This window comes from Bombus affinis, chromosome 9 (genome assembly GCF_024516045.1).
Source record: "Bombus affinis isolate iyBomAffi1 chromosome 9, iyBomAffi1.2, whole genome shotgun sequence".
Taxonomy (NCBI): Eukaryota; Metazoa; Arthropoda; class Insecta; order Hymenoptera; family Apidae; genus Bombus; species Bombus affinis.
Window position 1 is genome coordinate 3,942,593 of NC_066352.1, and position 576,716 is coordinate 4,519,308.

The 576,716-nt window shown below is 38.3% G+C and overlaps 9 protein-coding genes and 6 long non-coding RNA genes across 43 annotated transcripts in view; 8 read left to right on the forward strand and 7 right to left on the reverse strand.

The window, feature by feature from the left end:
* Window positions 1-5,980: 5,980 nt before the first annotated feature.
* LOC126920771 (claspin-like) lies at window positions 5,981-11,565 on the reverse strand. Its single transcript, XM_050731516.1, has 7 exons — window positions 10,504-11,565; window positions 10,263-10,424; window positions 9,955-10,160; window positions 7,291-9,866; window positions 7,069-7,202; window positions 6,781-6,993; window positions 5,981-6,706 (listed from the first exon to the last, which is right to left on the reverse strand). Exons 1-7 carry the CDS (start codon window positions 11,182-11,184, stop codon window positions 6,545-6,547), a joined length of 4,134 nt encoding a protein of 1,377 aa, XP_050587473.1. The 5' UTR covers window positions 11,185-11,565; the 3' UTR covers window positions 5,981-6,544.
* Window positions 11,566-11,833: 268 nt separating this feature from the next.
* Window positions 11,834-13,594, forward strand: LOC126920773 (protein lin-7 homolog C). Of its 4 annotated transcripts, none has more exons than XM_050731521.1 (6): window positions 11,834-11,978; window positions 12,055-12,111; window positions 12,354-12,395; window positions 12,643-12,755; window positions 12,847-13,092; window positions 13,184-13,594. In XM_050731521.1, exons 2-6 carry the CDS (start codon window positions 12,075-12,077, stop codon window positions 13,340-13,342), a joined length of 597 nt encoding a protein of 198 aa, XP_050587478.1. In that variant the 5' UTR covers window positions 11,834-11,978; window positions 12,055-12,074; the 3' UTR covers window positions 13,343-13,594. The 4 variants fall into 4 exon arrangements, with proteins under 4 accessions (XP_050587478.1, XP_050587477.1, XP_050587476.1 ...); XM_050731520.1 differs by having other exon boundaries at window positions 12,073-12,111; XM_050731519.1 differs by having other exon boundaries at window positions 11,855-11,982; window positions 12,073-12,111.
* Window positions 13,595-14,078: 484 nt separating this feature from the next.
* Window positions 14,079-18,886, forward strand: LOC126920772 (peroxisomal multifunctional enzyme type 2). The gene is made up of 16 exons (XM_050731517.1): window positions 14,079-14,620; window positions 14,702-14,839; window positions 15,346-15,498; window positions 15,575-15,847; window positions 15,923-16,039; window positions 16,324-16,454; window positions 16,535-16,597; window positions 16,670-16,730; window positions 16,840-17,003; window positions 17,067-17,190; window positions 17,271-17,446; window positions 17,515-17,691; window positions 17,822-17,939; window positions 18,042-18,239; window positions 18,311-18,408; window positions 18,515-18,886. The coding sequence occupies exons 1-16, from the start codon at window positions 14,557-14,559 to the stop codon at window positions 18,632-18,634; spliced, it is 2,175 nt and encodes a 724-aa protein (XP_050587474.1). The 5' UTR covers window positions 14,079-14,556; the 3' UTR covers window positions 18,635-18,886.
* Window positions 17,464-17,869, reverse strand: LOC126920775 (uncharacterized). The gene is made up of 2 exons (XR_007712091.1): window positions 17,746-17,869; window positions 17,464-17,683 (listed from the first exon to the last, which is right to left on the reverse strand). It is a non-coding gene; the product is annotated as an uncharacterized LOC126920775 (long non-coding RNA).
* A 40,101-nt stretch (window positions 18,887-58,987) lies between the features above and the next one.
* LOC126920439 (uncharacterized) lies at window positions 58,988-63,705 on the forward strand. Its single transcript, XR_007711960.1, has 2 exons — window positions 58,988-59,209; window positions 63,070-63,705. It is a non-coding gene; the product is annotated as an uncharacterized LOC126920439 (long non-coding RNA).
* A 13,409-nt stretch (window positions 63,706-77,114) lies between these two features.
* LOC126920434 (exportin-6-B) lies at window positions 77,115-82,503 on the forward strand. Of its 2 annotated transcripts, none has more exons than XM_050730788.1 (16): window positions 77,115-77,341; window positions 77,797-78,000; window positions 78,113-78,304; window positions 78,388-78,547; window positions 78,664-78,920; window positions 78,997-79,163; window positions 79,243-79,549; window positions 79,630-79,722; window positions 79,793-79,961; window positions 80,037-80,175; window positions 80,260-80,618; window positions 80,685-81,012; window positions 81,089-81,286; window positions 81,360-81,638; window positions 81,711-81,876; window positions 81,954-82,503. In XM_050730788.1, exons 1-16 carry the CDS (start codon window positions 77,339-77,341, stop codon window positions 82,029-82,031), a joined length of 3,099 nt encoding a protein of 1,032 aa, XP_050586745.1. In that variant the 5' UTR covers window positions 77,115-77,338; the 3' UTR covers window positions 82,032-82,503. The 2 variants fall into 2 exon arrangements, with proteins under 2 accessions (XP_050586745.1, XP_050586744.1); XM_050730787.1 differs by lacking the exon at window positions 77,115-77,341 and adding an exon at window positions 77,390-77,492.
* A 107-nt stretch (window positions 82,504-82,610) lies between these two features.
* Window positions 82,611-84,967, forward strand: LOC126920435 (putative aldehyde dehydrogenase family 7 member A1 homolog). The gene is made up of 9 exons (XM_050730789.1): window positions 82,611-82,781; window positions 82,914-83,130; window positions 83,209-83,396; window positions 83,471-83,670; window positions 83,747-83,862; window positions 83,955-84,083; window positions 84,162-84,271; window positions 84,400-84,660; window positions 84,727-84,967. Exons 1-9 carry the CDS (start codon window positions 82,626-82,628, stop codon window positions 84,937-84,939), a joined length of 1,590 nt encoding a protein of 529 aa, XP_050586746.1. The 5' UTR covers window positions 82,611-82,625; the 3' UTR covers window positions 84,940-84,967.
* On the reverse strand, window positions 84,953-85,689 carry LOC126920437 (rRNA N6-adenosine-methyltransferase Mettl5). The gene is made up of 2 exons (XM_050730793.1): window positions 85,344-85,689; window positions 84,953-85,267 (listed from the first exon to the last, which is right to left on the reverse strand). Exons 1-2 carry the CDS (start codon window positions 85,681-85,683, stop codon window positions 84,975-84,977), a joined length of 633 nt encoding a protein of 210 aa, XP_050586750.1. The 5' UTR covers window positions 85,684-85,689; the 3' UTR covers window positions 84,953-84,974.
* Window positions 85,690-85,834: 145 nt separating this feature from the next.
* On the reverse strand, window positions 85,835-86,904 carry LOC126920438 (SOSS complex subunit C). Of its 2 annotated transcripts, none has more exons than XM_050730795.1 (4): window positions 86,664-86,904; window positions 86,290-86,417; window positions 86,096-86,220; window positions 85,835-86,012 (listed from the first exon to the last, which is right to left on the reverse strand). In XM_050730795.1, exons 2-4 carry the CDS (start codon window positions 86,315-86,317, stop codon window positions 85,857-85,859), a joined length of 309 nt encoding a protein of 102 aa, XP_050586752.1. In that variant the 5' UTR covers window positions 86,318-86,417; window positions 86,664-86,904; the 3' UTR covers window positions 85,835-85,856. The 2 variants fall into 2 exon arrangements, with proteins under 2 accessions (XP_050586752.1, XP_050586751.1); XM_050730794.1 differs by having other exon boundaries at window positions 86,537-86,904.
* A 287-nt stretch (window positions 86,905-87,191) lies between these two features.
* On the forward strand, window positions 87,192-112,324 carry LOC126920436 (lissencephaly-1 homolog). Of its 2 annotated transcripts, none has more exons than XM_050730790.1 (7): window positions 87,192-87,337; window positions 90,715-90,862; window positions 106,907-107,060; window positions 107,612-107,818; window positions 108,055-108,465; window positions 109,089-109,437; window positions 110,662-112,324. In XM_050730790.1, the coding sequence occupies exons 2-7, from the start codon at window positions 90,825-90,827 to the stop codon at window positions 110,733-110,735; spliced, it is 1,233 nt and encodes a 410-aa protein (XP_050586747.1). In that variant the 5' UTR covers window positions 87,192-87,337; window positions 90,715-90,824; the 3' UTR covers window positions 110,736-112,324. The 2 variants fall into 2 exon arrangements, with proteins under 2 accessions (XP_050586747.1, XP_050586748.1); XM_050730791.1 differs by lacking the exon at window positions 87,192-87,337 and adding an exon at window positions 89,135-89,349.
* LOC126920440 (uncharacterized) lies at window positions 103,919-106,156 on the reverse strand. Its single transcript, XR_007711961.1, has 2 exons — window positions 106,004-106,156; window positions 103,919-104,318 (listed from the first exon to the last, which is right to left on the reverse strand). It is a non-coding gene; the product is annotated as an uncharacterized LOC126920440 (long non-coding RNA).
* A 2,957-nt stretch (window positions 112,325-115,281) lies between the features above and the next one.
* LOC126920433 (homeobox protein cut) lies at window positions 115,282-283,749 on the reverse strand. Of its 6 annotated transcripts, none has more exons than XM_050730784.1 (9): window positions 283,375-283,748; window positions 276,387-277,199; window positions 205,968-206,168; window positions 143,614-143,932; window positions 140,459-141,697; window positions 124,826-125,180; window positions 123,315-123,975; window positions 122,132-122,390; window positions 115,282-121,773 (listed from the first exon to the last, which is right to left on the reverse strand). In XM_050730784.1, the coding sequence occupies exons 2-9, from the start codon at window positions 276,492-276,494 to the stop codon at window positions 120,083-120,085; spliced, it is 4,833 nt and encodes a 1,610-aa protein (XP_050586741.1). In that variant the 5' UTR covers window positions 276,495-277,199; window positions 283,375-283,748; the 3' UTR covers window positions 115,282-120,082. The 6 variants fall into 6 exon arrangements, with proteins under 6 accessions (XP_050586741.1, XP_050586738.1, XP_050586740.1 ...); XM_050730781.1 differs by having other exon boundaries at window positions 122,117-122,390; window positions 276,387-277,186; window positions 283,375-283,747; XM_050730783.1 differs by having other exon boundaries at window positions 122,117-122,390; window positions 124,826-125,168; window positions 283,375-283,747.
* Window positions 283,750-286,892: 3,143 nt separating this feature from the next.
* On the forward strand, window positions 286,893-363,001 carry LOC126920644 (uncharacterized). The gene is made up of 3 exons (XR_007712043.1): window positions 286,893-287,271; window positions 360,573-360,669; window positions 360,760-363,001. It is a non-coding gene; the product is annotated as an uncharacterized LOC126920644 (long non-coding RNA).
* LOC126920642 (uncharacterized) lies at window positions 356,082-482,092 on the reverse strand. 2 transcript variants are annotated; one of them, XR_007712040.1, is made up of 5 exons: window positions 482,009-482,092; window positions 481,527-481,975; window positions 458,178-458,680; window positions 356,473-356,682; window positions 356,082-356,421 (listed from the first exon to the last, which is right to left on the reverse strand). It is a non-coding gene; the product is annotated as an uncharacterized LOC126920642 (long non-coding RNA). The 2 variants fall into 2 exon arrangements; XR_007712039.1 differs by lacking the exons at window positions 458,178-458,680; window positions 481,527-481,975; window positions 482,009-482,092 and adding exons at window positions 376,134-376,419; window positions 409,640-409,901.
* Window positions 482,093-544,062: 61,970 nt separating this feature from the next.
* Window positions 544,063-576,716, forward strand: part of LOC126920641 (uncharacterized) — a 171,102-nt gene continuing 138,448 nt past the window's right edge. For 4 of the 17 annotated variants that reach the window (XR_007712022.1, XR_007712030.1, XR_007712032.1 and 1 more), the window contains exons 1-6: window positions 544,063-544,234; window positions 544,788-545,206; window positions 545,481-545,595; window positions 545,690-545,983; window positions 561,119-561,168; window positions 561,627-561,933. This is a non-coding gene — a long non-coding RNA (uncharacterized LOC126920641). The remainder of the gene's footprint in view (window positions 544,235-544,787; window positions 545,207-545,480; window positions 545,596-545,689; window positions 545,984-561,118; window positions 561,169-561,626; window positions 561,934-576,716) is intronic. The other 13 variants (XR_007712024.1, XR_007712027.1, XR_007712026.1 and 10 more) reach the window with 13 other exon arrangements.

Below are 576,716 nucleotides of genomic sequence, written 5' to 3' on the forward strand. Positions count from 1 at the left end.
TGAATCCCATCGTTATTTAAAATTGATAGGTAAATCTGCTTATAAAACAGTTCCAAAATTATACCGATGAAATAATCAATATTTTTATATATGTAATTTGTTTGAAGCGAAACATATCTCTGTGTTACTTCTCTCATTTCATTTATTCCCTATAATCTTTAATGCTCTCGTAACACTTCGCCGCGCAATTCATTTCGGACGCAACGTGGACAACTCATTCTTCTAATCTCATCGTTAAAAAGACTGCTGATGTTTGCACGTTAAAAGAAAAAGAATTTTAAACACCACAAAATACATATAATATACAAAAATACACGGAATATTCAAACTTATACCTACCAGTTGAAAGTTGCAAATTGTGAGCGTGAGAATAATTTATTTTAGCTTTTCACACTATCTAATCAACTACTAATTAATCTGCTAACTGAATGTAACTAATCAATAAAACAATATATTTTTAACATTTATTCTGCCCCTAAATTTGCCAAGATGGTAAGCGTCGGAAGTCCATAGCGTTCAAATGGTAATTGTTCAAAACCTTGCTTCTATCAAAAATTTATTTATCGATGCTTTAAGACAACATAGCTAGTTCAATCGTTCTTTTCCATTTGCTTTCCACTTCATCCCATTTCGTTCATCCTTTAAAAGACACTTTGTCTGCCACGTCGAAATCACATGTTTCGCTGAGGACGCCAAGGGAGTATTTTTATTATTTTAATGGACCGTTTATTTTATTGGTGGCCGAATATATGGCCGAATATATTGTTGAAACATGTAGAACATATTAGTAAACAGTATTTGCTCATTCTATATATCAGGTCTGTAAGTATGAAACGGGAATTTACCTATAGATGGCCCTAACTGATAATGTAGTTATCACTAAACTGCGTCATTGATGCCAAAAGTCTTTGTTGACATCTCACAAACATTTTCAACTCAGAACAATACAAGTTTGATACAACAGCATAGTTTGTAATAGCGTTGAACATGTCGAATTTTGTGCCTGGAAACTACGATTTGCGGACAGCATTGATTTTCTGTTACCATTTGAAGAAAACTGCTGCAGAATCGCATCGAATGCTTGTCGAAGCTTACGGTGAGCATGCTCTTGGTAAATCACAGTGCTTCGAGTGGTTTAAACAATTCAGAAGTGGCAATTTTGACGCGAGGAACGAAGAACGTGGAAGACCACCGAAAAAGTTTCAAGACAGCGAATTGCAAGCATCGTTGGATGAGGATGACGCTCAAACGCAACAACAGCTCGCTGATCAATTAAACGTGACACGAGAAGCCGTCTCTATACGTTTGAAAGCCATGGAAAAGATCCAGAAGGTGGGAAAATGGGTTCCACATGAACTGAATGAAAAACAACAGGAAAACCGAAAAACCACTTGCGAAATGCTGCTCGCCAGATACAAAAGAAAGTCATTTCTCCACCGAATTGTGACTGGTGATGAAAAGTGGATATGTTTTGAGAATCCTAAGCGTAAAAGATCGTGGGTAGCTCCAGGCGAACCACCGACATCAACTACAAGACCAAATCGCTATGGACGGAAGACAATGCTCTGTGTTTGGTGGGATCAGAAGGGTGTGATCTATTATGAGCTGTTAAAACCTGGCAAAACCGTTAATACTGAGCGCTACCGACAACAAATGATCGATTTGAATCAAGCTTTGCGTGAAAAACGACCAGAATATCAAAAAAGGCAACACAAAGTAATTTTGCTTCGTGATAATGCACCATCACATACAGCAAAACTGATCAAGGAAACGATTAAAGCGTTCAGTTGGGAAATACTTTCGCACGCGGCTTACTCACCAGACTTGGCTCCGTCCGATTACTATTTCTTTCCATCGATGGGACACGCACTTTCTGACCAGCACTTCACTTTTTACGAAAATGTACGAAAATGGCTCGATGACTGATTTGCCTCAAAAGAGCGACAGTTTTTTTGGCCTGGCATCCACCAATTGTCAGACAGCTAGGAAAAATGTATAGCTAGCTATGGGCAATACTTTGAATAAAATATTTTTAATCATTTTCATACAATAAACGTGTATTTTCTATACAAAAGTTCCGGTTTCATATTTGCATACCATAGTAAGGTATGTTCATACTTCTAACTGTACGACACGAAATGCAGAAGAAAGAAGGACAAGCGTACCTGGCACGAAAATTTTGCAGAGAGTGCTATAAAAAAATTATTGAGATATGTATAATTTTATGTGCTAGACTAGATTAGCTGCGTAGTAGTGATACATGTATGTGAATATCAGTGTGTGTGGAAGTATGTGTGTGCGCGGTGAAAACAAAGGAATGTAAACTGTTGAGTCGGTTAACAGTCTGGTATGGAAGAAAGTGAGACAAAGAAAGTGCTAAGACGCGTGCAAGTATGTATCGATGAATATCTTTGAAATCGTTTATCAAATAAATATATAACTATTCCAATATAAATTCTAAGTGTAAATTTAGTATTCCTATACCATTATTTCGGATCCAAAATTCTCAACAAAAATGTTAAACAGTTAGGATCAAAAATTGCTAAGAATCGGACCAAAAAGGTGACCACCTATTGTCCAGATTGTATTGATGAGCCACATTTATGTTTAAAGTGTTTTAACACGGTGCACCGTTAGATGCAAGATTTGTTCTCATTTTTTTTATCGATGTTCTAATGAAAATGTTTAATTGTTCAATGGGGCACTTTTTGTTTCAAAGTATCTTCTATTTATCGGTTATATTCAAAATGCCTTAACTGTCGATTTTCATTCGATTTTTACGATTGTAAGAAGTTCAAACGCTCCGGTCACCAATGACCACCGTGGCAGTCAAAGTATTAAATATTACTTAATTAAGAATAAACTATGGAAACCGGCATCCATTCGATATCATTCTTCATGCCAATGTTTATATGAAAACATATATGAAAATTTATACGAAAACATTGAAAACACGCGAATCGATCGCGTATTTGCACGGGGGGATAAGTTTCAAAATTTCATGCTGGACGCAATCATTCTATTGGCTGAAGGTACGAAAACAAATGGCAAATGATCCATTATTACGTGCAAACATCGCGTGGACTAATACCGCTTGCGGTAGCCATAAAATATAGGTATTAACGTGGAATAAGTCGGTCGATACGGATTTGCCATGATTATTTGATACTCCGTGAAACATTTTACCACGTGTTGCACTCTCCGCTGCCGACTACGTATGCATGAACGTCTGAAAACACCGTGACGCGTTCGATACTCGAATTACAGAGCGCTAAAACCTCGCTTCTCCATATTCTGCTCACACATACAGGTACCCGAATGGAATGGGTTACCCTATACGCGAAAATCTGCTTGATAATAGTTCAACATTTCCCGTTACTCACTTCTATAACACTGTTTACTTTTGGATCATATACTGTGTTTCGTCATTTTTGTAAAAGAATTCAAGCTTTTTGTTCATTTAATTTATATAGACACAATTGGTCCGTTCTAACACGTTCTATGTTAAATAAATGTCGATGATATAAATAGACGTTGAAATCCGAAAATTTTTACGATATTGTAAGGATAACCTAAAAAGTCATTATCTTGTATCTTGGAATATTCAGATATGAATTTCAGAAAGTTTTGCTATTCGAGGCCACGTTCGATCGAAGAATTAATACGTGCATTAGACTGAGACGTTCCGCATAGTAGAAGTTAACAATTATTTTTTAGCCTGAACACTTTATCTGCCCAACTTTGCCAAGTAATAAAGAATCTTAATTTATCATGACGTTCTCTAACAAAAAACTCGCGTTTCTCATGTACATTTTTAATGAAGCGTTCATAAATTTCTGTTTATCTAACATTCTTTTCTTATTTTTATTTATATACGAGAGAAAAGAATAAGATATCTTGTGTAATCATATTTCTCCTTACGCTCGATCTTCTTGTAATGTACATTAACCCTATATAAATCTCTGACTCAACTCAATTAATCCAACTCTGTACAAAAAACACTTTCATGTTCATATTCAATGAACTACTTTCCAAAGATCTTCATACTTCGTACTTTTAGAACGTTTAATATATAATACAAAATATTATGTTTTACGCGTTGGGAACCAATAGAATGCAATAAAATACAATACCAATTCCAGTTCGACGTATTACCATAAAGGATTAATATCACATTAGCCAACCAATTCTTCCTATCTACAAAATCATCCAAATTTAATATGTAACCAGTTTCTACAACCTTTTAAAACATTAACCCGCACTTCATAAAATATACATCCAGTCCTCTTTACATTAACAAAAACTTCAAATCTCTCAAAAGAAAATCGACGAAATCTTTTCTGAAGTATTTTTTCCATAAATTCATATACTGTATTCCTAACCTAATATACGAGTGTCCTCAAAACACGTGTAGAGTAAAGTGTAGAAGGGACGAAGAAAGAGAAGGAGTGGCGGAAGAGGAAATGAGAGGAAAGGAGAGTAAAGCGACTTCCAGGACAGGCAACCTTTTTGCCTGCACGGATGTCGACGAGTGGCTCCCGCATCCGCCGGTATGGAAGGGGCGAGAGGACGGCTCTACATATTTGATGCGATTTTAATGTCTCTGCCCGGCATATCCGCGTTCTGTGCACCAATAGCAACATGAACAGCAGGCCGCCGCACGAGGCACCACTGACTGCCGTGATGCTGTAATCGGCTTACGCAACAAGCCACCCTTATCCCGAGTTCTCAGCGCAGCGCTCTTGCCTCGCCTCGAACTACGTCCTCCAGCCTCTTGCTTCGACGCTCAGCACCCGTTACTCTGCGGTTCGGCTCTATATGTGATCTTCTTCCCTGCTTACTTTATACCACGCTTAAAATATATATAAGTATCTTTGTTTCCCTTTTTGGAAAAAGTCCACCTGCCATTTCAGCGCAGTCACTCGTGCATTTTCCTTTTCATTCGTTTTTCATTTGCGTTTAGTTTTCTTCCTCCGTTTATTTAGCTGTTTTTTACGGCCCCTTTTTAAAGAGAGAAGAACGGAAATATTAAGTAGCTGCTCGGTAAGTAAAGAAGTGGAGAATTTTCAGGATTACGAATGCGAGGATTTTTCAAGAAATTACTGGTTTTCTCAGATGCTAATGATTGCTCTGTAATATTTTATTTGTAAGAAAAGTAGTAGTTGAAAAGGTAGTTTTGAGAACTACAAATGGTTTTCCATTTCAGCGGTTTGGTAGTTTTCTCTGATGATAATATAATCGTTCTGTAATTTTTTATTTATAAGAAAATATGTATTATATTGGAATGTTTTGTTATTTAGAATATTTGTAATGTTTATAATTTCGATAGAAAAGATTGATAAATAAAACTGTGAATTCGGACAATTAATATTAAGTTATTGTAGTTTGTAAAGGTCACACAGAAATGAATTCCTATGTTACCGATTTATAAATTTATGTTCATGATTATTATATTGCGAAGCAAATGATAATGACGATATGAAATATTACGTGTTAATTATTCAATTAGGTATTTTAGTTTTGACAGAAAATTATGATAAATGATTCTCTGAATTTAATATTACCTACCAAGTTGTTTACGATTTGTATTTTATCATTTTATGCTGTGATCAATTATGCTTTCTATTTTCAATTTATTTCTACATAATTATTTACAGGATTTTATTTCAGATTTTTAGGACTTTTGATCGATTTATGTCTTTTTTACATCAAATACTTTTTATATTTAAACAAAATATTGGAATAAAAATACGGCAAAATGAAGAAATATAAACATAGATCAAAATTTTTTGGTAAAAAATCAAATTAAATAGATGTCATCGATATGTCGTCGATACTGAAATTAAAATAACTGTAAAATAAATGTCAATGTTGTCAACTAAATATCCCTTTGAAACGAAACGATTTAGATGAACAGACTGTATGTTTCATGCTGTATGAGAAAGTTGCCCTAGGCATGGACGCACATTATTGGCTTGAATTACATTAAACAAACATTTGATATATTGTTCTATCTCTTTTTAGCAATGTTTTTTTCAAATACATATATAGACATGTGCAATTTTAACGTCAAACTTTTTCACTTTTATATATTTCTTTTTCGACGTAGTAAACAATTAAAATATCAAATTAAACAATTATGCTTTAATTAAACAAATTAAACAAATTCTCTTAACGAAAGTATTTGTCCTGTATGGAGAACTAGTTAATGATTTACTGTAAAAATTGTATTATATTTGTTTATTTGTAATTATTTATTTATCAAAAATATTGTTGAAATTCCATCACATTTATCAGTCTTCAGTTAATCTTATTTCTATTACCCTGTCTACTATTACGTAACATAATTAATATTTTAGTTTCGTAACAAGTATTTCTTTATTTCTAAAAATATGTCTATACATATAGAAAAAAAAACAAATATATAATAAAATTATACAAATTTTTATAACAGTCTGCATATTACTTATCTATTAGTTACATATATGTGTATATATAAAAATAAACATTAAGTTAATAAACTATTAATTCTATTTTTAAGATTTCATTTGTTTAAGGCATTATCATTTATCGAATCAATATTTGTAAACACAAAATTTTTTGCCTTTATTGATGAGAGTGGTCCTTTATTTCGTTTAGCTAAAGTAGCTAAACGCGTTAACGCTTCTTCTCCTCTGGCAAGAAACGAACGTTTTTGCATGACATTCTAGAAAATTTATATAACTTATAATCAGCTCTATATATTCCAGTTGTCAGTGAACATGTTTCTAAAAAACTTACATATATCGTACGTGATGTTCCATCCAATCTTGAAGTGTTTAACATTTCCGCAACAGTATGAGATACTTTTGGTTCCCTTTTGGAATCAAGTGCTTCTATCAACGTATTTTCTTTTTCTAATTCGTTAATTCGTCTTTTCTTTAAAATCTTCAAGCCAAATTTAAATATTTGACTGCTATTTAATTCATTTTCGATTTCGGTGTCTATATTTTTCTGCAAATTGACAATATATCAAATAAGAAGATACGATTCTAAATGATCATAAATTTTATAATTTGATTATCTTACTGCGTTTGCTGCCAAAAACGCCTCTCTTTCGAATCTTATCTTACGCCACTTTTCTTGATCTTCGTCATCAGATACGTCAACCCAACCATCTTTACCTTCTAATAGTTGAACGTCATTGTTGTCATCTTGCTTACCTGAAAGAAAGAATAGAAGGCTAATAATTACTATCATTGATATAAATTGATGCAAAGACATAAAGATGGATTTAGATTTTTTAGATACCTATATTTCTCCATCTGAATTTCCTCTCGCGTGTGCTTTCACTGAACAGATCTCCATCCTCAAATAGCATCTCTTGAAGCATTCTTACTTCTTTTTTATCTTCATCCAACATTTGTTTCATATGAAGTTTTCCTAATTGATTCTTAACTTGTGTTTCATCTATTTCCTCATTGTCTCCATCTTCTAATTCCAATTTATCCAGATCTTGTTCATCTTCGTCTGCAGATACATCATAATCACTTTCACTAAGCTCGGCTTCTTCTTCTAAGAATTTAGCTGCATATTGTCTTATTTCTTTCTTTGGTACAACGACTTCGTTTTCCTCTGAGTCATAATCTACAAATTTTTCATCATCATCATCATCATCTTCTTCTTCTTCTTCTTCTTCTTCATTATTACTGCTTACTGCAGAACTGTTTTCATCTTCGTCGTCAGATACATTTAACTTCCTAACTTTTTTCAATCGCATCTTCATTTCTTCTTCAACTGAATCATCTTCATCAGAAGATAAAATACGTAACTTGTTCCAAGATGGTGTTTCCTTCCTTAAGTGTTGACTATTTTTTTCATCTGTTTCAGTGGTTAATGAATCTTTTTCATTAAGTGCTTGTGTACTCTGAAATATTCTGTGTGTGATATCAATTGACTCTTTATCATTATTTGATTGAGAACTAAATGTTCCCGAACATAATTCTAATAATTGTGATTCGCTCACATTAGGTTCTTTTGCAAAATTCAATTGAATCTTATCTTCTGGAAATTTACCTGAAGAGATTTCCATGAGTTCTTCATCCAGTACATCACCTTGAACGGCAAATAACTTCTTTTGTGACACGCCTCGTTTTATTTGAGGCGATTCTGGAGTTTGTATAACTTCTGTCAAAGTAGGATCAATAAACAACAATTTCTCTTCTGTTGTTAACTCTTTGTCTTCCTCCAAGTGTACATTTAATGCAGTTAATTGTGTTATAGGAGAAATGAAATCAAAGGAGTTGCTTTTAGATTGTGGTGTTTGGTTTATTTGATATTTTTGATCACTTCCTACATGTACTTGAGATACTGGAATACTTTCATTATTGCTTAACTCATTTTCTTTAATGCTTTTACCAAACATATCATCTAATTTAATTTGAGAAAAAGAAGTTGGTTGTTCTTTACTATTTTTATCATTCTCAATAATCGAAGATTTTGAATCATCTTCTACTGGTTTTACAATCCTCTTAAATGTTTTATATTTTGCAGGTACATCATTGCTATCACAAGTACTATTCTCATTTTCATTTTCCGAACCAAGTCTTTCAGATTTTTCATCTTCCTCCGAACTTTCTTGTACTTCATGTTCATCTTCATCCTCATCCTCATCTTCGATTTCATCGCTATCGTTTATTTCATCCTCACTGACTTCAGCTTCTTCTTCTATAAAGGCACTTTTTTTCTTTTTCTTTTTTTCTATTTTTGTATATACATCATCTTCTTCTACGTCATCCTCCTCGCTTATATGAGGTTCTATATTTGGAGAATATGGTTCATTAAAAGTATCTTCTTCATTTAGAGATTCGTTCCACTCTATTTCTTGTTCTTTCATTTCTTGTTCTCTCTGTTTCCATTCTTCGTTGCGTTTTATTGCCATTCTACGCTTCAATTCTTCTTTTAAGCGTATTAATTTTGCACCAGGTTTCTCTAATTTAGGATCTTTATTTTCTATATATGGTAATCTATATGGGAGCGTTTCTTTAATGATTGATAGTCCACCATTTGGAGTTTCTTTTATTTGTGCTGTTGTAATTTTAGATATGTTTTTAACAGGTCGATCAGGTTTAGAATGCTTTTTTACAAATCGATTTATCAAACCATGTATTCCTTTCTTAGCTGACGTAATATCATCTGCCAAGTCGATAATCTGCCCCGGAATACCTCGTAATTTAGGTTTTAAACTTCTTATATTCTGTAAATGTTTTATTCTATTTGGTGAATCCAAGTCATCTAAGTCATCCAAGTTAAGCGGTGGAAAATCATATTCATCATATTCATCAGATTCATTCATAGTTATTCCAGAAGGATCTTTTGCAATTTTTGCATTATTATTTAGAATTTCTAAACTATGTTCATCATTATCAATGCATATACTTTTTCCATTGTGCTCATTTTGACTTATATCTTTTTGTAATAAACCATCTGTTTTTTCATTTGTAACTGTTTCTGAAATTTTTGCTTCAGTCTTATCCTCTATACTAGATTTACAATGTGTTTCTATTGTTTGTACTGAATTAGTTGCATTATTTTCTGTTCCATTACTTGCTATTATCTTATTACATTCAATGTTTTCTGCTTCTGCTAAAGTTTCTTTCTTTCCTTCCATTGTGTTTGTATTATCTTCTTCTTCATTATTGTTTGTAGTAGATAAATTATCATCAAATAACTTTCTTGAAACATTATCTTTTTTAACATCTTCTGCACATTGTATGTTTATATGCCCTTTATCTGCGTTTTCTTTATTATTTTCTGTATTCTCTTCTTCTGAATCAGAAGATTTATAAAATGTTTCTGCTTCTTTCTCTTTTTCCTTCAAAATTTCACTGTTTGATAAAAATATTTTCATTATCTTCATTATTATGTTCAATGAAAACATAATAATATTCAATATTAAATTTTAGAATTGCTTACCTAACAATACCAGAAAACTCTTTCAGTTTAGATGCCGCTGTAGGTACTGGAAAAGATGAAATTACCTTCCTTCTTTCTAGAAATTCTTGTATTGTTCGTTGTTTTGGATTATGATATGGTAATGAAATTTCTGTTTCTCGTATTAAACGTTGAGTTTCACTTTGTATTTGTTTCATAGCTTCTTCTTTAGAAGCTCTTAATGAAACCTTCAATACAATATTATTTTTACTAATTATAACTGTCTAACATGTGCAGAGTAAGATTTTATATATACACAATTTAATCACTAAAACCTTTCAACAACTTACCTTCCTTAGTTTAAGTTTAGGATCTTTTTTTTTATATTTTTCAGTTGTTTTACTTTGTTTTACAGAACTTGATGGTTCGTTTAATTCTTCTCTTTCTTCGTCTGATTCTTCTCTTTCTTCATCTGATTCTGAATCTACTAGATCTTGAAGCCTGCTTTTCATCTGTGGAACATGTGATTAAATAATTACTTAATAATTGAATTATATATTTGTTATAATTATTACTCATATTATTTACAACCTTTATCCTATTTGAAGTAGTTTCTTTAGTACCAATAACATGAATAGTATTAGATGTATCATCAGAATCACTGTCAATGAGTTTCATAGTACTGCTTTTATTTAAATTCTTTGTGGACATATTGTCATGCTTAGAATTAGAAATTTCATCTTCATCATCTATAACATTTTTTTTCTTGGATTTAGAAGTAAATATATTTTCTTCTTCTGAGTCACTATCTATTATGCTGAATAATCTACTATGAATATTGTTGTTTTTAAGTTTATCATCTTTTTGGTCAGGTGTTTTATCTTTATCTTTTATGCTTCTATTAAGCATATCAGTATCGATGTCAGAATTATTATTAACTTGACTTTTGGGTTCATCATTTTTTTGCTCTGACTCACAATCTTTTTCTTTTACAAATTTATTTAATATAAAGTCACTATTGTCAACATTAATCTCAGAGTAATTAGTTTCATTTTCATGTTTATCATTTTTGTAAGCATGTTCTTCATTTTCTTCTCTTAAAGTTTCATTAAATATATTTTCTTTTTCAATATCAGAACAGTTTTTCATTTCCGAACATTTATTTTTCTGTTCTTCTGTGTACTGTTCTGATTGTTCAGTAATTTCAGATTCTCTAAATTCAAGTTGTACATGACATTCATTGTTGTTATCCAAATCCTCATTTTCACTCATTGTTCAAATTCCTAATTTCTTATTATATTCTTAAAACTTTTGTACTTTTCTTTACTAGCTTTTATTATAATGACAATTTTGTATTTAACATATGAATCACTACCTATAGTAAAATTATTAAATCACAATGCAATAGCTGTCATCCTTTTTAAATTGTTCCTCTAAAGATATAATTCTTTGTTATTATTTAGTTAAGAGAGAGAAATAGAGAGAGAAAGAGATTATTTTCCTCATCCTCAAATTTACAAGAACAAAATATATTAAAATTATTTACAGCTTATTACAAAACACAATTACTAACTGGTTCTATTGGTTCTACTTATTATGATCAACAAATTGGGCGCGAAAGAGCTAAGCTAAATTCGATGTTTCATCTTAAATTACCAGTCCCAGATGGCAGCAATGTTGTTTGTCATTCAGGAATTTTGTTTTTTGTACTAGCTCTTTTTATCCTTTTATTCGGATAGTATTACACATTACATTGATGTATCTATCATCTTTCGAAATTTATTTAAATAAAATGAGTTATATTTAGTAAATATTTTAATAATAATTAATATTTAAGGAAATCACAAGATTCATCTATATTCGCAAATTCACTATTTCTTGGTAGGGAATTATTTTAATGTTGTAAGTTACTAGATAATCACGAAAAAACATTTAAATACCTTTCAAGATACCGTGGATTCTTGGCTGACTATAGTTGGTCAATAGTCGATAGATCAAATTGTTGACGTATTTTTATGATAGTTTGTGACTACGTTACGATTAGAGTTGAAGCAAATACTGTATCTGTAGGTTGTCTAAATTATTTACAGTATATCTTTCAACAATAATGAAATATAACTGTCGTATAAGGTATCTTTTAAGATTTTTATTTATTTTCAGACATGGTTACGATGGGCGAACCCCTCACTTTAGCAAATGGTAAATTTTTTCATGTACAGTTGTTTAAATAAATATATACATTTATTTAAATAATATGTGTAATTTTCAACAGATAGAAACTGGGCTTAGTACATGACGACCATTTCAAATTTAAATAATCCTGATGAAATATACTCGCTTTAGAATATAAAATATAAAATGAGAAATAATAAATATACAGATTAAGATGACAAAACTAGATTAATTTGAACTATAATCAAATATTTTATTTTTATTTACAGATGTTAAAAGATCTATTGAATTACTAGACAAATTACAAAAAGGTAATTGATTAAGTGTATTTTAGTAACAAAAAATAAAGGATGAGACCGCTATATGTTATATTCTTGCAAATATTATTGCAAAAATTACCTTATTGATGTAGGTCCTCATATTGGTTCCTTCATATTGTTCTTGGTTTAATTTACTTTCTTATGTAGATCATGTACGTCATTTTACTTTGTAATAAATGTTCATTTAGTAATTGTAATTTTAATATGTATATGTATGTTAACTACACAAATCTTTTAGGCGGCGAGGTACCTGCAACAAAATTAGCTGCCTTACAGAAAGTTTTGCAAAGTGATTTTCTTAGTGCTGTTCGTGAAGTATACGAACATGTATATGAAACAGTGGATATTCAGGTACAATATATTTAGTTATTAGTGACTATATAATTAATAATAGATTTTTCTCCAGAAAATTTAAATTTAATACTGGTATTAATAATTGTAGGGATCTCAGGATGTTCGTGCATCAGCTACAGCAAAAGCAACAGTTGCTGCTTTTGCAGCAAGTGAGGGTCATGCACATCCACGAGTGGTGGAATTACCAAAAACCGAGGAAGGTCTTGGTTTTAATGTAATGGGCGGCAAAGAGCAAAATTCGCCAATTTATATTTCACGAATTATCCCTGGTGGTGTTGCTGATCGTCATGGTGGCTTAAAACGCGGCGATCAGCTTCTCTCAGTGAATGGAGTGGTTAGTATCACTTTTGTGATTTGTTTTGTACCTTTATGTAATTTAATACACAAATAGTTAATTTCCTATATTAAATGTACAACTTTTTCAGTGTGTGGAAGGAGAAAACCACGAAAAAGCAGTAGAACTGTTAAAACAAGCACAGAATTCTGTGAAACTAGTCGTGCGATATACTCCGCGTGTTCTGGAGGAAATGGAATTACGATTTGACAAACAAAGGGCTGCACGTAGGCGTCAGCATATGCAATAAAAACAGAAGTTGTTATATTTCATTACTTTTTTTCAATGACCATATACATATTAATATCATTTAAATGTTTACTTCATTACTCGTATGTACACTATGAAGTTATTTAAGCAATGACTTTCACGACATTTATGAGACTTAATTTTAATAATACTTTACAATTATTGCAACTATCACTGCTTCATATGTTTTAAAAAGATATTGTGTATGAATGTTATATAGTTTTAAGAAATAAACTTGAAAAATAAAGTGAAATCTGTTTTTTTTTTCTTTTTTATTTATTTGCTATGAAAGTAAAACGACGAGATATAATTCTTTTATTTATAAAATACCCACTTTTTGTATTATAATCTTAAAGGTCCTGAAGAAGTTATATAACTATTACAGAACAAATAAAAAATAAACCTAATAATTTTACTTAATATTAGATAATATTTTACATACTATATGCTATTATGAAATATATTAGAAATAGTGAATGCTATTAAAAATATTGGAAATATAGAAGTACAATTTTATATTTCACCTTTTTCTTACATTATTGCGTGTTAGATAAGATCTATATCAATCTCAGATAAGTCTTACGCAATTTTTTATTTTAGTAGTCATAGACATTTAATTAAAAAAATGTAACATTCAAAAAATTCGATTATATGCATTAAGGCTGAATGCGCACGAACGACATTTTATCACGCGATCCCACGCTTTCCTTGTTTTTCTATTAAGAATAGAGTCCAGTACAGACAAATGATTTTTTGACGTTGCGTTATATATTTTTTGTTGTTTTACAAGTTAAAAGCATCAAAGGCAGATATTATATGGCGCAAAACGCAGTGAGAGTGTAATGTCAAAGTGTCACTCGTGTGTACCGGATCTTATAAATATACATATATACATACATACATACATACATACATACATACATACATACATACATACATACATACATACATACACACACACATACAGTATATTTTCATACATATATGTATGATAATACAGAGAAACGAGAGGTTTTAATTACTTGATAATATATATTGGACTTTATATTTTACGATCTGGAGAACGGTGTGTATACTATGATGTATGTATCTTGAATATCAACGAACTTTGAACTACTTTCAATTCTGCTGTTTCATTACGAAGGAACAAATTTATATATAAAGTTATCATTTACTAGTTTACTTTAAGCATTTAAATAATTTCGAGCTAGCATAATGAAACGATCAGAAGAATTACGTTTTGTTGATCGCGTAGTTATTGTAACCGGAGCTGGAGCAGGTAATTATTCTTGTTTTCAATTTTTAGAGATTAGTTTGCTTATATACAATATTATTTTGCGATATTTTAATTTGTCCTTAGGTTTGGGCCGTGCATACGCCTTACTTTTTGCTTCAAAGGGTGCGAGTGTCGTCGTAAATGATTTAGGAGGAAGTAGACACGGTGATGGAAAGAGTACAAAAAGTGCAGACTCAGTTGTCAATGAAATTAGAAAGAATGGTAACAATACATTCAGAATTTATTTGAGTACTTTTAATTATCTATTCATAATTGTATGAGTAGATTGCGGATGAACTAAATGCAGTTTTATATTTCTATGAACATAATTAAAAAATGGAACCTGAATTTCTTTCATCTACAATATTATAAATTTTTATGTATTTTTATGTGTTGTATGCATTCTGTAGATTTTAATATTCTTAAATTAAAATGTATATATTCACAATCTAGTGTGTATATCTATTTCTTGATATAGATTTTTATTATAAATATTTCAATACAATTTTGTAAATTATTAATATAAATCTGCATATCTTAAAATTGTAATTTTGAAATGAAAGTTTATCCTATTATGTATTGTTGTGACAGGAAGTATTAATATCTTATAATCTTGTCATTTTTCTCCTTATTGTATAACTTGTCCTTTTAATCGCAGTTGATAAAAGATTTCAACATATATTAGATAACTTTGATGAACGAACTATTATTTGTGTTGATGTAAATAGGTGGAAAAGCAGTGGCCAATTATGATTCTGTTCTTGATGGGGCAAAAATTGTAAAAACAGCTATTGATGCATTTGGACGAATAGATGTAGTTGTTAATAATGCTGGAATTTTAAGGGATAGATCTTTTGCTAAAATGTCAGAGGCTGATTGGGGTATGTGTGATATATATTATTACTTTAATTTCTACTTCTCCAGATTGCAATTACAATTATTTATATCTAATTTCAGATTTGGTACAAAGTGTTCATCTAAAAGGAGCATTTAAAGTCACTCAAGCTGCTTGGCCTTATTTTGTTAAACAAAATTATGGCAGAATCATCATGACAGCAAGCAACAGTGGTTTGTATGGAAACTTTGGTCAAGCCAATTATAGTGCAGCAAAAATGGGTCTTATTGGTTTGAGTAATACATTAGCTATTGAAGGCAGAAAGAGAAACATCCATACAAATGTAATAATACCAACAGCTGGTTCTCGTTTAACAGAAGATATTTTACCACCAGGTGAAAACAATACTTGACATTACATATATCACATTATGTCTCAATGTATTAATATTACTGTTATTTATTTTCTAGAGTTCTTTGAACAATTAAAACCTGAATTAATAGCCCCTGTAGTTGTTTGGCTATGCCATGAAAAATGTATGGAAAATGGCTCTATTATTGAATCTGCATTAGGTTGGGCAGGAAAATGTAAGTATAGATTTAACTAGTTTTTAATGTATTCACTACTATAGTGATGCCAATGTAGCCCTCATACCTATTTTTGTGTTTTATGAAAGAAAACTGAAGATGTACAAACAACAGAGTGACTAGTGTGTTAAAATTGAGATATTTAATTTATATGAATATTTTTAATGAAAAAGATATGAAGATCATGAAAAGAATAAATAATAAAAAATTTGTAGTTACTTTAGTACTTTATTTCAGAACTTCATTAATTACAAATAAGTTGATATATTAATATGTACTTCTAGGCCATGTAATTCGTTCATCAGGATCAACATTAAGGCAAGATTTATCTAGCGATGTCACTCCCGAAGATGTCGAAAAGAAATGGTCGGCTGTTACCGATATGTCAGCTGCTAAACATTTTGATTCTCTTGAAGTACATATTTTTTCCATTTTATAAAAAGTTTATTTTTTAATGGTTGTTTTGTGATATTTTTACATTGCTACATTTTGCAGGAAGTAACAGGACAATTTATGGTTGCAGTTGATACAATGAAATCTGGAAATTCTGGATCAGAGGTAGTTAAAACAATTATCTTGTAACTGGAAGTTAAATATTATTATATCTTATTTTGAATTTTTCTTTCTTAGGACAGTGGCGTCCTTAGACATACTTATAATTACCGGGACATTATATTATATGCATTAGGAGGTATAATTATTATTCAATTTTAATTATAATTACATTAATTGTTAATTGTCATTAATCATTACTCATTATTTTTTGGCAATCATAATCACAAAATTAAAATGTGCTTTAGTTGGTGCCTCTGTTAAGATACCAGCTGATTTCCGTTATTTGTACGAAAATGACAGCAATTTTGCTGTATTTCCTACATTTTATACTACGTTTGATGCAATGTCCGCCACGGATATCTCCATGTTAGAAAAATCTTTACCAAATGTTGAACTAAATCCAATGAAGGTAATTTATTTTATATAATATTTTTGGGATATTAGTATCTTTATGGATTTATTATAATTTCAGTTATTGCATGGGGAGCAATATATCGAAATTCATAAAGAATTACCAACGGAAGCTACGGTCGAAACACGTCTCAAAGTTGTGGATGTACTGGATAAGGGAAAGGGTGCTGTATTTGTGCTGCAAAGTATGCTAATTCGTCATTTTCACAAATAATATTTTGTTCTATGTAAAATGAAATTAACTAAATTTGATTTATTTTTGCAGATGAAACATTTGATACTAGCAATGGAGATAAATTATCTACGGGACAAATGATATTATTTATGGCAGGAGCTGGAGGTTTTCAAGGAAAACGATCATCTTCAAAAATTATACCAACTATCGATGCTCCTAATCGACAACCAGATGCATCGGTTACTCAGCAAACAAGTCATGATCAGGTAAAAGGTAATTATAATTTTGATATATCTACTAATCTTTACTTAAAATATCATATTCCAATTTACAGGCTGCATTATACAGATTAAGTGGTGACAGAAACCCCTTGCATATCGATTTAAATGTATCAATGATGGCTGGTTTCAAACAACCAATCTTACATGGATTATGTTCTCTTGGATTTTCTGTTCGTCATGTTCTTCAAACTTATGCTAACGGTGATCAAAACTTATTTAAGGCTGTAAAGGTTGGTTGATCAATACAATCAATGCTATGATGCACTAAATGTGCAATAACTTACTGGGTCTTTTTGCTTCTTCTTATTGTTAAATAAATAAATATTTTATGTAAATTCGTATCCTTGATACACATTGCAGACGCGTTTCGTGAAACCAGTAATTCCTGGACAAACATTGCAAACAAATATGTGGCAAGAAGGAAATAGAATACATTTCCAAACATCTACTGTAGAAGGGAATCTACCCGTTTTAACAGGTAAGTTACATATTTGTATATTTGGTGATATAATTTATGGAATATAATTATTAAGTATGTATAATTACTATATGTATTAAGCTTTGAATTCTTCGATTGCAGGTGGATATGTTGATTTGAAACGCACGGTATCAATGCAACCAATAATGAATCATTTATCTGGCAGCGAATCTCTTGAAAGTGATGTATTATTTAAGATGATGGATGAATACGCAAAAGCAAATCCAGAACAGGTAAAGAAAATCAATGGAATATTTCTTTATCACATTTTGGTGAAAGGAAAGCCTCAAGCAACATGGAGTAAGTACATTTGTTTGTGTTAATTAATACTTTCTGAATTTTATTTTTAATTTTTCCTCATTGTTCCAAAGCTTTGGATATGAAAAAAGGTGAGGTATATAGAGGAAATCCAAAATCAGGGAAGTCTGACGCAACATTAACTCTTGAGGATGCGGACATGATGCAAATAGTAAATATATGTTTCTTTATAATAATATAATATTAATATAATAAATATAATAAACAATTCATGATAATACACTTCAATTACTATATATGAATTACTTTGTTTACAGGCTCTAGGTAAATTAACTCCACAAATGGCGTTCATGCGAGGGAAGATAAAAATCACTGGAAATATCATGCTCACTCAAAAATTAACATCACTCATACAAGCTAGTAGATCAAAATTGTAATATTAATATAATTGGTTATTTAGTATTACGATATATTTGTTATTATATTGAGATATATATATATATATATATATAATTGTCTTTGTTATTAAGTATTTTTATACGAATTTTTATTCGCTTTGAAGCTGAGTTATACATATGGTTTGGTATAAAATACAGTATAAATATTAATAAACCTGTTTTATATTGCATATTCCAAAAGATTATATGTATTTGTATATTCAATTTTGAATAAACTAAAATTTCATATTATTCTGAATTTTGATTATTTCCAAGATTAATAATTGAAAAAGAAAAATATTCTGTAAATTTATGTAAAGAATAATATCTTCAATATCTTTATAATGATAAGTTTTATTACCTAAAATTTTATTATTGCCACAATTTCAGTTTTATACAAAACATAAATATAAAAATATAAAATATAAAGATGTCAATCTTCCATGCAAGAGATATTATACATTTGTATCCTATTTCTATTTTTATTGAATTATTCTAATATTAAATTATATTATAATTAAATTGTATGCTACTAATAACAAATGTTACAAGTTAAAACACGTTCAATCTATTCATCAAAATTGTTTAGTTTTCCTATCAGTCTTTGTTTTATCAAATTTATAAAATCATTAGTGTTATTTTCAAGATCTTTACTTCTAACTGGTTTGTTAGGAAATCTTTTAACAGTCTTTTTCTCTTTCCTGCTTGTTTGGTGTTTAGATTTTTTTATATCACTGGTCATAGCTTGATTGTTGGGTTGTTTGATTTTTACGTTCTTTACAGTTACTGATTGTTCTTTTTGTGAAGATCTATCATTTTCAAAAAATGTTTTTACAATATCTTGAGAAATACATGCCTCAAAATTTTGAGATGAATCAGATTCATCTGTATCAAGTATTTTATCAGTTTTATCACTTTTATCAGATTCAAGTTTCTTTACAATGAATTCTGTACTATGTGCTATTGCTACATTTTCATCAGATGTATCTAGACATATTGTATCTTTATTAGCAATTCTTCCTCCATGTAGGAATGTAGACATATTTTTTCGCCGCCACATTTTTGACGTTTGTGGAATAAACTGTTTGCATTTTCCTTCGAACAAGAATTCTTTCATATCAATATCTTTGATTTCTCCCTTTAAGAACTGCAAATATTTTTTTAAGGAAGTAAAGAAATGTAATTTGTCTGTCATTCTTGGAAAATTTGCACAACGCGCACTACTTGATGGGGTAACCCAAATTGCAGTTTCATCAACTTTTTCTGGTTGCAATCCAAAATTGAAATTATCTGTTTTATTAGCAAATACTTCATAGATACATTTGCCATTGAAAACAGCAATCTTTGGCTTATAAAATTTTAATTTTTCTTCTACAATTTTAGAACCCTCTTTGATCTCTGTACGCTTTAAGTCAGCAGAAGACTTTGTAGCTCGAGCTACTATGTTTGTTAAACCAATTCTAAATTGAAGAAGCTTATGATCTTCTTCGTAACTTAAACATCGAGATGTTAGTCTTGATTCATGCAAAAGTTTATAAAAATGGTTACCTGGACCAGCGTAATATCTACCACGATGGGCTGCCATTAAACTTGGGTTTATACCGACGAAAACTATATCTAAATTCATTTCCAAATAATCTGGCAAAGTATACTTTTTCACTTCTTCTTCCGTTAATCCATCAAACCGATTAATTTTTTTTCGTTGTTTATCAATCTTTTCTATCGGTACTTTTTTTAATTTACTCAAAGTAAGCGAAGACATCGCTCTGTACAAAATTATCACCATGAATTGAGAAAAAATATTACGTTATTTCCAAAATATCAATTATACACATTTTGCTTGTTGTGACAAAATGTTTCTAAATTAATTGAGAAGACAATTGAGGACATGTTTCTTTTCATTGTTTTGAATTGAATTATATTAGATACCGTTAAGTATTTATGTAGTACCGACCTTCCCACTCTGCTACCAGAGGTCTATAATACGCCGAAACACATGCTAGTGGTTCAACTCCGAGTAATTCATAGAAATACAACTTCTAATACGATTTCTACTATTCCGACAGTGGTTAGCAGTCTAAAGTTCAAGGCAGGTTATGCTACATAGCAATAAATACTAGTATCTGATAATACATTATTTCGTTGCATGAAAAAGTGCTTACAAATACATACTTAATCAACAAAAGTAGGCAACAATTTGTTATATATGATGCTTTATTATCAAATAGATAATATTAGACAATCTGGAATTGATAATGTTGACGTTTAAGCTTGAATAAAACAAGGAAAATATAATATTTATTTTTTAGTTTACCTAAAAATATTGAAGAAAAGAAAGTAGCTTGATTGAGGCACTGAATTTATTAAAATTATAGCTTACAAGAAGCAGGAGCTGTTTGTTTTGAACATTTTAAGGAGGAAAATTATAATTTAGGACATTCCCTTTAAAAGTTGAGAAAAGATGCTTTCCATATATATGTATGAAGAATCATAAATTTACAATTAATGCGTTTACTGCATAATATTCTAGTACCTAATAATTTAAATCTGCTGGAGATATTTGTCATGACATCCTTTTAAGTACAGTAGGGTACAGTAAGAATTGAGATTCTTAATTGATACATATTGGTTTCAGAATTATTACGTGATCGTACTTTTCTAGCTTTAGCTTAAGACTTTCTTTTTAAGATCATATAATATTGAGGGAAAGAAGTCGGTTGAAACGACGAACGTAGATATATATATTCACAAATATTATTAGCCACAAAGCAGAAACCGTAATCGTGTTAATTATTATTTGTGTTATTCGCATATAAATCTAGGTTTATTTATATTAGTTAATCTTATTTTTTAGTTAGCTGAAGTTAATTTATGAAATGAGTTTGCGTGAAGATTGGAGTCATTATATATGAAGAGTTTAATCTGTTCTACTTAAATTATAGAGAAGATTTTTCTAAATTGTGATTGTTAAATGTAAATTGTTATTAAAGTCGAAAAAGAATTGCTATATGTACTTCCTAACATATATTGGTAGGAAATTTACAAAATATATTTAGATACATACTAATATTCATGGTATAGAGAATTTACGAGCATATTCAATCAATGCATTGGTTTATCTAAACTCAGCAACCACTGCATATCCTATATCTGTACATATAATCGGATGTAAGGTATGTGCATAATGCGACATATCTGCAGAGGTACAGATAATATGTATGTAGGTACACACTGCACAGCAACATAATGTATTCTCACGTACAATTTCTTACCGAATTCTGTATACACATAACTAGGCCATGCTATAGCTTTGGAAAGATAGAAGCTAGAAAAAAGATACTAGAAACTTTATGCCAGAGAAAAGAAGACAAAAGAAGATGGTTTTAAATGATCATGTGGCGCATATATATATATGTGTGTGTATAGAAGTGGAGGTGTTTTATAAAACTGAAGATTAGCTCTAATTTTTTAAATAGAATTATATTTTTTAAAAGATATTTCAAGCTTAAATTTGAAAAAATTTGCATGTGTTATATGTTCATTATCTTCTTTAACGCTGCCTACAATTAAATAAATTTCGATAAAAAGTTTTAATTTGGATATAATATTTTATGTCGTAGTAATTCTTTTATAGATAGATAGAACATATAAAATTGATTCGAATGTATAATCGAATATATACATCCAATATCTCTTTTTAGACAATAATATTATCAATAATTTCTTATATCCGATTTTTATCAAATTGGATTTACGAGTATTCATTCATTTTATGTAGGTCAATATTTTAAAGCGATTAAGTTTATAGCTAAAATTTAAAAGTTTATAATCCGTTTTACAATACCCGTTGTACTATGAATTATGCATGTGTTATTTTGTAAGAAAAGACAATTACAATTTTTATGAGCCATACAAATATAATTGTAAATATCTTTATATTACAAATTAATATATTAATAAATTGAATTATTTTATATTACGAATTGGATTCGATATATATATCCGATTTTATTGTTAGTAAAATAAAGGAATTATCTGTACTCGTGACCCACGGATACACTATAGAAGTATTACACTTTTACTCCACAGTATAGCTCTCCCCAATTTTGTTCGTTTGTTTAAACCATAAGCCATGTGCACGAAGAGCGAATGGACACATTCTGCAAGAGGGAAACGAGTATAGTATCGTACGATCATAGTGTAGCACATAATTAGGTGGATATTTGCACAGCATATCTGCTAATCTAGCTGCCAGAACTCGCGATCGTGTCCAAATCGTGTTAGTCTTTCGGTCTAGCGAACATAGTCGATATTTAAACATAACACACCTTATCATTACACCAGCCAAGTGATCTGTGCTTTTCTGTCATCGATAAGTAATATTGTATAATTTACCATCATTTAATTTTGGATCATCTTTGTAGCTTGAATCATATAGTATTTGAATTCTTATCCAAAATGTATGCAACTATATAATATACTATTATATATATTATATATTATATATATAATTATATATATAATTATATATATACTATATAAATATATGCAACATAAATCCAATAATAGATACAATGGTATGCAAATATTTTTTTGTATATGTATATAAAGGTTTACATATACGGCGGAGGGGGAGGGGGGGGGGTAATCATAGTACAGTCGAATAGGAAATTATTTTACGTGAAAAGATGAGTGGAAAATATGGAATAAAACTTTTCCATGTAACGCTCCGTTCCTGAGAAAATCGAGTTTGAAAATTTGTTAAGTATACTTTAACTTGACTAAGTACAGGTTATCTATAAATATGCAACAAGCAGTAGGTCATTATACAAAAATGTAAAATAAAATGTTCCCGTTGAAGGCTTCATTTTCGAGAAAATAACGTTTAAACGTGTTTAATTGAAAACGAACTAGCCTGATGTGTATGCGTGGTGCATTTTTTAAATTTTTTCTCTCGAAAATGAAGCATTATGAAAATATGTATTCTACATTATTATTTTTTAAATGTAGTTACATTTATTTTACATGTAATTATATTTACAATACAATACATTTATTTTCAAACGTAGCTTAAACTCTGTCGATTATTCGTCCTTGCTCATTTCGGAATTAACGAAATTTTAGTATACGTATCAAATATTCAAAGTCGATTTACTCGAAAACAAAGCCTCAGATGAAAAAATGTTATAGCAAACCTTTTTCTTATTTTGTATGTTTTTCTTATTTTTTAATCACCCTCGCTCGGTTGTATTACGATTATCACCCTATCCTGAATACGCTTTCACACGTCCATTGATATGTATGAAAGGCTTATGTACATACACCACCAGTAAGTTTTATTCAGAAAGTGACGTTTACTGGTTTACTAAACTGATACAGGGTGGGACAGAAATTCTTAGATGATCTCTATTGTAATAACGAATTAACCTCTTCCCGTACTTTATCGAGTCAGACTCACGATGAAGATTTTTGCCTAAACATGAAACTCGTGATATTCATGTTTGGGCCAAAATCTTCATCGCGAGTCTGACTCGATAAAGTACAGGTAGGAGTTAAGAACAGAACGAATTAATAAATTTATGAAAGAAATTGATTATAGATTAAAATAAATAACTATTATACTCACTATATACTATGTATAGTGACCAACTTTCATATCCTCCATCAGAGTGCGTCGCAGTCTTTTGGCTAGGTTATGCACGTCATACACGTGGTTACTTTGGTTACATACACTCAAGGATACTTTGGTTAATTTTGAAATATTAATAAATAAGTAGAGAAAATATCAAGCACTATCTAATTATTCTTCATTTTCGTCTGATTTTGGCTCATAGATGCTCTATTTAAATTGCAATCATCTGTTACTAAACATTCTGTCTAAATTTCCCCACTTTCTGGACGCGTTAGTCAAAACGAAAATTCTGGAAAATTCCTTAGTTAACCTACCAGTAATTGTTCACCATGCAATGAACAACGAATTATGAATCAACCATCGAAAGTAGCGCTCGATGTTTTCGTTTCTTCCCTTTACAATGACCGCGCAATTAGCACAGTTGGAGAAGTGTGTAACAGATCGCGACCGTTGTTCCACAGATCCGTGCGGAAACTCGAAACTCGATTTGCGAGCTGTTTAATTTTCACCGGTTATTCATTAGCCAGTTACCAACTCGTTATTACGGATCGGTGAATTATTGCACGCGTATACAGGCTCGCAGCGCATACGTGTTCGTCGTGAAACCACGGTTTCCGGTTCTCTTCACGCGCCACACCGCAAACGAGTAGATTCTGGCGCACACTCAACGCTATAAATGCCCGGCGAAGACATAACGACTATGGGAAAAATCGACGAATTTGAGGTTACCTAGGCGAGCCCTGGGAAATCCTATTATCGTAACCACTGAATCTGCTCGTATATTACGATTTAAGGGCTCGTAACAAAAATGACCCTTGGCTATATTTTTGTCTTTTTCTAGAACGATGAAAGATTACTCTAGCATCTTTTATTTTTGTCCGATACATTTTCATTTTTTTTAACAAAGTATTATTTATTATGTACAAGAATTATTTAATTAAATCGCGTTAGTGAGTAAGTTTTGGATAAAGGTTGGATAAAGGTTGTTTCCGAAAAATCATTACATTTTCTCCTCAATTAATACTATACTCCGTTCTATGGTATATGTATTATAGCGTAATATGGTGTAATGTTTGTCCAAGTTTGACTAATTAATTTTAAGGATACATAACTGTATTCTTGGTATGGCGTTGGTGAAATAAGGTTGTTGATAATAATTGATAATAATTTAATAAATTGTGTAACTGTATACACGTAACCGCGAACGCAGCCAATTAGCTCATATTATTTGTTATGCAATTGATAATTGTATCGTATAACGATGCAATTAATAATTATATATCATATAATACCGATAGCCCAGATTCTCGATGCACTACATGGAAGTTGCAGTAATTGGACATCCACCTTAATTATGTTTTATCTACTCTACTTTTATGCACAAGTTTGATCATTTTCAAATAAATTTTCATTTTAGACCGTGTTTTCAAAATAATCAACCTTTAATCATTGGTTTTATTAAAGAATTGGTCACATTAAAGGGCTTTCGGGAAATATTGATTTTAGGAAATACTGAAAGCTATACCTGAAAATTAACGAATCGCTAGTATTAAATATTATGTATATTTAATTATTTATATATATTAACAATTGATTAAGCAATGAAAGAGGAGTCGATGTCAAAATATTGCTATTGATGCGTATTAATTAATAGATCATCTGACTTGAACAGAATGATCCTATATTATTTATTGTAAGAAATAAAATTCATTACTTTTGTAGCGTATATCTGTTGAACTAATTTCTGGCGATCAAAGTGTCTCTGAATAACAAAAAATTTAATTTGTTACAGAAACTCTTTTGGGTAACGTATACAAGAGAAAATTTTCATTTTAATTCGAAGAAAATTCACTATTTCTAACGAGCCAAATCCATCGCATTTGTACCTTTCTTTTCTTCTTTTATCATCCTCCTTCTCTTTCCTTTTTCCTCTAAATCTGCAATTTTTTTCGCGTACCTTTGTTTCTCCTATCCCATCCTTTACCTTTCTCTCTCTCTCTTTTCTCAAACGCAGTATTTCTATCGTCACATCTTTATTCCTCATTTCGTTCGTTTCTCGCTTTTAGTGTCGTCCTAGCGACACGGTATCAACGTACGTTCGAATGCACGTGACACTGGTAGCTAGCTTTTCGACTAATTAAATCCCCTTCGTTCGCAGGAATGAAGCAGGAACAACAGGAAATTCCCTCCTCGTTCCTCGAACATCGCCGTCAGCCCCGCAATTGCGGTGTCCCGTTCTCCGTCACGAATCTTTTCCGACTCAAATGGAATTATGATCCAAGAATTATCGTCATTGGCCTTCTTCGTCGCTTGGTGAATGTATTCTGCGAATTCTCTCCTGGAATTATCCGGATAAAGAGAAAGGAAGTCATACTTACGTGGAATGTTTAATATGTATTCATTTAAGAAATAAAGAAATTCACGTTTAAATAGAATTTCTAAGTCGACTTTCTTAAAAAATTTCCAAGGTTTGCGTGAAAAAAATTAATTCCTAAATTTCGACTCGCAAATAAATTCTTTTCTTAAATGCGATAGAACAATGATTTTCAGTCGCGAGAATTTTTAAAATATCTGACTATATTTAGTCAGAGGCACTGACTTCTTTTTCTATAGATCGTTAAATAAAGAAATGACATAAATCATATGACAGAATATTATTAGTCTTCGTTAAACAAATGTATAATTGTTTAACATTTGTTTATTTATTTAATATACGTAATTATATTAGAAATTGCACTCTAACGTAAAGAGAGCGTTGTTTATATCTTGTATCTTTCTATATCTGAATATTTGTATAAAAATCATTATTAGTATTACTTAATAAATAAGATGAAACGTAGAAGTAGAGTAATAGTATTATTTAATATGGGTAATGCAGTGGAAAATACACGGTAGATTGTAGAACTATATACATGGTTGACAGTATGTTAAAAAACATACGTGAAGGAGGCAGAACCGGTGAAACTGAAAGGCGGAATTTCTGGTTGAAGTAAATTTACGAACTGCCTCGCAGTGGTGATGGATGTTATGCACTGACCCTACTCTAGTTCAGTTTGGAGTTACGTCAATTCTGACAACACCAAGTGGAGCAGTAATAAACCCGTGAAAATTAATACAACATATTAATTACGATTTACAACATTTTCATAGAATGAAATTTTCCAGAACGATGTAAAAGAATTCACGAAAGAACGATGCAAAACACTCGTACAAAAAGCTAATGTAAAATATTTGAACATGAAAGCAAAGTGGAAAATTCATACGACACAACGGTCGATATTGGAAGAGATCTCCATTTTCGAAAAAATTGTAATGATTCCCTCGTATATTGAAAGACATTGTTTGATTAATCTCTATTCATTTTTAGTCGGCGAATTTTGGACGAGATAAATGTGTATTACTCTTTTATTACAAAATATAGCGGAGATTTAGTCATGTAGGGAATAAAAATGAAAAGCAATGAATTGAGTATATTTTGCTGGGATAAAAGGTTTCCTCTTCTTTGCAAATATAGTATTAAATAATAAAATTTTAAATCAAAATCAGGCTTGTGTATGTATATTTCTGAGACTATGGAGTGGATATTTATTGACATTACGAGAGATATAAATTGATATAGGTTAATATTATATTACGTACATACAATCGCTTTATGGAAATGAATTGTGTGTTTGGGTTAATACCCTTTCTAGAAAGGATTAACTCATACCAAATGGCTGCATGCTTTGTGCATCAAGCATATTTGGGATCTGAAATGCTTTCGGGATCAGTCTTTACTCTGATAGAAATCTTAATTCCAATACTTAGTAAGCTTAAGTTTCATTTATACATATACAGTACAATAATTACATAAATGTATGAAAATCGCAAGGAAAAATACATTTTTGTTGACTTTCTTATTTTTATATCACTTTATAACTAGGAAGGAACATATTTTAATATAAACGTTGAAAATAGGAAGAAATTATTAAGCTCAAGGATTGGACGCTTTTCTTTTAAATAGCTGACAAATTAACGAAGTTTTATGATTTTCTAAATTATGAAGAAAGAATAGGAAAACAGATATTTAGTTACAAAATCAAATGGGAAAAAATTAGTAACATAGGATCGACTGATAACGTGTGAGTTTTCAGATTGCTGAAAAATGAAAACTGTGGTTTATCGTGTTCTCCTCCTCTCATCAGTTCGAGACTTTAATGTCTTGGCAGTTTAATTGATGAATATTTCACATCGATATACTTTTACTATTTAAGATGTGAAGATATCACCGGATAGCAGATTACTAGATCTACAATCCTTTAACCAAATAGCTTTCAATGATCATGTTGCACTAGTTTAGTTTATCCACGACTTCCTCAGTGGTTCTAATGATGTTCAAGCACCAATTCATCCACGAAAGCTTAGCTTCTGACTCTCAATGATCGTGTGCCATTGATTCGTCTATGTTTGCCTATCCTCTGATTTTAGACATTAGCAATATATCCATTCATCTGATCCTTTCGTGAAAATTCGTTGGTTCGCGAAAATTCGCTAACTCGCGACAATTCACTGATTTTTCATTTAAAAATCGACAATTTATTCCACAGAAACGATACCAAGTAACTACACAAACGAAGGATTTTAATTGTCCCAATTCAAAGAAGTAATTACCAATTTAATTACATAAAAAATGAAATATCTTCCGACGTTTTAAAATTTATTTTAATGGTTATTCATCTCGTTCCATTGAAAATTATTAAATCGAAAGCACAGCAGGCCATGATAAAGAACAACTGTTAATTTTCAATTGGCTCGATAATTGTACAGACCGATTCCCATTTAATCAAACAGAAAAAACATTTTCTTTTAGATTTCCTTCAGTTATTGGGTTCGTCCCGTTTACTCTACCACGAAAATAATCGAAGCTCGTGTCTGTCGTGTAGTAAGGAACCGTGTAAATCACATTAGACGCCATTCTGAAGCTAATGAGCCGAGAAACGAAGCTGAATCGAGAGGCGCAACGGTTTGGATCCTCCTTCGTCGTCTTTTAACCTTTTTCTCTTGTCGTTTACTTTCCCCCCTCGACCTCGACCTTTCATTCTCTTCTTCTTCTTCTCCTTCTGCCTCTTTTATTCTTCGATGGACGAAGAACAAGCGACGAAGCATTCTTCGAGAAACAATAATGCATTCGCCGGTAGAGAGCACAGTAATTAGTCACTCGTCAGAGGCCAGTTGAACAATGGAGCGGACGCATCCTCGCCATTTCCTTGTATTATCTCTGTTATACAGCGCTATCTGAACCAACTGTGCTTGATTAGCACAGCTTACGACAAACGTAATTGATACACGTAATCAGATTACGTTTCAAACGTATCTTCTCCCCAAGGGTCTACGTTCTCATTTAGCCAAATTATCAGTAGCATCATCATTACCGGAACAAGGCCTTTCTAAATGTGCGACAAACCCACGCAATATGAAAGAAGATTTCCAAATTTAAATCGTATGTTCTTTGGAACTTTTTAAAGGAATCTGAATTTTTTTCATTTTACGATTGAAATATTTATATAATTGTAAAGTTTAATTTGAATATTTTGGAGGACAGTGATGAGAGAAAGTTTAGTAAGAGAAAGGTGCTCTGTTTTTGTCGCTGCAATGCAAAGATATTTCAGTTCCTGTGTGATTTATTTATAATTTATATTACACTAAAGCGACGTGCAAAAATTTTCGTTCAGATAGATTGCACACTCTATGTGTCAAAAGCAATATCAAGAAGATATTTTTAATTTAATATTAAAATATGAGGGTATGATAAATAAAAAGAAACACTATAAAACATAAACATTGTTATATAATTATGTAGTATTAAGTGAAATTCTTTGAAATGTCGCTTTTGTGATATATAAAGTAAGAAGTTCATCTGGCCAGGAATTTTTTTGTGTTATTGTATATTTCATATATCGTGTTAATCTCAATTGTGCAATATCAATTAATCTAAAAAATGCATATAAATTCGTTGATGATTCTGTAGCAGTAAGGGATGTGCAAGGGATCATTAATGAACAATACAATTAATTTCCTACGACATTATTATATGATGATAATAAATTTAGAAAGTTCGAATTCTTTCTTTCGTTACTATATTGTGACAGTTTCCTAATATTTGTAGATCTTTCGTAACATTTCGTGTGGTTTGTATCAATTCCGCGAAAGAACACGGGAATAGTTCACTTCGCTTATCTTTTCACGGCAGAGGCTTGACAGAGCTAGAAATATAGGTCAGGAAGATCTTTCTTGCTGATGGCGTGTTTCTTCAGTGGAAGCTGTATGCATATATTCAGACGCGACAGTAGTACAATCATACGTATATGATACCATGTATCATAAAACGCATTTCCTAGTATAAATTACACAACCTACGATCAAAATTTATTTGCACGACAAGATGAATCGGTGGTATAATAACAAATTTAGTTAATTAAATTATAAATAATAAATTGTACATAAATATATCAAAAGTAAATAAAACTTTTAAAATAGCTTAATTACTTAATTCTCGTATTTTGTTATTCTTATCGATATCGTGCAAATCTCCCCCCAAATTTTTGTTCGTACAAAGAAAATCCTTTTGCAAAGAAAAATTTCTATCTTTCTAATAATAAAAATTTCTCAATTTCTTCAGATTTTTACACGGTAAATATCATACCTTTCTCTTTCGTATTGCGATTTCGGCTGCACCTTATACGTAACGGGCTAAAGCTATCGGGATTTGTTGGAGGATTTATATAATTCGTAGTCCGTGATATTCTAAGTCCTGACCACTAACGCTGATCCTCCTATATTTATCGCGTTCCTCAGAGAAATTTGGACAGGGAGTTTAAAATAACGAGAAGAACACAGCGAATACGTTCAGTGCGCCTTTTTTCACCGCATCTTCTCTAATGATCTTATGTCCTGTTCAATTTTCTATATATATATATAGAAGATTAATAGTTAATTAATATTTAAAAGCTCCAATCACTTTAAATATCTTGCTACAAATATAGAAAATTTTATAACTTGAGAAACTTATTTAAGATTCGAAGACTTTCTAAAATTCTAACTTCCTAGTCGAGAAAATGACAAACACACTATTTTTTATTTTATATCTTTACGAACGTAAGGTAATACAACAGATTAATTTTATTCTAATTAGAAAAACTTTCCTCCTATAATTGTTATGAAGTTCATACCCCATCTAGAGAACTTTTTTTCGTGTGATAACCTTTTTCAAAAGTGTACCTACTAGCTGGACGCGTACTAGGTGCTCTCTATTGATATCGTCAGGTACGTGGGAGTTTCTAGGAAATTACATGTCAAGCGTCACTCTGTCGATGTGTCTATAAGTTCACGCCCCACGAACGTTTACAACGTGTGTCACGCAATCCTCCTACCGTCATGCTTTTCAAGTGGACACACACGGAGAACAAAAGATACACGGAGGTGCACATTGACGTCAGAGGTAGCTCGAATGACAAGAACATTACCTGGGGAAAATTTCTCCTGCGATGCCAAAATAGATTTAACTATAACTACGTTTTCACTATGTAATTATCGGTAATGTGTTTAGCACGACGAAAGTTGTTTATTGAATAGTTCTATCTATCTTTAATAATTAATTCTCTAGGAAATAAAGACTGCTTTGTACGTCTATTATCCTTGCTTAAATATGGCTTGAAATTAACCCAGATGTGTCTGTCATCTTTTCAAAAGAATGATTTTATTAAAATTTGTGATTCTTGCATCATTATTTGATATCCTTCAGAGCAGATGGTTAATTTTCGCTAAAATAAATTTAGTGAAACATTAATTATCACGTTCGATTAAGAATGAGCACGATTATATTACCCTGAAAAATTCAGACGAATTCAGTCTATCTACGTTAAAGCTTTGAAATAAATTATTTCTGTCGATAATTCTTAAAATGACCTAAATGGCAATAGAATTGTCGAGTCTTCGGCTGAATTTGACGTTTATTCTGCGCTAATATGAATTTATTGTAAAATGTTCTGTTGGAACGTGGAGTCGATTTTTTAGCAATAACAGTTCGAAACTGTTTAAATAGACGCGGAAATATACTGTAAATTCGATCCCTTGAAAATAGGGTAGGAAGGCAATCTTGATAGCAATACCCTACGGTCAATCAGCTTAATACTCCTATCAAATCAGGCAAAATATCTTTCAACCTGAATCTCGATCGTCGTTTAATTTTAAATCATAATTTTGTCACATGTTACTTTCAGTGCAAAATAGGATAATTTTGAAGTAGGTTGACAAAATAATTTCATGGTATAAAATAATTTTATTATAAAATTCCTACTTTTCATTTTCCAAAGCTTTTTATACAATCTAAATCTGAAATATCTATATTCTCTATAATATTCACAATTATCATAATAGAATTTTATTATACAATTAAAAACCTTCCTTAAAAAGGTCTTTCGTATAAAAATTTTGACGGTAGTGTTCCAAATATAAAATTACAAAAGATATCCAATATTTAGGAAATATGTATGATCGAACAGTACAATGCATAATCTGTTAAAAATTCATGATCTGTTTTATACTTTCCTACGTTTTTAAATAACTTACCCTGATGCAACGTGATTACGAATAATCACTACCTTAAGAAATAATTGCTGGAAAGAGGTTATCAGCTGGTCACTATATCGATTTCAGTGACTAATTTAAAGTCCTCCAATGCACTCAGTTATCGATTTGCTCCAGCCACTAGCACGCAGTAATTTAATTAAAATTATATGTATATATATATAATTTTGTAATGGACAACAGGGCAGATGCGCTGCGATGACTTGTTAATTAAACAATATATGTACGTACTGTTGATGTTGTACATAGTTGTTGCTCCGAGGCTTTTGGCACTTATGCCTGTCTCCGTAACCAGTTTAACAAGCTGCAACCTAGCTGAAGCTCGTGGATTTACGTCTTTGCATAAGCGTGATATGATACATTAGCGGCGTCGTGTTTGTTACTGCTGTTTTAATTAATGCACTGGATAAATCGCAATAACAAATGACTCTAAGCATTCGTTAATATTTTAATCGGATTATTTTTCTTTTATGGTTCGAGTTTTATAAATTGAACAATTGAAGTGCTTTCTGGGAGAACGGTGCCGTGAACTGAATAAATTAAGTTGGAAGGTTTAGTTCCAGTTTTTAAACATTTGTTACGTATAAAAATTCCACGATATTCCAATTATTTTACTAGAAAATACGCTATATACATTTATCAGATATCTATGTGTCCTTTTTCACAGGAAGTTGCTTAATTTGAAGAAAAATGTGAAACGAATGAAATGTAGAAGAAAATGTAAGGACGGATTATATAACAATTAGTATTGTTAAATTGTTAAAATAACTAATTTTGTAAGTTTGTATCTATATGTCACATGTTAATATATTTATATGTTTTTACAGCGGGGACTACTGGAAGCTCTTGAAGCTATTTGAAGTTATTCTTCCCATGAGAACGAATAATAACAATTCACAGAATATACTACAGGAATATTTACATATAGTTCGTAAGCAAACAGAGATTCTACCTTATAATAAAATATAGTAGCAACTCCAACTAAAAGATCATAACAAGTCTTTTTATTACTTTTATAACTTCCATTTATATTTTTTTATAAATTACGTCGACAGAAACAATGGAAATTTTGTGATTAAGTATAATACATATTGGCCATATAATATTGTCTTATAAATATACTGATTTCGATATACAATCACTGATGCGATGTAATCTCCCCTATCCTAACAGTGGCAAATCATGTTTAATCCCGGCATATTAAGTTCATCGAGAATGCTAAAGCCGTACTGAACGTCAGTTTCAGTAAATTTCGATAGCGATGTAGCAATTATATTACATCAATTTATTTCAAATAATTTTATAATCATATTTTATCATAAATTATAGGATTACTTGTAAAATGATTCGTCATGATTCTACATTGTCAAATCTCGTTTTAGTCGCCAACTATTCATGTTGGAATTTCACGCAAGAAACTTCTGAACGATTAGTCCGAAGGGATTTCTGTTTCCATACTGTTCGATATTGCTCTCTTTGGCACCGTCTTTCGAATGATTAATGACATGGCAGAAACTGCTGCTATAGTTTATTGGAAACAGTCCATCGATGATGTATACCGCGTGTTATACGAGCAGGGGAAGCCTTGTTTGTTTCACGGGTTAATAGGAGGTGCAATAAGATAACGGTTGCCATTGACACGTTATACGCGTTCATGTAACGGAACGATGAGCGCGAATCACGTATAGCCAAAATATTTGCAGTTACTGTATGTAACTTCATCTGATCGTGTCACTTTATGGCATATGCATGTATGTATATGGCACGGTACATGCCAGGTGCGCGCCTTATTAAACGTGATGAAGTTTCATAATATGTGTGCCATGTTTCGACAGTGAATTGAAAAGACAAATGCGGTGAAAAAAGTTCATATATGGTTAATTAATAACAAAGATGGTTGAATTAAGCGTTGAGATAAATTAATGGAGAAATAATTAAATCCTTTTGAAATCACGTTGATCAATTGCGTAAATTGAAAAAATAGAGCAAAATGATGATATATACATATATCGTAATATAATGTAGTATCGCGGACGAGAGAGTTCGGGCGAACTATAAACAATGTCGCGAGAAAGCCGAAGTGCCGACAGACCCAATAATGTATCGTTGGTCCTTCAATCGAATAGTTTCGCGGAAAAGGCCTGGCTACGAGCGTTTGCGGAACACGTGCGTGGTGGGTCTAAAACAAAAGACAAAAGACAAAGGGATGCTAAGGGAGAAAGACGAATTAACAGTCAGTGTTAGTTGAGGAGTCAGAGAGTGTAAATCGAGAAGTCAGGGAGTGCGAATTGCGTTGTCGAGAGAGTGTGGTCCGCGTGAAAGAGAGCGTTGGATCCTTGGTGACGAGAATTGCAAATTAACTATCTAGTTGTCTTAATTATAATACGTTATTGTGATTAGTTCACGTTAAACAACCATCGTTTCCTGTTTACCCAACATCTGTTTAATCCATTTATTGTAAATAAACTAATTGTAGTAAAGATCCTATAATAAGGACCATGTTCTTTAAGTTTAGAATTTACTATTATGTATGTATACCATTTTGCAAGAAATAAACTTATGGATTTAGTTTTAATTATATGTTCGTACTCGGTGTGATTCTGTATATGTTAGATTTTTTCCCAATTTCATCCATATATTGACAAACTTTGTATCTTATTTTTCTTAAAAAGCTATTTTTGGAAATTTATGTTTATACGTACAGCGACACAAGTCTTCCAGTTCTACTTTTACTCGTTTCCGAAATATAATCATTTTTATATTACAGAAATAGTTAATTCTTTAAATCTATAGCAAGTGCTTGAAATGATTATCTTTAATCTAGATACAAGCTTATTTTTTCAGGTATTGATTTGAGAACATTGTCAAATTCGACTTAAAAAGAAGTTATAAAATTATTCCACCACAAAAAAGATTCTGTCTTAAGGGATTGCATTTACCTTGACCACGTCAACTTACCATAACTTCAAGCACAGTCCTCTCGTACCAATCATACTTCGCTTACCCTAACTTTTTTCCACTTTCGAGGGTCCATTAATTATAATACTCAGTTCAGTATGAAGGATTTATTGTTTCTCTCGCCACTCATGACTCGACCTCTTCATCGAGCTACTTGCAGCTTGCCAGACTATAGAATTTCTTTCTTCATAACTTTCGTATTGTTTCCGGATGGTAATTATCGTTTCGCATACCTTGCAGGTATGTTCACTTCTTTTGCATTATAAACTCTAACATGATATAATTATTATTATTTCGTTAAGATAAAGTTAGTTGGTTTGCCTATATTTCACACTTTTAATTTAAGAACATCTATTTATAGATTCCGAATAATTATGCAATTATTATATAATATAACGTATTATGCAATTGTGTTGTAGCTTTTTAATACGATATTAGTTATTATGATGTTCATCCTAATTAATGGATGTCTATATAATAGCGTAAAATGTTTTATATTCTACTGGCACAGTGTTAATTGATACGAGAAGGAATTAGTGCAAAATCGAATTGGGGTAAAAAAAGGAATTAGTGCTTTTCGAAGATTAAAGAATATACCGATTTTTGAAATTTCTTTTTTTAACTTGCCGTAAAAGTGAGTGCTTAAATATGAAACTTATGAGAGAAAAATAATGGAAAATAAAACCGAGATAAGTATTTTTCATACTGTACCATATGCAAATGAAAATGTTTTAGCATGTGACTAAAACAAGTAAAAGAACAACTGGCTTTTAAAGTAGATGAGACAGTCTCATCTCAAAGTACTAAAAGGAACTTTTTACTTATAATATTTTGTAATTCTGGTAAAACTATGCGTATCCACTGCCATTTGAATACACAGGTTGCGAGAAGTTTCAACTATTCGAGTATTCTGGCTAAAAAAAAATTTTTAACGTACTAAAAAATGTATTTTAGATTATTTCAATCTCGAACATGGATTGAAATTTCTATCAAAATTATCTTCAATTGATAAAAGCAGAAAAGAACTATTCCAAATGATCAAGTGTTTATTATAACTTTTCATTTTCTTGAGAAAATACAGGATAAAGTTGATGGATTTAATAAGAAAACAACTATATAAAATTGGAGAAAACTGAAAGATTATCCGGAATTATTGTAAAATCATTTCTGAGGAAAGATATTTCGTAAACTCGTTGATGTATAGATTGCTAGAACTGTGTTACCAAGAAACAAAGGAGCAAAGGAATTATTTTCGTTAAAAAAATACTGAAGTAGATTTTAATTAAAAAGTTTTAATTAAAAACTCACGCTAGATTTATTACTTTTCTTCAGTATTTATACCATCGAACGTAAAAACGTGTACAATACCATTGACCATGGAAAATCTACCTCCATTCATGTTAATAGGGAACTGGACCAAATTTGCATCTGCTATCTCTGGGAATTCGAATGTTTTACCGAATTCTGTTATTACCAGTTTCACTACATGTAGAGAAGCCATAGTAATTACATCATAGATCATGTCTTGTCTTTTGTACTATTCATGTACAAAATTATACCATCAGATTCTTAGCTATATGTACAAAAATGATATTAATTTCTAAATAAATCAAATACTTTCTTCTTCCTTTGATTACGATGCTAGTATTTTTTTTTTTTAAAGAATTAATGCCTTATGTAGAAACCGCGTTATTCACCGCATATAGAAACAATTTCCAAAGCACGAAACCCGTATTTTACGTGCCATACTTTAATTCATATTCAGATTTCCAGGAATCGTCGATAAATTACTCGACGTAAAAAGGGGGTAATAAATTTGCAGAGATTGCACGGGAAAGACGAAAATTACGAGTCCGAGGAGATGAAGGAAATCAGTAGCTCACGGATGGGATTCGATTGAACAAACATTAGAAAGCGCATACCGGGTCAGGGAGCACTTCCTTTCAAGTACGCCACCGCCGACAGGTTCGAGGGTATGCACGAAGGCAGTGTTTGCACCTGCCTGTGGCAAGCTCTCCCGTAGCTTCTGCAGCCCGAGACATAAGTGCAACTCGATTTGCATATTTAACTCGACGAGCGTGCTGAACCCTCGCCGTTCCTTTAACATACTCTCCACCCATCCGTGTCCTTTCCTGGGATCCTTCGCCACTCTCTGCCACGCTGTCCGGATTCGATTTACTTGCAATCATGCTGCGGATTAATTAGTTCGTCCCAACATAAGCGCATACGAAGCAGATAGGCAAGACGAACGAGCTGTTTTCCTAACTGATTGCGTTTGATGGTGAGGTGCCGTTGTTTGCGGACGAATCAAGGGAAAGAAAATCGTTCGAAACTGTATGGAGAGAAAGACCGGAGCAGTGAGAGACGATGGTTATACCGTGACTAGGGAAGGATTATTCTTGTTTTGTGTTTCTCTCGATGGATTTTTTACTTGACCTAAATCCGCGATTTTCAATCAGCGTGCACCAGCGTACTGGTGTACCGCAAGGATTCTTAAAACATGCAATGCCTGACTACCTAGTCAGGGGTGTTGCCCCTTTTCTCTTTAGACCGTCAAGTAAAAATAATAGCCATCCGATGTGAATACGTTATATCGAAGCAAATACATTCTACTTTGTGTATATATCGCAGAATTTTAGTAATTGGTTTATGCGCGCTACTAGATGGAACAGACTGACTATCGCTGATCTAAATAATTGTAAACTTAGATTTATCAGAATAACAACAGAACCCTTATACTATTTGTCTGGTCCACTAGTTCGTTTAACTTTTACGTCACAATCAGAATTTATCAACCGATCCGTTTATTTCCCATGTAGTTTCCAATTTCATTTTCTGTGCATATAATTATTTAACATCTGAATAAGTAAAAGACTTACTTTCATGAACTTACTTCTTACAAACAGGCAATATTAATATCGTAAATTCTAAAACAAATTCTTAAAATTTCTGGGGTTAGGTTGGGGTTAGGCTAAATGATTGCGAAAATCTCGAACAATTGATAAACGTATTTTGTTTCATCGAACTGTTTGTTTCCAAATTAAAGATATTACATAAATTTGAGTATGGAAAGTTATTATACGATTTTGTTGCGATTCTTTGATAAGTCAGCTATAGGTGTGGAGCGATTGTTTCGAAAACTTTGCACCACGTGCAATAATAAAAAAATTAAACTGTTGTAATGACAGGTACAAATGCGCATATAACGATAAATGTTATCAGAGAAATATTCCAACATTTGCTGGATTTATATTTATTTTAACATGTCGCCATGCAGTACTGAATGTCAATAACGCCTCGATACTGATACATACATGTACGTATTGAATCGTTATAAGCATCGAATGCAAAGGATTAATAACATTCGAGCTCTTATTAAATTTTCATTATTATCGTATCGTAAGATATTTATTAAAATATTAAAAATAATCTAATAAATTTACTATTTCAAAGTATTAGTAGATATATTTGAAAAGGATCATATATTTATGGAATTGTCAAGTTATTCAAATGTCAGATTAATTGTTTTTGTAATTACCAAAAACATGCAGATATTTTTGACCAGATTAATGTAAATTTTTATTATAGTTACAGGAACACGTTTTTATCTATAATTTATTTCTGCCATATTACTTTAATCAGAATCATATACATTACATGAATATGTATATTAGTTATGCACATATATACGGTGTTTGATTATGGTATTTAGTATCTGGTTATTTAGTTAGTTAGATCAGTAGTTCCAGTGTTAAGAGTTAAATTTAATCCAAAAACTTTAATCACATACATATTACATTACTTTCCCAAATTCCCTTGTAAATGTTTTCTACGAAACACCGAGAAAATGTTTTTTTATTTTTCTCACAGAATAAAGAAACTGAGTTTCCATGAAGCTTCTCACGATTCCTCTGGCTGAATAAAAATTCAGAGTGGGTTAGTCTGGACCAGAGTCGAATGCTTAACGCCGCCGCTAGACAGCGGAGAGAAGTTCGAATCTCCGCGGGTTGGTATGGATCGTTACAAAGCAAATAGAGAAGGCACTTTAGAGGGAAGTTACATGTCTGAGCACAAAACGTGCGACAGTCATAATTTTCTTTGACTACGCTCCCTTGCTCGTTGCCACTTCGCTAATGAAATAGAGCGGCGGCTAATGAGCCTAATGAGGGAGCTCTGTTGAAGGATGTACTTATCACCTTACTTAGACCCTTATGGGACCTAGCTGCGAGTAAAATAGTCATACTTCGAATACAAAGAAAGTCTCTTGTTTTCCTGACATCGCGAGCTAGAATATTAATCACATTACGTAATTTCATGTATGAAATTGGCTGTGGTAATTAAAATGCTAGTTGATCAACTAACCAAGTGGTTTGTCGCCTATTTTATATTATTATCTATTATATTTTTATATATTTAATATAATAATAATATATTTATAAAATAAATAATGTATTTTATATTATTATATATTATAGGATTTAATTATGATAAGTATTTTACTTCAGATCTTTTATATATATATTTTCCTATTATTTATTTCATATTATACTGTAAATTTGTGCACCTTTAAATTTAATATTTTTATAATAATTATATAAATATGTACTCTAGTTAACATGTGACGTTCGTACTTTAGACGAAGTATAATAGTAACAAAGTATATCTTACACAGATATAGTCATGAAATTTGATTTATGTTTTGGAAATGGGCTTAAGATTTGGTAATTTACTATGGTAAGTAATAACTAAAGTCTCTTAATTAGGCGTACTCAATTAATTGATGTTGTAACCGAGAAATCTCACTAGGTTAATAATTATACTGAGAGCAAATCTGTTTATATAAAAAATTATTTAAATTCATAGGGTGTACAGAAAGAATGATTGAATAGAGATATATAAAAATAAGCTACACAGATATTCATTTAATGTTTGAAAAAGGATTTTAATTTATTTTATTTGAGTAAACGATACATATTTCATATGCATCTAATATAAACATTTTCTCTGCATCCTCTTTGCTACTTTAGCGATTAATGAAAATTCATTAACATCCAAAATAACTTTTCTGCCATATAGAATCTTCCTTTGACGCGTTTATCGATATTTGTTAATTAAAATTCAATTTCATTAAAACATTTCATAAAGTCTAATGATAGCCGACATATTAAAGTTTACACGATTTCGAAATGAAAAATAAATTATTGAAGAGAGTCACATCGTGTGTTACACGATTGAAGGTATTCGCTGTCAGTCAGTTTTAAATAATTCGTTGGAAAAATTTCACTACTGGGGATTTTCTTAGAGGAAGTAGCCAAGTATATCTGGAAGATGGATTTTCTCAGCATGTACCGGGAAAGCAGGTGAATTAAGATCGAAAGCTGAGGAGATTAGAAAGATGTCAGAAGCAAGCTTGGACCATTTGTCAAAGCTCGCAAATTCGATTCGAAGGACGCAAACATGATCTGGAGTGAGATCGAAGGTTCACGATGTGGAGAATGTAGGAAACAAGTGGTGTAACTTGTTTTGAAAAATTATTCTTGTTGAAAGGAATACATATAATATAACGAAATCGTGAACTGTTTAATCTTTGAAGCGAATCGATTGACATTGTAAGATTTATCGTCGAAGCTATAGTAATTCGTGATAGTCATGGTACATCTTATAAAAGTGCAATTTTATTGAATCATTCTTTATTCTTTTCAAATACTCTTTATTCTATTCTTTATTCTTTAATAATAAGTTTTATAATAAAATGAAGGAGAAAACAAATACTTTGTACACTCTTATTATTTCAAACTACAAGTTGTATTAATATTTTGTTGAGATCCATTTTTTGATAAAATAGTTCAATTAGCCTCCAATTAGAATGAAACACGTTAATTTTCTATGATGAAATTTGGAAAAGTTTTATTCAGACTATATTGTGTTATTTTTTTTTTATAAAAAGTAGGGAAATATCCATAAGTGATTGCACATTGTGGATGAAAAGTTTGAAAGTTCTAATGATATACGCCACGTGGCTCGCAACCCTGCAATCATAAAGTTATAACTATAACACGGTTTTGATACGATCTTTCTCTATAAAAACGGAAAAGGGACGTGCAATAAAATTCTTGATTTAAAGATTAAGTCATGTTTGCGGCTTACGTAAGATCTCGTCCCCTTTAATGGGCGCATTAGGCTTATAGACCTTAGAGTGCTGCTATCAAGCTATTTTTCACGGGATCAAAAATTCTGTTTCCTATTGATACCATTTATTTTCTGAACGACATTCTGCAAGAGGTTATCGTGCATTTTAAAGGAAGAATTATTTAAATTCGAAAGAATTTCTTTACAAGTTCTGTATCAGATAATATCACGGAAAGAAACTTTAAAAATTAATTTAAGGAAGAATATATGGTAATAGAGTGTTTAAAGTAAATAAGTGGTAAACGTATCAATTCAAATAATGGCTGTATTTATAAAAATTGGTTATTTCATCAAAAATATATTCCTTCAACGCCAACAGAACACGAAGAATAATCAATCTAATAAATGAATTTATTTCTGAAGATAGATATACCTTAGAAATATCCTCGCCGCACGTACCTGAACCGTTGTAGTATCTTCGTTACGAATGTCAAACTTTGAGTCTTGAAAATAGAAAACTATTACCGAATTACTTTTTATCCAGAAATTCACACATATATACGTATACAATTACCCTATATACGAATAGAATAAGAACCTAGAATATATACTTCAATTTTAACATATATAAATTCTATTATTCATATCGCTATTGGATAGCAACTATCTATAAAAAGATCGTGTTCTATAAAATATGGGCGAATCATGGATATGAAGACATTGGATTTCTAAAATATCGGTAATCTGAGCCACACAAACATTCAGTGTTTCCGCAGACCGGGAGTTTACATTCCGGAAGCATTTCCTTTCGACGCCTTGTCGTCTGAAGCTACGTTCGATATGCCAGGACACATTGCATGGCCATGCACTTCCCTGCCGGAACTCATATCAGTCTCATACATGCGTGCGTTCCACGTGCATGAGGCACAGGTTTGAGTAAACACCATAGGCTAGAAAGGTTGCGCGAATCCAACCAAGGATCCCCGGAAAATGTCGGGAATTCAGAGATGCGCGATGCAATGTTGCTATTTCTTCTGCTTGAGAAAGGACAGATATGAAACATGACATTCAATTACGTTTAGTTTCTATTGCGTTTCGTGGTTCCCTAAACTTCCTTCGTATTCGATGTTGGTACCGTGCTTTTCCAACAGTGATGTTGGAAAATTCAACTGGCTTCGAATATAATCTCATACCGATGATTGTTTTGCTGGAAAATGCTACGTACTGTTTAACTCTACCGCGATTCTTGATTTCTTCTTTTATATGTCTCGATCTCGCCGAACAAAGCACACTACCGATCTTTTCATATTTTTCTCAGATTTAAGAGATTTTCTGACCGAATAGCTGAATTATTATGAAATTTTGATTGATTTTGTGAGTACGAGAAGGACGAAGTTCCTTAACCGTTACAATTATCAAAACCAACGTAGCTAATATTTAAGAAACTAGAACTAAAATAGAACCGGAGTTTATTTTACCTTACGAATCCTTTCCCTGGGTAGCTCTGAGGTGGTATTAAACGTGTTAGTTATTAACGAGACGAGTGGAAATTTGTAATAGTCAAATATATTAAAGTTACTTCAAGTACAAGTACAGAGATAGTGTAGGTCGGTTATAACTGTCGTTCGTATGACTCGCTGTGATAATTCGCTATATTCTTCGCTATACTGGTTCGTTTTCTCTATACTGTCCTCCTAGAGAGGATGCTCGTCTATTTATATTGTCCGGCGAACTTACAGAAGGTCGTAATTGGTTCGGATTGACGATTGCTCATAAGGGCGATGCTGTTTCCGTCTGGAGTTCGTTTATTCTAGAACTTCGCAAATCCAAAATAGCGTTAATACTCCAAGGCGCAACAACATGAGTAACTCCCGATTCGAATCGTCCTATGACTGATGTGCCGGTACAGCTCCTGAAAATTTTCTTGTTAACGAATTTCTAATTCTTCGGTAGCAAATATGTTTCTTCACAGACCAGAAAAGTGAGCAGAGTAAAATAAGTACATTGAATTATTACGATAGAAATTTATATTAATGTATGTGTTATGATTTTCTGGATTTTGTAATCAGTTTTTTTTTGGTTTTTAGCCATATTCTTGCAACTTATGATTTAACGATTTAATATCATTTAATACAAAAATAATAGCAATGAAATAAAATAATAAACAAAAAAGAGAATAATAATAATAAAATCATGTTCAACGCTTCTCGTCTCTGTTGCACCCAAGAAGCAAGCGAACCAAAGAGATAACAGTCGGCATTCCCAGAACACCCACCTCCTTTGATAATAGTCTCGAGTCTGCGTCTATTAAGCAACGAACATTCTACTGTTCCCCGTTATATACAGTCACCAGACATATTAAAAATAAAGCATTCGTATAAAAAGTGTTATATATCGTATAAAAACATAATATCATTTCTTAAAATAGTTATTAAAAAAATGTAAAATACTCTTACTTTCAAAGTACGAAGTACGCGTCTTCTACGCGATATTGTTTTTCATCTAATATACGATATAGAGTGGTAAACATATAAATAGATAGAAAAGTACATGGCAATTGAATTTTTTTATATGTACATTTTATTATCAGAATTCTTTGAATATTCACTACAATTCAGCGAATATTTCATTTTACTTAATTTACAAATAAATTTAGGTCGTTTATATTCTTGCCTCGAATATCTATTATAATTTTGCGAATATTTTATTCCACAGCGTAATGATAATCATTTCGAATTAAATAGTACATATACATATTTCACGTGAGTTATGTAAACAAAATGTTCCACTTAAATGTTCACTGCTGTATAATATATACAGTACAAAAATTAATGACGCATATAAACGGAAAAAAATCCTTCTTCAAAATGGAAATATGAAAGACACGAAATTCCGTAGAAACCGAATTTATTATTAAGAAAGGCATAAATTATAATGAATGTCTATCATCATATTAATTGCTGACATTCGTTAATAATACATGGTATTCCATTGCAATAAAATCGCATTTGCTCGGTGGAATTAAATCGATTTATGAGAGAAAATCCGTTTCAAATGTCTCTGATACATAGTACCAGGCTCCTTATTATTTATGATATTACATTACACTGTATCACTGTCTCAATAATTAATAGTCGTATTTCCGTTTTCAACTTTCCTCCCGGTAAACGCAAAATACTAATGCATGGATACGCTCGATGTTAAAGTAGTTCTACCAATTCACTTTGACGTCTACGTCTTCACAACTTATTTGTATAGTACTGTGTAAATATGTACCTAATCAGGTTTCCGATCTCTGTTTCAAGAGTATATACCCAAGAGGATGCATATTAAGCTTCTGTAGTTTGTATTATGGTAGTATAATTAATCAGCAAAAAGATTTGACAAGAATACTAAAATGATTTAATGGAAAGATATAATGTTTACTTTTGTTCAAATACAGGTTCAAATACTCAGTAGTATAGCATAGTTAAATGCGAGTAAACAGTTTGCAGATGCGTGAGGATCAGATTATATATTGGATATTGCAAGATTAACCCACAGGTTGTCTTGGCGTCTGTGCCATTGAAATATCGTAAAAACTCTCAATTCTGTGAAATAGGAATTATCTTATTTTAGCTAAAGTAAATTTATCTTCTCTTGGTGTAAAGAACTAGGAATCGTTTAAAAATATCATAATAATAGGTTAAATATCATAATAATAGGTTATTGCATATTTTGGTTATATTGTCACGTGAATTGGATCAAACAAATCAAACAATAATTTTAGATATCTTCTGTTTTAATCCAAAATAATGAAATTCTACTTTACCATTGTCGAAGAAATAATCTTTTTTTTGGCGAAAATAAGAATGGAATAAGAGAACAGCGAGTAGGGAATGAAATGAAAGAGTAATTTAGAAAAGATAGATGCTGAAGTAAAGTTTTGTTTACGTTGTGTAAAGATCCAGATTAATGGAACCACATCGTACTAAAATTTGCTTTAGAGTATATGTAACCAGGCGTCCCATAAGCGCAGGTACTGAAACCAAATTAATGTAACGAAATATCTAATATACATACGTTCCATGGTTGGCTAACTGGCTACCCTGAAATTGCGTTTTAGATATTTGGTCAGAAGCCAAGAATCTTTGCTACACCATGATATGTACTATATAATTGCTATTTAACACTGAATCTACATAATATCTTCTATATATACAAAAAAAGAATTTTAAAAATAATTATATATAACTAGGTTGTAATTATTTGGAACGTTGTTTAGAACATATTTATTAAACTCTAATGTATTTTTCTACGGCTTGTAGGGCATTTTGTATTGGAAAATGGCAGAGTTGAATCACTAAATCACCTTAAACGTAAATTTAATTGTAAAACGGGAATGCTGAACTTCATTAGGAAATTGAGTAAATTAATCTATTTACTCATTTCAATCTCATTTTATCCATATCATTCGATCGATGAAGATAACTGATAATGCGAGAATTACAATGGTTATTTTTTCTAGTAAACTACGAATCAGGTAACAAATACATATATTTTCATTTAATACAACGTAAAAAAAAATGGATCTATATAAAAAATTAAGTTGAAAATATAGACTACATTTTTTCATACAGAATTTTATTTTTAAAGAAAACGATATGAAGATTCATCGAGTACATTTATTCATCATTTATTTTCTACCAGCTCGAAATCAAATAATTAATCGAAGAAGCACAAATACTTCCACCAATTCTCTACGTTTATATAGAAGCGTACTTCGTGAATTCGTTTTATTTACTTTGTAGATAGCCGACACTTCGCGGATTGACTTCAATCGTAGTTCTCTTTCCTTTATTATCTACAAACTCGCCATTTCCTCTTAGTAACTTCTAAGACGAAATCCTTCAATCAGTTAGCTTTCCTACTAATAAAAACTGTCCTTCCATCTTACTCTTGAATTCTCGCTAAGCAACGAAAAATACGTATTGTTAGTTCTTTTGTAGTTAGTTCGTCGGTTGCGGTGCTCTTCTATTTCCTTGCATTCTATTCGACTCGTTAGCTTCTTTGTTCTAGCTTTGTGTTTTCATCTCACCTCTTCTCTCCCTCCCTCGTGTCTTTTTTTTTGTTATTTCAACCGTACTCTCGATTCTTCCTTTTTTTCTAGATACTGGTAGATAGAACTAGCGGATGCGCGTTTTTAATTAAATAACGCGATCCCGCAACGTAAAATACCAGCGATTTGTTCCATTCTTCTCATTGTTGCTCTATTCCTTGTATTCGTGCTAACTCTTTTTTTTAAAGATGCTGTTTGAAGGAAATCGCTTCGCAATTAGTTCGCATTAAATTTTGGTATGCTAAAAGCCATTGCAAGGATGTTGAAACTGGACATAGGGTGATTTTTACTATATTAAGAATTTTTATAGTATAGTACATACAATTGCCTAGAAGTCAGAATCGTTCAAAATCCTGTGAAATAAATTTTAGAATTTATTAAAACCCCGTAAAAACGCACTGTTGTAAATCGAAATTTCTGTGAAAAATTGCAAAAATATTATTTTGACTATTCGTGTTAAAAATATCCCAAAACGAGATATTTGAAAAGTACTGAGAAAAAATGAGAATCCGTGGTGGCAGGCGAAGAGAAATGGCGAGATGTGACAAAATTTCATATTCTAATCCATCCTATTTATTTCTTTCAAGTGGCTGTATCCATTCGTCATGATTTTTGCATGCCGCTTAAATCACGTGAAACCCATTTGTTCATTTTCTTTATCCCTCTTACTCGAGCCAAGTGACGAATGATAATATTAGAAAGAATGGCTTATTTTCATTTGAAACGCTATTTTCTTTTGCTGTCCTTAATAAATTACTGAAAACAAAAAAAAAATTACAGTTTCTGCAGTAACTAGAATTTTCTGTAAATTCATACTTTCATAGATACAATTAAAAAAGTAGGGCCTAAGCAAAAATATGATTTACTTAATAAATATTTTATGCGTTTTTGTATATCTCATGTGCATACTTTTGTATCTTTAAAATTCCCCTAGATTTGCATAAAAGTCCGCAATCTAGTAATAACATTTCTCTAACTATCGCGCAAAGTAACCGCGTGAAAATTGCCAGCGTGAAAATGCTCTAATCTGCCAATGCATACGTATTTACATATATATTTCAACGAAGCTTTTGACATTAGATGTGCTTCCTTAACCGAGAAATCGTGTTCAAAGTGGAGCAAGCTACAGCCGACACCAACGGGAAAATCTCGATGCTAGAAATTCTTACTTTCGCGTTTGCGACTACTGTAAATTTTACTTTCACGCGAGAACTTCACAAACGATATTTTACCGTGTGATATCGCTGCAATCATATGTCTATCTTTGTTGTTCTTAATACGAAAACAAAGAAAGATATATGATGACAGTAGAATCGCATGGAAAATGTCGCTCGCATGCGTTCAACCTTACGTCGAGTATAAACTCGGTACAATACTTTTAGTGGGGCATGCAGTGAGCAAAAATCGAAATAGTCACTGTTCCATTTTGATCTTATTATTCGATGATATCATCAGTCTGTAAATAAGTAACATAAACGTAAACAATAATTCCTTGAAAATTCGGTAGAGAATTAGTAAAAATCGTCTGCACATGAAAATTTAATCATTTGAGAATTAGCTCACCCATTTATTATACATTCTTGCTTGTTAATTCTTGTTAAATAGTGTTTATTACAGCCTAGATATAGAGAATTTTAAAGAAGATATGTATAAGTTTAATTTTTAATTTAATAAAGATGTATACTAGTTTTTTACTAAATATATGTTTTTAACAAATATCCTGTAACAAATATCATCTTCAGATTGATTTCAAATTTGACATATATAATATAATCACAGCAGCGTTAAATAAATTTTTAAATGATTTATATAATATTATGAATACAATATGGATATAAAAGCTTCCTATTTTAAACCTAACTTAAAATATTTCAACAACAAACATTTTTGTAAATAACTAATAATAATTTCAATCGTCCAGAATCCAAACGCTTGTCCCCAAACTTGAAGTTCTAACAGAGCCAAAGCTTAACCTTGACAACCGTACAATCGTAATTATTAGACCGCGCGTGTATCCCAACTTGTCAGCGTAGTCAAGTAATTTTGGTAGTCATTAACATTTCTGTATGAACTACATATAAATGTATATGTATATGTGTATATTCTCCTGGAAACTTTATTCCAAGTTCCGCCATGATTATGACAATGTTTTGAACGGGGAACTTACGCGAATGCAAGCACTTCCGTCTTGGCTCGTGGCAACAATTAACGCCGTTAGAAGTCCATTCGCGCTCATTAGCGATCTTCCAGTCATGTACAAATCCCAGACGAAACTTCGAAGTTCTGATGTTTTGTTGTTTGCGAGAATTTAATACCACCAACAAATAATAACTTTATTGTGGCGGCCACGAACTTTCAAACTTTTACCATTTACCGTTCGTTTCGAATGTTTATGACGACTGCTTCCAAAACTTGGTTAAACGTTAGGAATGTTATTCTAAGAAACCGAAACGTTCCCACTCGCTATTAATCATTGATTATTATCAACTTCAACGTTTTCAAAGCTAATGATCTCGGCTTTTGTTGCGACCTCTTAACTAAGTGGCAATCAGTTAAATTGCAATTGTTCTATTGGGGTCGTGAACTTTGAACGATATTAACGCTCAAGGTACAGGGAGATTAAAGATTTCTAGTATACCTGTGATTTGTATGTTTAGTATGAAACGCAAGTTTAGTTTAAACGGAAGTGAGAGTCTTCAAACGTAAGCGTGAGCATGTTGAACATAACTTCAAGCACTGGTGTTTATATTCTAGGTGTCGATCTAGGAGGTGGGTTTTCGTTAACGTTTCCTGTGAGTTGCGAATCTGTGTCTGTCCAATCTACGATTGTCGAACTGTCACGGGCGTCTCACAACTCTACCTCTTGTGCGTACCTGGTCGAGAGTGCGTAGCGTAACTCCCGTTAGCGATATTGTCCGATGGTCTGTTGTCGAGTTCTCATCTGGTGTCGAAGTTTATGACACGTTTGCTATTGAGCGGGCCCGTCGAGCGTTTAATTATGTTGTCGACGTGGTCCGAGTTGTAGACTTTATAATGTGGGAAATTCTAACTTCTCAAAAATAACAGATGTACTGCCTGCGTCGTAGACTGAGGATAATTTTATATCCTCAACAGTTTTCGATTTAGCTAGCTAATAATTTTCACTAGACTTTGCTTATTTTTATATTTCAAATCGAACTTCTTTCATTTCATTAAATTCTAAGCATACCGTCCATGTTTCTTTTATATTGTTTTGGTATTCTAGAAGACCTGGTCACGGAGAAACTCTGTGAGAAACAACGTGGCAATTATCTCAGACCTTCAATCAGATTAGCGTTTAGTAAAATTTAATAAACTAAGAACGTTGAACGTTTGTCTTCCTTGACAACTCTACAAAGAATGTTTGTTCTCTATGTCGTGGTTACAAAACAATCGATTCTCTTAGCCCACAATGTAGTACCTGGGGGAACCTAATTTACGACACCCTGGAGTTTTCAAGCCAAGCTTTCTCTTCCTAAATTCCATAGTACGAAAAACCGAATGCTTAAAGTTTCACATTTTCTTATACGGCGTAATCGAATTCTCGGCTACATAGTAGATTCAGTCATGTAGTGCTTTGAAGATACAGCTATTCTGCTCTACACAATAGATTCCGTCACCCATTGATCCGGCCACATAATGGTTTAGTCGTTTAGTAGATTCGAACGCAAAGTAAATTTGGTCATGCATTAATTCGACCACGCAATGATTCGATTGCGCATTGATTCAATCTTACAGTGATTCGGCCGCGCAGTAGATTCGGTCACGCATTGATTCGGTTCCACAATGATTCGATCACGTAGTGATTCGGGCGTGTAATAGATTTGTTAATATAGTGACTCTATCGCGCAGTAGATTCGGCAACGCAGTGATCCGACCATGCGGAGGATTTAGTCACGCAGTACATTTGACCGCGCAGTAGATCCGGGCACGCATTGATTCGGCCACGCACTGATTCGATAGCGCAGTAGATTCGGTAACGCAGTGATCCGATCATGTAGGAGATCTAGGCACACAATACATTTGATCGCGCAGTAGATTCAGTCACGCATTGATTTGGTATTTGGTTGTGTTGTAGATTCGATAACGCAGTGATCCGACCGTGCACAGGATCCGGTCGCGCAGTGATTTATTTGACTAAGCAATGATCCGTGCGTCTATGAAAAGTTTTTAAAAGGTAATTTCTCAAAAATTGTCACATCGCTTCTACTAACTTCTTGTATCGGATTTCGAATTCAAGTTGACTATGTAAAATGTCGTAAAGAAGAATATGACATCTATTCCAAAATTGTCACGATCGAATAAAGTATTTCTGCGCTTCAGCCACGCAATAATCCATCTATCTGTCAAACGTTTTTAACAGATAATTTTTTAGAATTCTCTCACGCATCCACTAAGCTTTCGTATCGAATTTCGAGTTCGAGCCTAAATCTATATACCGTACTCTAGTAACAAGAGGGGTGGAAACGAAGGTAGAAGCGTCGGTGGAGAGGGTGGTTGAGCGAGGTCGAGGGGAGGCCGTAACCCATAAAGAGTCGCTACTAGTCGCTGCCGCGGCAGTAAGCATCGCGTCGTCCATCGAGGATGCGGTATGCGGTGTCTCTCTGGGTCAAGATTGACACGTGGTTGCTCGAAATACGAACACGTAAATTCCATGTTCTTGCTTTTAGTATTTATTTCTTCGTTCTTACGCGAATGTCTAATATAATGATGACGACGATTGCAAATTGAAAGATAGAAAGAAACTCGAAGTATATGAGTGTTGTGTCATTTTTTTATTGGAATATCATCACGTTCGTTCTCGTGACTGTGTGATGTGAATTATTTCGTATACAGAACTGATTGCTATACGTGCGGAGATGATCGCAAAGGTTCATCATGAGTAAGTTTTTCTTTACTGTACAGCGTTGTACACAGTTGCTTATGCTGGAATATATTGCAAGTTTGCTGGAAGAGCGACTAAAGTAAGAAAAATGAATTCAGGAAATTGTTTCGAAATAGGTAATTGGTAATTATTCAAGCGTTTAATAATCAGAAAATTATTTCTTTTACGATTTAGTTAACACATAAATAGATTTTTAGAGTCTTTAGTAAAATATCGTTTATGTGTGTTGTTAAGCTATTAAAAAAAGGATTAAATAGTTTTCACATCGTGACATGCTTCTTATTAAGCAGAGTAATTTTACTGGATAGAGCAGACAATTTTTTAGATTTGTTAGATATTTCATTTCCCCAGCAAACCGACGATACGTAGATTTAAAACGAGATTAAAACTGTGAAAATTATTACAAGTAAAATAAAATTTCATTAAATCGAATGATAATTTGAGCAAATTTGAGTTAGTAGATAAAATATATTGATAATTAGATAAAACATCTTTACGTAAGGTACTAAATTCTTTAAAAGAAAGGGTATTGTATTTTACAATTTAGTCCAATCTTCCACTAACTTCGTGATACCCAGTCACGTATGAGCAACGTTGTCTGAATAAAATATTCAGTAGGTAAAAAACGATGATATGAACTGAGCAAAAGTTCATAACTTTATCCTGGTATTAACGATTCTTAACTTCATTTCATCCCATTAACTTCCTTTCATTTTTCCATGTCCTTTAGTTAAAATTAATTAATTTAAAGGATTAGATACATATATATTCTCTGCTTTACACTTAACACGATAAAATATACGATAAAATGTTTTCTCAGTGAAGAGAAATCAGATAGCTATTTAAATCAGACATGGAGTTACTAAAGCAGCTGCGGCATAACTTCACGCTGCCATGATTTATGTACTTCACTCAGTCTAGTGGGATCAGTTCGAATAAAGACCTGAAATTTTGATGAATGTTAAGGCAGAACTTTCGCGATGTAACTTAGTAACTGCTTGCAAAGTTGGTACTTGTGACATTAAAACTGTTTTATAGAAATCTTCTTGTAGCAGAAGCTCAAATATAAAGTTTATTTAATTTAATAATTTTTCCTGATGTTTCATGCTTTTTCCTTTCTCCACTTTAATTAATACTTCGCTGCACTTCGAACGTTATCTAAAAAGACACCTTAATTAAATTCAATATTTTTTGTTTTTCGAAACGTCCGCACTACCTCGAGATACTGAGAACCAATAACGTGGAAAACCTCTATTACGACTTATCAAAGGCTAAAAACGAAAAATATTTGAGTGCGTCATTCTTTTGTTGCGTAACCAATTTTTCCAATTTTTCTATTTATTTTGGCTTTCGTTTTTATTTTAAAGCGATACTCGATCTTGAAACGCATTTTTTTTTATCCAGATATCCAAACGACTCAACTCTATACAATAGGCAAATACTAAAAAAAAGTTTCAGGGTTTTACATTTTACACTTGTAAAAATCACGCTGCGTGCTGTTTCATCGTGAGCTGTACGTAGGTACAATATTTCTATATTTTTAAGTGTTGTTCACTTCCATCGATTCGACAGTAGGATGAAACATTTGATGTGCTGTGGAATCTCTTCGTCAAATGGAACGTTAAATTGAAGTTAGCCCCTTTATAGTTCTCTATAACGGAACCTGTTCCATTTCTAAGATTATTTTATGCTCAAAATTATTCCATTTTTAATTCCTAACTACAAGCCATTCGTATCTGAGTAAGAGGAATGTAAAATTTTATTTCATTATTCCTCGATATGTCAAGGAATTAAAAAATAAGGAAAATACACGCTTTAAATGAAAACGAAATAATTTGACAAATAAAAGTGGATTATTAGATAGCATAGTTATATCTTATTAATTGTTATAATATAAAACAACCTCGAACAATATTGGCAAATGGATTGAAGGTAACATGCCCGGGGTTATGATAAAAATTCTGAGAAAGAGACGTCTGTAACTCGGGGTTAAGGCTATTCTATAACGTATCGTTCGACGTATCCAAAGATTTTGATCGGAAAAGATATCTATCCCGACTGATTGATGTAGCAAGAAGTACAGATATAATTTTAGAGATATTAATATTTTTTGTTATTAATATTTTATCTGATGAATAATCTGCGAAGAGTTACTTTTAACTAGAATCGAGTCGAACCTTGCGGAATGTCAAAGTTTCGAATAACTTCTAGATATCTAAATTTGATCGGCTTACATACCACTGGAAACCAGTATAGTTAATAATGGTATATATTAAATATTTCATATGGAAGGAATGTAGTCATTGGATGTGACTTAAATCTACCTAGAGGTTCACTAGCATAAAGAGCGCGTGTTTCATCTCCGTGGAGAATTCGTACGCAACAGTCTTTATTACGTAAGATTACCGGTACGGTAGAATATAATGAGAAAATACATAACAGAATTAGAGCTAAGATACAAAAGCGAGATCTCACGAATGCTATTTTTGAACATAATCTCGAGTAGTATTTAAGAAAGAAAAAAAAAAGTAAAGTAGGGGATAAAATAAGAGAATAAAGATCAGAGGGATTGAGAAATAGCGTAGAGGAAAATAATATACTGGCGCAAAAAGCAGGATGTTTCCGAAATAGATAAAAATGAAGAGAGAGATGAAAAAATATATAATCCACGTAAATGATGGAATGAATATTTTCACTGTAATTTTATAAAATATAATAATGGACTACTATTTTGATGAAAAATTTCATATCAACCACGTTTTGACTTATTTCGAATCAATTTATTCACCTCATCATAATTGTATGCTGAGAAAAAGCGCACAGAACCTCTTCCTTGCTACAATATTTATTAATATATTCACTGTTAAAAATCCTAAGAGATGTGTTTTGTATGGAAGTAACGCCTTTGCGTTCATCGCAGAATTGGCTGTACTAGACCATTCATTTCTACTTAACGAATAATTATACTGCGCGAAACAGTTAAACAATCGCCACTATAAACAGTTGGAACACAAATTCACGTATTACTCGTATGATATCGAAATAAAGCAAACATTCGTCTAAAATCAAGATCAAAGTCAATAAAATAAAATATTTTCTATATTAATGATTCTTTTATATAAATTATATAATAAAATTAAATAATGGTTTGGTGCTCCTTTATAAACAATGGCGAACTGCATCGGATAATGTACTTAAAAATGCATGATCTAGTTTAAGATAATAAATTCGACATCTAATGTCAAATGTATTCTGTTTGTAACTATGCAATTTTGATCGTTTCTCGGTGGAGGCAATAACTGAAGAGGATGTGAATTAAAATTATACAATATACAATCGGGTGTCTCACCACGTGTAGTATATCTGTGATAAGAATTCATTTAATCATGCTTAGATAGAAGTTTCGCAGAAGTAATCGTTGTCAGGTTCGATGAAACGAATTTGTATTAAGAATGCGCGATAAATTCTATCGAGTAATTTGTACAATAGCGTGGCCAAGCGGCAGTAACGAATCTTCCCGGTGTAATTACGAAGGGTGCCGTAACTCAGAAAAGGTGGAGTGTACGTAAAAGGGGTTCCGTGTAAGCGTGGGGCGTAATCATCCGAAGAATGAGTTAGGTAACTCGAGAAATCCGCACGTAAGCCTCGCGAGTAAAAAGCGCGATGAATTGCAAGAACTTGGGAGCTCGTTCTCGTGACTTTTTCCTTTGAATTATAGCGATCATGGGTAGAGGGTGTAGTCGTGTCGCGCGAACCGCCGCTTTTTATCTTCACATTCTTTATTATTTTCAAATTTCTTGCGATTTTTCGAGTCTGCAACAATCCCGGATTTACATAAAACAATACTTTTTGCTGAAATAATTTATAATATTATGGGGACTGGATATTGGATTAATACGTTCATCGTGGAACTTGCACATGGGAGAATTTTATGTGCATTCGTATGTGCATTAAATAAGTTATCGTGGAAAGATTGATCCGTAAAGAAAATAGTAGGACTTTTTTGGAATAAATTATTCTATTAATTTCCAATTTACCTACGAGAATTGCAATTACTAATTTTTGATTAAGGAATTAATGAAAAATCCAATATATGCAAATTAAAAATAATGTCATAAATGTCAATCGAAAATTTCTTTCCAACCAATAAATTAATTAATAATTACGATATATTTTATGTAAATAATCGATAATGAGTCTACTTCAAATATATTTCCATATATTTCTGCATTCCTGCTAGTTTCTTTTCGATTTCTAAGGCTGAAACGCTTAACTATTGTTTATTGGAACTGTTATAACTTCATACTAATTGAATAATAATATTATATTATTTATTCAACTAAGAATTTTGTTAAATTCGTTTTCAAATCTACCACTCTAATATCTTGAAGAAATAATCATACAATATCGTGAAAAAAATTTCACGTGACTAATTTTTCTAAAAGAAGAGAATATCAGAAATCTTTGCCATTGTGTTACACAATAAATACAAAGAAATTTTCAATTTCTGTGATATTTTATTTACACATAAAGATAAATAATTATATAGGAATAAAATATATAATATAATATATTATAGAAAGAGAATTTGATTAAGTTCAACATTTTAATCATTTAATTTTATGCGTTTTTACACATCGATACATTTAAAGAATACATAAAATGCATTATAACACAATTAGTTTTTTAATTAAAAGTTTTACGAGAAGAATACGGCATCGGGCACATCCATAGACATTTCCTTTTTATTAATAATAAATTTTAATAATTTTAGAACGACGAAGCAGGAAGTTCAAAGTTCAGGAAAAGAATTATCGCATTTCATGCTTAATGCATCGATGTCCTTTATTCTCGGACAAAATACGTATCGATGGAATTATAATTCCCTTTTTATCTTCCCTAATTTTCTCTTTCTTGATTCTCCTTTGAAATTCGCTTACACTGCTGACTACTTTTCAAAGGGTGTGGACGCGTCAGACTGCTGCAAAAACTCTCTATAATTAAGTGACGTAATTAGCCTACGGGTAAAGAGACTGAGAAACGAGAATTGAGATCGGACTGAGAACACTTGGCACGGATTAAACGTAAATGCTCGAAATCAATGTATTGTCGTGTTCAACTATCTCATACTGATAAAGAAAGTAGCTGCATTGAATGCTTTTAACGTAACTTTCAACCTTTCAATTTTCGATTCAATCTACAACTGCACGAATTATATTTAAGCAATTTTCTTAATTTCTATCTCGATTAATATAAAATTTATAGATTCCTGAACTTTTATTCTGAAATACGTATAAAATATTTCTTTCTCTATTTTGATTGCGACTCTCCTTTTTTTTTATCGTAGTGAATAACAAGGAGGTATAGCTAGAAAATCAAACGGTACAGAACGCATTTTCTCCGGAAAATATTTTAAAAAATCGTTGAGAAACAAACGAAACCAATGTGCAAAACTGCATTTCAACGTATAAACTGTCAAATTTTTTGATGCTTAGAACAATTGGAGAGATAAACAATTTTATTTATTTTAAACTGAAATGCAATATTTGGATATTTTTATGCAGAACGTTATTTAATTCACGAGGAATTATTTAATATAAAAATATGAGATAAAAATGTGAAACAGTATTCATTGTTCAAGCTTCAGATTCGAATAAATCTATGTCAAATATTTATCGAACATACTAAAAATAATATGTATATAAAAATTGATAGGAAAACAAAATCGTAACTGGCAGATATTTCCCATGACAAGTTGTACATTTTTCCGATATTTATAGTGTATATCACGACGGAAATAAATACTTTCTATTATAATCCTTGTTATTAATTATCCAAGTTGTAACGTTCACGAATCAATAGATTTTTCGTAAATTTTAGCAAAACTTTTGTAACAAATTTTGCTCTAAATTCATCCTTAGAGATCTCATTCTCTGTGACTGCTTATTCCTTGCAATTTCTAAAACTAATTTGGAACATCGTTATTCTCGAATTGCGGGTGGAAACGTTCGAAAGACCATGATCGGTTAAATGAACTCTCTAAAGCATCCAGCGTTATTTCAAGGAATAGGAAAAATGTCGCCAGCAATGTGACGCTACCTGAGGGAACTATACATTATATCAGATAACCAAGAAAGTTCTGTCGTTTCTCTTATGACAGAAACAAAAGATGCGAGAAACGTAGAAAAACATCAATCCGTTCATCAAAATACCTTCACACGCAATTATATATTTCCATAAAAAAAACAAGCTCGTAAATATCGATTTTATAAAGTTCACAATTTTGCCAGATGACAGATTTTTATTCATTTCAAATTTATATTCAATCCTTTTTTTTACTTTAACCAAGTAGTATTTTTCCGTTAATCATTCAATTCTTCGTGATGGAAATTACTAAAAAATTCCATTTTGTTCTGTTCGCAGCGTTTTACAAAGGATTAAGGAGGTTCACAATGCCATCCATTTTCCATGTAGCCAGGGATTGATATATCATTGTCTGGTGGTAAACTATACTTTGGATTAATCGTGGAAAATATAATAAATGTTGCCCTGGAACGTCTCTGTTAGAAAGAGTCCATAAAGAAAACTGTCCCAGTTACCATCCTCGAATCATCTTAAGAAAGTCCAATATTCTATATTGTCGCACTGAATACAGATTAATTGAAATAAAGCTACACGATGCAAGAGGACATCATCGCTATATCATCTCTGAAGAAAAGAGCCACTGAAATTCTCATGTAATAATTCTCTCTCTGGGAACATTCATTGTGGAATATTTTAAAAAATACAATTCATATCAACAAAGAAAAATTTATTTTTCATGGAGAGAGAAAAAGTAGCAAATAACACGAGAACATAAAAAATGGCAAAAAATATCGTGTAACTTGAATATAATGATAAGTATCGAGGGAACATAATTTAAGAAAGTTTGGAAAGTACAGTAGAATAGGACGTCCAAGATGTCCTGTGAGAAGGCATCGCGGCGTCTCAAGTTCTTGCTCAGCAAGACTAAGAGATTAGGTTTGAGTACCGACGAGGTTGTCGGCTTGCCAGCGGCCAAAAGACTATTATCTGCCCGTGTGACTGCAGCCTCTACCGTATGGACGATCTTGGCCATGATCGCTTTAATCCTTGGCGGTGGTACGATATTAATCTTCTTCTGTGCGCCTTGCGTTACTAGGAGCAGAACGTGAGGCACGTTGTATCGATAATCGTCCCAAAATTCATCAGGTAATTGTTCATCACATAATTGTTTACGTAATTAATTTATACGTGAGAAAGAGTTAGTGCAATTTCGTTAACTTAGCATTTATAATCAATGAATGAAATACACGTAAATAATATTCGATTGAAAATTAAATCAGGATTTTAAACATTGTTGAACCACCGCTTTATGATAATATATTATTTCCATATACTCTAATATATTACAACAAATTTCCGATAAATTTCAGCTTTTCACTTATTCTTGTATAATTTATTGTGATGTGGTTAGTGAAGAATATAACGTTCGTTGTATATTGTTATACGTTGAAAAGTTTTGTTCTCCAAGAGGAAACAAATCTATCGTTGCGAAATTTTTCAACGCAAATATTTATTTTATAAGGAATAAATATATTTAACGAATAAATAATACATTTGATGTTTTCATAAATTATTCCATAGGAGTAATATTTTATTACAGCACACGAGCATAAAGTTTCATCGAATAAAATCAATGCACGAACTGTACTCAAATTGATATACCGATTATGACTGTCATTATTCGCGTGAATTACTAATTTAGAATTGCGAAATTTATTTATGGTCGATTGGTATCTTGCGTCGGCCAGCCCCGTAACAAGCTGCGCAACGAAGCGCCTCAATTATTTTACGGTTGATTAAATTTACATAACACAATAATAATCACTGAGACCAGGAAGTTATTGTAATTAGTTGCTGATATATTGATTAAACAGGGGTAGACATTTTGATGTACGTCGGACAAAGTGCCACGTAACTTAGAAGTACATTGGCGGTAACGGAAATTATTTCACACAATTCAACAAAGGAAAACATCGATAATTAAAAATAGAAGGAGAAGAAAAACACCGTTGGAATATTAACTTGGAATTTTTTAAATTTTAATCATTTATGTATCCCCACGTTCGATATTGTTATTCAAAATATCTAAAGAAAAAAGACAAAACAAAATGATTTACATGCGATAGTGTTGAAATTTCAATATTTAAAGTTGCTTTTAATAAAATCAATTTATTAAGTGTTCTTGATATTTTACGCTTTATTTATACTCACTCAAATATAAACCTCCACTTGTATTATTCTGCATAAATTATATGGTAGTTATTGTTGAGAACATAGACAATATAGAACACAAATTGATATTTTCCAAACTACCGAACAAAGCTAAATAAATAAATTTCTATTTTTTATTTCTAGTTTCTCTCTGGAAATTCCAAACAGCGATAAAAATATTTATTACAGAAGTTCTATTCCTCTGGATCTTACAATTTTATAAGAATAATTATTTTACTGTATTAGAATGAAATAAATTCTTTTCTTAAAATATTGTGACTCGTGTTATGCTATTACTAATTTTATTTGTTTAGACACATAGTCGAATGGATTCGATAAAAATGTTCCATATAAATAAAAAATTTTGCTGTGTAACATATAAAAGATAACAAGGAACATATTTAGTGCGTTGCCTTTCATTTCACATGCAATTATTAATAATATGAATCGAAATAAAAGACAGATAGAAGAGCAACGCGATAAAAGCAAAGATTTCCAAGGGAAAGCGTCTTTTGCGAAGTTTTCTATGGCTGAAAGCTAGGATAGTATATTTCAATAGTAACAGAACCGAGAAAGGGAAATTTCGCGCATTCACGTTTCAGTCAGTCGAATCAGACGGAACATACATGAGCGGATTTAAAAAAATTTACATAGCGAAAAGCGGTAGTTTGATCAAAGCGATTACCTGGTTTCCGGTCGAGTTGGAAGGAACGAAAGCAAAAACATAGTGGAAGGAAGCTACTCTCGCGATGATGATGATTCAAAGGTACTACTAAACAACGGAGTCAGTTTTTTGTGTTTTTACATCACATTTTACTGTACTGACTAAAAGCATTCGTACAAATTAATTTTACGATCTAGTAAAATCTTTTGTCGTTAAATTGAACTTTAAGAGATATTACATTATTCTATACGAACTTGTAAAAATTGCAATATTTGTGTTTTTTCATTATATCTTATTAGGATAAAGAGTAATTTCCAGTTATTTCATATATAGAAGACATATTTGATATTATACTAAAAGATTCAAATTTTTTAAAAAATTGATCCATCATATAGATATATTTTCTCACAACACAATTACCAAATTACAGACTTAATTAATATTGGAATTTAATTCTATGTTTAAGAAAGATCTTGACTGAAAAATGACTTACTAGAAAATATTTTAATTTAATATGATTTCTAAATTGTCTATTAACTCATAATTTATAAATCTTGAGTAACTTAACGAAATTATACATCTTAACTGAATCATACTTGTTACAATAAAAATCATAATTGGCTATTCTTTCAAATTCTTTCAAATTTTCAAGTACGAACATTAAAGACGTTTTTGACATTACTAATACAAAAAAACAATAAAAAATTTTAATTTTAGTTCTTCTTCTATTCTATTTTTATATTCTGTTCTGTATATGTTCTGTTCTGTTCTGTATATTATATTGTGTTCTATTTTATATTCTATTCTGTTTTATATTTTTATCAATTGAAAGAAGTAGATTTACTGTCTTCTGTCAGAAATAATTCTATTTACGAAACTTACACAGTTTTTATGCCACCATATAAGAAACTGTGAAATAGAAGTGGTAGAAAAATTGCATTAATGTTACTGAAAGAGTTAATCCACTGGAAAGGAGAAATCTTTCAGTTCAGTGGAAACTTTCTATCAATGCGGTACATTTCATTAAATTTATTGCTCTAATACAGTGAGAACTAATTACGTACTTCTTGGGGCTAACAGATTTACGAGACGAACGCGAGCGTACAATGTCGAAACTCGTGTATTTTACGAACTAGCTACACCATGTTAGACTAGAAATTACATCACTCCAGCACATGCTCTGTATAGAGAACAGAGAACAGCTTTCCCTCCCTTGACGAATATCTCTGTAACTGCCTCTGTATTTGATAAAAGTGCAATACAAATGTTGTTACCCGTGACCATTATTTTTTGTTCACGGTGCGTCAGATAATAAACTTTCACGTCTGATTTAATACAAAAAAATAGTAACGTAGTAAAACAGAAAATTATTTGAAAAAATTTCTCTTAAAATAACTGAGATCTCAAACAGTTGGGATATCTGCATGTAAATTTCAGCGATATTTTTGAAAAATAACAATCACTGGTCATCGATAGGAAAAAGGGTGATGAGACATCATATACGGCACAAAGAAGAGCTGTCACGTTTCGTCCAACTACATATTGGTTGAAAAAAGTCTTTTCTAATCTGGCCAAGAGATTCTCGTACATGTTCGAACAGCGTATTTGCAAGAGGATGAGGTTTGGTCTCTGCGAAGGAGATTGGTAGTTCGCCACAGTTTTGTTTGAATTTCAAACGAACTATCGCGATCGTTTCGATGAGACGACTGTAGTTACATTTATGTACACTTGTGCATATACGTACTAAAATAATCATTTTCACTTTACGATGAGATCCGAAGTTTAATTGCTTAAGGCTAGTATTCACCGTAATGTTTGAGTTGTGAATGAAATTGTTTTTAGTAATGCATATGTACTCATTATATATACATATATATTATCCAATTACAAAACGTAAATAGAAATACAATTAAAAAAGATAAATACAATAAAATATTTATATTTAATCCTCTTCTAATGATCATGCAAAGAAGTTTGAGAATTATAATTTCGTGCAATATAATATGCAGAATGTCTCGTTTAAACGAGACACCTAGGTCTCATCTGATTTAATTATTTTTACGCTGTTCCAATTTAGACACATTTTTTACGAACACGCAATATTCTAACTACTTTTTAATGTCTGTTTCAGATGAAATATGTCTGTCCTTTGGCTCGTGGACTTGAGCTAGAAAGTATTTTAAGATTTCATTTACATAATTAATCTAAGCGCGATATTCGTGGTCGACTGTAACCTTTCATACTTATAAGCGAAATTACAGAAAAAAAAAAGAATAAATCTTTTAACAAGGAGGGTGGTGAAATTAAAGAAACTTCGTAGTGTCCGTAAAAATACCAGAATAAGTTGTAAAGTCGCAGCGCGACCTTAGATCTTCCATAATTTTACGTAACTATTTGAATCAATCTTACCCGATGATATGTGAAAGTTGTGTAAAAGAAAAATTAGATATAAGAATGGTTTAAAATTGTCTGGACAAACCTCTGGTAAAAATTATTTTTTCTAAAGAAATGGAGGATAAATTTGACAATTTTGTTAGGAGCGACCATTCGACAATACGGCGTACAGATATAATCTTGCGTAGTTTCTTAACCACGATGACGAAAAAATTTCATGGAAACGAATTGGTTTACTCTTGGGAAAATCGAATTTAATTGTCACTCGATTAGAACTTTGCTCAAATGTACGAATGAGTTTCTGAACGTTATATCGAAGCCATGTAAAGGATTACTTTTATATGTGACGAAATAAATTTTTAGTAAATTAGAAGTATTTGTTATTAATCACCCTTTGAACGTCGAACATAAGAAAATTATTCAAATTTAGGTATCTCTGTCTAACTCTATACAGGCGAGAATAACTTTTCCGGCAGATTGGATTAATCGTTAGTTATTACATATTAACCATCCACAAAAGTCTTCGCACAGCTTATAAAAAGCCATTTCTATTTAAGCAAACAATTCAAAGTAGTTAAGCAGAAAAGATAATAAAATAATTTAAACTTTGCAGTGAAATTTCGTAGCATTTTATTTTCATGAGAATAATCTTTTTATATGGTGTATGAAGATTTTTGCGAATATCTATTATTCTTCTCCTCTTCTCCATTCTTTGCAACATTACATTTTCTTTTAAATTCTCACTCTTCTTTTCTTCCCTTTTTTCTCTCCTTGCTCTATATCTTAGTGTTTGGTCATGTTTTACATAACTATACTCTCTGTTTGACCGTTGTCTTGTTAATCCCTCAGTCTCTCTCTCTTCTTGCCTAACGAGAGTTTGGGAGGAACTTTGACCTGACCATTGTACGTCACGGATGCTTTAGCAACAATTGCACATGTGTGCGACCGCACGATGTACGCATATACAAAATGTAATTCACGGACGATCGACCGCACACGGCCAGACAATCGTAAATTACCGGTATGTCCTGTACTTAAGTAATGACCGAAACTTCGACTTGCTGCCACGCTTTGAACTTGAGCACTTGAGTAAATTGTAGATACAACAATACATATTACGTACATACGTAAAAAAGCAATCGGGGAAAATACTCATTAAGGATGGAAAATAAAGAAGATCTTTTTGCATAGAGGGACTTAGGATTGAAGCAACTTTTTTTAAAATTTAACGTAATTTTTTGACAAATGAACGTTAGTTTTAGAATTTTTGGGGATTAAGAGTTTTGTTATAGTTTTCCAAGATGTTACAGTATTTCTTGCATAAAGTTTTAAATAAATAAATTTTTATATTTTTTTAATTGAAAAATAAGTTTAGCTTAACAATAATCAAGCTTTAAAATAAACAAATTTTTATATTCTTTTATCAAAAATTTGTGTACATTAATATTGTATATTTTACTAATATTTTATTTATTTTAAAGATTATCAAATAATTAAGTTGCCATAATCATAAATGGCGCAGATAACTATTATAATACCCCCAAAATTTCGTTCGAATATGCTATAAAAAATTCTATTTGAAATGTGCTAACAGCATGTTTGTGTAATTAGCTTTGCTCTTCATTAACGATTATAATTAATTAATTAAATTATTTATGTCACGTTCTTGCGCAAGATTTTAACGATTCATTGTTCCAATATAATAATGTGAATACATATTTATGAGGTAAATATCGAAAATGCTAATTGCATTTAATATATTTGCGTTACACCTTTGTGCGATTCGATATTGAATTGCTCTATCGATATAATAAAATGAAATTGTGAAATAAAGTTTAAATTTTAATCGTTTGCTTCTACAAAATTTACATATATCCATTATTACATTTAGCGGAAATTTGAGAACATTATATACTTCAAACCTTGTTATATTTTCCATTTGATACTAATTTGTATAATAATTTTCTGCATTATCTGCTCTATGTTATTAAATTATCTATTTTGTTTTATTCGATCGTAATATTAAGATATTAACCTTTTAATTGCCGAGTTTAATCTCAAAAATCCGTTACGGGGTACGCAGGTAAAATCAAGCAATGACGAGTATATACGTTGGCTACAGGGTAAATGCTCCTATTAAAAATTTTACGAAGAAAATAAAGCGAAACAAGGAAGTATTTCATTTTTGCTCTGTAAAAAATTAACAGTTCATTGATGGAAAAAGATATTGTTATTAAAAACTTGAAAATTGCCAAAAAATAACGAAGTACACAAAACAATCCGGGGAATAGCCGATATACGGAGTAAAATGCACAAAACAAATCAGAAAATAATCGATGCATTGAGGAAAATAATCAACTCAATTTGTAAAAAGCAATATATTATATGGAGTATAACCGATATACCAAAAAGAATAATCAAATAATCAAACCTTTTTTTTTCAAATTCTTTTCTTTTTTTTTAAGTACATTATAGTTTTACTGGGATAATAGTTCCACTAAAATTTTGAGTTTTTATAGTGAATGGTAATTTTCTATTTTATACGTCAACCGCCCCGAAATAAAGTTTTGGATTGACGTGTATACACGTCGAACGCAGTCAACTGGTTAAAATAGAACACAAAATGAATTTGTAGATACTATTTATGCGTTATCAAAATCAGACCATTTGTCATAAAAGGAATGATACAAGCTGTGCTTCATCTTAGGCGGAAATGGAATATTTTTATAACACGAATAGGTCACGAGACTCAATCGTGTTACGGGAGAGGACAGGTACAGAGGTAAAAGGATGGGCCTATACAACCAGTAGAAAACATAAAAACTTTTCTAATATAAACTTCGTCTATCAACGACGAAGCTCTGGATAGATTCTATTCGCGAATGCGATACGAGACACGTAATCTCATTGTTAGTTTCAATCGAAACTATAAAGAACAGAAGATATAAGATTCATTGTAATATCCAATTAAATGTACACTAAATATGCATCTCTACTTATTGTTAATAAATTTAATTTTTCAGGAAAGTATTTACGTAAAGAATATTTTGTTAGGATTCTAGCAAATTTCAATTTCAGGAATTTTATGTGATTCTAGTAAACTTTCATTCAAAGGATATTGTATGATTCTAAACGAAGATGGAAAAATCGTCACGTACATAGATAAATATGAATATAAGAAGATAGATTTGATATTGTACTAAAAAATTATATAGAACATATATTACATTTATTATATTATATTATATTATATTATATTATATTATATTACATATATTACATTTTTCAACAAATTTGGAACCTACCTCAGTGCTGTATTAGATACATTTTCTGATTATTAGCGTAATTTCTAACGTAGTTTATCATCTCGTTAATATCAGGATTACGAATTTTGGTTCTTTCACAAACAAATAAAAAAAATGTTTCTAACGATATAATTGAAATAGAAAACGTTGAATGAGCAAATGAAATAGCTATCGCGGAATCCGAATTCCCAGTTTCTTTCAGATATAATATAGTCGATAATACTCTGAATGGAGGTGAGGTAATTACGTTTGATGTAATAATCGATTGAAAAGTTCGAAGTCCAATAAATTTAATTAAGAGGAAAAAGGATACCGGGATTGCGGTTGCAGCTTACCGAGGAGCCGAGAAAAGTTTTGCAGAGACGTTCTTCGATTCGTGTAATAGCGTGTCATTATAAAGAGCGGAAGAAACGATTCTCGAATACACTTTTTCGTTAATTGAGCTAGAGTGTTAATTAACAGAGCATTGAAGACATTAATTCCCAAATCGTGCTTTGAAATAATTCCGTAAATACGAACCACCGAGAAACCAACTTTTATGATAAGGAAGTTAATTTGGTAAGAAAGTAACTGTAATAAACGGAATTAATTAAGCTTCCCTTTCGATGTAATTTTCTATCTAGGTACATACACCGTCGAATATAAATAAGAGAGATTATATTTATTCGAAACCTTTATAATTCTTTGTTTTTGTAAAAACACTGTCCATTATAGCATGGCTTTTTCTGTAACTACGATAACGTACAATAATTATTTTACATTATAAAGCATGCATGATGTGAATGAAATAATACTCTTTCATTTTGTCGTTTAACGTTGGAAATTATAAAGCACATATAATGTTAAAAGGCTTCAATTCCTATTACCTGCCAGCAAATATCTTAATATTCACGCATAGCTGTGTATATGCATAATTGGTACACATGCACCGCGAATATACCATGAATATAAATATTAAATACTCAGTGTGATTTATTTTAATCAACTTTTATCAATTCACGATATCCCACGCAACGCAGCTCTGACTATTAATCTATTAACGGATTGGCTGCTATTGACACGTGCAGTACTTCTACTATTATTGCTATTGTGTTCTTGAATTTGTGCGTTTCGACAAAAAAGATTTAAAAAGAGAAGCGAATCAATAATTACCGTGTTAAAATAAATACTACTATCGAAAATAAAAATTTTCTTGATGGAAGAAAATAGTAAAGAGATTGGATAGCCTTATTTTAGACTTTATAAATTAGTATTTGGAAACATTACTGGGTTACTATTTTATTGACACCATTGATTTCAATCATGATTAACGTCATTGTTAAAAGAAACATCCGTCTTGGAAGGAATACCAGTGCATATACTAAAATAGTATACAATTACATTATTCAAATCTCTCACAAAAGAGCATCTATAAAAGAATAAATGATTGTACAAAGCAAGGGACTATTACTTTATTCTCGTACAAATCCAATAAATATTCCATCGTTTTCACTCTATGAACAGCTTTTAACGTAACTCAATATTTCATTGCCTGTTCGGTACCTCTTCAAAAACCCAATACGGAAACAAAATGGGGTTTGTTTTATAAAAACTGATTGTCGCATTTTCTGGATGAAAGAGATGCGAATGCGAAAGAATAGTCTTATTAGTAATTCATAATATTAGTCATGGTAGTTTAGCAGATCAGTGAAGAAAGAAGAGATTGACATAGCCCAACTACATGCATAGGCCGTTTAATTATCGTTGAGGCTCGAGTGTGAAATTGCGTCACTGCAGAACCTTACTTTGCCTGGATGATCCAATTAACTTAAAACGACCATTTTCTTCCTCTAATCAGGCGAATTTGAAACACTAACGACGACGGGAGGAAAATTGAAGCTAAGAGAGGGGTAGAAAAATGATTCTAGAATAACTTAAATCTTTCAGAGAAAGAAGGGAACAGGAAAGTGTCTGACATTTGTATTCTGTAAGTATATTTGTCAATAGTATTTATACCAAATTAATGAAATGATATGAAATACGTAATAACCAACGAAAATAGTTACCCACTTCTAAATTCCCAAAAAAGGTAAGAAATAGAAAAGTAGCTCCTCCGAGATTAAATTTTTAGTCCGCTATATATAATCAACTTAATTCTTTTTTCAAATTTGTTGTTTTATAATTAAATTGAGGTTCCATTAAGTTAATTATCGCTCGTAATTACATTCCGATTTATCGTAACAGTGAATGAATATTATTAACATATGTAAATTAATTGCAAACTAGTGACTAAATATCAATAAACTACGATCTTCTTGCGGAGTTATCATATTGTTCATGATTTTCAATTGTTCATTATGAAAATTATCAATAAGATATTATAATTAAATACGTGACTCGTTGATATTAAAGTCAAGTTTAAATTGACTTATATCTATCATGTATATAATTATCAAAAAATTATTATTTTGTAATCAAACGAACACAATCTTTGCGTAAAAATATCCAAGATAATTGTTATAGTTGAAAGCAGCATCATTCTATTGTATTTCTCGGTATTTGAAAAGTATTGTAGGTACTGTGAAGCATGCTTTCATCAACTGTTATGTTTGTATAACATAATCAATTTGCTCCCTGCGTGACAGATATCGATACATCCCTTATAGGATTTCTGAACTAACATAAGCTTCATATGAATGCACCTGGATGTATGCTATTTACATGTTTACACAACAGTTGCCGTAGACACAACTGGATGTAAACGTACATAAACACTTCTGTATAGTAATCATTTCATTAGAACAGAACGTGTCTCAGTGTCTCATACTACGTTTACATGATCACGTTATCGTGGTAAGTAATTATTATGTCATTGATTGATTACGAATAATTTTTATATAACTTGATTAATCAGATCGTTTCGTTCAATAGTACATTTAAACAAATTTTTATGGTCGTATTTTACTAATGCTAAAGATGACGCATCGATGTTAGGCATTATTAACATTCCTACAAATTTATAGAAATATGGAAAATATGAATCGATAGGGATAAAGATATTTCGAATAGAAAAGTACCGAAAGTAAACTAATTTATGATATAAAATACTATATCCTTTTCTTTGTTGCAATATACTTAACTCAATAAATCACCATAGAAAATGTAAAATGCTGTAAGAATATATCCATTAATTATTCGTTATGACTGAGAAGGGATCAAAATTTTAAATATCTGCAGAGTTTTATTAAGAAATTTCAAATCTACTCTTCCTTTGTAATTATAGATAATCATAAGACGCACGTTGCGGTGCGCTTACTATTAGAGCACTTCCTCTTTCGAAACTAATCCTCGGTTGCAGGGATTATTTATTGTTATAGCAGCTTCATAGGACCCATTTGCAATTTACAGATTTCCTACTTTGGTCTTCTCCCATTACAAACATCAGTTTTGATCAAGATCTAGGTACCATCGATTGATTATCCCCGCGGATACTGGTCTCCTTTGCGAGGAAGATAATACCATGGCCATGTATGTCCATTTGAGAAACACGAATCTATTAATCCGACATCGATTAGCAGACTCTCCCATATCGTGTTTCGTGTTACGGACGTGTTCCATGTGATACAGTGTTTCACATTGATTATAACTGAGACACGATTTTACTATGAGTAACGATCATTGCATCTTATTCGGAATAAAGGATTATAGTAAGAAGTTAATATAATAAAATGTATCTGCAAAAATTCGACGATTATACTATAAAATTTATCTATATAAACTTGTCTTTCGTGCAAAAGACTATCAATTTACTTTTGCTCCTCTATTGTCATAACATATCTATATCATGAAATAAACTGTATCGTTAATATACATTGTATATATACAATATAATCCAATAAATAAGCAACCATATACTATACCATCAATAAATAGCAAGTATATAGTCCAATAAATAGTCAACCCTCTGTGATTTAATTTGAAGGCTCTAAACAAATCAAAATTTGACTCGTATTTGCACGAAAATAATTTTAAACTGTCTAAGATCATCACGTTTGATTTACAGTAACAATTTAGAATTTGTGATACAGCTGTTATTGGTAGATACTTAGACTGTTGAATCGCTCGAGTCACGACAGTCGTTTCCTCTTCGAGTCGTCACCGTTGAGATGAAATCCAAGAGGAATCATTCGATTTCACGGTGAAAGGAATAAGTTTGAACGTCGAGATGCCCGGCATCGGATCTCTTCGTCGAAACTTACTCCGTTTCCCGGGTTCGCGCGGCGAGAATGAAGGAAGAAGGCGAGGAAATTACGTGTCAACTGAGCATCAAAGATTCCGCTCATGCGAACCGACGGTAAAGACTTTTGCCATCTGTACAGGTCATAACGCGTTTCGATGTCTTTAACCTTTCGCCTTGTCATTTTTCTAATGACTAAATTTTCTGGCTTCCCTCTTCCACGATAATCTGTCAACTATTAGTAAATTGATCAAAATTTAACAATTCATAGGTAATATATACTTTTCTTTTATGATTCTATTATTTTTCAATAGGATACTACAACTTATGAAATTTATTTATAAAATTTCTATATTATAGGCTTCTTTTACAATTTTATAATTTTATATTAAACGGAACAAATAAATGACTTGCAATAATGTGTGAAAGTTACTTGTGAAATTTTATTCATTTTATTACCAGATTTGTTACTGCTGCGTAACCAAGATACATATTCATGTATTAATATCGTTAATTTCTAAGTTGTGACTTGAGACCTTACTCGTAAAATTTCATTAATAATATTAGCTAAATTGCGCAAAAGAGCTCTGGAAATAAATAAATTATGTGACAAATAAAGAACATCGGAGTACTATTAAATCTAATTTTTCTTCTTTTTCATTTGCCACAAAAAGTGGAATTGTGTCAGGTTATTCGAGAAGTTCGTACCAACTTTTTCATCGAGAAGAAAACGAATATATGGAACTAACTTTGAGAATAATCACCCACTCTTTATTTTTTGTCAAAATACTTGTGTAAAAATTTCCTAATTTTTTAAATTAAAACATGTATTTTATTTGATCTCCTTCCTGTAAATCATAGTTATTTTTATATTTCATGAAACACAGCTTTTTTGTTTTTCATGAAACAAAGCTTCTTAAAAGCTGTATTAAAAGGTTACAATAAAAGCACAATATGCGAGGAAAATGGCAATGGCTTTCTGTTTTCTTCTCTGGACAGGACAAAAATAGATAAATGAAATTTACATTATACAGCAATACAAGCTATAGAATCGATATTATCTCGAAATATGAGATATAATGTAACATCGATGTATTATCGGATTTATTCAGCGAGTCTATTTATTATTCAATACACTTAATGTGTTATGCTTACTGCTGTAAATCAGTAGAAAATGCATACGTTATTTATGTACATATTCTTGCCTTGTATCGCATTAAAAATGAATCCATTAACCATCATTTATTTTATATCTTGAATTTTCATTACTATTTTTTACTAGAGAGCAGTAAAACAGTTTTTTAAAAAGCGACAAATGTATAGCTTATGCGTATATGAGATCTTCGTTTTATTTTTGACGGTAAAATACGTTAGAAAAACATATAAAGGAGACATTTTTTGACTTTATCCTTTTAAAACATAAATTAAATATTCTTTACTATACGTGTTAGATATTATACGACGTATTAAAAAAAAAAAAGACGTTAAAAGCTCTGGAAGCTTATAGTACTCATCGAGGTATTGACATATATCGACATATGCCTAAATCAATATAGGACACCATATGTAGGTCACAAAGTCAATACTTTTGCTCTAAAACGTAATTTTACACCTCCTTTTATGACGATATATACTTTATTTAATTTACTCATCCACATTGTTCCATTTAAAATCTGTTTCATCTAAAATTGAGAAAGAATCAATACAATGAAGTAACGAATTAATAAATTCTGTTAATTTCAGTTCAAGATTTTTAATAAAGTGAAGATGAGAAAATTACGTCAGTTTTACTTTCCATTTATTAATATTAGTTACGTCTGAATTAATAATTACGACGACCTCTAAAGAACTTTTTATATTTGAAAAACGAATAATAGTTAATGATTCAACTGTTTGCCCAGAAAATACAGCTGACTAAACTTTAGAATGAAAAATTAAAAAATAAAAAGATTAAATTAGTTCGACGTGTGAAACTCAATTTTCAAGAGGAACAAGTGTATTACAGAGACAACGATTAGGCGAATAATAGCACACTGATGTTTGGATATAACTCTGATAAGGTTTCCTTTGTACATGTACTCGCTATCTGCATAATGTGCACAGATAATATGTGCATGCCACTGTTTGCCAATGTGTGTTTCGAAAATTCAATTTAAATTAGAATTGCGTATTTTTCTTAGCTTTTAACAGCAAAAATTTTGAAGATTAATAAAATAATAATATCGATTAATCAACTACGAATACATTTTAATAGCACTAATTAGAGCATACATTAGTTCAAATTTCAATAATTCAAGCTTCTCACTGTTTACATAATCGGTATAATGTAAACGAGAAGCACTTATGAGAATACAATAACATCATTAGAATTATCACAAGACAAATTCCGATATTCATAGTTTTGAATATTCAAATTAGATTTTGATGTTGAAATTGAAACTGGAGAATATTTAACTAAACTTAGCATGTTTTGTTTTAAAAGCTAGTATACTATTGACCGTTTAACCATAAACATACGTCGCATTTGTTTATACAATATAGTTGGATATATATTATACATTGTAAATGCTCTTGATAATTACTTTTAGTCCCTTCTTTAATACGATATGACATATTTCAATCTATACTTTTAATGAGAATATTTCGTAACAGAGAAATGTCTAACTTTATTTATAACTAAAATTACCGAATGGTACAAAAAGGATTTGTATGAATATTTCTTACAATATTCATTCGATGGTATCCATAAGTTTTATAATATTCTTAACATACGTTTTCCATTTAACGATACACTTTTAAAATAATGAGAAAATAGCTACAAAATGTTCCTCTTCTACATTCGACCCAAAAATTTCTCGAAAAGTTTGCACTCCAACAACAGTGTATGCAATTACAGTTAGAGTAATTATAAATTCATATAAAATCTCAGTTTTTGTTTCTACTTTCTTTTACATCTGCCGTTAATACGTATGCTAAATATCCCATCTTTTTAAAACAGCCTGTACCCATATACACAATTTTTTGAACGTATACTTTTATATTTCATAAACCTTCTAATGAACTCTCGTGAAATTTCTAAATAATAATACAATTATATAGGTATTATAAATAAAATTATAACGATTTCTATCGTATCTCAAAATAAAAGAAATTTGTATGTTATTTAAAATAAAAAATTAAAGTTTTTAAGTTATTTAAAATTAAAATTTAATGAAACTCAATTTTTTAAGTTACTTGAAATTACTTCAATCTTATTTTGTAAAATGTTTATATATCTTATTATACATTATTGAAAGGAAAGTGAATTTATTATTCAATGATCATACATAGATATCTTTGTTCAGAACTCATATATTGCGTAACAGCATTAATTTACGAATGAATAAGAAAATGAATAAAACATTCGCTGTCGGTTTACCAATAAATAATTACTTCGAAATTTGTCGATAATATAAATTATAATACGAATTAATAACAGAAAATCACGATAAATGAACATATATTCTCTTGCAAACAAAAAAACAATTAATAAGTAATTGATAAATAATTAGTAAATGATTTCTATTTATCTTCTACAATATTATTTATCTTGGAGTATATACAAAGAGAGAAAAATATTCTTTGGAATATAAATATTAATTAAATATATAATATATGTAATATATAAAATATTCTTTTCTTCACTTTAGTATAAAATTTCAATATCACTGCTTTATTACTATACAAGAGCAGTGCCAGAGATTTTATGAAGATTTTATGGAACAAATTAAAATGAGAAAATAACCTTTTATCATACAAAGCTTTACTTTTGAAACAAAATAAAACGATTGACTTGTACTTACATTACGAATAGCGATCCAATCTTATATTTTAAAGAAAATTAAAATAAGAGAATAACTAAGTTTATTATATGAAACTTTACTTTCGAGAAAAATAACCTATAACATTTGTGTGTATTTTACCAATAATAATAGCCCAGCCTTATAATAACACTAATAAATCTTTTAATATCAATATATTTATATATTGTTCATTTAACTGCACGTCACATTTCACTCACATTAAATAATGAACATTCGACGAATATTAGCCAGAGAATAAACCACGTATGGTAACAAGTCAATTCTCCCGCGAATATCCCAAGGTATAAACTGAACTTGATTTAAATTTTAGCCGCAATCTAAAAGCGGACTATGAACGAAATTAACCGCGTAGCGCAGTATGGTTTTCTTCCTATCCTAGCTATTTTTATCAAATACCTTTTAGTTCTTTTGTTTTTTTCATATTGACAAGCAATCAGTTCGAGCTATCGATGGATAACCGAAATTCATACAAATAAAGGTGATGTGACTAAACTTAAAAATTTTCTATAACTTTAACATTCTTAAACTTAAATAATTTTATATCTCATGTATGATAGAAGCAACTTAATTGAAATTATTAAACATTTCTTCAACTTAACAATTTTAGGCATATATCGTTAACAGTTATTTACGAAATCTCTCGGACTAAATATGTATATAAATCCAATTTGCTTCAACGCGAGCAACTCTGTTTTACTTTCATGTATAAGGTTATGTTAAAGATTATTTTAGTTAAATTATCAATTTAATTACATATATCGCTTTGCTTGATAGAATTTTAAAAAAAGTACGATGAACTGAATTCGACAAATATTCAAAGTAATCGAAGCAAGAATAAAAGAGATAAGCATAACGTTCACGTTATTAATAATTTCGGAGATGAAACAGCGCGGGCAGATCACATTGAAAAGTTAAGAATATAATAGCTTCTGCTCAGAATTACCATCTCAATAAACTGTTTATTCAATGTGCATAAAGATGACAACTATTGTAGACATATACAATTCTTTATTTCGTTTACGATACTAATTTGAAATTTCACAATTATATTCGATCACTCACCGAAATCTCCAAAATTGTGAAGCATAAAAAGGTATTGCATTTCAGGTTTATCCTGTCCTTCATAGCTTCCAACTTTATCAGTTTCCCCTATTTCTACATTTCTGTACATCCGGAAATCATAGAAATATTTGACAATGTAAAAATAAATCTAAAACCTGTTGATTTCAATCTTTAGTTGATGATACTTTGGATGACACTCTTTCTTCTTTTCCTACGTTAAATCTTATAGATTATAGATTGATGCCACGAAATTATGTCAATAATAATCGAATATCGTAATGTCGCTATATGTAATTACACATTTTATCGTTTACCATCATTTCACTGGCGCTACAGTCTTTCTCAACACCGAGTCGGTAACGTCGCGCGAGACACAAAAATGATAAGATAATATTTTCGGTAAATACAAACGTACATATGTATATTTATACATACATACTTGGATAGTAATTAAAATAAATAAATAAAATATTAATTAAATATTAAAATTTCCTATAAATAGAATTCTCCTGAATCGTTAACGCCAGAAGTTATAGAGACAGAATTAATTAAATAGTCTTTGGATTATATGACACGAATTTACATTTTTCTACGTAAGTAAAGATAAAGACTAGATCAATATCTGCTTGCATTTAATTTAACAACATTTTGTATAGTATACAATTCGGAAAACAGGTTCTAGAATCGTATATAATTTATGTTATATTTCACTTCTCACGTAATGCAATACATATTTTATAAATAATCTTAAATATCAGAGGTGACCTGCAGTGTAATGTTCAAAACAATTCTCGACAAAGTTATTTTAATCGCTATTATTGCTTAATAATTTAATCAAAGACGTCATTTTTTCAATTTCACCAACTACATACTGCACAATTATGTGATGCGTTGTGTAATAGTTCTGTTTATGCGATAGATATGCATATCTCGGCTATGTTTATACTTCTTTTTCGGAGATATTGTTTGAGCTATCTATTTTTTACTAAGTAAAAAAAACGAATATCGGTTTCTAACCGGATACATATAAATATTTATACAAAACAGCAATGTGTATAAAATAGAAAAGAAATATGAAGTTACGGCATAGAAATAAATATCGTAGATGTGAAAAGACCAGGGAAAAATACGATAGAGAATTATATACTTACCTATATGTATATAATCCTATAAAATAAAAAAAGTCGTATAAATTTCAAGTAACATTACAAGTACTTCATTTTTCGTGATTGAAATAAGGAACCAAAGCTCTAAAACGAACCTTCAATAAAAACGATTGCTTTTTTCATTCTTTCCTACTATTGGCTACATCTAGTAATGGTATACATCTAGTAATGGTATATGATGGCTTCTATTCGTACACACATATGCCAGAAATATAAGTATACTAAATGTATTCATGTGGTATCTAAGTACTTACATGCAGGAATCGAGAGATCGAGTATTTAATTACTTTGTTGGTTCAAACATGACGTTTGACAAGTGAGAGCCTAACCTTGTGTGATTTGTGTATTTATATACGGCATTTATAGCAATACACGCTCTTTGACTGTAGCTATCATGGTACGTGAAATAATTATCATTTGATGTAATTAAACACACGTATTATATTATGTTCTAAAATAAATATGTACGTTTTAAAATAAAATATACGTTATCGTTAAATAATTATATGAATGGTAATCAATGTGAATTATTTTACAAACAAATGCAGGTATATCGTTAATAGGTTTTAAAGATAACACGTAAATCTCTTAATATTTACTATTTAGGAAATGAATAGATTCCTTTGTCAAAATTATCATTAATTATTAAATTAAATGGAATAAAGGAAAATTACTAAAGAATATTTTGAGAATGTTTTCCACTTTCATAAAGAAAAATTTTAAAAATTCTGATCAAAAGATTATTTTCATAATTTCCAATTTCTATCATATATAATATTGAGCATAGTTCTTACTTGGTATTTTGATATTTTGTTTCATTACTGAAACACAAAGTAAATATTACATTTACAGGACAATGATGCAGTTGCTCTTCAGAATTTGGAGCATCTGATGACTGAATTTTTCTCTCCAGAAACAACAAATGAACGAAAACGTATAATTGAAAGAAGTTTCCAGGAATTTGCAGGACAAATTGATTCCTGGAGACCTTGTTTACATTTCTTGTCTTCTACTAACAATCATTATGTCAGTATGTTTGCTTTATCTACATTAGAGGTATGAACTAACACAATTGAATTCCATTATTTTAATTGTTTGTAAAGTAAAATTTTCACAATTCAAGAAAGAGTAAAAAATTAAATTAGCTATGAAATGAAAATTATTGTAGACGACAATTGGGAGAAGATGGCCAATACTGCCATGGGAAGACAGAGCTCTCACAAGATCAACTTTATATACATTATCATTAGAAAGAGGTGTAGCTCCTTTTGTAAGAAACAAAGTAGTCAAACTTGTTGTAGATATTGCTAGGCATGATTGGCCACATTTCTATCCAGATTTTTATTCAAATATCTTACAGGTTTGTATATATTTTAGCATTGAACTTAAGTTTTCAATTAACTATTTCGTTCTAACTTTTAATTTCCTTGTTTGCATTGATAGTTATTAAGTCACAAGCATACAAGACTGTTGGGTCTCATTTATTTGCGAACAGCTTCGGAAGAACTAGCCACTCCAAGAGAAGATTTACCAATACAAAGGAAAAATGAATTATTTAGATTTCTTAGTGCTCAAGTACCATTGACTTTGGATTCTCTTACAGGTATAGTTCATATATTTTACATTATTTCTATCTTCATTAAAAAAACTATTTAATTATTATTTTTGTTTAATATTTATTAAAATATTTGTTAAAATATTTTAAAATATTTATTATAGTACTTCTAAAAGAAGCAACAAAATTGCAAAGTCGTTCTGGAACAGTTACACCACCTCCATCACCCACTAGCGGTCAAACAGTAGCACCTGCAAGAGCTATTCTAGATGTAGAAGGGCTAGCCACAGGAACTAGTGAAGTGTGTATAGCAACATTGGATGTGTTAGCACATCTCTTTAGTTGGATTGAATTATCAGAACATATCTCTACAAATTTATTGGATGCTATCTTTACCTGTGCCAGGTATCACGATTCAATGGTAGGATTGTGTATCAAATATCACAATATATTGTAATTTAATTAGCAAATATATTAATCATATATTTTATTAACAGAATGGCAAACAGATTGAAATGGCCGTACAAGCTGTGACTACGATAAATGAACTTTTATATCGACCGCTATGTTCTCCCGACGTAACCGATAGATTATTAGTAGAAATATTTCAAAATGGAGTCACATTATTTCAATTTTTGGAACGTTTGGATTCTATAAACGAAAGGTATTGAATGATGTGATGCATCTGACAAATTTTTGTAACTAAAGGCATTACATTTGTGAGAAAGTTATTATATTTCTAGTTATATGGAAAAGCTGACAGAGTTCTTACAATTATTTGTAACAAATCATTTGAAGAGAGTTGAATCGTGTCCAAAATTTCCAGTAAATACGTTATTAGAAGTCTTGTGCCATCATACCTTTCAGCAATGCTCAACAGTAAATGGATATCTACGATGCTTAGATGTTTGGACTACACTTTTAGAAAGTACTCAGTCTCGGTACTCACCAGTATCATTAGCTCTTGCTGAGAGAGTATTGCAAAAAATGAGTTTTAAGCTCAATACCCGCACATTGAAAGATCTTGATACAGAAAGCTTAGACGAAAATGTAAGGAAATCTACAAAATTTCATCATATGTGTCCTGTTTTTAATTTAGATCTATTTTAATCTGCATATTTTTATTATAGGAAGAAACAGAGTGGCAGCATTTCTTAAGATGTAATATAGAGTGTTTAGCGAAAATAGCAGATATTTCTCCGATTCCGATCTTTACATTATTGGTAAAATTTTCATCAATTATATGTATATATCATTTAATTCGCAGTTTTTAATTGTGTAAAACCTTTTTAGTATCGTTCTTGGAGGGAAGGATTAATAATGTTTGGAGAATTAGGTGCTGTTATTGCTAACAATCAAGTTATTTTGTTAAACGAATCAGAAGCATCAAATGTACACGCGCATTTACGAGATTTAGCTTCTACTACTCAAGCGTTAGCTAGATTGTATTCACTTTTCCTCGGTAAGTTAGTTCTTATACATATAATAATATCATGATTATGATTTAGTACAATATAATTGTTTAATAAAAAATAAGGCGATGATCAGAGCATTGACCAGTCATTAGCTGAAGAAGTAGTATCTCAAACATTAGATGCCTGTAAATTTGCCAAGACAAACCAATTGTACAAAGCATCATTGCAACCAGCTGCAATTGTAATAGATCTTATAGAAGTGTAAGTAATGTTTATAAAGAAAAGTATTTTCATGCAATTTTCAATATAATGCAGTTTATATAAATGCTTCGTGTTGTTGACCAGTCATTCACAGTTGTTAGCATCACTCCAAGCTTGGTGCCATTGGATAGCCAACAGGCCAGAAAAGACAAAAGAATCACTATGTCAACGATGTATTGATTCATGCATTTTAGCATTAGATTATACAACATTCTGTGACAATCCACCACCAGCGAATTTAACTCATTCCGCCACACATCTTTTCCAAAGTATCACTGCTATGTTGAAACCTGTTTTATGGGATGAACCCACGTTTAGAAACTTAATTTCAATGGTAACATATCCATTCCTTAAACCTGATACAATAAAAGTACTACGAAGGGCATTAGTAAATGCAATTGTCTTACCACATGGTGATGGATCTATTAGAGAAAGATTGTTGGGTAAGTAATTAAATGCTTACTAAGTAATAAATCTTAATAATACATGTATGATTTCAATCCATGTAGGCACGATGGTATCGACATTATCTACACCTCTCGGTTTAGAAGGACAACCTGTACCTTCGGAATCTACCATTTCAATGACAGTAGTGCCATTAACTCAATTACTAGAAGACTGTTCTGCCTCATCCACAACGATAAAAAAAATGTTACATTCGTGTTTGGGATCAACTATAAATCGAACATTAGAATTATTGCCATATATGATAAGATGTCAAAGCGTATGTGAGATTCTGCTTAGTTTCTTGCATTCAGTGTTTTCAGTACTACAACAGCAACTAGGCCCTGAGTTTACTCAAAATGCAGTTCAAGGAATGCTACACATTTATACTAGGTAGATCATTTCATTTCTAACAATTTTATTTAATTTATATCATATAATTTTATTTTCATATTTGATGCATTTACAGAGAAAATATATCCGCGGGACCTGCATTAGATCAATTATTAGAAATCTTAATATTGGTCGTATCAGCACCTAGTAATGCATTTAAAGCATTTGTTCCTTCAGTGACTAATCTATGTTTAGGCCAAGTCTGGCCTGCTGTTGGGAATGATCTTAGTGCATATCCAGATACTACACTTGTATTATTAAAACTTTTCCACAGGTACTATACGAATTGTATTTTGGCTATTTGAATCATTAATGTAACAATAATAAAATTTAAATATTCGTTTTAGTATACTTATGCATCGATGGCAATATTTTTATAATACTTCTATACTACGCACTCTCGGTCATACTGATGAAGACGAATCCGTCGAACACAAGGAAGAATTAGTTGCAATTTTAGAAGCTTTCGGCCAAGCTCTTCTTCAGCCGGATGTTAACATATTTCGTCAAAGTCTACAAAGTCTAGAACAGTTAAATGTACGGTGGCGACTTTATCAACGAGCTGTGTTCAAAGTTCACTTACTCGAGAGATTTCTAATGGCATTATTCACTGTTCTATTTCAACAGTTAGTGGGATATTTTTGAATTATAATTTGTTTATCCTGAAGTGATAAAATATCTTAAACATTTATTTCTAGATCCCATAATTTATTGGCGGATGAGATTGCAACTGCTATTCATAGTTTAGCTTCAGTTAATATAGCATGGTTTTTCGGACATTTTTTGCCAACATTCTTGGCAGGTTGTGAAGGTGTAGATGATATGCAAAAAGCTACATTATTAGGAAACTTTGACAAGTCCACGGTAAGTAGAACTAGAAAGATCACTTCGTAAGTAAGTTAATAAATAATTTTCTTATTGACTTTATTACGTATTAATAGGATCAACCGACTTTGACGAGATCGGTGCTGCAGTTAATTTCTGATTTACGGTGTTATCAATTTTGTCGACCCGGCTGAAGCAGTTGCATTTCGATGCGAAGATGCATTACGATGACATATTCAATACAAGTTTCAAAACTTCAGTAATGAAATTTAAAAAAAGCAACATTTTAAATAAATTTCCGTGCCTCGTGGCATATACCAAACATTTTAAAATCATAACATATAAAGAGACGAATGTTTCTTAATGTTACAATTCTGTATCACCTTGCAATCATTGCCGTATCACCTTGTGATGTTACTAACATTATTATAATGTTAGGATAAAACACTCTTTTCTAAATATTTAAGTATTGCGTTTATACTTTCTAATTCAATCTATTTCATGAAGTTTTATTGAAGTAATATACTCCCGTTAGAGAACTGAATATACGCAAGAGAATTTTTATTACAGATTTTAAAAAAAACATTGTATATTAGTGTCAAACTAGCATTGTAATTATTTTGTAACATGTATGAACGTTAAACTTAATTCCAATTTTTTGTGATATTTACTGGTATTTAAGCTTATCATACCCCTTCTCTTTTTGTCGATAAGCGGTCGTTTTGATAACCCGGAGTCTTTTTATATTGTGGCTTGAAGATTAAAGAGTTAGTCGTAAATATTTAACAATGATTCGTGCGTTGTCGAGAAATAGCATCTACATTCCTCAATTACAGAAAGTGAGGCACTTAGTAACAGATCCAAAATATGGATTCTTAAAGCAGTTAGGCCTTACAACCGAGAATCCGGGTCTTTATGATGGACGATGGGGAGGATCTGGCAAAGTATTCTTTTCTGTTTATTTAATCATATCATATGACTTTTAATTTAATTAATATTATTGATTTAGTTAATAGTAATTAAAATTATATCAATTACAATACACAAGAAACAGTTTTATTACTGATACAATGCAGGTAATAGAATCAGTTTCACCAGCAACTGGTAAAGTAATAGCAAAAGTTCGAACATCAACACCTCAAGAAGCAAGTAATGCTATTACAGAAGCTCGTAAAGCATGGCCTCAGTGGGCATCACTGCCAGTTCCTACAAGAGGTGAAATAATGCGGCAAATAGGAGAAGAACTACGAAATAATTTAAAACCACTAGGACGATTAGTGTCTTTAGAAATGGGTATGCTTTGTTTATTCACAAAATTCTACTTTTTAATATTGTAACTTAATTTTAATATTATAATATATGACATTGCAGGCAAAATATTGCCAGAAGGTATTGGCGAAGTTCAGGAATTTATAGACATATGTGACTATGCTGTTGGCTTATCTAGAATGCTCCCTGGTAGTATATTTCCTTCAGAAAGGAAATATCATGTACTTTTTGAGAAGTGGAATCCTCTTGGAGTAGTTGGAATTATTTCTGCATATAACTTCCCTGTTGCAGTAAGCAAAATTTGAAATAATAAAGTGATTGGTAAATAAAAAAAATAATTAGATTAAAAAAAAAGATATTCTAGGTATATGGTTGGAACACTGCTATAGCAATGGTGTGCGGAGATACCGTTGTTTGGAAAGGTGCACCTACTACCCCATTGACTTCTATTGCAACTACAAAAATAATTGCAGGAGTATTAGAACGAAATGGTGTACCAGGTTCGGTTGCATGTATGGTAACAGGTGGATCAGATGTTGGTGAAACTATAGTTAACGACACGCGGTAAGATGTAATATATTTAAACCTTAGTAAATTTTTGTAATATCATAATCAATGCAATTACTATTATTATTTATAGCATACCTCTAGTTTCATTTACTGGAAGTACTGAAGTTGGTAGAAATGTAGCTGTTAAAGTTCAGCAACGATTCGGAAGATCATTGTTGGAACTAGGAGGCAACAACGCAACAATAGGTAAATTAAGCAATATTAATAGCAATAATTATATCTTTATCACATGATTACAGTATATTAAATTTAATTTAATTTATTACATTTTGTAATAGTTGCTTCAGATGCAGATCTAGAAATGGCAGTTAGAGCAGTAGTATTTTCCTCTGTAGCAACAGCTGGACAGAGATGTACCAGCACTAGAAGAGTAATTCTTCACAACAAGATAAAAGATGAATTTTTAGGTAAAGTTTTATACTTTAGTTCAATTAAATGTAATTACAGCAAGCATTTAATAAAAAGATAATGTGTAAATTTAATAGAAAAATTGAAAGCGGGATATAAGAGTATTTTAGAACGAGTAGGAGATCCATTAGATGATAATATTTTGTATGGACCATTACACAATCAACAAACATTAGATAAATATAAGGTACAAGTGTTGTGTTAATATCATGAAATCAATTATTAATACGATTTACAAATGATTTAACAAATATAAAATATAAAAATACAAAACTACAAATAAGCGACGATAATATAATTAACAATCATTTATAGCAAGCAATAAATAGTGCTTTACAAAATGGAGGGAAAATTGAATTCGGTGGAAAACAAATAAACAGAGTTGGCTTTTATGTTGAACCAACCATTATTACTGGTTTATCACCTAAAGCTGAAATTGTTCAAAGGGAGACTTTTGCACCAATTGTATATATTCTTGAAGCAAATTCTTTAGAAGATGCTATTGCTATTAATAATGATGTACAACAAGGATTAAGTAGTACTCTATTTACCAAGGATGTAGGAAATATGTACCAAGTAAGGATATAACTACATAATTGTATTATATATGTCTCAAAATATTGAAACATAAATATTTTGTAGTGGGTGTCTGCACATGGCTCTGACTGTGGGATAGTAAATATTAATATTGGAACTAGTGGAGCAGAGATAGGTGGAGCATTTGGAGGAGAGAAAGCTACAGGTGGTGGACGCGAGAGTGGAAGCGATGCATGGAAGAATTATATGCGACGTTCGACTATAACTTTCAATTGTGGAAATGAAATGCCATTGGCTCAAGGCTTGAAATTCGAGTAATTAGAATATACAATTTGTGTCATGAAAATATTTTATTAATTTAATTCAAATCGTATAAAATCCACCTCAATATCTACATAGTATTGTTTATGAAATTTATATGATTGTGGTATATCAAATTTCACTTCTGCAATAACTTTGCCTTTGGCTCCATACTGTGCGGCTTTTTGAAGAACGTAATTACGCGTGCTTGTTTTATGTAACGAGTATACAGTATTTGACGCTAATTTAGTCGCGATTTCCAAAAACTTCATATCTATGCCTGCATTATGTTTGGTACCAAAAGGTGGATTCATAATAACTGTATCAAAGAATTTCTCGAATCTCCCTGTAAGATTGTATATAATATAAAGATTTGTACTTTTAAAAAAGATTTGTACTTTTACATATTCATATATCTATACCTGGTAGATATTGTAGTATATCACACTGTACAGTTTCCACAAATAATTCTAGATCATCGCAATTTCTAGATAGAATGTTAAGTGCATCAGGATCTATTTCAAAACCAGTCACATGACTTGCTTCAAGCATTTTCGCTCCAATTGATAAGTGACCACAACCACAACCTAAGTCAGCTACTGTTCGTCCTTGTATATCATCAAATTGTACTTGAGCACAGTACAACATCTGTGATGCTACATGAGCACTAGTACAATATTGTTCAAGCAATACTTTTGGCTTTTCAAATCTGTCTAACTCTTGCAACCATGCCTCTAATTTGCGAAGTGTAATGCTAGCCATTTTCTGTGTTTAATTATCAATTGTCACCCAGTGTTATAATTTTAGTTCTATTACTTTTAAGAGGTACCCTTAGAAGGAGGTACTTAGTTCAGATTAAAAATCACTTTATCACACTTGATCAAAGTCTGTAGAATTATTTATTACTTATGAATTGAAGCTGCAACTTAATGTTTTTATTTAGCATCAAATCTTGGAAGAACTGGTAAAATAAGATTGCCAAAGGAAGAATCCTGTGTTACAAAGTAACCTGATGATGCTGCATGTGCATTATGTAAAGCAGCTCTTTGGGATGCATTCATTACAACACCATCAGAGGTCTGTGTAGGAGGCTAATGAATACAGAGGATTAAGAAGCAAACATATAATTTATCAGTCGATCTAAACAAATATGATATATAGAATATATATTTACCAAATTAGAAGGACAACCTGTTGATGTAACGGCTAATGATGTATTCAATGTTGGTGCTACACCTTGCTTTAAAAGCAATTGTTTTTTTAATTGCAATTCTTCTAAGATTTTTCTATTCTGTAATTCTACAATCAGTGCGAATAAAGATCTAGTATCAATTTTATTGAAAAAAAAATAATTATAAATAATATTACCTCTCGAATTTGATTGTGAAAAAGCCATCAAAGTTTCGATTTTTAAATTGGAAATAAATTACGTCGCCGATTGATGCGACGATGCGCCGTTGACGATGCGACAAATATAATTTATTATTAAATATTACCTAAAAAGTACATAAGAGACACATTTAACAAAGGAATATTAAATTTAAATAAATTTTTGCTGACAGTTTATAATTTCGCCATCATGCTAATACTTTCATTGTTGATCAATTTGCGTTACCTTAACCTCGTCGAAACATAAAATTCCTAAAAAATATCTTTAAACGAAGTTCTATACCAATACTTTAACTGCCATTATCGATATTATAACTACTTATCTACTTCTTTATTTACATAAAATTATTTACGATGTCAAAAGTTTGTTGCTTGTAAAATATTTACGTATCTTCGATAATCTCTAACTTCGTTCTACATAGTAAGGTATTGTTGCGTTTGATTTTGTGTGCGTATACTTATATCGGATTGATATACATAGACAGTGGTGCGAGGGAAAATGAATGTAGAGGACACTGGTATCAGTAATAGAGAGGAATGAAGTTCACTGGGTGAACAACGGTGGCGCTTCATGTCAAAGCCACTATGGCTGTGATCAATTCGCTTCACGGAATCTCATATCCATAGAATATATATATCAGTGATACGATCGCGCTCGTTTCTTTTCTCATCAAAATACCCACTAGAGACAGAAACTGATACCCCGAATTACAACCCAGAATATTGCTCTCTCACTCTTGTGTTCTCTTCACTGGTTCTTAAGAGAACGCGCAGACTATTTGTATAAGTCTATGGTCGAAACGTAGTTCTTTCACATTAGTGAGTTCCTTCGGAGAGCGAAAAAGATTAGTGACATCGATACTTGGCGCATGCGTTAGAAAGGAAGACTTTCGCAGGCGCCACCTTGTGAGACAGTCCTATCGCAGAAGTTATTTCGAGTAGTTCTTCGGTGGTTGTGTTAGTCCGGTTTTCCCGTGATTTTTTCCGATCTCAAAGGATCCCGGTTACTGCTACTCCGTTAAAAAGAGTGAGTATCGGCCTCCAAGTACGCGGACTTTTATTCTCACGTTGCATTCGTTAGTTAGCACGTTGATCTGACTGTAAAATATACTGCAACCAGACGTGACAGGTTCTAGCAAAATGGCCGTGCACGATTTACAACAAACGGTTGTTCCGCGTTCGCCCGATGATCTTCTAGCAGCGCTTTCTGACCGACGTGACATTGCCTGACAGTGTACACTCGATCAAATACCAGTTAAGATACCGGTTGATGATTTTCGGCCAGTCATCCAACCATGTTCCACACATATTCAACATACATGTTGCACGTCACTTCGAATTGATTTTTTCGCGAATGACCGTTTGCGTCGTGCGGTGGTACAACCGCTTTGCCGCAACTCGCGAGCCAGTCTACTAAAACGTTTGTACCGAATTTCAGTTTTTTTTCCAGTCTCGAGCATTATCTTATCTGTCAGCTACCAAACAATGAGAAATGATCAGATTACATCTTTTGACAGACGTTGTTTGTGCGAGTTGCTGTCGACTCAGCGATCAGCTGTCGAGTCTGTCAGCGAACTGAATTCCTTCTGATGTTCTTATATCTTCGGAATATTATAACATGGATTATTTGATTAGTCCTCGTCGCGGGCTTATATCTCTTAAGGTTATGCGAATTTTTTCATGAAAATTAGCATTGTTGTCAAACGAGTCTTGAATTTGTCCTATTCGTACGCGCGTAAACGAGTCACGGTAATGTTTGAAGCAGTGAACGATTTCGATCAACTCGTTGTGCCAACATGTAAGGAGATTAGAGTCGAGAGAAGCGAAGCCACAGGTAGATTCACGGTGCACGGGGTCGAGAAGGCCAAGAGTCGCTCACCCGTAGTGATGATCCCGGAAATAGTCGTTGCAAAAATTCATTGGTCATTAATATCACATACAAATGCGCCTTAGCAAAATCGCGAATTAGAAAGCAACTCGATGGTTTAATCATTACCGTCTGAAATAATATCTGTGTTTTACTTCATGTTTTTCTGTGAAAATTTTCTACGAGTTTGAGTTTCTTCCTTTTATTAAACATGGTTTTCTGCTCAGAGATATAATTTCATCGAGTACATCTACATCTAATATCTACATCTAACCCAATTCGTAATAAAACACTTTCGAAAAGTGGGGTTGTATCTAGTCGAAGTGGCGTCAATACAAGACGTATCAATACCATTGTTGATATTATTAAAAGAGATTTCGTTGATTGATTGAACAATTCTATTATAGTGTATATTAACGTGATTGGCCATAGCGAATTAAAGCAGGCCGTGATGAATATTTGAATGCACCGTAAGGTGAAATACACGGCAACGAGGGTGGGCGGACAGCCGGTTTATCGATTACGGCGCATCGCGCCGATAAGCATCGTCATAAAGCGTCGCGACGACGCAGCGAGCTTTCTCGATTGTCAAGGTCTTTCCTTTTAAAGTATTTGTTCCCACGACACGTTTCTTTGCGTACGAAAGACAATCAGGAAGATTGTTTGAAGAGAGTGTTTTTTGATCGTTGGGTCAGACTCGAACATTACCGGGGAAAGATGGCCGCTCTCGATTCGTTCATTCTAATTGGCTGATTTCGTTTCGTATTCGCCAATTACAGTAGACTTTTGTGACCGCCGTTCAATCATCGTCGTCCAATTGCGTTCCTGTTTATTTGGTCGTGACCCGCGTGTTTTGCCAAATGTTATGTCATTCCACGGATCGCATCGCGAGGGTGGGTTTGGCAGGGGCTAAGGAATATAATCAATATTCTGGTCCTTGCTGTTTCTAGTTGAATAAAGTGTTGCAATACCATCGAAAACTTTCGTTACAAATAAAATTTCATAATTTCAGTCTTTTATATAGATGATTAGGTTTTATTTAAGGTATTAATTAAGAAAATTTAGTGATGCAAAGTGGACAATATACGGATATGTTGATATTTACAAACGTTGTTTACAAATACTACGTTTAAGTATTAACTATGCGATCAGTATAGTTATACAGAAATACCGTACGTATTTAATTCGTTTTCTCTTCTTCTTTGATTTTGTGTAGTGTTCATATAAAATAATTTGATATAAAAATTTAGCATATTGCTAAGGTTATTAGTTGGGTTAGAATACAACTTCTCAAGGAAAATAAATACTTTTATTCTTTGGATGATGTCTGATTTATAACATAAAATAAAGATTTTGAAATGGAAATTTTTTCAAAAACTAAAATTACAATTGTGTGCAAAAATCTTCTACATTGTTCTTAAGTTTAATGTTTCTGACAGTGAAGATCAAAAAAATTAACGAAGTTTCTTGTCGAATCACCTCCTGTTTTACCATCGATGGAAAGTAAAATAAATTATGAAAGTTAGGAGCATGTTATTGTTCCGATTAAGGATTTCAGGACAAACCGCTCTCACACATTCGTCTGAATTTCCTTTCATGCTCGTGTATTTCCTTTCTTTTTCTATTTTTCTTATTAAATAAGAAAATAACTGTTACGCTGGAAGTATTTTAAACGGCAAAGCCTAGTTAAACAGTAACTTTTGTAGGAATACAAAAAATTATGTTATCTTATCGTTTTCTCTCTGAGAAATTGAAATCATATTTGCTCTTCTTTCATTTTTTGTTATTTAATTTATGAAATTGTTAGTAATATTCGTCTTTTCTGGTAACAGCTGTTAATTATCGTTTTGAAATGTTATCTCTTTTTCTCCAAAATCTAATGAAAAACAAAGTATTATTTAATTTTAATCGATCGATTGACCAAGAGGAGGAGATATTGGATTATGATGTTGAAGTATCATTTGCGATTGAGGAATGACAGCACGTGGCAAGATTGTTATGCATGTGAGATCTTCTTTAGACGCAATAACTGTAGCTGTTGAACAAAATGGATATGTCTATTTATTTAGAACTGCACATTTTACTTGTCAATTTCACTAGTTAATTATACTCATAACAAAGAACGAACTAAGAGTCTCTATAATCACAAGTTTGAATCCTTATGTTGTCAACATTGATTATTTACCAATCAAAACAATCTATATAAAAGGAGATCCGGATAAAATTAAGAAAAGGGAAACAGAATTTTATAAGGAAAAATAATCTTATAAATTAAGTGGTCTAAAACAAATATAAAAAGGACATTTTATTACTTTCTCCCGGAATGTAATTCCATTTTAGTCTCTAGCATTCAACGAAAGAATTACTATAATTCTTCTATAAAAATTAGATACTGTGTATCTCAGTCCAATAGACAATTGTTTAATAATAATCTTTGATTTTAGAATATAATGATCGTAATCAAAATTTATAATTTTTAACGTACTCTATTTCCTTAGACATGTGTTAAAAATTAAACTGTCTATTTCCTATTGTAGGCGATGTCGATGGCTGGGTATTAAAGCAACCAGGAGCTGACTGGAGAAAAATCTAGTCGCGCTCATTTGAATCACTGTTGAGTATCAGCCAGTAAACACACGCAAGGATCATGAAAATGGTGCTGTCTCAACGTCAGAGGGAGGAGTTGTAAGTTCCATATTTTCTCATTTATCAAAACCACTAGAAAATCTGATTACATTACGTTACTCTGACTACGTTATTCTGATAACGTTATTCTGATTATATAGAATCAAATAGATCAAATAGAAGAATATCATTTATCTCTACTCGTCTGGGAAGGAGACAGTTCATATAACCGTTCATATAATAGGAATTCATCGACTCTCCACGCTTCCTACGACTTTTTGTTCAAATAGGTAGAACTTTATACTCAGATGCGTAGATTTAATTGACAGGTATTCAATTGACCGAGTATTTACTAATTAAAATTTCGTTTCAATAAACGAAATTCAAATGAATTGATTTCTCGCTGTTATTATTTAAAAATTCTTTAAATTAACGAATGTAATTACAAATATTGTATAAAAAGCAATATCGTTTTTTTTGAAACGAAGTCATCTTCTTTAGAAAATATTTTTTAAATAATTATTAAACATCATTTACATCTTATAAACATCATATATATCATTTGTATATCTACTTATATTTACAATTTTTTATTTTGTAAATTGAAACTTCAAAATTTCTTACATAATAGCTTTTATGTTTTTATTCTTTTCTTTTCTTGATAGCATGATATTAAAATATAATTGAAAATATGCATGGGAAGAAATTTGTTGAACAATCAATCCTTATAAGATCTTAAATTGTTATTATAACTCTGACTGTTCTTGCAATTGAAACGGGATCGAAATTGAACTGTAAAGATGTATTGTTATTGCAAAACATCTACAGGAAAGGAGCACGTTGCGTGAAATTTTTATCGCGCGATTATAGCCGGAGCATGTTTTGTAACACGCAATGCATACTAATTAGTAATGAAGGAGCACTAGCGATGGGTTAGAATATTCTGATAATGAGAGGGACGAGAACGTTTGTTCGATTTTGGGTAACCCTTATCCTTAGAACTAGTTTAGCAAATCGGTTGGAAACCACGATAAACCAATTTATGAAAGACTAAACAGTAGTTGTAGGATTGGAAAGTGTTGAAAAATTCTTGTTTGGATTCAAACACTTTTCCAAATATATGAGGAATTTGATAAAAGCGAATCTAAATGTTTTAATTGTGTATAGTGTTAAATATTTCAATCTGTATTTTAATAATTTTGCATGAATAGAAGTAGATTTAAGAATGTATGTGTTAGTAGTTGATGATTAATAATTTCGAGATGTACATCAATTATTTAAAAATATTTAAATTAAACTTCACAAAATATTTCATTCTGTGTAATATATTCACAACAATTAATACAAAGCTTTAGATAGGTAGATACTTTAAAACATTTGTTTAGACATTGCTTTTATCTTAATAAATCTATAACTTTTCACTTCTTTACCTTTTTTATGAAAGGAACATTATACATATACATTTATTTATTATAAATACACATATACATTTTATTTTAACGAATATATGGATAACAATAAGTCGATCAAGATAAAATGGACAAAAAATAATATGTTACGAACAGTTGTTTGCAAATGAAAGTACATACTATTTACTGAAAGAAACTAAGGTTCGGTAAAGTATACATGTTACGTGTTTCTAGTAAGAATTGTTGTAAGATTTATATGGTAGTAATAACACAGGCAACGCACCAACATGTCAATTGTTACGCACATGTAAGGCGTGCATAATGAGTAGAATCACCGCGAGAACAGGAAAAGATGAAAGGGATTGCAACGTAACGAAATTTTATCCAGTAAGGTCGCATTAATCTCAGTTGAATACGCGAGAACAAAAGACCCTATTGCGTACTAGCCACTTTCCTTTTCTTTCTTTTTTATGGTGATATAGTTTAGGGATTAGATTCAAAACATTACGAATATCGAAATCTGAGATCACTCTGTAAGTATTGCGAAACGTATAACATTTAAGATATCACTGATAAGTATAATTAAAAATGAGACGAATAAAATACAAGTAAATGTTATGTGACGTAGAAAAATAGCAATGGCAGGCGACGGTATTGACTTTATCTTCGTTAAGAATAATCAATTATTAAGATGATAGGATATTTGGGAGGAAATTAGATTATATTATACGATGCGATGTTTTCAGAGAGAGAGAAATGTAGTCTATTAAAAGTATCTTGATAAATTTGTTCCATGAATTCTGATGGAACCATGATGGTTTTTAGGTAATGGATTTTTTAAGAGTGAGATGATGTATTGCTCTTAATATTTTAGTACGATTTTGATGAGAAAGATGGCGATAACAGAGTGATGATGATAACTTAAAAATGTTTTCGTATTTCTTTTCGAGTGCTTGTAAAATATTAAAAATCATACATATTTACCACAGTCTTGTTTCTCTTAATATTATGAATTCTTCGAGAAGAATTTTGAAAAATCTAGTGGCTCCACCTTAATTTTATAGAAGTTTAATTAGCTAATGAGCTTTTGTTTGAACAGCGATTGTAAATACCAGAAAAGTGAATGTCCTTAAGTAGTTAACAGCAATAGCTTAAAGCTACTCTCATTTTGAAAAACAGGCGTGTTTAGTAAAAATATACAGTGGAACGTATGACGAAATAATTTTAGTGAAGTTGTTAGAAAGACTGAGATAATACGGAACTTTTATGAAATTATATAATTTTCATATAAACGTTGGATTAAACTGCATTTGCATATACCTTTCTGGCTGTAGCATCACATGCTAATCATTGGAATTAAGCATAATTAGTTTTATTCTTATCTTGAAATGTTTTGATCCAACGGTTAGAAATTTATATCGAGAAAGCTAAATATACAGATTAAATAAGTGAAACCCAAGTAAGTATGTAAAATGATAAATTGTTTTAGAATTTGAAAACCAAAAAAAGACAACTTAAGTATTATCTCTATCCGTAACTGAAAAAAGTAGTTTATTTAAAAGATATTTACTTTTCACTTTGTTTTCAAAATTCTTAATCGACGAATTTTGAGTTAATTATCGAACTTGTAATAGATATACACGTGAGAAATTATATCGAGCATATAACGATAAAAATAATAATAATGTTAATAGAGTAACGCGAATAATAATTACTGATGGATGAATAAGTAAATTAAAATGTTTATTGTACCTGTGTATTTTCTGTATTTCGATGTACATACGGAAATCAAATATGATGACTGTGTGATGATTTATTCCGTATAATAGGTGTTCATTCGATTCCCGCGAAATGATCTGTAAACATAAATCTGACTCAGGTTCGTTGGGTACACGAATTAACCAGCGTCATCAATCATGAATCACTATACCTCGTATTTCGAAATGGGATAGCAAATGGAATAGAAAGAAACGAGCTCACGATAAAAGAGAAACCCAGCGAAACTACCGTTTTAAACAAATATTTCTGAAGAAATATATTTATCTTTCTTGAAAATGCAAGCTTGCTAAAGATCAAACGAACATAACACACTTCCACGTTGTGTTTCAACGAGAAAACGTTTTTACGCCCTGTGGAAGTATTGTGAAATAATTTTGTAAATGGAAGCAAGTTACTTCAATGAAAAATATCGAGGAGCTTTCTGAGAAGAATTTTTTCTGAGAAGTTAATCTTAAAATAAATTGATTCAATAAAGGAATTGATTAATGTTTAGCCAATTTCAGCGCGTAAAATAAGAGTAAACGTTGCATATATATCATGAAGTTAATATTACTTTCAATCGGAATGTTTTACCTGTCATAATGACGTCATACGTAGTCGATAGGATAGCCATAGTGTATAATAGTGTCATTCATGAACGCGTGATGAGGCGTGTAATATCTTCAAAGTAATGAGCCCGTTTCGAAATTTTTATACCTAGATCCATCTTTTTTTTCAATGATAAAAAAATTAGGGAGAGAATCAAATTAAAGGAACATTGGCAAAAAATTAAGATATCTATATCTGTTTCAAAATTAATGACACTCGTGACAAATTTCTTTGGTTCGAAGATTTTTCTCACCAAATAATGATTAATTTTACACTGCGCGCATCAAATTCTTTTTATGTTTCTCATTCAGTTATCATTACATATTTCGTATATATTGTTCGAAATATTAAGTATCGTATATCATTACTCGATTCGCTGGAACCTTCAGTCTTCCGAAGCCTTACAATTTCAAATACTTCCTCTGAAGTTATTCATCTTCCTCCTTTTTCAGTATGTCATTTTATTCATATACATCTTTCAAAAACCTATACAAATCTCGTTAAAAATGTATAAACTCACGTGTATATATTTTACGACATTCCTTCAACTATCGCCACTTTTTATTCCATTTGCTTATTTTCTTGATGAATGAAAGAGCTAAACTATCGTCGAACTGAAAGTGATTTTCATCGTGTCTGCACGAAACCTTATAACTATCCCCGAGCGATCAATTAATCGGGTTCGTTTGAAACGAAGGGACTGAAATTAGCATGGCAAAAATCAATAAGTCAGCATGACGAAAAACTGTGCGTTTCTATAATTTTCTCCTTGAAGGGGGACTGACGGTCGCGGTCGGTTGTCGCGTCGGGAGCCAAGGGTTGTCGGTGTTCGCGATACAACCCCCCGCCCATCCTTCGCGATGTTATTAATGGGAAAACGGGACAACATCGATCGCGGTGTCGATCGATGCCGACTAATTCCGGTGACGTCAAATCGGTTGTGGATCGGCGCGTGTCGTGTGCGGCAGCTGGCGCAGGAGAGGGCGTCTCTTGAGCACGCGCGAATAGCGGGATCGATAACGCGTCGAACCGGTGGACGACGGCTGCCAGCCTGACCCGGGAGAGAAAGAAACGAACGAGCGAGGAAATGCAGAACGACGCAGCCTGATATCCGTTAATAAAGAATGGATTGATACAGTTTGAATTGATACGATCATATCAGTTTGTTTAAGAAATTTTTGAAACAGGCGCTTATGGATAGGTCGCGGATGCTTATGCGAACTTACATTTTTATCCTGGTTAATGAAACGGATCTATACAAAAATTTATTTGTTGCACTTAAATAACAATATATTTATATGTATATTTTATGTCTTTTTTCTATAAAGTTTTCTATAAGTAGATGAGATTTAGTTGGCGAGGAAATGATAAAGTAAAATAGTCGGAAGTGCAAAAGGATGCGGTTGATATTCACGGGCAAAAAACGAATTGGTTATGCATAGATACAGTTGGTCTAGGAAATTTTCTAAATACTTATTAATTGCTTTTTTCCCGTGAAACTGCTAATAAGGTGATCAGAAATGCAAAAGGACGCTGCTGATATTCGCGGACAAAAAAACGAATTGGTTACGCATAGATGGCTAGGAAACTTTTCAAATAGCTATTTTCTCTTTTTGGGCAACTGTTAATAAAGTGGTTAGAAATGAAAACTGACGCGGCTGATATTCGCCGGCAAAAAACGAATCGGTTATGCATAAATACAATTTGTCTAGGAAATTTCTGAAACCTTTTTTTCTTTGTATTTCACGAGGGAATGTTACATAGTAAAGTGATCTGTAAGATTGATGCGCGTGGTTTTAGCTGAACTGAAATGTTTGAAGCAGGGCGATTCATCAACTGATAGTTATTAGTAAATTGACAAGTTATATTAGCGTCAAAAAAGGAAACAAGAATAATAGTGTTGATTTGGCCTAATATGTTACAACTAGAGAGAGTGAAGTGGGATAGGTTCGTAAGGAATTAAGCGAATTTACTCTCTTGCTATTATTTTTAAAGAAAGCAACTTCCTACTGTCGCTTGTGTGTTATTAATTGCGTCTCTCAGGAGGCACGCTGATCGATACCATAAATTGAAATAGCAGAGAAGAAGGATGAAACTACAAGAATTTTCAATTCTTCATATCATCCTCTTGTAATAAATAACCTTACGGAAGTAAGATCGTCTATTTTTATGGAGAAATTCAATGCTAATCATATAGGGGGATAAAAATGAAAGTGTAATTGATCAGTTTGATTGCTGAGAAGCTCGATTATCAACTAGATTCTCTCCTATTCATTTGATTGACCGCCTACAGGTATACATTTTTCTGTTCTCGGAGGTGAAAATACTTCTGATCGTGAGAGGATTTAGATAGCGGTGACTAAGCATCTAAACACCATTCCACAAGAAAATTTTCCTATTCTCTTTCGCACATTTCTGGAACAATACAGGACGCGTGTAAAACGAAAAAGGGATTACATTGTAGTTTAACGAATACATTTTTCTTCATACCTATTTAAAGCTTTATTTTTTTATTGAATTATTCGTTCGTACAAATTGTATATGTCATTATATTATTTGGAACTATTATGTAAATAACTTGGATTTCGCAAGACTATGGAAGAAAAGTGAATCACGAACGAAAATCATGGTTTTACAATTAACAGGCTGAAAATATGGTTGTGGGGATTAAGTAGGTCAGAATGTAGAATCGAAGCATGATATAATATGCAGGGAATGTGTTGCATGCAATGAATGTTATAATTTCGATTGCGAAATAAATTTTTCTCAGTCTTACATCATCAGTGAACGATAGCTTTAGAACAATGACATATTTTTTAAAAAATTGTTAATTTCGAGAAGCCTGCAAAAATGATAAAACAATAACATTTATTGGGGAGTATTATGAATATTGAATAAAATTACTATTTAAAATAAAATTTAAAAGAGCGCCGTTGTAATTCAAAATTGTCGTGAAGCATAACCTAAGAGTTATATTAATCGCGAAAGAAAAAGATGTTTTCGTTGCCAAATAGTTGAGTAATAATTTTCTACGTCAAATCTTCTATTTCCTGAAAAATGTTCTTTTTTTAGTTGCGTCACTCCTCTAGCAAAGCATACGGTAGAAATTGAGCGTTCAATACCGTATAATACGAATAGGAACGCATTTGAATTTGCTTCGGTATTTGTCATCAATTCTATTAGTTGTTGTGAATATTTATACGTACATTAGCCTAACTTGAAAATTCACATAATTTATTTACATGAATATTCAAGTTACTGATCTCGTCATACTTAAAATTTGCCAGTAAATAAATTATATTATTAAATTTCACAAGTTAGAAACGCCATTTGCGACAACGTAGTTATTTGATAATGAGATATACCTATTGATAGTTGATTATAGCTTTTCAACGCACAGACTCGTAATGGACAGGTGCGTTGCGAAAGAACTTTCTTAACGGCATATATGGAGGTACTAAAAAACTTTATTGAAAGCCAAAACGATATTTACAGCAGGTATTGCGAAAGAGATATAGAAGAACAATGCATCGAATGAGTGGTACGCACTGTGGGAAAGTTATGTTAAAATAATATCGACGCTTTGAAGAACGATGGTCTAAAAATAAAAATGATAGAATGTTTGAGGTAGTATGCTGATTGTGAGTGCGAAATTCTCAAGTATCTTCCTCGTTAACATATGAATTGAGACTCTTTCAGTTGCTACTCTATTAGGAATCCATTGACAAATGAACAGTGACGAGTACTATTTATAAAAATTATGTAACTAGACAAATTTCCTGTAACAGATGGTAAATATGTATATCGCTTGTCTTAATTAAATTATCTGTAATAAATATATACTCTTATCATAAACACTTTTAATTTTATGCAAATGAACTATTTTAAATTCTAACAAGATGATGCGAAACCGAAATGATTTCATTTGATTTATTTTTATCTAGCTTAGATATACATATTATTTATATATGCGTTTAGTATGTTAGACAAAGGAGGTCGTTCTATTAATTGTAGTCTTTAGTTTTGCTCTAAAGGAATAATTAAAAAGTTTAAGGTATTTAAAAGTATTTAGTATTACTGAAAAATGTTGATAATAGTAGGAAGTATATGTTGTAATAAACTAACGAATACAACGAACGTTAGCATACTAATTTTATGAATTTATGCGAAAACATGATTATAGGTTTCTCTGATACTGTGAACTTGAACCTGGAATACTTCACTCAATGAATCTATTACCTTAGTTAGATCGAGCTGTGGATACTTTGAGCGAATTAATTTTCTTTCAGTATCAGCAAACATATTCGCGTCAGTTGATTAGGTTTACACAACGTACTAATTTCGCTGCGTATATAAAATTCTGCAAAATATTGTGATTGCAAAGGAATCCTTTTCCTGTTTTCGTTTATTTCAAAATTCTTTCGTTAGTGTTATGTTAAATTATTTTAAAATATTTAAATTAATATGCAAAATGATTGTTGCGTAGAATGAAATTCTTAAGTTCTTAATCGCTTTAATCACTCAGATAGTTAGATAGTGTTAAGAAAACTGACACTGAGTCGTTAAGACATTCAAAATACCTAAAAATGACATGAATTTTGTTAATAAAAGATTACGAAGTCAAGAAAATATCCAGGGTATGATCTAAAAGAAATGAAAAAATTGTATGTAAATATACACGAGTCAAGTTGAATTCATGCTGCAGAAAAATTTCTTAACTGGATAATAGCTCCAATTATGGAACGATAAAAGTCCTGGTTAATAGACAAAACGAAGAAGAAATAATCAAACTGTCCTTTAATTTACATAAATTCTACTACCGGATAATATTATAATTTTACAAATTATAATAGGAACGTTTTCGGAGTAGATCACCGGAAGTTTGAATGACTAAACAGATGCGTCATTATATTAAAGTGCAATAGGATCTTTGGAAAGAATATATAAGACCTGAGGGTGGTAAAGGGTTTCATTGAACATCGCAGGTGGCCACTTAGAGTATATCTACCTCTTACCAGGCTTCGGTGTTTACGATTCGGTGCTCTTTAGAGTCAAGTGAAACTTACGCCTCGTTGTTAAAACGTTCATTGATCCAGTCATGATCGATAACTGAACTTGCTCTTTTTTTTTCTTATTTTGTTTATATTTTGTTCGTAAAAATCGTCTGACCAGGAAATCATTGAAATCTGGGAAACAAGGAAATTGCTACCTAGGAATATTTGACGAGCCACCGTTGGCTAGCTTTCGTCGCAGGAAACGATCGATTTCAACTCGGAATACTTGATGAAGCAGTTCTTTTTTGTTCGAGTTCAAACCGATCATTAATGCAGAAGTTATGAAACAACGAAATTAGTGAGCTAATCATGATTGACGCAAACCAATTATTATCACTAGACTGTGGACTTTCATCTAAACTTATATTTTTATGAATGCAATCAAGTAGACAAATGGAACCTAAGCAATTTGTTTTAACCACTGAATAGATATTATAAGAAGTAGTATACTTCTATATTTTCTATACTTCTGCATATTATATGTATTCTGTGCATTTTTGCACCTTTAATTTTCACATAGGTGTGTAAAAATGCACAGTCTAATGATAATTGGAAAGTTAGCAAGATCAGCAAAATTAATAATTTTTTAATATTTAGTGCATTAAATGTAGGTTCTATCAAAAATTATACAATAATTGTAATTTACTATAAAAATAATATTTAGTATATCATATTCGAATAATTAAAAAATTACTATAAAAATTGCTCTAAAAATGTACAATTTTTCTGTGAATTTCAGTATTTGGTGGCTCTTTCATTAATAATTTTAAGTTAAAAAAAAATAATAATTATTATTGTTTTCTTTGGAATCTACCCATTTAGTTGTTAAAATAAGAAACGATAGAAACTAATGTTTTGTAGGCTAGTGAAATTTACAACTGAATTGGCAAGTGAAATGGAATTTTTAATTTATTTCTTTGAGTTACGGGTAATTACGATATCGCAATTATGCACACGGTTGAACACGGTGTTAAAGGGAAATGAGATTCGCTGGATTCCTTAATGAGACAACAGAGGGTAAAAGAACGTGGAAAAAGGTTTTTAACTGTGCTTTAAGTCGTATAGAACACTCGAGTTGAGTGTATACACGAAAGTTGGGGAAGATCGGCTTGGCTGCAATGAGACCTAGCAATCGATAAAGCTCCTCCCCTTCGCGTTGGTCAACGTTTCTCCCATTCTGTTTCGTTAACCATGTAAGAAAGTGGAAAATAATAGGGGAGAAGGGTGAAAGTGGTATACAACACGATCGATACGAACCACCGTGTAAAAGGGTTTCAAAAGCATTCATTTTTGAAGAGATGTAACAGAGAATTGCAGTCTCGAGAGACGACTTTTTTAACGACGCGTTCCGCGTTCAGCAAAAAGAATCTGTTTCGTGCTGCACGTTATTAGAGTAATAAAAGACAATGATTTTTTTGGTACAAATTCATGTAATATTTTTTATTTTCTTTTAATTGAAATCTTTCTCAGACTTTAATAATAACATTTAGTAACATTTCTTTTACTTTAGAATATTTATAAATGTTATTAATAAATAAACTGTTTTTGTATTAACGCATAATTTTCTTTTTTAATCGAAAACTTACTTTTTTATATAGATTTTTATTTGTTATTATAATTTAAAAGTTACATGATTTGTAATAATTAAAATTAAAATGGGCAATATTAATAATATTCACTCCCTGGTATTCAGCAGTTATTATTACACGATCTCGGAATTATGTCGATTTTACACATAAATGAAACATTGTTTATAGTCTTAGTAAAATTAAAAAAAGAATAAAATCGTGAGACCAGGTTTAAACTTACATTGATAGCCTATGAATGTTTTATGATCGAAACTGCATTAACTTACTTTTTTTATCCTATTAGGTAACATTTTTTTCGAACATCTCTACGTTCATACTATTGTTACAAAATCTACATTATTTATTGTATATTCGGCATCTTAAACCTCACCACAAAATTGCTATAAGTAGTAGGATGGTCGTGACACGAAACAGTGAGTGATTTACAGCAGAAAAGGGTTTTATTCCACTTGATGTGAATTGTTCAATTGAAGAGTTGAGATGATAGTAGACTATGTTACGGCCAGAACTGAAGACTTCCAATGGAAATAAAATACTTTTTTATGTCTATTATCTCATTTACATTATTTGTCACTTGCATGTTATTGATTTTTAGTATTTAACATATTTAGTATTTATAAATCCAGAGAAAGAATAAGTGGTAAAGAATATATTTAGTTAAATTTATTCATTTATTATTTACACTTAACTGTATCTTGTGGCAGCGAAAGACGAGTTATTCAAAATGAAGTTTTTTAAAATGGATGTAAGAGTTAAAATATATCATTGTAATATTTATAAATATTTTTACCATGCAGGATTTATACCTCCTTTCATTAAAAATATTTTTTTTACTATCTCTTTTATCGCTTACGTCTTTTATCATTTCAACTTCACAATTATTCTAAGTAACTTCTTAAGAATCTTTGTTTCAACATCTCGCACGCTCTTGTCTAATGCATTATTTATGGAATAGTTACTTCCGCGACTTCTCTTTGGTATCTTATTCAAAGAAAGAGGATTGTTTACGAAAGTAACAGGCTCGTTCAACTAGAAAACTTTCGTTGATCGATGCAAGAATCACTTTCTAAAAGCTACCTTGTTATTCCGGCTTATATGAAACTATAATTAAAGAGCTGAAATTTACACGTAAATTATAAGTAGCAAGCCGTGCCGATAGATTTTATTGTAGAGAAATTAATCTGCGTTATCTCGCATACTTTTATTTATGTGTGCCCTGTTAAATGTTAATAGCCAATTAATGATACAAACGTGTTGATTATCTGGTAGAACGTATTCCGTGACTACGTTTACTTTATGCATAAGATTGAAGAAGGCTCCGAGTGTGAATAGAAAATGATTTACAAAGAGCATTAGAAACAAAGATAATATTCCATTTTTACTGTAATGGGGTGCCTGGTTAATGTAATTATTGGAGAAAATATTAAGTAAACATGTACATATATCAGTTTTCATGTAATTTGCAATTATTAGATATTATACCATTCAAATTGGTGGAAAAGACGATATTCTTTTTATTTTATTTTAAAGCAAAATTCGTTTGTATTGTTGGTTTGCTAGAAGAGTGACATAACTAAATTTAGAAAATAGAAAGTGATTAATTACTGAATTATTTAGTTATGGATATTTCTTTTCTCTTACAATTTGGCTAATACCTTTTGGATTTTAATCTCATGATAGCTGATTTTTAATTTCGTAACAATAACCACCAGAAAAATTTACATCTTTTGTATCATGCTAATGCAGAAGAATCGTAGATTTTATTCAGTCTAATGTGTAAAATCCAGATAAAGATGAACTTTGTATCGTTATTAAAGGTACGCGGACTTCACAGTATATAATTACATTACTTACGTAATTAGAAATGCTAACAAAGTACTAAATAGTAGATAATATATCATTATTATTCTACCCTACATTTATTCTACTACATTTGGTAATTTGGCAATGAAATATCATTAATTGTACATAATATCAAAATATTTCCAAACTGTTTAAAATTTAATATAAAGATACTCCATAATTATTGATGAAATATATGTACATTGAAAGAGAATTCCTGTCTAAATAAATTCATTAAATTAACCACGCTATTTGTATGAAATGAATTGATTTGAAAAGGGTAAAAACAAATTCAGGCGAAGAATCTAAGCAGTAGAACCGCGTACAGATGCAGTTCTTGTGGTGCGTTCCTGCGATGGGAAACCTTATATCTCGAGTACGCGATACCCGTTGACGGGTGTGTTAAGGTAAATGGAAAAAGAAGAGCAAAAGAGAGTGGAAAGGGATCGTCTTCGCATAAAAGAAGATCACATCGGCTGAGTGACCTCCGATCCTTGAAATTCACGCGAGCATAAAACAACCAGAATCGTTTTGTCTGACCTGTTTCGTGCATAGCAATCTTTGACCCACTAAATCGATCAAAAATCGATCAACATTCTTTCTTCTTCCATATGGCGCATACTGACCCAAGATCGAAAAACCGAGAGGTTCAGGTCGTTAAATAGTTACAAATTTTTATACATAAAAATGAATCCTGATACGTTTATAATAGACTAAAAGTTAGGAAATCAATTTCTTCACCAGAAACTTTTATAAGTAATTATAGAACTAAAAAATAATATAGACGAATGAACTATAGTTGGGTTAATTTTGCTTTTTGCAAATATATAACGTAACTGATTTTTACGAGAAATAACACGACAGATTAAGAAATAAGAAATCTCTAAATAAAAAAATTATTATGTCCAAAAGAATGGGAATCCGGTTGACGAATGAATAATAAGCAAAGCAGTAATTCACTAGTAATATTTATTTCGAAAATATTGGAAAAAGAATTAAATTACGAAGCGTTCTTAATAATTTCAAACCTGCAATTGCTACTTGAGTTACTTAAGGTAAATTCATTGGAAAATAGCTTTAAGGAATCTATAAATAAATAAATTATTTTTGGGTCGTTTAATTCATCTTTTTTAAACCACTGGATTAAATTTCGTTTATGTGGACCATCGTGTGCCGCCTCGAGTGACGGTTCGACGAATGCGTTTTCGCTCACCTGCGTAACTTTCTCTGCTCGAGATTAATCGACGGCCGGGTCCTAAAACAGTTGAATAATTAGTGAAATGGCCATGTCCCGATAATTGGAACGAAGAGCAAAGTGGTTCGCGGCGATAGTAATTTATTACGTCTCGTCTCTCGTTTCGATCAAGTGAAAGGTCTCGGTGGATCGTTGAAAGAGAATCGATCGCGCTTTCCGGCTATTTGCTTTGTTTGCCGGCATTTGAACGGTGCGGAACAAAACTCATGGTGATAATTCGCCACGTACTATCACGTGAAGCAGGTGAACAGAGACGAACGACCGACTTCAGGCCTTTCACCCCGGCATAATTCTGCCCGACTTTCAATCTCTTTCCCACGTACTCAACCTGTGCCCTCTATTGTATCGGCCTACGTTGCGAACTGTTGTTAGTGAAATGTCATTATTGAAAACCATAGCTCGACCACTGACCGTGATACGGTGGTTAGCGCATTTGAGGCGTTAAAATACTTCGAAGATATTAATCTAAGCTATATGGAAATGTTGCACGTAGGAATGGAGTCTGGCTGATATTGTGTATAGGTAATAAGGCTCCTAGAATAGCTACAGCACGGTGTGAATACTGTGAGAGCATTTGTATAATAGGATTCTTTTAGAAAATGTCTTCGATACAACTCGATCTAAAAGTAATTTTCTTTTTAATTAAATACGATAAGTTAAAATTAAATTAATAAAGTTAATCTTTCAATTTGTCAGTAATATCAGATCAAATTGAATAGGAATATTTCGTACATTGGAAAAAGAAAATTTGTCACTGCAAAATTGTTGGCTATGGTTAGGATTTTTCTATTTAAAACTAATTTCCTCTAAAATTATAGATGAATTTAATAGGGATGACAATCTTCTAAAACTGATTTCACGAAGAAGTATCGAGCGATGATTTTTCTGTTATCAAACGACAGTGAAATATTTTTGTGAACTGTTTTTTAATTTTCAATGTCTTTATCGTATATTATCATCTCATTTTTATGAGTATATCTTCATTTATGTTTGTTTACTTTTAATAGCACGAATATGAATCTTTTCTAATATCTTTCAAAATGGAATGTCTATAGTATCTGTCACTTTTTGCATTTATGAAACGTGTTTGCTCTCGCATAACACGATTTCCTACAACGTGTCTTCGATAAACCATGAAACACGTCTTCGTGTTATAACAGGATTACCTGTACTAGTATAGGTCCAAAGAAGAATAAATTATATACATATACACTACTGCTCAAAAGTTTGGAACTACTTAGTAAGACGAGAATATGAATTTTTTAATGAAAAGAAAAGTACAAATAAGACTGATGATACACCAATATTTTAAACTATTGTATACAGTTGTTACTTCATATTTATTTAAAATGATTTATTGCATTATGTCATAGTGGTTCGATTCTTGACAAGATACAGTCGATTCAAAAATTCGAAAAACATTATAGCGAAATTAATTTACTAATAATTATAAAAGATGTAAGTTAATTTACTATCTAACTACTTGCTATTAATTAGTAAAACGACGATATAATAAAATAACAAAAAGGTTTAGTTTAATATTAAGAATAGCGACCTGTATCTGTGAAGCACTGTGTATTGCGAAGGAGGAGCGACGCGTGTAAGTTCGCAGCGTTATTTCACACGTTGAAGCGACGAAGAAAGTTTGTTTCATGAAATGAGGCTAACGGGGAATGTTCAAGTACCTCTGCTACTTCCGTTAATGCAAAGATCTCATCTTCCTTCATCACGACGGGGATTTCAAAGGCGATAACGTTTCATTTGTAAACAAAAACGTGTAATTCAGACACTATACGGATTAACAGATTATTAAATACACATAGAAATCGGTGGTTCAACTTTGATGACTTATATTAGTGACTGAAAGTAGGAAACCTCTTGACATTATTGGTTTACGTAGCAAACAAACACGATAAGATTAAACGTGCAAAGATTAGACTGTGCTCGTTTAATGATTCTAATATCTATTTTATAATATTATGTTTGGGCCAACAGCACTGCTATTTATTAATACAAATTTTTTGATACATAAAAAGAAATTCTTTAAATACTGGAGCGACACACATATTTTTAATGTATTGTTAGTATGTATCATATATTTTGAAATTAATAATATCATAAATAAAAAAATGTCTTTCTTAATGTTTACGTAGCAAGAAGTAAGAACCGTAAATTACACGAAAAGGATATGCAATTAATTTGCAATTTTTTAAATGAATAAATTAAAATAACGATGTTTTGGAATCTTGAGTACTTTGAATTCTCTTATGAAAAGATATATGTGATACTGCCAACAATGTTTATTTAAATCATACATTATTTAATTTTTTGAGTATTGCTTCTTTACGTCAGATACACAGAGTTTAAATATAACTATGTACTAACGTATAAGCAACATGATAGTACGAAACAAATTGCCTTGCATCGATAATTGCTATACAGGAAAAAGTTGTCACACATGCGGTGCTTAATGAATTATGCTTCCTACTTAAAACTGGTTTTGATTACAAGGTTACACACAATATCGGAGGCGGTTGTTGTTAGCTATCTCCGCAATATGTCATACTAAAATTAATCTATTATTTCAGAAATAAGGCGATTGCGGACTATCTAAGCACCAATGGCTATCAAGATGCGCTGGAAGCGTTTAAAAAAGAAGCTGACATGCCGGGGGAAGTAGAAAGAAAATATGGAGGTCTTCTCGAAAAGAAATGGACTTCCGTCATACGTTTGCAGAAGAAGGTAAAAAGATTTTAGTATCTTTTTGCAGTTCTAAAACTGCTAGTTAATAAGTTTTCAAAAGTAGTAAGTAGATTAATAAGTAGATGTAAGAAAGTACATCTAAGAGAAATTACTTGTACAGAGAACAAAGTTTGTAGAGAAGATGTAAATATTTTTTAGCAAATTCTGAATATGTATGAAAGATATTGCAGTATTGGAAGCATTAGTCTTAATATGTATGGAAATATCATTTTCTAAATTTTGTATTCACATTAGAATTTTAACATAGATTCTTAATGTCAAGTTATTCCTTGGACTAATTTTTGTTAAAATAACTCCTATAAGCTAAAGAGATTATAAGAGCGTTCACTTTTGTTGAAAGGTACAAATTGCAGTATTGCTACAATTTGCTGTATTGCTATAGGTGTTGTTGATCTCATTTCAAAGTATTGATTTACTACCTTTGAAATTAATTGCTTTTGTTACAAGTAATTGTAATAAATAGGATAAAAGGCGATGCCATAAAATGAATATGAGTAAATAGTTAATGAAATATTGTTTCAATGTTCTAGGTAATGGAACTAGAATCCAAACTCTCTGAAGCAGAGAAGGAGTTCATCGAAGGAGCACCGACACGTAGCAAACGATCACCATCCGAGTGGATACCAAGGCCACCCGAAAAGTACAGTCTTACTGGACACAGAGCTCCCATAAACAGAGTCATTTTCCACCCGGTTTTTAGTCTTATAGTATCTGCCAGCGAAGATGCCACCATTAAGGTAGGATCACTTACTTTTCAAAGTAGACAGGAATCGTTGAAACTAAATGGCAGATATTTTGAAACGAGTATGTTTTTAATCTAAGAAACGATATTCATGGTAAACGACTTCGGTATACTCGTTTCAAGCCAAGCCAATTGCTTTCAACTTTTTTCCAGCTGTGTTTCCTCTCTGTAAGTTATCCTCCTTTAGTTTTTACTAAAACTGGTTTTCTCATTTGTGTTAATTTTACTTAGGTGTGGGACTTCGAAAGCGGCGAATTTGAAAGAACATTGAAAGGACACACTGACAGCGTACAGGACGTTTCTTTCGATGTCTCTGGGAAACTGTTAGTCTCATGCAGTGCAGACATGTCTATTAAGTTGTGGGACTTTCACCAGTCATTCGCCTGTGTGAAAACCATGCACGGACATGATCACAGTGTCAGCTCTGTCGCATTTGTGCCACAAGGGGATTTCGTAGTGAGCGCCTCTAGGGATAAGACCATCAAAATATGGGAAGTCGCGACAGGGTATTGTGTTAAAACGTTGTCGGGACACAGAGAGTGGGTACGAATGGCCAGAGTCAGCCCCTGCGGGGAACTAATTGCTAGTTGCTCGAATGACCAAACGGTACGGGTTTGGCATGTTGCAACAAAAGAAACGAAGGTACTTTCATACGATTAAATCGTAAACTTATTTTAGAATCTAAGGTTCATTTCTTACGATATAATTTTACTGTGATTTGTAATTCAAAATTGTGCATTTGGTGTAGGGTCTCTTTTCACCTTAAAACAGAGAATTTTTTAAAATATATTTTCTTATGTACTAATTTGTTGATCGTCGGATAGTATTTTGTATTAGAATCTTTATTACCACAAGTGTGCGATAATAAAGCATTATATAACGCAATTAAGTTGATTTTGAGACACTTGGCTACGTAGCGTAATTGTTCTGCCAGGTAAAAAGTAATCAATTAGTAAAAATAGATTAAAAATGAATGTTAAAAACGAGGTATTTTAAATTGAAATTTGATAATAGTAATCCTACGAAGCATTTAAGTGATTTGGATAAGGTTACTATATTATTTTACTGAGTTGTTGTGCAGTAAGCCAGATGTATGTGGTTACATTTTTAGTAGCGTTTTATTAGCAATTATTACTCGTAAAGCTAAATAATTGTATTTACAAAATATCTACAATTTATAGTAATAATAAATTCTAAAGAATTTTAAGCTTCACCAGTGCTTCCATTATTCAATATATCTTTTTAACGAAGATTTCTTGATTTAGGTGGAACTCAGAGACCACGAACACGTAGTGGAATGTATTGCATGGGCACCAGACAGTGCAAGGGCATCGATCAATGCTGCGGCAGGAGCAGACAACAAGGGTGCCCACGAAGGACCTTTCCTCGCATCTGGTTCGCGAGACAAGGTAATTCGTATATGGGACGTCGGTGCCGGTGTTTGTCTCTTTACCCTCTTGGGACACGACAACTGGGTTCGCGGCATCGTCTTCCATCCCGGTGGCAAGTTTATCGTCAGTGCCTCTGACGATAAGACCCTGCGAGTCTGGGACACGCGCAACAAACGGGTAATGAAAACCCTCGAAGCGCACGTCCACTTTTGCACTTCCGTTGGTGAGTATACAATTCGCAAGCAGCCTTCATAGCTTAACAAAACGCATTTACTTGGAAATTTAAGAAGCTACGAAGGTTTACTTAATCATCCAAGAGGTATAGCGGAGTTGCCGATTAAAAAGATTAAGTGATCGTATAACATATTGAATCATTTTTGTTATCTTACGTATGATTAAGTGTTTTGATTACGTAAGTTAAGATATTGTTATTGCATCTCAAGTTTCTTTTTGATCAATCTTTTTAATATATTCTGTATTTTATGTTTGATTATGAAATAGTTCATAAAATTTATGTATATATAATAATAATTTATGTATATAAATAGATGTGTACCTTAAATGGTTAATTGAAGCGTAAATTTAGATTACTTTCTCGAAATGTTTACGGTTATCGAAGATTTTTCTAAATAGCATTATATCCTAATTAATATCAAAATAAATTGAATTGCATATCACAATATGGCCTTGATATAATGTGAGTTTATAGATTATTCGATATATACACCACCGCTGTGCTATTTTTACGATACATTGATCGGAACAATTTATACATCAATTCTACAACAATTTATACAACTACTAGTTGAATGATAAATCTTATGAATTTTTATGTTGCCGTTGCTAAAACTTCGAATGTTTTTACTTCTTTAATCCTGAAACATGATTAATATATTGTCTTATCTATAGTGGTAAAAATAAAACGAATCGATAATTACGTGAATCTAAAAGCGATAAGCTTGCAAAAGTTATTATTTATTTCTCGAAACTGTTGAAACAATGGCCTACATATATTTTAGTATAGTTTAAAATTTTAATAATATTTATTTATTTAAATGCTCTGTTTTTGTAACTTATTCTATATGTGGTGAATTTATTTTGAAATTTCTGTTAATTAGGAAAAAGAATTAAGTTCACAAACTTCGAAGAACTGTCATAGTAATGACAGTCTAATTAAAGGAAAAAACAATTTTTATTTCATATCTTTGACAAAATATCTTATCTCTGAGTAATCATAGTTATGTAGTCTGTTACTCAAATATAAATAGCTCAACTCTGCCATGATATATTGTATGAAAGACACTATATGATAAAATACACTATCTATGTATATAATATAATAATAAATATTCAAAAGAATAAATGTTTAAACTCTTTAAACTGAAAAAAATATTTTTTCAGTAATCTGCATTTATTGATTATTGTATAAACTCCTCCTAAATTGCAGATTTTCACAAAAGCCATCCTTACGTGGTCACCGGTAGTGTCGATCAAACGGTGAAGATTTGGGAGTGCCGCTAGTCACCAAAACATCAGGGTCTCGTTAAACCTTCGTCGAGGAAGAAAGATTTTGGAGAGAAGGCGAACGATGCGCGTCGAATTCGATGAAAAGGGCCGAGAGAGTAAGCTGCTACAAAAAAAAAGTTATCGTACATACTACTATTATTAATATTAATATTATTATACACACATAAACACGTACGATTAAGAGCTCTTTAATTTATAATAAAGTATAATTAGTAATTATTAATATTACATATACGTTTTACGGTAACGAACTGCACGATTCGAGGAGAGTCGGTCGAAATTAACTTTCTTTCATGAGGAGGACATTGCCATAATTTCGTCGACGATGAAAAAGAATAAATAAGAGAAGAAGAAATTCAAGTGTTTCGAATTGACTGACAAAAAATGTACCGACATAACAATGTTGCTTCATCGAAACGATTGGTCGATTGTTTCACAGAAACATTATCCCACTACGAAGCATGTTATAATTGTACATCTGGCTCGTTCGAACGTGTCGTCCTCCTCGATCCATCGACAATGACGAGAATTTCGGCTTGTGTTGCGTCTCTGGAATATAAGAAAAGAACATAGTCGCTCGTTTGCTATGCTGACTTCTCCTCGAGCGTTCTTGACGATGTGACATCGGAAAATGACATCGATACGTATAACAAACAGAGATTCGCGCGCGCGTGCGTATACACGTATTAAAAGAAAAAGGTATAAAGAAAGGTATGCGAGGCGTCATCATTTGTCGTGTACTGTGAGCGTCGATAAAATTGAATCCAGCCTCCGACCGAGTACGTGGCATGTACCTTCGTACAAAAAAGTAAAAAGATACACGATGTAATAATAACAAAATGCGAATGGACGTGCCAAACGGGTGGACAGATTTCAAGTGACGTTGAGAATCGAGTAGCGCCCATTTGGAACGTTTTATTCATACTCCATATTCCGTATGTGTGTACTATTCATACAAGTGGACTATTTCAAATTGTTCCCCTGACAAAAAAGAGTTAAACGAACGAACGAACATCTAATATGATTGGCCGAAGGCGTACCTAATGCGGAAGGAATAATATAGTGTATCGATAAACGAGACGTAGGTTTTCGGCAATGCATGACGTCCAAGCAACGTGCATTATTAACGATAATACTAGAAGCAAGGGACGGCCGAATGGAGCGTGCGATTCGTGAAGAAAATACGAGGAAAATATGTACAAGCATGTATTCGTATGGAAGTACTTGAGCCGCATAATTCGTTGCGTGGGTCCCGAGATACGAGGGGTATTAGTTGTATATTTAGCTCTAAACTACTATTAGCGGTAGTGCAGACGTAACGTAGACAAGAAACATGAGAAAAAAGAAAAGAGAAAAATAGAATCAGGCCACGAGTGTACGATCGATCGGTACAAACACAACACATACCATATATAATATTTACGCAGGTATTCATCGAGACCTCGTATAACGATGCTTAATTGATTAAGGCCGATTTTTCAGACGATATATTCTATTCTCCGCTATTACATTTTTCCTACCATTTTTCCTCCCTCGTCTAAGTAAAAACCCTGTATTCCCCTGTCCATTTGTCCCCCCCCCCCCCCCAAAAAAAACCCTCTCCAAGAGATATATACACACATATATATATATATATATATATATATGGTACTAAATTATTTTGATGAACAATAAAAACAAAAGTTCTCATTCAATTGTTTAAGATGGTTCTGCTGTATTACCTGTGTGTTTCGTCGTCGTTCGTGCATCGTTGTTTGCCATTTTTCGATCCATTGATAATAAAAAACCTTGTAGTAATCACAAATACTGGAAATTCTGTTCTTTTGGGAACAACAGTCCCTATTTGTCTACTATAAAACGGATCGGTGAAATTATGGAAATTCTTCCGTAAGGGCAAGACCAATTGTAATAATTTTATTCGAATCAAACAGCCTCGTTCGTCTGTCGATTTGAAACTTCGTTTACTTTTTCTTTCCCCTGACAGAATTTAATGTAGCACTCTTGTACAAAACGATTCTTTGGAATCGGAGCGTGGCGGGATCGCACGTCTACACGTATGGTGTTCTGAAAAGGCTCGCGTGTAAAACCAGAACAGACACTTCTTTCTTTCTTGTCAACCGACCGACCTCGTGTACCTCGATTTCGTTCGCGAGGCATGTACGATACTCGCAGGTTCCGTAGAGGCGAGCAATGCGTACGATTTAAGTCACGACTCCGCAAGTACATGCATGTCAGTATTTTACATTTATAATATAGAAAGAGAGAAAAAAAAGCTAACACGTACACAAACACGTATACACACTCATGTATATTTATAATATACGATATATATTATACATATATATATATACACACACACACGCACACACACACACACACACACACACAAAAATATAATACACAAAGAACACAGTGTGTATATATACACACATAAGTATATTATTGTAATTGAGCAGTAAAAACGAAAATACGCGTATCGAACAAGCTAACCTTAACCCAAACACAATTCGATGTTCGGTATTTATACGTAGGATGACGTAATAAAAGTAATGTCGTAGTTGCTTTTCGTAAATTTCGCCGCACTTGCTTTAGTAATTTTTCTCGCTTTTTCTACCCGCCCTTCGAAACAACTAAAGAAAAGACGATGCTGACACGTTTAGTAGAGTAAACAATAAAGTGTTATCATCATTTGTGATATATACGTACACGTCGATGAACTTTCATTAATAATCCTTGCGTTATGGAATTGGAAACGAAATTTTTAGCGAATTCATAGGGAAATAAGGGGACAAAGAATAAAAGTCTTTTAAGAAACCGCGACGGCGAGTACAATGCTGGCCTACGCCTGTATGGCTTACAAAGAAAGAGCTTATAATAATAAGATCATCAATAACGGTGTTCTTTTACAAATTTAAAATGCAAATGAACAGGTACGTGTGTGACACATAATAAGAACTTAGTTACCTTAGCAAACATTTTTGTTGTAATAGGATGGCTAGCATATGAGTCAATATCGTAGGATTTATTTCATATTTTTAGTTTTTATGTTTTTATAAGTTTTAATTTCATTGATACATATTAGTGCAATTTTTCTTCTAATTTTAAGAAACGTAGTTAAATAATTAGCAGAGACCTATTAGTCGAAGAGGTAGGAATATAAAAAAATGTTCATTTTAATTTGCTAATTGCTTTTAGAATTGAATTTATTTTAACTGTGTCCTTAGCTTAAATTTATAGAAAGAAAGGTTCAGTTAAAATTGGCGATCTTATTATATAGTGCTCTTTTTACAAGTTACATACTAAAATTATTTTGTATTCCTTTATATTGTTTCTTTTTCTTTGAGAATCTTTTATTTTTAATACATTAAACCATACAAAGCTATTTCCTGCAATTAGTAATTATAAAGAAAAAAAGTTTATAATTTAAGTGGAACATGTAAAAAGTACATGAAGGTTGTACTCTTTATCCTCTTGTAATCTGAAGTATGTATCGGTAATGATTTTCTAAAATTGTTTAAAAAATTTCTAAACATTTTCTGAGAAATGAATTTATTACTGGTGATTACTATGTAATAAAAGTGCCAAAAGAAGATTACTATTGAATAATAGTACTATTTACTACACTATATAATGTGACATACGTTGAAAACTTACCTATCTGATTGACGATACATGGAATATAAAAATTATGGCTAGATGAAATTTAAAAATATCTCGGCTGAAAGGATTGTAGATAATGTTTGGAAATCGATTTCGAGTCATTATTTGTGTTAGATTTCGAATTAGTTTTTATTAATCCTTATTAGTTTTTATTACTTTAAAAAAAATTTCTTTCTAGTCAGTTTTCCAATTTCGTTTATAGTTGCTTTTGCTAATAAAATTAGTATAGCGCACTTCATCCACATTCTATATTTAACATGATCTGGGATTGTATTAAGAAACACAGTAAGTATTTTCATCAGTTTTTGTGATGATTTGTGAAAGATTAAAAAGAGTAAAGATAAAAAATGAGAATTATATCTTATAATAGCAATAATAGGAATATTTGCCAATAGACGTATTTTAATGTTGTAATAAACATATTAATTTTTATCATAGACAACAATGATAAAATGTGTAATTTTTGAATATATATTTTTAGAGAAGTAGAGAACTGTGTTACCAGTAGAGGATAATAGAAGGATATCAACAGTAGGTAATTTAGTAAATTTTAACGACAGAAGATATTATCGACAATTTATTTCCTTCTTTATTGACACATGTTGAAACAGAAAAATCGATATTCACAAAGGAATTTTTGAAATTTTTCTGTTTTTAAATTATCACTATTAATATTTTTAACTAAATGAAACTGGTTTCTAGTATTGTTGCCATTGTTAGTATACATATTTTCCCTTATATTTTAATAGATATTATCGGTTAAATGATTTTTAAATATTTAATATGTAATAAGATTTAAAAAACGTAACAAATTTTTCATATTTAAAAATATTAACAATGAAATTTAAAAGGAGGGATCAATAGAATAAGCGCAATACAATTTGCAATACAGTCCTTTTAATTTAGAAATTCTTGAATGGAGACACTGATATGAATAATATAATCATGTACGTATATACAATAAAGAGAATTTTCCATTCGTATTGTGTTTAAATCGTATTATTGCGTGTCTAACGCTATCGCGGGATTTAGATCGATGTAGACTGTTTATCAAGTTTCCCTACCAAACAGGAATTGATTAATCTGTACACCAGTAAGTCGTAGCGTTCGAGACATCGAGTGTTCTGTGTATTTCTCTAAATATTCCATCGTTTTCATTTACTAATAATTTATTAGAAAATTTCTATCTACATTCGAGAAACAAAACATATAATCCGTAAAATTACTATAACATTAATTACTTTCTATTTAAACAATTCGAATAGTTTCGATGGTTTAACATATATTACAAAGCCTGAAATCATTCTGTTACGATATAAAAGAAGATTTTTACATAAATATACGCTCGATGCCTCTGAAGATGCGAATTCTACAAATCTGCCGTAAAGGAATCATCGAAGAGATTCTCGTAGACCGAGAGATTCAGAATAAAATTTCCCACGTGTCTTCAATACTTTGTATACCTTATTTATTTTTCTTTTTTATCTTCGTATAATAATCATAAACGTACAATTTAAAACAATAGTGCTCGTGTGTGAGTGTGTATGTGTGTGTATGTGTATGCAATGTACAGGATAATCTTTAAGCTATAATACAATTTGAAATGAAATACAAATCAATAAACTATTACGTTAGGTAAACCTTCTTTCGTTTCGTCTCGTGTGTGTTTTTTTTTTTTTTTTAAATACAATTATTTTCACTACTGAAATGACAATGTCCTTTCTCGGCATGTAATATCTCGCTCCTCTCGTCGCTATTTTACCTTTTCTTTTTTTTTCATTTTGTTTTCTATCCCCGAAAATTTGTTACTCGTTTTTTGATCATTTCACGCGTGGCGCGCAAAACACGCGCGCGTTGTACAAGAGCCTCGATAACCGTTCTATTATTTCTCCGTGTTTCCTTATTTCACTTTTGTTTCCTTTGTATCTCTTTAATGTTTCCGAACGTGTCTATCTACAGAGTTTATCCTTACGATTTTTATTCTTTTTTTTTTTATCTCTCTTATTATTCACGTTTTCTTTTTTTCTTTCGTTCCCTCCTATATTTCGCCGCCGCTTCTGTAAAATATTCATTATTAGGTTTACGATATGATTTTCCCTCCTTTCGGTGGTCCTTTATGCGACCCCCCCGCTCGGTTTTGTCCGCGCGAACCTCCGCGTTCAACCCTATATTACAAATTCCTTAGCCGAAGATCGCGGATGATTTTTGCTTCGTCTAAGAAAGTTACCGTTTACCGCTTAAATAATTAAAGCTATCTGCTATCTAGAGTCTATTCGGTATCTACAGAAGAACCTATATGCCTCGCGTCTCGTTCGAATAAACAAGAGAAAAGAGAAAAAATAAACCGTGAAAAGAGAAAGGTGGGGGTGTGGGTGGTGTAGGTCTTTTTGAGGGTAAGAAAACAAGGGCGAGTGTACCATGGAGCTGATCGTCGCCGGAAGATCCGGTTACACGTTTTGTTTGATCAGCTGCGCGTCACGATTGGCGACGATCGGCATTTTTTCGCGGCAATTTCGACGTCGTAACCTAACGAGATTGACGATCGATCGGACTGTCTCATCGGGCTGAATCGATTTTTCACGGCTATTTTATACGCGTTTCCCTTTACGTTTCCCTTCGTTACACGCTCTTTATATATATATATATATATATAGTTTATTGATTTGATATTATCATGTTATCATTGTCTGTTATATTTGGATGCCATTGATGATGATCGTCGGACAGCCCCATGCGACTGGTCGATGTCATTAAGTTACGAACAACGATGACATAATAATCATGATAAAAGGTAATAATAATAGCGATAGCAGTAATGATAATAATCGTAATGATAGTAATTGTAATAATAATAGCGGTAGTAATAGTAATAAAAATAATAAGAATTAAAATAATAATAATAATAATAATGGTAAAATAATAATATTAATAATAATAACGTGAAGAATAATGAGGGTGACACTAGCGATAATTAGCGTTTAAAGATGATAATAGCGTTTGTATACAGTTTCACACTATTCCCCCGATGGTTATAGATTTCACGAAAAAATGTAAATCGAAAAGAAAGAATGTCGGATCACTGGTCTCTCAATTAGCAATGCCCTTTTTTGTTTAAGTGTTTTTCTCACTGGTTTGCTGTCTCGATCGCACATCGTCTTTTTTTCTCTTCACTCATTCGCTCCCTTCCTTCCATTCGTTCATCCATTCGATCCCTTTTTCCCTTCCCACTCTTTCACTCTGCTATCTTTCTTACTCTCTTTAGCCATCGTTCGTTTAAATTGCGGACTAGAATTTAATCGAAGATTAAAATTTAATCTGGTAAATACAAGTTTGATTCGTAATATCGAGGATAATTTTTGCCCCTTTCTCTCACATACAAGCACACGCATTCACCCTCACTTCCTCTCCCTTCTCAGGCATCGATAGTGTACGGTAATTTTCGTAATTATGTTCACCTGTCGCGTTGCATGTAACAACCTTAACGCCGCGTTTCCACATATCTGTGTGTGTGCATGTGTGTACATATATAATATACACATATATAATATACACACAAATATATATATATATATATACGTATATTATATACGTTCGTCCCTTTTAAAAAGGGACTTCCCCTAAAATTTGTTGTTCAACGACGACCGATTTTATACCTATCGTTCGATCGTTTAATTGGAAACGGGGCGTTAAGCGTTCACTATTCGCGCCCTTAGCTCTGTGTTTGTGAATATACCGCTATTAGAGAGTTAAGTGTGGTAATTAAGTATAATATACAAGATCATGTACGTGTAATGTTTCACATGTTCCGAGTCTCTTCTTCTTCTCTTCTCTTTCTTTCGTCGTTTTTTTTTTCTTCTTTTTTGTACAGCTATTTACATGTGGATGCGAGCTTTACGGTGCCACCGCTTTATAACGTCCGGTTTAAAGATGCCGGCGCATCTTCATCGCACAAAAGAAGGCCTCCGACCTCCCGGCACATCGCTCTAATTTCTCTCTCTCTCTCTCCCAGTCTCTCAATCCCTTTCTCTCATTTGTTAATTTCTCATCAATTTACTTTTATCATCGCATATAAGCTCTATCACATTGGCTTTAGAAGCCGTGTCGTTATCGCGATAAGAATTCGAATGGTAATAAAATAATACAATATAATCAATAATAATATTAATAATAATCATTGTAATAATAATATTATTCAATAATAATAAAATAGCAGTGATAACGTAAGCCTAATAATACATTAATAATTGGTAGTAACTGATAACCTCGATCACCGATCGCTTTGTATAACCATCTTTCTTACTCTCCCTCTTTTCACAAATTCTCTAGGCGGAGATAGAAAGAAAAAGAACATAAAGAACTATATATTCGTAAGTGGACAGATTTTTCTTTTTTTGCTTGATCCTGCTTTTTTCTGCTTATCCATACGAGAACAGCAAACGAAAACCACGCGCGCTGAATCATCATAAAAAGAAAAACAAATAAAATACGAAAAAAGATAGATATAACAAATACTAACCAGTTCTACTTAAGGGATTGACGTTTACTATTCCATAGGTTGGCGGACAAGCAAGAAGCAGGAAAAAGAGCGAGAGGATACGTTTTCCTTTTCTAAACCGTTGCCTTATTTTCCTTTTTCCTTCTTCACGAAAGACGACGCGCCTACTAACCGAACAGACAAAAAAAGGTACGTAGTCGGAGAGCAGAGTGTAATAACATTAACAGCTTAACGACTATTGGGATAGGAGAAGTGTATAAACAATATAACATGAATCACAATTATGCAATAATTATTAATCGCTCATCTTCGTCGCGTAATTAGATAAAATTAATAATAATTTGATCTAACAACTCTCTGGTTACTCGTAGATTGCACTCTATGAATCCGGGCCATTTCCGTTTTACCGATCGATGATCGTATTCTTTTATTTCTTTACTTTCCTCCGATTCTATTTCAATCTCTTTCACTGCGTTCTTGATCTCTTTATCTTTTTCTAACTGAAGCCAACTCTCTCGAGATCCACCGAAGAAAAAACGGAAGCGGCCAGGGTTTCCTCGGATTTTTTCGAGCGAATGTGCGACGAACGCCTTTTGCTACTCTTTATCCCCCAGGCTATCCAGTCGCGTCACAGTCTTCTAACAATTACGAATTCGCCGAATACGTAGCAACTGTGCACACCATCACTAACCCCTCGTCTCGCACAGATACCACGTGTGTGTTACGAAAAACAGTTCCGTTCTTTCTTTTTTTTTTTTTTCGTTTTTTGATTGAGCTCCGTCTTCTTTGATAAAGCAGCGTTTGTCTGGTTGTTTAGTCTTCGAAAAAAGTTCGACCGACAGTTCTCATACACTGATGCGTCTTTTGTTTCTTATTTTTTTTTGCGTTTTAGTTTCTTTTAATTTACCATTTCACGTATCCTACTTTGTATTTGCCTCCCTATTGATAATGCCCTCGTGGTAGGCAGGAATCGACCAACCAGGCCTGGTCGAATCCTATGACTGGTTTTTTTTTGCTCTTTCTTCCTCTCTAAGAACTTAACTAGGCCCGCGGTCCACGCGGATACGGGGACCGTATGCGATTCGCAGCATCGTTTTGGCATGTTTCGACAACGTCCTCACTCTTAGCGTTCCCTCTTTGATCCTGTGAAAGTAACGATATCACGAAAAGAGAGACAAAGAGTTCCTTAATAATCCCACGTTTCCTCGGGTTCGTGTTTCACCACGCTATCCTTGGGGCTCTCATCGGTGGACTGCTGCGTTTGCTGCGTCGAGGGTGGCCTGGGCGAGGTCACCGGACTGTTCTGTCCAGACTTTGGACTGGGCAGAGGGCTATCTCGGTCTTGACCGTTGTTTCCAGAAACAGAAGACACGTCACTTTGCGCGTCTTCCTCGTATCTGTCCTGTACCGGAGTCGGTTCTACCCTAATCGTTTCTTCGGCTTCTCTCTTAACGCCGTAATCATCCGTTTGCATCACGCAGACACCATTGATGATCACTTCGTCCCCTGTTCTGGCTGGTTCCTGCCACTCAGGATTCACCCACTGCGGCGCTGCAGGTTTTCTTCTGTTTGATCTGACAGTGGCCGGTGCTGTAGGTGTTTCCGCCGGTTCTCTCTTTATACTCCCCGCAGATCCTTCCGAATCCTCGCTACCGAGATTGCTCATAGCGTCTTCCACATCCTCGTCCTCAAACTCTTGGTTTGGCTCCCTCTTCAGAGCGTTCATAGAAAGATCCAGACCGGAACACTGTTCCTTGAGCGCGTTCCCTACTAAGGCAGCCAGATTAGGGTTGAAGTACGGCGTGTAAGGCAGAGGCACGTTGCCCAAGCCTAGTCTCTCTTTTTGGATCTCCAACAGTCTTTGGTTTAACAGCAATCTAAACTGGACTGGGTCGAATGGCTGGCCAGGCTCTCTTGGCGATTGAGGCTCCGGCTGACCGTGTGGCGTCTGCTGTTTCAGTCTCATCCGATGATTGTGAAACCAGTTGGTTATCGTCCGCGAGGATAACGCTAGTTCACCAGCGAGGAACTCGATGGTGGCCACGTTGGGATATGGATCGAGCGCGAAGGCAAGCCTCAGAGCTTCTTTCTGTTCTTCGGAGAAGAGGACTCTTTGCTTCTTAGCGGAGGCTGGTCCAGGTCCGGGCGACGCTGCGTGATAGAACTCGGCCGTGTCGTTACTCGACGTGTCGGAACTATTATCGTGACCTGGCCCGCTGCTACGTCTTCTTTTGTTCGCTTCTCTACGCTCGTTTTTCAGCGCCTGTAATCGGTCCACGTTGTGCGCATCCGATAACCACAATTGCATTCTTATGAAAGGTTCTCTGCCCTTTATGCTCAGCATATGCCATGGCTTTGGTTTGCTGAGTAATTCGCTGACCGAGCCTTGCGACAGTCCGAGCACAGCCTCGCCGAAGATCTTCTGGCCGATATTATTGGCCAGCAACGCTTCTTTGATCTTCGTCGTAATCGTCTGCGTGTCCAGATCTTGCGTCAACGCGGCCATTTCGTATACACTCGGCGAGATATGTGGATGAAGACCACGGAGAGGTGATGGGGTCATTTGGTGATGCGGGGAATGAAGGTTCATCTGCTGCTGCTGCTGCTGCTGTTGCTTTTTCTGTAGTTCTTGCATGCTGAGCTGAGAATGGGGATGATGAGGTCCAGGTGGTGTCAACATCATTGGCGGTGGTGGCTGTGGGTGTTGAGGGTGTTGCGGACTCTGTTGAGGCGGACCAAGCTGCATTTGATTCTCCTGTTGGTGTTGCGCTGCTGCTTGAGCCGCAGCTTGCGCCGCTGCTTGCGCCTTCGCTGCGTTCTGTAGCTGTTCCTGTACCAGTTTCGTCGGAGGCATTGGCTTCATTGGTGTTCCACAGGCTGCAAAAAGAAGAAAAAGAGACGCTGAAAGGTGGTCGCCCACGAAACTTTTGAGTTATAGTCCGAAAGCTCACTTTGACAGTCGTCAGTTGCTTCGTTAAGCTGGGATTAGAGAAAATCCCTCCTTTAGGCTTAGAATTGGCTTCCTTCATCAGCAAACATATCTTTCACTCATTCAATTTCACTCAACGCATGTTCTTCGTATTTTAGTTTTCCTTTTTGCTTTTTGTTTCTCCCGTTTTTTTTTTTTTTTTTTTTTTAAGGCAGCAGCATTCGGCACACAGAGGTATCGAGCTCCCAAACTATGTTGGTTTTAGTAAAATAACAAAACATCTATATTGACCTGAGTTAAACTTACGAGGCAGGCCACCGTAGCCGCCGGTCCTCATCAACTTCTCTGGTGCGATCTTGTATTGGCTGGCGACCAGTTTGTGCACCGCGTTATCGTCTTCGAGGAACATCTTCATCCTGATGAAGGGCTCGCGGCCTTTCTGCGTCAGCATGTGCCATGGCTTCGGACGCGCCAGCAAATCTGACACGGAACCCTGCGACAGGCCCAACACGGATTCACCGAACAGACGTTGCGAGATCGAATATTGAGACAACTGCTCCTTCACCTGCAAAAACGAATTTTTATTCTTTATTTTATTATTTAATGTCGTTTTTAGGCTAAGGAACAATTGCTAGAAGAGATATAGAGATTCTAACTAGACTGAGTCGAACTTTAAACAATTTTATAGACTTATAACTTGTATATTTCTTATATAGGATGCTTCACAAAACTGGAAATGTATGATGTTAATAAAATGGCTATAGATAGAAGAGAACGTTACGAGGCTATTAAAATAGTTCAGAACAGAACGTTTACTGTTACAGATTCTCTACGTGTTTGTGCATCGATGTATCTGAGAAGTACGAACGAACTTTTTCTGTACCTTTGTCTATTATTATTTTGCAAACACTGTTTGATTTTTCCTTAGTCGAAGGAATATCTTGTTTAAAAGCTTCTTATATCTGGTGATATATATATTGCCATTCGAGACATAGATTACGTGAATTATTATCAGGATACTTGGAATTTTAAGTAGATTTACTTGAAACTTGCATCAAAATTCTACCAAAAATACTTCGTTAAACGAAGTGACAAGATCACTGCGACAATAGAGTTATAGTAACTCTACTCTATTATAGTAACTCTTATAGTAACTCAGGATAAAATATCAGTGAAAATCTTAGAGAAATGACGAAATTTACTGATGATTAAATAATGTTTCTTTCACACTAAATGAAACATAACATCATAAATTAATCGAAATATTAAGATTGTGAAGAAGTTCACTGGCGAGGCACAAGAGAATACCCGACAAAAGAATGTAGCAAATACGACAATAAAACAAAGATGATATTTCCTTCCTGATGCACACGATCGTGCGATGCAAGCGAATAATCGAATTATCTCTAATCCCGATCTGTAACCTTCGAACGGCATACTTGGAGGATAACCTCCAACTACTTCTAAACAATGTTACGATTCAACTTACTCTCTTAACAATGTCCTCTGTGTTCAAGTTATTGTACAAGTCGAACTGTTGCTGGGTAATGGGAGGAAGTACAGCTTTCAGTGGCCTCTGGTTGGCCGCGTGGTGGGTAGGCGTGGACGGTTGACTGATCAGACTATTCGTGATAGAGGCCATCCTCTGAAGAGGACTGGCCGCCGCTGCACCCGAGAATTCCTCGCTAGGTGTCATTGCTGGTGGAAGAATCGAGTTGCCAAGCGGTGAACTCGCGCTAGATCCACCTGGCGTCGATTGGGGTGCGGTGGTTGGTTCCTGTTTTGGCCTGACCAACGAAAAAGCACTTCCTGCGTGTCTCATCGCTTCCTCTATCTTCTCTTTCTCCTCCTCGGACACTCCGTTTATCATCTTATTTCTTGGATCGACTTTACCGAGGCTCAGATCTTGGACACCACCACCGTTCGTAGCGAGATGATGTTGTTGAAGCGCTTGCTGCTGTAGAGCCAAGAGGCCAGGCAGGCCAGGTAGTCCTGGCAATCCTGTCAACGAAGGATTCTGACCTGGCGTCGCGTTCAGCTTCTGTAGTTCACGATGGTACGCGTCAAGCGCCAATCTGATGTCCTCCTGGGTCCGCTCTATACCCTGAAGACCACCTTGCGTGCCGCTGAAAAAGTGTGGGAACATCGCGCTACAATTAATCGAGGTCGCGTGCTGTCCTCAATAATGATCAATCGTGGCGGCTCGCTTGACAATAGCTGCGCCCTGTAATCCGAGCTTTCGACCAAAAAAGCCCGTGTTTACACCTGACATTTTCGTGTTAAGCAACGAAACAAATATAGCTAGCATATTAATTTTAGCTGCATACGTCATCCGTTCGGCATAGTTCTCTGTTGCTCGGCCGCGATCCGCCGTGACTCATATGATCTATGGGATGCGCTACCGGTTCGCATGGATAGCGGCCTAATGCCTATCGAACATCTTTTAACATCGTAACGTGTGTGCTTTTACTTTTTATTTATTCCTAAATTGATTATGTTTCTTGCTTTGATTCTTTGGACTTATGTTTTCAGATTCGCGAATAGAGGAATTGAGTAATGATGCGAGGTGTTGACGATACGAGTCACATTCTTGGCACACTGAATATTTATCTTCACGGAGAATTATTAATTCGATGGAGCTTTTAGTTTTTTGCCGGAAGACTAATTTTGTTTATAGATTTTGTTAATGGGGTTTCTTTTCAATAATATGTTCATCGAATATCTAATGTGAATTTCTCGTGATAAGATAGGGTTGATAAATAGTGGAATTGTATTTCTAATTAAAAATGTTTAGAATGTATATGACAAACTAAAACTATATCAAATATCCAAATTGAAGTTCTTCTTATGATATTCAATAAACGAAACAATATCCTTCCTTAGATCTCTTCAATTGTGTTCATAAAAATTTCAAATCGAATATTTATATCTATCTCTAATTTTATTTTCTAATCAATCCAGCAAGCGATGGCGATACGTTTTCATTTGTTCGGGCCTCACCTGGAAGAGAACTCTCTGGGTCCACGTAGATCCTCCACCCTTCTTCCCATAAGTTTAGCCAGCTCCTCCTGGTAAATCCTGACTACCTTTTCTTGCGGAATGTCATCGTTCTCGTATTTCTTCAGTCTCCTATTTTGACTGTCGAGCCTGTCTTTGTTAAATGGGCTCGGACAACCAATTCTATTCGGACTTTTGCTGTCCGCGTCGTTCGACACCTCGTGCTCACCCCTCATCTGTAGGTGGCCCGATTCTGAGAGGATATGCGCCAACCTTTCGTCACTCATTTCCGGCGGACCACCTTCCTGTGGACCACGCGCGAACGCTGGCATTCCCTGCTCCTTGCCTGAAACATACTCTACGGGTGAGGCACAACTTGTGGTGCGTTCTTACTCGGTTTGGTCTTATTGGTATGTAGAAAATGTAGAAAAGATGCATTAGATTAAGATATAAATAGAGGTAAGAGGCTGGTTTCACTGCTTGGATCCACGCTCTGCTTTCTACTGTAGATTTTATTAGGTTTGTAATACGAACCGTTCGCACGCCAAATTCGTTAACTCCAATTTTTGAAAATTTTGAGATTTTAGCGCCAAAATCATCGATTTCCTCTACTTTCGTTGTCGAGTTAATTGGCGAATTAACGATTCATATATGTGAAACGTCCATTTGTCTTGGTTGCAGTTAATTTACTTCTGTTTTTTTCTTTTTTTTATTAAAGATTGTTTATTGATGCAAATACCTGGTCTCTGGAATTTTTTATCGATATAACGTTCCTAATATTACTTTTGCAAAGTATTTAGCGGTGTAAGTACATATAATAGTTTAGAATTTTGCAAAATCTTCGAAGCTTTATTTCATTTGCTATTTTACAGGTTTGTATCGCTGGAAGAAAATTTGGAAGATCGATGGCGAATAGTAGGATGATTTTATCCGAAGATTTCAAATGGACATTTCGCATGTTACAACCTAATACAAGGCGTAGATTTTACAGAAATCCTCAAAAGCTGTTATTCATTTTACATCGTTTGCATGTTAATGTAATTTATCATATTGTAAATCGTCTTTTGATTTACTTTTCCGATACCTTTTAGATGAAGTAGAAATCGAAAATAACGCTACATGTCTCTCCAAGTTTTCACTGCTTTACAAGTGTTAGGATGTTTGAAATGGTAAATAGTAGAAGTCGATGGAACAGAATTATATCGAAAATTAAAAACTAAAAAATTAAGACAAACAATAAATAATCATTTTAAACAAAACAATAATATCAAGAAGCATTTTTATACAGCCAAGAAACAATTTTACTTAGAAGAATAAAGAATTAACGATCGTTTCTGGTTGAGTCGGAAAGAATGCCAGAACGAACAGGTTGAAATTCAAATTCCCTGGTGATCAGTGCCTTTTAATTTCGTCGGTTACGAACGACGTTCGATAAGGAAGAAGCAGACCCACGAACCTAATCAGATCCGAGGGTTGATTCCACGTTCGATCGAACGTAGATGCAATTAATACAAGCAAAATCAATAATACCGGCTCGAAGCCGAAGGCAGAAGCATAACCCAGCGACGATAATTAAAATATCCTTTTCCGAAGCCTCGCCCTTGTGGCCTTCCCTACTCTTACACGTAGCCAACAGTCTACTTCTCGTACGTGTTTCCTGTCTAATTGACCAATCAGCCGTAAGATTCAGACGAATGAGCCATCGATCATGTCTTTGATTGCTTCGCTACCTTTCTGCTCTCCCTCAACCAAATATTCTCGCCACGGACGTGTCTACGGCCGAAAAATAGAAGATGTTACTCGTTAGGTAGATTAGGGAGAATCATGCGATGAAAACTTCTTTAACTAGTTACGAGAAGATTATACTCGATACGTTGGACGTAGATAATTATAAAAAAATCATTATTAATTACCTACCATAATAAAAAATTATAAAAAATCATTATTAATTTTTTATTTTAACGTACGACATGTGTTGATTAATTTGTAGAAAACTTGAATTTTTGTGTATTCCTGCTAACTTTTTTATGTTAAATTTCCCTTAGAACCGTATTATCGTTTAGAATTATATTCAATATCTCTTAAATTAAAATTTACTAGCTATGAAAATATCAGAGTGAATTGCAAGAGTGGTTTTCCAAGTGACCAAGGATATAGGAAGCTTAAATTTTATAATAATTTCTGTTTTCGAAATAAATTATAATTAAATATAGATTGCATCTCGAGCCTTCGCTATAGATCAACAAACAATTATTGAAATCAAAAAACATAGTATGAAAAGAAGATACTAGAGACTATTAGCACTAGCTAGTAAGAAAATGCTAATACTACTTCTAGAAGTGTTATGCTATGTCGTGTATCACTAAATCGTCATCAGCTTAAATCTAGGTATTCGTGTAACGGGGTAGATGAAAGAACGTTACAAAATAAGTTTCAATACTTTAGCCCAGCTCTGAGGAAATTAGATTCAATGAATTTAATTGTATCGTGAAAAAAATTGTTAGAAAATCATTCAAAAGAGATTGAATTTTGTAAACGGTGTCATTGCTTGACTGTTTTCACTTTGACATGTTTCACATGGCATAAATAGACTGTAACTCTGTTATTTTAAATACTCTATTTTCTATTCAGATCTACCGTAGCTCGTTCTACGAACCACTAGCCTTTGTCTCCTTTTCACGTGTCTCGACAATGTTAAACTCAAACAATCCCCGAGTATCGATTATACGATATTCGAAACACAATGTGTCTCTTTTTCCACATTTACCCAGAAACGTATCGATTATCCAAAAACGATCTACGTTTCACCGTTTTTAAAAACATCCATTTCATATAAACATTTAATCTATTATTTAGATCTCTGTTAATTAAATCGATCTAAACGGTGCATAGTTTCAGTAGCAAGTTCGTCGATGAAATAAAATACCTTTGTCATCTGTATTTTTTTAACACAAACCGATCTATATCTCACCCCTAAGAAAAAAGAAAATCTGCTTTAATCTCGTATAAATGAATCGGCTCTTATATTATACTTCGCTATCCATAATTTCCATTGTAAATTCGTCGATAAAGAAACAGTTCCTCCTTTGCTTTGTTATTTTCAACAGAAACTGATCTATAATTCACCTCTTTGCAAAAAGATGCCCCTTAATCTCGCCATGCGAACGAAACGAACCTCTCAGTTTCTACATTTTCGATCGTAAATCCGTCTATAACCGAAAATTTCTTTCCCTTTTTATTTATAACAAGAATAAGTACAGTGTCGAATGCGGAACGCAAGAAAGGAAAGATTAATTGGTCATTAAGGTCGGAATGTAGACGGCGATCCAAGAAACCGATGTTGCAGTTATTGCGAGAATATTGGTCGACGGGAAATGTTTCAAGAAATCGACAACGTTGGTGGGTGGAAACATTACAGGGACAATGACGACAGTCTAGGTTCGTTCGGAGCTTGTGAAGAATCGAACGCGACGTGTACACACGATGCTGGTACGTCTGTATTGTCTCGTGATGTTTGAATTCGTGCCAACGGATTTCGACTTATGCCAACCTTCTCTCTGTGCCCATACGACATTTTCGTGGGACAACTGCGGCAACCTCTTAACGAAAGAATCGGCTGTTTACCAGATTGATTGGCAATGGCCATTGAAATTCGATCCGTACATTTTGCGATCTTTCGGCAAATACACTTCCACCTATATTTACAGCTACATTTTGTAGTTGAAACGATCCATTGAAGACGACTGAAGTTTCACTAGCTTCTTTATGTCGTCATCTTTTAGACTTCTCTCTTACAATTCCACAATATTGCGTCGGATAAAGAATAATCGTGCGATTTGTAATTTGTACAAATTGATTGTAAAGTTTCATCAATTATCAAAATTGTTACTGTTATGCCAGGTGATTTAACGGTAGACTGGGGATTTTTCTGCAAATTCGTATTTCCACGGACACAATTGGAACAATAGGAACAATAGGTTAAATTTTGTTTTGCCTATCAAATATTACGTTACGAAGAACAATATGTTCCGGATATTTTACATCTTTGTGTATATTATGTCCATTCTATGCATTTTGGTATCTGCAAATTTCGTAACGTTTCATTAATAATTTCGATTCAATTACATATATCGCAAGGGGTTTCTGATAACAATTTACATCATTTCCAACGTTTAGTAATAGAAACTGAAAATTCCAATCAGAGTAACATATATATGCAAGTGAATTTTCCATCAAATCTTTGGTTGCAGTTCGCGTTTCGCGTCGCAGAAGAACGAGATACGCTTGCGTCTCGGATATATCGTTGTAACGATGAACAGATCGGTGAAAAACGTGTTTTCAACTTTGTTGCCAGCAGAAAAACTTCGCCGAGATAAAAAGAATCCAGGTCGTTATTATGCGCTACTCCTTTTCCTGTAAGCGGACTTTTTGCGGTTTACACTGATGAAATTGACATTATCGTTATCGAACGGAATGGTGATTAACGTATTGCGGTGAGAACAACGATACTTCGTAACATATTACGTATAAAGATTTATCGTGTCCAATTACCACAAAGTTCCTGCATTAATATCTTGTTCCTTACATCACATCTATATTCATAACATCTATATTGGAACGTGCGTCAATATTTTATCAAACTGCGCGTTAAAACGTATTAAAGAAAAATTTCTATTTTACATATATGTAAATACGTAAATATCATGATTATCGTTAACGCGATAAATATCTCATAGTTTAATTTTCATCGACGTGTTTGCTCCTGTTCTAAAGCTACATCTACGATATGAATTTACAACATACTTTAAATCTATGAAACTTTTTGTTGATACTGGGTGCATACGGTTCAAAAATATTAATGTTAATTCAGACGAAAGACAATAAGTTTTTCTTTATTGAAAGAGCTAGAAAACATAAATTTATAGAACCACGTAATGACACCCTTTTTACCTTAACAATGAAGAAATTTACAGCAAGAAGAAATCATATGAGAATACTGAAATTTATTTAAAAAAAAAGACGCTAATAGCATTTAAGAAATTCTTCACGCTTTGATCTGCTTTCACAATTGCTTTACATCAAAGTGGATCAAAGAAACGTCTTTGTTTTTCCTAGGAAAAAGATATTTGGAAGCCAACTTTTCCATTTTTCACTGCTTAAACAACATTCACGTGTCTATCAGAAATTTGTAATTATAGTAATTACATAAATACAATTCCGTGAAAATTGGAGGAAGAGATTTTCTACAGCCCTATTTTCTAATTCACAATGTCTTCGGTGTTAACTTTCTTTTCTTCTCATAACGCGCTGAACGTCGAAGTAGAGCCAGCCTGAGCCAATTAGACAAAGAATAATCTAGGTGTCGCGAGCTCGTTGTTTCCGTTGCGCACGCAGTCTTGCCACCATCGTTTCTCCCGGATGATGAAACGTCACGGTTCGTTCGTTCAGATCGCGCCAAGGCATCAAAGGCTCGTAAGAATCGTCGAAAGAAAGAACAATCGGGCTCTCGTAAGGACAATGGCCAAACCGGATAAGAAATCCATATTACGCTTTACCTTTTATCCTACATTCCACGGAAAATATTTCGTGATAATTACGGTTGCCATAAACAGTAGACAAGCCATGAAATTTGTTTTAAAGCTAATAAATGGCGGTGAACGTTGACAATGGCTGATTACAAAATTTCGGTACAATTTCGTGAGAACCTTTCAACGAATATGACGTACCTTAAGAAACGAAACGATTGTTACGTGGAACGTGTGTTCCCGATTTATGTTCTCGACAACGAGAATTCTTACGCCAGCCGCGATTGTTGGCTGACCCGTGGAAAGTACACGTGTCTATGAGGTCGATAGGAATCAGAAACGATGAAAAATAGGTTCTCGAGAACTGGCGTCTGCTAGTCCTTGTATTTTTGGACTGCGAACAATGGTGTCTTGGTTGAGAGAGGAGAATAGAATAGGTTGGATATCGATGGGAACTCGGGTTAAGGTTCTTCAATGATTGCGATTTTCTCTTCTTTAAGATCAAAAATTTAGACTCCTTTGTTCAGATGATTAGATTAAATTCGGAAAACGTTAAGAATGATAGAGGAAATAGAATTCTTTGGACCGTATATAGTATGGTTATTACTGTTATTTTGGTGTAAAAAATTGGAAATTAATTACACGTGTTACAATTACAGTAATAATTATTTCATTAAAGAAATTCACTAGTTATTCAGGAAGGAGATCTAAGACATTGCAAATACACAGTATTGGAGAAGAGGAATGGAAGAATATTTAACGCAGGTTCGAAAAAGAATCCTTGTTTGGAAAACCACGATTTCTTAATTGTATCGCATCCAAGTAAAATAGCAAAGATTTGATCACGAATATAATTTACTTGTACGAAATGAGAATTCATATAATATCGATAATATCTCGAAAACGATATATCTCAAATGTTTCCTGTATTAGTGTTTTCTACCTTAATATCGTCTATGTTTATTATTTTGTTTCGATGTGATGTAATTGAAAAATCATATTTCCTGAAACAAGAATCATAACTTGTTGAATCTGTGGTTTTATTTTGACAATCTAGCCTATACCATAAATTCCTTCGAGTAAATGAAAAAAGAGCTTTTCACGGTTTAAAAATCACGGTTAAAAGAGTTAAAAAGAAATTTCCACAACTGGTAAGGAACGGTCGGGTTGTTTTTCAAGATGCACTTTAAGACCATGCAATTTCCGTGGACTCGAACGACCATAAGGGCAATGCGGTTGTATGAGCGAGGCGTCAGGAGGTGGAAGGATACAACCGGGACAGAAAATCTGATAAAATCGCTATATGAACCAGAGTAGCCTCGCTAATGAACGTAACTCTTTCGCGTTGCGCCGGTTCTACGTGGCTCTTTCTCGCGTACACGCGCAAGATGTGCGTGGCTGCATATAGCGCGTTTAATTGACGGTGAAATACGCGACTGCGAGGCACCGACGGGGGTTCCTTCTTCGAATCGAGCTCCGTAACAACCTCGAGAACGCGTTGTCGAGAACGAAATTCGGAATGGTCGGCCTTGCTCGCGGAAAATCATCGTCCAATATAACTCGGTGTCTGCTCCTAATATATTATGTTCGTGGATATGTAATGTCCAGGCTGCGGATTTGTATGCACTCGTAAGAAATTTGAAAATGCAAAATTGCATAGAGCGCGGGTAATGTGAGAAAATATATAAAATATCCAAAGTATAGTACTTTCTATGATACTTGGTATGTAATTCATGATCTAGTGATATGTTTCTCTGGTGTTCCAATTTGTCGAGTCAATATTATATAGTAAATTTTCTTATATCTTCAATTGCTACCACAAAATTCTGTCTTCGATTGGAACTACCAGACCGTTTAAATGGATCGTCTTGCTGCGTTTCATAATGCAGATCTTTTCATTATGAATATGTTTATGTCGATTAATGAACATGTAAATAAATAGTATATTTATATGTTCTTTTGGTACGAGTTTAAACTTTAAAAAATGCAGCAGAATTTTCTAGAAACATAAGAAGATTTTCCAATAAAACAAGAAAACTTTCCAATGGCTTGTTTGTTAAATATAGAAACAGTAGAATGTTTGAGTTGCGGAATGATTAAGTTTGATAGTCGGTATAATGATTTAGTAGAATGTTTGGACTCTGGAACTAATGATTTCTTCAAACATAAAATAATGAAATCAATTAATCATGGTCAATTAATCAGTGGAAATTTTATCGTTAGCCGCTATAAGGTAACTAGCAACAACAGCAAAGGTAATTTATATTTCAAACTCAAACCATTCCAATCAATTATAATTTTCAGTGTTCCTAGGCTTTTTCTGGTCATTGACTTTGATCTAAGAAATTGTCTGTTCGATGAAACTCATTGTCAGAATATTAACTTAAACAGCGAAGATTTAGTTGAATTTTCGTAACTAGTTCGAAGAAACATTATCTCGGCGCAGTAATTAGAGAAAAACCCGGTTTCCAGCGATAAATCGTACGCAATACCGTAGAGACTGGCAGCGATCGAGCCGATCTTGTAACGTTCCGATGCTTTCACGCAATTAAGGAATTAAAGCGTGCTATTAGAAAAAAGTAAATAAGTAAAGAGAGAAAAAAAGACGATCGTCGTATAGTTGTTACTGTACGAGTGAAATTCAAACCGACTTTGAAAACTGATTAGAAAGCGCACACGAGTGAAGCGTGAACGATTCTCGATACCGATATATTTCAGGCAAAAATCATGGTTCTGTTTATGTTAAGGAATTTGAATCATTGACGAATCACGATTCTCTCGAATCTTTCAGCTCTTTTATTCGTAGTCAACTCCTACGCAATCGGATTTCGAAATCGCAATCGCGCACTCTGATAACATTATCTCTACCGGATTGGGTCAATGAACGTTACGATCGAGCGTTTTAATTAATACTTGTTTCAGTTTCAGACCTTATATAGAAAACAATTTCCAAGAATGGAGTATCTTTCTCTGAAAATTTTTCAGAAGAAGAAGGTACCTATCTCTTTTCTCCTAATATTTTTTCTTTTTATAAATGATGGAACTTATTTCTTGGTTTGTTTCGAACTTGATAATTCTCTTTACTCGCGCTTTTCAAGTATTTGATTTAGTTAGGATTTACAATTTTCTGAATCTAAAAATATCGTTGTATCTTGTTCTTAAGAGTTTGAAGAAGAAATTAAATTGGCGCATGTAAAATTAATAGTAGATTAAATAGTCTAAATAAGGTAAGATGTATTTTAAGTCGTCATTTATATTTCCAACATTTTTCACGGTATTTTTTCCAAAATTAAGCTTATGTAAGAAAACCACACGGATATTTTGATTACCTAGAATACAAGAATAGAGTAGAAGATTTTATATTTTCTCTGATGGCGTAGATTATAATCGTTGGCGGGGCAAAATTTAATTAGTATCGATTAACCAATATGAAATTTCGAAGAAACATTTCATATAACGGATATAGAAGAATAGATATATTGTTAGAATATTATTTTCAGTATAGCAAATAGGATTTTATTAACATTGAATCTTATTTTAGAAATATTTGTTCCTTCTTCCTGCGAATCCGATCGGCCAACTTAAAAATCAAAACTTCAATGGTGCACTGGTTTCCTGTGTTTTACATCTCATTTATTTACGCGGTCTCGCGGCGAAGAGGAAATAACAAGCATATTTCAAGCCGTGCAGTAGAACAACTTTACAATTATAATCGTACAATTAGAGTCCTATGACCGTGGTGATGCATATCCGCATTTCGATAAACGGATCACGCTCTAAAGGGTAACTGAATTAAAAAGAATTCTAGTGATTTCAGATAGTTCGGGCAACGAACGTTGTCAGTATTAAAACCGGCTGAATAATGAATCGACATCAAAGCAAAGAGTGAAATAAAACAGATAAACGGTACACCGGTAATTTCATTGTTTTTCCGTAAAAATGATAAATGTCGTGATCGAAACGTATTGGAAAAATTTCATTAATCGACCTTTTAATCGACTCTTCTTTATTTTTAATCAAAAGATAAAACGGTAGAGCAGTTAATAATCCTCGTACATAGACGATTTTTAGAGTTTAATCTTCACGTAATATTTTATAAATTTTTATAATTTTTCAAGTTCGATGTTTATAGATTAATTGTTTGTAAATATTTCTCTTCTCTTGATATTTACTCTATAATTTTTGTAGATTTACATCTACAGAACAATCATTCGTAGCTTTATTCGTTGTGCTTATATATTTTTGTATATTTGTGATGTAGAATAGAAACATAATGCAACACTCATTTTGAAGCAACTGAAGTAACTAAAAAGATATATATAGATATATATAACGAACATAGAAAAAGTGGTTCTCGAGATCTCAGAAAAAAATCTTTACCAAAGAATTTCTACTAAATTCGTGTCAAGAGTTTGATTTAACAAGTCTTATGAGACGATCTAATATATCAGCCGAGAAGTTGACGGGAGATTAGCGCGAGCTGTATCTGAAAGAAAGAAAATCTTTCGATAAACAGCGTTGGACTAGTACCAACTATCTTCATTACGGTAGTCGCGTGGTGCGTTGCTCTTGGACCAGCTTAGATCAATTGTATTGCACCGCTCATGAGCAATAATAAATGATGTCCGAACGCGCTTCGCTGAATAGTGGGCCAAGATCCAGGTATATTTGTCACAGCATTAGTAAAGTTCACGAGATTTTTGCGATACAGTTCAGTAAATATTTATTTATAACTGAAAATATTTGCTCCCAGATGGCGGCTCCTACTTGTAAAATTGTTATTTAACGGTCTACGAAATTAAGAAATTATATTTCTAAATGATTTGTGAAGCATCCAATCTTGATATAATATTTTTCACTCAAATTGTCTAAATTACTTAATGTTTGGTAAGCTTCGAAATAACTACAATTAATGGAACTTTATTAATATGCAGGATGCCCTACTCTTTTTCGTAAAATAATGCTAGTATATTTTATATTATAAAGTTAAAAATATAAAATGACAATCGATATACACTTTATTATTTTTATGAATAACATTGAAGTGACCTGTTCTTAAATTATTTCTTTACTCGTACCTTTTCAATCCTACATTATCTGTTCTTAAATTGTTCATTGCCCTCGCAATGATACAATTATGAATGGAAGATAAATATATTTGTATCGTTCAAAACAAACGTTTAATTAATTAATTAATTACGAATATTCCGCATCGGCTATCTATTAAAACACGAGTAAGAGAATTAACTAACCGTTGGAAATATTCTTTGTATCAGGCTTTGATTTAAATCCATCAAGAACTTATTTATTGCTTTTAAGTATCGTCTTTTCAAACTGAAATAAAGGCATCGATTTTTGCCCATAAATCACCACCGATTATGGAAGTTTCGAACAATGCCGCAGGTACGTTTATTGAATTGAGAAACAGCCGACGACTCGTCCGTCCGTAGCACAAAGAGCTCGTTGCAACCGTGAACAAGAAGTTGGTGCAATAATTAGCGATTAAAATGTCCGTCGAAGCAGCGATGACGTTACGTTTGTTCAATATCGATGCCACTTATCACATAATATCGATGGTAATTACAATATAATATCGATAAAACCTGGTACGTTTGTTAATCATTCTTTTATTAACGAATGTCTATATTCATGCTTGGTCGAATGAATATTTATGAAAATATTATAAAATCGATTAAAAAAGATGATAGACCGTTCGTCCATGTATCTTAAGTTCTCGATTTCTATAGCTCAAATTCACTTTGAAATACATTTACAATAATTCTTTTTCCTATTTCTACCACACATCTCCTTTATTTCATTATTTCGATGAAAATGAAACATCTAATATTTTTATAATTTCCTCTCAATAATTTTGTTATGATAGACTTTCTCTATTCACTAGTCCCACAACATTTGACCGAATATTTAAAAACCAACCATAAATTCAACCTCAAATAAAGAACGAATATCTCATGAAAAGATTCTTCGGAAGATTCCATTTTTCCTGTTTCAACAAACAAAACATCAACTACCATTCTTTCTCCGATTAATACTAATACCAATTCGGAAATTCAAGGTACCTATGTTACACGTTACAAAGCTACTCGCTTGTAGTTGTAATTTTACAGACAGCACATGGTCGTTCTACGAGTCCCCATTTTTGTCGCATCGTTTCACCCCTCCCTCTTCCCTTCACCCTTCCGCATGATCCTCTTTCCCTTTTCTTTCTTTCCTGGTATTTCTTTTTTTCCTTTTTTGCCGCGCGATGCACATGATTATCGTTGTCGGCGATTCGACGGAAACCGACAATCCATTGATGCACGACGTCTGCGTCGACCTTTTTCCCTTTCCTCCTACTGGAACCTCGTCCGGCCGTGCATTTATCCGTGGTTACCGTATATTTTATACGCGGTCGTTTGATATTTCGCGCGTCGGACGCGGATACCCCATTATGGCAACCGTACATCCTCTCCGCGCAGCCATCGGTATTAAATAATATTTACAAAAAGCAAAGGGGAGAACCGATCGACATGGCCGAATGATAGGTGGCCGGCAGAGTTACGGGAGAGGAGGATATGGTTTAATAAGTGAGACGAACAGTGGTTCGACGAACGTGACCTTGTAACGATAAAAAACAAGGGACCATGTATCCCGAAGTGATTCATGTCACCGGGCACCGGCGAAACGCGAATGTTTTATGACGGAACACGGATTTCGACGCGCGTGCACCACCGTCGTAATGAATGTTTGCATTGTTTTCACGCCGACAGATGGACGTTTCGCGGTTTTCGACGCTGGTTCATGGAAAAATATGAAGAATCGCTCCGACGCGTGTAATGCGGCTGGAAGGAACATCCTAATACGGGATCGCGCGGCGAATTTTTCATCCATATTGACACTTTTAGAAGATAAACTGTTTTTGGTAAACGCGAGGATTTTTGTTTTAATTCTCGTACGATGGAGCTTCGAGAAAAAGTTTGGGGAGACGGTGAATTTGTTGAAAAATACTTTTGTGTAATGTGAACTACAAATATTCTTGGGACGTTGAGTGAGAAATTACGATGATGCTTTAAGTTTCAGGAGTTCTTTCGTTTTCTTATTTTCGGATTCTAATGATGCGCCGTTCTCTACGTGCGTCGAACGCACGACGATTTTTAATTGTTTATTTTGTTAACGAAATTAGGTTAGTTCAGCAAACTGGTTAAGAAGAGCGAGGAAAAGAATGGACACTTTTTAACGATCAAACGATGAAACTTATACAATGATCCAACAAAGGGTAAGATATTTGAAGTATACCTATAGATTTATATTATGGGATTCAGCAATAATTATTTGGAATCGTTGAAACGGTATAAAACCAAATGTTTTAAAAATGGAGAATGATGAAAATTAATTCTGGTATCTATATAGAACATATATTATATCCTACATTAGAATACGATAATGTTAGGGCAATAATATTCACTTGGATCTGTTTCTCTATTATTACAATAGCTTATATTACATCGACACATACGTTGCTGCTAAAATACGCTAATACATCCAGATATTGCTATCTTTATAGCCTTAATTACTGGAAATTATTAGTCCATTTTCAAAATCTTCGATCTGATTGTGGAAACACGTGAGACAGTTTATCGTTTTGTCTCGATAGCAAGCAATTAGTAGGTTGGATCGGATCGAAACGCGGGGAGAATGCGTTCCACAGCGATTCTGCGATCCCTCGGTAATCTGGCGAAAGTGTAAATTACCTTTTGCGATAAATGCAGCGGTACCTAGAACGTCTATCCTCTCTCTTGGATCCTGTTTCCATTCGTTCCCCTCTCTCATTCTCCTTTCTCTCCTGGAGCCCTTTATGTATTGCACCCTTGCCTAGAAGTCATCCCCAGTTTCCTACTCCCAAGAGCTATTAGTCTAAACAATATGGCTGCCAAACGCAGCGAACAATCGATAGCGAAGCATGGTGCGTCAACTGGCTGTATAATTGAATTAAGACTATTAAAGACGAAATCGAACGTCATCTTCCAACTGTTTTGCGTAACACCTGTCATCCTTAGGTGTTATGCCATCAACCTTTGTCGAACTAAGTAAGACCGTCGCCTAATAGCGTACAATTGATCTTTTCAAGTGGTTCTATGGAATTAATTGCGTCATAAGGTGATCAGTTTATGACGATCGTGAAATTGATTTTGATAGTGAAATAGTTTTAAATCGCAATAAATTAGAATGATTCGTGTGGGCATTAGTTTGAGTATTTTATTTTATCTTTGATAGGTAATATAGATAATTAATCGTAATTGAAATTAAATTTGTTCATAGAATCACATAGTAAGATCCGCGATAAAGATTTTTAAAAGAATATGCGAATGGTCTAAGCAACTTTTAATTATAGCGTAAAGTCGTAAATATGAATGAAATAATTCTCAAATCAGTAGATAATTATTTTTACTTACGTAACCTTCTTCAATTTGTAAACCATGATAAAATAACGATAAACGATGACGTTCGAAAGTGTTTTACGTAATATATTAACCTTCACATTGTAATATCATGAAAAACATTTTCGTTCGGTTGTAAAAGATTCTATCAATCTCAACACTGATATTTTATTATTATAGTTGTGCAATATTTGGTCGAGAAATGCCTATTGCAGTTCAATTTCAGCACGTGGTCCTCCGTAGAGGCGAAACAGCCTGTTGCGCAGTACCCTATAACGCCAAGATGCTTCGAATACCTGTAAATATCTTAAGATGCCTCCCTGTTGACTATTTTAAGTAATCCTTCTGAATAAAAGTATCTGGCCTATATTCGTACCCTTTATCGAATTCGACAATCACGTAAATAGATAGCGTTATTTTTAACATTATCTCTTAAACTCGATGAAAGGTCATGATCCACGTAGATACGTCATAGACTACAAGTATTTGGACATTTGGCACGATTTGATTAGAAAGTTTATATAGCTTTATGGTTTCGCAGTTTGATTTTAACGCTAGCTTTAGCTTCGATTTTTCAATAAGAGTCATCAAATATGAACTACGTACAATGTTTCAATATTTTTAAATATTTTGTGTTATAGCAACAAATAGCTGAGGATTATTTAAATACCTATTAAAAAATCATAAACTAAAGGGCCAATATGATTTACCAGATATAAAATCAAAGATCAAAATTATTATATCAAAGAGTTTCATTCGAAGTATATTCTCATATATTCGCAATAATGTGGAAGTATTTATTATAAATGCTTATGAACGATAGTGAATATGAAAACACGACAAAATTGTAACTGATTATTTATTTTATCTGCAGAGTTTCTTGAAACAAGGAGTGAAAGCTCACGACGTCACCAACGCATGTGCTACCACGACAATTGTTTCTCTATCTTTCATCGAGGGGGATGCGACCTCCGGTTCAAGGGTTATACGTGTCCTTATTCCACGGTGAAGTTAGACCAAGTAGAGATACCATTAACACCCGTATTAGACAGCCGAAATAAAAATAGTTAACTGACAGTTTGATGGTTAGTGGTTCGGCAGAACAGATTATTGGCAGTGCGAGGCAGAAAAGATTTCGTAGGAGTCAAACGTTCAATTGTCAGCGGCGAAGCTGGAACGAGCCATTTATAGATCACTGGTGAAATCATCAACAGGTTAAGCCATTTTGAACTATCTTTATCTCGCGATAATCCATAAAGCAATTCATATACATTTTCATCCATTGTGTCGCCAAACTTGTTGATGATCACCGTTCCCAACAATCAAAGAACAAACGGAAGCAATTACTCGTATCCTCTGATGTGACAGGTGATCCGGCATCTGTAGCCTGTTTCTACGACTTCCGGGATTCTTTGATCGAAGATCTGATCAGCCATGTTACCAGAAGCGTGTACACCACATGTATAACACGTATAATGTATCTTTATCCAAAGTCTGGAATTAGGAGCACGAAACACGTAACCTCTAACGATCCTGTCTTCTGGCAGATGTCTGATCTTCACCATTTGATAGAAGTACGCGCACATATTGTACACATATGCGTGTCCAGAGAAAACAACAAAAACGGGGAAAACTGGAGAGACAGAGCTGTCGTACAGTTCACAGGTACTCACCTTTCTTGGGTATCAGAGATTTAAGCAGCATTACAGCGTTTTCGTCGCACGCCCAGCCGTGCATCTTCCTGTAGCTATCGCGACCTTTTTCCGTCAGCTTGTCCCAAGGCTTCGGTTTGCTTAGCAACTCGCTGACGGTTCCTTGGCTGAGGCCGAGCACATACTTGGCAAACAGCCTTTGACCGATGTTGTGTATCGACAGCAGCTCCCTGACCCTCCTGGCTATGTGCAGCGTGTCTAGATTCTGCGAGGCGTACTTGTCCATGTTGTACCGTAGCATCTCTTGTAGCCTAGCCTCCATAGGGTCGCCCTTTGGGATGAGCGATTCACCCAATCTTCCAGCCATTCCAGCAGCACCGAATTCGTCGCTGAATCGAAACGGATGCGTCCTATCGTCGAACCGAAACGGGCTCTTCAGTGTGTCCAGCACACTCAGACCTCCGATGTTGTTGTTCGCTAGATGGTGGCTGTTATTGTTATTGTGGCAGGATTCCTGGTCTGCTGGGCTCTTAGGTGGTGGTGCCGTTGAAACGGCGGGTGTCACGCTTCCACCGTTCACGGAAGCGGAGGAGGTGGTTGTCTCGACCATCGACGTCGGCGGTTGAAAGCTCGGCGGTGATGTCAACGCGGTGGTAGAAGATGGGGTAGGTGGCGCGGGTGTTTCGTGTCCGGACACCGGGGTCGGTGCCTTCTCGGCGTCAAGGCAACTCAATGGAGTGGTTCCTAACGGGGTGTTCGACTTGGCTGGCGTATTAGAGCTGGATGATGGATCCGTTGGCGATGGAAGATGATTTAGACTACTGCTAGTGGTCGGTGGGTGTAAACCGATCAGTGGTTGAGCTTGCTGTAATTGTTGCTGCTGCTGTTGCGACAATTGACTTAACGAAGTCGTCTGTTGCTGCTGCTGCTGCTGCTGATGTTGTTGTTGTTGCTGTTGTTGTTGCTGCTGCTGCTGTTGGTTCATGATGGACCTCTCCAACGTCCGCCTCCAGTTTGCGACGATCTCTTCGCCGAGGAAGGAGCCGAAGGTCTCAACGTTTTGCAGAGGAGGTGGGAAGAGGAGACTGGATGTCGTTGAGGTGGCCGAAGATGGTGTCGGAGTGGAACGCGGAGGTAGGGAGACTGCTGCTGGGGGCGGTGGCGGTGGTTGCTGGGAGGACACGTGGGACGAAGGCGGCACACCTCCGACCCCGTGGGGTGAGGCGGTTGAGGCGCGCTGCAGGGGTGACGATAGTCCACCTGCAACCACCAAAAACACAAGGGGCCGCGTCAACACGAGCTCACACACGCAACCTAGATGTGACAGTCAAGCTTAGAACGGTTCCGCGAATACCGGACTCGAAATTTCTTACTCGAACTCGTTATTTAACTCGGAGATCACAAACTCTGATATCACCGATCATTTCTTTCTCTTTTCTCGCGTCGTCTGTTGTAACAAACTGGTCATCTTAAGTTTTTCGGTAGCTTCCTGGACGATAGACGACGGACCGAGACTCTCTTTTTCGACGCTTCGTCGCGTGGTCCACGTACGCATACAAACGAGGAACAACGTGGCCCAACGAGAGGAAAAGTGTCGCGTGTCAGTGAAAATTGGATTTTACTTATCCCTCTTAATTCTTACATTCCACTTTCTATTACTATCATCGTCAAAAGAAATCTTATCTTCTCTTATCTTGTGACTGTACTTTCTCGAGCTTTCTCGCAATCAACGAAGAAACATTTCTAATTCTAAACGTCTCTCTTTTTTACTTTTCGCCGAAGGAAAGAAAAAACTTGCTCCTTTTCAAGGGATTTCGAAAAAGTCGCGAGAGTTTGGAGTGGGTGGTAACGCGTCGTGAGGAAGCCGAAAACGAAGCAGTCGTGTATCCCTCTCTAGCACGTTCGCGCGGCTTCTCTCTCGCTCTGTCGTTCTTTGTTCGTTCCCGATCGATTCGGTATAATAAAGTTTGCTTCGCGGAACAATGCTTTGACCCGGGCAGATATCGTATCCCGAACGCATGTACCGTCCAGAAATTTGCGTGTACGAGGTTTACGTTTCCCAGCGTGCAGATGCTCGTGGTTTGGGGGCTAGGTCTCCGGTTGACGTATGTAAGCTGGACTTGAGGTTGGATGAATCGGAGATGTCCGATGGTGTTTTGGTAAGGATCGCGGATTCATTTATGGAGAATATACATGTATGTAATATCGTGCTGGTATCGTCGATTACGTTAGTACCATCTACAACGGCGCGTTGATTCACGCACCACAGCGAGAGAGTAGCTCGAAAAATGTGCAATCTAAGCGGTAGAGGATATCCCGGAGAAAATAGGCTTGAGAACGAAAGAGACAGCGTTTCGAAGAAAGAAAAAGATACAGAGATATAAGAGTGTAAGGAAAGAAAAGGATATAGGAAGTAGAGATACGAAGAAAAAGACGGAAGCACGGTAGCGACAGAGAAAGTAAATAGAGAAAAAGTGATAAAACAGAGCCATGATAATGGAACATTGTAGGGGTAAGAGAGAAATAAGTTAAATAGGAGAAAGAAAGAGAGAGACAGAGATTAGAGGAGGATGGATAGAGATGAAAAGAGTTAAAAAAGAAGTGCGAACACAATGGCAAGCAAGAGTTATTTTGTTGTTCCTTTTCTCTCGGTAAGCTCCTTCAGTCATCCCTCGTTCTTTATAGAAGCGTCCGCGTTGCGTGACTCGTGTCCTTTTTGTACTGTTATATACGATACTGAGCCCTTCGACGTAGCCTCGAAGAGAGAGAGAGTCGGGGAATCGAAGACCAGAACACTTTAGCACAGGAATTAGTAGCAGTGATACTATTATACATAGAATGATTTTCTCAACTATTCTCAGTTATCTCGTATATGTAATGCTGCACATGCATGTGACCGCATTTATATACCGCTAGAATATGAAATCTAGATTCTCTGCAATCAGAATCTTTGCAGATGTTGAAACAAGTGTCTCTAAAAATTCCTGATCTAAAGCAGACGCGATAATTTTTCTTTCAAACAATCGTTTCAAATCTTTTGCCAAATTTTTATAAAGATTAACCTAACGTTGGTGATATTCCAAGTACAAAAAAAAAAGAGAAGCGAGTCGATGGATTCCTGAATGTTATGTATACGAAGTAACGATTTTGGGAATGTGATCGATGGTTGGACTTACCGAGCGCGTCCGGAGTATTGGATGGTTTCAAGCTCTCGGTTTGCTGAAGCGCCTTCGAGCGTTCCATTAGAAGGTGCTCCAAGCTCTTGCCAGGTTCACCGGTTGGTATCTGTGAGAGATCGACCGACCTTAGTGCGTTTATCTCGCGTTTTAGGTCGTCATAGTCCCTCTGTCGTTCTAGTTTGCTCTCTAGTCTGTTGATGTGCTGTCTGCGCGCCTCGAGTTCTTCCTCGAGCCGCGCCGTCGCCTGTGCGCTCGTCTCTTGAAGACGCTGCAGGCTCTGCTGTAACCTGGACACTTCCTCGACCAGCTGACTGATCTGAAAGCAAACGTTTGTTTCGTTGATGAGATTCTTCTTTGAATCGATTATCGTCTCTAGTGAATTAAGAATCGAATTTTCTTCTTTCTATGGAATATAATTACAGTATATGTTACAATATTAAAAATGTGACGTCTTTATGGTACAATGACATAATCAAAAAATAATACGAACATTAGGGTATGATTTGGTATTAGTTCGAAATGACTGATATTTTATATCAGTTGTCTTGTACTATTTGTTAATTAACAATGTGTATAGAAAGCGCGTTTCGCATATTTTGTTTAGTAGAAAAGGTGAATATAAAATTTTTGATAACGAACTTTATCTTCTATTCGGTTTCTTAACGTGTACTTTAATTTGTGAAACAGATTGTTAAATCAGATTTCTTTGTTACTTACTAATACTACGAAATGTAACCCACGAAAGACAATGAGCGCTATTCATTTGTTTAGTAGTAAACCAATGAGACATAGATATTTGCTTTGAATATGTAAAAAATGTCCTACTTTCATCAAAGTAGTGTGCCTCATCTATATTATTCATTTATGATTTCTTTTCCTTAACGGTATACAAAAAAAAAAAAAGAAACAAGTGTTTTTTATTGTACGAAAACGTTAGATGAAACCTATTGTCGCATTTCTACTTTAACAACCACTATAAATAAAATAAACAAGAAATTATCTATAAAAATCTTCTAAAATAAAAATTCCCGATTGTCAGTAGAAAGTTTGATGAATTTACTAATTAATTTACGGATGCGTCGATAAAATGGGGGACTCGTATCGTGGTTAATTGTATAAAGTATCATCGTATCGCGTTACTAGTATTGCTGGCTCGCCCAGTGGTGCTCGCCAATCGGTATACCTGTTCCCAGTTGTCATGAAGCGAACATGAACGTAATTACATTACCATCGATACAAATATAGAATCACATTCACGGAATCCAGCCCAGCCGCTCCTTTCTACCCCTTGAATCAGTACGGTCCGCTTCGGGGGCCGTTTATCAGCGAGTAAGAAGCTTAGCAGGAGCTCTTTATTAATTTTATCGAATCGATTGTACCGAATCGATATCGGCCGCTTACCGAACAGGAACTTTAAATCTCGCCGAGTCTCAATGTAATTATTGTTGGATTAAATTACGCCTAAATCGTCTAGCTTTTCCGTGTCGTGTCACTTTCCAAAGAAATCAGTATATTTAATCTGTATTTTATTTTTTTTTTTATTTGTTATATTTCATTTTGTATGGAATTGAATGTTTCGGTTACTTTTTGCCTTGCGTTGTAACGCGTTGCTTTTTTAATGAATGAAGCTTTGCCTAACGAAAGCTTCCATTCTTATCCCGAACCATTAACTTATTAATCAAATCACTCTTTAATCACAACTGTTTATAATCACCTTGATTGAAAATTAATAAACAATCTTAATTAAATCAATGGCTGTGTTTATTTTTTATCGATGGTAGTGTAAATACGACATAATTTATTTTTGTATCTAATGAAAAAAAGAATAGAAATTCATAAAAAATAAATTGCTAGTTTAGGAAATAGAAATCTCAAAACGTTGGATTGCTAATCTAAGTTAAATAATCTTCTTCGACTAATGGGTCATCGTCTCGCGTTACGTTAAAGGAATCGTGTTATGAGTAATTCTGAACATTTTGTATGTTCATATATAATTGAGTTGATGTAACAAGAATTTTGCAAAAAGATATATCGAACGAAGGTTGTGGTATCGATTAGTCGGATAAAACATCGCCGTCTATGAGAATTTATTCCGTAATTGTAGAATAATACGGACATCTAGCGGGGTAGTCGAGTCGCGCATCAATAACGAAAGTATTATTATTCCGCCCCCTTGGAAAGTAATCAATTGCATGAGAATTCGAGTCCCATCTAGCTGTTTCATTCGGCTCCGTATGAATAGGTACAATGAATACGTGTTGGAAAATGCGATCAGGAAGAAAGGGTGCAACGAGAAGGGGAGATGAAGAAAAAGAATGGTGTGGAGAGAGAGACAGGGGCAAACAGGCAAAAAGGAGAATGAATAGCAGATCAGGTGGAGAAACAAAGGGAAAGAGAGAGAGGAAAAGGGAGCAAGAACCAGGGGACAGGCTTAGAGACACACATTGGTTAAAAAAAAAAGGAGATTAAAACAACGATTAAAATGCAGTAGATTTAAACAAAACAAGAAAGAAATGAAAAGAGGAGGATAGAATATTTGATGAAATTGAGAGAAGAATATTAGCAGACGATTACGAAGTCTGAATATTCTGAAAGGACCAGAGAAATGCTTATCGTGAATGCATAATTAAGAAAGCATGATGAATTTATATTGAAATATTAGAATCGTCGTAATGTTATAATATTAAAATCGTTGTAATAAAAATAAATAATTAGAATGTTAAAATCGTTGTAGTAATAATTGTTCTTCATTGTCTATTGATCCTATGTCACTAATAATTTCTGATGGCTGTCATCGATTAATCTATCGTCACGGAATGCCTTCTTCTATTATCATGCTTTCGTGTGAGTGTGTATGTGTCATCCTCCCGAAAGAAAATTATTGAAAATTTTCAGTATTTGTAATGTCAACAAACATCACGTTACCGATCAACATACTATAAACTTAAAACTGCATCATGAGATACTAGGCAACTGCGTAGAAAACAAATGAAGATACGTTTATGTTTCACAATATGTTAATCTTGCTATTTATCGAAGTTTATCAGGAATCATCATTATTGTGTCTGGACTCTGGACAGGGTCGACGAAGGAAAACATGAAATTTGAGAATCGTGAATTTTTGCGGACACTATCGAAACTTGAACCACAAAGCGAAGAACTCACATCGCGGCAAAATTGAGAAATGCTAACACATCAGTTATAAAAACAGCAATTACATAAAAAACCATGAGAATATCGATATCACTAATTTCACACCGCGTCTTCGATGAGATAATGACAATTGGTACAATTTTCTGTTAAAATAGCTTCAATGAAAACGTGAAAGAAAAGGAAGCCACCACATGATCGTGGTAAAACCAATACATCCAGAAACAACAGGAAACAGCCTTATCAGTAGCAACAATTATTCAATTTATATTGTCAAATAAAGAAAGGGACAGTTACAGAAAATAGCCGATGTTTGCTCGTAATCGAACACGACAAAATTCAGTTATGTTAAAGTAGAATTAAAAATAATATTAAATATATTAAAATATTGAATACTATCCTAATAATAAAATTAACAAATAACTAAGTTTAATAATTTATATCTGTAACTATGAAACTTCATCAGCCTACCAGCTATTTTTGAAAGGCTTGCATCTTTAAACCTGTCATGTTCAGTTGTTCTGATTTCCAATTATGTCGCATTAACTTTTCCTTTGTTTAATCAAAAAGTGACATTAAAATCAGAAAACCAAAAAGAAATGCACTTATCATGTTTCTCCCCTGTGATCTTTAATTATCGCAACATTTTTTATTTCTTGCCAAGGTGGATATCAACGAGGGTAGTTCTTGGGATGAACGGGGCAAACATGGCACAGCCAAGGTGGTGGGAAAGGGTAGGCAATCACGTCGTGACGCGATCAATTGCGATGAATCGCGAGAGCGCTCGGAACTTTCGAATCGGAACCCATCCACGTGTTACGCGACCAGCTATAGCTCGACGAAAATATCTGTTGCGAGGGTGTGCAAAGGGTAGCCAGGGGTGGAAAGAGCCGGCAGCAGGCGAGAGGGGGACGATTTTAAACCTGAATGCGTTTTGCACGGTGCAACGGGCGATGCGAACGAGATCGTACCAATTGTTTTTCCCCGGTGAGGCATCATCCCTTTTCCGGGGGTTAATTGAGGAGCAAAGCTTCAATTTCGCGGAATTCACGCCTCCGGCATGCATCGACAGGTCTAGCCGATAGAATGAGCTGCGGATTTAAAAAAAAAGCGTCGTTCTTCCTTTTTTATCAACCCTTCTCTTTCCTTTTCTCTCTCTTTTTTTGTTTTCGACGGTGTTTAACAAACAAACATGCCACCCTTTCTCTTTCCTCCTTCCTCTGTACTTTCCTCGTTCCTCTAACGCAGGAAATATAATTATTGGAAACGGATGCATTAAGAGAAAACGCGAATTTGTGTTTGGAAATCGCATTATTCAATGTTACGGTAATTATAGTAGGTGTGAGATTTACAAAAAATTGTAACACTGTATGATTAGGTTAATTGTAATTGGCTGTTGAAAGTATCATATAATAATTATAAATATATAAAGGTAAAATTTTAGATTATGTTTACATTGAAGCTTTTTGGAATGAACTTTTTTCACCCAGTAAGAAAAATTGTTTTTTTTTATTCGATATGGATAATAGGATTGGTTTTTTTCAATGATTTTGTAAAGAAAATTCTTTAGTTAATTAGTGTAACTTGTTAAAGTAACTTGTTTCATATAGAAAATATAGAAGTAACAGTGTTTCATATAGAATTCCTATACAATGTTACAATTTGATTTTCAGTTGTATGTTTTGTATTGTAACTTACGTAATAAACATATTATTGCTTTTAGAGAATGGAAGATGAAAAATTAATTGAACCATCATATTTTTAATATAGCATTTTAAAGAATCTAATTTTAAAAACACAGCAAACTACCGCGGTATCTAAATACGCGGAACTTTTTATATCTCAGTCAACCCTCTTATCTCATCAAATAAAGGAATTTTTAATGCTTTTGAGAGAAACTAACATAAAATTGAAACAAGAATAACAATTTTATCGTGTTCTATCCAGGAACATCAACTAAAGAAATTAAAAAGTTGATCAAAAATATTACGTTGAAAATGGAAAAGTGCAGTAGGCTGAAAATACTTAAATTCAAGTAATATAAGAAGGTCAAAAAGCCCTAATCAGTATGTCGTATCGCTCTCTTCTGTAAAGAATATTTTTTAAAAGTTAACCATACAATTTCTCCAACTAACTTCTAGTCTCTGGTGGTTATACGAGGTCGAAGGTCTTCGATACAAACTACTGGTTAGTCTTATCTTTTAGTTTATTTATCAGGGGCAGCTACCTGTCAATTGTCCTCAGCCGCAATCGATATACACGCCTACAGCTTTAAGTTTACTTTAGCCTGCGTTTCGATCACACAGCGACGTGGAATGGGGATGGCGCGGGTTAGAGATAAGTACTTACGCATCGATGTTCTATACACGTGGGGAGGGTTGCGGGCAGACGTGGGGGGTAAGTTCTCGAAGTTGCTCGTAATAATGTCCGCCATTAGCAATGGGGCAGGTTATCGCTTTGCGGGCAAAGCTGAGAGGAAGGACAGCTGGAATTAACAGCGTGTCGATATCGTCGAACTTATCTCCGTGAATGCGACAATCAACCGAACGAATTTTTTTCTCTTGCTCAGGAATCGGAAATAGAATTCTTATCCGGATAATGTGAAAGAAGAAAGGAAGCTGTGTTTGGTGGGAAAGTTCTTAAATGTATTATTGTTAAGTTATTCTATAAGAAGTTTATTGCAAGTTTATTTATTAAGCAACGTGTATTGGAAGAGTTATTTTAATAATATTGCAAGTGATTTATATATTTATATAATATAATATATCATTATAGTTTACAATGTACAGGTATACTGGAAAGCGGAGACATTTGTTGACCAAATTTGTACAATTTTAACGAGACTTTCACGCGTTTGACGAAGAGGACAAAATAAAGATAATGAAGAATGAAACGAGGAAGGAGAATAGTCAAGACGACTATTCTCACATAAACAATAGTTCACATAAACAACAGTTCTTACAATAGTGGAACTAAAGATTTTAATAAACTAGTTCATAGTAAATAATTATGTCTTTGTTTAAAATATTAAATTGAACTAAGTAACAAATAAAAAAGATTCAGAAATAAATAGATTAACTCCGGATTAATACAATTCTGGCTGTTTAATTAAATACAAACATTTTCACTTTCACAGCTCTAGATACTAAATACCTTTGATAGTTTGCGTGAAAATAATATTTGAATAACCGATCGACTAACTTTAAATAATTAATTTACTACAGTTCTATATTAGCATCCTTATTTCATCTTCGAATTTCGTTCTGCGCATTAGAAAATGATTCGGCTCATTAAACAAAATGATCTACTATACAGGTTGGAGTTTTAACCAAACAACAATAGCATCGAACAATCGATTGAACCAGCCATTCGGTTTAAAACGCGGTAGAACTGTCACGCTGTGAGAAGTGAATAGCGGTGAATCGTTACTAACAACTTGGCGCCGTTAAATACTCAATTGGCTGGGTCGGCTGCAGACTCGACCGGATCGTCACGCTACTAGAAACTCAATCCAACGAACGCTGCTACTAGAAATTTACTATGCCTTATATACTCCTAGAAATTCAATTAGCCGGCGTGCTGCTAAGGAATTGGTAGATTATCCAGCCATCGCGAAGCTTAATTCGAGCAGTTTGAAACCGGGTTGCCTAAGAACCAGCCAGTATCGATAACATCAACTGCGAGAGTGCCAGAGAGTTCATTCTGTCCGCGAATTCGTAAAATTTAATGTCTCCGAGTGGTTCGTAAAATCCGCGGACACTCGATTGGCCAGGCCAATACGAGTTGCGCTTCCATATTGAATTTCGATCTTGCCCCAGATCTCAGGTTGACCTATGGCATCGCCGCTGAATAGGGATATTTCGCGGACACGGGGATCATAAATTTTTTTTTGTCCCGCTTTTGGATCATTCAATCTGTCTGGCCGATATACCAGCCGGTAATGAAAGATATGAGCACCAAGCCGGTGATACGGTTCCAAGCGAATAAAATCCGGAATCGTATCGTTCGACGTGCTTGAAAAACCGAGAAAAAAGGAAACAAAGATGGGGGCAGACCGACGTCGTAAAGCTTCGATGTGTTCGCTTGAGAAATAAAGCTTATGATCCAACGTGCATTCATCTTTTGGATAATTCGAGAAAATTCTGACCAATAGTACAAATCATTCGAAGAAATCATAAAAACTTTAAATGAACAGATGAGGAGTTAATCAGGTTTGACGAGGGATAGGGAAACTAGTTTCATAGGGAGGAAAAGAGATTAGGATATGACAACAGCGATTTCTCACCCCTTCTGTTTCTCACCCTTCCGCAGCTTCTCTTCTCTTATTTTTATCAGAGAGGAGGAGATTGTAATCGTTGTGATTCATTGGTCGGACTCTCTGCTTCTCTCTCCTTTCGTGTCTCCTGCGATCCTTTTCGCGAATGCTTTTTTGACAGATCAATCCTTTCTTCCATCCTTTTCGTCTTTTTCTAGAGGAACACTTTTTGTTTTTTGTATTTCGTTGGTTACGAAGGGTATATGTTTCTTTTTATTGACAAATAGGAAGCTGTAATTTATTTTGGCTACTCTTTAAAGATAAACAGATTTTACAGCAAAGAAAAGGGAAAATATGTAGAAATATCGCAAATATCTAAAACATTGCGAACCGTATATGCATTTATATTGTAAATTTAACAATGCAACTCACGATACTCAATTTCTAGCGCTGCATTTTCAAAAATCAAAGAGAAATTATATCAAAATAAAACCACCAAATAGTCTCGTAACCCAACCCTATCCTAAAAAACTAAAAAAATATACCGCGTAGTCACGTCACGACCGTCCGCCCATTATTTCTTCCGGCGACTGTATGATCCTCACCCTCCAGCCAAAGAAACCTTCGTACTGTAACAACGTCATCGATAGAAGGAGCAATCCTCGTTAACGGGATCTTGGTCCGAGAGGGGACACAACGAGGCATCATCAGCGTTGCACGGCACGGCCAGTGACCACGAGAACCGTTTTGTGGAAGGGGTGATGTTACGAGAAGGGGGGTAAAAACAAGCGAGGCTTGATCGATGGACGCGAAGCATGGCGGGGGTAACAGGACGAAGGTGAGTCGGACCGGAAGACATGATCGGCCGTATGCAAATTAAAATGGAAGCAAAGGCGTCGAGGGTGAGAAGTCGAACGATAGACGGAGAAAGCTCCGGTTAAAGAGAAGGCGAGTGAAAACAGGGATGGAAGAGGGTTTGAGAAAAGGGGACGGTGTCGGGTCGAGCGTGGCTCCAAGTAGCCGGCGCGCGTTGCCATTGTTTCTTGACCGTCGATCATCTCCTTCAACCCTCTGTGCGCCTCGGCCGGCCCCAGCTCCGTGATTTTTGCTATTTGCATTATACACAGGCGTCCGAGGGGTCTTTGTTTGTCGAGCTATTGATCACATTTTCTCCCGCGGTATAATCAATCTTCACGCACACGGCCGCAGCCCTCCTCGCACTTATGTGCCCGCGGGGGTGCGCACACGTGACCGCGGAAACGAGTACGTGTGCGCGACGGCACGCAGGGGGTGCGCAAGGAGGCCGGTTGCTTCGCGTATTAATTTTCGTTGCCTGTCCACCAATGATGCGCCGCGAGGGGATCGTTATGGCCGCAGGAGCCCGCGTGCTTCCGCCGTGGATCTCCTTTCTTCCAGAGGAGGAGGGGATGACGCAAGTTTCGACCGATGCTTGATACTATACGCGCCGTGGGATCGCGCTCTCTAGTCTTCTTTGTTTTCCCTGTTCGATACTGATATCGACTCGGCTATGATAAGGGTTTTTAAGCGATGAAAAACTGAATTCTTTCTACCGTTCCGTTCCTTTTCCTCTTTTTGTTTTCGAGGAACGTTTACCTTTGGGAGATCGAACGGTTGACTTCTTGACGGAGGACCGCAAGTTTTCTTTGTAACTGCTATATGAGTCGTAGGTAATTAATTTCCGCTTTGCTAGAAATCAATGTTCTAATCCAAAGTATCGAAGTACCGAAACATTCGCCAAGATAGCGATATCTTCCACAAACTTGACTGCCTGTTATACAGATACGTGAGTTCTCTCCGGAAACAGGAGTCGGTGGATCGCGATGTGGAATATTTCGTATCACGCGGAAAAGATCGCGGGCTGGCCGTCCCTCGTAAGGTAACGCAGCGGCGCGTATCCCTCCGGTGGGGTTAGAGGAGATCTCCGGAGGCTCTCTCCTTTTCTCGCCACGGGAGAATGCCAATTAAAAGCCGGGCTTGGAAAGAAAGCCCAATCGATAGGAGGCGGCTATCCCTTTCCCTCCCTTCTCAGCCCACCACCGCACCGGTTCCTCTTTCCCTTGCTTATTCTGATTCCCTTTCGCTCTCTCAACGGGGGGGTAGCGAGGCAGTCGGAGCCGAAGGGTTGCCCAAACTGGGAAGTGGGAATTATGGGCAGGATTAATATGCAAGGACTGGATACGTGCGGTGGCAGGGGGTGGTGGATGGCGAAGCAACAAAAGGGGTCGAAGGGGAAGCGCGCGGGAAGAGGGAAAGGGGTTTGCGTTCTGTCTTCGTCCGTCTGATGTCGAGGCGAAGAGCTTCGTTTCCCTGCTTGTGTCCCTCCCCCCGACCACCCTCTGCCGCCCTATCTGCTCGCATCTCATCCCCACCAACGTCTCCTTACAGGATACACGGCTAACGGACACCCCTATCGATTTTACAACTCGATATATGTGAATACCCACTTGTCTAATGACTGATCGGGCTTCGAGCTCAACCCTTTCCCTCCGAATACCCCCCGTGCCTCCTACCAGTCGGCAGAGCTTCTCCGGCAGCTACTACCACCGACGGGGCCGCCCCCCGGGCGAATGTATCTCGCCTCATTACACCGACTACGTGCCTTTGGCCGACATCTCGCGCTGCATCGACGCGCACAAAAATCCATCCTGACCTCCGTCCACCTTTTTCCACTCGTCTCCCTTCCGCGGTACAAGACTCTCTCTCTCGTATTTGTACGTTCGACTATCGTTTTTTCTCCAATTTCGATGCTTACTTGATTATCGAATTTTTTCTATCTAAAACGCAGCCTCCGACCCATTGGCAAACGCGAGTGCCTTCCCACGATACGCGATCGAAACCGGGACGATAGAAGCGAGATCTCTTTTTTCAAACTTGTTTTAATTGACCCAGATTCGAGAGCGAACGCTGCTATCTTTATCTTCCTGAGCATTTCCTTCTTCCTTCCATGATCATTGACAAATGAGATAGATTCCTTTTCTTTCTTCCCCCTTTTTCTCACAGGAGCTTTTTGAGATCTCATAGGAACGTGTTTACGAAAGAAATATTTTGTTGTAAAAGTATTTTATTAGCGTTATCCGCGAACCGTGGAAGGTGAAACGAAAGTAGGGTGGAGACGAACGGTTCAGGGAAGGGGGTGGTAGTCGTAACATAGCTTGGCACGAAGGGTAGAAGGCAGAATGTATGATATTTTATTTTAGCGTTCTTCTGGGCGCCGCTAGATAAGCCTCCGAGGATTTATGCTTATTACGAGCGAGCACCAGCGAGGGCACTCTTTGCCGAAACCATTTCTGTACAGTGGTACTCCCTCCCTCCCTTTGTCTTTCTCTCGTTTATCTTTTCTCTCGCTCTCTTATGGTATCTCTTTCTTTCTCTGTCCTTGTTTCTGTCTCTCTTTACGCTGTATTCAGTGTTGCTGTCTATTTTATTTCTGTCGTTGCTCTTTGTTATAGAGAGTATTGCTCTCTCTCGCTCTCAATCTCAGATTCTCCTTCTCATCGGTTTCTTTTTCCTTCTGTCATTGTTTCCGTGACCCTCGATTCCTCGATGTTCTTTCGAGGTTCCTTTCCTCGTGCTGTGATTTTCCGCTCGATTCTCTCGCTGAATCCTCTCTAATCCTTCTGTTCGATTCTCTTCCTAATTCTTGCTTTCGTACCTCGGAAACTTTGATTTCTCCTCGCACCCTTCGTTTCCCGATCTTCCCATCTGTTGCTAAAATTTATAATTTCGATGTTTCTTTCCCGTTTTGAATTTTCTACGATTCTATAGAACGTTATCTTCAACAGTTTTACTTATCTGAAAAATTTATCATTTCAAGTACTTTCATATTGTTAAATGTTAGAAGAGCTAACGAGTTGTTAATTATAATTAGATTCTTTTAGCCTAATATATGATTTAATACTACACATAACATAAATATTATTTTACTCGAAAAAGATCGATAGCTATTTTCCATTAATCTAAATATATCCACGGTATATAATATTCGACAAAATTAAATTTGTGAAAGGAACGAGACGAACGAATAATTAGAGCATACACAAGCAGCTCCATTTGTCATTGGAAAAGATCAATCAATTTATAAAGCTCTTTCTTGAATAATTGTGGAAATTACTTCGTGTCGACAAAAATTAATTAACTCACAGAGAATCTCCGAGTGAAACTGGTCATTTTCTTGTTTCAATATTTCTCTAGGACAAGTGGTTGGACAAATATATAGCTTCTATCCAACCACGTTCATATTTAACAGGTGCATAGTTTTCCCCTGCAAATTACGAAAGCAGAAACCGAACGAGAATGATAATAATAAAAATGATCATACAACTATTATTATTATATAAACGAATTATAATAAGATAATAATCGCCATTGGCGATTCTATTGTTCCAATATTGAATATCCACAGAAAGAAATATGAAATTTCATTCTTTTATGAAAAATAATTATATACACCACAAAGGTGGTTAGCTAATTTTAATAGCAACGCGTTAAACGATATGAATAATAAGTCGACTAGTTTGAAAAAGAGAAAGGCGTGAAAGACTGAGTCGTTCGTTTGATAATCATCGGATTTGCAATCGATGACAGTGTGGCGGTGGCCGTCGCTTATTGACAGAATCGTTCGATATACCTGCGAAGTGTTCGGTGACATTTATGCGAGGCGGGAAGCCGGCGATCGCGCGCGTTCATTGTGCGTCGCGTGCACGGACGCGGCCACCGTATTATCGCGCTGGCTAATGAGAAAGTTGCGAGCAGCGACGCGACGACGAAACGACGAGATCCAGGGATGCGATTTGACTCTCCGGTCTCGAGTGAACACGTTATTCCATCGATGGTTCGGAATCCCTTATTTAATTATTCGTTCGCAATGTACTACGCCACATAAATTCCTTGACTTCTTGGAAAAGCCTGTCGCGTTTTTATGGCTGTATTTTATATATTTATGAGCTATAGGGAATCATTAATGATATTATATATGACGACAATTATAAGAAACAAATTTCTGATCGAGTTATTTGCAGATTGGATAAAGGGAACAAGTTGCATCTGTTTTAGAAAATCCTCGTGCGAGCTCGGTTAAAGTAAAATTGTTCAAAAATTGTAAGGGATGCCAAAGAACAGTAAGCAATGAAAACACGAAAACTCTTTACAAATACTTTTTCTACAAGCGTCTTAGTATTTTGTTACGATAAGAAATCTCTTCGAATTAAAATTAAGGATATACGGTTTAATAGTTGATTTCTAATTTTGCACAAAATCGTCACAAATTTATTACAAAAGAACAGCTAGATCCTACAGAGCAAAGTACAGATACGTATCGCGGAAATGTATTTTACAAAGAAGCTCGTTCAAATTCGAAGATCTACGATCTCCATAAATCCCCAAAATTCCTATAGAAGGTTGCAAATCGGTAATTTCGATTCAAACAGGCGTAATGTTAAAAAAAAAATCGGCCGAAGAAACCCGATACACCGAGCGTTACACAGCGGAAAATACATTGAAGCACACGTGGAAGAGGCGAAGAGATCGCGGAGAACCCGGCACGGGGGTTTCCTTCGCGTGGTCTAATTGGTGGATCCGAAGGGTGGAACTTCCCCGTAAAAACGAGCGCGATATCGAACGTACGTGTCCGCCGACGTTATATGGTTCCGCGTATGATACGTGTCGTTACTCACCCCCTCGGTCTTCCGCAACAGAAAACCGCACCCCGTGCCACCCCTGACCACCCCATTGCCTGGGCAATGCAAATCTCTTTTTCTCCGCGCGTCTCGGTTTTAAATGCCACCCCCTACCCTATACTTCTCTCTGTTCGTCGTATTCCACCCTCCTTCTCTTTCGCTCGTTCCGTCTGCGCCTCCCTTACGCGGTCGGCTACCCTTTCCGCTTATATCGCTTTCTACCACCACCCCCGTACGCCGTCCGCGGTCTTTGTTCCTCCCACGGGCCAACTCCGCCACCGTCGCAACCCTTCCTTCGCGGCGTCGCCCGGCTCTTTTTGTCGTTGCGGCTTATTCGATATATTGTAGCGCGTCCCTGGGCCACGGTGAGTGGGAACGGGAACGAAGTGATATCGGAGACAAATGACGGACGGGCAAAAAACCAGCGGACGCGGGGGACAATTTGCTAACTGTTGATCCGTGACGGGATGGAAGGATAAGGCGAACCGACGCGCCACCTAAGGACCCTAGCTTTCCATGATTTTTTGTTGCTTTTTTGGAAATGGAAAAGATGTTCTGCGAGTGGATAGAAGCGTGCGTGTTTCGATATATTTATGAATAAGCCGGTTTCTCTAGATTTCATGAAATTATGGAATAAAAGGAAGAGAAATAGTGATGGAAAAGATATTAAGCAAATTCTTGCAGCTTCTTTTTATGAGCAGAATGTTAAAAAATAGAATTTGATACTGTATGTTAATTGAACAAATATCTCAAACGAATTTGTAATGATCCAGGATAAAAAGTGATGCGTTTATATGTATCGAGCTGAGGAGATAAAATCATATACGAAAGAGGAATTTGTAATTTTAAAATGATACACAAAATGATCTGGAAAGTAGGAATATTTGCTGAAAAGGAAAATTATATAACGAAATCGGACATTTTATGTAAATTAATTGATTTTGTTGAACGATTTTGATTAAAATACCGAATCCTCTGTGATCGTAAAAGTGACTAGTTTATTAGTAATAGTAGTATTATTAACCAGGTGTTCTATTTGGGTAAAAATGTAAATGAATGAAAGTAAGAGGAATTTTTACTACGTTTAACTTCTAATAATTACCGTATTTAAAAAAAGTCGTATAGGAATAATACATTGTGTATTTAACAATTCTCAATCTATTACAAATACGACATTTCTATATTAAGCTGGAGATACAATCATCTCTACTAATATGTGTATGATATCGAATTAAATCAGAAAGAAAAAACATTTTCACATTAATTGTATAAATATATATAATATATTATATACAATAATATATAGAAACAAGTGTTGTATATAAATTATTTGTTATCACATATCATCGTAAGTACTGAAAATTCTATCAGCAGTGAACGTGTTAAGCGTGCTAAAACGTATTTCTAAAGTTTATCAAATTAGTTTCTCTCGAGTAAACGAAAGAATCTCCTTTCTTCCCTTTTCCTTTACATCTTCTTCCGCATTATTAAGAGACCATTGAACATCCCAAGGTAACCGATACTTTTTACAAATTATCGAAATCTCTTTGAATGATCTTCTTCGCACCGGCAAAGCCGCGGAACGCGGTACCAAAGCGTCGTCGAGTTCTCCGCCTGCACTGTCCATCGTATCGAGGGTAGCTCGAGAGATATTGGAGACAAATGACGCAGCAAAAAAAGGAAAAGAAAGGACGAAGCAACCCTCCTGACACGGCTTTCTACCCGATCGGTTGCACTTTGAATACCAACAGCAATAACTGTCCGATGGAATAAACTTCCAAGCATTATAGATACACAATCTTCCTTACAATCGGAAAAAGTGCGCAAAAGCAAATCCAAGCAACCAACTCCTCGGCAGACCGATCGTTCCGTGTTCTTCACGAGCAGACATTCAACCTGGCTAACAATAAGGGTGGTTTATATATATGTATGTACGTGTTGTATTTTATCATTGCCACGTGATCTCTGGCGATACTACTCATCGAAAGGGTAAAAGAGAGAGAGGTAGGCCCGGATTGGGTCGGAAGGTGGGGAGGGAATGCTCGCGGTACGGGCTAATGAACTTCTCATTGATTGGTTAAAATTTCGTTAATACTCTGACGTGTGCTTCCATGGACTCGCGTCGGCTCCTCGGAGGTATACACACAACCCCAGCGCAACCCGTTCCTCTTTCTCGAGCTTCTAGCCTCGTTCCCCGTACGAACACCCTCGTCTCACTGCTGGCCGAGGGTGAATTTCGAAGGGTGGCTCCGAACGTTAGTTAGGCCTCTCCGCGGTGGTGGTTAAAGTACCAACACCACCACCATCACTACCACCCTTGCCGCCTTTTATGACTGGAGGAAACTAACGAAATTTCCCTATCGGCGATCAATCCACCCCCGGACCGAGGCAACCCTTTTCATTGATCTACAGCGGCCTTCTCCGCTGAGGCTCAACCCCTTATCGTAACACCCTTTTGGCCGAGCGAACGTCCCTCCACCACCTCCGCCACCTCTTCCGTCCCGCGGCATCCTCGATCGTTCTGTCTCTGCTTTTCTTCTTCCCGCTTTCCTCCTCTTGCCCACCACCCCTCTAGCCGAAATATTACCATCGTCCGAGCGTGTCCCCGCGTTCGACGAAGGGTGCACCAGGGCTTCGATGACGGATCTCTAATTTTAATATCGCTCCAGTTTGCTTTGAAGTGCCCTCGTTAGGCATGGGGGTGGACCTACCGTAGGGTTTCTTCGCCCTCGTACGAACGCGACGGCACGTGTTGCGGGACCAGACTTAAACTCCGGATCACATATTGGCTACGCTTCCGCTGGAGACGCTACGAGCTTCCTGATTTTTCGCGCAGATCGCGGAAGAGTTGGTACTATTTTCAAGGGTTCCAATATTTACGATTCTTGGAGTTAATCGATATGGCAGGTCATTTTATCAAGTATACAATAATGTTCAGAAGATTAGGAAAGATGGTATTTGCAGATTATGTGAGAGAGTGATACCGGCTCGCGATTTTGAAGATTATAGATATCGATCGAATTTGAAACACATATTTAGTAAAAAAGATAGTATGCAAGCATGATGAGATTTATTAACATACTGGATAATTGACAGATTAAATACTTTTGCGAATTGTACAATTTTCAGATTGATTTAAAAAATGGCCAATATAATCAAGATAGTCCAACCTCGTAACATGTAAATGAAATTTCAAAATGTTTCATGTAGCACACATATGTTTATAAAATGTATCTATAAGTGCTTGAATATTTTTGTAAATTTTTGTATATATATATATACACTGGTCAAATGATATACAGGAACGTTATACTTTTTAACTATCGCAAATCTCTAAAATTCTACACATTGAAAAGCATAAAATGTTTCATCGTAATTGTGATTTCGTTTCGAGTTATTTTTCCCATCGGGAGAAAGACAAGAAGAAAGCAAATCCATTGGGAGGTAATCGAAAAGTCGCGAATTAGCGTGGAATTAATGCATCGATGGCGAGCTTTCAAACTATCACTCTCGTTATATCGATAGAACGTAGAACGCGGCTGAAAAAGCAAGCCTCTGGATGCGCGAGAGAAATCCTTTTTAATAAACCAGGAGGATAGGAAGCAACGTGGATAATCGCTAAATTGCCTCTGAATTCCTAACGCCGCTGAACCTTCTGCCAGTTTCAATAGGAACATACTTATGATCCGTTTTAACAACAAATTGATTCCGCAAGTAGTAACTTCATTCCTCTATCCGCAGCTCGAATCCAACCGTGTGCAGTTCGTGATTCCGAAAGGAAAAGTCAGAGGATGGCCGCGTTTCACGTCCCAGCATTCGTGTATTTCATTGATATTGAAACGGAATCCTTTTCCTCCTCTGCGATTGTAAATCGATAGAATAAATTTTATCGAGTAATTCTTTTAAGCGGTGGATAAATTTTGTAGCGATTCTGTGATTTATTTCATCAATTACTATTATCAAAACATATTCTTTGTATTCATATATCCGTATAAACACTTTCTTTCTAATATTCTTTACTTAATATTACATGTAATCTTTGACCTGTACGTAAAAAGGACTTACATCGACTCTCGCCTTAACGTAAAATTTAGAACGTTTATAATATCTGAAATGCTCCAATATCACTGGTTGACACTTGCAACCGATAAAATAACAGTTACCTAAATCAAATATCTCCTAAGAACAGTCTACTTGCGCGTGAAATCAGAAGGGCAACATTTCGAAAGCCCAAGAGAATCGAGGTTTCACTAGCAACCTCGACCTTCGTGTTCACTTCTGGAATTTGTGAAAGGACCGATACAGGAATCATCCGTGTTAGAGCCGCGGTGGAGCTAGTATAAGGAGAGAAAAGGGAGGCAAAGCGTGCCGGGGCAGGGGTACAGAAGGGTGACAAAAGCGGGAAGAATAACAAGAAGAAAGAGAAGGAGGCGGCTGGCCGTTTGTGGATACAAACGCGTAATCCCTAACCTCAGGCAACGAGCAAGGGTAGGAAAGAGACCAAGAGAGAGGAAAGGAAGACGAGAAGGTGGGTGGAGAGGCCCGAAAGAAGTTTCTGACCTGCTTACGGGGAGTGCGAGCTTCGGAGTTCCCGCTACTTCACAAGAGTTTCCAAAGTGGCGAAGCAGACACCACCCGCCTCTCTCTCTCTCCTTTCGATGCCACAATCACCTTCCTACCCCCTTCAACCCCCTTGCGTCCGACCTGGTATCCTCCTTTCAAACACCCTACCACGCCGTCCACCACAGTCTGCGTTGTCGGTTCCTCGTTGTTTGCCCCTTTCGCAGACCCCCGCTGAGAGAGTGAGAGTGTGAGAGAAAGAGAGAGAGAGAGAGAGAGAAGGCGGGGATGCAGCCTTTACTTTCGCTGAACGGAGTGAAAGTGAACGCAGCCCACGTTCCGCGTGCAGCTGAACACGCGCCGTTTAACTGGGACGTCTGGTACGCGCGGCTGCCGCGCGTCTACCGGCAAAACTGGGACGCCGTGGAATTTCGAACCACCTCCCGCAGGCGAACAAGGGATTAGAGGCGAACTGCAGGGAAACCGGTGGAATTTTTTGACCCTTACCCTTTAAGGGTAGATTTAAGCAAGATGACGGAAAAGAGATGTGGGCGATGCTCCCTTTTTGGGAAGCAGTTGTACGGTTAATTAGGTATTACTTAGAGGAAGAAGTTTAAGGAGATAATGTTCCCTGTTTGTTATTATTTAGTAGCATCTTTTTCAGTATCAAGGGATTTAGAGATTTACTTGATGGTAAAATTAATAGTTGTTCTGTGGCTATGTTTTAATTAGTTTCGAATGTATATAAGTGTTTCAATCTCAGAAGATAATTGTAGGATGTCACGTGTTGCCGTGCAACAAGGTTTCAAAGTCTCAGAAATGCAACCAAACAGAATGTTAACAAATTATTACTGACTGAGGAACATTTAACTTTACAATAAGATTACTGTTTGCCAATTCTGTAGAAACCGAACCAGATCTATCATATACGGTTTCAAGGAATTCCTTTCTTCCCCAATAAGAATCTTGCGTGCCAAGAATCTTCGATCGACACCCGCTGTTCCAAGGATCAAAGACCTTGGACCAGACCGTGGAACCAAGTTTAGACCGAGCGAGTGATCGAAGCCGCGAAGATGCGAGTCTTGTCGCAGGCCGATTCGCGGGCTGGTAACACGATAAGCAAGTCAGAAGCCCGCGTCGGGGGTTTCGCCTGTGCCTAGGTTATACGAAGGAGGATGAGAAATCGGAGGCTGGGTGGTTTAAAGGGTTGATAGTGGTGGAGGCGGTCGCGATGGTGGTGGAAGGAAGAAGGTGGGGTGAGTGAGAGAAATAGACAGTGGCTCGGAGAGGGCGAAGGGAGACCAGAGTGGATGCGGTATAGGTGGTACTAGGTGGCTTTAGCTTCATCTCGCTCGGTATCTTACGCCGATACCTAACTCTCGCTCCGTTCTAACCCTTTGCCGAGCGATTCATCCATCCCCTTCTCTCTTTATTTGAGTATAATTATTGATTATTGGACGACGGAAGGCCGGCTACTCTAGGACGTGGAGAAGGCAGGGTTGGTGTAGGTACCAACGTTCGAGAGGGTTGGCTGGAGGTTGAAGAACGGTAGGAGGGTGATTAAGCTATATGCCTGGCATATCCCACCCCTTGCTATCACCCTCCGGTCTACCCCGCGCGCTCGCTTGCTCGCTCGTCCTCCTTCTGCGTTCGCCTTTCACTCACCCAACCCCTTTGCCCGCCATCCGTTCTTCCGATACCACGGGGCCGCTGTCTCTCTCGGTCTTTCTGTACTGACAATTAGACTGATAGGTATATCTTAGTCTGCTATCGATTTGATTCCACCCTATCGTATAGGGTGCACCCGCACACCCGGGCGAAATTTACATCGTGTATGCTACAACGACGTCGATCGCGGTGCCGTCCTACAGCAGCTACCTCCCAACCCCGAATGGTGCCTGCCTGCCTCTGCCTGCCTGCCGCCTGCCTGCCTGCTGCCACCGTTGCCACCAACCACCCCCCAACTACCCCTTTCCTCTGCCTTCTTCCTTGTTCTCGCACTCGTCCGTGTCCACCACCTCTCCGCCTTCGGAGCAGCCTTCGATTATAACCGAAACCCCTGCGCCTCGTCTCTATAGCGCCAATACATCCGCCTTCCAAGGGGTTGATTAGTGCATTACCACTCGAACTCGTTCCACCCTGTCCGACCGAAGAGGGAGAACATTCCCGCCGACCCCGTTCGCACCGAATTCACGCTCGTTCTCCGCGGCATCGACCACCCACCGATCCACCCACCTACGCCATCCCGATATCATCCCCCACACTCCAGCAGCCTCTTCGCTTTCTGTCTATCTCGCTTTGTCCCTTCAGCCGGAGGACGTTTTTTTTCCTTCCTATTTCCCTCCCATCTCTTATTACCCTTCCCGATCTGTCGGTATCCTCCTTCACTTTCGACGTAATCCTCGGGGCTGGGATCTCCTACGGAGTTGGCTACCGGTCTCGGCGATCGGTAATTGTGGGATTAATTATGAAAGTTACACTCACCCCTCCCTATCGCCTGTTCATCCCTAACCCTTGTGTACCCCGGGCGGACCACGATTAATTCGTAATTCCGCGGGGCGGGAAACTGCGTCGACTCACCTGCAACAGAAAACGGGAATCACGTGGTTAGTCGATATCATTGAAATTCGTTTTCAATTGGAAAGTGGAACTTTGAAAGAGCGTTCGGATATGGAGACCGTGATTTGTGACTTTCGGGAGGTATCAGTTCGGGAATGGGATATGTACTACACTCGAGGATTTTCGCTAATTCTTCTCTCTTGAAAATCGATATATTCTATCCATCGATACCCCGATGTGTTTAATATCGTTAAGCTTCTATTCAGCCCTTTTAAACTAGTTTTTTCTCTAGTAATTCTTCATATTTCAGCCAATTATAATTGACACAGTAATAGAGTCCGTTGAAATTGTACAAAGTTAATTAAGTAATAGAGACAGATCTCTAATGAGAAATAGAATCTAACTTTATACTTTATACATTATAAAGGAACATGGTCTTATTATATTAACGATTTTTTCCAAAAATGTATAAAATTTAAAATTAATTATCTGGACTAAATACCAATGTTCCCTTAACTTTTCAGACAGAATTTGCCAGAAGTAACATTGTATCTGAAATATGTTAAGTAACAATGACTTAAAATATCACTAATTAACAAAATGACAAACCTATCTATTTCCGCCTTCTCTTTCTCTCTTTAAAACAGATTAACCTATCGCATCTTTCTTACAAGAAGACCAGAAGAAAATATATTTCTGTCTTCAATAACTATCAACATTTTTTTTCACACAGCCCAAGAACCAGATTCAGTCCTACGATTTTTTAACGAAAGTGTATATAATCTCCATGCACCTCGATCGGAGAACGAAAAGACAACAAAAAAAAACCATCTTCGACGAGGGAGAAGCAATGAAAAGTCGGGAACTAGTCGACACGTGAAAATGGGCGGGGGGATGAACAGAGCACCGATGTCGATTATTAAAACCCCGCCGAAAGCGGGTATCGACGGTGTCCCGCGCGTAGGCGCTCTATTAATTGTCGAATAATGAACGAAGTTAATCGACAGCTCGACGAGTGTCGACCAGCTTCCCACCCTCCACTGGCTCGCTCGCCATCCCTCTCACGGGACATCACCTTTATATCATTATATGACGAGCTAATGAAATTTTCATAGCGTCGAAATATCGATGCGCCACGCTCGATGCTTTGTATCGGTCTATCAATCACCCCTCAGTGTACACACAGCCACAAGGCAGGTGCACACATCGATTACGGTACCATCCCTTTCCCGGCGCACGCCTCCCACGCACGCACCCCCGGAATATAATTGACATCCGTCCACCCTGTAAACGAGTGCCCGCTCGTTGTCATTCGATTCAAAGTCGATTTTCACTCACGAGCCTTGGCTCCCTCCCTGCGAGAAGAGATTAAGTGCGACGTCTTCGATATACAATAAAAAATTCATATTGTAGGACACGTACGATACGAGATTATCGATCTCGATTGATACCAAATTGATAGCCTTGGCTAGTTCTCTAATAGAGAACAACAAGAGTAATTACGGTATTTTAATGATGCAAGGTGTGGTGAAGAATGATTATTATCGGTTGAATACGTTCACATAACCTTTCAATTATGTTACTTAGGTCATAAATAATTTTGCTGAGGTGGTTATTGTGTTTTCGGGTTTATGCAGTGCGATAGAAAGATTTAGACGATAGACAGTGTGTTAAAGTAGGGTATTGTGTGTAGTTATCTATGGCATATCATTCTAGCATCTTAACGCGAAGGTTATCTTTCAAATTACCCTCATAGCGTTAATTCACGATTGGTATTGTTGGGATATTTAGTTTGCTTATTTAGTTTTAAAGGATTTAACTTTGATCTGTATTTTGTACTTTGCGTGATAGATATAATCGACTGTCTTTAAGACGTAAGCTATACAATAAAAATGATAGTATTTTAAATGTATTTTAGAAATAAATAACCTACAATAAAATCTCCTGTGTTGACTACAATTGAACGATACCAATCGCCGATGAATAATCAAATTTACGAAGTACAGTTATAATTAGAATTCGAATTAAGCTGTATTACGAACACATTCCAATTTCATCGTGCTTTCACTATAATTTACGGTTCAATATCATAAGTCAAAGGATAGATCATTTCTCAGATCCATGCAGTAAAGAGAATTTCCAGCAAGTAATAACAGAAGCGTACGTTAAATATAAAATGAAATGTTTAACGAAAAGCTAAAAGCTTCTTCAAAGCTTCAGCTTCTTCAAAGAGAGTTCACGCAATTTCCTATAAGTTAAACGTATGCAAATGAGTGGCTCAAAGGATGGGAAAATATCTATTCGAGGGAAACTTGTTTTGTCCACCGGAACGGTGTTACCACCTACGTCCCTAGGGCGCGCAGAGAGAGAGAGAGAGAGAGAAAGAGAGAGAGAGAGAGAGAGAGAGAGAGAGAGAGAGAGAGAGAGAGAGAGAGAAAGAGAGAGAGAGAGAGAGAGAGAGAGAGAGAGAGAGAGAAAGAAACGACACGGTATAATAGAAGGGGGAGAAAAAAGAGAACTATCGATCATAAAAACGGGGGAGGCAAACGTGTCCTCCAGGTACAGGGTCTCGCGAGCCGCAGGAACGTTAATCTCGCCAACGGGAGGATTTTATCGCCTGCAACCCCCAAGTGACACGCGACTCGTCGTAAAAATCTCAGATGCCCCCTGGGCAGGTGAACGCGCCAGGCCAGAGCAGTAAACGTTGCCGGTTAATCGAGCATATCCACGTGTCCGCTGATACATACCGACCCAGCTTCCTTTTACCTATAGATATACGTACAGTGTAAAAACCTCAGTGGAAATAGATTTTCCTGGTTACGTTTAAATTTGATCGTTTAATAAATAAATTGTTGGTCATGAATTAGGTTGTAACGTATGAAATTTCGGATTGTTGACGATTTGCATTTTACTGAATTTTGATTGACATAATATACGAAATATTATAGAACCGTAGCGGCACATGAGTCAGGGGACGATGCGAATTGAGAGCGATTCATGTTGTTGTTTTGCCTTGGGACATTGACACCGTCTTGACATACCAAACATAGCGACAAACAAATTCCGGGCAAAACAATGTTGCCGCTACGTAGAACCGTCAATTGAAGTTGAATTTAAACTTTCCGATATTCCCCCGACCAGTATAAATAACCGAACATGATCATTAAAACAGTCAGTCTTTGGGGGAGTCAATCTTTAGAGCGAATCGATCAGTAATCAATCTCGAGCATTCTTATATCAGCGGTCAGTAGTCGGTCTTTGAAGGAGTCAGCGAATCAGTAGTCAATCACGAATCGATCAGTTATCAGTCAATGAGTAATCAGTTAGTGAATATTTAGCAGTCTTAGAGCGAATATCATCGAGCGAACGTACTCATTATCGTGTATACGCATAACGAGCAAAGCTTAGCGAACGACGACGAATTCTGTACTACAGCTAATTTTAAATATATTTGATTACACCAAATATCAACTCGTCTAGTACTCAATAAACCAACACGTTCAAACGTCCTCCATAGAACGTTCTCTTAAAATGATCTATAGAGGTGAGAATATTTTTTGGAGGAAGATAAGATTTAGGAAACTGATACAAATCAGACTTATACGTGTTATCTGAGAGTCATAATCCATAAAAAATTCCTATGACTAAATCTATTGCTTGTTTATCCTTATTTATATTTGTATAAACTGCAAGGTTATTAGCGGATGATTAATTTCGAACACGCGATAATTTAGTGTGAATAAACGTAATAGATAAGCAACACAGCGATTTCGTAAAAGCTTCCTCGATGTTTCGGTGTTATTCTTAAGACCGAATATTCCCGAAAAACGTTTGTCGTTTTCCAGATATTTGAAGGAACACTCGTGTTTTAATATTTCATCCTATTCGAGACTTCGTGTAATGCAAACGTCGTGTTATTTAAAGAATGTTTGCTCGAATATAGATACTATTTCTTACATTTCTCTACTCGTATAGAGATGTCCAAGTATCTTTCGAATCGATAGATGGTTAGATTTAAAATCGCACTCAATATCGCGAAACTTCTAATAAACCAAAGCTACAGATGCTCATCTTCGGTAAGGTCTAATATAGAGGAACACATCGATAAATCTCTATATACGTAGGTAGTGAGATCTGGAAAGACAAAAAGAGATGGAAGCAACGCGCCATATAACCTACAAACGAGAAGCAATGGGAAGAAGCGGGAGGAAGCAGCGCAAAAAAGGTAAACCAAAAGGGGAAAAAGGGAAAGAACGAGAAAACGAAAAAACACGAGGAAGAAGAGAGAAAGAGAGGAAAGAGAGAGGAAGCTCGGGCAGGCGTCGGTTAATACGTTTCCCGGGTGGTGTGCGTGTGGGTGTACGTTTCAACGGCGCTAGTGCGTCGTTGACAAGCTTGTAAACTCATAAAGAAATTTCATAATAAATAGAGAAGCTCGTCCGGCGTCGTCGCTTTTTATCGGGCCAGAGAAATTACGCCCGAGCCGCCGCGTGAGCCGTACACGTATCGTTTGAATTTACAATACTCGGAGCTATAAAAAAAGGGACTGCCCGTGGCGGTTAGAGAGAAAAAGAGAGGAGAGGAGAGAGCAGAGAGAGTAAAGAAACGTAGGCTGGTTAGAACGAGACCGTCGCGTGCGCGTGTGTGGGCACGCGAGGGGCCGATGTTCGTTCCAGAGTGAGAAGAGAGAGAGAGAGAGAGAGAGAGAGAGAGAGAGAGAGAGAGAGAGAGAGAGAGAGAGAGAGAGAGAGAGAGGAAGAACACGCGCGCGCGATTACGTTGAAGAGGGGAAGATGAGGAAGCCGGTGTCATGCGATGTAGGTGGGACATTTATGCGGCGGAGAACTAAACAAAATCGCGTTCACGTGGCGGGTGTATGGTTTTACGATCTCTGGCTGATCTTGTAGGAGGTTTGATCGCCTCGAGATTCAGATACTGTTGCCCGTGAAACGAGTAGAACGAGCTGTGTCTGAAAGGACTGTGTCCATTTGGCACGCAAATGGCCAGTCCATTGAAACGTACATAGAGATTTTTAAGTACATTACGATTTAGATCAAAGATTTTTAAGTAAGATATATGTAGGAATTTTTAGTAGAGAGATTTTTTTTATTGTTGTTCGCAACGTTTATTAAATATACTTTTGTTTTATCAATGTAGTTTGCCTAATCCTGTTGGCTTTCTTTGATCAGTTATGACATGATTCTCCTTAAAGATAATCTTGAGTTTGAGTAAAATACGAAAAGTTACCCTATTTCCATTTTATAAACATTTTAAATATTCAATTGTTTATTTATTGTTTACTAAAATGAAAGTACAATTACGATATAAAAGTTAAAGAATCATACACGTAGAAAATCGTTCCATATAAATTTCATTGGTTTTATTAATTTTACCAAGTTATCACATGCGTTTCCGTTACAGTGCATTTTAAATTGCTGACAGAACATCCTGATCGATTCTTCCTTCAAAATCTGTTAATGTAGATCACGTTAATGCTTCCTTCAACATCTGTATTCGAAAATGAATCGAATTCAAGAAATAATAAAAAGTCATACACGTATCGCACAACGCATTATTTCTTTCGTCTCTCGTTGTAGAACAAATCCGTTCGTTTCTCCATGCAGGGCATCCAATTTGTATAATCTCTTTAGCTACGCGATCAGTTAATGTCTCCATTGTTCCCTTTTATCTTTGTCAGTCGCCTTTATTTTTGCGCTTCTTTTATCAATAATTCAAGCGTCGTCGTCGCAAACAGCTAAATAAACATAAATGAAATAATTTCGAGTCGACCATCGACAGCCGAATAAATAATGGAATTATTGCACAACGGGAGTTCGGATAGACGGTGTTTCGTGGCAGAAAGGACGCGAGTGGCAGGGAATAATTGAAAATTTGCCAGCGAGCAGAAGAGTATAGGAGAGGGCATCGGTTAGATGAGGCCTGCAAAATCGATACGATATATTGAAACTGGAAGTGGCTCGGGGGGATTAGAGTCAGTTGAACCGTCGTTAATCGATACCGAGTAACATCTATCGAGACGTGTCTCTTGATAATAAACCCTTAGTATGCCCGGACAAGCGGTTAAATTGCATTAACGCGGCCGGCGAGTAGAGACGGACAGAAATTCAGGCAGGAAACGCTGATAAAGAATTCAAACGCTGTCATTCCGTGTCGCACGCTCGTCCTACGAAGAACCCGTCGATACTGTCAATAAACCTCGTGGAATAATAATCAATCGACCAATAATTCATTTCTTCGCACCGCGGTGAGGCATTAAAAAACAAACTTTCTACGATCAGCCTTTCACACATTTAATCCATTTCTCTGTGTAAGGGACTAGTAATATTCGTAATGTTTGTAATTTATTAACATCCGTAGTATATGTAATTTGGTTAACATGGATTAAAGTAGAGAATAAATGATACATTCATTTATTTTTTAAATTCTCCTTTAAAGTTTCGACAAACAAATAGAAAGCAAATTATTTATTTTGTTATGTTGTTCGCATCAAATATGTGAAACGTCAGTGTTTAAATTGATCGCATCGAAGCTCCGTAATCAGGAAATTTGTATGATTGCAACTCTATATTACTAATACGAGTGAATCAAGTGCGGTGAGTTTCGAGAAATTACGAATACGAGAAACTCGAGAAGTAAAATTACGTTATATTCAGTGATTCGATAATTTCCACTGATGCAGAAGCATAATTTTTAAAGGAAAAGCCAGAGTAGGTTGTTTCTTTTGGATGAACGAGTGCCAATTTTCGCGCTTTATCGTTTCTCGTATTAACCGTTGTACGTATTAAATGCAATAAAGTATTTCCGATGAGGTTTCCGCAAACATATCGATAACCAAATAGCTAATCGATTGCCGGTTGCTTCTCATCAAAGAGCTCCTACGCAAACAACAAGGAACCCGATTAATTAAAGGTGTCGCGGCCCGACAAAGAGAGTCGAAGAGAGAGAGACCAACGACACTTAACCGGAACGGAACCCCATAATGGCAGTGGCTCAATTCGCTCGATCGGCGTTGCCGGCCATCTACGAGTGTATCGACAAGCGGCTGCACGTCGAGTGTCCCTCGGTAATGAACACTTAGCCAACGAACTTCGTGCGAAACGCGTAAAGCACGTTACCACCACGAGCCATGAGTAACTATACAAATCCTGAGTAAACTGATTAAAAAAAAAAAGGATTAATTGCAGTGGCTACAAAAGCTATTTGCACATGTCCTTATTTACCGATTAAACGTTATTTTTAATCAGGTTTTATATTTCATTTTTATAGCATCAAATTTGTGTAGTCATAACGATTATATATATTACTAAAGGATAGGAAATTTAATGTAGTTTGATTTAATCGATTAATGTATATTTTTCAGTCACTTTTATTTATCTTAGTTTTCATTATTCCGATACTGAAGTATTAATTGATAGAATTTGACTTTCCTAATCAGAGTGTGAATGATTACTATATACTTTTAAGGATATAATTAAGAAAATGGAATCTAAATAAGGATTTATTTCATATTTTATATAACTTTGTATGTTCTGTACATTTCTGTATCTTTCAATTTTTCACAAATATACAAGTATTCGTAATCCAATAGTAATTATAGAGTAAACAAGGTAAAGTTGTTCTAAAATTGATAAACTATTATTAAATAGAATTCCATTTATCTGAATCTGGTGACGATTAAATCAAATCATATGATAGAAGTTTATTGATTCTTTCCATTTACTTTCGTTGTTCAGTAGATTCAATCGACAGGAGTTCGTTTATTTAGACGCTTTTGTTCTACTAAATTCTACCATATTATATGCGACTGAATTATACAGAATAAAGAAATCGATAATTTGGCGAATAAATTTTCTAATAAAATAATGTCGTGTGTTATTCGAGATTCCTGAACAATTTCTATAGTCTTTTCATTTTTCACTATACTATTTGAAATCGATGATTTATAAGGAATAACAAAGAAACGTAAATGTTGAAGTACACATTATTGGCACCAAAAAAGAAAAAGGAGAAAACGACAAAATACGACAAACGACTGATGATAATATGAAAAGATAGTAAGGATAGTAAAATATTTCTAGAGAATGAAACGGAGTCACTCTAATTGTACTTCTAACGTTACGGTTTCGCGCAACCCCTTTAAGTAACTCTGTAGGATCTGGAAGATGAAATGGTGATACATAGTAGCATCGGTATGTATATACGCGCGCGCGTATAGACTTACAAGCGAAGTTCCATCGATAATGCCCGGATTCTAACCGGCCGCTCAATAACGCGCATATCCAATCCATAAGTTATTAAGGCTTCGTGTGCGTTCGCCAGTGGCTGGCTGTGGAACGTCATGCGGGTAGCTTCAGGGATCGGTTACAGTGGCTAGATTATTTCGCGCTCCTTTTGCTTTCTCTTTCGTCCCGTATGTCAAGTGAACTACCGACCACTCATTCGGCAATCCAATTGAAATAAGAAGTTCTATTCGCATTCTAATTTTCCTTCTTCGTTTCTTGATTTATCAGAATAGCAATTAATATTTTCAGCTCTATTACTTGTGGATGAAATATTGTAGACATTAGGTCGTCATTTTTCTTTTCGTGCAGGACCTTAAAATAGAACGTGTACAACGTAGGTACAGTCCTATATAAACGGGTCTGCAAGTCGAGGACATCAATCAGTGCTCTTTCTCGATAGTTTAATTTACGACCTCGTTGTATCTCGGTATGTACTATACAATAAAGTAGCGTATATGAAAAAAAAAAAAATATATATATATATATATATATACACACGCGAGGTAAAATATTCTAATACAATCTTAAAAGTTTCAGAGATGCAAGTAGTTGTCGAGAAAAGTTAAATTGACCAACTCAATGGAGGTTAATCATTTGATTTTCAATAAATTATACTTACATACATTTTATTAAAAAACAATCATATAAGATTCCTAAATTCTTTCGTAAAATTCAACCAGAAAAACGAATCGCATATTCTAATACGAACATCAAACAATTTTCAGAAAATGAAGCTGATCAATTTGCCTAGAAAGTAGCTCGAGTAACATATCCACATTACAATTTAAAGGAGCTTTTCTAGGGAATATTAGAAAAACCAGGTTATCCTCGACGATGATTTATGAGATTTAGCAAAGGCAGTAACTTATCAGTGACCTAACATCGATTTCCCGTAGGTCGCCTCTGTTGAGCCTGATTTTCCCGCGGCTCATTAACAACGAAACAGAATCGATATTCGCAGAAAGTATCGTAAAATCGCGTTTACCGCACGAACCCCATTCCCAATCGGGTAAAAAGCAGCCAGCCATTGCTCCTTCGTTCGCAATTATTTCGTATCGCCGCGGTGTCTCAAATCCACCATCCCGCCCCCCAACCATCCTCGATCCACCCCCTTCCCCCTTATTTGAGGCGAACATTCGATCGCATGCAAGCAACTTTCTCGCCGCCGCCGGCATTATTTTCACCGGTGGAATCAATAATCCGACCGGCACTTCGGTTTCTTGCTTTGAATTCGTGGCTTGCCAGGGTCGCTAGCCCCCTGTCGCTGCAAAAATCAAGACCCACGCCACGAACGCGAAGACGTCGTGGAACGAGCGTGGCAACGAAATATAGAAGAAGATAATGGGTACCAGCCACTTAAACAATGATTTAAGACGGCCCCGTGAACTTTCGTGGTTCGTGTACCACCCGGTCTTCTAATCGAGCAACAGAAAAAGGATGCGGCTCCAAAGGGGCGGCAAAGGGAAGAGGGGTGGAATCTACAGCCGATAGTTGGATCGCGTGCTACGAAATCGTGGGAGTGCTCTGAACAAGGGTCGCCTGTTTCTTCTGTTGCCCTCCCCTTCTCCCTCTTCCTCTTTCTTTCTTTTTTTCAGTTCTCGACTTTCATGCCGAGGGGTGGGTGAGGCTGGCAGGGTTGAGCCAACGAAACCGGGGGAAAGTGGGCCGACGCGGCGTGCCGGCTGTAAATTCACAGCGAAAGGAGATTCGGCTCGTGAAATCTTTAAAGACTTCGGTTCCGTTCCGTTGGACAGGCAAACGGATTGAGGGGGTGAGCTTCGAGATGCCTTCGAGGGGGTTGATAGGAAAACTTTTCGGTAACTACTGGTAGGCTCGATCGAGTCGTGTCGTTTCTTCGACTTTTCGCGGTTCTTTCCTTTTTTCTTTTTCTTTGTAGTTGTTGGAGTCAGGAAAGGGACAGGTTTTGGAGAGTATCGAAAGACGTTAATACGATATGACAGGATTCCTGATACTTGCAAGAATAAAAATAGCTAAGAATAAATAGCTTTCATATATGAAATGGACTTGGATTTTATTATGAATTTTATTTTGTATAATGGAATATTACCATAATAATAATCATTATCACTTTGTAAGAAACTAGATACAAGATTGCTTTTGCAGAAAAAAATGGTAATTTTCTTTAACGTTACATTCTTATTAAAGAATATAGAAATATTATGCTATATATAGTTCTCATCAATTAAGTATTCCTACTATGTAAATTCCTACAAATATTTCTTCGACTTTTAAATAAAAAATTGTTCTAAGTATAAACATAACTGTAATGAGTTTTTAACTATAAATCTGTGCTCAATTATAGGTAAAAGATCAACGTTCGAGTTTTCAAGACAGAAATGGTACCTTCGAGTCCCACGATTTTCAACGCCATACGTCGCTGACAAGAAATAGACTGAGGGGGTTAAAGGGGAGGGCGAAAATTTCGTGGCACTTGGGACGAGCAAGAAGTTATTAAAGAAACACAGAAACAATTATCGAATTGCCGAGTGTCCAGCGAGATCGAGCTTTTTTTGCCGTGGTACGAAACCGTGGGAAGATAAAGGAAGGCGATTAGTGTCATTTGGAGAATGCGGGAAGAATTTTTTTGCCGTCAACGTGGAATGCACGGCCCTTTCGAGAACGTCTGTCGTTTGTCCTGAAGTAACAGATCCGGAGACAAATGTGAAAACGACCAGGACATGGGTTCATGTACAGGCCGCGTAAAATGACTGTAATTTACCCGGTTCTCTTGTTTGCTATTTCTTCCTTTATTTCATTTTTCAACCTATTCGTAGAATAGCAGCGTTCAGAATGCTCAACGGACGTGGCTTGCCAATTGGAACGAAAATAAAATTACTAAATAGCTGCTAATAATTGTCAAAACTGTGTAAATAGTTATTACGTCGTTTAATGAGGTCTTTCCTTTCCATTATCATCAATTTTTAATGACTTATCGCTGCCTACTAGCCGAAATTCTCTTAGTTTTTAGTTATCTATTTTTTTAATTACAGCGATGAAAGATACTGAATTTGATAAAAAAGGATAATAGCGTGGACTAAAAATATTACTTCGGTTTATCCACAAATGTTAAATATAAAAACATATAGCTACCAAAATTCCTTTAAAATTAGACCATATTCTAATTCACAGAGATTTCATAAGTTAAGGATAACGTAGTTTGTTTATAAATGAAACAGAGCGTTAGCAAACAAGAAAGAATACGTCGATAATTAAAGTTATAATACTCCCCTATATTTTCGAATTTTTGATAAAAAAAAGTGACAAAACTTTTGACGAAGTTAATGGGGCAGTTCAGTACTTAGGCGTTAGGGTAGGTTCAGGTTTGTTTTATCGAACGTTTCAAGTAATTCGAATGGATCTAAGTAATTCTCCATCAAGAAAAACATTTACCTAAATTCTCATATAATAGCTGAAACTACATATTTAATTCAATCGATGCAGGAGTTTATTTGCTACGTTAAATAGCGAAAACTGCAATCGATGAAATCTAATTATCCCTTCAATGAGTTGAGGAATAAGATAAAAGTCTTAAAAAAGTATCGTTTCAATCGACGTCTGCATTCGATAAAGCTTAATTAACAAAATGTACATTTCCTATAAAGAAATATTAAATAGTTCGTAGGATTAAAAACAAATTCCGTTGATTCTCAAAACTACATAATTTACTTTGTAATTTTCAGAAAATAATCCCAGCGTCTTACGAGCTGTCCAAATAAAATTCTCCACCCTTTTGCTCCTGCAATCGACCATCGGGGACCGCTTCCCTTTTTTTCCACAGGCATTAGTCGCAGCGAAGATATACCTGGCCCGATACACCGTGACGACGCCCATGGGGCCCACTGAGTTCCGCCATTAGAATATCTCAGCCACTCGAACCGTTCGTCTGTTTACCAGATAAACCCTCATTTCGCCTCATCCTTCGAGTTGTTGCGCGGCATAAGATGGAATATCTCGCGCATCCCCGAGTGGACAGAGAAGAGGTACTTGATGAAAGAAGGTAAGAATGGCAGGAGGGATGAAAAACCCTCTTCAATCGACAAGTACGATGCCGATCGAAGGTTAAACAAGTGATTCTTGCCAATTTTACTAGACATTTGCTTTTCTCCCCGAAACCACCCTCTTTCTTTCAGAAGAAGAGACGTTAAAGCTACTTTCACACAGGAAATAGGAACGTCTATGTCAATTTATATTTTTGTGGACCTAAGTAAAGAGAGAAAATGAAACTCAAGCTAAGATTTGTTTTATAAATTCACTAAATTCTGTAAGGAGCGTCGCATTATATAGATATTTTATATATTTTTGCATATAGCAAGTTCAGTGGATTTTTGCATTTTTAAATTTTCTTAGTATCTCTACCTTCATAGATTGTTTTATTCACACCAGGGCTACATTACAACTCGCTTCTTATTTAAGAAATAAAAATCTGATGGATACTTTCTCATGTGAGTATTATTCTCTATTATTCTATATGCATAGTTGCATAGTATAATACGATACATATAGTAAAATACAGAGGTAAAAAGACGCCTAAACAAAAGAATGTCAGTTCGATTATTTCTGAGAGACCTAGTACAATTATAGAAATAAGCACATGACAGGAAGCTTCTATATCAACGAACACGATCATATATCAACGCGCGACTATCAATGAGCGACGAAGGTTACACGTCTTGCTGTCTGTTCACAGTATCTCCGTGTGAAAAAGGTTTAAGGTTTGTCGTTGGCGATTCAGCGATGGGCAAGAAGGGATAGGAGAAGATAAGTAATAAAGAGGGAGAAAAATCGTCTGGATATCGATACCTATTAAACTAATGAATTTAATCAGGCTGGATTGAAAATGCGGTGACTCGAGACGAGCCTTCGTCCCGTCGTTGGTTCTCCGCTTTTTATCTTACGAACACTTTGGACGAGCGTCGGAGATTAGATTTCTAAATTGGAAACGATCTTGGTGTTCGTAGACACCAAGTTGCGTTTCTGTCGGGGGAGAGGGTGGGTCAGAACGCGGTGCAAAGGGGGTTGCTTCCGAATCTCGGAATTAGCATATCTCGGCGAAGCGATCCCCCACCTGTAATTGAATTATTCTTAAATTCCCATAAAATCGCGCAAAAATTACCGTAGCCGTCGCGCTTCTCGCTCCCGCGCGATATTGGACGCGATTAATTTTCTGGGACGTTACGTGAACTTCGACGAATTTCGGCGTATCTCGATCGAGCCTCCATCCTCCCCCTTTCCCTGGAATGATTCTTTAATTGGAGGGGTTCTCGATTATCCGCGCGGCGGTTTCTTAGATTACTGTCTCGATCGAGGGTCTTCGGCTTCGTTTTCTTTTTCCTTAATGTGAGAAATGACGCTCGAGAAATTCGTTCCAGTTACGCGTCTCTCCGTAAGGCCCTTTTCTTTTCTTTATTCTCCTGTTAGAGAAGGAAACGAAGATATTTCAATTGAATTGCCGTCGAGAACGAATTATATTCGTATTAAAGTGATTTTAATAAAAGCAGGTTGTGTTGAGTGGTTGGTAGTTTACCATAAAGTATGATATTAAGGTGAGTCAGGAAATATTGTAGAGACGTTTTGTTATTTTGGTTCCAACTGTCGAAACATTTTTCGGAATGAAGTTGAAAGATTTAACTACACAAATTGTAGAATGTGGTTGCTAGTAGTGTGTCTTTATTGTTCCTTTGGCTTGGCAAACTGAAATTGTGAAATGCACAATACATTACTGAATCACTCAGGAAACATTGTACCTAGAGTATTTTGGTTATTTTGTTTTCAGAAATGAAGTTGGAAGGTTTACACAAGCAGCACAATATATTTCTGTTTTCATTGTTTCGTCTGTATAAACTGAAGTTTCAAAGCGCACAATGAACTACTTAATTCATGCTCTTATCATTAGATAACAATAGAATAAAAAGGAAAAAAGACTGGAGAAAGTTCGATTCCATTGTGAATCGTTAATTAACGTCGTAGATCGTATGAATCGTATTCTCATCGGCAATACTTCATTCATTCGATATCAATTAAAATGATTCCGTCGTCGAATCATTTGAAGAACGAAATTAAATTTTGCCGCTCGGAGGAAAGTTGCCGCGGCGCCCTCAAACAAGCAAAATTTTCTCACGTCGAAGCGAGTAAATCAACCCCGAAAAACTAACCCTCATCCACGCTCGATTTTAACAAACATCTCGAAAAACTTCCCCGCCATCGCGGAAACTCCGCGAGGCCACGATAATCGAAGCCGGGACACTCGAAGGGGTGGCTCCAATCAGCGGCACACGAGATACGCGTTTCCACTAGCATCCATCCACTTAAAACTAACTGCACGCCAGGGAACGCGGCTCACCAAAGGCACTCGACGGTCCCTATGATAATTTTAATTTTAATTTCGATCGGATCCCTCGTACACCCCAGTTTTACCCCTGTCGGAGAAGTTAAGGAGCCGATCTAAAAACGTAATCCTGCCACAGCGCGAGGAACTCATCTCCCCCTTTTCACTTTTCATCCCCTCTCTTACCTTTACCTTACTCTCTCTCTCTCTCTCACTCTATCCTTTATCTTTTCTCTTCTCTTCTACTTCTCGTACTTTTGCGTCTTTCTCTCGAAACAGTGTCTATTTGCTTAACTAGTTCTCCAACCCTCGTCCAACCCTTGCGAATGATACACGCGGCAATCGACTCGCGGATACATTACATTAGTCTTGGTAGATAAATTAATTTCGTTAGTCTCTGAATTAGGAACGGTGAGGGGCAGAAACGCCTTCTACATTGATTACGTTGGTATTGGTATTCGCAAGGTTTAATAATTTTTGTTTCTATCGGATGTTATTATTGTGTACATATGTACGTATAATATCTATCGAAGATATTTACGTAAATTCATATTTTTATTCAGACTATAGTTGAATGAACGAAATCTGAATAGAAATTTGTCTTGCTCTACTAAATCGCAACGTGTTCTTCGCTTTGGACACTTTACACGCATATTTCATATTACGTGCATTCTACAAACTTTTGCATCTTTAAATGTTCTATAAATGCGTAAACATTGATAGTCTAGTTATTAGATTTGAGACACAATGTATAGTTCTAGACTATACTTCCGAGTTTCAATTGGAACTTCTCGTTGATGGTATGTTTAAAAGTGTGACATACACGGCAAGTTACAGATTATGTAAGTTAAAAATGCTGTTTACATTGATTATATTGATATTGATATTCTTAATGTTTAATCGTCCTTGTTTTTAATATATTTCATTATACTTTCGATTTTGAATTTTAATCGTAAAGCTTCATCGATGTTTAGTCTGTAATGTACACTGCAAGTTGCAAAGATTAAATTAAAAACTACAATTCTAAAGTTTTAAAAGGGAATGACGATGTAATGATCAGATAAATTTTAATTTCACCGGAATTCGTACATTACAGATCGCTGACGGAAGTTTCAATAAAACGCTGGTGTCCTGAGATCACGATTCACAAATAACCCACGCTTGACTTCATTGTGGATCACGAGACCTATAATTTATCGTTAACATGGGTCATCTATAATTCTACGAAACAGAATTAGCCTTTGTACTTAAACCCATTAAATGTTTCTAGCGTAAAAAAAGCAATTCTTGTTCTAGTAAATTTTAGCAATACTAATCTTTAATAACATTAACTTTAACAGTAACGCTGCTAATTAATTTCACTTCTACGTTCTAAAATTATAGTGTCCGTGAGTTTGCGAGAATCGAATTTTCAAATTAACACGTCCAATAATTTACCTTAAATTACTATTGATTGTGTCTGACGTAGACCATGCATAGATGACAATAAAAGCCCTCATTAAGCCTTTCATGATCTACGAGTCGGTATTCTACGATTTTCCAATAATTATACTCACAATCAGTATTCCAGGGTTTTTTTTCGTTTCTCGGTATTCCCACAAGGGCCTATCGTTCGAAAGCAAAAACCATTCGTATGACGGAATCAATGCAACGAAGGACTGCATTAACGCAATTACGAACTTCGTTACTTGATTTTATCGTCGAATCGTCGTACATCTTTAAATAAGTTTCAATAGAAACCTAATGTAAATTTAACATTGCCTACGTGTCTCTCTTTCTTTTTCTTTTTTCTGCAAATATGGAGTGAAAAACAAGGGGAAGGAATTAAATCGATGTTGAAGATATTGCAGCAAAATTATCGATAACGCAGCCAGGAAGGTACATTTGAATTAGACGAATGTTTTTTTATTGGACAAGTCGTCAATCGATCCCCCAGCCGACCTATAAATGTTCATTCGCTTTGCGACGAGGGAAACCGCCTCGAGTTTCGCGGACGTCTGTCGCCGTAACGATGCTCTATAGATTTTTCGCCATACGTACCATGACGTGGCAATCGTACGAACGCTTATGTTTATTTCAGATGGCCGGTCATGTCTATCAGCCACCTGCAACTTCTTAGTACCCCCGGCTGGAAATACCTGCGCGATTTCACTTCCGATTGGAAAAATTGCTGTTGGCGTCACGTTCTATCTCTTTTCTGATGGCTTTATCGTTTCACCGTCTGGCGAGAAAATACCACGTGGCCTGTGTTATGGTGTGTCACTTCAAATAACTTCTCGAAAAACTAATTTCTTTAATAAGATATCAAAGCTGCTTTCTTATTTAACTCTTCTATACGTAAAATGATATATATCAACTATTATATATATAGAAAACATATTATCAACATATTATATTAATATTATTTGTATTTAAATTATATCTTGGTAATGATAAAAGATGTTAAACAAAATATACAAATCGTTATAAAGGAGATTTTCAATGTAATGTAAGTAAATTACGATCGATAGCTTTGAATAACAGAAACTAAATAATTTATCAAAGCTAATAATATTATATTCTTCATAAAGAATTACAATAGCCACAAATAGAAAACGAACAATAAATAATCCCATGATATATATCATAAATGTATTTACAAATATTTTTAATTATATTCGACAACCAAAACAAGATAAAACGTCGAAATTACTTTTGATTCGCAAGAACATTGGAAAATCCGTAATGTGGAAGTTACGTTTCCGAAATTGTAATGATGGCGAAGAATATCGATTAGAAAAGAAAGTGAATTTGTAGGATGCTGGAAACGGCTTAATGAGGTATAAATATACTACATAGTGGCCACAAGTGCCGCATGTTATTTCGTGCGCGACACGTGATACGCATTTCTGGCGTGGCTTCGTACACGCGGCTTCCAACATTTAACGGTGTAGCCAAAACGTGCATGACGTGTGCATGTGCATCCCGAACACGTTGTCTTTACGTCGACGTCTATTTGACGCATGAAGGTTGCCTGATATTCCTTTAATTCCACCGTCAGATCAATTTTCATGCAACTTATTAAATCGAATCTGTGACACTATGGAAACTCTTCGACGTAAAGTAAGTAGATGTTACGTCAGGTGTTACGTTCGACGAGTTATCTCTTTTGGAACTATAATCCTTTAAAAGTAGTTACTCTGTACAGTTAGAAGGAGTTTGAAAGTTGGAAAGGTGTAGTTAGAGAATTTCTGTTGTGTTTCATCGACACCAATAATTATTATTTTAACTAGACAATTAATAATTCTACGAGGACTTATTTTAGCTTCGAATATTTTTTATAAAACTTTCGAGAAATTTTCGAGCAAAGAACTGATCAAAATAGAAAATTTCCAATCGACGCAAGCTACATTTCACGCAAGCGAATAAAAGAAGAAAATTTAGGGCAGTAATATTTATAGGAAATCTAAATACGTAAGAAAACACGTAAAATATTCAAACTAAAGTACTCATTATAACATTCACGGTTTAAAACAATTCTCCGTTTAGATTCTATCCCCCCCTCTTCCAGTACTACGCGCAGAGACATAAATTTGCATAAAAATCCGCAGCCTATCGTTAACTTTTAATTCTCTGCTTATAGAAGTCGACCCGGTTAACAGGTTAAAGTCAAACGTGAGAAACGAGGCCAAAACGATGGACTATAGGTGGTTGGCCGCGTGGGTGGAACAGCGAAAGATATAAGTTAAAAGTTTTCCTGTCAATCAACGACAGAGCCGGAGTATCTGCGGTGAATGGCTGGAGGGTTTGATTCGATTGATCTGGAAACATCGGGAGGAAGCTGAAGAAGAAGGAAGAAGAAGGGAGGAGGGTGCACGCAAACAGAAAGGATGGCGAAACGAGAAATCTTTTGGGCTCTAATTGCCGTAATTAAATCCGAGAACTTACCCGATTCTCCAGTCGAGATCTCGAACCGCCGCGCCCCCTCGAATTATTCTCAGTCACCCGGTGGTGCCCGGTTCTCGTGTAATCCGTTTTCGGGGCGTCGCGCATTTAACTCGAATTTCCACGCTGATTTTCCCCGATGTTTTCAACCATTCTTCAGCGATCCACGTTGTCAAGGGGCTCAGGGGGGGCTGCGGCCCCCCTGCAAGCCCCCAAGCTGCGCTAGCTTTTTAACTAGGAATTTTGAATCAGGAAAATCGCGATGTTTTGGCATTTTGATCAATGATGTTTAGAATAGACGAGACACACTGTTTTTGATAATAATAATTAATTCGTCGAGGACCAGTGTGATTGGAAGTTACATGTGAAATTTTCTTGCAGTTTGTATATTTTCAATTTTTCATTTCAATTTCATTGTATAAGATTGAGACGTAAACGAGAGGAAATTTCAACCATTTGATTATATGTCTCATGTCGCTATTTTTTCTTGCACGTTACTATAAAAATTGGATAATTTTATGAAATTTACAAAAGTCGAAATATTTATAGTTGCAGTATAGGGTTATTTCTGTTCCAGAATAATAGAAACTCTTTCTGTGCATCCGATTGCTGTAATAGCATCCGCGTTCGACAAAACAATAGATAACTTACTTCGTTTATTTTTCCAACAATATTCCGTTTACGCAACTTTTACTTGTTCCTTAACCCTTTGCAGTCCGTGCAGTATTTGACATTTCAACAGGCTCGTGCTCAATAAACAACTTTCAAAACTAGCTCATAATTTCGATAAATTTTCATATTTTCGTAACCAACATCTATATCGATATACTTCGATAAAATTCATTCGTAACACGGTAGAATCACGGAAGAATGTCAGGTATAATTTAACACACAATCACAAAAGTTTAATGAATAAAAAAAAAATAAAAAAAAAAAAAGAAAAAGAAAGGGGCAAATATCAAGGAAAGGATTTCACATAAAAAAATTGTTCAAAATCACGAACTTTTCTGTGATATACCCAACACAGTCAAGGGTAATATCGAATCACTTAAAGAAGAAAACTTGCACTTTTGAACTGTACGTTTGATCGCGGAGCTTCCTATCTTCGAAGAAATCGTCGATAGGAAAATGGATAGCGGCGACTTGTCACGTACGCGGACGATTTGGAAGTGATCGGTCTGCGAGGCCAATCGAGGGCCACGATCATTGGACCTTTCCATCCTTGCAGCAGGCGTCGAGGAGTACAGTAAGCTGTTTCACGAGATCGAACGGTGCCGCACGATTAGCCGAAATGTATAAACTTATTTATTTCATGGCAGATAACCCCAGCTTCCCGCAACAGCCGAGCTGGCCATTGGCGTCGAATTTCTCCGTACCGATAAGAAACGCAGGTTTCTGTCTTCGATCAAATGCTATTAATCGATTCCGATGTGAGAAATTATGTACATAGTTATGTATATTGCTGCCAGGCGAATGAAACTTTTTGAAAGTGTATGAAAGTAATGTAGCCGAATGTAAGTTACAATTCTTTTGGTAAAATAATACTATGTTTAGTGAAATAATAATATTAATAATATACCAGGCTGTATTGGAACATTCAGTGACAAACGTGTAAGAACGTAGGATACTATTTGTTTCTGAATTGATATTATTTCGTAGAATGAGGTATTAGTGAAACTCTGATTCAACGAATCTGAAACGTGTAAAGAAAAAATAATTCCAGTTAAATTCAGAATTACTTGTACCTATTTATATGCTCGCCACTGTATGTCAAAGACGTATTTCACTGAATGAAAGTTTTGTAGAAATTTCTTTTTTCGAATACGAATAATACTCGTTAATGTAATACAGAAATTTTAAGCGAAGAATTTTGTATTTCAAATTATTCTATTCGATAATAAAACGCCTACGATACAGACATGTAACTTATATTACAGTAATATAATCATAGTGAATTTTAATTCAGTTTAATCGTAACAAAAATTTATTCAAGTAATTTTCAGGTCAATTTCGGGGCTTTTCATTCAGTAATCGGAATTTGAAAAAGGAAATCGTAAAAGGCCATGACAATCGTAACATGATCATATTAAAATGTAATTGAACTTAATTGCGATAAAAATGTATTCGAATAATTTTCAGATCCATTTCGGCCACTTTCATTCGACATTCGCAATTTAAAAAATGAGATCGTAAAAAGCCACGATCACGGCGTAAATGTAACATAATGGTAGTGAAATATATAATCCAGTTTGGCCGAAACAAAATTTCATTGAAATAAATTTCACAAATATATATCGAAGATTTTCATTTGACAATTGCAATTAAAAAAAGATAAATGATACAAGGTCGTTGCGTAGTAATTACGCAGTCGGTGAAACAAGCCCGTCGTTTTTCGAATCTCTGGTCGCTGCGTTCTGGAAAGGTCACGAGTCATTTATATTACTCCCATTCGAAAAGGCGTACAAATACCATCGAAGGAAGCCGCTTTGATAAAGATTCCTCCTCGAGGAGTTGAGCGTCACGCGTACGCGGGAAAACTGTAAAGATAATGAGAGCGCACGAACAAATCTAACGTCCAAAGTTATCGAATCGACTGATGAACTATTTCGTTCCGATCGGTCCACGCGCGGAAGTTGCCGTTGATAATTGATAAGAGGTCCCCGTTTCGGCCACCATATGAGTATAAATAGGTCGAATAAATCGGCACAATTGCCCGTATTCATTCGATCATAAATTGATCTTCCGATTAATATTACACAGTGTTCTAAAATTATTGCGACTAAAATTGGTGGTATTTTTATTTGAAAAAAAAAAAAAAAATATTTGTGATTCAAATTTTTGCGTCGATAATCGTAGGAATAAAATTTTTAGCTAATAATTACAATTAATGATTGAAACTTGAAACTATTGGTTTTAATTTGAAGTAGTAACATACGATATTTCTGATAAAACAAATTATACATTGGAAATTAGAGTTAGAAATGAAATTAAAATTAAATTGCAGGGAATACGTACCGAAGTTTCAATTTTGATTTAAGGAATAGGGGTAGGGATTATAGGATAGATCGAGCATAGAAATTAGAACAGAATATTAAAAAATTGAAACGATGACTATACCATAAAATTCCCAATAATATTATTCAAATTGTTTAAACTTTCATAATTCAGTCCAAATCTTCGCTATTATTCTATCAACTTATCTCCTCGTAAATATCGTTCTCTATCGATCTCCCAAACCAAATAAGGCAAAGAAGAAAATATAAAACCAAGTATCAAAACACGTCCATCTCTCTATTAACCACTCGCAATAAACAATCAATTTAATCAAATATCTCGCTCAACGACTTCTAAAATTGTCCGTAAACAATTTTCTTCGCCAAAAATTCCAAACTTCCCGGGAAGCCACGATAAACCTAAGTTTCCGTAGAAAGATCCGGACGATTTCGGCTGGAAGGATCTGAGAAGGTAAGTTTTCGTGGCTGATCGCAAAAGCAACCCCTCGAAGCTGCGGTCAGCGCGAACAGGAGCGACAGAGGGTGGGTGCGATAAGCACGGGGGATTGCGGCTGGACCCGATCATTGGCCAGCTCTGTGCCGGCAGTCACATCGAATCACGATCACCGATCTGCCAGGATAGAAGGTGCACCGAAGGGATTTCCGGCGCAGATTGGCCCTAAGCAAATGACAAAGCACGGACAGAGGAGCGTGAATGACGAAGGGAGGGTGGCCGAACGAGGAAGGAGGCAACGAGACAAGGAGAGAGAGAGACGGAGAAGGGAGGAGGCTGGAAATAACGGTAATCCTAAAACGGGGTGAGATCAGAGGGTGGTTTCCTTGGCCAGCCGCAATCTGTCCGGTCGGGTCAGCAAAGCTCCAAGAAGCCTGGCCGACTAGCCTTTGGAGTTTAGAGGTGGCCGCGGTGCAACCCGTACCCCTTACACTGCAAATCGAGCGCGATTCCTATTTATTGTCGCTCGACGATGGTTCTCAATCCTTGCGAATCTGCTGCAGCTAATGGGTCGGGCAACGTGATTCGATTTTAGTCAAATGAATTAAATTTGTTAGGTATCCCGAAAGGTATTGCAGCTTCGCGTTGTCTATTTAGGAATGTATAAGTAAATCGAAGTTAAAGTATTTCTGATTGTAGGTTAAAAAGATTTTTTTTATTTCACGACATGTATTAGGTTGTCCGAAAAATTTCGTTCGTTTTATGAGGAAATAATAGACGCACAATGTTTTTTGTTTTATATTATTTTGTCGAATTACGTACGATCCATATTATTCTGTTGAGATAAACACCGCGACATTTCACAGACTTGGTTTCACGTTTGTAAAAAAACACGTTTGGGAAAGAAAGACACTTTCCGGACAACCTAATAAATTTGTTCGATCAGTTTTGAATCGTTTTTGTTTTAAAAGAAAGAAAAGATTCCTTGATCATTCAACGTTCCTTGCATTTTTTATATTACTTATATGTACAAGACTGTTGTGTACAAGTTCCTTGTTATTGCTAACGTATAAGATTTATTAGAACAACGAATACTGTTTTTACTGTGTTCTTGGTTAAAAGTTACACGTGTTAATCACACATGTTCAATTTAGATTATTAGTCAAACAAAAACATGAAAAGTAGCGTATATCGTTATCGATCCTTGTCACGAAAATGATTCGCTCCTCCGATTAAGAGGTTAAGAGTACCTTATACGGATCTTATTAGAAATTATAATTTCCAATATTCAGAACGTTAAATATATCCTAAACCATATCGTTTGCTTCGTTTAATCAATACGTCATACGATTTTCATATAAATTAAGAATCTGAAGAATCTCAAAATTAGCAAAGTATGTCTTGCATTAAAAATTTAATACTCGCTTGTCAAATCATTTTCATAACTCTCGATACAATCGTGATATCTAGTATATCATATATACAATATATAGCCACGAACGCAACTATTTGACAAACTACGCGTTAATATTACCTTCGTCGTAAGGAGAACCGATTAGGACGACTGTATCCATCAACAATTACTGATGTCGTATCGGTTAGAGGAGCAAACGGGAGTCGATGAGCCGTGACCGACCACGTCTTGGCATAATCGGTGTGTGTTGTCATCGGAATTAACCTATTAACGCCCACTGTCTAGCTGGTTTGCCAAGAGTAATCGGCTCCGCATCGAGATTTGGACGAGCCGCGAAACACCGGCATTTGTCAGCCAGTTTGAAAGTCCGCTTCAACAAGTATCTTTGGAAGGGACGAAGAAATATTACGACGCGTCTTGAGTGCCCCGGCCTGGTAATATCAGGACTGTTTACTCGAGCGATAAATCTGTAACTCCAAGCAGGAAAACCGCCCGGAGGAATTTCTTACGAGGACAACCCTCGTTGAAAGATGAGATCGACGGAACGGGACGAACCGTGTTGCACTTGCACGTCAGTTACTTTTCATACTCTCCACTCCATTTAACATGTTACACTACTGGTCACGTAAAAACACGTCCCTTTTCATGTTAGTTTATCGCTTAATCGCTGGTCGTATAAAATATTCATCTACAGTGGTTGCAAAAAGTATCTCCATACTATTATATGTATTTATATACAAAGCATTTACATACTAATTAATTGGGTTCATATATATTAAATTTCGTATCGTTTACTAGGGCTTACGTATGACTACAAGAATGTGATGTTATGACAATGAAATGTAGAAAAGGACGTTTTTTTTGAAAAGTAAGGATATGTGTTTGTACTTTCTATAGCAACCGTGTACATCTATGTAAAATATACATATACATACATACGTATTTTCTTTATCGATGATACTTTCTTGATGATAGCAATTTTCGGAGGAAGAATTAAAAATCAAAATAAACAAGGATTTTATATAAAACTGATACGTTTCTTTGCAGTCGATAGTGCAGTGAGAAGAAAGTGAGTAGAAGTATGTGATCCGTAACACATGTATAGTTAGAAGTTCAGACGTTGAAGTAGCTGCGCTTATCGATAGATCGCAAAGTTATCGGGAGAGCTTAGCAAGAAACGAGTTACTATTTCAACTCGTGAAAACTTCATTCACCTTGATTAAATGGGGAAGCGTTTAACAAGGTAAAAAAAGTTCGTTTACAAAATTTCAAAGCAGTTCAGAGTCCTCGAACAACTTGATTCTTTTCATGCTTTCACAAGACCGCCGCAATGTCTCCGAGAGAGACAATGAAAAAAAAGCTATTCGTCGCAAAGTGTTAACGAAAACTTAGTTTCGATAAACAAGGAGAGAGAGAGGAGGAGGAGGAGAAAGAGAGGGAGAGCAGTGGAGTTCGAAGCGTGGTGAAAAAAAAAGAGAAACTTGCTTCGGTCGGTGGCGAAGCGACGAAAATGCGAAGGGGGATGAATAGAAGCGCAGAAAACGAACCAGAGAAACAGCGAGCATAGAGGGATGGGGCAGGCAGCAGCCGTCAAAAGTTGCCGAACTAATAGGACGATTTTCAGCGCGGAGCGTTTAATTAAATTAATTATATGCGCGCCTCGGTCGTAATATAAATTGTGAGCAAGCGTCGGGGACGAACGTGAAGGGGGTGAGTTCCGGTTGTGCGAGGGCGGGAGGGTGGGAAAATGCCGTCAAGCTGCGATCGCCAACTTTGATAGTTACGTTTCATCCATCTATCCCAAATACGTTTTCCGCGGACTGCTTCGATGTAAAGTTCGAAATCGGAACGTTGCGCTCGCGCGCTACTCGCGCCGCGTTCCCGTGGCGTTTGTGTATACAGATACAGGTGGGTATATGCGTGTCTATGTATTTGCACATCCGTATTTGCAGTTGTCCGATTAAAGTTACGGTTTTGATGCTTCGCGTGGGAAGACAATGGCGGTTCGAAAGAGGAGGTAACCCGGTGTTATCGTTCGCGTACTTCGCGATTCAATTTGAACGCGATTTAAACGGATAGCGTCAGTTGTCGCTGTTGATGGTCGATTTTTGAACGATAATTAGTTTATAGTTAGATGGAATTGTACATACAGCGAGAAGAACTTTAATTCTTTTAAATAAACCAGAATTGTTTTTATGACGTTGTATATATAGCTTTCACAGCGATACGAATATTTTCTGGTCGTTTTACGGCGTGGCAAAGAGAGCCATCGTGAAAGATTACACCGTTTTATAAGTACATTTTATGCATGAAGTTTGTATAAGAGAATTTTCTATCAAAATGAAACAACTGTTTCAAATCTATACGTGAATAAAAATGTGTGCGGTGTCCATAGAAACTCCGTAAACTCGTCGAAGGAACAGAATCAAACTCTTTGAGCGTCTTACGGTCACAATAAAGACGTGCATAAACCTAACAAGGTTATAAAAAACAACGTCCATAAAGCAAACCCATGCTACGGGGTTACACGAGATTATCACTCCGAACCTTCCCTAAAAACAAAAAGAACCGGAAGAACAAACGCAACAAATACGAAATCCCTCAATGAAAAAAAAAAGAAAAAAAATAGAAGGAAGAGACAACCCTCTAATTCGAAGCTACCGTGGAATCTACAACAATCGAGTGGACCGCAAGGGTCGTGGAGTTCCATAAGGGTTGCAATTTTCTCCCTCTACGGCGCGGAGAGTAGCCGAAAAGGTTTGAAAGGCCTCTGCGGAGGCCAGGAAACGGACTCGCGGGTTCCTTCGGTCGCGCACGCGCCCCTTCCCCGATGTTTGCACACACGCATCCGCGGATAACAACAGGGGTGGCTGCAAGCCCCCGTGCGCCTCCTGCGGTTTCTACGTCTCCAGATAAAGCGGCGAGGGGTGCACACACGCTCAACGGGGTAAACACCGAACTTTCCAGGCGGATGGCGATCCTTGCGAGCCAGACGGTAAATACATTTTTAAATAAGAGTTTTTTACTCCACGCCCCCGTGTACTCCTCTTCCCCACCCCCATCCCCTCCCACTTCCACCCCCTTTCTACGCTTCCACCCACGCTCTCTATCCTGCCTCGTCATGCCACTAGCCGGATTCCGTCCCCGTATCGGGGAATTATCCTTTGCTTTGCGCATTATCCTTCGGCCCGCGGTTGGGGAAGCTTCAAAAGGCATCCACGAACCGGGCCAGCCCCTTTCCCACACCCCGCCAGACACTGACTCCTGCTGCTACTCTTCCGATTGCCGTCTGACTTCAATCGTGTAATGCTACTTGCCGCTTGCTGCAGCTATCGATGACTTTTTTGAAGGAACTCCAATTGCGACTGTTTCCCGGCTGTTCTATGTTCATCCAGAAGTTGATCGTACGAAAGTTCTTTTTATGGGGTGGTTAAGGATACGGGATGTTTGAGAATGTCGGTGTTGATCGTGTACTTGGTCAGTAGTGCAGTATGTATATTATTGCATATGCCAAGCTGTTGAAAATGAATTGATCAACTTTGCAGATCGAAATGTAGAGGAAATAACTAACGATTATGAATATATTGGTGTTTGCCAGTTGCGATTATCTCATGCATTTTCTTATCTTTGATGATGTATCTTTGAAAATAGGTCGTTTGTTTTATTTCCTGAATGCTGATTATAAATTAGTTACGAAAACGTGGATTTGATCAATTCGGTGTCTGATTACTAATTCCTACCCTAGTTTGTGCATATAATCATAAAGCGGATACAGATAAGCGTTTTAAGCTCGGAGCGAGCGAAGAGAATTGTAAAATATAGACTTGTCGTATCACATTGAATTATCTTCTACTTTAAAGTTGCTCCAACTTTCTACCTTTTTAAAAATACTTCGATTAAAGTTGATACAAAATCTTGCCAATTTGTCAGAAACATAAGCAAGTCTCATCGATTTAAATCACGCGTAATATATTCAAAATCGTTAGACACGTTGCACATATGTTGCAGGGCGCCGCTGTTCAACATCGAGAGTGCCCGTCTTCGACTCGTCTTCTTCAGCGATTTGAGTTCCTTTTTTTCAGGCTGCTGCGTCCTCGTCGCTCGAATTCAATTGTGATTGATCACCGACGGTGATTGAGGATTCGAAATGAAAGCCTCGGCGGTCCCGGTGGCAAAGACAAAAAGACGAACCCCGTCCCCCGTGCCGCTCCTCCGGCTGCTTCCTCTCTTTTTTCCTCTCTTTTTCACCGGTGCTCCAGGCTTCTCCTTCCCGCGGCTCAATGGTTCACGAACCGGCTCACAGACGGCACGAATAATGGAGTAAAATTCATACGACTCCATATCGGCGCGATAAAAAGACAGACGGACAGACAGTCGAGCAAGCGAGAAGCTCGCACAAAGGAAGGATTAATTTTAAATATCATATACTTGCCGGGCTAAAAGCGAAGGTGGAAAGGGTTCCGTCGCCGGGAAACTCCGACGACTGATAAGTTACGTCCTCACTGGGTGAGCTAGCTTTTCAGGGGATTTCCCCCCCTTCCTTTTTTTGGCTGGTAAAAGGCCACAGTAATTTCACCGTTGCCCGAAAAAATCGTGTTTCTTTTTTCGGTTCTTCAGAAGATTACTTATTCATTTGGATGATCACTTGATGGACGTTGATAACTTACGCATATATTAGTGGCCAGAAATGTAGAATTATATATGTTGTATAGAAGACGAGATTTTTCGAAGATGATCGGCTCAGAATTCTCCTATATTGGAAATTGTTTTGTCAGAAGTCTGTTCGAATAAAGAAAATGAATATCGATATCTGTATTGATTTCGAATCGATAATAAAGTTGACAGGAGATTCGGTATGAGCGAAGAGTGATTCCAAATATTTAGCGATCGTCACGCTATTTTCGCTTTTGGGGCGAGTACTATGAGAAAAAGTGGAGTTAATTTCGAGGGACTCGGTTTATTAATTTCATCAAATGTCGTTTGAAATACCTAAGTAATCGCGTAGGTTCGACAAATAGAAAAAAGTTGGAACCAAAAGGGAAAGCTTCGTGGTAAAGGGTGGGGACCGTTAAAAAGCGACGCAGAGAAGCGGAAGCTGCGGCGGTGGCGGGGAACAATGCGCGGCTACGAAATCGCATAAAGCTCCGCGACAATGCGGAACACAATCTAAGAACTCCAGCATTATATTACGTCCCATTGCGTAATAATACACCAGTTCGTGCTTTGGACGAAGCGATACACGCGCAGTTTTTGTTCGGCCCGCGAATAAACGTCGCAGGGGAATTCTTATCTGACGATAATTCAACGCGGGCCTCTGTATCGCACGCTCGATTTACTGTACACTCCGTGAACCTCGCCGCGCCGCCAAGGAATGCCGGCCCGTTATTATTACACTTTCGAACCTATATTCCGCGAACGTTGTACCGCGCGGCAAACGAGCCCGCGGCTAACGAGCCTTTGACATTTTGCCAATCCAATTGAACGCACCCGCCGAAAACTTGTAGTTGTCTCGCGCCAATGAGACAAGCGAAATCGCGGCTGTTTCGTGTTATTTCGCGCGGCCGTCTTTCCGTTGGCGATAACGTTGTCCAGCCTGCTCGAGGCTATCAGTAAATATTTGGCGAATAAGTTATTGGTCAGCCGTGGAAGGGTTCGAATATCGAGCTTGTTTGCTCGGGGTTGAACGTTAGGGAGTCATTCGCTAATCGGTGCTTTCGGATTATTAATGAGAATTGTGTTCTGTGATTGATTACATTTCGCGATTTTTTAACGCTTCTATAATATCGGATCTTCCAATCCAAATTGAAAAATTTCATTTTCTTGTATTTATACGATATAAATCTATTCCGACTACGTAGCTTGTACGCAAATTTAATGAATGTTTTCATTCATTATTCTGACGAATCTTAATATTCGTATGTATGAAAAGAAGTAGGTGAAAAACTTGATTCTAATACGGTTCAAAATAGAAGTTTTAAGAACGAAAATGGATCACTTAGAACGGAATACAATAATTAGGCTTAGTAGTGGTAAAGGTAATTCAAATGTTAAATGGATGCTCGTGACGAAATCAGAAATGAGAATCTCGTGACAATTTTATACCATATTAATTTTATACTATATTATACAATTATATTTTATACAATTTATACTATATTAATAAAGTAAAACAAACAAACGACCAGCAAAAATAACATTTGCCAATATTCATTAAAATCCAAAATACGTATAATCGCCACTCATCGTCGATGTCTTCGCTCTCGCCCTCGCTGCACGAACCCATATTTCCATTCAGGCATGAAACTCCTCAAACGCCAAAGAGAACGCTAAAAGAGAAACCTGCGCGTCTTCATCCTATCGCGAACGTTTTCAAATTCGCGGCGCAACGAAATTACGAGCCACCGTGGAATTTGCCGTGAAGTCTACCCAGGGGTGGAAACAGGGTTGCGGAGACCACGGTGAGGAGAGGCCGGCTCTCGTAGCGGATTAATCGTGAATTATCAATCGACGGAGTCGAGCCGAGCCGAGTCGAGTCGAAAGCCGAAGAAGAGCCAGCAGCAGCGGCAGCACCCTCTGGTTGAGAGGATCCCGGAGGGCTTGCTGACCGACGTTTCTGGTTAATCGCGTTTGCGGAAAAACGGAGATAATTCCTGGTCGTCCGTCTGGACGATGGAGGCGTGTACGTGGCGCGGAGGAAAGGCACACAAGCCGAGTCGGAGGGCTATAACCGTGTAGGATATACGGGGGGGTGATGAGGGGTGAAAAAGTGGGGTCGTAGGTGATCTCTTGCCGTGTATGAGGCTGGAAGCCCCCAGCTTCGAGGTGGGTAGGGATTGATATTCGCGGGCACACAGAATTTTTAACTAGCCTGGCCAGCCTTTAGTCGTTCCGCCGCGAAAGCGCAGCAGAAAAGTTATGAATCTAATTTTCAGCGTATTTGTGTCTCAGCCACCCCTACCCTCCCGTTGCTCCGCCATCGCCACCAGGAACACCTATATCAATCCCCCTTTTCCGTATCTCCGTCTCTGTCCTTTTCCTCGTCCCTGAATACACGCGTCCCTCCACCTTTCTCTCTCTCACCCTCGCGCTCTCCACCTCTTCCGTCGTTCGCTTTCGCGTAATAAAGCGCGCCGCGGCTTCGTTAGGTTTTTATCTCGGCCAGCAAAAAAAATTAATTTCGAGAGACGCCATGGTTTTCCCATCCCCACCCGCCATACTCCCCTTCGTTTGTGTCCTTCCTCCACCTGCGGACAAGTTCGTCGTACGCGTAACGCAAGGAAGATGGACGCTTCGTACTCTGGTGACGTTTTCTTTATCCTCAAACGCACACTCGGTTTTTCTTGTTTTACGAGGAGGAGTCGGTCGGAGAAGCTAGGCGAACTCGAAACCTGATTACCTTTTGCGTTGCGCTCAGTGCCCGTTTAAAAGCGATCTAAAATTTAAGGGGTTTCACGATGGATCTCAACGACGTGGCACGGCTCGCCCTGGTACTTTTAAGGGTTACTCTGCGATACCGTATGAAATCCCTTGAAGAACATAGAGTGTACTAATACGAGAGCATTAAATGGTAAGTTACGTGGCATTAAATGATAAATCTGTAAGGAAAGTCGAAAAAAAAAACGATCTGGCAGGTTGATAACTGCAAAGAGAAATGGGGTTTTTGCTCCATTTGGAACTGTGTATGCATATATATATGCGGAGACCGCGGAACAGGAGAAATTGATTTTTATCCTAATCATCCGATCGTATGGATACGTTTTACTCGGGTCATTAATTTTATCAAGCCAGCTCGCTAATATCTACGTTGCAGTCACGCGTCGCCAACATCCAATAACACTTGAACCACGCTGTGACTGGGCCACTACACGGGCGCTAGTGTAAATCAAGCCAAAAACTCCCTATATTTCCCCATACATCACTCGCGCGGATCGAGCGTGTAATTCCCCAGCTCGCGTTCGTCACGGTTATAAGCGATAATTCCAGTTAGTGCTTCCAGTTCCTCTTATGGCCGCCGTGGCCACGTTCACACCATCGTGCGCCCGCGCGCGCGACCACGCATATATCTCGCTCTAGATCATGGTTCGTGTACGGTGCTAAGTCATGACAGTACGCCATTGCGGTTCGTTTCTATAAATCTTCGGTGACCTGATAAGAAAAGATTGCCTATCGATGGTTTTACCCTGGCGGACTGAAAGAAAACCTTATAATTGTTCCTCTGGTATCCACATTGTTCGAAATAAAAATTATATTTCAGCAGATATTATCAGAATGCCGATACTCTTTAAATATTTTTTTCTACAAGGATTTAATATTCCGCGTATTTAGGTTTTACTACTTGTTGCGTATTCCAAACCTTGCAGGAATAAAGATACAAATAAAATTTCGAAATTTGGAAAGAATAAAAGAAGCAGTGACAATTTGACGCATACGGTGCGTCCATGAAATCGGTTGAATAATACTATTGACATATCTGTTGCATTCTCGTGTGTTTAGACAAAATGACTTTGGAAGTTAATGAATGTATAATATTTAAAAGTAGTCGTCGTTATTAATACGAAGACTGTTCCGATGAAAGAGACGCGCAATTCCAAATACAGAGTAGTTATGCCACAGTTCTTGAATTTTTCTTACTTTTGTTTTAGTAAACAAACAGACCTTAGATATTCTAAAAAAAAAAAAAAAAAAAAGAAACTCTAACACGCAAATGGAACAAAATATCGTGCATAGAAATAATTCTATTCTATTGTTCTTGCAAAACGACAACATTTACGAAGAATAAAGCAGTCGATCCTGTAAAATAATTCAAAGAACTTAGCAGAGTTAAGAAACAGAGTCTCGCGTTACTATCGGTACTCCACCATTTCCACGATACAACGATACCTATACAATCGCTATTAAATCGAATGGGGCACGACTTTAACTGTCTCTCTTCCAGTGGCTGTTCCGGCTTTCCACCCCCGATGTTCGTGGCTCGCGTGCTCGATGAAATATACTTAAAACCGTAATTACGATATAATCAGCGGGCCGCCGTGACCAGATACGCATCTCAGGGATGAAAGGAGAGGAAGGGAGGGAGCAGGGGGTCGCGATCGATCTGTTCGAACTGGAAAACCCTTTTTAAAAGTGTACGGAGCAAGGGTAAAGGTGCAGGAGTAGAGAGAAAGTGGTAGGGGGTTTTAACCGCTGCCGTTGAGCCAGAGGCAGAGGAAAGCGGTCTTCCCCCGTCCACTTCGACGACGCGCACCCATACCGACGTTCGCGAACGTGCTGTATACGAGATCGTGCATGTGCACGAGAAGAGAGAAGGGGGCGTGAGGGGGGAAGGGGTAGAAACGAGTTTTACACATCGCGTAAAAGTTAGTTCCTAATTATTCAGATTTTCTAATTAATGTTTCAGCCGACGATGATGGAGCATCCGGCTCGTCTTTCCTCTCCCTCTTTTTTCCTTTATCGAGCGCGCACATGCAGTCCCCTGTGCGCGCGCGAGTTCTCTCTCCTTATTTGTAATTGTCTCGACCGCCCGGGAAATTAGCTGCTTTCAGACCTATTTTTAATGGGAATTTAATGCTTCCATGACGAATGGCGCGATACTTATAGGAAGAATCACCGCGTGATCGATCTCGCGGACGAGAACATCGTGAACCGTACACTATTATGACACTGAATACCATTTGGCTGTACATTTTTTTCTTTCTTCTTCTTTTTTTCTTCAAACGTTAAGCGTTACGTATAATCAGGAATTTTATTGCTCTCTCGGATCGAACTTGCAAGTTTTTGCACGAGGTGTATGCTTTCGCGAAGGCAGTTTAAGTTATGAAAGAATATTAACGCGTTCGCTGGTGATGTACGATTTGAATTTGTAACGCAAGCGAAAGACCCACGGAGCTCGTGAAAGAAACTTCATGGTGATTTATAGAAAATTCATATGTAAAGTTCTAGAATATGGAAGTAAGAGCGTGAAAATTATTTGTTAACATCGTAGCGAATGACAATCGACGGTTAGAGAATTCCTGAAATAGTACAATTGCGTGGAATATCGAGGCGGTTACTCAGAAAAATTATGATACCTCTTTATTGTTAAACGATAAAGCGTCGACTAGAAAAGATGGCAAGTTTGGAACGATAATCTGTTGACAAACGATCGTATCGTTTCGACGACGTGCAAGCGCGATAAATAATAAAGAGCACTTTCGCGAAGAGCCGTCATTACCACGACCTTATCAGCCGCTCCAACGTCATTGAGAACAGACTCTAAGGATGTTGTCGAAGCGTATCGACAGATGGCGCTGACTCGAGTGCGACTCTCGCTCGTTCATACTTCAAAACAACTTAAAAGATACGTAAGAAGAAGAACTTGAGAAAGAAAAGAAAAAATCAAGTCTGGTTCGTGTTTCTTTACGAAGAAACAACCTTGGATGACCAAGCGAGAGAAACATCCCTTAACGTAAGGGGAAAGAAAGCATTCGTATCGGAGTCGAGGTTGATTCAACGAACCTCACCGAAACATATGCGTCGTTCTCATTGCGAACGCAATTTCACGGGTTACATAGATAAGAGAGCGGGCTTGCAAGTTGGTCAGCCTGAAAATGGGGAGAAGAGGATGGAAAAAAAGCGAGAATAGGGTGGGGAACTATTCTAGGTTTAGTCCCTATATTTTGTTCTACTTGAAACTTACGGAATGAATATCTAACGATATTGGCTGTTTCAGGCAGCGCCTCTGACTCGCGTCATTTTCGCTCGAGTGCAAATATTCGCCGGTTTTTGTCAGAGTTCACCCGTACCCATCCTCTGACAGTATGTTCCAAAACCACTAAACGCGAAATTCATCGGTTTTCATGGTAAACCATGGTACGAACATCGACGTATGAGCCACGCTCGCGATACAAAATGAAATTCTCTCGACGCGTGAAATTAATCGCGTACGAAACTTCTTATCGATAAAGTGAAGGAATTTAGAAGTTGGTGGGAAGGAAATTAAGACGTTCCAAAAGTAGATTGTAATGCTGTTAATAAGAATTGGAGGATTATTTGCGATAGTATGGTATTAATGAGAACACCGGAACAAACAACGAGGGTGACAATGATATCGATTTTTTATATACCTTGGTGAAATCTAAATTTACGATGCCATCCGCAAATTGTTTACCTATTTAACGACTCGTGCTGATATGATAAGAAAACGATCGAAATCCAGCCTAGGAGGAATACTTTGTAGTCTTGAAGAAATTTTTTATACAAATTATTGTTAACTAGTAGCCAATAAGTACTTGCATTCTATATAAATAACAAGAGATTAATTTCTTTACTTTTAGAAATTGTAAATAATTAACACCTCACCCGTATGTTTCTAATATAGTACGAGAAATCGTGTTAAATATATTTTCTACGCTTAATCATTTTTTCAATTGGACACTGTGTGTATCTAAGTTTATTACTAATACAATTGAATTTAAAGAATCTTAAATCTACACGACAGTTTATATATAGAAAGCTTAATTATACACTACATACATATCAAAGAAAGTAAATTACTTTCCTTCTTTTCAACTCTAAAATCTTCGTAAAATTTTAAGAATCTTTCAAATGCATCAGAAAACCTCCACCGTATAATATTCCTCCCTTTCTTCGCGCGAGCAAGTGTACAAATGACAAATTGTAGATTCGAAGGGGTTCAGTTCAAATTCATTCGATCGAGAGATGCCGCGTTCGAACGAAAGTTGCATCGAAATGCGACGTGTTTCTGTGAAACGCTGGATCGTGACGGTACAGAGGCGCGGCGAGATTTTCCCGAGGACTATTACGTAATCGTGAAAGCCTCGGTTTCTCCATCCACCCACCGATCTGTCAGTCGGTCTCTAATCCGTTTCACAACAGTCGATTTCACGATGAGCGGCGAACGAGCGAGCGAGCGAGCGAGCGAATACGCTCGTGCGTTCGTGCGCTCTCGCACGGAGAGAGGCGATAAAATTCGTCGTCCCGTTCGCGGCGATTGTTTGTCGCGGCGCGTATTGCGCACTCGATTGCCCCTTATCGCGGCAATTATCAGCAAATCTTCGTATCAGGACAAATACCGTAACATCGTGGCGGGAATGCTCGGCCTACTGGCGTTAGAAACGACATGGCCGCGTCGTCGATGTCTCCGCGATGGCTTCGCGGTCCACGTGATCGCCGGCGATCGCAATTATCGATAAAAACCGCCGAAGGATCACGCCACTCGAATATTTGCCATTTTGGAGATTTTTTGATTTTGGCTCGATTTAATGTCACTCGTTCGGATTAAGAAAGCTTGTCGATGTTCACGTGGTTTCGTGTATTTCGTCGATTCCTACTGCTCATATTGATTTCGGTGTCTATCGTAAAAGGATATTGGTAGATATATATTGTGGGTACAGTAGATTTATACCTTTTGTGAGATATTTGGAGATTTTGCAAAAGTTCTGAGAAAGCCCATAGGCAAATGTGAGACTTGGACTTCTGAGACTATTTGGACTTGGAAAAGATTGATGATATTAATGAATGAAGTGATTGGATTTGTTCTCGAGGGAAGTTTCGTGTAACTCGTTGATTCCTACAATTGGTGTCGGGGAACGCAAATTGTAAGGAAATAGTGATGAGATTTATACTTATAGATATTTGGAGAAATAGTTTTAGGAAAAGTTTTAAGACACCGTGGTTTTAAAACAAATTTGAGATCTTACGTGTTGTTCGAAAAAATTAACGATACTAATGAATATACATAATGTATAATATGATTATATTATATAGTTTCGGAGTAATAATGTGTTCTTAGTAAATCTGGAGGATTGTGAAACTAAAGAAATTCGTTACGAATGAACGGCTTGTCAAGATGACGATTAGTTTTCGTTAATTGAGACGTATAGTATAAGTAAATGAACGGTTAATTTATCGTAGCTAGTAAAACAATTCTGAAATATTAACTCTGATTGTAATAAGATATATCAATGAATTTGTGTTAAAAGTTTTGTACAAATTATTATAATAATATAAATAAAGCTAAAATAATAAATAAAATAAAGTGCAGAACGATTTACATGTTTATCATTTTTTTTTTTTTATCATTTCACTTCACTGCTAAACAAGTCCAAATACATAACGCGTACTTCTTTTAATCAAACTGACAAATACAATAAAAAGAAAAAGTCAACCATTTGTACAAAGACACTGAAGAAATATTTCGAAAAGAATTTCCACATCTTCGCCGTTCAGCTATCGATGGAAACAAACATCAGAAAGGAAAGAGAGAAAGAGAAGACACATGTTGATGATAGTTTGTCTAAAATACTTGAGCGAGAAAAATAACACCCTTCACCGAGCCGTGCTGAAGAGGCCGCCCTGGCGAAGCAGGAAGTCTGGTCGCCGCAAAAGATCGTCCGGCCTAGCATAAGTGCGAATAGCGTTCTCGGTTATTTCTTGATCTATCGCTCTGGGTACATTAGCCAACGTGTTTTGAAACACTCGCCGAGCGTATTTGTGTTGGCATCGGCGGCGCGTTGTCTCTCTTTCATCTCCCCACGGTACCAGACTCTTCGCCTCGCGTGAAACGTGCCGCGAAACCGAGAAACAAAGTCGTTAGCGGTCTAATTGCGAACCCTTTTCCTCCTAGGACGACCTGTCCTTGATCTCGCGATTCTTTTCCCCGGAACAGATCAAAGACATGGCTGCGTCGTGTCGCGAACAACCCTGTCAATCATCCGCGACGCCCCGCCAAACGAACTTGCGGGGAGTTAATTACCATCCTGATCCGTGGTAAATTCGTTCAAATAAGAATTACACCGACTTAAATGAAATTACGCGAGGCGTTAAGGTAATTCGGTATGCTCTGAAGTCTTCGTGCATGACCAAATGTATCTGTCGTGGTATTCTCGGTTGGAAGATTTTCTTTTTTAATTCAGAAGATTACCGGTGACAAAAACGAGAATTCTTTTTATACTCGGTATTCCAGATAATAAATTGCTTGTTCGATTAGGATGAAAATGCGCCAAGTATTTTGTTTGTCTGTTCTTTGTGAGTGATCAAATATATTTATCAAAGGATTTTTCTTGCACGAACTTTTTAATATAATTTCTAAAATTACTGATGTTAAATGAAAACTATAATTTTTCCTTTGCGTTCGATTTTCTTTGTTCGACGATAAATTCGCTGTATTCTATCACAAGGTTTTATTATCTGTAATAAGTAAGCCAGATCGAAGTCAAAGGTAACAAAGGAGGAAAGTAACAAGGTACGTATTCTATTTGCAAATGTATTGTAACCTAATACAAGTGTTGATCATACGGTGAAAAACTACAATTAAGATGCGCATAACTCGTATTTTGAACTGTAAAAAATCTGAACAAAAGAGTATGTGTACACCATAAAGTAATAAGATTAATTTGTATAACAAAACGATTTAATAAATAAAAGTTACGAGTACCACTTAAGAGTACGAAATACAATCTTCAGATAATATATTTGATACAGCGTAGCGTTTAGAAGTTGATTACAATTCCGGAGTGAGTTCTAGAGTGAGTATTGTTGGATACGATCTGTAACTGTCTATATAATTTACTAAATTATTCTGTTGAATACGATACTTAATTCCATCAGGTTTATTTCGCAACGGGCTTAAGTAAAATATTTATTTTTCTCACTACCACTTGATTCCAGTGAAACGACGCATAAGCGTTGAATTGATACTGATTCGTAACTGCATATTAAACTGGATCGTTATCTAGCATGTGATCACTGATTTAGCAATCTTTGCCCTTTTATCTCAGTTATGTGGCAACGCTATCAATTTCTTATGATACCGGCCGTGATTTTTCCAAAATGTGAAAGCGCCATATCGACCGTCACTCAAGGTGTTTGAAATTTACGGTACGATAATAAATTTATTTATCGCTGTGTCCTCTATGGATGAAAAGCAAATGATCTTGAACGTCATCAACGAATCGTTTGCCTCCGCTGTATGACAAATTTATGATTGAATCGTACAGATACGTAACGTGTTTGCTCCAATATTCGTTAGAAAGTAATATCGAATCCAAGTCGGTAATAACGAAAAACAAAATTCCTTCGTCTTTCAAAAGTGCTATCTGTCTGTTCTAAGAAATAACTGTATGTATACGTGTAATCGGAGAAAAGAAAACGTTTCAAATTCCAGAGAAATATTTACTGCAAATATTACTTGGGATTTTTAGAGATAATAAATAAAGTTCGAGTCGAGAATTTTACAACTACGTTTCAAGAAAAATTCTCGTCTTCTTCTTTCTTATCCCTCCTTTTTCTTTTCTTTTTTTTTGTAATAACTATATGTTTCGTCGGAGACAGATCAAAGGAATCCGGTTTTTGTGGCCGATACCGTAAACAATCGAAAAATGTTGGTCTCGAATGTCCCCGATATAAAATGATGACTTCGTGATATTTATAACTCAAATACGCCAGTCGCCGCGGTAGAAAGCATTTAGCTGATTTCCATTCTGATTTCTATAAGATGCTCTGCCGATAAGAATAGCTGTTAAACAATGGTCGATTGTGATGTTCTAATTGTAAGAAAATTCCTTATTACCGACCATTAATTGTTTAGACAGTTTTCTTTTTATTTCTAGAAAAATTTTGAGGAAACCAATTTCATTTTATTGCGAGTTAGGAATAGATAATTCCTTTGGAAACGTGTTCTAACTTTCAAAGAAGTTGTATATTACGTATTAGAAGATTGTACGTTACACATCGCTGGTCTCTACTTAAAAATCGTCGAAGAAGCGTAAGCAACATCGATTTGCTCAAAACTAAAGTTTGCAGCAAGAAATGTGCCTCATCTTTACGACAAATTCCTTCGTACAGATTATATACCATTAATTCCGAAATGCCTTGTATATAAATTAAAAGAAAGAAAAACGAAGATCACGGAAGCTATCCCCTTTCTAAATAAATGGTCTGAAATTCATCGTGCAAAACAACGTCTCTTTCATCCCTATCAATTGATTTCCTCGCTTGGTAACCATAAACCCAGTCCCTCGATAGCACGAGCCTGCCAACGATTCATCTCCAGCGAAGATAATCGAACTATTCCTTTCCTCGGCTACATTGTCGCATTATTTACTCCTCATTATCATCCGGGGCCAGCGTAGCATCCCGTCATCTACCGACTTCCACCCCTTAATCGGGGAATAATAAAAATCATCCCTGTCGCGCGCGATGGCTTCTCAATAAAGACATTGTCCGCGAAGCAAATTCTTATCCGTGAAAAGGCGTCGTTGCCGCGTTCGGTGGTAAGGGGTTGTTCCGGTTACCCTTCGAGAATCGGCGAAGGGGAGAGAAAAAAGAATGGCGGGGGGAGGGCGGTTGGATTATCGAGCTTCGAGATTACAACTCGGGCTGAAGCGAACGATTTCCTTCGAAACAGGAATACCAGAGCAGCCAGTGCAAAGTGGTAGCTGGGGCGGACGAGGGTGGAAAAGGGGTGGCAGCATTATTGGCCCTAAGCAGGATACTTATTGAACTCTTAGCGGTGTTTTTATCACTCCTTTCTGGTGTTCGCGCGCGCGCGCGCGCTTACCTTCTCACCACCGGCAACGAAGCTTTTAAGTGTTTTCGCCTTTGTTTAAAGGACTCGGTTCTCCCGCCCTCGTGCCGCTCGCATTATGCACCCTTCTCGTGGCCCGCGAGAGGTTCTTACAAGACTCCGATCCGTAAACCGTCGCTCAAGGGTTTGACCACTTTGTGTCCTTTTTTTCTCGAGGGCTGCAACAGCCGCGAAACTCGAGACCCCCTTGCTGACGGTGGAATTAGGCGCGGTTCGATTTTTTCCAGTTGGTAATCTGCTTCCAACCAGACTTTCAAAGATTCGGATGTATGATGATGAATTTTTGTCCACCGAAATACATTCTCTTATGTTGAATTTTACGTACGCTTCTTGGACGAAGCGGAATTTTGTAAAGCGTATGGTTTTGTAGAATGTTACTGAAAAATAGGGCAAATCCGTAGACTTGCAAACGCGGAGAGGAGTTATGCGAACGATATATGGTATAGATGAATTTTGTAATGAATTTTTAATTGACACGCGTTTCGTTATATTGTGGAGAATTTCGTATATGTATTTTAATAGAGCGATATTTGGTACATTATATAGTTTGGTGGAATGTTAGTAGAAAATGAGACGATTTCGTAGAAGGATCTTCTAGATGGTATATAACAATGGAATGTTATTTTAAGAGTCCGTGGGAAGACTTTACGAGGATTTTAACGCGACGGAATGCAGTTTAGGAGAGGCTTGCATCGCAGCAGTCTACCTTAATAAAATATCATAGTGTTATACTGCGCTTTAAAAAACAGCCGCTTTACGGTCTCTGATAAGGTATTGCTTGATTATAATATACCATAATAGTAAAGTAACAGTGCGTTTTTAATTCATTCGTTGAAATATTAACCTGTTAGTAAAACTTCCGAATAATATGATGTATTAACGAAGTACTGTTCTCTATCAGATAAATAAAGAATAATTTCGAGTTACTCTTTGCACGGATACATTACATACGAATACAAGAAAACAGATAGGATATATACTGAAAAATTATACGTACAGAATATCAATTTCTCAAACAAATTCATTTATACCCTTTTCCTTGAACACACAATCGTTCAATTAAGGTCGACGTACAGACACACAACAAAACAAAGCAATTTATGCACGTTAAAGATTCTCTGATCGTCAATTTGTCACGAATTCATAGGTAGAATCGATGAAAAGGAAAGCAAGGTAGGCAGTCGATTCATCGTGGCTCTTGATATACCCATAGAGCGTATGTCAAACCGTCTTCGTCAAAATCCAAACGATTCCCAACCTCGGCCCAACCCCGACCGGATGAATATTCATCGATACCGCGTTTCCTATTTATGATCTTCTTTCATTACCAATTCCGTCGGTTCGTCGACTGCCATTAGTCACACTTTGCGTACCGAAAGCGTGATTCCAGGCGTTTATCGCGAATCGGGAAGGTGAAGTGCACTCGGGGGTGAATTTCACCGACTGGTGTGCGCGTGCTTCGTGCGTACGATCCGCAGAGAAAACAGTGAAGGGTGAGAGAGAAAGAGAAGGGTAGGGGATAGAGTGATCGAGAGAGAGAGAGAAAGAGAGACGAGGGCGAACGAAGGGGTGAGGGAGGGCCACCACGTGCTCTATCGAGTACGTCAGTCATTCAGTTCAACGCGCACGCGGCGCAAATCTCTGTGTGCAACAGTTCAACGGAATTACACGGTGTTGTATCGGTGTGAGAAGCTCGATGCACTCGCTTCCGTGTACCGTTTTTACAGATGAAAAAGCCAGCGTATTTAACCGTTAAAACGCTTCAAATTCGAGATGCACTCGCGAGCCATTTTCGATAATTAATCAACAATCGTACAAGTTTATTTCGAGATTTCGTCCACCTGTAATTCCTTTCGCGTCAAATTGATTGCGTTAATGCGAGCCTCTTTGAAAGACAGTCTTGGATCGACTACATTTTTCTGTAAATTATCCTTTTTCGCCAAAGATTTTCGCCAAACCAAAAGATTCTCAATCCTATGAACATCTTCACCCGAGTTTAATATTAAAATCTTTCGAATTTTAGTTAGCTTTAGTTTTCATTGTATCGTAATTAATTTGACGATTTGAGCGAGATGCAGGGAAACTTTAGGAACCTTAAAATACGAGACTCACCTCTTTGTCCTTCGCTTGCAGTTCCTGTTCCAGGTTGCTGTTCGGCGTCCTCCTAGGATTGCTGGCATCGTGTACCTGCTGCTGATCACTTGCCTGTGGAGTCTGAGACAATTTATGTCCCTCAGTCTTCGAATTCCCATCATTTGCCGCGGCAAGTTGCTCCTTCAATGCAGAAACTTCCTTTTCCGCCAATGTCGCCCTCTGCAATCAAATCAAACAGCAAATTAAAACCTCTGCCCTTACGTACGATTATTTAATTTCTACTCAATGTGTAATTAAAATTGGTATCACCGGCTTGCCACAAGGATAGTTTAACTAAGAGAAAGAAATTATTTAGGAAACCGATTTGAAAACAAATATATGTAGTTTAATTGGTTTAATCTCGATAAAAGAATTTTTAACCATCTTCTTAGTACGCTATTTTGTCATGCTACGACAAATATATACACAAATGGAATTCTGTCGATTAATCAAATTACCTATTCATAGAGGGTTTGGGATAAGTTGAAATTAGTGTCTAAATTTACTATTTCGCGAATCTTGCTGGAAATACTTGGCAAATAATTAATCGACACATGAGCTATATTTATTTCGTTTAATTCAATCACTATCAATTCATAAGTACTCATACAAATTTTAGAGATTTAGATATAAAGATATATTCTTAGGACACTGTATGAGCTTCTGTAAAATGTAGGAGTAGAAACATGTTTTTCTAATAATAACTACTACGAGTTCGTATTTTTAGCTTGTTGAATATCGATATATTTTCGATACGAGTAACACTAGAAGGCTAAAGAGGAATCACGGAAACGTTCTCAAAGATGATAAAATCATCGCGGTGTCGTAATGGCAAACACATGCGTCCTGATCCCACTCCAGTGCTTCGTCTATTCGGCCAATCTGTACAGCAACGGCATATGCTAAAGTCATTAATTGACATCTGGAAGCAATTAAAGTAATTGCGAATTCGGTAAAATATCGAGAAGGCCGCGTGGACTAATAGGCAACAAGTCCACGTCAGTTTTTACTCGATGCATCGAGGCATCGATCGATCGTTCCGCGAAACACCGACGCTAACTTCTCTTCGATTTGAAATTGTACGACAACACGGAATCGTGCATACGACCATCCTATAACATGCTCGTTCACGACCCGCATATATTTCCTATAATTCGCTTGGAGCGTACGAGTTCGACTTTTTTCTCTTTCCATATTTTTCTTTCTTCATGAAGCCAATTGCATTCAATCGTTGTCGATATACTGGCAAGTGAACGCATCTTTTTTCAACGATCCGTTACCTGAATTTACTGTATCGAGGACGTAGGAATTTATTCGTCCGGAAATTCATTGTCACATTTGCATTCAAAGTATGTTACGTTGCATCTATGTCTACAAGGACTAAAATTGTACTTCACGTCGGTTAATTTCTAATTCTATGATTATGCAAGATACTTCTGATATTTCCAGCCGAACGGTAGGAGTATAGTGCACAGATTTATAAGGAAACATAATACAGATTACAAAGTTATAAGAGAATATCGAATGCAACCTGTGTATAGAAATGGATTCTACACAACTGTTAGAGATGTCAATTTCTATACTAAAACTTTGGCCGACGATCGTAGAATATTTCCGATATCCGGCGTTACCACTTATCGATGAATTACAAATAATTATATATTATTCCAAAATATTAGCCTTCGCGATCTCATTTACCATAATTTCCCATTTATCGCGGTATACAAATCCTACATTTCATTTATGGTACTAGTAGCTATTGATCGGAAGGTTAACGTAAATAATTCAAATATTCTGTCGTGTGACACGTAGAAATAGTAGAAATAAGATATTTTCAACTTCATATATAAAAAGAAAAGAAAAAAAAAAAGGATAGTAGATATATCCTAAACGTTCAAAGTTGAATATGAAAAGCGTTTCGCAGCGTAAAGTCGTAAACGAAAATTTCGAACAATCGAAATGTACATCCACTAGTCATCCGGTGGTTCGACTATTAAAGAGAGAAGATCGTAAAAAGAAAAAAGGAAGACGACCACAGTAGCCGACATCGAAACGACAAAAAGAGAGACAGTGGTCGTCGAGACGAAGTACGAGACAGCTATAGTAATGACCCATTGTTTCCTGCAAAAAGCCTTGACGATGTTATCGATAATTACGAAATGATACGGGAAGCATAAATACATATCCGAGTGCACGATGCACGTTCATCGGAATGGCGGACGAAGTATCGATAGGCTGTCGAGGCTCATCCTGTGTATTTGTCACGAGTCGTTTGGAAAAGTGGGGGAGCAACGTCAGCGTAGCTATATAAGGCTGATGAAGAGGATCGAGAAGATCGCCGATAAAGATCGTCCGTCCGCGATCGTCACATTAGCGGCGGAAGTCGTTGGAAGATAATGGCTTCTTTGAACGTTCCTAACGACGTTGCTTTTGTCGTTGTTCTATCAACAATCGGCTGTTAAGAAATTTAAGTTATGGGATTACGGGAAACTCGAGCAGTTCTTCCGCTCTTTCGATTCATTTCAAGGCTTTCAGATGCTTCCTCCTTGATTCTCTTCCTCCTTCGTATCAATCGATATGATTGCTTCAACGATCGTTGATTTCTAATAGATTGCCTATGAAATATTGCCATTAAATGTTCCATTGTCGCAGCCGATATTAACGTGGAAAATAAGGAGACGCGAAACGTCCCTTTTCTTCCACCTGTACAACGTATTATGAATTAATTGTAGCTGGATAAGAATGGTTTTGAACGTTGACAATTGTTCGAACGTATGGTCATAATTCATAGATGATAGGAAGTTTCGTGAAAAACATTAGGGATACGACTAACGTTATGATCGCACTGAGCTTGTTCATGCAAATTCGTACCTTTGGCAATACGCGTTAAAGTATGAAACCTGAAGAAAGATACGTTTCATCCACTAAATATTATAACTACTATAGTTTGGATGTATCGCATGGTTTCGCATATCGTATATGTACACTTTCGCATCTTTCAACTTCATATCTCCATCGCGAACATTCTATCAACATTTTTTTCAATATTTGAAAAGGAAACCGAGCACACATATTCAATAGCAAAACGAAACGACAGAAACGATTTAAATAATATGTGATTGATTGACAGTGTACAGAATTGAATATCCGTTCCCATATGAAAGAAATGAAAAAATATAACAGATTTTGCCGTGACTGCTGACTTGTATCAGAGTCGAACGCGTTAACACAGATATTTTGCGAAATACAATAATTCAACGCGACAGAGATCACGTTCGTTTTTCGTCTATGACATCGCTTGACAAAGAAAATTCGCAGGATTGATAGAAAGCAGGAGCCTGTTCGGTTCGATCGTCAGACAGCGCCTATTACGTACTCGCCTTTCGACCCTGACAGAGTGAGAAGGGGAGGTGAAGTTTCGATCACGACAAGGCGTTTCGTCTTGGGCCCGACGCTCGTCTTACACCCCTTCGCAAATTGACGGTTATCCGAGTTGCACGGCGTTCTGAGCATCGATCGATCGCCACTCACCGATTCGATATACGGAATCGCGGCTCATTGCACGTTGCCCGCGTGTGCAAGAACCTGCTTCGGGGCTGCTTTTAGGCCGGGTGGTCACGCACTTTCGGATCAACTACCAGGGCATCGATCGGTTTCTGTCGTGTTAATGCTTGTTTCCACGTTTTCTGCCCGTTCAAAGACTTCGCTGTGTCGTGTAATTAAGCCCCGTAATTCGTTGTAATTTCGCGGCCACGGTTTCGTGTATCCTCGTGGCCGCCACACGGCATTTGTAATTCAAATCTTTTTCCGTTTTCGACTAAGTTTTTCTTGAGAAAAGGAAGCGTCGCCGATTCTTGCAGCATTTGAGATTTATAGATAAGAAAATTCTTTTTTTCTTGGTTACTCGTTTTCTCAATACGATTCCCAAATACGATACGCAACTCATGATTGTTCGTTTTCCAACACGATTGTGATTCTAGGCTTGTTGTTAAATTACTATTGGCCTCGGAAAAATTATAATTTCAGAATGACGTTGATATAACGATTGATTTAGTTTAATGTAACTACCTATATAGGTATACAGCTATGTAACTTTAATATAACCCGAGCTTGCTAAGTATTTGAATGGAAATTGATCCTCAAGTTTCGTGCAGTGAATTTTATACAAATTTTAGATATGCGTTTTCGCGACAGTTGACTAAGGAATTAATAAAACTATACGCAATTAGATGATTAGAAATGATCCGTAATACAAAAGCCGAACGTAAGTAGTATAGACTGCAAGAAAGCGGTAGTGTTCCTGATATTATAGTACGTTTATAGAAGCACAAGAAGAAAGTAACATAAGCTCAAGTTGTTACTTATGTCCAGTATAACGACAAATATTTCAAATTTAGATAGGTAGATATGTCTATAAAGAACGTTGAAAAAATAAAGAAAAAATAAAGAATCAACGTCGAAGAAAATCTATCATCAATCTCTGTGCCTTACATTGTCACATATTTATATTCAAAACCATAATAACAATTATATTATAATGTAAGTTTGCAAAAAATTTATTAATTTATGGACATTTTCACAGGAAATGAATTATACAAATATGGTCCTTGTACATCTTATAAAACACTATTGCTTTTACTCAAATTTACTTCCCAATCTATTAGGTTGTCTGGAAAGAGTCTTTCTTTTGCAAACGTGGTTTTTACAACAGTACACCTTTATACAAACGTGAAACCAAGTCTGTGAAATGTCGCGGTGTTTATCTCAACAGAAAAAACTGGATCGTACGTAATTCGACAAAATAATACAAAACAAAAAAAGGTGTGCGTTTATTATTTCCTCATAAAACGAAAGAAACGTTTCGGACAACCTAATACAAAGCAACGATAAAACGGTTCTTAGTCATCTCGGCATAAAACGTACAGTATACATAGAAAGTTCTTCGCACTTCTACATATAAACATCTTCGTACATAGACTATACGCAAATAGAAGTACGTCTGTCCAGAAAAGTCAAAATTTACCTAAATGTCTCTTAAAGTCAATTCTACTTAAAGTCATCGTATCTGCATATTCTACATTTTCTCCATCTTTTCGTCAAGTTTGAGTAATCTGACGGAATTCAGAAAGGAAACGGGCAATCGTCAATGAGCACTCGTAGCATGTTGGTATAGCCAACGTATAAGCGTGATTCGAGAACGTTTGCGAGTGCACGGCATGCGAGTGTCGCAGCTGGCGACGCGCGGTGTCGTAGCCCGTCAAACGCCGAGCATTCTTTGTGCCCTGCCGGCGGAATATCCCGAATAGATCAGCCTCCCTCGCGGCTCGCGCACCCACCCCGCCGCGCGTATTTCTATTTTTACGCCCTGGCCCGAATCATCAGCGTGTCCCGTTCTTTTCTACCATTTATTTCGTGACGGTTGACTAATGCGCGAGAGGCATCGGGAATTCCGGTTGGATCGATGCGTGTGTATTTCGATGCGACCTGCACCCCAGTATCACTTCACTCTGAATATTGTGAGAAGCGCGAGGAAAAGAAAAGCGAGAGATCGATACTGCTTTTTTGATTAATTTTTAATCGTTTATTTTCAATTTAAATCCCCTGGCGGTTCTAAATTCTTTCGGGCTTATGCTTTTCCATTCGATCGGTTATATATAGAATTTGTTCTTTTTTGTTGTAATCCGGTTTGATTGAAATAAAGTATACATGTAGTTGGTTAAGAAGCATTGAAAGTACATCGACATCGCGAAAAGATTTTGTAAGTAATAAATGTGTCAATCGCGAAGAATTGATCGTATTATAGGTATATTTTTCGAATAATTGATAGATGTAACGAAAAAAAGGTTTCTTAAACAAATTGTGTTTCCTTGATAGCAATTTCTTGTAATTAATAGAAAATTGACTATGTCTATCGAGTATGGAGGTATTAACCGTGTGTAATTTATTATATTAATTATATATAAAATATTAAGAAAATACACGAGTAGTACTTTTCAAATATTTGTTATAACTGTTACATAATTGAACTCCAATTTTTGATATAATTAAACATATAATTAAAATGTTTCTAAAAATTCATAATTGAAGATTAACGAGACGCGATACTGATCACTCATTGAAGCAATATGAACCTTAATTAGAATAAATGTAAATCAGCCATATAGAAACAACAGATGTACAATAATTACAAGCAAACAACTTGTCAAATTTGAATGAATTATCTCATTATCAGATCATTTAAAAACAATGTGTACCGTACAATTTTCTCCATAATCTACATAAGTACATGTTAAGCAATTATCAAATTAAAATTGTGTATGCACGCATCTGCTTTATCACTATAATGGAACTCTTTGCACATCAAACGAGCGTAACGACGTCGAACTACGATATACAAGATACACTTCTTTGATTTATTCTCTCATTTGAAAATTTATTTTCGAATACCTCGCACGTGCTTTCACCTCGAGTGTTCTTTCCTTTTTTCTTTTTTTTTCTTTTAAACCATAAAACACGCATTCATGCCGAGACGTTACTAGAGGCGTTTCCATGATACTCGTTCTCATTGAAATGAATTTTAACGATCGTGTGCCACGCTATTCCCCTCTATACTTTTTCGAAATAAAAGGAAAGCCGCAGCAGCTAAATAAAGCAATTTATACTAGCAGCTAAAACGAATATCTAATTAACATGAAATGCATCGTTTACCTTTACGACGTGTTTTACTACGCCTTTGGTTTCGTTTCCAGATTCGCGTGATCCAGCTAGTCGCGACTTCCTATGTCTGACCTTTGACATGCCGCAGTAATGTCCGACTATTGTGCGTCGTTTTAAAATACACGAGTCTCAACGGCCAAGTCTCGATAGTCGATCCTCGTGAAATATTTTTACGCGATCGCGATTATTACGCAAGACGTTCAAGAACATTTTACGATCATTCTATTTTTTTCGCTTTTCTTGCAAACGCTGTCTGCTACAAATTCGCGAACAGTGCTTGAAACCTAAAAAGATATTTGATATCCTTACCACGTATATCGTAATCGCAAGAGCTTTGATGTAGACACGTCATGCTAGAATTTCCAGTAAGCGTTAGACGTGTATGCGAATGTAACATTTGAAAATCGTTTAGAAGTATATGGCTTTTGAACGTAACGCTAGCATTTTAGGCTAATAGGAAATCGAAACTGTCTATACAACGTATACGTCCAAACTATGCTTCGCTTTATACACTATATGTTATTATACGTGAATTACATTTCAAACAGACAACGAAACATTAAACAGCTTTGAAAAATCATATCCAGCTTTCCGTTCCACTGCAAAGGAATTATATGCGAAATATCTATTTTAAACCATCCGGTGACCCTTCGAACCGATATTTGTACAACTACAAACTCTCCCTAAGAATTTCTGTCGATCGATACGGGGAAGTAAATCGATCGGTGGTCGTAAGCAAAGGACTGTGAACATGTATGTAGAATCGCGGTTGCCCGGTTGAACACCAAGGGCCGGGGCGTTATATGGTGGCAAGAAAGGGAGGAATACCTTACACCAGCCGTCTTTATAATCTCCCGCGTGGCAACAGAGGGGGTGGTGGAAAGGTGGCACGGGGTTTGGATCAGCCGTTTATGACTAGCGGCAGTGTTATATTTTTTTGGCTGGTGGCAGGAGGCAGGAGACGGTCGTGATATTTCAAATTTTCTCATTACACCTCGAGGTGCGAATGATCTCCACCCCCTCCTTCTCCCTTTCCTTCTTCTCGTTCTCTCGAGCTCTCTCACCCCACCTTTTCGCTCTGTTCCTTCGTCGTGCTCTGCTACCCTATCTAGCGCAGGCTCTCTTTACCGCACCGATACACCGTGGCGCCGTTCCACCACCTCCCCCAATCACCTCCCCACAGCCCCCTTCTTCAATCTCACACCAACCAGCCATCAGGGTGAACCCCTCTTGTATTTATTATTAAGATATCGACCGGCTCTAAGTCCCGCTAGGTACTACGTGCAATATGCGGCGGGAAACACTCGAAGCATACACACGAGTCGCGAAAGAGAATACCCGAGGTTCGACCCCTCTTTACTTGTTCCCCCCCCTCTCTCTCTCTCTCTCTTTTTCTCGCGCTCTCCCTCTCTCTCTCTCTCTTTTAGCCCCCTCCATAACGGAGGAGCTTTCAGGGGTCTCCTCTTTTTTCGACGGGAGCAGAATACCATCGATGCTAATTCGTGCTTTGTTCGGGACACTTTTGTGCCACTGCAGAAACGCAACGCGGAGGCAAAGTGAAATAGATGAGAGTGCTCTTTGTTTCGATCTGATTAAATGGCGCGCTGATTGGCGCGGCCTGAATTAGTAGTCCGTTGAAGTGCTCGCGCATGTGACGTTCTCGGGGCCCTCCCTAAGAACAGGGATTTCTGCGATATATTGTCTCGCGACGGCCATTATTTCCCTGTGTCTATGAATATTTCGTTCCGAGGTGTATGACGTTCGAGAATCCGTCGATATTCGCGTGTTCGCTGGTTCGGCCGATTTTCAATCAGCGACGAAGATCTTGCTACGAATATCTTTGGAAATATATTTACTCCAGCCGCTATCTACGATGAACTACAAAATCGGAAAGTTTTTCCGAGATGGAAAATTATTGACTACTCAACGATTCAGTAGTAACAGAATATTTTTCTAGTTTGGCTGAGTCTTTGTCAGTCTTTGTCAGTTGTCAGTTTAAAAGAAATATATTACTCACTGTCAAAAAGAGGTAAGCTCTGTCTTGTATTATGATATCGTTCCTTTTTAAATATCTACTGTACGCACACATGGATGTACGTAGTACAATTTTATTGATTACCTATGAAACTCCTAGCAAACTTCTATCAAACTAAAGATGCATAGAAATTTATAATTACATAATTCATAGGAATTAGAAAAACGAAGCCAATAAATGAAAATAAATAACGCTAGAAAATACATGCTTTATTTTATACACATCACATCACTCACTCACGTTATACAATATCTTCATCCTTCAATTTCTCACAATTTCTTCAATTTTAATGGATAAACAGTGACGCTGTGCAAAATTTCCAAACTTTTCCAAAGGCGGTACTCGGAGTTCGCAAGAACCGCTGCAACTACGACGATCGAAAATCCGTTGGAAAGAAGAGGCCGAAGGCGACGAAGAAAACCGCGAGGGCCGAAGTCGTCTGTAGCCGGCAGTCTTGGGAGGTCCATTAATCGTAGGACAATAAACGCGGTCCTCTTCTCGAACGAGATACTTTTCGGAGGGTCATCGACCGTCGCGTCGCCTTCGTTTGCTTTTCTCCGAAGCATGTGTGCCGAGGACGGCACTCCATGTGGCACAGGTTCCCACGTGTGGGACCAGTTTCAACATTCACATAGAAAGAAGAGAGACTCGAATGAAAGAGAGAAAAAAAGAGGGAAAAGCAAGGGAGCGACAAAGAGCACGTCTTCCAATAAGAACGCGTCCGTACAGCGATATTTAAGAAATGTCAATACATCGTGACGACGATGGATAAGGGGTGGCGGATGAAGGGTTCGTAGATAGAAACCGGGCGCTACGACGACGACGAGAGCGACAACGACGACGACGACGACGACGACGACGACAATGCCAATGGCGGGGCCATCAGTTCCCGAGCAACTAGCCCCGAGGCACCGGTTAAAAAACGAACGAACCCCTTTGATGTTCCCCGTTGTCCTAATGAAAAATTAAAGCCCCTTCTTAAACATCATTAGACACGGCCACTCTTTCAAGTCTCTCGTCGACTCGCGATACGCCTGCAGCGCGTAATCATGGCCCCGAACGAAGATGCCTCGTGTTTTGGCCGCAGGCAAACGATCGAGAGGTTTGACGATGCTGTTTCAGGCCGTTAGTGAGTTTGCAAGTGGGCATTTTTCGAGGGTTTTAGGTTGCAGCTGATCGATGTTGGGCAGAGGCAAATAGTACGTGTTTGGTTTGGAACGAGATAGATCGTTTCAGATAGAACCTTTATATTGGACCGTACGTTGAAACGAGTCATGCGATCGATTTATTCGAAGAAGTCACAAGCTATGAATGAATTGTATGCTTTTAAATCGCAGCGAAAGTGCGATTCAAAATCGAAGCATTAAATATTCAAATGAAAATTACGATGCAATATTATAAATATTGTTAAAAATAGAATTTTTATCCTATATTTCATTTTCGAGTTAATTATAGATAGACATGGAATATTAGGAAAACCAAATCAGTCGTTATTTCTGCGACACAGCGATACCAGCCAGTCGAAGCTGCTACCCGACTTATTTTTAATCTCTTTTTCTCTATGCAATCATTCCCTCGGCGAATTCCAGACACACGTGCGAGTCAGCACCCGAGATCTTCTCACGCGCGATCCACTAATAAATCACGATGGGCGTAAGGAAAAAATCGGTGATCATCTGCTGCGGAAAGAGAGAAACGGGCTATTTCTTTCAGCCGGCGTTCTTAGGAAGCGTCGGCGTCTACTTCCTTTTTCCAATACGAATGGAAAAAAGACCACAGCCACGTTTAGAAAAATCTTCGTTCTCTCGAGGAAAGATATCAACCACGCCGATATATAATTAAATATGGAGCTTGTTTTTTTTTTTTTATAAATTAGGTGGGCAAGAGGAGCGCTTCTATCTGATGTTTAAAAATACTTTCTCGTTAGTAAAGATGAAAGTTTAACGATTATATGCCTGTACGATAGAAGTGAATGTCTCATTGGCTTTCTTAATGCTCAGTTTTACTCATTTCACCGATGATTGAGGTTTCATTCGCTCTATCGATGGTTTGTATACATCAAAGAATTAAAAGATAATGGGAAAAGAAAGCTTTGTCTATATTATTTGCAAAAGATCATCCACATCGAAAATATAATAAATCTACAAGGTTTCTATAAAATTACGAATTCATCTACTTGCTATTCTTTATTTTCCAATTGATTTTACTTGCGTCTACATACCTCCTTTCTTACAAAAAATTATCAATTATGCAGTCGTGAGAAAGAAATTACTGCTTAGTAATTGATTATTACAAGGACATAAAATATTTTTTATTTGATATCTAGTTTCGTTCTATTCGATCAATATCTTGTGAAATTTTCTACTCGCAATGCACAATTATTAATCATCGAAGATATTTGCAGCAATATTATCTTTTATTAAATCTTTATTTCGATTAACTTTCAGTCGAACAATAGCTCCGTTTTATATTAAACGTCAAAACTTATCAAATCCACGTCCTACTTAAAATACCATAATTCCTCGATCTTTCAATAAATAAAATCAATAGGCAAACCACACGAGGATAAAACGATACATTTATTATACGCAAACAAATCGATACATGTTCCGATTGACAATACGATCATTACTATGAATTAACCAGCTTAACGCGTATCGCAAAGAAAGAAGGAAACCTATTTTCTCTGAATTTTCGAGAGTCCGATTTTTCCGATCGGAAAGCTCCTGGGGATCGCGGCGCGCTCTCGAAAACGAATTTCGGTTGGGACAATGGAGGACTTGATACGGCGGAATCGGCGAAAGGGACAGTGGTTGGTGGGCAGGGCGATTGTTGGAATTTGCATGAATCGATCACGATTGTTTGGCCGCGAAATGAGCGCGCCACCACAGGAGAAATAATTTGCAATCCGTGTACAGGCCGGCCAATCGAGTTACCGTTTGCCATTTCGATTCTGCTCGGTCCAACGGACGACAATGGCCATACGCTAAAAGCGAATCATCTTTGTGATCTGAGCCGACTGATCGTCGCGTCTCGTTCGCCTCTGCATCTGCCTCGTTCGTCTCTCGCCATCGCGACGTTTTTATCGAAACCTCCTCTACAATGTCTCCTCTTTCAGTTCGACGTTAAAACATTTCAATTACGGTCCTTGAATTAGTCAGCTAATCGGTTGATTCGGTTGGTCAGTTAGTATTGCTGAAAATTTCTCGTGTTTGCATCATTGTTCTTAAATTGGACCTTTTTTATCGAGTTCTTTGATTATTAGGTCGTACCGATAATTACTCTGCTTGAAAGTCTTTGGCATATAGAATTTGCGTAATTCAGTTTGATGGACGTTTTTTTGAAGAACGCGAAGTACGTGCGCAGACAAGCGTGTTTAAATTATTACAATGGGTTCGGTAGTTTAATATTTGAACTTCAAGGTTGTTATTTTTGGTTGGTTTGTCGAAGTTCCTAATGGATCTACAGTTTCTAATAGAAGAATAAGAGAAACTGAGTATATATAATATCATGTACAAAGGGTAAATACGTGTATTTATAAACTCATCTTATTAGGTATATTACAAACTAGACGATCGACGTGTGCGTAGAAATGTAAAGATACTATAACATAGCGTCTTCCTTTTCTTAAACAATATCTTAACAATTCAAGACCGACATAAGGAAGTTTTAATATATGCTATATGCAACGAAAAATGTTTCTTTTAAAGCGAGATCTTTTTTAACCTGTCTAACCAGTCCTATCAGTTAATCAAAACTTTCCGTAATCATGAAATTAATAATGTTAATAAAGACAAAAGAACTGCATTGGAAATGGTAAAAATATATACAATAAGTTAACTGTTCTACAAGTCACAAAACGAAGAAGTATGATTATACGAATAAGAAAAATTTCGAGACCCATAGTAAGACGAAGCATTGCTTAATTTTGAATTAAGGAAAAGAAGAATAATGTGCGTTTAAAGAGCAACAAAATAATAGGTAAAAATGGAAAAGGAATAGTTGGCGAAGGAGTGCGAGACAGGGTGGACGGGCGCAGGCTTGCGTTGTACGAAGATACATGTGGCGAAGACAGCAGGGACTTTTAGTGGCTGCGAGGATATCGATACCTGAGCGAGCACAATACGGGCTATATTTTTATAGGGCCGCCGCGGGAGTCTAATGGCAGTCAGCGCGAGGGAGAGGGTAGAAACAGGGATTTGGTATAGACGTCATTGTTTCCGTTCGGCACCCTTCTTCCACCCCCGACTGGAAACTACCCCCTTACAACGGTGTGTGGCTGCCATTGAAGCCACTTTTTCATCTCTCCTGTGTTTCTCTTCCCGCGTTCTTCCACACATAGATTACAATATTACCGCGTAACCCACCCTCAACGGCGCGCCGTTAGCCGCGCCGCAACGCCGGAACGCGTCCTCTGATATATACGCGCACTTCTGATCATAACATAAATTTTAATGATGGCCGTGATGAAAATATAAGAACGCAGCGATATTTATGGCCGCCTGGCCCGGCCAGTTCCTGTGCGTGCAACCGTCAACCCCCTTTTCCCTGGACCACTCACGACACCCACACCACGACCGAGCTACTTGGAGGAGAACGCCGCCACCCCTTTTGCCGGTCGACATACGCGCGAAACACGCCATTTAATTGTTCGTACTACTCGTCCAGTCTGCAAAGCTTCTCTCGTCCCGCCACAGCTTCGTTCTTCGATTTTCGTTATACGTTCTACATCTACGAGGAATTTTAACGTTGAAAAGAATTCGCAAGCTTGTCAAATAAATGTTATATTAATTTTCTATATAATCGATATTTAGCAACCAATAAACGCGATGATAAAACTCAGAGAACTTGTAAAATTATTTTGTTAATTAACAAGCTTTTTCTCTCACGCTTCACGATGATAAGTAGACAAATCTAAGAACCTTCGTATCTTACCCATTGTGCTTTGTATTTTTTACACTCTCCGTTCGCTTGTTAACGAAATGTTCACCTTGTTTGTACTCAATAACCCAAATTTCTCAATGCTCTATCGATCTTTATTCAGTTCACTGTCCTTAAGAATCCTATGCGCAATTTTTTGCGACACGATTACTCACGTGCCAATATTTCCAAACAGCTCTGAATATTGCGTCAAGGCCGTCGTCTCGGTTCGAGAACGTGTCAAACATACCTGGCTACGGAACATATCGGCGGTAGGGATGTGCTATAGAGACACTCGTGCATCGTCGGTGCACACGCACACATCCAATGCCTCCCAACAACTTCTGATTAGAGGTAGAATTAATGATTCGAAAATCAATACAGGCCCGTCCTCCCGTGAGTATTAAGACACTGACGAAGCTGACGGTATCTAAAGACGAAGAAGGGACTACGGTGAGGAGGGAAAAGAGGAGGAGGTAGGAAGCAAGGAAGAAGGGAGTCCGTAGGAAGAGAAACTAGAGGGTTTGATGATGGTAGTATATCTGTCGGGGGTGCGGAGCGAGGGTGCTCCTCGTTTCAGGATCTACTATTTTGTCACCAAACCCTTCCTCGGCCTTTGATAACTAATTAGTGTTTTACCTCCCCGCGCAGCTCGGTCCCTGCGGCCCTCTTTTATCGTCCCAATCAGGGGACAGGCTTGCAAGGAACCCCTTTTCATGCGAAGGCGCATCGACGTTTCCCGAGCCCTCGAAAAGATGGGAATCAAAGGATTTCCAAAGCGAAGCGTCAAAAGTGCGCGCGGGGACGAGAGGGCCGCACCGACAGGGGTTTGTTAAGCGGAAAAACGAAAACTGTCGGAGTCACGGGACGCCCCGGACTAAGCAGATCAACGCTCATCCTTCCGAGAATGTGATTAAATGGTTTCTTTCTGTTGTCGGCTCATTTACACTACTTTCAATCCTTCGCGCTAATTTTTAAACCTAATAGGACAATAGCTATATTAATACTACGTGATCGCAAATATTCCATCATTAGCGATATTGTTCAGAAGCATTCAGAAGTATTCGGTATGTCAGTACTTTAGTCAGTTTGTAAGATATTTGAATTCGAGCAGAATGTGGTGTCAAAATCATCGGTGTTACGAGCAATACTTTTTAAAATATTATTTGCGTCTGTTTGCAATAGATGAACTTATAGAGGCGAGTCATTTGTCTCTGAAGAATTGGATATTAATCATGTAGTTATATAACGAAACTGAGAAAAAAGTGCAATTGATCGGTTTGGTTTCTATGAAGTTTAATTAACGATGAATTAGTCATTAAAAGCAACACTTACTACCTTTGTACGGAGTCGGCAGATTGTACATTTAAATTACATCTACAACATACATCTGTCTGAATATGATTGTTTGCATTAACACTAAAAGTATCAATAAAAAGTATTCCTATTACCGTAAGAGGATCCCCTTAACCAAATTTATAGTTCTGAAATTGGAGAATATAATCATATAGAAAGGAATCTGAGAATATTCCGAGCGATAATTTATATATACTTTATATATATAAATAGTCTGTTTCTAGATTTTATTGACTTCCTTTTTATAGACGCGATTTGTTACTTGTCTCGCTAAACAGTTGCGAAATCTACAATGTTTCCAATAACAAAGTTGTCGTCGCTCTGGTATTGCCCAGTCATCGCTATAATTAGCGATATTCGCGTCGATATATATACTTATATACGCTTCGATTCGTTCCAAGAAGCAACTATTCGATAGATTTCACTAGTTGCACGCTGTGTTAAATAAACGGCCACGTCTCCAAAAAGGAGCCGCGAAGACTAATGTTCGCGGCGAGAAGCGTCGACAGGAATTCGACGATTACCCCGGTGACTCATCTCTTGACATAATACTTTTTGCCTCGTCTTACGTTATTTCGACGGAGTTTCCGAGAATTTATATTTCGCCTCGCTGCCAACCACGATCAGATTTGTGTAACAGTTTCTCGTTTTATTTCTTCTTAATTTTAATCTGCTGATACCTCGAGAACTTAACCTTTAAAACTCTGTTATCCGATACGTTCGTTCGTATTTTCGCCTCGGTTTTCTCATTTAGAAAATAAACAATTAACAACATAAATAATAGCGGTTACGATATATGCGAGTTACGAACGATCCTTCCCTCTCATCATACTTCATATATTTATAATTTATCAGTAAATATAGTCTATCAGTTTTTAAATATGTTTCTAGAAATGTCTCTTAAGACATACGATATTTTCTTTTATTTGTTACAACAACGCTAATACATTGAAATCGAGGAAAACGTAGGTATTGAATTCGCCATACGCGAAATCTAATTATCTATATCCCTTTTTTTTTTAATTCGACGCAATAAAATAATTTCCAAGATAATTTCTCAACAAAAGAATTATTAATAACTGCACAGAATTATTTCCCGATAATTTCCATTTTACCAGAACACGAAAGTGACACCAAAATTCGCGGCTGCTTTTAATAAGAAACATTTTTATCGAACCATCTCCGTCCCCTTGACTCCTCGATTATTCTTTCACCTGCACGCTTGTCTACACAGCCTATCCGGCCACTTTGTTCTTCCTTGTGAAGCGGAGGGCCGTTAAAAATTAAGTAATCGAATAAACGCGACTCACCCATCAGGGATCAACGGTGAAATTCGCTCGTACGAGCAATACTAATTAACCGAGACATCGGAAGCGAGTTTCCACACACCCCCGCTCTGCGCCCGCCGCTTGGTCTGCCCAAGGGGGCTGCACAAGAACCGGGCGTTACGCGCTTAACAGTGGAAAATTGCCAATTTTCCCGATAATGAAAATTCTCCCGTCGCGGTTAATTCAATTCCCTTAATTTCTTTCGCATTGAAGCCAGCCACAAAGATTACGATTGCAATCGCGAAAGGGGATTCCGATGGTTTCAGAGGCCTGAATTATTTGAAGATCGGTAATGCGCCACGGCAAAGTGTATTAATGTGTACGTTTCATGGCGATTAAATGTTTAAATAACCAGTTGCAGGACAATTTATGTTATTTGTCTAGTAATGATTTAAGTAAGAAGTCGGAATTTTGATATTAACACTAGGACTACCGATAGTTAACACGAAGCTATTTCTACCAAAACCAGTGAAAATGACTGGTCTTTAAAAAATACGTAATAATAGAATATTTTTACAGAAGGAATCTCATGTTATGAAGTACATTTTTGGTATTATTAATCCATCTGGGACCATGATCCCTAAACAAGGGTTGGCATATTTACAAAATTGTAGAACCAGTCATTTTGACTGGTGTGATATTTCTAGTATTAGCATCTAGTGATCCAGCGATCGATCCGGAATTTTCTTGATAACTGATATCATCATATTGAATGATACGTAGTAAAAATTTAAAAAACGTGTGGAAAGTTGTACAAAACGAGGAAACTGGTTAATTGGGGTTCGATAAACAGATTGCAGCACCCTCTTACACTTTGGCAAGTACCAGCCACTTTGACTGGTATTGGTATTAGTGTTACAAAATTATTTTGAGTTTAAATACATAAAAAACAAAATAAAATTCATTATATTATTCTTTTAGTCATCGTTGCGAAAGTTATTACATCATTGTGGAAAAAAATATATAAGAAGTAGGAGTTTTAAAATAAAATTGTAAACCCAGTCGATTTGACTGGTGTGGTAGTTTTAGTGTTAAGAGCGGATTAAGAACTGCCCATGAAATTCTATTTTATTGCCAATTATCAATCGTATTAAGGAGGAAGAAATTTTCTACGAATATATTGAAAATGTTAAGAATATTAATAATACAAGTATGCAAGATTCGTTATTGACCATTATGAATGATCTGTATATTCGTGTGATTTTCTTATGTAAGCTAGAATTTAGAAAATTGATGTGAAAATTGGTGGGAACGTTGCATTTGGAGAAGGTTACAGATATCCTGTATATTACAGACACTATTCCTTAATCCATAAATTAATTTAAAGGAACTGCGATTGTATCATTCCAAGAAGTTTGGAATTCTAGAACTGATAACGTTTATAAATCTGCCATAGTAAAACAAATTAGTGGTTGGGAACTGCATTGAATCATGTATAATATGATGAAATCACGCGCGATTAAGATTTTATTCGGAAAGAACGTTTGATACTGAAACTTCATCACTTGCATTCAGAGGAAATGAATAATTGAGGACGCAAACGCCTTGAAAGAAACAAAGAATTATATCTGTCCTGATTTTTCGATTCGCTATCTTGTTTGCAATCCACTAATCGACTCTTTCAGCGATTTAATCTCCACCTTCGTAATCTTAACGATTTTTTCGATAAAGCACAATGGCTATGAGGAGCATCTATACTAATAAGATAAAAAAATTTCCTTCAAAAGAAACCACAGAGCAGTTGATATGGTCGCGAAACGTTGAACTCTCTTAATTCCTGAGCAAAGAGAAACGAGATATTTCGCCATAAATCTCAAGGTAAAATTCCGAAACGTACGAGCAGGCAGCTTCCAAGTTCAAACGGATGACGCTAAGGTTCGACACGGGGGCGCCAGTAAATTTTCGCGTTTCGACGAACCACGATGTTCGCGATGATCCGTGAACTAATAGATTTATTGTTCTTGCCGTGATAACGCCGACTGCGAATCGTTTCGAGGGCTCTGTTACCTCTTTCTTCTTTTGGAACGAAATCCAATTTATGAGAGTTTCGATAACGGTACAATATCGTGATAGGCGGCATGATTGAGACTTCTGATATTATGAAAACTGTGGATACTCTGAAATATTTCGAACAATATCGTTTCTCATAACTAGAAACGATGTTCTTTGTTAAAAATTATTAGGTTGTAATATATGAAGTAGCTTATTTTTAACGATTTACATTTTTATATGTAAAAATAAAAAATTAAAATGATGCTTTTAAAATGATATATGAAACAATCCACGAAGATAGAAACAATCGTGTAAAAAAACAGAACATTGTTTGGAAAATTGACGCAAAATGTAATTGTTGTTAACCCTTAAATGTATAATCTTCGTCGCTTTTAGGATAATTAAAAATAAGTTATAATAGATTAATTAAATAGAGTAATTAAACTTCTGTTCGAGCAACAAAATATGCGCATGAATTATCGAGAAATTATCCGAATTATAATAATTCTTGAAATGTCGAACGTAATACGAAAGATAAAAACAAATATTTCCGTATTCATTTTTACGATTTCATACTTTTCTTCTGAAAAAATATTTTTCTTGTACTTCTCACGATTACTACAAAGATAAACATACATTTTATGAAGATCAATTTTTCTGTTTAATGATTGCTTATTATTTTCATGGTGCTACAAAGTGAAACAAAGAAATGTACGAGGACAAATATACATAAAAGCTTTATTTAAAAAGTAATTAATAATATAACATGGAATAATAACATTTGATTAGTATTCGCTTGTAACAATCTGTTCGACTAAGAGAAAATTACTCTTTCATGGAGACGCATTGATCAAATATTTTATCTCTTAAATATTTCGATTAAAATAGATTTAATAGAATTTAGTGGAAACGTGGAAATGTCTAAATATAACTTATCAGTGTAATAAAAGCAAAGATAGCGATCATTGTAATGAAAGGTATAAAAATAAGATACAATTAACGGTGGTAATGAAATAAGGTTGATACAAATTTAAGATTTCACTGCATTTTATTCACTTGTTATCATCATTCTATTCACTCTCGTACACACAAATTATTTGATTATTATTACTATAAAGATCTGTTTCATCAATAAAACATTTTATATCGTGCTATTGAATCAAAGAAGAATTTTATTGTAATCAAAGTGAAATACTTTGAACTAACTGGGGAACAATAACGTTCATAACGAGCGATCTGGTGTTAATAAATTTATAAATTTACTGTATGCTAACAAAAAAAGAAAAATAGAATTTTCAATCTAATCGCTAAGCGTTACAAATCACGATTTAGACGCGTTAACAGTTACGAATCATAATTTGCACGTTTCCCAGTGTTGCGATACCGCAAGTGTCGTAAAATGATAGAAAGATGACTAGGGTTAGAAGTTAAATATTTGAAAGTTTACTGTAATCGTTGACGTAAGCCTTGGCTATACGACGAACAATTAGAATCGAAATTTACACATCCATATCTTAGTAGTCTATATGAGATATGCAATGGACATGTTTCGTTGACTTAAAATTGTAACACAGACAGTGCCTACAGAATTTGTTCAGGATTTTTATTTATTCTAATTTGGAATCTAATGTTTGCCAAATGTAGCTCGCAATAGATTTTTAAGCACATTGTCACTGAAAATTTCTAATTAACGTTCATGTTTTACTGCACGACCTAAGTCTCTTTATACGGAAATAAACCAATTAATTGTAATACTACAAATTGTATATTATTAATAGCAATAACATTTAATAATTTTACAATTTTGATAAATTTTCCAATTGTGATAATCATAAAATTGATAATTTGTAAGATTTAATCGTAAGCTTTCATTTCATCTACTACAAAATTCGTTACTGTTATGCAAATTACTATTATACAAATTTACTATTAATTCCAGTTATTTATTATTCATTTATTAATTTAGAAATTCGTGATTGGTAAAACACCAACTAAAAATATTCTGTTAATGTTATCGGAATTTTACTATCGAAAACATAATTTTTAGTAGCACGAACATTTTGAATCAACGGAGAAAAAAAAGTAAACGAAGAAGAGGTTATAGGTAATGCGTTACAATTACACGAAAGGTAGGAGCAAAGACGCAACGCGTGCCGGGGCTCCGTTCCCACAGAAATTTCGTGCCGCGAATTGGCCGAGAGTTCGTCGCTGCCACCGCAATCCCCGAAGGACGGCGCGCCTTTTACCGAAAGAATTTTAACTCGACACAGTCACGTAGCCGAACGACGCGGCGTCGCGTCGCGATCCATAGGCGCGGGAAACTTCAAAAAGACCTCTCAGGAGACAGGCTGATTACTCGATGAGAATACGACCGTTTCTCGGTACCCTTTCCTGTTTGTTGCTCTCCGCGCTCTCTCCCTTTCTCCCTCCACGCCCGCCTCTTTTTCCTCGAAACAATGAACCGACGAGCGAACTTCGTTTCCCACCCTTAACCCTTCTTCAGTCGCGTCCGCGACGACAGCGACCGATATGCAAAGGCCAACACTCGTACACCCCGCCCTACGATCATTATACTATACATTGAAACACGATTCGAATCGATACACGTCCAAGAGATCGTTCTCATGATTCCTGTTACTATAATTATACTTCCTTCTCGTGGTATTTCTCGTTGTTGATTCGGTGGCAAAAACGTACTGGATGAAATAAAATATATAACGTAAGGAAGAAACGCGCCTTGCGATGCAATGTAAGTGAAATGGATATTACAAACAAAGAAATAGAAAAAAAGTTAAGTATAGTCAGTTTCGAAAGGTTTATCTGATTCGAATTTATGTTGTATGAGAAGATAAAATACTATTGTCGGTAGTTTCCATAGAAAAAGAAGCAAGATATCAGTCACCGTACCGTGTAATAAACGCAAAAGTGATTACTCGATTCTACGCAAATTCACAAGCACAAATGTCGCGATTACACGGTACTCGGTTTACGTTTCAACAAAATAACGAAGGTTGATATTCCTTCCATTCTGCCTTTCCTCTTTCATACTTGCGTGTCGTGTGCGAGAAAAATGTCGTAAAGGCACGCAGATCAAAATTTGTCAGTGTTTCCCGCTAGCATACGCTCGACATTCCTCCACCACGATATATCGGTATGTTTCAACCCCTAATATCAGCTTGCATACGGGATCGCGCGAAATGTACGCGTGTTCGTGTTCAGAAGTTGAAACTGCAGTCTCGTTGCATCGATCGCATGCTTAAAACGAGTGGAATTGAACGGGATCGATCGGTAGTCGAAGCGATTCAAAGCGAATTCAAAACGTAACTACATGATACGTGGGGTAGTAGAGTGAATAGCGTAACGAAATTACAAATCCCTCACGGTTAGCGTGTATATTCCAACGTTGGCAACTTACGCGGTGAAAAAGATTATTTGTTTCTTTTTACGCGGAATCTCGAGTCGCGAAGCACAAGCACGACATCAAACACGTTCATTCCTACGAAAGTCACCCCTATCGCGCACGATTCGCTGCGACTGCAAGGCGACTGAACAAGTTAAACGATAAAATCGTCCGGAGGTCTTTTGAGCAATGGATTTCTAATGATTGATAAAGATAATTAGCTGAGCACGGTACGGGCGCCCGACTCCCGCAGCTCTGCAACCCTTTGATTCCACCCGGCAAACCCCCGCTCTTCAACCCCTGTAGTCGTCGTGCCAGTCTTTGAAATCCCGACGGCAGAAGCGATTTTCCGACCCCCTCAACCCGGACTATCCACTTTCTTCGTCGCTGAGGCGCGCTTCTTTTGACAAGAAAATTCGAGTCTCAGGAGTTTCGCTCGATACGCGGCTGTTATGCCGATCGTTGCTCAGGCACTCGCGATAGCGCCGCCATCGATCAGCCTTGTTTGCTTCTTTAAACGTGTTCGAATGAGTTTCGCGATGAACGTCGTGCAAATAACAGGCATCCATAAAATTCGATTGTCTTGTGATTTTTTACGGTACGATATAACTCAGTCAAATGCGACATCATAGAAATATTATAAATAGAAATCTAAGAGTCCCGATTAGATTAGATACGTTGTATGAATTCGAGTACGGTGGAACTGCATTTATTTGAACCCATTAGGGTATGAATGGTTTATATATGTATAATAGTGTTTCAGTGATTTCTCTCACTGATTATATATAATAATCATATACATATATAATATACATATATAAGAATCTACGTTTAGATATATGGATTCTAATCAGCAGGAACTGGTTTCATTGGACACGAACTGGAATTTCTTTCGGATAAAGAAAGATAGTGTTTTTTATCGTGTGAAACTGTAAAGCACGTCACGTTTTAATATAAGTTATAACTTACTTATATCCGTAATTATATTGTACTAAATAGCTTCATGAAGATTAATCTCTAATTTAACGGAAAAGTAATATTCAAAATATTTCCAATACATTTCCAAGATACCATCCCATCGCGTGTCACCGGGCGCGCAAAAAGTCCACGGTAGCTTTTATCGAAAGCTCGCAAAGCTATCTCTCGATCTTGCACCCTTTCAATCGCGAAAACCTATCGAACGTAGATAACGGAGACACGTTACCACTGCCGACCCTCTAAAGAAAGGAGAAACAAAAATCCGAAGAATATAAAATCCCTATCTCAACATCAGCAACCACCGCCGCCACCATCACCAATCTAATACGGAAGCAAAAAAAGAAACAAAGGAAACGAGAGTTTGCACGACCGCTCGATCCACCAAAAGTTGCACACGAATCGAGAAAAAGTTCTAACGGAAGGGGTGGATCGTTGGCTGGGTATCGTGAAGGGGTTGGCGGGGGTTGAAAATAAGCGATAATGCGGCAGCTTTACTTAGCTAATTAGGACTCTCTCCCTTTCTCCCACTTCCTTCGTCCGTCCGATCGTCGTTTCCTCGCTCATCTCTCGGCTATCCACTGGCACCGGTCCTCTCGCACGTCACTCTCCTTTCACCGCGAGTATTAATTCATTTAGATATTATTTTGCGAGCCGGGCATTAACATTCTCAATCAAATTAATTAAATCACTGCCCGAGAACGTCCGCCTCCATCCAACCCCCTAAAAATCCCAGTCATCTCTATCTACCGGAAACCTTCTCTTACCAATCCTCGTCTCTCTCTCTCTCTCTCTCTCTCTCTCTCTCCTGGTTCTTTTCGGTTGTGCCTCGATGTAGAGTGTCTCTGCACGCATGCGGAGACTCGACGAATTCGAGACGAGAGAAAGGGGTGAATTTTCGGAGGATTCACGGCGCCGTGAGGGGGAGAAATCCAAGTAGAAAGGCAGCGGGCGCCGGGAAAGGGGTTAATGCAAAGGTCCAGGATAATTACCCACATGGCTGGCAATGCGTATTTCACTTTGATCAAGTCTGTGTTTTTCTTCGTTCGTCTATCAGAGACCCTGCTACCCTCTTTCTGCGACCTCTTTCCATCCTGCACGCCCCCGACTCGTCGTTCTTTCCTTGCCAGAGCAAGGGCCACCCTTATATCATCCATCGGCTAACTGATGATGGATAGGTAACCGGTCCTTTTGTCTTTGCCGCCGAAGCACGTTTTAATTATTTTAAAGCCGACACCCGCGAGCGTCTAATTTCCTGTGTTTTACGAAAAAAATTCGCCCAAGAACGAGCGGACCGGAGCGGAGAAAAACCTTCTGGCGATAGAAGGTTCTTGTCCAGTGAAACTGGAGTACCAGCAGGAAAACGCGCGAATAACGGATTCGGTCTTGCCACGTGGAAAATTTCGTGCACAGGTAAAGACTGTGTGACGCTGTCTTTTATAGGGGCAGTTTAAAGAGTTTTCATCGGATTTTAAGGCTGAAACTTCGGTTTCCGCGTGTTCCCTCTCTTTCATCCGATCCAATTATAGCGAACGAGCGAGTGAATGAGCGTATGACACAGAGTATTGCAGAAACTCTCAGTATTTACTTCTTATAGTTTTCTGCGTACCAATTGCGGCAAAGATAATTTCTAATTATAGAATGATGCATCTCGCAGAAGCGAGAACTGGAAGCTAGCAGCTGATAAAATGTAAACTCTTTCTAAAACATAAATTACCGTTTCTACATATTTAGTATGAAGACTAAGTCTAGACTTGATTTTGGATCGTTTTGACACTTTATTTGTCGACGATCCACTGCTATAGATTTTTAGACCACGTTGTTATATAACGACTATTCGTGGAACTGAATTAACAGTGACAGAAACTATAGATATCTACGACAATCTTGATTTATGGCAAGATAATTAGAAGCACGTGCTGCGCGGTATTAAACTTGTATTAATAAACTTGAGCGAGCAGAGGATATCGTGTAAATAGATCTTGTTCGATTATGTATCGCTTCTTAAATAAGTAATATTGTGAAAATACATGGAAATTGACAAAAATTTTATAAAAATACTCGATAAAACCATTTAGCGGAAGCATGCTATTTAATCAAGCTACTTGTTCAACATCTAAAGATCATTAACTAGATCGCGAAAGAAAGAAAAATTCATTCATCGTTAAATAATAATTTTCTATTTAAGACGGATTCCCTGAAAAACGTACTTTTCTCGATCGACTGACTCCTCCAGCAAACAGAGGACCACATATACTCAAGTTCGAAGTGTAATCTGTTTTCCGCTCTATTAATACGGCCAACTTCCTCGTAAATCTTAAAATCCAACAACTTCCACTCTGAATAATCTAAATGGTACATAATCATCAGATTCTTAACTTTCTCAACACACGTCGGAATAATCCGTCGATGAAGTACCTACGTTATTAAAATCAAGAACAAAAACATTCCTCAGGCATGAGGAGCATTATTTAACAACGCAGTCTTTAAGGGGTAGGTATTATCGCGATAATCGTCGTCTCTCGACAGGATACGACCAGGGCAACGAGAGGAGAAATCCGAGAAGCTTCTATTCAGTGGAATCTCTCGACTCGAACCAATCGAACGAATCCGAATGTCCCTTGAAAGTGCAACAAAAACTCTCTCGAAGTCTCTCTTTCTCTCTCTCTCTTTCTCTACCTACCTATCTATCTCCCTGTCTCCTCTTAGCCTCCTCTGTTGAGGATCGACATAACGCATATCGGAATTAATTAAATCTCGTTTCCTCGAGCAGCCGGCCAGGCAGCGCTCGCGCGCCTAATTTATTAAGTCCGTACCGCTAATGATTCGCGAGATCCAATAATTAGGTTCGTTATCACTATTATCAAGGCAAGATAAAGGAGTCCCGGGAGCCGGAGACGACTCGAAGAATGCGACCGCGGTAATTAATGCAACGGCATATAATAAATATCGAGTGCGGGCCCGGTTTCGCGTCCCGGCTTTCCCGTTAAATTGAATTCGCTATAGCGACCTGGCGCCAATATGCTCGCCTTCAACCCCCTGGCCGTCCCTCGCCGTACCCCCCCCCCTCTCACCCGTAAAATGTCGCCGATGCTAACCCTCCCTTCTAAGTACCCTTTGGCTCGAAGCGACAAACAAGCTCGATACGAAATGAAAATCAAATGAAGATTAAGGCCTGACTTATAATGAGAAGATTGCCTCGGGGGTGGGGGGATCAAGGGGTGATTACCGGCAGACTCTTTTCATCGGGGATTTCGTTCGTTCACGCTGATTTGTTTTCTTTTCCTCTTTCGTTCCAGCATTTTTTTTTCTTTCCCTCCTTCGCTTCTCTTTCCATGCTTATTATTCTTTCCTTTTGTGTTTCATCCCGATCATCGAAGTTTCTAACGCTTTTATACGAGCTTCGCGTAAATTATGGAATGATTATTTAGGAATCGAGGTGTTAGAATGACAAAGGATGTAAGTAACAGAAGAGGAGATTTTTAATACGAGAATGAATTTTCACACTACTCTCGTCACTGTATTCTTCGTGGAATTTTCATCTTCCGCTATTAAAACATCGTTTTATATCGTTTATATCGTTTACCATTTCAATTCGCTGATCATTCTTGGTACCATGTTTATTGCATACGTGTTGTGAAACGAACAATTTCCTTTTACCGATAAGCAGGCAACGATCACTATTTGCTCGTTTCTCTTTTGTCGCGAAAGTCCGGAAGTAGTGGAAAACGAAATTTTCTCTGTAAAATGCTTAACTTTTCAGCAACACTAATATATATTATACAGGAAATTCCGTTTTGTCTGAAATTTCAATTTTGCAAGTTGAAAAGTGACCAATGATTCTTTAATTAATTCCAATAATATTGACATTCGCTATGTGAAAGTCTTTTGAATTATGATGGATTAAAATTATGGTAGATCAAATTTTTTTCCAGGAAAAATTAATACAGTCTCCGTTATATAGTAAAGACAATTACGTTACATGGTTTTACACTGCATCACGGTGATTTCGACATTACGATATTAACACAGATATTGATTTAACGCAGTACAATAGAGCCGGCTTTATAAAAATTTACTATACTTCGCGTTACTAAACGTTATCGTAATAATAGACTGTTTTAATGAATTTGTTGGAAGAAAAACCTGATTAAACGCCGGTTGACGATATTGGTTTAACCAACGCTTTGTCACCTGTGCGATTTTTCATGCAATTTTTACTCAAACTTTTACACAAACATCCGACAACCTCCAGAGCAGGAAGAAACGAATTCTTATAAGCGTATTATATTTCTGCGTGAAATGATTTTTTCTCCAAAACAATACAGACATTTATCTTTCATTATTGAAATTGAGAAAGTTTTCCTTACGGAATCGAAGATTACTCTACTCTATACTTCAATAATATTTTTCAATTATATACGTATTTTCTAACTACATTCTATTACACTTAAAAGATAAATTAAACCAGTAGTTGGAATTTCTTTATTTCAAGCTATCATTCCTAAACTAACATCTTTCTTAGTGTTATTAAAGTTATTAAACTTTAATTATTTAAAATCTCCTAATCATCGTTGCTGCAAAAATCATAATAAATAATGGTATCTAATCCTAAAATACGAATCATCTGCAACAGATCTGGAAACCACAAACATAAGCCAAAAACTTCGCACCGAGCCCTTTCCCACTGAGAGCCATATTTTCGTCCGAAAAATAACAATCGACCTGGCTGTCAAATAGAAAAGAACAAACTCAGCCTTCGAAACTCACCCTCGTAACGAAATTCGAGCTCATGCGTATTCATAGCTTACCCCTCGCTCCCCTAGGCTTCATCGTTCCTCCTCAAACCGAACTCACATTTTTCCATTTTATTTTTTTTTCCACCAAAGGAATGCAAAAAGAACGAAGAATCGGGGCGCGGGACCACGGCGACGTTCCTTTCGGCAGGAAATCTCCCGCACAATTTGGCTCAGAGAAATCGTGGAGAGGGGCGATTCTAAGCTGAAAGGGGGGTGTTGTTCGTGAATAATGGTGGCCGGTCATTGTTCTAATTATTCGTGCATACGATTAACGCGTGTGCGACAAATATGCGGCGTTCTCGCGGGAAGAAAAGGGGAGAAGGGACCGACGATACTCCCACACGGGGCACAGGGAGCACAAAGCGTGTCAGACGGACACAATGCGCGCCATCTGACACTCAATTAACGAGTTAATGCGGTACCGTTGATAATTAAACAAATACGTGCGGTTTTTTGCCTGACGGGCCACTAGCATTCGCTTTTGGCAGCGAGGAATAGGGTCTGGTCGGCAGGCAATGTTATTTAGCCGACCTGCGCGACCACGCTTTTAGAGGCTTCGCGGTGTTTATTGGCAATTATTGAGAGCAAATGATGGAACCAGACGCGTCTGTTTCGAAGCTCGATCTCATTTCCCGATTATTCCGTGATTTTACGGAGGAAAGTTTCACGACAAAGGCCAGAGTTATGACATTGGAAGCGTTTCTTCTGAATAATTTTCCTGAGAATCGAAGATGAACTCGTGCAAGTGATTAAAAGATACTCTGACAATATTACGTGGTCAATAAGTGACAGATAAATTGGATACAAAATATAAATTTCATTTTTATATAGTAAAATAGCAAAAGTCAGTTTCTCAAAGAAACGAGTCTGTACGACAAAGTGATCGATAACTTGGTCATTCAACGATGGAAAATTTTATTTAGGCACCGTAGATTTTTTCATAAAACTGAAGAAGTCTCGACATTTCAATATGGACCATCTTACATTGCTGCAGTTATAATTTATTATTATGTTTTACAAGTTAAACTTAAGAGCATTTACGACCAAAGAATCACAAAATAAAAATAAAAATTATATCAGTCTAGCAACGTGTTTCCAGTAATTGTAAATATTATACCTACATATCTAATATATCACATTTTCTCGTAATCCTCGAAGATTCTTGAATTAATTAAAACCGACAGAGATATATGTAGACAGGACATAATCTACCCCCATCAACAATCCTCACGTTAGATTAACCATCGTGTACGACTGAAGCAAACTGCTCTACCATCTGGCATAAATTCAACTGCAAAACACCTCAAATCGAGCATAATAAAGGAGATAAAGGAAAAAAAATTAAATTACGTAAGCATCTCTGTGCCAAATCGAATGAGTATACGTAACTAATCTGGCTCATAGCTACGTGAAAAACTTTAATTTGTAAGTAGATTCGAAAACTGTTCGAAGTTTTCAAGGAGAATCGCGATAATGTTCCAGCTGGTCGTACCCGTCACAAATAACACGCCAAGGAATTGTACCGCGCGACCGATTATTGTACTACCGGAAGCGGATGTGTGAAACATAGGAGGGGGGCAATGAACGTTGCGTTGCTTGTCGCGAAGAATAGAGAGCCGAAAACGAGCATAGGAAACGAAGAACGACGGCTTGCATCCGCCATCACCAACGAAAAATAAATATGCTTTGAAGTTGTTCGATGCCTCGAAAAATTACAAATTCTAATCACATTTGTCGAGATACGAAGATAATTCGAGAAATGTTAGCTTTATATCGTCGCGTTTTAAAAAAGATTTTAAACTCTAATCTACTTTGCCAAGATCCTTCGATAATGAGAAATCAAATGTATTGTTAGTTTGTAGATACTTACGCGTTAATAGAAAATTTGAATGAACATGGAAAATATTCACAGCATAGAATTACCTTTAGTTTATGATATTTAGAGAGTGAAAACAAATCTGTATTTAACTCACTATTTATCTGTTTTTCTGTATTTAAATCTGTATTTAACTGTAGAAGTTCGCGGTCTGTTTAGGAAAATTCGCGGATAACGAAAGATACTTTTCGTCACTTGGTAGATGTTTCGATCGAAAACGATGCTATTTGATCGTTTTTCGAAAGAAATGTTATAAGCTGCGCGTTATGTTATGTCGCAAGCCGTTCCGATTACGAAAACAAATCGTAGCTAGAATCGATAGGGCGATCGAAATATTCGGATCAGGGATCGAATGTTTCAGTGGACCGTAAACACATCTTTATGAATTGTACAGCAGGACCTGACGTGGCAGCGTGTTATGTCTTTGTCGCGAACGATATCGTATCGCGTTAGCTTATCAGCTTCGATACCGCTATCGACTCGAATTGTTCTCGATGCTGCGAGCCATTGCACCGGAAGTGTGCTACTGTTCCTCTTTCTTCCTTTCTGTGGATTTCCTCTCCGGGGGCAAGTCTCGAATAAAAACTTTGATCGTGGTTTTTCTAACGACGTTATCATTTTTTCTCCTGGAATTTTCCTCCGTCCATTGTAGATTTTTAAATTACGTTCATCTTCTTTTAGTAAATCAACAAAAAAACCTTGCTAATTTTATAAAAGCGAAAGATATATTTATAAAACATTACATTTCATGAAATGTAAATTAAATATCGTGCACTTTTCTTGCTGTATTTCGGATACTCCGATATTCCAAGATGTAACTAAAGTTTTATACGAAAAAGTTAATTTACGATTTGCTATGACGGCGCTGATTAATAATTATAATTAATTAGAAATTTTAATTAATACAACTTGAAATTCCAACTATTTACGCTACTTTGATATTTCACCATCGCGTTCGGTAATATTACCATCTTTTTCACAATGTTTAATTTTGTTCCAAGAATTTTTTACTCCGGCCATAGTAAAACATATAATTTAAACGACATATACGACAAAATAATTCTGTCGGAATTATGATATAAAAATAGATTAAAGCCCTGAAAAAATCGAAACAAATCGTTTTTAAATCTGACCATCGGAATCGTTCGATCGGTTCTGAGAACAGATAGCTGCCTTCGATGGCTTCGCCTGGGTGGCACGAACCCCATGCTCGTTATCAAGTTGAATGACACCTAAACACCGATGAAGCAACATCAAACAACATGCCAGCCGATCTCCCGTTGTAAACATTTTTGAGTATTGTTTTCCTATCTGGTAATTATCTCAAGGTGGTGTCTCGTGAAAAATGATCCTTGTGGGATCGTCGATCATCAGAACCAGTAGTTTCAAACTTTCACACATACTTTTCATGAATTTCCTTCAATTTCAATTTTTCTTCATAATTCTTTATTTTACTTGCCAAAATAAGATTAAACAAATGCGACGTTTTTGCAAAATTTTTAGAGCGATCGAAGTTTCTTATTAAATCCGGTAGAAGGGTAGATTTCAACCCTTGGATTATAAATGGCGTAAAATTTTTGTGAAGGGTAAATTCGTTTTGTCATATCGGTCGGTCGGTAAATAGAAATTTGACAGGGTTCGTGTTGGTGCACCTGACTCGCGTCAGTGGTTTCCACTCGCCTCCCTTTTCTCGCCCCTCGATTCGTTGAAACAAACTCTCCCTTCGTTTCTGTCGCGACCACGCGTTGCTTGACAAAATTTTTTTTCAATTCCTTCGATAAAGAATTATTTCTCTGATACGTTCAATTCGCCAAACTATGAAATTACATATGCAGCATCTTCTATAGAATTCAATACACGCCTAATAACTTTTACAAATTGACGCAACAGTCGAAAGCAGGTTCCTTTTACGAAATCATTTCTGGCGAAGCAGAGATCTTATAGATAAATTGACCGGCATTAAATTTATCAACTTTCCTTCGAAACTTCGGAAGGAGAATGTTTCTAAAAGAATTCCTTCGTATACCAAAACTTCTCTTTAAATATCGTCACCTGTTAATATGTTAAAAAATTACATAATAATGTACATTGAGCAAACGTTAGCTAGGAAGTACATAACTAATCGTATTAGCTTGTCCGGAAAATGTCTTTCCTTCGCAAACATGTTTTTTTACAACAATGAACCTTCATACACCTTCATACGTGAAACCAAGTCTGTGAAATGTCGCGGTGTTTATCTCAACAGAACAAAATGGATCGTACGTAATTCAACAAAATAATATAAAAGAAAAACGTTGTGCGTCTATTATTTCCTCATAAGACGAAAGAAACTTTTCGGACAACCTAATAGATTCGGATTTAAGTGCCCTACCCTGTAGAAGGACGATCTGAAGAAAGAGTGGCTCGATAAAATCTAAGCGGAAAGATTGCCGGGAACACGTAAACACCCCGTAAATTTAGCTAGAAGGTTTCGCAATTCGTTCCGAGGCCCCGGTTGCTCGTGAAATTAATTGTCCGGGTAAACGGCGTTCCTTAAACACAGTAAGAAGCGTCATTACACGTTGCAAGATGGCCGGCTGTCGTCACCGGCCACTTGGGCAACCGCGCGAAATTCGTTTTACTATGAAAACAATGCGATTCTTACGCCGGTAGCGCAGCTGTGCCGCTAATTGCAAAACGATTATCTCGCAACGTAGTACTTGCTGCGCGGCCGAACCGCTGATTCGAGATTGCTAGCCGACAATACGATGAAAACTATCATAACGCGGACGTGAAATAGTTAAACTGAAATTCTATAAACGTTTCTTGCCCAAACGAAAACAGGTATTCTGAATAGGTATTATGCTGTTTCATACGAAATGATAGATTTTGCAAACGTGTAAAATCACTTAGAATTTAGTTGCTAAAACATCAGTCTTTTGGTGTTAAGTAATATTTATTAGACGTCGATTTAAGATCGTAAGTTTAGCTTACAACAGGCAGTTTGTGTATGAAAGCGAGCCATGGATTAACGTCGAAACGGCGTGTTCTTTATATAGAACTTTGAACTTTTAAAAAAGCTACCTGACGCCTGTGCGAAAAATTTCGGCCCAATAACATGGACATAATAATTGAGCTACTTTCAGGAAAGTTAGAAACATATTACATCTTTTCGTTTATTTATACCTGTCTATAGAAAAACTTGATAAAGTTTGATCGAGAAAAACTACAACACTCTAAATTTCTAATTTATTCTCTATACATATTCTCTATAACATATTCTCTATTTATCTAAATTTCATGCACAAACAAAAACGAGCAGTGCACAGCGAATTATCTGGACAAAGTGCAGCAGACCCTTCCGAATGTCAATTAAATAGCGAAATAGCGAGTTGAGAGGCTTTCGTAGGCATCGAGCGAAATGTCATCGAGGAACGATCATCGAGATTTCAAGCGTTGGCAGACGATCCGAGAAGTTTACGAGAAGAACGTCCGGTAGCAGCTCTCACAGTAGCGCGAAGAGCCGAAACATCTGTTTGACATCCCTGTTTGTCAAGGCGTGACTCGGCACTTGCGCCTCTTCCATACAAAAGGGATCCGCTCTGGTCTTCTCCACGATCGTCCTCGCGATCGATCTACGAACTGCGAACCATTCGCGTCCAATTACGCGTGAAAATCGTAAACAATCGTAGACAGATGGCTCGGAAGCTAACTGTTTCCTTTCTTTTTCATTTTCTCTTTCTTCTCGCAAACCCCGATACTCGTTCGTCTCTTTGTTTCATCCCTTTCCCTTTGAGTACGGTTTGACAACGATCGAATCGCGATAGACTCGCTTCCACGAGGTTGAACAGAGTGTCACTCGAGTTATCGTCATAGGCAAATTTTAGGCGAAGTGGTTTCCACTGAGAAATTTATTATTCTACACAGTTGGAATAGTGACGGTTGTAAGGGAAGGTATATCATTTGGTTTTTAATCGTGGCTTTTGGAAACTTAACTTTTTCCTTATAAAATAGCAAACGTTTCTCTATTTATCTATTTATCGCTTAGAAATTTTCCTTACTAATATCGATAGATATGATATAAATATTTCTTATGGTTTAGATGAACTCTCGTCGATTGAGCGCATTTATTATACGAACGCGAGCTTTTATTGAAGAAAAATGAGAAACTCGGTTCATACTTGAAAAGGATGCAACAATTCAATCATAACTTATTCTCGAATAGCATCAGAAAAATTTACATTAAATGCTATTGTTAGACTAATATTTGTTCTGAGAAATTGTGGGAATACAGGCTGACAGGGAAGGAAAGAGAATGTGAAAGATTCTTTATTGATATGTTTAACATGCTAGTGTATCGCGATATTGCATTGCACTGACTGATATTACACACCTCATCAGTATGTACTGACAGACGTTACGGTTTCTCAAGAATCGCTACTTGTAGAAGCATTTTTTTTTCTTCTCCTGGAATATTAATGAATCATGATTGTCAAAATGATAGAATAATTTTCCACTGCTGCTATTCCGTTCTGATAAGAACAATAAGATTATTTTCTTTAATTGTGAGTGTAAGAATATGGATCTGCATAAACATTCGCAGTCTATTAATTACTATCGCACAATTCAAAATGTCTGGCAAGTATACTGACGAAAATAGATTTCCATTGTGCTCCACTCACGCGGATCACTTGTTGCTTGATCCTGCGTGGGTCAGGATATGATATCACTCGTAACTTTATGGCAGCGAAAATTACGCGCCTTGGTATGTTCGAGACTAACTTTGTTTTGGACAACAGCAGTTTTTTCCAAACGATTTAATTTCATCGTTAAAAGTATGCGTCTATTACCTACAAGAGAAGAAACGAAAATTGCAGCTACAAAATAGCTACGTATATGCTATGTTGAAAGGAAGGTCTCGATGAGAATTGTGTCGATATTTTGATAGTAAAAATAAACGTCATACATTCCTGTTTATAATAAATGTCAAGTTTCCTGTTATCTTACTTAAATTCAACGATTGCCAAGAATTATGAAATTTCATATTATTATTATTTATTGTTTATTTTATATTGATATTTATATACCATTTACTTTCATACACTTGTTACAAAAGTAGTATCTACTACATACGCAATGCTCACTACTGGTTAAAATATTCAGTAGTTGACGAGTAATTATCTACGTAATATCTTGATAAATGATTTATTTTCTCGAAAAGTATTTTGCTCAATGATTCACTCCGCTAAACCAGTGGAATTAGATGTCGTTATCGTTTTAATTTATACACGCGCCGGTTATATATTCGCATAGATAAAAAGCTGTTCATTTAGATCATCTGCCCTTAATGCAATACGCGGTCCAATTGTTGGCAGTCACGTATTATGTGTTTAGAATTCACGTTATTCTCTGCAGATAATAATTGCATTATCTCGAATAACACTGCTTTGATTTATCCAAGCTTGGTAGTTTTGTTGTCTAAATAATTTATTGTCGTTTATTGAAATAAAAACTGTCCGGGATAGCTCGGTATCGCAGCAGGGGCATCATAAAAATATTTTTAGACGATTCCCAGCTAGGGAGAAAATGTTAGGGAACCAGCTCGATCGGAACAGGCAACACGTGCAGTCAATACGTCTCGAAAAATACGAGAATCGAATTTTTGGAACCGAAAATTAGGAACATACACTAGACTGTGTTTTATGCTTCCTTCATTTCGAACACGTTCTTCCGTTCACTAATCTTCGATGATTAAAATATTACAACGAGGAATTTTGAAATTCTAAAAGCAGATTTTAAAGGACGTTTATCGTTCTGAGAGAACAAAAATTTAAGAAACAGTATTCTCCGTTACATTTGTTATGAAAGATATTTCACAAAAATTCATCAATAATCAAGGAATTGTTTAATTATCAAGTTTTTCAATCTATCAAGATTCAACAATGGAATAAGCTTAGAAAAACCACCCTACCAAACCTCGAACGCCTATAAACTAAGTGGACGCGTCAATTCCATCCCATTGTTTCATCCTTCTACTAATAGAACAATCACCGTAATGTCCTCGGAACCCGAGTCATCGATCATGATTATCAACCGATTGGGCCCCCGTCTCCGAGACAAGCGAGTGCTCATGCACAATCATTTGCTAACTAATAATGTTAGTAAATTGACAAGCGAGAAATTTAAATTACAACACGAATAACGTTATAACACTTTCTACTAAAACCACTTTTTATAATTTTACAAATTTCACGTTTAACGCTACGATCGTCTGATTTAATACAATTTACTGTCACAGCTTTATCTCCTTGTCAACTTGTGATTTGCTAAACGTCTCTAATGCTTGTGTCGCGGATGTTCATGCAAAAATACAAAGAAATAGGAAAAAAACAGCACTCGAAATAAAATACTCGATAGAATATTCCATGAATAAAACAAACCTTCAAATTCCGTTTCTTTAATCCTGTCCATATAATTACGAATCTTCGTAAACGGTCACAGTCTACCGACAAGGTTACTCCAGTAACGTAAGAAGCTGGTCTATGATGTCGATCGTCTATGATCCACCCCCGATGAAAGGCCGTTGGCAGGCGAAAAAGTGACAGCGCCCCGCGACTCCCCGGAAGTGGCGTTGCGGGATCCCCGCAGCCTCCCGCGATTTGAAACACGTCGAGTCACCGATCCGTGCCCCGCGCGTGATGCCTCCCCTCCCCCAGCCGCTGTCTCCTCAACTTCCCCCCCACCGCCCCGTGTCGAGACGCATTCAGCAGCCGACTACGAGTTTCCCGCGGTCAATACTTTCACGGCTGGATATAAAACGTTCGCGATAAACGTATCGAGATAAAGCGGCGCGCTATCATTGGCTAGGACCCTCCGCCTCTCGCCCTCCGCCTCTTTCGCCCCCTTCTGCGCGCTCAAGAATCCCGTATTTGTCCGGCGCGGATCGCGAGTTGCGGGAGAAAGAGCTATACCTTCACCGGCGAACCGGCGATACGGAAAGAAAGAAAGAGAGAGAGAGAGAAAGAGAGAGAGGAAGAGAGAGAGAAACGACTAGCGATAGAGAGAAAAGGACAGTGAGAAGAATATAGGTGAGAGAGACAGAGAGAGAGAATCGTATCTTTCTCACGTTTCCCTCACCTCCCTCGATCGTCTTGGACTCGATCCGAGTTCGATGCCTCAGAGTCGAGGCGGGGGAGGGCGGAGGCGGTCGACAGATCGCGGGCGGGGGCGAAGGGGAGAGAGAAAATCGAGCGAAAAAGAGAGAGAAAGATGGGACGAGGATCCGCGGCACCGCCCCCTTTTTTAACCACGCCTACCCTCGATATAATATTATATCCACTGTGACCCCCCTCCCGGACCCCTCCCCCGCCGCGACGCCCCCCTGCAACGCGCCCAGAGACCTGTCCCGCGGGTTTCTCTCTACGTGCACTGAGAGGAGATACGTTTATGTGGGACGCACACCGCCACGCGGAACGATACAATGCCCACGTTTCACGCGGTGCTCTTCTTCGACTCTCCTTCCATCACCGAAGGGATGCTGCTGCGCGGACAAACGGAGAATACTTTGCGGGAATCCTTGTGACTCCCTTGAATTCTAGAGTGGATGATTTCTTGGTTGTTTTTTCGAGTTTTTGATCCGTTGCAGAGCGTGAAGCCGGCTTTGAAGTATGGAGCAAGCGAAGTTGAAGGTGTTTTTAGGTTCGCTTGATTCCGTTGCATTAGGAGTTATAGAAGTATCTCTAGCTATAACAAAGTAACGAAATTGTAGGAAGCGGGGATCTATCTGGCTTTCGACCGGTTATTTGCCTGTTGGTTCGATGATAGTAGTTAGATCGCATCTTTGCTGAAATGACTTGTATCCGCGTGTTCTCGACAAGTTTACAAGAATGCACGCGATCTTGTGAACTAACTCGGTGAATACGAGGTATCATTAGTATTGTTAAGAGTTGCGGGTAGATAGAAATTTTCAGGTATTGATGTTTTAGAAATGGAAATCTCTTGTCTTTTAACAGCCACAGTAAGTTACGAGTCACTGTTGCGTTTCGTATCAAGAAATGTTCGTTGCTCCGAAAGGATTCTTATGGAAACACGGTATGGATAACGTGGTGTCTGAATTAATTGATTTATTTTAAAATAAATATCCGAACAATTATCTATACCCGTGGTGTTGATAGTTTGCTACAACGTAAAATTGATTTGATCGACAGAAAGTTGAAATTCAACTTTCCATCTAGATTTTTCAATTTTCCTCGAAAACCCGTGAAACAAAGCATTTTGGATTTCAGTGGAAACGAGGCCTGAGAAATCCCGCTGTCAGTCGCACTCGTACTTTCCCATGTGACGTATCTGATGTATTCCGGAAGCGTATTTTCCGGGATTCTTAACGACAGGCTAGATCCTGGGGTGAGAGTTTCTACTTGCTTTAGGTTTTCCTATATCTGTTTCAAGCGCTTCTAATGAAGTTGACACGGACTCGAGTGATTGTTGCCGCTTGGAAAATAAATGTGACAGGGTTCATTGTTTCTGGGAGAAAGTGAGAGATCTTAACGAGGGGATGAACGTCTTGTGAAATATGACGTAAAAGTTCGACAGGAAGGAAAATTAAATATCAGGAAAGAGACCCTTTCTGTGACACTCAATTATTAAATAGGTTATTTTTACCAGCGATTATATTATTAGATCTACCAACAAAGTAAAGGAACGTTTAAATAATAAACGAAGCTAAATTATGATTTACTACGTCAGAAGTTCGATTATATAGTTAAAGAACTGTCATTCGCGAGTCAACGAATAGACAGCAATTGAGATTTAATTAGTCGATTAGTTATCTTAAACTAATAAATAATATGATAAATTATTTAATTCATTTATTTTGATTTATTTATTGAATTATTTAATTAGTCAATAGAGGTCGGTGACGAGCCCGTTGGCGGCGCTGCATTAATTTGTGTATTTAAGTAAATATCCAGATTCGATGCAGGATGACTGGAGATAAATACAAATTGAATTATTCAGCAAAGCTATTATAAAGCATCTATTTAATTTTCATTGATTGATTTCGTGAAAAATTTTGAACTACTAGAAGTATTCACACGTATGAAATATAAGAGTGAAAAAATTCAAATTCTTGTTCCATAATTTTCATTTCAATTCCATTCACGTCAATTCCATGTTGAGACAAATTTGAATATTATATCTTTACGAAATTGAAATTGAAAAATAATCGAACAAAATGAGAAGACCGAAATACTTTTTCTTCCACCGCTTTTATCTCCAATGTTTTAACGATATCAATACCAACAATCTGTCGACAATTTATTAATAACCTTCAGCAGTGCCTCCACATAGAAATCGAGCAAATAGCGATCGACCATGGCCGATTCATTGGTTGTTCGATCGACTGGACACGTACTTATTACGTATTAACGCGACAACCGGCTAGGAAACACGTAATTTCGCGTTCTTACTGTGGTGTCATCTGGCCGTGGCAGCGGCTTTACGTAACGCTGGGATACTGTCACGGTATCTGTGCTTGCACTAGTACAATAACGCCGTATTGGCATTCGCTTTTATTGTCTAAACGATAAGAACGGCGGATTTCTGTGTTGTCTATCGGAATTCCACCTCGTCGGCGATTAATCGATCCTCGGCCGATTGTCTACGGCACATATTGCAACTTGTGAATCACTTGGCCGCCCTGTCACTGCCAATCCCCCGGTTACATTGCTGCGAGCTTTTTACGCGCGCTGACAATCAACCCCGCGTTACATTTCCATTTCATCAGAATGGATTTCCTTGTGAAGAAACGTTCCCTTTTATCAGCTTCCTTCGGATTCGCGTTCCATAGTCGATATTGGACAACTTTATTTTTGCATTAGCAAATTTTTATTTCCAAGGTTTATTCGAATTAGAACATTTTGACCTTTTTTATCTAGAGGATAATATTTTTATTACTATATAATCCCGATAATTATTTGGTATGTGACAAAGAGAGAGAAACGATTCCATCATCTTCTTCAAAGAGCTTTGCAAAATTCGCCGAAAAGCAGCATCATAATTATACAAAAAGACGTAACTACCCTAAAATACAACCTAGAATTTCGCCATGCTGTTGTATTAAAAATTAAAAAGTTAAAGTACCTAATCGATCATTGTTCAACAAGGGCAACTTCGCGTGAAATCTCTATGAAATAATACATAAATATAAAATAGCACGGAGGAAAGGAAGAACGACAACGAAGAGGAAAAAGGGAAGAATCCAGAGTATGGACACGAAAAACCAAAAAGCCAGAATAAGTAGCGAAACCGAGAAACAATCAAACGGCCGATTAAAGGCAGCGAAGTGGTGCAGCCATCTATCAATAAATCGCGAAGCCGAACGTGCGATAATCGCGTTAATCCGGCGCACATCCGGCTGATGGGATTCCGCCCCCCGGTTTGCCTCGTGCAAACACACTCCTGCGTGCGAGCGAGCGAACGAACGAGAGACGGGGGTGAGTGGCGAGTTCGATTCCTCGTTTTTTTTTCCAGCCGCGGGGTGGCCGAAAGGGGTCAACCACGCCACGTGGTTTCCACGCGTGATGCGAGACACGTTGCGTAAACGGCGACCAAACCATACAGTAGCCGACAAAAATGTGCAAATACCGACATGAGGATATACCAAACGTGTTCTTTTATGTATTCAAGAACCAGGGAAAATATCTATATATGTAATATCTGTATCAAGTGGATGTGTATGAAATTTTGATCCCTGAAAACTTCAATTCGCTATTAATTAAAATTGATTTTTTCGTTAATTGTCTACGATATTAAGGAAGAACATTTTGTTATATGTATAAATTACGTAAGGATGTATTAAGTGTTTGATATTATGTGTATAATATACACAGTTTCGATGGAAAAATATTTATTTGATATCTTTATTCTACCTCTTATTGTTATTCTAATAAAATGAACAAAAGTATTGAGTATTTTCATATGATACTTTTCTATATTTTTTTCATAAATATCTGTTAGTTGATTATGTCTATAATATCAGTGAGTCTATAAAGTTTTGCTAGTTACTGTACACCGAAACCACGCGTCTAGTAATAACCTGTGCATTCTATTGGTTGCATGTTGACGAAGGGTAGTGGTTACCCTCCGTTATGTAATCAATTATTTGAGCCGAGATTCGACAACTTTTAAAACGGAATTACTAAGTACTTGCATAATACTTTTTTAATAGCCAACAGAGTCTATAATTAAGTATAAACTTCGCTAATAATTCACGAATATAGAAACAGCAAAGAACCAACTTTCTTCGCTAAACGAAGAAGATGACAATTCCTATAAAACCAATATATTCCACGATATATTTGTTATCATAAAATGTCATTTGTGTGCAGAGAATCCTTTTAAAATTTTCAAATCACTGGTTCTTACTCTTCGAAGTTCTATTTACTATTGGTTTGGCAACTAAGTGATTGCGGATTTTGTCATTAGGTGGCATTGACAAAATCCGCAATGACTTAGTTGTCAACCCAATATATATATCATGGGCCCTTTAGCACGATAATTTACCAACAATATTAGCGAATTGGTAAATTACAGTTTCTTTGTACAATTTCACGTCGAACGTACATAATCAGACGATTTATCATTTGTAAACTGTGATCGTAAAATCTCGTTTTATTGGCAAGACAGTTTATCAGGACGTACAAGCATGTAACGCGCGACTCGTGGCTTGTAAAATGTCGCTAATGATATTAGTCTAATTGTGCGGCAGGAGGTGCTGGTCGATCAGTTTGCAATTCCACCGTGTTCGAGCCCTTAACCAAGACTCGCGGTCGAATATCAGCGAGTTCCGGCCGCAACCGCGATCCCGGCCGCCGTTTCCCGCAGCCATGGCGACGATCCGTCACCGAGGAAAAAAACCAGACAGAATAAAGTCTAACCCGGACTCCTGTATTTCTCGCTTCCACGATCGCGACAATCATCATCCATAAACACCGAAGGCCTTATCTTTGACCAATGATCGACGTTATTACGAGCTTCCGGCACCGATTATCGAGCAGCGATGCTCGTCTTACGCAATGCACCGGGAGGAAAAACCGGGGAAAAAGGAAAGCGAATTCCCACGTCGCGATCCGCGACAGACAAATCGGCTGAGGTCTGGACTTGGTGTACGTAGTAGGGGCGAGCCAACGTCGAGGCGAACGTCTTCAAGTTCATGGCTGCGTTTAAAACACCATCTGCGAACGGACGTGGCCTGCGAGCGGCCGGAGGGGGCGGCCGTCTGATGCATTCTGACGCGTGATTATGCCACGGAGGTCAGAGAGGATCTATGCCTGACTGCACCTCCGCCATTGCCCCGGCACGATCGCGTATCTTCCACGATCGCTCCGAAAGTCCGCGTTTCTTTTTCATTTCGGGGATACAGCTCGTCACGTTCGGGGATTCCCCATATAGCAATTAGCACCTTTTTTTTCATCATCCTCGGCGGAACAATGTTCTTACCGGCCTTGAAAGACGTAGGTAGCTGCCGGTTCGTCGACGCTGGATTATTCTTTATGGATCAACTGGATGGATCGTGCATAGATGGAGTTGCGTGTGGACGTCACGCGTCGCTTGCGCGGCAAATGTCGACGGGATCGTAGTTTACGAGCACGATGAAACGCCGGAATTTACTGCCTGTCTTCGTGAAAATCGCCGTTGTTCTAGCGCCAAACTGTTTTCCGATAAATAAAACACTGCCTTTCTATTGTTTTGCAGCACAATGTTATTCTCTTCTTGTCTTAGGTATCTTGATTATATCGGCAAGGTTGTTAAGAGACGATAAGAAGCGATTCATACGGACTTAATTTGTAAGGCTTGGCTTGTGAATAATTCGGAGTGTCGCTACTCGTGTCGTAGGAATTTGTTACAGAGATGTACCATGATATTGAATAACGAATAAAAGAACTGATACGTGTGGCCTTTCACAATATCGTGGCCAATTTGTCAGTATCATCGCACAAATCTCATAAATTTCATGATTCTCACTGTAACGCCACAAGTGTACGTTTCGCTTTTATACTCCCGATAGGAAATTTTCGATTTTATTCATAACGACTCATTTTTTCCGCTAGAATTTAGGTTTAGAAGCCACGAAGCCCAATAAGATAGTTATAATTGATTATATTCTTGAAGTTCACGCGACAAACGATTTTACAGGAATACAAAATTCTGATTTATTAATTATTCTCTGATTTTCATTAATTGTTACGTTTCATATTCAGACAGACCGGGCTTACTAATATTTACGAACAAAAGAGTAGATGACTCATTTGTACATGTGACTATATATTTCCTCCAATAACGAAGCTACGTACGATCTATTTTTAAAACAGTAGCACATAAGGTGGCCCTGCTACGCTATAAATCAAACCTGCATCGTTCCTACCACTCAACGTTTTCGAACTGGACAGAACACAAAAGCCAAGTGTAGGAGAGAAGGAGGCAGAAAGTGATCTTTGATCGATCGCTCGTTCCGTTTCAATTCAGAAAATTGGCCTATTTTGAAGGGTCTCGAGAGCGATTCTTTTAATCACCCAGGGAGAAGGCTTGGACCGAGGGGGCAGCAAAGATGCAGCGAAGGAAACCGGCGAGGAGTTGAACCGAAAGGGAAATTATTCAAAGTGAAAAAAGAGGAAATACTTTTGCCAAGCCCTTGACACGGAGGAGCTCAAGTATGGAAAGCCACTTCAAAGCCACGGGCGCTAATTGGATTTACAACGAGTTAGTCTCTCCGTGGACGAAGTTTTGAGTAGCTGCGAAGCAGCGCGCCCCTACGCGTGCAAGTACGTGTCTTTTGTGACCGGATGCGTAGTTAAATCGACCGGCAAGTGAACCGCGATCTTGCTCTGTCCGTTTCTCCTCAAGATGCTATTTTCACGAAAATTATTAACGTTTTATCGGCCACCGAACGGAGGTGGGGTCGAACTGTATCCCAGAAGTGGGAATGTTTAGAGTTTGGTAAATAGCTTTCTCTTCACTAATGGATCCACGTTTGTGTTTATTTCTGTTATTAATGTATTGAAAATTAATATTTCTCTTGAACTTTGAATTTCAAACAGGCAGTGAACTTAAATTTCAGGAATCTACATTATTAACCCTTCACCGTTCTATTGTATTTATAAAAGCTTACGTTAATCGCATAATAGCTATGATTATCTATCTTCTTGATAAATCTGGTTAGAATATTCATGAGATACCAAGAAATTAGACAACAATTAAGAAGTTGTGTTTCGTATTAACTAAATTAAGAATATTAACGATAAATAGCCTGAGAGCGTTTATGTATTCATGAAAAATCCAAAGCTGCAACAATATACAAAATGTACATAAAATATCAAACTGCATCAAACATGGAAAATAATATACCTACTAATAGTTAGATACGCTATCCAATAAATGAAACAAATCTTCCTTTATATTTCATTCCTTTGCTCCCATCCCTAAAAACATGAATCTATATAGATACCCTTGATCTAAAAATAAGAAATTAACTGTTCTGAAAACACATCCCCGAAGTCACTTCGAAAAACAGCGAAGAAGATCCAACGGGAAATGAATTCAAATCGTTGGTGGCCGATAGAAAAACTCGCGGTCGAGAATTGATTTGTCGCGCGTCGAATTCCTGGCGAGGGTATTTCACACGCGTGGTTGTTCGGCACCGGTAGAGGCATGTGCTCCGCAAACCGTGCGACAAAGCCCGTTCCGTAAAGCGCAAAATGTAAAAAACGAACGACCGATATATATTATCGTGCGCGGGGGCCATTCAGTTGAAACCAGTTTGTGGGCCAATTCTTTTTCCCAACACCACTCTTCTTCTGGCTGACGCGCGATTTACATAGATCTCGTCCTGCCGATCTGCATATCGGGTGTCGTTCAAATTAGCTTCGCTTCGAGGGGCCACCTCTTGTTCCCCCTTCCTTTCCTCGCCGCTGGAGAAGGGATAACCCCTCCAGGATGACGCGTCACCCGTTTCAAGCTGCGATTGGATGGATTTCTCGTTCCGGTGGTTGCATAAAAAGCAGTTAAATCATCATATTGCCCCTCAACCCTTGGTAGCAAGGGTACGATTTTAATTGCCGATTTTTGTGCCAATGATTAATGTCAATTTTCTTACAGAAGCATAATTTTCACATCTTGTAATCTGCAGCTTTTATGCCTTCTGCGTACCTCGACGCGTCATTGAAATTAGCGACAAATTATGATCTACGTGTGACTGTATAATTGATGATATGTATTATTGAGTTTAAACGTTTTACTCGATATCATATCTAATAAAGAAAACATAACTCGTCTTTCGAAATTTCATGCGACAGTACATTAATCACATCGATACGAAAATATCCGTATTCGTCGTATCTTCGCATCTAGAATTTACGGATAAACCGAATGAATGTTTTCCATTGCTATATCTTCCAAATTCTATCCAAGATCGAAGACGTTAATTAAGAAAATAGTCGACTGAGAGACAGACAAGGAACAACACTTCATTAAAAATCGACGAAACTTACGAGGCAATCTAGCGATTTTTGAAAGAACTTATTCATCCCTCTATCTTAACTCATTTCGAGTCATTTAATAAAGAATAACTTAATGGTAGACGAATTAATAGAAAAACAGAGGAAGCTAACCAAAATCCATTGGACTGGGATATCTGCGAAGTATATATGTGTTCGATTCTCGTCAGATCCATCATGGTAACGGCAACAATGACTCCAGGTGATAAGTAATTAGAGCGAGCGTTCGCTACGCATCCAAGGTGAGTCTACTTAATCCTCCCCAGTCGGTCGTTTACAACCGGAAGCAAGCGGTCTGATTCACATTGGCCGAGTAATATCTACCACTCTAACCGGCCCCGACAACGACATTGTATCCGTATTCAAAATATACGGGCACACGTGTTATACTCGGCCGCGTTATTTCGAGCGTCCCGTTTCCTTGGGGGCTCGACGCGCGTCACTGGCCCTTTTTTCTTCCTCAAGGCACTTGTCTCCCCCTTGAATCGCAGCCACTTCGTCCGTTTTATGCGTTTCGGAAACTGAAAAACAACGACGGAGCGAAGATCCACGCCATCTCCCGGAAGCGAACACCACCGCTGAAAGTCGTTAAAGCTTCTGTGCGTGGTATCGGCTCGATCCATCCACTTCGTGGCGCTTTCCTCTGAATACCAAAATGTTTGAAGGGGTTGCTGGATGCTATACAGTAATAATTTCTCAGAATTCAAAACTTAAGTCCCATTTGACACTAAAATTATCGACGTGAAATTTGTCTTCGTATATATTATTGTAAATATGTAGCATATACGTAGACGATTATAATTATAGCGGTACGATGAGAATAAATGGTCGATATTAATTTTGTCAGAAACGTTTGAATGATTTTAGTAAGTGGTAATTCTAGTGTTGTTGTAAGAGCTTCTACGAGTTTGCAACCACTTACCGCTTGTTAGTGCACAGCTATGTGATGTAAACGAGCAAACGTAATATGTATGTATATACATACTTACAATATCGTGCAACTGCGTAGATAGCGCAGGCGGTACGATTTTGCAGGGATTAAAATATTGTAATCTCGAGTGATAGACGCGTATACGTGTGTGTGTTTAGTATGACAACTTGCGTTTTCCACCTATTAATGTTGACTCTTTCTAATTGGTAAAAGGGAAACAAAATTCTTGTCAATCGATACGAGAACTTTTTTATACTCAATAAAATTTCAGTACATGCAACTTTCATAGCATGTTATGGTTCACGCGTCAATCTCGTCACTATTTGAGCACCCATTGTTAAAGAATTAAGGCATATAACTTGCAGAGAAGCTCAATTATCCTCATCATTGATTCAGCAATTAATTAATCTAATAATCAAACAATGGCCAATAAATATCAATAACTGTCAACTATGAATTTCAATTCAAACTCATTGGCTCATAACTGAGGTAAAGTCCATTTTATGCTCGTCTAATTTAAAAAAAGAAACCTATTAAATAGAAATTAACGTCTTACCATAACTATAGTGATCGTAAAGAAAAATATCATTGGAGATCCTTTTATACTACTTGCTTTTGAACGCCAGCGTATCTCGAAAATTTCAGATTACATTATTCATTTTAGAATTTTACACTTGAGAGCCATACAGAACACATGAGTCGTATAGCCATAAACTAAAAGGTAGGAAAAGCGTTGATATTAAAAATATTATTTTTCTTAATTGTATTTGAAACTCGTCGTTAATTTCGAAGTATTTTTGAAAAATTGAAACTATGCAAGTAATTTATTTTTGAAGAAGTTGAAGCCTAATCACGAGACTATGAATCCTGCATGTAAATTCACATCTTTAAGAACGTAACTAAGCGCAGATTTGTTTGTTCCTTCAATTAGTGCTGTTCTCGATAATGCAACATCCGCATTCAACTAATCGTGTATCCTGAGAAAATGACAAAAAGTAGAGTTGATCAACTTGACTTCTAAGAAGCTCTCGATGCAAGACATCGCCGCTTGCGCGTAAGAAAATAAGAGAAGAAAAATATAAAAAGAAGAGCAACGAGTAGCAGAACAGTTTGAGCGAACAAAAGCAGCCAGTTGCTTTCCTCGCGGCGGGATCCCGTTAAGACAGCCGGATGCGGCTTGTTTTCGCGACGTTTTCGCGGCGCCGCTGGCCGCGCCGAAAGTGCAGAAAACCGTGGCCGCGCGAAAATAGCGGTAACTCGGTATAATGCGATGCAGTAGCGGATACGTTGTTACAGTAATGCGTTCGTATCGCGCGCATCTACGCACATGCGTGTCACGCGCGTCTCTTCTCTCCCTGAAGCTAGAACAATAGGTTCCCGCGACTGGAGGAACGAGCCCCGTACCGTCATCCCAGCGTCCGTCGTTTACTTGATGGCTTTGTGGGTTACAAGTGCAATTAAACTTCAGAAGCCTTACCAGCGGAATTAATCTAACCTAACGTTACTACAGAATAAAAGAAAACAACAAAGAGTTTACGAACTGAAATGGTAAACAATATGGCGAAAAAAATGTTTTAAGCTATTCTTTTAATGAGGAAGAATATAAATCCGTTTACCCCTAATAATATTTTCATCGTATTCGCCTAGAATATAGGTATTCTTCGTGCAGAAGAAACACATTTCTTTAACCATTTATTCTCTCTCTAAATCTGTACAGGTGGTAAAAAATGGATGTCCATGACGATAAAATAATAAATAATATAAATGACGTAAGTAACAGAAATCTTTAGCTCTGTCAATTGCATCGTTCGCTATCTCAACCACTCAGTTGTAATTAATCCGATTAATTAGCAGAAAATATCCAAAGTAAAATAAAGGTCCAATGCACTTCTTCTTATATACGCACGAAAGAAACAATTAACAAACGCGTATCAAACTCACTAATCTTGTATTTCTCACGTCATATGAAGACTACTAGATCACATCTAATCCTTATAATAACTACTATGTAATATGCTTAAACATAGAAGTTCAGCCTATCTTATTTTCTTCCCATCGGATCCAACAATTTCCATGCGAACATCGCGAACCTCATGGAAAAACGTGAGCCATAAAAGAAATATCTTTCAAGTGTCCCGCGAATTAGTATCGGGGCAGTGGCCACGTAGAGAGCAACCAAGTTCACAGCTCGCAACCGGAAGCACGGTTCAAGTGTTACTTATATCCCTTATCGGGACGCGGCGGTCGTTGCGACTCCATGAGACGGTTTGTGGCTCATTGTCCACGTCCGAAACGGACGGCGCAAGGCCGTATAAATATCGGGCCAAGCGTATCGCGCATGCATATCGCTAGTTTCCCCGCGGCTACTCTCTCTTTCTCTCCATCCTCGTTTTCTTGGAGTAAACGTTAGCCGAGGTTACAGTCAGTCGAGTAGCTGCTACCACTACCATAGACACCGCTACCGACTACCACCAACCGTGTACCAAGTAATTGGTACAACTGTGCCGGACCTAGACATGGACAAAGTGGGAAAAAAAGTACCGCTATTGATGAGAGAAATACATTGAACGTTAATTCGAAACTGTTACCAACTGATTTCAAGGAACTGTAGCCTCCGAATAGAAGGGAACGCGGTGAGCTATTTACCGAACGTTTCACGCTAATTACCGTGTATCAACTCGATACGAGTACTATCAAATAAGACGACGTGTGTAAATAAGTCAAAAATATCGCATGACAATTGCTAAATTTAATTGAAATATCAAGAAAAGTTAGAAGTTGAATTAAAATAGGGCTAGAGCCATGTTCCTTCTCAAAGCAATGACTAATTCGTAATTCGTAATCGTATGCGTCCTATATACAAATGTACATTTGTTGAATATTCACAGGGTTTGTTAACACGTTGAATATCATGAGGGGTACTAACGATTAACACTAGTCAGTGATATCCATTACATTAAAAGAAATTCGAATATTTCGAAAATTCCAAATGATTTCACGCGATGTGCTAAATGTATCATATAAAACGTATTTAATTAATGCTATTTTCTAACTAAAGTAGGTATTAAAATTGTGTATAACAGTGTACCATACAGGAGTGAGCACTGTAGACAAGCCATATAAAATTTCACCAGTCAACGTGTTAAGCCAGGTGAAAGACAAAGGCGTCTGAAGAACGGTGGTGCCTCGAATTTCAAGAGTTATCATTCTGTCCATCTGTAGGTCCCGCTAATTTCTCCGCACGCCGGCATGGCACCCCGCGTTTCTTTCGTTCTCAACGTTATCATCATCGGTCTTTACGAGCGCATTTGCATCGGCCCGGAACCGCTTCTGAGTCGAGCACGACTCGCTAAGAAGAACAGGAAGAAGAAGGGGACGTGGAACGTACGAGGGAAACGCGAAAGAAGAGGACGAAAAAGAAACGAAACAAGTGGAGAGCGGGGAAGGGGAGGACGTGCGAACGGCGTTGCTTAATAACCCGTATACCGATTCGCGTATGCTTGCGATCGCTCTTCTATGTATATGTGTATGTGTTGGTGTTCGCGCGCGCATGTTCACCCACCACGCTCGCAAGACGAGTAAACGCGGTTATACTATACGCGTCGCGCTCACCAAGACGTCTGGCGTCGGCGCATAATGCGAGCGGCACGTAATTTCGTCGATTCTAATTGCGATGAGTTACAATTAGAAAGCGCACTAATTGAAAGCGTTTCGCAATGCGCGATGGCGCAAAAGTTCGCGGATCTTCGCGAGCCGTGTGATTTACTGGCTCGACGTGGGATCCGACATTCGTTGCGAGGCCGTGCCTTCACTTCGAAACGCTTCGATTTCGACGTCGATCGTTCCTTTATGGAAAATACTATCCTGCTGAATTTTAGGTCATCGAAGATTCAACTTTGCAATTTTTTTCAAGCTCATATGACTTCAAATGAATGTTATATTTCAATAAATGTTATTGAAATATATGATAGATAATTTTTAAATATTTGATTTTAATTAACATTATAATTTTACTGTCTCTGTATGTTCCTCCGTTTTCGTGAGTAAACTATTCCAGAAAGGAAATCCGAAGAGGTATAAAGACGAAGGAGAAGCGAAGAGAACAGCAGGATTAAAAAGAAGGTTAGGATTTTAAGTCATCTAGAAAGTATGATTAATCCTTTAGCTACCATGCAATTATATACAGTGAGTGTCATTGGTGTAGAACAGTGCATACGAGCCTGCTAATCTATCTTTTATTTCTATAAAACATTTATAATAGATTTTGATAATATTTAATGTATTACACATACCCATTTATCTATAAAAAGGAGAACATCGCACCACGTATTGAAATTAAATAAGTATTGAAAATTTTTGTTCCGAAATTATTTTATAGGTAATTATGACTTAAAGTAACTAGAATAACGGTAGCGACCTCTCAAAAAGCACTTCGCATCCTTTTTAGGAATCTTGGCTCGCGATATAGGTTATGAGTACACATAAACGAAATACATTATTGGTATCTGTATATACTTAAACCAAAATCACACGCCTCCCTCTAGTTATATAATCTTCCATATCAAAATCTCAAAATTATAATAATATCTTCAATATATGTAACACCTAACTGACATATTCTATACAGTATGCAATTATTTTGCTCGCAGTGACAGTCACAGTAAATGAAACATCGTCTATAAAAAATATTCATATCCAAGGTATCCAATACTTAGGAAAATGATGATAAATATAAAAGAAAAAAAAGAATCAAAGTAAAAATAAGTGACAATCATACCGGAATCTTGAGTCAGGAAGGATGACGTTTGGGAGAAGTGTCCCAGGTAAAGAGGCACATTTTTCCGAAGCGGATTCGTTCGAGTCGTATTAAACCCACTGAGCGCTCGGAAACGCGAGAAACGTCGATGTGCGTATGTGTTCATTTGTATTAAATTAGTTTCTATTCGATTGGTCTCAATGCAACGCTTCCGCAGAGACTCTACCGCGGCGCAGGCACGCACACACCGAACGAGAGCCTACTTAAAGGCTTGTACGCAAGTATCCGTTTAATGCTCGCCTCTAGTGGCACACCATCGAACCACGCTGTAGTTGCACGTGCGTGTATGTATATATATTTATACATACGTGTGTAACACTGGATATTACCGACACTGTACTTGCGCGTACTTAGCGTACACTCACGGCCGATGCACAGATAACTTCACCGTGTACACCGTAGAAACGAGAGTTACGTTGAGGCGTTCGAGGATCGCTTTGCTTTACGACCGTTTACGTGCACCCGGAGAATTCCGTGGCGGTGCGTGCTGTTGCACGTGCACGCTAACCTAGAGTCTCTTTTCTCTTTCTTCCTTTTTCTTCGGACCTCTCGTTAGAGGGGGTTTCAACGCGGAAACTTTGCGCGCAACTTTCGATCGGTCGCGATCGTGTACGGCAATTAACACGTTCGGTGCAGAGTCGATACATGTATCGAGAAGCAAGATGCCCTCTAGTTCGATACATGTATCGATATCATTCTTTCTGTTATTTTTCAACAATCTGACGTGTGTTTTAGCCTTCTTTCGAGAAAAAGCAATTAAATACAATTCTTTCCTATTGTTTCGTCGCTTAAAATAGGAATCATAAGAATCCTACCACATTGAATGTTTTAAGCGAGATTCGATATCTCGCATTCTTCCGGATATCGATGTTATGTGGGATTAGCTGAAACATGAACTGGTTAGACGTTTCTTTCGAACGACTTCCGAAGCAATCTCGCGGTCGTTAGAAAACATTTTCTCAGTGGGAGACGTAATGATAGTGTTCGTTGCAAATCTGCAATTTTCTGCGTAGTTAAGTCGGAGGCCTTACACTTGGCGCGGTAATAGATCGTGGTTACTAAATTATTTACGAAAATTCCGTATGTGTTAAGTATTTTCTATGACCTTTCGTTTTCAGCTCGAGCAACTGGTGATCTTCCACTTCGTTTTAACACAGTTCAGGTAAGCGTCGGAGATTTTTCGAAGAGAGATGTTTCGTAAAAGGTATATGTATCTAAACGATCGGAGGGAACGAATTTATAGGGAGTTTTAGTGACAAAAAATCATTCGGTCCAACGAGCGGCACGTGGACACTGATAAAAAATAATTTAAGGGACGGTTTCGAGGCGTTTAATCGCATGCTATCTGACCGGATGAACGAGGAGAAGCAGTGCAGGTTGTTCCAAATGAAGTAACAATTGTGACGTATGGCCGTACCGATTACGAAAGTTCGATATTCCAGGGACTTTTGCGCGCCGCTAACTGTTACCGATTGCAGTAAATTCTACGAGCGATGCCCACACGACGCCACAATAAATTTCCGCGAGCGCGTACGTTCGTGAATCACGTGCCGCAGCTGGTATTGTCTAGAAAGAAGAAACTCGGTCTGCCGTGACGCGATTGCACGGTGTTGCGATAAATTTTCCATCGCATCGCGATGTCCTTCCGAACCAAGAAATACAATTTTCCGATTTCCCGACAGGAAATCATGCCGTCAATCAACTCAACAATAATCAACTCATCACGATCGATTCGTTCTCTCTATAATCGTTCTTTCTATGCATAAAACTGGCGACTACGTAAGTAGTACAAATTAATCCTCTTCTCATTTTATTTATTTGTCACTCTGCTATTATACTCCATTGTTGTATCATTGCATCGATACGAAGTATATTTATAAGAATTATTAATTTTTACTATGATCTTCGTAGTAGCGTTTCTGAAAAAAAAAATCTATATTTATAGGATACACAGAAGTCTATATATAGTAATGGAATTTTTAGAATTAGAACTTCCGCGACATCAAGGTCGAATTATATAGCCTACTCAATTCTTATCTCTCCCTAAAAGAAAACAGAGAAATTGACATTGTAATATAAACTTAAAATCCTTGTATCTTTGAAATTCATCGCGGGCTAGTAATGAGATTTTTAGAACCGCAACTTCCGCCAAATGAAATAACTTTTCCTTAACTAACCAAGGTTGAATCACATTACTGAATTCTTAATCCCTCGTCTGTTTTCAGAAAAAGGAAGAAACCAACATTGTTTCTAAAAAAATGTAAAAGTTTAGTCTACCGTCCCAACCACATATGCAAACAGTGGTCTTAACCCCAAATCGAATCACCGTTGACGCACTTCGGAGCAATGTTACGGATGCTAATTAACGTTTCGCAAGTTTCCGCGACAACGGCGATGCAGGTGTAATGCGTAAGTGCCTAATGCGCGGAAGTTCGGCGCAGACGGACTCTCGGTTAGAATTGAAGGAACTTTTCGGCGAAACGATAAACCGATTTGCCAGGCTGACGTTAGTTAGCCAGACACGGGACAGCCATATTCGCGCTTCGGCCATTATCCTGTTTCGGACGCGACTGTAATTAAGCCTGTTTCCGGGGATTAGCGCTCGCCCGCACGCGCGTTCACTCTCTTGCTCTCACTCTAGGACTGTTCCCTGGTTTGAGTTCTCTTTCTTTTTGGTCGGAGTCCATTACAGCCCGGAACAACTACCAGTCGGAATAGTTTCGCGTACGAATGCGCGCGAAATCATGTCTCCTGTTCAACGCAAGACGACTCAATCCTGTTTTTATCATTTCGTAGGCTTCTTTTTTAGACGCATTACAAACCTTGATTGAAAGGTTTGCTTAACCCAAAGGTTTGTAAAACCTATGCTTGAAAGCATAGCTAAACTTTTCCAGAATCTATGATCTAAGCTATTTGCTACGTTCATGTTTTCGTTATTTGGTGGTAAATGTGTAGATTTTGTCGAAATACAGATTTCTTAGTAGTAGAGTTTATAAGTAGATATAAGGGTACTGATTTTTCAGACACCTTCTGAGTTTATCGATCGAAGCCTCAAATAGAAAACAGTTCGCTGCATTAATAATATTATAATATTAAAAATATTTCATAGGCAATACCTTCGAATCGTATCTCATCACATACGTAAAGGAAACTAACAAGCATGCGCTTTGATTTAAGAAACAAGTTACCAATGTTTGACATTATAATAACGTAACGTAATAGAAACAAGCATCGAGCATCTTCGTACTTTTACTCACTGCAAGGCAACAAATCTGAAACCTGTCTGAATAACAGGTTTGGAAGCTCTAGTGTCGAGCAAATTACAGAAGTATTTAACCGTCCAATAAAAGTAGTTTAACCGGCGAAGAAGTCTAATAACGGTCATTTGATGTAGTCAATAAAATGATCGAAGACCGTCCAGCGTCGAATTGTCTAGGTTTCCCACGTGTCACGGGTTGCTGCATTTCCTAGCAGCGGGTGGTTAAGTTGGTCCCGGTGCACCGCGATCGGCCAGTGGTTTCCATGAACGGGTCCCCCGGCGGAAAGACGACCGGCAGCCCCACACATTCTTCACAAATGGGCATCAGGGTTGTGTGTATCGATTGATGTCCGCGCCTTCCTCATTAGGAGGATCGGTCGATTTCGTAGGTGCTCTTTTGACGCGATCGCGGCTTGCGATCCGGTCCTAAAGTGGTGACGCAACGGTCGAACGAGACCCCAATAGGTCGAGATGAGAGCCATTGTATGGCAATCTTATAATTTAGACAATCACCGATCAATTGAATGGGCCTTTACTACTGCTATACATGCAGCGCCCGTACACCGGCGAGAGTGAATGATGAATGAATGAAGGGACAAGACCGAATGAATGGACAGATAGTTGGCTCCGCTTAAACGTTCGTAAATAACCGGCCGCTTCATTCAATTACTTTCAATCGCTTCGAGCCAATAGATACAATTTAGAAAAAAAAAGAGGAAAAATAAGAAAGGACGGAAAACAAGAGGCCGTGATGGACCGCGGTGAGTTCCGCGCAGCTACGCGCTGATTCCGACAGTGCATGTGCAACGTTGTAGGAAGCTGATTGTGAGGATCTGTGGGGATTTCGCTGTTGACAATAGTTGGTTTGACGATTACAAATATACCGCGATTTTATACTACTTTCTTGTAGCAGATATAGAGATTCGTGAAATGAAATAGGAAATTTGAAAGATACAGAGATTAGGATATAAAAGTACGCGATTTGTTTAAGTCTAATTTTCATTTCGCAACGACCATTGTTTTTATACTGTAGTGATTTTGATGATGATTTTGATTAAAACCGTACGATATGGTAAAAATGTCTTGTTTTATCGTACCGATTTTGATCAAAATGTAAATCAAAAGATAAAAATATTTTATTGGCTAATCTGCACGCGACGTGTGACAGAAAAAGAAAGCAATCGATTTTATTTTTAATTCGTCTGACACAAAAGTTCCGAAGATGTTCGGTAGGTAGGTGCCAAGAAATATTTTACGATGTCAAAGATTTACGACGGTATTAAAAATAGCTGCATACTCCCAACAAGCGTGGTTTTTGTGCAATATGATTCGCATTTATTTGTATAAATTATACACGCCGTATTATTATAATCATCGTCACGCGTGATTTTACGTTGGCATCGATTAATAAAAATTCGTCGGTGTAGTATTTCCTTCTCGTGTAACGATTAAAATAAATTATTTGCTATTTCGAAACGTCGAAGGATGTTTTCTCTGATGCTCAGTTCAAAGACAAATGCGAACCGACGTCCGTGTAAATACACAATCTACCGCGGACAACGTCGATAAGATAATTTGATCGAAAGTCCCGGTCGAGAGAAAATTACACCGATCAGCAGTGTCATTAACGAACCACTAGCTGACTTGGATCTAAGAAAACACGCAGTGCTCGGACTGAAGAAAATCTCATTGTCTAATAAAAATCTTCGTCCAAATATGTGTTTTTCAGTTTACGAATTTTCTTTTATTAAAGGGGATAAATGAAAATTTTGATATTTTACGTATCTATTACGATATTTTTTCATTGGAAAAAGATAATTATGATACTTTGATGAAATTATTTTAAAGCGTGACCTAGGTACATTGTCAATTTTTCCTTCCATTCAATGACTCTTATTTTGATTTTCTTAAAGTTAGATTTCTAATTTCTCTAATTAATTAGTCGTTTAATTAATAAATTTCTATTTATTGACTGATTAAAAGCCAAAATTTTGACAATTTATATGTCGACATTGAATCTACGCTATACTAATAATAAAGTATAATAAAATTCCATCATGTTGCAACTTCGACCATTGCCACTTCAACCACTTCAACCACTTGCAATTAATCGTTGGATCACGTCACTTGCGAAGAAGACGTCGATCAGAATCTTTGCTATCTCGATAGAAAGGAGAGGGTAACTAATAATTAGAAAAGCCTAACGCTGTCAGGCACGCGATTTCGTCGCGTGGTTGATGGCCGAAAGAAATCTGGAAACGTGAAACTGAAAGGCAAACGAGTCTCTATGCCGACTTAATGGACACCGATTGGTACAGATGGCCTTAGACGGCTTTCATACGGCCACGAGACTTGCGCCACGTCACGTCCGGATGAATTTATATGCGTAAAATGAGATGGTCGGGGTCTTGATTGTCGATAGCGAGTTTCCTTTTCCACTGCGCTCCGTTCCATCCAATCGATTTTCCTCTAAAAGTTCGATATCATCGATTACATTAATTGCTAAAGACTAATTATGTCGTCGTAGCAATCTCGTCTTTAGGAATCTCTTATCTTTTCGTGTCATTTTATTTGTACCAAGGACAACCCATAATATAATTATGTTATACAATCGATCAATTTTATCGAAGTTAATCATTTGGTTTCCGAAAAATTAAATAACTCGATTATATGTTTTAACACTAAAATGATGAAATTTTCAGAAAATCGGGTTATCAGTTACACGAGATAAAAACGGAATATCGTTTATATTTGAATCGTTCAAAAACAACATCGATCAATTGCACAAATCGGGACGTACAGAAAAATGATGATGTTACAAAAATTGTTTTTTAAATTTATCTTAGAATTAACCATTATTTATGTCAGTCTTCATACGATGAACGAACTTATAAAACTGAGTTATTTGTTTCTTCAGAATCGAATATTAATCATGCACTTATGTATGCAATGAAATTAACAGACAAATAAAAACCGGAGTCGATTAGTTTGGCTTCTAAGACACTTGCTTGTTACATTGATATTGGCTCGTTTCTATTAATTTCTAGTTAAGAGACGACTTGCCTAACAGGTCAAAAGTCCAGGATTATTTTTCCTTTATGTACATGATCTCGAGCGTTTCTGTTGTGTGCAGTCGTACGGTGAACCATATATCGCATGATCCACACGAAAAATAAATAGATATTCGTTAAATCCAGCGTGGCGTGTCGACAATTGAATTCCCGAAACGAACATTCGGACGGAAGAGCGTTTGATAAGCAGCCGGAAGTTGGTCGCGGGCAAACGCCCAGCTTTCCTCTCGACTCCGATAGCGGACAGCCGCTCCAACGAACATCACTCGATTCGCTTCGAGTCCACTTGCCGGCAGATTCGTTTTCGATCTATCAATCTCGAGGGTCGAGCTCGTGCTTTGATCTATGAAAGCAATCTTATCGATGCGCATACGATATACTGCCGATGCATATGTATTTGCTGTTGCAGCCTCAGAGCCTCGAGGAGTCTGTGATATTTGCTTAAGTGATTTTGTTACCTTTATGGAGGATCCACAACGGTTTTATTGATACGTAATTGTTCGTCAGAATGAAATACAATTTTCTTGCTTCTTAATTGCATCCTTTACCGATCGCGATATCTTTTTATAATTTCATACAGAGAATAGAATAACGATCTATCTGAAAGGCTATTGTATATTATTTCTAACGAATAGTAAATTATATTAGAATATTAAATACCGTGTTTAGTTATCGTATGAGTTCGACAAGCATTTTGTAGCACCTCGTTCGTTCTAGGCGATGATGCACCTTACTCGCTGTTCAATTTAAATGAATACAGATATAAAAAATTGTGTATTTATTACGTAGTTAGCTTCCTCGTTTAAATTGAGATTTTCAACGATACTAATAGGGAAAAATAGCGAATAGCCACTTACGAGTAATCTGGTACTGTACAACTCGAAACGTACATGTAAAACTGCTTGCGCGAGAACGATGGGCCATTAGGTTCATACGCAATAACTTAAAAGGATAATTAAACATCGCTGTTTTTATATTACACGACATTGTAATCTCATTGCGGTGCGCGGGATTCGCGCAACAACATCGTGTAACAAAGCTAATCGCCGTTCGTAAAGTAATTCCATCAAAAGTCAATTTTGCCGAGTGGTGGAGTGAGGTGGTGGTCGGAGCGGCTGGAACCGTTCACCATTAGCAGCGATTATTTGCAGTCATTGTGGGCCCGTTTGAAAATTACTCGATCGAAACGCGGCCGCGGCTTCACGAGTCGAATAAGCAACCGAACCGATTAATCCGTCATTCTGATTTATTTCTCCGTTGGCGGGCCACGTTCGAACATGCGCCATGCGCTGCGACGAGTAGCGTTATCGCGTGACAAAGCGCGTATAGGTGAACGATAGACGGTCCGTCGCACCCGTGAATATTCATCCGACCCGCTAATTGGCGATACGATGACTATTCATGAATCAACGATTTTCAATAGCTGTTATTTGACGTATGAACGAAAGGCGGAGCAACAATGAGCGAAACGGGGCGAGGAGGCAAGGGGCGGCGCGCGCGGGTGAAGGAGAAAGAGCGCGAGGGGAGGCCTGAAGGAAGATGGGGGAAGGAAAAAAGGATTCAAAGGAACGGGCAGAATCGACGGCAGAAAGAAATCCGCTGGGGTAAGGGAGAAGTCCGAAAATCCAGCCAAAGATAGGAATCGGATAGGACGGTTCGAAATAAAGGACTCGGAGAAAGATGGGGCGATGGCTGAAATAAATCGGTCTAGGAGTAGGTATAAAGGAAAATGTTCAACCTCGACGCGTCCGAGACAATGAGTCAAATGGAAATTTATTGGCAGAATAAAATATTTGAAATAAATGAATTCTATTAGAAACGATACCTAGATAGTTTTTGTAAATGTAGTGGTTTACAAATTATATATGCACAAATGAAGTATTTAAATCGTGTGGTTTAATAAACGTTTTTGAAGAAACACTTAATCCCTTCGTTCTTATGTATATCTATCTGAAGCAAAAGTTTCGCTCAGACCAAAGTACCAGATATGTATATCAATATCTCGTTATTTACTCTATCGTTGTAGCTAATTCTTTCGTGTTTAATGTCTCTTTATGATCTCGTAATATATATTAAACTAATTTAAATACGGAATATAACCATAAGAAACTCATTGAATATATACCATGATCTGAAAACGAAGACAAAAAGTCTATCTATCCAAGTACTGAGAAAACTCGGGCAAGGATAATAAAGAAACGAAGGCAGAGAGAAGGAAAGCTCGCATAGCTAAGGCACGTTTATATTTGTTGATTGCAGCAATATAGCGCAAATTATGATTCTCAGGTAATTGCTCGCGCGCACTGTTCCTCCTTTGCCTCTCTCTTTCCTTCTCTTCCTCGCACCTTCGTCGTATAGCTTTCTTTCTCTCGCTTAGTTCTTCCCTCCTGCTCTGATAATCACGCGAAGTAGCCGCGTACGCAGTAATCGCACATGTCGAACATAAATTCGTGCGTGCACCACGCGCTTGCGTCGGCAAACAGCGACGCTCCGCAAGAACGCAGACGTGGTGCCACCCCCGCGACGCTCTGCGACGCCCGACCCCGTCATCGGTATTGGTCATCCTCGATGACAAAGGAATCGACGCGTGTGCTGCTGACAGATCATTTAAATCGGTCGCCAACTGCAGCCGGAAAGTGAATCGAGAACGTGGCCCGTTTTGTTCCGAGATTTGACGCGTTAGAATAATGGTATTGTCGTTGGTTTTGGTTTAACCCCATTTTACGAGTAATTTTCTAATGAAATAATACGTACAGAAATTTTTGGAACGTTGATATGCTATGATTTGCGCCATGACTCCGATCCAACGTTGTTATTGCTAACAAATTTTTCCTATGTTATAAAATCATTTACAAACTGATTGTGGATAGGTGTTAGGAGTTTGTTGCAAATAAATTGTAGAAGTTAAGGAGAAGTTAGATGAGAAATATATGGGGAACATAAAAGAGATTTAGATAGATAGGAAGATTTAAAGAGTACATAATACAGAATGACTTTTTAGTGACTCTAATAGTTGTTAATAACTTCAATGTCGAGCCTAAGAATATACAGTGTTTTTTATATAAAGTATATCGTTTTGATAAATATCGCGTTAATAAAACGAATGAAATTAAATACCGCGAATAAAAATCTGTTCTTGAATAAGAGAGACCGAAAGAATAGAAAATTTCTAGTTCTGTCAGTGACAGCGATAATATGAAATAGATAAAGAAAGAAACATGCTGACACCTTCCATCTAGTAGATTGTCCGAATAGTGTGTTTCATTTTCAGACACGTCCTTTACAACGACGCAGCTTTATACAAACATGAAACCTAATCTGTCGAACATTGTGATCTTTATCTTGATAAAACAAAATGGATCATACGTAATACATAATAAAATAATATAAAACGAAAACTGTTGTGTATCTATTATTTCCTTATAAAAAGAAAGAAACTTTTCGGACAACCTAATACTTAAGAATTGTCAAGGATCAATATATGTACGTAAATTATTACTAAAATCTCCTTTCTAAATTCGAAACGTCAAAGTTGAAATAGTCAATGATAGTAAAGAATATGGAATGATGTGAAAATGGTAGCAATACAGGGTACCGATGCACGACTCGCTGAGAAAAGGTGATCAAGCTCGGTGGAAAATCGAGCGAACGAAAGTCATCTGAGAGGGGCGTCATTCCCTCAAATCGAAGTTTATTTAGCCTGGGTTTACGGCTCACTCTGGATTCACTTAAGCTCGAATCGCCGCAGGAATCGCAGCGATGTCGTCCCATGCGATTCGGAATTTTGGAACGGTTCCAAGCGACCTTTGAATAGTCTCCGAACGCGCGGCCACGTAGAAAGGGGAATGTTAGCGATCGGAGGCCGGCTCGCGGAAAAATTTACGACGACAATAAACTTCGTCCATCGTGCGGGGAGCAGGATTATAAAAAAGCGAAGAAAAAAGACAGAAAAAGCAGTGTGGAAGAAGAAGAAGAAGAAGATGATGAAGAGAAAGATGATGAAGAAGAAGAAAGGGGAAACCGGTGAATTGCAGGTCGCGAGGGCGAGATCCAAGGCGTTTCGTTCACCAAACGTTCTCGCGATGATATTCACCCCTTATGATACTTGTGACTGATCCTAGCGCATTCCTACCTAACAGCGACTGATAAATTGCATGATAGTCGAGACTCTGAGTTCGTCAATGTTGTTGACCTATGTAGTTTTCTTTGTACACGTTATGATAAACGTATAAATTAAACATTAATTAATTTAGGATTTATCTGATACTAGTAGGCTGTAAATATTATCAGAGAAGTAGAATTTTTTATTTCTTCTCAATATTCTGACGAGTATTATGCTCTCGATATTCTTTGGATTTTTTTGTTCCGTGCACCTTCGCATAAAAATGTACAGAAAGTACGGAGATTTGATAATTAACAATTGAAGAGTTACGTAAATGTAGATAGGTTCAAAGAGATTTAAGAAGAATAGTTATCATATATAGGAAATGTAGATTACAGCTATTTTGAAATTATAGGTATTCTACCGTAGAAGCAGATAATAGAATGAAAGAATTCAATGTTCACTGTTGCGCATTCGTCCGCTACAATATACTTAGCTTGTCTATAAGAAATCTGATTTACAAATTATATCTAAATGAATATGCTAAGTTCTTAATTAATGTAATCCGGATACCTGTTACTGAAGAAAATCCTTCCAAAGATAGATTAGATTTTCGCGCATATACACGGGAAAGTATTCCAAGTATTCATAATGGTTACTTAGAACAGTCTACTGCGTGTCTGTTTAAAATTACAATGAAATTTTATCGCGTTCGCTTTGGATCACCAGCTTTAATTAAGCAGAAATTTCAAAACCGCGTAAATTACGGCGTTTCACCGTGGAAATTTTTGTACTCGCCAGGCTCCACTTCCAAATCGGCGATTTTGAACAAAACGAGCGAAAGACATGTTATATTCGTATCCGATGGAGAAGCTCTCGGACGAAGCCATAAAAAATGTCAATTTTTCCCAGAGGACGAAGATGATAGACATTGAAATGGAAGTCGAAACATCGTCCCCTGCCCCATACTCTTCCCACCGAAAAAAAGAGGAAAAAAAGAAAATAACAGCGAAAAAAAGAAGAGAAAACAATCCCGCGCTGCTTGATTTTCGATTCTTCGTTTCGACGAATGGCGGACACAATAGCGTGCTTGCTACCCCTCCGGATGGAGCAGGGCTGGCAAATATTTCCGAACGCGTTCGCGTGGCCGGCGCATCTGTTGCACGCACACGCGTGCCAATTTGCGATTCCTACGTAGAAATTAGCGACACGTAGCGAGTGACCCTCGAGCTTCCACCCTAGCAGCCACGGGAGGGGTGTTTAAGGGGTTGCGCGGGATAATTAACTCGGTCAGTGCTATGCGAAATTCGAAACTTCCGATGGATTCCTGAAAACAGGTGAAAAATCACTCGTATTGCAATGTCCAATCGTTCGATGATATCGACAAGTATGTAATAGATGATTATGTGAATTGTAGAGACTCAACTTGTTCAATCGATTTTTAAGTGCATATCGTATTTTCTTATTAGTTTATGCATTTCGTATACATTTATTGCGATTGTGTAAGTGATAAACTGCGAGTTCTTGTCTACATTCAGATTTTTATAAATATTATATACATAGATATAGCAGTTAAATTTGTTTCTATTAATAAATATCATATATAGCAATTAGTCTATTTTAAATATTTTATATATTCTTGCGTTTTATATGCGAATTATTCGCAGTTCAATAGGTGTAATTAATATGATATTTGTTGTACCTCTATTGTTAACTACGTGATTTTATTTTCAAATTTCGTTTAACGCTTGCTCGTTTAACGACACCGATAAATTCTCTATGTACATGTATGTATAATGTAGATATATTTGCGATGATATTAATTCGTATGAAAAATTCAGTAATTGTGAAACATTGACCAAAAAAGGTCAACTCGGCCGATAATGTCGACTGAGAAAAATTTTTCGAGAATTCGAAAATTTAAATATGTAGAATTTGTTCGTGGAAGGAACGTTTAAAAAAAGCCTTGGTAATCTGGGAAACGTAACTGCATCCATAATAAGCAATCTGAACAAGAGATCTCGTCGGGGAAAGTGCATTAATCGAGAAATAAAAATATACGTATACAGATACTCGTGCTCTGAAATTGGTCGGGACGATCGTTAACCGCTTTGCGAGGGTTACATTCGCCCAAATTACGTCGTGGAATTTCGTCACGAAATTTCGAAAAATAACAGGGATACCTATGTGGCTATTTTAATGGAAAGCTGTTAAGAATGTTTTATTTCGTTGGTTTTCTAGCGACGCAGGTAGAAAAGGTGAAAATTTCTCGAGAAAATTGGATTCGAAATAGGAAGTTTAAAAAAACGGAAATGAAAAAATCTTTTTTCTTTCTATAATGTAATATATTTCGGTTTCTAAAATATTTAACAAAATATTCTTTATATTGCTTAATGTTTGATAAAAACATCTTAATGCTTGATGTTTGATAAAAGGATTAATATAGTTTCCGTTAAATAATACGATTGTATCAGGCAGTTAAATAATTTTTTATTAGGCTATTAATATTTGCAGTTGTATAAAAATTGAGGATTTTTTTAGACTCGTGTCACTAAGCTTCTAACAAACCAAGCATTTCTCCACTAATATAAAAATATAATTCATTCATCACTCATTTATTCTACATAACAACAACGAAAAATCAACGATCAATTAGAAAAATATAGGCAATGCAATTCATAGAACGTTAAGGGAATTTGAAAAGCGGCTGACGCAGATTCGTCCGAAACGGACGTTAAATCAAGCGAAATGTCATCGTCATCGTCATGCGCGCTCGATGGCGCAGTCATTAGCTGTCATTCGCTAAACCAAAATGTGCCCAAGGTTTCCCGGCTCTCTCGGTGTCACAGAGAATTTTCTTTTCCCCTCCAGAGCGAACGACTGCAGAAATTCTAAGAAACGCTCATTAAGGCTCGCACGAGACTCGCATTTCGCGATGCGTGTATCCCGATATTTTTAGAGTGTGGGTGAATCACTGTTTGGCGGGAGAGCTCTACGGCTGCGGCAGTTAAACCGCCGATTTCAGAAATAACGGCCACGGAAATTAATAACCGAGGTATCGTTGTATCGCGACAGATCGGCCAACGATCGAATTTTCCATCCTCTTTGCTCGAAACGACCTCTCGTCGTTCACGTTTTCTTCGAATGGAAAACGTTAAAGAAAAATCCATAGGTAATTTCTTCCGATTCCTTAGCGATAGATGTTTCAATTTACGGATTAACATTTCTAGACTTTCTCGATGATAAGATTTTTTAATATCGTCAAAGTTTCGATATTTATCATTTTGCACCTCTTGTTCTTTATTTATTATTACAAAAGACATGATACAGCGATGCAATCGATTTCCTTATCATCTGAATGTATGTGGGAATTTTGAATAACAGATTGATACACGATCGATAAAAGGCAAAGTTTATGTGCTATAATTCAATGAGAAAGAAATTCGATGCGCTAACGAATCGAGTAAAACTTGGTAAAACCGATAAATATAGTAGCCTACATAAATATTACAATTTGAAATTATCATAATCACCATAGTCTACTGTTACCATAATGCCACTTAATTTCCAGAAAAACAGCAGTAATTTATATATTTAACACTTTGACAAATATCGCATTCAAAGCACATTAGCGTGAACCGTGGCAATAATTTACCCAAATGGCATAGTTCGTGGATAGGGGTAAGGAAAGAAAGAAAAACAAGACACGGTATAAATTACAAGAACACCTGTCACAGGTAAACCCTAACGCATGATCAGCCTCCATAAAACCACCCCCGTTGTTCTTTCCCATGTTCGAACGGGTTCACGTGGTGTTCGACACTCGTTACGTCGTTCGTAACGCGTTTTAATAAGGCGACGAGACGAACGGCAAATATGCACGCGGCACGGTGCACCTGCGCTCAATTCTAGTCACCACCTAAGCGGTCGTGTTGCCTGCCGGCAGCTCGTAAAACGGGTGAACCTCGGAGGTCTAGACCAGCCCTGGACTAGACCAACGAGACGACGCATCCGAAATAACCCTCTATATTCTATTTCGAGGCCGACATGCCGCGCGATACAGTTTCTCGTGTCAGTGGAATACGGCAATGATTCCCTCGTTGGCCCGTTTTCATGCTCGCGACAATTGTCCATCCGCTAAGCTTGACGTTTCTCGCTTCGTAGGCAATCTCTGATCAAAATTTCTTCTTCTTCCAACATTCTGCCATGCTTTTCAAACTTGGTCGTAATAGTGGTAAAAATATTGCTAATTGGTTTTAGATTGCTGTGTGCGTGAGATACAGGATCGAGTACCGATTGGCAATCGGTATATATCTTTGGTAAACGATTCGTTTATTTTAACAACTAAAGTAGATCTAAATCTTTCAAAATTTTTCCAAAATTATGTAAACGATAATAATCTACAAAACTTTGCGCGTTCTAACCGCAAAAGAAGCAAAAGAAAAGTGAATAATATTGCTAAATCTAGTACACTGTTTCGCTATACTTCATCCAGCTTTTATTGCGTACATTCTATACATTTCAACATTCCCCGATTAATTTAACATCATCAAATATATACATCTTCGTTACCCCATAGATCGCGTTTCCCACTTTGCTATATCAAAATTATAAAGTACGATATTTTAACCGCGAAACAGCAATTCTAAAACGTCAAACTTATTATTTCTTTGTATTTACAGGGAGAAAGTTTTCGCTCTGGATGCATTAACCCGAAAAGAATCGATCTAATAACAAAAGAAGAGCGCGTCTCCGTCGCTAGTGACTTAGCACCCGACAGACGAGTGTCCGCGCGGCTGCTCTTCTCACCGGCATCGGAGCACGCGTGACTCACGTCTCCGCGTCTCGGCAAGTGCCGCCGCCACTCGGGGATCTCGGGAACCGCGTCAGGGATCCCCCTACTCCCATTCGGATCGCTGGCGCTGGTGGGGGTACGGTGAGCATGGGGTGGGGAGCCGGCAGGGGAAGCCGAGTCATGGCAAAACTTTTGTCCATTCACGGTCGACACGCTCCTAATTGGGAGTACGCTTCGTGGTCTCGTTCCACGCGCACGGCCGCTCCGTGGAAACTCTACCGGACGCCGGCTCTGTCTCTCCTCTCCGAATTTTCAGTCGCACGAAACGCGCCTCCGTCCCTTTCGCGAACAACTAATAATTGGCGTAGCAGCGATTTTTCCAAGGCTACCAGCGGCTGAATCACGCATTCGTCTAACTCCACCACGGGAAGATGACGGGAGAAGTGGAGGAGGAGGGAGGGGCAGGAGGAGGAGAAGGGTTTCGTTAAAAATCGGGAAACGTGCGGCGTGACCTCGCTTTTGGCCGCCCGCGTAAATCAATCCTCGCGAGACGGGCATATTTTTGCCTGACTGACGGACGAGCCAGCAGGAATTTCTTAACGAGCGCGTCGATTCCGGAATCACCGTCGATCGACACTGCTTCGACGCGCGTTTCTAATTTTCCAATTATTCGTCTGTGGCTGATACGTAGCTACGATCGAGGCAAAAATATGGGAAAGTTCGTACAGGATAGAGTAACGATCGATGGGAGAATCGATTCTCACGAGATTAGATATCAATGTGATGGAGCAATTTTTCTTTGCTCTACGCTGCGAGTAGAATTATCTTTTTTATAAATTACCGTAACAGATACCGTTCTTCGATCATCTTTCGATGAACACGTATAATGTTATCTGCGGAAAATTGAAATTTTTTATGGTTAATGATACGCGTCTAATTATAGGTTATAACAGAGAAGTCAGATTTTCCATAATGGACAATAAATTTGTCGAAAATAATGCTTCTTACAGAATCTTGCCTCAGCTCGTCTGTTAATAACGTTAGAGTATCGTTAGAATGTTGCTACAACAATAACTTTACCACCTTTAGCAAACCTCTAAAAATAAACAGTACAATCTAATTCGAGATTTGATATATTCTAGAAGATCGGAAAGCTAATCTCAAAAATATAAACAAATTATGTATTCGCCTTGTGACAAACAGAAACGATACTTAATCCTTAAAACAGCTTTATTAATTCGTCCTATTTCTCGATAGTAAGTCAATTTTTCTTCAATCAGCCATTACATATCGACGAAAAATGTTCCGTTTTCACGCAACATCGTCAAATCATGCATATGTCATCGGAGTACGGCTGTCAGCGTTCCAAGAAACCGAAACCGTTGACTGAGTCACCGCTCGCTACTCGACGAAAGAATGTTCGTTTCACCCTGAAAGAATAGCTGGGAAAATCGTGAGATTGCCTGACCACGGTTTAATCACGGTCGACGGTTGAACGACGAGCGGGTTGGCTTTTGGCGTTTTCACTTTCCTCCGAAACGTGTCAGCAGGTTATACCGCTTCATCGATCCTCTCACTACGACCTTTCTGCACCGCGTCTATTGCGATTACGTCCGAGCGAATTAAGTCGGGAAAGGGGACGTGACGACAAGCTTTGCCAATAATTGTCTCCGCGTTTCACAAATATCGACGTGTAAAATTTCCAAACAGCTGCTAAAAACGAACGACAGAGACGATGGTACATCGACAAGTTGGAGGAACACACGTGGAAACAACGGAAACTGGCGAACGCGACGAGTCTTCCACTTTCCGGGCATTCGAGCCACGTTCCGGCGTCGTTAACCCGCGGCCTAATCAATACACATAATTATGAAACTATGTGACATTAATAGTGGCGACCCGGTTAGCTTGTAATCTTGTACCGGTACGGGACTAGTTCGCGCGTTATTAAACGGTCGTATTTTATCGGGAGCATCTAGCCGACCGGCACCAACGCTATGAGAGAAGATCGTCGCCAGTTTACAGCCAACCTCAACTTATAACATACGTGCGACGTATTATTCTTTGTAATTTGGTATTTTATTTTTTTTTCCGCTGTTGGTAATTTTGTCAGAGATAACTCGTAACATCGACAGCTTATCGAGATAGACGTTTGCTGATGATAAAAGCGATGGCATAGCCACTCGAATATAACAAGAGATACATCACGTGTGTTTTGTAAGAAATTACTTTTCAAAATTTTGAATACCGAACGCGATATTATGTTTAAATTTGGGGAAAGATAAGTTACGCGCAGCGGAGTTTTCCAGATGAACGTTCCTAACATAGAGCGGGTTAATAAACTGAAATACGAGGAAAACACGTGACGTGTGATTTTCGAAAAATTTGTAACTTTCCAAGACAGAGATTTTTAAAGACCAAGCAAACGCACTTAAACTTGGATGAAAATAATTTAAATCACGCTTCCAATGTATTTTCACGCGCATATATTAGCCGTGTGTCATCTAAACGTGAAATTTATAATTTACTAATGTAGCTATATAATTCAATTATATTCCAAGATAATTACACGATAATTCATAAGCTTAGGAATTCAAAGATAATTAACTATGTAGATGATAGGCTTCATGGACCAAGGAATTCATTAATTCTAAACAGTATTTCCATAATAACGACGAAAAATTCTGAATATGTATATTTTGATTGGTCGTAAGAAGAAGAAGAAGCCTCTGCGTTTCGTATAAAATATTAAGTGTCAGGAAATAGCAGGAGATGTGCAGAGCTGTCAACTTTGCATCGCGTCTCTTCTCAGTGGTTCGTGGTGCAAGGTAAATAAATAACCGCATTTATTCGCGTTACAGGTTCGCGTGAAATAAAGAAATTGATGGGGGAACGAGTTTTGCCATAAGTAGCGCGGCTCGAACACACTTTAAAAAGAAAATCACCGACGATGATAAGCCTCGGTTCGATACAACGGACAGAAAATTTGTATAATTACGCTTCCGTTAATTTCGTAGATTAACTTGCTCCGTGTTCCAAACGTTTAGAAAATATCGTCGGCCTGTCTTGTCCAAGATATGCAAAATCAAGAACAGCTTGTAAAAATGTCTCTCACGTGTCAGTCGATAAACCAGCGGAACTAGGAAATGCTTCTATGTCAGTTTGTTTATGCGGACTATCGTCTCTTTCAAACGACCAACACACCTCTGACAATTGCAATTTTTTTCAAACTTCTTTCAACCAGCTATAACTGACAAACACTTGCAAACAACGATCTCTATCGTTGATAGCCGATTTGAAGTCGATTTTAAGACGAAACCAGTATCTTTATGACTACACGGCGAATGTTTACAAAGTCGTATTTTTATGGTTGAAATCAAACGAGAGATTTTTTGTTTCACTTGCTCTGGATATTTTCTATAAGATTCTGCTCCTTTGAATTTCTTTCGATTCACGTTCGTTAGAAATGTACGCGCTGTTTAGACGCTTCTGTCACCTTTCGAGATACTCGAATAGGCAGGTATTTAATATTACCAATAAATAAATATTTATAATTAATTGTCCGCACAAAGAGTTTGACGAAACTGGCCAAGGAAAGTGCCATTTTTCCCGAGGCTGAAATTCGTTCGCCGAAAGATTCTCGATGATAGCTACGGTTATAGAAAAAGTACAAATCTGACGAACGTTCTCCTATGACGAAAGTGACACTTCTCGATTGCCTATACATAGCAGCACGACCATTTCTTTACATACGCTATGCAGAAAGAAAATGAGGTTGTCAACCACTGTATGTGGGCCACTTTGCCGCAAGTCGGTCAAGCCATCCCCTAAATCGCTGAACTATCCTCGAAACAGCAAGTGCCGGGGAAACTTCGCCACCCTCGCACCCTCGTTGAAACTCGGGGTCGGCCAAGTGGCCGGGAACCTGACCGGCAATTATCAGTGGAAAGACTGACGGCAACGTGATTCGATTTGATGTTACGAGATCGCGAATTATCGCTCACTAGTTTTACTTTCGAAAATTTGAATTGAGAATCTGCACATCACGATCGATCCTTTCTAATCACTAAATATTCCTTTACTAATTGCCAGTCACTAAAAAATGGTAAATTTCCATGGTTGCTATGGCTGATGGGAATTTCAACTGTCAGCTACACTGTCACCGCACGATTTCTTATCCCGATGACGATAATTGGAAGGTTCGACGTTGCGATCACACACTTGGGCCCCGAGTCACAATCACATTTATGGTTGTCGCGCTCCACCGGGCCCGGAAGCTACAAGTGTCCGCGGTAAACCGGGGACTGTGCAGCTGGAAACGGAGCGTTTCCCTTGGGTGGTTAGAGGCGATCGACTCGAGCGAACACGTTCGAGGGTGCAGAGGGTCGCTGCTGTATAATATCTGTTTCTGACGACACTGATGGTATACACACGCGCGTACCAAGATAGGAGAGAGGATCACAGAAAACACGAGATGACGCACGTCGAGCACTTACCTGTTGCCAGAACTGGGCGAGCAGGTATATACGCTCCTTCTTGAACAGCCAGTCCATGGACTGCATGGCCTGAATGTCCAGCGAGTTGGCCTCCGCAGAGGCCTGCATGCTGGCCAGTGCCGGCGTGTTCAGGCTGGCTAGAACGGGCTGCTGGAGCACGGACGCGTTGCTGCTGGCTAGCAGATTCGCGTGGTACACGGACGGTGCATCCTCCGAACCGCCAGTAGCCAGTAGTTGGGCCCCTATCGGCGCTGAAGGCCCCTGGAGGCCCAGTGACGAAGCCACTTTGACGGCTTCGAACTTCTCCGCCGGGCCCAAAACTGTTCCCCTTGGTTTGCCGGCGCCGCCGACGCCTCCTGGGGCGCACGCCTCGGCCGGCGGGCCCGTCGCTACCGTCTCTTCCTGTTCCTTAGTCCCGGACACTGTCCCGGAACACACTGGACCCGTCGCACCACACACTGGCCCCACGGTCACACGAAATCGCACAATGTCCCTTCCGAGTTCACCAAAGTCATCGACGTACGCTCCTGGCTCTCGGCACCAGGTGTTCTTCGAATCTGGATTCAGGCCGGACGTCAGGCTGCCCGTCGTCGTCGTGCTGCTGCTGCTCTTACTACTCGCGGCGGCATCACACCCACACTCGCGCGGAAAAACCGACAAACATATAGGTACACTGCACGCGGTCACACTTCACTGGCTCCGGTTTTTCCCTCGTCTCGCCCTCGTCTCGTCTCGTCTCGTCTCTTCTCACGGCTGACTTCAGGAAGAGAGTACGAGACCCGTCCTAGCAGGCTCCTAACCTGAAACTAAGAGCTACCGAACGACCGATGCGATGTCTGGAGGAGGTGCACGGCCGCTAGAGGGGATTGGGCGGAGCACAGGCGGCGTGGTGGGGGTCGGCCGGCCCACCGGCTGCCCAATCCCACGCCGCCCGGTTCTCCCACTCTCCTTCGCGGCTCTCGCGTTCAGAGGAGAGCGTGGTCGCGGTAGGGATAAGCTGCGCGGAGAAGGGAGACGCCACGGAAAGGACCGGAGGCTGGCTAGGTGGTCCCTACCAGAGCGGATCTCATATTTTCAGCTCCCCGACCGCCCTTTTCTCCAACCCCTGCCGATCGTCGGTTCCCTTCTTCTTTCCTTCCTCTTTTTCTCCCGACATCTCCCTCCTCTTTGTATCTATGTTTCTTATTTTCGCCCCCCTCGTCATCCCCCCGCTCTTTCTCCTCACCATCGAAACCCCCAGTCCCTTGGTCCGCGGTGGTCCCCCTACCCCCTTACCCACCCTCCACACGCCCCATCAACCCACCCGACCGCCCCGCAGACAGTAACCCTTCGATTGCTCGTTGGTGACTGAGCGTTACCTTTGTTGCGAGCGCCGTTACGATTTTCAGACGTTCGGCCGCACCAGAACGAGGTGTGATTGAGTTTCGAAGGGGTTACCGATGCGCCAGCACCACCGGGCTTTTTTTCGAAGCGCAGCCTTGCCACCGACACGACGCCCTCCATCTTTTTTCCTTCTTCGACCCCTTCGCCACGGAATACCGCGATCTCCGGCCCTTTACCCCTTCCGCTTCTCAACTGACTCCATGTCGCAGTCAACTTTCCGATACAAGAGTCGTTCTTCGCCTGAATTTACTAGCTCGAAGCGACCGCTTGCGCTTCCAACGTCTCTGCTAGAACGTTTCTTTCTTTTACGATTTGTTTATGGAGAATCTCTTCCGACGAGCGATATCGATCACAGGCCACGAGGGTACGAAACTAGTTTTTTCCACGCTATGCATGTAATTCTTTTCCTTTCTTTTTCTTTTTATCTTTGCTGAAATTTATGCGTGACAATTGAAAACTATTAGTTGGACGTGGAACTTTCTCGAAATTTAGGGCAATGGTTCAACACGTGTACGGCGAATACTCGCGGAGATTACGCCACGGCGAAAGGGTCGAACGTTTAAGCCTGTGCTCCCCTCGCGTTTCTGGCGTCGACAACGATTTTCATCGAAAATAAAAGTCGCGGACAACGGAACGCAGGAGAACACGAGGTCGATAGGAACACCGCGAAAGCGTGCGTTATTCGCGCTATTTACTCATTAAGATTAGCGAAATGGGAATACAAACGACAGCCTAGCTTTTTGCGAGAATCCACTGCCTTTATTTCTAAAATAAAGTATTTTGTAATCGAGTCGAAAATGAAAATTGCGAATTGTTTGAAATTTCTTACATGTGGAATGGTCGAAATTCAGATCGTAATAGTTTCTTACTAACTTTCGGTTACCACAGAATTCCTGGTTTCCGGGAATCTCAACGACGTGCGAGCAACTTTGATTACACTGTGTTCTTGCACAAACTCGTATCTCTGTTGGTATCCTAACGTACTCGATACGACTGTAATTTGGCTATGATACTTTCAGAAAATATACAAAACAATTCCGATGATCTGTGATAAACATTCTGACGAAGAAGTTGATTCATCGAGTAGAAAGTACGTGACCAAGTACGTACGAAACAACGGTACGTATTTTCTAAGACAACGCGATGGAATTTTGAAGGGCTGCGAGGAAATTCGAGTCGGTGGCCAATGATTATAGCAACGTTTGAAATTTGTCGTTCAGCAGAGTTAATTAAACTTGACACGAATGAAGGATAACAGTAGATCTAAACTTGAGGCGAGATCAATATTCTCAATACGAAGAAAAACTTGCCTGCAATTAAATTTCTAGATAATTCCAATTACAATTTCGAATCCAACAACGTGTACTAAGAAATCCTATAACCAAATGTAATCGTGAAGAAACGATAGTGCAGCAACGCTAATGAAAACTTTCGAAAAAAACTCCAACGACTTACCCTCTTCCATCAACCACCATTGTGTGTTTCAAACTTGGCAAGTTTCGTCACAATTTTACATCACAATAGTGTCCTCAAGATTTATAAAACACCGAGAATGTACAGTTTCAAAAATGCTGCAATCATTTTTTAGGGAAAAATAAAATACTCGTTGGAGGAAAAGATGGAAGTTCTGTCGAACGTTGGCGGAAAATCGAAGAATCTGACGGATGAAACGGTCGTCGAAGCAGCATCCCCCGATTACCGCAAACCGTGAAAGACGCGCGGCTTCCGGCGAACGCGTTAATCCGCGTTACCGTGTTAAGCACACTTCGTGACAGTCGAGTTAACTGGCGCCGGGTCCTGGATAATGCAACTTTAATTTCCGCGGCGTTCGCCGGTTACACGAGTTAATCATCGCTGGTGGATGATAGTCGCTGTTGACGCGGAAACGAAAACAACTGTAACTCGATTCACGCCACCAACGCCGCGTACTTGTTGCTATGCCTTTCGGCTCATCGATTTCCCGTGTCATGGAATCATCGATGTTTCACGTCCGAGTTTTGTTCGAAAATTCCCCATTTCGGACGAGGATTGCATCGTGCAGTCTATTCCACGATAAACTCGAGCTGAGGAAGCTCGGCGAAAATAAGAAAACGTGGAAAAAAATTCAGCCAAGTTGTAGAAAATTCGCTGGTCTGAGAATTGAACGAGAATTGGAATTTTTAGGGAGGAAGAACGATTACGTTTGCTTGGTAAATTTTGATGAAAATTGTTGCCTATTAACGGAGGAAGCGTGTTAATTAATGTGGAGCGAGTGAAATAAACGAGCAAAATTATTGCGTCTGCGAATGATTGACGAAAAGCTGTCCGAAATGAGAACACGCAATACAGAAAAAATGGTTGTTCTTATGCGATAAAAAGGATGTAGATAGCAATCGGTATAATAATCGTTAAATGCGAATTTTTGAACGAATTATCCAAATATGCAAAATACTCTTCACGCAGCAGAACGAATATAAACGACTCTCGATGGGCAAATTTTGAACCGCTTAACGCAATTTCTCGATACAGAATTTATCGAAATTTATAAAAATGCTCGTTAGCATGAAAATTTCTCAACTTGCTCTTCCATATGTTTCGAAATTGGTAACACGTCGAAATTAACCGCAAGGCAAATTGCAAAGGAATTATAGAAATGACAAAACGTCGAATTTCTCGGATGGAGGAGGCGAAACGGTCGTTGCTCGATCCAGAGATGGCATAGGGAGAAATTTCTGCCGGCGAACGTGTATACGTGCGCCGCGTGTTCGACGAGACACAGTCGGCATCCGCGAAACGCGTCGCGAAAATTCGTCGCAGCCGCCCACGAAAATACTACGCGGCTGTTGACTTGTCACCGCGTGCTTTACGATCACCCGATATAACGCAGGGATTAGTTTGTCAACGCGGACCGGCGTGCGCGTACACGCGCCGCGTGCATCGCCATCACGCGTCTTCGCCGACCGAGCGCAACACATTGTTGCCGCGAATTTCGTAACGATCCCCGCGCCAATGAATCGCGACGTCTTGGAATTGTAAAACGTGGAATTCCACGCGATTCGCCTCCGAGAAACCAGCTCGTCTCTCCCCTCGAAAGTCACCGAAAACCGACGAAAAATCCACGAAGAAATCGCCCACGAGGAATTTCTTTATTGTGCGATAATTCGATAACGGGAAAGAAAACAACGAGATAAAAAATATTCGAATTCGAAGAAATACCTCGAAGAAATTAATGAAACCGATCGTGAATTATCCCGAAAACTCCTCTCCCCATATGTAACAGTATTTGTTAAAATAATTTCTCTCGTGTGTTCTTTACCTTATACAAGTACCAAGTGGTAGTCTGAAGGTATCGAGTATAATAATTTTGAATTTTCCTTCTCACTTTTCAATGTCCACCGAAGAGTAAAAGAAAAGAAACATTTTCACAAAACCGCACTAGTATCTTTCATTACGTTCTCCATTACATACGTTGCACCGAAGAACGTCTTCCATCAACGGTTCACACACACTGCGCGGGAATACCGCTTTGCTAAGCCTGTTAAGCACTGAATAGTCCCTTACACCCCCTTATCGTCAACCACCCTAACAAACCTAAACATCTATCACTCACAAAATACTCGAAAACATCATCCACCACTGAAATACGTTGCAGCAAAAGTGGAGCGTAGATACGCTGTTCGATCAATATCGAGCACATCTATCAGAAAGAAAAAAGAAAGCCAGGGGAAAAAAGATTCGAAGATGAGCTGGTCGAAGAAAGGGGTGGTTAACTGGCGGATGGAAGAAAAAAGAAGCGGTGGAAATGGCGAATCTGGATGACTGTCTCGCCGGTGGAATTTCGCTGGTCGCAGCACCTGGACTCGCTTTCTTCTCGCGGTCGCACGCTACTCAATATACTGGTCGACGATAAACGACAGCCCCCGCGGCCCCTCGCGTCGCGACCCCCGTTCGAAAAGCAACGCGACGCTATTCGAGGGCGATTGTAACAATATCTTCAGGCGAGCGAAGGATGCGCACAACACTACTAAGTTCAAGAGCCGCGCTCAGGGACATCGCGCGGATTTTTTTTCGCCGGATAAGACGATCGCTGCACGCGGGGTTGCTGCACGCGAAACGGGGGTTCCGAGCCGAGCTTTTCTGTCCGCAGCGGCAGATTCGAAGAACACGACGATGAGATTTTTCATTGGTGCGCGTAGTCTTCGACGATGCACTGGTTTGTTACGGTGGAGAACACGTTTTAGGGGTGTTTTTGTAGAAAAATTGTATTATCTTAGTTTGGTGTTTTTAGAAGAAAGCTAATAGTGCAAGGAAACACGGTTTTGAAATTCATTCAAATTTGATCTGTTCTCTTTAATTTTGAGCGTGTCGAACGTTTTGAAGAGGATAGCGACGTTTTTAGAGAAGTTCGTAGAGGAATTCGTTACTCGAAGAACTGTCAGGAATTTAGAATCACTGAATTTTTGGAGGAAAATTCGGTTACTTTCGACGAATTCGTTAGAGGCGAGAGGTCACTCCGAGGCAAGTTCTTCAGGAAGATTGTTTGCAATTAAACTGATCGAGCATGTGGTGCACTTGGTGAAAAGTATTTTAAAGCAGGAACGAAGTTTCAAAAAATTCGCATGGATGTTACGAGACGTTCTTCGGAAGATTAACGAATTTTCTTCCGACGAAATTTCCAATCACTACCATTGCAAAAAATCAATGACTTGGATTACAGTTTCTTAGAACGCAACAAATTTTTATTTCCTTTTAGCGACGAGCCGAATCGACGAGAACCGAATCAAATAAAATTGTCCTCCATGAGAACCACAGAAATATTGCCCGGGTTAGAGCAGTCCCAAGCGGAAAATTCGTCAAATTTTCTTTCCAGACGAAACATTTCGACGATCAATTTTAAACTGTCACAAGCGTCCCTCTGCAAAAATTTCTCTTCCAAGGAAAATTCATTGCAAATTCCTCTGTACCATGTACGAGCTATTCCATCCACAAAAAAAATATTTCAAATAGAAGAGATTCAACGTACAAAATCGTCGCACGAATCACTTCACGAGGACGAATTTTCAAAGGATACCACCGAAGAATACTCGAGAAGAATATGTGAATCGACGAGCGACACGAACGATTCGAAAACAACGATGAGATGAACGACAGTGGTATTTTCAAGTTGATTTGCTGGTTCGCAGTTTCTTAGGACTTAATCAGCTCTGCGGCGTAGCTCGATGCTGGCCAAGAACGCCGGCTAGATTCTAACAGTCAGCTAGGCGCTATCACTCGGTTCTCGGGTTCTCCGCGTTCCTTTTTCTCTCTGTCGAGGCCGAGTTGGTTGACCGGTCGAGATAGAGTCGAGCAAGCGACGATCAGGAATCCGTCCGATGGTCACGTTCGAGCCGGTCGCGTTTCGGCTTTCAGATAATCCGAGGGCACGGCTGCACGTGCGTGCGCGTGAACTGGCTGAAGATGCTGCGAGATCGCGATCAAAGGGCTACCAATTGCAGTTCCTTCACGCCAGACACGATAACAACGAATAGAAACGAAAATTAAACATATTCTCGCGATAACGTCGACCTTGCTGCGAAATCGCGATGGGGAACACAGTCACAGCACAATAATTAGCACAAACAATCACCTGTACACTCGCAGCGGTCCGTTGGTCGTGGCACAATAATCGTCGCATGCGAAACTCGCGATCGCGGCCAGTGAAGGGGTGGGGAGGCTCTCCTAACCCTCGGTTTCCTTAGTCCACGCACCGTACGCGGCTCCAGTGCGTGCACGTAGATCCTACTGGGCCTGTGTTCTGGCCGAGACTAACTCGAACGCTCGGCTCCTGCAGCCCTCGCAGTCATCCCTCCAGCCACGCACTTTTCCACCCCGGCGAAACTATTGTCCGCGACCGTGTATCCTCTTCGTTCGTTCGTTCATCGAAATCCGTAGTTTTCTCGCGGTGACGGATTGTCGCGAGGAACGAGCGTCCGGTGAGTGCGTTCGATGGCAACGTGTCGCATCGCGATGCGCGAAAGCGAGCGTCTCACGCGGCCGCCAGCCACTTACGGTTGGACAAAAGTTGAGCGGCGCGGCGCCAAGGGACGTACGCCGCGCAGGCTGTACGGTGGCGCCACGGCGCGGCCGCGCGGCCAAACCAGCCGCAGAAACGCAAGGGTGGCCACCCCCACCACCAGCCGGCACCCCTTCCAACAACGGCCACGAGGACACGATGCGCTGTATCAGCTATCGGAAGTATCGGTGACTTCAACGGCCTGATCGGAAAGAAGGGTTGCGTTCCGCCTCCCGTTGCCTTCGGATTCCACCGAACTTTGCGTACCAGCAGGCTCATTCCTGGCAGTGATTTGTTGCTTCTTTTATGCGTATGCACTTTCACACGTATTAGTCGCGTTGCTGTTGCTTTTGCCAGGAAATGAGATATTTTGTATGGAAGAGCGGATTACGGCGTAGTGGCGAAGGAGTTTGAGGCAAGTGAGACTGATTTTAACGTTTCATTTGTGAGTGTTCTTTCGTTTCTTTCGTACGTATAGTATCGGGTAAGGTGAGTTTTAAAGATTTCGTATGAACAATGGTATTTTGTTTGAGGAAGTCGTGAGATTTGTGAGATTTGTAATAGCAGCGGCATTTGAGAGAATGTTACTTGCGAAGGGGATTGTTGAAGTTGCGAACGCGTTAGAAATAATTTTACGTTTTGTCTTGGAGATGGGAAGTACTCTGCTGTTATTAAACGACGATCGTGATATTTAAACGTTAATTATGAAGGAGGATTCTTTCGAGGAATTAGTAAAATAACTATGTATCTAATATAGAAAATATCTAATGATTTATAGCGTATCATACATATCGGCAGGTGTTTCGAATAACAAAATCAAATTTCAACGACGACGGTAATAACTTTTCTTAAGATATATACGTATGGAGCTAAAACACATCGGAATTTCTATAACCGAAATAGAAATACGCATATGATCTTTCCAAACGTTTAATACGAAAATGATAGACTCGAGGTGCTGCGTTTTCTGGGCAATTTGGAAAAAACATTTCCATCGTGCAGTAAATGTATCAAACATTTTTCGGCACAAAACTAAGGTCACGGTTTCCCTACCTTGAATAAGGTTCATTACGAGGAAAGAAATAAGAAAAAGAGAAGAGCAGCGTGCAATTTTTCACCGGGGAATTGTCTTTCGGTTTGCTATATCGAAAGGAAAACTTTTTTAGATAACTTAGATAACTCGAAAGGAATTCACGTGGATCGTCTTTCTTTCATACTTCCTACTTTGTCTTAGGAAATTTTTCATCGCAGGAAAATGTTCCTGAATACATTTCTTGCATCGAGTAGTCTTTTCTGGCGGAAAAGTTCGCGTGGACTTTCCATTTCGAGAATTAGTTTCGAAAAAGTATCGTTGAAAGAAAATACATTCCAGTTGATCTCTTATCTTGCGCTTTTTATTGACAGATGGAAGTTCGTTCGTCGCAATTTTGTAAAAGAAAGAATTAACATTTGCGATAGAAACGATAGTAGAGATAAGAAATATAAAAATGTTAATGATTTTAAATATAATTATGACAATAATAATATTTGTATAATATTGTAATTTAATTGTTATTAATATATATATATATATTGTTTAGAGATCTACATTTTTTAATAAATAATAAATAACGTAATTTTACTTGCAAATTACGTTCTAGAATAGATTCAGGTTTCGTAACACCAATTTCAGGATTATAGAAATAGTCGTAACAGTAATAACGATGTTAACTGCTATGGTAACAGTAATTATTAATGTCTGTAGATTACACATTGCGAATTATTCATTCATCTATTTGTCTATGAACAGAATGAACTTTTCTACAAGAATTAGAATTAACCTCTGTAATATTTCACGTGTAATTATTGCAATTTTTCCGTATATTACATTTGCAGTACGATTAGGGAAGAAATAAGATAGTACATTTCATTAATACAAGAGGGCAAGAATATGGAAATACAGAATAAATTATTTCTGTCCTAATCGTATGTAAAGAAATCTATCGTCCATTGTCCAGTTCGTTTTACCTTCACGTGACTGTGTTCGTTTGAAAAAATTTATAATAAGAAATTTTCATTCTGCCTAAATAGTTTTTACTATTTGATATAAGTTGAAATGGAATATATTAATATGAATTTATTTATATTAAGTAGAATTATAATTCTGCTCTCACTATATACAGGATAGATGTAAAATAATTAAAGCAATAACTCAATATATATTATAAAAGGTGGTTTATGTTGTCATAAATGACAGGTTAAAAAATGTACAACTCGCTAGACGATATAAAACTGAATCTTTCATTTTCCATTATTACAGATGAATAAACGCTTGAAACTTGTGCAAAATTAAAAAAAAGCATTTAAATCATCAACAACGTATTAATTACGTTCTCTTTCATCACCGTCCAGTTTACGTGGTAATAAACCATAATTTTTATACAGCCTGTCACTTTTTATTCAATTACTATCCTTTCTGCATTAAAACAACAATGTAGGTTCTTTTTCAACAAGAACGCAATTTATCTTTAACCTATTAATCGGATCTTAGATCAAGAGCTTCTATCGATCAGAAAATAAAAGGCATTTAAAAATTAATCAATTTCATATAGCTCAGTTTTAATGTTTCCAAATATAAATATAATTTATTCCTATGTGTCAAATGATATAATGCGTTAAAAAAATATGGGATTCAAAGACAAAAAAATTTAATATATTAATTATTAGCGATCAGGAAAAACTGCTGTTAACTAACATTCCTCGCTTAACAAATTAAAAAAGCAAATAATCCGCTACAAATTTTCCATAGCTACGTGTCGCAAATTCCCCGTTCTCGAAAAACCTAGTCCGCAAAAATTTCCAAGAATTCGACAAGCTCGAACCTAAATCAAAGTGAATGGAATTTCCGATGTGCCTTTCCGGTGTATCTTCGGTTTGAAGATGTTTCGCGGGATGGCCGCGAGTTTCAATGAATCCAAATGGTCATAGTTTAGCGGGCACGGTAACGACAGAAAATACTAGGGGCTGAAAACGAGTTCACGAGGGTGGCGGGCAGGGGGTGGCGGTGGTGGTGGCAGTTTAGCTTCTGGCTCCTTTTTCCGATCATATCGGGAGTCAAACCTCGGCGACAGGGTGGGAAAAGTGGTGCAGGAGCATGCGCCGGGAAAGGGTAAACTTAGGCGCAGGTTCTAACCCCTCGTGATCCCCCACTACCCGGCCGCTTTCACGACGATCACACGACCCGACGTTTTTCCACCCTTATCTTCGCTCGCTTCACCGTCTCAAAAACCTGTATAGGCACTTTCATAGCTTGCGCCGCGAAGATGTCAACGGGGATGTCGCTTTTTTCTCTCTCTCCCCCTCCCCTTTCTCTCTCTCTCTCTCTCTCTCTCCATCTCTTTGTCAAGAGTGGGGGATGACGTTCGCGATCGTCGATACGGGCCTGTGTTTCGACCACGGGAACGGAAACTTTTGCATCCTGCTCTTTTACTGGTAAGCCACTCTTTTTCCTTTTTTTCCATATTTTGTCATGGGTGTTTGGAAATTGAGAGATTTAAGCAGATCGTTGGCGTTGCTTTTTTAGTTACTTTCTTTGGTCTTTGGCTGTTGGTTAAGGAAGATTCGTAGTTCTTATTAGTTAAAATAATTTTCGTTTTGGTGTTTTTGGTATTTAATATTCGTTTGTTTTATTGGAAATTATTCGTGTGGTGAATAACGGTATGTTAGTCGGACATGAGTCTGAATGTGTGTTTATATTGTAACTTGTCGCGAGTTTTCAAAACAAGAAGAAATGCAATCAAGGTAGAAACAATAATTAAACGATGTATAATACCTTGATTTAGCCCTAAATCGTTTCGTAACTCGTTCTCTCAGAATTGTGATTGCACTGTATTTGTAATAAGTAACTGCGATATCAGTTCAATACACGTACACGGTGATATAACGATGTCGTAACTTAAATGCTCTTTATTACTTAATATACGTATATTGATAATTACATATTTTTTTTCTTCTTAATCGCTGAACATTCAAGTGTAACCATTTTACTAATCCAATTATGTATACGAAAACAAGGTAAAAGAGCGCATGTATTCGATATGATGTTTCTTTGATTGCACATTTATGTACATTGAATTGCTCTACACTCCGGCTTTATCGTTATTACCACATATTTACGATGGTACACTTAAGGTAAGCGTCAGAAGCAAGGTGGAAAGGGATTAAAACGAAGTTTTAAGTTATGTTTGCCACTTGATGCCATTCGAATGCAATTCTTAGGATCTCACGAAATAAGATCCAAGTTCTTTGCGTTGGGCACGGCCATCTGCTGTGCATTACTTTCCTCTGAAAGTACACAAAGAAACTCTTCCTTGGGTAATGCAAAGCCTTAAATGTCTGTAACGGCATACTTTTCATGAAGCATTTACACTTGTCTTCTTATTAAAAAGAAAAAGAAACTTGAACAACGATATTTCGCGAAACCGGGAAATTGGCGTATACTTTGAAAATACGAGTCTACGTACTTTAACACATGTTCAGGCTTACTATAATTTTAGTATTACGCTTACCAACCTTGAATGTGCATCTCGATATGTTATATACATAAAAAATAAATACGTGTTACATATATAATCTGTGTGAACAAATGTATTAATTTACAAGATATTACATCACGTACAACATTTTTTAAACATTCGTGAACGCTACCATAAACGCGTCAAGCTACAATCTCAAATAGAGCTTTACATGTATGCCTCTCGGAAGCCAAAGTGACCAAGTTTTAATTAGTTTCTTAATTTTATTGCATAAATACATTGATAATCAGTTCTGAAGCAACAAATGATTTACTTTTATAAATTCATTTATTGCAAGATAATGAAACAAATAACAATTCTTCACATTTACATCTTCACATTTTTGTACTTTCCAATACATGGAATTGATCAATATGGTTTCGCAACGATTCATATGATCTTTTAATAATATCGAAGCAAATCTTATAGCTATTAATTTTTATAAATATCTGGATACATTTAAATACGGACGCATACTTCAAATGGAAATAGCAAAATCGGATGAGAAATTGAAATGGTAAATTATGTACCTAAATAGCGAGATCGATAGATGCGTGTCGTAAATTTTCATTTCAGTCACTTACATGCGTACGTGCCATTTACGATTTTAACTGCAAAATTCCGATTTTAACTATCCTGTAATAATTAATTCCAAGACGATCAACAATTTTCACGGTCGGTCCCATTGACATCTGAGCGCAGCAAACATAGTAAAGACGGGAAACCGTGCATTACAACTTCACACAGGGCAACAAAGTCTCGGATCCACGTTCCGTCTTTCCTCCCACTTGAAATCCAAAATGACCCTGAATGATCCCGTCTTGTCGTCTCGAGCCACTCCCCGAACCCTCGGAAACATCAGGCCGACAAAGAGGAGAGCAGGGAAGGATGCACGATACACCTGATGAAACGGTGGTCTCTGTGACTGCGTCCCGCAGCGTGACCCATTGTTTCCTGTCGTTCTGTCGAGAGCCAGGGCCCGTGGTGCGTTTACTTTCGATCATATAATGAGTGGCAATGTAGGCCAGGAACGTCTACGGAATCATATTTCGCCGTACGAGGCGACACTCAATACCCGGCCCGGAGTCATACAGAGAACAGACGATTAACGCGATAGCGTTCCGCGTTTCGCGGAATCCAAGGTAATCGTCGCGTAATAAAGAAACTGAAACAGCCGTGTCGAACTTGCGTCGCATCGAGGGCATGCGCAAGAATACCGGAAAATCACAGTAATTTTCGTTCAGACCAATCAAGTTTTCTGCAATTCGTCGATTTCTCTAGATTTGTTATTCGCTAAAATTGATTCCTTCGAGTTCTTTCAGTGTTCTTTTCCTTTTTTTTTCTTTTTATATATATGTGATGGATGGCTTTTGAGGTTGTTCGAGTACAATTGCATCGGTGTGTCTTTTGGTAGTTTTGTTTGTTCGTAGTATACCACATCCAGACAAGCTTTTATTTTTAATACGATATACTTAGGTTAATTGTAGAGTTATGGACGAGATGATTTGCAATGATTTTGTTCTTTATGGCTACTATATTTTTTTTCTGTACCGATCACTTGTTAATTTTATGCTTGGATTTATAGTAAAATATAGGGAACGAAACAAAGCATAGTTTTAGTATAGTAACGTGAAAAGTTCATAAGTGTGAAGATATTTGATTAATTTGAATCGATAAAATTCAGTTCTTAATATTACGAGGTGAGCGAAGCAGACTTGGAATAAAATAGCTCTGTTTGACAATGGTTAGGTAAAATTTGCTTCAGCTAGTAGCGTAATAAATGTCTTTGAAAAATGTGTAAATATAATGTTCAAGCGTTGATTGTTTTAGTTTCGAAGTTTGTTTGCCAGCTCATTCGATGAAGCTCGCAGTTGATTCATCAGACTGAGAAATTTATCAATTTCAAAGCGTCTCGCGATACTCGATACGTGTAAGGTTCTAGAAGACGAGAATCTTTCTGCGCATAAGGTTCTACGATACGAGAAGAGTCTTCCTGCGTGCAATGTTTTCAAGCTCGGACTAATATCTAGGCTTCTTAAATTTCTGAAACTTAGAGCTTATTTTATTTAGCATTCTTTTCCCATCGTATTTTGCAATTATACGATTTTATGCACCAGTTGTGTTTCATGATACAGACCTTAAACCAAATGATACATAATATTACCATCGACTTCCTGATAGAAACGTTCGATTCGCGATTGTCGCTACAGCAATACACGAATCATCGTGTCGAGAAATAAGTGCGTGTACGTACAAAGTAAACATATGCGCAATTTCGACACGCAGCATGCAATATAATTCCTTCCTGAAACAAATGCATGAAAATATTTTCGGCTTACGCAAGTTGAACAATTTTTCAAAATCGAAATAATCTTACGACATATAGCGCTGCATAGGAGTGCACGAGGATACGGAATACTAATATTAGAATAATAATTTTACATAAAAATCACCACCTCTCATAAAATAATGTCACTATATATCAAAGTCCGTATACTTACAAAACTTGAATAATCACATCCATTGGATTCCAAACGTTAAAATACACTTCTGAAACTGACTTGTTCTAATTTCATTAACCAACATTTCGTTTCTCACAAAAATAAGAAAAATTCTATCGTTTCGTAACTTCGTATTGAAACTGTTCTTTGATCGAGCGTCTGAATTCCCTGAAGAACGTCAATAAACTTCGGAAGAAGACAATTCCCTAGGGAGGTATCGGTAGGCACATCGTTTCGAAGCGTCCGTTGTCGCGCGATAAGCAAAATTCAAGCTCGGCCGTTGCCGCGACGCCGTTCTCAGGCCTGTTGTGCAACGTCGTAATCTCGCCTAATTGCCGCTGCAAGAAGCAATTCGCGATAGACGTTTCAGAGGATTAATTAAGACGTTTCCTAAGACGCCGCTTAATTTCCGCGCTTGTATATACGTGTGTGTGCCTCTATATGTACACGTACAGGTGTGTACACACTACTGTTTCAAAGTATTCGGACATTTGCTTACCTTTGACATGATGTAATTCAATCGCAAAATTAGGGATAAAGGAATGCATGATAATTTTATTCTTCGTGATTATTATGCTTGTGCACGCGAATGTTTCATGTTATACACAGAGAAGATATTACAGGACGTAATTGACTGGGTATTTTAATTTTGTGCGTTTCTGTGCATCGATATATCTAAAATGTACGATTGCATCTTATGATTAACACTAGAACTACCGATAGTTAACACGAAGCTATTTCTACAAAAACCAGTGAAAATGTAATACGTAATAATAGAATATTTTTATATTTATTGATTTATTACTTTCTTACAGAAGGAATTTCATGTTATAAAGTACATTTTTGGTATTATTAATCCATCTGGGACCATGATGCCTAAACGAGGGTTGGCACATTTGTAAAATTGTAGAACCAGTCATTTTAACTGGTGTGGTATTTCTAGTGTTAACATCTAGCGATCCACCGATCGATCCGGAATTTTCCTGATAACTGATATCATCATATTGGAGGATACGCAGTAAAAATGTAAAAAGCGTGTGGGAAGTTGTACAAAACGAGGAAACTGGTTAATTGGGGTTCGATAAACAGATTGCAGCACGCTCTTACACTTTGACAAGTACCAGCCATTTTGACTGCTATTGATATAAGTAGCCTTCATATAAAATTATTTTGAGTTTGAATACATAAAAGCAAAATAAAATTCATTATATTATTCTTTCAGTTATTACACGAAGTAGGAATTTTAAAATAAAATTGTAAAACCAGATAATTTGACAAATGTGATAGTTCTAGTGTTAAGCTACTTATGTATCGAAATGATTAATTTAAAAATTACTACAATGTCTAATCTATGGAGCTATTTTGCTGTATCAGCGTACGTTATGATACATCGAATAATACTTCGTTATAATCTAAACATTCTAAATTCATATTGAAGCGTACTTATTTCTATCTATATCACCCGAAAATTTTCATTCAACCGAATTTTTCACCTTCTCTTAAAAAAATTCTAGGTATCTCTGCTCTAGATAACTTTCGCTTCTATTCATTGGTTCTTCGTTAATTTGTTAATTTTTAACAGAATTGTACTGTTGCTACAGATCCACTGAAGCATCGAGATATTAACGGTACCGTATGAGCAAAAGCATTGCGTGCATCGGCTACTGTTTTGAAAAAAAGGGGAATACAGATCGATCAGGAAGCCGGTCGAAACGATACCGAAAGGGGTTGCGAACTAGTCCGGCCGGTTTGCCGATGGGAAACGGACCCGGTGATTAATAAACATACGGGCAGAGTGTCACTCGACGCTGCTCATTAGCATCGAGCATCGATCACAGAGCCACGAATCGTGAAAAAAACGTTGCTACAGCTTGAATTATCGATCCTCCTCGTTTTATATCGCCACTCATGCGATTCCAAGAGGGTGCTACTGCTCGATTCTGGGTCTCGTTTTTGCGCACTTAAAGGGTGAACCTACTGGGAACACCGATAATACGACTCGTTTCGATGCCAGGCTGTTTTTGTTTATTGATTAATTTCGGGTTTCGCCAGGCTACTAGGAAACAAAGGTTACGTATATTACGGTGTGGAACAGTGCTGTTTTGTCCGACGATGAAAGGTAACTCGATGGAAGTATTTAAAAAATAGACTTGTAGTTAAATTGTTTGAAACATTTTGGAATAAGAATGAATAGGATATGGAAGGAAATGTAAAATATTTTTCGCTTAATAATCTGTTAGGGATAAAACTAATGTTGCCAACATATAATACATATTATATGTTGGCAATTACGAATGTTTTAATAATAATAACGTAGTGAAGTAATATAGCGTCATAGATACTAAAAATGTATAAATGAACTTTGAAATGAAAAGTAATTTAAAACGGAAGATAGAAGATTCAAGTTAAATTTCCCTATTAGTAAGCTATATTATCCAAAAGTAGCTGTACTAGAAATTAAAATGCATTCATTATTGCCATCCTCATATAATATAGAATTCTAACTATCAGTCATTTATTTGTATTAAATATCAAGTAAGTTACGTCAATTTTAATTTAACGTTATAAACTGTTGTAACTATCGATACAAATATTATCTGCTAAATTAGTAACGACTGCTCTGAATTTCTCACAATCTCGTGTCGAGATCGATCCTTCTATTAATTGTATTTATATGAATAACAAATATTATCTCTGATGTTAATTTATGTAGCTTATTAAAAGAAAAAGAAATCTCTACGGCGATCATAAAATGCCAGTCTCAATCGAGGTGATTACACGCGTCCGATGAAAATACGCAATGATCGTATCCGATCATCTATTTGTTTTCTCAGCGAAATATTGTATAATAATCGAATATCATACGCCGATCGTATAACGTGTTGTTTGCACAGTAATTGCGTGCGCTTGCACAACGCACCGCCACGCCATTGCAATTCACCGCTTGGAAAACACTGCGTGAAACGCAAACATCGATCCGTTCCAACTCGATAACATTCGTCGAAGATCGTGATATTTCCAAATTGATTCGTGTCTTTTTTCACTGATAAGCAATAACGTCTCTGTCTTGTATACGTGTTCTACGGAATCGACAGTTGTAACGTTCATCCCCACACGTGTTAACGGCAACGAAAGCAGGTGTAAAACGTATAGTAACATACTTTAGTGAAATAACAACGTCGATGCAAAATTTCGGCTTCGATCTTTCTCAAATTTCGGCGACTTTTTCGTGCGTTTCGAAATTCAGCGTCGACCTTGTATCGTTTCACATTCATACAGATTCCTAATATCGTCAGAGATTTCAAGAATTGAGGGAAATGTTTTAAGTTACCATTAAGAAAAACAAATATTCACCTTCTTGACTCAAGGCAAATATAATATTTCTATAATAAGTACTTCATTTCTATAACGAATACTCGCAACAAAAATTAACCATTAACAACTAACAATATCTTACGCCAACTAATATATCACCCAACATTCAAACAATATTCTAGCAAAACTCTACGAAAGATACAAACATTTGATTAAAAAAAAAAAAAACATGAAACACCGAAGGAACGTCTAATTAATGAAATTTCAGGAAATGGAAAGAAGGGAGCAATGTGCTCGAGAAACTCATAAACGCATCCTTCGGGTAGGCAAGTCGCGAAGAATGGGTGCAATATCGACCGGAAGTCGCGGAAATTTTTCCACGAACGCGAGCCGCACGCCGGAAAGCGCATCGACTCGGCAATGCGGACAATTGCATCCCCCCTAAAAGCCATTCGTGATGAAAGTCCAGCGTCCATGGGGGCAATGGGGTAGCCGGGTGTGGGGGTCGCATTCCGACCGAGATTAATTCAGAGCGAAGAGGAATTCAGCGTCTATCTCGCCGTTTGCGGAACCGTTTTCGAGCAATTATTTCAGCAACATTGCAAAACGATCATGCCCCGCCTCCCTCTTACTCCCCCCTTCTCACAGAACACCACGTGTTCCGATTAAGTTGCACTACGTTTCTTCGCGATTACCAGCCTTTCTTGTCCGTCTTCGGTTCAGTTTCAACTTTCACCTTTTTTTGGAATGCGTACTTACTACGAAAGTCCTCCACGCTAGTTTCTTAATTGTCAGTTTCATCGGAGATATTCTTTCCAACTTTTGTATATCTTTTTCGGTGGTATTTGAAATTTGCCACGTTTAATAAGCAAATAGGTAATATGACGTCTATGCGAACGAAGGGAATTTTAATTCTTCCATTACATCGCGACCTTAAGATACCCACAATCAAAGAAGAAATATCCAAATTCAGTAATAGATATAATATAAAAGTTAACAACCACCAAAACCCATTAGTTACTCAATTACTTGACACGTCGGATCAGATCCGCAGGTTAAAAAGACATTACCCTTTAGATTTTAGCACTAGATTCAACTAGAATCAAACACATGATAACCATTTATTAAACACGACATAGCACCACGCCAGAAAAATTTACTTATAATTCTCAATGAGAATTGATTGTAAAATTCACCCAAGTAAAAAAAAAATTCTTCCATTGGAATTTTCTGTGTCTCATTTAAATACAATTTTTGACATATAGGTAATATAATTTAAACATTTTCGTCGAATGTTATTTTGTAAAATTGACTTTATTATACATATAGTGCATTTTATATTACGTAATAAAATTAGAAATTAAAAAGCACAAGATTTTTTCTATCTCTTAATTTAATTTTAAAAGACGTTTAAATTTAAAAGACAACCTTCCTACAATATCTAGTTACGGTAAAAAGAAAATTATTTTAAAATGACGAAATACTTTGACTATTCGCGTATCTTGTATCTCCTCTTGTACCTCCTGTATCGTGTACCTCACAGAAATAAACGCAACAAAAGAATCAACTAACGATACAACCAACTAAAAACACTTACACACACACATAAACGCGTGCGCGCACACACACATACACAGAAATACTTTCCCCCTTCTTTTAGCATAAAAAGATTCATCCGGTCGCTCGTCAGTTTTGCTTTTCATTAATTCCATGCTCGTACGATTTTCAATTCAGATTACTCGCGCCGATCAGACTGCAACGATCATTTCCTTTTTCTTCGTACCGCTTGCGTTCAGACGGAAGATCAAGGCCGGAGTGACACTATAATAAGCTGTTTAATAATCAATGCGCATGGACCAATAATTACGATTCGACGGAGGAGTGGGTATGCAAAGAAGCATCAGCGCGAACTGGTTTCAGACAATGACGACTCCGGTACGATCGCGTTCGAAGAATAATGCGATCCTTCCTCTTCCTCTTTTCTTTACGTACTTTCTCTTTCTCTCGTTCTCTCTGGGCCTCGTTTCGATACGCTTTCGATTGTCCCGTAATTTTGATATGCCAGACGAACCGAGAAGGACTGCACCCCTTTTTTTCTCACGTTCGCTGTTTCTTCCTTTTATCTGATCTACGTCGCTGTTAAATAAGCAGCTGCTTACTCGAAGGTGTAACGTATCGAATAGCTAACGATGATTCTTCTTGTCAATGGCGATTACACATTTTTTAATATCATCGTTCGCTTGATTTTACGAAATCTTCTTCCATTTGCTTTTAGATATGCAAATATTTTCCACCGGACAAATATGTTTTTTTATTATCTATTTTCAAGTTGTGTTCGAAATTCTTAGCTTTTCTGCTACTATTCAAGATTATTATTTAGTCTTCGATAGATGAAAATTTCACGAAGATTGATACAGCAGCGGTATCAGGCACCTGTTTCATAATTTCGTAAGAAATACAAAGTAAAAGTAACGACTGAAAATATCAATTCAATTCATCCGCAGGCTCTAGATTCAAAGATACGTTAAAGGCTCTTCTGGATGTTCCTTCAAAGTATTTACGAAAAACTATTGAACAAAATCAGTCTAAATCAAGAAGACTTTATTTAAGAAGGGACAGAAGCACCAATTTCTATGTATAGAAAGCGGTGATAGAAATCAAACATCGAAGACATTATATCTTCCTACAATTTCATATTGAATTTTTGAGAAAGCCTGATAGAAGAAACGTGCAACAAGACGCCCACGAGTCTCTACCACGTTCATATTCACCTTTCCTGAGTTTCATTCTTTCCATTCCCCTCTTCAACCCCATCGCATCGATGATTCGAGTCTACGTTTGATCGGGTCCCGTGCAGCATCCGGCATCGAAGAAACCGGAAGACGATGTTCTCTGCCGGCAGATTCTCCTGGGAACACTCGAGGCTATCTGTCAATCGTGGCAGCAGTTCGATTCAAAGCGATATTCGGATTAATGGTTCGGATAGACGGGAGGATCGCGGTACAATGGCCCCGATACAATGAGAGGAAATATCCAAGATATGCAAATACCGATGATCTTCGGCCGGAAAAAGGGTCCGGGAAGACGAAACGGGGCACACATGTTCGGCCATATTTGCATACCGGCTGATTTGCATGCGGAAATTTGCATCGCACCGAAGACGATCTCGATCGGAAAGGGAATTCTTCTGTTTGCCTATTGGCGTGAAAGGGGTACGTCGTAAAGAGGAAGGGACGAAGAAGGTGCTTGCATGTAAGGGGTGAGAAGGATAGATAAACGGAATAATATATTAAGGGCGCAAAACACTGTTAATGCCTTTGTGTCGCACGGCTAGGAATAATGCCACTTTTTCCCTTTGTGGAAATCCTAAATGTATTTTGATTCCCGGCGCTCAGCCCGTTCTCACCGGGCTGATTTGAATTCTCGAGTGGTGGTTTTCGCCCGTCTATTACTATCAATCGGGGCACACACGGATTCTCCGACCTTTCGACACCGGCTGTCACATTTCGACTGGGATTTCTCGATTGCGGTTTGCGAATCGTAAGTACTTATATCTGGATTCTTCCTACTGTCGCTCTCAGTCGATTACGTGTTTATCCGTGTTGGTGAATATTAAAGTAGATATGTAAGAGAAAATTTTAGTAATTTTTAGTAAGACAAATTAACTACGTCCAAGTATACTTCAATTTTCTGAGTTACTGCAACTTGGTGCAATTTGTTGGCGGATAGCGTTAAAAAAGGGCAAACACGAAAATTGTATATATTTTTATGTTTTTAATAGTATAATTATATTTATATTATCATACATTTAGCAGTATAGTAATAAACTATTTAAAGTCGATATAACTATTTCAGTTTTTACACAGGAAACTGTTACAGAAATCTGTCAATGTTCCTTCCTTCCTAATTTAATTTTAGTCAATTAAGTATTTTGAATTTTTAAATTAATATCCAGCAAAGTTTCAAAGGTATAATCTCGTGCTATTATTTTCATAATAGCTTTATTAAACAATTAATGGTTGCAAAGCGTAAGCCTTTATTCTGAACAAACAATCTTTTTAGCCCTTTAAACTTCGATCTACTGCAACAAACTCTAGAACGAATCAATCCGATCTACTAAAAAGAAGAAAAAAAGGAAGAAGAAAGGAACTTACTCCATGAATCAGACGAAAGCTCAGTGAATGGTATGTGATATAAAACGTGTCCTCAAAGAAAGGATTGGTCTTTCTATTAACATCCGATTGATCTCTATGGAAAGGAAAAAAGTCCTCTCGACCCAGATATGTTCGTAGACGTATCAGAGTCATTTCGTTGGTGAAAAGGACGCTGGTACGAGTCGTTTGACACTGTTACGAGCCCCTGATCAATGTTAGAAATCGAGTTTGAGGAAAGTCGTTGCAGGTAGCTCGGACGACGTCCATTGTGCTCGACGAAGAAGAAGCTGCGTGTGCCAGCCACGGAAAGTGATATCTATTCAAGCTGTTCTTCTTCATCCACGGGGCGTCCTGGAACTGGAAACGTGAGACGTCGCTGGCCGTAACAAAGGCGACAGGTAGAAACACTTTCGTCGAGGGAAAACCTGCGCTCCTTTGGGAAATCGAACAATCGGGTTGCCTGTTTTTCGAAAATCGGAATGTTTGCTTTCTCGCGTCCAACCAAACTGTGTTTGTATTCTTCGACTTTTGACAGGATATGATGTTATCGGTGTGTGACGTATCGCACACGTGTATCAGTTTCAAGGATTTTTAAGAATTTACGAGTATTCAAAGGATTTGGAGTTATTGGAAGATTAGTCGATCGTGAGTTTATTTAATAGCTGAATACCGTTGCTTGAACTATAATAATAAAATAGTTTGGCTTTCTAAAGGTTGTTTATGTTAGATCAATTAATTGTGATAAATTAGATAGGCAGCTTTTCTTTCGTTTCTAAAAATATTTTTCGTGTTTCCTTAATATCATTCAAGAATCAATTGTTCTAGTAATAATCATCCAATAAATTATCTTTTTATATTGAGTGTAAGTATACAAATTATCATGGAATGGCAAGTATTGCTGCAGTAGATCGTAAAGTAAAGTAACTCAGTAAATAAAAAGTTTTACCGAAAAACGTATAAAAATGTCTTGACTCTATCTTCAGCGCACATTCTTCTCATCAGTCATCGACATTTTTTGTTACGATACCGTCGTACATTCGCTCTCTGCATGTATCTAACTACATCGACGAGATAGAAACATATTGTAAATTGCTCGTTTCCCAACATGACTATATTTCAATATCTTTCAATATCCGAAAAACTCCCTATCAATAGTAATTCCAAAAAAGCATTAGTTTCTATCAAAACAAAAAGCACTACGACTCTATCAAACTAGAAAAAAAACCACAAAACCTCATATGTATTAATACAGAGCACGAACAATCACGAATTGACAATTTAAAACAAATCGCTTTTGCTTCAAAACCTTTTGGTTTTCCCTCCGTTCAACCCAATTTATTCGCATCGAACACCCAGAATAACGCAATTTTCCCTTAATACTCCACCTGTTCCTCTTGAAAAACTTCAAATTTCCAAATCCCCTACGGATATGTTACTGTACACGACCGTAACCATTTTCAACTATCGCGTTCGGTTCCCGTCGAAGTAACAACGTTACCGGCCAGTTTTTCATGGAAAAAAATCCCGCCGTAACCTTTTCTACGCGGTGATCACGGGCATTGGAAAAACACGTAAGATGGTGCAATGCTAATCCGTGATCATCGATCCGCAACCCCTCGCAACGATCGAGAAGACGCAAAGGAACGGGGTCCGACCTTGGCCGGGCCCCTTCACCTGGCCCGATAAAGGAGAGGTAACCATGCGTGCGGGAACACACGCGTGGCCTTCTGGGCTCTCCTCGTACGTGTCATACGATCCACGTTTGCACACACCACGTATGCGTTTATATACGGCAGTTTTATCGGCCGTCGGCCTCCCCCTGTTCGTATCTACCGAGGGCTAGCGCTAGCCTATGGAATCCGCATACGATCGCGCATATGCGCTTTCTTTTTGCCCCGTCTGCACCGTTTGATATTTTTCCTTACAACCTACTCGATCGTCTTTCGTTTCATTTTCTTCTTATTGCGTCTCTATATATTTATACGTGTCTATATGTGTTTAGGTTATTCTTGGTAATCTCGGCTGATGTGTTATTTTCGCATTGGTAGCTTCGAACTTGATTAGAATTTTGGAACATTCAATGTTGGAATCTTTGATTCAGGAATTGTCAAGAATCTCTTTGATATTAACACTTAACGCTCCAAGTGTGCCTCTCCAGCACCATCGATGTACGGCGTTATAAAGATTTTTTTGTAATCAAAATTATATTAATTCTAAGATGAATAAAGATTGTTTTGAATGACTTTAATATTATTATTTACATTGTAGTATTTAAAATCTGACACTTAAAAACTTGCAAGTCGAAGTATGATGAGAATAAGTTGGAGTTGCCGGTCGATATTCATAATTAAAAGTCGGAGTGTTAAGGGTTAATAAATTGACACGATGGCGGAGGTTTAAGTCATAGATTTCTACTTTACAATCCTGAGTCAACATAGACGGTCGACCGATACGTTTATAGTAAAATCTACTTACAAAACTTCATTTGACGATAAAGCAATATGTGATCTGCAAAGATTATTAGGACTTAGAGACTCGATGAAACTTCTTATTACTAACTGTTCACACCGTTGATTTCTTCGCTCTTACCGTGCCTTCTTACTCATTATGTATCCCACATATTTGTAAGTCTTCTATAACGTAATAGACAAATCAACCTATAATACCAAGCAAGAACGTTGAACTGTTATTTCAATTCTTCTATTTCACTTTATTCCCTCTCACACCTAATCTTCACCAGCCTACTTCATTTTCAATTCCTATTTCCTGCAACTTTCTTCGAGCTACCCTTCCTCTTTGAATTGCTCCTCCCTGAACCATGCAACTCCACCAAACGATTCTTCATTTTCTCGCTTTTCATTTCTCCGTTCTTCGTTCGCAATACACCTTCCTCGCCTTACCTTCTCCATGCACCCTTTCCTCCCCACTCTATTCATCCTTTCCCCTCTTTCTCTCTCTCTTTCTCTTTTCTTACAAACTTCTCGCTTCATCCAGTGAAGCGTGTTGGGCCGCGCGTACGCATATATACACGTGGATATGGTAATTCACCGGCATCGCCGGTGATATGTAAATAAGTTAGATTCGAGTTTTGTTGCGGAGCCACGGCCGGGGGGTGAGCGCGGGCCAGTCTCGATGGGAACCATGGTGTAGGAAACGAAAGAACGAGCCATCCTGGGGGAGAGGAACGACGAAAAGAACGCGTAAGTGTAAGCGCCTTAGTAGCCGCACACACGATCCGGACGACCGGATCCAGATTTATTGGCCGTTCGGCGAACAGAGAGGAGAAAAGCTGGCCCGTTCGGTGTGAACGGAAGCCAGGGATTTTACGATCTTGATTCCGAATCAACCGGCGATTCCGTTTCGTCTTTCTGCTGCCTGATAATCTTCTCGGGACTCGACGACGCGCGCGCGATCGAAACTGACGTCTCTCGATCGGAATTTTTGACTGGGTCTTTCGAGCTTTACTGTAAAAGGTTAACGCGTTAACAGCCACGCGAGATTTATGTGTTTTGCCTATATAAGAGATACTTGAAATATAGATAATTTATGATCTCGATCATCCTATATATTATTTTTTATTTATATCACTTGACTCGGGTATAGCTTAATCATGGTTTAGTGACTAAAATCATATGCTATATCAATCAAGTAAATAGAAAATAACTAATAATTAATACCTATGAAAAATAATGAATAATAAATAATAAATACAAAATATTGTGCTACGATAACAGTTATTAATTGTAGAATGGCGCATTGTTCATTTTATATTTATAACGTTGTATAATTATTTACGTTGTTTAGAATTTTTCAGTCGATGTTATTCATATTATTTGTGTCATTCGAAAATATTTAGAAATACCAGTACCACGACCATCCGTGTGTTAAATAAGAGAAATTTAACCAGCGAAGAGCCTACAAGCTTCTGAATGTTAGAGAAATGTTTCAAAATTAATTTATACGAAGCAATGCGCATCTCCGCTCAAGGGAGCGTTAAGATATCGTGGAATCCTTTAACAAAATTGAAATACGTTAGTTTACATAAGTTTTTAGAGTATACATGTGCTAACTTTCCATTTAGTCATTAACGTTATCATATCATTTGTAATGTGGATTAATCTTATGTAATTGTATCATACGTATGTGTACGCGTTCTTGTATAATGTTTTCCGCTTTAAAAACTGTATTTTCGTTAGCTGTACATATTTCCTAGATCTAGAAAACAGTCCCTTAGATAATAAAACGCGAACATAATTATTTTCAAGATGTATTTTTACCGTAAAAAAATTATATTTTTGTTGGACGAAATTTTCATAATACAATGTTTCTTCTTATCATGTTATATAATACGTTGGATTTCTTGTCGAAAACTTAGGAAGTTTCCAGAGTTTTCAAAATACGTGTCCCTCATTGGTCGTTATCTTTCACCGGTACACGAGTTTGACGTTCTACCACGACTTGATAGATCGTTTCTACTGTTTCACCTTCGACTATCGCCACCGGAACAATCGCAATAGGGGGTCTGTCCCCCTTGACGCCCGCGCTTATGTTAATTCGTAATTACGCACTGCTACTTAACGAACGTGACCTCGATTTCTGCTTAAAACCGGTTCAACGAAATAGCAAGTTCTAACCGTTTACGGAATAATCGACAGTTCTCTAAATTTCGCGCATTTCATCACTTCAAACCTATACAAAATTAAATATCAAATGGAAAGAGGAGACAAAGATTAGACTCGTGTTATTCAAGATTACAATTAGAATATAAGATAAGAATTAAAACATCTTATATTATAGATTCGATCACATGATATTCCTTATCACACGATAGCTTCTATGTCACGTAAGCTTCTATTCAAAAAATCACTCTCTTATTCTCATGATTCCAGTAACATTCAAGCAGATAATTCTTATCGATTTTCTGAAAGAACATCCAACATCATGATATAATATTCACGATTTAACTGGATTTTTAAATTCAATCCCATTCAACCCCAATCGTGTCTGCAAACAATGATGCAAAATCTCGATGAGAAGATTATTTTAGGTGGGCGTGTGGTGGCACAGAAAGTCGATTAAAATCTCGTATCCTCCGCGAGTTTGGTTTCTGTGGGCCGGATGGTTGGATCGGATCGATCGATAGATCGTCGGGGCGATTACGCGCGGGTGCGAGGTGGCAGCACCTGTCCACATCGTGTTCCCTCGCGGGGCCCCGCGCGTAGAATTGGGCCACGCTGCACGCACGCGCACGCGCGCGCGCTAACGCACACACGCATGCCGTCCGTCACGCGTCTCTGAACAATGGCATTAATAGGCCCCGGCGAGTTATTAATTGCCGGTACCAGCCGGATATGACTGTCTATAGCGCCGTTCGCAGACAGAACGTTCGACTAATATCTCTGCTATCCCACCGGAGACGGGTTTTTCGATAAAGCTTGCCCGTTCCTCGTAAATTCACCGAATACTCAGAGAGGGGACGACATTTAAGTATCCTTGGATACTCGAGCACCACGCTATCAGCGGATGCGTGCTCCTCCGTTTCGGCTTCGAGATAATCGGTTATCGAATTTTTGGACGACCGAGTTTTTGGAGGACAGGAAACGTGTTCTGTTTATGTAATTTGATGGTATTTTGAATGTAATTTGGAGTAAAGCGAATGGAATGGGAGTATTCTTTTTTTTTCAAACAGTGGTTGTTCAAACGGTAATAGTTTGGAGAGTGACATTGTATGCTATGTATTACAATAAGCAAGTAAATTAGTATGAAATTTCGCTTGTTCAAATAAGAATATCAGGAAATACAATTAGAATACAATAGGTAAGGACAAAAAATGTTTGAAGATGTTTGAAGGAGTCTGCAAAAATCAAGGTCAAGTTTAATTCCTACGCCTTTTACTTTATTATCTTACTTCTACATGGTCTTACATCTTCAGCAATATTTTGAATTTTGATTTGAAATTAGTATGAAGTTTCACTTGTTCAAACAAGAATATCAGGAAATATAATTAGAATACAATAGATAAGGACAAAATATGTTTGAAGATGTTTGAAGGAGTCCGTGAGAATCAACGTTAAGTTTAATTCCTATGCGGATATCAGAAAATACAATTAGAATACAATAGATAAGGACAAAATACGTTTGAAGATGTTTGAAGAAGTCTGCAAGAATCAACGTCAAGTTTAATTCTTACGTCTTATATTTTATTACCCTATTTCTATGTGAGCTTACATCTTCAGCAACATTTTGAATTTTGAATTTTTTTGTAAGATACACACGCTGCGATACTGATTGCATAAATATCGTAAGACGCGCACGATGCGTCGTCGCTTAAAAATATGTCATGATACGATTGTCATTGTGATAGCAGCTAATCCATGTAACATAGTACAATAGACTCGCGAAAACATTTAAGAAAAGTAAACGTTCCTTGAAATTATCTTAACGACGAAACGTTGTACAATATAGTACATACCAATTCTTTCTTTTACTTTACTAGCGTGTCATGATTCACGCTTGCTTCAGATTTCTCCCCTTACAATTCACTTATCCTTTCTGTCAAGTTCTTGTTAAATCCTTTTGTTACACAATTAACGTGTAAACGCAGATATTTTGAAATAACGACCAACCTTGAGCCGAAACATCAACATAAACTGGATAATTCAGCCGCTAACAACGTTAGTTTATACGGCAATTTGGAGGAAACCAGTCGTCCGATTCTGTGGACTGACCGATCCTCGCCAAAAACGCAGACTACAAACAGCGTGTCGGAATGAAAGCGGAATTTCGCGGATCTATTAAACGTATTTAACGACACCTTGAACGTGAAACGGTCGGAGAATGTCCTTGTCCAGCGTACGGTTATTTGCCGAATGCCCTCGGTCTCCTTTCATCGAAGAATCGACTGGGACCAAGCGATCTTTATGGTCAATCTACGTGCGCGTAATTAAGAGCCCGCCACTGTTGGGGCTGATTAATAGAGGACGGTGCGAGATAATCGAAAGGAAGTAACGAACGGAGAGCAAGCGTAAGATGCCATCGAAAACTGGTACGCCTGTTTCGCAGGAAATTGCGTCTGTTTGGCCACGGAAAATAATTATTTCTTTTTGCCCGTTTTCCTTTTTATTAACTACGTGCACGATATGATGGGGCTAACCGCGGTTTGAAGGCTGTTGAGAAGGGGGAACAAAAACGAAGACGATCGAACCGACGATATCCCTGAGTACGTGAAACAGGCAACTCCATCCAGGAAGTTAAAAACCTGGAAATAAAAAAAAAACGAACATATACGGGACAGAAGGAAACGTACTAGTCTAGTTGAGCAAACGTTATTGAGAAATATGTGGTGATATTTTGTAGGAGACGAAAGGGGACATTTACATTTGTCGACTATTTTTTCTTATTGCCTTCTGTGGTGTCTTTGTTTCGCTTCCTGTGTGTTAGTTTCCTTTAAAATAACAGCTGTATTATTTTGTTTGATATGTATTCACGAGTAATATGAAATACATAACATACAATGTTTATTATCGAAGAATTATTGATTACCGATACAGTATTTTTCATAAAATTTGGAATATTATTTCTTATTATTATGGAATATTCTTTCTTTGAATCAAGAATTCTGTCGTTTTCTTACATTCATATCATTGCACGAAACATAATCGTTAATAAAATCTGAAAGTAACTTTCACACTAATATCAAACATTCAACAGCGCAAGCATTACTTACATTACATTACACTTACTTACTTACTTACATTACTTACACTTACATTACTTACTTACATTACACTTCGTATCAATTTTTACAAACTCGGTAGATAAAAACCAACTTGGCTTTTTCTTGCTAGGAACGCCATGAAATAACAGAGAATTATAAATCCGCAAATAAATACGTCCACGCGTATTAACCAAAAATTCTTTTCAAAGTTGTACGCGTCTGCGACGCTTCCCATAATCCACCGAAGGGTCGATGGAGCAACGAAGAAGGAAACGAGCTCGAATAAGAAAAAAAGAAGGGAAATAGGAAGGCGGAGGATGCGTTTCATTGTATTTATCGGAGCTGTGTGGTATTTTCACGAGGCTCCGGTCAATTTTCAGTGGCGTTTTCCTCGCGAGCGAATTTTCAGCCGCTGAGGCAAAGTTCTAGAGCCACGTGGCTCCCTTTTAACGTGTGCAGGCCCCGCCGAGCGAGACGCTCGAAGCGGGAATGTTAAAATAATATTCCGCCGCGTCTGTGTTTTGTTCCTGGCCGCTCATGCATACGTAATTTCCGCGGTTAACGATCAGTCGATTCCCTGTCGAGGAATTCCTGCGCCGGATGGACGACTCCGTCTTCCTCAGGTCTGACGTCGAATGACAGTTTGATGAACGGACAGGAAGAGACTGCAAGTCCCACCTGGCTCTCCCCAGACAATTAGGACCAGCGTGCAAGGTGGCTCCCTTTGTGGGGCACGTCGATTCCCGTGATCGCGGTCCGTTTTCATCGAAAACGTTTCCTTCGATCTTTCGTGACAGCCTGATCGTTTCGAGTCGTTACGATTAATCGACGCGATGCCAAGTGAAACGAACATTCTCCTTCGGCTATAAAAATTTATACGTCTGCGTACAGTTGCTCGCATAAGTATGCGAATATTTACTTATATAAAAAAACATACGTAATATAATAAAAAATACTAGTACAAGAAACATTCTAGTTCAGAATATTTTGAAACTTGATTAACTCCATAATGAGGTACGATTATATTAGCGGAATTTGAATGATAAAATATAAAAGTTTGAAAAATATTTACTATAACTATAAGTTTAGTAAAATATAGTACAATAGAACTCCAACTTGCCGAGGGACAAATAGGTTATTTTACCTTTCGTTCGCGTAATAGAAGCTCACCTGAGGATAAGTGAATTCAATCAGCAACAGTTCAGTTAACCGGGCATTAATTAAAATTTCCTTCCAACAAATGGATTTCAGATAAATGGAATACTGTATGGAACATGAATAGTTATCTTTAAACATACACCTAATAAGTGGCAAAAATGTTACCAGTAAATATTTAAACTTATTAATACGAAAGATAATTGACTATTTAAAGCAATGTGATAAGTATCTTGTAGCTTCTCTATACACTTTCAGATATGAGGAACTTTACCAATATAATCATGATAATCGAGCCACGTTACGATGCTAATGAAACTTTAAAGTGTTGGGTATAATGCATACAATGTATCACCATATGTACACGTGTTCGAATGTTTTCATGAGTCATTGTATATGAAAAAAAAAAAAAAAAAAAAACGAAGATAGTAAAAGGATACAAACATTTAATTCGTGCCCTTGCTCGTCGACTTCGTAATTTTCTTCAGCATGGGAACGGTTGCCGCCGGGGGGAAGTCCGTGTATATACGACGTTTGATGATTCTCTGATTAAAGTAATACGCTTCTGAGAAAGGAGACAGTTGTGGAACGTTTGTACTTTGTACAAATTTGTGCACGTGTTGTTCCGTGACGATGATTCCTTTTTTTTCACATTGCGTGAAGAGCAGTTCTGTTATTTAGTTTAACGATTGGAATCGAGGAATTGATGTTTGTTGGTGTTAATTAAACAGAGGTTCTTCGAAGGTTAATTATCAATATCGTGGGTGTTCTTATTGCTTTATCTTTCCCTTATCGAAATTTAAATATTCGATCAATTATACAACCACCTAATTAATTTTTCTGTAATTGAAACTTTGAATAAATAATTATGGTTTAAGAATGAGGTATAAATATAGGATATGGTAAACAATGCAGGATTCTTTGTACTATATTTTAATGTTGTCTAGGACGGTCGTTCTCAAGAATAGATAAATCAGTCTAGAAGGAAATCCAGTTCGCGGCATAAAAAGAGGCGCATTTCCTGTTAGAATATTTGTGACGAACTACAGACTGTCTTTCCTATTCATGCACTCCAAAGAGAGTAACCTAAAAGTGGAGAGGCTCCTCGAGGCTTATGTCTTCGCCAAGGAGAGCCAATTTGTCAAGACTGTTATACACATGAGCCAAAATCGTATTCAAACAGAAGACATTCTCAATACTATACTACTGTTTATCATTCGTTATATTGATTTGATATATAATATTAAAATATCTACGTAGCATCTGACAATTCCACTTCCATATAAGTCAGTCGTTTAATATTCTAGTACCTCTTCAACGCGCAACGTATTTAAAAGTACAGTAAAACCTTAGTTTTGTTTCTATACAAAGGGAGATCGTCTAATTTGGACCACTTAGTTAATTAGTTAAGAAAAATAAATTAATTAAAAATAAAATAGTTATATTATATTATTTATATATTATATATATTTTATATTATAATTATATTATATTATATTAATCAATTAATTAAGAAAAATAAGTTAATAAAAAAATAAAATTTGGACCAATTAGTTAAGAAAAAGCGATGTGATCATTGTTGCCAGATTTTACGTTTATTTCTCTTTTTCTTTTTACAAACACCCACTTGCAAATTATTTGTTAATCAGTATTACAAGTTTTATCAAAGATTTTAGTTTCCCAATCTTTCTTACAAAGGACAACCGCCGAGTTCTCCATTGTCCAATATTCCAGTAATCGGCGTTTCGATAGTAATTGAGATTGTACTATGCAACAGAGTAACAACGAAGTTTTCCAGCGTCCTGAAGTCACTCGAATATTACACGGCCGTTGTTACCGGAGCGGATCGTGCTCTCCTCCGCGACAACTTGTGCAATGTTGCAGCAATATCGGGCCGGTGTGCCCCTTTTTATTTTCCTCTTCGCGCCGTTTCACCTATCGCGGCGTACCGGGGCCCCTCGAGACCCCGATTCATTTGCACATCTCATTAACTTCGCCGTTTCAGCCGAGCCGGCGAGGTATCGCCGGCTATCATCCAGGCATCGGCTTCGACGTAGGAAGTGAGTCACGGTTCACCGTGCATCATTTCACGCAGGCTCCGAGCCCGCCACCGCTCCGCGTGTGTATGCATATTTCTCGTACGCAGTTTCGTGCGTTTCGCAATTTTCCTGGCCATTCCGATGTGTTATTGTTAACGGTTAGCTGGTCTCGTCCGAGCTCTCTTACCGATTTTTATTCTCCATAAAAAAAAAGAGAAAAAAAGAAGAGGAAAGGTCGTTGTCTTCCATCGTTGCATTTTCGATGGATCGTTAAAATGTTTGAAATGGTAAACGACGAAAGAGTTTTCAAAAGAAGAAAATTCTTGTTAATTTTTTATCAAATTGTATTATATGCCACTTGAATGCCGTGGATATGTTTATCGCATTTATAAATTTAGAGGGAGAATAAGTGGTAAGAAATACATTTATTTTTACATTTTATTAATATTATATATTATACTTTCAATTCTTGCTTCATACTCTGGTTGGCAATTGTGATCATAGCTTGATCTTACAATAGCATCGAAAGTTAACATAAATTCTTGGAATAACTTCTTGGAATTTGCATCTTTTCTCGCTGTGAAATTGTTCTTCTCAATTTTCCTCACTCGTACATCGTTTATCACCTCAATTTTTTAATTATGGCTAACAAAAATAAATAGGTCATATGCATATGATAAATATGCATAGAATATTCTATTATTGCATCGAATGATGATCCAGGAATAAATTAATTTAATATAAATGAAAAGCAGCTTGTGTGTAAATAACTGTTCTCGAAATGGATGAATGGTTGATAAATCATTATCGGATGAGTTTCTACATGTAGTTTACGCGGACGAAATTTAATTTAGCTTACTTTATTCGAACTCTTCTCGTGCAGCTTTGTGAACTGTAATTCCTCTTGATTTATTTTCCAAGCTTTTCCCGTGGTGCTTAAAAAAAATTTCTGATAACTGGCGCGCCGTTAAAACTCCAACTCGCATTGGCTACTGACGCACTTGTTTAATATTTTTCCATTACATCGCAAATATTATATTATTACGCCGTAGAGTATCTGCATTCAGATGCTTTTCTCCTAAAATCTTTCCCGTGATTTTTATTTATCCACCAATTTTATACTGTACTGCACATTTTTTAAACGACAATTGTAATCACAGAACTGCCCACTTTTTCATCTCTGATACCCAATTATTAAACAATCATTAAACAAATTATTAAACAAAACGAACAGCAAAATTTCTTTATCGATAAACTACACCACTAAATATTGTCTAATTATTGAACAACAATTTTTATATTGTACATTACATAAATCATCATAAAATTCACCGAACCTTTTCCTTTTTACCGATCAGCTATATATTAAATACTGAAATCTCTGGTAAAAATATTCTTTCCACCTACCTCCTAATTAATATTTAACAAGAGTTCCTTCGATCGGGCCAGGTCTGACGTGTCCATCTTGCTTTGCTGGCAACAACCACTACAAAAGCCACCGACCAGGTTCCCCTATCGTTCTCCGACATGTTTTCTCCGGTATCTGGTTCCTCTGTTCAAGTATTCCGTGAACGTGGCTGGCACAGCGGAACACCCGCGGCGCTAGAACGACGCCAGAAATCGGCGTCGTAGCCTGGTTCGGTAAAAGGAGCTGTTGGTGACAATCGAGTCAACAACCTGCGCCCGTTCCGGTCGCTGAACGAGCGATATTTTCGAGAGGAAGCGGCGCCATTCGGCTTCGCGGAAAGGATCAAACCAGCCGTTACTAACGGCGCCGGCGTCGATACGTCACGCGACCAGGACCATCGCGTTCCCCCTTAATCGAGGAAGCTCGATCGCTATCTTCACGCTTCATATGCGTTAATTGGGCGTTGTCGGTGCGACTGAATTAATTTGCGATCGCCAGAGCTAATGAGACGACGACGCGTTCCTCCATCGGAGAGCCGAGCGCGCGGGAATCGCTACTGCTTGCTTGTTCGAGAATCTTTGCTACCCCTCGTTTTGTCGGTTTTATGGCAGTTCTGCTAGTAATTAGGTAGTTGTATTAATAACTATGCGTCTATAGTCTTTAAGATACTTGAAATATTAGTGAGTTTCGTAAACTGTAAAGAACTCTATTCATTGAGAGGAAATTTTAGTTACAGTCTGATTAAATGAACTTTTGTCGATTGTAGCTATTTGTCCGACTGTGAACGAAAAATAGGAATTGTTAGAAATTAGAGAATTGTTAGGTGAACTCAACTGCTGCTTCAGGTTCGTATAATAAGTGGAACTTGTAGTCGTTACAATGGCAATTTTGTACATTTACACAATTATAAAGTTATACAATTTTGTAACTATAGTAGAACTCTATTTTTATTAGAAACAACTTTTGGCTAGCGTCTGATTAAATGAACTCTTGCTGATCGAATCTAGTTTTCTGAATGTGAACTCCTATTACGCGAACGAGAAGATCATACAGGAACTACTATATGAAATTCAGTGCACATTATAGAAATCGTAAAACTATTATACGAGTCGCAGTTATATGAACTATTTGTCTCTGGTCGAGTTCAGATAAATAGCATTCTACTCTAGTGATTTATACAGCTTGATCTTTCGAAGCCTTAAAGTTCAACTTTAAAGTCTGAAGTTTTACAACTAACATCATATAAATTTCAAGCTTATGAAGCTTTGAAACTGAAGCTCTAAGGTACAGTTCTTGAGGTCCAAATAACAAAATTCACAATAATTATGTCGTCTTATTGACTTTACGAAACGTGTAACTATAAATATGCAGATTCGAAGACATGGAAAATGGGATTATTCGTGTTTCGGTATTTGAATATTTTTGTACGATAATCTGTCTCCCTTGGATAAGAAAGAGATAAGATTAATTAAACTATATGCTTCTTTGTTACATAAAATAGTCGACCTAAAGTTTTTAGTAGGAAGTTGATATTATTAGAGAGGAAGAACGAGTCACGCGTAAATTTATCGAATTCCATAAACGACATTGAAATGCATAATTCAGTTGGAAAAGGAAAATTGAACGGTGGCAGGAACTTATCGTGAGGTCTCCTTTGGTTCCCGCAGTTCTCAGGCGTGTGCACCTGCAACGGCTCGATAGGCGATCGCTTAAAAGTCAGAGGCGCGTAACACGAAAAGCGCACGAGTACCGGAAATAGATATCTGCCTGGTGGCACGGGCACAATGGAGACGACGTATTGGCAGTCGAACGTTGAACAATGGCTACAATGACAGAAGAAAGTAGGGGCCGTGCTTCAGAAACCTGACGTGCCTCGGTGCATCGTAACTGTCTATGGGAATGTCGACTTCTGCGACTTTTGTTGCTGCACGATAAGAAGCTCTTCGCCATGATAGACGTTCTCTATTCTATACACTTATTTTTAATATTTTCTATGCATTTTTTATTCCAATATTTCATATCTTTCTTTCATCCCAATAACTCGTCGCTTCGATACCGTATCAACTATTTTATAATATTCGAGTATAATATTATATATTATATTTTGTAATATTTATAAAGGCAAAATGGATGTAACCATATAAAATTAAATTAATGGAGGAGAAGAAACAACACGAATGAGGAATATAGCGGATGCATTTTTTAACGAAGAAAGTGGATGAAGAATGAATGAATGGATAAAGGAAAATAAAAGAAGTATATAAATTAAATGTAATGAAATAAAACGCAAAAACAAGATAGAAATAAAGAGTTAATCACTGGAACGTACTAATTTCTTCCTCTTCTCGCGTTAATTTCTTTCTGTTAAAAATAAATTACATGTATATTTACTAGTCTTTAATATTGATTATAGAAACTTCTGATTAATAGGTTAATGTGAAATAATCAACACCTGCTTCGATCTCCTTATGATCCTGCGAAGCGAAGATGATCACGCGTCTTCGGACCTCACATCACACAGGTTTTTGACCACGTCTCGTCGCGTCGTTATCCAACATCTCAAACAACATATAACATCTCCCAGCTATAAGAGGTTCAAACGCACCGAAACTGAAATTTTTGTAAAAAATTTTTTTCACCAAGCGTCGATGCATCTAATTAATACCTACCCACCGAGCAGGGCTGGGACATTAATTATTCAGAACGATGATGTCAAGTAGCACACGTATCTGAGTAATAAAGCATGAAGTAATCATATCCTTACCGCGAGGATAATGATGAAACATGGTAATTGGGCGGCGTGCCATCAAATTTGCACAGTTTGAAGGTCTACGGGAGAACAGAAAATTGAACATTTTACGGGTTGCTCGCTCCGCATTAAAAACTGCATCATGTGCTCGATCTCGACGGATGGGTATAATTATATGCAAATCGGCCAATTAGTTGTGCCTGACATATTTGCGGTACTTGTTAATTTCACTCTCGCTGCGCAACAAATTGCAAAGATTACGACTTTGTATACATCACCAAGTGCGCTCGTTTAGTTCGGCTATTATCTTTATTGATTGTGCTCTTGTTATTGCTTGACAGTATATAACGTACCTCGCTGTTCCGCTCTCATTGACGTTCGATTACCGCCAGTGTCCGCTAGTGACGAAACGTTAGCAAACCTCGTGTCACATTATCTGATTCTTTAACTTCGGGTGAATCAATTGTCAATATTTTACTAGTATAGTATTGGTGTTAATATTAAAGAAATATAAACTTTTATTTACTTGCACACGTAAATACTTAATGCAAATAATATTTTTTCCACTTTTTTCTATGACACGGTAACCTTTCTTTTAAATAGGCACCATTAATCCACTGTAGATTAGAATTGTTAAGGATTGGAATCACTTATATTTAAATCCGATGTTACTTTACCATGTGTTTCACGTTTTCAAAAGATCTGAAAAAATTCCGAAATGTTTATCAATCTCGCTAAACAATCATACAGCTGTTCGTTTAGTGAAATATTCCAAATCTTCTTCCGATGAGAATAAAAATTCTAAGAGAAGCATTTATCTATGATGCTTCAATACCCATACATATTATTTTAATTAACATAATATTCGTAGGAAAAAGCTATCACAAGCAAAACTCGACAAATACAAAGAAAAAGGGAAAAAGCGGGATGAAAGAAGCGTACGTTCCAATATACCAAATCCGCTCCGAAAATCGCGAGGCCGAGACAACGAGCAGGAGGCGAAACGACCGACTCCCACAAAACCAACCCTTAAACCCCACCTCGTCTCATTCCAATCGTTGCCTTCCTTCCTTCCTCGAACGAAAGACGAAAGAGAAACTGGAAAAATCGTGGCCGGAGGGACTGCAGGAAAAGCAGGAGAGAGAAAGAGAGACGAATTCAGGCCGGGCAGGCTGCTCTCGGCTCTTCGAAACCAATATCGCAATGTTCTCCGCAGAAAGTTCGTCCGGTAATGCCATACAATATCTACTCCAGCTTCCATTACTCCGGTCTGGCCTCCCCTCCCGCCGCTCGATAGGCTTCCCCCCCTCGTCATCGTGAACCCCGAGTGGAGTACCGGTCCACCTCCACCCATTCTGCCTCTGGACTCTCTGCTGGACCTTTCTGAACGAGCAGAGGCCGAAGGGGGGTGTGGGGAAGAAGGAGAAACGGCCGAGGAGGCGGCTGTCGGTTTCCTTTTCTCTCGATCCTCCTCCTCCTCCTCCTTCACCACGATTACGCCACCCTCTGCACTTTTTCCAAAAATATTTCGATGCGGTCTATTCGACGTGGACACTGCGTTGTTTGCGGATTCAATGGTTGCCGGATAATAGAAACAGAGCGGCGATTGATATTTTTATGACCTTTTCGGCAGTTTGATTGTTGGAACGTTTATTTATATTTTTGCTGGCAGTTTCAATTTTGTTTATAGATTCTTGGTAGTCTTCGACGAGAGATTCTTCTTTGGATCGATATTGTACATTGGAGGAAATATAGGTGAATAATTACAGAATAATAGACATTGATGAATTTGAAGAAAAATACAACTATTTGTAGATATGTTTTGCAACAGTATATATATACATAGATAAAGTTACCGATTAATTTTAATTTTAGACGACATACACTTGTAGGAAGATATTAAGAAGGATCCATAATCAGATGATTTCTCTAGAATATCACAATACGTATAATGCAGCAAACTCCAACTTACAAGACGAAATTCAAATAATCAACCCGCTGCTACTTCCAAACTTTGTATCTAAACTTTCACTGCTCTAAAGCCTTAAAAAATCGTCTACACAGCAATACACGTCATCAGCCATAAAAATACACTCTGATGATCAATATCAAAACACGATACTTCCAAAAGAAATTACATATCCATTATCATACGTATATGATCATTACGTAAAAGTATAATTACACAGAAAATAATTTTCTGAAAGGATTGGTCGTATTCATAATGGCAATGGCAACGATAGACGAATAGAAATAGAAATATGAAAATGATACGCGAAAGGACTAAGTATAGAATTCTGCACGATGGAATAGGTTAACGGAGGCACGGCAGTGTCAGGCGAGAAGATAGCGAGCAGATCGCTCGGTCTAGAGCAGCCGGTTCGAGCTGTGGTTCACGGCAGATCTCGGAGCGAGGAGGACAAGGCGATTTAACACGATTGGCCGGTGGAAATAAACTGGCAACACGCGCATTGGTTCCATCGGTTCCATTGGCTATCGGGGCTCCTCGCGCTTCCGTCGGCCTCCCGCTTCCACCGACGCGCTCCCCCGCGGCCTCGTCGCGCTCTTTTTTCGCGTTCCACTCCACCTCCGCTTGACCGGTGCGTCGATCCGCTCGGCCCCGGTGGCCTCGATCAGCCGTCACCAACCTCCGACCAACTGCCTCCCGGACACCAGCCACTGCTACTTACGCGCAGCGCCGCTTTACGGACATTCCACTTGATTTTCAGTAGATTTCCCGACCTTCCATACCGTAATTCCTCGATTATTTATTACCGAGTCTGATTAATTGAATTTTGGGGTTAATTGAACCGTGCTGAAGTTTAGTAAGGTTATTCATTTAGCTGGAAATCATTGAAACGAATCCTTTCAGAAGGAATTATCCTTGGACTATGGAAAATAATTTATTAATAATTTATTATAAACGGTTATTGGTAATAGAGACACGTATTTCCTGATATTTTTGCGAGAAAGACGTGTGATACGCTAAAATCGATTTTATTATATATCGTATACGTATATAATATTATAAAATCGAATTACAATAATATTAACTGCAATATTTAAATTATATTTATTGAAAATAAGAGAGAGAGAGAGAGAGAGAGAGAGAGAGAGAGAGAGAGAAGGATAAGATTCATATTCGAAAGTGCAAAAGTTTATTACTAGGAATATTAGTCGAATTTATAGCACGCCCCAAAAAGTGATTTTATTTTGTTTAGTTTCGTGTTAATTTTTATTGGCTTACTTTCACTGCTGTGACAAAACGCTAGGTGTTGAATAATTTTTCTTATCGATCGATTACACGCTATACGAAATTCGTAAAACGGGTTCACCATGGCGGATACGTATTTCGCAGAACTTATTACTACGCTTACGTTTCAACAGCAAGAACGTTAAATCGCTGGGAAGCGATGATGTCTCCTTATTATAGCAGTTCTTCCAATTAGGAACAGTTTTGTCAGAGATAAATCCACTTTTCGCTTAATTATTTAGTAATTAAATTTAGTAACGTTTTAAATTTACTTACACGCAACGTCGATCGATATATTTGCTGATAATAAATGTTTGAAATTTTTCGTTCAAATTGAATATAGGCCATTCGTGAGAGTTTGTTGGAAAAGGTTTTGAAGTTGTTTTCGCAATCTTTTCACGTGTGAGTATTTTAATCATTTGCAGTTGTCATTTAAAGCAATATATTATCGGGTAACAAATAGTGCGAGCTAACTAGGAACGTAGCGCAGAGGAACAAGACACAGAGTGACAGAGTACCTAAATAGTATGATGAGATTACTTTCTCATACCCTTCGGCGAACAATTCGTTTTGGACAGGATAACTGATCGCTGGTGCATCTTGATGACACTACTTGACAGAACGATCTAGAGATTACCGCGTTTTTATTTATCCTGTTAAAAATTCGTAGTCTATAGGAAAGCTGAGATTGGCATAGTTACACGTACAAAGTTGTATCACAAAAATTCATCGTCGCATCGTACTATCAGAAATTGCAATAATACGATAAAAAGTTACCATCACAAAAGTTAGAATTATGAGATTAAAAATCTTGTTAGATTGGCAAACGTAACGTTTTACATAACAACATTAATACTTGTCTGCATAACGTGACGTATCCACAATACGCTATTATATCTTACTTACCAGTAATACGAGTAATCATAACAACAGTAATAGTAACATCATTGGTATGAAAGCAGTATTATAACGCAGCCTGAAACAAGCGTCGACGTTAACACGAGCGTGTCGACGGGATATTGATTGTTGAAATTTTTCTATAAAACTGAATTGAAACAAATGAGCTTATTAGCGTTCCTGGTTTCTCGCGCGGTTCTAATGACTCGGCACATAAAGTCCAATATACGGCAAGCCACACGATGACCATGACTCAAAAGTTCCCCCATCACGTCGGGTAAATAACACCCACGTGACGGTGTCGCTTTCTTCCAGTCGGTGGCTAGATTACCGGGATGAGTTATGATAATTTCTGCCGGACGGCGATCAACGACGTCGGGCAATCAAACATGGCGCCCGTCGAGCAATCGAGCGTCTTGAACTCCGCCAACGCCGTTGCCATAATATCTCTTGCACGCGGAATGTGGATTCGCGGCCGAACACTTTCTATCATACACCTTTCTTTGATTGATCTTCCCTTCGAGCGAATTCCAGACAGCTCCCAAGTTACCTTCTGTCTTCGATAGGTTTTGCTTGGATTGCTATGATTCTAATACGTCTTCTAGGATAGCGTAATAGCGAGAGAAGTATAATTGGAAAGGATGAAAAGTTTTTTTTTTTTGGAAAATGATCGCTAGATTGATCGCTGGATTATTCACCTTCTTATTCTAAAGTTTTGTTTATGTTCTTATATGATTAGTTAAATGAGAGCCATAGGTAGATTTGTTTCATGCTAACGTGAATATCATAACGAGTGTCCTTCTTTGACACATACGTAATATTTTTCTGTTACACGTATGCATTCTGTTGCAGCATAAATATCACGAATAATTTGGAGATTAGCTGATCAAAGACGAAAGGTGACAAGATTGATATAAAATATCCGTTGATTTTATAAAAATATGAATTGCCTTCGAAGTTTTCTCAAACCTTCTTACTGGTTTCTTATGGAATTCAGTATTTCGGAGCAAGTATTTTTTGGAATACAATGCTGGTTCGACAGGAATCGAGGTTTTTGGTAGAACATGATATCTTATACTAAACGATAATCACCGTGAATCCGTTAGTTCCACTCTTTCTTGCGCAATTTGATTTCTGGAACCATTTGTGTTGGAATAGCGTGCTATGTTGCCCGGTACTTTCTACAAGCCGTTCCTGGAAACGACGTGCTACGCATGTTTTTTGTTCCTTCGGCTTAGATGGTATCGCGCTTTGTAACCGGTTAGTTTCTGGTAAACTAGCTGCAAATCATTAATTGTTACGATATACTATACACCATAATTACTACTAATTTACCACTATTACATTCTATTATCACCCTACACAACATCCCTCTAAGAAATCTAATTGTAAATCCATCTGTACAACAATTGAAATATCGTTCGATTCCATAAACTATTCTAATTTTATTCAACTTTTCTTTTTATTTAAATCACAGGTATACATAACTTCTGATCTGGAAACAGATTCAGAATATTCTCACGAACCTACATATTCGATGGCTTGTTACGAAGATCAAAAAACTCGAGCGGGTGATCTCGAGCTGGACCAAGGTCAAACTTCAAGGAGAGCTCTAGCTTCTCTGGAAATTCAGCTTCGCGTATTCTCTTACTTCTGGTCAAACTGAATCCCAACCTCTGCACCAGCGAATATTATTTATCTTACGAATATCAAACACACGACCACGCATTGTACTATAATTTACTTATCGGTCGTTATAATTACAACTTTCAAGCAAATGACCGAGCCGCCCTAAACTTGTATGGAATTGCGTTTGCGGAAATTGGTGCAGACTGCCAAAGACGCGTTTGCACGACCGACGATAATATTCAATTGCGATTCATCAGATATTATTTTTGCCGTGTAACGTGTAACCAAGGGTTGATCTGCCTTCGAAACTCGTAGTTTCGCGTAATATCATAATACGATACTCTTTGCTGCTAATAAAAGCGTATTTGAGGCAAGATGGTGTTTCTAGCGTGTTTCTTGGGCGTCTTAACACGGGGGCCATTTAGAAACGATCGACGAACGATTAGTATCGAGGAAGAAGGGGCGAGTTCGCATCTGGCGCACCTGACCGTCAGTTGTGTACTTTCTTCGTTACTCTCGAACAGGAACTGCCTTTCTCCTCTTCAACCCCTTCCTCGAAATGAACGCAGCCGGACAAGCGCACTTCGTAACGTCTGCTTTTTAACGACCATTATTGAAATTTTACTGCCTTCTTAATTGGAAATTAATGGTTACACTGACGCATGACTCATCAGGGAATTAGCGTGTCTGAATCTGCTTTTCACGCATTCTATGCTCCAAATATCAGAACTGGTTCTTTACGGGCGGGATCTAATTGATCATGTTTATTGCATCTTGCGGGCTTTAATTATTCTGAGAATCGTCATTTATTTTTCTTGCCGTTTTCTTCATTGTTCGCATTAAGGAGAATGCTTCGTTATTGAGATCGGCGTGGAAAATCAAATTGTATACATTTTCATTTAAATAGAACGGATACGTTGCGAGTTAATTGATTAAGCGAGGTAAGTTTAGGCTAAGTGTTAAATAAATTTGTTTAAGGTGCACTGGATTAGGAATGATAACTCAGGGTTACATAGTAAATCAGGTAGATCAGGTAAATTAGATCTGGGTTAAGCATAGCAAAGATGAAATGGAAACTTATAATCAGATTTAGACTAAAATGACTCCTATAAAATGATATGTACAAAATAGAAGTGTTAATTTATAAGAATATTTATAAAATTCATATTTCACGAACTAAATGTTTTTAAAATATAATATCTCTGAGTACGTGTAAAACACAATATTTTAAGAAGTTTCTTCATTTTCCATTTATGCAATACGATTTTTCCTCAAACAATTAATGGCTAACAATCCAATGGTGAAAGTTCTGTTCCATAAATCAAAGAAGCAAGGATATAGAAACAAGCAATTTCTAAATTTTCATAAGACAATACCCCTAGGCTTAATACAACGATGCTCAAATTTCTCAAGTTTCTCTATCAATATTGTTTTAATTTAAGATTCGAAAATGTTCAGATCGTATCTACGTGAAAGTTCCCTTTCGTTTCATTTTCATATAATGTAATCCAGCAAAATCAGTATCAAGGCACGCTTACCCGACTCGTAATTGCGAGTGAGCAAAATTCCTGGCCGAATCTTCGATCGCAACCGTCTTAATGACGAAAGTGTGCGATCGTGGGGTCACGAGTACCATAGGCGACACGATGCCCGGTCGATGTCGAGACGTTCCGAATTTACGCGGGGAACGAAAGGAAGACGCCTCAAAGTGAGTTGGCTCGTCCACTTATGCACGCGGCTCCGCTCGAGTGACTCTCCGAACGGAATTTCACCGACATCTGCGCGGCTCCCCTTCGGTTTCTTCGCCACTCTGTGCATCCGCACTCGCAATACGGTGTGCATGTAACGCGCAGGAGGAACATTCGGTCTCGGAGACTTAAAGGTGTCGCGTCAAGGGTGAACGAGCACGACATAAGGAGCAAAGTGGACGTTCTACGTCCTACGTGAACTTCGAGTACGTTGACTTCTGGTGCGGAACCTTCCTCCAACTTGGACATCGTTCGAACCCGGTGACTGACTGTTCGGACCTGTTCCTTTCACCTTGTTTACGTTACTCTTTAGTCATATTTAAACCTTTAAATATGTACGATGCAACATTTTTGACCCTTCTTACATTCATGCTTTTCTTTTTATTAATTAATTGGTTGAGTATAATTAATAACTTTTCTCTTTAAACTCTTTATTTGGAACTGATTCCTTGGAAGATGTAGATTCTTCTGTTTAGAAAATTGTCTAGTTGTATCGATATTTTATAATCTTTATACTTCATGTAGGAGATATCGTGAGATTATGACGTCACTATATTTTAGAATATTATATTCTTTTCTCTGGAAGGTATTATTTCTTACAACATTTTTATCGTATATCGTAAGAACTTCCGAAGAACGCAGAGCAATTGTGTATCAATACAAAGGAATATGAAGAGCATTAGCGAAATTAATTTTACAAAGATAGTACCTAGAATCGTCTATCTGACGCAGTAATACGATAAACAACATTGAACAGCGACTATACAAAATACTCCGCTCCACGCTAAATCACAGCCATTCAAAATGCTCAACTCTCACTAATCACGAAGCTATAATTAGAAGGCTAGGAAGGAACTATTAGTCAAACGTTAGAACAAATTTTTCATTTCGTTCAAACTTCCTCCACCATATCTCCCTCATCAAATTTACTATCCACGAAGTGTCAACTCTGTAAAGGTCCCGGCATCTTCTACCTGTTACAACGTGTACAAACAAAATCGATAAGTAAATTAAGACTGGTCCCGTCTACACGAATATTCTAAATCTGAGCAGAAACTAAGCCGACTGAGTAAATATCCTTTCGCAGGACGCGATAGACAAGTTTCCTTGTCGGAAGTTTTCCTTCCCGATAACCACTTTACTGGCACAGGTGTAACCTACCTGCTTCGTCCATGGAAAGGTGTCCGCCGGACAAAGAGCCTAAATTGAAAGTTAATTTTCTGTTGCTCGTCCTTGCACCTTCCTCCAGTTACTAGGTACTTAACCACGGTTAGCTGGCTACCTAACCTACTCTCACCGGTCAATCGATAATTAATATCTGCCGCCTGTTTCGGCTGGTGCACTCTAATTGACGATTGCAATTAGTTCCGGACGATATAACCGGTCCAATCGGTACGGTGGCCTTCACCGGATAAACCAATTCGCTGGGTTCATGGTTTTAAGAGATTGACGGCATCGAATGTTTTCATCAATGGATTGTATACTTTTTATGGTTTCGTAGTATATACAGTGGCTATAGAAGGTATTAGCATAGCCTCGTATTTGTTTCCTTTTATACCAATCGTTAGCAGTATAGCATTGTATTCTGGTATCTAGTGAAAAGAAATGAAAATGACAGATATATGGAAATATCCTTAGAGATGCACCGCTAAATTAACTAATCTTAGGTTCAATAACTTATTAAGTTTCTATGAAAAATTCAGAACTGTAATGATAATTCTAGTTTAATAATGGCACTGCTATGGTGGTCACTGGTGACACTGGACTTCCTAATGATGCCATATCTTCTATTGCAGAGGCTCGCGGCGCATTTCTTCTATACATATAAATATACATGTAGGTGAAGTGATCAATTTTGCAATATGGATTTTTAATGTAATTATACACGTACAAATGCGTAATGTACATAATTAGTAATAGAAATGTGAAAATAAGGGGACTTTCTATACGCGTGGGACTGTAGTTAACCGTTTCCACTTGTCTATTAGTCTCTCGTTATTTTAACGAGATTATGCTGTCATATTATTCCATACCTGTGGCGAACACAAGATGTTCGCCTCCACCGCATTTCTGTACACAACCCTGTTGCCGCCGCTGCGGTCAAGGGATGGCAAGGATAGCAAGAAATGTGGTCTGGCTTGGAGCGCGCGGCTACCTTTAATTCTAAAAGTGCCAGTAAAACTTTTCGACAACTCGCTGTTCTCTAGCTCATTGAAAATCTTTGCAAGTTTCCATCGTCAAGCTAGATAATTATATATTCTTAAATATTTTATATGTCCAGTTCTCATTGGGGTTAGGGGCATGTAACGAATCTTCATTTGGATTAGCCATTGTTGTTATACACTATAGATGGTATTTACTGGTACAAATATGATTAGTGGCAATTAGATACTCGAGATGCTAATGACAATGCTCTTAGGTTTAATAACGAATCCATGATCAATGGGATAGCAAATGCGCTTTCTTCCAAAGTCTAAATCGAACTGAATTTACTTGTCCACAATTCAAGTGTAACTCAACTTACTTATCCACAGTACAAGTAGAAGTTAACTTACTTGTCCATAGTACGAGTAGAACTCAACTAACTCACTCAGTCCAAGTGGAACTGCACTTGTATACTCTTCTCCGTACCTCTCTGTACCCCTTGGGTTAATTATATTTTTAAAGAGAGCTATACAATTACTCCATACCCCTGTTAGGTGAAAACGTCCATCCCGTGACCGTGGCTACGTTTAGCGACACGTTATGTCACTTCGAACCCAAGTCTATTGTCATAAATCTCGGGCACACATAATCGGATTAAATCATAAACCACTACTTCTAAATTTTATTATTTAAGTACAACTATAATGAAAAGTCTAAACTAAAGTATTGGGAATCTTCCCAAACATTCCAGAAAAAGACCCGATGTCCTTTCATCTTCGACATATAAATTTGTAATGGCATGTTTATAGAAGGCTAAGAGGAAATGCACGCAATTTCCTAGAAACTAAATAAAATCCACCAATTTATAAATTCGCTTTATAAACACTTTAAACAAGTTCTTAGTTTCTGTCTCTGTACTCAGCAACGCGTAACAACGCAACATTAAACGTAATTAGCGAATTCCAGTACATTTTTGGGATCGCATCACGAAGGATACAGTTCGTTCTTCGTACGATTCCCCGCAGGGACTATTAACTTTCAGTAACGTGTGAAAACGGCTGTAAATTTCGACGACGGCCCGTAATGGCTGGTGGGACTTTAAGGATGTATAGTTACGAACGGGGGGTTCCTCCGGCCCTTTTCGGTTGGAGGTAGTATGAAAAACCCTCGTCTCAACCCCCTGACTCGCCCATTCGCGGCCGTTGGAACCCTCGCACGCACGTAAGAATGTGCAGTAATACACTCTACAGAGCACCCCATTCGGGAAAAGGGGTAAGTAAGCTCGGAGGCGCCTACGGCCGCATAAACATAAATTATCAGCTGGTAATTACGAGATACAGCTCGAACCCACTCCACGAAAATGTTGTCTTCCTTTTCCAACGGGGGTGAGCCTCCTCCACCTTGCACGGAACGCTGGAGGTGGCTAGGAAAGCCAAAGAAGAGGAACCATTCGCACCCCCTTTTGGAGTAGCGGAACGGAACTGCGTGGACCGGCTAATTGTTATATACATTCCATTAGGTTAATTGCTGAATTAAGACTTCTTCTGGGGGCTCCCGCGGGCTGGATAATTATCGCACGGTTCCCTGAGCTATGACAGATGCTGCGATCAGTCGAAGTCTCGCGATTTACCAATCCTTATGGAGGTGGCGAATAAAAATGGGGAACATTTATTCTTATAAAGATTCATAGTTTCTGAATTGAAATACAGTGACTACGAAAAGTTCTTTGAAAAGCTTCTTTGTCGGATTCTATATTTCATTTTTATAATAAAATTTTTAAAATCATACAAAGACACTACCAAATGATACGAAATTTAATACACTTGGACCTGATTTCTTAGTACGAAAATGATATAATAAATTCAGAGGAGTTGAAACGAATGGAAAAAATGATTTTCTCATTCAAATAAATGAACATCCGATTATCTGAAAATAAAATCTCGTCAGGTAAAATCATTTGAATAGTTGTTCTTCGTATATCTTACCGAAATATCGCCCAAGCCAGACTTAAAATAGGCCATTGTAGTATAAAAATTGCTCAGTTCCGTCGTCTTGGAATTACAGTGTTGCGTTGATAAACTTCCGCAGTTCGAAGGAAGTACGAAAGGGGTCCGGCTACATAAAGCTTAGCTGAGAAGCGGGGGTGGGCCGTGAAATGGTGGATTCAACGCGTGTGCCGGCTAATAAATAATTAAAACTTTTGTTTCGAAGGTGTCACTGATGTACGGCCTCTTCCCGGCTGTCGCGGCTGCTGAGTAATCGCGCTTTATGAATTAAGGTTATGCTTTATGTTAAAAGATTCGCTCGGCATCTGTTTCTAATTACCCGTTAATGGCTATAGCGCCGGCAGTAAAGCATTCGTTACTGTAAAGTTCCAGCTTCCTATAGCGTGTCTGCCGCGCTCTGTAATCATCCTAGATCTCAATACCGAGTGCATACTTTCCGACTATGAGTCCGCTTATGCGAACGAAAGTAGCGGAAACCAACTGCTCCGATGAATGATCAATAGACATACTTGTATTTGAGTTATGTTAGACAATTTCTTGAATGAATCTGTTCCTATCTACATATATATCTATATATTGATGATTGAATATCTGAGAGTTGAAAACTATATATGAAATATGATGTTGTGTCTAGATTAGCATGGAAGATTAAAATATATATAGAGATGATGTAATAAACCTTTGGAATAGTTTGTTTTTCTTGGAAGAAAGTTGAGGAGTATGTTGCGCATATTGAATTATATTAACTTATATTAGAATGTAGAATTACTGTTTCTTTGTATAAATTATAACTTGTCGCGGAAACGTGTTAATAGCGTGTTTAATAACGTGTTTAACAGTGATAATGTGCAGAGTCTGTACCTGATAACTGGACACTTTACATATTTATATATTACTAATTCACATCACCTAATCCACATCAAATGCACTGAAAATTAACTTCAGACGCTATACCCTCAACAAAACTTTGTCGTCTTTCAATACTCACGCTCTTATCGTTTCTACATTTTAAATAACATTAATTCCATTATAAAGAAATATTTATTAACACATACAAAATTGTGCCTCCTCTCTCAACTTAAATCATCAGCAAAGTATACAATAGAGAAAATAAAGCAGTAGCGGGTTAAAGAAAAACACGAATTCAGACGTTGGTGGCTAGCAGGTATTGTGATTCAGATCACTGAGTTCCATTCAGCGTGATCTCGAGTCCCACGTGGTGGTTTCTCGAGCGACGGATGTTCGATCGCGACCGGACGCGCGGGCTTTTTCGTCCTTTTATCGGGGCCGCAGGACTCCACGTGATTGCGTGGCCCTGTGGGAGGGCAGACGCGCAAAACATAATGTGCCCATGGCCCGGGTGTGGGTGAGAATGCATGCGACGCACTTGGCCGGTTTCTTACGCGACCATTCAACGCGTATGCGTGTGAGTAATTAAAGAGAGCGACTGTCACATCCGGCGACCCACGCGTGAAGGGTGCGGCCTCTGTCCCTCCCTGTTCCTCTGCACTCCGACTCCTTTTCTATCCCTCCTTGCCCTGCTGGCTAGCCCTGGGCCACGTCACTCTGCTGTTTCCAACGCGTCGCGGACTCGTTTTCGAGACCTCTTTCTTCTGCGATACCTCTCGTTCTTTCACTTTCTCTCTCTCTTTCTCTCTTTCTCAGTCTTGGATTCAACAAATTCACTGGCGCCTAGCCTGCTCCAGAACTCGACAGAGAATCGGCTGGTTTCTCTTATATAAATGGAGATTTATCATAGTGAATAACGAAACTCGATCGATATACAAATTATATAGACGGTATAAAAGTACTTGAGTATACTGCGTGATGAAATAAAGAGAGCTTTTAATGTAATGTCCTTGGTCTGTTTGAAAATTGGTGTTTCATCAATCGTTGGTAGAAATAGGACCTTTGCGTGGTTTTCAAATGTGAAGAAAATCAATGGTGTGCAATTTACGGTCAGTTTTATCGAAAAAAATACACCTATTTGCATAAGATGAATTATAGAGGGTGTCACAGTCTGTTGAAAATAAATTGTAGAAGTAAAGATACGTTGCCAGAAATATGGAGGGAATAGGTTAGTATTCATTTAGTTAATTAGTAATTTACTAAAATACCTTAATTTACGTATAATGTTGCGACGTCAGCCGTGAAAATGTAAACGTGAATTAGAAATATTTTATAATGTACCTACTTTTCATTGTGTTGAAATTGGTTCTATGTTTCTGATTCTAATTACATCGCATGCCAGTTGGTTCTTTTAAAATAGAAAGCACTTTAGATTATAGTATAAAGCAGGTATATTTTAGCATACTTACGTCATTCTGAAAAATGTTATTCTACACTCTGCGTGAGTTGTACAAATGCATAGAAGCTGCATATAAATGATATCACTAAAAATCAGCAGGGTATGTTCAAAGGCGTGAAAGAATGAACGATAGCGCCCCATTGTTGCGTGCATGGCTACTAATGAAAAAAGCTTTGAACATTTGCTATTAAAGGGTGCCTTGAATAGGTTTGCCGTGCCTCAACAATAAATGGATTGCAAACTCCTGTTTACTTCGTTTTTAATTTAAAATATGAAACTTTACTTATATGCGTGAAATTAGTTCATTAGATTTCTAATGGACGTTCAGGTTGCAAAATTTTTAATATTCCTAATTTGATGCGTGCGATAAATAAAGTTGGACGTATCCAATCGTGTAAAGTAATATTGAATTAGAAATATTAATTTATATCATTTTAATTGAATACACATTATAAATTTCATTGAATGAACGAAGGGTTCAACAAATATTTTATTTCGAACCTAATGAAAAAATAAAAGCTTGAACAAGTCATTATTTGAAATATTACACAATTTGACATTATGCAACAAAATTCACAATTTGAATATGTAAAAAGTTCATTTGTAATTATTATACTTTTCCAATCAAACACACATTCCATTATTTACGTCTACATTTTCATAAACACTTCTTTACGTACATCCGCAACACGCTCAAATGTTCATGACCTCTTCGTGTTAACACGCTTCATCTCCAAAAGAAATTGCTTACCAAACTACTTAGTCTTCTACCAAATCATAGCTACATCAACAATTTTCTGCAAATTACATTATTTATACAATATACCTGCGATGATTCTTGTAGTTCTATATATTGAACAGAACACGCATAGTATCATGCTCTTATCTTATCTCAAGCTTGACACTTCGAGATCCTACAATACTGAGAAAAAAGCATCTAATTCATGGAGGTGACCGGTGTGACTTTAGTTTAGATATATTAGGTTGTCCGGAAAGTGTCTTTCTTTCGCAAAAGTGTTTTTCACAACAATGCTTGCTTTGCAACTTTGCAACTTTCTTACAAACGTGAAACCAAATCTGTGAAATGTCGCGGTGTTTATCTGAGCAGAACAAAATGGATCGTACGTAATTCGACAAAATAATATAAAACAAAAAACGTGCGTCTATTATTTCCTCATAAAACGAAAGAATCTTTTCGGACAACCTAATACGTTAAGGTCGGTATCTCTAGCGTTAAGATCACATTTAAGCAAAGACATAGCGAAATAGCGAAAGAATCCATCCTCGAAGAGCATCCAATCGGGAGCGAGCAGCATAACTTCGCAGCTGCGAGGCTCGATGCCTTTAAATCCGCTCGTCCCGCGGCATAATTCAGCTTATTTACGATGTTGGCGGCGCGGGATCGGGGAATGGTGGCGGGAATATGTGACGCATTTCGCTGATTGAAATTTTCGCAAGATTATTCCGTTCCCCCGACTGGTGGTGTCCGCCCCCACAAGACCGTGGGGGGTTGCATTGTCTTCGGAAGGCGAGCCGGGGCCCTCTTAAAGCGCATTGATCCAGTAATTTACCGTGTTACGGCACTCGCGACATCGTTATGAAGATTACAGCGAGGGAAAAAGTGGCGTCGAAATTACGAGCGGACCGAGAACTAGGCATAATGCTGGCTGCGTGCGCGCTTTTGTAACAAGAATTACGCGACCGGCTGCTGCCTCCTTAATTCCGCCGCCCAGCCAAATAGAAATGCAATAGAAATTGCACGGCTTGCAATTTTTTCCCCCTTTCTTTTTTTTGCCTGCAGGAGGAAGCCTCCTTTCTGGTCCTTCGCCTGCACCGGAAGATGCACTCGAAGCTAAAGACATCGTTGGACTGGCCTCTTTTTTCGTCAGTGCGGATCTATCGAGGATTTAGCTGCGATTAAATTCTTAATGATTCTTCTTTGTCAATCTCTTGACGATTTGTTAATCTGCTCCAGTAGTATCGACAAAGTTAATTTGGTTTTGTGATAACGATGAACGTAAAGGATATGCATTTTCTATGTTCGAGATCGTAGGATCGGAACCTGAATCGTTAGGAAGAAGTTTGGAACTTCGTGCACCACTTTCTGAAAACTGGAACAATTTGAATGAAATCTTGATTCATAGTTCTTGACGTAAACGTTGCCTTCTCTATACCCTCGTTAAGCATGTTCAACAACTTGTTGAACATAATCATGAGCAATTTAAACGGATTTGCTTTATTCAAATCCTGAGGAGAGATATTTTTCGTCAAATGCTAGTAATTCATTTGTTGACCAACCTGAATAAGAATTTATCCGTAAAAGATAAATTTAGAGAGCGTGAACTGCGACAATTTATAAAAAAACAAACAAATTATCTGGCTCATAAAATACGAATGAATGCACGATTACTTTTCCCTTAGTAATGAAATTTAATTTTCAAGATAGAAAGGTACACATTTCCAAGAATATCTCGATCGGTAAATCCCGTGCCACGAATTTTCCGGAGTCTGTGCAACATGAAAACGAGAATCGTTCGACGTCTAGAGACAAAACAAGAAGAAGAAGAAGAAGCGACGGATAGTCAGAGTTAAACTCGATGGAACGGACGAAACAAAGGGAAATCAAGGAAGCAACGAGCAAGCTCGGAGGATCTCGTTCTCGGTTAATGTCGCGCAGGGCTAAAACTCTTCGAGGCCCATAGATCAATGGTTCGCAATTATTGTAAGTTCATTAGAGGCAGAGGGTCTACGACCAGTGTTTCTTCCCAGTCGACGGTTCTCCGTCTTCCCCCACCTTCCCTTTCGCCCGCGGAAGAAGTCTCCACGGGCCGAAAACCCCTGTTGCCAGACCTGAAATTGCGACATTCCGCGCGAAACGCCGAAACTATTTGACTCTGTAATTTGTGATTGTAGTTTATTGCGCGGATAGACTAACGGACCGTCGTTGCAACGCTGTTGCTCAACTCCCCGCAACGATTCCTTGCAATTTCGGGCTTGGAATTCCTACGGAAGCCTGGGACACGCGCGCCCCGTTATGGATTGCGGCTCTTCGAAACTTCTATCGGCCCAGAAAGAGTCAGCTTCGTTTCGCTGTTTCACCGAGAAGATACACGCCGCACCGAGATATTTACTGTATACCAGCGGTTCTCTTCAACCGAACTGCATCCATGTTCGCTTCTCTTTCGCCTTTCGACTCGTGTCTGGCAAGTCGACAATAATAAAACAAGCTAACTAACGGTCTTGCTTGAACCTGTCTGGCTTTATATGATTTTTATATCGTTTGTAGTTGTTTTTACACCTTGATCTTATAATTTGATCTTATATCATGATCCTAATTGTTGAGGTTGAGGTTGACTGATTGAAGAACGAGTGCATGAATTTGTAATAGAAAAGTATATTGAAGTAATTAAAGGTATAAGTATAAGTTTATGCTGATTCAGATCTTTACTGTCCTTAGTGTTACTAGACAATGGAATGATAGGGAGCACGTTCATATATTTATAACAAAGGGACATTATCAAAAAAGTTAACCTTATAGTTTGGGTTAGAGGCTATAGGGAACATAAATAGAAATCTGTTTATTGTTCCTTTGTTCCTAGACCTTGCAGCCCAAAACATAATGTATATTCAAGGGTACAATAATATGCTCCTTATTTAGAATATTTCTGCGTAATAGCAGTCTCCAGGTCGAGGATATACATAAATAAAGATGTAGAGTTTTTCTTGAAGTAGTTACTTCAACATTAATGACAACGAAGAAAGTACATATGCCTTGCTACGAAAATGAAAGGAAGAAAATATAGCTAAATCTTCTTAAATGATTCGAGACAGGCTCGTTTCCAGTCACTTGCAGGGGTTTGACATTTTTATTTCACATGGATTTTACGTGTAACTTTGAACTTAACAGGTTCTTTTCATTCTCGATGGTTTCGTATTCAAAACTCTTTTGTTCGATCATTAACCGATATCAAATCACAGAGTCAACGAAAATGTACCAACAATATTTTTCTGCTGTGATCTTCGTTTTCGTATCTTCGCGCAGGTCGTCGTTTATTTTTGTTTCGTTACGGTCTACTCGATCTTCGCCATGGCGCATTGTATCTTTTTGTCCAACGTGTTTGCTCGATAACAACGTTTGTTTCTCGATGTCGCGAAAGCTCTCTGGTGTTCCCCTGTGTTTGTCGTACTAGTCGAGAAAAATACATTCGATCTCGCATATTCGACATTGTAGGTATAAACACAGGGAATGGGACGCAAGGTGACTGGCTGTTTGAAAAGGGTGCTTTGGCAAGAAGAAAATCCGGGCGCCACGGTGGCAAACGCTTTCTGCAAGGAGGAAAGAAACCATTTACATGCTACTCGACAGGCAATATTGAGCGCAGACGCCGTTAACTTTAACCGCCCGAGCCCAGCCATTCTCACTATCGCAAAAACAATTAATGCTCGTTAAAAGAAATCCTTGATTTACTGCTAGATGAAGGTACGGGGTCGAGATAACTATCGTCGGCGTGTAACTCGCCTTCCACCAACATTCTTTTTCGCATCGAGTCTGCCAGGTATAAAATTCCCTGTAATGTTCGTCAGTTCTTGCTTAGTCTTCTCACTTTTTGTATAGAAACGTGGTAGAATAGAGTGTGTAATATTTAGATGTTCTACTTTCGTGTTTTCAAATCTCTGGCATCTTATGCTTTAAGCCGAAACTGATGCAGATGCAAGAGGCAGTCCATCCTATGAGAATTTAGAATTCGACTGACGTCGTAGAAACAAGTGAGAATAGAGAAGAGGAGAGTATATACAGTAGAGATATTAATAATTTATTGGATCTAATTCTATAAATTAATCTCTAAATGTATAGAACGTATAACGTTATTGTTTAACAATATATTTAAATTTTTCTATATATTGCAGTATACATGTACCAGCCATGTACACAGCACTTATCACATTATACATTTAAATACACTACATTGTTTTTTATATTAGAGTATATATAATAATACATCAACGTAAACGAGTAAATGTAATTTCTTTATTATATATATATATTTTTTTTATTTATAGATGAAATATTAGGTTATCCAAACAGCTTCTTTCGTTTCATAAGGAGATAATAGATGAACAACAATTCCTGCTTTATATTACTTTACTGAACTAGGTATGATCTATTTAGTTCCATTTCTATTATTATATTCGTGCATAATTCAATAAACTAATATAAAACAAAAAAACATTGTGCGTCTATTATTTCCTCATGAAACGAAAGAAACTTTTCGGACAACCTAATATTTATAGATTTAATTTATAGATTACGTTTTAAACAAGTCAATTCGTATATGTCTATCAATCTCTCATTTTCATGGAATTGGTATCTTAATATTTCTCCTGATATTTTCCATCATCATCTTACGATATACATTTAGTATTATCAGAAATAAAAGGGGAAGAAAATACTAAAAACGGAAGTGTTCATAGTAAATCCTATAAGATAGATTACAGATTAAGTGATAAATCTATACAAAATTTACAGTGACAGCTGTAATAAGTAGTAATAGCTTCACTATAAGAAGTCAATAATAAACTCTATCTCTATAAAATAAACGTATCATAAACACACGATAAAAACGGAATCCACTGCACGTTATGCGGTGACAAAACTTTGGAAAAGGTAGAGACAAACTCTCGATGCGTGAATATCGTAATAGAAGGAGGAGCAGAAACGGTTTTAAGCTGCGAGAGCGGGCACGTGGCCGTAGGACATTCGGAGATATCCGAGTGGTCTATTCGTAGTAATGACGATGCCTCGAAAGATGCAATAGGGCAATTACCATTTCTCCCCTCCATGCGGCGGCGTGTGACGACACGATGAAAATTGTCATTACGCGAACCGTCGCGACAATTATCGCAGCGTTCACGATTGCAATTTGCAACCGTCTGGAAACGGTCTGGGATTACTCAACGAATCATCTTGTAACTTTTAACTACCGGGCTGTGCGCGTCCCCCGCTAAATCCTGCCCCGGTTCCAGGAGCACGAATCTTCCTCTCTGGGAATCTTGCACTCTTAACCGGGACGGCCCGTTCAAAATCTCGTCGTTTCTTAACTTTCTTCTTTCAATGCGGTTCTTCATTTTCCTTTCCTAATAAAAATTCGTATTCATTTCCTAATAAAAATTAGTTGATATCTATTAGGTCTTAAATAATGTATTTTATAATGTAAACAATCTATTTTAATATCTTTTTAATATCTTCAATATCGAGAATAACTATCGTTACAACGTTGTCTATTTGATATACACGTTGGATGCAGATATTTTTGAATGTCTAGTTTCCTTCAATTTTGCTAGCTGAATTATATGGTTTGTTTCAGACAATACGCTGTTGTGGACAATTGTAAGCATTTTCCACAGGAATTATTATTTTATGTGTAAGCCAGATTAGAAATTGATTTCGAGTGTTTCTATCAATTTGCCTTTAAGATTCTGGTGGAGTGCGTTTTTTTGGATTCATCTTCGTTACTTCTTGCATTCATAAACTTCAAATTGACCAAGTAGCTTCTTTATATTCGTATATTTTTTATCAAACACATGCCTTCGCCGTTGTAGTCTAAATTGTGAAAGATATTTGTTGCCTAACTACAGTACCAAAGAACGAATTTGTAACTTACTATCAAGTTACATAAGCTATAACATATTAGAACAATTCCAAACCTAATATTAAATATCTATTACAAAACATCGTCCCGAGAACAATATTCAGTAATATTAAACAGAATATAACGAATTATATGAAACATCACTACGTTCGTGTCACCGACATATCTTGCATATTTATATCTATTAGGTTGTCCGATATGTTTCTTTCCTTTTATAAGGAAATAATAGACACACAATGTTTTTTGTTTTATATTAGTTTATTGAATTATGCATGAATATAATAATAGAAATAGAACTAAATAGATCATACCTAATTCAGTAAAGTAATATAAAACAGAAATTGTTGTTCATCTATTATCACCTTATGAAACGAAAGAAACTGTTTGGATAACCTAATACAAAATATTATAATTGCTTCTTATATTTTCAGCATTACGCCACTATAAACATCCACATTCTCCTCATGAAACGCCAACGAGAAACGAATAAGCGTAACGATAAGAAAGAACCACAAGGTTACCGAAATTGGTCCCAAAAAGCCTTAAATCCCAGCGTTCTGAACAGGCGTAGTTATCCGAGGACGCGTCAAACGCGGTGAAAAAAAATCTGCTCCTTCGCCGGCGATAAATAACGAATAATTCTTAAAACAGTCGCCTATGCATCATCGTGTCATTTTCGCGGTGCTATATGCGCGGCGGTGGCGTCGCCAGCGTCGTCGTCGTCCTCGACGTCGCCGGCGACAACGCGGAACGACGCGCCGGAAAATTTATCGATGCTAATTTCCCGGCCGCGGTGCTCCGTCGTCGTGGAAAAGAATTGTTGTCATCCCGCCCCATCTCCACCCTCGGCTCTGGCTACACCCGTGTTCACGGCCCGTCGTCTTATCCTGTCCTCGAGGCCGTTACCTGCGAGGGCTGTTTTCCTCCTAAAATCCCCGTTTAAAACGCTGTTCTTCGGGTTTAAGTCGCGCTGACTGACGCGGATCGGCAACCTCGGAGACCAGCTTTCTTTCCTCCTGGCCGATCTTCTCGGTTTTCTCGTTTTCCTCGTATTCTCTCTATCCCGGTGCTTGATCAAACATCGTGCGAATCGTAATTGAAGATTCTAAGGCTGAGCGCTGTGTCGCTTTAGCTTGCTTTTTAACTGGTCGTTGGAATTTCTTTCTTTGAGGGTGACTTTACGATGCTTTATATTTTTATATGTTAGTTTATGGTAGTAAAGTGCGGTAGGGGTGTTTGAACAAGTGATATTTATGTGGCTTTTGGATTTATTGTAATAGAACTTGGATCATTCGTTGGTGTCTGTTGACCTTGATGGTAAGTTTGTGATGGTTTGTTCTGGGTTACGACGATGTTTCTAGATAGAGGCGTTTGGAAGCGGTGCAAGTGTTGTTTCTGAGAATGTTTGAGAATTTTTGAGAATCTCTATTACCTGTTAGGATGTAGTCACGACAATATCCTGTTGTATCGCAAAATGATAATGCACTGATATCTACATTGTATATGAGGTGTATGCAATATAATTACGTACTTTACGCTCGAAAAAGAAAGAAGATATAATTAATACTCTATATTATATGTATATAATTGATACTTTACTTTATATATATAGCTTTTAATTATATATACACCTGAAAATTATTGTAACAATTAAACCAGCAAAATTACAAATTTTCTTTAAAATTTTACTAATACAACTTTAGAAAGGTACGTTGTAAAGAATTTAATAGCGGTATTTTATCATAAAGTACGTATTGTCTCGCAAGACACGAAATTTACGTAGGCAAGACAGCTAACGTTGTAAATGAAAGTAAACGTTTGTAGAAATGTTTTCGCTCGAAATGCGCGTCGTACGTCCGGATTCGCAATTACCGGTCGAAAAAAGGGGGCAACGAAACATCTTGGTGAAATCGAGCAACGAGAAGCATCAAGAGCCGCGGTTACAGCAACACAAACCACGGCAAACGTTCTTTCGTCCGCAGATTGAGTAACAAGGAGGCCAGCCACGTGCCAGAGCCAGCGCCGTTTACATTTTATTATCGCCCCTCCAGCAAATTTTCCATTATGCCGTAATTAAATGCGAAATCGTTAAGTGCAACGAATTTACCGACCAAGTGCCTGCCGTTTTAATCAACTTCCTAATGAAAACCTGCCAATCGATATGTAATAGAGCGATAAAGGTTTTCTTCTCGTTACTTCGCTGCATCGCGATGATTAAAATATCGATTTTCCATGGACTGTTTACTTTTTATGATGTTCGCTAATTAGTCATTAATTAGGTAATGCAGTATTCTTTAATTAGATAATGTATTATTTATACACTAGATGTGTTTTCGTAGATACATATAGATTATTATTACGCAAAATGAGGATAGATGACGAGAGTTGGTACAACCAGGCACAAGGTAATCCTTCGCGTAAAAGTATGCAATGAAATAATTGTAAAAGTATCAGTAGATGATAGCTGCTTGACAAAACCAGTATACATTTAGCTCTAACGTTATTGCCAATTGTAATATTAACACGTCTGTATGATTTGAATAGTTATTAATTTATATGATAAAATTGTTACGTACAATTCTTTGTCACATAGAAATATCAGAAAGTATTTAAATCTCATTCTACATTTTCCTTTTGACAGCACATAATCTCAATTTTTAGTTTAAATAAAAAAAGTAGCAAATTCTGATTTTGATTATATGTTTATGATTAATTTACTCCAATGTATCTATATATTTATGGATGATCATCTATCTCTTTCTATTCTCTGTACGAATAAAGCGATATATTAAATCCATTTAAATAGAAATAAAATAAGCAATAACGTAGCAATATCCATATGGAGTTGTCGCAATAAATTCATTTTCAAAGTCGAAACATCCTAGAGCAAGATAGATTACGTTTAGTCGGTAATACAACGAGTACTATCGTATCTTAAGCTACTTTCACCATGCATTCGATGGCAATGGCCAATTTTTATCATGATCCGCCGTGGAGAACCAATTTCCGAGCGGACAAATGCATTTGCTTAATACGCAAATAGCTGTTGCTATTAAATTGTAGCGACGTTTAACAACGCTGCCGTGTGTACAGCGGAGCTCGCGAGGAACGTAATTAAATACGAAATAGTATGCGCTTCCTAATTGCGAGTGGCCAGAATTTAGCAATATTCGCGGTTCGTGTCCGTCTTTCGACAGACTTTTCCCAGTTGCTATGGCAGTTCAGCCCTGTGCCTTCGATGTTTGCTTTTCAATTCCTTCCGTCATCCATATTTGAGAGTAATCGTAAAGTTCGAGTGATAAACGATGCAAGCACGTGAATATGCGAGCAAATATAAGTGGAAATTTTTAACAATTATTAACATTTTTATTACATCTATATCATTTATCATTTGAATATTTTCAACTTTCAGCGTTAACTATCTTTGGAGATTCTGCAAAAGAATAAACGGTTAACATGTTTCATTAATTTTGATATATTATTGTTCGAATGATTTTTAAGTAATTTTTATCATCAATTAAAATCTTTTGTTATCTGCTTAAATTTTTATTTTAAATTTTACTATTAGTTACATTTGTACATGTTTTCTTCAAATTTATAAATTTCTCTTTCGATGGCTCTAAAAATTAAAACATCAGAGATTGAAATGTGTCATGCCACGAAAATTAAAATATTTGGAATGCTGAAATTCTAAATTTCGGAAGAAAAGAAAATTTAAAATATTAAAATATCTAGAACTATTTAATTTTAAGCTCCAAAGATAAAAATTTAAAGTCTTAAAGTCTAAAATTCCAAACTGCTAAAGTTAAAATATCTATCGCAGAATTCTATGCTGATAAGCTTTAAAATTCCACCATACTCCACATGGTATTTGCATTCCTTTTTTTTCTAATAAAATTATTTCATATCTTTCGTTTGCATTTACATGGTTTATCATTTGAAATGTTCAATTGCGGATCACAAGTTGTCTTCGTATTCCTCTGATCGTCGTCGCTCCTTCGGGCGATGCTTCGAGAGGGATTGTTGTTCCGAGCCCCTGTTTTGCTAATCCTGAATAACCACATGTATTGCTCGTAGTGAGTGTTTTCGTTTCACCTGGACCACAGCTGGAATTGCTAAGTACGATTAAGCGTGCGTGGGAGAAACGAAACAGCAACTAAGTCTGGGAAATGAGCTTGTGATATTAATACATTGATGCGTTATTTCAAGAGATTAATTCTTGGGGGGACAGGATAGCGCGCATGGGATTCGCTAATAAATTTCGATATCGAATTAGAGACAGAACGCATTCGAATAATTTCCGGTAAATATTTACCTGGGATGATCATTGCAACTCTGTTCGGCGGTTTGCCCGTATAATTTCTACGGAAACTCATTATTCGTTGGATTATATTTCCATATGTTTGAACCACAGTCTAGTCGGTATTTACGGTTATAGTTCTTCAATCATTCGATTGTTCATATAAAAATACAAACAGAAATTTTAAATCAAAAGCATATACGACGTTTATTCTTGAATACGCTGAACACTATTGTTAGAATGAATACGTGTTCTTACGAATAAGACGTCTGAAGATCGAAACGCATATATTCGTAAGAATTTACATATTTGATGTTGACGTGTTCGTCAGAACGACATTTCGTCGCATCACATGTAACCATAGCCTAACTCGTAAATAAATCAGCGAACGTTTCACAGTGAATAGAAATTATATTGGCCAATATATGACTCACTATTGGAGTACCGTCAATCTATTAAATTATCGATCACCAAAACCAAAGAAAATCACTGTCCAGTCAAATCAAATTCTTCCAGCGATCCTTCTTTCTCAATGAAATTTTCGTCCACGGATTTGTCGAGGATCGCGTTTCTTCCGGTTTGCGGGCTGGTGCCTGACGAAGGTTGAGAAATTTATTATCGTTAACGAGGCCACGAGCGTTCGATCAGTGCGGACAAAGCGTAGAACGGCGAAGTAATTTTCTCGGCAGGTGCAACGCCGCTGCGACAACAAAGTAGTTTACACCGTTTACACAATGAGGCTCTTTGAGAGCGTAGGGCGAAGGCCTCTAATCGTTTCCCTCTTCCCTTCGCGGAGGGGATTGTAAGCGTTTCAGGGTTTTTGCAACGGGAGCAGCAAACAGCGTGCTCGCCTTCGTCGTCGTTGACATCGTCCTAGCGAATTCGTCGATGCCTCGGCACCGAAAACCTATTAGCTGACAGTCAATAAACAAAGGAACGGTTCTGGGCGATATAATATTGATTAATGGGGAGGTTAAGGAAGCGTGGAGCCGTTTAGTCAAAGTTCTCTCCAAGGCGGCGCGAAATCGACGTGGAAGGGGCCCCGTTTGTGTGCGTGCCGAGTATATGCCGAGCGATTATCGAATTTCCTCCCCGTAACAACGAGGTTCTATTAACTCCCACCCGGCGCCGGGGCTCACCCGATACAACCCCTGCTTTTGTGTATTGTTAAGACTATCCGCATTAAGCGATCCATAATAAGGAGTTACGCCGCGCGATAAATCGTTTCAAATTGCCGTGGACGCCTGCCTCGATCGATCGCATCTCACTGCCTGCTACTGGTTATTAGCTGGAAAGATAGAGCAAATGATAAGTTGCAGGTAAATAGGTGATAAATTATACAGTTTTTTTTTCATTGACGATGTTAAGATGCGAGCAAGTTGCTGTGAGAGTCCGATCTCTTGGCAGTTTTGCATTAACGAAAAACAATGTCTCTAGGATAGAGTTTATACAGACGGTAAACTACTATATTTGTGTCCACAGCTTTTTAATTGCATGTAGTTCCTTTCTAGACTGTGTTTCTTTATTCTTATTTAGTATTCCTTTCGTATAGAATAATGTATCAACATGATACGGGAAAGTAAGATTCTAATAGCATTTTGGATTTCTCAATTCTTACGTGATTAGTTTTGAATTTTCTTTGAAATGCAGATAAATGATATATATTATATATCTATAAATTGAGGTATCATAAAGAGGCGTAAAGAATCGTAAATACCATAGCAAATTTATAAAATGATGTTTGATATAACGTCACATTTCTCTACTTCTCTAATTCGCCAATTCATATTGATCTGGCTGCTGAGAGGTTCAATTAACGGGTCTTACTTCCACTAACGCGTTCGAAATACTCAATTATTAATTGTATTAAGTGAAACATGAAATAGTAATTTTTCTAAAAGATAAATTCAAAAACTAAGGTTCATCATTCTTTAAGTTTGAAGTCTAGAAAGGTGTAGTATGTACGTATAGAAAGACATGTATGAACGACACTACAATCTTCAAACCGAGAATATCTTCTACTTTACACAGTTATCAAGAATTCTTAGAAGAGACATATTTCAAGTGAAGCGAAGTGCACGTTCGACCTGCATTTAAAACGATATAATTCGCTTCACGCGTGAAACGATTCCAACAATATATCGCGATGAACGAGTTCATGTTACCCTCCATTCTAAACCTCAAGTTTAACAGAATAATGAGCAACATCACGTCATCGCTACTCATTAACCAATCCTGCTATAATCTTGTCAAAGCTTCTATTAAATAAATAAATTACTCGAACCTCGTCAAAGAAAATCGTTACGTGCCAATATTTTCCGTACCATTCGTACATGAGCCGTAGAACAGTTGTAGGGACGAGAATTTTCCCAGTGAAAAGGTAGCAGAAGGGGTCGTTGCTTCGCGGAAACGTTTTCTTAACCGGCTCTCGTTGTTTCCGATAGCCGGAACAGTCGCGTTTTCCGTCTGCGAGAATTAAGTCCGTGAACACGAATGGCAATCCGGCCCGATATTAAAAAAATACCTTTTGAAGCGGAGTCCACGGATGGGCGAGCAAACCGACGTTGATACCACGGAAATCCGAACAAAGCGTACTTTGAAAATCGAGAGATATCTGCCGGCAGGACGTGGAAGAGGGTAGCGGAAGGGGAAAAAAATAAATTCGAACACGGACGCAGTAAACTGAGAATTCGGGTCATCCTTTGCGATCTTGCGCATAATGTCCTCCGGTGAATGTTGCCTCTGTTCCGCGAAATTTGACGACGAAAGAGGAGCAAACGAGGAAACGTTTTGAAGGAATGTTTCGAAACTACCCCCGCCTAGCTCGCCGGATCGCGAGCAAGGAAAACCACCGCGAGTTCTTCCGATTTCAGACCAGACCCGCTATGGAATTATTTGCCCAAAGTGATCCTAAATTTTTGGCTATTTTCCCTGGCCCTCTATGTATATCGTAAATGGATTCGAAGTGCTCGGTTTCGAGTTTTTACGTGTATTTATAATTCTCATTCCTATCCTTTCTTCTTGTTCGTTTTTTTACGCCACCGTATAGTTGTTGTTTTTTAGTAATTATGGAGGCGGCTACATTATTCAGGATATTCGTTGTGATAATGTGTATTGGGATAAAATGTAGGGTTATTGCAGTAAATAGGGTTCAGGTAAGCAGTTTTTCTTGTAATTCTACTTAAATGTAATTTACATAATGATATGATAAATCTATTTAGTAATAATAACGTAATAGATCTATTTGACTCGTTGCTCTCTTCTATACAATTATTTATACCTTTCATACAATATCTAGTGAAATAAAAGCTTACATTTGTATTAATAACAAATAATATAATATCAGCATCTATCCTTTTTATAAAAACAAATCTAAGTCTGGTATCTAGCGAGAAGTAAGAATTATCTAAAAATTCCTCTCCTCAGTCATTCACAATCTAATAATATTCGATTAGAATTAATTTTATTATAATAAAAGTTAGTAATTTAAAATATGAAATTTAATAAATATAAAATTTTAATAGCGAAAAGCCTACTGTTTTAATAGTAAATCTTTTTCCACAAAGAGACTGCAATATATATATATATATACATAGAATAAAGCTAATTTTTCATCTTCATCCTACGCTTGCCATTATAATAATAATACCGGTTTGCGATCGGGACGAGAGAAAGCTGGCGAAGTTAACGAAAAGCAAGGAATGGAAAAAAAGGACGGAGGTGGAATAGAAGCCGGAGGCAGGACGTTTATTTGCAATTGAAAGTAGGGGCAGCAGATTGCACGCCAATTTCTCGAGGACGGTTTCCGAAGGAACGGAATGCAGTTTCCGTAAGAAAAATGGAACTAATTGGTCCCCTCGAAAGACGCGGACGTTCGTGGCAAACAAGACGACGTTGGAGCGCATGAAAAGCAAGCCGTCGGTGGATGATGTAGGGTTGAGGGGAGGGCTGGAGGAAGGCATGGAGGAACAGAGATCTTGTAGTATCTGGAATTCTAGAGCATGGCGTCGAGTGTGTACCGTGCGCTGCAGGCTTGCGAAAGATAGTTGGTGCACTCGAGAGATAAAAGGGAGCCATTCTTTTTTTAGAGCGAACGCAAACGAGAAATTAGAGCATGGAGACACTGCTTACCAGTCGAAATCGTGCGAGTCCCGGTCGTAGACTTCAGAAGAATTCTTCAACTTCTCGGTTGAAGATACCGGGCGGAGAAGTCGCCGCGGAAAAGAAAGGAACTTGTATGCCACTGCTGACTAGAACGGTCATTGAAGAATGGCCCGAGAGCAACTTTTATGAGCTTCGAAGTCAAATACGGTTGCTCTGCTTTCGAGAACTTTGAGGGATTTTACATGATCTTCATGTTTAGATTTTGCTATCGATAGACGTTCAGTGGCTCTCATAATCGATCAAATGTTTCTTCGGCACGGAGGCATTTTTAGTAATAACGAAGGAGACAATGTGCATGCTAAATCTTAATTCTCTAAAATTTAGATTCAAAGGGTTTCTGATTATTTCCTTGTTGTTTCTCCGAAGCCGAAGTAATCGTGTTGTTTGTAAGAAAAGAGACAGAATTCTTCGATATATAAAAAATATATAAAAACTAAAAAAATGTCAAGTGGAGCTTCGTTTAAAGGTGTTCGAACATTGGAAGATCAGATTCTATTCGTTGAATATAATCATTCTATTTATGATTATTCTATTATTAGAAGATGTACAGAGAAATTTACAGACGCGAGATAAGTTTCTTTTCTTACAGAATTCGTGTCGCTATGAATATTATTAATTCTTCTTCGATACTTATCAATTACTCAATGAGATTATCAGTTTTATTACATATTTAAAGAAACCTTTGAAACGAACGGTAATACGTTCCAAGATAAGTACCAGCATAACTTTGTTTTAGCTTCAAGTGCTTTGTAAATTTTAAAGTTCCATTAATAACTCATTTAACTTTCCGTAACCTTGAATTATTAGTCACTAAGTTTGCTATGAAACGAATTGTAGTCGCAGATATTTTGAAAACTATAAATTCCTACATAAGTCGACAGGTAAGTTTAACCGTCATTTTTATTCGAGACAAGTTCCTATCGACCGTAAGATATTCTCGAACATGAATTAAGTTCCATTAAAAAAATCCTCCCATATAAGACGGTAATAAATTTCTACGAAGATAAAGCTCGCAAGTTTCTTTATCCAAACTTAACAAAACCTTAATTTTCCGCTCTTCTAAACTAAATGCAACCTTCGTGCTTCCAGCGAAACGAAAAAATCTCCGAGTCCTCGCGCGAGACCCTGAAATCCTTCTTCGTCCTGCAGGATTCACTAAAGCGATGTCGTTAAACCTTAAGTGAATTTTCAATTTCTGAAGCTTGCACGTATATTTGTATAGTTAATTGCTTTTGTTACAAACAGTCTATACATTGTCTTTCAGTATTTTCAACGCACATTTTTATTGCATTTCTCACATAGTTCAAGCAGATAGATTACTATTGCACCAGAAATATTTATCGTATCTGTCTTGTATTGGTGTCGTACCTATTTCTCGTCTGATATTCATCCATGTACGATCTCGAATTGTCTAACTGTATATCAGTTTCGCTAATATCTCAGCTAATTCTTACTAAAAGGCACGACTAAAACGTTTTAAAAATTTACACCACGACACCTAAAGATCAATTATCTTTCCTATACTAAGCTACATCTCGAATTCATACACGTACTTCGATTTGAACCTAAATCTTGGTATAAACTCTAGATCTTTGTTTTAAAACTCCCAAAGATTAACAGGTTTCGTCATTAAATGTTAAATCGAAACTGTAACTGAAAACTCCGTCAATATAACAATTATTCTATCCAATACTAATATCTATAGAATCGTCAGATAGAGATGAATCGTTCGCAATGAGCTAACGCAATGAGCTAACGGAGAATCACACGAATCTTTCAATCTTCCTATATTCCTTCGTCCAGACTGAAAGCTACCATAAGTTCGCAGTAGGTCTAATAATACTTGCAAGGTTTTAATCGAAAGAAGCTGACCGGCCGCGCGATCCGCTCGGTTACAAATCGACAACGGCTCGTTTGTTACGGCGGTCCAGAGTTTCTAACCAGATTTTCGAGACTTTCGAGTGGTACTTGGCTCGTCAAAGGATACTTTCCGCCCGCGGCGGCCCGACGATCGCTCGGGAGCGAAGCGAACAATCGACGCGGTGCGGAGTCAAGTGTCGAACAACCGCCGCGTAATCATTCCGGAAGCTTTGTCGCGCGCATCCGAGTGCGGCGTACAGTTCGCTGCTGCTTCCACGCTATTGAAGAGCCTCATTAGTACTGTTTGTTATTGTTTGTACGGCACTCGGGGTGAAAAAGAGCGTGATACTAGAGGGTGCCCGAGGTGTCACCGTGATCCCGCTGATTCTCGCACCTCTCTCGTCGTTACGAGTCCCACCCACCCTACCCCCCACCGTCCGTCTACTTGTCCTCATTTTTGGTTTCCTTTTAAGCATGTTCCTCACAATACGCGAAAGCTTGTTAAGTAGAAGCACACTTGGACTGATACGCTGAGGTGCACGCTGTCGTCTGTCAAGGGGAACAGGGGACACTTGTGACGTTCTTGCGCCAATTTTCGTCCGGTTGCATCAGTCCCGTCTTTGGTATGTAAGTAAGAGTCAGGTTACTTAATCCTCGCATCGATAGCCGAAATTGGCGACGTTGAACGATCTTTCACGTGGACGAACGCAAGGAAATCGTGCGATGATTCGTGTGGACTGTACATTGGATGTTTCAATCGTTTATATCGAAATTCACGCAATAACTCGTGCGTCGTAGTCACAGCATTATGGCTGTGTTTGTAACTGTCTCACAACTTTTTACGGTAAACTACAGCGTTAATTGTTCCAGGCTTCCACCCGTGCCTTGGTTTCTTCAGGGTAAATTCCTGTATCGAACATAGTTTCTGAGTAGTATCATCTTTTCTTATCGTCTGTATTGGACTACTGAACTATGATTTATCAAGTAGGCAAAAGCGTCTTTTTTAGGGAGTTTGGTTATTAACATAAACGTCCATTTTTATTCATTCTATAACGTGTCAAATATAAAATGCTTGGCTATTAACGTAGAAATTTTATTCATTTTACGAGACACGAATGTCCCTTCCAATTTGTACCAAAGTACCAATCATTCTCATTGATTGCTTGGAACATTGCATGCGTAACTATTACGTTTACCTGTATAAGTATTTATGCAAAGTATTGAACAACATTTAATTAATAACAAAATTTCAAATATTATGTAATATCGATAAGAAATATATCAAGCAACAATGACCTTTCATTTACTAGCAATATAACGAATGTCAAATAAAAGTTTGTAAAGTGGTTAGCAGACTATGCAATAAGAGTTAAACAGGCGATCGAGACGAGCCAAGGCTATCGTAAAAGAACGTTACAATGTATCGATGTAATCCACGTTGTCCGGCTGGTTCTGTAAAGCGGATTTCACATACAGGGGGTTGTAACATGCCAGTTCGTGACCCGATCTGACGCTAACAAAGAGGTCGAGTGGGTCCACTCGTGTATTCGTGCGCACACAATGACCAGAGCATGCGCGATTACCCATTCCTTTAGAATTAGCGGGACATCAAACTTGCACAGGGCAGAAAGACAGTAGTTCCAATGGAAGCAAGAAGAGAGAACCGGAAGAGCAGGCCGGGAGTCTTTCAGCTCATCGCACTCCGCAAACAAAGCGGTCCCGTGGAATGCACGCGCCCGTTCTCTGTATATCCACGTACATCCTAGTCGCCAAGGTTTACGACTATTCCCTTAATTGCGAAGATATCGCTTTTGTACTTCCGTATAATAATCTTCCCGGAGGTGAACCATTAGCCACTGCTAAATGAAGAAGGCCCCAGCTTCTTTCTTTATCTTTTTTTTATTATTATTTCTTCTGCCTCGCAGGCCTCCTTTTCTCGTTTGGTCCTTCGTTCGTCCTGGTACCGCGAGATAAACGGCGCTCGCGGATTATTCCGCTTCCTACGTTTGGAAAAAAGGAAATTTCGCTGGCAAAAGCAAGGGAAAAACGCGAAATTCCAGGCCGCCTTCGGGTCTCCCTGAACTGGCCGCCTTATATTCGGCAAGGTACGAGCTAATGAGGAGCAAATCCCGAGGTAAACGCGGCCAGCAAAGAAAAAAAGGAGAAGAAGGTCCGCCAGGAATTGCGGGAGTTGTTTGCGTCATCAGGAGGCAAACGCTGTTTGTCTTTGCAGTTTGCATTGCATTAAATTCAGATGTAGCCACGCTCCACGTTACCTACTTCTGATTCTTTTTTTAAGGAGTTTCGTGTCTCTGATTGGTTGCACGCTATCTTTCGAATATTGAGAATCTTTAATATCGCAGTTTTATTTTATTTCCATATAGCCATTTCTGCCATGTAGGTTACAAATTCCGGAATATAAAAATTTAACACGCAATTTCATACGAAAAGTGTAAACTTCTATGTGCAAAGAAATAACAATAGATATTGATAACACAATCAACGTAGTAGTGGATTATTTTCTCTACTTTCACATGCATATAACGCAAATCCTGAATTCTTCAATTTTTCGTAAACGCATAAATATGCACGCTATACCAATAAATTTATTCCTCTCGTGTTTCGCATTATCTTCATCTAAGTTATTACACATTCCCCTTAAAATTCGCGGCATACGCATTCTAGTAGCCTTATCAAACCGCTATAAACCATCTTAAGCAATAAAAATAGCGAACAAACTGAAAAAACCAACGAACGAAAGAAAAGAAGGAGGCTCGTTGTTGGCGCGTTCCATAACGAATCAAACTGTATAGGCGAACGAGTTGCCGGTTGTTGGGAACGAGTAAGTGGCCAGGGATAAGGAAGTGGCAGTCGAGTGACGGGGGGGTAGGTCTCCTAGCTGGTGCAAGGGGTTACACGAAGAAGAGAGGGACGGTGGTGGAGCGGCGGTAGTTGGGTGGCAGTAGGATGTACTCATCCGTTGCAGTGCTGCAACTAATGAGACATCGCTAAAGGGCACGGGGTAGGTGGGTAGACACGGTGAGGCATATACGTGCGGGGGTAGGCGATACACTTCACCTGAGACTGCAGACTGCAAGAGATAGACGACGACGACGACGTCGACGACGATGAGGACGAGAGTGCAGGCACAATTAAAACTGACGCTCCTAATGGCAAGTCAAACGCCGACGGGCTCGAGAGATTCTTGACTTTCCAATGAAGCGATTGTTTCATATTCCTCTGCTTTCCTCCTGCTCCATCCATCGACCGACCCGCACATCGCTCCAGCTTCGTATCTCTCTCTCTCTCTCTCTCTCTCTCTCTATCTATCTATCTATCTTTTTCTCTCTCTCCACCACCTCCCTTCACTTGGCCCCTTGTTTCTACCGAGCCGACACGTGAATCCTGGTTAGGCGACGGAGCCAAGGGGGAGGTGGAAATAGAGAGAGGACGAGGCCCCGTTGAAACTTTAGAAGGGAGAAATCGGTAGGAATCTGCGTAGATCTCGACCGGGATAGGGATGGGGTGGATTCGTCTGTTTCGTCGTTCACGCCAGACACGTGCACTTTTGTCCGATCCTTACGTTACGAAAAATTCTCTTTCTCTTTTCGAGATCCGTATGGACTCGTATAGTTAGCCATGTCAGAATCAATTTCTTTCGTTTAGTTCCTGTTACGTACGTTTAATTAAGAGAAGTTGAAATTTACCGATCGTCAAACGTAACGCGTTACTGTGTCTGAGTATTAACGTTGAATTTAATTGGTTACCTATTGCAACAGTAGACGCGTACTACATATTGTAAAACGTTACACGTAATACCAAGGTGAAGCTACAAATGAAACAAACTTTATGTGTAAACGAAGAAGTACAGAAGTTAACGACAAAACTATGCCAACACCTTTGCTCAATAGTATTACGGTGCATTCTAACGATTAATATGAATGTTGGTAATTAAAAGCAAATTCAAAGTGTTAAGCTCAACGAACAGAGAGTATGCATGTGCACTTACGCTTAATCTATCATAAACTGGATTTTACAATAGCGATAAATATGATAACGGGGTGGCACGAATTTTACGTCGCGTCTAACACGCCACGCTTTTGTTAATCAACGTTTGCGGTTCCCAACCGAAAACTAGGTAAAGTCTTCGGCAACACCGTGCACGGGCAGAAATACGAAAACTCTGGTCACAGTATCAGAGAAGCAGGCAGGCTGAACGGCCTGAGAAAGCGGGAAGACAGTGATCGGTAGATTCAGGCTGATGTCTAAAACAAGCGACGACGCGAGGCAACGACTCCGATACGCGGTAGGAGCAGGCGGCATGGGGTGGAAGGTGAACGCGCGGAGGGTTAAGGGTGGGTTGGATACACGAATGCTAGATAGTAGCTTCGGGCGGAGCTTGATTATTTTCCGCTAGCTCGTTCATTCAGGTGGAGAGCGTGGCGCACGAGGGGTTCAATTGGAAACAGCAATCACTGCTCGCCTGTATTTTGTTCTCTTCTCGGGTGCAGCGAACTCCAATAATAAGCTTTCTCCTATATTGCCTCTTCAGTTCCCCTCCCGCCGTTGCCGGCCTCCTCGCCAAGTCTCCAGAACCGGCAACAGAACTACCCTTTCCCTCTTTCCGCTCCCCTGGCTTCGACTGTCCTCCCCCGACCCACTCTCTCCCCGGTGCCGCGTTTCCTTCGAGTTTCCAGCGTTTCGTCTCCCGTACGTTCCCCAAACGACCTCGGTTCCCGAGTTCGAGTCGTTTGCCGAGATACCCACCCGCCCTTCCTCCTCGTCTTACCGCCCACTCACCCTGTAAGCTCACAGGTTATTCCACGGAATTCCTGCGTTCTTCAACGATGGAAGGGAAGAACGTTCGTCTGAGGATGAAGGACGAGACATCGAGATGAAAAGTCTTCGAGGCTTCCTCGATCTCGAAAACTACCAGCTTTTGTCGTACCTTTGCTCTATTGGGCATTTGAAGTATAGATGTTGGCAAGGTCGCCACCTTGAAACAAGATCAACGTTAACGAAAACTGATATGCGAAACTCTTACAGGAGAGACTTAACCGAATTTTTTGGTAAACTTGCCAATTTACGTAGCTGGTATCCAACGTTTCAAAAAAAGGAAGGTTTATTAAATGTGAATTTATTTGTTACTCGAAGAGAGTTCAAATAATTGTAAATACCAAGGTGAATATTAAAAAGTAAACCCCATAAATCACTACGCTTATTTTTTCCTGTATTTCTGTTTAAGAAGTGCACTCGTATATTAAAATGCTATTTATATTCTTTGTCTAGCCTTGTCGCTGTGCGATTCGTGTTTTATATAATATGAGGTTATGGTTACAATAGATACGTAATTGGATACACTTAATACGTCACAGCAAACAATTTATAAATTCCTCTGAATACAAGCGATCTTCAGATATTTTTTCGTTCGTTAGTACACTCCCATTCACTGTACTCATAATCTAAGACGAAATGCAAAACATTTAGTACCCGTCGTGTTCTATTTGGACATAAAAGTTTCCACATTTGTCCACTGTCTCGTCCTAATATGTTAACGTTCGCGGACACTATCCAATGACGCGTATATCGCTTTTTATCACGAGAGACACGTTTGATAACGTTTGCACCCATATTTGTCCTCGAGGGAGTTAACCAATTTCGCTTTTCATCCCCGTGGAAGTATTATCGTTATTCTAGAAAGCCGTGTTCGAGACACGAACAAAATGCACGGGAAGCACGGATGGTATGGAGGGAAATGCCCGGCACGTGAGTGGGTCGCCGTTATATCAAAAGACCAATTACAATAAATTCCGAGGACGCCGCTTACTCTGGCGGCACGCGAGCGGGTATTAATCCGCGCGGACTGTCAGCGCGCGGCCGCGATAATGGAATGGATCGGCTTTTATCGGTCCCCGAGGCACACCGCCGTCTAAAGTTCAATCGCCGTTGACGAACGCGAAAATATCAGCGGCTGAGAAATTCCGGAGGCCACACCGCGGTCGCGCTACTCCTATCCTCGTTACCTGACATTTCGATAGCGATGGGGAATAGTATGCTAGCAATTTCTGTCAAATATATCTTGTACAATGCTTCTCAAGGGCTGTATCATAGCATCATTCGTTTCGTTCTACCTTTGATGTATAAAAATCTGCCTGTAACCTAACATTCCATAAAACATTGGCGAATTTGTACCGTGTAATTAGTTGTTTCACGAGTTCGTCGCACTTTTTCATTAAAAATTTGTTCATTTAAAAACGTGCAATTGGAAGCAGTACTAATGAAACGGACTGCGTAATCGATATTTGTTGATAGGAACGATCGGAGAAGTTACTATTGGAAGACACAAACATGTCACTTTGCCCCTGTTTCATCGATCTTGTAAGTAAAAGAATTAAATTGAAAGGTTGAAACCGAGAATGAAAAATTGTCCGTAGTATAATAAATGTAGTGGATAATTTCATATGAATCTCTCAATCAATCAGAAGATCAATCAGAAATAATATCAAATTCAACTAACTCGTCCTCCTCTTATCTCCATTTAAATCTCATTGAATTATTCCTACGAGAAACACAAATTTTTACTGAACAAGACTTCCGTGAATTAGGGTGAAGCAAGTTCTTTAAATGACAAAGAACTCGATTAAGCGAAATAATTCTTGTTCGCGGCACGTCAAAACAATAGCAGGAGTCAGATCGCACCCCTAATCCCCCAGTCAGTGTGTGCCCTGCAATTACACGAGCGCTAACTCCAACCCTTTCCCTCCGGTAAACGGCACGTAAATATATCGATTCAATTCCGTTTCAGCGGTGACCATCCCCCATACCCTTTCGGACGGTCTCCTGCGCGCCCTTCTATAAAAATTTATCGTCTGGTAAATTGTTTCGCGCGGCGTGTTCGCGATTCCACGCGAAACGGACGAGAAGTACGCGCGTGCACGTTACGCGCCGGCATTTCCAGCTGCAACGGAAACGTCGATTCGAGGGGTTGAAAGGGGGTGAAAGGAGCAGGAGAGGCGGAGAGGATAGGGGGTAGAGGGACCGAAGTGACCCGTAGCTGCTCTAAACCTGTCCGACGGGATGTTAATTAACAAAAAGTCATTAAACTTTTCACGGTGAGCGGAACGAAAGACCGTGGACCTGTCGCTTCGCCTAGGATCGATGCACCCTCTTTTATTTTCCTACTTCCCGCGTTTATTGTTCTACCTTTTTCTGCTTTCTCGAACCAAGTTCTTCGTATGGTGAAGCGAAGGTCGAGAGGACTGACGTTTTGCATTGTGTATTTTGTGTTTTTTTTTCTTGTGTTTTGCTTTGGAAACCTACGAGCGTTCGTTAGATTCGGATTTTTTAGGCAATGGTAGAATTTGAGATGCTTGGAAGCTTCTATTTTCACATGAAATTCACACTTCTATAAACGTAATTAAACAATTGAACGCAAATAGAGATTTGTTTCAGACTTTCCTTAACTTCCGATAACTTCTACGTTTTTGTATATAAACTGCACAGATGAATCAATACAAACAATGAAATTTCCTCACCTTGTCTCGACGATGCTATAAAATTCTCTCCACGAATGTACTGTTTCTCGCTTTCCACAATGCGAAATTTAAACAATAGACGACAAACCAAAGAAGATAGAAAACATCCTATGACAATAAATCACCCTAATCTTTCTCCAGAAAATAACTTCCTTACCCGAAAATTCAATGTTTCGCGTAAATCCTCTACACGAATTCAAACAGCAATTAACACATGACTTCCCATATCGAAGTTGCAGGCATCGTAGAAGAGTTGGCTTTATCAATTCCATGAACTCCCGGGGCAATTACAGGGGCAGCGGAACGTCGGCTAGATATCGTGTTTCTTTTGACGCGTATCGTCCAAGAAACTTTTTCCCATGCCTTGTGTAGCGGTAAATTCGAGCCTCCAACCCTCTTTTCGCAACGTTTAAGCGAGAATGGGCCGAAACGGTCGCGGAATTGCACCGCACGGCATAACGAGTTCAAGTGCTGCAGTCCATTGGTCGTGGCCGGGGCTGCGAGCAGCCAGACGATTCGTACGACACGGCGATAATGACAAGCATAACCATTACTGACCCGAGGTCGGTAAACGGTAACGGGCAGGGGGTAGCTTTTCGGCCTCGGATATCGTGGCGGCCGGCCAGATAAAAATCACTCGTCTAGAAGATTAAATAATAAATCACCCTCGCAGCGCTGCCCGTCTGAGTTCGTTTGCGCTCCGGTTGCAACGCCAATTAAATGTTTTCTCTTAACGATACGGGCAGGGAGTCTTCTTCCAAAGCCGAGCTTTCGGTCACTTCCGTTTCCTGGAACTGCGTTCTTTTCTTTTTTCTTTATTTATTTATCCTTCTTTTTTTTAGAAAGGAAATATTGAAAGTGAAGTGGTGCTTGCATGGTGCTATTACACTGTTATGTTCGGCATTGAAGTACTTTTGAAGTTTATTCATTATTCGTGGATTGGGACTTCGATAAAATACGCGATGCTAAGTCTTGTAATATTAAATTGTAGTTTTAAGTAGTTTTAAGTAAGTTTTAATTGATAGGCAGTGCAAGTAAAGGGTAACAGTTGTTACATTTATAAATAGTTTGTAGGGATATTCTAGGAAAAATGTGTGTTTCCAAACGTGCGACAGTTAGTTTTAGTTAGCTCCAACATAACATGATTTTCGTTGGGTTTCAGAAAATTGGCGTTGTATGATCGAAAAAGAAATACATCACAAGCAATTATATCATCGATGGTTATCTACCTCGAATAGACATTTAGATTAAATTCCCTATAACTTATACACCCTATCTTTGCAACCCTAAACAAGAACAGACCTAAAAGCCATTTCAATCCAATAAGACACAATTCATTACCCATTCGATCTTTTGAACGACCCTCGAGCCTATTTCCAAGCACACGAAACCCAGCCTTTAACCATTGTAAAAATGTTTCAATTCCGTAAGACGGCGCTCATTGCTCCGGAACTCAATTAATTTCGATACGCAGCGAGACATTCGTGGAACGCAGTGGTTCCGCCACCCCCATGGCCTAGTCGACCGCGGTTCGAACCACGGCGGTGCAAAAGACCTAAACACCGCAAACCCAAACGCTCACTAATTTTCTGTTTAGTCGTAAAATAAATTCTCGACGTTGGGGTCGGGTGGGATGGAAAGTAGGTGGGGGGAGAGGATAGCAACGAGTTCGAACCGTGGAGAATGCTCTCTCCACCGGCGTATTTTCCACCCTTGGTGTAAGGGTGAAGGTGCCGATGCCAGCATTTACCGGGGGCCGAGGCAAAATTTGGAAGCAGAAGTAATCGAATTTGTTGGCGTCGTTTAATGAGAGCCGCACAATAGTTGTGTCTGTATAATTGGTACACACCCCCGTCGCTACGAGACCCGAACCCACCCCCTCGACCCTCCATGGCCTTTTCCGACACTCTAACTGCTCCGCCGATGCAGCCGTCAGCGAACAGAGAAAGGGAAAAGGGGATCCTACGGCGTAACTATTTGGCTCGAGTACCTTCGCGAGAGACCGCATACAGTGGTTCTCGATATCTCCTCACACTCGATCCTCGTTATAGTAGATGTAGCGAATGAGCGTATCGTTTGACTGGTGATCTTGTACGTGTTTGTTTTTATTATAATTTCATTTTATATTATATAATTATGTTATATATTTATTATAATTTTCGAAATAAGTCATTTAATTCATGTATATTATGTGTAAATTAGTGTAGCATGTTATTTATGTACACACGATTTATAGAAATAGTGGAACTAGTAGCTATGACTGTCTGATCATTGCCCATTGAATGTATTTATCTGAATGTGCACTTCCATCATGTAAGGATTATACTGTAAGAGAAAAATTGTAGATGGATGAAATCAATGAAGTGCTATTATATGAACTGTATTTATTGAACTTTTTGTCTTTCTATGAGTTGGAAGTTTTAAATGCAGTTCTACTGTAAGTTATTAAATCGCAATATATGAAATTTACAATTCGTTTGGTTAAAATGATTAATCTTTCGTAGCAAGTGTGTATATAGTATAATAATACGTTGATTTAGATACATTTCTTTTCGTATTTGAATCTCGTGCTTCTTCATCTGATCAAATATTTTGATATTAAATTTCGTCCGAGGCAAATATTTTATGCAATAGATATACTTTATATATACAAAAAACTGCCACAAAATGATATTTCCGAATTATTCGTATTCACCCATTATTCTCAAATATACTTATACTCTATCTTTGTTTCAAGCCTGATTCATCCTACACAAATACCAAATAGAAGCCCATAAATTCTCGATGCTCCATTTCAAATTTTCTTCAACGATCGTTGAATCCTGATCGTGGTTCGTATGCATCAGCATCGAGCAAAGCAACGGAATACCCTTTGCAGTCCAATGTCCGAGAACCCCTGTTTCGGCTATTTACCAATATAGTGATTAAATGTTCCATGAAATCACGAGTTCCACATCATAACATTTTAAGAGTACTCCTCCCTTGGTCATGCGGTGGCCCTCTTTTACCAGGACAACGATGCATGTAGCTTTAATACCAGTGGCCGTGCGAGGTGCGTATAGGTATGCGAGGTGGCACGCGTGAACACGCGTCTCTATACGAAACTTCGACAAGCTTCCAAGTACACTATCGTTCAAAAGTAGACACTCGGTTATTTTCAGTCACAAAGTACAGATAAATTGAATTTTATAATTATCGTAGTTACGATTAAAGTGTTTTTTAAAAGCTAATATGCAACAATAAAGTTGGTGTTTATAATTGTGAAATCTTGACAAGCTCTATTTTCAGATTCTGTAGTTGTTGGATTACAAATCAGATGACAAAGGTTCCTCTAAATTGATAGAAATTTCTTTTAATGCGAGCAATGATATTTAAATAATAAATATGTGTAATAACATGTATAATAAATAATAAAATATATTACTGTCCTGTTGATCTGATCTGTTGATATTATAATAAGATATCAAGTGATATTTCTAATTAATATTTGTTGTAATAATGTTTCTAATTAATATTAATTCATCATTCATTTGTGCATATTGGTCATGTTCGAGTGTTACTTTGAATTGAACAAAGTATTCAGATACTTATGAAGGGTAGTGTACTTATACACTGCATAGTAGCTGGATTCTCTTTGCCTACTGTTTAATTACAACATACTTAGTTGCACAATTGTCTCTTTTACTCTTTCCACGTTGCTTCTAGCTGGTTGGTCTGTCGCTTCCCTTTGACCGTGTCTCTTCTCTCTTCGGCCAGTATCTCGATACTAAAAATAACGAGGCTGGGACAGGGATCACGGTGTAGGACATTTCTGTTCATTTTTCCCGAGACGGTTCCGCTCCGAGAGAGGCGTAATGGTAATTAGTTTTTCGCGTATGCGCTCGGAACCAGACCGAACTCTGGTACCGTGTTCGTCGTTGGGTCGAGGTTCCTTTTCGAATGGCATCCAAGATGGTCTAATTACCCTGCGTTCACTTTTCATTTTCGTTTTTTGGAAATCACGCTTTATGCTGTCTCAGATGTAAGATGGATGTATTTTAAATGATACCAGTGGTATTTATTATAATTAATTACAATTTGTTAAATTCTTAAATACAAAGAATGATTGTTCCGCAAGAAAGTTTAGAATTTTATTTGTTAATTTAACAATTTAGTAATTTGAAATTTATAGTTATCAAATTTTCATTGACGTGTGTGGTTTCATTTCCTTTTCTATCGTTTCTTTCTTCATCGATCGTTTTTATCTGTAATTATCTTCCTTACAAATTTTCCAATTTCGCAATATTCTCTTCCCGAGTCTGCTGAAATTACTCGAATCGCGTGCCCAATGTTTTAATATCCTACATTCGTAGCAAAAGTTGGCGATTTAATATTAGAAGGGATAAAAACGTTTCGAAAAAGATCGGGAGGATTAGACATTTTTAGATCTGGTTTCCTTTCACAAATTTTTTAACCCTCTTCTCTCTTCACGCCTTTCTTCCTTCGACGAAAGAATGTCTGCGATGGTGGAGTATCGCTTACCCCGTTCACCGGCTCTAAAAGTGACAGAGAGTCAAAACACATCGGGTAAGTTGTTTTGCACTCACCTCCTTTTGCGTAGCGCGCGACAGCTGTATTTATACAAGACACTTCCGGCGAGACTCCAGCATGATAATTTCTTTTCCTTATTTCTGCCTTCTCCTACACGAACACCAAACAAGAAAAACAATAATTTTGCTGGCACGTGTACACAGGATTGGTCAGCTACTAATCCGGCTCGTCTTTCCCAATCAATGGGTAGAACGTTGATCTGAAACCTGAAATGAAACTTCCGGTTATCATCTATATATGTATCGTGTAAAGAGGAAGGAAAGAGATTTAAGGGAGGATTAATCGAAAACCGAGATGTTACAAATAACTTTATCGAGGAAAACGAGTTTCAACCCTTAAATTCCTATTAACACTAGAACTACCAATAGTTAACACGAAGCTATTTCTACCAAAACCAGCCAAAATGATTGGTCTTTAAAAAATACGTAATAATAGAATATTTTTATATTTATTGATTTATTAATTTCTTACAGAAGGAATTCCATGTTATGTAGTATATTTTTAGTATTATTAATCCATTTGGGACCATGATCCCTAAATAAGGGTTAGCACATTTATAAAATTGTAGAGCCAGTCATTTTGACTGGTGTGGTATTGCTAGTATTAGCATTTAGCGATCTAGCGATCGATCCGGAATTTCCCTGATAACTGATACCATCATATCGAATGATACGCAGTAAAAATTTTAAAAACATGTGGGAAGTTGTACAAAACAAGGAAACTGGTTAATTGGGGTTCAATAAACAGATTGCAGGACCCTTTTACGCTTTGACAAATACCAGTCATTTTGACTTGTATTGGTATAAGTAGCCTTAATGCAAAATTATTTTGAGTTTGAATACATAAAAAGCAAAATAAGATCCATTACATTATTCTTTTAGTTATCGTTTCGAAAGTCATTACATCATTGCGGAAAAAATATAACATGAAGTGGGAATTTTAAAATAAAATTTAAAACCAGTAAATTTGATTGGTGTGGTAGTTCTAGTGTTAAGAAGATTATGATGTAGCGCAAGAAGTTTTGTTCATTTGTATCTCTATCGAAACAAAAATGAGACTTATAGATTTCACGAATTTGTAAGAAATGAATGAAACTAAAAATGCCATCGGTGAATTAATGAATTAATGAATTTTGAACAAATATTAAATTTCTCATTAGAATGCATTAAAATACGTATATGAACTACTAATTTTATTGCACTGCATGTGCCTATGGAAATTGAAGAGTTAATATCGTAGTCTATCGGTAAGCAAGGTTCAGTGAATTTGAATTGTATACTTTTATTAATGCGGATTTTTATCCATTTATGCGAAAATATACGGAGCACATATAGCGTGCTAGAATATAAAAAGGTATGAAAAGTAAAGTAGTCGTTATGATATTTTAATGGATAAAACAAATTTTCACCCAAATTTTGCTGTTTTGTTTAATTGCATTTATGAAACCCCACAGCCTGTTTGTTAGGCTTGAAAAATATCATTTTGCTCCTGTTTCCATTATCCTTCAATTAACTGACGAGACGACAATTTTCACAATAATATTGCGATGTTAATGCGAATCCACGAGTGTCAATCGATCGAACGAGAAACACTGTTTTAATTTTCACAACGCTCGCAATTGAATTGATAATTTTTGCATTAAATGCCGGGCGCGGTTTAAACGAGAGGAAAATCGCGCGCGCACAGTTTGCGAAGTAGAGCGATAATTCAACTCAGATTCAACTATAAATAATTATTGCCTGGCTCGTGATAATTTCCCGTTAATTTAACTACGCTTTTTCTGTCGTTCGTTCGTGTTAAATACGGATGCCACGGGCAAGTACTCGAGCCACATAAATGACAGCGTTGATTAAAACGTATGTACACAGAAACGAATTGAAGTTACTATTCATTTTATCTTCGCGCGCGATTAAGCTGTTCGTATAAGTATCTCCTCTGCGCGATACTTCGAAACAACACAATTAGTATAATGAGTTAGTACTAGTCCTCTAATTTACAAATCCCCCAGTTTCCTACTTCACTAATCCCGCGTCCTCGCATTTCGTGAATTCTCGACTCGTCAAATATTTCACTTTTCCTGCTTCTTTGCCTTCATATATTATAATTTCATCTCGTTTCTTCAACCGTTTCTCTTTTGCATTGGTCTAAGTTATAAACATGTCTAACACTCTTGACGATTCTTTATTTTCTGATTTTATTGATTGTTTATGTTAACTCAATTCACGGTTCCAAGGATCCATAAATTTCCGGCTGTCTAATATTTTATTTCTTAAACTATCCAATTTTCTCTATTAATTTAATTTTCAACTCCACCGATTTTTATACTTCTATAATACACGACGAACATTTTAATATTTTGTATTTAAAAAATTTCTACTTTCTAATGCGCAATTATACCACTTTATAAATGTATATTACAGAAATTTGAGAAAATATTATATAAATAACGATCAGGATGTCTAGGAGTGATTTCCAGCGAAATAAATGCATGATTTTCTAGCAAATAACTCGCACCTGGTCTAACTGACGAAATGATCTAGCCAGCACACGGTTTGCCAACTTCGATATCAATCTTATTACACGTCCCTACTTAACTTTCAAATTTGTCTGCTTCTTTAGCTACATCCTGCTTAATATATCCGTTAATCCCGCTGTACGTTGAACAAGGAAAACAAATGTTCGCGAGTATCCGGGAACGTGGTCGATTTGTAGTTGTTGGATATCGTTGACTGACGATATGTAAGATTGTCCAGCAAACACTGTGATTATTTAACTAGAAACAAAGTCTTGTTCAGTCTCGGATATACATTTTTTTCACCAAATCATGGTTTTATGAAATTCGATCTTTTACAATATGTACTGCTACCCTCAAAATTCCCAACTATAAGTTACGATCAGTTAAACTGCAATTCAGTTATCATGTGCATGTGCTAACGTTTCAGCTAAATTTCGCTCGTTTCAATCGGTTTGCCAGTAAATCTTCGTAGGGGCTTGCTCGATCGATATTGCTATATATCACAGCGAATGAGTAGGTGTGGAGGGTCGAAATGTCGTTAGATTATACCAAAGATGTTTATTGGACGTGGGCCAACCTTCGAGATTCTCAGTCGCTTCCTGCGCAGATCGCAACGGTGCGATGCCAACAGTCAACGTGACGATGAGACAAGTGTGAAAGCTCGACCGTTTTGCGGCCTCTATCGCTTGAAGTACCAAAAATTCGCCAAGCGTACAACACGTCCGACCAGAACCTGGCATTTCCTAGCTCTATTCTTTCAATTTTACTGGGCTTCCGTATTTGTTCAGCTCACATTGGAAAATTTCACCAGGCAATTTCCCTTTTGTTTCGTTACTTATTACAGTCTTAGACTTGGTACATGAACGCTTTATAACCGACTCTCCTTCTTAGTTTCCCATTCTTCGATTTTTTCACTATTGGTAACTTGTATAGGATAAAAGCACGAGCGCGAAAATTGTTGCTTATGACAGACACGATAAGCGTTATCATCGAGCAACTACAGATACCAATCTGAGTAATCAAAGGGTTTCGTTTTGGGATTATCTCGTGTCATATTCCTCTCTCTTATTAAACACGACATAGTACCACGCTAGGATAATTTACTTATAATTCTCAATGACAATTGATTGTAAAATACATTCAAATAAAAAAAAAAATATTCCTCTCGATAAATCTACTTATTCCTCTGTTCGATCTTCGTCTTTCTCGATCACAGTCTAATCTATTTATTCACGGGCCAATTTTGTTGTTAAACTAGGAATTTTTATGACTTCCGGAGAAATTTCGAGGTGCGAAAATACACGCAACGCATGTAATATGCAAAGATATAAAAAATATTTAAAATAGAGCGTCGATTATAATATTTAGTACATGAAATAAAGTTTCTATAGTTATGTCCATAAAAATATAAAAGTCTATAAAAATCCTCGATCTGTCAGACATAATCATAATACCATCTCGTAACAGTTTTAAACATCAAAATAAATTATTTCACCACCTATAACTATTTCCACCATACTCTACGCCAACTTTATATCCTTTCCCTCTAAAAATATCGTTTTGTATCTTTCTGATTTTCAGCCGATGCCCAACGATCTCCCAAGTCTGTTTGACGAGGAATTTTTCCTTTTGGTTGCCAAACAGCGGAATCCAAGACACATCAGCCCCATTGGAGCATGTACGTGCGGACGAGCGAACAGACGGAGTTGTTAATTAATATCGCTATAAATTAAAATGTATTATGCAAGTTAGGCGGTCTCGTCCGCAGGCTCTTCGGGACTCGCGGAGTCTCGACTGTGGCCGTGCTCGAGGAACCGAGTTTTACGCGGTGTGCGAGCTTCCACGGGCGAAGGGAGGACGATGGAAAGGGCGAACGAGCGGAGGCTGAGGCAACGGGACGCGGAAGAGGGCGGCGCGGCGTGGCAACCGGCGGGCAAACAACAAGAGGTTTTCGTAGCCGGCTAACGGCAGAGTTTCCTCATAAACTCTTAGGGAAGTTCGCAGACAAACACAGAAATATTTTGTAATGGAAACACGTCCCTGAGAAATTAAATATCGCAATGAAGAAGATGAAGTTGCGTTTGTAGCCGAGTGCTACGAGGAGACGACTGCTGGCGAATCCAGAAGCGTATTACGTGCGACGAACAGTCATTAATTGCTACCGTTTTCGAACGTCGTAAATGTCAGTCACCTGATCTTATTCTCCTTCGATCTATTGGGTTGGCAACTAAATGATTGCGAACTTTGTCATTAGGTGGTATTGACAAAATCCGCAATCACTTACTTGCCAACCCAATAGATAGAAAATCATCGCGTTGCTCATTCGTCCAAAGTATGGAGGATCTGTCTTATTCATATGCGACTCCATTTCACTGTGTAAATCTTTGATATTATGAGAAATTGAATTTGCATTATTTGCTTCAAATTCAAGGAAGTGATCGTTAAAGAAAGATACGTTCCAAATTTGCTACGAATTATAAGAAAAATTGCTAAATTCGCAAAACTTAAATCTCTTGCGTCTGTCAAATCATTTTTTTTTTATCTAATCGTGCCTCCTTATCATTAAAAAACTTATTAAGTTTCGGGTGATTTCTTGTTTGAATTTGCAAAATTTGGATATAAAAATTTAAGAACTTTGGTGGAACCGGAAGTCTAGCAAATACAAGACAAAGTAGATCCACTGTCAAGATCGAATATTGCAAACAGAACGTCACGCGAAATAATATTAACTCACACGTAATACGTATTAACAATGATGATTGCCCGAAATTCCTGAAGCATCTGGTCACGCGTTCGAGGAACATTCGCGCTATTAATCGTGCCAAGTTGCCAGTGCATCCCACGAACATTATATGTCGGTACGTTCGACGGATTATTTATGTTATTTATTTGCGGACAGTTCTCTATTTAATCGTACTACAGTTTTCGATAATCTCAGTTGGCTCTGATCCCTGGATCTCCAAAACAACTTAGTTACAAGTTGCAACTGGCCGATTGCGAAAGCAATCATGCGAATTAAAGAGATCGATCGCTGAAGTTTCGTTTGGTGGAAATACTTTGAAAATTACAGAGAAAGAACACGATAAGTGATATTTCACATTTTTCCCAACATAGTTTTATAATTTGATAAGTTGTTGCTTAATTTGACATACGTTATCAAGATTGTCGTTTTATTTGGTTTTATGACTGCACGCTTATTTATCCACATTTTTCACGACGTAAAAAATACTGCTTGTCGTAATACTAAAATATTGAAGAAATTAAAATATTATTTCTCTTAACAATCACGAAAGTATTTGAGAAGTCGCGAAATAACTTGAAAGCTTAGCATAGAAAACTTTAATGTCCATATGGTGGATATTATCTGAAATATTTTGAAATTTCGTTAACAAGATAATCGATAATAAGATAAGATTGTCACGATTATATTAGTAAAATTTGAAACCGATTTGAATGCCTATAAATGATATGTGTTGCAAACGTATATGTAATGAAAAATTATTATACAGTATAAACAGTCATCCCACCATATCATAAATGTCGCGAATATGATTTTACTGAATACTTAGGTTTATTAATGTAATGGATAATCCACTATTCGAATACGTTTGTGATAGTTGCGAACTTTATCAATGTTAATCGCGATAGTGGAGCCTCAGAAAAGTGCTAATGAAATCTCAAAATGCTTCGTATGACACACATAACATATTCATGAAACGTGTTCAGAAGTGTTCAGATACTTTCATGAGTACTTGCATTTCAGCTATTTTGTACCAAAATATTCCCCTTTTGTTATAAAATAACAGTAAAATAAAAATATCAACAAAAATCGTGTACCTTTTACTTGTGTTTTTCTTCTTCCTTTTTGGGAATTTTACGAAGACCAGCGGCCGATCGCCGCAACATTGGGGCGGAATTAGAAGCGAAAAGCTGGTCGTTGAACGGCAGAGGAAATCGAACGAGCGGAACGTTTGATAAGCGCGCAAATTGGCCGGGACAGATGACGGATTTCGATAGTTAGAAACGGCTGCTCGTTAAAACTAATGGCAGCAGCGGATTTAGAACTTGGCAGTGTTAATCATCAATTATATCGACCTTATTGCGGCTAGCCCACAGCATGTGACGTGCGTGACAATCGTTGGAACGAAACGGCCGCCACGTGTTTTCGCATCACGCTTTGAATCGATCGCGATTCGCTCAAAATAATTGTCGCGCCCCTGTCTCGCTTTAATTAATCATTAACCTACCTCGAGCCCGGAGAATCCTTCCTTCCGATTTAATTAGTTATTCGTTAATTTCGTCTACGACGAATTTGTTACAATTCCCCTGTAAATGCATTATTCTCCGGTTCACTCGATTGTCTTATTTTTACACGTTCTGCAGTCCCATTTTCATCCCCTCTTGAACGTCTGCAACGGAAGAACCGAATTGTTCGTCGTCCGTTTTATTAGAAATTCGATTGCGTTTATAGTTAGCAGCTTGAATAGATGGCGGAATAAAATATTGAAATTTTAATTGCACCGACTGAACAATAATGGAAGTTTAGTATTATTTTATTAATTAGAACAAAAGCTATCGGAAGAATATAGAACTCGTTTATTTTTATATATATATTTCAACTGTAATTTACATCACAAAACTTTGAAAACAAGGGAATACATATTTTTTGAGGAACGATAAAGAATGTATAAAATGTAAAGATATTACAATTTATCAATAAAGATCAAAAGTACGTTCCTTCTAAAGAAGAAAGTATCAAACGCGTATCTACTAATTAATAGTAAAGGTTAAGGACATTGGAACTTATGGAACTTTTGGTTCCTCGATTGTCACCAGATTTTTCGTCGGTCTAATTATTGTCCCTGGGGCAACTACAACCCTCGATATGCCAGCCATAGTCGAACTACAGCAATCAACGAGATCGCAATTTCTCCCCGTTCTCTTCAAGAGAACCTCGAGGACTTAGCAAGTAGTTAGTCCTCCGACTTTGTCCGCCCAACCCCCAAAGAAACGTACTACGCATTCTGAACCTTATCCAGCAAACATCTAGTTGAATCGCGTGTCCTTTTTCTTGAAACATGAAGTGATACAAAATCATTACAAAGATTGCGATGTCAAAGCACCTTAGATTCAAATTATTTCAATTAGACTTTTTATTAGTTAGTCATTTTTAGAATCGTCGATTGCATACTTCTGTCTTTGCACTTTGATTAAGATTTCTTTCGAACATTTCAATTTCCTTCAATTTAATTATTGTCGATTGTTTACATATATTGAGTATTATAATTATATAATTCCTAATTTTATAAATATATCTGCCACAATACGTATTCTCAAACCTTCCAATTTTTCGCCCTTTAAATTCCGCAATTTTAATTTCTTAAACATCGAATATCCTATTTATCCAAATTTTAATTTTCTAAATATTTATATTTTTCCCTCTTAATTTGATATCATTCTCTATATACCTTATCCTATTACTTTTCACTTCTTCTATACATTCTCAAGCAACTAATTCTTCAATACATCTCTCCCTATTAAATTTATTTACCACTTTCCCTACCATTTCCTCGCTCAACTTTTCTCGTCCGCTCTTACCTTAATTTTTCAATCTACGGACGGTTCGTCGGTCAAATTTTAGCGTCTCTCGAGTATCTTTTAATTCACCGGTCCTCCATTTTCGAGCATCAGAGCGTCGATTCGGATTCCCAGCCAGCAATCTCTATGATAAAACGGTCAAAGATCGCGCGATAAATTTTTTGCGCGCGTTTTCCGCGAAATACGAAGTTGGAAAAAGGGTGCGCGCACTTCTGGTTCATCCCCGTTCCGTGCCAGCAGCGGTCGATTCATATCGTCCGTCGCAATAGCGTGGAAAACACTTCCGGGAACCATCGTAGACCATCCACCGAGCGGAGCACTTAAACTCCAGGCGCGACCAGCGTGGAGAACCTGACGGATAACGAGCGCCCAGAGATTAATCGGCGGTCACGGATTCTAAATTCTGCCACGCGGTTAAACCGCGACGATCGCCGCGAACCGCGTGCAACTTCGATCATCTCTTTGATTCGGCTCTGCCCTTCGACATCTAAATAATTTTTTTCGTCTAATTAAATGTCTAAATAAATTTTTCGCTTCCTCACAGATCGATAGAATTGCAGCGTGATAATGTGAAAATACATACTGCACTCGAATATACCTGGCAAAATTAATTTAGATATCATTTTGTTAAGCTGCGAAGTAAATGAATATATAATTGACGTGCTTGTTAAGCAGAAAGCAAATCTCCAGCAGCTATTGTTTGTTATAAAAGAGTACGTAATTGTTAAACATGATGTATGAATGTAAAAAAAGCATAATATCATCATGATGTTTTGTTTAGAATTATTGAAGTTACCTTCTGAAACTGCTAAACCTCTGTTTCTTCAGAATTTTTACATCGATATCGATCGATAAGCGGTTCCAATACACCATTATAGCGGATCTTCTACTATCAAAAGGTTTGCTTCATAAATTTATTTATATTAGGTTGTCCCAAATGTTTCTTTCGTTTCATAAGTGAAATAATAGATGCACAACATTTTTTACTTTATATCATTTTATGGATTTATGCATGATCCATTTTGTAGTAATAGAATAAAATTGATCAAACATAATTCAATAAAATAATATAAAATAAAATATGTTGTGCATCTACTACTTCCTTATAAAACGAAAGGAACTTTTCGGACAACCTAATACAATATAGCCCTCGTCTTTTTTTCACACACACCTATATAACCATGATATATGTATACGTGCACAGACTGTTTTCTATTTAACCGAATATTTTATCTTATTTATCTTGAAAAAGATATATCAGCTACGTGTTATCATAAAACAGTTTAAGCATTCTCGCTATACATAGGAGAACAATTTGAGCGTAAAATGGTTAAAGACAGCGAAGTTACTTCTGCAAAATCAAAAAATACGCAACATCCAGCAAATCCACAATATCTGTGATGGAAAAAGAAACAAATGAACGTGTATGAAAATAACTATGCAAGTGAATCGTTGCTAGACCAAACGATCGTTGACGCTTCGCGATAAACCGGTGAAATTATTCGACAAAAGAGAAAAAGGAAGTTTCACGGCACACCGAATATAACCGCAGGACGGTTGTCATTTTATCGATATCAACAAAGAGGAGCTGGCCGTCGTAGAAAACGCTTCTGGCATCTATACGGCTAGCTATGGTGCAAGGGGAAGGCACTTAAAGTCAAGTAACTCGACCAGCGTGGAGAACTCGACGGATAACGAGCAGTCGGAGATTGATCGTATTGCGGGCGCGAATTCGAAATTCCGCCAGGGCCGTGCTTTATTCGCTGAGAATTTCGCTATGTTACCCGGCATTTCGACTCGGATCGGCCAGAGAAAACGGCAATGCATGCCGACACACGCGTCCGCCATTTATATTTCCCAAGTCACACGCGCGATTCCGATTTCATATCAGAAATTCCTCTCGTTCTACCAATTCATACATTCTTATCTTCTTACTTGTTTTTCTGATTCTTCGTGATTTCCACGGCTGAACCTTAATACTAGAATTACCGATAGTTAATACGAAGTTATTTCTACCGAAACCAGTGAAAATGACCGGTCTTTAAAAAATACGTAATAATAGAATATTTTTATATTTATTGATTTGTTATTTTCTTACAGAAGGAATTCCATGTTATGTGGTACATTTTTGATATTATTAATTCATGATCTCCATGATCTCTAAACGACACATTTATAAAATTGTAGAACCAGTCGTTTTGACTGGTGTGGTATTGTTAGTGTTAGCATCTAGCGATCTAGCGATCGATCCGGAATTTTCCTGATAACCGATATCGTCATATTAAATGATACGCAATAAAAATTGTAAAAACGTGTGGAAATTGTTTAATTGGGGTTAATTGGGGAATAAACAGATTGCAGGACCCTTTTACACTTTGACAAGTACCAGTCATTGTGGCTGATATTGGTATAAGTAGCCTTAATACAAAATTATTTTTAGCTTGAATACATAAAAATAAATTAAAATAGTTGCGAAAGTCATTACATTATTGTGGGAAAAGAATATAACATGAAGTAGGAATTTTAAAGTAAAATTGTATGACCAATCAATTTGACTGGTGTGGCAGTTGCAGTGTTAAAGCTTCGAATCTACAGGTCGAAAAGTTTCAACTTCGTACTCTGTTAATCGTAGAAAACGAGCCTTTAAAGTTCTGCTTAAAAACTTTGAAAAATACTTTTAGACACCTTTCATGTATATATACTATGTGTGTTATACGAAACATTTCGAAATTCCATTAACACTGTTACGAGATTCCACTATTATGGTTATACTAAAACTTGAAATCGAAATGAAAATATATAGATATAGAAATTGCAAGACATTTAGTACAAGTATATACTTTACAGAGATCAGAAGTATTTGAACTTATCATATGTTCATGAATCATATCTTGAACATTTACTGTATGTAAAATATAGCTGTTCACGCCGTATACAAATTTTTCACTCGATCTACTTTTTCAAGAAACATCTTGTAATTTCTATATACATTTTCAGCTTGTTATCAATTCTGACCAATATAATCATGGCAGTCGTGTTTCCTGAAATTGGTAATGAAATTTCTAAATGTTTCGTGTGTATAACACATACGATATGAACATAAAAGCTACCAATATTAATGTGGTCAAATACCTTCGTGAGCCAACGTAGATGACTGTACGGAGGAAGATAGTATACACGGCGGATGATTCAGCGCGTGTAATTTCCCGGTGAACGATTGACGCGGACCGCGTGAACGGCATATATCGCGCGGCACCGCGCGCCGCGACGATTTCGGTAAAATGTGTGACGGTCGAAGCGACGGGCAAAGCCTCCTTTGACTTCTCTGCCGTGACCATAAACCTCTGATTTACGCCGTTTCGAGGCGAGCACGGGTGCCGTTCGGCAAACCACGCGTGAGATCGACCTGTCGCGAAAATCGGATTACCGACTTTTTACTTTGTCTCGTTTCTACGCGCGCGAAACCAGACGCGCAGAACCGCACAACGATGCGCTTTACGCGCGCCAGATTGATGCGGATACGCGAACTCGCGCTTCCATCTTCGTCTTCCTTTTTCTTTTGTCCCTTTGTCTTTGCATATTGCAGCCCTGCTCAAGCGAATTCCGAAACGCGATGGATTCGTAAAAAGAGGAAATTAGTTTGAACGTCGCGAATATCGAAGTTCGCGTTTTGCATTTAAAAGACAAGGTTCGATAACTTCTCTCCGTGGGGACAAAGTATTGGCGATGCTACTTTTCAACTTTTATCTTGGACACTTTCTCTGATATTTTTAAGTTCACCGAATTCTTGTATACGACACTGATGTTTTATAGTATCAGGTTGTCCGAAAAGTTTCTTTCGTTTTATAAGGAAATAATAGACGCACAATGTCTTTTGTTTTATATTAGTTTATTGAATTATGCACGAACATAATAATAGAAATATAACGAAATTGATTATACATAATTCAATAAAATAATATAAAATAGAAATTGTTGTTCATGAAACGAAAGAAACTTTTCGGAGGAACCAATATTTCGATGATGTTAGTATCTGTAAAGCTTTTATTTTTCTGTATTCGTTAGACTTTGGTTTTTGTTCTTTTAATTATTTGGTTGATTAGTTAGTTCTTTTCATACTATGAATCATCACTTTTCAAGTTGCACTGTCGCTCTTATCGTTCATGTCGATCCTATAGTTAATGATTTTTACGATGTTGTATCAGTACATCGGAATAAAAGATGGTCTCTATGCAAACATATATCTTGTACTGAAAGGATCAAGCTAGTAATTAATTTGCAACGAATTAAAGACAATTTTTACATTCGTTGAAAAGTATCTGGCTTTCTTTGAATAACTTTAACCTCGTTCTGTACGTTTCATGCGCGCCATAGACGTTAAATAATTCATACAACACGTGCAACACCTTGGAAAGTGTAGCAACATATTAGTATTTATCCGACGTTTCTTTTTCATTTATCTAAATTTATTCCCCGGTTTGCACTCTGCGTATGTAGTAATAAACACATTAGCAAGTAATCAACAACAATCATTGCGATACTATGCGAAAAGAAACATTAGGTTTCTTCAATGAGACCATTTATATACATCTATCAAAACCAATCTTAAATTCCAAGAAGGAGAAACAGGAATGAGACAGAATAAACTCGAATGATAAAAATGTAACAATTACTAGACCAGAAAGTTATTTTTAATTTCAACACGCAACCTCTTCAGTTGTTAACCGGGAAACGAACTTGTCACTCGCATCTCAATTTTGTATCTTGTTGCATTACTTTACTTACATTTTATATTACATTATGTGGTAATTATATTAAAACCAAAGTTAACCCTTCTTTGTTATCGTCGAAATCCGCATACTGAGTCTTTCATGGGCTAAGTAAGATTTTCTCTACAGAGTGTTAATAATTTTGTCAAATAAAATTAATTCCTATTAAATATTCTACCAAAAAGTTAACCACGATTATTAAAAGAAACAACAATTTCTTAAAATTCTCATTTCAATGTTATAGAAAATTCACACAACTTTGACATCGACGTAGTAAAGAATTCCTTGAGAGTTTTGCTAAACATTGGTAACTAATTTATTCATCCATTTCGAAGTTTCCGTACTATAGGTGTCTATGGAAATCGAAGGGTTGAATATGCAAGCATATTCGAAGTGATTCGAAGTTTGAGCCGCAGCGCACTAAATTAATTATGCTGTGAATTAATTACGAAACTAGAGGAATGATACTTTTAACGGTTGAGGTACGTGATTAAATTCAAATTTTCAAAACCTTAACTTTTCACCACTATGATTCTCGGATTTCCATATGTAAAACGATCCAAAGTGTTGCAATGCCTATCCACCACGTAAATATCCAAGCAAACGTTCACGCTTCGAGACATCCTGGCGATCGACCACGAAAAATCGAGGCGATCGCTCTCGATCGTTTGGATCGTGGCTTCCTGAACTTGGTTTGGTTCGTTCGGTTGGTTCACCGTGTATTTATAGTTTAATTTGTGGCCTAGGGCCACGTTGAGGGTCGCGGGTATATTTACTTGGCCGGCCTGGCTTTAGGAGCCTCGAAATCCGTTCGCTCCCGGTCTTCCTCGCCACGGTGGCCGAACGAAAGAATTTTTATGAGCACGTTAAACGAGCAGCCGAATGTATCTCTGTAGGTCCACGGCCTGCCGCGGTACGATCGGTTTATCGTTCACCGAACGATCGGACGTTCCCCTTTCTTCGCTCTCGCGCGACGCTTTCGCGCGACTCATCGAGGAACGACCGAGCTTCCCGATCCTCCCCACCGGCCAACTTTCTAATTTTGGCCATGCAAACGAAATTTTAAAGATCAGTTTCGCCAGTTTCGCACCGTTTACTATATTGTGCAAGTTATGCTCTTGAATCCTTTCGATGACTATTGTGACGCGATTTTCATATCATCTCTGTTTGCAATCGTCGTATAGTGGAAGAAGAGACGCGGAGATAGTATAAATACAAGTATTTCTGTAGAAATCAGTAGCAAATATGCTTTGCGCAATTGTTTAAAGCATTAATTGTGCAGGCCATGAAAGAAAAATCAACTTTCATTATTTTCTTTTATCGTTCCGATAGACAGATTTCGAAATCCTTAGTTCGGTATATTTTACACTTTTCATTTCCAGTTTAAATTATTTATGGCGGCTTATTTGTACGTATCGTTACATGCAATTATGTATTGACAATGTGCTAAGGCGATGCTTATCGATACACTTGAAGACTAATTTCTGGTTTACGATAAGAGGAAATTTTCCGTTCTCAAAATTTGCTTCCTGAACTCGTCATGTGTGAAGTATTATACAATACATAATTGGTGGTAAAAGATTGAATTATGAATTTTTTTGAACCTCAATTAATGCTTTATTATCAGTGTGCAACTATACCGGTAAATATTAAGGAGGAAATTGGAAATTTCAAGAAGTATTCGTAGAGCAATTTAAAGAATACAGTGGGAGGAAATGAAAAAGAAAAAGAGAAACGTGGGACGAGTTCGGAGAAACAAGAATATGTAGAAACAGTTCAATCCGTGCGTTCACGGTACCTTACGTTCCGTTCAATTCCGTGATGTTAACTTCCTTGGAGGATCACAAATTTATCGTTATTCCTAACCAGGAAGGAATTAAGTTTTCCGTCGACGGCGACCATTAAAACGTCGGTATTCTTTTATAAAATACAGAGAGCAATTACACTTATCTGTTTGCAATTAATTACGAGCAAACCAAATCGAAAAACAGCACACACGAATTAATATCACGTAACGATAGTGCGCCGCATTAAAATTAATCAGCAATTGTTCTTAATGGGCGCGAAGGGGAAGGTTTGTAAGGCGTCTCTTAGCCTCTGGTTCGTTTACGTGAATCAAGGATCCGTGGATCTTGCATGTTTAGCACAATTTATTTGTTAATAATTACACGAGTCCTCTTACTCTATTTTCTATCTTGATTTTTTTCTTCATTCCAACAAAATCGCGCGTAAGCAAGCAATCTTGTTTGTATTGCATATGTGCATACAGGGTGCTCTATAATTGGTGGTATCAAAACTAAATTGAAAATATGAAAGAAAATGTTTTTACAAAGAGCTTGGTTTTTTTGAGAGAATTTATTTTTTAATTTAAAATTTATTTCAATTTATTTCAGCTATATTAAAAATAAATCTTGAAAATCTATTCTGCACTTAATTATTGCACTATGTCTCACATTAATTGGTCTTGCTGTAGATCGATATCTCTATTTATATTTATCTCTAGCGTATGGTTAATGGACACCTAACAGCCGATAAAACATAATCTCTGAACACTCGCGAGTGATAAATGTTATTTTATGAATGAAAAATATTTTCAATAATGTTCTATCTCATTCTATGTTGTCTAATATCCAATACACAAACATAAATACTTACAGTCTTCAGTCAATTCCATTAAATTATCACGTAATTAATTTATCAGGCAAACATTCAAAGTGAATTTTTTAAAAAATACACAGACTCGTATAAAAAGATTGTATTCCATCCTGTCGACTTATTTTTTCCTATAAGAGGAACCTGTACTAGCTATACGACACCCAGTATATCTATACACACATAATATGTATATAGTTCGCGTGCAAAAACACGGATAATTTGTGGCCACGATTATGCAACGTTGCTCGCGAGCCTGCGTGCTCCGCTTTTCTGCTTCGCTCTTCGTTCCGCGTCGAGTGATTTCGGTTCGTACATCGCCGTATCGCAAATTTGTATCGTGCACCGAGATTTGTTCGTACCGAGAGCGACGAGCCAGGCAGAAACGGCCAGGCGAATCTTGTCTGATGTTTCCTTGCTTCGAGCCGCGATTAATCGCCGCTTCTAAAATCAGCCCCCGGCGTTTATCCTTTTCTTCGTCTTTTTTTCTTCCGTGAAACAAGGAACACCGAATCTGTTTTAATTTCTCGAATTTTGGATGAAGGGATGAGGGAAAAAAGTTGCGTATGTGTATATTTATAGGGAATGATTTATCGCTTTCGATTACTTATAGCGAGCGTTTTTAGTATTTTTCTTTTACATCATTCTCTGAATCATCGTCATCGTGGCGTTCTTGTTACTAGCTAACATCACGTGACTCACCGTTTCATTAAATAACTGCTTACTAATGAATTTGTAATTTGTACTTAATTTCTTAGATAGCTATATTACGTAAAGCAGATATCGTTCGAAGTTTTTACTAGTCTTTCGTCAGCCACTTCTTACGTCTCTTTGACGTAAATGGTGAATAGAAAATGGATTCTCAGGAAAATTGAAGGAAAAGTAATCGTTTGCCAATTATAACGCTACAATTATTCGAAAGTTTCCAAACGAAGCTTAGTATAGGTTCATTTATGTTATCCGCCAAGGCTGGAAAATGTAAGAGAACAATTCAAGCAAATACACTGAATGCTTACAGGTATTATCGACATTGTCAGACAAGAATAACAATAGTCGCTATTTAATAACAAAAATCATTCTGCAAGAATATGTCACGGCTTGGCAATGTCGTCGCGCTTGCGTAATTTTCCTATTGCAAAACTTAAGCGTACACCTTTGTGTGAAAATTCTACGACACATAAAACTATTTATTACAAATACTCCATTTTATAAAACTCCTAGAACAGCAAAAGTTTCCATAATTGCGTTGTAATTGAAGCAGTGGAAGTCAGAAGGTTTAACAGTCGGAATTCGCAAACTCTGTGTCCAATATGGCGCGTTTCGCACAGATCAATGCACCTGTCGACTCCCTCGCCAGACGCGCTGGCCCGCGAGAGAAAAAGAGAAGAGAGTGAAAAGACGGTGCAACGTACTGGCGCGTTTCTGGAAATCGGCTTTCCGCGGCGCGGCGGCCGGAAATAGAAAGAAGCCAGCCCTCTTCTGAGATCGAAGTGCAGGGAAAAAACGCGGGTCCCGTTTATTTTTACAATCGGCAGTAGATTGAATCGTTCGGCGGTCGTTCTTAGGGCTCTCGGGCGACGCCGACGAAGAGAAGAACGAGAGGCAGAAGAGAACGGAAGGAAAGAGAAGCATGTGCGATACACGCGGCTCACTGTACGCCGCGTTTGCCTTTTTGTTCGTCTCCACCGCGAGATCTGTTTCTTCGTTCGCTGCTACCGACGTTGTTGCTTCGGCGAGCTCAGCCTTTTGCCTCGGAAAGCCGCGCGTTCTCTTTGAATGGATCGGCCGCGATCTTCACCCGTTCCTCCTCTTTTCTCCTTTTTATCCCTTCTTTTTTTTCTTCTGCTTTCTTTATTCTGTCTTTTCTGCCAGCCCATCGCCGTCCATGGTTTTCCGGGCTCGCGAGGAAACGATTTTCAACGCGGCGAGCAAACGTCGACGTGCACTGTTTAGCGCTGGCCTCGAGAAGATCATACGCAATGAGGCTGATCTTGCGACGCACGGGAAAGTGCGGTTACACTGCTTCCGCCATACACGAGAAGGGGGTTGTTGCGCGATTCTTCGCGTACAAACGGAGCGTAACCGATGCCTCGATGGAGAAACGTCGTTTCGTTGTATCGTTTCTAACGTTTGTCACGGAAACGAGTTTGGGACGAAACTTATAGTGATCCTTCTGTACTGCATTGTTTGGAAATTGTGGCAGTATGACATAGATAGAACACAGGTATAGGAATTGGTAGAATCCTCGTATTGGGTTGTGCGAAAAGTTTCTTTCGTTTTATGAGCAAATAACAGACGTACAACGTTTTTTGTTTTTTATTATTTTGTCGAATTACGTATGATCCATTTTTTTCTGTTGAGATAAACACCGCGACATTTCACGGACTTGGTTTCACGTTTGTATGAAGGTGCACTGTTATAAAAAATACGTTTGCGAAAGGAAGACACTTTTCGGACAATATTACATAAGTCGAAACTGTAGGAAATTAAAACTAAGAGAGAAAAATTTCGAAATAATAATTTTGTTATATAAGAGAAGAGTTATCAATCGATGAAGACTTCTCCGGCATTAGAATATTTCTGCACGATACTCATGACGAAAATGAGTAAACTTTTAAATCTCAGTTAACTTTTTTTTTAAATGTCTGATATCATTGTCATATACGTATCAATTTACCTTCACAGTTATCGCGATAAAACTTCACGAAATAACAGAAATAAGCGAGTAACATACAACAGGCGCACACGCGTAACATTCACTTGCAAATTCAATAAATAACAGAATGCGAAAGTTGGGAAATTTCAAAATAAACGATATCAAAATAGCTGGAAATTAATGATCCGACAACTTATAAATTTCGAAATTTCTCGGTACGAGAATTAATCCGATAATTAGCAACTATAAATCTACGCGACTCGTTGAGATAAAAACCACGAGAAACTTTGAGAGATGAAAAATTAGAAAGATCCTCGATCTTAATAGGAAATTTTCGAACGTACGATACATAGGATTAAATGTTGGCATTTATTCATGACGTCTGTCGACCTGCGTTACAATACTGAACATGTACAGTATCCACAGAACGTACAGTTTATTCGCGAGACATTACGAGCAGTCGTGTTATAGAAAGAGTTAAGAGAAGCAGCCAGGAATTGGTGGCGGAATCGTCGAGATTTAGAGGCGTGCATGTTGTTGATAATTAATTGTAGCGAGAGCGTCGTAGAACGATGCTTCGCGGCTCGTAACGTAACTGTTAATGGATATTATCCGTGATAGAACTATTCTAGTTTTCAGCCGAGTAATCCCGAAGTAAAGCGCAGATAGATCTAGCAGTTCCAAGTAACAGCGTAATAAGACAAGGTGGAATAGTCAAGTGGAGTAATCGAATAAGCTGGCTCTTTTAACTGATAATAAAAAACAGCGATAAAAGCGATGAAACGTTCGCGCGCATACGTCAAACTTGAGTTTCTAGAGCTACGTATAAAAGACGATCATGATTAATTAATTATGAAAAACACAGATATGTAAAATTTCAATGCCATTTACTGAATAAAGAAATCGTAACGTACAAAAATGTCGAGAAACAAAAAAGAACTGCGAAATCAATTACGTGTACAAAGAATGATTAAAAAGTAGCGGCTGTGCGAAGCTAAAATAGCAAACGTGCAGAAGGAAGAAATTAATTGATAAAAGATCGAACGATGAAAAATTTGAAAGCTCAAGAAAAACCGCAATATCGCACAATGACACAGATGCAGAAACTGTAAAATAGTGAAATTAAATTCTAGAGATCTAATAATTTCTTACAACAAATATATTTTAAACATTGAATATACGTGATTTATAGCAAATTTCCTCTTCCTTAATAAGTCGATCATTAATAGTGGGACAAAACTTAATAGATACTATTATACTGTGCAATTCAAAGTTCAAAGAAACGACACTTTATATTAATCGAGGTAATACATATCGTAAGAAGAGAGAGATTTGCAAATTCGTGAAAACGTTTGGAAAATTTGCTGACCGATCGAGAAAGCGGAGACTCCATTTTCAAGGAGCCACGTCACCTCGCTCGCGTCTAAACACATTCTCCCTTTCATCGTCGCCAGCAGCTGTACTTACGTCGTTTTCCCTCCGCTACTTCAAATTACCACTCAATTCCTGAGCAGCGTTCGGCCGCAAAATTCAAACAAACACAATCGGTTAAGTACATCGTCGCTTTGACGCACTACCGCTGTATCCCGTTCCAATAAAACGTTTACCGTATTACAACGTCAACCGCGGCGGTTCGCCGAGAGTCAGCGTGCTGTTTGCTTTGGCCGCGTCTCTTCATTTTCCTCGTACAGCCAGCACCAGCTTTTCGAGCGATTTCTTGCCGGTGATTGCTTTGACGGGCGGTATCGGTTGCCTGGAAATCGAACGATCGCTTGTAAAACGCATAGAATCGTGGCTTTCAACGTTGATCCTTTCATTACGTACCATGAAGAGCTCTCTGTGCTCGCGTTTTCAGCATTTCACGCTAAAACTATTCACGAGAAAAGCACGAAACTCGTGCCAAAGAGATTAGAATGAAATGACGTGCAGATAATGTAGAGCAAGAAAAAGAGCTTCCGCTTATATTTTATACGGAAAATCATTCAAATTCCTAAGAATACACCGTTGAAAATCAGAAAATTTCCCTAAGAAATTACAAATTAATCGTATTCGATCCTGTGTTATTTTTTAACCCTAATACTTTTAAAAGCAACGCATAGACCTTTGATAAGTCGTATGTGAATTCAAAGGAAAGTGTATAATTTTTAGGAAGATCAATATATAGAAAAACCACGAAGAAGACTAAGTTTGGATTTCTAATAATTTTGGTTGAATTTCTACTAATTTCCACGTGTCTTGCGATCATAGTACGCCTCGCTTCTTGAGATTCTATGGACTCGCTCATTAAATTTTTAACAATAGTTCAGCCTATTTGTGCCGTGATTGATGGTGAACGATCATGAAACGCGTTTTACGAGCTTCCTTTAAGGAGAAAGCTTCGGTGGCTGTATTAAATGAAGACATTAACATCAATTCAAACGCTATAACGTCTAATATATTGAGAAACTTGGTAAACACCAATTATCAGGCGATCTTCTGTTAATAATTAATTATTTCCTGTTTCCAAAACGTGCATAAGATTTTGCGAAATCGGACGAAATAACGGGAATCAGTTCGTTACAATTATTTTCATCTGTAGCGTACCAAACAGATGAGCAATATACGTATTGTAAAATATGAAACGCATTTATTTGCTACGATAAAATTATGTGTCCAATTAAAATTCAATGATTTGATTTTGAAAAGGAAAGTTGGTCTAAGATTTTCGGGTTATTTACGAGAATTACCGAACGAAGATTGCGAAAGCGAAAAAATCTCGCATTAAAGGAAATTCGCAATAGGATACCAACAACGAGTAAAATAACTCCCAACATTCAAACTGTCCATCTATGTGCATGATAATATTCATTTCCGACTCCATATTTATATAAAATCAAAAAGTGTCCAAGTATCAAATTTAGACTTCCGTAAAGCAATAAGATGCACGAAATTACTAATCGCCGAAAGTAACATAGAACCTGGAAGGCTCCAAGAATTTTCTAATTACATTTCCACAAACTTATAAGGCCCAAAAATTACACAGAACCAATAAATCCTCTTTTTCAAAATTTACCTTCTAATCATACTTCCGTAAAATTGGAGTATCTAAGGACTGGTAATCATCGAAATTACATAAAGCCACCAAATTCGCCAAATACCAAACGCGTTTACTTTCTACGAATCAGCGTTCGACGAATGTCTAAGATGCAAAAATGACTAATCGTGTTACAATCGGAAGTCAACGAACGCCGTCCTGACCCAAGAGAAGGTGAACGCGTGGGTGTAGCGTCGGAAAAAGAAGCTGCGTCCCCGTAGAGGGGCGAGGAGGTTGCAAAAGAGGTTCTCGTTGGTAGGTAGCGTGGTCTCTGCTCGTCGTCACGCTGTTAGCGCCGAGTTAATCGGGGCCGGAAATGAAGTGAGGGATAGAGGAATATTAATAACTGAATCTAATCAATTCCATGAAACGATGCTGGCCACCCCGCGCAGACTAAAAGAGCAAACCGTCCCTCGTTCTCTCTCTTTCTCTGTTTCTCTGTCTCTGTCCCTCTTTCACGCCCTAACTCTCTCCTCTCCTCCCCCTCTCCCTCTCCCTCCACCCTTCGGTATTTCCTCCTACGAGCTCCGGCAGCGATCTAATCAAATGCATCGCATTAAGCTAATTTAGTGGCGCTGCTAGCGTGGCGAACCGCTCTTTGCTCTGTCTCTGGCCTCCTCTCTCTTTCGTCGCCCCTGCAACGAGCTGCTTCGCGGTTTAACGCGAATTGTGCCGCTGACAAATTTTCAATTGCTGACACCGGCGCGCCCGCTAGCTACACGCCTTCGTTTTAGACACCAGACTCTGAGCAATATGTGACGTCGCCCGGTGACGTTCGTCACTGAACTCGGTTCAAACGCGGTAGATTTCCCGGAAAGTTTCTATTGTTCTTCTGAATCTATCTTCAGCGCGGATTCGTTATGAGTATCGTTAGGCTATGGTTCAAGCAGATGTGTGTTCCGAACACGTCAAAACGGTCATACACAGTAGCGGATAAGAGAAAGTTTAAAATCTGTGAAATTCTGTGGTATATGTTAGGTACATCTATTCATCGCTCTTATTAAATGTAAATTCTTTTTGTGAAATTACGGTGTCTTTTTCTACTTTTTATGTTATGAACTTTCTTTCGTCTGTCGCTGTATATGTAATAAAATGTTGAGATGTTTCATTACGCGGAACAGCCTCTTAGAACACGCATCCACTGTAAAGTAACTACCGAACATAGGTTTACGAGCATTTGACAGCCACAGTATAGAATATCGAACAGACATTGTGTATTGTGGCAGGAAGTCAAGATGGTTGTCTTTACAGGTACTCGAGATATTGATTAAGTACAAAAAGCGGTCACAGTCAGACGTTTCTAGAACTTTGCACACAGTGAACATACCGCAAGAATTTCTATTTAAGTCATTCGGAAGACACATTGATCAATTTCGTAAATTGAAAAGTACAGACAAGTTATATCGCACAGTCTTGTAACTTTGCCTTAGGATCCACCATTATCTATGTCATCCCCTCGCGACTAATGAACCTACGGAAGTAAGTCATTTTTTTCTCAAGAATTAAATACTAAATGTAAGCTTGTGTAATAAACAGATGGCGGATATTTATGAAACTTCATATCTTTATAAATACGATCAAAAAAGTGGAATAAATATTATAACGAGTACCGTATTTTGGATATTTTACACATCTTTGACTATTATGTGAATTCTGTGGATTTTTACACCTTTAAATTTCCCATAAGCGCATAAAATTCCGCAGTCTAGTGATGAAATTAAAAAAATAGTAAAATGTACAGTTAATCAGTTTCACCTGAGATTCATTTGCTTGTGACGGTAATAGAAATGGATTCTCTAATCGACCAGTGTTCTCGTCTCGAGTAGCGTATTTTATTTAAAGCGTTCGCCAAAGGAAAGCAGAGTCGTCAACGCGCCAATATCTCCGCCGCACTTGCCCCAATATTTTCCATTTCACTTCGCGACTCGCATATACGAAAAAATTGGCGAGACACGTTCGATCGGACAGCGAGACGTTTATTTTCGTTCTCCCGAAATCTGACTTTTTCTTCAGCCGGTATAATGACACGGCTCGTTTTTCTCCGCTTGGCGAGGAGTTATCGGTTGGAATCGGCGCACAAACGAACCTAAATCCCGCGACAGGTCGCGCGGCTCGCGGCCCCTAATTTCGGGGATAAAGAGCCGGGGAAAAATTGCGGGATCTATGCCGGCGATGGACGCGAGTAATCGCCGCCACATTTCACCGCGGCTTTGCGCGTTATTTATGCGGTCAAGCAGTTATGCCACTTTACAGCGATCGTCCGAAATAAGGCAACCGCGAGTTTTAAGACGCGACCTCGGGGCCACTGAGTTATTGGCCCCGGCTGCATTTATACTCTTACTTTGTAACTTTGGATTTGTCAGCGAATCCCCCGCCACCTGCTTGAAAAGGTATTAGGTGCTACGTGTAATTATCCTCGTTGCTGTATTATTTCACAATGTACTCTTCAACGTATTAATAACGCGCAATATTCACGTAAGAAATTATAAAATCCTTCGGTGAGATTCTTCAATCAGAATCTTCAAACGAACCACTTACAAAAATATAAAGTCGTGGTCGTAACTTTTGCATGCCTTTGTTAATTTTGCGGTGTACTTTTTACGTACGAAGATCACAGGTTCATTTTTGTTAATATCTCTGGACGTTCAAGAAAGTGACAGACACATATTCAATTCTATAATTAACGCTAAATCTACCGATAGTTAACACGAAGTTATTTCTATCAAAACCAGCCAAAATGAATGGAAAAAATACGTAACAATAGAATATTTTTCTATTTATTGATTTATTATTTTCTTGCAGAAGGAATTTCACGTTATGTAGTACATTTTTGGTATTATTAATCCATCTGGGACCATTATCCCCAAACGAGGGTTGACACATTTATAAAATTGTGGAACCAGTCATTTTGATTGGTATAGTATATCTAGTGTTAGCATCTAGCGATCTAGCGATCGATCCGGAATTTTCCTGATATCCTGATATTTTCCTGATAGTAAAAATTTTAAAAACGTGTGGGAAGTTGTACAAAACGAGGAAACTGGTTAATTGCGAATCGATAAACAGATTGCAGGACCCTTTTACACTTTGACAAGTAGCAGCCATTTTGACTGCTGTTCGTATAAGTAGCCTTGATACAAAATTATTTTGAGTTTGAATACATAAAAAGCAAAATAAAATTCTTTTAGTTATCGTTGCGAAAGTCATTACATCATTGTGGAGAAAAATATAACATGAAGTAGGAATTTTAAAATAAAATTGTAAAACCAGTCAATTTGACTGGTGTGGTAGTTCTAGTATTAAAATAGATAAGGTATAGTACCAATATATATGTAGAATTGAATAACGACATACTAAATTCTGAAAATACATTTCTACAAGAGATTGAAAATGTGACTCGTTCTTTCGTTTATCGTCTTCGTATTATATAGTGTCGTGTAACATTGTCCAGGAAATGATAAATCTAACGATGTAAGATCCTTTAAATAGAAGATTTTTTAGCTTTCCTCTTCCTGGCTTTTCGTCAGAGTCTTAAAACGAACCAGGATTACTGTCTAGACAGGGGAAATTATGATTCCTGGTATCTCGAAAGTGAAATTGGTCCGGTAATCAAAGAAGAATACCCAGAAGTTCACTTCTGCTGAAAGTGGATCAGTTAACAGAGAATGTGTTATAAAGACGGATATCATTAATGGTGAAAATTTTCGATGTATAAGCGTATAATAAAATAATAATAGAATCTTGCAAATAGAAACTCATTTAACCCACATCTGTCCCTCGTTTTCATAATTTAATTCACCATTTTCTCATTTTAAGATTAATACGAAGTTCTATAATCGAATCGACTTTTTAGAAAGCTTATTTTCTTTTGAGCAATCTGTTCTTTCTCGCGAAGATTTGATTTAGAGTCAAATAAATTTTGCAAGTCCGAAATTATTTTCTATTTCATGTTACCATTGCTTTCAGCTTAAATTAAAAGAAAATTATTGAAAACAAGTGAGACAAGGGATCGTCGTCGTTTCACAAAAAAAATCCACTGGGTCGATAATAAATTTTCCAAAGTGTACTGGCCGTTTAATGGCACCAGAAGAGCTTCTCAATCTTCGTTCAATCGGAGCAGAGACACGAAACTGATGGGTATCACACGGCGAGTCTTTAATTCATATTATAAGCTACTCGAGACTAGTTGAAATGACATTTACGAGCAAAACTCAAACGACGCGAACCTTCAGAGGTCTTTTACCTTCTACGTACGCGTGCTGCCGAACCATATTCGCAGATCAAAAGCCGATTCGTGGAAATTGCCAATGTGGAAATAAATTAATGCTATCGTGAATCATCGTGCCGATTCATTCGGTAATTCTATTCGTCCTTTTACGTAGAACTTAATTTTTCGATCATATTATTATCGATTCTTTCTTCATCCAAATCTATTAGTCATCCACAGAAATAAATTACCAAACTGCAATTATCAAATAACTATTGTACATTTTTATTAATTAGTTAATCATCTCTTACCTAATTTTAAATTTCAATACGTTTAGTCAGTGAAACTTGAGAAAAAATATGAAATTTAAATAAGAAAGCATCTAATTTACAGGAACTTGCGTAAAGCGTGTAAATAGGGAACTGCCTATTCATAAATTAACTGTATTACAAATAGTATGGTTTCTAGTTTTTTCTATAATATAAAATCGCTATAAATATCACGAACAACTTGAAAATGTTTATTACAGTATCTAATAGTTACGAATTAAATTAAGTTGGTTTTGTTATAAAAACCAAGTATCAATAGAACGTAAAAATAACCAATTCTAACAAATAGTACTAAATTCCAATAATTTCCCAAGAAATTAGAGACCAACCTTGATATATCATTTTCAGGGAACTGTTAGGCGAATCACCGTAATTCTCGTGGTTGTTACACGTTCTAACGAGTCTTTGAAAGAGCAACGCGATTTAGACACGTTCACGTGTTACAGTGGCATTGGAAAATTAGGCAGCTCGACGTTGGTGGCCAGAACCGGCGATTTTTCCAGCGCGAACGCTTAATATCGGCATATCGCAGGCCGTGTTCCTGTTGTAAATACATCGTCTATATTTACGGGACGTATATTTAGTGTGTATTCGCGTGCAACGGTGCCGCGAACGAAGACAAGGTGGGTGTGTCCGGGGAACTCACACGCTGCCCGCGAGACGATCAGTCATTTTGAAGCTTCAGCCCTCGTCAAAATTGTCGCGGATTCCTTCCTCCTGTCTCGCGTCTGTCGCGCTTCGAACGAGCTTCATTAACGGGGGGACAGGCAAACCGGGACGGACACGCCGCCCGAACTCTTTTCGCCTCCTCAAAGAAACCTTGGGGGCGTGTGAACTGCTAAATTGTTCGAGGAACTTACGCTCCGCATATGAATATTGGAGACCAGGGTAAATTGCAGCTTTGTTACGAATTTCTAGCAATATTTACAGAATTACATCTATGAATTGATTCTAGATTTAACGAATTTAAAATAAAATTAAACATTCCTACTATCGATAGCTATTCGAATTAAAAAATGCCATTTAATACATACTTTAGGAATTATGTAAAACAAATTCGTATTTATATCGTACTTAAATGTTATTTTGTTTCCTTATCACACGCTTGCTATAACATTGTATTAAGAGCAAGCAGTGTGTCTACAGCGATTATCATCTTTTATCTTTTTGTAAAACGAGACCGCACTGATTCTTAGAACATTTTCGGCAATTATTTTCCACACTTGAACAAGATTCTTCTTTTTCACACGTAGGGAGAAAATAAAATTTTATTAAAATTTCGAAAAAATTAATTTACCAAGATTTGGAAGTACTATAACCGAGCCACTTATGCTACCATACGATATGATATACGCGAATATTATCATGACCAGGACATTAAGCTAAATTGCGTTTCAAATCCGATTTCCTTAAAAAAGAAGCTTCGTCAGAAAGAATCTCATTCTGCTTGTTTTGCATACAACCCTACCATTCATGCCACCCTTACTATATCTATCATTTCACTCCACAAAGCCAAATATCGATCGAGATATACTACAAAACATATCACTTTCAAACACCTATAATTCATTTCGCTCGCAAAAAGTTTTCCCTTTCTCAGACATTCGGTTGGTTCCATCGAACGCGCGAACAGCGAAAGAGCGGTGAATGTGTCTCAGGCCGAATCTGATAGCACTCGCAAGTCTATATTAAGACGATGGCACGCCATGAAAATAAGCCCGGTTAGTGCGGCGAAGTTGGCAGTGGCGGAGAGGGACGCATTAAACGAGATCGGTGTTTCCGACACAAAGACGAGTTCGCTTTGGCATAAGTCAAAATCTTCGGTATGCGAGCGGACACGCGTGGCCGCGACCTGACTTCTCAACCCCCGGGTTTATTTCCGAGTCAATTAAGCTCGTTTGTTTGGAAGGCCGCGGTCCACCCGAGCAATTACGGCTCCGTTAACGCCGCATTTCCTGTGGACAGGTGGCCGATCGGTACGGCAGCCCGGAACGCGACACAGGAATCGCAAATATCTCGAGACTTCCGGCCCTCTGTGACACAGCTCCTCGTCGACACGTTACGCGTCCAACGATCGAACTGTGCGACCGTGATACACTTCTCGTGAATCTGCTTAGATTTGATATACACATACGCAGAATGTCTTGCAGAAACAGGACCAGAGATATTTATTGGACGATTATAAATTGAAGGAAATATAATGAATAAGTTGATACTTATGTCAATTCATAGGGCAATAAACACAAGACAAGCAGAAATGTAAGACACGTACGAGAAAGCAAGAAATCTTAAAAAGTCAGTAGAAAATTATTAAATTTTTTAAGAATTATCTAACGTTACAAATAATTTATGTATTTAATGTTGCGATACAAATTTCGCAAGTGACTTGCAAGCTTTTGTTTTAATAAGTTTACTGTTAATGTTACGCAAAGTTTGGTGAAATGGCACACTGCACGCAATAAACGGTAAATAATATTTTACAACGATATTACAGATCTTCAAAGACATCAAGCGATTGATATAAAGCGCGTGAATCACTGTTGGCATGTAAAACCATTTCAATGATGCGTCAAATCTGTTTTGCACCTAGTTCCACATAAACTCTAAATCTGCCAAAATGCTGTTAATAGCCTCGTCTTCTAAAACTTTTAATCACAACCACGATAAAATATTTTTCTTGATTTCGATATTTCCTATATATTTCCATTTACCTTGCACGTTTTAAACTTTTCGTTCTTTTTGCCATCCCAAGTACTGCAAGCAAATATACAAGCGAACCGCGCGAAATTCTTATCGCAACAAAGATACCATATAGTTTATTACCAGCAAGCTACGAATTTCCCAGCAGACTTTCTACCATTTTACAGGAAGTCGTGCCACAGTTTCGCCGGGCGTAAACGTCTCACTTTCTCCAGCGGGAATAAACGTCGGCACGGGGTGCGGCTTTCGACCGTCCGAATAATTCTGACCAATTAACCCTGCGAGCACAAAGAAGCACGAAAAGAAAAGCGAGGCCGACCTTGACGCGTACAAATGCGCCGATGAATAACCGAGTCATTTTATTTAGAGAACCGATCCGTCTTTTCGCGAGCAGGAACGAATCGGGAGACGGAAACTGGGGAAAAAGAAGCCGAGAAACGGTCTCTGCCCGGTTGCTCAGAATAGCAGCCTAGTCACCGTGGTTTTTCGCTACTTCGTCCGCTTCTTCGCGGTCGGTCGATGTCGGAATATGTCGACCAATTAATTCCCACCCTTTGATTCCGTACTGGGGCTCGCTATATAAATTCCTGCTTTTGTATTCCTTTTACGTGTACTTCTAGTCGGCTATTGAAATATTCGCTGCAACCAAGATTTTAAAAATTAATTATTACGGCGATATAATATTCTTTTTTGAACGCGAAGATGCAACAGCTGTGGATGTTTAACAAAAAGAAAGACTGTTACATCGATATCATTATTCAAATAATTCATGGAATCTTTGTATTGGCTCACAAGTTAGATCGATAGAAAGTATTGAATTATGAATGATTTTAACTTTGAAGAAGAAAGGGCCGATTCGATCAATATTTCGCGCAATAAGAACAGAAATGAATTGCGCGGTGAATAAGAAGCAAAAGTATGGACTGTCTCCTCAAATTTTGTTCAAAATAACGAATATTCGAGAAGGTATTGCGTTTATGATGTATATAAATATAATATAACATATAAAAGTAATAAATACTAGATAAGTACGTAATACTACAAAAGAACATATTGTACCTTGCAAAATGTTATCGCATATCTCCAAAGGGTTAAAAATATATAATAACCTGCAACACCAGAAATATTTACCCAGCCCAAAATTAATTTTTCTACTTCTCAATATTCTGCAAGAAATTCTTCATTCTGTTAAGCTTACTGCTTCGTTCAGATGTTTCAGAATTTTCGCAATTTTCCACACATCCCTATGCAAAACCAATTGCCTCCAGTAGTTGCATTAATCGCGTGTGCAAACATGCTAATTAACTCGTCCATAGATTACACTTCTTCTGCGAATCGCTTGCTATATTTAAGAGAAATGTTAAAAATGAATAATTACATGATTCTTTGATACTGTCGCACCATTTATGGCTCTTTATTATTACCAATCGTAATTATTTCTTCATTTGATTATTCTTTTCATACCAAAAGATATTACTCGTACATAAATAAATGATAATAATAATAATATTCCACAACGACTCACGAAACAGCAACGACAACGGAACATAAAAATTCGAGGGTTAAGTCAACTGAGCAGCTCGTTGAAACGCTTGTCCACGAAGAAGAGGAATGCATTCCGCCCGCAGTAGGCGCATCGCCGGTAGCACTTTTGGCAAGTATTCAGCTCGCTATTTTTTCCGCGTGCACGGTTCGCGGGCTCCTCCGCGTGACGTCCTCGATTCGTCGAAGAGATTCATGGCCGCTGATCTCTCAGCGGCGATCTTCGAGACGAAGGTGACGGCTCGGCCGCGTTTCCGAGAGTTACGGAGACAACCGGGCTGATTTAAAGCGCGCTTAAGCGGGGAATAATGCAAGCCCTGCCAGACCGGCTGTTTATATTTATCGTTCCAATGAAGGGAAATTATGATCTTTTTTCGGGTCCCGTATTTTGTCTCGCGAACCCACGACCAAAGGGTGCTGCTAATTGATCATTGCCTCTTAGCATAAAGCTTCACGATGCAGTGTTTTCGGTTTCCGGGAAGATTTCGGTTATTTTGTGGTATCACTTGGTGTGCGTTAAATAGTTGAATTTAAATGAAGAACCTCGTGAACGCAGACTCTAATAGATTGAAATCTTCTTTTAAACGTATAATAGTGTTTCTTAACTCTTTTACTAATAGACAAATAACCTACAACCAGCTCTTTCATATTTATGTAAGAACATATTTGTAATATGATAGATAAAGTAAAATATTCAAGACAGTTTAATAGGTACTTTTAGTTAGACTTTTAAGAGACTAGAGTCTCTCGCTCTGATTTTCTTTTATTTGTCGAAAATGAAGCTAACTAATAAAGTATCGCAATGTAGCCAGATAGAATAAAACAAAAGTTAAAATTATTTATAGAAACCTATTATTTTTGTTATTTGTTACTAGTTTGTTTGTAGCTGCTATTTACGTTACTCGAATAGAAGCTACTTCTTAAGAGCGAAGTCTGTTAACGCGACGAAACAAATGACCCAGAACTCGCGGTGCTCGCGCTAAATACGCAGCGACTGCAATGAAATAACACTGCTCGTACGACATTTACGAGTCGGCTTTTCCGATTTTTCCCTACTAAAGGAACGTTATTCGAAATGTTAAATTTTATGTCAAAAAGTGGCCGACGATGTGCATTTTTTTACGTGCCGCGGCACACGTTCTAACTACCTGTACGTAACTGCTAACGTATACTGTTACGTCGCGGCTTCATACGGCGTTATGAATAAAATGTTAACTGTTAATTAAAATTGCAAACCGTGTTCTTTATGTTACATCGTATAATACCTAATATAATACTATTATGTAATATCTCGTGCGTGTAGAGATAACGTAGCGTTATATATCGTCGTACACAATGGAACGAGTGTGTTTGCAGCTCGAAGCTGTTTCGAGGGGAAATTATCCCTTGAAAACGACGAAATTGGAGTTAACCCATCGACGCTGAAATAGCTAATAAAAATGGCGGATGAATAGTAGGGCAAAAAAAAAAAAGAGGAGAACCGAAAATACCAGTCGGAACCAATGTAAAATAAACTTGTACGTCTCCAAAAACGAAGATCGATAGTCGCGGGCGAAACAGCCACTGGGAAGCATGGTCGTTTTATCAAACTGGTCTGGACATAGAGCGGTTTTCATAACACCGAAATCGTCACATTCGAATTTGCCACTGGAGAACCTGTGAAGTAATTGCCCGGCCGGTTTCACGATGCTCGTAAACGTCCGAGTAGATCAAACCTTCATAGGTTGTCGCGCGCGTGTTTAGCTGGTTTTCTCTGGCGCAACTGCTACTCATGAAATTCCACTGCGACTATGACCTGTTAATGGCACGGCAGACACATGCAATAAAAAACGTCTGCTTAAAATATATCTGCCAGCTTTGGTGAATTTTAGTTGTTTCATGACGTATTATATTATTATTATATATATATTTACTATCACGTAAGGTTGTTGACCTGATATTGCATAGGGATTAATGTAGGTCATTTTCTATCTCTCTTTGTATCGATCGATTTTCTGTTTAATCCGACGAGGAAAAATTGAGGAAGTTGTATTTGACATTTCTAGATATAAACGTTGCAGATGTAGAATAATTATTGACCGATGATTAATTATTTTGTACCAAGTTCGTCTTTAAGATCTATATTTATTTAGATTCCTCGATTTATTTATTTTCCAACAACTCCTTAACGTCCCACTTTTCATTCCGAGGTTGATTCTTGAGATTAGAAAGATTCTATACTGGAGCAGAATAGCGTCCGTTTCGTGAATCTTATTTCGCTCATTTCAACAAGAATATTCCAAAATATCTTTTATTTTAAACTCTGTAACTTTTAATTTCTCTCATTGCGATAATCCTCTCCCTCTCTTACCAATACCTTCAGCTCACATTTTTCTCAATTTCCTAAATCCATACTTTCTCTATGTCCTCACCGTCGTCCTACATGCGATCATTTTCCCCAATTCCAAAAATCTTGCAATATTCTAATGCCTCGTGCTAGGACCGCAGATTTCTCAATTTTCAATTTCAATGGATGCTTTTGACTCCGTTTGACATATCCGAGAAACCAACCCCAAACCGATACTTTCTCCATTCGACAACCCAAGGAAACTCACCCCTTCCGTCTCGCTAATAGCCAGAAAGCGTTGTAGACACGACACCTAAAAATATTCGGTGCACGCGATCGCCTTCCTCCTCCGATGCTGGTAGTCGTCTTCGTTGTTCGTTGACGCCAGCGTCGACGATAAATAAGCGTGTCCCTGTTGGTGCGGCGGGGCCACGGGGGCAGTTAAGATATGACGACACACTTAGTGTCGCGAATAAAGCAACGCGGTCCGTTGCACGTTGCACTTTCCAACGTGCGTCGCATCGAACCGCACACACCAGGGGCGGTTCTATCGGCTCCGACGCCCACGAACCGCCCCGCACCGTTTTCAATCGGTTATCGATCAGGGGGTGGGTTTCCGTGGAGATTGAATGGCGACGTTATTGGCTGCCTGTCAGAATTTCACGGCAAATCAAACGTGATCAATCGGACAAACAGATTGGCTGGTCGTCGACTGCGCGGTGCAAAGAATTCGACTTGTAGTTCAGTGGAGGGTTGCTGATCGTTCCTATGCATAGTGATCTTTCTTTCATTCGCGGGTTGGAGTAGGACTAGTGCGACTAGGATTAATCGCGACTGTACAGTTATTGGATATTTTTCCAGTTACTTTCATTTTAGTATTTAAAGGGTTGTAATTAGCGCATTGCAACAGTAAAGCGACAACGTGCGCTTATAAAAATATTTCTATGAAAATAAATAGGTATATATATATGTAAACATGTTTCTATTTCAGTGAAAGTCAACGTTATTTTTGACAAAGCACCTACATTTTATCAATAATTGTAAAAGCAGAGAATCGGTATCCTTCGCTTTAATGGATTTAATTCAACAAATTCTGTAATGTTAGTGTTAATCATTACATCCTCTCTGTATTTATGTCGATGCTTGTGTTTCACCCACTAATCGCTACTATAATTTGGATATTTCATCAATTTTTGTAGCGTACCTATTGCACGTGTTTTATACATCACCGCAGCTTTAAGCTTTTCATAGACATCCACAGTCTATCGATCAATCACGTTTATATCTTTCACACGATCAACTATTTTATTTCGTATTTTACGTAGGGTCGTCCTGAATTTGATTCTATAAAGGTAACAAGATCCATTTCGAAAGTTTTGACGAGACGAGGGAGGTTGTTATTGCGCGGAATTGCTATGCACTTAATTCGGTGACCGGCACGTCGCCGGTAAATCGGCCGGAAAATAAATTACCGATTGCCTTGGCAATAATCCCGGCTGATTTTCAGGAAAACATGGCGGGTTAATGTGAAAATCGTCGCTTTTTTGTTGCTCGGGCCTGAGTTTAACGTCGCGTGACAATGATGCGACGAAAGTGATAACCATAACTCTGTCAAACGCTCGCCGCCGACGGTCCTATCTGGAAAAACGATAATTGCAGAATCAAATTTGCCCCGGGGGACCTCTGTCAGAAATAGACACTGGCTGGTAACACAGGCTGGAGGAGGAGCGCGGTGACAAAAGGAGGTGAAAAAAATTTTTCGCAGGAAGTTTGACCAGTTTCGCTTGACAAACGACTTCGTCAAACGGCGCGGTATCCCCTTTGCCGAAACGTTGCTGCGTCGCGTCGCGCTAAAATTGTCCTTTGCCGGAAAATGACGGAGATATTGCTAAATCTGATATCGAAGTTATTAACGAAATGTGAATCGCGTCGCGTGCATTCATCGCTCCTCGGAAGGTACGAAGTAACGTTTTGTTACCAACTACAATTCCTACTTTCTTCATAGACATTTGTCGATCGAACGAATTAAATCTTACAAATTATAAAACGTTCATAACCAGCAACTGTTGTGCATGACCCTTATTTAATATTTATAATTCGAAATTTCAAATTTGTAAGATTTTACTAAGGATATTAGTTCGACTTATTGCAGAAAGACCCTAATGGCGGTACGCAGAACTTACCATTTGCCAAATAGTTACGTTTTAACCGACCTGTGTATACATATTGTCGCTACAAAGAGTATCTATACAACGAAGCGTCTTTTTATCAAGTTCTATATGTAGGCTTCAGCTTCGTAGTATCACAGTTTTATATAATTTCGTACGAAAGTATTACCAAATGATATGAAATTTGATATACTTGAAGCACACATGACGTGTAAATAATTTTCGTGGCCAGTGTATTTCGTAATTGAAAGATACCAGGTATAGAACGAGCTCGTAGCACAATATCGGAATCATCAGCATTAAAAACACGTATCCTGGCGTATCGTTGGGGAGAAGAGGGAAAAAGGGAAATGGCCGATCGACGAGAGCGTCGAGGCTTCACTGAGAGCCCGGCTACGGAACCAAAATGGAGACACTGCTAGGCTTTGTCGTGCCAAAATTCTCTGCGACACAGCGATGAAGAGGCAGAGACAAAGGCGCGAAGGCATTACCACGAAACTTCGACAGAGGCCGCGGATTATATGTATCTGGCACAAAGAGAAAAACGCCGTATCCATTATAGCCGAAACGCCGATGCAACGAGAGGATGCATTAAGTCCGGCACCGCAGCCACCCCCGCGTTGCGTGCATCAGCTTCGGTTATAAATAGATCCCGTTGGGGTTGAACCGTTCTGCCAGAGGATGATCGACTGCTGTTCGTGCTTTGAATATTTTTCCCAAGGCCGATTTTCGCGGAAACAATGAAACTTGCGTCGTTAGAGTCGTGGAATCCGTTCTGCGAAGTGGCTAAACTTGGAAATTGATTCGTTTATTTTATCGTGAATTCTGCGTTACCGATATCGACATTCTTCATCGATCAATCACTTTAAGCTTCCTCTCAAGTTTCTATAAGACAAGAGCTGTTATAAATTATTTAATATTTCCAAATATTTTGACAATTATTGAACATTTCTAAAAAATTTGATAATTGTATCGATAATTTTATTGGCTCTATGGAAAAGTAGTATTCGAAGCTCGTTTTGTTCCAACAACGACTTGCTCGTCTTTTGCAACCGCGTGTCTCTCAACAATAACACATTCGTCGCCAGAGAAACTAGGCGCTAAGCTCTTCACTCGAGAACTAGTGAGGTGTGACGAGAAGCTGCGACGATACTGGTTGAGCTTTTTATTAGCTCCGACTCGGTGGGATGTTCAGTGGGAGTTCGGATATGAAACCGAGTGCATTGGTTTCTGAGAAGGCGAGTAAATGTTTAACGATCGTGTTGATTAGACCGCATTGCCTGGGGATGTTTGAGAAAAAGAAAAATGTAGTACGATTTGTCATTATTATGGTGAACAGAGTAATGAATATGAGCACAACTTTTTACAACAACAAAGGAGAAAAAAATTTTTTGGTATCACATCGGTCATCCAATGGTTAATATTTCGTAATTTTATGAAATTTTATTATAATAACTTTTCGATAAGAATTCCGATAAGATTTCCTATCTCTAACCGTACATTGATAATTGACAATTGAGAACATTTCTTATTTTTCCACTTCCAGCTTTCAACTGTCAATAATTATTTAGTATAAAAAAATTGCATCAATATTTTTGATTAATTATTGCAACACGTCCCTATACTATAACTGCTCCATAAGCAAAGATAAAAATACCCTGTCAATGTAAACATGTTAATCAACCTGTTATTACATTAATTACCAGCTATTCCGAAACGAAGGTTAAAAAACGAAAAGTATTGTAAATATCGTTGAAATCGAAAGATATGAATTTCGCATCGTAAAAATTTACCAAGAGCAAAGTCCACTTTCTCGGATAAAAATTGGGACACTTTCGTGGATCTCTTTTGTCGTGAGGCTGTTCGTTGGCTCTGTTTGTACAGTTCTCCTGCGACAATGCGAACGTAACGCCGGACTACTTCCATCTTCTGTCGGATATGTTTGCCGCGCTCTCTGAAGCCGGCTGCTAAAACAACAAACCGAAGAAGAGTAGCCAGCGCAGGACTTAGCTGACTTAAAGCGCGACGCAGATGTTACTCCCATCAATTTGGAACGAGCAAACATTAAAATCCCTCGTGTAACTGATGCACTACGCTCGTTTTCGAACTTAATTCCGCGCGCATGGAACAATACTTACCACGCGAAACGACTGTCGAGGACGTTCGGCCGCGTTTAAAATGGACGAGAGACCTTCGGCCGATGAAGTGGCCGATTCATGTTGTCGAACAATTCGTGATACGTACAGTTAAAGAATCTCCTGAGCTTGAAAATTTCGTCTGGTACGTTATAATCGTGCGATATGAGCATGTAGTCAAGATGTAAGAGGAATTTCTAATTGATTGAAATATTTAAATTAGAAAATGTTGTAGAAACTTCCATGATCTTTCTAACAAAATGAATAACGTATAAAACGGTCGACTTCAAGAATTCACCTCTTTTTTTTTATTGTACGTTGCAGTAAAAAATTGATGGATTTCCTAATTGAGAATAAATATTTCTTGCAGAGTATTCGTTCTGTAGTTTAACAAACGCACTATATGTAACTAATTTATTTCAAAACGGAGCTAAATAAAGCTTTAGACATTAATAAGGTACGGAAGGTACGGCAACAAGCTGAAACACAGAATTACAGGAGAAAGTAAAATACAAGAAAATTTTAATGAATGGAGAAAGTTGCAAACTAACATCGAATAATACAGATCTAAACATGGAACAGCCACAAGACAGCATTAGAAAGGCAAAGTATCTCTCAACCTACCCTCTCTAATTTAAAATTATTTAAAATCTCTCAATCTCAATCTCAAACAAAAGAGCCACGTATACAACTCGTGAAAGCTATCGTAAAGATCTTCAAATGTCGGAACCATCTATGTTGACAGTTTCTTTCGAGTCACAACGAACCAAGTCAAAAGTCATAGAGCAGTTCAACCCGTGTCGGAGTATTTCAATTCGTGAATCGTGCTCGGTCGCGAGTCGCGGTCTGCGTCGTCTATAGAGGTCGTGCATTCCAGGAATAGGCTGTCACGAGCGGTGCCAATGCAGCCACTAACCTATAACTTATTTCACGTATCGTTTGACGTGATGCATTCGATCCAATAATATCCGCCTAGGATCGAGAACGACGTCGGCGGGGCGCACCGGAGCAAATTCATAACGCTACATCGCATCGTGCCGGCACCGTCGTTGGATGTTCCGCGAACCACGGCCCGCGACGTGGATATTAATTGATCCCTAACCGTTGCCTTCATCTGAGGAACAACTTCCTCGATCGTCGCCAAGGGAACGAACGATGTTTGTCGTTCCGCGAAAATTCTGCTCCCGCTAAACGGACGATCGGCTCTCGCGGTCTCGACCTCTCGTTGCCGCGCGTGACTCACGAAAATTGTTCGTGACGCCACTTGTTCCAGGAAGGAACTTTAATACGGTCGATAGTCGCCATTCGATGTGATTTTGTTTCTAAGGCGAAGCTTGCAACGTCGATGGAGGTAAGATTTTGAAGAGGAATCGATCGGAGTGTACAGGGCCGAGGTCGAAGTTCAGGGATGCTTTGTTTGCATGATGATTAATTTCTGAATTCATGTATACAGTGATAAATAAAAATATTGGCACGGATGAACTTTTCGTATATGTACAATTGTACGAATATTTGCAGAAGAGACGACTCTTCCTCTGACTAATTAACTTCTGACTCGCTTCTCTTTCTCCAGATTGCAATCGTCAAGGGTTAAACGCCGTCATATAGAACCTTTGAAGACTTCTAAATAATCATCGTTAGAAAAATAGGGAAATTTCTGTCTCAATGTTCACTCACAAACAACTATCCGAAAGTACAAAGGAAAAAATGAAAAGAGACACGGTTCCATTTCAGTTGATTCGAGTGGAATCCTACAGAGGAAGCCCTGCCCAAAAATACGCTCTGTAAGTTGGAAAATTTATATCAAATCACAGGTTGTGAAGAATAAATGGCCGAGGCAATAACGTGTCCAATAAACAGTCACTCGAAAGACCGCTTATTTACGCGGGTAAATAAACAATTTATTTCTCTCGTTTCATCCGGTTGTTGCTCGTAACCGCCGCCAACTGAACGAAATCGTCAAACGAATTTAGCTGGCGAAATAATTGAACCGATTACGACCGCCAAGAGCAGGGAAAATTCAATTTCACGTTGCATGAAATTCGGACGAGTCTTGGTCGCGTCGCGATCCCGATGAGCAGCGTCGTCGGCCCTTAGGTTCACGAATGGATCGTCGATCGACAGATCGTGATTCCTACAACACGGTTCTAACCACTCGTTTACCAATTCGAGGCGTTGCTACCTATTTTCGACGACCAACGCCGGGTCACGGCCTATTCCTCGTTCACGGTGGGCGTCGTCGCATCGACTTGGTGATAAATTGGACCTGATCACACACCTATCTTCGCACGTTCGCACCTTCCGGGTACTGGTCGCCAACCATCTCACCTCTTTGGAAGAGTAGCCTCGATCTAAAGATACCGCGGGCCATCGAAAACGCCGGATCATCGGTTGCCAATGATCCCTGTTCTTGCAATGATATTCTTGCTCCTATACTGTTCTTCGTATAGTAGTCGATGGGATTACGTGCGAGCTTCTTTGTCTTCGACGAGTTACTTGGTTTAACGGTAACGTGACCAGAGTGACGCTGTATGTAAAATGATGGGAAAGTGCTTAAAAATGAATTAAAAGTATTTAATTAGTGTACATAAAACGTGATTTATCCGAAGTCTGAATTTAGTGGGTTGAAACTATATCTACGAAATGTAATCCTGTCGTCAAGTATCAACCTAAAGAAGAAGACATTTACTTTAAATTACGTACATATATAGTCAGAATATTCTTGTGATTTTCTTACGTGAGTTTCAATTTGAGAAAAACTGCCGCGAAAATATTGATATAACGATCACAAGCTTTTTATCTTTTATCCAAAACTCGATACAGCTAATAATGAACTGTAAGGATAAAAGAACTAGAGATATGGAAAACAAGGAAGAACTACGAAGAACAAGTAAAGCAACTACGGCAGCTTGAAATTGAAAGAAAAGAACGAAAGAAAAAAATAGAGACATGACCTATCGCGAAGAACGAAAAGTTCAAGCTCGCTTTCAGTACTTGTTGTTAGTTAATCAGCACAAAAATCTTTAAAAACTCACGTAAATTGCATCTGTAGTTGACAAATCGACGCAATCTCGTGTGTTGTATCTCGATTTGCTTATTGGTTTTCCGTTACACGTAGCAGCATGGAGGAGCCGCGAACGGAAGCGCATCCACGAGAATTTCCCATGATTTCCAGCAGAAATAGCTCGCCACAGTAATGGGTATCTCGCATTTTATCACGTTTCGAGCGTGAAAGAGTCGTCTTCGATTTCCACTCTATTTCCTGCGTTTTCCACGAGGAATCTCGAGCCGGTTTTATATCCCCTCGACGGCCGACCGAAAATAAACGTCCGACCATTTATATCGGGAGCATACATTATTCGATTCTTTACGAGACCCGCGTCTACTCGAATGACTAATTGGAACAACAACAATGGATATATTTTACAGCGAAAGCAGCGGAGGTGGCCACGGCTCGAGCGGTTTGAAATACATTTATTGCCGCAGCCCGAGACACAATCGAATCCTGTCGGACAAGAAGAGGACCCCACCGCTCTTCCTTATCTTTCGTCGTAAATTAATCTGCCGCGTTTCACCCTCCGTGCCGGGCTTTCGTCCTGACCCTGCCCTCTCCCTCTGTTTTGCTCGCTAATATCCCTAAAACATCCCCGACTACGGGGGTCTTCTTAGAACCAGACTCTTAAAAATTGTTTTCTTTCTCCTCGGATAACCTTTTGTACAACAACCTCTCTGCTTATTTTTCTTCGCGTCCACGGATACCGATATTCATTGTCGCTCTTCCTATTACTAACTGTTGATGGAAATATCGTAATCTGTACATCGAATTACATACAGTGTAAGTATGTTGCTCTATTCATTTAGATATTCTCATGTACTTCTTGTTATTCTTGGTTTTGCTGTATCATTAGTATGTTTCCATTGCCAGTCGAGCGAGTACGACGGTGTTAATGTGTTTGATGACAATTTTTTCTAATAATTTCGTAAAACACTCCTAGATGGAAAAAAGCTTATTTCAGTATGTTACACGTAACTGTTGCCATCGGTATATTAAATTCCCCCGTACGCTGTACGAGAATATGTTTGGAACAAAAGATTAGATGTATTTCGGAGCGTGTACATTTTGATAGTCAGAGTTATTTTCTTTCGAGAAAACAGGCAAGGATTACTCTAAATGTTATAATACGTATTTCGCATTAAATAGCTTATATATTTTTTTACATTACAGGTATTTATTTTATGCACTTCTGCTAAATATCTCTGATGAATGAGTATAAATCCTGATAAATAGTATACAAATCTCAGCATAAAAGAATCTACTGCATAAGTATTTTCACGTACTCGCGCTTAGTAAAATGTTCGTTGCACGACAGAAATCATCTTTAAAATCACCTAAGGAGGTGTGTAAATTGCAAGCAAACGAACAGCGGAACAAGCTATTTCCGTCTATAACCTTTCGGATCACGGAGAAGCATAAAATTGTGCAATTAATAAATCCATTCGTGCGTTCACATCAAACGAGATGTTCGTCCGGTCGCACGTGCAAGCGTAAAGGATTTCTTTGACGATTTCCATTCCGCGAATGGCGGTCTGCGTACGGGAACATAACGAACCGTGTCCTGGCAGTTGCGGCGCAGGAACAAATGCGGCGTGTTAGCATAAATCTCGAAATCCGTTTGAAAGCGGGAGCCTATTATCGCTCCCGGACGACTGAGATCGTCTTTCTGTGACGGACGCTAGCTAATTAAACAAATGCTTGGCCAGGTCGGACCTGGATCCCGGGTTTAACCTTTAAGCTCCGCTCTATTGTCCGATATATTACATTTTTTAATTTACGAAAAACACTTTACACGTTTGAAACGATTACTCGGGCCAATGGAAATTATACGAGCTGTTTAGAAGCCGCACTGATCGACTCGGTGAATTAAAAGGTAGAAAAATATCAGGATGTTAGAGATATTACTTTTGAAAGTTCTACTTATTTACACGATATTCTTCTGATCGATACGTGACAGAAAATCCCAAACCAAATTCGTTTAAACTGTATGTCTATTATAATTTTGGTAAGCTAGAATCAAGCAACAACGACGTAAGAACGTGTCGAAGAAGATTATCGAGATTTCGAGAAGGAAATGTTAATCAAAGATCGTCGACAAAATTCTAAATCACAGAGATCTGACGTAATTTCGAGATGGAAAAGTTAGTTTCCAAAGGATGGGAAGAAGCGATAGTGAATGAATCCTGTAACTTCATGTCAAACTTTGCAGAAGACGAAACAATAAAATTATGAACCCTGATAACTCAGGCCAGCGTTTCTCGCCAATGATGTCTGGAAAAATAAGTTAACGATCAAACTGTACGTCGTGTAAGACAGATCCAAGTTGCGAATCAGAACCCCGCGGAAACTCGTCGTATTTATTCTGCATCGTCGTAGCCGAAAGTATCTTCCATTTAAGAAGCGTAGACAATCGGGATTGCGAATTCGCTGTCGACAAAGGCGGGATCGCAATCAATAGGTCTTCTCAATGGAGGCCGTCTATCTCTAATGCCGTACATAATTTAGGCATTAAAATACGAGCAGCCGGTAGCGGAGGTGCTATTAGCGTGGGGTGTGCGAAAGCGGATGACGCCACCCGATGCAATTATACTTTATGCCCTCTGCCACCCCCTGCCGACGTCTCCTCTCTATTTCAAACCTGCCTTCATCCACGAAAGAGCCACTGCTCGTCTCTTCTTTCCTCTTCGACTGTGTCTATCTTATCCTTTCCCTCTGCATCATCCCTTAGTTATCCTCTCCTTTCCACCCTGATCCTTGGTCCACCCAGTTCTCGCTCCACGACGAGTATAGATTTATAACTACTTAAACTTTCGCGATTTATTTCCCGCTTATCGTTCGTCTGGATATGTTTACCCAAGTTTACTTATCACTTAGTGAATGCAAATGAGAGATCCGAGGGGGTGGCACTGGGTCTGACTTGAATTAAGCCGGAGTCGATCTCGGTTAATGTGTAGATCCAGCTGGCAACGTTATCATCGATCGTTCTGTTATTAATTTCTTGATTCTGGCCATTTATGGAAATTTGCATTTTTAGAGATATAATTAAGAAAAGGGTACTTTAGTAGAAAATTGTTGTACTTGCGATTAGTAAATATCGCGAAGGGTGGTATTCTTTGCATATTTCAATATTAACGTATTACGTGTATTACTTGTATTTTTGCATCTTGAAAATTCCCATAAATACAGAGATCCGTGATCTATTCGTTTCTTTGAGCAACCGTCATTGCTTTCTACTTTTAAACCTATTACGCTTACTATTAAACGTTGATGAATATGAAGGTGGAACTTGAAAATTGGAGAATTACTTTTCTATATTAAATATATACATGCAATAAAAATCAATAGTGTTACAACTCCAATTTTGTTAACGGAGAAAGTAACGAGGTACCGAAAGTTGGTGATTCTATCGATGCGAAGAAATTTTGAAGAAGAAACAATAGTGTCCACTCCAAATTCAACAAACGTACACGTTCGGAATAATTTGAACTAATTTTGGTGTGGCGAGCAATATTTTAAAGGACAGTGATCGAGTGTACAGAATATATCATGACAAAGCGACGGGTGTGAAAGAATGAGCCAGTCGAACGCGTTAACTGTTTCAACGCAGTGAAGTCATTTATTAGCCGTGTAGACTAAGTTGCTATTTTCGCGAAGCTGCTATGCCGCGTGTGTTGGTTTCGACTTTTGCAAGCCACGGTTGCAAGACGGATTTGATCGTGCCAAGCTGATGGCGATTTCACAGTGTATTTAGAGACGCGCCACGCTAAGGGCTCGATTAATTGTATTTAACTATCGAGTTTATATCGTGCTTATTTTCATCGTCCTATTTGCAACGCTATAGTATTTCACGTGAAACTCGCGACGATATCTTTAACATTGAAAATACTGCAATTGTCGAAATGACCAATTTATAGCTTTTCATAGATTTATGACGATCGTATCAGGGTGAATTTTTCGCGACTTCAATAATTCTTTGCAAAGATTTATCTCTTCAACCGAACTCGCCTCTCGTTTCTATTTTTTTAGTTTCAGTGATAAATGAGAAATCGAACAACAAACAATGTGAGTATCAGAAATTCAGGTTTCCAATGGAAACAGAAAACGCATTCTGATTAACGTTGAAAAAACAAAAAAATGTTATCTTTTTAAATTATTGATTACCCAATCTCTACCAACTTTCAACCCTACAGTAAGCAGCCAAATAGTTTCTGTACTATAATGGTGCCAAAAAGCACGGTACAGAAATTAGATCGGCTCATAATTTTTAAGGATATCGAAGCTCTTCATTGGGCGAACCTTCTATAAATAGTAGGAGGTCAGACGGTGCTACTTCTAGACTAATTACGGATGTCATTGAACTGGCTGAGAATTAGTTTTAGCGCTATTAACAAAGATTCTGATAAAATCTTCCTATATTTGACTCGGGTCTATCTCACAGATCTTTCGATCTTTCTTTCAGTAACCAGCGTGCACAATCGGGCGTCGAATATTCTCAAAGTTTTGGTACAAAATAAAATTCTTCCTTCTAATCAACTTATTCTCCTATTTCTTGAAACTGGTATGCCTGTCCTGGAAATGAAATTCAATTTCAACTAATAAAATATCCTTTCACGCTTGATTTCAATGTAATTAATCGATTTTCCTTCGCGCAACCCAAACTTAATGAATATTTTATATGGATTAAACGTCTGTCAGGAAAAGGATACAGAAAGAGGAAAAGAGCATCGAGAAAATTGATCGTTCACATACATCTACATCGTGGAAATTTTCGATCGACATCAGTGTCCAATTATTTACCGGAAAATTCCGACCAGCGACACGAGTTAAATGGCGCAAATTCAGACAGAGGCTAGGGACGGAGATGAGGAGGGGGAGGGAGAGGAGATGAAGCGGGAGGGTAAAATCTACTTTCGGTTCGCGATGTGTATTCGAATGCACGGGCTCACCTTTCGCGGACTGAAGGGATGCCGGCGGGGATAGGAAAAGGCGGACGAGTAATAGCTACGGAATATTGCAATAATATGCAAAGTATATGAGGGATATATTAATTTCGCGAAAACGGTGGAAATGTAGAGAGTTGCTGCCTCGGCAGAGCCCGGTTTCTGCGGGCTTCCGTGCCCAAAAGAGGCGGCACATCGGAGTCTGGGGGTGGAAGGTGGTCGAGACGAGAAACCGGGGGCTTCACAGACAAATAAATACACGATATTTCACCGGATGGGAAATGAGAGTTTGCTTCGTGGCTTGCTTACCGGCTAGACTCCGCGAAACTGAATTTTAATTCTGAGGAGCGTGTATCTACATACCTCGATTACCTACTCCGCCATATAATGTACGACAGATACGCTTTATTACATGCGGCGGATTCGTTGCCCTGTAATTCGTCCGACCGATGGAATGTCGTATTAAGTCGAATATCAGCGACAACCTTTTCCGGTAATGTTCCAACACGGAAATACTTTTAACTCTTCTCTCGCTATTTTCCGAGAGATTGCGCAATTTTGAGGACATTGGTCTGTGTTCACAAAATGGGATTATTTTTCATATTTGAAAAGAAAAAATACACGTGAATTTTAGTATAGGCTGTCGGTTCGAAAATTAGGTTTTGGAGAATCGAAGGATTGATCGGAATATTGACATATTCCAACGTCTATTGCTGTTTGATCCTTCGCAGACCCTTACAGTACACAGAGGAATTATCCTTATGCTTGCACCACGTACAATTTTTTCTCAAGTATATCACAACTAAAGTATTGCAGTATGAACTTTCTATCGAGGAAATAAATAAAACTCAAGTGTAAGATAACTTCCGCGAACTTTCTCCCCGAACAGCACCGCGACCAGACTCAAAATTCTTGGAATAAAAAAAGAGAGATGGAAAATGATATCGCAAACAAAACTTGCAAGTTTTCCAAACGCGAAGGGAGAAAGTAGAAGAAAAAAAAAAAAAAATAGAGGAAAACGGTAAACTCGGAAGGGCTCGTTTAGTAACCACTGTTCGAAAGGCCAAAGGCATCGAGGTTTGGTGACGCGGAGAGGTACGGGACCGAGAGCCGGTCATAAGTTCAAGCCAAGAATTCGCACGGGAATGAGGAATTGAAGTAAGTTGCGGCTTTGCCGACTCTAGCACTCGTCGTCCTCGTCGTCTTCGTCGTTGGGGCCGGCGATGGTGTGGTAGTACCGGTCGGTTCTGCCGGATAAAAAGTTGAGAAAAGCAAGAGTTGAGATCAATACCTCCGACCGACCGCCCCATCACGACCCCCTGGCTTCTCCGTAGAAGTCGCCAGACTTGTGAGACCTCTCAGAGACTTCGAGCACTCTTTCTCTCTTTCCCCTCTCAGTCAGCGTTTTCTTTCGTCAGGTAACACGGAGAAATGTGGAAATTCTCCTCACCCGGCCGCGAAACCTTGCCCCGAATCCTTGCAAGTAGTTCCTCTAACGCCACTTGCACTGAATTTATTCGATGTCGAGCTCGTTGTCATCGTTGCTCGCGATTATTATTGACAACCCTTGGTGACAAAACTGTTCGTTAGCGTGGCCCTTCGTTTATGCGTTCTTCTTCGTGATGTATCGATAATAATATACGTTCGACGCCTTAATTTAGTAAAAATTAAAAGTTCGAGATTATATGTAAAGGTGAGATCGATTGAGTGAATTTGGAATATTACATCAGTTGGACCAAGTTCTATCGTTCTCGTGCTTTGGAACACGTCAATTGTTTTAATCGAAACTTCGATATAATACTTGCAAACGTGTTTCACGTATTTCCATTCTTTTAGTTATTAGAATATTTCCCTGCTGTTTGGTCCAGCAAGTTTACATAGAATTTATTTTATTTAAATATACGATGGAAGCAAAAATAACAAAACTATAGCATTCGTCGGAAATAATCCAACGAACGTTCCGATCTTCCTTTCCAATTCCACTTCTCCGAACTTCGTCCGAAAAACGAAACAGATCGCACTCCTAGTCACATCCGAAGACGTTTTACACCCCGTTATAATTCACGGTTAATCCAATCTGCCTGTTAGAAGATCGCTACGTTGATCCGTGAGAATCCTTCTAGTGGTGCGAAGATACAACAACCGGTGACAGTTGCCGAAAAAGAAAACGTGGATGGTTGAAGAAGGGGATGGACGTGCAGACGTTGGAAGCTTCTTGGTCGCAGCAGGACGAGGGTTGTAACTCGCGTATATCCATAGCACATAATCTCGGATACCGCGAATGAGAGAGCCAGCTGAAAACGCGCGAAAGGAGAAGAGAGAAAACGAGGTCGTTCTCCTCCCCGTGACCACCCTCGGTCACCAACATTCCCCATTCCGGTCGGCTTCGGGCCGAGTTGTAGCTGCTAACTTAGTTTGTGAACTGCAAAATCCTCCGCCACCCACGAGGGCATACAAATAATAATTCTTTGTTTCGCGCGAGCACGGAGACGTGTAAATACCGGCGTAGCTCTCTCCAGCTCGCAGGGAGCCCTGCCAGACGCGGCAGAAGCGAGAAAGAGCTGGCTCGGGGTTCCAGGGAGGAGACTATTCCCGCGGTAACGCCTAAATCGCTCCAACAACTCATCCGCTGAAAGTTGCGACGAGCTTCGAAGATGTACGGCGGCAGGGCTTCACGGCTCTTCTTCCTCGCGAAACACTGCTTCATGGCCTCTTATTCGCCGCTCTGTCTTCTGTCTCTGTCCCTTTGTCCTCCGTTTCCTTGCCCCTTCCGTCCTTGATGACCATCAGACCGGCCCTCGGCTTAGGTGTTCAAGCGGTGTCTTTGAAGATGGGACCAGCTACCGTAATGCTGACATCGACCGTTCGTCTTGATTGAGACGAACGGGGTGCAGCAGTTGCCAGGGTGAAATTGGCCCCATTTTCAGGTGCGATTGGTCCCGCTCTTGATTGTGTTATGCTTGAAATTGCCTTCATAATTGGATTCATAAATTTTGGATTGTTGTCCGGTCCCGAGGAACTAATTCTATTGGTATTTTCATCGTAACGATCGTGATTTTATTGAGGATATTTTTACGTTCGTTTTAACGAGTTCAAAATTCTTCTTATCTTCTTTCCCGTTCTTAACTTTTTCGCCACGTGTTTAGCTATATATCGCAGATTGGTAATCGTCCGGTTCGACCACGAGTTATGGATTAAAGAAAGTTATTTAAATTCCAAACCTCGAACTTCAAAAACCAAAACGGTAGTTCGATTCATTTCGATCATCGAATCTTCATCGATCGATCGCTTACGATCTGTCGCTTACAACATTCCAGCAACTCTCTCTCAAAAAAAGGCAAGAAACAAAAAAAAAAAAAACAAGAAAACGGTATTCCAGCCGGAAGGAATGGGACAAAGTGCAGAGAAAATTGACGTGGAAAGTCCGACGCAGTCGTCCCGGACGGTCTGGCAATAACACAGTAAACTCGAAGAGGCTGGGAGGAAGGAACGCGGAGGCAGAGGAACAGAGAGAGACAGAGGGAGAGAGAGAGGAAGCAGAGAAAGAGAGAGAGAGAGAGTCTAGGTAAGAGAAGCAGCGTTGGAAGGAGGGAACGTCAGTGGAACGGTCGACAGAGAAGCCGGTGAGCGGCGGCAGGAGTAGTGGGAGGATGAAGGTGAAACCGGCGGTAGCGCGAGCGAGACGGTGATCGGACACGAGAGGAGAAAAGTGCTGAAGAAAGACGAAGATGGTGGAACCGGTGCTCGAGCTCCGCGAAGAAAACGCTTCGGTTTATTTCAGTTCGATTTTTCCAGTGTCGCCGTCGCCCTGACGACAATTCGCAGGCGCGGTACACTCTCTGTTCCTCTCTTCGTCACACACCGCACCACCGCTCTTCTTCCGTCGATACCTTTCTCCCTTGCTCCTATCGCATCGGACCGACGGAACGAACGAATGGGTTACGCCCAGATGCGCGCATCGAACCCTGGTCAATAGAATCGTTCTGTCTCCTGTTCGTAGTCGTAGCTTTACCCTCTCCAACGACCCCTCTCGGACAGTCGACGGTTCGGCAGCGTCGAATCGGAAAGGGGTGTAGCAGCGCAGGGTTGAGAGAGAGGAGTGCGTGTAGGTGCGTTCGGTCCACCTATAGAGGAAAGGGTGGACCCTGGCATGCCGAAGCAGGCAGGAGTTCAGCAGGGTGCTCCGGTGGCGAGCATCCACTGCCGGAGGACCACCCCCGCGCGATTGGAAATCTATTCCCACCCTCGAAGTCGAACCTCGACCTATCGGAGGGTTCGGTTCGGAGATATTGAGTCTGCGCTCTCTCTCCATTGCCGATGCTCGTCGTTCGTTTCGGTAGTTACGTTGATCCACCCCTCTTGCTGTCTCTCCTGTTCGCACCTCGTTTCTTCTTTCCTTCGTCTCCCACTCTTTAATCTTCCTCCTCATTTCGATGCTTTTCGACACTCGAGTTAGGCTAGCCCGCCTTTTTCTTCCGGCATTTGTCTCGTTTCGCCGACGACTTTCACGGTGAACCGGCTCTGTCGATCTTTAATGAGAAACTGCTGCTCGTTAGCGACCTTTCAGCGATGCTCCTCGATCGATCGTTTTATACCGGCGTAAGTTTGTCTCTTTCTGCTTCTTGCCATTCTTCTTCTTCTTTCCCTTGTTCTTTCGTGGAAAACCAGGTGAAAGAAAACAGAGATGGAGGTAGAAAAATGGGGAATGGTTAACGATGCTCGTCGGTAGCGCATCGCATCGTTAAAACCGAACGCAATGCGAACCAGTGCGTCGGTGACATGGAACTGTCGTTAAGTGCGTTTATGTCCGTTTAGCGGTGGCCGCGTGAAATATTTTCACAGCACACGGCCGCATGCATACGCGTGCATTGTGCCTGACCCGGCGGCCCCGGGGTCAGCCATACCTCATTGCACCGGACAGTGGTCAGATATTTTCACAATAGGTTCCGCGCCGGTGCTTTCATTGCAGGAAACTTCGCGGCTTGCCTGGGTGTTAAATGGCAGGTCGGCATTGAATACGCTTCTACAATACGGCCAGTACGCGGCAACGTAACGCGTGGCTTTGCCTTCGCTCGTGATAGGAATATTCGAGAGTGGACGTCTTCTTGCCTGGAAAATTTCACCGGGACGATACGTAAAATGGGACGGAGTTTACTTGAATAATGGCCCATTGTACGCCTGGCACCCTTCGACATTTTCTCCGCGATTAGACCAAACTTCCTTCCTTCAGATAAAATTCCTATTATAGTAAAAATAGCTATGTCGCGTCACTAAATTATTCTTAATCTTTCAACCAACAATTGACAATCTTTCAGACAGGATAATTTCTTTATCGAAGGATCTTTTACGCGTGATTTCATCTTGGTCAAAAGTAAATTATATACATTTACGTTGAAGTGGGATTTATCTTTATTTATTTTGAACTCTGCGATTATGAAAATTTTCTCTCCAAGAATATGATTAGCAAGCTGTAAAGTAAAAAATTGGAATCGAACGTACAAGAGAAATTGATCGATAAAGACAGCCATTTTGTTTGGAGAAAGCGAAGTTAAATCGGTTTGGTTCTGACTATGACGACTTGTTGATTATAAAACGAAAGGGAGAAGCGGTCGTACCAAACTAGCGTTGTTCGGAGACATAAAAACGAGCACGAACTTCCTCAAACTATCGTTTCCTCTCACCATATTTTAAGATCTTTCCAAGACTCGACCTACTTTAACCTCGTTAACATCACATTCTGTTACGGAATTACTTTACCAAATTGTACCAATGGCCAGCGACAAACCACCAAATATTTCCATAAAAATTCGCTGTGTTCCTTAAAAAGGAAAAATAAAAAGATAAAATAATCATTTTATTTGATTTGCAACTTTCTCTACTGACCTTGATCGTTAATACAGCAGTTCGTCATCGAGAGCAGAGAAGATTTTAAGAAATCGATAGCGGGATCGGTGTACCGTCGACCAGCCATTTCTTCGATAATGCGTTCATGCCCGACCGAACGAAGAGGCAGTGGCGCACGGCGCCGATAAAAAAGACGAGTTCTCTTTCTTTCTCTCTCCCGTTGGTTCGTCTATCGCACGCGATGCCGCTGGGGGCGGTGGCGGTGTGTCGAGGACCGTCGAAGGGGTGGCCAGACCGGTCGGGTGAAGGGTGGTCGAGAAAGAGAAAAGGAGAGGAATCGGTAGTGGAAAGAGAGCGCGGTTCGGAGGGAGGAGAAGAGGGCCGGGAGGGCGGAAGGAAGGAATGGAGGGAGTGCGGCGCATCGGGGGTGGGACAAGAGAGGGTATAGAAGCTATCGACGTTTTTACGTAACAAATCAGTCGTAACTGGCGCGCTCCGGTTGCGACCGTGCGCGGTAGAACGACCAATCAGAGAGCCAGCCGATATTCGATACCCGATCGCATCATAGGTTCCTGCCCGCTGCTCGAAACACCAAGGTAGTCCAATAGCCAGATGGGAAAAAGGGACGCGATAGAGGAGGAGAGAGGGCCGAAAGCCAGGGTGGGATGCACGGAAAGGGATGAACGCCGGAGGGAGAGGAGAGCACTCGCGCCAATGTCGTGGCGATGCGAGGGGGTGAAAGAGAAAGCGTTAAGCTTCGAGGGGGGAACAATTGCACCCAACCTTGTGGCAGACAATTCGTCGCTGGTCTCGCCATTTTTTCTTCCTTCCCGCCGCCTTCTCGAGACAAGCTCGTTGCTCCCATTGCTCGCCTATCTATGTGCCAAAACCTTGTTTCCGTGATGGATTAGATCGTAACGATACGATACGTGGAAGCCAATGCATACTCGAAAGTATCTCTGCGCTCGAGATTTATGGTAGATAGAAGGTGGTGGGGAAATGTCGCTTCTTACGAGGTCGTCAGTCGTGAAAATGCAAACTTTTCCTCCGCGTTCTTTAACGAAAAGTTTCGCCGCTTCTCAACTAACTTTTAAACTAATCAATGCTCTCAGCCAGATAAAGAGAACGAAAGTAACCGACTATACCCTTGAGCATGTTCGCGATGCTTAAACTGGCTGGCACTTTCACTCGGCGAACAATTCCTATTTATTATCTATGGAAAATGACGAATACGTCTCCCGGGATAATTAATGGATTTTCTCGTTTATCCTGCTCGGAGCACAACGCGTATCTGCCACTCGTTTACTCGAGTAAACGTTATGTACCGCATTCGCCAGCTGTAGGGGTCAATACCTCCGAGCTACTTTCGACTCGGTGTCGTTGGAAATAACTCAAATATCGATTGCACACAGTCCAGCCGGTGGAACCTTGGGCGACCTTGCCTGGTAGCGTTACGTCGTGCCGAAATACATACTCGTCCGGAGGAAACTCGATCTTAATACGAGCAGAGCGATGGAACGAAGGACGAAGGAGAACGAAGTTGGATACGTGATCAGCGAGAAGCGGAAAAATTGCGGGTAGCGGGGATAGGAGGTACGGCTACGGAAAGAAGACAAGCCGAGTGGATGGGATAGGTGATGCGAAGAGAGTGAACAGCGGGGGTGGCCGAGTGGGTGGTGGTGGCGATAGGGGATGCCGGTGGATAGGGGTAGTTGGTGGAAGTAAAGGCGCTAGCGTAGAAGGAGCGTTTTAATCTATGGTCGCTCACAGGAGCGGGACTCTGGGGTCGGAGCTCACCCCCCGCGGCCGGATTATAATCAACCCTTTTATCCTAGGCTTTCCATGTCGCTAATTTCCATAATTACACAGACGCTAAAATCACAATATCCTCTGCCGGCAGAAAGGAGTAACCTACGTGAGCTTCCTCCTCCACCCACGGCAGCGTCACACGAGGAGAATGCCTGGTTCGGAGGGTGAAAGCGCGGTACAGAGAAAGAGAAAGGGACAGAAGGCGAAAAAGGAGACGAGAAGCTGCGACTGAAAGGAAAAGAGAAGGGTGTACAGAGCAGGCTACGAGGAGGAGATGGGAGGAAGCGGCTGGCTAGAGATAAAGGTACTCTTTAGCTAGGATGGCGTTCGCTCGCATGTTTATGCACTCGTATCCGCGTGGCCGGGCATGGAAGTGCCTGGATAACCAGCCAAGTGACAACCCGGCAGGTCCCCGGCTGGCATAGACCTGCCAGCAAGAGCACGCCTCTCGACTCGAATTTTGAAAGGCAGCCAACTCGGAAAAGTGGGTTTAAAAGTCTCTCGATAAGTGCCGGCGTGATGGCCCGACGGGGACTGCCGTTGTTTCCACCTACTGCCTGTTAGAAACGTTTCTGTTCAGCGTAAAAGCGAGTTGCGCGCGCGAGTATGCGTTCAGACTGGATCGTTTCAACTTCCCTAGCCGGTCTAATCGTGTTCAACTTGAAATTCGGTTCATAAGAGGCGGCGTCGCACGACCATCGAACACGCTGTCGAAAAACTGCGCGAACGACCGTACATTCCATGTACGATGACCGAGGTCGGCCGATCACCGCAAGGATCACGAATGTACGGAAACTGAAACGTTTGCCAAAATGTAGACAGACAGAGAGAGAGAGGGTAGTTACCTTCCGGATGATCGAGTCCCTGTAATCCTGTTTCGGTCGCGATCCTGTCTACCTCTCGATATTCCAGCACAGGAGGACTCACCGAGTGACTAGGGTTGACTTTTCTCACTTTAACCTCGCGATGCGATGCTTGGCTTCGGGAGAGGGTGGAGGAGGAGGTTGCTGGGGCTGTATCGAGCGGCCCTCCTACATACATCTATCTCCTCCGACTCCTACCCTCTCCTGGCCGTTCCTCTTACCCGCCTCCTCTTTCCCTCTTCCCCCCCCCCTGACATTCGTGGCCTTCCACCCCTTCCACCCCTTTCCAACCTTCTCTACCTCTTCCACCTTCTCCTCCTTCTCCGGCTGTGTGCCTCCCTCCGCGTCCTCTTCACCCATCCTTCGCGACTCACCTACCTAAACCCCGTCTCTCCTCGGCCACCCCCTCTCGCCACTTCTCTTCTCCTTCTCAACTCCGACAGACTCTCTCCCGCGTCCTTTCTCTTTCCTTCTTTCCCGTTCTCCCTCTGCGCCCACAGCTCTCGCTCTCTAGGCCTTTGCCTCGAAAACGCTCTCACCGACAAACAAACCGCAGACACTTTGCAGTTTTACGCAATCGTAAGTTCCTCCGTTTGTTTACTCGTTCAACGTTTGTGCGAATATTGTTACGCACGGGGGTCGAGATCAACCGAACGGGGTCTCTCCGTCGCGTCGTCATGTGCAGGATAATAAACACCAGGGAAAAAACGAACCAACTTCCCGAGAACCCTATAAAACTTTCCTCTCTTCTGCTGCCGCGTCGTCGCTTCTGTTTCTCACGTGTTGCCACGACGTCGATCATCGCACCCTTATTCTCGCGGTGGACCTTAAATTTTAATTAAAGGGAAAGCGTTCGTCCAAGTTCATCGATATCGCAGTGATCGCTTCGCAACCTCAGACTCCTGAGTAAATCTTCGTGAATCTTGTCTGAAATTGTTCACCTTCTCGAAGAGGAGACAACCAAGGCGAGCACAGGACGTTCCAAGTGGCGACACTCTACAGCTTTATGCACTTTCCTTTGCTGCTCGGCGCAGGGTTAGGTGAGTAGGACGCCCGGCACGGGGAAGGGGGATTGCTCGACGCCGAAATTGCTTGCAGTGTCGAGTTGCCGAGAAACTTTGGATTTCGGACGAGCGGCGAAAGCGGCGAGGGGAAAACCGAGTACAAGGTCACGCGTCGGGGCTGATTATTAACTTTTCCGACAAAGATCCTGGCCATCCCAGTGACTCTCCATTGAACCTGCGATTACCTTTATCATACGATACTCGTACACTTCTTATCTCTGAATTTTTTAATTTGCCACGTGTTCCTCATGTGTGTCGATTTTAAATTATTAGATACGTTGCAATTATTAAAATACGTCTTTAACGTTTTGTTATTATTCGCAAACATTGATATTTCATGATTTTTAGGGATATTTGTTTTTAATTATATAGTAATGTGGATTGTGATCATTTAGAAATCCAAATGTTTGATTCGTTCGATAAACAGACGTTAGATGTATACTCATAGAAATTTAGGTTATATGTATGTCAGGTAATTAAGGGTTCTACTCTTGCAGAAGCACATCTCAGGGATTGTTTCAAGTGCAAGGGCACAACGAACAGGGAAGCACGCAAGTTTGCTTGTGTTCAAGGTCACGCTCGTCCTAAACCTTCTACCTTGCATTGCTTGTCCCAAGAAGCAGGAGCGCTTCAAAAATAATATTCGAGATAAAAAGTTAATTACCACTGTCGAGGTAACAACATTAACCTGACCAGATTTTCCCAAAGTTCATTTGAAGTACATATCATCAAGTCGCTTTCTAACTTCTTTATGCTGCACGTTACTCCAACTACTGACACTCCGAAAGTACGATCCGCGGTGAAAAGAAATCTACGATAACAATTATAAGTTAGTCAAATTTTCTTTTCGAAAGGAATTAATCTACATCTGGTTACAGAAAGTATCGGCATATGCCTTTATTTTGCAATAAAGCAGTTTTTCTCACGTTCTATACTTTATTTTCATAGTATCAAATTTTCATAATTAAATTAAAATATTAGTAAAGAAAGAAAAAGGAAGAAAGAATGAAAGTATCAGCGATGTATAACGAAATGGTACGAAGTTTAAACTTAATTACACCTGATTAATTAGTACTAAAATATGTAAATGCTGTAATAAACACAAGTGTGTATCGATACCTTTTCTATCCATTGTACATTGGTTTCTTTCGAGTGTTTAAAATCAGAACGATCCAAGCACCGATACTTCGCAAAACTACACTCGACGTGACATCCACAGAGAGATAGGCCAATGACCAGTAAAAATATGTTACTTGGAATTTCCAGAGAAACGCCAGTTCTAGCACCGAGTTATTCGTTATTTTCCATGGTCGTACGTATTAATCGGACCCCATGCACGTGTACGGAACGTCTTGGATGTACGACACGGTCGCGAGGGATGGCGGGGGACGTCGCGGGCGCGGACGGGGGCGTCGAACGGCGCGGTGGTGCTGGACGAAGAAGAGGGGAGGGGGCTGGTGCTCGGGTGGAGGCGGAAGAGCGCGAGGAGAGGCAGGACGGGTGGAGTAGGAGAGCAGTATCTTGGAGACTTCGCACTGTATCTTGAAATGAGTTTTGTTGGATCAATAAGTTCCACTATAAGAACACTCTCGCTCTGTCCCGGTATATCGGGGTGTTGGTTCTGTTCGTGTTTATCTGTGTCTGCAAATAGATACACGCCGTACATGAGTCTCTCCCCTTCTCCTCCCCCTCGCCGCTCTTCTGTCTTTTCTTCGTCTCTCTCGCCCGCCCTCCCCACTACTCTCTTCGTGGAACGAGCTTCTCTCCCTCGATCTTCCCTCTGCCACCGAACGAACGTCTATGTATCTGTCGCACCAGTCGACTATGTACGAATAGGATAGTCGCTACAAGCATTTTGAGATGAGTCGAACTCAATCTCGCGGCAGACGTGGCTTTATCCGGAACGAATCTACCTGCCGTGGTGATCACGTGAGCATGGATACGCGAATTTCTGTGATTGCCGGTACTCGAAAATGTGCGGGGGATGATGAGGCACCGGCGATGCGCTAGAAATTTAGACTGCGCCTGCGAGGTATGATTAATACGCTCGACCAAGATATAACGCGAAAATCTGTCTATTTTGGGGGGATCGCGAGGCGTTTAAGAAGCTACCGAATGAGTCATGTGTGATGTTTTATATCGCTAACGATGCTTGTCAAATAGAGCAAGTCTTAGTAAAACATGTATCATTTTTTATATTGAAGAATTCATACTGCTCGGTTCAATGTCTGATAAAAAAAGATCCTAATCTATGAATTCCAATATACACGAACTCTTTCGCAAAATATTTTACAGACTCATGTTATTTTCTCTTTATTCGAGATCTGAATCGAACGTATCGATAATCAAATGTTGAATATCGATAGATAATTTTCAAGAAATTTCCAAAAAATATCAAGTTATATAATAATTGCAAAAACCACACAGTATAATAAAATTACCCTTTAAATCCACGCTCTTAGGTTAATAAGTTTATATCTGGGCTAAACCTAAGAAATGAAGTCACATTGTTGCAAGTTTTTCCGCAAGCTTCCACCGGAGAATCGGGGTTTTGCAGTCAGGCTGTACCAATGCCAGCCAAGCATTACCGTATGTACCAATAGAATAGAATCTATATCGGGCAGCACCGTGGGGGTGGTTACATAAGACCATACTCTCTCCCTGGTGCACATCGACAGCGTTGCAAGCAGGTACACGTCGCACACGCATTCACGTACACCACGACGGAGTCAGACAGTGCAACCAACCAAACAGTGTCGCAGTGTAGCTAGCAGATAGGGGAAACAATTGCTATCGGCCCGTAACAAATGCGCGGCAACCTGCGTTCGCAAATCAGCCCCCGTTCTCCTTCGTTCTCCCGCACCTCCTTCCTGTACCTTTCGTTCGCCACGCGTCGACTACAGAGCGATCATTATATCTTCCGATTAAAATAACGTTAATGCCTTTCTCTCAAGTTTTGCGACTATCGTAGTCGGTACGTCTCTCGTTTCAACCCCTCAGACGCAGTTTCAAGCTGAGCTTCTTGGCCCCGTGCCTGCGTCCTAGCTCCGAGCGCCGGTAATGGCGCCGTAAATTAAAAGTTTGACTTATCGTGCGATTGATTTCACGGATGGCAATCCGCGGTGCCGAGGATTCGCTCAAATGGCGTTGATAATTTCTTGGATGACTAGTTGGGAAGTTTTTTCTGTGTTGAAATACTGTAGGGATATCTTACTCGGTGAATATTCGTGTTAATCGGACGATGGCAATGTACGATTGAGTTAAAAACCTTACACTTTTTGCGAGTTGTTCTGACTATAAGCGAAGAATAAAGTTATATTTCTGTACGTAAAACATTACGAGACAGAATTTTCTCCGGTTGAAGATAATTCAACTATTAATATTGAAACAACAGTAAAGTACTAAAAATATTTACAGCGAATGTAGTCTTACATTTGATCTACCAGAATAAAAATATATGATACCGCACAAATTTTCGTAACTATCTGACGAACAAACTCAAAGCATTAATACTTATCGGTATGTCTTCAGTTACTCGACCAACGTGGAAACGAGTATTCCTTCGCTTTCATTTTCTCATATCGCGGCTAGATTAACACGTCCTAGAAACGTGCTATCTCTCGGTTCACACTAGAGCGAGGAGGTAAGATTGCGACGTTCATTCGGGCTGATTCTAGAGAAGGCCCATTCCTTGATCTCGCCACAATAAAGCTGATCATCGAGTCACGACAACTCGGAGCACCTTTCCCCCCATTTTGGAATTTCTTCGTTCATAAATATCTAAATCTCCAGGCCCTTTTACCGCGAACAGAGAGAAGCCCTTTGTGCCGGACAATCTCGAATGATAATCAGAGTCCTCTTGTGTCTCCCGTGTGTGGAACGGCGGTACCGTTTTACAACGAGTCCCGGTAAATCATTCCGGACCGTCGTGGAAACGTCTCGGCCACGTCACGAGATTTGGTACGCTCGTTCCGCGAACGTGAATTCTTCTTCTTCTTCTTCTTCTTCTTCTTCGTACACCTCCACTCGATCCAGCGCGGTCCGCGATGCGCGTTTGATAACGAACTCCAGTCGGAACGAACCGTTCTAGAGATCCCGCCGCACTGTCCTAACGGTGGGAGAAAAATTAGTGCCACTTGTGGCCGATGTGGCAGGGGCTGCGTTTTATCGCAGACTCTCTTATGGAGAGGTTTGCCCACGGATACCCGACATAGTAATGTTTGCTGACAGTCGATGTGGTCGCTTTTTACTACTTAAAAGGATTCAAAAGTAGCTAGAATCATTTTCCTTTTTTTGTTTTTTATTGGACCAGTTGTTTGGAAATTTGGTATAGTCGACAGAAGACAGGTATTTTGGCTATTTCTTTGAATATTGGAAGAGGTGCATAGCTTCTTTTTGTTGCGTTATTACATTTGGACTGGTTATTAGAAAACTTGGTATAATTAGCAAGTAGCAAAGAAAGGAAGGAATAATAAAGGTTATTTCTTGGAATATTGGAAGAGGTGCTTAGTTCCTTTATTGCGTTGTTACGATAGGATTATATAGTATTATGGATAAAAATGTTTACTTGCTATGGCTAAGTAAATATCGCTTGGTTGACACGAAGTTATATAATCGATATTAATAGAAAATTAATGGCATATTAGCTAGTACAACACGTGCAGCGCGCTATATGAACCACTCGGCCATAGTTATCTATAAATTAAAAATAGAAAAAGCTGATGATGTTACGAACATTGTTAGAAGTAGACACCCCTTAGTTGGTAAGAAATTATATAATCGATATTAATGGCACTTTATACAGTATAACACGTGCAGTGCAGTATATGGGCTACTTAGTCATACTGATCGACTTCATTAATTAAAAATTACATTGATTAAAGATAGAAATAAGTGACGATGTTATGAACATCATTATTTGAAATTTACTTTATAATTTAATATTACTTACGCTAGTTTCTTACAATATACGAAGCGAAGGAAGCAAGTCATTCAATTGAGGAAAACTGAATTCTAACTTCCTACCTGTTTAATGATACTGACAAATTTATTAAAGTTAAAATGTTCACCAATTTATATACTACAGGCTCCTGTATACTATAGTATATTGGTGCATTAATTCTAGATAAGTCTATCACGAAAATTGAAAACGCAGGTTACCTCGCATTCTCTCCATTCCTTCGATCAGTAAGCTGATTCATATTTTTACAAGTCTAAAAACTCACTCAAATTTCAATAATTCTGATACATGTACATACATATCGTAAAGAAGAAAAACTTGAAAATGCATCTGTACCCAAGCCGATAACCATGAACATTATTTTCTAAGATAAAAGCAATTCAGATTGGAAATTGAATGTCTACGTCCACGGTGTATTTCGAGAAATCTGTCGACAAAAAAAGCACCATTTCTAAGCACAATGCTAAGCATTCCACGGCACCGATTACCTCATTCCAACGCAGATTGCACGTAGCCTGAATAAGGTATGGCTGCTCGCGCGTCGATTCCTATCACGATACGAGGAAACTCGAGCAGGATCCGGATTGCACATGCGAAAATCCGATGCAGCGGGGCGACGCTGCGCTGTTGCGATAGACGCGCAAGCTACGCTGGTTCACGCGCGTAATTAGAAGCCGCCGCGAACAATGAGGAGTATAACTTTTATTTCGCTTATCGGACTAGCCTATCTACTCCTCCTCGGGCGGTACCTAGGCGCGTTTCGCGCCAGCCGCGCCATGCAGGAAACTATTTAACTGATTGTCGCTTCGAGGTAAACTTTGCAGTCACTTTTCCGCACGATACAGCTACTTCCTGCTCGAGTTACTTAGCTGTGTCGCGGGAGGAGCTGGCGTGTGACCGGAGCGGAGATGATTTAGCCGCTTCGAAAAAAAGCAACCTCTCTGGGAAGCTTTCGGCGAAACGTTCGCGTATTTTGACGATCGATGCCTTGCTGTTGAGTAAACAGCCGAGTCATTCTGATAAAATCCAATCAGTGATCAAGTATTTTAAAGGCGTGTACGTTATATCGTTGGAAAATCTATAAATTCGAGATTGATATAACAATGTATAATATATATAGTTTCTATAATTTAAAAAAAATTTTATTATACAAAAATACATATTGCTATAACAATAGGTATTAATAAAAAGTGATTTGTGTGAGTGATAGGTATCATACGAGATAATTCATTTCCCGAAAGATTTAAATTCTGTACAAACACCTATATTATACAGTATTAGTTACGACGAAGAATAACTTGCTGAAGAGCTACAATTATTTTTCTGTAAGAAATATCAATGACACGAAAGATCAGAATAAAACGAGTCTACTGGAAATCGATAAAAACTACATGGTTAAATAAGTGTATAACTAATCGGAACAATTTAATCCAGTTTCGCTGAAGTAACCAAGTTTTGCCAAGACCTACATTCCTTTTCGTTACATTTTTCTATCGCCAGACAGAGGACAGCTCTGTACAAGGGTATCACAAAGAAATAACCACGGTCTGGCATATCCACCTACTCAGGAAACTTTTAATGCGGCTCCAAAGTTAAAGTCCACCTTTTCCACCTTGAACCTCTTACTTTCTGACCGTCCTGTTCCTCCCTCTCCCTTCCACTCACTCAGCTCACTCTCACGGAGCGTGGCTCACACCAGCGTCCCGACGCGACGTCGGAGTCCTTCGCTCGAGACGTCTCTAATCGTAATGGTCGTGGAGTGTTAATGTTCCCGTTAACACAGCTGAGGTGTTTAACCTTGTTAACTTGCGCGACTGCCGCGACTCTGACCGAGCATGCATCTCCACTTCCCGGTTGTGGTAATCACTGACGTGTATATGTATATGTATATATGCGTCTCGTAACTTCCTTTTCTTTTTCTAAACTTGTTCCCCTTTTCGATTTACAGAAAAAAGATAGATACACATCATTTAAAGACGTCGGCGTCGAAGTTGTATTTACTATTTGATATCTACCGATTATGACTGTTTTAATCGTGGATTTTGTTAAACATTACTTACTCTATATTTAATTGTATTGTCAATTTGTTCAGTAAATAGTAGAAAAATTGGTCAGCTGATTTGATTATCAATATTTTTGCCTTTGTATAAGAGTTAAAGTTGATCAATAACGCTAAGTCTTTAAAGTTAGACGGAAATCTACTTTTCTAAGAAATTGAACTGTTAATTTATTCGCCACTCTCTCTCTCTCTTTTTCTCTCTATTGCTGTATAAGTCAATTTAAATGTGTCATCAATCAATATTCGACAACTTGTACTCAAATTCCCTGAAACTAAAGCAATTTTAGTCTCCACAACCGTCCTCTACAAAGCATCTATCTATTCATCCTAACTAATAATAGCGTTCAGTTTTCGATCACGCGAACACGCGACAAGAAAATAGGCGGACGATCGACATAGAAACGTTGCGAGGGTTTAGCTGGCCGATTAACGCGGGGGTTAGCAGCGGCCATAATCAGTTTCCGTGCTAGGACGGTCGGTCAATCGACGGAACGACAATTTCTAGAGGTATTTTCAGCTCCCGGCGGGCCAGTCTTCTGCAGGAATATATCGATAGGACGAGCATTATCATATTATGGAACTCTCCATACAGTTTCGGCCGACCTCCCTTCCTTAATTTAAATTCTATTACACCCGATCTCTATTCCCTCTTTCCTATGAATATTCAAACTCGACGAGACCAGCCTGCAGCCACCCCGAGCCGTCCTCTCTTTCCAGCATCTATCGAGTATCCAAAGAATTAAATTAATATACCGGGCAAAACAGCCCCCATTTCCCTTCCGACGTCTCCTCCGGGCCTCGTCGCACTAGAATCCACTGACACATCCCCTTAGAGGAGCTCGTCTCGACGGCCATTAACGTCATTTTCGCGATAAAGCGGGATAATTAGCCTGCAAAATCAAGATCCAATCGATCTGACCAGATTTTCACGGCAGCCTGCGCGAGCCTGCCACCGGCAACTTTGATCGGGACTTTTGTCGTCCTCTGCTGTTCGCCAGTTAACCTTCCGTACTTGAGAACCAAATTATGAAATAAATAAGTCCATTGTTTTTTCGACATTGTTTTATATGCGTTGTCGTACTGACCTATCTTCGTTTTATTGGAACGGTAAACCATTTAGCTCACGCTGTAGGTAAACAAGATTTAATGCTGTAAATTATTTCAACTATTCTACAGTAAACATACACAGAATTAATGTGTTATAGTTACTCGAACAATAAAACGTGCGATATTTACAAAAAGATGTTGCGTGTATATGATGGATGTAGCTTGCAGGATCTTTGCAGGATTCATTAATATTTGTACAAGCTATTAGATACAGTTGACCTAATTAGTTTTAATTGTGAGAAAAAACAGCTCAGACAAGATACAGTCCATTTCCTTTCCTTCTCTTCCCTTTTCTTCTTCTCTGGTTTCTGCATTGCCAGGGTAAAGTATTAAAACTTGATTTCCTCAATAAAGCCGTTTTTACGACATTCTTTGTCCTTTCCCCCATCCCTCGTAAGTACGTAGTTATCATTATTATTACACTTATTAGTAAGAAATAAATTGTCAGAGCCACTCGAAGGTCACATATTAATTTCTCTCTGCACATTCCACAATATCATAGAATGAAAAATATAATATTCAGCTTAGACAAAAATAAATATATAAATCGCCTCGCGGTGCAGTGAAAAAATCATTAATCGGGCATCGGACGTAGATCCGAATCACATTCATAATATTTCGAAGCTGCGTACACACAAAGCATGGTCGGTAATGAATCACGCGAGCTTTTGTTGCAGACGCATAATGATCGCGCGAGGCGGACCGACCGCGCCATGAAATATAATAAATCGCTCGTAATGAAGCAACATTGTAAGACACCGGCCACTTAAACAGCCGTCGCTAACGGGCATAACTTTTCCACCCAACCAGAAGACGATATTAATCGCGTACATAGCGTTTAATGCGCGAGCTATGGCATTCATTAGGCGGTTGGCTTCGATCTTATCGGTTTCATCTTGCAGAGCTAATACACTCGGCCGCGCAAGGGTGCACCAGGAATCGCTCGTCACTCATTGTTTCGACGCCACCACTTTCGATTCCAATGGAAATCTACAATCTACAACTCTACAAGAGAATACACTTTCCCCTTTTTATATCATGCAGACATAGAGGAAGCAAAAAGTCCATTAATGATTCGAAATATTTGTTATAACGATCTACAGTAGAGCTTCTTTCATCGACAAATAAGTTCATATAATAAGAGTTCTCTCATTATTCTCACTCCTTGACGATGAAAATGATTTTTCCTTTATATAATAAGAGATCACGTTCAAGTAAATCATCACAAGCTCATTGAATCGAATGTTAACGAAAATTTTATCCTAATAAATGGCGCTACGGTATATTCAATTATTATTGCGTGACGTTTTCAAAAATATCGTCGAGCTACAGTATACTAGGAATTTTGTCGACAGACAAATAGTTCATAAAATTGAAATTCGTATAATGCAACTTATATTCGTCGCTTTGCCTCCTTACCTATTATCGTTCGTTCAAATGATAAGAATTTACGTTTAGGTAAACAAATTGAATGAGAAAATTTCCAACAAATGATGTTTAGATAAATGGATATCTAGCGTATTTTTCCATTGGAAGCTCATTCGGTATACCGTGCAACCATGTTATAGGAAATAGCTTCCACTTCCCGGTTATTTGCAGTTTTCGCGAAAGAAACGGCGTGTAGAAGACAGAATCATTAAGGAAAGGAACATCCGGCTTCCATAAAGAGATACGTAATTCCTGCCGCTTTTGTTCAAGCTCGACTAATCGCTGGCATTATCGCCGGCTTCAACGAATCAGCAATGAAGTAACCACGAAAATAGTTTGTATATCTAGAATTGAATCGGTCTAATTAATGCTCCGAGTTGTTCGAGAATTTTATCGCTGACTGCTTTCTGCTCGATATTTGTCATAATTGGGGCTATATACAATCGTACGAATAATTTCGTATCAATCTTCCTCTTTCTACCTATACGCTCTAATAACACTACTTTTTTCACCCGCATCTCCATTTTACACTCTTAATTGTTACACTTTTAATTTACCTTTGAATAAGTAAATAATTCGCTCATCTGATTCATGTCTTATTATTATTTATCATCTGCTACATATTCAGAATTGGTGAGACAGTTTCAAGTCTCTGTGTAACTTGGTCATTCGTGATTCGAGGATTCCCGATATCTGCGGTGAGATTCCTTTGTTCCAACAAAATTCTAATCAATCTGATTAAAGCAACTGCTGTCAACTGTCTGAGTTTAAGCTTCTGTTATTTGGAGGAAAGTTATAAACAATACATAAACAATATTTTAGAGGAAACTGTCAAAATTCAAAGAATATTTAACTAAATTGTAAGAGGAACAAAATGTCTCACTACAAACTTTCTATTTCAGATTGATTTGCTGAAAACATTTTCTTTTTAAATGCGTTACTCATTCGGTAAACCACCAATACCGATAATTATGCGAATTATTTATTCTCTGACAGATTTATAAACGAAATTGTATCCCTAGCACAAAAATTGCCACCTTATTCAATTAATATCAGATTGTATTCTATCAATATCATATACATATGAATCATATATATGTTATGTGTATTTTATTTATTATTCCACAAGTTTATACATAGCGCAAAACCTACGCTACCCCGCATTACAATTTCATTCGATCAATCTTTAAACGTCTGAACGTATAATCCAAAAAACTCTACAGTTCGCCAAAAAAGACATTCACTGTAACACGAAGGATCTTATATTCGCACAAACGTGTAATATCCCAAGTTCTGTGGCTCGTTGTATATCAAAGCATTATCATGTATCATCGTTCTTTCAACTTCGGCAGGTCGATTATGATCCATAGACGATCATGGCTACTCCGTTCCACGAACAATCCTGACACTAGAAGCACACGGTTGTACAGTTTTCCCGAACGCGATCCATCATCATTCGCGCGTAACGCATACCTCTGAAGACGCGAGTCGACCTCGGTTGAGGCAAGTAGACCGTGTCCTTATAGCCGTGCCGGGAACGCTATTTAATGATGGGATGGGTTAGCTTGTTATGTGATAAATTCGTTAGAAACGTAATTATTGATAAGTGTTAATGAGTACAAGCGTGCATGCAGGGTACATCATTGTGAATCATGCGGCCGAGCGTTTACTCACGCACAACAGCTTGCCCGTGCACAAGCCCATTGTTTGGCGAGATGCACGCGTGTGCACGGGGATCGACCGCGTTATCGAGCTCTCCTACACCAGCCACGAAGATCCGACGGTAGGGGTCGGAAAACTCAGTAAGATCACCGATAAATATAGCGCGTCGAATGAGCGGCTAGCCCTCTGGTTAGATCTTACGATCTTGATCATGGCCCGTCGTGCACAACGCCGCGGTTTCCTTCTTCTTTCCTCTTGCGAATCTCTTTCTTTTCTCTCGCGACCTCGCCGCGGACGCTCTTTTTTCTTCCGATTACACTCCTGTACTTGAATACTTTTTAGTTTTTGTCATGGAGATAGTTATATTTGATGAATTTTTAAATGTATACTTGGGCTTGTTTGTATCACGCGAGGCTCTGTAGTGACATAGTTTTATCATTCATGTAATTCTCTACGAGTATGAAACAGGAATATTACTTAAAAAGTGGTTTATTAATGGCGATTTTATAGAGAGATACAATTAGCTCGTTAAATTTCTTTCATAACATCAAACAACTTTCAACGTTTAAGAAACGATAGTACGTATACGCTTAAATAAGATATACATACATGTCGTGCATATATATTTTAAATATTTTTATTTGTTTAATCAAGAATATTTCGGTAATTGATATATCATTAAATTTACTCGATATTTTACAATTTTCTGGAAACCTCTCGCTAATGATAATTCGATGGCACCGATCGAGAAATACCAGAAAATCCGGCTCCTGTAATTGGATTTAACCTGTCAGTTTAATTCTTATTAATCGTCCCATCCCGCGTCATATTCCACCGTGAGAATTCAATTAGATTCGATGGGGAAATTACTGACAGATTTGTCTGACGATCTGGCTCATGTTCCCGGAAGCGTAATCGACTTCGATCTACGACCTGTCGAAAACCAGGAACAATGCCAGTAACCTTAAAAGGGCCAAATGCGAATTCGACTTTGACAAACATTTTCCTTAATCGCTCTCTAAATCGAGATATGCCAGAATTCAAGAAGTTCAACGAAGAAGAATTAACCTTTGAACGATTGATCATTGGGGTCTATGAACTGAGCACTACGTGCAACGTAAAAACCACAAGAATATATTTCGATAAGAATGCTTAGCGATATGTAATTGTTTGAAATAAAAGTTATAAAAGACGATCGATAGAAATGGTTTCTGTAAAGAAGATACAATTACCTATTTAATGTTTAATTGAAATAATGAATCTTTTGTCTGCTCTTGTTTAACCCCCAGTCGATTAATCGGTTAGTCTATGGTTGGTTTCTAGGTGATCGTAACACACACAGACTTAGGAATACATCGTCTTAATTTAAATTGATGGTCTTTTGCGTATAAAATGCGGAATATTAACTGAAATAGAGTACTCTAAAATTAAGTGATTTAACAGAAACTAGCGTGATTCACCCATGGTCCAATGATACCAATTGTCATGATATCAATTGATCAATGACAACAAAATTAGAAGATAATAAGAAGGCAGAATTATTCGTCAAAATTTACAAGTACATTGAAAAAGTAGGCCAAGCAATTGGAGCAATTAACAGATCGATACTAATCTATGATATTACAAATTCCCTGTTAAGAAGCAAAAATATGTTGGTTATAACCTGCAGAATAAACCATACGAAATTCTCATTCTTATTTTTAATCTTTCTTAAACAAAAGCACGCGATGACTTCATTTGAAAATATTGATAGGAATATTCACTTTAATAATTTACTTTAAAGAATTATTCGAGGCATATTTAAAAATGGTTTCGGGGCGGAGGAACTTCAGGGACACTTATTTCCAGTCTTCTGTGTCAGGGGATCGACGTACAAATTTCGGAGCCGGAGCGGCCGGGAGCAGCCGAGGAAAAAGTGACGAAGAAGATAGCATGGAATCTGGATCGGCACGAACTCGACGGCCCAGTCTGTCAACGGAGGTGAAAAAAGGGAGAGGCGAGAAGGTAGATCCGTGTTTCCGATAGCGTGACCAGGACGAAGCCAGGAATCCGAAAACACGCGGCATCAGGCCCGTAACCAGATCCCGTTAAGACTCTCGGTTTCTCGGTGTCGCGAGAGCGCAATCTTCGGAATCAAACGAAGACATAGATCATTCTAAAAATACGCTCCCACCACTGGGCCCTGACGGTGCCGCCTCCGCCTCGTCCATTCTCCCGAAGCGGCATCGTTCCGGCGGGTAATTCAAAGCGTCAGGACGATAAGGCATTCGCATAACTCCTTTTGAATTATTTGAGTTATTTCACTATTAGATATGGTATGCGGCTCTCGCGACGGCCACGCCGATGCAAACGTTCTCGAACCGTTTCACAGTTCTCTTCGATCCTTTTGGGACGCCTCGGCTCTTTCGGTAGTATTAATAGCTGACGAATCTCAGCCGTGATCGCGACAACGATCGCTTTGATCGAGCATCTGAGCGTTCTTTCTTCAATGACTCCATGAACCAACCGTAGAATCGTTCACGTCTATTTGGAGGCTAAACTCGCTGTTTCCAGTAAGAAGATACTTTTTGGCGGTTGGTCACTGAAGGCCAGAAGGAGTCTGATTAATTCAAATTTCCCACGGTCGTTTGGAAACGCCACGGAGTTCGTGTTAGACGGTTAATAATTGTAAGCGAGTGTTTCGTCTCGAGGCTCGTGATGCTCGTGGCACGGTGTCGTTGACGTGGTCGTTCAGACGATGCACAGGCTCGACCGTTTGCGTCGGCAATAATTTGTCGAATGAGAAATAAACTCGTACTATCATGGAGAAAATACACCTTGACGATGTACGAGTGAAATAGTGCAGGGAAACGGCCGTGCCACCGACTTCAAATGCTTTTCGGCTACTAATTATCGAATTAATAAATCTCGGTGATTGTCACGTAACTTTCACGCTGCTATTTTTATTCGCATAAGAATGGGACGTATAGACGAAGTCCAGATAAATATTAAGTAAGAATGTAATTGTTAAGAACTGAGAAGATTCGCGATAATATGTATACTCGTTGAAAACGACTCCAGTGAAAAGTTAAAAGAACTCGTTATTCGTTAATGGTCAGAAGATTCCTGTGTCAGTTGCTCTCTTCGGTTCCTCCGGCGTTGAAACTACCGTGATTCGAATTTTACGACTTTCTAGAAAAGAACATAACCAGTGTTTCGCTAATTTGTAGTCATGGCTCCTGAATCACATTAAGTTTACGTGCCTCCGAAATCGTATCTTTACTTATTAAAATAGTTTAAACCATCTTCTGTCCATATAACTGTATATGTGTAAATACTATCTGTAAGTTCTTTATCTGCAGATGTTCTAACATTAACATGGATCAGATAAGCTGACACAAGGACTACTACGATTAATTCAAACGTAACTGTTTGGTTTTAAGATACAAGAGGTATAACTTCCTAGACTTCGACCAATGCCCTAAGTAATGTACTATAATACACCATATTTTGCAACTTAAACTTGCGACCTGTGGAAAGATGACAAGATGAGAAATTTATCCCAGGTAGCTCGATGTATCGAATCGCCACGCTTCTGATAATTAAAAACATTAGCAGAAACGAAGCTGTTAAATCGTTTCAAGGCCCAGCAAAGACTGAGAGAAGGATGCAAGAGAGCGGATAGAACCAGCACCGATAATTCAAGGAGTTGGCGAGCACCCTTTGCTCGTTCGATAATTGCAAGTGAACGGTTAACCGATGTGGCGCTGTGCGGCGCACGAGGTGTGACGACGCGACGCCTCGCCTCTGCGATTATCACGTCTGTCACGATTACGCGAGGCGTCATATTGTTTGGTGGTCGTTGGCGAGAAGACATCGTCGCGACGACGTTCGCGGGCACCGCGTTGTCCCGGTAATCGTCCTTGCGGCCGTGTCGTCGTGAATGGTCGGACGCCTAGTCAAGTAACAGCACCTCTCTCCTCTCGCACGCATGGTAAACTTGTCATTTTTATAACTGTTTTTGTAAACGGCCGCTTCCCAGCTTCTATAAATTACGCGGTTGGCTTCTGTTACGCTCGCGTGGAGCCACGACGGCTGTAGCGGCTTTGATCTGTGGGAAATGTCTTTCTCTATATCCGCCCTGGTCCCCTCTGCCACCGCGACATCCCGCCACTGCTCTCTCGTCACCTTTTCCTTCCCTCGGCAAGCCACGAACCACGCAAAGTCTAGCTGAGAACGAAACGCGGTTACCGCGCGACTTTTATCCCGCTTCCTTTTTCGAACCAAGTTTCTCCTACATTCTTTGTTCTCCTCGTGTCGTCTTCCCCTTCCCCAATTCCCTCTACTCGCTATCACCGTTCCACCTCGATTTCGTAAAGAACAGTTTAGACAAAGGCCTCCCAGTTAAATTGCCGACGGACATTTTTGGCGCGAAAGAAAATTCGCCCGCGACCTTCTAGAGAAGAGGAGGCTGTTTCATTGCGGGAGGATGAGAATGCGTGTTAACTTTATACTTCGCGGCGTCGATGCTCTGGTATAGAATTCGGTGTGTCTGAATTAGAAACGGAAATTTTATGGATTTAGAAACTTCGTGATGGATTTAGTTGGCTGCGCGAATTGAAAATACACATGTAGCTTATTACATCGAATCGCTGGCATTCCCATTTTTCCTTTCATGAAATATCGTGATAAGCATATTACGATAATTTAACGTGAAACAAATGAATGTTTATATTCGTAGAAGATGTTCCTGATTGTAAAGGAACAAACTCATTCTTTCCAAGTTTCTACGCAATTTCAACAGAATACATTATTTTTATTAGAAATTAACAACTGTCGTGGTAATCGTAGAATTTCCTTTAAATACGTGAAATATCGTTAAAAATGTCCTAACTACGATCTGTTGCTATCCCTGCGCTTTTTATCAAACTACCTTGTCACTTCTTCGCGATTTATCATTATCCGGTTGCCACGAAAGATCGTTCGACCCTATTAATTTCGGCCACGCACAATGTCAGTTGGTAATGATCGCGCGATGATTTCACCGGAAACTTGTAACGCGCTGTGTAAACAGCGCGTCCATACTCATGTAGATAGTCGCAGGCGATCGCTGATGTGTATCGAGGTGACCAAACTTCGAAACCTTTGAAATCATAAAACGTAACACATTCTCCATACATAGCCCAATGATTTCACATACTACTCTACCCACGCTATTTTGTTGTCGGATACCAGGATCGTCGACAGAAATATCTGAACCCGTTACTCGTTACCAATTGTTAATTTTGAGATTACAACAAAAATTTGATAAAAATATCATCGAAGTGTGATTGCACGTATATTATTTATAAATGTTACTAATCTCAAGTACTTTATATAGAATTTATAGATTTGATACAGAACTTGCATCTCTTGAAATAATAAATAATTCGTGTTACAAGATGTAATTTAACGTGTTTGATAATCGAAGACAGAATAAAATTTAATGACAATCTAATAAATGTTCTGTTTCAAAAAAATAATATCTATACGACAGTAGATGGCCTATTTCAGCGACACGTTATCTCTCAGAATTACACATCGCTCGAACATTCTTCAACTTCATGAAACATAAACAGGCATCCCCTTTTCCGCGTTCCATCGTTCCACCATTATTAAAACGATCTTCATATAGAATTGTGTTGAAAAATGGTTGAACAGGGTCCGCGATAACGATCGCGCAACCATAATTAAACATTCCATCCGTGAGAAACGTCGCGTCGCGTCTCTGACAAAGAACGGCAGCGTTTCCACTATTTATTTGCCGGTCGCGTTGCGTTATTCAAGGATGCACCCACGAAAAGGTCATCCTCGTCGGGGCGTTTATTAAACCGGAAGTGCTCGCAGTCGGTTATCCTCTCATTGAACGCCACGACGGCGATAACTGTTCAATGGCTCGTAGCGAACGCGTCTGGTGAAATTCCAGTAGCAGTCTCTCCATTATGATTCCTCTTTTTCCCCCAAGATCTTTCCCTCCCTCCTCCCCCGTTTCTCTTCCACTCGCTTGGCGGAGATTTGATTTGTCGCGTGCAGTGCACGCGCGCGCGAGTTCTCTTTTGAGCTACGATAATAGCGTGCTTCCAGTCGCCCGCTCATCCCTTCAACTTAAGCGACGTTATGCCCAGCGATGTACAAGAACGAGCTGCGTTCTGGCGACACTGCCACGATCGAGAAAATCCTTTCCTCTTCTTTAGTCACTCACTTCGCGCCGCTTCGGGATCAACCCCCGACGCAGAAAGGAATTTACGCGGCTCCTGTCGCCGGAAACGAGCTCACGCCATGAAATTGAGAGTGGTTCGCGTTTGCCCAAGCTATAAGTTGCAAAAACAGCTTCCTTTCGTGTATTAGAACAAGCAATGTGCTTGTTAACACTGCGTATCTATTTGGATTTTCTGTTGCCAACAAGCAATAAAATATAGTATCGATTTGAATTTGTTCTATTCTAGCGGAGGAACGGAGAATTAATGATTGATATAATGAAATGATTTGATGGTAAAGTAATATTCGGTGAGTAATCGTCTATTTTACACGGTTCGAAGGATTACAGTGTATTTATCAATTCTACAGTTACCATTTAGCAGAAAATATAACATTCATCTTATTCACAGCTTTAAATAGAGAATTCCACTTTATATTGCACACAAAAGCAGACGCGTTAAGTGGAATATCTCTTATTTCTACTACGGTCATTCCAAGCAAATATTTCAAAACTCATAGTCTGATTCTAATTAAACATAAATATACTAGCACATTAATAATACCGACCGTTAATAAATTTAATGTGTTTAACAGGCGAATTTTTATGCTGGCTTTAATGTTCTCATAAAAACGACCGAATATTCTTTCCGTGGAGGAAACCTGACGGTTGAGTCATCAGGCGTGTGGACTGGTAGAATAATTAAGTGGTTCGAAAAAGACACGACAGCCAGTTGATAATTCTGAAACGACAACGAACTAAGTACTAAGAGTACATCGAACGGCGATCGTTCGCTAAACCGGTAAGCAAATTTATTCGTCTGTTGTTGAGCGACGCCTCCTCGACCACGTCCGGCCGTGTCATTACTCCCTTTCACGATCCTCGTTAGCAAAGACTCGCGCGCGTAAACCACGGATCCTGTAATAAGACGCGCGCATACCCAACCAGTTGACAACGACATCGTCTTTATGGTTCGATCGTTACCGTTACGTCTGCCGTGTGAGTTTCTTCTTTGTTACCTTTTCAAGCATTGTTCGACCAGTCGCCGTCATTTCGAAGAACAGACACGAATTGAAACGATTCTAATTTTGCAATTGATTCAGGATTACTCTGTCTAACGTTGGCAGATGGTTACGAGAATGTTAATTAAGTATTTGTAGTTTAGATATTTTATGGAAATATTATTTGATGTTTCTTCGTTATTAAATCTCTAGATAGGAATGAACAGTGCTTCGAAATGCGAAAACTCAGAATTCATATTTCTGCTTCTTTGCAATCCTTGTATGCTATTTGTAACAAAACATTTTTATTAGTTTAATACTAGAACTACCACACCAGTCAAATTGGCTGGTTTTACAATTTTATTTTAAGATTCCTACTTCATGTTATAATTTTTTTCCATAATGATGTAATGACCTTCGCAACGATAACTAAAAGAATAATATAATGAATTTTATTTTGTTTTTTATGTATTCAAACTCAAAATAATTTTGTATCAAGGCTACTTATATCAACTCCAGTCAAAATGGCTGGTACTTGCCAAAGTGTAAAAGGGTCCTGCAATTTGTTTATCGATTCGCAATTAACCAGTTTCCTCATTTTGTACAACTTCCCACACGTTTTTAAAATTTTTACTATCAGGAAAATATCAGGATATCAGGAAAATTCCGGATCGATCGCTAGATCGCTAGATGCTAACACTAGATATACCACACCAGTCAAAATGACTGGTTTTACAATTTTATAACCTTCGTTTAGGGATTATGGTCCCAGATTGATTAATAATACCAAAAATGTACTACATAACATGGAATTCCTTCTGTAAGAAAGTAATAAAACAATAAATATAAAAATATTTTATTACTACGTATTTTTTGAAGACCAGTTATTTTCACTGGTTTTGGTAGGAATAGCTTCGTGTTAACTATCGGTAATTCTAGTGTTAAGGAAGTCTTTGACATAAGATTAGAACGGGAGATCATACACGTTAGTTAATAAATAATTAACATCAATAATGGACGTATCGATAATTACATAATTAACACATCAAAGATCAAGATGATACTTTCATATATTCTTCACCTTTATCAAACATGTTAAAAATAGAGAAACACATAGAAAGAGTAAACTCCATATAACATTCTGCTATTGTCTTTCCTCTAAAATCCACGGATGCAATTTACACGGAAATTCATTGAATTCTCCACGTTTCAACTTCCAAGCTATCGAAAGCCAAAGTGATTCATCATCGATTCCCTGAATTTTAATGAAACAGCATTGTTTGAATCACTTTCAGTCTTCGATTAGCAGCGTACGCAGGCAATTGGCGGGTCGAATTCGCAGAGCGCCACTCTGATCGCTGTAGTATGCATCACGTCGAATTCTTTTAATTGGAACTGGTCGATCCACGGAGGAAGAGGATTACGTGTCGCGGTCGAAGAGAACACGTACGAACGCACGGGCGCCATGGCTGCGGCTGGCAAGTGTGTAATAAGATATCCGCGGATACTCGAAGCCCTCAATTGGCTAATTTACCGGCAGTTAGCGGCTATCCGACCGCTTAGGTCATCCTAACGTGGCCGGGTATTCGGCCTGAATAATTTATAACTGCCTGTTTACGAGAATTGAGAATAATGAATTTCAGCGGCAATTCGCACTCCGACGCATCATTGACGAACTACAGCTGGCCATCGAGCCGGCTCGGATGTTCGTTATTAGGTGTTACGATGATACGTTCATATCCCGTGAATAACATCCTTCTTCGTTACGATAGCCTGTCGTTGTTGCATGCCGTACACGTGATAGACCTTGATTAATCGAAGGAAATAATACCCTGATCATCAGCGGGATTGATGCTTCTGACAGACACGGGCCACAGATCGTACGAATACATTGCTACCGGATAACATTGCGGAAACGAGCATCGATCCGACGTAGTGTAAGAGTTGTCAACGGAGTTGGTTAAGTGTTGCAGCTGTAGCGTGTTCTGCGCGTTATTGTCTTATCGAAAAGTAGGCTAATAAAAAATTAAGCTATTTGGAAGTAAATGGTGAAGTAATAGAGGCAGAGTTGCAGAAATGCATTACTCCAGCAATGTATACATCGTTTTACCAAGATACACAAAATAGGATTAATGTAAAAAGTCTAATGCACAAAATAGAGGAAAACAAGGGAATCTTCCATGATTTATTGAGAAAAGGAATATCAAGGGAATCAAAAGTAAAACTTCCCGAGTAACTCAATATCGACGCAATCGAATACGATACTTTCTATTTTTTAACTCGGCACCAGCTTCACTTTCGCTAATACTTCCATTATGATTGCAAATCGATTTTGCAAAGACTCACGTGCCAATCGTAAATTATCGGGCATCCGGTTGCTGCGACGAAAGTTGATCTTAACGTGCGTTTCGATAGGACGCGTGTTCTTCGGCCGATATGCTTCAGATATACGCTGGAGCGTGTAGGTGTCCGGGATCGGAGCGTTTCCGGTGGCCAAGCAGGGTCTCGCAGACGAGAGGGGCAGACGGGGAGGCCGATGTAAGTGAGCAGTCAAAGAGATGGCGCCTAATAGATTGGTTTGTAGGTGGAAGCATTATCTGCGACTTGTATGTGTGCGCGCGCGTGAACCACGATGGAGCGTGTAGAGCAGTGTGCATGGCCGAGGGCGGAAATTAGTAATGGAGCAATGAGCACCGCGCTGAGTAAAGCTGTCGGTCGCGGCTCTTCATCGGGGTTTGGGGAGGCAGGGAGTTGCTCGTCACGACCGTTTTGTTGAACAAGACGACGCGTGGATTTGGGCACAACACATGAACGATTACTGGTCTAGCCATTAAATTGAAACATACGAAAAACTTTGTGTTTCTTAAACGAACTGTTAACTAGACGTAGACCTCTCGAACGATCTACTAATTTGATTGTCGTGTAATTATATTAAATATATATAATCCTTAACAATTTTCATATGATTCGGTGCAGCAGTTTCGTTATTACAAATTTATAAAAATTATTAATTATAGAATTCAAATAAATTGTGGATTGAAACATCGTCTAGATGAAATAGACGATGTCGTTAACTTTTTCTATATTTCGTATCTCTCCTTGGAATAAAGTTAAATTAAATGAGACACTCATTAAGTGAACCCTCGATAGTATCGTCGAATCGTAAGTAAATAACAAGAATAATAATCAGAGCTAGATTTGAGTAAATCGAATTATAAGATCACGATTTCTCGTGACAAGTAATTCACATTAATAGATGTTTGCTTAAAAATTAATCGAGGCGTGGGACGATCGATTCTCGTGTCTGCGAAAATCACCGACAGGTATAACCACAAACATTGCCCTCACCCTCTAGCTGGGTAAAAAGTGAAACGAACATAAAAAGCGGCACCGCGAATCTAATCGACAGCTTCATAAAATTGAACCCATAAAGTCATAAAATCAACCACTCCGTTGGGGGATAGCCCGCCAGGAAAATATTTACAGTTCTTTTTGGCCGCTCTCGTTCCTGCAATCTTTCGCCAAATAGCAAAGGACTCGAGCTACTCTCGAAGCTTCATCAAATCCAATCTTTTTAGTCTTACATTGAAATCTAATCGAGTCGAATTATCATTTTCCTTGTTCTTTCCAATTCAAAGATCTTTTTCTTATTTATAGAAATAATTTAAGAATAGAACGAAGACAAAGTAGGAAGAAGTCCAGTAACAACTGAAACATTTACGAAATTACAGAATTTACGAAAATTTGGGACGTCTTGACGTCGCGTCTGCCAATTTTTCTTTCACTTTATTTCTCAATCGTTTGCTTCAAAGGTCTGGAATGTATATTCCAAGTATCGTGATCGTAAGGGCTTTGTAGCTGCCACTAGTGGCCACAAAATCGAAGGATCAGAACGCGGTCGGTGGTCAGTGCCGTCGGTTATCTAGGAGCTTTTACAGCCAGCGCCAATACTCACTTTAGTGGTGGATCGATTCGGAGATATGCAAGCAATAAGCGTTTAATTGCACAGGATTCCTCATCGTAGCAGTCTCTTTAGAGCCGCCAGCGGTCCTGCGGACTATAAAAGGCATCGGACCTATAAAACGCATCCTTGGCTGGACGCTCGTTCCTACACCATTGTATGCACGTTCTGTCTCCTTCGCAGCGTTTTTCTCTCCTCTCCACACTTCCCGGCTGCATCTCTCTGCCTCCTCCAACAGATTGCATACTCAGAGATACAATTTAACGATCACTTTGACTTGTGAGATACCGGACAGCGTTCTGATGGAATGAAATTGTTAGGTTCCTAGACTTCAGCACGGACGGAGGAAATGTTTTAAACCGACTGAAGAACGACGAACGTTCGTTGAATAGGTTGGACGATTTAATAAAAATCAGACGTTTCCAAACATTTTTTAAGTTATTTTTTAGTTACATGAAATTATTCTCATTAAATAGATGTTTGAGAAAAATTCAGTTTTCGTCGATTATAGGCCGAACACGATGTTAATTTGAACGAATCAATGTTAGTATTACTAATTAATTTCAAGGACGCTTAGAGACTCAAGTTACGATAGAAGATCGATTTAGACGCGAGGAAGATTCGGAGACAATTCCTTACAGACGTTGAAGAAAGAATTCTGCCAATTAGGAGCACTTGCAAATACATAAATGCACTAGACGTTAGAAGAACAAGCTCCGAGTCGTTTTAATTTAAACACAATAATAGACGAAGGATAGGAATCCTTCTAGAAAAGAAACTGACAAAGAAGTCTAATCCAGAAATAATTCTGTATTGGCAAATAAAAAATTGAAAGTTAGAATAAAGTTTCTATTGCTAAGAAACTAACTCGTCAACCTTTCGAAATCGAACGAATCGAAAATAAGAGATTTTCTAGAACTGTAGAAAAAGAAAACGCGATTCGAAAGTTTGTGCAGAAAATTTGGAAGTCTAAGGGAATCATATTGACGGGAAAATCGGAACACGAGATTGGAAGGGACGTCTGAGCCTTTGCCGGGGCTCGAGTAATTCCAAACATCTAGAGAGTTTTAATTAATGGGATATTTTGTTGTTCCGCTTCTTTGCGAGCATCGGTGTGCTGGCCGATTAAACAAATACGCACGTTCTCTCGTGGCCGCGCCAGAGTAATCGCAATTTGTACTTGTTATCAGATCGACTTTCACGAGGACTTGGCAACCTCGTCACGCGTACCGACTACATTTCAATTAAAACTAAAAGCCACTGACCACCGTCGAAAAGTGGTAGAAACGTTCAGAAATGTGTCATCGGAAGGAAGTTGATTAGATAGACGATTTTCGATGGCTTCCTGCTTATCGTTGATAGGGCGAAAAAACGAACGTTCGATGCTGCGGTTGATGTCTAATCGCGACGTTTCCGGTAACGACGTTCGGAAATAAAGAATAATGAACATGTAGGAGGCTTATAACATCATACTTCTACATTTATATAATTCAAATATTTTAGAACTCTCCCTTTGTTAACTTTCTTCTTGTATGTTCGTCAATTTTGAAAATATTCGATAGAATATTAAATTACTTAATAAAAGTTTTATCTGCTGCAAGTATCGTAGATTCTTTTAATTCCAGGATACAGAATATGTTAGATGGAAAATATAAAGGGCTCGTTAAAGTTTCCCAACCTTTTTGTCTAATTATTATATCACCTCACAACTCAACAGATACTATCCGAACAATAATTTTTATACTATCCGACTCAAATATTATTTTATATATTATATTACATAAATAGAATATCGTTTAATTTAAAATATTAATTGGATTTTGTCATTAGGTGGTAATGACAAAATCCGCAATCACTTAGTTGCCAACCCAACATATAAACCATTGTAGAATTAACTAAATGATTCTAAGATACTTTAACTCTTTAACTAGAAGATTCTAATCAAACTGAAGAATTAACCAGATTAATGAGGTAGGATCGAAGAAACGAATCAGTAAACGATTAATCATAAACATTGTAGGCAAGCTATTTGATCTTACACAATCAGAAACTCGTAAAAAGATTGACTAGCATCGAAATAATCACCGATCGTGAGTCTGGTCGATTTCATGAAAGCGCGTAAATGAGTTTCCTCTTCCTTGGAAGAGCTTGGCAATCCAGGAGGATCGCAACAGACGAAGCCGGGGCATTGCACAAAATGGAAGTTTAATTGAAGGCAAACAATAATGCGATGCGCGCATAACCACGCGGGTCAGGAATGGCATTCGTTATGTGTCTCCGTTCTCCTCTTTTCCCTTCGTTTCTGCCGTGGCCGGGGCGTCTTCACGTCGAACGTATTAAATTTCACGCATCGCCTCTCTCGCACTCCCACGATTCGCAATTGCTCGCATTCCCCGCAATCTAGAAATCTAGATCGCTATTAATTTTATATCTTCCTCTACTGCACGCCGTGCAGTTTTGCATCGGCGCATCCTTCTTCACCACATCTTCCTTGTCTTTACAATACTTGGCCGTTTGATCGCGAGATCTTTCCAATCTTCGTACGTGTTTCAACTTAGCGGAGATTAAAGCTCACTTGTGTATTCCAGACGAGGTCTGTTGGCAAATCGATATCAGATCGAGCTGTACAATCTCTTTTATTTCTTTCGTATATTCCAGTGTTACCCGAGATTGTACTTCGTATATATGATCACACTTTTACTTAATTAAGATGCATATAACTTACATTCGTCTTGCTTGTATACTTATTGCATAAACGACAGAAGAGACTAAACCTAGATAGTTACTACGAAATTTGTAAACTCATTACTCGAGTAGATACGTAATTGGTATTCGATATCTTAAAAAACGTGCTATTTGATAACGTAGATAATCTTAAATTTCACAGTAAATTTCAAAAATTAATATTTATAATCATCATTTTCCTCGTCACTGTATTGAGGCATTGACCGTAATAAAATAACTCGTCTTAATAACTGATGCCTTTGGCTTTCACAAACTTATTAACCGCTATTTTATCATATTAAAATTCCCCTTTCTAATCATAAAGTGACATTAGAATGAAAAAATCAGCGCAATCATATCGTGTGTTCCCTCTACGATTTCCACTTTTCCTTTATCAAACTTAACAACGTGTCTCCTGTCATTTACATTCATTGCCCGAACGAGAGTCTATCGGAATTTCGTCCAAATTCGCCGGCATTCAGCATCGTAAGAAGAAACCTGATTCCGGTAGTCGCCGCGAACAAGGTGCCGAACAAAACTCGGCGAGATCCCACGATCGATCGAGGATGCCGCGCTAACGAGCGTGTCTCGCGTCGGAAAGTTGGTACCGGACAACGATTCGTCGTGCAAACGGGCCGGGCGCCCGATGTCTTCACCTCTGCCCGTTGCCAGGTTCCGGCAAAAAACGAGATTTCGAATCGCCAGTCGGGGCCCCGTTCAACGTGTCATTACTTTTAACTAGCTCTCTCAGGGAGCATCGGGTCCTCGGTCGGCCTAATCTCGGCAATTATCATCGCGTAGGTACACAAGAGCGGCAAACTTTTACAAGCGTTCTCGAGAGAGAAGTGGCGAAGACGGTGTGCGCAGAGAAGAAGGAGAAGAAGAAGAAGAAGAAGAAAAAGGAGGAGACGAAGAAGAAGAAGAAGAAAAGGCCGTTGTTCGTGTAAACGCTTACGTTGGCCGTCAACGCCGTCGACCACTGTGCTGACCCGTGAGCGACTTCCCACGACACCAGCAGGACCAGTCCTTTCCACTAATTTCATTAAACAGTCCGCGGTAAAACCGAAAAAATTACGTGCCCCTGACACGAGCCACGACCAACTACCGGCTAAAGGACTGCTACGTGCCCATGAAAAATTTGGTAACTCCGCCATGGTATTAAGAAAGATTTTTACGCGCACGACTTTTTGGATACGAGGTTTTGCATTCGAATGTTTAAAGCCGCTGTCGCTTTATTTAATGGTATAAGACTGGAAGGATACATTTTCTTTGCCTGGTTTTGTGTCGTAAACGATGGATGATAAGAGTTCTTCAGAATTCTGCTAATCCTTCTCCTAATTTACACTATGCGTGTTATCTTTTTTTTTTTTTTTTTTTGCTATTTTTATTAATTTTGAATTTATTTCTTTCCATCTTTATTAAATACAGGACGTTATTATAAATATCGCGGTTAACAATCAATGAAGCAACTGGAATTTCGTCTATGCAATGATTTTTATCAACGATAGACGACAAAGAGTAGTTTCTCGTGGCAAGCTGCAAGAAAACAAACGATTTCGAGAAACGAGAGCGCGCGATCGTCGCCGCAGTTCGGACGATTGCGATTAATTAATTTTACTCCGAGCCGAGACACTTAGTTTCCGTTCGTTTAAGCTCGTTAATACGCTATCCTCTGCCCCTCTAGCTGCCTCCGGTTTCCCTTTCTCTTTCTCGTTCTCTCGTTCCCCTGTGGTCTCTCTTCTCTATCGTCCGTCGAGCAAACTGGAGAAACAGCTCACTCAGTTTACGCCGTGCATGTAAATTCATCTGCGCCAGTTGGGTCGTCACGAAGACCGACCTCCGCTCTGACCGATCTACTTGTCGCGTTCCCTGCTTTTGCCACGCCAGCCAGTTCTCTGGGCCTTTTCACTAAAAAGCTCACACGAGTCTTCAAATGTTTTTTAATTCCGTTCCCAGTCGTTCTTCCATCCATCGATTTCTTTTCGCTTTTTATCGATAGATTATTTAATTTCTTGATATTCGAAACCAATTGATTTTTACATATTAAGTACAGATTCAACTTCCTGAAATTTTTGAATCGTCACCGATGCTCATATTTTCCTTCAAACTACCAATTTTACAAGAGACATAAAGAATACGCTGATATTCTTTGTGTTTTAACACTAACCTTACCTTATGATCGATTGCAAAATTTAATTTAAACTTGCATATTAATGGTTTTTTTTTTTTTTTTTTTTTTGTTCACCCTATTTTATGTAAATTCTTATATTGCCCGATTAATCAATTTCTCAATTTTTCTCAACATAAGAATTTACATATAGTCAGACGAACAAAAGAAACAACGATGAATGTACAAATTTAAATTAAATTTTGAAATCAGTCATTTGAGACCGAGTCTGGTAAGGTTATTGTTAACGTTGCGTCGAGGATTCGCTGTTTCCAAAAATGAAACGAATCAAATATGTCCAGATGAAGGGTTGAAGTCTAATTAGCGACGGTAACCGATGCGTGTAAAGTAGTTTTCTTAGGAGCGGAATCGCCAGAAATTGCGATGAGCTGGTGGAATTGTCGGGAGTCCGCGGAAAACATCGCGGCAGAAGTCCGCGCCTGGGGAAAGAATGCGCAATGGCCGGCTCGTTACAACCACGACCTCTCGCGCGTCTCTTTGTCTCCGGAGGCCAGCGGTACGCACCAGGTGCCCGTAATCGTTCACAAATTAACGTCGCCGGGGCAGGTTCTTCTCGACTCGCGCGGATTCAACGCTGCCTCCGTATAAGGACAATATACCAGGCCGTGTTTCAATCATTTTGTTCCGGCGTGTCTGCTACCGTTCGCGGTCGATGCCAACCAGTGGCTCGCTTTTTCTTCGATCCTTGAAAAACACGTCTCTCTCACGTACCTTTGTGTTTCCCCTTCCATTCTGCTGGATTCAAACTTTTTTCATTTCTTTTTTCGATAACTTGTTACTTGGTTTATCTTTCAAATTTAATTAGGATAGAATTAACAGTTGTAGGGGAATGATATAATGTAGATATGTATTTTTGATATAAACGTAAGAATCTGTTAAAAGAGGTGAAATGGTCAGGGTAATAAATTACAGAAGCAGGTTAACCGGTTCTTTTTCTTAGTTAATAGGTTGAAATGTTGAAGGAATATAATTATTAAATTTGGAATTTTTATGTATTTAAAGGTGTGAAAAGACACGAACATGTACATGACACACATACGAAAATATGTAAAATATCCAGTACGTACAGTATCTACTGGTTATAATATTTGGCGAATGAAATATATCTCTGTTTCAGTCCCATTTTTTTTAAATATGCTCGTAGAGGTATAAATATGCTCGAATATCCTTAATCATGCTTAATAATGGCGAATGTACGATCTAATACACGCGTTTAACTTACGATCTTCTATTCGGACAAAGGTACTTGAACCATGCTACCCCGAAAAAAAGCTACATGAGCAAACTTTAACCATCCAGCAATCAGCAAAATCAACAGAATCCGCGGTATCTATCTCGAGAGATACGATCAAAAATTTAGGATCCGCGAGCTTACACATAACCGTGCGCGAGTGGAGGTTACCCTAAACCGATGAAGCCATAAGAGAAGTTCGCGCGACGAAATGGCGAACCTACGTCAAGTTCACAAGTTGGCGGAAAGGTCCGGCCGATTAAATGCGGCATAATTCTCGACCAGTGAAATTCCAGCGTGCACGCGAGAATCCATCAGTGGATACCGAACACTGTTCAAGAACCTGCTCTATCCGGCGTCGCCGCGAGACCGCGTCCATCAGCGTCGTTCGTGGCAGTTCTCACACTTTCCACGTGTCACGTCGGCCCGATACGATCTACATAAAGATCCGGAGTTCATTGCTCAACGCGTTAACGCGGCTGACGACAAAGACGTAGTTCGTGGAGACCCGAGGACTTTCAATCTGTCTCTTTCTTTCGCAGAACGTTCAACGATACTCCTGATTTATGGATATTGCTCGCTCCCGTGAGCCGTTCTCAGAGACCCGGACACGTGTAATAAAACGCGACGGATGCGTGCGTCATCGCGGATACAACGCGCGTTTCGGACTCTCTTGAAAGTCGTTGCTACTTGACCTCACGAACTCAGCTGTAATAGCCGCTTTCCGAAAGTCGATTCACCTTTCGACTGTTAGCGTGTTAATTGGTCCACGCTCCTGCTGCTCGTGATTTGCTATGTCGAAGAATTGGATACTTGAAGTGATAATAGCGCGAGCGACGTGGAAATAAAAAATAATTCTGACCCGTAACTGTCAAGGTAGCATCTATAGAAGATAGAAGACAACAATTTTTACTTTTGTAGTAATTCGGTAGAAATTCATCGTGAAATGTTGCGTACATACCTGGCAACTTATATTGCAATAAAAATTGGCAACCTTGAAATAAAGTGAGCAGTTTAACGCAAAATACTAGCTTTTCTAATTCCTTTAAAATTTCTTTGTTAATTCGTGTTCGAATCGTTTATTTCACTTTTTACGTTCATAACGGTATGAAATCGTGACTGTAAGTATCAACCGCTTGAAACTTAAAAAAGATGAGACTATAATAACTAAATAAATCTATTTATGGGTAGCTCGCGACCTTAAGATATCCACAGTTAAAGAAGAAATATCCAAATTCAATAATAGATACAACATAAGAGTTAACAACCACTAAAACCCACTAGTTACTCAATTACTTGACACGTTGGATCAGATCCGCAGGCTAAAAAGACATTGCCCTTTAGATTTAAGCACTAGATTCAACTAGAATCAAACACACGATAAACACATATTAAACACGACATAGTACCACGCCAGAAAAATTTACTTATAATTCTCAATGAGAATTGATTGTAAAATTCATCCAAATAAAAAAGAAATGTACGGGTAGCTTCAAGTATATATTTAACAACCGATAACTCTTCTTTCGTCCATCACCAGCTATATCTTAATCAACGCTCTTTTACCTTCTACATTTTCACGTTTGTTTTTCAAATCTTTCGCATATTCTTCGTGTCAGATTTTCTCTATCATATGTTACTTTCGGTACAAGTTGCAATTAAATAAGGAAGTTTCTAGATGTTTCTACCTTGATTCATCTATCGGTAGGACGCGACGTTTTCCGAGTAAAGGAGATCCAGCTAAAGGCAGTATCTTCCGCGTATCTTTCCATTAAGCTTCATCTGATCCGCGCGAAACAGCGATTACACGGAGGGTCGTCGGTCTGCCACGAGGATACACGTAAACGCGAGCGACTCGTAAATTTTCCGTTCCACTCCCGACCCCCGCCCACCGTTGCAGCACAGAGGCCCGGTGGAAGGGTGGGCCCTTCGGTTGATTTAGCATTCAGCACTTAAATCAATTCTAACAAGTTCGGTACTTAAGAGCTCCCGAGTTTGTACAGAGAGCGTTGCTCGCTCATTCCTCGAAGCGGCGTCTGCGGCGGGGCGGCCGGGGGTTGGCGGAACCTGGGCGCAGATGGGCTCGCGGAATCTGCAAGCGTTCATTACAATTATCATAGCAGCCCCACAACCGTAACGTTACAAACATTAAGATGCCTTTAGAACCGGGTTTCTTACGGGGCCTGCATTGGTTTCCGACATCTACTACGTTTTATCCATCGTTTCTATTTTGGATTTGCGTCGAAGCGTCGTTTACTAATTTTAGTCGCTATTGAATAGCACGATTGCGTAACTTTGTCGGTTCGTTTGTTATAGCACGTGCCAGCAGTGAGGAAAGATTGAAATAAAAGATACGGAGCTGGTGTTTATCTTGAATTTCGTTATGTAACAGGGTTGGCTTTGTCCATTTTGTTAATCATATTTTAATATGAAGCTTCGTGTTGTAAGGAATGATTTAAGAAATATTCTGTTGTTATTCGATGAATATAGTTCTATCCGTTGACTATGAAAAACGCAAATAGCTAAATAATTTTTACGAAGCGAACGTACAATGCAAATATTTCAATTTCGACGTATTTATAAATATTTTCAATATTCACTTGAAAAAATGATTAGTCCTGTTTGAAATGAAACCGACGATAAAAGGGAAGCCTTGAAACGCAATGTTTGGGATATTTCCTCTCATTGGAGGCCTGCGGTCTCTTTAGTTATAACTTTTTCTGAAGCCCGATTCCCCGCAATCGAAAGTAGCATAAGGTTTAAGGATCGGAGGGGGTTGAGAAATGGCAAAAGAAAGGGGTGCGAGGGCAGGAGTGGGCCGCCTTTTAGCGAGTGGCGCGAGCAACCCCTTTCTTGTAATTCGACGAAATAAACGCCGAACGTTAGGCCAGGAGCAATAAAATAAATCAAGCCGCCGAGTCGGGAAGGAAAACATTACCCCCGAAGCATCCTGATGGCAAACGAGGGTCCTTTAGTCGTTAGAAGGTTTCTGGTCGAAGACACTACTCTTGGTCATTGTTGTCCGTAGATACTTCAATATATTAAAATTATTTTATAACTATGTTATTTACAAAAACTGATAGGATACACAAGGCAATTATTCTATTTATTTTTAGTTTTTTATTTCAAGATGTTATTAAAGTTATCGAAGATGAAATGGTCGAATTTTTAATAAAAATTTCACGCTTATAGCTTACTTCGGAATATCAGCCAAAATATCATACGATAGATTCAATATAATCTGACTATTGTAAGCTAAAGTTATATTCATATATACTAATTAAAATCTACAGTTTATCTTTCTTTGGTATATTTCAATGTGTGATTGATACGTCTGTTTGCTTTAATTCGGCAATAGAATTTGTTCATGCCAACAACAGACTGTCTTTTGTTAAAATTTTATTCGAGAAAATGATAGTGGAAATGAATGTCTTTTCTAATAAAAACTTGTACACATGCAGTGACGAAAGAGTTAAATTTAAAGATAAAATCGACACATTAATATCTAACGATTATTAACCGTGATACCTAGGTTCGCTCGTTTGACTTGTCACTAAACCAAACTACGAATTGAGACGTCGATTGTAAATTTCTCATAACCCAGTAAGAGATGACTGTGTTGTAGTATCGTAAAGTCATCGGGCACGATGACAAACGACTTAACGGAAAAGTGTACGGCATTCAAAAACAGTGAACGTGTCATGTCGCGTATGTCCAAGCTGATTATTAGTGATCGTAAAATATTGATTGATTCTGACACCTGGTTTTAACTACCATATATTACGATTCCCCTGGACTCTGACCACCAACCAGAAGCCATTACCTTGATGATACGTTCACTACCTGTGATCTACATAATTACAAGCAGACGCGTAACAAATATATTTAAAAGGAGTTCAGCGTACTTTCTGTCGTGTCTGCACATTCCGCTCTGGCTGCTCCACATTTTAAACATATGGCAGGAAGTAAGAGCTTGCTATTACAAAACGACAGAATTTCGATTGGTCTGGCTGAAATGTGAAATATATGATAGTCTCAATTATAGATCTGCGATCTTAATGATTAGTCTATCCTTTTAGAGCCAAGTGTATGTGTTTACTTGAATTTTTATTTTACTAGTACGTATAATTTGCAAGTGATATATTTTAGTGTCTGTATATTTTTTAGATTTTATTTTATTTACTCACTTTAATCTGATTATAATAGTTACTGGCTTCCAGTTTTCAAATTGTAATAAAAAACTATGATCTATGAAATCATAAATCTTTGGACAAGGAATATGGCTGTAGTAACGAAATCTATTCAGAAGATCAATATCCTTGATTAAAAAAAGAAAAAAAAGCGATTTCATATGTTTAATAGCTTCGGAGACAGGAATTATAGAAACAGATCTCACATTCGACTAATTAACCAACTGTTCTTTGTCTCTTTTAGAAATCCACATTTCCCACTCGGGCATTCACTATTTCAACTCTTCACCTGTGTAACTAAAGAAATAATGGCTTTTAAACTCTCCTTTATTTTATATAAGACAATGCATAATTCGATATTATAAAGAATAGATCATGAAAACGATACCAATCTTCCACTAGTTAGAATTCGTGATGCAAAGATCTAGTTCTTCCCATAGCAAAAATCGAGACGTACGATAGGGTTGCGTCAGCGGTTGCTCGATAAATCAAATGCAGCCAGCTAAAAGGATACTCGATCTCCGAAAACTCGCGGCACCCTTTCAAGAGCGGCACTCCCAGCCGCTTTCATCGCCCCCGCGGAGATAAGGATCGACGGGGTAGCAAGGGGCAATCGAAAGAGGAGCCGAGAGGAACGAGGCGGCAGAAAGTCGGAGGAATCGGGAATCAGGGAACCGGATTTAAGGACGAGGAAGAGGGGGGCTGCGTTGAAGAGTTCGAAAGATACGGGGTCGGGGGTTGAACGGGTTCCATGGGGGATAAATACGGCGCCGACGGAGAGAAACACAAACAGTAATTACGAATATCTCGGCTCGGGATCGAAAAGACATCGCAAATCTTTAACTGGTTTCAGCCATCCGGCTTCCTTCGCCTCGACGGAACCCGAGGGTGATCTTCCGCTCTCTTTCGACGCTTTCACTCTTCCTCCTCTTCCCTCATTGCCCCCACGGGTCCTCCGTCTGCCGAGTATCAACGGTACGAACCCCTTTTGCTCGTACTTTCGGATTAACCCTCTCCCTTTTCCTCACCTCGTTTCGTGTCGAAAACTTATTAGTAATTACGCCGGGTATCTGCGCGCCCGGATCGAAAAGAGAGGACGCTCGTCCCTTCGATCACCACCTACAGAGTCAGCTTTCCGCTCCAAACCGTTTAGTTTGCTCGCTTCGTACCCCGGTTTCTTTAATTTTCGAACTCGATTCGATCTGGTAAATATCGAAGGAGATGAGAAAAGTTTCGCATCCCTCTGCAGTCCTATTGCTGATCGTATTGTTGGTTAGCTGGATCCGCTCAACTCGGATACGATCATACTTGACCGAATTGTTAGGAGGAATCGAGCATAGGGTAGGTTTGTACGAATTTGATTCGGTTTCGGCGAGCGCAGTTGCTGGTAGCGATCGATTTATCTTTGCTTCTGTGGATGAACGTTTTAGGCAAATGTCGTCGTTAAGGGTTGTATAGGAGCTTCGAAGAGTAAATTTAATTTCGGCTACATTCATGTTATGAATATGAGAAATAAATGTTACTGGATAGTTGAGGCTAAGCTTTAGCAGTTTGATGCTGCTTAAAAGTTTGTATTACGGTATATAAGAAAGATGCAGAATCTGAACTACACTTTTGATAAATTATAAATTTCATGTTACGCGTACATTTCGACTATGAGATATAGACTATCGAACAACGCAAGGACCAAACATATATACGTAGATTTACCATTAACAAAATACTACTTGTCTAATTGTTTAAAGATCGATTTAAAGATCAATCTGACACTTTGAACTTGCGTAACCGTAGAATGGCTACTTTCACTGTTTTTACAGAAAGTATCAGAAATGTTAAACACAAATTTCAAAATCCTGAACAAAGTACATCTACGTATGAACCATTTATAACAAAGGAGCGCAAAATTGGGAGGCTATAATAGAGAGATGAAATTAGTTTCGACTGCGATTCGCTCGAGAGGAGAAATTGATCGCATCTGCGAAGCATCTCGTTAAAAATGAACATTATTAAAATCGATAAGGTCGCCCGTGCACCAAAGAGAGTTCTGTTCTCGTTGAAAATGCAAACGTGCAAAGTATCTCTGAAGGGCTATTACTGTTACCGTCACTGTTACCGTTCTCTTGATCTCTCTCAAGAGCACGAGAAGAGGGGTTCAGCATTACCCAATGGATGGAGAGTGCTAGCAGTTTGAACGGCAGTATTATACGGAAAAGAGTGGCGATGTCTATTTGAACGAAGATAACAGGAGGCAAGGGAGCGGAAAGAAAGGATAGACAAAACGAACTGGAAGACCTTTGGTGAAACAGTAAACTCCAAGGATAAGCACGTCTTTAAAACGGATCCGCATGATTCGTTTTAATGATTTTAATTGCGGTCATTTCTGTCAATAGTTCGACGTTTGCACGGATACGATTTTCTTCCAAATCGTTGGCTGTGCACAATCATTTATAGGAGCTTGAAATTTGATAATAACACCGAGAAACAAAATGGAAATTTTCCGGTAAAAATCTGATCTCGGCCAGTTAACTATGACACTGACATTTAACTTAACGTTTTTAACATATATTTAACATATACTTCCTCTCGAGGGGATTAGTGACGCTAATTAGAATATGTGAAATAAATTGTTGTAGCTTTAAAGGAATCGATATTCTTCCAATTACGGCAACTTCTCTTTTTCAATCTGCTATAGTGGAACCCATTCTATTTTAAGAATCTACCTCCTCTTTTTCATTTCATACAAGTTCTTTTTCAAAAAAATGTGTACGTATTACTAACATGTAAAACAAAGTATGTGCAAAATATCGATGAAAAGATTTTTATAGCTCCTTTATAAAAAAAAAGGACAGAAGGGTCCTAAAAAACTGGTACAATGGAGTATTCTTTCAGTTGTCCCTTTCAATTTTTCCAGGAAATTCAACTGCGTCAACATTTTCTTTTGCAATTAATTTCAAGCGTGTTATCGGCGATTGTTTTGTCAGACGCGAAACACACTTCAAAGCCGGACCCCGTTCAAACGATTCCGGTCAACTGATGTTTGCTTCGGTTAGCCAACTGGTTGTCCCTTCCGGCGTCCTGTCGCACCCTCCTGTCCAGTCCTTTCCCCGACAATAATCACTGGGTCTCCTTTAATTCCGTGGCAACCCCATTACATCGGAGACCCTTCTTAGTCAAATAGCTCTTTCCGAAAAGCTCCACGTTTTACCACGGTGTTTAGCAAAAAAAAGAAGGGTTTGATTCCCAGGTTTCTTCATTGCCCCCTTTTTAAAAGCATCCCCATCTTTCCTCGATAAAACTAACAACTCGATCACAAAAGCGATAAAATGGAAGTTGGTTATTTGCGATGGTTTTCTACTAAATTCTACAGCGATTAAATAGAATTAACATGCATGAGAAATAGAAATAACGATAATAAAAATAAGAAAGAAAATTGTTGGATATGAAACCTATTTGGACTTGATCGAATTGAAATAAAACGTTGAAATAAAGTAAGAAACAAAATATAAGTTAAAAGCGAGCATTCCCCAAATCTAATAGATAAACCCCCTCATCTAAGAGGATAGAAGAAGATTTAAAAATATTTTCCATATTATTTATAATATATTTTTAGATATGTAATCATTCATTTGTACGTTTATCAATAATTAGAAGCGACATGGTTCACAGAAATTCATGAAGGAACAAGATTCACTGTGAATACCAGGGAAAGACAGGATCGCTCATCGAATCCAGGTCCACTTGGGGATGCTTCTCACCCCTGTCGTTCGGCTCGGATCGCGTTTATGTCTGGATCGCCCCAAACACGCCATAAAATCAGCCCCTGCATGTCCCACGTGAGCATGCGGGCGAGAACACCATATTCTCCCCCACCCCTCCTAAACACAGGGGAGTGGGTGTGAAAAAAAGGAAGCGGGGAGAGGAAAAAAAATAGAGAGAGGATAGGTCCCGTTCGCAGGCCGGTGCAAAATCACCCCCTCACCCTCGCAGCAAGGCTCAACAAGTGTATCCGCGCAAAAAAAGCCAGCGCCCCGACCATTATCGGTGAAATTGGGAATCAATAGGCCATGAAAGGATGGGGTCGAGTGCACTTCTCCCATGGCAAACGATCCTCCACGTTCGCTCGTGCATCGAGCTGTGCGCGCACACATATTCTCTATCATCACACCCCCATTACTTCCACGGTAATTCGATCGTCGCCAGCGGCGTGTTAAAAAAGAAATGCGGAGAAATTTCCTACACCCGATTCGATAAATTACGTGCGAATACGGCACGCCAAAGCGTCGTTCAGCTACACCACTGGTCATCGGGGAACAACGTTCCATCGCTTTATCAAGTACGCTATTATAAAGAGATTGTAGAAAAGAGACAAAAAACAAGAGAATGGAATGATATGTGGTTATTTTCATAGAGGGGTTGCTTTACGTATTTACGCTATTACTAGAAATTTTCAATGTACGCGCACAGTGATATCTTTTATATTTTTAATCGCTTCTACCATGAGATGGTTTCAAATTAAAAAGGGTTCATTGCTATTGTTAATAGCTACGATTCTTTATTGAAACGACGAATACTATTTTCTGATCGTATCGTTTTTTAAAAATCGCACGAATCTTAGTTTCAATTATTCGACAAATATTCCCCGTTATCGAAGTGATTCGATTAATTGTATTATTTCTTATCTCGTAATATATTATTGTAATTATTATATCGATGACTATTAGTTTGATTTTTCATCGACTATTATATTGACATCAATGCAAGGCGGAAAATTGAAGAAATTTATCCCGCACGACAAAGTATAAATACTCGCAATTTTTTTAAAAACATTCCTTAAAAAATTCGCTTCAAAAATATACGACGTGCAAGTTGCAAAGCACGCAGTTTCATTGCGTCCTTAACTCGCGAAGAAAAGTAAAGCACGCCGTTCTTTCATCGTGCGAATCATGGTAAAGAAGAACGAAGAAATCTCGGCACGATTAAAAGGAAAACTCCTGGTACCTGTTCTATCGGAATTTCTTATCGCGTGGAGCAGGTGGGAGACGGTAACAATGCGAGCCTAAATAAATGTCGATTTACGGGCTCGCAAGTGACACGGGATGTATAATAAAATTTCGTTTGCCGGCGTCGAGAATCACCGCGCGCGCACAATGCGTGCCAGGATCGTAAAACTCACGCCTTCTTTCCACGATTCTCACTTCTGCTCTTTGCTATTCCCTGACTTTATTGCGCCACCATGGTCTACAGACATTCGTTTGTATCGTCCACGAATACACCGAGAAAGACTTGGATCTTCGAAGAGGGTTGCAGAACGACAAGGACCAAAGACAATGTTTCTATTGTGACCGCTCGTAATCACGGGGTTCGGCTTCGCCAGGTGCTTTGCCGGAAACTGATAAGTTCTCTTAATTTCTTTATTGCCGCCATACGGTCCTACGTAAATAGGACCCAACCTCGTTCCCGACACAGAGTTATTGTTCGAATCAAGTGGAGAAAGGAAGGAATGGTGCAACGGATGTTCTTTTTTGAAACTGTTACCATGGTTAAAGGTGTTTGATCGTCGAGATGTATGTATAACATTTTGACGCGTAGGCAAGACGGATGTTGAGGTGATTCAATTATTTTAATTTATTTCGTAACAACCTCTTGTGCAAATTGCTGAACTGTACAGTAATAACATAATATGTGTAATTATTTGTTTATAAGATAAGATGTATAAGACATATATCAGTAATTCTGGATATTTTCAATAATCGTATCGAAATTAATTATGTATTTAACAGCATGACATTATAGAAATCATGTATCGATAAAAAAGCAATAATTCTAAACCTATCTTTTACCTTTACCTCAAAATACAATATGTGCCAATATGTTGTATCGTACAAAACCTACATAAATACGATTATAACAAAATTGTATAACGTTGATTTTTTCAAAAACAAATATATTCACCGAGTCAAACAGGACGATTGGGGTTAGGTTAGTGAAATAGCGCGCGTAGCATCGATACAGTGATGGACTTTTGAATGCTTTATTCCACCAGGAAACGGAAGATTCGGGGTGCTGCACTAGCTCCTCCTTTTCAAACGTAGTCGAGCGCAGGAAATGCGCGGTCGATTGACGTATCCTTTATAGCCGCGACTGTATATATCCAAAGAATTACCATATTGAAAAGATGGTCGCGTCACCGGGGATTTTGTCGTTCTTAGCTTTCTCATTAAATAGTCAAGGACCGATAGCGGTCTCCCGCTTCAATTCCCAAAACTATTTCACTGTAAACGAGATAGTAGAAGAGGAAAGTGAGAACAGAGCAGGCGAAGAGAAAAAGGCAGATCCCGTAGTACTCGTTCGTTAGAAAAATTTCTCGAATCGGCGAGAAGAGAGAAAACGGACGGGCGACGAAATTCCTCGACTTCCGCATGGGTCGTTTGCCCTCGTCCTTTCGTCGTCGATTCGCCTCTCCCTGAAACACGTTGCGTCGTTAATATTTTTAAGACGACATCAAAGCCAGCCGCGCTGTGCAGAAACCACGTCCTCCAACTCGTTCACCCCGCATCGAGAGGGTTGAAAGTTGCTCAGCCGGTGGTGGTTTAGGGTGGCGCGCGGGTGTACGTATTTAAAATATCCTGGCCGCGAAATGCCGATACGGATGGGCTCTCGAGGTAAGGGGCCGACTTAAGGTACGAGAAGAGGGAACGTTCTGGCCTCTCAGGCGGCGGCGGATGCTTGGGGGTTCGTACGCGAGAATTTGCTACCCCGCCAACCCTTCTCGTCGAGGCGAGGTATGCCTTTGGCCTTTGTCATTTAATATCGGTGCCGGTATGCAAGGACTCGGGGTAAGGAAGCCTCGGGTGATCGCTTTGATGGCTGGGCGGTCCATTCGCGAATTTATGGCAACTTCAAGCCACCCCCTCCCGACCGCCCTCTTAGTCTCTTTCTCAGTCGCCTACCTGCCAGCCAGGCTTTCCTCCGGCTAGCGGGCCGAGTCACCACGACCTTGGTGAAGCCCCAATTTCGATTGAGAAGCTCGCAATTGTAATAAAAGCCTTTACCGACCAGATAGATATCGCTTTGATTTCACTGCGCAAGTTTCGAGGTTCGGGATTTCCGACAAATGGAACGAATATAACCATGACAGGAAAGTAGGCTAGATCATTTTGTAGAATCAGTGGATCGGACGAATGAAATTTAAACGAACAGATAAAGATCAATAAACGTGGTGCTGTTTTTAATAATTATTGCTTCTAACAACTCATTACCTTCAGTATGATTCACATTTATCAGATGGATACCACAATTCTAATATTATATTTTTTCCATCTATTCTTAAAAGATTCTTTGGTATTTTTTAGATATTTCTATCGTCATGTTAAATTGGGAGAAAAAGTCGACAATTCTGTCTAACGTTTGTTATGTATTACTCCTCATAAGATTTATGTTCCTTGCTACTAAAAAAAAAAAAAAAAAAAATCGTTTCTGGATTTCAATAAAAATTGGAATAGAAGAAAAGAATGGTTCCATCGTCGATTATTCGTACCCCTTTATTGGTAGAGCGTGATCACGGATGCACGCACCGGCACGCAGAAATGACGGATGTGCTTTGGTAGCGCCGGCAGTTATTACTTTCCTTCAAGTTTCCCACAGAAGTCACGATCTGTGGTCTCGGATCATAGCCCAGTCCGCGATACAAATACAGCTGCGCACAATGCGGCCTGTACGCGTACATACATAAATTAACGCTGGGAATATGCAGCGCAGCCGCGCGTGCACGCATACGCGTGTCCCTGCGTGACCATACACATCACCGTATACATACGTATCTACATACTCTCTATACATTACGTATATACGACGGCCTTGCCTGCTGCCTGATATGACCGTACGCGATGCGTTCTTTCCTACTATAATCGTATGCGGTTTGGCTATGGTCGTTACGGTTCAGGCGTTCTCCAATAACGCGTACCCCATGGTCACTCAGCACGTCCGCAGGAATGTTGGGGATGTGCAGTCGCTCTATTTACGCATTCGCCGATGTTAATAAAGCCCGTCGCTTCGAGTTTTGCTCGACATCGTTCGCGACCATCGAATTCCATATAACGAGAAATCGGTTCGTTGCTCTATCCATGTTTCCACCGGTAGTGTAAATTACGCTTAGTTTTATACGAATTTTAGAAGATATCAAATTACCAAAGTATAAGTTAAAAGTATCTAAGTATAGCGTTAGAAAAACGATTAGTTATACACTGACCGAATCTTATGGAGGAAACCCTTTCCAACGTGTAATTCGATGCTTTTAGGAATTTGTTAAGAGCAATCGCAAATATTTTAATTGGAGAAAATCGCGACTATGTAGAAGAACATTTTTTTGAAACGAGTGTTTGTCAGCCTGTTTGAATAAAAAATTCAGAGCAAGCAGCAGGGAACATTCATCGTTAGTAACCATTATTAAACATTAACAGAAAGCCGCGAAAAGAAACAAAACTGGAGAATGCGTTCAAAGAAGAGGATAATCGTATTTATGGAAAAGAAGTTAATAAATAATTACGTCCGCCGTTAGTAGAATTCAATCTTTAAAATAAAACTTTGTGTTCAGCATTAAAAGAAAATATTATACCTTGATTGTTACTTTCATCGCTATACAGCCGTTTCCATCTCCTGTAGAAACTTCAAACATACTTGTAAAACTCTACGCCGAAAGATTCTACTTCGCCACATCTCCATAAAGCTTGTTGAATTGAAGAAACAAACAAATACAAATCGCCTCCGAATCTCAAAGCACTGCCACGTACGCACGTAGCTCGACAAAAACAGAGGGGGATGTGAAGAACGCGTTGGACACGAAAGATCCAGACGGCAAAAGTAGGAAGCAACGTTGCGTTGGTTCGGCACTAAAGGAGATGGCTTTATCGTTGTGTCTCTCTAACATCCGTATCGAGACAGTCGTGGGTCTGGATAGTCGACGGGCAAATCGAATCTCATCCTAGCGTCCGGCCGCGTTCGAACGATACGGAACGAGTTTTCTCTTCGTCCGACTCTTGATCCGTCACACCGCCCCCGCGAGAGGCGGCCACAATGCCGTGCTCGGCAATAAATTACAACGTTATGGTTTCCCCTGACATTTGTGTACAGTTCGCTAACCCGACCTGGCCTAACCTCCGAGTCCTTATAGCTGCGTGTATGCGCGCGGCGTCGATTCGTGAAAAAGCGTGTGTACGCGGGTGTAGAGAGGCGGGGAGATGGCGGGTAGCTAGCGAGAGGAGAGAAAGAGAGAGGGGGGAGAGAGATAGGGAAAGAAAAGGCACTGCTCAGCCAGTACTTATCTTCAGCCGGGGGCCAACAATGTGAGCGGGCTCACGCAACTGTCCCTCTGCATCCGCTCTCATCGAATGTCTCTTTCCTCTTTCCAAAGGGGACAGACAGCCAAGCAGACACGGAGAGACGAAGAGACGGACGCGATCTTTATAAAAATGTAAAGCTGTCGAGGGGAGGGAGAGAAAGAAAGAAAGAAAGAGAGAGAAAGAGAGAATGAGAGTGTGGTTGAGCAATAGCGGGCATAGAGGAAAGGAAAGGAGTCGAGAGAGATATAAAGAAAGGAGACGAGGCGCCTGACAATGCCAGCGGAGACGTGGCTACGAAGCTCGCATATCAATAATTACTGTTATTCCGTAATGACCGATGTGGGGCATGGGAAGACTCGATAATCCTATGCATTAACCGGCCGATGGTTCATTATGCCGGAGCGCAGCTCGGTTCGCCTTTATTTATGGAATTAAGCCACGACGAGAGATGTATCTGTTGCGTTTTCTATGTTTTTAACGGTGCCCCCTCTCGGCAAGCGGCCGTCTCCTCTCGCGGTTACTTCCGGTGACGGTGAGAAAGCAGCCACGATCGTGTGCCCCCGCGGTCGTTGATAGACAATCCTGGAATGTCGCTAGCTGAATTATACGATTTAATCCGCGCCGGAGGAGAAAACCTTCGTCGCAATTACTGTACTCGTTAATGGAAGCAGCTAGACTAATAGCGGCGGTGAGGACAACGGGAGAGAGAGATTCTTTTCCTATTCCAGGTCGTTGAATCGCCCGTTGTTTCCTCCCATTCACCGCTTTCAGGAAAGGACGGAACACTCGCGACGATTTGCGTTTCAAAATCACTCAGATCGAACGAACCGTGTTGCTTCTTTAGATCAGTTCGGGTTTGAATTGTTCTTTTCAATCTTTCATGATCCATTAAATAAGATATAATAAGTATGGTATGTAGACAGCTTTTTTGTCAACTGGTTCGTCATTTTTTATTCATCGCAGCAATAGTATTAAAAATACTCAAAAAATCAATCCAGCTATCCTTAGAATCATATTCATCATTGTCAAAGATATCTTCTCTTTAAAATCGGGGATTAATCAGGCTTGTTTAGATCGACGGAATCGTGACCTACAATTAGCTGTGTTGATAATTTGATTGAAACGTGGATGGATCAATTTAATGTAATAATGATAATAATTTTATTACATGTGTAGAAAGTTAGAGTTTACGTAAAGCAGAACAGCGTGTGAGTAAACGAATGCGTGAAAGAAAGGGAGAAAGGGAGGATTAGGAAATAGGAAGATTAACATCAGCCGCAATGTAAATGTAGAACGTGAGACCCAGAAATAAAAATATGCTTGGCTATTAACTTTAACCTAATTTTTATAGGAAATAACGGGAAGCTTCTTGTCTTCTTCGTAATTAATAACGTTGCGACATAAATTTAATTTCTATCACATAATTAAAAATCATGTATGTTTAAACTATTTGACCAAAAATAAAGGTTAGGATATGGTGCTGGAAAACTCATTATCGCAAGCAACATAGGATTTGCAATACGGTTTGGTGATTCTCCATCGTATTACCGTACAAAGCCAACGAGAAGCCTTAGTAGAAGGAGAGGTCGATAAAGCTAGATCCTTCGATCGATCAACAGAAATCCTTTGACCTGGTGGACTTAACCTAGTCTGGCTTTCACGTGGATTAACTTCTTCCAGCAACTTCTTCTGCTGGTTGATCTTGCCAATTTGTTTTCGTGAACTTTCGGCTAAATTAACGTCGAAGAACCGTCTGGACACGGAGACTCCTTCCCGATTTGTACTCCTTATCTTCATCGATAGTTTGAAAAATTTTTAGAGAACAGCATACTTTTACGCGTTGAGGTTCCCGAGTTTGAAGTTTAAACTGCTCGTAAATATTTAAGAATGTTCAAAACTACTTTACAATAACTTATGGATAAGTATATTAAAGTATGGATGAATTTAAATTATTTTTTATGTTATCCTAAAGACAGAAATTTCATATGCTTCCGTTAGTAACTCGATTTTTCTGAAACATAAAACCTATCTTCAATGTATATCCTTCGCATCAAAATTAAAGAAATCGATTATATTTATTGAAGGAAATATTTCTTACAAGCGATTCAAATTATCTAATTCATATCTCGATAGCAAACGAAAAAAGGAGAAGGAAGTTACGTTAAATCTGAGTTGACCGGTTCAATGGTTGCTGATGCCACGTTTGCTATAACATAGTATTACCAATGGCAATTCGTTCAGCGTGTCGCGTTCAACACGCGGAATTTCAAAGTCCCATTCTTATTAAAGTTGAAAGATGTCGGCACACAATAACGTAAATAACGGGAGACAACGTGTCTTTGTATATTTCGCCATACATCATCCCTATGCCGTGCTGTCTACTTTATTCCACGATCACGATCGTTGTTTTTCTCCCTTACGTATTGTGAGTATCACGGGGATTTTGGCTCTCGGATGGAAAGCAAGAACGAATCGGCACCCAACACGTACGGGACGCAACCGTACTAGGTGAACCGTAAATAAACCCATCCGAAGGAATTATTTTCTTTCTTTTTCCGCTTTTGTGTTCCTCCGCCCTTCTCCGCCTTCGCCGAGACCTTTATACGCGGACAATCGTGTCTATCTGTGTTTCTCCATCTTTATATACAATGATTTCGTTACTTCTCATTTTCACTCAAAACGTCAGAGTCTCGTTACGTGACAATTTAACTTCGAATTAAATTCCAATACATTGCTGACCGTATGAATTTTGGTAATATAAGAACGTATTTATGATACAGCAATTTGAGAAAGTATCTACGTATGAATTTTAGAAAATATACAAATCGGTCGAAAGTTTTGCAAGTTTAAAGTTAAGAAAACCATGAATTGTAAAAAAATCCACAAGGTATCGATAAATTTTGCAAAAAAAAAAAAAAAAAAACAAAATCCTACGTACATAAGCGCTAACGAATATTAGAAATATTACTGCAAACCTTTCAATGATATCCTAACGATAAAATAAATATAATAAAAAATAGTTAATTAAGAAAACATGAACTCTATATCCCATTTCTTAAAGTAATCTAATTCTTAAAGTAAGTATCTGATAAAAGAAAAAGTATCTGCTTCATTGCTTCCCGGCTAGAAGATTCACATTCGAGGAAAGAGGATCAGAGAGATCGAGGGTGTTACCGAGCATTTGTCAAGCTGACTTGCTACCGAAAGACTAACCCTGACCGATATGCGGGTTCTAGCAGAGGAATCGTTCTGACGTTTTCAGAAGGGTGATTCCAAAGCATCGTTATTTGAAACCCTGATACGTCCTGGCTGGCTAAATGATTCATGACCCTACATCAAACTTTCTTGGACCTTCTTCTACGTTTAATCGAAATCTTCATTTATACGAACGATTCATATCTATTACCGGAATAGCTGACGTCTCGGCTCGCTCTTAAAACGAGTTTGATTTCAATATTGCTAACTGCTGACTCTGTTAATACATTTTACTAATTTTTACGACATAGCAGGGATACAAATTTTAATATCAGCTACACCGAGGATGTAAAGATTAAAAACCAAGAACATAATTATTTCAAAGTTCGAAGAGTTTGAACATTTAAACCTCGCGTTTTAAAAGGAATCTAAAATATATATAGAAAACTAAATCTATAATATCTTAATCCTACTGAGAAAAGAATAGAATTCTTTTGCTTACAAACATCCCTGTATTTCGTTTGACGCCTCGCTCCAGGATACTCGTTGCAGTCATCACAGTCGCCAAATCGAAAACAGTCAATCGACAGAAGTAAAAGCTCAGCATCAGAGTCAAATCTCAAAGTCAAAACGCAGTCGCCAACACGAAAAGAGTCTCAGGCCGTACTCACTCGTATTTTGGTAGTCAACATACACACAATTGTATCCAATATTGAAGTTTAATTGCTGAAAATACATATATTATAACCTGTTAAAATCAGCGTTATACTCACTCAACCACCCCTATTATCCTAATCGAAATAAGGGATCGATCTATTCGTGGCGTCGATTATTCGAATCGTAACGGGAATTTACGGCTCCCGTTGACGCGCTTCTTCGAGATCGCGTCTTTCCACGAACGGTCGAAGCAATGTTTGTTATACGATTATTATACCCGCATAATCATGCAAACGCCCATCGATAGATATCATAAAGTAAACTCATCTTCAATGCTCGATATGTTTAATATTTTCAATTTGCATCTACCTTAAATCATAAGAGTCGTTTTAATTCATCACGAGATATTACAACGACCTTTTGAACTGAACGATCGTTTCCATGTTTCTAACGGAGGGACGATAAAATAATAGAATTTCTTCGGAAGCAGCAGTTCGCTACGAAGTCACGTCAGTTCCAATAAATTCGCCGTCAGAGAAGGAGAACAAAGAACGAGGCAGACAATGCTTTACTTGGCGAAATTAATCCGAGTTACTTCCTGTCAGTGGCGCGTCCTTCCCCGCATCTAATCGCCTACTTTTTCACGGACTTATCTAGTGTAACGCATCGCGACTGATTATTTGATGCACAAGCGAACCGAACCTTGAAATAATAAGCGTCTTCCCTAATTCCGGGTTGTGTCGCCATGTTCACACGTGCACGGGTGACAACCGATGTGTGAACGCGTCGCGGATCCAGCCAGGCCAGCAGCGTAGAAGCGGTTTTTCATTCTCGACCGCGCGCAGAAGCTGCTTCCGTCAACGTTTCGTGCCAAGGACTCTCTAAAACTCGCGTCTGTTTTGTTTTTTCCGAACAAGAAACGCAACCATTTTTTTCCTCCTTTTTCTTCTCCCGGTCCTTTTGTGCTATTCTTATACCGCTTCGTTCCCGTTTCACTTTCTTAAAACGTTCGATCGAACATCATGATCGTAGAGTACTTACATGTACGTCGAGGACGAATGTTTTTTCAATAGTTACACGTGTATACGTTAACTGGAAAGGTATTCGTTGCACGGATTATTTGCAAGATTCATATTCATGTGTCGGTGGATCATTAAAATTGCGAGTTCTGCGCCAGTTTACAATAAGTTAACGATCCCCCGGCGCGTTTATAGTTCACGTAAGTGTTAACGATCTCCGACGATTTCAGAGTTCGCTGATCGCGCCTGAAATTCCCCTTCGAGTCGTTCGAAGTGAGGTTAATAGCCGCGTCAAATATGTATATATATATAAATAGAGAAATTAAAGAGTCGAACATTTTTCGATATTTCGTCTATATCAATCCAAACAGGGAATTTCTAAAATTTAATATCCTCCACTAACTCTTCCATGATTTACAAACACGTTCAATTGCGGCGAATACCAACGACCGAATAATCAATTCAAATTAAGGCAGAAGATTTCGAGTAATTTTAGTTTACAAATAAAAGTCATAAGCTTACCGTGGCAGGTGCAAAGTAGAATATACGGTCGTTAGTTAGAGTTGTCCAGGAGGAAGCTTGTTGAGAAAATCGAAACTAGATCGAGCGGTCTGCGCCAGTGGACAACAGCTTTTCTAAGGCTACCAGTCCGTGGCATAAGTAAGTAATGACCGCGATGGCTGGTATACGAGAGCTAGGAGGCGACGTAGCGTCGGTGGTTTCCTTGAACGATGATAATCAGCGATTTCGTGACAGACACGGGGCCGTGGCTCCGCTAACGAGCAATCGCGGGCAGACGCTCGCTCGGGCGACACTCCAAGGCGTGTGGATGTGCCTTTAAGGATACCTAGCGTTCTAGCAGCCTCGACGAGCGGTCACATGTGTATCGGCCGTAATTAGGCTCGATGCTCTTCTATTATTATGGCTCAGGACGTTGGATGAAATAGTAACGTTCGGAGCTGACACTCTTCTTCGACCAATCGTATCCTCGACGAGCTACAGCTGGACGTTCACACGGGTAGTCACTGTAACGATAGAAAGCCGTAAAAAATTTTTCATTCTTTGTCTCGACTTTGAGATTCGAGCAAGATTGCGTTGGATTAACGATCGTGGAACGTTGGGTTCATGGTTAGAGGATTTTATGTCGGCTGTGCACACGCGGTATTCGTACGCGGATGCTTAGTATTTAATATAATTTGCGATAAATTCTCAGTATTCGTATACCTGTGGGAATATTCGAAACAATGCATATCGTTTCGAGTTCCGATAAATTAACGTGCATTAAAGCACAAGAGTATTCATCTTTCTGGTGTTCTTTGAGTTCGCGCTGTACAGTAAAATTCACAATGGAGCTTATCACATGTTAAAGATTTGATACGATGCTTGCTTTAGAGTTTTCTGTCGAAGCACATAGACTCAAAAGAACATTAGCTACTTTGCTAAAGTCGTTTAGAATGTAAATCGGGCGATTGAAACAACGCGACGTATACGTCAGTAGAAACGAGTATATCAAGCACACCTGAGATTGTTTCACGCTTTGGAAGATTCTACTTAACTTTTAACTTTTTTCTACTGAAGATTATGCTCTACGATTAATAAATATTTGATCTAAATACGTTAAACACTTCAAAAATTTAAATTTGAACGGGGCGAACATTCTGAGAGCAGCTTTTAACCTTCACTCCAACTTCACTATGCTAAGATTGCTAATAAAATTCTTCCAATACCACAATGAAAACGTTTTCTCTCATCAAATTGAATCTATTGTCTTGGATAAATGTTTTCAGTGTTTAACGATCCAGAAAAGAAATTAAGCGAAGTCCTAGAGATTTTTTATACTTCAAACATGCTAATGACCAATAGCGAAAGCAGCAAAGAATATCTTCGATACTAATTACGTGCGTTTTACCGTGCCACGAACGCACGTTTATTAACCAATTCGCGAAATAATTTAGAACTTTGTAATCGTTCTGGTTTACCCAGACCCCCGCTGATGCCTACCACGATATTACTTCGATCCTCGTTAATACCGCATGGGATTTTATTAGCTATCCACTGCGGAATTACCAAAAAAGCGATTCGCGCTGATTAACACACCCATATACAAGGTGATTCGTGCAACTCGAACGCTTTGATTGCACGTTATTAGTAAACTGACGAGGAATTTGCTTTTATTGGATCATTACACTGAGGGATAGGTATGCAGGTTAATTACTTGCACATTCCTTTTCCCAGTTTGGAAGTGAGATATTGAATTCTTAGAAAATATTCTACATCATTCTTTAAATCTTCTTGTTCCTTAATACCAATACGTTTTTGCAACGAAATGATATGTAATTAATTTAATCGAATGTAACAATCAGATTATAAACTAAAATATATAGATAGTAAGATGTAAAAGTCATGTAGAAGAGAATGCAGACATTCGAAACAAAGAAACTTTTACGCCTACGTCGCAAAGAATCAAAACAACGATGTCGCACGGTTCACCCTGTATAAATGCGGCTGTAATAATCGCAAGCGAACTCGTTCCGCGAATGAGCGTTTTACGAGTGCCAACGCATAAGCGCGAACAGAAATTAAAACCTTGCTTGAAATTATCGACGATGACAATTGAACGCAAATTCCTTTAAAGCATGCCAATTTTTGGCTCTTCTTTATAATAAATTTATTTCACGTATCATCTCGTGACTCTTTACCTTTATTTGCCTATATTTCAAAAATATACAGTGTCTTTTCGAAGCAGAAATAATCGTTCAATCTGAAGTTACTGCAATCTTATGGCAACTCCCTCAGAAAGATCTTCAATTACAAACTTAATATAAGCGGTTCTAGTTTTCTCAAGTAAAAAATTTAAAGTGATTCTTAAGGAAATAATTTATCACCTGACCTACAATAGAGATTAAAAATAATGGAAAATTAAAAAATGTCGATCTAGTCTTTACAAGCTAAAAGAACGATATTGCAAATAACCATAAAATTCTAGATCGATAAACGATACAAGAACATTTACAAAATGATGGATTCAATATAAATCGAATAATTCGTTATAGCTGTTGCCATTTTGGAAAATACTATTTTCATATCGTCCAACCAATATCAAACACATTTGGTGGGTTATGGTGAAATAACGACGACCATCCGATTGGTCTTTTCTGTCCGTTGTAAATTCAGCTTTGCTGAAGAAGAGAAGAGAAAGAAGAAAAGAGGTGCAGGAAAAACGTGGTGGCGGCGTAAGAAAGGGGGCCCCCGTTTGGCTGATATGGACGATCGCTTCGTCTGCGAGCGGACTGATCACTCTGCCGTCGCTCTTATAATTATTATTCGTATTTTAATGGCCGTGGAAAGGCTCGTACGCCTTTGAGATCGGGCAAAACGACGGCTTCTCGAGACCCCTCCTCCTCAGCAGTCCGGAGCAGCAGCCCCTGTGCTTTTAAAAATATTGGGGATTTCAGATATCAAATGCCGCGCGCGCTCTCGCGGCAACGTGCTCTCTCTCTCTCTCTCTCTCTCTCTCTCTCTGTCTTCTCATGCACAGAGAGGGATGTGAGATCTCCCTCTCTTTCTTCGTAGTTCTTTTCTGCCTCCCCGTCGACTGCCTCCGGCGCAGCCATTCAATCAGAAGCCGAGTCCGAGGATAAGTCGCGGCTTTCATTTCGAACTCGCTTCTTCACGGGGAACGAGCGCCCCCGATACCGATAGGTGAACCTCTCTTCTAACTTATCTTCACTCTTTTGTGTCGTGTCGCTGCAGGGGTTCTCAATTAACAGAATAGCGAAACAACCACGTATCCCTCGATAGCCTTTCGTTCGTTAGGTGTGTGCTCATCGATTCGATTGGTGGCACTGCATGTTGTGAAGATTACGCAGAAGCAATTGTCAAATGATCGTTTCGACACGATTGTACTTACGTTTTTAGGTTAGGCAATTTGTTAATTGTGTAAGGGACACATCTATGTTAACCACGATGGTATATTCTTCATTCCTGTATGATTTCATTCTAGCTGGACCAGATTAAGATCATGAAATGAGCATGATTTTAAGAATACGACAAAAATCAATAGATGTATCATAATCTATGAATGGGCTTTATAAATCAAGGATTAGTCAGCCCATTTAACTGAATGGAATCATGAATTAGTGCCGCTTATAACTTAAATTAATTTTTAAGACGTACATGCGAGTAGATTAATTTAATAACGATAATAATTATATTATTGCATATAATATGAAAATCGAGTGTATTTTAAAACGATCGACTTTTCTCGTCTAGGTTAGACGATTTGATTACTAGCTGAGAGTTTGATCAGACGACGCGATAAACGAAAACGGAAAGTCATAGTCGATGATGCAATTGGCGACAAGAAGCCCTGGACGAAAAGAGACGAATAGAGAATGAGACATCAATCAATTTACAACCCTTTGGTCGATTAAGCCGAATCAGCCAGTCGAAGACGATTCGTTTCTCGGTGGCCCTACTCCCCGAGTTAATATGAATTAATAGGTAAATATACAATTAGAAGTAATCTATATTAATTAAGGGAGGCCTTGTCTTCGCGGTGGCTCGACTTGCCTCCTTTGTGGCTGTACCGTGAATATCCGGCGATTCATTCATTAACCCTCACCTTCGACCCATGGGCCTCGAGTCACGAAGACTCGAATCATGCTTCGAACAATAACTGAACGGGAAAGAACCCTAATGCGCGATCGCTCCCTTCATCTCCCAATCATTTTCGCTGTTTACTGCCTTCCAATCATCCCTAAGAATAATCGCCAGTTTGCTAGACTCGTCACGTTTGTTCCTAATTTCTATTTGCCATGCCGAATGTTCTAAATTGATATTAACGAAATTCTAGCAACGAAATAACTTGAAAATGTTATCGATAATGGATTAAAACAGTTCGGAAACTCGAATGAGGCGATACACTCGTTCGTTTGAATCACTTGATTGTCCCTTGAATTTAAATTCATTAGCGAAAATCTTAAGATATTGTATACATATACTGTTGTTGCAAAGAATATTATATTCAGTTTGATTTCTTCGAATATAGAGGTATAAAACTATAGATACATCGTGAATACGAAATTCAAGAATAAGGTTAAGAAACCATTTCCGGCAGAATTCTTTTTATATTCTTTTTGATTTTCGTACTCAAACTTTAGCAATTCTTTCTTCGTGCCTAATTAGCTAAAAAATTCTATAAATTTTCTCTTCGAATTCCTAATAAATAATCCTAATTTACAACACTTGCGTCGTATTTTCCAGCAACCAGAATTGTCCTTACAAGCCTCTCTAATTCTTTCTAATCAAATGTACGGCATATAAACAGGGTGAAAAAGACGAAAGCGAAGGAACTTCTATCGACACGCACGATCTCTTCCCCCGTGGTCCAATTTCAAACAGATTACGCTTCAGAAAACGATCTCGCTTCATAGACGAGGGCGGTTCCGCGATAGTAAAGCGAGGAAAGAAGCGAGACAGTCACCTGGCCGTTGTCCTTAATCCTAAGATTTGGCCGTACCCCTATACTTTGGGATTGCGATAAACAAACACAGCAAGCGGGTGGATGTGCGCGAGAATGGGAATACGTCCCGGATATAGGAGGAAGCAGGAAAGGGGAATCGTTATTAATACAAAAGGAACGATGGTAGGCAAATCCCAATCTGAAATACGACAGGAAATAATCCGGTTGAAATAAAACGGGAACCGCGTTAAGATTAAGCTCGACCTGGCTACAGTCACTTGCGTTCCCGCGTTTTTCGTAGTTTTCGAGGAAACTGAGCCGGTTCTTCAAGAAAAATACGATGGCCCCCGGAAAAAGGTAAGCGAAATAATTAACCGACTCGCCGCGGCCCACCTGTGCACAAAATCGTTGTACCCATTCCGTGAGACTACAGAGGAAATATGTAGGATGACGGTGCACAGAAAAAATCATGGAATATTGCGTGAATTTCTATGGGACAAATTAAAACCTGGTTTTGTTGCGTTCAAGTCGTTGAACGATTAGGCTGGTCTGGAAAAATTAATATTCTTATGTTCGTTTTTCTGGCTTTAATATATTTCTCATAGATGTGATACGATATGATCAATAATTTACGACTAAATATTAGTTTGTTTCGGTAATTCTATCGCTTATTCGTTACTGATTTTTAAAATTCAAAAAATTCACCGGTGGATCTTTAATTTTCTTTCTTTCTTCCTATATCTTCTATATCTATTTTTAGTTATACGCGACCAAATTCTCATCTCTTTAACATATTCTTAAATTTTAATATCGATGTCTTGATTAATTTAAAAAACACAATTTTTAAAAAGAATCATTATTTACAGTAAAGATACTCCGTTGATAAGATATCAATAATTTCAACAACTATTTGAATATATTTTATATTGTTCGCTATACATTTAATTCTATTTCATCAGTGGTAAAGCATCGAAAGTTTTAATGACACCAACGGTTACGAAGTATTCGAGCTTTTTAACTGTTTATCGAAACACATTTAGCCAGCACAGCTGCAACGGGACACGCAGGACGGAAAATGCGAGCCACGTGAGAATATCATTAGCAAATTACTTAATTTATGACACCCCGCTGACACGGCTGTGTTTCGGCAGACCAAGCCTTTGTAATTATTATTTCGTCGACCATCGTTCTTATTTTGCGTCCTGTCACGAAATGCGTTCACTGGCAGGTGTTAGGGCCGAAGGGTAAATTACGATATCAGGATTCAATCAAGATTTCGGGGGCCAGTCTTATTTGCCCGATGAAGTTGTACGATGGCCCCTGATGAACTCGGGATTGCGTTACGTTCCAGATCATTATTGATTCAGGCGGGAATTAATCGTAATTATTTTTAACGAGTTATGATTAATATTAATTACAAAAATGCCTGTCGATTCTTCGTTTATTTAGATTCCCTTGGCAGACAGTAGTGGGCGCGATATCAGCGTTGTGTAATTAATTAATCGAAGTCGAAGTTAATTTTTCGAGAGAACGATTGCGATTTGTTGATGGTAAAACTATCGATACATGTATAATTCCTGTTACACTGAAAGTTTGCACGAAGAGAATAAAGTAGTACAAATACCTAGTGACATTATTAGAACATATTAGAAATTTTTTTATATTTTTTATTATATAAAGTAATTTAAAAATATTCATTGGATATATATGCGTTAACTTAATTAGAAATGTATGTAGAATCAATTAACATGAAATCTTTACAGAATGTCGATATAAGAATAGTTTCTTCTAAAATTCAATAATTTGAATGATTATCAAATCCTTTTTACAGAAAGAAGCGATTCTTTCAACAAATTTTCTGCTACATCTTTAAATAAAATAATAAAATGTGACTGACTCACACTTTACAGAATCGACATACACCATTTTCTACTAATAATAAAATAATATTTAGATAAAATGGGTCTTGCATTTTCTATTAATTTCACTTGTAACTTTTCCGATAGAATTTGCATGGAAAAAGATATTCCAAAGAAGCCGGTAAATACTGCAGTCACTCGGTCGGTCCATAGAAAACGTATGTACATGCTAACAGTAAGAAAGAGGAGCATCAAGGGTTCTCTCGAATCGGGGCCCCCAACCCGCTTTCTGCGGTCATATATAATCCTGGACGTTAAGTGGAGACCTCCACGGCGCCGTGGGCCCAGCTCGTTTTATCACCACGCTCATACCGTTTCAATATGCCATCAATAATAACTTCCTTTCTGATATTCTACGGACGCGTGCACTGCGTTACATTTACAGCCTGGCGCTGGCCCGTATCCCGTCGGTTAACCTCTTTTGTGCGCGGCTCGGTTACATTGTTGCAGATCGACTGAAAGATGGCCACAATTAAAACCGGCGAAATTTCTTCGAATCGACTCACGAAACCACCGACGGATCGCTTCTTTCCACCAAGCAACTTTTTCGGCTGCGTCGCGTCGCGACACGGTATTTATGTCACCGAGCGTCGGCTATTTCATTTGTGAAAACACGACCAGGACAGGCTTTTGGAAGTACGTTTCGTTCTGTCGATTATGGCGTAATAAAGTCGTGAAATATCGCCGTGTCAAATGAAATCGTCGAGGATTCTTTGTTTGAGCGAGCTTTTAAAAACTCTAAAGGATTTAGAAGTTACTATATATACGTATAGTAGGATATAGCATCGATTTTATTAGGTGTGGATATGACAATATTTCGCATGGACAGATTATTAGGTAGATGCTGAATAGCTTTCTAATTGTGTAGCGTGTTTTATGTAGTATACTTTAGCTCGTATAAATTTTCTTATTCCCCATTCACAAACCATATTTCTCATTTTTTCGAAGGAATAGTATCTTTCATTTAATTCGATCCTATGTCCAATATGTTTCTGACAACTGATAATAGAATGATATTTTATATTGAAAATAGCAATTCTAACTTATACCTTGAATTCATCGCTTCTAAAATCGTCAGCCATTGAGATCATCACTTTATTTTGACATATTGCTAGTAGATCTAACGACATGAAATTGAAGAAACATACCAATAGATGAATTAAAATGCGTGTATCTACGAATTCACGAGTGGCTTTCGAGCAAACAGCTGCGACTAGTCGGCAGTCAATGAGAAAGCTAACAACGATAGACGATGCCGCAGTAAACGATCATGATTTACGTGGCTATAATTATTAATTAGGAGGTAATTGTAATATAGTAGACGTCGAGAGTATAAATATGAATTGATACTAGCGGTATACTTTGTGAATCGTCGTGAACCGTCATTTTTTTTATTAGATCGCGTTTTAAAAGATACATTTTATCCCGAGATGACCGACTATTAATCAGATTCCGAGAAATGTTTTATTGCTGTAGCTAACATATTGATTAACTGCGTAATGATCTCGCGTATTTTTAAATACAATGTTTTTTCGAACTTATGCGATACTTGTGGTTACTTCTTGCAATTCTAAAGATACTTTGCAGTACCGTGAACGAGATAAACTAACCAAGTACAGAACGCGTGAGATATAAGAAGACTAATGGATAAATTTCCAACGTATATCGTAGATAAAAAGACAACAAAATCAAGTATGGTTGATATCAATAGACGATATAATATGAGAAATGTTTCCACAACATGTAATTTAATGATTTCGAACGGAGAAAAATTATATTCACGTCTGGTTAATTTTATTCAAAGATATCGGTAATATATATTTTATAACAGTCTCCCAATTTAGAAATCTAAGCATGTTATGTTTTTAAGATAACCTAGATGTTAGAACTTAACGCAGCCCTTTTACAGATTAATATACGATGATGTAAAATTCCATCCGTAGATATTGTATATTTGATACACAAATGCATATTTTAGCATTCATAATGTTAGAAAAACTGAGCAGTAATCGGTCTGATAACTATCTTGATATTAAATGGAATATTCGAATAACATGTTTACACGTGTTTATGCTATATTTGAGTTGTGCTGTAAATTGAAATGTAACAAAATTCTTATAAACTACACGGATTATCATGATTACGCTACTTTTTCATTAGATCGAAAGAAATATTGTTTACCTTTAGAGTCTTTTACTATCTACGCCATCATAAATCATGCTAACCAAGGTACATTTATGGAAAGCATGGTTTATTTTTTCAAATGACGAGGACATAAAATTCGACGATCGAGCAGCGACGAATCCAAACCGTTTTCTTTGTTCGAAGTAGGAAGTTAAATGGAATCCGCGAGCGCATTTCCGGCCGATCGTGTGCTACAGAGAAAGCACACACTTCGGAATTGATTTCATCGCCAGCAAAGCGTGCGCTCGGTAAACTATAACACACCTGCACGCTCGGTGTAGAATGGTGTGCAGCCGCATGAAAATGAATTTTTATGTGATCGAAAAATCGATGCTCAGGCTGCCGTGAAACTCGCTGGAAACTCTTGGCAAATAGGAATAATACTTCAGCGAGCAATAGATCCGCCGATAGCTGGCCAGTGAACCCGCTCGATGCATCAGTAACCACATCTTTGGTGACGATGTTGCTTCCAATATTTTTCGAAACCAATATTACAAGCATTATCATCAATTACAAATTATTACCAACATTTAAATAGTTCAATATTTGCCTAATAAATTTAAAAGACTGAAACTTTATTATTCATTGCGTCGATTAAAATTCTCAAAGTATACACAGAATTTTTAAAAAACTAGGGCACCTCTGACGACCTCCGCAATAATTTCAATTCAATTTCTCATGTTCAATCGCGTGACTTGCAGTAACTGTGCAAAGTATTGATACACGCTTTTAGTCTCCAATAAAGCGTTTTTTAAATTTCATTGTATCAAGTATTAATAGAGATAGAAAAGACGTAAGATACATAATTTAATATACCTGAACGAAATTAATTAGCACCTATGTAAATGCAATAAAAAATACAATAGTACACCAATACTTGTTGTAAGCATTGTAATTAGCTTGATCGCGATAAAGTTGAATCAAAATTCTGTCGAAACGAAGATAAGCAGGGATTGGAAAAAAAGAATTGATTCCACGCGAGTGCACGAGCATCTCCGGGATTATGAACGTCCCAGAGTTCGATGGCCGCGCAGTGGGGACAAGAAAAACAACAGTAGACGAAGAAAAGACCGCTGGCCGATACGATCTTTTCGTGCTAATAATTATTGCATTAATTACACCGAGGGAAGCGTGCGCATCTACGACGTTTCGAAGATACAAACGCGAGCGTACGCGCGAAAAGAAGAAAAAAAAGGCCGTGTACGTGGTTAGCCGCGCGCAGACAAGCGAGTTCGCACAAGAACTCGTATATACGCGAACGAACGAACGCACCGAGGAGGACAGAACGAACAAGTAGGCAGCGTTAGACATTAGCGGAGGCACATGGGTGAGACTGACTTATGAGCCAGATTTCCTGCGATACCAATAGCGATGCCGCGAGGACATGCAGTGAAACGCGTGGGACTTGCCACGAAGACACGCAACTCTGATCGAATAATCTCGGTGTGTAATTGTGGACTGCACGCATGGATTATTTCACCGGGCTACCTAGTACGAACTGAAGCAGCACGAACCACGATCGATAGAATGTTAATGTCGTCTTTGATCAATTGTTATTTCGTAATTCCGTTCCTTATTCTTTGTTCCTGTTTTTACGCTGTATTACATAAATATGGTACTTGATGGAGAAACAGTAGAATTTTACATTTTGTTCTAGAAACAAATGGAGATTCTAATGAATTTATGACATTTTGATCTTCGTTGAAATTCCGATCCCAAGATCTGATTGTAATATTCTCGAATTTTCTTGAAACTTTAAACGAAACATCTTTTACACTTTTGTGACGACCAAAGCTAAATTTCGATATTGTTTTCGAAATTCTGTTAGTCGAAATCCCAACGTCACAGCATCTTTCAAATGAGATTGATTTTGGCTTCAAATCGACTTTACTAATTTTAAGTGACTGTAGATCACACGTGAGGATTCAAGGTCGAAGAATCTGACAATTAACGCTATCAATGCGAGCACGGTCGAAGGTCGGGGCCAAAAATCGACTGAGAACGCTAGGTATTTGGCAGCGAGGTTTCGTCGCGCGGGCAAAGACAAACCTCTCGAGCTGGTCGGCTTCGAATTCTTAGTTGGCACGTGTGACCGATGTGTACGCGCCACGTTCTGACGAGCGCGAATGTGCACGTTCTCGTTACAAGTCCCACGCGTCCCGCGACATGTGCCTTGCTGCGCTGCCGCTTATTACGGATTTTAGGGAAGATTTGTCTTGTTCACTGTGAATTTCTGTCAGAGCTCTAAACGTTGGCAACATTCGCCGTATTGTTGGATACCAGGTCGCGAAAATACTTTTCACAGTTACGGCGTGACGTTCAAACGAGCCGCAGCCGTCTAAACGCCGTAACACCATGGAGATTGAAATGTTGAGGTATAAATAATATATGCAGATAAACTGAGTTAAACTGTTTTTTACACGTTCAATGAACACATTATTTTTCTTTTTTTTTTGACAAATCTGATAAAAGAACCATTCACATATAAAGATCACAAACAAATAATTTTGATATTATATATAAGCGATCCGTAGATTAAAAAAATATTACACAATTTGCAGATCTTTGCAGATCTCAAAAATTCTAAACTCCCAACGTACAATGTCGGCGTTCATTTATTACGATATATCCAATCACTACGGCGAGATGAGAAACGATCGCTCGAGCATCGATGCCGCTAGTGTTTCGCGCGTCACAACGATAATTAAACAGATCATTAGCGTCATTGCGATGCGACCGGCAGAAAACAGTAGCGAATCGTAACGCCTGCTGGCGCATACCGTTACGCGATGGTTGTGAGCCGATATGGTACTCTGACTAATGTGATCACGGTGTTGCACCTTGCAAATTGCTGCGGACCGCGGCTGCGCTGCTCGCTCTATGGACGCAGAAAAACTATCTGGCTGCGATTTAAGAGGCGCGTACCATCGCTCGCGTTCGGTGACGACTTCAGGACGATCACCCGGATCGTCGTCGACACCTGTCGCGCGGACATCGCCCCGGGAACAATGACCACAACGCTCCGCTTATTTATCTCGAAAAGTTTTGACGCGTCGCGCCTTTTATTAATGCGTTCGAAGCGTTTTGGAAACGTGGTGCACATCGCGAGATACTCGATTTGCTCTGGGAATATTTATGAGAATTCACGGTTTGGTACGTTCGAAGTTCGATGGGGTGAGTGTATCGGTTGATTCTCGTATAGCTGGAGATTGATCGAGGGAGGACTTTTATCGTTTGGCTTTTTGTGTACCTTTTGCTCCTGAAAGTTATGAACAACTGTATGGTAGCGTTTTGTATATGAAATGAATTTCATGAAAATTTCACAAAGACCTTCTAATAGAAACTAAATGCGTGTACAAACAGAGGAGTCTATTATATTCTGTTCCCAACTTTTTAAATTGAATATTCAACACGTTACCCCCGCGTTTGCACGATGTTGATCAACCAATAGACTATTAAAATGCACAATGTATAGGTTACAATACATCGAGCTTAAAGATTAGTCGAAATAATTGAAAAATTCTTCGTGTTACGTATTATAAAATTTCCATTTATATCTCATTTAAACAAAAAAATTCAAATCCATGTACCGCCCAACTTCGACTTCTCCCTACGTCGAAAAACATATTCGTATCCGTCGCTTCAATTAGCATCGCGCGACCTTAAAGAACGATAAAGCTTCAACACAATGGTCGAAGCAGCAAAAAGCAAAAAAAAAAAAAAGAAATATGCGGGGGCGGGTGCTTAATTGAAACGCGAATTTCAGTCATTACTATTTCTCCAAACGCGACTCCGACGTCACAGAAAATTTCAATTTTCCGCTCGAGTTAGTAGATAATAACGCAAATATTTTTCCGTGTGACGGAAGTCCTGCCGTGGACAAAGGATTCCTTCTCCACCTCTTGGATCCCTCGCCGTCCTTTTCCACCCTCTATCTCGACCAGCGCACTTTGCACACAGAAGAGAACGTCTGTGACGACAGAGAGCGCCGGATGCGCGATGCTGGCCTCGAAAGAAAGAGGGAAAGAGCAAGAATAGCAAGAAGGGGTCAAGAGGATGTCGGTGTCCAGGAGAGAGAGAACGAGCTCGAAACAAACGAACTGAACGGCGAGATCGGCGCCCGGTAGCGTTGCCATTCTATAAATATGTATAGCCAATATCCGCTTACATATTCGGCCATGGCACCGGGTAATATCGTCATGCAGATCCATGGTGGGGTTAAGGGTGGGTTTCCGGGGATCGGCGAGCACGTAGCGCGCTTTCCTCGGTTCCGCTGGATCCTTTGAGCTGGGGACCAGCCACGTCATATCGTACGAAAATATCTAATCTGCATGTGTTTACGTTTGACGTGTCGATAGCTGCGAGACCCGCTCTTTCGCCTCTTACTAGCTCGTGAATTGAATTACATACATACTAAGCTGAGATAGGACGAGACACCGTGATTCCTGAATTTTCGAATTTAGGAACAGGCCAACGAGGTAGAAGTAACGAAGAATTTTATGCACACGTGTTTGCGTGATTAAAGGGTTTCTATTTGGTTAAGATAACGACTGATTAGAAGATACGCGATTCCTTTGTATAATAATTTGTCAAGAATATCATCCACCAAATGATCGACTGACAAATTGTAGATTGTAATTTTGCAATTTTACAGTGTAATGAAGCTTGGAAAACGTTGATAATTCACCGTCATCTTAACTTCCGATACAATCCCATATAGAACAATTTCTGTCAACCATAACACGTCAAGCTGTAACATGTCTGCGCCATGACGCAATCCACGCGACACTGACGAACACAAGCAGCGAAGAACACGACTTTAACAAATCGATACACCAAATATCCCAAGGGACACAGCATTCGTAGGCGGGTTCGCCAGTAGCAGCAAAGTCGACTTTGGTATTTTTCAATTAATTTTTTCGACAGGCTGAAGGAAGGCTTTTGGTCGCGCGTGCCCCGCCGAATATCGACAGGGTCTCGGTACATTGGCTGCGGTTATTCGCTCGCGGACACCGAGGCGAAGTGGCCCCGGATCAATCAGAAGCGGCCTATAATTAACGAGTTACGGCCGAGCCGGCGCGTTTGCATTAAGACGCGGCTTTTTGTCACTCGGTTTCTCGAGGGAGAAGCGCGGTCCGGCCGTAATTACCTCGGGCGGCAGACGGTTGGTATCCGAACACGTTAGAACCCGGTCGAGGCGAGAAAGAGAAAGAGAGAGAAAGCGAGAGAGAAGAGAGGAACTAGTCGAGTTTCTTCGCGGACCCTGCGGATTCGCCTCGAGGGCCGTCTCCACCCTCTCCTCGCACCAGTCCTCCACTCTCACCCTGGCGTGCCACTTCGATTGGCTATACTGTGTGGGTTTTTCTCGTTAGCAGCGGTGCCTTCGAGGCGAGAGTGCTTTCAGGGGGGCATAACACCGTCTAGAATCGTAATTAGTAGGCGTGAACGCACGCCTACCAGACACCGCGACTTCTTTCTCCGCTTCGACATCCGTTTGGCCTGTTTTGCGCACCTCTGCCTCGCGAAAACTATTCGTGAGGGGATCGGACGACACTTCACCCCTTGCTAATGAGGATGTGACGCCTACGAAACGGACTGTGATCGGGCCGATGCTGGCCAAGTTTTCGTTTACAATGTTCCTTATGATATGTTGGAAATTTTACTTGATCCGATTAAATGCCGATCCAATCTGTACGAGAATGATAGGTAACGAGGAAAATTAGTCAACTACAGTTGTATAAACTATTTCTTCTCCGATAGTTCGAGTAAAAGAACGAAGTATTCTTTCAGATTACTTGGATCGTCCTACTGCATTTTGCAGCTTGTTAATTTCGAGAGATTTGCCCTATGTGAAATAGCGATATTTTAGACGTTTCGTAGAGATTCTTTATTTGTTAATGCATAATTACATTTGTATTCCAGACTGTTATGTTATATTTACATTGTAAAATCAATTCGTTCGTATACATCTTTAATTCAGAGGCTGGAAGACTTCGCGATTAAAAAATTATCCAGTTAACAAGTGGCAGGAATAAAATAGACGACACTTCTATCCAATCTTTATATCCGATTCAAATTCACAGAATAATATACCAAGGAGAAATTCTTTGTACCGATATCAAAACTATAATTTATTCTTCTAACTACAATTTATTCTCCGTAAAAAAATCCGTTCCAATCTTTTGGTTACAAAATGCAAGGTGAAGGAAATTCAAATATAAATGCGTCGTCCACCGCGCAGCCATTTACGATTCCTCCCTACCCAGCCAAATGATCGGCTACCGAGTAAAATTACACGTTTTAGTGCGTTGCTTTTTCATAAGTCACCAACATCGAAATGCGTTTGGTTCTCCCGAGGGCAGTCGGCTGGAGCGCTCGCGCATTCCTTTATCCATTATCGCTTCGTAGTTTCCTGGACTTCGACGCCCTTTCATCGCCTATCATCTTCATCTACCGCGCGCGCAAGAAACAGATGGGGACGGCTGACGTGCAGGGTACAACGTACTCTTCATTAATTTTCCGTTAGCCGCGGTTCGGTTGCGGCGAAACGATCTCTCTAGCGAAATACGTTTCACTCGGCTGCGAGACGGTCACCGGTCGGTTCGAGATCATTATCGATACGAAACGAAGTCATAGCGGCACCCTCTTGAACTGTTCCTTATAATGCTACTGATGTCGTCGCGATTGTGACAAAAAATGACGCGTATCCGCCGGAAGCGGTCTTCCTCCCTTCGGAGGCCCTCCATTACTTTGTACTTAGCTCTTTTTCCCCGAGGCTTGCTGAGAGAGATGATTCGTCGTTTCATGGCCGGCGGAGTCCGCGAATTGACGCATCTGCCACTGCCGTGACGAATTCGACGGCAAATTAATTGATCGCGATCCTGCGATCGGTCTACATAATTGCCAGTTCACGCGTTGCAATGACATACCTTGTTGATTATGGGTTATGCTACGGCTACCCGTGTCTCTTTCGCTAATTGCCCGACTTTATTTCATGCCGGCTATCTGGATATCGAATCACGCGAACAACAATACTGAGAAATCAAATTTTCATTTTCTTTTATCAGACGAAGATTACAGAAGAAAAACATGTTAAGTATATTTTTATCGATTCTCTGATTTTAATGCCTATGATTGAACTAAAACCATGATTGAACCAAAGATACCTAATAATTATTAAGGTAAGCGATATTTTAATATCTTTATACAATTCTTCTACTATGGGATTGATTGTCATCCGAATCTTAAGGTAGTTATCCTATAGAAGAAAACAGGAAATATGATTTATCGTGTTTTATGGTTTTCAGGTGAGACGAAATTACTAGATATTGCTATTGTTTTCACTCTTATGATGATTACCATAATAAATCAAAGAATAGGTGTAATTAAAAGAGTGCGACTAAAAAGAAATACAAATGCAAAAATTCGTTTCGATGAACTATAATATGGTAATATAGTTGCTTCTCGGTTGAATTTATGTTGATAGATACGAATTATCGATCATTGTAGAATAGATTGTGAGGAAAATTACATGTACCTTTCGGTTGTAATGATAGCTTATCCTAACACGATTCCGTAATATGCATCTTAATTTCTATACGGTTCAGTTATATCACGGATATTACGTTAACTATATGTTATACACGGGAAAAGATTTCTTTTGAGCTTAAGTATCCTATAAATAGGGCCTAATGATCGGAAGAAGTAAATTTTCGAATTTTATATTAGTTAGCAAGGAATTAATAGGAAAAGAAAGGAATATTTCCTTTTATATTAATAGATATTGAGAAATATTATGTTCTCCAAATTTTAATAAGATGAAATTAATAATAAACATTGACAAGTAAAAGAATTTTCCTTTGTAACTACTGTACAAAGATCTCTGAAACGATACATCAATTTGTATATATTTGTGTACTCGTATTTACTTTATTAACAATCTTTGTTACAACAATATGTTGAGTGCAAAATAAATGTTGTATATTTTGTATAACATACAAAGTATAATTTGTTATTTATTTCAACATATGTCTGCAATGTGTATCTATTTTATTACAAATTCAAATTTTTCAAATGTTCCACGATACACTCAGTACTTTGCATCACTATCGTAACATCAACATATCTCTATTTGCTTAATTCACGTGCTTTAATATCTTCCGACGAGCTTTGCTTACCAATGACTCCCATACGATATATCTTATTAAAAATTCAGAATGTTCAAATGTTCTACAATATACTCGGTACTTAGCATCGTTATCGTAACATCAGTTCATATCTTTGTTTAATTCATCCGAGTGCATTAACACACCCCAACGTTGCTCATCAAAGACTACAATGGCGCCACTGGCAAGTCTAGCGTCTATCATCAACTGACGCCATCGCAGTCCCTCCTTAACATTCACATAATCGAATAAGCCATACATCAAACATTCCATATAATAATCTATACAACCAACGATTAATTTTTCCCAAATTATCCACTCCAAACATAAAACCCTTGCCTTCGTCGTTCCATCGTTGAAAAACTTCATTCGAACATTAGCTTGCCGCTTTCTCAGACAGTTTGTCGATCGATCGACGGCGCGTTTCACCGCGGACGTTTCCCCGGGTTCGCAGAATCGGCACAAGAAAGAGTGAAAAGCGGTGCGTTACGCACGAGACGCTCGAGACGCGCGTGTGAACGCGCAGCGCGTTCCTACGCATAAATCATTCCACGCTCGCGTAGAACACAGTAGCTGGCGCAATTGTTATGCTAACCAGTCGACCAGTATCTGCTCTTATATAGCCTATGTTTCCTGCTCGACCACCTGTTACCCTCTCGAACCACGACCCCGGTAACGTTCGACTCATCCGTCCCGGTTCGGCACGTGTATAATTGCCCTCGCTCCAACTCCGCTCCTCTCCACTCCGTTCCGCGCCACGCAGTCACGTCGCGATTTTCTTTTTCCATTCCTGGCTCTCCATGCGAGCTCTCCACGGCGTAGCGCATTTTTTATTTCTATATTTTCTTTTTCTCTTGCTTTTTTTTAGCTGCGCATTAGCGAATATTGATTGAAACCGGTAGTTGAATTATTCAGTGCGCTCCGTTGATTTGAATTCCTTCATGAAAGGCATACGCGCGCTCGGTAATTGTTGCTTCGCACGCAGAAAATTTATTGCTATGGAAAGTTTGCCTCAAGTTTAGGAGCTCCTTGATCGAGATGATAAAAATCGAGTTGCTGATAGATCGGTGAATGTTTACGCAGCGGGTTTCGTTTACTTTACATGTTTCAATTCATTTACGAACCTTTGGAGACGGAAATTTCGTATGTTTCTCAGGAAATGACCAGTTGCTCGATTAGATTCCGTTGCAATTTAGTATCAATTCTACGAGATTATTGTAGACAAAGTTTGTGTTGTTAGAAATGTATGTTATTATTCGGTAATGATATCCTGATCCTCTAATTTTATTTTATAGGAGGATGACGAAGAGGTATTATAGTTAAACAGATGGTTACCGAACAGTGATCGATTAGACAGAATGTCATGGACGAATAATGTACTTCTTCTGAGTAATAAGTTTGCATACTCTTTGATTAATCGCAATAATTAGCATTATGGTAGTTATAATACGCTATCCAAGTGACTAAATATGTAAATAGAAATCAAGATATCTCACTGAAGAAACGAAACGATCCTGTTTCATTATACTTCTCATTATCACATAGATTAATGACTATCGTCATAAAAGTGTATTTGCCGAATTCATTAAAAGTTTCATCGAATCTGGCAGATCCGATCAAAATCGTTCCAAAATTCATAATAATATTTCACATGGTAAAGTTTTTCACAGAATAAATCCTATCTAATGCCTGTAATACCATGGAGTGTGCTCATAAAAAGCCTTGGTGCTTCCATGAAAACAGTGAATTGTTTCTTAATTTCCCGAGGCCATTGTTCACGACGAAGGGTCCTCGCGATTGTGCTGCAACGCGATACCGGACGATACACTTTATTGCCCCCTCGTTTTTACAAATGGATCCACAAGTTTGCCCGATACTTCGCCCTTTTATCACGGGCGAACGCACGGCTTCATTTCCCACCGGCTAGATAAGAATAATGGACCATACGAAGGTGTTTCCTCGATCCCTATCTTAATAACTATCTGTTTCGCGAGTAACGCGTAAATTACGGAGGATAAACTTACGAAGGAATTTAGAAGAAAACGATGCTATCGATATCGTGGATATTATCAGGCCATTACGCCATTCCGACAACCAACAACATGGCTGGTACACGAGGCTCTCTTCAACTAGCTCGCTGAATTATGTATAATGATGAGCGCGCGCGCGTTCGAACAATGACTGGCCTCTTTAACCGCATTGTTCGACTTCTGGACAGGCAACCACGGCCATAAAAGTTCCTCAAGAAGATGCGCCGTCAAGATCGTCAGGGAAACAAATGACGCCTGTGAGCCTTTTAATTGCAGCACCTGCTCTCTCGTACGGCCTCTGCGAAAACGCGGAGGTGATAATTTTTCTTCTACAGCTGTTCGATTTCGTTTTCAACCACGTCATCGACGAGCCAGTCGTAAAAAAAAAAACGGAGCCACTTCGTGGACTGTTACGGTAGCGACTACCACGTGACTTGGACCTACTTTTCCACTCGAAATGCCTGATGGCTTTGTGCTGCAATTAGTGAAATTGCCCCCGTGACGATCAAGATTGTCGGAACGATGGTCAATTTATTGGAAATTTCACGTTCGGACTAATCTTAATCTAAGCAGGTAGAACTTGTTGAATAGAATAGCTAACTATTGGAATAGATATACAATTTTCTTTCGCGTGAAATTGAACTTAAAATTGAAATATTTCCGACATTTTCCCAGTCGTACTTTTGTATCGTTAAAACGTTTTGTAGATTATCAGGATGAAGTATTCTAGTAACGCTGGTTCCCAATTTTTTGGAGAATTTCAGATTGAATCACCAATACAAAATTATAAAATTGCAGCCGTCTTACAGTCACAAAAGTAAAAGCGCATTAACATATGGAAAAAATCCATTCGACTGGCGTGCAAGCCAATCAGTCACCGTCTCCGTCGTCTTCTGTTTTTAATATTCCACTAGATAGCATATTAAAAAATATGATGGAGCAGGAATAATTTCTTCGTTAGTCATAGTAAATAATCACCGATCTCGTCCTACACGATTTATGTAAATCAGTACTTCCTTCTTTCACATCGAAGATACGAGCAATAAATATCAACGTCAAAGAACAAATAATTACCCATTGAAACATTTAAAAAAAGATCATTTGGATGTGTATTCTTATTTTATTTAATGCTAAGAATTTGCCGTATTACGTTACGAATACTGTATTCGGACTCGTTTGTTTTAAATCAAATAAAGAACCTTCATGTAGAAATACCAAATATGCCTGTTGGTTTCTGTTACCTTGCTTCCACCGTATGTGTGTCCATCGGTTTTCTTTCCAGGTGCACCGAACCGCAAAGCAGCGTAGAGGGGTTCCACGAAGAAACGCGCAACCTACGCGACTAATCATCGACGAGATATTTATTTTCTATTATTTCGTGGGAATCGAGCAACGCGCCACTTTCCTTCTCGATTTAGAAGCCCTCGACTCGCCTATGCTCGATGACGGATTTTTATTTTCGGTATCGCGTTTCCATCAGAAAACCCTCGCGCACCTTTCCTCCTTGACGTGTTCCGAGGATGAATCTCCTGCTCACCTGTCACGTGTCTATTAACTATCTACTCGCCGCCCAACGATCCCAAATTAGCACATACAATTGCTGTTTCAGGAGGAATTTTGTATCGCGAGTCGGTTCTCTGTCTTCGACGTGTAAACTTTTTTCTAAATATCGTAGCATACTTTTTTACATATAAACATACATCTATTGTATCTGTAGTACAGTTCAATCAAAATGTAAATAATTGTAGAATAACTTAGTTTCATTAAAAATAATATGTTTCTCGTTTTAGGTGAAAAATCATGAGCATTGAATTCTACGAATCAACTTTGAATTATTCCAATTTCTGCATAATTTTACATAAGCTCCTTCAAATGTCAATTTTGTACTTCCGACAATTTTCACGACCTGGTTCTAGATTTAAAAGATTTAGAAAGATTTCGTGAATATCGCAACGATTCATGTCCTAATTCAAATTTTGCACCAACCTAATAAATTATTGCTAACTACACGGAAACTAGCAATTATTACGTTTCGATTACCGGCTCAGACGTGATGAAGAAGGACACGACGGTAGATCAATCATTCGAACGTTCGATTACGAACATAGTCAGGTCTGAGAAGATACGAATGCGTGCGATACGTTGCGTGGTACATGTACACGTTGCGTGATACGCAAGCGATTGGTTCTGTGGGAACTCGTCAGCATTGACGAGCCCTTTTATCAACCTATTTAGATACCCAATTGCCGCTGGCTTCTTCGGCAGATGGAGATATTCTCGGAGATTCATGGCCACTCGTGTTTTGTCCTACGAGGACTTAATTACATCTGTTTCCCCGTAATGTTATATTGCGAATTGTTCCACTAACGATCAAACTGATACTAACTTTGTGGCCGAACATAATTAAAGAAAATAATTAAAGAAAAATTTCTAGATACGCAATAGTAGATTTTAGAATTATGACGTATCATAAAGATTAACGTTTATTTCATATACAACAAAGGTAATAACAATACTAAAGCTATTATCAGTTACGTGAACTTGAGTCAAGCTTGAGTCGAGCTTAATACAGGTATGTATACGCTTCTGTCGCGGTTTCCAACGAATCAGGGCGAAATTGTGAAGGCGCTCGGTGTTACATTAAGAAACAGGAAGTCGATTTCTAAACGATGCCGTCGGAATCATTAAATGATGCCAATTAAAAAAGATAATGAGCGGGATTCATTACTCCCGCGAACAAAGATTCCATGCCCGTTTCGTAGGACGCCGTGGCAGGAAAACCGCAGCTCTGACGCAACGAAATCCAGTCGAATAGCATCCACAATGGACGCAGATCGAGAACATCGCTATTAGAGATAATAGAATGTGTAGAGTAATTTTCCCACAGTCACAGGCGAAAACACGCGGCTTTCCTACCTTTCACCTAATGCCACATTTCACATGTGTTCGCTCGGTAAATCTACTATTGAATGCTACGAATTAACGCGGTTAATACGAGCAGAGAATTGTCGAAGATACCGTTCCGAAAATCTACGCGAGTTCTTAAACAGCGTTTTCCACGGTTCTTTCGCGGAACCGATAATTAATAGATGAAAGAAAGCGTATATCCTCGCATTATGCTCGCGAATACAGTTAGCCTAACAATTTCCAAAATCTTCGTCCGAGCGAAACGGCCGACAATTTTCCGCTTTTTCGTCACTGGAGAATCCTTCGGCAAACTTTTTTCCAACGGTATCAAGAACCGACACGGACGCTTCCAACTTTTTCACCACGCACGCCACACTGTCGCCAATCGTAGGCCGTTGCACGCTACCGTGCGGTTTGTCGACTTTTCAACTAGATAAAGTAGTATGTATTGCGTAAAACGATTCCCTGCACAGTTATTCCGAAACAGAATTTAGAAAATAGCTTGATAAATTTTAATCTTTGCGTGGTCTTTTCTGTGAGCTTCCAATACAATTTTTCGCCGAGATAGTTTCACTGAATTACTAATATTAAATACTTTCACTAATATTAACAAAATTAGCAAAATACAGTAGGAAAATTTTACGAATCAAAAGTTGCTATCGCTAGTACATTCTTTTGTATAAATTGTAAAATTCTAATTGTTTGTATAACAGTTTGTAATTTATAACCTATAATTTGTCCCTTGTCAATTCGTCGTTATTAATTAGTAAATTATTGTGTAAGAGTGTCCAAGTTAAGCTTAAATACAATGGTGTTAAAAAATTAGAAACATTATAGTTTTGTAATTCGTAGGAAGATGCTCTTATGACGAAAGATAGATCTTTTGTATGTATTTTATATGTTTTTTCGATGGTTTGATACGTTGCATGAATCATAGATGTAACTTCAAAATTCTGCATGTCGTATAAAAGTGTGTTTATTTTATCTTTTAGTAAAATATATATAATCATTAAACGTGAATATACTTCCGAATGAGAAAATATCTATATAAAAAGTCACATTTACAACCCGAAAATAAATTTTGAAGTCACAGTGTAATTCTAACCTTCCAGGTTATGTAACCTCCTAAATGAACTTTCTTCATTACCCACTAAGAAAACTACAACTAATAATAATTAAGGAATAATTTCTATTTCACTTACCATTCATCTTGAACGAGTTGAGAACATTTCATCAGTCGAATTACATCCAGATGAAGCCAATCCAGTAACACCAAAGAACGATCTGTGATTCTTCGAACGAAGGGGAGCACAGGCGTTTTCGTCGAAAGAGTGATGTCCGCGAAAGCAACGAAACACGTTTTTAATTACTTTTCATACTTTCGTGCGATAAACGAGGCGTTGACTGTCTGTTTGTCGTTGTCAGGAACAGCAATATGCATGCGGGTCGGGTTTTAAATAAACGGTTGTCTTCCCCTTTGACTTTACGATAATAGGTTTGTTTGCATTCCAATTTCAAGAAGTTTAACACTGTTTCTTACACTTTACACCGCACTGCTGGTCGCCGAACTAGATCCAGCTTTCACCGATTCAATGAATTTCGATTCGTTTGCTTTTCTTTGTTCATATTACCACAAGAACAACGCTTTCACCTAACAACCCTTTCACTCAACTACCGCATTCACGATTACAACGCGCAATTATATCAACGACGCGTTACACGAAGTCTTCCGAACGACTGTTGTGTCGACGAGACGAGCGAAGAGGTCGATTTAGTATATCGAACGTTCGAGAATCGATGTATTTACACGAGTGAATACACGAAACCATTGAGCGTTAGAGATTTTCAAACTGCGTAAATATTCTTCTTATTTTAATAATTATTTTAATATTGATAACATTTTCGTAGCTTTTCGATAATTAATACTTAATTTTCTCATTCAGATAATAATCACTGGAATTAACGTACCTTTATCGACGAAGAAATTGACGAATTCTCGGATGGTGTTTGGAGGTTGGATATTTGAGTATACGTAATTTATGCCTCTGTGGACAGAAGAATCTCCACTGTGTGCAATGATGCGATCGTGATGCAACAATCTGTGAGTAAATATTAAATATGCATGCACGTTACATTACTAATTTCTACTTTTACAAAATGGAGCCGATCGAAATTAACCTTAGAATACAAACGTTATTCCACATTCCTTTGATATAAACGTTCGATATAATCGATAATCAAACATATCACTTGCGATAGACAGAATCCTTGTCAGGCGTGAAAATTATTAACGTTTGTATTGTAAGGTTAAGACTGATTAAACAAATTGAAATTTATTGAACTTTAAAGAGACGGTGAATATTACATTACGATACTTTTCTTAATACAAAATTAATTCATGTAATCAAATATTGTATTGGGTGTAATCAAATATTTTGATGCGGTTTTCGTTTTGATTTAAAAAAGCGATTAATGATCTGACATTATTATAATATCGGAATCTATTTGTACGTTATTACAATTTCTCCATTGCAAATAAGAATAGTTCATACCAGATATATTAGGTTGCCCAAAAAGTTTCTTTTGTTCCATAAAATGATAATAGATGAACAGCAATTTCTGTTTTCTATTATTTTATTGAATTAGGTATGATCTATTTCGTTATATTATTTCTATTATTATGTTCGTGCATAATTCAATAAACCAATATAAAACAAAAAACATTGTGCGTCTATTATTTCCTTATAAAACGAAAGGAACTTTTCGGACAGCCTAATACTATACTTACGAACTGTTAAGTCTGAAGCTAACTTAATGTCGGTTCATCAGGAAAGGCAGTAAACTCGAAAACAATCTCTGTTCCTTTCAGTTTAATACAATATTTAGGGCCTTCTATTTTACGGTCTGATTACGATCCGTAGTATCTCTGAAAATCGTTCAGAAATTCGACAGTGGTTCGTTGTTATGAGATCGTAATAACGCATCGCTTTTCGAAAGTTTCGCCCCCGCCGAAACGTGCGTTGTGATTAAACACAATGTGCGCCGTGAAACACAATGGAGTAATAATATTCCGGTGCGGCAGACGGCGCGAGATTTGCGTGCTGAATGAAAAAGTTACCAACAAGCAAAATTCCCGCGAATTCCGACAAAAGCATCGGGGCCGAGTCAGGACGAGAGTGAGTGAGCAAGAGAGAGGAAGGGAGAAAGAGATTGAAGAATGAAAAGTACCGAACACCGCCGTGTGTGTTCGGAACACGCCGCTGGCCAGGTTTCTATCGTAAAGCCTCATTATCGTTGTAATTATCAGGCAAAGAATATAATGTGAGACGGTGGCGTGTCAGAATGCATTCAATATCGGCCTCCCTTATACAAAGTTAATCCCCGTGTCTACGTGGAAGTCGTACGAGTAACTGCAGACCGCTCCGCGAGGGAAGGAAAAAGGTTCGTGTTTCCACTAAAAATTATGATTTTCGAGAATAATGATCGAATTTAATTTAAAATATCCAGCGGTTAAAACGAGGCTCTGTTAGTAATTTATTAATTATCCGGCATTACTTAACAGGATTTCTATAATAACGCCACACAAGAGAGAGAACGACTCAATTTTTTGCCATGAAAATTAACGCATCATAACGCAACACTTGAAAAATCATTAAAACCAGAATATATTTCATGATACCGCCGTGTTCCGTTTCAACTCTTCATCAACGATCATTAAACACAATACACCGCGATATCAAGTTTTATTTAATCATCCGTATCTCTTGCTAACAGTCCTGCAATCCATGCGAACGGCTCAATTTCCATATACAGATACACACGTATACTCACATACTCACGTAGCATCGGTGTACATACATATCGACTTTGTAACACGTTCGCAACGTCGACCGTGGACGCTCTTAAATTCATGCTCCTCCCACTTCAAATCCGAATTGCAATCGCGCAATTAACGGGTGCAATTAGAGTCTCCGATATCAGGACCGATATTATAAAGCACTCTAATTGTCTCGTTGACTGAATGGCTCGCACAGTGCGCGTGCGGCATTGGTGAAATCGCAATCGTCAAAACGATCGTTCTGCCGACGTCTCACGCAAACTCTTCGATCCAAGGTATCTATAACTGCCCACCCTCTCCGCCGTGGTGCCGCGGACCAGTTTGCTCGACCAGAGGCGTGGGTGGGCAGCACGAAACGGCCCTAGAAGCCTCTTAATCGCACCCCGTCCGAGTTTCAAAGTTTACGGGTTAAAGACCGGCTGGGTTATTAATGCACGGATTCCGTGATACAACCGTCCGGTCAATATATCGCGCGTTTCCGAGCGATTCCTCGCTATGGAGAAACGCAGCACCCTGTCTCGCCCCTTTGTTCGAGGCTATCGACCGATCGAAGTGTATCGCGTTTTAATAGTCGAGCGAGGAATCGAAAGATGATAGAATTATAGAACATTCCTGTACGATGAAGATGATACTTATCTTTACTAGTGAATAGAAAATGATACATTTCTAATTTGGTGTTTTTCACAAGTATATTTAGATACACGTTATACATGGATAGTTGCAGTGTTAGAAAAATAATAAATAACGAAAATTGCTTAACGTGTCAATCCTTCGAAACTCCGAAAACGTATAAGAAACTCTCTTCCCATCCGAGGATTATCAAATTCTCGACGCGTCGCTCGTCACAGGACGAACACTTTCCCGAGCGAAATTTCACATCCTCTCTTCGCATCCTAAATGTTCTTCGACTACAACGTTACCGCGTCGCGTCACTTTTATTGCGAATTCTTCTTTTAACACCCTCCTAACGGCCGGGACACAAGATATTCCCTGGTCCCCGGTATGAAAACGCCGGTCTCGTTCGCACGCCTTCTTATTCCCATGCATAGGACCGGATCTCGATGTCACTACGAGACGAGTCTCTCTCTGTTCCATGTTTCAACGACGCTCGTATGGCTCGCGTGCGCTCATTCGAAGCGGATAATATTCAATTTCAGGCACCTCTGTGGGCCCGTGTGGCAATTTACGCGTTGCACCATGCTTGGATCTGCACAGCTCTTATAGCTGGTGGCCAGAAGTAGATGCGCGCCAAGTGAAAAAAATTGAACTCCGAGGTTCTCTCTTCCCATAATGGCGGAACGTCGCGAGCGAGCCAACTTCAAACCAGGTTTCTTCGATCCTTCGTCGAGTTTACAACGCTGTGCCCTTCGAGCTCGCGTAAACGGCGATAATTGCACACGCAGTTGCAGCAAGGACGCCTCTGGAATCGCGTGCACATTCTCGTTGAACACGTGCAAGTAACAGCATCGAACGTCCGTTCGAGCTGAAGTTCGGACTAGAAATAGGCGCATCCGTTTTATGGCCGCGTAAAGAGCATGGTGAACGCAGTTATACCGCGATCCTCCTGGCAAGGCTCGTACTCGGAGAGAGCCTGCGGAACGCCAGATGCGTTACGACTAGCCAACGCCGGCTTGTCAATTATTGAAATGAGCTAATTATCGTTTTCTCGAGCCTCACGGGCGGACAGCTGCACCTTGCTCGCGCGTTTAGACAAGGAAGGGGAGCTGGGTTCTTGGCTGTATGGCCCCTGCCTGTCTGGTCGAGCGCGTGCTACACGTCGCGTCATTATCCTTAGAATGCAACGGCCGCTCCTGGAACTGCTTATTCCGACATCTTTCAGAGGCATTCCATCGAGCAAGTGCACACGTCGATGGGGTAATTTATTAATCGGTTCGCAAACGGACCGTGTAACGAGTTTCGCCGACCTCGTTCGTCCCTGATTCTAGAAATTTTCTGTATATTCGCGGAAATTCTTCCAGTGAAAATATATGCAGGATGCAGTGGTAGAAATTATTACCCTGTTTCTTTCCTAATAGTCTATTCATTGATATTCATAAAGAAAGATTATTTAAATTATATTTGTAGAAAGTTTTAAAAAGTTCTACTTGTACCATTGCTATTACACTTTCAATTACGTTACCGTCTTTTAAACCATTTATTTTTTAACTAAAATTCAACTTCTCTATAACAGTTCTTTTTGATACTTAGCTCGATCATAATCTGGTACTTGCGAGATAATATGGGACAAGGAAACAAACAGACATACTGTACCTAAATCATATTAACAAAAAGTAGCCGTTATATAATACCATAAAATCATCACAAACAATACGTTCATCGACTTTTTAATTCAGAACACCACTTGTATCTCATCAGATGCAAATATAATCAATCTATTAACCCATAACGTTTAATCTGGCACAACACTAGCTATGTATAGCTATCTCGTAGAACGAAAAAGAATTTTCTAGTTAAAATATGACTGGCCTCGGTATCGAATCCCGCGTAATCTGCGCAAAGACCAGGTGATCCGAAGTGGTAAGACGTCGCCGGGGAGAAAGCTAGAACTCGAGGGGGTCGGAATCGTTCGACTAATGGAACAAGAACGAGGGGTTTGCCGGAGAAGAACCTTATTTCGCTCGTTTATCCGCGGAGTGCAGATTCTTAATAGAATACTCGATGAATGTATTTCTCTTACGAGACTAAGACCGGTTAGGAAGGACCGGAGAACGGGGACGTGGGGACAGAGGGGGTGGTCGACGGAGGATGAACGGGGGTGTAGACGAAGAGAAAAGGGAGAGGGTGTGTCTCAACGCGATAATAAATCTGTGCTTAGCTGTACGACAATGGGCCGGACGGAGAGAACGGAAAGAAGGGTTTAAGCCGCGTCCTACTTACGCGACGGGGATACTCTCAAATGGATCGTGCCCGAAGACCAGATTAATCCGCCAGGAAAACGGATTCTGCGAACGATTCGGTCCGGTGAATATAACCGCGTTTGATTTTCGTGCCTGTGAAATTGTTCCTTTTATTGAAAACGTCCCACGGTTTAGACGCCCCTAGACAGCGTTTAATTAAATTTCTTAATGGGTTTGTTTTAATCGTGAACTTTGCTGTTCCTTATTTTTGATATCGAAGATCATGTTTATGATCCGGTAATGTACGCACTCTCACATTGCAGTATAAATTATTGAAGGTTTGGCAAGATTTTAATAAGCAAAGAATTACATCACAATTATCAAATGAAGCCATTGTTTATATTATAGAGAGGATCTTTTCACATTCTACTTTTGCATTTTTTAATTTTTCATCGAATCAGAAGTACTTACATTTATCTCTATAGTTTTACAAATTAAGTCCGTTTCTTTTCTAGTACAATAAATTCCTCTGATTAATTATTCCTTGATTTATCTGATATAATATGATTTTAAACAATCAAAAGTTAAAAAATTAAGCACCGTATCTTGAAATACCTAAAGAAATAGATACGCAGCGTTCTGTAGCGTGCACCCGAACCACTTGGGAAATAGCCAAGTGACATCGTAGTATATCCCCTTTACGATAATTGTCACGAACACCTCGGATCGAAGAATCGAAGAGGCTACCGATGCTTAATCGGCCGTCCTTTATCACGGCTTAATAGCTTTGAAGAAAAACCTAGAAAGCCTAGACCGCAGATGCGGCTCAATCAGTGTCGCATACTCGAGGCCGCACGCTCGACCTAGCCAAGGTCGGCCAAGAGTTGCCTGCATTCTACGTGTTCTTGCCGTATTCGCTGGTATAAGGCAGGTGATCGTCGCTGTTCAGGTGACCACTGCTCGAGAAGGGTAACACTGAACCGACGACATTTTCTGGATAAGCGGAGAAATTCTCTCGCTTGCTACCAACATCTACCTCAATTGTCTACCGAGGTCGAAGAGCTTCGCAACAACAAAACGACCATCTGCTAACGATTCAACGAAATCTTCATTTTCGTCTAAAATTTCGTCATCGATCTATGACGTTTCCAAATGTTTCGATATAAATACAAATCGATCAATTTTTCAAATCGCATGTTTCATTAATTATATGTTTTATCAGTTAAAAATTGTATGAAATAATTTTCTACATTCTGAATCTGTACGAATGAAATAATTTGGTTCACGAAAAATCATAAAGGCAGATATGTGTGAAGCGTGCGCAGAACACCAGGAAAGCTCATCATTGTGACCGGTCGGAAACCGGTCGATGAGGTACGACAGGCATGTTCGAGAAATGCCGTCAGCCAGCCAGCTGATCCTGGGAACAACGCCCCGCGACCATTTCTTGCTGGAATTAGGCCTTCTTGATTTAAGGCCGGCCGCCAAGTTTCTCGCATCGGCAAGGGTAGCTCCGATTCCACCAATTCGATCGGGTCTTCTATTTAAACTTCTCCGATCCAGCCAGTTGATGAACACCGAATGGAATAATTTTTGTTCTAGAAACGTCAACGACAGAGCACGAAACTTTCGAAAACTTCGGCTCAACTTTGCTCTCGTTTCATTGTGCAATTGGCAACAGAGTGAAATTTCTTTCATTGCAATACAGCGGTTAAACCTTCGCACGGTTTTAAGTTTTTTAATTAATTTCCGTTGAAATTGCTCGATTTCGTTCGTGATACTGTGCTTATTGATTCAGTGCCAGGATATCTAAAATAGAATAGAATTGCCGAATCTTGTTTCATACGTGTTATCGACAATAACATGTTAAATGTATCTTATTTTATTTAAAGGTGAATATTTCCATTCGCAAATTTATTATTACTCCATATCAGAGTAGTCAGACTTCAAATTGAAGAGATTGAAAATAGAATTTTCCTGGACTAATCCTTACGTAAATTCTGTGACACAATTATACTTTTATTCGACTTTGAGCTCCATATCTACAAGAGAGATTCTTTTGATTAGAAGACAATTACTTTCCTCGTTGGATATAATGGCACAATTCGTCGTATAGAGGAGACGACGACGCGACGGTTCAGGCGAAACCAGACGGTACTTGAGAAAAGAAATTCGTCGAATTGCTTGTTGTCAGCGTGTACAGGTGAGCGATACCGTCGTTTGAGAGGCCGTCGGCCGGGTAGTTCCCAAGACCGTGTGTCGATTGGTCGGGATTGTTTGTGAAATTCCTTCGATAGTATTCGATGAATCTATCGAGGCACGTCGTCCGCGATTCCGAAGGAGTCGGTATGCCGGTGCCGGTCGTTAGGCGGGTCGTCTTTGCTATCGAGAGCCCGCGGATAAAACCGTCTTGGGAATCCCCTGGGCAAACGTCACTTAGACCATAACATGCCACCAACCAGCCTCCTTCTTAATTGTTTACGCAATAATTAAACCCACTAAATTGCCGTGCGGTTCAACTCACTAACTAAGAAATTAGTTTTTCTAATTGGTTGCCCGAATCTTATGAAGTGAAGTTTATTTCTCTAAATTGACTTAAATCAGGTTTGTAGGTACAACGCCAAATTTCACTTCATTTTTTTAAATATATCTACTAGGATATATGTTTATTACATAATTTTATAAATGTGATTACGTTTTCATAAATGTTAACTAGCTGAAAGTGCTCTATTTAATTGATTCAAACGGGATTATAATGATTCACCAGAAAAGCTTTCAATTTTTGTTTCTTTCTGCTACTCTGCACTTTTATAGAAACATTATAAATTATCATAAATTTTAGAAATAACGTACAAATAAATTTTAACGATATAACAGTTCGACTGAAGATTTATTTGCACGTTTGCAATTTCCTTGGAATTTCACTACCGAAGACGAATATCCTCACGGTATTTCGAGCTCGATTTTCTTTAATCGACAGTTGTTAGGATGGTAATAACTCTCTAACGAGATGGAGAATTATAAAGTCGATCCGTGGAGAAACGCGGTCGGATTTTTCGGCGAAAAAGCGAAGGATCTTTCGAAAGAGACCGGCGACAAAGGGGCATGAATTTAGAGAGGAGATATTTTAATACGACTCTTTGCCAGGGCGGTGGAAAGCGTTTCGAAATAATTGCGACGACAACGGAAGTACTTCGTCGATAGACAGAACATACACGACTCTTTCCACCCTTAACCGGGCGGAGGTCTGCAGAGGTTTTGAGGGACAGAGGGGGTAACTTCCAACGTTCAAACAAATAGGAACTTTGTTTGCCGAGCGTACAATAGGTGGAAACCGAATGATATGTCTAACTAAATACGTTACCGTACCGGTATCAAAGGGAGAACCGAACCTTTATGATGGTTTCTGGTTGGCTCGCGTCTCCGCAGTTTGCCGCTCACCCTTCTGTGGTTGCGCGTATCTATACGTGCACACGATCCTCCCGTAGCCTCATCCTGCCCTTGCCATCCTACGAGAGAGCACAGACACAACGGCATCGCTTTCCGGGCGATGCATCAATTGCAAAATTGAAATTTCAGCATCAACAATAATTACCATTGTCACCGTACCGACGGCTGCTTCTCGTTCGTTACCGAATCGAAAGTGGTTCTCACAGAGTCTCTTGCTTCTCTTGTCATCGAGAATTCGACTTATAGATTACGTGATTCGTGAGTCACCTGTGTCTGATTTTATTCAAGTCGCTGCTTTTAAGTTGTTTCGAATTACTTCAAATATTTCGTCGTGTGTTCTCTTTTATCCTATGCGCCAGTAGGTTGTCACAAAACTTCTTCTAAGTTTTTATTTCGATCAAGCGATAGCTAGATAAAGCGCAACAGAAATATAAGAGAAAGATACATTTTTATCTTTCCTTTGCCCCGTTTTCTTCCTCGTAAGGCTCAATGGAGTTTCTTGAAAACATTCTGCGGAGTAAAGTGAGAACCACTGAAAATTCAGAACATCAGCAAATGAAACTTTGCCTAAAGGCTCAGAAACATCGCGAAATAGGTAGCTGCTTCAGGCAGCAACGCATCAGCGTTTCCTGATGCGTCCCCCGACCATGTATCACGAGTAGCTGCCGTTTCCGGTTTATCTATCGAGCCGTTGAACGGTATGACAGCCAGCTCGTCTACACGCTAATATGTCAAAGGCAGGCAGAGTACCGAAGACAATTAGCGCAGCGATTCTACGAGACGGTAGCTGTTACTCTCCCAAAGTCCTCGTTTCGGTTATTTGGAAAGTCGACTATGACTCCCGGTTGCTTCCTTCGTTCCGAATGAAAGGCTAAATGCGAGTCCTTCCTGTACGAAGGTGCTTCATCCTTCAACCCTTAACGGAGTACGTGTATCCCAAGAAAATTGCTGCCTTTGTCTCATCTTTGCGACTGCCAAACCTGTTCATCTTATTTATCGTAACGAACGAGACGATTTTTCAATTATTTGGTAGCTAATTCCGGTTCCGCGAATAGTAGACGCAAATTGCTCATTTAAAATTCCTATTTTAAGGTTCTTCCTTTTTCTTCAGAGAAATCAGTTGACACTTTTTCTTTTGCAATTAATTATTTGTTATTAATTGTATATAATATGTGGTTTATTTTCGAATTCACATTTTAGAAAGAAGTATCTTTTTTGATCCGTTAAATGATCTTTAATAAGGTGTCGAGATTATCGATACAATCCTTCATATTCCCGAAAACTCCCCCAAAGCAGCGATGCGAACAGACACAAGCTTAAGCCAGATTACAGAACGCATCTGACTCCCACTTGCAGTAATCTCGTATCACGTGACAAATATGTCAAGCGGATTGAAACAAGTATTTTGTACATGATTGAATGCCTCATAGCTTTATCTCCAAACGAAAGCAGCTTAAATCCCATATATACCAAGCTAAAAAACGTGGTTTCGAGTTCGCTAGCGTAATATTGCAAAAGCCACCGCACAATACACATCACGCGTTATTCGTTTTAAAGCTCCACATACCTATACAACCTCGTATCACGAGCTTCAACAATATCGTCATATCGCATATCTACATACATCTACCAACATCGTTAATTCCATTTCTACCGAGTATTCCACCGAGTATTCCACAGAGTATCCCACCATCAGGATCCTTCAGTGGAATCCTTTTCCTCGCGGTCATATCCATCGACTGTAGCCATTCGTCTTTCTTGAATGGCAATCGATGGTCGCGCTCGAGATTCGAATTCCAGCGAGCCTGTAAGACGATTATCGCGCGTAGAGGTAAGCTCTCTCACAATTAGAATCAACGCATCCATTGGTTGCGAGCGGATCCCGGGCCGGGGCGCGAGACAAAAAGAGAGAGAGCTCGCGTGGTCTCCCGTGGGAAACCGTTCCTTTCGTGGCAGTGAGAACAGAAAGAAATAAATAGTGAAAAAAGAAGTACGGCGGACATGTGTGGGGCAAGGTGAGGCGGAGAAGGGGAAGGAGAGGGAGGACAAAATCAAATAGAAGGAAGAGGGGACGAATAGCTGGGAGGTGGAGGAGAAGAATCGGAGGTAGGTCGAGGTAAAAAGTTTGGCGACGAACGTGGTCAACTCGCCTCATGGCTGAGAGGAGAGCAGAGGAGATCAGCTTTGTCGGCAGCCTTGCTAATTAGTTTACTAACTTATCGACTCCCTTTGCGCATCTATACGCCTCCACTACCACCAAATCCCACTGGGATGGAACATTGACGCTGCACTGTCACCATATGGTTGAGGTGTTGCACACCCGACAAAATAAACGTTGAAATCGTTCGATTCCCTTCGCCTGCTGAGATAAAGAGAGGGAGAGAGAGAGAGAGAGAGAGAGAGAGAGAGAGAGAGAGAGAGGCCGCGTGATCGCATCACAGGACAAGAGAAAGCCCGAAGAACTCGAACTCTGCAGCCCCATCTGCCCTGATGCGGCCTCGATAGTCGCTCGCGTTCCAGGAGACAAATTAAGTTCTTGCTCCTCGCGTATTCCCTGGACAATCGTTCCCCTGTGCTCGTCGATATCTAAAGGTTGGGATTGAAGCATTATCAGCTAGACGGGTGTAATTAGATGCCAGCAATGAAAAACGATCGACCCTCCTAAGTCTTCTGGTCTGACATTTGATAGAAGACTGGGTTAGATGTGAAAGATATTAAAATTGGGCATCTTAATGTTTCATTTGATATTCCAGATCTCTTTTCCAGTGAAGATCCTCTTAGAAATTGTTGTTCGCTCTTTCGTAACATATTTCTATCATGGATCTTTTTTCTTTCATTTTGTTCTCTAGCTTTTGAGGAGAGTCTGCAATTTACCTACTTGTTAACGATGTCTTACAATTAATGATAATGGTTTTATCTTTAAAAGCTTATAATATGCGATACACTTGGGAATAGGCTATAGCGTAGACCTATATCCTTGAACCAATAACGTCTCCTTCAAGCTATGTAGCGTTACCTCCATACAATATTTTTATCTAGATGAAAGGAATAATTTGCAGTTACATAATTTAATAAAATTTACGGATATAGTAATATTTAAATATTTATTAGAAGCGATAACAACAATTTTATGAGATATTTTACCTGACGCAAAATGCGAGGGAAGAAAGTCAATTTCTCTAGGTATAAAGCACAATTGTCTTTTAATGCAACTCGTAACCTGATCCAAAAGATATTTTCATTTCCTTATTTTTTTTTTCTTAATATGACATACATAAAATACTCTTCTGATGCCATAAACACGTATTTTTGATTAACCGAGGTTCATCAAAGCCGCGCGATACCATAGTCGCGTATTTTTAAACAGCCTGCATATTGTCAGCTATTCGAAGCTTATTCCCAACGAAGTTATTTCGCTTTTACAACCGGGAACAACATTTCCATGGACGGTGTTGGATATTTAGCAGCACGCGAGCCATTATTCCCTTTATTTCCAGCCCTTACTTGACTCGCGCTACGAATTAAAAAGCGGGAAGAAGACGAGAAAGGGCGAAGTAACGGGCGAGCTGACTCGACGCGGAGGCGGCGCGCCGGCCAAGCGAGCGCGTCGAAGCGAACCGATGAAATTCAGACGAGGGATAATTTTTTAACGTTATTACTTGCCGACCGTCCTGCGAATCGGTTCTCTCTTCCACCCTTTCCCCGGTCTGCGCCGTTCTCTCACCCTTCGTTGATTGGCAATTTCGCGTCTTGAATTTTTATCCGGCTCGTCGGAATCGGGGGTGCGAGCCCGGCAACCCCTTCGTTTTTAAATTATCCGCGAGATTAATCAAGGCGTCATTTTTCACGTCCAATTTGCAATAAAAAGAAGCTGGCGAACCAGGAAGCGGTGGGAACGAGACTGGAGGGGGATAGAGGCCCGGTGACGTTAGAAGCGTAAACCTTATTCTTAATTGATATATTTTGAATTAATTAATCCTTCCGAGCGTGATGAGCCAATGGCGAGAATGCGAAAAATAGGACTCACCTACCCTTTTTTCTTAATTAGCGCCAGTCGTAAATTTCTTTCATTGGACACTTTTTTCTTCGATTATTAGCGCATATATTTTCCAACCCTTTATTGGCTTTGCGACCCTTTCGTCGCTGATGTCCGACATCTGCTGGCGTCCGGGGTGGTTTGCTCAGCTTCTTGTTGTCCCTTTGCATCTTGCGAGAAAGTGAGAAGTACAGTCGATACGAAAAATTTAATATATTTCTTGTTATCAATGTGAAATTAATGTCAGAGATATTTTTTATTATATAATACAATAATATCGGACATATAAAGTTTATTAGGTCTGCGATATAGCAATAAATAGATTAAAGAATATCTAATACTAATAGAATCATGGATTGTACTTCCTGTGAGATAAATTTAAAAACTTTCTAATGCCAATATCATCCCCAGATACAATTACATTCTCAATGTATCGATATTCTCAGTGTTCCACTGAAAAATTCATGTCAACGAGAGGGGAACGAATTCGCGGCAGAATTTCATTTTCAGCATTGAAGCGAACAAATTACCTAAAGAAACGGGGAAAAAAGAAAGTTTCCTTGTAAATACGAAGTATTCCGTCGTCTTCGGTCTCACGGTAAAATACTGTTTCCACGAGAGGGTTGAACTCCGATTCTCAAGAGTGTTCAGGATGGAGAATGCCACCGCTTAATAAGAAAGCAACCCGATGGACTAAAGATCGAAGGACAGAGGCGTTGAAGCGAAGTAATTAAAAAATATACATCGATAAAATAATATTGGCTACAAATTCTGTTGCGAGCCCACAACGAGAGCGAGAGAGAGATAGAAAGAGAGAGAGAGAGAGAGCGATAGTTTATCTTCCTATATAAAATATAAAATTTTATTCGTTCTCTTGCGCCTACCCTCCAAACCCTTTCCTTCTTTATTTCCACAGTGGTTCTTCGATGTTCTCGAAACTTTTTCATAAATCATCTCTAGTTATGCACGTTCTGTGCATTTCTGCACAAATATTCCGATACTTGTGCAATTTTATATTTTTATTAACATAACTTACACAGATATTTTATCCGTTAAATGTTAAAACTCTTACTTCGCATTGAAAACTTTTATATCTTTCAGTGATATTACGTACACTTGGACGATATTGCATCTTTAAATGTTTTATGACTGCATACAAATTTGCATTCTACTCACAACTAGAAATATCCAGGAAAGACGTCGGAAATCGAAAGGTTCCTCCTTGTTGGCGGTTGATCGCGAAAAATTCCGCCAATGGAACCCGTTGGTCGAGGCGGAGATCCTTGTGGCTGGCAACGTACACGGTCGCGTTCCGGCGGCGAGGGGGCAGGGGCGCGCCATGCCGCGGGGTGTCCGCTCGTTTCCATCCTGGGAAGGCGACGGAAACGTTATGCAAATGGGTTTTTACGGGGAGAACTTTCGTCGGCGACGAAACGGAGAGGAGAGCAGGAGGATGCTCGGTGGGGTTGCGCGGAGAGGGATGCTGTGGAATCAGTCTGCCGCTCGTCTCCCGCCCCCTCGAACCGCGCCGCGGGATCGGCCAAGAGGCCGGATCATTTTTACCGAAATTAAATCGAAAATTAGACTCGCATTAAAATGCGCTCCCGATAGGGCTCGCCTCGAATCGCCGGTGGCTCAGCCAAGGAGGAATAAAGAGAGGGAAGGATAAAAGTAGGAGAGAGAGAGAGAGAGAGAAAGAGAGAGGTAGAGAGAGCAAAGAGGAGCGGCAAAGAGACGACGGATAGGCAGAGGAGAAAGGAGAGCGCGTAGAGGGCTTCGGGGGGTTTAAACCGAAGGAATTCCTTGCTCATGCAAATCAGAGATTCACGGCAGGCCGCGCGGGTGGACCGGGATTGTACGAGTTAATCAGGATCCGTTCGCGCGGAACACGTGGCAACGGGCACGGTTGAAAACCACTGAGAAATAAGAGTCGAAACGAGGACCGCGCGCGCGAGCCGAGGAGAAAGGGATAAAATGAAAAAAGTTGGCCGGCGAACAATCGTGTATAAATCAGGGGTGGTTAATAGGTAAGAACAAAGGGTTAGAAGCTGGCGGGTTTTCGCGGTGGCAGGCTCCGTGGAAGGAGTACCGGAGGGATGCGCTCTCGGGGGTTGAACGTGCACGGCTCCAATTTACGATTCATTTCGTCGAAACGGCCGCCACCGTCGGCGCGCCTTATATCGCCATTTTCCCGATCTGAATAATTAATTTTAATAACGAATTTCCAACCCTAGCGCGGCCGCCTTCGTCGAACTTGTCCCGGCCGTCACATTCGTTCCTCTACTCGAAGAACGACAGACTGTTCGGTGCCTATCTACGACGTCTGACGGAATGTCTCTATTGTAAGATATATTTTTAAGCGACCAAACGGATAATGCGCCGCGTCATTTGGTTTGCTCAGATTCCCTTCTCGCTACCTCTTGCTACTGTCGCGTTTCAATTCACGCGAATTATGATTTCTTCTCTGGGAGACAAATGAATTTCTTGTGGATGTATTTTAGAAAACAGGAAAAAGTTAGAATATTTGTTTAATTGGATAGAATGTTATTTCTTCTTTCGATTATTTAAAGATGATATAAAGTTCATACGAAATTTATTGAATTAAGTGAAGTAAAGAGTGAATGAAGATACAGAGAGGAATATAAAGGTTCAGGTACATTCTTGCAATTTTGACGAAAGCAGAATTATTTGAAAAAATCTATTACTACGTTGCTATTTCTTCTTATCTTGTATTAATGATTCCATGATCTAAATGCGTAACACCAACGGTTAGAAAAATTGTATCCTACATATTATAATCAACGTTACCTTGTGCATAGTATAAATGTCAGCGAATCAATCAATCAGTTAAACTGCTCAAACATCGTACGTCAAATTTTTTTGCAATACCATCATAAATATCACCACTTTTGGATAATGAAATTACGTGCCGTAAGCGAAACGCAATAACTTACGATCAGTTCGTGGTCCCGAGACTGTGTAACTAGAACAAGTTAGTTAATGAGCTGTTTCGAAGGTGAAATTGATACTCGACTCGAATTAAATACCAACATGACTGAATTATTGATTATCGCAACGCGTATAACAAATTGACTTGCGATGCCAGGATCGATCACTTTACAATCCGACTTGCTACCGATTATGGATTGACCACGTTAACAGTTGACTCGTAACTGATTCCATAAAGAGTATGCCTGCCATTAACCGTTTGAAAAAACGTTTCTGAACTCTACTCGTACTACTGTCGCTTAAAATATTCTTCGAGCCTGTTTCTGACGCTAATTTCTTCGTAATGATTCATGCAAAACCATTCGATCAATAAATTCTTCACATCGAAACGAATTATATTATCGTTAATCATAAACAGCCTGCGAATATTCATGCATTTATGAAAAATATAAAAGTGCGAGAACGCACATAACATAGAAAAAGATACAAAATATCCCAGGTATAATACTTGTTATAACATTTAGCGAGTACAATCAACTTCTGCTTAGATTCTATTTCTATGGTTTCGTCCATACAAACAGAAATTCTTGTTTTATTCAGTTTCTAAATTGAACGATTCCAAATTTGCCAGGTCTTTTATAACATTTTACAATTAACATGTACGATGAAAATTAAAACATTATACCTTACGTGATTTTACTACAGCTATAAAAATGCATTGATTTTTATCCTGTACTGTCAACGTTTTCCCAGTTTACGGTAACGATCCTTAAATAGTAATCTCTCTTGCAACGATAAGATAGAATACAAGATGGAGCTGCGATATTCCATTCCGAAGACGATGGACAAAACGAGACACAACGATTAACGGTACATAAACGTCAATCTTATTTATCGGTAACTAAAGTCATTGAGTTTTTTGTGTCATCGCGCGACGAAACCGGAACGATCACATGTCAGAGTCTCTGTTCGTAGCGAGATTAATCCGCGATATTTACAATATTTCGAGAGACCCGTCATTTACATTACTTAATTGACAGGATTGGTCGATAGGATCGTGAATATGAAATTTCGAAATTCGAAGAAAGTTGGTCGCGGTCTGGTGATCGATGAATACTTGATCGATTCGTGTGTCGAGCGACGATACCATCGTCTCGAACCACGAAATCGATGCCAAACGAGAAAATAAATATCGAAAAGTTATTTCGTTTCGTGTTATAACGCTTGGTACGTGCCGCTGCCATGACGGTGAATAAATCTCCGGTCGGAACCGATGATAATATCGACTTTGAAAAATAGAACACAGCGTGATAGGAACCTCCCGAGATTCGATTACACCGGTGCTGGTCGGGCAGAAGCTTCGAATACGAGTGAAATTTACAATCTAATAAAAGAACGACACGTACCATAGAAAATTCAGCAGCCACGAAACGATACGAAGTGCAGAGGCGGTCAAGTGTTACCAGATAATGGATGAAAGGGCAATGAAATTTCAAAATTACCGGATACGCGGTCAAAAGTTCAATCACGCGATCTGATGTTTCATGAAACGGTTATAATCGTTCGAAGTCTTTTTCAAATGGATTAACGATGACGCGTGAAATATGACATTTTTCTTTCTAAAAAAGAATTGGAATTTATTGGCACGATTCTCTATGTGATAACACGTTTTATGGAATTTCTGACTAAATACGATTATTCACAAAAATGAAGGAATGATATTAATTAGAAAGATATTAATCAGAATATCGGCTGTAGAATAGAATATCTTCTTTGTATGTATTCGAGTGTCATCGTGTTGGCAGTTCCTGCCATTCAGTAATTTTATTATTTTAGCTATTAATCTTTATGGATTCGAGCTACGATATCTTATAAAACACATATCATAATCATTTTCATTATTAGTTTCCTCATTGTAAAAGAAACTTGATCCTGTTTCATTGGTCATTCCGAAACTAAGAAAAGTGCATTAAGGACATTATCTTGTCGGGGTTGTGATTTTCTATCAAATTTTGCATAAAAAGGAGACTTCCTAACAAATATCTCAAGTGTCATGTTGCACTTAAATTCTATTAGAAATCATACGAGAAAGCGACGATGGAGTATGTTTACCAATCGATCGGACGATAGCTTCTTGCCGCGATTAAGCATCGTGTATGTTAAATCGTCGTGGTTCGGAGAAACTCGGTATCTCCGTTATGTCTCCAATGATACACGAGCCTGGAGCGGATGGTTAATTGTCAAGAATTCTCTCGTCTTGATGTTATGGCATTCCGATAACTTTCACGGATCGAATAAGCGCAATACTAAAATGAAACGACAAACCGTCACCAAGTCCGACACGTTATCGATCATTGCTTCGACTGATACAAGTGTGAAGAAGAATCTGTAGTGCAGCTAGGCAGTGCAACTTTATAAGTTGCGTAAGTACTTGCGCCATAATAAACATTAATAATGCACTTAATATTTTGCACGTACAAGAATATACATATATGTTACCGTGTATTAGTGTGCATGTGGTTGTCACGTTTAATATGCAATATGCAACTATCTGGTATTCTATACTGACGACGACAGTGGTTTTGAGTTGATGGTTGATAATATTATAGCCAAGCCAGACTTTACCTGTGCCACAAAACCAAATTAGGGAGATAATTCGGTTAACTATTGGTATCCTGTTGCTAATTTTCTGTGTCTTTTAAAGTACCTTCGTTTGTCAAGAGAAAGAGAAACAAATAGAAATGACACAACGCTGTTATGGTAACAGGTTTGTAGTCCTAAAGAAGATCCTCTCCATATCTGTAGTCTTTTTTTTTAATTGCATGTAAATCTTTTTATCGTTTTTTTGAAATCAAATGTATTAGTTACTCTATGTCGATGAATTATCGGTAACTTAAAATTCTAATATAGTTGGTCTATAACTGGTGACTTAGTTCGAAAATATTTTTTTATTTTTTACGTAACCGATATAAGCAGAAATAAGTAACAGTTTCTAATCAAGTTTCGATAGTGACATATCATTAACATACAGTAAGACAACGCGGCATTTCCTTTTTCAGTAAACATTTTTCCCTCAAATATCTGTCATAAAATTTCTGTTCGTCTCTGTATTGGTAAATTTATAATTCTGACTCTCTGATTAGCTTAGAGAAATTCATCATGTCGATGTTGTAGATTTTAATGATTTAATCAAAGCATTTCTCCCTTTAACTTGTATAATAAATACATGCAATTTTTATCGCCTGTTCGAGTTCACGTCCTACGTTTTATAAATCATTTTAATTGAGCCTGCTAAGATCTTCTGATTATAAAGAAAAAAGATGTAGCGCCGAATATTCACTTTATTATATTCCATCTTTACGAGATTCATAAAACATTAGAATGTAACAAGATCGTTGAAGATTTAAGAAAGAATTCATTTTTTGAAAATCATTTATCTTAATAACTTACGAAATGCGACGATTATTACTTCCATACACACGTAACATTTTCTTCCAAGTTATCTCTATAGACATCATCTATCTACAATCTACGATAAAAACTACAAACCATATAAACCCCTTCTAGAAAAACAAACATAGGAAACTCCACTTTAAGATTTTCACAAGCTGCATATCTGCAATTCTCCATGATTTACGCACTTCCAACAACATCAAGATCTGCCATCAACGTTCTTCGCCCAACATCACACAGTGAATAATGAAACACAACATCCCCACTTGATATCGATCTATAGAATCTAAAAGTAGAATCAGCCATGAAAAACGGAATCGAACCTGGAAAGGGCATCGAAGGAAGGTAGGAAACACACGCCAGGTCCGTACGATTTTCTAGCCACTTGGTACCTGATGCGACAATACAAGAGTGGTGGCAGCGGTGGTAGTGGTGGCCCAGTGATATACAACGCTATCACCCTCGTATTTACTGCAGTGTCAAACCAGGGCGACAACTTGGTTACAAATTAGTGCTTTGCATCGCGCGCCTGGCCACGTCCCGCTCTTACACCGTACTCTCGGTATATATGTATGTATATTGTATATGTATATATCTACATCGGTGGCCCTTCCAGCGGGCTGTACGAGTCTCGTATGTTTATGTTGCTGGCAGCTGCGCCGCAGAACCTTGCCAATATTGGTTCTCAATTTAATGATCAGCCGGTTGCGTGCACCCTTCCCAACGATTCCGATCCGAGGCCCCGTAAAGTCACCCGCTTTCGGAATCGGAATAAAGTTTCGATCGACGAGCATGTGCGTGCCAAGGGCTTTCGAGGAATATATGTCGCTGATTAAATCTAATTGCGTTTCTTGGAAAATACGTGTATATGTATGTCGAATTATTGCTTTTAATAAAAAGGTGGTTTTGTGTGGGAATTCGAAGTATTATGTTGGAAGTTAAATTTAGGGAAATTACGGAGCGAATTTCGGAGAAATTTGTTTCAGTGATTGAATTTAATCGTACACGTCAAGTACACGTATCAAAATATCAATTCATTTAAGGATAGTTTTTGTGTAGAGATATAAAGTTGAATATTTGAAGGAGGTCTTCCACAATGGTTAGTCAAAATATTTCACGAACGCGAATAATGGAGCGATTTGTTTCTATTGAAAAAATCACATACTTCGGACGAATTAAATTACAAACGATATTAACATTCGAGACTTAATTTCTTATTCGACGGATTATTTTTACAGTTCCATTATTCACGAACTTCCCTCAATCAATTAACCTGTTAACTGGGGAGTTTAGTTTCAAAAATCCCTTACGAGGTGTGCAGGTAAAATCAAGCAATGACGAGTATGCACGTCGACCTACTATAAATTTTATGCAAAAAGTAAAACAAAACGAGGAAGGATTACATTTCCATTTGATAAAAAATTAACGATTCACAGTTGAGAAAAGATATTGTTATTAAAAACTTAAAAATTGCAAAAAAAAGAAACAATCCGATAAAAAGCAGGTTCATTGGGGAAAATAATCAACTCAGTTTATAAAAAGCAGTACATTATATAGGGCATAATCGATATACCAAAAACAATAATCAAGTAATCAAATTCTTCTTTTTCAAACTTTCGTTTTCTTTTTTATAAAATACATAATATTTTTACTGCAAATATAAAGGAAACATACTACTAAATGTCATTTATATTATTTTTTTACTAAAATTTTCAGTTCTTATAGTAAATGGTAATTTTATATTTTACATGACGAGTACACACGTCAACAGCCGAAATAAACTGAAACAAAGTTTTCGACTAACGTGTATACTGGTTAAATAAAATACCACAAATTATAAAATTACCTCGTACGCATCGCTTCAAAGTACACAAATATTCAAAAAAGATAGAAACAAGGGACTGATCCCATATAGATTTTCATTAACGTTTATGATTCAGGAATGTTCCCAAGAAAGGTATTTACACCTGCTCAGGTGTTTCTAATCGATCAGAATATCGTCGTAGGAATTCTAATTCCAAGATCTAAATCACGGAATCGATGAGATCGATAGGAAGAACTGAGAACCGCTTGCGAGTAGAAGAGGCGATATATCAGCCACGGGTCAACAATGTGTAAGCAGAATCGTCCCCGAACCCCCAGGTCGTTCGACCCAAGTTCGCTCTCGGTGACACTTCTGGAGTTTCTGCTCTTTGGATGGTGTACACCAGAGATACGTTTTATTGACCGTCTGTGTGACTGCACGTGTATGTATAGGCTGTATAAAAAGTATATGTTGCTACCATTATGGATTATACATTTCTGGTTCGATACAGATTAAGTTGAACAAACTAATATTTCATCCAGGGATTCAATTAAATTTTTTGTATGTGCTATTATAGTAACATTCGTCAAATTTTTGAAAGGAACGATTGGTGGCACTTGAACAGTTCTCTGGAATGTGAATTCCATGGGGTGGAGTGAAAGTCGTTTCAAATTCAAATTCACATACAAATTATCAAGTTGAATTATTAAAAATTTCTGACCCAATCCTTTGTAGTCCTATGTTCAGTCTAGTTTGATGCGGTAATTTTAAATTCGAAGTACTTAACGTTTGGTTAAATGATGGGAAAACTTTTAGGAATAATTATATTAACATTACAATATTGATCTTTATATTCTGCTAACTTGTTGCGTGTGCTCAATTTAATATAAGGTTTGCAAAACACTGGAAAGTAAGGGCAGAGAAATAATAGAATCCCTGAATACTCACATCCGCAATTAATAGGTCCCCTTTTTTAAAGATATTAAAAAACAAGCAATTTATTCTACTATAGAAAGAAAAATCATAAAACTTTCAACATCCATGTGCAGAAGTGCAATCAAGGTTTGTTGATCATTGAAAAGCGGACCAATTAATGTTTCGAATAATTATGAACATTTCCAAGTGGACGTTTAACGTGTACTCAATAAATGGCATCGATATAAAAATACGGGGAACCGTTGGGCCTGTGTTAATGAGCAAAAACGTATCGTCCGCCCTTGCGGTGGTGGGTAGCGGCGTCGGCAGCAGCGGCGGCCAGAAGCTTTTCACTCGTGAAAAGTGGAAAATTGTAGCAGCGGTATCGAACCGGTCCATCGTGCCGTGAATCGACAAATTACTTTTCATTGCCGCGATGTAATCACGGATTCAGGTGTCGCCCTCATTACTGGCGGGCTCCGGCAGGAGGGTGCGGAAGGGTGGGTAACAGGAAAGGGGCGGTTGCCTTCGAGGGTGAACGGTGGAAGCAACAAATTGAGGTTTTGAAAAAAAGCACTCGCCTCCGCGTCGCTTTACCACAGGGAAACCCATTGATTTCCCCCATTCAGCCCCGTGCGATAATTAAATGCATTTTATACAGTTCTTCGTGTGGTCGGTATAACGGCGAGTAATTAATAGACATTTAAAATTTTTAATAACGCCGCTTTTATGCGTGCCGTACTGAGCGTCCCCCCGAGTAATTATAGCCAGTGAATGGATCTGTTGCATTTGACTTTTAATGCCTGCCGGATCAAGCGGTTACACCACACCTCGGCGACACTTATCAACCGGTGCTAATGACGAGAGAAAATTTTCGTGACATAGGTTTTTCAGGCCTGAAACCGTTTTTTTTCGGGGCGAACTCCGAAGAAAAACACACACCCGGCTGAGAAAGAAGGACGTACAGAGCTCCGTTACATCTACATGTCTAACGAGCTGTACCAACCTTTTTTTCATTTTTTTTATCGTTTTTTTCTCTTTTTTACTTATCGCTTTTTCTGCTCGATTCTTTCCCATCGTCGCGCGCACTTCATTACGTTATAAGATTTGGGATTTCTGTTTTCACGTGAACCGGTGAAGCGCGAAGTAATGATAAGGATTAATTGGAAGCAAGTTAACGACTCTACACTGACAATATTTCACATCTTCAAAGGTGAAAACAGATCCCACTTGGCGGAGAGTTTACATAAAGTCTTCATTCGGCCAGTGCGATAAATCAGAGCTTCTTTTCCGTCCGGGAAGAAGAAGCAGAGAGGAGAGGAAAAAAAAGGCTGTTGACTCTGCGTCATTAAAATTAATGATCGCGTGATCGCTAAACGCGTTTGCGCTCCATCTCTCACATTCTCAAATCTGGTCAAACCGAGCGGCGATAAATCACGAAACACCTGTTTCATAGGAACCAGTAACTCGCAAGACTTACATTCAATTAAGTTCTTAAGCAACGAACGTTGAATTAGGACATACGAAGATTGAATTAGCCGCTTGAACGTAATTGTTCGATGGTAACCGAACCTGCTCTCGAACGGAACATTATAACCTATATTCTAAATAATTTCGTGCTTCCTGTAGAAAGTCTTTGCGTTTCTCGGTGCCGAGTGCTACGATGAATTTTTTCATTCTCGAAACTTTCCAGTATATGATCCATCTTTGTAATAATTATTTATAAAGATTGACGACTGTAATATACCAACTTCATATTAAAATAACGAAGAAACTAAACTATTTGAGTAGACAGTAGATTATCGGATAGCAGAGGAAGACTATTGTTCAAAGCTGTAGTACATAAATTCGAATATTCTAAAGAATTTGGTTTGTTTTCCAATTTTTCTTCTAATACTTCAGGAAAACAAATATTTATCGACAATCATTGGTTCGCTTTTAAGACCAATTTCAGCGCCTCGAGTTCGCGTGCTATTTCGTATTTGAAGAAATCGAGCTGGCTCGTAAAGTCTCGTATAATTTTAACGGTGGACAGGTAACGCGTCTATACTCGTCGAAAACGCCGCCGATCAAATTACTGGCGTCAAGGCTGTGTATCGAGAAAGTGTCGAGACTTGGTCTATAAATTTGGCCAATTTAATTGGTCGCTGATTTATCATTATGTAAGCAAATGGAACTCGTTGTAAATTCGCTGTGACAACTGGCTTTGCGGTCGTCATGACCAATGATAATGCGCGATTAATTATTATAACAACGATTCTCTGGGAGACACGAATGCAAAGAATTCGACGAAACGTCCTTATCCTGCTAAGGAAACGAACTTCTGCTCTTTTATCCGAAACAAATGAAAAGAAACAGAAAGAAATGAAAAGAAATGAAAGATAGTAATAATTGTAACGAAGGTGTTGGAAAATAATCAGAGCATGGATTGGAGAGTTTTCTCGAGTGAGATTTCATAAGATAAAGTGGCGAGTGGAATAAATTAAGTGGGAAGTTCCAGTTCGAGATTTTTAACATTAGTTACATTTGAATCGATAGTTATTGAACTCCGTATTTTTATGCAATTTCATATTTTTACAATTTCATATTTTTACAAACGTAGCTAATGAAGTGGAATCTAAATAAAATATACTCTACTTAATAAAGAAAATAATAACGATCTTTATTTCGGACATTTTCTATACTTTTTATATATATATTCTAAATAAATTTCTCATAAGTGGATAAATATTCGCATTGTAATAATGACAATGGCTCTTGTAGTACTCGGTAGAAACTTAAACACTCTATCCGACTAGGAAATGCACTCAAAACCGTATACCCTTTTTCAGAAAGGGTTCCTCAGTTATTCAAAAATAAAAGAAAGAGAAGGAACTGAAAATGTTATTAAGCAAAATATTGAATTACGAGGAAGAGAGACAGCAACGAGGAAAAGATACCGTGCGATATAAGAACGATATAGGGAGCTGGAATGATATCGAGTGGGTCCTCTGTCTTGATATAGACCACCATGAGCGAGCTGGGCCCAACCAGTAGGCTTTAAATCGTCCTCACACCGGGAGGGCAACCGGTGCCCCTCGGTACCACCTAAAATATCCTCGACCTAAGGTATACCGATCGAACGTGTCCACCACGACTGTTCTTCGTACCCTACAAAATCGACGTTACTCCGCCTTTAAATCATTCAACCCACTAGGTGTGGTGCGACATGGCTGGTAGTAGAACTTCCGGGAACGATTACGCGCTGAAACGACTTTACCATCCTCTCCTGAAGACATCGTCCGAGAAAAATCAATTCTCGATACTGGAAGTTGTATTTATGTCTCATATTTTATGATACTTTCATGAATCCACGTTCGACTGCGCAATATCATGCAACGAAGAAAATGTAAGAGTTCTATTCCACAAATTGTTGAATTCTAGGATACATAATTCTTGTATATTTGGAACGGTAAAAATAGATAATCATTGGAAAAGTACATAGAATCAGGCGAATTGTATAATGTTTTAAGAAACTAGGCGTAGTTAAAGTTTTCGTATGCACCAGCTTAATAAAATTAAGCCTGACGGGGATATCGCTTAAGATTGTGACAAACTCGAGGAACTATCGTGACTGAAATTCGTGGACGTCGGGTCGCGTCGAAAGATAAACGAATCAGTTTCGTGCTAGTGTCAACGAGGTTGATCTTCTTCGGAATCGGCACACTTGACCAGCGGCTGTCCTCTTGTTTCAATACGAGGAGCCCAATTTGTCGTCGGCTTCGTGTCGTGAGCTCGCGTTGCATGCTCCAGTCTTGCCTCCTTCTTTTTCTTCTTTTTCTTCCTTTTTTCCCTGGTTTCCTTCGAGTTCACGCAAGAGCCAGGGCTGACAAATAAGCCCACCGTGCAGCAGTGGAACGGGCGAACGAACAAATAGCTTCGCGGCCGGGTGTCAGAATCAAGATTATGACAGCGCGTCGGGTATAAATTTGAAATTTAAGAGAATTCTACCTTTAGTGGGGCGCTACACTGACCGCACCCCCCTCTTGGCCAAACGGCGGTACCACGTAAATCACGGTGATATGCGGGTTCGCCCAAAATTCCCGGCTAATCTCGAAATCAAACAGCCAGGAAAGACATAAAAATGCTTTATCGCCGGAGGTTGAAATACACCTAAGCCACCACCCTCTTCGGGCCCGGGCGTACGATCGCCTTGTTCGAGATGGGACACCAATGTAGCACCACACTATTTTCTTTACGAAAGATGGATGAGATTTCGTTCCACCGCGTTCAAGTTACTCGAGGATCCGATTCGGGGACGAACGTTTCGTGCACTGTTTCTCCTGTGTCCGTTATCTCCTTTGGTAAAGGTGTTTCACGTTAGTCACTCCCCGATCGATGTAAGCGATCATTTATCGAGAATCGATCGTTAGTCGGTACTAAAGTATAGTTGTGTTTCGTATGAAACAGAATTTAGTAGTATAGAATTTCCAGATCTGATCGAGGATATCTTGGATATTTCTAGGTTATATTTATTCTGAGTTTTTCTTCTCTTTTCGTAGATCCTAATCGTGTGACTTTCTACCGTTACTTTTAAAATACTTTTCTACACTTCTTCGAATATTTTCGATCCTTTCAAAAAATCGATGAAGCATACAGTGTCGCAAACGCGCTTGACTTGTTGTTATTCTTCCGTCATTCCGTCAATATTCTTGATATTTCTACCTATTAAAGAAAATTTTGTTTTATTTTAAGAGATTTTAAGAGATAAGAAATTATTCCACCATATAATATAGCACACGAAGAAGATAATATCTACTACTTATTCCAAGTAAAATAATTTTCATATAAAATCGATAAATAATATTCTTTGAAGCTTAACATCACCAATTATACGAAGACTAATTACTACACAGCGAACCGAGAATTATTCAAAACCTCTCCAGTTGTCTCCTTTCTTTAAAAAAAAAGGAATTCCATTGAAAGAAAAGGGATCTGAGGAGAGTAACGATATATTCGGTGCACAGTCATTGCGCCGGAGCGTTTTACGTCGGTTTCGTGGATCGATACGATCTCGGTATCACCGTTCCGACGATTACGCGAATATCAATGACTTCTGGGAACAACCGGATGGATTCGAGCGAAGTATGCAAACAAGAAGAAATAATTGCAATCGGATATTCGGAGGCCGAAGAAGGGCCCCGAAGGTGTATCGTATCGGCGGACGGTGGTTATTGACGACCGGCCAAAGCAGTGGCGATGCATTGGCGGACGAGCATAAATTTCGCCCCCCAAACTGACCGTTGCGTTTTTCGATGCGTCTTAAATTGCCTGGCAACCGTATTCTCGCGGCCAAGCCAACCCCAGAGAACGCATGAAATGCGAGGCGACGCGGACATTAATCAATGTATTTATAGATAAAGTCCTTTTGAACGTAAACTGAAACATTTCGAGGCTACGGGATCCCTGTACATGCTGATTTTATGCGCACCGGATTCCCCTACGCGTCAACTACCGAGACAATTGAACACCTTCGCGATCTCTCAAGATCTTTCATACTCTTTGGTCTTAACACAAGGAGTAGACGAACCAATAGCTTCCAGTTTATTAACCTTAAACCTTCTAGGTTAGAATTGGATCCGGTTGAGCCACATATAGGTTAGGACGATAAACTGCATTAAGGTTAATCGTTTGATTTTTGAGAAGTTTAATATTAATCAGGTACTTTGGTATCAAAATCGGTTTAATTTTTAGGCGATTTAATTAATTTTTTAAATAGGAACCGTTGAAGTAATTACTTCAAGAAGAACTCTACAGCTTTTCTTTCGTATACCCGTGACCTGGAGATCACTGTTACGAGGAGAATAGAATTTAGTGAAAAAATTCGAAATAAGGAGAGGTCCATATTATTGTACCCTTGAATATAAATTTTGTTTTGAATTACAAGGTTTAAAAACAAAAGAGCTATAAGTAGACTTCTATTTCTGTTTCTTGTAGCCCTCAGCTAGAACTACACACCAAGGTTAACTTTTTGGTAATGTCCTTTGCTATAAATGTATGAATGTGCTCCCTATTGTATTCTATCGTATCGTAACACTGAAAGAGTGAGGATCGGGATCAACATACTCTGTACCTGTACCTTTACTTATATTTATGTCTATACTTATTTCAATATATTTTTCTATTACAAATTCATCCACACCGTTCCTCTATCAGTCAACCTCAACAGGAACATCTACGTGTCTGGTAAATGTTATCGATATAAATCGGTGTAATATTATCGGTAAATAATACAAATATGAATGAAACACATAGATCTTTTCCGAATTTACCTTATTTTTCATCACCTTGAAAGCTTATGAACATGGATATATTCATTCAACTAAACATAGACAGAGCTCTAATCTATTTCACTAATTTTCAATGTATTTAAAGTAAAAATAAAAAAGAGGAAACAACCTTTATTTACTGTACGCGATTCTACAAAGTCGAATAACAGCTGAAACATACATTTAATATCCAATATTTATATTCTGTGCATCTACACAAAATCTATAGTTTATAAAAAACGTATATGTTCAAATCCGAAATTCAAGCAGTATTAATTAGATTCAAAGCAATCAGTGATATTTCGTACATATCGTTCCTTGTATAACACACTATGCTCGACGGTTTTCCTTGAAGATCTCCGCGTTCGGTGCTCACGAAAGAAGAATTCGTAGAAAGGAAGAAATAGAGGCGACAGATTCAGCGTTCAAGGCGAGCAGAACACGCGGCGACGCAGCGTTCGGTTCACGTGGTGAACCCTTCGAAAGCCATCGGCATATTGCCATAGGCCGCGTGCGGTTGGCCCCGCTCTTATGGGGCCCCACGGGCCCATAAATATCGAATTTTTATTTTGAATGGGAAAACGAACGATCGGTCGATGCCGCGCGTCCCTGGCCCACACTAAATCAGCGTTACTTTATTAAGTATTACCTTTAGTTAACAGATACTTAATCAAAAGGTGCACGCCGTACGCCACTAATTTGACTTTGGCCCCCATAAATATTCGAGGACCGGCAAGCGTCGGCCCTATGCCGCCGTCGAGCGCGGCGCATCGCCCGAAACCGGCGCTGCCCTCCAAATACCAGACGCACCCGGACGTGAACACCGACAGAACGACGGATGAATGGGCGACCAATGGCTTCGTACCGATAAAATACTCCTGTAATTAAATGCGAGGCGGCAGCATTTGTTTCGCTCTCTATGCGCGTTCCTACGCTCGCGCTCCTATCGATCACGGTTTTCGAAATTTTCAACGGCAGCCGAGATGCACGCGGAACCAGCTATTGCCCACGTGAACCGCACCTGACTCTTTCCACAGACAAATGCCGCATCAAATTCTACGGATAAAAAGGGTTCGCCTGTCCTCTATATCTTTATCTTTGATTCCCGATGTATCGCTCCTGTTCTGGACTTGGATAACGATTGATGGCACAGTAGGAGTTGCGTTATCTCGATCTAATTAGTTACAGGCTGATAGGCTGGCCAAGTTTTGATCAGCTAAGCAGATCGTTGAAATCATGATCACGTTCGATATAAAAAATTATAATTTATTACTATATTCATTTATAATTCTATATTACCGAATTAGAGATTCTTTTTAAAGTTAGTATATTGTATACAATCCAATTCGACATTCAATGCGAAATGTTTCACGGAACTCGTACAACTAAATTTGCCATGAATCGTAAATAATTTAATCTCCGTTTAACATGTCTCAGGTGATGATTCTTTTGGCTCAAAGTGATGGAATTGAACGTCTGACTGTTAACTATTGGCCAGGGAGCGATATTTCGGTGATTAATCGCACTGTATTCGCAAAAGACGCGGCAGAAACGTATCGTGTGCTTGAATCTTCGGATGGCCAAGTAAAGGGAAGAGAGTTGGAACAAGGGGCACGGAGAAAGGTTATGGCAACGAGGGCTGCTGAAGCACAAATCAATTAGTGGGGGGCCTCGGGCTCTTCGGGCACCAGAACTACCCTTTCTCGGCCGTACAACCCCGGATCTCCCTTCTTCTCTTGATGTAACGAGTTACCATGGCCTTTCCATCCGTTTCTCTTCCTTTCTCCCTCCGTCTCTCTCTCTCTCTCTTTCTCTCTCTTTGCCGCACTCAAGGTAGCCACAGCGAATACAGATTGCGTTTCAATCTATACGCTAACGAGTGTTTAGTGTTTACCGAACCGCGAGTCGACCGCCTTTGCTTTGGCCACAATTTCCCGTGGCCCCTGTCTACAATAAACGGGGAGGATATGACCGTCTCCAACGCGGTAGAGTCTTAAAATACGCTTGATTTTCCATTTACCCTTCCTAAGTATCTCGAACAACCCGAATCTGTGTGGAAACGTACGATATTTCTCTTGAAAATACGGTTGTCGATAGAAATTTCATTTCTGTTTGTTTTGTGCAGGAAATTAGTTGGACATTTAGCACAGAAAACGTTTACGGATACGTTGTATGTTTTACGTAGAACATTGCAAGATTTGAAACCAATCTGAAAATGTATATATTATAGAAGTTGCAAGATATTCACTGGAAACATATATTTATAATGTTGCATAAAATATCGGGGCTTATTAATATAACAAATAATTGATTATTTAAATATTTCTGCGATCTTTGATGTGACTTGATGCGAATATCTTGTAATTTGTATGTACGTTTTCAGATCGGTTTCAAACTTTGCCAACATAATATTACGTGTAAAATATTAAAGCAATAGCTTTTACTAAAATGAGAATTTCAAATTTCACAGTTGTCACGGTTCGCGAACATAACCATTTTTCAAGAAACTACTTTTAGTATATCGATCCAGCGTAAAATTCTTTTATACAGGTGTGATGGCCCGAATAATGTCGCCAGGCGTCGTTCGAGAAGCTCCGTAATTATATTCGCCGTTAATTACACGGACGAACGATGCCTTCGAGTGCGTTGCTCGAGGTGAAAAGCAACGGACCCTTTGTCGCGGCTCCGAGCTGTCCACTTTGCTTTCGTCCGGCATTTTTCTGACTTTACGTAATATCCTGAGCGGCCAGCCTAATGCAAACAAGCTGCCGTGAAGCGTGCGTCTCCTTTGCAATGACACGCTCCTGTTTCTGTGTGTACGTGAATGTGAATCTGAATAGTGTTGGTATGGTATACACGGATACTGTCTGCGTCAAACATGCATGAATACTTTGAACGAGAGTAAGAAAGGCAATAGTATTGCGTTATCCGTGGATCATGGATAATTTCGAAGTAATTTTCTTGATGTATCGCACAGGGAGAAATATTTATTAATCACTATGCGAATGTTATAAAAAGATAAAATCAGGAAAGAAGATTCCATATACATACACTACGCTTTCCCCTAGAAAGCATCGAACAGTCAAAGATTGTTCGTAAATCGTAAACAGGAAGGATAGAGCAGAATTGCATCGGGCAAGGAATGTTTACAACTTATCTGACTGCAATCATGTAGCGTATAGTATAAGCTTATGCGAGATATTTAGTCGCATATCGTGGCGCCACACCACCCAGGGGACCCTCTCATTATTTGCTGCCAGGATGAGCCTTTATTAGCAGTTATCCTGTTCGGTCTCGAATCTATACGTTCGCATATCCATAAATTTGCGTTTACGGTGACCGTATCTTATGCAAATGAGACGATTTAATCCGTCGGATATTTCAGGGCATTTTTAATAACCCTTTCGCCCCTCCTACCCTCTCGTTTGAGAGGTTCGCTGATCGCTTCGTCGTTCCTACAACACGATCAATTAGTGACGATTCATCGTGCTGGCTCTTCAATCTTGTCAGGTTTTCGAGGCCCCGAGAATGCCAGATGCAGTCATTTACGACTCCTCTCGTCAAGCAATGAAACCCTCTAAAGTGTATTTCGATATTTGATTCATTCCAATATTTCTGTATCCTAAAAATATCTTTATTGCTTTAATATAATGTCAGTAACGTTCAAAGTTTAAAAGGAAATCACTGTTACAAAAAATGTACGAATAATTTATTAGACGATGAGAAATGTTAAATTTATTCGGAAAGATTTTTAAAGAAAATTTATTTTCAGAGGTTTTATTACAAGTAAATTGCACAAGTATTTATAACCATTCACGTTATTTGATTTTTTTCAGTACTTAATTTAAATTACATCTATCTTACCATCTCTGATAAAGACAACACAATCATAAAATTATCAAACGATTTATGTTACCAGCTGCATTCGAAACGGTTGACCGAATAATAGAGTCATTGAAACGATGATTCGTTCCATTGCCTTAAACAGCCAATGGTTAATTCTCCCCTGAGAACCTGAAGATTCGAATCAGGCAATAAGAAGTCGAAGAACTTTATTAGAGGGCTCGGACGTAAAATCTGGATAGTGTCTCAAGTCACGAGATCGACTATATATTCCAAAATGTTCTTTGATTCGATTAGATCGATTCGCGTTTAAATGGAAGACTATGGAGGAAAGAAGGTAAAAGAAATCGAAAGATTATGCAATGCTTCTGTAAATCGGGCCTCGAAATCATCGTGTATAGTGAATCGAGCCGACTAAAGCAGCAATTTCGCTCGATGTTTCGAGCCGGCAAAGTGCGATAATAAGCCCGCGGGCAGTCGGTGAGAATCTGCAATTCGCTCCGCTCAAATTGAATACTCCGTAGGCAGAATCTGGACTCTCCGTCGAGGGTTAACCTAAGATCAGCGATCCGTGATATAGTTGAGCTTTGTAGTCGACTATACAAACGCTCATTTACTTCGTTCGACAACGAATGTCGTTTCACCGCGCTTAAGGGGAGATTACATTAGCGTGAAAAGTAGCGATATTCTCCAAAATTTCTTTCAGATGAACAATACAAGCAAATCAATTTATTGCTTATCGTGGTTAATATATCTACTGAAGAATGAAATATTTTCAGCCTATGTTGTCCATCAGTTTTTGGACCATTTCACCTTGGAATGTTTGTTACGGCAAAGATCGATACTCTCTCGTTGGCAGTGATTGCACCACACGGTAAATATTAAATTAAAGAAGATATTTAGAAAATAGAAATCTGTGTTTATAATAAGTATGAAAGAAAGAAAAATTACAGTATCTCAAAAAGTGAAGAAAATATCGAAGCGCTTACTCTTTCAAATTTCCAAGTATTTATTTTATGTTCGAAAGAATGTATAAACTTTAGAAATAGTATCGACTTTTCAAAATGTATGCCATTTCCACGGTAAATACCTTAGACATATATTTCTCTTGAGAATACATCATCACGTAATCATCTTAAAAGAATCATCAACTAAAATTACATAGCAGCGATATCTCAATCCAAGATAAATTACTGGAATTTACCAATCGGCCACTCGATAGAAACATTCTTTTAAGTAATTATCCTGTTTTTCCATCTTGTTGTTTCGCCACGAAGCATTAATGCGGAGAATCCACGGCCAGGCAGTTACAGTCGCTCCTCGTGTACGGAAAAGCTTCGTTAAGCGCGGAATTGCCGGTCGTCGTCTATGCTTAAGATTATAAGCGAATGAACGTTATAATATCCTTCGACGAGCCACCTTAACGAAAGATACGATAGTGTTTGCTATCAGGGGATCTTCAACAGGCTTTTTACGCCAGCATACCTGTGCTGGCACGTGCCGCACCTCGTTACAGACTGCGAAATAATATTATCGTTTTCGACAGTGCAGATTTTCTGACACGTGTAAGATTAATCGATAGGCTGCTTAAAACGTGTTGCCATCCTGGATCACGTTAATTTAATTACAGCATATAAGCGCGAATTGAAAATGGCTGAAATAAATTTTAACGGCGAAACCACTACGAAAGATTGCAATCGACAGCAGCTGCTTTGAGAAATGAGTTCGTGCGTCTTGGACAGCTGGAAGTACGATTTAAAATTAATTCGTAACTTTTAATATTAGATGTATGACTCGGTGAAATTTGTTGAAATGTAATCATCTAGGTTGAAAACAAAAAATTATATGTATAGTGGATACTGATAAAGTGTCACAAATAAATTTATGATAAGAATATTTGTATTTTAAACGCTAAGAAACGAAACACAGAAGATAAAAATACTGAATCTTTGGAATTGATTAATAATTTCATCAGCGTCGGGTAACTTGCGACCTTAGAAAATAATTCAATAGAATTACTGTACGGAGGCATTCATTTTCCAGTGTACTATACAATTATTAATACTTGAACATATTAGTACATTTTTAAAGAATTGACTAGAAGAGGAAGGTGATACAGATTTATTAAATTTATTTTATCTTACAGATTTAAATTCCCACGAAGCAAACAAGTTAATAATCATTCGTCTGAATATAACCATAAAATAAATAACAAAGAACCGAGTAAAACGATATACTTTCATCGTCACCTCGAATTAATGTATCAAAAGACGGTAATTGTTTCTGCAACACACCATACACCCATGGGTGCAGCTCACGAGATTTCCAGCGGATATAAAGCCCGATTACCGCGGATATGCTGAATTGCGTTGGAAAATCGGAAGATATTCCCGTAGGTCTCGTTCAATCGTCGTTTCACAAGAGTGATTTCGTGGAAACTAGAAAGAAAGGAAAAATATAAAGGTCGTACGTGTAAATGATGGCACGACGATAAATTAATCCAACGCAGCGTCGACGGTGCTGCGAGCTCGTGGTATACCAAATTCGCAAGCTGTTCCCTAACCCCCACCCTACTGCCCCACCCCCGCGTATCCCTTCGCCCGACCACTTATCCATGATTTATTGAAATTACATCTCGACACGCGAAAAAAGGAACGTTTTCCCGCGGCATTATCTTCCGTTCTCTCCTCTGGCCCGGCTACGAACGACAATCCCCCGTATCCGTGACAGGACAATATAACTATCATCTCTTTGAAGATTAACGATCTTTTCAGGTGAGCCGAAGGGCGGAGTTGTACAGATCGACCGAACGTCTTTCTTCGCTTTCGCGTCTTTGTGCACGGGTTACCAGCATGTTATTTCACGATTAGAAACGGCTGTTAGCCGGAAACGTACTGCCTTCGATTCGTTCTGTTCGCGTTACTCGATTACCTATGAAACTTCTAAAAGCGTAATATTTTCACCTTAATCTATCCCATTGGCTCATTCAGTTTCATCGACTCTATGATCTATTACAGAACCTTCAAGAGAACGTAATCTCTGCGCTTTCATAAAAATCCAATTCTATCCTATTCATCAAACGATGTACGTGTACCAGAAATTAATTATAATTTTCTTCGTCAGCACGTTGCGACGTTATCGCCCAAGGCAAACACTCATATTTCAAATGAAACCAGTCTTCAGCGTGACCCAGTCTTGGTCATGCGAGATCCAAATGACCATTGATTAGAAGCAATAAACGCGAAGTAAACCGTATCACCGGGTTTATATCCACAGACATGACTAGGAAATATAAACCGAACCTTTGCTGACGATTATTAGAGTACCAGGTTCTCCAGAGGAAGCTATCGACCGGCCGTGTCGCCAATTAGATCCTACAGAACATTGGGTCGAGTCGGTTTTCCATCGATGGCGACGATATGTAAACAACTTCGCTAGAAAAACCAAGCTTCATCGCGATATTGGAATTCCCGGTTTTAACGCTGCCTTGAATTAACACGCGATAGCGGCTCGTTAACGTTCGCCATCACGGCAACAACTCCGACGCGCGTTGTTCCCCGCAGGAAGGTCGCCAAGCAATCTACACAGAAACCATAATGGAGTGCGTGCTCCGTCCGTGCGATCGAACTGGTTTATCGATGAAGGGAAATCATAGTTTGCGGAGTTTACACGAGAGGCGAATCTAACGAAATGGCTAAATGAATAAGTAAGTACACGATGACTGTGGTTGCACGTGTTTCTTCACCGATAGATATCCTCTACAAGCCTCATTAGATAGCGTTGGGTCTACTTAGTTTCTTATCGGGAGGAAACCGAACCATATGGGACGACACGCTGTTATCTCTGACATCATTACGTACAAATAAGTACTGATTTTGTTCATTTTACGAGGTTGTACAATGTTTGGTGTTAGGCAGTTAATAGATAAGTGGATTTACAAAGTTGAATTTAATACTGTTAGCTATACTATGTAGTATTAAATAGTATACTATGTAGTTTTAAAAATAATCAGTTCATATGTTCTCCAAGTTGAAGAAATTTCTTGATGAAATCGTGGCAAACATCTGTCTTGACATTGATAGTAGTTGTATGTGATATATAGGGAACAGTTGGTGAAATCATATTTTGTCTTGTATATTTTTTCATTTACACACGAATAAATAGAAATTATAGATAATAAGGTGAAGTTTAATGAATCGGTTAGTCTTTCGATTAATGTTATAATCGAAAATGGTTAAATCTAATAGATATCTATTAGAAATCTAAATCTAGAGAAGATAATTTGAGTACAGCCTTCAGAAAATCCCCAGTGTCAGTAACACGAAGCGATCAAGAAGCTACGTAATCGCATCATTGAAACAATTTCAAAGTTCCTTTCTATACACAATTACTCCATTAAAATCAATGTATTAATTATCGAAAGCCAATACGCAATTACAGCATATTTCACAGTAAGTAACCCGCATCAGTATCTCGAGTATTGGGCTCAGATGACACAATACGATCGTAAAAAAGAGAAAAGGAGATTTTCGCCACAGCATCCCCTACATTCAGCCAGCTACTTTGCCGTTCCCTCGTACACCAGACGCTTCCTGTTTCTCGTTTCCGTCGAATTGACGCTCTCCAGATCCAGATAATCGAAGCATCGCTCATTCGAACGCACGTATTTACTGGCGCGGAGAGGGTGGAATCGGCCTGAGTCCCGTTGTATCTGGGCGCTATTAACGCGAACAATACCGGAACCAGTCCGTGATGTATCCTGTCCTTAACGCCTCTCTCTTCTCCGTTCCCATTTCTTTCTGTTTCTTTCTTGGGCCCCTCTCTCGCGCCACCGAACAGCCTCGAGTGGCCGATGCTTTTTCTCCCGGGCAATTTATCAAGGCTCTCCGATGTTTTTGTGTCTGTCAAAGTATGGCGGCCGGTTGCGTGTGTGCGCGACGCTTCTGCGGCCCCAGTGTACGCACAGGGGCTGCCCGGTCTGTCGTGGTGAAGTGGCAGCTCGACGAAAAGGGTTTCACCGCGATTCCTTCTCGCGAAGAATTACGGCGATCCGGTGCAACTGGCGCGCTCGCACAAGGATTTGATGCATCGCTCGGTGTCACGCTTCAATGTCGCCGTTCGACGTCGCCACGCTTGCACCTGCGAGCTCAAAAACCCGGCAATCGGGCTTCGTTTAATTGAGATAACGCACGGCTACCGCCCTTTCTCTCCGATTCCATCATTCGGGATAAGTTATATTAGAGCATAAAGCTGCGTTTCCTTTGATCCTGCGAAAATTATTAGCGGAGAATAAATAGAAATACTTTTTGGTTAGAGCTGTCTGCCAAATTATTTTAATGACTTGTTTTATACGATACGAATAAATTTAGTGGTAATATTAATGTTAGGATTGGAAAATACGCGATAAAAAATATGGATCATTTACGTAATGTTAAGTGTAACTAAGTTAATATTTCGATACTTTCTTCTACATATGTTACTTATTTTCAATTTTATTTCTATTCAACTTCCAAAATCTTTTATTTGGAAATCTGATCATCTATTCGGATTTAGTTTAGAATTTAAATTGGCGATTAGATTATACCCAAAGCTTCTTTCCAATTTAAATAGGGGCTATCGATTTGTTTCGTTTAATTTTTAGGTAGCTACACTTGTTATCGACAGTGGACGTCATCGATAGGAATATGCTTCTCGAAGTAATTTATATATTTTCTTTTGTCTGATATTTGTCATCAAAGAGTGGCCATTAGTAGACGAGTAGGGCAAAAGAAAGATCTTTGGGAGACACAGCAGGAGGCATTAGACCATGGCTCCCATTAGGTCGACTGGGTTTTTCTCTCGAAAAGAAATTAATGGCCGATCTTCGCACGAATTTTGTTGGTACCAAGGCCAGATAGACTTCACTTCCATGATCTTTTTCCTATAACTCATTTCTACTTTTCACAAACAACTCCATTACTCCGAAATCTAGTAAATGCTACATTAACACATAATACTTGATATTACGTTATGCAACAGCATTTATTAACACTAGTAACTTGTAACTTATGGCCCGTAAATCTTGTTAATGATATTTGTCCGATCGTGCAAAAGGCTCGGATAATAAAATATTCAGCAGATAGCAGCGTTAGAGCATGATATAGGAATGATATAGCAAGTTCATAAAAGACGATCGCCTAATGGAATTGAGTCTTCCTAGCTAAGGGAACGTGTATTTACTTCGTACGACAATAATTCGTTTGACCACATTGTAAGAACCATTTATTTATCCGAGTGGAAAATTTATTTTCAGTGTACGGGACAAGACTTTTATTAAACGATCAATCAAACCACAGCACGCGGCAAGAAACGTCCTGGTATAAACGTCGGTGTTAAGCGCTGTACCTTGAAGCTATAGTGCCTCATAGTCGTTCGCACTCGCAGTTGGGAACCACGTGAGTGGCACGTGACTAAGAGGATGTAGCAATTATATCTTGACTCCATCCTCTCCTCCGGTCTTTTCTCTCTCTCTATCTCTCTATCTCTCTCTTTCTCTCTCTTTCAACACCACAATCACCTCCTTCTCTCCGTCCTCTTATTCTCCTTCAGCGTCTCCTCAGACGCGGTCCCGTCTTCGTAACGCAACAATTAACGTGGCTTCGTGATATCAAAAATGACCCTTCCTCGAATCCGAAAACCGGCGGCCTACCGTCAAAGGCGGCTGCAATAAATTCTTATTGCCGTTCATCGGGGTATTTACGGTTCCCCGAACACCAACGCCAACTCCTCTTCCCTCATTATTTCATCGCCTGATTTCGTCTATCAATGCTCCGACCAAGCGTGCCCACTCCTACGCTCCGATTCGTGAAAAGTTTCAAGTCGCCCTTCTACAAGGAAGTAGATACGTCTTTTTAACGTTTAATTGATCGATTTATAAAAGTGAATCAATCTATCGATGAATAGCAAGTTATATCCTATGTCCTATCTATAGGGTATTTGTTTTATTTATCTTACTTATAATACAGGACTGTCATCTTCTTTCAAGTAGCTGACAGAATTCTTGAAAATTATCCTCGAAATAATTATTAAACAACAAATTGCAAAAATAATTTCGCGCAGGAACTACACTACTTATAGGCTTATAGGTACCAATCAAGATAAGGTATTATTTGAAAGCTTGAGCGAATCGTATCATTCATACATAACAATTATTATATGAAGAGCTACCGACTACTAAAGTACGAAATTTCTATCAAAGAAATCGAAACGAAAGATATCTATACAAAGAAATATACGACGCAAAACGAGAAAGACATATATAGATCTTCGTCTATAAATTGATAAGATAGAATGTATCGTAAGTACATATACGAAAATGTATATGAAAAATTATAAATCTATCCTTCCGAAAGCTGCCGATTAATTTCGCCACGAAAGAGAAATAAAAGTGCCTGCGTACATCGGACACGTCGGAAAAGCGTGAAAATCCGTGAAATCTCTTTCGACGGCCGAAGATAAACACAGATCGAAATGCACCGCTTTCACCAAGATGACTTTACCTCGGATCTCCATCAAGCACGTGATAGCCCCACGCACACGTAAACGCACATCGGACGTGATACGAAGGATCTACCCTCTTCTATAACCCGTGCGCACGTCGACTATAATTATCCTCGGGTAATCACGACTCACACCACTGTCTTCCAACGGCCGCTTACCGCAGTCCGGCCACCGTATTCCGCAAAATTAGTATTTCCATTCTCCGTAGAAGAGAAGCGAACAGGGAAGTAAGAGGAGGGATTGAGAGAGAAAGTGAGAGAGAGAGAAAGGGAGAGAGAGAGACAGACAGAGCAAAAAAAGGACGGACTTCCAACAGCAGCGACTGGTTGTTGGTCTTCTCGATTCAACCGTTCTCCTTCTTCCCTTATCCCTTTCCTCCTTGTAACCCCTCGGCCCCAAGCTTACTCGTATCTGCCGTTGCCGCCACCGCCACTGCCGCTACCGCGGCCGCACGCCGACGTGTTTATTTTTGCAATTTGCCCACTATGTCGAAGACCGACAATTAGATTTCCTGGGCTACGTTGTTCGGCTACCGTATAAGTGCAAGGCACAGGGAGATCGGGCTCCGATCTGTCGGCCCAAAGGGCCTCCGCAAATGTGCCGGAGGAAATGGAGAGGACCACCTACACCTGCCCCGTGTAATTCCTTCTTCTCTTATCTCTTTGAATTCCTCCTTCCTGATGGATCACCGTGATGCGCTTACAAGGTGAAATATCGTACGCCAAACGGACAGGTACACCGGTCCTCGTCGAGCCTTGGATTTATATGGGAGAACCTCTGTTCTTTGATCGAATCTTCCACCCGACCGAAAGGGTAGCGACGAAATTCTTCAACGCACTTCGATCATCGCTATACTAATCGCTATATTCCCGTTACGGTTTGGGAAATATAAATTTGATTTTCTAGATCGAACGATGCGTAGAAGCGTTGTGAAAAAGATGAAACGGGGTACACCGTGAACGAGTTGGGAAAACGACAACGAGGTCATGAACTTGCGCGCGGTTCAATTCGTGTCTTTGTCTCTTCGATGAAGGGCGCCGCGGCAGATATCTCTCGGGGTATATACGCACGCGGTTTGAGGTGGAGGCACTAAATCAAGGCCCCGCATGCTTTGGATGGCGTCTAACAAATGAGCCAATGACAACCAGCCCGGCCCTGGCTCGGTTCTCTCGTTCTCCGCTGTTCCATCTCGCTCCGACTCGCACGAACAAAACGATAATATATTCCAGCGAGCGAGCGAGCGAACGAGCGCGCGAGAACGAGCCGAACGTCGAGCGAGAGCGCGAGAGAGCACGGACGGGATCTGGACGGATCGAGCGAATACTATACGCCGTTTCGAGGCCCACGCCACGGAACGATGATCGAGCCTGAAGGAGAAATGAGGCGGCGCGGCGTAGGGTTAGGTCAGGGGGCGGCGAGGGGAGCAGAGGAGGAAGGGGAGCCAGCTGAGCCTTTTACACGTCACCGGGAACTAATACCTCGACGCACGCTAATGACGGCCAATAATTTAAAATATGAATTTGTATAAATCACCGGTAATCGTTAATTTCTCGGAATGTTAGATCGGCCCCGGTCCATCAGCCGAGCGCAGGACAACTGGCCGGCCCCTTGCGTCTTTGAGGTCCTCGCTGAGGTCATTTGTGCTCGAGAGCCTAGATTAATTGGATTAATTAGGCATTACCGTGCCCCAGGGCACGGCGCTGCATTAGTCGGGAACGAAAGGGGGAACCGTGCGGTAAGGCACGCGGGAGAAGGCCTGGCGCGATGCGACCTTCGTCGTGGAGATCATTTCAGGGGATTCGCGGGGTCTTTGATTTTGGAACAAACTGATTTCGTCTTTCGTCACACGGCGACGGGGACAAATCGTTTGTAATTTTTATCCATGGCCTCTGATAGCCCCAAGCTTCGAATTTTGGCTACGAGATTTTCTTCTCTCACCTAACGGACCTCTCTTTGTATTCTTTCGCTCTATCGAGAGAAATTCGTTGTTTCTCAGCGTTTGCACGCTAACGTTGCTACATATGTATAGAGAAAGACGGTGACGGGTTCAGGTTTATCCAGAGGAAAGTTCGCGAGAATTAATCGATTCCTCGGTGATTGTCAAACGCAAGTAACGCAGTTATTATTTACTTTTTCTGTTGCATGGTCAAAAGTCATTACTGGCCAGCGAAATTTGACATGGTTTTTACTTTTATTGCGCGACCGTTCGCCTATAATTATTTCCACATCTATCACTCCGACCTGGCAATGACCAGCACGGCCGTGGCTCGAAGATTGAAGATCGGCTCGGTAGAAAAAAATGAGACGCGAAACCAGGGCCTTTCGAGCAATAGCACTGAAGGAGAAGAAGAAGAGGAAGGAAGGCCAAGGGGTGGGTGGAGGAGCGAGGGACGGCGGGGGCCTCGTCTATATGGGCATTCGTTGTCGACTGAATGCCAGTCGGTTTCCTCTTGTTCGACGAGAACACGAAAGGCTTCGATGACGTATGGTTCGTGGAAGAAGGAGAAATAAAGAGCGTGAAGGGAGGAACGAGCGTACCTGTGATTGTCCTCGGCCGGGATGAAAAAAAAGTGTCATTGTGCTCGAGCGAACGAATGGTCATTTGGCCCGAAACCGCTTGACATTTCTTCGCGTTCGTACTATGGCCGCGGCGCGACCGTCAATCGACGGACGCTCGACAGTCATTAACGATTTCAAATACACCTGGCCCCCTGTTTCATCTCTAGAGAGAATCCTCCTTTTCTATTAATATCTCTAACGAGTGAATTTCTTTCAAGTGTCCATCAATATTTCGTCCGACGAAACAAAAAAAAGTAAACCGAAGAAAGAAAAAGAATCCTTTTTCTCGTCGTCGTTGAGTTTTAAAAAGTTCCACGAAGTAAAAGCGGATTCACCGAAATCCAGCTGGCTTTCGTTACATCGGCCCATTCTTCATCGAAGAATGTTTCACCGTCATCGTGTAACGTTCACACTCTCTGCTCTGCGTCTTCAAACAAGACGATCGAAATATTCCAGCCTTTTGCTCTCGATAAACGTCGTTGCGTACCACGTACTTGAATATTCCACGATTTCTATGGAATCCGAGCAAATATATCTATCTATAGTGAGCCGGTCTCATGTATTTCTGAAGCTTGGCGAGCAGCCACCATTATGCACATGATAATTAGAATGCGTTAGCGCGTGTCTCAATATATCCGCACGTGCTATACGCGCGCCATGTGAGTTCGACTAGCTAACTGGTCGCGCCGCGTCCACTGGGTTGGACCTGGTGCTCCTGTCGTATCATGGGTGGGTGGTGACCACTTCTTCCTCTCGTCTGCGACTCTGCGACGTGACTGTTGTACACGCCGTTTCTACTGACGCGTGCTACGTAAACGCGCTGCCTGTCTCGGCTTTGAATAAATTGGCTGATTCATCGCCGCGTCAAAGGTGGACAACAACAACCACCTTCACGCTTTATCGACAGGCTGTTTTTACTGGTGAAATCTTTTTACTCGTGGATTTTGTTAGTTTCTAGAAAATTACAGAAATTAATCGTAAATCTCATCGTTCAGATTCTAAGATTCCTGCAAAATCATCCGTGGATAGATAAACATTATGAATGCAAATGTTTCTCATGGGTTATTGATATTATCGTTTAGTATTTACGTTGGAGAAATCGAAGCATAGGAATTGGCAGCTTTGGATTTTCAAAGAGTTTACCTCAGAGTTTACTCAACAAGTATTCACCCCTGTCGATGCAACATATGACGCTCATTGAACTATCGAAACTATCCGAAAATACAATTGCGAACAGCGTGAGACTTTTTTTCCTTAGAATTTTCTTCCTAAACAATAATGAGAATCGATCGACGAGCTATTTTTGAAGCGCTCGGAGTTCAAGGTCGACAGGAAAGAGACGAAGCCGTTCTCACGTTTTCAGCGGCAAGAAAGCGGCTACGACGAGCATAGTCAGCAGGATATCGAATATGGTAGAAGCTCGCACAGGAAATCGTTGAAACTCTGTCTGATGATCAGGACAAGCAGGCTTACGCGTTTTTTCCCTGGCTGTCGCGGAGACGCAAGTGCGTGCCATCTGCAGGGAGCAGTAATTCTCGTGACTTTGAATATATCGAGTTTCGGTATCGAGTGCCTTGAGCGGGCAAGAGGTGTCCATAGGTAAAGAAGGACGCAACGTTTTCTCAGGAAGAACTCCGACTTCGGAATCATCCAGCCAGACAGCGATATCTTGTTTCTTTAATAAACGGAAACGGAACGTAATCGTATTATTTGTTTCTACCTTTAAGAACACTACCCTCCTTCTAATACTCGAGTCGACGTGGAGTTACGAGAGGTGGGGAGGCGGAAAGAAAGAGGAATGCGAAGATCTTCCGAGCCAAGAGCAAGACGGAGGAGGGAAGAGAATGGGGGGAATATTTAAGAAGGTATTAAACTCCCCCACCAGCCCTCCCTGCACACCCCGCCGTGAGGATAAGGAAGCATTAACGTTGTACTTTATTCGCGAGTACTCGATGAGTTCTGAAATATGGAAAGTATCGTGAATTCCGGTTTCGGGTAACAAAGTTCCTTCCTGCTGGTTGTCGATTCGCCGAATAAGACGAGTCCCCGCTGGCTCAGACAGAGAGGAACGGCTAATGCTTCTCCACTAAACTTTCAGAGGAAATATTTCCGCGGATGAATAAATGGGTTGATTCGAAACGCTGGGAAACTGATAAAAATATAGAGAAATGAGAAATGCTTTTTCAATTAATCGTATAAATATACATTTGTATATAAATTCTATTGTTCGAAAAATCGAATCGCAATGCTTGATATAAACATTCTAACATATTTACTAAACTTGTTGGTCGAAAAGTTCTGTGTCTTTGGCTTCCTAATAATTACTATCCACAGTTTTAGCAATCTTCTGATATTTACAGGATTTTTAAACGAGCTTGTACATCTTATCAATTTACTAGCTCCCTGCTAGGATTCATTAATCGAGAGATCTTTTGTTCCTAATATTGATATTGAATGAATCGCGGCTAATAATGGGATTCTGTATCGCGTAACAACGAAAAATAGTCGAATTAAATTATACTAACGTATAGAAGAAGGTATTATTATTGGCGAGATGCACCTGTGATCGATTCTTCAATCGAGCACTACTATAGGTACCTTTATCAAAGATCGATAGAAAACGAGAAAACTTCAACACATATGCAATTGTCAAGAGACACAAAGGCAATACTAATTCCAGTCGTAGCTCCTGCTGCGATATTCTTGTAAAGAATAGTAACGAAAGCAAAACGTCGAAAGATCACTGAATGGACTAGCAGAGTCAGGTGTTGAACCGCGAACCAGAAGAGAAACGCATTAACAGGTGCTATGCTCAGGGTAATAGCCAATATATCATTGCCTGGACCTACCTGAAGGACCTCGCGTATACTAGAAAGGGAAAAGATACATTCTCCGCTTTTTTCAACAGAAGTTTTAGACGATGCAAAAAGATGTTTGAACCAAATCAGACGGGAAACAGATGGCTGATGGAAGTTGGAAACACATGTCACATAAAAAATCTTCAATTTTGAACTATCTATAAAAATGAACTGTCAAAGTGAACTGTCTCCTAAAATGGACGTATCAACAAGAAACACGCTTCGATTGAGAAGCTTTTTTGTTAACATCTGAAGACCTATTACCTAAATCGTAAAAGAAAAAAGCTAGTTCATCGGTAAATGGCCGTGAATAATTTTTTATCTTGACTTAATTATATTATATCTCCGCTACAAATTCATAATACGCGAAAAGACAGAAAGAAAATAGATAAATTTACACATAATTTTTGCAATTGTACGGATAAAATCATCGTTCGCAGCAATTTGATCTTAACATATCTTAACATATCTTATATATATATCATAGACGAACTATAACTATACGATTCTTCTTAAAATGAGTAATGTTACCCTGTAATGTACGCTCCTATAAAAATAACCAGTAAAATAAAATTGCCTGTATATCGTTCAGTAATCTCAAGCTAAGTACATGAAACCACGGGAAAGATTACTTGCCAACAAGAAGCGTTTAAAAAGTGTCGTCCAACACGGGGATCGTGCATGTACCAACGTGCGATTCCTCTCGCGATCACGCGCGAATAACTTCTACGTTACGTATCTTGTCTCCAAAAGGGCCGACCAGTGGCTGAAGGCTCCGAATCGGGCTCAGTTAACGATTACAAATTGGCTGGCCGATCGGTGCCTATTCGCGGATTAATAGAGTGATAAATAATCGAAAGCTGATTACTGGGAACGGCGTCGGTATATACGTATGAATTCCAAACGTTGTCGACGTAACTGTTAGAGTTGACGGGAGTGGGAGAGAAGAGAAATAAAGGAAAAGAGGAGGGCGCAAACAGGCGAGAGAAAGAAAGGTTGAATCGGCACGGCGGCGACGACGATTTCTTAAGGGCCAATGAATCCTTGCGCACCCGCGATACACACCAACCCTGCGTTACGAGCTTGGTCTTAAGTTATACCAGAAGGAACGTAAACCCGTAAACGTGCCCGAGGCCAACATATTACGTGCATTAATTCGCCGTGGTTGACGTGAGAGGCGATTCGTAATACGCGGCCACGAAGAGGGACACGAAGAGCAACCGGTGAGAGGGCTGGGGCACAAGAGGAGCGCGCGAGATGACAGAAACGAGGGAGAACGCTCCAGTGCGATCCTAGTTTATAACGAGATCGGTAGGGCCACGTCCGATATGTATATACGCGGCGTTGGATTTCTCGGTAATTATAAACTTAGATTCTAGTAAATATTCCCGTCAACTCTCGGCGACGGCAATTTACGAGATTAACCGAGGGTACAGATGGAAGAAAAGGAAAGACACAGAGCAACCGGAGAGGATGTTTAAGCGTGTTTTTCAAGAGTCCTTAGCGGAACAACGCGCGACCAGAAGCGAATACGCGAATATGATTTACTCGCCTTGTTTGCGCGTCACAGACCGCGATTATTTTCGCGATAGGTAGGTAAATAACGTGGATTTTCTCTTGTTAGAAGTCACTGTCGATAAACATACATGGAAGACATGTGTATTGTACAGTGTAACTTGGTACATTCTATTCAAAATTTATGAGTATGCTGGATATTTTTTTTAGTAGTTAATGTATATCACTCGTAGAATGGTAACCGAATGTTTAAGAGACGCATTTTACGAAGGAACAATATAATTTGACAAAACGAAATCATATTTGTCAAAAGCAATGGATAGATGATTGATATTAACGCGGTAAAAAATGTTTAGTACGAAAATTACTAATTTTCATATACATTAATATTCATACATATTAATTTTATATCTTCCTTTATTCACCAGAGTATATAATATTCGATAACAATTTGTGATGTGATAACAATTTGCTTATTGAGTAAAGTTTCTATCAAATGTCGTCTAGACTATAATTGAACATCGTAAGACGAGAAGTTAAATGCAATTGTCTTTTATAATTTTTTTCAAATAACACCTATTGGTGCATAATCCGGGCAGTAAGCTTATTTGCAATCATTTTTTCGTTCTTGGCGAGATATTCTATGTTGAAGAGTTTTGTCCTTCATTGGAGACGAAAATATTGATAGCACAATAGGGATTGACATACAGACAACATTGAACAGGTAATGAAAATTATACGGCCGCAAATGATCGAACCACGAACACCAATTACTCGAGTTGGAAGAGATGATTCCTTGATTCGCTTTAGCATCTGTCGTGGCCGCCGCCCTTGATGGACCACCCGTTGTTCACCGTTATGAACGCGCATCAAGGACGTCCAAAAGTGTCGCTGATTTGTAAAATGATCATACGTTACTATGCTTTTCTCTCGTGTTATCGAGTAAAAGTACATTACAGAGGATTGTTGCTCGCGTATATTTCTAATTTGGTGAAATTTTCCAGAGACTTAAATCGAAACGCTTTTCCTGGTTCGTGAATTGCGAAAGTTTCATTAACATACTTTGATCTATAAACTTGATTATTTCATTAAATCTACCAAATCTTTTATGAAGTGAAATATTAGTAGGAAAAGAAAATAAATCGTGAAACTATGAGGAAGTGGAAGTTATTCTTTAATTAGAATAATAAGAGCTTTCATCGCAGTTTTAGTTGAAATTATGTGTAATTGAAATATCTGCAACGATCAACAAGATAACTACGAATTGCATTATCCAACTGAAATAGCTATATATGTATAAATCGCAATTATTCATTTGGATTAAAACATTAGAAGGGTTATTAATTAAGATAAAGTGTTGCACAGAGTAAACTTGTAGATCAACATTTCCGACTGTAAATTGTTGCATATTAAAATCGGCACGTGTATTAAATCAATTAATTTGCTTATCTAAAGAAATTAGAAATATCCAGATTCATTTGCATGACATTACTCCTGATGCATTTTTACGATAAGAGTAGCGCCGTCATTTACATACAGATAAGAAGGCACTTAATATTTCAAGACAATTTTAGTGATTTTCAATTCTGATTCTAAAAAGATTTAGAAGCTTATCAATTCCAAACTTTATCGTTAAAAAATTAATAGTATTGAAAAATACTTGGAAATAGTATGAAAAAAGTAAGGGAAACGTTTCGCACATAATTTATAAATTTCGTTTAAATAATATTCTATATATGTATATACTGCGTTCTCTTGCCGCAATATCGCGAGCAGGGTTGGTTCGCGTGTTAAACGCAAGGTGTGTGAACTACTCATCATTGATGAGTCGGAAACTGGAATCTAATAGCAAACTTAGGGTAAATTTCCCACGTGTTAATTACTGTTTTCTCTAGCCAGCGATGTCGGTTTCACTTATTCTACCGGTGTTATATCACATTACACTAATAGGAAACGTTCCATATTAATCAATGTTTTTCGTGCGGCGCAAACGAGGGGAGCGAATCGTGAAACGTTATCGGTCTAAATGATTCCATTACTAAATCGATTAATGATATTCTTCGTTCAATTTAATATGAAAGAGTTTACGCTACTTTTGAAAAATTTACAATACTATATTATTTTCCAAATGGCGAAAAAAGATCCCTGAATACTTAACCATATCTTCTCTTAAGGAATATTCATAATATGAATTTCTCTAAAATACAATATTCCCAGCAAGACAAACGCATCTACACGTAGATACGCAAATCACCGTTTATAGAAATTTTGTCGAACAAAGCTAATTACATCTCTTCGTTCATCAGACACTCTAATTAAAAACCTATCAATTTCGAATACAAAGACGTAATACGACAATACGTCTATCTATCCAGCTTAAATTCTCTTTATAAAATTACATAACATCCAAATATCTAACACAGTCATATACAGCATTAGAGATGGTATTTTCTCCATCTTCCACGCAAGTTCCATAACGAATATCCGCACGTGTATTTGCAAGAGGGGGAAGAACAAAGAGTATTCATAGCTCGATTTAAACAAAGACGCTAACCGTCCTGCGAGTGTCAAGCGGACCGACATCACCGAGCTATTCGAATGAATGTTGGTAGAGCGTGGACGTTTGTAATACCATGGAATTAATCTATGCCCGCGTTCGTAATAATAAGGAAATGTTTCAATCTCCGTGATGTATAGCACACGGTGCCGGTTCGTTCACAGTGGGGAAAAGGGTCTTCGTTGTTCCCAAACGACAACGATTGTCGCTGAGAAGCGATCAATCTCGTCAACGAGTCAGACATTGGGATCAGGAATCCCTTTATGACAAGTTCTATCTAGGAGAGATGCCGGTCTTGGAACAATAAAATCTACCAAATCGAATAGTCTTGATTGTCGCGGTGATTAGAAGAATTGAATCGCCTGGCAGTGAATGATTTATGAAACGTAATTAGCTTTGTTCTGTAAAATACCGTGTGAAAGACGTAGCCGTAGGAACAGTGACAACGTACAGAGGATCGTTTTAGAATTAGTCAATCGTTATTGCTGACGATTAACAACGTTTAAATGTCTAGTGTTAAATTCTTCTTCAAAGGTTGACCACTTACTTAACGCTTCATGGTTTTCGAAGCTTTCTAAGCAGTATTTAATCGCCAGATAATTCCTCGAGCTGTTAACACTCGGTTTACGTGGAACAATAATTGGAGATGAAATAATGTGTAGAATTAGAGGCTATTCAGACTTAAAGTCGTTTACTTTCGATTAACTTGTATTAGAAATTTCAAGTTTTCTTACTGAATAGCTACGGTGACTTACCATGGGAAAGAATTCCATACACAGAGATTATGGCAATTGAATTTTGGCTATCCTTCGTAATGATGAAATTCATTTGCTTAATTTTACACGTTTCTCGCGCGATGGCAAGGATATTTAAAAATTAATTCATTTATTTAATTTGATCGAAAGTAATTTTCTTAAATATATAGATTGCTCGTCAATTTCATTCGAAATGAAATAGCTCAGTAAAATTACTGCAAAGTGTTTATAGGAAAATTTTCGTTTAAATGTATTAAAAATTTCAACGAGCAGCTTAAAAAATAAACGAAACCAGTACCACGAAATAATCATCGATCTCATCATAACTTTCCCTTTGATCGATACCTTTACATATTCAAAACCTAACCGAATTTCGATAGGCGCGCAAAGGCGCATTCGATGACCCGTTGCCTTTTAAGCTACCAAAACCAATATACTTTATCGTAGTCACATAGGAACGCGAGTCGTCGTTCGTGGTTCACGTGCAACGAACTCGACGGGATTTCTGATTTATCTGGATAAGTTAGCAGGACGTCATCCCCTCGGTGGCAGCCCTCCTCCGTTGACGGTGCCCCCCCGGAGCTTCGGCGTCCTGCTTTGACTTTGATAACTATACGATAGTTGCTTTCCGCTGGTGGGGTGGAAAGCAGAGACGCGGTAGCGCGGTACGGCGGTTTATCTTCGATTACGAACGTCTTGGCTCTCGGTTTCTTGACTCCAGATTTATGGCGAGCGATTTGTCGGTAGCACCCAGATTAGAATTAGTTTGCGGAACCTCAGATCCGCGTTTGTTTGTGATCCGACACTCCGTCGGGGTTCGTACCGTTGGGAGATCGAGATCTTCTCCAAGAGAAGAGACGTAACCCTTGCTCGCTCGTGATCCCAGAACCAGTTGATCGAGTGCACAGCGAAATTAAAATCGTGCCTCGATGAAGAAATCTCGTGGTTATCAGAGAGATCGTTCCATTCGTTATTTGATAGGCTTTCGCAAGGATTCGGTGCTTAGGAAACTCAATCGAGAAGCTCGGTAGAAAGGTGACGAATATTTTTCCTAAAAAATGCAGCGATTATAGGAATTAGACTATTAGAAGATTATTACAACTTGTCAAATAATTGTTTGATTTTCCTGAACAATTTGCGTAAGTTGTGTCATTTTTCAGTATGTAGTGTTTTCATAGAAACTGAAGGTTATCGTGGAAAATGAAATACATGCTATGAATCAATAAAATATAATCGTTAGAATATGATTGTCAGAAATATGTTTGTTTCTTTTGACATTTCTGATAGGATTGATAGACAGCGATAAGCCACGGTTCAGTCGAACCAAAGACTGTCTATAAATTCCTACAGTATATGTACAGAGGATAATGTGTAAAGCACGTATCACCCTTTCCGTAGGACTTTGGTAGTTTGCACCCTTCTACCGAGCAATATTAATATCTCTAATCATTCACCAACCCCTTCGTACCCTTATCAAGGGACACCATAGCCGTCGGTTGAAACGTGTTATTCAGATTTATCCCATTTGCCTTTTGGGACCGTATTTATCCGTAGAACAAACCAAGTACATAGTCTGATAAAGCGTTTGTTTCGCGAGTGGGATTAATGCTAAGCCGCGAATGAAGGGTTCGAATAATTTTTTGTCTTATACAATCGCAAACTCTCGAGCCGTTTCTGAACAACCAACTAACTACTCCTTGACCACGCCGAAATTGTAAAACTGAACGCGCGTTCCAATGTAAAGACATTTTTTACAGACTCGGTAAGTGGGAATAATATAGTTTTTGAAAATGGAACATTTAACTTTGCATTAACAAAGAAGCATTTTAAGTAAACCTTAGATTATAAGAGAATAAGAATTTTTATTAAGGTAAAACGAAACACTCGCTTGAAACTTGGTTTCTATGAATTTGAAACTATATACCTACATTGAAGGGGATAAAAATCATTAAAAGCTCGAGAATCTATATCTACTTATTACTTTCACGATATCTCCACTTTTACCAGCAACCTATCAAACGAGCAGACGAAAGTTTTCCAGCTTCCTGGCTGGTCGAGCAGATAAGGTCGTTCCAAAAGACGGCGGATCATTGGTGAGATATTAAAAGCTCGCAGAGGAGAAAGGACATGAACGAAGGGAGGAGACGTTCGGCCATTTAGCCGGGCTGGTTCACCTTTGGCCAGCTTCGTCTGGTTATTAATGAACTCGCTGATAGGAAGTGTCCGTCTCCCGGCGAAGAATCGCCTCCCAGAGCAAGGCTGTCACGTATTCGGCTTCTATTTCCCTTAGCTAACGCTCTCTATATGCAAATACGTACGACCGGTCCCTCCACGTGTCCTCTTTCGCGTGTCTCCTCTCCGCGTGTATGTATGGAAATGCGTATTATCGAGGCCGGTGTGTGTCGAGCCGCGTCTTTACGCCACATAGCTCGTCGGTGTTGGTGCACGACCTGACTCTTTATAAATAGCGACTTTGATATCCAGTCGCGCCTTTATAGGGGATGAAGCCGCCCCTATACGCTGGCCCTATGGGCCAGACAGAGAAAACGCTGACTGCGTTAAAAATTAGAAGGTCAACATTATGTATTAACCGGACCTCTTTTATCAAGCTGTTGTGCGTGCGTAGACTAACACCCCCTATGGAAAAAATACATTCTCGCTTATTCTTGAAATTAGTTGACCTAATGAATGAATTTCATTCATACGTTTGCTCGCGTGATGCTCCGTTTCTCCAAAAGCTTTGGAAATTCGACGAGGTTCCGTGCGAAGCTCGTTAAATTTTCACTTAGAAATGGACTGAGCAATTTTTAAATTAAGGGAAGGTAGATACGCGAGTTTATTCCGTCACACAACATTCTAATAATTTTGTTACTATTTTGAATATATATTTTTAAAAGGCGCTTTACAGAAGTAGTTACGAAACGTGAATGACGAAACTCCGATGTATCCATTTGTTATTTCATAATTGCTGCTCGGCGAGTTTAAACATTGTAAATATTTGTGTGTAAAAGAGGAATCAGAATCAGTCATTCCTTGTACCAGTACTCTGTATCTGGAAGAATCAAATATCGTTTCTTTGTTCTACTTTCAAACGATGGAAATGACTTTAAAATCTCCAAAAAATTTAAATCTAACAAGATAACTTTCACAAATAAAGTTGTTTGATCGTACAAACGATCCAGTAATCGAGATATTCGAATTATCGTGATACTCTGTGCAAAAGAAATGATCTTGGCCCATCTGATCTGATAAATCGAGCAAAAGCATCGTCTCGGAATTTTAAATAAAAAGGCGAGATCTATCGATATTTCTTTCGGCTCGCGTTCCACGATCGTTGATAAAGCAGCCAGTGCTGTTCAGTTTACCTGCAAGAAAGACACTTTATCTTCCTAGAATGGTCTGACGGTAAATATATATTTTGCTCGGCGCATAGTCGTTTGTGTTTTCACGACACAATAGCATATTCGATAAGGAAACGGTAGAGAAACAATTGCTGTCAGAAACTTGGGGCCGTATGAATGATATTGGAAGCGAGACAGCAGCTGGGTGGCGCTGAGCGCACCTGTCGACTTCCTCAAAGAAACAACCGGAGCAAACAATCTTTTTCTCTTCATCTAATCAAATGTGTCATTCACAGTCGAGTTCAACCTACTTTCCGACATAATTCTCGCTTGAAAAAAATTGCTTCGTGTAACACGCATCCTCTACTTCGGCTTTATCGTTCGTTCCGTAGATAGAACACGTGTTGCAATCTGCAGGTGCTTGCTTCCGTTAATTCATGACTGTAATTAACACGTTCCACATCGGAAATTAGGTTTCTGCGGCCGTTTAGGAGAAAATTTAGAAAATTCAGCGTATTAGGATTCAATGGAAAATGTTTAAGCATTTAATTGGCGTAAGATTGCAGTTGCGTTGATTTTTATTTCCATCGATTATCATAGGTTAATAATGGTTCATATGAGAGGTGAGAATAGGAATTTCTAAGATAGGATAACTAAACTTATGAAATTATATAAAATAATTCAAATGTTCAAGGATAATACCTTGATTATCAATGCAAATCCATCGTGTGTCTAAAATTACTATAAAAGACTCTAATGATTTCTAGGATAATAGTATGAAAAATGGAAACTTATCTCACAAATTTCCTAATAAAATCGTTCAATTCATCTGATTATTCTCCATCGGTTCTTACAAAAAAAGGACCCATTTCTTTTCAAAAAAATACCGATATGAATATAAGTGTAGAACCCATACAAAGTACGGATGAATTGAATTAAATTAGAATCGCCGAAACTCAATGCAATCCAGTCCATACCTACAAATTATCAAACCTAAGCCAAACTTCTACTTACTGATTTCGAGAAACCCGGACAACCTCATAGAGATTAGGGCGACTCGCGATGATAAAGAAGCATCCACCAATCACGGGTCCGGATAGATTCGGTCAGAGGTGTACATTTTAGACGCGTGAACGGTTGGCTCTATTAGGGTCGCCATAAGTTACAATTAGGTCAGTTGGGGTGTGCCAGAGCTCTCTCTAGATGTAGGTGTCGACATGGAGGGTGTGAGGAAACTCCCGTGGTTGACCGGGTAATGGTGAAATCGGTGGTCCCCGTGCCCGACGAAGAAAGCCAACTGGTCTCTGCATCTTCGGGAGATATCCAACAGCTTGGTCTATACTGATTTAGAGGCTGTCTAATTTCAGCCTTGCGACACTTACTGTCATGCCATCTATAATGCATAAATAATTACCACTTAGCCTCTTTGTTGTTGCAGTGCCATGTCCGGTCCTCGCCTGTGGTCGATGCTCCACTCCGATGCTTCTTTGTCCAGTGGAATCGTTTAGGAACGCGAGATTTATTGGTCTGTAACGCACGGCTTGCCGGAATCATTAAAGATCGATAATTTATAGCTATCAGAACGCTTCTGTTTTCTAGAAAACGATCAGCCCGCCGAGATTAACGAGGCTCGCACAAAGGATACTTTAAACGAAGTAGAAATTTCGATGACTAGTTTGTGTTAGGATAAAATTGACGGAATATTTCTTAAGGGGATTTTGTATAGATCGTTTATTTACTTAGAAATATATCGAAGGTGTGTATTTTCTTCAAATGTTCTTCCTATCAATTTTTACAGGAAGAGTAGACGAATGCACGAGATATGATTGATTATAATAAGTAGATATAATTCATGATTATTACGTAAATATTACCTTGTGATAGAATTTTGAAAGGAAAAAATCTTTGAATTTCACTACGACGGAAAAATTATAATGGCAGCCATGCAACAACATTTTTGTAGGCACTTTTATGAACAGATCATAACTTCTAATAAATCCATTATTTTCATTTGAAAAAGATACAATATATAGCCGGAATCTTATCTAATAAAGTTACAGAACTTCAAATTGATACGTTAAACATCTTTCCTTAACAAGATTTCCCAAGATCGCCACATTTTATCATTGCCACACGAGTCTAGCTCGTTAACAAAGTACAATCTCAAGTGTTGATACGCGATTCCACCTCACATTTCCATCCCTATTGGGCTATTTAAGCTCGAGTCGACGTTGGAAGGATTTAGAAACATAGAACGAGGTTTTAGCATCGATCGGATGATTGTACGTGTCATTAGATACTAGCCGTCTACTCTAGTCGGTTTTACGGTCGAATCGAGAGAGCAGATCCGATGTTCGATAAATTTTTTCACGTAAAGCCATCGTCGGTTCGATTCGACAATATCGACGCGCGTCCTGTTCCACGAGAATAATCGTTCTCCGAACGAAAAATCAAAGTGGACGTTAAGATAGCCGGGCATTTTGTTATCTTTACGGCCAGCCAATCTGCTGACCATGATTCTCCATCCACTTGGCTGGTCTATGAACGCATGCAGGCGGGAAAACGAGCTCAGGTGGACAACGCGATTTCCAAAGGTACACGACGATACTCTCTGGTCCCCCGTAAACGTTTTACGACACCGAGTTATAATTATTTTATTATCGTCGATCGTAAACGATCGGGCAAGTGAAGGTAATAATATGCAGTAAATACCTTTAATGGACAGCCTGGGACCCGACAGGACGTGTTAAGACGTGGCCGCCGTAAAACAGCAGGACGTCGACATGTTTTCCTGCATCGATCCTCGATTCGCCTCGATTCAACTTAATTTATCTCGAGTCCTTGCAAATGGAAGGAGGACAGGGCTGTGCGCGCCGATTGTCGACAGGCGATTTATATCGATTTTCTTGGTAAACGCGCCGATCCATTCACAGCGAACACGCGGACCTCTAATGTCCTGGCTAATTAAGTACCTATTCGTCCTTCGAGAAAATAATTAGCTTTATACTTCGAGGTGTGCAACGGTATTAAAAACATTCTGTAATATCTACCGAAAGTATAGAAGAATTCATAACTCGGTTATTGAATTCAAATTTAACATTTTTATCTTATATAAATATATATAAAATTATATCAAATGTATATAATCTGTTTTTTAGGGTCCGCAGCAAAAATGTTGCAAAAATCTGCCAATAGTTCACCGTATGTGATTAGTCTTTATTCAATGTCTTGGTTTCCTTTATTTACGCAAAACTTGAACAGACGTTCGATCCGCGAAACTGCTCCGAGAACCCCTGCCGCTCTATTCACAATCACGGATTTGATTTAGCGGTGGAGAGGCAATATAATGTCTCTAACGAGAGTGTAGTATAAGGATAAGGGTAGGAAGCCGAATGGAAGAGGCGGCGAACGAGCTGAAGGAGGACAGCGCATAATACCATAATGCCAAACCAACACAGTCCCGCTCATCAGTATCTTTGATTAGAGGCTCTATCCTCCTGATTTGCTTCTAATAAACCCGTGAAATCGCCAGGGGTTCATGCTATCCACCGGGCATGTGATTCTTGAGAATCCGCTAAGGAGGGTAACCATTTTTATCGATAAGCCCGGTATCATTTGAAATTATTAAGCAGCTGAAATTACACGGGGCGAAATTCTCGAAAGGGAAGTCCGTGAATGGCGAATGAAACGAATCCCGGGTGGATCTATTCTTCCTGATTACGCTAATGCGAGAAATTATCGATAATTCATCTCTAGTTTGGTTAATTCTTTGTTTTGAACGTGTTTTGAACTGAAGATTTGAAGATGTCTCAGGGACTTTTTACGTCTAACAGATTAATTAGATCCATTCGAAACATACGCGAAGACGTAGTAAAGAATATTCAGGGCGGAAAACACAGAGGAATTGTTTCAAGCAACAGAACAAGCGTGAAAATTTCTTCATTGAAATTCTATTGAGGATGTACGGGACGATGATGACAAGTTGACAAATTAATGAGGAACTTCATAAACTTTCAAGCCAATGTTCCATAAAAGGAAGATTCAACACTCCAAGCATCGATCAGTTCCTAAATTTGTCGCAGCAGTATAAATTGTAACGAATGTTATGAACTCGAGGAAGAAAGGTTTCACATTTGATAAGCCCAGTTCGATTTAGGAATAGCCATCTACCAATGCGTGGCTGGCAAATATTGCGGCGGAAAGCTGGCCAAGTTACATCGTAATTTCCAGGTTGAAAGTTCCAATACGGCGGCCGTTTTTTCCGGCGCGTTTCGAATCTGAATCCTTGGAAAGCGAATGAGCCTCTTTCGAGGAGAGGGAAACGAAAGGAGAGTGGGTTGACGGCTGCTCGAAGGCAGCATTATATACACTGGGAATACCTCCCGCTGGCTGCAGAAATCACTGGCGGGACTTAATAAGCGTGGAAAGAGCCGAAGAGATAGAAGATAGCTAGCCGGATGATGCGAAAACTTTGCTATATTAGCCGCTTTGGCGATCCGTAGCGCTTTTGCCACGCCGCGGAAACTTGCGGGATACGGGCACGCGTACCAACATATTCTCTCTCTCTGCCTTTTACACCCGTATCGAACGCCAACTTCCCGTGGAATATGTTTTCCCTCGGAGTTCCGACGAAGAAACGAAATATCGCCTTCCTGTATGAAGACCGAATATTTGTGCTTTTGATTCTAATCGAGAGGAAAGCCGCACAGAAGTTCCCTGTTTCGCTTTAAACCACCGAAATTAGTAGCTAGTCTAGTTCGTGGGATTTTCTTTTCGATTTCGTGCTTATCGCGTTGCCCTGAAGTTTTCTCAAATAGTAACTGAATATCGATACAGAGCTCAGAGTATAAAAAAATATGATTAGCGATATATCGTAAGTAATACTTAATTTGTATAATCGAGCAGAAATATTACAATACCTATCAAATTTAAAGATATTTGTTATTATTTTAATTCAGTTACTCTAATCATTAGGCAATTTCTATGTCAAAGTTTTAACAGTTCACACGCTAGAATTCTTCTGAAATCAGCGAATGTCCGAAAATATTTCAGCTAAAGCCACAGGAAGGCGTTACCAGCTGATTTTCTTTCAACTCCGGCAAAACTTGCGACGCGTTTTCTTGCTTTTAAATCCGCGAATCCCACGCGGCTCGTATTTAAAAGGTCACGAAAAGAGAGGAGAGGACAGGGAGGATCTTGACTCGGACCAGACTTTATCAGACGCCTTTTCTCTCTTCCTTTCTTTCCGTTCTTTCAGTGGCAAGAAGTTAATGAACGACAAACACTCTCGCTCTCAGTCTTTGATGCACTGGCGTCTTGGCCCACGCGTCACCATAATTACGTCGTGCACGCACGCGTGTCCCATACTGCGTGATCGGGGTGCTAAGTGCATTCGCAGCTTCTTCTAGCCTCGCTATTCCACCGATGCTGATTTCATTTCTCTTCCAATGATCCTCTCACTTACTCAGAATTTCATTTTCATTTTTTTCCTTAAGAAGAGGTAAATGATATCTTGTATACCGAAGTGCAATTCCAAAATGATATGAATTTTTACAATACTTTTTTGAATACATGTAAATCAAAGACTAACAATATTCGTTCAGATATTTAAACGAGTAATTATTCGTATATTGGAAACACGGAGACCGTAATAATGTCTCAAAATTTTAATGTGACTTAAAAATATTCGAATATTCAATATTTTAATTTTTCGATATTTTGACCTAGGGATCCGTAATCTATATCTCACACCACATAGGTAAATCTCAGTATGTCAAGAAATAATAATAAGAAATAATTGTCAAACTTTCGAAGCAGGAGAATAATACTAATAAATATCAAACATTGGACAACCGTATAGATATTTTTATACGTAATTAAGATCCAATACTCGTAACACAATCGAACGAATAAGTAAAACAGTATGTATAACAAAAAAAAAAAAAAAGAAAAATTGGCAACGATATCATTCGTTACGATCATTCGAGATCAGTGCAACAAGTTACGAAGGGTATATCGGAATGACGTTATGATGTCACGATGACATCATTGTCCGGGAGATCTGCTGCCGCTGCACCGAACGGAGTCGGCCAACGCTCCAGACAGGATATTATCGCGGCAGTCATTCGCTAATTGATCCACCGTAGTGTTTTATTTTACGCCGTCCAAATGCGGTTCTCAATATCTGATTGATGCTCGGTTTAGAACCAGCTGTGCACAATATCGTCTTATCTGTAATTGCATTACTTCGATCCTACAGTGTAATTATGCTTGTCGCGCAGATGTCTCTTTGCTACGTGGCTCATGCAAATTTTTCAGCTTGCAAGATTGAGACGTTTGAGCTCTGTTCATGTTACATTCATTGAGAGACGATCTTCCGTCACGGTTGTTTCGCATTCGTTTCGATAATATCAGCTTTCTTAACTTTTTAATTATCGGCTATACGATGCATGTCACAAGATAGAATTGTGTCGTTGCAACTGTCTTTGTGCGTATATGATATGTATAAGGTGTTAAGTATAAGAATGTAAGATCGTAAGAGTTCAGAATACTTATTAAAACTCTGGAATATGATTAACGGGTTAAAAAAAAATTGTATGTGCGAGTATTTGCCAACGTGACAAGTAAATAAACTAAATGTTTAGAGGTCTGTTTGAAAAGAGAAGTCGATCGAATATGATGTTAATTTAAAAAGAAGATTGATAGATGCTTCATCTCGAAGCGGAGAAATGAGAACCGTTTCAGTGACGATGCTATTAATTCATAGAGTTCATAATCTATTAGTTACGTTAGCGGAGGAGCGTTAACGAGTGTAATGGCAGCACACGCCATCTACGTGTCATTTAATTCTGACACCCTCACACCATCGATGATCTCATGCCGCGAGCCGACTTGACTTCGCTTAATTGTTTGTTATCATTACCGAGCGCGTGCTATTGAAATTAATGTTGATCTGTCTCAGTTAACATGTGCGCTCCCATAAAACCTGCTTCCGGCGCGTTGGCCCAGCTCACTTGATGGAATTAAGCTGCATGCGTCTCGTGTCGACGCTTGTTCCCCTGAAATAACCAGTTTTTCGACAGGCATCCGCTTTTCGATGTTACGTTCACCTCGACTGCATTCAATATGCTTGTTTGATTGCGTGCGTACGACTACAGTTTACTTAAAATAAATTACCTGAAGCAATTTTATTTTTTCATTTTACCTGCCTACAAAAAATCCAATTTTAATTTGTTTAAATTTTATAAAGGCGGCAATTCATAGCGGACTTCACCTCCGTTCTCCGTGCAGAAGTTTGTTCCCGATCAGTCAACTGAACCCTGAAGTCGTTTCTGGTTGAAGTTCATCCCGTTGATCGCAGAGAGAACTTCCTCTCATTGATGGACGATAAACGATTCTAATCTAACGCGACCAGCGAGCCAACGCATAATATGGTCGTTGACCCTCAGCCAATGATTCTGATCTCTCGACCCCCAGCGTGTTATTTGATCGTTTGAACATCGAAAATTGTAGAAATGCAAGCTATTGTGCGGAAGTAAATAGCTCCGTCTACAGAGAGTCTACTGCAATTTGTGTTCATTTCCCAACTATGAAGCTAATATTTGTATTCGTAGATACTTCACACTGCTTCCACGTTTTCTCTTACATTTGAATTAATTTACATATTTATCCATTTGATTAAAAAAGGGTTTTAATTTATGGTAACGTACGAACATATAATATATTATACAAAACATATGACGTTCAATGAGAATATTCATTCGACTATTATATTACTATTATATTATCTTACTCACTATAGTCGTTACTTTATATTCGTACCTTTTTAAGTTGGGATTTTGTAAAATATTAAATCAACCTACATATTCTTAAGTATCACTTTGTAACCCATAAATAGAGGGATTCGATATGTACAGGTACAAAATAGCATAAAAGAACGAATATTATTCGACATTCGTCAAATGTGTAGATATAGTATATACTTGTACACGATAGCCAGTGAACGACATTATCTTAAGCAACAGTTTTTCCGAAGCTGATAGGACAAACCTGATTGGCCTTGCAGAATCCAAGTACATATAATTTGCTTTTATGACTCGATAGCTTCGCGAAACGTGTTCCCAACGACGAAATCGTCGCCGGAGGAATCAGAAAGTCATTCTTGATATCGATCCCAGACGAATCCAAATGGACAACCCACTCGCGATATAATTTAATGATCATCGAAGGTTTTTCAAAGAACGCGGAGCAGTGTTGTCCGTAGCGCTAAAACCGGCTATCGCGATCGGACACGTTCGCAACGGACATACATAGTCGTTGATCGCAGTTTATTACGAATCGGGCACGGTCCAGATACGGCCGATCGTCGTTACGTGTGCTGCTCGATCGACGATATTATTACAGATTGCCTGAACGGCCTGTGAAATTCATGATGAGCCGTTTAATGGCTTTCGACAGCCGCGAAAATGATCCATTATGTTTCGACGCAGCAGCTTGGCCTTTGTTGATCAACCTCGAGCATCATCGATGCACGAGAGAGCTCTATTAAACTGTTGGTGCAATGCTTCCTTCATAGTCGCTAACAGTCTATTCTGTTAACCTGGTAAACAGAAAAATTGAGTTGATTCGACGAAATCGTTCACGTAATTCAGTTGTACCTCCAGTATTTGAATTAATGGGAATAAATAATACGTAATTCGAATAGGAGAATGTGGAGATTTTCGGGAGTTTCGATACTTTCAAGAGTTATCGAAGCTTAGAAATTCGAGACAAAATTCAAAACTTACCGATAGTCTGCGGATATTTATGCAAATTCATTGTTTTATGAGCACAATTTAAAAAATAGAAACCTAAACGACGATTTGTTTCATCTATTAAATAAAATATTACAAAGAGTATTCCTCTTTAAATACTTTATACAATATATTTCTACGAATTATATGCATAATAGACATTTTTATCTTTGCGTTTCTTATGCTTATTAAGAATTTCAAAAGTTTTAAATATTCCAAATTATTTGAAATAATTTTTCTGTTTCTAATACACAGTGAGAAACTGCAAACCGCTTTGAATTTAAAATTCAAATGGGCCCGCCGCTAGTAGCGACGCTATAATTGTAAATGACCAATCACATCAAACATCGAAGATGCGAAACGTCATTTCTAAGATGGCGAGGATATTGATGACACGTTGAATTTTCTTGCGATTGAATATAAAATTTGTGATGTTTTTTAAAATGTTCCGTGTATGACTATGTGTATATGTGTGTTTGTGCTGTGAGCTGATTGCTGCATATGAACTGATATTTAGCCGATAGCAACGTGAAATATCAGGTACCCTCTCTTTAATATTAACCTATACAGTAAAGGTTAGATTTCGTTGTCATGTTTACGAATGTAACATAAGAAAAATTAATACAATAAACATGTCAATGTATTATTACATTCATATGTGTAATCTATTGTCATTATTTGAGTTTGTTATTGTTCAATTCTGCGTACGAAAATTTCTATATGATTTAGAAAGAACATACGCTGTATGTACATATATATACATATTTGACAGTTCAATTGTCACTAAACTTTTGGTAATATAATTACAGAGGTACGGATTCGATAGACAATTATTTTACTTACCAAGTATTATAGAAAGCATTATACTTTGAATATTTTATATACGTTTTTATATTCTGTGTATTTTGTCGTGTAATTTTGCACTTCCAAATTTCCTTTAAATGAATACAAATCCGCGCTCTAATTATCACTATTGACGATTCAAATATGTTTGATAAGATCGATGGAGTGAAACGTTTCTTTCTTTATTCTTTCTTAGGATCTCTATTTCCAAACTTTTAAGCGTTCCGTTTTTCTATTGTACTTTTTCTAGTGATCCATCTCGGTGCGCGCGCATAATTAGACTGAGTTATCGGCGCCAGATTCGGGGACAATGGCTGTATAAATATTCTCGTCGGGAGCGGTCCACGTACGTGGGCAGATGCGTCTTGCGGATACAGGGTGGTCCTGACTAAATGCAACGTGGATCAGAACAAGGCCGACTCGTAACGAGCGCGTCGCGAAGCGCCTGTTACGGCCACGCTTGATGCACGACGATCTGTCGCGTTTTTGACGCGAGTCGTTACTTGCCACTTCTCAGGCCATCGCCGAATTCTCTTGCGTTTCGTGTACGCGTTGCGATTCCACGATCTTTCGTCGATCCTTGTCATCTAACAATTCTTCTAACCAGCAAAATAATAGTGTCTCACGTGTCTTCAATAAATCCAAGATATTAACGGATCAAAGACCTGTGTAAGTTACTTGCAGCTTAGGTTACTGTTATTCTTACCATATGTCATGTTACGTAACTGAAATCTAAAAGCGTAATAGTTCTGAAAGAATTTATTTATGTGATGTAAATACAGATGAATGCTCTATTTATCTGGATGTCTGAAGATAAACGATTTATGTAATAGACATTCATTGATTCTGTCCATTACGATTTTTTATTCAAATAGATGAATTCATTTGGTAGAAGTTCAATTCGTCCTAATAAATAGAGATTTACTATAATTCTTCTTTATAGGGTATTCTTGTAAGTAGTCCCGCAAAGTATTACTCTGTTTATTAGAGTGCTGAGAAGAACTTAAAAACTTGAAATAGGTTGGAAATGATCTGCTGAGAAAATAATCGTTTACTAAGTAAGTATAAATTATCTAATATATTAAACACCATTTCAATACTACTTGTACTGAAAAAATTTAAGAAAATATAAACTTCATTATATCTGTGTAGCTTCATCGATAGCTTCACTACTTCTTAAATATAAGTTACGCTATCAAAAACTATATTTGCAATCTTCAAGGTGTTAAAAGTTATGTAGAAATCTAATTCCATTCTCGCAACGAGAACCACCAACGAGATAGTGAACTGATCGACATATGGAAGAAAGAAAAGCTGCAACCATTAATAAACGTGCAACACGACATCGTAGGTGGGATGGTAACTCATGCTGGGACCGGAAGAGGAACGCGGTTATAAAATAAATGTAACGAGTCCTGTTCGATAGTAAAAGGCTAATGAGAATAGGTGCGTGCGAATGCCGTGAGACAACGCCCCAATTAACATAACGCATTGTGCGGAGACATTTATTTATTTATATTCGTCTCCAGAGAGTGGTGGTGGCGGTTGGTGGAGGGGGCGGGTCGAGCTTTATTTATGGTCTATCAAGTTAATTAATAACGCTCTCTATCTTCCGTCTCTCTCGTTCTCTTCTCGGGCGTGTGTACGACTCGTCGTCGCATGGAAAAATTAATTCGGTCATTAACGGATCGTATCCGTAACAGTATGATTCGTGTCCCTCCTGAGTCTCCCGAGACGACCGAGAAAGATGAGTTCGGGTCCCATGGGCGTTTTCAGAAATATCGATTAATCAACGAAAGGGAGAGGTTGTGGATACAATTGATGGCTTCTACGGTCTCTATCGCTTTGCTTCGGCTCTGACGTACAATTGAAAAGAAAAACAGGCAGGATATGGCAAGGGACAAGATGATATAATGTAATACAGCTCGGATAGATTATTAGTGGATTAATGGATGTTATAGAAATGCTTTTAGCTTTTCGGTTGCATAATTGATAGATTTAATTGATAGATACGTAAACGATGGGATGCTGGAAATGAAATTTTCGTATAAACAGGCGATTCACTATATTACTAAAAACTCATAAATAACAAGATACGAAGGATCTGCGATCGATTGTTTTATTGTACCAATTTCCAATTTAAAAAGAAATGAATTTTTGATATAAAGCATAGACGAAGGGAACAGGTTTGTTAACAACTAATATATTTTTCTCAAGACTAATTAATAAAAGAGAAATAAATTAGGTGATATGGTAAAACGAATTAAGTAGTGAAGTGGATATCGGAAGAACAAGAATAATTAAAAACAAATATACAGCGTCTACAGAAAGTCTTAATATTAAATACAAATTGGAAATTTAGAATTCTGCACGGGCGTATGGCAAGGGATAGAATTTATTTCGCAGGCGTAAAAAATGATGCCCACTAATTGCATAAACCAACAAGCGTAACCCAATCCAAAGTGTCTCCATAGTCAAGAGGATGGATAATTACCATGGTACGAGGCCCGAAATGCCGGTGTAACACGATCGGGCCACTTCTCGGGAAAGAAGGACCTTTTCAGACGGCCGTTTGAATTCGGCTGACCTTCCCTGTTCGAAGGATACTATCTCCTTTAAACCGTAGAGCCCTCTATAAAACAAAAGTCCTCGTGGCCTCTTAATGACCCGACCTAGCGTGTTTCTCGAGGTCGCGGACCACGAATGCGCCACGTCGTAAAATATCGGACAAAATCTTTCCATCGACGTCTTTCATCTTTCTTTCGACGACGTTCACGGCAAGATCTCTTACTTCTTTTCTCTCTGTTTTCCAATTAACCGAATTTCCATTAGAAACGATCGTTGGATCGTAATGAAAAATAAAGATTGTATAGTATATATTTATCGAATCAGCGACGTGTAATCGACGTTTTGCAACGTTTCGCGTGATGTTTCATGTTATGAAACGTCATTTAAACGTGGAATGAAAAGAAATCGTGTATAATAGAGATCGTATGAATCTTGCCGGCGGAATAAATTCTGCAATTCGAGATGGAAGTCGTAACAATTTTTTCTCTTCGGATCCGGTTATTTTAGAGTAACGTTCAAACCAGCCGCAGAAATGTCGCACCTTCGGTCTTAACAACATGATAGAGTGCGAGCGACAGCCAACTTTATCATTCTTGAGCGTGGTGGGTGCGTTAACTGCGGTGCACGCTAGTATTTTGCTGGCCCTATTAATAGATACGTCTGTGTCTATGTAGCCGCAGCATTACAGATATTAATAGCCCATAAATTCAACGCTATTTCCACAGGTAAAAGTTGTACAGCAAAAACTCGCAGGCAATTCTTTGCTATTTCGCGGAAGCTATCCTTCAACTGATACTGACAATAAGCGACGTACGAACAAGGAAATTACATTTCTGACGAACTGATTTCTAATATGATTTTAATTGTTATTTGGTATTGAATAACCAAAATACTAATTATGATATTGATTATATTTCAAAGCAATCATTGAACAATTGTCTCTAAAAATAAAAATTTTTCGTAACGAAATAGCGAACAATGTACATGTTCTACAAAATATAATAAATAACACGTTATTAGGTTTCAAAAATTTTTATATAACATGTGAAGATAAATATAAATCACTTCGTAGGAGGATACTAATGATTGAATCTTTAGTAAATGCAAAGAAAATGCAAGTGCCTCAAATGACTATCAGCATCCATCGTACCAGTACTTTTTAAACGATCAAAACTAATAATCAAGTTATAGAAGGAAAAATCATATGAAATTACGTAAGCGAACTTTGAATCCTATTAAAAATAGATAAATCCACAAGCATCGTATTAATTTATACACAAAACGCACTAACCACCGAGCCAACAAAAGCATGAACAGCGTAAACAAATTTCACTGTCCATTAAAATTCCCCGATTACACCGTCTTATTACCAAAAATATTCCGACGTATGCCAATTTCGTAAACAAACATCATTTTCACGCTCCTCTCTAATACTTTTCGCACCTGCAACAGGACAGGTCTTCGAGGAAAGGTCTACCGTTGCAGACATTCAGTCCGCGACGGAGAGGAACATAAAAACTCGGGTTGCTGGCTTTTCGATGGAGCGTCGCATTTTAATTATTTTGCTAGGTTTCGTGACGACGGTTTCGCGGGGGAGCGAGGAAAGGCAGGCAGAGGTTGTGCACTGGGCGGACACAATGGGGCACCGTCGAACGAAGGTCTCGCGGTTCTCTGCCGAGCCCTGGTATAATGTTTTATGGCTGCGATCAGCCGTAGAAGTATGAAGTGTCGATAGAGCGAGGCAGAAGCGAAGAGCGGCAAAGATCAAAGGGCCTATAGACGCCGCGTGGTAGCTCGGGACACGCTCGCCCCCCTCCTTCCAGCTCTCGCGTGTTCTCTTTCTCCTTTGCCGACTGGATGGGTCTTCTTGCTCCATCCACATCGTGATTTCAGCTATTCTCACCGTCTTCCTCGCTCCTCACGAGACCCGCTCACTCTTCGAGCAAATGTCTCTCTCTTTCTCTCTTTTTCTTCATTTCTTTCTTTTCCTTTTCGTTTTTTCGCCTTTTTCCCCTATTTGTTTCCTTTCGCGTTCGCGATGCTTCTTCCACTTCTTCTTCGCGACCGCGACCGCGTCCAACACTTTTTGCATCTTTTTCCCGAAGATTCCGTGCTTCTCGCGAGGCCATTGGTCCTCCATGCAGTTCTCCAAGATCTAAGATTCTAAATGGAAGAATTCTGAGTTTAAGTGGTTGTCAATGATAATAGTTTGAATGTGCGACGATAAAGGAGAGACTAGGAATGATTAGTTAATATTTGATAGCTTTTGGATGATTTGTATCGTATTTGTATTTTAGTATCGGACCTTTTTAGATTTTTATTTTGTTAATGTCGTAAATAATTGGTGCATCAAGTGGGTTGTGAAACCTTTACGTGATTTATTCGTCGGATAGAATAATAAATTACAATAAATGGACAATGTGGAAGGGTCAATTTGCAAGTTCGGATTGCAAGTTTGGAATCGTAGTGTACATTTAACATACACAATTTCTTTCTAGAAAAATGTTGCAAAGAAGAATTGATGTACTCAGGAATCCATCTAGTAGTAAATTTTCAGAAAATTCCGGAAATATTACCATCTTCTAAATTAAGATATTTCATCTGTTTAAAAAACTTTCAAAAATTAACTTGCTAGGAAAACCTAACAATTTTATTGTTAACAAAAAATTTGCAGCAACTTGTAAGAAGGTTCTTTCAAATTTCGCCGAAGGGAAAGTTTGCTAAAAGCGGTTGAGGAGTGGTAGAAGACGTCAGAGCTTCGTAAGTTGCGAATTCGTTCTGACGACGGAAACCCCGGCCTGAACGTCGCGTTTCGAAACTAATAACGGCCAATTGTCGGCGTATCGCGTACCCGGCGTAATTGGAGGAATAAATTGAAAAATTAGCAGAACGGCTCGGTAGCTCTGAGTCATCAGAGTCCCTCCAGATCCGCCGGTCTGCCGATAATAACAACGACTGGAATGTCAAACGGTCGCTTCGGCCTGCAACGAGCGGCCTAACTCCTTCATTTCCCCGCAAATTGCGAACCTCGTGTCCCCTTATCGGCGTCTCTTTGCGATCTGAAAACTTCATCACGTCATCGGTGACGTGCAATTACAAACCCAATACGGAATTACATGCTTTGAGCAATCTATTTTCCAAATTTTAGTTTTATATCCGATTCGTCTGAATCACTTCCAAAGAATATACCGGAATATAACTATGGAGTTTTATAAAATTTGACTTTGTAGCTCTATATTAATGCTATAGAGAACTGTTCCACTAACGAAACTCTTCCGATTATTTCATTTTATTCTCATTTTTCAAACTACAAGTTTTCCATCGGTAACCTCAAAGCTTAAATATATACGTAAAGTGTTACATTTTTCTTAGTTATGTTCGTAAAAGTATGAAATTACATAAGAATTTGCGACCTAATGATCACAATCAAAATTATACGTATATAATTCTATGGTTAAATTTGAATTTCAAGTTTGCCAATCATGTACCAAGAATTCCTTCTCGAAATAATTAGCAAACTTCTTCCAAATTTCCTTAACCATATACGTAATTCTCTTTTGATTCAAACAAAAAATTCAAAGACACTGGGAACACTGTTTACCTTGTAAACAGTGCAAAGTCTAACCATGAAGAGCGAAGGGGTCAAGAACCCAGTTGCTAATGAGCGGAGGAGGCATCTCTAGTCGCAATCGCATAAATCAGGGCAAAAGGGGCAGAGAACGACGAAGAGATGACAAGGGGAGGGGGGAGAACAACGAAGAAGCAAGTAGGAGGGATAGAGAGAATACGTCGGGCAGGTACGTCGTATACCTGGTGGGTTCAGGAAAACATTGACACGACACGAGGCAACGCACCCGTCCCGCCGATGACACAGCGGCGCACGTGCACTCTGAGTAGTCGGGCATAAATAATACAAGACGCGGACAAAGATGCCGCCCTCTTGACCATTTGTTTAAATTAAAATTATCCCTGGACCGAGCAGAGTTCGTCTCCTCTGGTGTCCGCACGCCGGCTCTTTTATTATAATTGTTAATGGACGCTTGTCTATGCTGCCCCGACCACCTCTGCACGTGGCCTATTCGCGCGCTGATCCGCTCAAACCTCCAATCTGCGTTAATTTGTTCGTTCTGACGCTTAATTTGATTTTTTAGCGCCTATGGTTTTTTTGGTATCGTAAAACATAATTTATAGAGTGTGTCTTTGACCATTATCAATCTACTTGCAGAACGTTGTCTTTAAAACTCTAACGTTGTTACTGTTCAATGTTGTTGGATCATGGATGATCTTCAAGAGTATAGGTTGAGTTACATAATGGTTTCCAGTATTTCATAATAATTTTTTTGCTGCGTTTTATGCAATGAGATTTACCAATTGTACGTATGGCGAGAAACATACAAATTAAACTCAAATACCTTTGAGCTTAGGACTTATCATCGACTCGAAGAACAAGAAAGCCCAAATACTAAACTTTCGAGCGGTCTAAAGCCAGTGTATCCTGTTAAAGTCATTATTCTTGACGTATCAACATATCAGAACCGTAGTAGAACCGTCATGCTGTTAAAATCGAGACTTTTATTAGCCGGGGAGATGGGATGGCCCGGTATAGTTATCGAGAAAGCTGATGACATAAAGATGGGCCAGGATCAGGCTGGAAAGGCAACGAGGTTGAAATAGAATCATCAGGAATTCCGGGCATGACCTTAAATCGACTCCCCGATACCAATCTCTATCGATAGCCTCTCGCTTCGAGGACTCAACTGGATCCTGAAAACACGATAATTCGTCGAAGACTTTATGACGGTCATTTCAGACGTCCTGTCGATTCTCATTCGTGGCTAATTGAACGTTTTCTCACAGGGTTCAAGCGAGCCAAAACAGAAACGAATAAAAGGTTCGTGACGTTCTTCGGATCCTCGAATCACCATCTGATTCGCCGATCTGCTCGCGTATGCCCAAACTAATTTTCCAATTAGCAACGAGTGGATTAACACCGTTGTATAAAATTGAAATTCGAACGAGCATCGTGACTATCATATAGTGTCGCTATCTTATAACTGACAGCCGTGATGCTGAACCACGTTAAAGTTTCCGTATATCTAACGATCGGCTAGTAGAAGCTAGACGCTATCGGTTAGCTTGGATCACAGGACAGTTTCGTAAAAACCGTGCTAGTCCTGCTGGAATCTTTTTACGTGGGGAACACATTAAAATACGTAATAAGTAATTACAAGCTGATGTTACTGTTAATTAAACATCGTTTTCGCTACGATGTTATAGAAAGTCAAGTCGAGTGGAGTCTGAAAGTAATAAAGAGGCAAATAGGTAGTTTCTTGCGCCCGGTAATTATATCCATATAAATATAACACTTCCTTCTATGGTAACGGCTGATGCAACATATTTTCTGTGATATTATTTTCATACAAAATTTCTATGGACATCGAAGTGAAAAGTTATATCATGAATAATATTATGTATTTCTAAATTCCAGTTATAATTGTCAATTTATATAAGTGAGACGAATAATAGAAGCGCAAAGAATTGAAAATTCGATAAAAGTAAATCAATTTTCCACGTCTGTGACAGTAGGCTGATTTAGGAATTTTTGTATGTTTCATTCTTATCAATTAACCACACTAGATCAAACATTTTGTCGAGAATCTAATTTGTAAGAAATATTTGTCTGATGATACAAAACTCATAAGCATAAAACTCATTCGCGCTAATGAAAGAAAATAGCAGAAAAAATTATAAAGTTAAACGCGATATAATTGAAACTGTCTGACAACAACCCTTTATCGACGTAAACCGACGTTTCATCCAATATGACGTTCCCGCATTCGGCGAACTTAATTCTGGCAAAGCGTGGAATCTGTGGGAGAGATGCGGGCAATCGAGAAGAGGACAGTCAGAAAAATGTTCTTCGGAGCATTACTCATAGCCCATTGAAGGAACTATCCAAAGGCAAGCAACGTCTTCAGAAAACACGAACGTTAACGTGGCCGTGGCCATGACGCATTGGCGCGCAAGAAAAGCACTACGGGACGACCACGGAGAACAGAGTTGCTCGCGCGTTCGTTCTTCGTGGCTCGAAGAGTAAATAGCCCGACAACGGATCCATTCGAGGAGCGAATAAACGGGGGATCCAGTACGATTCGATTGGTCGTTTAGTAGAACGATCACACGCCTGTAAAATGCGAAACTCGTTCCTACAAGACCCGAACGCAGCACTACGCGCAATTTACCTCCTGCTCCGGAGCGTGGTAAAGCACTTTACACCGGGGTCTGGAGCGGTTTTATCGAATTCTGATCTCCTCCCGGTTCCTCTGTCCTTCACCGCCGTTGAATGTGATCCGACTGATAGGCAAACACGATGCCAGATGTTGGGCCAAGGCAATTTGCGCAACGATCGATTTATGACGGTCATATACGTGCACGATGTTCGCTGCTTTTCCCGTTTAATGGAGCTCCAATAAAGTCGTTCCTCGACGAGGCCAATCGCGAATTACAACGGGTCCTCGCGGCGATTGCTTTTTTCATGAAATTTCGAGAGGTTAGACGGAGATACCACGGGACGATAACAGCCGCAAATATCGTGTTTCAACGAACGTTGTTTATGAAATTTGAAAATCCCCGGGAATCAGGATTTTCGTTAGGTGTGTTTTTGGGTCCGATTAACGACGTGCTTTTCTGACGAGAATGACTGACAGTAGGGACCCAGGAATAAGATTTCAGAAAATATTAACACTACAAATGGCTTCGTGTGTTTTCGATTCAGCATCATTAAAATATATCAGGCGTCATCTTTCACAAAAGTTTTAATGAAATTCTTATTTATTGCAGAAAACGTAGTTTGTGTTCTTAATCCACCACATGCTAATTGAATCATTTATGTTCAAACTTCATTCTTTCGCTTTTCTAAACCTTCAAAAAGCATGAAATTTTGGGATACTCAGCAATGTCTTTATTAGATTACCATTCGTCGAGTAAAACGTTCGAAACTTATTTCAGTGATATAGTAATTCCGAAGGAACAAATACAATTTTGAAATTTCGTTGGGATTATCTACGATCGCAAGTGAAAGTAAAACTTTTCGATTAGTCGATGTCAATGTTCTCCAAATTGTTTCACTCCACTATTCGTTTACCTTCGTGCACTTGCACTATCTCTTGAGATCGTATCATCGTTGTAACTGCGCGCTGTATGTTCTGTTAAGTAACGAGACAATCCCTCGAATAGCATAAAGAAACGTTCCACGCGATCATTCACTCTAATAGGAGTTAGCGAGCACTGTTCGAATGGAATGATAGATAGGCATGGCGTTGATCGCATCGAGCCCGCGACGAGAATCCGTCAATGTCGTCGGGTGCGGGGAGTTTCCGTGGCCCTCCTCGTTTGACACGGATACCTTTTCTCTTCCCTTTCTCCTGTTCGCCTTCTTCAGAGACTTTGTCTTAGATGCTGCGAGAAGATACCGCGTGGAAGGTGTAATGGATCGCCACACGACCAGCCGCCCCAACCCCCGTAAGGAACACCGGCTGAGATCGGTCAGATTACAGAGAAGCGGGGCATAATGTCCAAACAGTTGCTCGTCAACAACCGTCTAACGGTCCTACAAAACGTCTACCATTGCCGATCGCGAGGCCGACAGTCGAATTCCTCGAACATCGGCCGATCGAGAGCTGAAATCTTCACGAACTGTCTTGGATACCGTTACGAGGCTCCACAACATGGGCCATCGTGGAAACTGGCGATGTTCGCGCCGATTCCAAGCTGCTCCGCCAGTAAACCAGATCCCGTGTGATCTGGAAACGAAAATTTTACGGTGGCAACCGTGGTTCGTGTTAACTGGCTCGTCTCTCAATGAGATCGTGGATTCCTCTGACATGACGGTAGGCTTAAAGGCTTACTTCGCTGAAATCGTATTGTGCGAACCATTGAGCAACTTAGATGAATCAGTAACAGGAATATTAGCTAAGTGTGACATGCAGATTTCGATACAACTTTCTAGATTCATAGTGTAAGTTACTTGCAACGCATCTGTTTAATGCTACGACGATTAGTAACGTTACGGCCACTCCATGTAACGGTCAATCTTTTTTGACTGTTTATTTCTAGCCAAATATTCAAAGTTACTGAATTTTTCTACTAACATAACAAAAATAGTATTTCATTAATTTTTGTTGTAAAATCCATAATCGACTCTGGTCGATAATCATGACAATATTGAAGATTCGAAACTAATACATCTTGATTAGGACAAAGACCTTAATTTATAAAATGCTTCTACTATATTGCTACTATATGAGGACCATCATCGACAAAGAAACACGACACCAAACCGACTTAAAAACCCAGCGAAACCCCTTCGAGTCTAACGAACTTAACAGCAGTACAAACAGCAGTGCAAACATAACCAAGAGTCGATTTAGACTCGGGAAATTTAAGAACCTTCCAATCCAACGGTAGAGACATGGAAGCGCTTCAATCCAGTATAGGGCAGCTGAAGGGATTAATAACCAGGTAGAAGGTAGCGAGAAAATCAAAGCGTAGGATTGGTGTTCACGATGAACAGGCTGAACTATCCCACGGTCGAGCTTCTCCTCCCGCAGGATATTCGATTTCGGTAGCTGTGGCTCGCGTTCGTACGGACTTTACGTTGTAGGAAAACGATGGACGTGGATCTGCGGAAAGACGTGGCACGCCGCGCCGTGGGTGTGTGCGCGGATGGGACGAGGAGATCCACGAGCACACGGCCGGAAAAGGAAGAGGAGAGGGGCTGGTAGAAAGAGCAAACGAGCTGTGGAAGATGAAAGAAGGACGGTGGTATCTCGTGGGTCGTAGTCGAGAAGAGCGAAGAAGGAAGAAATAGTGGTCGTGGGTCGAGGGGGGTGAGTTGGAGGGCGGGTGGGTGGGGGGAGGCAAGAGAGACACAGAGGGAACTTGTTATGCTTTGAGAGATATGGCGGAGGCCTGCGGAATACATAATTTTGTAAAGACAAAAATGCTGCGGTCGTGCCTCGGTGGAGTCGCATTTTTCCTTGTTTCACGAAATGTTCAGGCTCGCCTTCCCTCCCACTCCCTCTTTTCCGTTCGTGGCCTGCTCCTTGTCCAAGCTTCTCCCCGCGCATCATCCCTCTCTCGTTCCTCTAGTAATGCGCCGCGGAATGAGAAACGTTTTGTAAAAAATGTATCCGCATCTTCGCAACGCCGCGGCTCTACCGGCCATGTCCTTTTCCTTCTTCCGTTCTCTCGTTTTCCCTTCCTTGCTGTGTATGGGGTAACATGCTGTACAGAATTGTGCGCGTGTTCTTGGAACGCGATCAAATGAATTCTGATGTACTTGAAGCGTTCGTTTCGCTGTCGATGAGGGAAACATGCGGCACGGCACGCGCCATTCAACTTTTCTAATTTCTTCAATGGCGGAGCAGATTGAACACCATTGTTACTAATTGATCTTTATGGTGTAGAATTAGTTAATCTTGTCTCTCTCCCTCTTCTGTTCTTCAGATAAGAACGTGTGAATCTAGATTGATTTCCACCGATGAAATTTTTATACGAGTTCGTGAAAATAATTCTTAGTTGTATCAGCCTTGAAAGTAAACGTATACTTCATCCAAATCACATCGTCGAAATGAACAATTTTTATTTCTTATAAGCGAACGAAATTTCAGTTATAGAGGGTTAATTATTAAAAACCGCGTTTTTCGTTTCAACATACATTACACAAATAACAATGACGAATATCACGATCAGAATATCTAGATGATGTTCTTCCGTACGATACACGCAAAGAAAAAGTGCAGCGTTGTATTGATAGCGCATTGAGATTTCAGCTTCTCGTTTTCCTCGTTTCCTGTAGGTCGCGTGGGTCGGGACATATATCACGATTTACAGGCTAAAGGACACATTCCCGGACAATAATTCTCGAACTGAGATATCGGCGGGGTCGTAAAGAACGACAAACTATTGTCTTAAGGACAAAATGTAGCCAATAAGTGGTCGTGCCACGGAAATAGGCGAAACGCGTGTAACGGTCCTTTTCTGAGGGAAAAAAAATTTCCATAAACTCCGCCGATCCTTTCGTGTGATCTCCTAGTCCCTTCCTCGTCGTTGGAGTCTGTTCTCTCTTGTCCCCTCTTACTTTCACGCATAGTTGAGATCCCTAACTGATTTTAGTGGTTTCCCTTTGACTTTTTGACGTCTTACAAGGGCCGACAGCCATTCAAATACTTCTGTAACCGCGCGCGGGGACTGTCGCCGCCATAACTAACCTAGGATAACTCTCTGGGAACTTTGCCTCTCTTTCTCTCCGCCGAATATTCGCCATTGCTCTCTCAACTACCGCTCCTTTTCTGCATCAACTTTTGTTCAGGGTTAAAACGGCCCGTTTTGTGGTTAGGAAAACTGTTAGGGTACCATGAATTATTGGAATTTGATTGTGCTTAAGTTCTCCAGCAACGAAGGTTGGACAACTTTGACAACGTTGATAGGATCAAACATAATCGCAGGGTTAATTAGGTATCGTTATGTTGCACCTAAAGTTGCGAATAATTGATGAAAAGTTCACTTCAACGTTACACATGATACTTTTATGTTAAATTATGATTTAAACGTTTCTGTAGGTATGTTTGTAGCTTTTGTTAATGTCAATGTATAAAAAATGTATCTTGCAATATGATTTCTGAAAGTATATTTCATTCTTTTACGTACAAACGATATCGAACATTATGATATTGACAATCGAGCTTCTAAAAATCAGATTAATTGAAAACTTTTCGTCAATCACATAGCTACAACAATGATCTCCAAGGAATGTTATTTAACGAAACTTCTCATTATCGAGAATCTTAATACATTCCTTCTAACTGGAGGAACCGCCTCAACTTATTGGCAGGAGAGCAAGCGCAATAATTCGAAACGGCTCGATCTTCTTCAAAAGCGGAACTTCGACGATCCACCGAACTACGATGGAACTTTTCTAGGTCAAACCCCTTCGCGTTCACATAACCCACTTCCGTCCAGAGGTTTTCCAACCACTTATCCGCCCTAGCACGACGGTTCTTTCAACACAGAGAGGAGTGGATAGACGGAACGAAACGAAGGAGACTGAAAAGTTGAAATGGGCAAAGTGTGTCCGTGAGATTCAGAGAAACGCGAGTTCGCCTCGCAACTGTGGAGTTTGCATTCTGGCACGTATAGCAGTTTTCAAGATGGGTATTTGATAGGATGTGGACACGTAGGCTATGTATACGCGGCGACTCGGTAGATTAGGATGATATAATTACAACATTAACATAAGTCACCGGACAGGCACGGCCGCGGAATAGTAATCGTGTCGAACACGTGTGCGCGTCATCGCTGTTTCGTTTTACTGCACTTCGTTTCTAGGGACAGTGCCGCCTCGACGGGTTCACGTGCGTTTTCGTCGGCTGGATATCCTTTTCTTAAATACCGAGATATTTATCGCGACGTTTCGCGCAGTCGGCCACGGTCAACTTATTTTCCGAATTTAATCGTTCGACCATAATCATCTACTATCCATAATTATTAATCAATTGAGCTTAATTACTTAACTTGATATCAAAGTTATTGAGAACCTTTGACAACGATTACTCGGAATAACTTCAGCAAATGGGAGCAAAGATTGACCGGTCTTTTTCAAATTAATCGAAATACTGCTATAAAATTTGGAAGATATATCAGAGAGGTTTTGATTATTAATTTTGTATTGTTTAGTTACTCCAAACATACTTGTGTATACATTACATTTAGGGCTCGTACATAGAAAATTGTAATAGTTTAGTTTCGTTTAGTATATTGGGAGATCCAATCGGTGTACAAAGAAACTTTGTCATTTTACGAGAAGCGCAGTCATCTTCTTTTTATTTTCTTTCTTGTGGTCGATATCTTTGTTACATTATGTTTCTTCAGACCCTTCGGAAGGATATTTGTGAACGTAAAAATAGCGATGCAGGTGGTCGAATGGCATAATTCTCTATGGCATAATTAATTCACAACAAACATTTCAAACAAGTTCTAAAGGGAATGGGCATGATATTCCGGCCTTAAACTTGATCCGTAAATGCGATACGTAGCTCGAGCAGCAAAGTTGATACAAATTCTTTCATTCGATGAACGTGGGACGAAAAATTTCCGCGATTCACTGGCTCGTGGCCCGTTGCAAGCACGGTCGAGCCTGTCGCGTAACAATTTCCAAATTGCCGTGAAATCCGCGATCCAAACGTTCCAGTGGAGCACAAAGAAAAATCCGTTCCGCGGCAACAAGCAACGAGCCAGAGAAAACAGAGACGAAAGAAAAAGGTGGAAGCGAGGAAGATAGAACGGAAGGGAAAAAAAGAGCGAGAGGGAGAGAGGAAGGAACACCATGAAATCAGGAACCTGACTGGGCATACAGCGTTCGGAAAGTTGGTGAACTGATGAAGCAGTCAGGCGATCATAAAAGGTAGGCAAGTTGAGCGTTGCCTGATGAAGAAATAAAAGTGTATACCTCCGTCTGACCCCGCTTCCCTCTGTCCACGGTCCAACCGGTCGGAAGGTACAGAAAGCACCGAGATAGGGTTGCGGAGGCAGGCAGATTTCGCTCCCTCTCTCTTTTTCTCTCCCTTTCTGGGTTTATCCGAGTCACCGATCGCGTAGATTCCGAGAAGCAGCCGAAACAATATCATAACTCGTCGGCCCCGGGAGCCCATGGCCGTAAATAGAAATGCCTGATACCGCGAGAGAGAAGAGACTTGCTGGCTGCCCCGGCTGCTTCGTATTCCACCCGCGCAAACGGGGCTCCATGATAATTATGATGCGTCTTGGAGTCCCGCGCGATCGGTTTTTGATGTGGTTGAGCCGCCGAAACGGTCCCCGGTACCGGTTCGCCTTCATTCGTGATAGAAATTTCTGATCGATCTTCGCTAGTTCCACATTTTTTCGGCGGCTCCGCTTGAAATAGTATGGTTGGTGTTTCTTCGTATGATAAATTATTCTCTGAGGATAATGCCCTCCGATCGTTATCGATACGCGGAGGAGAAACTAAATGGTTTCGTGGAAGTACGCTGGCAAGATTTAACGATCGGGAATATTAGAAATCGCTGTAAAATATTTATTACCTTATTATTTTTTATATTAAGTTACACGTAGGGTTAATTAGTTCCAAAGAAATACATCGTCGTTTTGTTGGAAGAATACTGAAACTAGGAATGTCAATATTTTAGCAACTCGATACATACCTGATAAGACAGAAACATGACGAATGTAATTTCAATCGTGATACAGTTTGATGTAGTAAGAGCAGTCGTGCAGGGATGGAGTTATTCAAAGGAAACTGGATCGTTTTGGAGATGCTTTCATAGATTCTGGTCCCTTTGACGATTTTATCCATTCTCTACGGTCCGAATCTTTCAACATTCGCCACGGACAGCTCCGGTTGGCTAGCTTCGGCTTTCAGGACGAAGAATAGACACTAGAACCACGGGTTGCGCTCGCTTAATCCGCGAATCGAAGCTTTCATGCATAATTCATGGCCGCGCCTTCGCATCCCCGCTTCTCCACGCGGCGTCTTTTGAATCGGAAACTTTTGGAATTCCCTTCCCGACGGGAAATTTATCGCGCTTACGGCATTTACGTCGCCGAGAAAACTCCGCGTTTTACACCTCCGTGCTGCCCCCAAGAAGAAGAACGATGCAACGTTGTATGAGATCTATTTTTCTTTCTTTTTCCTTTCCTCTTTCTTTTTAATATGTTGCTAGCAAAGCATTTTTGGCGCAAAGGGAAAACATTGTTTCGTTCAGCTGAAAAATAGAAACTATTTGGATAAAGTTGCTTCAGAGGTCGGGGCGTTTCATGGGTTTCTATTTTTTATTTTTTATTGCGTGTCAAAATGCGATGCACTCGACTTAAAGATACTTAAACTTCATTTGAATAACATTACGACAATTAATGAAACACGAACTTAGCATTGTGTGCAACTGACTAATCGTGTATTCTTACGTTTATTTGTTATAGCACCTTTGATGAACACCTTCTGGATTCTGACCAGTGAATGCGCAGTACGAGTAAGTAAATTGTATGTATATTTCATACGTCTACTTGAAGCTAAACCTCAAAATCTGTCAAAAAGATTCGATTTAACCACCGTCCTGAAACTCAAAAGTAGAAAACAAATCATTTTTCATGTTTAAAAACGCTTTATTTAGCGTATCAATCGCTCCATATAGCCTTCCATTCTAGCCACAATGCTCATCATAAGAAACGCAGGTATCGAACTCTAAAAGCTCCAATAAAATCATCCTAATATATTTCCTTTTCTTTTTTTTTTTTTTTTTTTGTCTAAACGGCCATAAATTTTCAAATAACACAAAGCAACCCCAGTGAGGGTGGTAGGAAGGAAAAAAGGTCGTGATTAATATTTGAGAATTTATTGGATGACGGTGTTGGATGTGCACACCGCGTTAATCGTGGAAATCGGCCCGAATGGATCGAGGACCGCGACTGATTCGCTGATACAATTTAGGCATGCGGGTGTGAGACCTTCCTCCCCTTGACTCGGTGTCAATTTCAATTGTCCGTTGAAGAGATTGATACGGGCGATTTTGGCTGGCTGATAGCAGTGTCATTCAACGACAGGAGCACGTCTACCATAAATGCAGAAAACGTCGTTTCTGTACCGGAGGACTCGAGAGAAGTTTATGGGCACGTTTTTGGTGGCCGCTTTCGGGGAACGATGATTTGGGTAATTCTCGTTGGACGGAAGATTTCGGGGCCCGATTAAGCGGAACGACTGATGAAGAGACTTGGAAATCCAGCTCTCCGGCTGAAAGGTACTGCGTACTTAATAAAGATGATGACAGTCGCGAGAGCCTTTGTGAGCTACTCGAAAGGCCTACTAGGCTCTTCTTTTTCGTGGAACCAACTTGTACGCTTAAAACAGCCCTGGTAAATAAAACCGGCGATAATCTGGCCAATTATCTGATCTAAATCTGGCGAGGAAGTAATTTTTATTAGACATTCTCTCGTAATAATAAAGCAGTTGGCCCTTGTACGTGCCTGTGTCTATGTTTCTTATCAAGTAAACTGATCTACGAGCGTGTAATAGAGCTGGATTCAGGATCGATCGGGAAACGATTCGGTGAGACGAGTCAATACAAAGTTCATTAGAAAGTTTTCAGGGTAAAAGAAGTATAAGAAACTGTAAGTGTTTGTCAAGCCACCATTCCCATTGTCAGTGAGCCTTTTTCACGAGCGTGGCTAATGGATTTATGGTCGCAAAATTCGCCGACCAGACATGTCTCGCCTTCGTACAATTTCGGAGACGATATTAGCATTAGAGAGACGAGCAAAGTCTGGCTGTGGGCAAGGTATGGCCCAGGTAGATCATCCTACGCGTTGCTCCAACAACGACAAACCACACCCGCCTTTGGACAATGGGTGACGCACTCCACCGTGCCCCGCTCGCCTCCCTTTTTCTTGAATTATGGCTTAGCTGCTCCTTTCGCGCCGTTTCAACTATCGTTCGACCACCATTCTGCCGATCGAAGATCTTCGAATTACGTATGCTTTTACGAAGCCTCGCAGCTCTGAAACAGGTAGATCTGTCGAGAAATTAATAGCGGTAGATAAATGGGGATTATAAGTTTCTATTTATTGGATTTTGTGATATTAATCGATTCTCAGAGATGTTCTTATTATTGTAGTTTATTTCTTTCATTTTTCTACTCAGCCTGTATTTCTCTTTGTTTCAGCAGTTTATGATACTATGAGATACATCTAGGGATGCGTATAAAACAGATTTGAGAAACTTATATACCAATATTAAAATGCGGTATTTGACAGAAAATTTAGAGGTTTCAGATCTCCACTATCAATAAATAACCGACGGAAATAATTTTTCCCTCGACCTAGGAAAGGACTAATCGTTTCTATTAAGGACAATCTTTCAATACTGACTCAAACTTCCTAATCTTCTGTTTCCAAATTCCTGCATTCTTTAGGAAAAGAAGATTCGGAATTTGGAAAATTTGTGATATTCGTGCAATAACTTAGCAATAGAAAAATCGAATTTAATATTTAAAATACGAATTGCGTACGATAAAAATGTGAATATTTCAGTATATCGACGCTTTAGTACACATATGATGTGTATTGGATGTAAATGAAGACGCACGGATTAATGTCTTTTTAATTAATCATTAGTCAAAGATATAAGGAATAACGTACGCCATGACAAATGTTTTTCTATAGCCTATGAAATAATGATAAATTAATACGTTGATAGTTGTACCAGGGCTCCTGTTGATTGCGCAATTACTCTGGCTGTGATTTAGCATCAACGCAACTTTACGCTCATCGAAATGTCGTCAGGTTCAACTTATAGATTGTTTTGCATCGCTCGAGATTAATGAAGTTTCGTTGCCATTACATAATTACTGCAAAGATTTTTATTGTCCCATCGTATATCATAATCGCTGACATTCAACGAACACGTGCAAATCATATCTAACTGCAACTTGTAACTCTGAACTGTTTCTCGGATAAACTCTCAATGATTATGCAAGTTGTATTTAACTTTCGAAATGTCAGGAAATGGAAGAAATTTAGGAATTTAACGTTAGTTATATCAGTAATACACTGTTCTACAACTAACGATATGTTCATCGAAATCTCTTTTCCGACAAGCGAGGAAAAATTCGCTTTCTACAAAATCTACAGCGAATACCGATAATTCTTCAAAAGAAAAATAAGCTGAGGAAACATATTACCCACGCTATGTCAAAACCGCAAATGTGTAAATTTTCCCAATAAAACATAAACTGAAGTCTTCTTTCTTCTTCCTTTAATTACATAAATTAAAATGACAAATGCGAAGTTACAACGATGATTACGCTATGAAGCTTCACTTGTCTTCAAGATTATTCGATTATCCTTTATTCAATTGCAAACATCCACTAGCTATTTACATAATCTTCTATTCCTGACACCGATGTCTTACAGGAGATATGAAGACGATGCGACGTAACCTTCGATTTCCTCCAGGAAGTTGATCAAACAGAAAGAAACGCAAAGGGAAGAAGGAGACGAGGCTTGATTACATTGGAAAAACAATTTAGCATGAGCGTGCAGTACAGTGGCGCGCGGGGCCATCAAGCCATCACTGTCACGTCGACAGGCGACTATCCGCGATCTGCACAATAAGTCAATCAGCGGGTCGATCAGAAGTAGACAGACCTCCAGCCGCGCGACGTGAAACTCCTGACAAATGATTCTGCCGATACGAGGCTCGAACCGGAGCCAGTGACGTCTTCATACGGTCTCGCGGTGGCCGTATAGCCCGGTCGCTTGTCCGTCACACAAATCGCCCAACCAGCCTTCCAAGATGTCACCGATTTATTTTACGAGATGGCCCATCGTCCTGGACGCGCCGCGCCCCCTGTTCACGCTTGTATTGAGTCCTTACGCGACGCGTCCCACGGACTCCTGATATACACCGACACGTATCGATGCTTTATTGGGATCCATTACCTTTCTACGGCCGCTATAAGTCGTCTCCGGTGGAACGCGGCTCCGGATATCGGTACAGGTTTCGGCCTGGGCCCCGGGGACAAACCGGGGAAAAAAGGGAAAGAAAGTCATAAGGCATCGCAATCACGTTCTCCGCTCGGAAGATCGAACGTTCAGATACAACCAAGATTTCGGCCAAGCTTCCTTGCTTCTTCGATGATTCTGACTTCTCGGTTCTTTCTATTGCTGTACTATTTTATCTTGTCTGGCAGCGTCGCTTCGCAGGATCGGTTGATAATCTGTGTGGAGCATTGTTTGAGATTGAATGACGCGTGTAGGACAGGTGTTGGGATTCCTCAAACTGCTAGAAAGTTGGTGTTGTATATATCTAGATGTAAGAGAAATTGATTTTCAGTAGTGATATTATTCGGTCCTTTTCGGTATTTTCAGTGGAAGATCCAGAGGAAGTAGATATATTTCTTTATTCTCGACATTTCTTGCATGTTTGGCATTTTATATATAAGAAATACATATTTTCAATTCCTTATGACGTTTAAGATGTGAAATTTATCTGGCGTTACACCGTCGAAGGATTAAATTGTTAGTTTAAAAATTATGTAAATGTATTGAAATTTCCCATAATTGCAACTGATTTCTAGTGTGATTATTCTTCGTTTTCTCTCGTGTCCACATATTTTAAAGTATCTAAAACAATTCTTCCCAAAATTTCAAAAGAAAATGTACAGGGCTGATTGTCTACTATTAACACAATAGAAGAGTGACAACTGCCCTTTCCCATAAAACTCAACTACTTTCTAATAGCACCAGGTCCAACAAGCAAATCGGTTGGCTTGGTTGAAGCGAGAAGCCTACTAAACGCAAGAATGCCGAGAAAATGGTGAGGACAAAAGGTGTGGGACCGGCCAGGCAATTTCCTGGTAGCCCCAGCCGGAAGACGGTCCTTGGAACAACCCTTAATTACGGCCAGCAATTAGAAAATTGCGTCAGTCCAACCTAGGCGCAATTTATCATCATCTCTTTCGAACTATCGACCTGTCCGATTCCTCTGTCTGCCCTCAGCGTGTCTTCTCAGGATTGCTCTGGATTTCGAGTCGATTTTACCTGACCAGAATGAACCAGGTAGAGAGAAATAGAGAGAGAGAGAGAGAGAGAGAGAGAGAGAGAGAGAGAGAGAGAGATATCGAAAATTGCAAAAGTAGCGAATAGAAAGCTTTACACAGGTACGAGACCGGGATGCAACTTTCATTCCCGTGGTAAGAAAAATTGCCGAACATATTTCACCCGTGCTTCCCGACGGGGCTCCTAACTCTCGATGGCCTGGCCGATATTCGTCCGGTCTTGGAGAAATAGATCGACGATCGGAACCATTATTCAGGGGCGACCGCTCGAAAACCAGAGGACGGATTATGCCGGTGGATCTCCGGGTAAATTGGATCGCATTAGATGCACGCAGGAATTAATGGACTGTGTTATCGAGGGAGCAGGTTGGTCCAAGAAAAATGTGTGACGAAAAAGTTTGAATTATTTGGAACTTGATGGCTTATTAATCGTGTAAAACTTGGTTATTTGATTATTGGTAACAGACTTGTACAGGTGAAATCTGATTTCTTTGATATTTGAATTTTATTGTATTTTGTTTTATCGTTTATTAATAGGGCGCATTATAGAAAAAGAAATTTATTACCTTTATTGAGAAGATTTATAATAGAAATATGAAAACCATCGTGAATAATCCAAATAATTATGTGATGTTCTTATATGAGTTTAACTGTGGAAAAGGCGATATAAAGGAAAAGACTCAAGACATTTCCTATTTCGTGTAGATAATTTATTAATGGAAAAATTATTATAGAAAAACTGTAACATCTTCGTTCCAATAGTTCCCAAATGTCCAATAATAATTCTCTATATTGCTTAAGAATATTTGTTAAGAATCCATTGATTTCTCAATTTTCTTAGTAAATAAAATACACGAGCAAGAGATATTTCGTGGTTCGAGAACTTCTGATCCTGAATCGACTGCTATTTTCCACAACATTCCTAGTCGGTCCATTATTTATCAAGTTTTGATATATTCCTATTTATTATAATTTATGCGCGATCAAGCGTGTCCAGACTGACTAAGAATACCGGTTTCTATTAGCAAGATTTAAATCATGATGTCTAGCGGTGCAATTTATCTCGACCACGATTCTTCTTCGTTTGAGCAGTATAGGTATCCACAAAGACAACTTTTATTGCTTTCTTAACACCTTCCAGATGCCCGTACACTTTTAAACAATTCGTATGTATATCTCCAATTCTCGTTGATTCCCAACGACTGCTGAGTCAACATATACAAATTGCTACGATTTCATAAGTGTCTATACAAAAACAAGAAGTAGAGAAAAAAGAACAAAAAATTAAAAATGTAGAAGTCTTCCAGAAATGATGGTTCCCAAGCAGTAATGTAGTTATTGCTGGGTTACAGTTGCTATGAAAGATAAATCCATATCTACACTTTAATTTTCAAATGATATATTTTTTTAAACAGATTATACATTTATACAAGTTATACATTACAGGAAATCTAATATACTTGAACCTAATTAATCAACATGTAAATGTAAATACTTCTCCTAGCCACTGTACATATCCTTATTATCTCTGCCCACGCGCAATTTTTCGCATCGACATCGTGTCACCAGGCCGTGTAGCGCGTCGATTTTCAATCTCATCCGGGTGCAGCGCGACGGTGGCATCCCGGCTACAAGAAAAATTGATACGTGGGCCTCTAATGGCCCAACAAAAACGGACCCAACAGGGACGCGACAACAAAAGCGTATGCATATTATGAATGGATGGACGAGGCGAAGGAGGAACGGATGCCAGAAATATATTGCCTCGGTGCACCCACTCTCTACGAGTTGCACACGTGGTCTCGACACGGGGGTGGGAGGGTCAAGGGGGAGACAGAAAAAGCAGGGAGGAGGTGTAGAAGCGCGGAGAAAGAAACGGAGACAAGAAGAAAGAGAAAAAGGCGGGGTCCAAGGAAAACAACAGAGACAGAAAGAAGCAGAAAGGGGAAGAGAACAGAAGAAGAATCAGAAGAAGAAGAAGAAGAAGAAGAAGTTGAAGAAGGAGAAGAAGGAGGTGGAAGTAAAGGAAGAAAAAGGAGGATAAAGTTGCGAAGCTCGCGCATCCCTCCTTTTATCTGCCTTTGTGACGAGGAACAGGCGAGGCCTGCACGACAGAAAATTAGTAAAATCCGGCGGGTAGCGCGTGGAACTGTCTGTCCTGGTGCCCAGAGTCGGATTTATAAGGAGCGAAGCCACGATTTATGCCGGGGCCTTGGTTATTTATCGATTTCGATGGTGCACGCGATATCGTTGCACGGATATCGATACGTTCTTGCCTCGAACTCCGGTCCTGCGTTTCTCTTTTTTCCTCTCTCTTTCTCACTCTCGTTCTTCCTCGTCTTTTTAGATTTTGTCTTTTTAAGTGATTTTCAGTTTTCCACGTGTTTTTAGAAAGTGCCTACACGTTGGCGGAATGTGGTGATTGAAGCGTTGAAATTTAGAAAGGACAAATGAAAATGCCGTATATTCGAAGCAGAAAATTTTGCTGGCTGCCACGGCAAAATCCTATAAGCTGTCTATCGCGTTTCCCGAGTTCCTTGGAACTTCGGATTTACTTTGACCCGTAAAATTTATCCGAAAACTCAGCAGGAGCTCGTATCGGGAAAGGAAGCGAGGAACCACGCAATAAGGGGATGGAATAAGTTTTCAGTCAACACGTTGAATCCCTAAACACCTTATAAGTCTTTGCTTATATAATATCTAGAACTAATAGCGAATGCTACCTTTCCCCTATAACTGTTAAAATTACGTACCACTGACTGTATTGTACAACTTAATATATCAGCTCTTATCTTTCTGCCGTGCTAAAAATAGAGTTTCTTAGACGATAAGAGAAACAAAAATGTATTCTCGCAGAAATCTCATATCTTTTAATTGTGAACGATCGATCAACTGTGTCGTCGATTCGATTATTTGAGAACGATGTTCCACTGAAAAGCTAGTTCGGGGCGACTGAATAACGCGGCAGTCATCTCTCTGTCCTTAAAGGCCTTCCTCTTCGAGAGAAATCGTCCGTCTACTTTTTCTACGATAGATTAATGCCATAAACGGGGGAGCCTCTCTGAAAGACGAAAGATCAGGCCGATTACCCACAGTGAACGGGGCGCAGTGTTAGGGACGGGAGTGGTTTGCCGTGCAATTATTAATTCCAGGAAATCGATAAGCTCAAAGAGCTCCTCCCGAAGCCGCGCTTGTAATTATTGCCGGCAGAGTAATAGGAAGAAGAAGAGAGCAAGGAGCAGAAGGCAGCCCTCAAAGCACAATGCCACCCTCTAATCACGCATCGACTTATCGACAAGGAGAAGACTGAGAGCTCATGTTTTACCTACACCTTAGGACGTCAACAGTTCTTCCAGTCTGTCTAATAGCTAACCGTTCGACCGGGCTCAAACTACAGGAAGCACTTTCTTCTCCGTTTCACGCCAGTTTTAAACGAGCCACCGACGAGTTTCAAGCCGAGCCATACTTCATTTGAATACTTTAGACCCCCATCGATGTCACCTAAGTGTGGTGAAATTTTGAGAAAATTGCTTTTTCTTCTATGGTATTGGAAAAGTGTATAATCGCTTCTAGATTTGATGCTTTAGATTTGTAATCGAATTCAAAGTTCAGCTTCCATGCTTTGAAAGAAGTTGGACGATGTTTAGGACATGTAAAATTGCAACAAGTTTCTTATTTGAGTAGGAGAGAAGTTTCTGGGAACTTTGGAAAGAAGTTTGGAAACGTGTGGCAAGGGCTTAATAACTTGGTTTCAGCTAGTTAACCTTAGTTTTTGTTTCTAAATTACGAACGGCTCCGCACGTGTCTCGTTCACCTTATAATTAACAATTAGAGCATTTCTTACATTTATGAATATTCATGAGGAGCGATGCTAAACGGTAGTAAATTCGTTAATGTGATTTCGCGGAAATTTATATCAAGTAGTAAACTTGTCAAAAATCTCGAGCTAAAATGGTGATACATTTATGTACAAAAGATATTCTTGTAATCTTTTATTCTTTATAAATCGCCAATATCTGTGATATAATTTAAAATTATTTTATAATCTTACTACTTTCACATACATATGTTTCTATTACATTTTATTGCCATTCTATTAATATTCTATTTTCATTCATAATTAAATTCTTTTAAAGTAATTTTTTTAACGAGCAGAAAATAATTTGAATAATTTTGTGCATTGAGATTAATTGTAGTGGACAATAACAATATATTTTAAAATGTAGCAGCCGCTCATTGTTGATAACGCTGAATGTTAATTAACGGATCGATCGCAACGTCTCGTTAAAAATGTCCAAAGTAAATCTCTGGTTTATTATCCGGAACGCTTAGCTTTTTACGAAGCTAGTCGGCAGACCCTTCGATGGCTCCGCGCCAAGCTGTTACCGGGCGATTAATGCGTATTTGTGTGTATTTCGTAAGGATCCTAGAATCCAGTAACGTCAAGTTATTTTCTCCCCGGACACGATTTTTCTTCGCGAACACTTCCATAACGAATGTCTTTGCAATTATGATTGTCTGTTTTCGAAGTAAAGCCTCCGCTGCCACGGTAGTAAATTTAAATAGTTCGCGAAATTTATATAGTTAGAAAATCAGATTTCTACGGTTAATTATTGTAGGTTTTAGATTTGCGAAAAATTTGAGAATATAGGAAGAATTTCACAGAGCAATTGTATTAAGCTTTAATACTCATTGTAAGATATTCTTTTTATATATATACTTCTAAACAGGCGTATTGCAAACTTTCTGATGAATTCTTGCGTATTAAAATTTTTAATTTCATACGTATATCTGAAGTAGGTATTTATATACACGTATATTTGGTCGTACAGCTAAATAGTCAAACAAACTGATGAATAAGTATTAATTAATATGCTTGGAACAATGACCCATTGTAAAAGATTTTAATACAGGACGCGCCACGATGCATGCCTTGTACAGGGTATATTGCACATATTCAAAAGAATTGTAATAAATTTCTGCGACTGCAATTACAGCTAATTAATGACTTGTGGGAATGCCTGTTGTATAAATCATGCGTGTTACTGCTGTCGCTGACGGATGAATCATTCCTTAATATTTATTTTCGCTTCAAGGATAGGGTTGTAATCACCAAAGGAAATGAAGTTTGTAATTTTTAAACGAAACAGTGCACAATATTATTATTCCGAAACTGTTAGGCTATTTATTTCATAAATTAAATATACGATGTGTTCCGGTATCCTATTAAATTTATGCTAAACTTTTAAATATTGTTAGGATCTCAGAAATGGATTTCGATAGTTCTTTCTTCTTTTGGATTCACGTTTTGTCTTCTTGATACTTTTAATCTTAGGATATGATCAACAACTCCTCATACTTTTATTCAACTATCTACATACAAAATGTACTAGTCGTACACGTAACTAGGAATTTGAAATTAGTTTACTACGTGTTAGATAGTGAAGAAAATTTAATTCTGTTGTTTATGAATTACACCTCTATACGATGACTAATACCTCGTTTTTTACATTTTTCACATTACATCCAGCATTCCGCAGAAAAATAGTTAATTAACTACGAAGTTACTAAAAATACTGAATATTACCCAAGAAGATAATACCAATGTCCATTAATAAAGATTCACATGGAATAAAATTTCGTTCTTACAATTTTCCTCGGATTAAATAACAATACTACTAAACATTTGCGGATTAGTTTCCACGATAAGGGGAAGACAAACAAAAATAAAAATATCAAAGATCGGATACTGACAGTGCGTTTAAAGGGCTTGAAAGGTAGAAAAGAAACGGGAGGAATGTTACGATACCGGAAGCTGAGTGATAGCGGTTGCGATATCGGTCGCGGTACGACCTCTAGGAACGAGCCTCTGACCACGGTGGGCCCTGTTCTCTGTGGCTGTGGCACGGTGTGCCCTATAAGAAGTGATCGTTACTGCACGCCGCCCTATAATCTACACGGGCTAATGACGTCCATTACGTTACTGCGCGCCTCGGACCGCTCGCGTCGTCCGCTCCCTTGGCCACGGTCCCGATGCGCGACTCGGTGTGTTCTCGTGCCGATACCACGGCAAAGAACACACGGAACACACGCTAGGATTTCACACCGTTCCGTAGAGTAGTTCTCTGAGAGCACAACGACACACGGGCTATGTGATTTCTCGAACGATTTCAATTTTCTGCCAATGCTGTATACAGTCCCCTTCGTCTCTCATGACCTCGAAGCTTTCTCGTTCACGCCATCTCGACCTTTAATCGACTTTAGGTTGAAAACGAACGCCCTAACGCCGTTTCTGATCACTCGGTCAAGTTGTCTTTGACTCGCGCCATTTTTATGGCTCTTTTACCCCCTGCCGGCGGCACCTTTGCGACGCCATAATGGGAACCGCTGAACCTAACGCTTCGACACAAAACAGCTCGTTTTAATTCATCCGCGCGTCTGACGTAGCGTCCATTAAAGGCGGCGCCTTTCTAGGATCCTTTATATTCTTCCCGCTAGTATTTCGATGGGAAATATCGCGCTGTTCGTGGATTACTCTACCTACGAAAGCGAAAGGGTGAAATTTCGAACACGAAGAAGGTAAAGAGGAAACTTAATCGTATTCCCTTCTTATCAGAACGACAACGTGGCTCATCCGGATTGATCGTGGAGCAACGTTCATGCTTCAACTGGAGAACAGTGTCTCCTTCCTCCTTCTGCCTGGCGCGTTTCGTTTCCACGCCCTATTCCATCGTCCCTCGACAGCCATAACTCGGTCGAGCGAAACAGAGGAGCGCGCGAGCGAGCGAGCGGAATCTGTGTGTGGCCGCGCGCAGGCATGTATAAATACGCGAGGAGAGCCGCGTATAACAAGTTATGGCAGATAAATTTATAGCATCTCCAGTGAAACGCCATTACTTTAAATGCACCCCTCTCCGTGCCGAGTGCGCTATCCTTCGCGGTCCTTCGTACTGGCTTGTCTTCCACCTCTGCCCGCGTCCCACAGCTCCGTTCGCGGTGTGTATCGGCTTTTACGATTTTTAAATAGCCCGCGCGAATACCTTCGACGTTGCAGGAACCGCGCCTTTTGTCCGGTCTCGATCCACGGATTTCAATGATCCCTATGGATCCCTTCCACTCTGCTCTCACTGGCTGCGATTTTACGGCCGGTGCTTCAATGCCGCTCCACTGTTACTGTATCTCGAACGCAGTTCCCAAGGGAACGTTTCAATGTGTGCCACTTTTTGCTACGTCGTAAAGAATAATGACGATGATCGCGACTTCGTTGCGTCACAACACAGGCTGTTCCTTGCCTTGCTACCTTTTGCTTGTTTTGATGTCTCAGCATAATAGTTACACTTTCCTTTGATGATTATTCAGATGTTTAATCAGACTTTGTTTGAGTATTCGTGATAAAAAAACTTGTAGGTTTTCTATTTATCTTTACAGGAAAATGATCAATTTTTCGCAGAAATTTACTTAAGTTTACTGCGATGTATTTTTAGAGATTTTGTTTTTGTTAGATTTTTTTCTACATATCTTTCATACTAATTTCCTCGGTAGAAAATTTTCGTTACAATTTACAGTAGTTCTAATGTTGTTGTTATTATATAAAGGTTCACTAGAAAGCGAGTACTACACTTCAAAACCGGTCCTTGTTAGCCTTCTTCGACTACTATGAGTGATTTTAATCCAAACTTGATATTCTTTAAGTATCTTTTTTCAAGAGGACCGCTACAAATAATTGTGCGGATTTTCTTGCATTTATTAAGATACTGTTATATCGCAAGAAAATATTTCTTTATCTATGTATATACGCGAAGAAAAGTCGATTTTTAGTGTTTCATTTATAACATAAAGAAAAAAAAAGAAGAGAAAAGAGAGAAGAATAAAAAATACTATAAGTGCACAATCGAAGAACAGTATAGGTTCAAAGAAAACTGCACAGATAAATTCGTGGGCGATAAGTCGAGAGGGTCGTGTCGTTGGTTGAAAACCCACCCCGTTCGCCGCTCTTCGCGAGAGTTCAAAGTTCAACCTCCATAATCTGGCCTAATCATGGCCCGGTGCCCCGAGTCGCTAACTTCTGTGACGTGTGCCAAGTCGTGGCGGGGATTCAGGAAGAGAGAGCGAGCAAGGGCTGGACGAGGGTTGGCGGGGAATATGGCGAGGGATATCAGTATCGCTGCGAGTAGGTTGCCAGGCGGGAATAAACCGTTTATCCCATATTATAATTAGTTAAATTCTTCGGGACGTGGAGGTGTCTTTACACGTCAGTCAGCCCACTTCGCTTCCAGGCTCACCCACCCCCGGGTCCCCATCTTTCCGCCTCCTTCTACTCTTCCTCCACCACCTCCTCCTCCCTCGACGTCGTGCGATCATCTCCAACGCAGACGAGCCAGCCGTTCCGACTCAACTCGTTCGCCTGGCCAGGTCGAGTAGGGATACGTAAGATATTAAACTATCTGAAAATTAGTTAAATCTTGTTTAAAAGTTGGCCGGAGAAGTATTTGCTAGCGGAGAAAATCGACAGCGGCTGCTGCAATGCGGCGAACTGACGCGTGTTCCCTTCCTTTCGCCGATGTTTTGTTCTTCGATCTCCTGTCACGTGCCTCCGTTCATTCCTCGGTCCAGTAATTCTTCTTTTTATTTTTCTACGAAAGAAACGAAGAAGTTCAAAAAGTCGATCTACACGAACTCGACGTTTTGCGTTTAGCTTTCTTCTCTTGAGATTATTGATCGATGCGAAACGAATACTTCGTTGCTTGATTGCTTGCACGGCTATAGAGACTCGGGCTGTGTCTTTCTCTGTTCCTCTGCTAAAGAAATGTATGCATTTACAGTGCTACGATAAAGTACGTTGTTTAGCTCTTAACGTAGCAATACAGATCGTCGATAATATTTTCTTGTTTATCTACAGCAAAAGTTTGAAAAGTCAGCGAAGAAGAGATGAGACAAGGGGAGAGCAGCTGTTTTCGGCGAGGCGGCACGGCGGCGTGATAATTTATTCTAAAGTCGTAGCGGTTAAAAATCGAAGAGCCCGATTGGAATCGGAACGGGCGAACAGGATGAGCCGAGCACGCGTGTAATCGAGAACGTCCAATTCTGAACGAGAGATTAACACGGTATTATTATTCTGACAGGATTTTAATTTCGTCCGCGGCGAAGCGATGCCCCAGCTCGCCCGTGAGAAGTTCCCGTTCGGTTTTCTGTGGAACGTGACGCGCGCGCGGCCATCAACTCCGAGGTGGGTGTATCGATATTGACGAGGGTGCAGGCCGTGACGTTTCCAGCTAGAAAGACCAGAAACACCCTTGGCTGCTTCTCAGCGGGGGCTGCCCACAAATTATAACTACTCGACGTGATGCTAATCTGGAGAAAGTTTGGAAAAGCAGGCTTGATTGATTCTAATTTATACGCGTCGCCTTGCTCGACCAGTCTATGCTAAATCCTCGGAAATCTGTCGAATCCAACGTCATACGCTCCTCAGGAATTCGGACCAGTTTTTCTGGTATTTTTCCAACAAAAAGATCTTGTATCTATGCAAAACGCTGCTATTAAAGAAACCTGTTCTTTCAAATTTTCACATAAAATGCTGATGTAGAAACAGGAAAGTTTCTCTTATAATACAGTGATATGGAAAAATAGAAATGTTTCGAGTTTTCCGATGGACATAAAGATGTTTGGTATTTTTTGTAAATCCTGTCACTGTCCAGTAAAGTAACTACATAGTTTGATTGAAATATGTCGATTAACCTATAACAAATAAAATTAATATTTTATATTATTCATGTATTTTTTTCACTATGCAATCATTGGATTAAGGAAATTCAAGACAACTTATTACGTAATTTAACAATTCTCGCAAACCTATTGAAAATAAAGCACAAAACACGTTAAATATTACAATAGTAGCCTCTATAAGACGCTAATTCTTGACAAGTCGTCCTCGCTTCTACACCTCTGCGAAAGAGAAAGAAAAGAAAAGATTCGTTTCACAAGATAAAACTAACCACTATACGATGTTAATCTCATTGGAGCACGTATCGTGATCTCGGAGCGGCGATCGGTTGGTGCGAAACGTGTGATTCGATCGGATTTTCAGGTCCACTAGATGAGAACCAGTTCCTTCGGTAGTTCTTTCCTTTCCTCGCTCCTCGCATCGATAGAACTCCCCCTTGGACAAATCCGCACCCGCACGCAACGATCGGATGTGTGTGCAGGGGGACGCGCGCTCGGCCCAGAAAGTCGTCTGACAATGGCGAGTTACCTGTTGAACATACGGACAGGTGACACCCCACGTCCTTTATTCGTTGTATCCGTTGCGTCGTATTTTATCGCTCGGAAAGTTTGATTTCTCGTCGAGCGTGGCCTACAATAAAATACTTTAGTCGGCTCCCACGCCGATCAGCAGTCAAGTGAGGCCGGATTACTTTCATAAATTTCCTCTACCCCTCTATCGACTCGAGGGATTCGTCGATCGCGACTGAAAAACTACGAATAATCCGAAGGTGCACCCACGTGCAGCCGTGGTATCGTTCTGTCTTGGAAAAAAGCGAAGAATGAATCGTAGTACGCCGAAAGAAGGCGAAGAATGGGATGGATCGAAACGTCGTTAGGTTTTTCTTCTTCCTGCAAAACGCAGGAACAACGATTCAACGGTAAATGGTAGGTAGACTGAACGAAGAAGTTATGATTTATCGCATGAGTCATGCGGAAACCGAATTAATATACTATATCAAAATTAATATAAAGAGTGAAATTTGTTTGACTTTTGGACAGTTCGACATTAGCGCTGGAATTATCAAGTATTAGGTTGTCTAAAAAGTGTCTTTTTTTTTTTACATTTTTATACAAACATGAAACCTAATCTGTCGAACATTGTGATCTTTATTTTGATAGAACAAAATGGATCATACGCAATTTGATAAAATAATATGAAACGAAAAATGTTGTGCATCCATTATTTCCTTATAAAATGAAAGAAA

What these genes read in the sequence shown, in the direction of transcription:
- LOC126920771 (XM_050731516.1), bottom strand. Translation starts at nt 11,184, where the DNA reads ATGAGTGAAAATGAGGATTTGGATAACAACAATGAATGTCATGTACAA. An exon ending in ATTCAGATGGAGAAATATAG is followed by an intron (nt 7,203 to 7,290) that starts GTATCTAAAAAA and finishes TCTTTCTTTCAG; the next exon opens with GTAAGCAAGATGACAACAAT. An exon ending in GAACATCACGTACGATATAT is followed by an intron (nt 6,707 to 6,780) that starts GTAAGTTTTTTA and finishes TAAATTTTCTAG; the next exon opens with AATGTCATGCAAAAACGTTC.
- LOC126920773 (XM_050731518.1), top strand. Translation starts at nt 11,928, where the DNA reads ATGATAGTTTGTGACTACGTTACGATTAGAGTTGAAGCAAATACTGTA. An exon ending in ATGAAACAGTGGATATTCAG is followed by an intron (nt 12,756 to 12,846) that starts GTACAATATATT and finishes TAATAATTGTAG; the next exon opens with GGATCTCAGGATGTTCGTGC. An exon ending in TTCTCTCAGTGAATGGAGTG is followed by an intron (nt 13,093 to 13,183) that starts GTTAGTATCACT and finishes CAACTTTTTCAG; the next exon opens with TGTGTGGAAGGAGAAAACCA.
- LOC126920772 (XM_050731517.1), top strand. Translation starts at nt 14,557, where the DNA reads ATGAAACGATCAGAAGAATTACGTTTTGTTGATCGCGTAGTTATTGTA. An exon ending in CTGGAAATTCTGGATCAGAG is followed by an intron (nt 16,598 to 16,669) that starts GTAGTTAAAACA and finishes TTTCTTTCTTAG; the next exon opens with GACAGTGGCGTCCTTAGACA. An exon ending in AAAGCCTCAAGCAACATGGA is followed by an intron (nt 18,240 to 18,310) that starts GTAAGTACATTT and finishes ATTGTTCCAAAG; the next exon opens with CTTTGGATATGAAAAAAGGT.
- LOC126920434 (XM_050730787.1), top strand. Translation starts at nt 77,451, where the DNA reads ATGAATGGTAATCAATGTGAATTATTTTACAAACAAATGCAG. An exon ending in GACTTTGGATTCTCTTACAG is followed by an intron (nt 78,548 to 78,663) that starts GTATAGTTCATA and finishes TATTTATTATAG; the next exon opens with TACTTCTAAAAGAAGCAACA. An exon ending in CAGAAAGCTTAGACGAAAAT is followed by an intron (nt 79,550 to 79,629) that starts GTAAGGAAATCT and finishes TTTTTATTATAG; the next exon opens with GAAGAAACAGAGTGGCAGCA.
- LOC126920435 (XM_050730789.1), top strand. Translation starts at nt 82,626, where the DNA reads ATGATTCGTGCGTTGTCGAGAAATAGCATCTACATTCCTCAATTACAG. An exon ending in GATAAAAGATGAATTTTTAG is followed by an intron (nt 84,084 to 84,161) that starts GTAAAGTTTTAT and finishes TAAATTTAATAG; the next exon opens with AAAAATTGAAAGCGGGATAT. An exon ending in AAACATTAGATAAATATAAG is followed by an intron (nt 84,272 to 84,399) that starts GTACAAGTGTTG and finishes AATCATTTATAG; the next exon opens with CAAGCAATAAATAGTGCTTT.
- LOC126920437 (XM_050730793.1), bottom strand. Translation starts at nt 85,683, where the DNA reads ATGGCTAGCATTACACTTCGCAAATTAGAGGCATGGTTGCAAGAGTTA. An exon ending in TATACTACAATATCTACCAG is followed by an intron (nt 85,268 to 85,343) that starts GTATAGATATAT and finishes ACAATCTTACAG; the next exon opens with GGAGATTCGAGAAATTCTTT.
- LOC126920438 (XM_050730795.1), bottom strand. Translation starts at nt 86,317, where the DNA reads ATGGCTTTTTCACAATCAAATTCGAGAG. An exon ending in TTCACAATCAAATTCGAGAG is followed by an intron (nt 86,221 to 86,289) that starts GTAATATTATTT and finishes CACTGATTGTAG; the next exon opens with AATTACAGAATAGAAAAATC. An exon ending in CAGGTTGTCCTTCTAATTTG is followed by an intron (nt 86,013 to 86,095) that starts GTAAATATATAT and finishes TGTATTCATTAG; the next exon opens with CCTCCTACACAGACCTCTGA.
- LOC126920436 (XM_050730790.1), top strand. Translation starts at nt 90,825, where the DNA reads ATGAAAATGGTGCTGTCTCAACGTCAGAGGGAGGAGTT. An exon ending in CAACGTCAGAGGGAGGAGTT is followed by an intron (nt 90,863 to 106,906) that starts GTAAGTTCCATA and finishes CTATTATTTCAG; the next exon opens with AAATAAGGCGATTGCGGACT. An exon ending in TTGCAACAAAAGAAACGAAG is followed by an intron (nt 108,466 to 109,088) that starts GTACTTTCATAC and finishes TTCTTGATTTAG; the next exon opens with GTGGAACTCAGAGACCACGA.
- LOC126920433 (XM_050730781.1), bottom strand. Translation starts at nt 276,494, where the DNA reads ATGCAGGCCTCTGCGGAGGCCAACTCGCTGGACATTCAGGCCATGCAG. An exon ending in TGCAAGCGAAGGACAAAGAG is followed by an intron (nt 143,933 to 205,967) that starts GTGAGTCTCGTA and finishes GTTTGCTTTCAG; the next exon opens with ATCAGTCAGCTGGTCGAGGA. An exon ending in GCCTCGTAAGTTTAACTCAG is followed by an intron (nt 121,774 to 122,116) that starts GTCAATATAGAT and finishes TTCTTTTTGCAG; the next exon opens with CCTGTGGAACACCAATGAAG.